General features: G+C 45.2%; 3 protein-coding genes across 28 annotated transcripts; 2 read left to right on the top strand and 1 right to left on the bottom strand.

The window, feature by feature from the left end:
- Positions 1–31,357: 31,357 nt before the first annotated feature.
- LRCH3 (leucine rich repeats and calponin homology domain containing 3) lies at positions 31,358–376,948 on the top strand. 24 transcript variants are annotated; one of them, XM_086944572.1, is made up of 23 exons: positions 31,358–31,614; positions 165,388–165,532; positions 177,553–177,679; positions 197,888–197,993; positions 212,456–212,592; positions 213,783–213,892; positions 229,523–229,616; positions 234,236–234,356; positions 247,796–247,938; positions 250,386–250,462; positions 254,404–254,499; positions 268,324–268,375; positions 278,489–278,629; positions 278,884–278,931; positions 287,995–288,048; positions 299,969–300,049; positions 311,004–311,075; positions 322,835–322,883; positions 326,888–327,001; positions 332,134–332,252; positions 333,768–333,905; positions 342,825–342,902; positions 370,253–370,517. In XM_086944572.1, exons 1-23 carry the CDS (start codon positions 31,371–31,373, stop codon positions 370,370–370,372), a joined length of 2,466 nt encoding a protein of 821 aa, XP_086800698.1. In that variant the 5' UTR covers positions 31,358–31,370; the 3' UTR covers positions 370,373–370,517. The 24 variants fall into 24 exon arrangements, with proteins under 24 accessions (XP_086800698.1, XP_086800694.1, XP_086800704.1 ...); XM_086944568.1 differs by lacking the exon at positions 370,253–370,517 and adding an exon at positions 351,787–352,118 and having other exon boundaries at positions 332,137–332,252; XM_086944569.1 differs by lacking the exon at positions 370,253–370,517 and adding an exon at positions 351,787–352,118 and having other exon boundaries at positions 31,363–31,614.
- Positions 376,949–407,379: 30,431 nt separating this feature from the next.
- DRC9 (dynein regulatory complex subunit 9) lies at positions 407,380–481,666 on the bottom strand. The gene is made up of 10 exons (XM_086944960.1): positions 481,588–481,666; positions 464,593–464,774; positions 463,936–464,183; positions 460,540–460,668; positions 433,767–433,848; positions 428,566–428,727; positions 426,174–426,248; positions 424,186–424,317; positions 411,916–412,017; positions 407,380–407,618 (listed from the first exon to the last, which is right to left on the bottom strand). Exons 2-10 carry the CDS (start codon positions 464,716–464,718, stop codon positions 407,490–407,492), a joined length of 1,185 nt encoding a protein of 394 aa, XP_086801086.1. The 5' UTR covers positions 464,719–464,774; positions 481,588–481,666; the 3' UTR covers positions 407,380–407,489.
- Positions 481,667–482,449: 783 nt separating this feature from the next.
- Positions 482,450–501,386, top strand: LOC147684178 (large ribosomal subunit protein eL33). Of its 3 annotated transcripts, none has more exons than XM_086944565.1 (5): positions 482,450–482,525; positions 484,871–484,913; positions 485,660–485,812; positions 493,415–493,559; positions 501,273–501,386. In XM_086944565.1, the coding sequence occupies exons 2-5, from the start codon at positions 484,903–484,905 to the stop codon at positions 501,294–501,296; spliced, it is 333 nt and encodes a 110-aa protein (XP_086800691.1). In that variant the 5' UTR covers positions 482,450–482,525; positions 484,871–484,902; the 3' UTR covers positions 501,297–501,386. The 3 variants fall into 3 exon arrangements, with proteins under 3 accessions (XP_086800691.1, XP_086800692.1, XP_086800693.1); XM_086944566.1 differs by having other exon boundaries at positions 482,520–482,541; XM_086944567.1 differs by having other exon boundaries at positions 482,523–482,569.
- The last annotated feature ends 454 nt before the right edge of the window (positions 501,387–501,840 follow it).

The following is a 501,840-nucleotide window of genomic DNA, read 5'->3' as shown; positions in this document are numbered from 1 at the left end:
GGTTCACTAGACCACTGGTGAGGGTACAGTTGCATGAGCACTTCCCCCTTAGTGTCCATGTCTCGTTTTAGACTTTGTAAGGGTAGTAAAGCCATCAAGAGTATATGGTCTGAGAGTTGGTCATTACGAACTCCATAGCTCCATAATGGCTTTACTGAAAGGTAAGAAGTTTGGTAGGAAACCTCTCAGTACACTAAACTCACCCTGATGCTAGTGTGGGATTTAATGAAAATTGCACTAGATGGACATCTTAGAGCTACCCCCTGAAAAACAACCAGCCCTGGTGTGGTTCCTGAATGGACGCCCACCAATTGCCACCATCAGACAGGTTGTTGGACCCCTGGGTAGAGGGCCTCCGCTCTCTGGGTCCAGAAACAAAGCCCATCCCAGGCAGAGGTGTTAGGGCTGCTCCCCAGGCTGAATGGGTCCATGAAGGGGAAGCCTCTAAGGCCTGCCTCCTTAGTAAGCTGTCCCTGTGTTTTGCTGCCTCCAGCAACTGGCTTTCACTGGTTCTGACCCTCCACTTTGGGTGGGAGAATCAGCTGGAAAACAGAGTTAGAATGAGGTGTGCCCACCTTTGCCATCCCCACTCAGGTGGGAAGGCGAGGTGAAGCACACATCTCAGTCACCTCCATCTTGAGGATGACTAGGACCCAGCCAATTAGGGAGAGGCTCATGCCCTTGCTCCCACTGGAGGGTGGCATAATAGGGGTTGTCCCACCCCAAGGAAGGGACCCATTGATACCAACCTGCACAAACCTGTAAACACCCCCCTAAATGTGTATTATGGGGCAACCCCGAACCTTGCCGCCTCAAATTTGAGGAAGAAAGGAGGACCGAAGAATTGTGCTGACCCAGGAAGAAGAGTACACCAACTGCTTTGGCCCCAGTCCTACCGGTCTGTCCCAACTTCGACCTGCCTACAGCAGAAACCCTGGCATGTCCAGCAGCCCCCCAGACCCCGGAGGACCTGCCCTGAACTCACCTTAAAGACTGTCTCCTGCGAGCACCCGAATTTCTCAGCAAAGGCTGCAACCACAGAGTCTGGATCCAGGTGGCTCTGGGATTCTGCACCCAACACCCACAGCTTGAAATTGAGTGGCCCAACACCATGAGGTCTCCCCAGGGATCCTGACCTCTGGGCTTGTGATTCCCGACCTACCCCAAGCTGACGCCTGCAGCCTCAAGCTGAAAGGTCCCCACAACAGGAGCTGGTAAGAAGATCTGATGCCCCACTGCCTAGTGTGGCCCAACCGAGGGTGAAAACCACCCTGATGTCTTTTTGGAACTGTGCATCCTGCTGCCTCTGTGCTGCTGGCAGTGCAGCGCCTGTGCTGATTGTTGGTCCCTTAAGTTCTGATCTTAAATCCAGGGGCTTTGTTCCCACACCCGAGTGGCCTACTCCTAAGCAGACCCATTGGCTAACATTAGGCCCCTGCACCCAACCGACCAAGGGCCACTGGTGGTGCAATTTGAGTGTCTAACTGAATCTTTGGGAACCTTGGTACTAACCCCCAAAAACTACTGACCTGCAAACCAATAACCTTCTTTTTCCCAAAGAAATCAATGTTTGTATGGTAAACAAAGTGACTTTGTTTTAAACCCATAGTTATAGTATTTCCCTGTCAGTGGTAGACTCCAGTGTGTGCTATCTCAGCATAACTTCTTAAATACTCAAAGTAACTGAAAAAGTATTCTAAAAGTTATCAAAATTGAATCTATGTATTTCAAACAGTTTTAGAAACCTGTAACGATTGCAATTTCATCCACAAAAGTATTTACTTGTACAGTTTTGCATTTTAAAGCATATTCTACCTAACTATACCAAATCCTGCTTGGTACTTGAAATAAAACATAAGTATTCCTTTTTACTTGCCTAATTGGTTTGGATTCTGTCGGAGTGTGTGTAGTCTCTCCTTATTTCTTTTATTTATTTATTATAAAGTTTTATATAGCACAAACAAGATACCGAAGGATATTAGGCGCTTTACAAAAGAATGAAAGGAAGGACCTAAAGGCAATATCGACCCTAGTGAGAATAGAAAACAGAAAAAACTCCTACAATAACAGGTATTTCGCGGGTTACAGAGGGGGGGCACACTATGCGGTTAAGAAGAGCAGCATCCAAATGATGGTGTAATGGTTGTAGGATCAATGTCTTCTAGCAGGAGGGCCTAGTTCATTAAGGAAAGAATTTAGTCATTGGGAATCTTTTTGTTTCCAGTTTGAATTCAGTCTTTGAGGAGATTCTGCGAACTTCCGGTGGAAGAGAGTTGCATATCTTTGGGTCAGCGCCGCAAAAGGCTTGGTGACAAGTTCTCTTTTTGCTAAGGATGAGTGGTTTCAAAAGGGAGATGCCAGCACTTCTTGAAGCTCTACCACCACAGGATAGTTCAAGGTTTTGCGCTAGGTACCTGAGTTTTGAAATGCAGGGCTTTGTGTGTCAGAACGGCAATCTTTAACTGAATTCAAGCTTCGTACGGCAACCATTTAAGAGATTTTAGGACTGGGGAAATGTGCTCATTGGGTTTGGTGCCTGTAACCAGTCTAGCTGCAGTGTTCACTGATACACTTAGTGGGGCCAGGATGTATTTAGGAAGGCCCCAGAGCGTAGCACTGCCATAGTCTAGTTTCGGCAAGACAAGCACTTGGACCACTTGCTTGAAGTCCAATTGTGGAAGGAATGGTTTGATATTTCTAAGTGTCCTCATCAAAAGATTAGCTCCACATTGCTGATATGATTTTTCATTTTCCGGTGCTTGTCTAGGGTGATTCCTAGAGATTTGGCTGAGTCTATGATGAGAGGGGCGCAGTTGAAAGCAGTGAGTTCGTTCAGCCACAGGTCTGGCTAGGGATGTGGTTCGGAGGAGAGATGAGAAGGAATTCAGTTTTGGAGGTGTTGAGTAGGAGCTGGTTCTCAGTTAACAAATTTTTAGTCAACGACAGGGTAGTGTTGAGTGAGATGATGTGTTTCGGGGTTGGTATTTTAAAGTAAAGTTGCTTATCGTCCGCATACATATGAAAGAGAATGTTTGTGGAATTTAGTGAATTTTCTAATGGTTTCAATAAGAGGTTGAAGAGAATAGGAGAAAGGGCTGAACCTTGGGGGAAGGATGGGGGGGGAGAGGGAACGACACCCCTGAGTACTGGAGAGGGCTTGGAGATGGAGTGGTTTGCCTTGACCCTTTGTGATCTGTGGTGGAGGAAGGACTACAACCATTGTAACACCCGACCAGCTCAACCTGTTCTCCAGAATAGATCGGAGGTTGTCATGATTAACCATGTCGAATTCGGAGGAAAGGAGCCAGGAATCATTTTGGTCAAGCATTTTTAAAATGTCATCAAAAACTTGTGTGAAAGTCTATTCAGTACTGTGCCCCTTCCTGAAAACAGATTGATGCTTGTCTAGGAGTTCCTCCAACAAAACCCAGAGAGTCCGCCTCCCTCCCGCTCCGCAGCCACCGATATCATCTGCAGTGTACCCCAAGGCTCCTCGCTCAGCCCAACCCTCTTCAATATCTACATGAACCCCCTCGCCCCCATCGAACGCAAACACAACCTCAACATCATCTCCTTCGCCAACAACACCCAGCTGATACTCTCCCTCACCAAGGACCCAGGCAACCGACAAAACCAACCTCCAGGAAGGAATGAAAGACGTCGCGGATTGGATGAAGCTCATTCAAGACTGAGGTACTCATCCTCGGACAATCCCCATCCGCCTGGGACTCCTCCTGGTGGCCCACAGCGTTGGGCACCGCACCGACACCCACGGACCACGCATGCAACCTAGGATTCATCTTGGACTCCTCACTCTCGATGACCAAACAAGTCAACGCCATCTCATCCTCATGCTTCAACACCCTGTGCATGCTCCGGAAAATCTTCTGGTGGATCCCCACCGAATCCAGAAGGACTGTCATCCAGGCCCTCGTCACCAGCCGACTGGACTACGGTAACACCCTATATGCAGGAACCACAGCCAAACTTCAGAAACTACTTCAGCGCATACAGAACGCCTCCGCACGACTCATCCTCGACATCCCTTGCCACAGCGACATATCTGCCAACCTGAGAAACCTGCACTGGCTCCCTGTCAGCAAAAGGATCACGTTCAGGCTCCTCACCCACGCACACAAAGCGCTCCACGACATGGGCCCCGAATACCTCAACAACCGCCTCACCTTCTACACTCTGACCCGCCAGCTCGGCTCCACCAGCCTCGCCCTCGCCACCATCCCACGGATTCGCAGAACCACCACCGGAGGAAGATCGTTCTCCAACCTGGCCGCCAAGACATGGAACTCCCTCCCCGCCCACCTACGTCTGACCCAGGACCACCTCACCTTCAGGAAACACCTCAAAACCTGGCTATTTGCGCTCTATAAATGCATTGATTGATTGATTGATTGATAGGAGTTGGAAGTTCTCTATGTGATTACAAAGTTGGGATTGTACGTATTTTTCTAGGAGTTTAGGTAGGGTGGGGATGTTGTGCGGAAATTGAGGTAAGCTTTATCTGCATTGTTTTTTGTTTTTTTTGTTGAATAGGTGACACCTGAGCTGCTTTTAGACAGTTGAGGATTGTGCCTTGTGATACAGAAGTGTTTACAATCCTTGTCCAGGTGGGGATGAGAACATATTTGATTTCTTTGAAGATGGCTGGGGGCAATGGGTCACTGAAGTGGTTAGTTGGGTTGATATTCTGAAGAATCTTGTTGGTCTTTTTTACTGAATGGGGTAAAGGTGCCCCATAATGCATTGTTCTTAGTGTTCAGGCTGATAGATTTTCACTTTGCTAAGTGGTCAAAGGATGGTGCAGACCCAGAGGGTGGCAGGAGAGCCTTCTTAGAGGTGAGCTCATTGGTGATTAGTCTTGATTTCTCTGTGAAGAAAGCAGCAAGTTTGTCGCATGAGGTTGTGCTGCCTCAAGAGTTGGAGTGTTTTGGACCTACCTCTGATTGCTGTTTGACAAGTTCGAAAAGTTTCTTGGAGCAGTTAGCAGCTTGATCGAGTTGGTGTCTGAAATAGTCTGCTTTAGCGCTCTTGACTTGTTTGTTGTAGAAGCTCCTAGTTTCTCTCAGGAGTTTGTTGGTCCTAGGAGGGATTGGATTTCCAGGTACGTTCGGCTGCCCTGAAGTTGTGACGTTCCGTGTTTAGATTGTCGTTGTACCACGGTTTAGATATTTTTGTTGAGACATTTTTTTGTTGGAGTGGTGGAATGTCATCCATGATGTTGGAGATGGTCAAGTTGGAGGTGTCGGTGAGTAACTGAACATCGACCAAGTAAGCTTGGGAGTAGAGGGCAGATTTACAGTGGGCTGCTAGTTCAGAGTTTATTGATCTGAGGGCGCTTTTCCAGATCTTTGATTTTGTTGGTTGCCCCTTCCTCATCGACACCTCTCTGTTAATATAAAGAGTATGCAGTGGTGGTCGGACCAATCGTAAGGGATAATGGTATCCAAAGTGATGGTATGCCTTTTCGAGATAATGAGGCCTAGAGCTCCTCCCTTATTATGAGTAGGTTGGTCACAGTGCTGTCAGTTCTTGATCAGTTAATGATTTAAGGCACGTTACTGCATGGTCATTTGGGTTTGACCAGTAAAGGTTGAAATCACCCAAGAAGATTTGGGACGTGCCTGAGTCAACACTGCCATAAATGATTTCTATTGGTTGCTCGATGAAGGGGAGATTGTCTCGGGGGGGGGGGGGGTGATAAAAAGTGTGGCGTTTACAGACCTGCTGGTTATTACTTGAAATGCTGAGACAGCGGTATTTACACGAGGAAGACTAGGAGGACTCCATGTGAGAAATTAAGTGTGTTCCTATGAATGCAGAATAGGCCCCCACCCAGCGTCCAAGCTCTGTCTAACCTGATTGTCGTGAGTAGGAGGTCTAAGATAGGAGTGGAGGTGGGATTTAGCCACTTTTCAGTGAGGATGATGTTTGTCATAGTGTTGGATGAGGTCGAAGATATTGGAGGTGTGTTTACTTGCAGACCTGCAATTGAGTAGAACACATTTAAGTCTTAACGGATTTATTGGTGAGGGGGGGGGTCTGGATGACATTCACTCTCCTGAGGTTGTCTTTATGGATTACTCTAAGATTGCGAGGAGGTTCTCTGTTCGGATTTGAATAAATGGCATTTGTCTCTGTGGGATCATGTAGGAGTTGCACCTAGTTGAGTACGAGTTGTGAAGGTCATTGAGTTCATTGGACGCCAGGTAGGTCTCAAACCTTCTGGGGCGGGAGGGGGCATTAGGAAGGGGTATGGTTTTCAGGCCGGAGGGGGCAACAGGTTGGCCCAAGCGATCCCTAATCTAGGTGCGGCTCTGAGCAGGTTCGTAGAGGAGAGGAACAAACTGATAACGGGGAAAAGATCATTTGAGAGGGCTTTCAGGTCATGTAGTTCCGTAGTGAGACTGCAACCGGAGAGAGATAACATCCAGGTGCACAACCACGTCTGAAAAGAGTGAAGGGTGTAGGGTCTGTTGGGCATGCTGGCAGAGAGGGTGGGCCTCGGTGTAAGCCTGTAGGTTCCAAGGTGATAGTGAGTAGATGTGGGGGGGAAAGGGTAGAGTTGGTCATTTGGTACTGTGGAGTTCCATGCACTTTGGATCTTGGGGTTGGAGCTGAGGGTCTGATACGGTCCAGACAAGAATGAGTGGGTTTGACCGATCATGATCGGTGGAGGTCATTTGCCTGGATTCCAGCCTTGTATGAGGCGTGGGGGCAGGGATGAGGGATCATAGGTTGAGGGCACTGACAATAGGTCGCACTGGGATCTCTCCACTCTAGGAACGGATAGAATCGGACTGGCTATCAGTGCGTTGAGCGAGCCAGAAAAGTCGCTCAACTTCTGAGTAGGGGGTCTAAAGGGTTGGGGGACGTCAACAGGGGACAGAGCCACTATGTAATCATCAAGAGGCGAAGAGTGATTTGGGTGGAGTGAGGACCTCCCGCATATGGTGGAGGAAGGACTGATAATGTCCTGAATGTTGATCGGGTGATTGTGGGTGTCATTGGGTTTCGCCGAGACCATGTTTTTGAGTAAAGGGAAGATATTGGCTATTTTAACTAGATTGACATTGGAAGCTTGATTAGGATGATACCATTTGTTCTAGAGGATGATGGCATAGACGTTAAGCGTGGATGAAGGCGCTGTTAGTTGGAGACCATGGGGTGTTTTCTTGGTACCTGTTAGTCAGACCGTAGAGTTTAAACTTTGCGCCAACATGCTCTTTACCTGGTGTAGAAAATAAGGTCATTAACTCTAATACCCTTGTTTGTACAAAAGTAGATGTCCGAGATTAAGATTTCATGCCTAGCCCTGAGTATGTGATGCTTGTTTTTTGGTGGCGTTTTTCAATAGGTTGGGTGGGTAGTTGATGACGAAAGCGTTGGATCCTGTGGGATCAGGAGTTAACTCCATTTTAAAAGTGTCTATTGTCCACTGGTAGTGACTTGTCAGAGGAATATGGGTGGTGTTAAGAGGATAATTTCTGAGCTAGATGTGTGGGATAATGTCAACATTCCCTCTCCAAGATGGCCACCGAAAGCAGTGGGTCGAAGCAGGTGAAAAACCAGCAACAAGAAGTGGGTGGAACCAGCCCAATGTTCATTCTATGACCAGCCCCGTTGTGTTGGATAAAGTTAACAAGCCCGTTCCAAGATGGCCACCAAAAGCAAAACCTTGATTGAGTGAATACAATAAATGCTTAACACACCCTCCAGGTAAGCCCAACTGCTCGACAACACTACCACAAAGAGAGCGGTTTGTGATTATGTAATTTAGCCTCTGCTATACCTCTGAGGATCCCCTGGGTCTGTGCACACAATACCTTACTTTGGTGTAGTGTATACGGAGCCAGTTTCCTACTGATGCTTTTTATTTAGTTATTTATTTACATCATTTATAAAGCGCCTGAATCACCCCGAATGGGGTATCTCCGCGCTGAGGACAGCAGTTGGAATGAGTAACAAAGTTAGAAAAGTAGCGTTTTGAGCTTCTTTCTGAAACCTAGGTAATTAGTGGTGAGACTAATCTCAGGAGGCAGTTGATTCCAAAGTTTGGGGGCCAGGTAGGAGAAAGATTTTCCTCCCAACCTGGATCGCCTTATGCGCGGGACAATGAGCAGGCCCTTCCCTTCGGAACGAAGGGAGCGAGGTGGTATGTATCGCATTAGCTTGTCTGCAAGATAGGCAGGGCCCATCTGGTTTATGCCTTTGAAAACAATGCAACAGGTTTTTAAAATGTATTCTTTTATGAACAAGCAGCCAGTGAAGCTTACGTAACAGGGGGAGTGAGGGGGCACTTGTTTCCAGGCGTGCTGCTGTGTTCTGGACCACCTGAAGACCTTGCAGCGCTGATTCCTTAGCGGCGATCAGCAGAGCGTTGCTGAAGCCTGGGCGGCTGAGTACCTGGGCATGAACCAGGGTTTTGCGTGTAGATACGGGTAAAAAGTGAGAGACCTTGCGAAGGAGGTTAAGTGCATAGACCCCAGCTCTTTTGGTTGCAGCTAGGTTTTCATCCATGTTAAGATCTTTGTCCATTAGCTCCCCTAAGTTTTTAACAACTGTCTTTGGCAGAGGCGATGGCCCCAAATCATGAGGCCACCAACTAGGGGACCAGCTGTTGATCGCATCTTTGAAGAGTATTACTTCATTATTTCCTGCATTCAGCTGCAGGAAATTACTGCTCATCCAAGATGTTATGGCTCTCATCCATTCCTTGAACATATTTTGGATGTCAGGAGTATCTTTCTTGCAAGATAGGATAAGTTGGGTGTCATCCGTGTAAGAGATTGGGATGAACCTTAACTTCCTAAGCAGCGCCTAGAGAGGGGCAATATAAACGTTAAACAAGGATGGGCTCAGGCAGGACCCTTGCGGTACCCCTTTGGTGACTTGGGTAGTTTTGGAGAAGAAAGGGCCAAGGTTCACAGTTTGCGCTCTATTGCTGAGGAAATCTTGGAGCCATGCCAGAGCGTAATTCTGGATGCCTATAGAGCGCAATCTTTCCAGCAGGATTTGATGAGAGATGGTGTCAAAAGCGGCGGACAGGTCAAGCAGTATAAGAATCACTGCTTGACCATCGTCCGTCAGCATACGAATGTCATTGGTTACGTTCGCCAATGCTAGTTCAGTACTATGCATGGGACGAAAACCTGACTGAGATTGGTCAAGGCAGTTGGCGGCTTCTATGAAAGCAGAAAGATGAGTGTTAATATGCTTTTCCAGAAGTTTGCTATATAGGGGGAGTAAAGAGATTGGGCGATAGTTGGACACCTCATTAGGGAGTATTTTTAGATTTTTTCTAATGGGCATGATCTGCGCATCCTTCCATTCTTTGGCGAGACGGCCCTGTTTGATGGAGAAATTAAGGATAGAGCAGAGGGGCTCTGCTAATTCAGCTGCTCGTTTTTTAGCTTCTTTGGTGGGTAGTAAATCTTTGGGAGAGCCCGATTTAGGGGAATTCAGTAAAGATTCCGTGTCCTGAATAGTAAGCAAGGGAAATTCTTTTAGAGTAGGCTGATTTTTTTTTGGGGGAGCCAGGTCATGGTCGGTTGGAAGAATGTGATTGGTGTTAGAAAACCTTTACAATAAGATACTAGCTTCTACTCCCTTTTTTTGAGAGAAATGGAGGGCTATATTATCACACAGTAATTGAGTTGCTTCTTCATCTGAGTTGCACGCTTTCGGATTAATGAGAGAATTAAGGATGTGGAAGAGTGTTTTTGAGGTATTGCCTGCTTGCTCCAGCTGGCTGGCTATGTGATTTTTCTGTGCGTATGAAAAATGTTTGATAAAGGTCTAGGGGCACTTTATAATGTTCCTTAGCTGTGGGATCTTTATTTTGGCGCCATTGTTGCTCTAGCCTTTTGCATTTACTTTTCTCTAGGCGCAGATTTGCTGTGTACCAGGGTGTCTGTGTGCGAGTGGGGGCCACACAAGATTTCTTCTCAGGGATTATTACAAGAAAAATCTTACAGGTGTAAGATGGAACTCTTGAGCACTCCTAAGTGCAGAACAATGTTGCAGACTATTATACAAGGGTAGTGAGTAGACACAGTTTTATTCACTTTGTAGTCGGGAAACTTCGAAACGAAATTAATATCATCATGATACAATCCAAATGATTCTGAATATTCCAAGAGTTACTTCAGCACAACATTTTATATCCTTTAGACATAATTTTGTGTTGACCCCGATGCATTTCGAGCGCAAGGCTCTTCTTCAGGGGGTCCATGAATCTATGAAGAAATATAAACGTAAAACGCAATTTTAGCATAATACAGGGTCCGAGGTTGGAGCTGTTAATGTGAGCTAAAAACACTGAGGGTGATGGTGCTTAATAGGAGATCATGGGGAGGGTTATCGGTGTAACTGCCCGAGGAGGAACTGCATGGTGGTGAGTTATAAAGAAAGAAATCACAGGGAAAGTGAATTGGGATACGAAGGAACATGAGCCTTAAAACTAACGGTCCGGTGTCTGAACGGTATTGGGACCTACCGTGGTGTTGAACCCAGTATAGTGCAGTGCTCAATTATGTTTGGAACGTGGGGTGAAAAATCTTTCACCGCAGTGACTGCCGATTTTTTTTTTTAAAAAGAAGAAAATAACCGTTGTGCTTGCGTGCGAAAGGAGATGTATGTGGTGCATAGGTTAGTACGCTGTGACTCTGGAACGCGAAACACCGAGTGTGGACGCGGAAATAAATACAATGCGAGATCGCGCATGCATGTTAGGAGTGAAATGGAGGCCAAAGAAACAGGACTGTAGTTATGCCCCGTGAATGTAGTGAAAAACAGGAGTTTGAGGGTTCCGTAACATTCTCATACTTACGGAGGAAATTACACAGATCTCGTATAGGAGAAACATATACCAGTAGAAATGCAGATAACAATAAGAATGACAATAAATATTAAACGAAGTAAGAAACAAGAAGAGAAAGAATGCATTATAAGATCCGTCTAAACGGAGTAAACTGTCAATGGACACGATAACGAAGGGTGGGAGTCAAGTAAAGAGATGTGTGATCTAAGATGGGATGACTATGAGGGGTGATGACGGGAAGTAGTTACAGTAAAAATACAGTATGATAGGGTCCAAGGAAAGTGTAGAAATTAATTTGCAAGAAGGGCAGAACGTGTAGTAAAGATAACGTTCTATAAAAAAACGAAAGACCGTATTCAGGCAGAAAGACAAATATGTGGGAAGGATAGTAGAAAAATCAACCCCAGAGTGGTAAATAAAACTGTAGCTATGTAGTAGAACAAGGATATGAAAGAAAGTTAAGAAGGTCATGAAAAACGAGTGATGGGTAAAAAGAGGGTAAAAGAGGAAGGTGTGCTATATAGTAAGACAAGGATGTGGGAGAAAGTTGAGATGGTCATGGAAAAATGAGTGATGGGTAAAAGAGGGTAAAAAAGGAAGATGTGAAAGTGTGAAGAGGGATAATGTAGGTAAGTGCGATATAACAAATGAGGTACAGTGGTGAGAGATGATGCCAAGAGAGAACAGGGAGCAATTTATTAAAAAACTACTATATTCCAGTCTTTCATTGAGTCCTTTCGGATGGGTGGAACAGAGCTTATGGATCCAGTAAAGTTATCTTTGTAGTTGAAATTTTCTTGGGTCGATGCCTGTGTTTTTTTTTTTTTACTACCTCCAAGATTTGGAAGCAAATTTGACTTGTGTTGTGGTTAAATTGAGAGAAATGAGCTGCCACGCAGAATTTTAAATTCTTGTTTCTAATATTGCTGTGATGTTCTGTGAGTCTGGTTTTAATCTTCCGTTCTGTTTTTCCCACATAGGGTAAACCGCAGGGGCACTTTAGAAGGTATACCACATTGGTGGTGTCACACGTTGCATTGACCTGTAAGCGCATGGGAGTGCCTTGGGTGGGATGCTTTACAATGTTTCCTGGAATAATTTTGTGACAATTGGTACAATTATGGCATGGAATTGTACCCTTAAATGTGGTGAGTTCTGTAGGACGTGGTTTCAGCATCAATTGTAGATTTCTTGAGCGCTGATATGCAAAAATAGGAGAATGTTCAAAAATGTTATTGAAATCTGGTTCCAGCTGGAGAACTTGCCAATGTTTAAAGATGCATTGTTTAATCAAATGACTCTTGGTTGAAAATTTAGAAACAAAAATGTTGCGTTCTGTTGATTGAGAAGTGCCTTTGGGTGTAAGTAAGGTGGTGCGTTCAATTCCTGCTACTCTGTCACTGGCTGTTCTTAGAATTTGATCCGGGTAACCTCTGTTCGAGAATTTGTTAATGATGATGGTGCTGTCATATTTGTAGGTGTCCTCAGTGGATGCTATTCTTTTGGCCCAAAGCAGTTGGGAGTAGGGTAGATGTCTTTTTAGACTGGGCTGGTGAAAGCTTGAGTAATGTAAAAAAATTTTATTGGCTGTTTGTTTGGTGTAAATCGATGTTTCCAAATTAGCGTTGCCTATTTTTATGTCCCGTCTAGAACAGATAGCCTTGAAGCACTGATGTTGTGAGTGAATTGTATTCTGTCATTGATGGTATTGAGTTGGTTTATAGCTGAGACCAGTTTTCTTCTGTGCCTGTCCATATGAGGAAGATGTTGTCGATGTATCACTGGTACATTCTGAGATGGTCTTGCCGATGTGGTACGGTAAGTATGTGTAGGGTCTCGTACTCGTGCATGAACAGATTGGCATATGATGGAGCCGCACAGTTGCCCATGGCTGCACCTGATAGTTGAATATAGAATTTTCCCCGGTATTTGAAGTAGCTGTGTAGTAAAGTGAATTGAATTCGTTCCATTAGAAATAGTTGTACATCTGGGGGTTTCAGAGTTTTCAGTAGCGTTGCTTCAATTGCTTGTAAGCCCAGATTGTGAGGAATGGATGTATATAAAGAGTTGATGTCAATTGTGCATAGTAGTATAGGTACTGTGGGTCAATGGTTATGTCTTTGATTTTTGTTAGGAAATTTGTGGTGTCTTGCAAGTAACTTGGCGTTTGTTTGACTGAAAGTTGGAGGTGTCTGTCTATGAAGGTACCAATGGGCTCGTGGATGGAGTTGCATGTGCTGACGATGGGTCTGAATGGAGGTTTCAGCGGGTGTTTGTGAATTTTTGGCACCATATATAGATACGGGGTTTGAGGATGTGATTTGACCAGGTATCTTCTGTCTTAGTCCGTGATGGTACTGTGGGTGACTGCTTTATCAATGAGAGACTGGAGAGTAGTGGAGTATTCAGTGGTGGGATCTGTGTTTATTTCCATGTAAGTGTTGATATCTTGTAAATGAGTGTTTACACTGTCCAGGTAAAATTAGGTGTCCAATATCACGAGAGCGCCGCCACCCTTTGCAGATGGTGATGTTGGTATTGGTGGCCAGTTGACTTAACGCTGGTTTCTCATTCTTGGAAAGATTTTGTTTGGTGTGTACAGGTGTCTTATCGAAAACTTGAAGATCTTTCTGTACAAGTGCATCAAACAGGTCAAGGGTTTTGTGACTGACCGGAGCCAGAAAGGAACTTTTAGGTCTTAAACCCATAAGGGTATGTTCATCCTCCGAGGGTGTGGGTACGCAAACGTTGGAGAAAAAGTGTCTTAGTCTGAGTGTTCGCATGAATTTGTAGAAACTCACTTGGGTTTCTAGATCATTAGTGGTATATGAGGGAACAAAGGACATGCCTTTTGTAAGACTTTCATTTGAGTTGTTGAGATACTAGATTGTGAGATATTAATAATTAGGTTCTGTGACTCCGGGTTGATTTCGCTATGGAGCGCTGAGTCTGTTAAACTGAGTCCGCCTGGATCGCCGGTTGCGTCAGTGCCTGATCCTAAAAAAGACAGCAGTCCTATGTTTAAGGCTTTTTCTTTGATATTCTCAGGGATTATGACATCTAGAGTGAGCTTAATTGTGTTATGAAAGGACGACAAATGATTGTCGACTGTATCCGAAGTGGAAGAATATTCAGGGGTGTAAGCAGCACGAAATTCGCTGGGGGAGAGTTTGTGCCACTGTCTATAGATACGAGTTATTGGAGCTCTTTTAGTTACATGTTCACGAGTACCAGTTATCATTGGGAAAAAGAGAAACTATAGCAAAACACTCAATTAATTATTGCCAAAAACTCCTTTTGTCTCAGAAAACACAATTGCGACTACAAATTCATGCATATGAGCAAAGTTTAGTTATGTATGAAAAGCATTTTTATTTCATCTTATTGTTTTGTTTCAAATTGCTTTTATGGACATTTTTAAATTTTTTCATTTTTTAGTTCATCATCCAAATATTAATCATTCAAAATACATATATAGTAAAACACATATATATGCACATGACATATAGACCAAACGAATCACAATAAAACCGGTCAATGTTCTTTTAGAGTAGGCAAAGCGGTGGTTTTTGACGAGTACCAGTTATGTCAAAAGATATACAAGAGTGATCCGACCAGATTAGAGGGGTAGTAACTTTATAAGAGATATCAGGTGAATTTGAAAAACTTTGGTCTAAAACATGACCAGCGATGTGTGTCGGGATATTGTTTGTTTTTGTGAGTCCGAGGGCAGACATTTCCCTACGGAAAGTGGTGGCCTCCGGATCATCAGGGTTTTCGCTATGAACGTTGAAGTCGCCTAGTAATAAAAACTTGTTAGTAGATATCACATGGGGAGCGATTAGATCTTGAAGAAGTGAGATAGTTAGCAAGAGGTCCAGGGGGCGATAAACAAGAGCTCCCTTCCAGCTTAATTGTGAGTGAAGATAGAGTCTGAATAAGAGAATTTCTATGTTATCACTGCAGTCTTGATCTAATAATATTGCTTTGATCGGATCTTTATAAATAATAGCAACCCCACCACTGGTTTTATGTGGCCTATCTAGTTTTAGAATGCGATATCCGTCCGGTACCGCAATAGCAATGTCTGGGGTGGAGGAGTGTTTTAACCAGGTTTCTGTTAAGAAGCAAAAGAAAGTAGGTCCCATATGTTGGTGGAATGTTTAGGGAGGGAACGAACGTTCACCAAGAAACACTCCCAGTTGGCTGCAAATGGGCTATTAGTGTCGACAAAATGAGGGGGGACACAGACCAGAGAAAGTGGCAAGCTTTGGTACCCACAGAATAGGCAGGATAGCGGGCCATCAACCGAAGGGGGGAATTGGTGAGTACATGTATAGATCTCCTTACCTGCATCGGGAGAGGAAATACAGTCTTTAATGGAAACCAGCTCTTGTCTGGTGTAGGTGGTGATAATGCTAGGAGGTGTGCTGTTTGATCTATGAGGGAACCAGCAGGGGTTCTGACCCCGGGCGCCGGACGGGCGTAGACCGGCATGCCTTTGGCACGTCGCCCCCAGTATCCGTTTTTAAAGGTAAAGAGGTTGGAGTGCTAGAAAGACCACCTCTTTCCACTGGAAGTGTATAGAATGCAGCAAGAAAAATAGAAAAGGAGAAACTCCCTCCACAACAATCAAGCAACGCTCGTGGTGGACCGGTCAGTTCAAAGCATGGAAATGAATCGGGGTAAGAGAAACGTTTGTATTTTAAAAAGTGAAACTTGTCAGCCGCTCAAACTAACAAATTGCGGGGATACATAAAAACGAACCATTGAAACCATTAAAACGATGTGCCTACCAGTGTCAGCGCATCTCGAGTGGAGCTCAGGCTTCCTGTATGCCTTTTCGCCCATACCGTCCAGAGTTCTCAAAAAAGATCAGAAATGACCGGGCCCAAGTCATCCTTGTGGATCTGGATTGGGCATGTAGAGTATGGTATCCCGATTTCCTACAAATGAGCATCGATCCTCTTATCAGACTGCCCCTGCAGGAGGATCTTCTTTCGCAGCAGCAGCGGAGGGTCCTCCACCTGAATCGGTCAGCTCTTCGCCTTCTTGCGTGGAGACTAAGTGGTGGTAGTTGACGGCTTTTGACCTTCCTCCTGAAGTCTGTAATGTTCTTCTGGCAGCCAGGCATCCCTCCAAAAAGACAGTATACTCCTGCCGATGGAAAAAGTTTGCATCATATTGTTCAGGAAAGTATATTGACCCTCTTTCTGCCTCCCTTTCGGATATTAAACTTTTTATTTTGACTCTTGGCCAGCACAGCTCTGCTCTGGGCACTCTGAAAGGGTATTGTTCTGCCTTGTCTTCTTTCTTGCGGATGCCTGACCAACCCTCCTTATTTCAATCTGCCATGGTAAATATATTTAGCAAATGTCTTGTCCATATATTCCCTCTGTCCCTTTTTGTTATGCCTCAGTGAAACCTTAATTTGGTTCTCACATGTCTGATGTGTGCTCTCTTCGAGTCTTTACACAATTGTCCCCTCTGGCTGCTCACTATCGCTAAAGCCTTTATCACGGCCATTAATTCGGCCAGGAGGGTGAGTGAGCTGCAGGCTTTACTATCCAAGCCTCCTGTCATGTCAGTTTTTTTCTGCCAAACTGGTGCTTTGCACTAGGGTTTTTTGCTGCCAAAAGTGGTAACACAATTTCATGTGGGCCAACCTGTTACCTTGGCCACTTTCTATGCTCCTCTACATCCCTCTAAAGAACCACTCTGCACACCATTTGAGAGAACAGAGTCGTGTGGGGTTTGCTGATCATGACCCCTGAAGATCTGTGGCGAGGCGGGGCCACCACCTGAACGTTGTTGCCGCGTGGCCTGGCCCTGTGATTGCTGCCTAGCCACGCCACAGGCTACTTACCAAATTGACCTTCTGAGAAGTCCGCCTTTCCTTTGGGGGCGAGGCACGGCCAGCGACCCAGTAGCACTTTACCTTCATCCTATCTGACAAAAAGGGAGGAAGGTATGTCGTTCTGCACATGTTCCTCGTATGTCAGAGGATCACCATTGTCTGTTTATATGGCCCAAATGTTAACTCCCCGGTCTTCTTTTCTGCAATATTGTAAACAATCGTCTCCCCCCTTGGTCGCTCAACAGTGGTATGGGTGAGCTACTTATGTTAATTTAGATCTCCACGCTAACAGATCACAGTCCAACTGGAGACCACACACACCCAGCGCCGCAGTGCAACTGCACTCCCACCTAACTGACCATGACTTAGTCGACATCTGACCAATTAGGCACCCCAAAGCGACAGAGGGCACCTGCGCGACATCCCCTCAAGAAGCATGGTCATGAACAGACTACTGGCTTACTACTAGGGATGTTTGCATGCGCACACAACTGTCGAGCACTTAGCCCGGATGCTGTCGGTTCACACTCCGATTATGTTAACTCTTTCTGCAGTTGGCGCACTTGATCACAGCATCATGCAGAGAGACCCCCCAAATGCACCTTAATATCCTCTTTGATACCGAGCTACACAGCGCCTGTGCTGATTACTTAACACATAATGGCAACACTGTGGAGTGTTCTGGAGTGCTGTAAGAGGCTTAAGGTGTATATTTGAAGAATATGTAGATCTAACCAGGCTTCTCCAACTAGTAGCTTATGAGCTACTGGTAGCTCTCCAGCTACCTGTGAGTAGCTCTCCTGTCTGCAGTCCCGCCTACTAAATTAGAAGCTTTTGTTTGATTGAATTAGTATATGTGTACCAAAATTGGAAAGTGTGTATTTGATATGAAAATGTGTTTTTTCTAAAAGCATAATTTCCAAAATCTATTTACATCTGATATTTGAATGATCAATCATGCAGCCTTGAGAGACTTATTAGTAATATTACTTTGGTGCAATGGAGCATTGCATATGTGTCTGTTATGAATTGCCCTTGTAGATGCATTTCAAATTGACTACATTTTTTTTAATTAACATTACTGCTGGCAATCCTAGGCGAAAGGATTTAGCTTAACTGCTAGGGCCATCGTCTTCAAATCTGGGGAACCGGGTTCGAGTCTCGGCAAACTCGCTCAACATCCTGTGATTCTGGGCAAATCAGTTAATCTCCCTGTGCCTAGCCAAAATGTGAACATTATATCGGACTCTTGGAACAACCAGCTGTAAGACCAGTCTTTATCTCGAAATACGATGTTTCTTTCGTACATTGTTTCTTTTGTTTAACTACCTTACTTGTAAAGCGCTCTGATACCCGCAAGGGTCATGTTCACGCTATATAAAACCTTTGAAATAAAAATAAATAAACTGGTGCTCATGTAAAGCGCTCTGATACATTCAGGTCCATTTCGCACTATGTAAAAGTTCGAGAGATAAAAATCCTGCATTGAGGAGATCACGGCTGGTAGCCTTGCAATGTAAACTTGTCTGATGTGTATAACACTAATATGAGTAGCTCAGGATGGTTTTCACTGAACGTAAGTAGCTCTTGTTAGTGAAAAGGTTGGAGGCCCCCTGATCTAAACATACTTTGACTTAGGCACGCAAGGTGTATTAAAAGCTTGAAACTCACTACTTTGACACAGCAAACGTGCAATATCTAGCGCAGTTCTGCAATAAATTTCCAAATCTGGGGCCATATTATCAAGAAAGGACGCTACATTATCGGCGCTTTTATCAGCAGGAAACTGCCGCTAAAGCGGCGATAATGGGTTTGATAATATTCCCTTAGCAGCCCAGGTTAACACCAGAACCTGGGCTTTTATGGGAAGTCACAAGGGCATATTATCAAGCCCATTATCTCCGCTTTAGCTGCAGTTTCCTGTCGATAAAAGCAGCGATAATTTATCTCCCTTTCTTGATAATATGGCCCCTAAAGACCGCATGGAAAGCGAAGAGCGCTTCCTGCAGAGGGCGGCTACCGCACGCCAATCGGAGAGGCAGATAAAGCGGGCAAGACTCTTGCAGCCCGGCTCGATAGCTAATGGAGTGGTAGTTTGTGTATCATATAACTATTGAACCCCGCTGGGGATTCTTGCTATCCCTCAGAAGATGTCACCCAAATAATGCTTAGATTTTATACTACTATTTACAACGCCACTGGCGAATTGCCCCTGGAAGGCATACTAACTAATTTGATTCTTTCCTGGCACTTTCTTCATGTTTGAAGATTCTGCAAAAGCCTGGACATGATAAACCGGTCTTTTATGCAAAGAGTTACTCGTAGGTTTCCTGTTTTAAATGTGCACTGATAAGAGGAGAAAATGCCAGCTGGGTGATTTTTGTGCTGGGGCATTAACGTACTAGTCAGGCGGATAAAAACAAAACAGCCAGGTAGCAACACTATTGGCTGGTTCTTGTATTTGGAGCCAGAATCGCTTGGACTGACTAGGTTGCATGAATATGGTGCTTGCATGCACTGGGCACAGCTGACTGGATCATACTGGGCTGGGCCAAGATGGTTCTGCTGAGGGTTAAATGGTGTAGAAAGGACTGGGCAGGGTCACACGGGTTCTGGTGGATACGAATGGAGCTAGCTGGGATGGCCCTGATGGAGGTAAGGGGGTTAGAGTGCATTGATCAGCGGTAGATTTGCTGGAAGTGTGCAGGGTTCCAACACACTGGGCGGCCCTGGCTGTTTCTCATCCTGTCCATGGAGCGAAGATGCACTGAGAGGGTCAGCCTACTTCTGATCAGCTTTTTACTGGTGTTAAAATGGACAATATTCTCATGCTTGTGCTACTCATTGCAAACAACGAGGTAATTTGCGATATTTCGCTCTCAATATAGACTACATTGCGTATTTCTATGATGAGGAAGAATCGCTCATTTTGTCGCTCATTGGCCAGTAGAATGCCATTCATAAGTACACTAAAACCATGGGAATCTCGCACATAAGCAGTCTGAAAACCTGGCAGCTATGTACATACCGCTTACAGGCTGCCAGATTTCCTATATGGATAAAAGTTAAACGTCGCCCGGCCTTGTTCACCTTGCCTTGTGACTTAATTTTGCTCACAAGAAACTGTCACTCATAGTCGTTGTAATGTCACTCATAATTACAGTAAAACTATGAAAATGTCACACATAGCATTTTTAAACCCTGGCAGCTATGCAAAAGTCCCCCTCCTCTCTAGTGATTGTTGCAGTCTCTTACCCCCAGCAGCTTCTTGTATGCTGGCAGTCTCTGTGCAGCAACCCATCCTGGACATTAGGCCGCGTTTAACACGTACACAAAGCGCATTCAACAGGTGAAGGGTGCTGGACGGAAGAAAAGCAGCTGTTGCTTATCACACCCTTCAATTCTTTTGTTATGCTAGCAACAAGAGAACGGATCATCTTTGTTGGGGCAATTTAGGAGTCCTTTTTTATTTATTAAGTAAATATTATTTACGCACGAGACACTCGCCTCCTACAGTACCATGGATTTTTACTTTGCAAAGAAAGTTATTTCTCTTTCTGAATATGGGTCGTAGCCAGCAGCAGCTGAGAGGTTGTATTTTGTGTGGTTCTTTGTGCTTATTGTCCCTCTGTGTTCAAACATCTGTAATTGAACTGTTATTCCATATCATGTTTGTGCAGTTTCAGCTCTTCGAGGGCCCCACACTTCAATTTGCGGGGCAACATTACCTTTGGAAGAAGATATTAATTTTCTAACCGAATGTCATCTCTCTCTACTCTGAATGGTAGATGCTGAAATGGGAGAACTTAAAATGCAAGAGACTGCAGGGGTTGCTGGGTGTATTGTAGGCATACTGTGGTCTGGGTGCGGCCCTGCCTCCTTGCTACTCCTTAGCCCAATGGTACCCAAACATTGCCCCCAGCCACGAGATCTGGGTTAAATCCATCATTCTTTTGCTCACCATGCCACTCCAGTTTAGACCTGGCCATATGCAAATCCGTCTTGACCCTGTTCCTTTGGGAACAGTCCAGCCTGAACTGCCGAGCCAGGTTTACCACGGGATTCAAACTACCCTGGCTGATGAAGGGGTGAAACCCCGAAACCCTTCCTAGGATGCTTGTGTCCGGTTCAGGAAGTTCTCGGCTTGGCAGTTTGGGCTGGACCGTTCCATGAGGAACGGGGCCAAGACTGATTTGTATATGGCCAGGTCTAAACTGGGGTGCCATGGTGAGCAAAAGAATGATGGATTTAACCCAGATCCCTTGACTTGGGGTGAAGGTTTTGATTTGTTCTGCATTCCGTACATCAACTGTGTGTCTTTTGCTCTCTCAAGTGGCACCACCAGAATTGCAAACATCTGTCTCAGGCTGGCACAGGACTGCTCCACTACCTTTAGTGACGCTACAGCATATATACAAGACTCTGCCATAAGACCAGCATTGCAGGATTTACCATGATCTCTTTGCTTCTTCTCACAAGGGACACTTAGTGGGCTTACCTCTAAAACTTCGCTTCTTCTGTTAATGCTTACTGTTTGTGCGACCCCAACTCTTCCTGCCAAAAGATTTCCAGAAATGTGGTACTACATAGGGATGAACAGTAATCCCTCATAAAATTAATTCATGCTCTGGCACCTCAGGATTATATAAATCTGTTTTACATGTATATTAATGAAACATTCACCTACTAGTAATGTAAACTCTGCATACAACTAGACTATTACTAACGGAACATGAGATATTCTGTTATCAATTATTGCCACATTATCCCTGCTTCGGTCTATTCTCAAGATGTCAACAGAACACCTTCTGAGTTGGAAAATAACTTCAAGCTTTGGAAAAAATTATATTTTCATGAAACACTTGGATTCATATGTTATCATGATTTCCAATACTGATTCAGTTCATTAATCACCTTTATTTTTATAAATCTTTGTATCTTTTTCAAAAGAAAATTATCATTGTGCAATAACACCCTCTTCTTTTACTTGACAAACAATTGTTTCTGAAGTAATAAAATCTTGTGGCACTGTCAATAGGGGGAGCAGAGGCTGAGATGTGATTATTTGATGTTGGCACATTCCTAGCCCATCTTGCTTCTCTTTTAGAGAGGTGAACTATCAAAGCTAATTCTTTGGGAAGAGACCCTTTTTTATATATATATATATATATATATATATATATATATATATATATATATATATATATATCCACAAAACGCCTTCCAAGAAAAGACAGAGACCCAGGAGGAAACGGTAGGAAGCCTTTTATTTGCACAGTGGCGAATGTGTTTCGGCAGATTCTGCCTTCTTCAGCGCCCAATGCGTCCTGTAAGTGGTGTCACATGCTGCAGGTCAGTCTCTCCTCTTAAACGCTTGCAAATGCAAGCCAGCTCCACCCCCTGCAATGAACTCCATGCACCTGTGCGAAGTCCCAAGTGTGGTGCAGGACTTCACATCCCAGAATGCAGCGTAGTGAAGTCTGGGAACTGCGGTGCTGGAGCAAGACACAGAATGTGAAAATGTCATTGCGGGGGGGCCAGGAAACAGCATGCGCTGCATAGAACACTGGGATGGAGTCTCCTGCTTTGGTGTGCAAATTGCCGAGTGCCTCCTCCAGTCTCCCAATACCACCTCAGCCACGTTGTCCAGAGAGTCTGTGGAGCAGGGGCTGATCCACAATGTGCTCTGCCCGGCATGGGATTAATAATCCCAAAACTGCTTTCTTTCTCCCCGGTGTTAGTGGCGGGCTCCTGGCCTTTCCAACAAACGCTGGTGAAACAAAACGAACTGCAGCAGTTCAGGTCCCAGGGAAGCCGGTGCCCAAAGCGATGTGGGGGTCTCTGAAAGTCTCTGGGTGACGCTGCCATTAATCCACAAAACTCCTTCCAAGAAAAGAGACAGAGACCCAGGAGGAAACGGTAGGAAGCCTTCTTTTATTTGCACAGTGGCGAATGCATTTCGGCAGCCTATATATATTTTATTTTTTAAATTATTTTATTACTTTCAACATAGAACATAAAACCGAAGATAGACCCTTTTTCATCAGTCAATACAGAATATGCACCAGGGCAATCAACTGTTTCTCTTATTGCTAATCTTGTTTCAAGAGCCAAGACTGAGGCATCCTTACGGGTGTTACCTAAGCTCCTTCCAACATAGGGGGCTGTCGAGCAGAAGTAACCAAACAATAATTCTAAGTGCTTATTATGAAAAATGGGCCAACATTTATACCTCAAATGTAAACACAGTGACATTATTCAAATTCATATTGCTTACCTGGATGTTTTATAAAATATTATCTTGTAATAATTTTTTATGCGTTTGTATTTTTTTTACCTTTAACAAAGGAAAAGATTAAAATGCATTTAATTTAAAAGTAACTAATGTGCTCAACCAACTCTTGACTTTACCTGCTCATCAGTTATAGTACTGTAGGCTACCGGTCCTGTTTCATGTAGGTCTTTGAATCCTCAAAATGCGCCTTACATTGTCGTAAGAAGTGTTTTTAACCACTAGTGCTCCATCTTTATCAGCTAGTCTAAAATAAATTTTTTGATCCATGACCAATTTATTCTGGATACATTTTTCTTTTTTAGGCATGTTGTTGAGCTTAATTTTTTTTTATTGCATTTCATATTCTTTATCACTTAAAACCAATGTTTCAAATTTTCTAGAATGTTATTTTTATACATGGTTGAAAGTTAGACTATGAGTGGAAAAACTGTTTAAGCCTTAAAACTCTCATGAATGCGTACATGGCTACTTCATTTTCAAGGTCATTTGTATTGTATGTAGGTACAAATGATGTATCTTTGTGTACTATACTTATTTCCTTATCTGTCAATTCTTTCCTGGAAATATTGATTTCAAAGTTTTTTTTGTCTCGCTGCTGAGTGTTTGCCTTCATTTTTCCTGTGTGTCCTTCACCCGAAGCTGAGCTTTTAAGCCCAAAATACTTTGGGTTGGACAATTGGTGCTTAATTTGGATGTAATGAACACGTTGATTAATTTTATTTGAATTTAATTGAAGGAAACTAACATGTATTGATCATAATGAACAGACAAATAAATCAATACTGAAAAAATACTTTGCACTTGATGTTCTTAAAGTAACAGGATCAAAAACATATAGAACTTTGACAAAAGTGACTGTACTATTTCGTACTACAAGAGATGTGGGCGAGGAGACACAAAACATAGTTGGTCAAGTGCATCGCGTATTTCCATTATTAGGGTTCTTTGGCCAGTGAGCCCCAACAAAGTATTGTGGTTAGCCTGGTTTAAAGCAAGGAAGGTGCACTTAAATAAAAAAAGAGTGCCAGATGAAGGGAATCATTGTAAGCTTATACTCTTAATGCATTTAAAAGTATTGTCTTTAGAGATCCAAGGTGGTACAGGGAGCACTATCCTATATTAGGCGCAGGTACAGGAGTGATGGGATTAATCTATATATCTAGCCTGGCATTGGTGGGTGCAGTTTTGCAGTGGGTGCTCTATCTGTAGATTCAGTGTGGCACTGGTGTGGGGGCTCTATCATCTGCAGTCAGTGGGTGTAGTGTTGCTCTGTCATCTGTAGATTCAGTCTGGCACTGGTGCAAGGGGGCTCTATCATCTGTAGAGTCAGTATGTTACTTGGGCAGTGGGCTCTATCATCTGCAGAGTCAATATGGCGCTGGTGCAAGGGGCTCTGTCATCTGTAGAGTCTGTATAATTCTCATGCTAGAGGGCTCTATCATCTCTAGAGTCAGTTTGGTGCTGGTTCAAGAGAGCTTGATCATCTGTAGAGTCAGTATGGTGTTGGGGCAGGGTAAACAACAAAATACAATTATGGAGGGTCAAAAGGGGATTTAAAGACCACACTCTGATACGGCCCCAACAGTACTACAAAACAAAGAGTGTCAGAGGGTCTAGAATAACAAGAACAAGAGTGTTGAATATACACCTACAGAGGACTTACAATACCATGCTAGATATGAAATTATAAAGACAAGGGTCACCCTTATATAGAACCCAAAAAGTGATCATATGAGGATGCCCATCAGTCACCACACGGGCAGGGTGCCTATATCATCTCTAGAGTCAGTACGGTGCTGGTTCAAGAAGGCTCTATCATCTGTAGAGTCAGTATGGTGCTGGTACAAGAGGAATCTATCATCTGTAGAGCCAGTTTGGCACTGGGCTCTATCATCTGCAGAGACAATATGGCGCTCGTACAAGATGTCTCTATCATCTGCAGAATCAATATGGAGCTGGTGCAGGAGTGCTCTATCATCTGCAGAGACAATATGGCGCTGGTGCAAGAGGGCTCTATCATCTGTAGAGTCTGTATAATTCTCATGCTAGAGGGCTCTATCATCTCTAGAGTCCGTTTGGTGCTGGTTCAAGAGAGATCCATCATCTGTAGAGTCAGTATGGTGTTGGTGCAGGGTGCCTATATCATCTCTAGAGTCAGTATGCTGCTGGTTCAAGAGGGCTCTATGATCTGGAGAGTCAGTATGACACTGGGGCAGTGGGCTCTATCATCTGCAGAGACAATATGGCGCTGGTACAAGAGGGCTCTCATCTGTAGAGTCTGTATGGTGCTGGTGCAAGAGGCTCTATCATCTATAGAGTCTGCATGGCACTGATGCAGGGGGTCTATCATCTGTAGAGTCAGTATGGTGCTGGTTCAAGAGGGCTCTATGATCTGGAGAGTCAGTATGGCACTGGGACAGTGGGGTCTATCATCTGCAGAGACAATATGGCGCTAGTACAAGAGGGCTCTCATCTGCAGAGTCTGTATGGTGCTGGTGCAAGAGGCTATATCATCTATAGAGTCTGCATGGCGCTGACGCAGAAGAGCTCTATCAACTGTAGAGTCCGCTTGGTGCAAGTGCAAGAGGTTCTATCATCTATAGAGTCTGCCTGGCACTGATGCAGGGAGGCTCTATCAACTGTAGAGTCTGTATGGTGCTAGTGCAAGAGGCTCTATCATCTGTAGAGTCAATGTGGCACTGGTGCAAGAGGGCCCTATTGTCTGTAGAGTCCGTATGGTGCTAGTGCAAGAGGCTCCATCATCCATAGAGTCTCTATGGCACTGACACAGAAGAGCTCTATCATCTGTAGAGGCTATATGGTGCTAGTGCAGGAGTGCTCTATCATCTGGAGACCGTTGGCACTGGTCCAGCTGGGGGTCTATCATCTGGAGTCAGGATGGCACCGGTGCAAGAGGGCTCTATCATCTGTAGGGTCAGTGTGGTGCTGGTGCAGGGTTCTCTATCATCTCTAGTGTTATAGTGGTGCATGAAGGCTCTATTGTTTGTAGAGTCAGCATTGCACTGACACAGAGGGGTTCAATCATTTCTAGAGTCTGTATGGTGCTGGTGCAAGAGGCTCTATCACCTATAGGGTCTGCATGGCACTGATACAAGGGGGTTCTATCATCTGTAGAGTCTGTATGGTGCTAGTGCAAGAGGCTCTATCATCTGTAGAGTCTGTATGGTGCTAGTGCAAGAGGCTCTATCATCTGTAGAGTCTGTATGGTGCTAGTGCAAGAGGCTTTATCATCTGTAGAGTCAATATGGCACTGGTGCAAGAGGGCATCCGATGCCTTGGAAAAGGTCTCCAAATTCATCTAGGAGTGAGTTTAAAGCACAGGCATAGATCCCCCAATGTGAATTGTACAAGTTGCAGGCAGTTTACTGTGTGGCAACTGAGGAGTATATTGGCCTCACCTTTGTTGACCTAGACCTTTGCTTTGGTGGTTTGTCTTTGGTGGTTGATTGTGGTGGTGAACATGCCCACAAGCGGGAGACATGTAGGTGCCATAGGCATAAACCCTGGTATTGGTGAGGCAAAGTGCTGGTGGGGAGGCCATGTCACTGTGTATCGTTATGGGCAATATGTTGGTTGACTTCCCAGTTTCTATGAGGGCCACTAGTGGTTGTCCATCAACAGTGACCTGGCACCAGGGGGTGCGGTGAATGCGTCCTGTGGTTGGCTCCACGATGTGCACAACATTAACTATTCCCTCTGATTCATTGTTATCCATGTCGTCCCATCTGAGAGCACGGATTCCATGTCCACCCGATAGGCTGTCTTCTTTTTGGGACCTTTCTCTGAGGGTGTGGTGTGGCAGATCTTTGCGTATTGGTTAATTTTTCAACATGCAAAACATTTTCTCCCTTTGGCGGGGCAGTCTCAAGAGTGTAGGGTAGGACCTCCACACCACCTACAGGGTCTGGTGGTTTATGGAATCTTGGGGCGGTCTCTTTTGCTGCATGGCAACGTGGGTGCTTCCACCTGGTTGACTGGCTCAGTCTTGATGGCGTGCAGGAGGGTAGCCTCCATGTGGGTGGCCCGCAACATTGACAGTTCTTTTGATTGGCCCATGGTGAGAATATCTGCCATTGTCATGCAGGGCACCTGAAGGATATGCTCATGAAGCTTTAGCGACACACGGGACCAGATGAACTGAGCTCGAACTTCATCTTCACGTCTAGAAGAGTGCACGTGCTCGCTAACTCTAAGATACTAGTATAGAATTCATCCGGGGTCTGTCGAGCTTGTCGAAGCAGAAACTGCTCATAATACGAACTGACCAGGGGTGTAAAGGGAGCGATTACAGATTTTTTGTGTGTGGTGTAGGTGTACGGTGAGCCATCTTCGCCTACCGTTTTGGCCAGCTTGTGGATGGTGGCGCCGCCTAGATGGAGGTGCATGGCTGACTGCTATCTGCTTTTAGTTCCACTGCAGGAAAGTACTTTTGAAGCAATCTAGCCAGGTTGCCCATTTTGCCGCACGTATGGATGGTGCTCTGGAGACAACAGAAGGTTCAATGGTAGGTACGGATGCCATGTGCGCAGTTATTTTGTGTGGGTGGATGAGCAGTTGCTGGGGTGGTATGCTGGGACGTCGCTTGTGCCCAGGGGTAGGGAGTTTAAAGTGTAGTGTGGCTCTTTACTGGCTTCTCTGCTGTCTTTCCAGCTACGTTGGACAGTGATGTATGGCGATGTTCCTCATGCAGGCTGGTGTTCACAAACTGGACATGGTGGATGTGCGATGCTTGGTCATAGGCCTTAAGGGTGAGGTGCACGTGCCTTCTTACAGGCCTTCTTGCCGTCTAGTTGTTGGGCTCACGTGACCATCAGTAGGCCTCACCATACTGGGCTTCGTTATCAGTGTATAGCAAGTGCCACTTCTCGGAGGCTAAGGAGCCAATTGCGGAGTCCCTGGCCCAATGGTTCCGAAACTTTTGCACTCGCCAAGTGCAGGTGATTCACAGATTGTAGGCGTTGTGGGTGGCAGGTGGTGTGGAAGCGGGGCCACCGTCCATGTCGACTGCTGGAGGTCTGGCATGTCTGACAGGGTGTTGCCATGTGGAGGGCCTCCTGCTGCTGGGAACGTCGACGGGGCGCTTGCCGGGTACATCATGACGTTGATGCAAGGGTGGAGCACTTCTGTCCGTGTCGCCAGTTGTTATGTTCTGGGGCTGCAAGAAACCCAGTGTGCCTCAGGACGCTGAACGCAGGCCGCTTGGTACGGGAAATAAAGAGCGGTCCACACTGGTCATGGCCTGGCATGGAACTGTTGTGCACAGTTTATTTAAACACTTGGTTATGTGACCGCAGACCCATAATAAATGCCTTGAAGGGGTATAGTAGTGAACACTACAGTGCTGGTCCTCTGCCTGCATCTCGAGTCTTACCAACCGAATAGGTCCACCCATCTCCTCTGCCCCACAGGTGCCTTGCCACACACACACTGCTTCCGGGGTACCACCTGCTGGCATACCCCCCAGTGAGAAGAAGTCAACTTCTCACCTAATACTCCTGAGTCCTTTGAGCAGCAGCACACCAGGTCTGTCCCAGCAGGAAGGATGATTATCTACTTCCTGAGTAATGAGTTTAGGTGTGAGAAAGAGGTAATGTGTGCCACTTTGCTTCAATGTGAATAAAACCAAGTGAAATGTGTTGGTTTATATTTCTCTCAGCAGAAATGTGCCAACACGGGCTGTTTGTGTCGTAAACATGGGACAGCTGCAATCCCCTTATTGAAATGCATCCATGAAAGCTTACAAGTAGAATAAATACATATGAAAAGCACAAGCAACAGTCCATTACAGGTGTCAGGTTTGGAACGAAGTGCAATTTGGGTGCACCTAAAGACCTTTTCAACCAGTGAGTACTGAATGCTAAGCATAGGATTAAATGTATTCATAGCTCTGTGTTCTTCACATTGTTTAAAAAGTATATAATGTTTTCAGAAATCTGAACCTGCCTAATAAGCTTACAATTGCATGATTCTCTATTTATGGAATGCTAAATAGCACAATCCTACTGTTATATAGCGGTCTCGTACCCCGCCACGTGAGAGGTCACAGAATCAGCACCGGACGGAAGTTATGCATTTGTATAAACAGGGTGGCCTACTTAGAATAGCATTTACAGTCAGAAGTACAAATTGCTGTCAGTTTAAAATGCCCCTGGGGAAACAGTCTGTTTATTTGCTTGGTAAATACTCAAGGAAGTGTTCATATTTATCTAGTCATTGATTACACTAAAAAAAGCAAATAGATGAACTCCCATTACTGTGAGCTTTAATTAAATGTTTCTGTAGCAGTTTATGTTGCAGAGATTTAGAAATTATTAGCAATTATTGTGACATGCTCGTTTTCTTTTTGGTATGGAACTGTGATCCTGAGTTAAACAGGTTAGGCCAGTAAGCATGTGGGGGCGTGGTCAGACACATGGCTAAAAAGAACATTTATTGTAAATATTTTGTTGTACTGTATTGCAAATTTATATAGCACTTACTTCACCAATGTGGGGCACTGAAGCGCCTGCCTCCATGAGCAGCATGTTACACTGTTTGGTTGAAAAGCTATTTTCTTTGTTTTGCCCCAATGTGGGAAGTGTTTCCCAGTTGTATATGAGGACCACCAAGGTTCGCTTATGATGGTATGGAACACAGCGCTTAGAAGCGTGAAGAATGAAAAAGTGAGACAAACAGGAGCTAAATTGAAGTTTTTCAGTAAGCTGGCAGCTTAGAACAGCCAAGCAGGTCGGCTAATGGTATTTATGTACATAGTCCACTTACTGGTTACTGCAGTAGTATGACCATTCTGAGATATTTCGTTTAAAGTTAATGGTCTTGGGCAGGCAGAGGTTGAGGGGCTAAATGGTGGAGAGATCTTCTGGAATGGATTTAGGTAATATCATCTCTTCTCTAATTATCACAGCAGCCTGGCCAAGCATCAGGAGTTAACCTAATGCATTTTAGTGCTGGTGTCCGCATCATCGTACCAAAATGCTAAGTCATACATTTCTACCTTTTTGCAGTTTAGCAGCACTCCTGGATATTGTTATTGAAACATAGCAGTCTCCGGCCATAATGAGGCAGTGTCCGGTCGTGGAGAGGTGATCAGTTACTTTACTGATGGCTTGGGCCGAGCTAGTTTGTTGTGAGAATAAATTTACACTTTAAAAGCGCTCAGCATCAGGCAGCCTAGAGCACTAGCAGCTGCAACTATTAGAACATTGGAATGTTCAGAGCTCCATTGTAGAGAAAGGAGTAGCTCTGGGCTTATATTGACTAATATAAGCCTGAAACTCCAACATACCAATGTTTGTCATCATGTTTATCCCTTTTTAATTTAGAACATTCTATCCTCAGTGAGTGGTATGTTCTAATAGCCTTGTAGCCCTTCTTCCACTGGCTATACCTGCTGTAAAGGCCCTCACCCTTGTTATAGGCCCTTGCCTGCAGCTCGGGCCTATACCTCGGGTTCAGGGCTTTAACAAATGGTATTGCCCTCCGCAATGGGCTATAAGGCTGTATTAGAGCACCGTCTGAGGCCAGTCCCAGCAGCCCAAGCCCGGTTCAGAACGTCAGTCAGTCAGTCACTTGGCAGCACTTTACCTTTACTCTTGGCACAGGTGAGAGAGTTCAACACTGGGAAAGTTAGAACTTAACTGACTACGAGAGGGTCATGGTCATCTCAAGGGCATGGGCTGAGGAGGTTAGTTAATAGTGCTGGTGGTTAATGGTAGTGTGGCATCCTGTCGCAGGCCCACTGCTTGTTTTTTTCTGGTGAAAAAGCGTTACGCATTTAGCAATAGAATTTCACTGAAAAGTACATTCAATCTATTTAAATGGCACACCTAAGCAATGTGAGCACTTTGCAGCTGTGGGCAAGATGCATCAAAACTTGGGTCCAGTTGTTTATTGTGGCCCGCCTGCAGGTTCAGGGCCATTTCACGACAGGTGTTGACATCCCTCCCTGGTAACATCTCTAAGATAAACTTCTTTCTGGATCAGCATCTTACAAGGCAACTTCTTACAGCTCCTTCCATTCATCGACCACCAACAGAAATCCTCGCACGCTTCCACTGTGAGCTGGACTCTGACGTGGCTATTCTGCTGGTGTGGTGTGCCATTTACTGGGAGCCAGTTTGCTGCAATTCCAGCGCCTCTGTTGTTGTTGTTGTTGTTGTTGTTATTGTTCCGCAGCAGGGCAAGACCCATTTCCGGCGCGTGCGCACTGAGGCGCACTATTGTTAGTTACTTCCGGTATGAGCTATTGACAGGTCCTCGCCTAAAGAAATCTGGGCATGCGCAGTCGCAGAAGTCAAGCAGGATCTTCCGCGCATGCCCAGTGGACGGGTCCGGCGCCCGCGGCCCGGTTGCTTCCGCGCATGCGCAGAGCGCGGGTCGGTGTAATGGCGTCGCTGGTGTCGGAGGGTCCCGGCGGCCCCGCCTCTCTCCCCGGGATCATCAGTCACTGTAGCGCGGGGGTCGGCCTGGGCCCCGCCGCCTGGAGCCGCTCCCTGGAGCGGGCGCTGGACGAGGCGGCGGGCAGCGGGGTGCTGAACCTGAGCGGCAGGAAGTTGAAGGAGTTTCCGAGGGGGACCCGGGACTTGAGTGACACCACCGGGGCCGGTGAGTGCGGGTGCCGGAGAGGGGTCCCAGGAGGGGGAGGGCGAGGGGCCGAGGGAGTGTCACTGTCGGGGCGGGTCGGACGGGAGAAGGAGGGCCCGGGGTGGGGTGACAGCAGCCGGCTCTGGGCAGCCAGGAGGCTGAGTGGCCGGGGGGGCCTGGGGGGCATGGCATCCAGAAGAGGACCAGGGATGAGAGGTGTGTGGGAGAAGAGATGGGGGCATGCGCCCCATCTCTTCTCCCACATCCCATCCAGAGGGAAGAAGAGGATCAGGCATGAGGGGTGTGTGTGGGAGAAGAGATGGGGGTCCCGCACAGAGCAGCTGACACATGGAGGGAGGAGACTGGGTGAGAGGGGGCCAGGGGGGCATGGCATCCAGAAGGAAGATGACCAGGCATGAGTGGCGTCTGTGGGAGAAGAGATAGGGGTCCCACACACAGAAGCTGACACATGGAGGGAGGACCCTGAGACTGGCCAGGGGGCATGGCATCCAGAAGAGGGCCAAGAATGAGGGGTGTGTGTGGGAGAAGAGATGGGGTCCCGCACAGAGCAGCTGACACATGGAGGGGGGGGGGGATCCGCACAGACCTTTGGAGGGAGAGTGCTTCTTAGACTTACAAAATACACAGACTTATGGGACATGGAAAGTGGCGAGAACGACTTCTGACAGACTCTAAAACAGTGAAAGTGATGGAGCAGCTTAAACTTACACCCACGGTGGTATTGTACATTTTAGGATCAGCTGTCCATGGAGGACAATAGTCACACAGGGCAGAGATGCCTATCACCTCTATGCTGAGAACACCCAACTCTACCTCAAGGCGTCCTCCGCAAACATGTCACTTCTCGCCACCACACCTAACTCCATCCAAGAATGGATGGCGTCTCATCACCTAAAACTGAATCCCTCTAAAACCGAATTCCTTCTTATCTCTACATCAAACTCGCCACCCTGTTCTATCATTGATGGATAATATGAACATTCTTGAATATAAACCTACTATTGTTGTCAATGTCAAATCCCTAAATCTCATCCTGGACAAAGACTTAACTTCCAATCCCAAGTCAACACTATGGCCAAGAATGCACGCTTCCAGCCATGCCTTCTCTGGGGTATCCAATGGTACGTTCCTGCACAAGGCCTGAAAACTCTTGTCCAATCTTTGGTACTCTCCAGACGGGACTATTGTAATTCTCTCCTTGCAGGCCTCCCCAAGACCTACTTACCTCCTTTAACATCCATCCTCTTTCTCGGCTGTGTGTTTTGTCTACGGGGCAAAAAGAAATGACCATATCACACCTACTACAGAACTGGAGTTACAGAAAAGAAACTACTCCTTATAACTCTTTGATGGCTTCCAATTGAAGTTAGGATCATATACAAAACTGCTTGCATGACCCATAAAGCCATTCACATTTTCATCCATCGCTATCTAGCAAACAAACTCAAAATATCAGATGACACTAGATCTTTATGAAACAGTCTGCTGCTTGAACCTCCAACTTGCAAAAATGAGGCGTATTGCGCAATCTTTCTCGGGTAATTTGACTAGAATTTGGAACTCGCTACTTCTAAACCATTGCACCAGCACTTCTTTCTGGATCTTCAAACCTGACCTTAAAACGATTCTCTTCCAAGGATATTTTTCTCAGTAATCTGTCCACTCTAAGATTCCCCCCCCCCAGGCATATGCCCTCACATTTAATGGTGTGACCCTGACTGTTACATGACGCTCTCGAGAGTTATAGCGACTTTTTCGCTTTAACTATGTAAATATGTATTTTTGTAACCTTAATCGCTTTAACTTTTCTAAATAAGTAATCTGTAATCAATATGTAACTTGTAAATGCATAACTTTCACCATGAGTAACCGTAGTAGCTATATGTATTGTCATACTCTTTTTCATCTAATGTTCTTAGCTCTATTGTAAAGCGATCTGACACCCCTGGGTAATACCCCTGCTGTATAAAAATACTTAAATAAATAAATAAATGGAGACTGTGTGGTACACAGGGCTTAAAACTGGGGGTATCTAAAATGGGCATAGACGAGGAAACATAGCTAGGAATCCTTTTCAAGAGTTGTGGCTTATAAAAGTGGGTATTGCTTAAACATATAAACTATAATCATGGGCTTCCCGTAACATGCCACCTGTCAAGTATTTTGGTGTCTATACATGAGCTTTCTATTGTATCTAGACATATCCTACAGTACCGAACTTCCCCCTAAAGCAAACAAATCAAACCTATAGGCTTAACTCCCTGCAGTGTCCTAACCGCACCCATTATTCCTTTCACACCTCTTGCCTTTTTAATTTGTTAGATATTTACACCCATTTGGTCCCCATATTTTTCCGAAATCTTCCATCTGCATATCTCGCACCTCTGCTTTCGTGTTAAGCACCCTCGTATCGCTCTTTCCCAAATCTACTTGTTGCATCTCCTACACTACACCCCCTAGCACACACAATGCATCCATGCACCTTTAAGCACTACATATTTTTTTTACTTCACTCGGTATTTCTATAGCAGTGTACCTCATTTCCTGCTTTTGCATAGATTCACAATTAAAATTGGCACACATGACCACTGTCAGTGCTCTCTGCAAAGAGGCCAAGGATTGGTTGAGCATGTATTGTAAATACTGTAATAACCCAATGGCAGGCAGTCTGACGCATAGTATCACAATTGCGATTGGCACACATGACTATTTTGCTCTGTGTTCTCTGCAAAGCGGCCAAAGGAATGGATGAGCATGTATTCTAAATCTGAAAATCCTTTGACGGGCACTGTGAAAAACTCACACTGCCTCTAGCCTCGACTCTAGAGCTCTCAATTGTGGCCAGTTGTAAACACCCACCGACAAGTGGGTTACAAGTATAATAGGCTGCTTACATTTTTTACAGAAATCAACATCTGAAAGAACTAACGCTGTTAGAGAATCCGAGTTTAAATAAAACATGTAAAATGTAAATAGAAACTACATCGCGGGCATGGATTGATTACCTTAACTGTTTTCAGTGTCCTTGTTCAAAACATGGTAATTGTTTTTGCCTGCAAAGTTAATGACCGGAATATAGGGTCCGATGGTGCCCCCTTTCAGTGCCTGGTTTTAACTGCTGCTGGGTCTGAAAGTACGGGTCGTCCCACTTAAAGCCCAGGTGCTACCCGCAGTCTCCGGAACAGGTGCCACACAGTCAGGAGTGATAGAGACTGTAGGGCTAAGAATGTACCCAGCCAGGTGACTGAGACAGACACTCAATGGGCCAGGCTCACAGAGATACTCTGGTGTCTGGCAGAAGGTGCAGGGGAGAAGGTGCAGAGGCAAGACCAGTACGGTTTGGTGGAGGTTTGCAGGCTGTCAAGATGCTACATGAGGGAGAAGGCGTTTGAGGGGCGTCCTTAATGGGCTGAGCTGGTTGGAGCCAAAAGAAACAAAGAGGCTGCAGTCCTGCAGAACTACCCTTATCTTTAAACCAACCCGAAGCTGCTCACAAAAAAATTGCCGAACTAGGAAGTAAATCAACGTTTTTAATGAGGCGTGTGATGTTAATTGAGCATTTCGGTTAAGGTGTTTTAAGAATGAATGGGTTCGGTAACAATGGGCTCGGTAACAATGAACCAATTGGTTGCTCCTCTTGGACGCCGTGTTGTTTGTTCTTCGGGGCTGACCAGATGCTAACCCCATAATCTAAAAGTGCAAAGCCCTTCGAGCAACTGTGTAATCTTTTATTGTTTTTTAAGTATTTTAAAATCCTCTTCTTGTGATTTAATGATAGTTTACTGCTTTTAGCTCAACGTTCTGTGATTCTTTCGTTTGCTACTTTATGTTGCTGTTTAATGCTCTCGTTTTATGCACATAACTATAAGGACAAATTTGTGTTTGATCCGCAGCAATTATCTGGGTTGACTTAATCAGTACTAGTTTTTGGTGGGTAGAAAGAGGAGGCCATGAGAATAGTGAAACAAGGACTTGCCTGATTTGTTTGACGGAAGAAGTCTCATAAATATATCACAATTTATTAGTCAATTTGTGGGAAAAGTGTTTTCGTTTCATTGTTGATTTATTTGTCTAAAAATATGCATTTGGCATTGTTAGGAAAAAAACGAATTTTCACTTTGTTTGCTTTTGCAGACATTGTTGATCGCCTTTGTGAACGGATCCAAGTATGAACTAATGTTTATCTTGTGCTAAGTACACGTTTTTAGTTCTTTTTTTTTTTTCCTCATTTTATGCTTTTGTATTGTAAAGCTCCCTGTTTTCAGCAAGCATTTAACTGAAGGCTAACACATACTGGCTGTAACTAGGTTGGTAATCTTTCTCACAGGGACTTGATACATTGGAGCACAAGATTAGGGAGTTCTTTTTCTAATCCATTGCGTCCTAAAATGAGGGTGATGAGGTCTTGAGCCTGTTCACGTTCTTGGCTACGGAAGACTGAAATTGAGACATATACAATGAACCGTTGGAATAGTTAATTAACTGTTTACAACATGTAGGAAGTTTGATACATGTGCGGATATGGGTAAAACATTGAAATGGATCTTCGGGTTCTTCTAAATGGGGTGATATTTTGATTCTTTAAGTGATTGATCCAAGCTCTTCACATAAGCATAGATAGGATATTTTGGCGAATGCTGTGAAAGAATTTCTATAGAACAAATGTTAGAGCACATAATGGTATCAACATTGAATGTAATTGCGCTTCTGGAAGGTATAATTCATATGATTTTAGTGATATTTATTTTTTACTATTTCATTTTGTAAGCATGTTAATGTTATGTTACTATGAATTTTAATGGCTTTCAATAAAAATCACTAAAGCGTGAGTGATGCATTTGATTAAAATCCTATTTTGAAAACCTAGTTGAATTGGGCCCTGAAACGTGGCACATTTTTCAGAAATGTCAGAGTACATATCTATTATTGTTTGGAGTGCTGTATCACTAAATATTCAGAATAGTTCAATATTCGACAAAAGCGTTCTTGTGATTGTCCAGGTAACTGAAAGTCTTCTAGCAGGGACTACTTTAAACCACCCACTAGAAACGTGATGCCTTTCTCCAGCTGGGAACTGGCAAACGTTGTTTTTCAATGGAATTCCCAACAATGTTGATGTGACCAGAACTCGGTTGATAATCTTTATGCTGGACTTTATCATTGGAAGAGACACATTGCTAGAGATTGGGGTAACAAACAAATCTCAACTAGACAGAAGTGGTTAGCAGACATGGTGATTTGTATGGCGTGGAGAGGATGGTCTATGCAGTAAGGGGATGTCTGAGGAAGTTTAACACTGTCCGGGGTATATAGAGAACATATTCAGGTATCTGCAATGGGATCAAAAGTCTGATGAAGGCTAATTCCACTGCTGAGAGGCGCAGTGATGAATAAGGAAAAAAATTATACTGGCCGTCTCGGCGGACAAAGCAAATTAAGAATCTATGCTGTGCTTTCAAACTGGTGTGTTGCTGTGTGAATATATGGTTTATGTTTGAAAACTGAATAAATACATTTTAAAAATGTTTAAGCTTTGCTGGCTTATGTTACAATGACTGTCTTTTTAAATTATGTTTGTAAATAAGTTTAACGAGTAAAGTATGACACAACTTGTGCAGTATATTTCTTCTACTCCTGACTGCTCTCTATTAAAACTCCAGACAATAAGTGTGTACAGTTTGGTAAAGCCCTCATTTTCGGGGCATGGGTTGAGACCCCAATCGTCAAAGAAGTCAGTTAGGCCTCAGATATTTTCCAGATTGAGTTTGGGATGTTTAAGCAGTTTCATGATACCACGATTAAAAATCTACAATTTTGTTTTCCAAACATATAAAAAAATGAATCTCATATTCAGGTCCTCAAGGTGTTTAATTATCTTTTGTATTTGTCTGCGATATGGCTTGGTAATGAGTCATGAACCCAGAGAAGAATTTATACACTATAATTCGTGCTTTAAATTGGCGAGTACTTTTATAGTGGAGAGTACCAGCACTTCTCAAGAGCGATGTCATACTTTTAATTGGAGAGTACCTGCACTTCTCAGAAACAGATGAGTGTTTCGTGTCTGCGTTGAGGCCCATCTACGAATCCATTGTGGATGTCTTAGGACAGAAAACAATAACCAACATCTGGTGTTTTTCTTTAGAAAACTGTCTTCAAGTCGTTTTTATAGCCTTTCATAAGTTCACTTGCATCACCGTGTATGTAGTTTTAATCCCTGGTTCCAACCCTTCCTTGCCAGCTGGCACGCCTTCAGACAGCGCAGCCTAACGTTCTTCAGTGGTATCTGGGGATTTGTAAGGGATTTGTACTTGCTTTCTTTCCCACTCTACACTTGCTTTATTTATTTAGTATTGTCTCTCACAGGTGCGCTCAAGAGCTCCTCAGCTGGTGTTTTGCTTATGGAAATGTCATGTTTCCTGCTTTGAAACGTGGTTTTCAGTTAAACAACAAACACTTTCATTTACTTGGACATCACTTTCCTGTGGCGCTGTTCACTTCTAAAGTGGAGAGCTGTGTTACTTCAGCTGAGCTTAGAGCCAATCGGTGGTTAATACTGTACACACCGTAAGGGTCTCCTGTTGGCCTCCATCAGGGGTCAGTCCCTTCGGGTGCTGTTCGGGCTGACTGGTCTCAGGGCCATTTAGTTAACAGACTCACTTTAAGAGGTTTTAACTTTGTTGACTCATTGTTGAGGGTCTCGGGACCCTCCCTCTCCGTTCTAAGGAATCAACTTTGTATATTTTAATTGCCAGCGCTGGTTTAAAATCAGTTTGTTAAAGCAATGTGTCTATTCAAACTTCAAAGCACTCAATAACTTATCAGTCATTTAAAATAACGAGACAAGGCTCAATTCTGCAATTAATGTAAATACACAAACATCTTTACATGTTGACATCACTTCAGGCCACCCTTGCCCTTTAAAAGTACATTTCTCACATACAAGGTTGATATTCATGCCCTAAAGCGCAAACCAATGTCCCAATGCATGCTTGACGGGTACCTCCCGAAAGCGTGCTTAAAAGGGCAGCTCTGTGCGTTCCTGTAGACTCCACATAAACCTCTGTCAGCCTGCCAGCCCAAAGCCTCCGTGCACCGAGGCCCTCAGTGCACCGAGGCCCTCCGAGGGAGTTTCTTCGTTTCTGTTTGCAGCCTTGGCCTCTGAGGCTTCTGGCTGAACTGTGCTCGCACTGCCACACCTCCTGTGAGTGATGGCTGGCGCATTCCTCGGTGGCAGGTTCGCCGCTGAGGCAGGGAGGCACAGCCCGGCATGAACCCCGGGGCAGTGCAGACACAGGAATGTGGTGGCAGAGCCCGGGCCTGCGTGAGGCCCAGACTGGCAGCCTGAATGATGCACCTGCAGCGGTGGGGGACTGGCTAAGGGGCCACAGCCTTCCAGGAACCACAAACCTGCAGTCCATATCTGGGCACGCCTTACAGTCGCTTAATGTGCATGTTTTACGGAAACGTACAAAATTAACAAGTATGCATTGATTGTCACAAGATCACACCTATATTTCAGCAAACATTTAGACGTTCATACGTGGTTAATTCTATTGCTATGTGGTGCTGACTGCATCGCATTTCTTCACCCCCCACATGAACATATTGCTTTTCCTTTGAAGGATGAACATATTTGACTCTTTCGCCCTAAGAAAGATTTGTACGTCACCATAACTTGCAGCGTTGCCATTATGCCTTCGCTTTCACTCTCCACCAACGTTGTGGTTGTCCCCATACCCGAATGCTTATTTCTCAATGTCTTTTGCAACTAGCTTGGTGGCCAACCCACTTCATGTGTGCATTGCCTTCCAGGAAAATTTGCACAGTTACTTGAGGCTACTGGTTCCTCCTGCCCCTTTGCCCAGTGCCGCCACTTTCTGGGAAGAATAGTCTTTCTGGATGGAAATGAACACCACTGACTGTTGGACAGCAGGAAGTGCCAGAACGGTCAGGCCTTAAAATACAGCTATTCTGTGTCTCCCGCAAAAGATTCCACCTGTAGTCATCAAATTCAGAAAAAATTGGTATAAACCATCACTGTTACATGCATGCAGCGTGTTAGCAGGCAATGCCATTGGGCTGATATATTTTTATTCACGTGTATTTAAATCTAATAATTTCGATGAATACCCAAAGAAAAGTCTGCAGATGTGCAGAGGAACCCTTTTCTAGCTACTGCTGGTTATGAGTATTTTCTGCAGCTCCTTCTCCATCCCCCATTTACCTCGCGTCCTCCCCAAAATCACTGTGCAAAAGTACCACCATTCTTCTAGCGTGCGCCAGACACCATAATAGCCAAAGGGCTATTGTTCAGCTGGCAGGCGGCCGCTTGTGATGTCTTATATTAATTGGTGGTCAATGAAAAATCTTTCCTTAGGGGTCACTTGGTTATCAAAGTAATTAAAAATGTAATTTTTTTTTAAATACGCTACATTTAAATGGACGCTGTTTGTAAACTCAAGAAATAAAGAAAAACAGCAACATATCCAATTTTTAGCTAGTGACCTCAAAGATTACTTTTCTAGTGACCTTAATGCAGGGCAATAGTAGCCTAAAGTGATGCACTATTTACTTGTGAATCATTTTTAAATATAAAAGTGAAATAGAAAAAAATTCTAACTACTGTCTTTGTATTCTGCATGTTTTTTCAAATACATTTCACGGAGGTAGTGCAGAACATAATTCTACCATTTTTTTGTACACATACTACCCTAAAAATAACACAGGTGTATTTTCATGTACTGAAAGGAACAAAACAGCTTCCTGAGACCATGAATCAAGAAGTGTCAGAAGTGAAAGAAAAATACTTGACAAGGCCCACTTTATTTTCCACATGACTTAGAGCTGGACCAAATGCTCTGGCTGTTTTGTGCTCTGCTGCAGCCTGTGGAACAGGGTTATGGGCCTTCAGAAGAAGACATCTCCTTTCCAGTCTTGTTACCTACACCAAAGCCTGTCGGAGTGCAGCAGCACGTCACTCCCTCAGGGCCACACATGTTGCCTTTGTGTGTCTAGGACTGGCCTTTCATGCAACATTTGGAATGTAGCAGATGAAACCAAACCATCCCAATGAAGTATGCCCTTTTCTCCACCATGCAAAAATATATCTGTTGCTGTGCTTTTACGGTTGAGTAGGGAGCAACTGGGAAAGGGTGTGGGGCAGAGACGTGAGTAGGAAGCAGCAGAGGAGGGAGAGAGTAGGAAAACACATGCACTCCCATGGAGTACTTAAAAAAAACAGTTCCCTGATGTGAGCTGTGGAAGGATACAAGTCAACAGATTGAAAGAATGGTGAAGAATCCAAGCTCCCGGGGAATTACAAACCCAAGAAGAGGAAGGAAAACCATCAATTAAATAGGCAAATCAGATTGACCGGAAAGCCAATCCATGATCAGAAATGGGCAATATATAGAGTGAGATGAAGCCCACTCTATGTATTGATATTGTACAAAGTAGGTCAATAACAACTACAGAAAGTTGTTTGTAGCTGAAACCCAACAATGCTAGGTTCATGGAAGCCGTTAAATAGCCATATCTGTTTGTAATTTGGGGCATAGAACTGGCTCCTGGTCTGAACTGTTATAAATCGATGTGTTATGACCCTTGTTTTGTGCCTTGTTCGTAAAATTACTGCGCTTAAAAAATTATATATATATAATTAATTATATGAAAAGAGCAAAAAACTCGGTCTTAAAGATGTGTTCATTAAACTGTGTCACTGATCAAAACTTTCATGTTGGATTTTGATTGCCAGACTTAACTTTTAGGACCCCTCGCCTATCCTCGGACAACTGGTCTGGATTACATTTTGCGAGGTAGAGCGTAGGTTTTATGTCCATGTTAGGCGAGTCAAAAATCTTTTAGCAAAAAAAAACTGCTCTGCCAGTTTGTCTGCAGTTGGGCTTTTAAGTAGATGCTCGCTCTAGTTACATAAGATGAAAAAGCTTGCTATTAAAATGATAGACTTTAAAGAACTCTTATTTCTTTGGGGACTCAGTCTTTGGGGACTCAGTTTATAGTCTAATGAACTTTGTTGTAATGCATTTTTGTGAGTTTATTCAAGCCTGAATGAAAATTACAATATCCATTTCTGAACGTTTGATAATATGGGTCTATGAAAGTCTGTTTGATTTCCTTCATCGCCTGTGTCAGTTAAATACTTATCTTGGCATGTAACCGTATTTGACTGAGGTATCTTTGTGATTAATCCAGCCTTCTCTTCTTAGTTTGAAAACAGTATTTCTATTTGCTTTTGTTGTTTTAATCATTTTAGTTGTTTGTCCTACTTATCTCTAAATCGCATAATGTTTTTTATTCTAATTTCAAATGCATACTTTCGATACTTATCAGTTTGTTCATTATTTACATTTTTTTAAAACTTTTGAGTGATTTATTTACCCATCCCATTTTATTCATTCCTCTTAATTGCGTCTTAATGAATTCAATTTAATATCTTCTTGCGCTTGATGTCCACCCATGCAAGTCCTCTGTGCAGTTTTGGTCAACTGGCATCTTGTGATGAAAACTAGTTTAGACTTAATGCTCACCCAATAATCTTCATTAAGCCAGTACATGTTTTAAGTTGAGCCTATGTCCATTTTCTCTCAAACAGATTTGTAATTAAATGTTTATGGCTAACTCAAAATTAAGAATTGTTTTAGCAACAGCACAGATCTCTACTGAATCTTGGCTGACATTCCATACATTTCAAACAGAATTCAAAGCTTGATCATGACGGACACCTGAATCTGTGACATTATTTTTCTTGAACAGATGTTAAACTGCAGGGACATTGTTTTGTAAGATGTTGCTTCTCAGAATAATATCACAAGTCCTAATGTGGCTTTCGAGAAGGTAGAGGAGGGCTATGTGTTTGCCAGGCGTGGCTCTGTCCAGTGGTCTTTACCTGAACCCTATACAATCAGGGTAGGATATGAGGTTCGGTGGATTCCTTACTGGTCTCTTGCTTTACTGGATTCCCTCCGGTTCTGTACTTCAATTGGATTGTCACAAAATGGCAATGCAGGCCTCGATTAGTAAAAGAGTGCGTCTTATGCAAGGCACAAAGCAAAGGAGATTCTCCTTGAACACCGGTGAGTAAGCGGCGTATTCTAATGAGCGTCCTGCTCATGATATATAAATGTGCTCTGAGATCAGCTATGCCTCCTCTCCTTTAATACACTACTCAATGTCTCTCTGAACTATACAGATGGTCTCTGGAAGGTTTACCCAAACATTATTGGTGCCAGTAGGACTTTGGACATTGTGAAGTTGGCACCTGCTCTATTTCCTTCAGAAGGATAACCTATTAGGTCTGCGTTGCTTGCATTTAACAAGGCAGTCCTGTGCCAGTTTGTGGAAGTTCTGTTTATCACTGAACACTAAAGTGAGTTTTTTTTCCCTGCACCTTGGAGTCTAAATTTCTGCACATAGATGAGACTCTTTTAGAGTTGTTCACATACTTGTCAAGTGACCTCCAACCCGGATCGAGTTTCGTGCAAGTGACAATTGAAGTCTGTTGATAGGTAGAGCTGCAGTTTTAACCCAGCTTCCTCTTTGATTAGTAGGAAAATTAATAATACATTCAAGTATTTCAAGTTTCCGCTCATGTTGTTCTGCCAGTTTGTGTTGTGCAAATTAGTAGCACGCTTCTTAAATCTGTTCATTTTGGATCAGGGTGCACATATTGTGTCTATAGTTTTACACCAGCTTTCTGGCTTTCTTTTGCTTTACACTTTCAATTGTCTCTGCATCCTTTGAAAGCAATTTGAATGTTTTGCAGTAAAAAGACCAACCTAACCGGGTTGATAATTGTATACTTGGCAACATGTTGAAAGTAACCCAGGCATTGAAGACTTCTTGGGCCAGACCAGCACCTCCCAAGGACTTCCCACGGAGGGAGGAATTGGTAGAAGTTCAAAAGTGAACGCAGTTTGTTTCTTCGAGTGCTCGATGGCCCGTTTAATGAGCACAGGATCCTGTGTAGAGATGAGTGTAAGCAAGTAAGGCTCATCTGGGCACTGATAATTGGGTAATTTAACAGCAGTTATATAAGCGTGCCATCTGCCATGATATGGTCTCGTAGCACTCCTGGGCTGTCCTCGCATACCTTTAATTGTACACCAGAGTCCGATTAGGCTTGTTGATGGAATTTAGGTATTTTGTTCTATTTGCCCCTCCTCCTTAGTAACTGAGGCCTCTTTTTCTTAGTCTTTCAGTAATGAGTACATTCTTTTGTTGAGGACTGGTGACCAACCGTCTCTAAAGATTTCTTACGTATATGCCAAATTGGTAGAGTTAGTTTGGTGAAGGCTGATGTGCTCTGCTTACTTTTGCTGCGGGTTTAACATGTTGGGGATGTTTAATTGAGTGGTGTGATGTGTTTGAGCTGTTTGTGTTTGATGTCTGCATCATTTTATCTTTGTGGTTTAGATATCTGTTCGTGCTCTCAGGTTGCCTGTTAATGTGTTCTCCAGATTTAAACTCATGAGCGCATCAGTATCTTCTGTGTGTTTCTGTCTGGCATCATTGTTTGACTACAAATTCTTTTGGCAATTTCACATGTGGAACTATAAAAGTTTGTACACGAGTGATGTATACAAGTAAGTATTAAACCTTGTCAATCAAAATGATATACAGCTATGCTAAACATGTAGTTTATCTAATACAGTCACTAGAGCTTCATAGAAAGTGTTGACCACATTTTCTCCAAATTAAGGAGAGATTGAAAGAACGACTAAGGATGCATACGTTTCAGGGATTAATACCCTGGGGCAGGGTACTTATGAGTGCAATATGACGGTCACTGGCCTTTGGCAAACATATCCACCTGAGTCTTAAAGTAACTAAGTGTTTTTTTTAAGCCCGACATACTTTTCCAAAGTTAGTCTGGCCACGTTTGTTGCACTTGCTTTTTTTTTTTTTACTTTCTGTGGCAGATCAGGCCCAAATGGGCCGTGCAGAGTTTATATTTTTATGCCCTGCAGAGAAGGCCAGGCCACGCAAGACAGTGCAGCATCTTGTACTCCATACACTGCTAGTGCTTAATTTGTTTAGAATGAGTACAGGGAATTCAGTTCATTAGCCGAACTGTCCAGTAGGGAAGATTTTCTCCCTCCTGTTGAAAGAACGTTTAGAATCCGGTTCGGTTCAAAAGCTTTTATTCGATTTGTAAAACAAACCATACAAGCGGTGCAAACAAATACATATATTACATTAATTCCTATAATTTCATCAAGGTACTAGGACTAAAGACCAAAATAAACAAAATGTTTATAAAAGCTCAAAATAACCATTAAAAATTAGGATTTGGATGATGCCCAGTCTGTGTCCTGATATAAACAGAGTTCATTTAGAGTGCATACAGATATACGAACCATCCACAGACAGGTAGCCATGTTTAGTAACAGAACACAATCTACAATCTATCAGAGAACTATGGCTTTCCTGGCAGCTGTACATTTTAGTATATATGATGCTACAAAAAAGCAAATATCCAGATCCTTTAAAGAGCATAAAAGACGTAGAGCGTTCTTCGTAGAACGAATGTTGTTTTTTAAAAAGATGGGTTTTAAATATAATACCCTATAGGAATGATAAAATTTACAGAATAATAAAAAATGACAACAGCTCTGACTCGAAGTGTTATCACAAGGACATGCGGTATCAGATCTGGCTTTCATTGTGGGGAATGCAACAAGGTGATGTACAATTCCCAACCTTAACCGCGTTAGAACAAACTGGTGGGAGTTACGTGTAACACCAGAAAGGTAATGTTGGAAACCGGGATTCAAATTGCACTCCTGATACAACATCACAGATTGTAGCGTTCCAGACACCCTGTCGTGACACTCCTTCTTATGGCTTAGGAACCGTATTTTTATATCTTTTTTGGGAATGGAAACAACAGATATGGGATCGAGAAGTATATCAATCTGAAATAAAAGATAAAACCAATAGTGTATATACTTAATCCATTTGATACGTGGGGAATGGTCCAGCCTGAGGCAATCAAGGATTATCTCCTGGGTAAATAATGTTTCAGTTTTGGCCCAGATTGAGCGCCATAACAGCAGGGGGCGTAATGCGGCTAGGTCTGAGATGCCATTGATTCTGACTTCTTCATGAATCAGCTCTACTGATGCCGAAGTCGGTACACATAGCAATTTTCTCAAGAACTTGTTTTCATCTCTCTGTATGGAAGGACCAGTGCAATATCCCCATACCCCCGCACCATACAGCGCTGATGTAACGCACTTTACATTATAAATGTTCATCATATCCTTGATACTTCTCACCCCAAGTGTGGAAGAAAATTTAAAAATACTGTTAGTAGACCTCACCATTTTTAGACTGATGTTATCAAATTCAGATTGCCATAGCCCGTTATTTGCATAGGTGATACCCAGGTAGCAAAAGGTTTTGACTTGGGTCATTTTCACTTTGTCTATGAAGAAACTAGATTTTGCCTTCTTGGCTTTCAACCCACAAGACATTATGAAAGTTTTGGTTTTGTTTACCAGTAGTTTCCTGCTTTCAATAAACATAAAACTGTCAATAAGACGCTGCAGACCAATCTGTGTGCGGGACAGTAGCACAGCGTCGTCCGCATACAGTAGGATTGGGACCGGATTTCCTCCTATCAATGGAGCATCTGCGGGGATCTGGCACAAAATGGAGTCTATTTGATTGATAAAAAGGGAAAATAAAAGAGGGGCCAGTACGCAACCCTGACGGATGCCTCTGGAAACTTTGAAGTAAGGAGTAAATGTAAATGTACATGTATTTATATAGCGCAAATCACCGACCTGGTTTCTAAGCTCTTGCTTAGGGAACCCGTCCTGGAATTCCCCTGTGAGATAACCCCGGCAGGGTATCCACAAGGTGAAAGCCAGGCATCCCACCGCGAGGGGCCGTTGTGGAGATTAAGCAAGCTATTGCCCAGAGTCGCAGAGTGTGAACCCGTGAATCGAGAGGCACCGGAGCGAGAATTGTTGAGTCCGTGGACATTTTAGGACTCAAGATCCCGCCGAGCCGGAAATTGAACCCTGGTCCCGGGCTGACCTCTGCTTCCAGGTCTGCCTCCTCTAACCCATGAGCCACACTTCTCCCAGGAGTGCATTCGCCTAGGGGGCCGTATCGAACCTTGCATGACAACCTCTCGTAAAGCCTGGCCAAAAAATGAACAATCTCCTTCGGTGCGCCCAGGTCGATCAGGACCTGCCATAGTATAGAGTGATCAACCAGATCGAACGCGCTGCTCAGGTCCGCAAAGCAAAGAAACAGGCTACCAGTCTTAACTTCCGTATATTTGTTGATTAACAACTCAAGGTTTACACATTGTTCTAGTGTCCCCATGCCTTTTCTGAATCCGTATTGGGCCTTAGTTAAAATGGCCTTATCATTCGCCCAATCCTCCAGTCTCTTCAGCATGATACGACTCATTACCTTGACTGATGCATCCAACAAAGAAATAGGGCGGTAATTGCATGCTTCCGATTTGCTGCCCTTCTTGAATAGCGGTATAATAACCAACTTACCCCAGGATGGTGGGAGGCGACCCTCTGCTGCTGCATTAAAGACCCTCACTAAGATAGGTGCCCACAGGTCCATTTTGGTTTTCAATAAATCTATAGGAACTCCGTCCGGCCCCAGAGCCTTTCCTCCTTTACTGTTAAGCATGCCTTCATAGACCTCGTCCAGACTTATACCTAGTGGTAAAGGCCGCCAAACAGAATCTTGGATAACCTGGGTTTCAAGGGACTTCCCCTCGGGTTTAAAAATGTTAGAAAAGTGTTCTATCCAGGCGTTCGATGCAACGTAAGATGTTAGTTCCGGAATGCCATCAGTGTTTAGAAAAGGACTGTTGATGGTTTCCCAGTAAAGTTTACTGTTTGATGTTTCTGCTGCCAAGTTTAGGTTATGCAATGCTTCTGCTTGTAGAGCCTTTTTCCTGTGGGAAAGCGCCACCTTCTAATTCGCACGCAGTATTTTAATGCTGCTAATATTGCGGGGTTTGTTACTTAAAGCTTTTTTAAGTTCACGGAGGGACGAGGTACAAGATTTATCAAACCAACCCATCCTGGTAATTTTGGTTTTGGGTTGTTTCTTACTAAAGATCCCTTCAATGTTTATATTCATCCTGATAAAGCTCGAGAGTAGGATTGTTGGATCGATAACATCTCCCAAACAATAGGAAATTTCGTTGCTACATCCATCCACTACCTCCTTGTGTTTTTTCGCTGGGTCAATTCCGGCCCATTTGATCCTTGGTCCATTCGGTCTCGTGGGGGCTATGTCCGTGGAACATGATTCCTTAGCGGGAGTCTTTGAGCCCCATCCCAGTAGAATCAAGGAGATACTATTCTGGTCACTGAGGGTTTCTTCCCCGACACACAAGTTGGTATATGTACTATCATTGGACAACAAAATGTGGTCTATATTAGTATTGGCATTTCTACCAGTGAATGTGGGGCAGGTGTGGTTGGACTTGTTTTTATTGCAGATAAGCATATCTAGGTCTAATTTGACTAATAGTGTGTTTAATATCGAGCCGTAGTTACAATGTGGAAAATGCAAACAATCCGAACTGTCTACCGCACCATCGTTACCCATCTCTTTTCTGAAGCCACAAGGGTTACCCCATGCTAGAGGACATGGCTGGATGTTGAAGTCGCCAGCCCATAGGATGGATGCCAGTTTACATGATGATGCCAATATCCTTTTGATTTCACTTTCTAGTGCAAATAGAATGTTTCCCCTGGAGGCGTCAAAATTGTTATTGTAGAAATTAACCCCTTCGATGCTGATGACAGAACGGTTCCGTCATCAGCATCGGCTGAGCTGTGCTGATGACGGAACCGTTCCGTCATGACTCCGCCCGCGCAAGGCGGAGTCAGCATGGGCGGGGAATTTGCGCCGCACGGATGCAGTTAACAAGAATTAGATCTCTCCCCTTGTCAGATTCCAACCGTAACACCTGACTGTGTGTTCCTACTGTAGAGTATTTTATAATTTTAAAATTAGTAAGCTCATTGGAAATTAATAGCACTAGGCCCCCCTTGGCTCTACCTGATGGAGAATTTGAAGCATTTAGGCTAAAGGATGAATAGCCTTCTACGTAGATAGGTTCTTGGCACCATGTTTCTTGAAGACAGATTGTCATGACCAGCCCCAATAAACTCATTCCAGAAAGGGGTATTCAATTTACCTGCAATGCCGGCTATATTCCAGGAAAAAAATGTGTACCCTACACTTGCGGCTGAGATTAACATAACACTTTCTACTTGCTGGTCAATCACTATATCCGGGGCTCCCAACATCATGCCTGTGGACTGTACCGAAGACTCCTGTTGATCCGCTGATGGAGCTTCTTCTATATCAGATATACTACCTTGGTATGAGATGCCCACTGTCTGTATAATGGTGTTTGAGTCATTAGAACGATTTAATTCTATAGGGGTTTCTGATGAATTACCCAGGATACACCTAGGCGTGTTGTTACTATAGGGGATGACTAACGGTCAATCAACCATATCCAGGCAATTATATCTGTTGCTAACCGGAATGCCTCTCCACCCCCGGTTATATGGTGGTCATTGCTAGGGTACCGTGAATGATGTTCCCAGTCTCTGCTCCTGTTCCCCTGCGTATGCCAGGAACCCGCGTAGCTCCAAGGGCGCTCGGGTGGTGACACCCAGTTTGGAGCTGGCGGATACTGGCGCTCAGGGGGTTGCGTCCAGATTGGGGCTATCGGATACTGGCGCTCAGGTAGATGTCCCCAATTTGGGGCCATCGGATGTTGACGCACTGGTGGTGGCACCCAAATTGGGGCCGTCAGCTGCTGGCGTTCAGGAGGTTGCACCCATTTTGGAACTGTCGAGTATTGGTGACTACGCCTGTGAGGGTAAATAAAGGAAAGGTGATAGGCATCTATCCCCCTTTCTTATCTAAGACGGGCCAGGAACAAATATGGTCCACAATATCAGGGTCATCACAGGTTACAATGATGCAGTCACCCTGAATACTTTTGGGTTCAGCCCCGATCCACAAGACTCTACGTGCTGCTGAAATACGGCTTGTATGGGGCGGTTGTGGGGGCCTATTTATACTAAGCCACTGTGAGACTTTATTCCTTAGGGACCAGGACGACTCCTCTTTCTCTATAAGCAATTCCGGGACCCCAGTAAGAATAACGGTGTAAGGGGATGCTTCCGGGGGTAAGTGAACAGGACGTTTGGGCTTGGAATCCCTCTTTCCCTCATCCGGTCGATTCGATGAAGGGTTCGATTATATATGCTGGGGCATTGATGGTGGAATTGGCCTTTGATCCAGTAGATGGGTTGATCCCTTATTGGTATTTGACTGGGTGGGGGTAGGCTGGGAAATGGTAGGCCGAGTAGAAGAATTGGTAACTGTGGACTCGGCCACAGACCCACTCCCAGGAAATGTAGGTGTTTCTGGTTTTTTAGGCTTGGATGGGATAGGTTGGGCTTTCGCCGCCTTAAAGGATTTGACTCCCTCAACTAAAGGAACCCCTTGAGTTCCTGCTCTGGGGGGGTTGATTATGCCTGCCCCAGAGTTGGTTTGACCCAGACTATGTTGAATCGAGGGCTTCTGGGATAATATTGCTAGTTGTTTTTCAATTGACATTATACTCCGTTCTAGTGGTTGCAAGAAATGTTTTAGTAGTTCCCTGATGTTTACTAAAAGCTGGGACTTGGCAGCACAATAACTACAAATACCACCCTCCTTGCCCATAGTTATGTGGTTTGCCGAAGGCTCTGATGTATTGATAAGTGAGGGGATAGAATCACTTAGAGCACCCAACGGTAATGGAGTAGTTGCCCCCTTCTTGTTTTTAGGTATAATTTGGGGTTTATTGGTATTGCCCTTCTTTTTATCTTTGCCCTGTTTAGGTATAGCGCCACCCTTTCCCCCCTTCGGCAAATTCTCAAGGCCATTATCTTCGGTTAGAATTAGCTGGAGGTCTGGAGTTTTCTCCAAATTCCCCATAGAGTCAGAGTCAGACGAAGGTCGGTAGCTGACAGGTCAACCGATTTCGGAATAGAGTGGACTTCTGCCGTAACATTAGGTAGTAATAAAGCTGGTAATAAAGCTGGGATGGGTGATACAGATTGGGGTGGAGATAATGCAGATGCTAGGGGGCCCATGGAGGATCTCCTAGCAATTGCCAAGTCTTGTGACACCCTTCGTTCCAGCAGGGAAATATTTAGGTTAATAGCCTTGTTAGTTTTCGTAATGAATTGATCAATTGGTCCAGTGATTAATGCATTTTTCATTGCTGTTCTACTTCGAGACCCCCTTGTCATAGTTGATTATTATACAGGTTTCTTAACGCTGAATTTGTGGGGTGCAAATAACTAAGTATCCAAGAAGTAAACAAATGATTAACAGTACCTTTATCGGGAAGAGGTGACGACCAGATCGTAGAGCCAAGAGGGGCGGCCCAGCCCAGCCTAGATCGGTCTAGAACGGGCTAAAACGGGCCCGCCCTTGGCCCGGGCTTCGCCCGGCGTCCCGCGAGACGGTGGTGGCGTTGTTTTTATGTGCCTCCTGGCGCTTAGCGGTGACGCGGACCCCAGTGGGCTTCTGGGATATGTGGTCCTGCCCCTCGCCGGTCTCCTCTCGGCGGCTCCCGCTCCAGTTGGAAAACGAGCGGGGGAGCGGCGGGTGAAGTACTCTTAATGGATTGTTCGAAAACTGTGAGCCTTGCTTCTCTTTTCACGTCCTGAACTGTCAGTGTACCGGTATTGGTTTTATTTATGCTTTTCTGTATGTGGCATTTTCTCAGTCACTCCCTGGAATCGAACTCTCCCGTAGGAGATGTAGGCTGCTTGGGATGTCTGGCAGTCGTGCGCCTTCTCCAGGTTTGGCACTCGTCCTCCTGTTATGTCATGCTTACACGTGACCCGCTCTTGAAGTGAGCCACACAAGCACTTCCTGCAGCTCGAGGCTGCTGCCAAGTTTTACAGCATCATCCAGTGCGCCCTTCTTATTGCTTCAGACTCGGAACTGGTCCACTACGCTGTGCGGTTTGGACTGAGTAATGATTTACCATTCATGCTGGGAATAACATGCAGCCAGTTCTTCAAGCTTTCGAAAAAGTACTACCTTTGTGGTTCTGAGCTGGCCATGAGCATCGCCCCTTCCTAGCCCAAGGTTTCCTGTCCTCAGCAGCTTGCGGAGCATTGGTGTGGGGGGTTTGACTCACCTTTATACACTGGTTTCCAGCAGGCATCTACTACATCATCAGCATTCGTGTTAGTACCAAAGCACTTTCTGTGCCTGGGTAGCGTCTTCTTACAGTTGTCTGACTACCATTTACTCACTTGCGTATGGTTATAAATTGGTTGAATATGGTAAGCAATTTCTTAAGAGTTTAGTTCAGTAATTTGTCATGTGGGTTAATGCGAGTGTCTATTCAGTATGATTTAGTAAGAAAAAAAATTGGAAATATTTATTGATGGTTGTGGTAGGGAATGGAACTTCAGAAAGGGTGTGGCCCAATGATTTTTGAGGGTCAGGCACATGTATCGGAGAGGCACAAGCTCTTCAGAGTATGGCCAGCTCGTGCCATACAGGTCCAAAGGACACTTCAGCTGTTGGCGGCCTAAGACCTTTGTTGGCCGCTAAACTAAGTGTAGTATTGGTGCTTCTTCTACCCAATGGTAATTCCACAAGACGGCAGTAAACGTGTCTTCTTCCTTGGAGTGTCTGCTTTGTCTGAGCGACCATGCGGGATTTGTAAACCATTTAATGTGATATTGAACGTATGGCAAGTGTACCTAGCAGTCGATACAGAGAAAACCACTGTGGTCCTTCAAGGCTGTGCCTTTCCTCACCTTAATTACACAGCAGACCCACTTCGGTGTGTGCTGCAATCTTCATACTACCCACCAAACCTGCTGAGTCTGTTCCATGAGTGTACTTTTTTGTGAAAAGAGTGGTTTTCTCTTTTCACACATTTTGTGAATCCTCCATATTTATGTATTAATTTGCAGCTGTTTGTTTTTATAGCTCCACATATGTTACTTTGCAGCAATATGTTCATGATATTAACTTCTAGGAGGAACCTTTTCCACTGAGAATAGGTTTATCACTTTTTAAATATTTCATGTCGTCGCTCTATGTCCATTGACTTTTAATCCAGAAAAATCGGCCTCTCATAGTAAATTTTGTTTTATTTTGCACCTTTTTTTGAAAACGTCCACCTCCTTTTTCTAGCTTTGTGTTGATCGTACTGGAGATACTCATTAGAACTATGCACAGTGTTAAAATGTTGATCCCTCAGTGGCCTTTTCCAAGGACCAGAAGACCGCAATTGGACTGGCCGCCATCCATGGGTAGACAAGTGATCACTTAAAAAAAAAAATGCACCCCTCGGAATCATGGTCTTTGACGTGTTCCTGGCCCCTTAGATCAGATGGATCACTAAGAACGTTTTTCCACTTTCTTTTCCAAATCCTGACTCTTCAGCTGATGAAAGATGTTTTTCATGTTATTCTTCTCCCGCATTTATAATGGCTACCCGAATAAAGAAACAACTGAGTTTGGAGTGCAATTTTAAGTGTGATAACTGATCCCAGGATGAAGCATACAGATTATATCTCTCCTACTTTGGCCTTCTACCTTTTGGTCGGGCAAGGATTTAATTTAGGACTTTCTTTGTGCTTGAGGCTCTGGATAATCGGGCACCCGTGTACCTCATCACATTGATGGTATTGCAGCTAGACACCAAAGGTGTGCTTCCAAAGGCGCAAGCTGTCCTCTTGGGGAGATAAACATGTTTTTGGAATAGAGGAGCTACATAGTGGATGCTCTTCCCACACCACAAACCCTTGGGCCTTGAAACCTGAAAAGACTCTGGTAAAGTCTAGAAGTCCCTCAGCCCCTGATCTTAGCGGCCTCATAACTTTATCGGTGATTCAGCCCTCACCAGACCAAGATCTTCCACCAACTTAAAGACAATATCTGTTGTCTAATCACTCCTCCACACACTTTCTAATCACTCCTCCACACACTTTCAACCTCATTCCGAAGGGACCACATGTCTGTGTTATGTGCTACATAAAAAAGCGAAATGTAAAGCCTAGATTGTACTTTTAAGGCTTCTTTTCCCTGGTCTTACATACATACACCTACGTAGTGCACAGGGCATTTACCTTACTTAATTTCTTGTAGACTACTTCTTGCTTCTTATGTTAATACATTTTCCCCAACTTTTCTATCAGACCTGTTCTGTGGTCTGGTCTCATGGGTTCCAGCATACACTCTTCTCCTAGCAGCTTCTTTTAGTGAAGTCCAGAGCACAACTGGCTAGAGGACCGGATCTAATGCCACTCATTTGTTGATACCTTTACCTCGGCTTTTGCTACTTTTATTACCTCCTTTTGCTGTCTGTGGCAGCCAGTTACCTGTTTGCATCATTTTTATTGAGAATATTAACATAAAATAGTAACACATCATTATAAAATGTAAACACAGAGAAATCTAATCAGTTACTAGGTTTCATACATCTTTTAACATCAGCTGATGCCTTTACGGCCATCACCACCCTCCAGTCTTACCATTACTAATCAGTTATCATACCGCCAAAGATTTATAGTCATGAAAACATTTACGAGAAGCAGAAATAAACAGATGACAAAAGAAGAGGTTAGAGATAATGATTCCCTTCCAGCATCGATATATAAAGTGAAAGGTAAAATATCATCAGTGCCCTCTATAATGAAGAAGTCTTGCTGCTGATTATGATTGAATGAAGGTGCGTCCATGCCTCTTTCCACCCTTAAGGAAATACTGCATTGTGTGCTTTCAAACACATGGTCCCAGGCCCTAAACCAGCACGTCTAAGTGGAAATTACTATATTTCTAATATCACAGTTTAGCAGCAAAGTTGGTCGGTAGTTAGTACTGAAGAGCTGATCTCTTCCATCTTTAGATATCCGTGTAATAAAAGCTGTATTAAATTCCTGACTGAGGTTTCCCTTCTCCATAGTGTTTATAAAAACCGTAGCCCACAATGGTACCGCTTGTGTGGCTGTAGTTTTACAAGAGTCAATCGGAAAGCTGTCTTCACCTGGTACCTTTGCACTTGGCATTGCGTTGATTGCTTCTGCAGTCCATTCCCTGTTATAGTTTGATCCAACTCCTCTTTTGCTTCAGATGTCAAGCAAGGTACCTGTGTATGATCTAAGAAGGCCTCCTCTTGCCTGAGTGTTCCGTTTCTGATGTGTGTAGAGTCTGTTCATTTGGTGAAAAAATGTGTCTCCTTGGTATTGGTGCATAGACGGAGCCAAAAAAGAGAACACACTTTTGAATTGTAAGCTTTGCAAAAACATACCCGCAGTTCAGGTTGGACTAAAGGTTCAGTACCCTCACTGGCAGACTCTTGTCCAATATGGTCACCACTGTAGGGCAAAGAATTGTGCAATTATTGAACCCCCAGGAGCCGACACGATGAAGAGGCGATGAAAGTCCCCACCCAGCTTTATTTCTGTTTCTCCGATTTTATTTATTTACATTTTTTTATCTGAAAGGCATGTGTCTCTTGCATCAATGCGATATGTGGTTTCTTGGAGGCTAGATATACTAAGATCTTTTTGTACTTACCAAAGTAGGAGAGTCAATTAACATACGTTTTGCTCTCCATTCCTCTAGATATTACTCAACAGATTCACAGTATTGTCAAATCCAGTTATGTGTGTTATATTTTTATCATTTAATTTTAATTCAGAGTGTAGAAACACACGAACTTTATATTGATCAGCACATTGTCTTGTGGCAACCTTCACGAAGAAATAGCATAATTTTATCAATAAGACAAACTCCGTTTGAAACCCTCCATTAAAGTCCACCTGTGACAATGGAGAGGAAAACGTGATCTTCAGTCAATGCCTCACGGGTCCTCTCTGCCTCGAAATGAATGGTGTTTTAACAGCTTCCTTATCTCAGAAAAAACCCCGAAGCGGAAGCGAATAGGTTGGACAGGGGGGCGCGCAGTGTAGATGGGCAATCAAAACGGGAGTAGAGAAGGACAAAAGCTCAGTAAAGGACCTCGAATTGAAGACTAGCAATACACAAGTTGTGGATGGGAGAAAGGGCTGAGAGAAACATTGAACTAGGGCAAAAGAAAGAAGTGTAATGTACAAAAGGCTGGGAGGGTAAGGGACAGCAGGTAAATAACTTTGTAAGTGTTGTAAAGGAAAGGAAGGAGGCATGGGAGCCTTGGTGCTAATCCTCAAATTGAAGACCTCATGGGCACACCAGAGGCCTCTTGTTAATCAGATGGTTTTGTTGGTGTTTCCATTAATATAGACTTACCAACCTCTGCAGGGTAGGGGCCAGCAGACACCTAAGAAGCCTCAATTTGACTTTTGGGTATGATGACCTACTCCGGTTCCCTCGAGCCGCTCAGCTCCAATTGTCTGCTTGTTGACTTCGCATGAATTCTATTTCAGCACGGATTCATCGCTGGGACATCTCTGGATTGTTTCATATTTCCAGGCAGAGTACTTTTCAGCCTTTTCTGCTGCTTCTGATAGGTAATCATGCCATAACTCTCAGCCATCTGACCATGGAAGTTCTTCTCCCCTGACTTACTTCACATTGCTATAGTGCACAGCCTGAAAAGCCATTTTATCAGCAACATCTATCATGCTGCTTTGTGCTTCCGTTTGGGGGGTGGGATCAATGTTTCGGTTCTTGCTCTACCCGTAATATACTTCACCATGAGACAAGGTGGCACACCATTCACGTGGCCTGCCACCTGATCAGACTACACATTGGTACCGGTGGACTTATTCTAAGGACTTGAACTGTTTGTTACTCCAGTGAGAACATGAAATCTAGGTTTAGTGGCTAGTCACTCCCTGTAACTCTATTTGCACATTTCTAAATATCATTACAGCATTTTGATCTTTCTGTTAAACACTGTGGTGCATTCACTTCTAATTCCAACTCAGTTATGGGTGCAGAATAGCCAGACTGTCACTGCTGTAGTTCATTATCAAGTAATGTAATGTTTTGTTGAGCGTGGTCAAGGTACTTCAAACCTTTAAGTTCCCTACAGGTTACAATCAGGGCTCGAGTCGAGGTACACACAGGTACACAACGCCCCCCCCCCCCACTCTTTTCACTGAGTGGACGACGTCCCCCCTGGCAAGAAGCTGGGCCCCACAGAAATATGCTGTGCGTGTCCCGGTGTAATTTTCAGACAACAGTGCACGTTCAGCACGTGACGTCATGACGTCATTTGCATAATGTCAGCCCCCCCACTTCTCTTTATAGGACCTGTGCCCTGGATACAATTGACAGTCATTGTGTGAAATGCTGGTCAATTTACCATTCACAATCTGTCTTGTTTGTATACAGTGATCATATGTTTAAGACAGCCTTACAGACTGCCACCATCTTGTTCGTTCTTCATCTTTATGCAGAATTGGTTCAGTCCTACAGTCGCAGTTAGTCTAGCAGCATTTAATGGTATAGAATGATGTTTTGTGCCTTTATTGGGATTTTCATTTAAGTGCACATGCTTGCATTCTTAGTAATGCTTGAAAGTTTGTATTTTAAAATCTGTCTATATGTTGTATAGTAGGCATGCCTAGAATAGGCCTTGCTGTATCCTCCTAGTTTCTCTAGTTAACTTGTTTAAACTGCGAGTCTTGTTTGAGTGGCAGTGGTCAACATGCTTGCATAGAAGCAGACCATGCTGGACGGCCCGGGACCAGGGTTCGATTCCCGGCGCGGCAGGTTTCTGGACCAGTGTCAGCGGACTCGATAATTCTCTCGCCTCGGTGCCCACTCTGATCAGCGCTCACACTCGGCAACTCTGGGCATTAGCTTGCCTCATCTTCACTAATGGCCCCACCAGACCGCCGGGGATGCCTGGTCTCACCCTGGAGATACCCATTAAGGGACCATCTCTCAGGGAAGCCAGGAAGGGTTTCGCAGCGGTCGAAGCGCCTTGGGACCCTACGGGTAAGTAGTGCGCTATATAAATGCCAATACATACATACATTTAACGAGGTAAATGCAGAAAATGCATTTCATTCGTCATTTCGTTACTAGGTGCAAGTGGTCTGGTGCCCTCTATGGTCAGTGACGTATGTATAGTCTGTCACTGTAGCTATACACGATGCCCGCATAAGAAATGTTATCACACAAATGTAAGGACACAATACAACTATTGCATTTTAGATACTTAAGTTTGTATAATTATATTATTTTATCCAATCTAACTTTGGCTCTCACATGATTTGCTTTGTTACTGCTCCAAGCAAAGTCTTTCAACAAACTGATGTAGTTTCAGTAGATGTAGTTTAGTGTTCTTGGTAGTATGATGTTGCAGCTTGCCACTGAGTGAAATAGTGCATTACATCACTACTGCAAACTGTGCAAGCATGTCCTGTAATATCCTAGATGGTTTTAGATCTTAGTGAAAGATCTGGTGTTTTTTTTTTTTTATACAAACTTTGCAGTGTTTTTATATGAGGCTGCTGTACCATACACCGAGCTAGACTGGCATTCATACTTCAAATATTTAAGATGAAAAAATAATTTTGTTGGGCAAGTTCCAATATCTTATTTTGGGAACATAGATTTCTGAGAGTCTGAGCAATGGTCTCCTAACGAGTTCCACAGAAGCTACTGGTAGCTCGCCAACCCTTTGAAGTAGCTCCTCAAAGTCAAGTTCAGCCCAGTACATCATTCGGAGGGTTTATGCACATTAAAGAAGACAGCATCTCAAGACCCTTAGACGGGCAGCTAGCCAAACTAATGACATGGCTTCATGCAAACACACGCGTTTGGCCTAGAAGGCCTGCTACTTGGCCAACTGAATCCACTCTCAATATAGCAAAGATGCAAGGAGATTGGACATGTTGTAGTTCCCCCCCCCCCTCCCAAATCAAAGTATGCATTCGTACGATGGACTTGGAAAGACGAGCGTCACCTAGGTGTAGGACCTCTGGAGCAGCAGAGAGGATGTGTGAGTTGATTCCATGATCCGCCTAGGAGCGGAGGACAGCAAGGGCTCTGTCCAGACCTGAGATTCAGTTCCGAGTGCTTCATTGTGCAGGCATGTGTGCTAATTCATGTGTGTCTGGCATTGTGTCTCCCTGATAAACCTTGTCGCTCATTGACATCCATGCCTGGTGTCAAGGACACAAAGTATGCCTGGCTTCCCATCATATGGGGGTTCACCGTTGTTTGTTTCCGGCATACCAGTCCCTTGCAAAATGATTGTCATCCTGAATATATTTTGTGCATCCTGGCAGCCATCATTAACATCTTGCGAGCGTGACTGGTCTAACAGTTAGCTCTCAGTGGCATAGTAATGGCCATGACTGATTTATTCTGAACATCCTGACCGTTATGGTCTCCAGCCTTGGCACAGTGGCGTTACTCATTTAAAGATGAACCATTTTGGAGGCGTCCTTGACGTCCTGACATGTGATTGCAAAGCCTGTAAATTTGAAGGAGATTATATCTACGTTAATGATTTGTACATGAGTACTGAATGCTGGTGTTTTGGCACTGCGTATTTATAAATATAAAAATCTATTTTGAAGCCAAAAATGATCTTTCTTTCAGATAAAGCATTTGGGAAATTGAGTTTGTTTGCCCGAAATGGAGGAGATGTTTTATAGAAAAAATGTCTTTTCAGAAATGAAAGGCGCGTGCCTTTGGTTATTTCACTGGAGGCAATACATATTATTTTTGTTATGTTTCTGTTGGTAACCCTGCTTGGATTATTTTATTTGTCACTAGTGTATTGTTAATTTATGTGGTCACTCTGTAGCTCTGAACGATTTTCCTTGGGTAGAGTATTCTCATGAAAAAAGGTTCAAAGCCTCTGGTTTGAGTAATGGATGTAAAATAAATCACTGCTAGTAAGGTTCTACGTGATGAGACTGAGAGAGTTAGAAGTACGTTCTCTTTAAATATTGAAGTTTGCTTTCCGCATCTATGCACATAATGACAGGGATGGTTGCCAGTCATTGGATGCCTTCCCATTTTAGGTCGTGGTGCGCTTGCTGTATAACTCGCTTCTTGTGTAGTTCAACATCTGCAGATTCCTCTGCTTTGGGCGTGTTAGGTTCTTGTGGCCAGACTGATGTCTGCTTTTGTGTGTTTGCCTACAGAGGTTCGTGGGTGAGTGTGGTTACAGGGGTGCACTCAGATATTGCCACAGTAAGTGTGGGTGATGTGGATCGTAGAGTGAGGGTTTTCTTTTAAGACAGTGGTTCTTTGGGGGAGACTGATTTTCAAGCCCCCTACCTGACCTTTGAGTGTGTTTTATATCATGGGTTATCCCTGCAGTGTTCTGTACTGGGATGAGGATTTGGGTCTTCTAACCTCATCCTGCCTAATTCATGTGCGCTCGATTTGTTTTGTTGTGTAGGGGTGATTTATATATGTTTTGCCCACAACCAGTCTAAATGGTTGCACAACAGTCTTCATAATATAGTGTTTGTTACTACTCTGTTGCTTCTTTGGCTGTGTTGTTGCACTAGCCTATTGTTAGTTTCTCATTATCCTCTAATGAGCACAGTCTGTGAGAGCAAGAGGCAGCCCATTTAAGGGTTTAAGAGATGGACACAGGCCTTTCCCACTTGCAAGACAAGCAAGACCTCGGTGGTCAGCACCCTAACTCTGATCATGGGATATCTTGGTGGCTGCTCCTGCGAGTCTACAGTAGTCGCAATCTAATGAGATCTATGCCTGGTGAGGGTGGTGAATACATTTAGGACTGCTGTACATACTTTGTCAGGACAGAACTCTGCTCATTTCACTCCAGGATTCATGAAGCAAGTTATCAGGCTCAAGACCGTGGGCCAAAAACATGTAACTTCTGTACAGGTACACCATATTGGGGCCCCTTCTGCTAGGCCAAAGAACGTCAAGCCCTAGGTTTGTTCTGATTCTCTCTTGGTCCAAGAAGCAACTGTGTACCTTAGAAACACTGCCCTATCTTTCTGTAGAAGGCTATGTAATTCCAGCCAAGTTAAACTATTGCCTGTTTTACTTGTGCGTTAGATTACTTATTTTGGACAGTGTTGATATACTTAATGTCAATGCCCCCTGGCACACGGATGGATTGTTATACAAATATGCTTGTCCCAGGGGCAGGATGGTTCAGAATCTGCTCCTCATGTAAGGAAGTATGCTTGACCTTTTTAGTGATATGCAGTGAAATGACTAATTAGGACAGCCTTCTCATTGCTTCAGAGCTCTTATAATTGGCTCTCTGGTTAGGTTAGGTCTTACTACAGAGCGTGGTATGTCAAGACAATCCGGGCACGGGAGTGCATGGTTTAATGAGAAACCATGAACACCACAATGAGTCTTACCTCGATCAGTTTAGTTGAGAGCATGTGTTGGTTCAAAAAACCCATCAATTAATCAGGGTTTGTATAGCGTGGCTACTCATCCGTAAGGATCTCAAGGCACTGAGGAGGGGAGTGGGATGTTTCTGATAGGTCTAGGCGCTGGAGTTCAGTCGAAGAGCCAGGTCTTGAGATCCTTTCTGAATTGGGTCAGCGACAGGGCTTGCGTGAGGTGGAGAGGCAGAGTGTTCCAGGGCTTGGCGACAAGATAGAAGAATCTTCCTCCACGGATCCGCAAGACTCGGATCGGAACGGTGGCCAGGGCCAGTTATGCGGAGCGGAGGTGACTGGTGGGTATGTGGAATGAGAGGCGGTGGTTTAGGTATGCTGGTTCTGCAATGTGGAGGGTTTCGTAGGCATGTGTAAGGAGATTGAAAGTGACTCTTTCGTTGACTGGGAGCCAGTGGAGTTTTCACAGGTGTTCAGTGATGTGGCGGGGGATGTTAAGGGCCAGTCTGGCTGTGGAGCTTTGAGTGTTCTGTAGTTTCCTGAGTAGATTCTGGGTGATGCCGGCGTAGAGTGCGTTGCTATAGTCGAGTCTGCTGCTGAGTGCGTGGGTGATCATCTTTTTGGAATCATTGGGGATCCGGCAAAGCTTGTGGAAGCATGATGAGGAAACTGCATTGATCTGGCGGTTCATTGTGAGCTAGTAGTCCAGCATGATAGAGAGGTTTTACGCGTCCGTGGGTGTGGGGGATGTTGCTACTGTGGCGTGCCACCAGGAGGCCTTCCAAGCTGAAGAGTTGGGTCCCAGGATGAGGACTTCGGTCTTGCCCGAGTTGAGTTTGAGGCAGCTGTCTCTCATCCATGCAGCGACGGCCTTCATCCCATGGCTGTGTGGTAGTTGGTGAAGGAGAGGTTCAGCTGGGTGTTGTTGGCGTAGAAAAATATGTAGGGTCCGTGGTTCCTGACGATGGCTGCGAGTTAGGCCAGGTAGACGTTGAAGAGGGTGGGGCTAAGAGAGGAACACAGGGGCACTCCGCATATGATCTTTCTGGGTTCTGAGAAGAACAATGGTAGTCTGACTCGCTGTGTTCGACCTGTGAGAAATGAGTGGATCCAGTCCAGGGCTTTGTCAAGGATGCTGGCGCGTGGAGTTGTGTGATTGGGATGCAGTTGGAACTGTGTCGAAAGTGGCTGAGAGAGCCAGGAAGGTAAGGGCGGCTGTTTTGCTGCTCTCAAAAAGGAAGTGGATGTCGTTGGTGGCGGTCTCTTGCTGCAGTTGCTTCGGAAGCCGGTTTGGCAGATGTCTAGGATGTGGTTGGCTTCAATGAACTCCGAGAATTTGGTGTTGATTGCCTTCTCGATCATCTTGGCTGGGAAGGGGTGCAAGGAGATGGGTCTGAAATTCTTGAGGTCGGTTGGGTTGATGAATGGCTTCTTCAGCAGGGGGTTGATCTTGGTGTGTTTCCAGTCATCAGGGAAGGTGACGGTCTCAATCGTGCAGTTGATGGTGCAGCGTAGCTCGGGGAGGGATGGAGGTGGCGGGTCTCTGGAAGATGTGTGGGCAGGGATCCAGGGGGGCTTTGGAGTGGATGCTCTTAATGATCTTGAGTGTGTCGTCCGTGGTGAGCGGGGTCTAGCTGAGCAGGATCTGTTGGGGGGCTGTGTTGTTGGGTGTAGTGGTTGCGGGTGTGGTGGGAGGTGTTGAAGCTGTTGTAGATTTGCCTGATCTTGTGGTGGAAAAGGGTGCTATGTTTGCTGCAGAGGTCTTGGGAGGGTGGGACGTCTGTGGTCTCGCTTTTGGGTCTGTCAAACTCCTTGACAATGGCAGAGAGTTCTTTGCTGTTGTTGGCTTTGATTCTGTCTTGGAAGCCCGTTTTCTTAGTCGTTTTGAGGCGGGGGTGGTGTGCGGTTATGACTGCTTTGAAAGCTGCGGGGGGCTTACTGAGTTTTGTTGTTCCTCCATCTCTTCTTGAGCCATCTACAGGCGTGTCTGGACCCCTGAAGGGTGGGAGTGAACCAGCTGGCTTTCTTGGAGTGTTTTTTTGCCGGGGGCTTTGTTGAAGGGTGCCAGAGTGTCGGAACTGTTGGAGATCCATCGGTTAAGGTTACGTGCTGAGGTTTGGCGTCTGTGGATGTCAGCGGTGGGGTTGTGCTAAGGGAGGCAGTGAGATGTTCTTCGGTGACATTGTTCCAGCTTCCGCAGTGCACGGTGGTGTACGGTGGGTTTTGTGAATGTAGGAAGCTGGGTTTCTGTTGCAGTAACCCCCCCCCCCCCCCCACCCGGCCCCATACATTATGCCAGACTACTGATGCACTTTGACATGATGTGCCCTGGGTCCCTGCCAATCAGGTTTCCAGGGCCTGTGTTCTTTCCCAAAAACGGTACCTTTTACCCCCAATTGGCACCTCTCTGGCCACCTGTCAGTCCCTTGTAAAAGGTACCAGAGGTACCAAGGGCACTGTGGCCTGGGAAGGCCTTTAAGGGCTGCAGCACATATTGTACCTTTATACACACACACACACACACACACATTGCCATTGCCGGCTGCACGTTTTTGTGCAGAATAAAGTGAAGAGTCAACATGGCCGTGGCATAGGTCAGCTACCCCCCTACCTGGGTGCACTATATCAGTGGTGAGGGTACAGGTGCATGAGCCCTGTACCTCCTATAGAGCCTAAGCCAATTCTTAGACATTATAAGTGCAGTACTGCCTCTAAGAGTATATGGTGCTGGGAGTTTGTCATTACAAACTCAACAGCACCATAATGGCTTTACTGAAAACTGGGCAGTTTGGTATCAAACCTCTCGTCACCTTAAACCCACTCTGATGCCAGTGTAGGATTTAATGTAAAATGCTCTCGGAGGGGATCTTAGAGATGACTCCTGAAAAACTACAAGCCTCTGGTGGGTTCCCCTTACAGGTAAACACCAGCCTGTCACCACAAGACATGTTTCTGGAGCCTTAGCTCCCTGAGCCCGGAAACAAAGCATTTCCTGGGGGGAGGTGTTCACACCTCTCCCAGGCATGGAAGAGACATCTGTGGCAGGGGAGATTCAAAGGCCTTGCAGACTTTGGAATACAACCCCCAACCACTCGTGCTATCAGGAGCAGGTTTCCTTCTGTTCTCTCCTCCTTTTTTGCGGGAAGACTGGGGGGAAATTAGACAGCCCAGAAGGTGTGCCTACCCCACCTATTAGGTGGGGTAGGCGAGGTGAATCCCACTCTTCAGTTCCTGCCATCTTGCAGATGGTAGGCACTCCCCAATCAGGATTAGGGATTGTGCTCACTCCCCCACATGGGGTGTGCACACAAAGGGTGTAGTCACCCTAAGGTCAGTAGCCCATTGGCTACTGACCTAGAGACCCCTAAAATGCCCCCTAAATACAGTATTTAGGGGGCAGCCTTGAACCAATAAGACAGATTCCCCACCTACGAAGGAGGGCAAAATAAGACGCCCAGCAGAGGAGACTGCCGAGAACAACTGACTTGGCCCCAGCTCCACCGGCCCGCCTGCAGTTTCCAAAGATCCTGCGCCCGAAGTAGTCTTGTCCTGCAGTCAGGACTGACTGCATTCAACAAATAATGGATCTCCTGTGAACAGCAGCACTGTTCAAAAGAAACAGACAGGAAAGACTCTGAGCCTGCTGAGGACTAAGAAACCCGACGCCTTGAACCACCGCTGCACCAGACGCCTACGGCCCGAGTCCAAGTGACCCACTGGTCACAGCGAGGTCTCCCAGCCAGTGCTCCAGAGCCTGGGTCCACCGTGGGTTGACCCCTCCGGGATTCCCTGATGTCACCTACAGCCTCTGCATGGACCCCCCCCCCCCCAACTGCGATTGGCCTCGTAAGGTGAAATTTGACCTCAAAAGATAACCCTGCATCTAGCCGCCCTGCGCCCCGGAGAAGAGACCCGAGGTGCACCTACGTGCCCTAGCCCTCCAACTCACCTACCCTGGGGTTGGTTCCTCCTGGAAGAGTTCCTGGAACGAGCCTGCAGCTAAAAACCAAAACATGCAATCCCCATTGAAAACAGGGCACCTGACGCCAAAACAGCACCCTGCAGCCCCTGTGCCGCAGTGGGTGCACTTTGTGTGCTAAACCGGATACCCCTTTGCCCTGAGCCCAACACCAGGAGCTTTGCTCCCACAACCCTGTGGCCTGCTCGTGAGCAGCCACCACCCGGAGGTCCCCCAACCCCTACTGGATAACATTGAGCCTCAGCACTCTGCCCCTGGCCCCCCTAGTGCCGCTGAGGGTGCTTTGAGAGTGCATCCTCGACCCTGGGGGAACCCTGGTTCTAACTCTTGAATACCAACTCCTACAACAAAGTACTTACCTGTTGACGGATAACTCTATTTTCCTCCATAGGAGTGCATTAACTGCTTTTTCCTAAAAATTGTTCTAAGTGTGGAGTTTGTTTCTGTAGAACAATCACAAAACTGCAAATGTACTAAAAGTGATTTACTTAACTTTTGTCTAGGAGATGAGTGTGCTATCTAGGCATATCACACTGATTAGCAAAAGTAATCTGAAAATGAATCCTTAAGTAACGTGTAAAGTAATTTACAAAGTAACTGAAGAGTAATTTCAAAACAGTAACTTACCTGTAATTCATTTAACTGAATTTGAGCCTTATTCAGTTGTAAAACAGTGCATAAGATATTGCAAAGCATTTATTTCACTTACCTGCACCAGGCTTGGCTTGCTTCTATAAATAAAATAACTAAATATTTTTATTCAAACTAAATTGGTCTGAGTTAAGTCTTTGAGTGTGTGACATCATTTGCTGACTGAGTGTGTACAACAAATGCTTAAAACTACCCTCCAATAAAGCCTTACTGCTCGCCCACACTAGCACAAATAGAGGGTATGGTGCTATCTACTTTTACCTCTGCCTACCTTTGGGTGCCACTGGACTTTGTGCACTCTATACCTCTTTTTGATATAGTTTATACTGAGCCAGTTTCCTACAGTGAAGGCGAAATGAACTCAGTGGTGGTCGGGTATACGTCCTACCCTGTGCTAAAAAGAGTTTTATCAACGTGGAAAGTGCGCCATTTAGGACGTAATGGAAACTGTTAATGAATCATATGCACAAGTTTAAACAACTTATACAAATTGATACAACCTATGCGTTAGTGGCAGGCAATCATCCCCTGACACAGATCCATACTGTGGCACTCTATTCTGGCAGCCACGGTGTTTGTTCTTCGTGGCGTTGGGGGCAACTTCTCCAGTGGACAAAATAAGCATAGCATTGGCCATAGGGGATGTTAACATCCATGCAGGCCACCCAGAGTGTCCTAAGGGCGCACAGCTTGCAATTACCTTTCATGCCTATACTTTACACAAAGCTGGATAGCTTTGGGTGTTTCTTGTTAATTGGGCGAGGCATCCTGAGCTGTGAGCCACACACACACACCTGTCTAAGGATCTGAACATCCAGTGGTGTGTGGTGCACGGCCTGACCTTGGGGGCTCCTTGGTGCTGATTGGCTGCCTCCTCGGTCAGTGGGTTGTTTTGTCAGTTTAAAAAAAGAAAGGATTCCCCCTTGCATAATACTTTATGACTACAGATGAAAGCAATGTGATTGCATTGGTCGCTTTGCACGAAGGCAGTGTTTGAAAACATTGGATGAGTCAGGCATCCGCAGAATTATTTCACGTTCTTTGTTTGTGCTTGGAATAACAATGAATCTGAATGCTGAACTTGGGTGAAGTTTCTGCTTCACTCGTCTGGTGTTGTTATGTAAGCACTTTGCATGTTCGGATACTGAAGGGGTGAAACGAGAAGACATCCCATATCCTGTTTTTATTCTGTTTCTGTTGTTGAGGGATGACCTCCAGATTACACCTGTTTCTTGGTCCTACGTGGTCTGGTTGCCTCATCCATTGTTTGCAGTGACTTGGAGGTGGCACTCCAGATGATGCGTGCACTTGGTGATCAGGGTTGTTGGTGATATAACTGTCCCCAAACCTTCTGTGCCGTCGCTGTCATCTACTTTTGTTGTGGCCCTTGCTTGGATCCTGTTCAGATGCGGTCTTGGAGAACTGAACACATCTTCCTCTTCCAAGTGATGCCTTTAGTTGGTGCGTGTTCTGATAAGTCCCGAGCAAAGTGAGTTTCTTTGAATCTTGGAAGTCTGTCTCCATAATGCAGCACTGTTCATGAGACTGTCTGATCTACTAGCCATTGTCAGGCTGTTTTGGTATGAAGGGGGCGGAGAGCAGCCTTTCTTCTGGAGCAACATCTTACTGCCACCCCTTGCAATTCTCGTAGGTACATACTTAAGTCTGGTCTCCAATCTTCCATGGGCCTAATTACATGGTCCTTTACTGCTTCATCCCTGTGCACAAGAAAATGAAAGAACATCGGTTTCTATGAAAACGTTACACATGCTCAATCACTAATATGAGTCCATTGTTAATACTTTAATTACTTGCTGCCTCAACTGATGCATCTGAAACGCATTTTAAATATGATTATTTGATTTTACTGATGTGTACTAAGCATGCTATGCCTTTGGAGCATGAGCAAGCTGTGTTCATGTGAATGTGCAAACTGGTAAGTGAAACACTGTTCCTTGTGTCCAGTAGAATCCTTGGCGGTCCTTGATCTGGCCGTCGAGGAATCTAGTAAATACCGGGAACAGTGTTTGCACATTCACAGGACCTCAGCTTGCTCCGGCTCCAAGGTCATAGTATTCTTAGTGCACCGCATTCTTGGTGCCCATGATTCCAGGCAGTAGATTCCCCCTTCATGAATTACCACTGATGGATCTTCCTATGGAATGAAGATTGAGGACAAATAACTTGTTACACCAGCCATTTGGAGCGATCCACTCGTTGTGGTATCTGAACCCACCCTTTTCGCTGTATGTCCTGGAGAGGGACCAAATTGAAGAAAGTGGTGCCCTTGCCTTGAATTACTGAGGAAAACTTGTATTCTGGCTCCAACCAATTACCTGAATATATTCATGTATGTCCAGATATCTTGTTCTGGTCCACAGTGGTGCAGCTTGAAGCATACCAGTGATGTCAATTTTCATTGCTCACTTACAGAATTGCAGCCAGTTTAATCTTCTTCTAAAAGTAGAGTAAAAAATAAATGCTCCTCTCCAATTCCAGTAAAATGCCGGACTTGGTTCAAGGATAACCTTCGAGAGGAAAAACAGAAATGAAAAGAGTTCGGAGACTTGGCTGCAGTTCTAAAGATGGTGGAGAGTGGTTCATTGCAGGCAGGACCCCGTAGGAGCTCTGAGAGACCTATAGAGAAGCCAATAAAATGCTGGAAACCTTCAGTTGGGGGGGGGGGCACAATTATGGGATTCATATCTGCAAGGGCTTGTTTCTCATTCATGTGTGAGCTTGATTTCCAATAGCCCTATTAACCTAAAGCGTACGTTTAAAAAAATGCACATCCCAGAATACATTGAAATACTCTTTTAGGAGATCCAAGCTTTCCTCTGTAGATCTTAAGTAAGTGGAGAAGATGGGACACAGTATGTGTTTGTTACAACACAAACTGCACCTTTCCACACATTTAAAGTGAAATTTGGGCTTCCAGTGTACGTTGAAAGGTCTGTGAGACAACCCCCTGCACCTCTGATACTTTAGCATAAGTTGCAGTTCAGTTAAAACCAGTTCCTGCCATGTTGCAAAGGTCCTTTCGTTGTAGTAGGGGCCTACGTTTGAGGCTTCAGACTAGAAAAGTGCAACGGTGTCCACTGAAACATCTAACTTCTGTAGTAGGGGATCTCTGTGTATAGTCATAATCTAGTGAATAGTCCCGCCCATGTACGTGGACCCCGGAGCAATCAAAAATAATCTCTAAAGTGTCGAAAAAATGCAGAACTGCATAGACACTTAAGAGAGAATTTAAAGACATATAATGCAGCCCATAAAAGGCTACACTGTCCAGTACTTCAGCTAGAAATTCCACCAAAAATCCACAAAAACAGCAAATCCTGTCCAGATTTCCATTGTCTTCAGTACAAACCCCTCTGGAATATAGAGAGGAAGACATGGACAGACAAGCCCCATAGGCTGCCATTATGTGTCTCAGAAGAGGGTACTGTGCCTTTAAGAGAACTTTCCAGAACTTCACAGTATCCCAGAATGCCCTGCAGGTCTCTCATACTTTCAGTTCTTTTTTCCGGCTCCTGCAAGCAGGACCCTGGAGCATTGAGCTCTCCCTTTTCAAGGTTGGTGTTTTTTGCACTAAACTCGATTTTGTGTACTTTTTAAGTACTTTAAAGCTTTCTTCTTGGTTTCTTGCACCCCTTGGTCGTCCATAATGCCTGCATTATTCGACAAATGCCCGGAGTGCTCCAGGAAGAAGGCCAAGTCAGACCCCCATGAGGTCTGTATCCTCTGCCTTCCCTCTTCCCACATCCCTGAGGAGTGTGAGATCTGCCAAGGTTTCACTGGCAGGACCCTGAAGGACAGACTGAAGATCAGGCTTCAGGGACTAGAAGAAAGAAGACAGAAGACGCAAGGTGGGTCTGGAGGGGCTTCATCTGCCCATGCTGAGGCCCCTGGGGGGCTCCCCGGGGGCAGGAAGCCCAGCACACGTCCCCATTCTCCGTCTGGGTCGGTGGCACCCACCAAGACGTCGAGGGGGAAGTCCAAGGCTGTCTCCCCGTCTCCCCAGGGCTCTGGGTCGAGGAAACGTCGCCCGTCGACGTCGAGGGACCTGCATAGGCCGCCGTCGAACACAAGAGACATTGTCGTCGACGTCGAGCTCTCGGCGTCGACAGGCCCGGTGTCGACGCTCGCCGCCAAGGCGATACCGTCGATCGCCGTCAAGACGCAAGGCTTCATCGTCGTCGAGGGGATCCTCGTCGTCAAGCCCGCCGTCGACGCGGAAGCAGTCGCCGGCGAGACGGAAGCGTTCGCCGTCGAGGCGAAGGAGGTCGCCGTCGAGGTCGACGTCGAGACACTCCAAGGCGACGTCGAGGCGGTCGCCGTCGAGGCGCAGAGGATCGTCGTCAAGATGGTCCGGGTCGACGTCGAGACATGGCAGCCGTTCGACAACGAAGAGGAGGAGACGGTCGACGCCGAAGGGACGCTCGACGTCGAGGGGCCGACGGTCGACGCCTGAACACCGGTCAGCGGCGTCGAGGGATCGTACTACGCGGCCTGGGGCTGTGGGGGCTCCCCTCAGCCCGGGAAGGATGGTGGGTCACCGGGATCGGTGTACTCGGAGGTGTATGCTCCAAAGAAGTCTGTTCCACCTCCTCCTCCGTTACCTAGAGGCCCACGTCCGAGGACTCCTACCCCTCCTCCGTTGCCTCCTCTGCCTGAAAAGCCTCCACCGGTTCCACCGAGGTCGGTCTCGTTGCCCGGGCTCCCGACCCCTCCCAAGAAGACTCCTAAATCTAAGGAACCACGTAAGCCCAAGTCGGCCACCCCGGAGAAGCCGGTGGACCGGCCGAGGTCCAAGAGATCGAAGTCTCGCTCCAGACGGAGAGAACGATCGAGGAGCAGGCACAGGTCCTCCACCCGTTCCAGACGGCGCCATAGGAGACATAGATCCAGGACCGATACGTCTTCTAGGACCCGCTCCTATTCCCCTACTTTGTCTGATTCCCCGGAGACTAGGGTGTCTCCTATCGATGACATCGGTACATTCCAGGAGGTTCTCCTGAGGGGGGCTGCGAAGTTGGGTATCAAGGTGACGGCTCCTACACCTACGACGTCAGTGATATTCGAGACTTTGCACAAGAAGCACCTGTCTCGCCCTCTGTTGCCTTTGGTTCCGGGACTGGTTGAACCGGCACAGGAGCTGTTTCTTACATCTGCGGTGGTGAAGGCTGCCCCGTCCAGACTTTTGAAAAAATGCAGGGCACCGGACTCGGACCCTGCCTTCCTGAGGATGGACCCAGTCCCCGACTCAGTGATAGTGACGGCTGCCAGAAAACAACATTCTACCTCCCCGTCCTCCACCGTGCCTCCGGACAAGGAGAGCCGCTGGATTGATTCGGCAGGAAGGAAGGCATGTGGGACTTCTTTCACGACAATGAAGGCTTCCAGCGACTCAGCATTACTGGGACGATATGACCGTGCGCTTTGGGATTCCATGGAGCTGTTCGCGGACCTTGTGCCGCGTGACAGGATGGAGGACTTCATGGAAATCGTCAAGGAGGGGATGCTGGTCTCGAACCAGGCCATCAGTGCCGCAGCGGATATATCCTTGTTAGCTGCACATGGCTACTGCCACGGTATCAACCAGCGCCGCCATGCTTGGCTCAGGCTTACGTCTCTCAAGCCTGAGGCGCAACAGCGAGTGGCCAACCTGCTGTTTTCGGGGGACACGCTCGTCGGTAAACACGCAGATGACGAGATGGCCCGGATGAAGGCCGAGGCTGAAACCCTGACGTCGGTGGGCTTGGAGAAGCCCAAAGACAAGAAACCCTACTGCCAGTTCCAACGGCGGTTCGGCTCACAGGGGAAAGGAAGAGAACAGTCTTCGGGACAACAGCAGCAACAACAGCAGCAGTTCCGAAGACCTTTCCAAAAACGTCAGAGGGGTAGAGGTGGACAGCAGTCCTCTACCGTGACCAAGGGCCCGGCCGGGTCTCGACCCTGAGCGGTTACTTCCCCGTCATCTGTTACCCGCTCCGGTGGGGGGAAGCGTTAAATTTTTTCTGGCAGAGTGGAGAAAAATTACTCAGGACAAGTGGGTGCTGAATATTGTTTGCAATGGATACAGTCTTCGATTCATCAGCCCTCCTCCAGCGATCCCTCCGGTCAGCTCGCAGTATCAACAGCGCGAGCTCCAGGCGGAGGCTGATATCCTGTTGAGAAAAAGGGCGATAGAAGACGTACCTCTGTCTCAAAGAGGAAGAGGTATGTACTCCCGGTTCTTTCTGGTTCGCAAGAAGGACAAGAACGAGTTCAGGCCCATTCTGGACTTGCGACAGGCAAACAAGTGGATTCGCAGAGAAAAGTTTTGCATGCTGTCGTTGCATCAGATTTATCCTCAGTTGCAACAGGGGGACTGGCGTTGTGCCATAGACCTACAAGATGCGTACTTCCACGTGCCCATCGCACACAAACACAGGAAGTTTCTGCTTTTTCAAGTCGGCTCCAATCATTACCAATACACAGTGCTGCCTTTCGGACTGAAATCTGCACCCAGGACATTCTCGAAGTGCATGGCAGTGGTAGCGGCACACCTGAGGAAAGACAGGGTGTTTGTCTACCCGTACCTGGACGATTGGTTGATCAAGGCCTCCTCCTTCTCAGAAGCTCAAGCAGACTTCCAGAAGACGTGCGTTCCCTTGAACAAGCTGGGGTTGCACATCAACATGTCCAAGTCGGTCCCGATCCCGGTCCAATGTATTCAATACTTGGGGGCCACCATCAATACGCTGTCAGCAAGCGTGTCTCCTTCGGAGGAGCGACGGAGATCGATCCTTCGGAAGGCTCTGGCTCTTATGACCGCTCCATCTACAACAGTGGGGACGGTGTCTTCTCTACTGGGGTCGATGGCCTCTTGTATTTTCCTCACTCCTCATGCACGACTACACATGAGGCCTCTGCAGGAGTGCTTGGAGGATCAATGGGACCAGAGGAGAGGATCTTGGGACGACAAGATACGACTGTCTCTGCATGCTCTTCAGTTTCTGAAATGATGGTGCTCAGCGGAAAATGTCCTCAGAGGGGTTCCCTTCCACAAGGACATTCCTACTCAGACGATCGTGACGGATGCTTCTCTCCAGGGCTGGGGAGCGCATACGGGAGACTTACAGATCCAAGGCACGTGGTCTCCGACTGAGTCCACGTATCACATCAATTTCCTGGAACTCAGAGCTGTTCACTTGGCGCTGAAGGCCTTTCATCCGTCCTTCCGGACCAACTCTCTGCTTGTACAGACGGACAATACGACCACAATGTATTACCTCAACAAGCAGGGGGGGTCGAGATCGCGCACCCTGTCTCGGGAGGCGCAGACGATCTGGCACTGGCTTCTGGCAAGAGGATTGACGATAACGGCTACACATCTGCCGGGTGTGCAGAATGTTCAGGCGGACGCACTGAGCAGACTGATTCAGGAAAACCACGAGTGGGTCATAAACGACGACGTACTAGAAGTCTTCGCAAGGTGGGGGACTCAGGACGTAGATCTGTTCGCCACCGCCGAAAACAGCAAATGCCGAGACTTCGCCTCCAGGTACTACCAGCAAGGGACGCTGGGGAATGCACTCTAGATCAATTGGTCGAACAGCTTTGTTTACACTTTTCCGCCCATCCCCCTGATTCCGGCGGTGCTCATCAAGCTGTCCAGGTCCAGGGCACGAATGATCCTGATTGCCCCGGAATGGCCCAGACAGTGGTGGTTCACGGATCTCCTACACCGGTCCCTCCTTCCACACATACGGTTGCCGTGCAGGCCGGACCTTCTCACGAAGTTCGGGGGGCAGATGGTGCACCCCAACCTCTCATCCTTGAGTTTGGCGGCATGGCTCCTGAGGTAGTGCAATATGGCCATTTGAATCTACCAGAAGATTGCATGGACATACTGAAGGAGTCTAAGAGGCCCTCCACTCGGACATCCTACGCTTACAAGTGGAAGAGGTTTTGTATCTGGTGTGTGTCCAGGAACTGTGATCCTACGACGTGCAAGGAAGATGTCATCCTTCCCTACCTCCTACATTTGGCGCGATCTGGCCTTAATGTTCACTCTATTAGGGTTCATCTCGCTGCATTGACTGCCTACAGGAAAAGCCCTTCACAGACTTCCTTCTTTCAGATCCCTGTGATCAAAGACTTTTTGGAAGGCTTGAAGAAAGTGTTCCCTCCTGTCAGGCTCCCTTCGCCTTCATGGGAATTGAATGTGGTGCTGTCCAGTTTGATGAAGGAGCCTTTTGAACCCATTCATAAGGCTTCGTTGCAGCACCTGTCCTGGAAGGCGGCGTTCCTCGTGGCCATTACATCGGCCCGCAGGGTGAGTGAAATTCAGGCGTTGTGTTGTAATGAACCTTATACTGTATTTCATGCTACTAAGGTTGTTATGCGTACTCACCCTAAATTTCTTCCCAAGGTTATTTCTGACTTTCATGTCAACCAAACCATAACTTTGCCTACGTTTTTTCAGAACCCTTCATCTCCAGCGGAAAGGTCCTTACATTCCCTGGATGTGCGGAGGGTGTTGAAATTTTATCTGGATAACACTAAAGATATTCGTAGGTCAGACCAATTGTTTATCAATTACGGATCAGTCAGGACGGGTCTTGCGATCTCTAAGCAGTCCATTTCTAGGTGGATTGTGTCCTGCATACAACTATGTTACCAGAAAGCTAATAAGACCTTAGGGGGTAAGCCTAAGGCTCATTCCACCAGGGGCAAAGCTGCCACGACAGCATTGCTCCGTAATGTGCAGATTGCAGAAATTTGCAAGGCCGCCACTTGGAAGTCAGTTCATACCTTTGCTAAGCATTACTGTCCGGACGCTGATGCCAGAGCAGATGCTCAGGTTGGACAGGCTTCGCTGCGGAATTTGTTCGCACAATAGTGGTGTTGGTTTCTTTTCTCCACCGCCGCTTTGGTGTGTGGATGGGCTTGCCATTCTATTCACTAGATTATGACTATACACAGAGATCCTCTACTACAGAAGGAGTAGTTTCTTTTCTGTAACTCCAGTTCTGTAGTAGGGGTATCTCTGTTATAGTCATAAGCGCCCGCCCTCCTCCCCGGTGGAGGGAGAGAGAGAGATATTCATGTGAGAAATGCTACAGGTCTGGCGTGTTACGCCTTCAAAAAGAACTGAAAGTATGTGAGACCTGCAGGGCATTCTGGGATACTGTGAAGTTCTGGAAAGTTCTCTTAAAGGCACAGTACCCTCTTCTGAGACACATAATGGCAGCCTATGGGGCTTGTCTGTCCATGTCTTCCTCTCTATATTCCAGAGGGGTTTGTACTGAAGACAATGGAAATCTGGACAGGCTTTGCTGTTTTTGTGGATTTTGGTGGAATTTCTAGCTGAAGTACTGGACAGTGTAGCCTTTTATGGGCTGCATTATATGTCTTTAAATTCTCTCTTAAGTGTCTATGCAGTTCTGCATTTTTCCGACACTTTAGAGATTATTTTTGATTGCTCCGGGGTCCACGCACATGGGCGGGACTATTCACTAGATTATGACTATAACAGAGATACCCCTACTACAGAACTGGAGTTGCAGAAAAGAAACTACTCCTTCTGCTGTAATCCTATGAATTATACACTCTAATTGATGCAAATAACTTAGAAGGGAGAACCCACCCGTAGACCGAGCAGAGCATCTGTCTAGATTTATACAACCCATAATTCTGCTCCATGTAGCAGTTAAGAGACCACCTTTTGCTCAAGGACTTTAACACTTGCCATAGTAGATTCCCCTAAGAATGGGCTCTTGAATGAAGCTGTCCCTTCAAAGCTTTAGCAGCTTAAAGTTATATCTGTGCTAGATGTTTCCTCCACAAACCATTCTTGGGTCCCAGTTATTTGTGCGAATGGACCTTCTCTAGTGCGTTGCACTACACTCTCCGCTTACTTCACTTGCTTATTGCCAAAGGCTGTAACCTTTGATTTAGCACAATTAATGGCTAAGCCATTTCTATGTACATATCGCTAAATGCTTCTTATTGCCTCTAAAGGCCCTTTTTGTGTTTTATTGAAGTTCATTGCATTGTCTGCACTTTGTGTCTTCCCAGTTTAGGCAGGTGGATACCCTCTGTACCATATGTGCTGCCTTCAAAGTAAAACATGTAAGGGCAAATTGGCAAGCCTGTTTGATGCCAGTTCGGCTGAGCTCCTTGGGGATCTACCAGTCCCTTTAGCTTTCACTTCATACCAAGTGTCGTGCAGATTTTTCATCATTTCCATGAAGCCACCATCTAATCACAAGCCTTTAACTTCAACCCACAGCAGTCTCTATCTGATCTAAATCTCTATATACACTAGTGTAGACACCCCTTCCTTCATTTAATCAATTTTTCACCAATGAATTGAGATTAAAACAATGCTACCTAGTTAACTTAAGAGCTCTAAATTCTGTTTTCTTGTACCATATTGTGCTGCCTCTGATGTGGCACCATCAAGTGGTGTAGATTCTCCCTTGACACCCCCCCCCCCCCACACACTTCCTCAGAGCAGTTTCCAGTTGTCTATAATGTCGCTGCATGTTCTGCACATTGTCTCCAGTGTTGTAAGATGATGGCGTAGGCCCACTCTGTGTTATCTGAAAAGTGCACCCTGCAAGAGCTGATGTGGGTGTAATCATTCTACGGCTTCTACTAGACTCTGAAGTTTTTCTTAAACCTCCGGTTGTCTGCATCTAACACTGCTTGTTTCTGTAATCTTGTAACGGCGCTCTCTCTGACAGATGTTAAGCATTTTTTGAATATAGACATCATATGCGGCTCTCCCTTGACTACAACTTCTACCATTACTGCTCCTACTCAGACATGTTATTTGCTTTATGCTCTCTGACATCAAAGCATGCAGTCCATCTCCCCAATCCCTGCTGCAGCTATAGGACTGCTGTTCTTCTCTTTGAGGCCGGAGTAACGTGCGCCACTATTCGATAGATACTGGACTTGAGATGATCTGGCACAGTGCATTAGATCACAGCCACTCATGATCTCTGATCTTTTTCATGGTTCTACACATTTGTTTTCAGTCTGTTGATAAGGGTTCCTCTCACTTTAGACAGGGTCAGCAAACATGACTGGAACACCAATATATCCGCCACAGAGGGAGAACTGTGGCATGGTCAGCAGTTTAAAGTGTTTCTAAAGGTGAGGAACCCGGCCCGGCTCCAGGATTCAGAATCTGGGAGGACGACGAAGAACCATGGGTGGGCCATGATGATGAATGAAATTGTGCAGCATCTCCCATGTGTCTCAAACCAGGGTCTGAGCATGTAGGATAGCCTTGGTGGAGGTGGGGGATGAGCTGCATACTCTGCCTCCTGTGAGGTCGTGCTTACTAGTTTTACTTCTATTCCTAAGTGATTTTTTATTTTTACCCAAGTTCTTTATCTCCTTTGCTCTTTCCTTTCCCCGTCTCACCTTCCTTCCTCTCCACCGCAACATCTTTTCTCTAATCCTCATCCTCCTCTGTCTCAACACCACCTTGCTCTCCTCACCCTCTGCATTCTCCTCCCTCACTGTCTCTATTCCCCTACCCTCCTATTTCTTAGTCTCAACCTCCTGCCTCCCTGCAGTGGCCTCCTCTTTCTCCTTCTTCTCTTCACCTCGACAGTCTCTCTCTCTCTCTCTCTCTCTCTCTCTCTCTCTCGCTCTCTCTCTCTCGCTCTCTCTCGCTCTCTCTCTCTCTCTCTCGCTCTCTCTCGCTCTCTCTCACTCTCTCTCACCCTCTCTCACTCCCTCTCTCACTCCCTCTCTCACTCCCTCTCTCACTCCCTCTCCCTCTCTCTCACCCTCTCACCCTCTCACCCTCTCACCCTCTCTCTTTGAAACACAACGTCCTCTCTCTTTCCACCTCACCCTCCTCCTTGCCTTCATTGCTGTCACCTACTGGGTGTTAATTTTGTGTGTGTAAAAGAAGCTTGAACTGTTTCGGCTCAAGCGATTGTGCTTGTGTGGGTGTGCCTAAATGTACTTGGTAATCCTGCTGTCCTGTATCTGTTCTCCACTGGCAGCTCGCAACATTTCAAACAGCAGCCTCAAACGCCTGGATTATACATTGTGTGTATGCAGAATATCTACAAAGACTTGGGGACCTGCATATTTTAAAGATTGTAAAAATCTTTTTTCCTTCGAGACCTATTGTATGTATTTTGTGGATTTATAGTCTGCCTATTGCTTTTCATTGTTTCTTTCAGTGTCCATTAAAAATCCTTGACATCAAGTAGTTAATCTTTCCTATTTGTCCCACCTTTTCATTAGTTGCTCACTCCCATGGGGCAGTTCAACAGTGCTTGTAGCCTTCCACTTGTCACATTTTAGCTACTGCAAAAGGGACTATTGTTTCCTTTGTCCAAGAACACTGCTCAAAAGCGCTTGATCTTTTCAGTGACTTCGACTTCTGTCTCTGTAAACAGGGCTGTTATTCTGGTTTCGTTTTTTTAAAGACGACTTGCCTGCATTCTATTTTACGAATGAGCTTGAAAGAGTGCATGTATACACTTTGAAGACAGGCGATTTTCCTGACCAGAAGCATTTTCTGTTGAAACATGGTGCGGGCGTAGTATACTCTCCGAAATGTACGTGATCAAGGCAGTTTAAGTGAAACCTGGCTTTTCCCATTCGAGCTTGCACAGAAGTCAGAGGAATTCTCTTATCTGTCAGGAAAACCCCTATCTGGCAGAGGCATAGAGTAGAGCATCATCACTAGACGCGTATTGCTGAGCTGCTTATTCTCTACTGTGACCTATGCGCCTCGTTCCTTCCTACAGCGCCATGAAGCCTCCGGGCGTACGAGCGCTTACAAATACATATTAACATTAACATTAGATTGGGGGTGCTCTCTCGGGCATGGTATCTCGCAGGCTGAGGTGGAATGTCGCTCCTGCGACAAACTGGAAGTTGAAGCAGCGCAAAGCTTTATTTGCTGCGACTGAACTGCAAGGGGGCACTAGGTAGCAAAGGTTATGTGACTGGCATTGCACAGCGCCCATGCCTCCATTGGTATGGCCTCGTAGCATGTGCGGCTGCCTTGGTCACCTTTCCAATAGACTTTGGAGGTTTCCGCTACTAATGGAATGGTTGCAGTTTGATTCCACCGCTGGTGTAAGCTCATCCTTGGAAGACGCTGGGCCTCCTCTCCTGTTCATTTGCAAGACACAGACCAGTAATGTAAAAGGCAAAAAGAGTTGTCCATGAATCCACAACATTTAGCACTGGTGGGCATCATACACAGGGTGGAGTCAGAAGGGGACAGGGTCAGTGAAAACCATCCTATCGCCGCTTCAAAAACTGATACTTTTTGTTCAGTTTTCAGACATGACAATATAGTCTTAAAATCATGAATGCAAAAGGACATTTGGATTATTTTTATATCCTTTAGCCCCAGGGACCGTGTTACCAACTAGAAATGCTGTAAAACTTTTTTTTTTTTTTAAACTGGCCGCAAACATTGTTCGCATAGCTCTGAGTGTTAAGGACCCTGTAGCAGAGATGGGTGTTTAAACATGTATTATAGTGACTGCTAAGAAACCTGCAGTGATTAAGGCAGCTGCTGCAGAGATCTGCGTGCTATTATTATATTGGCTTGCATTGCCGCAAAATACTCTACAGAAGTTCTTTAAATGCGCTGGAGCTGTCCGGTGCTGCGTAGCGGCACTTCTTTATTTTAAAAGCGTACATAAGCTTCTACATTCAAATCGCTGCCTTACAGCTTTAAATGCCTCTTGCTGAATGCAGCCTGCTGGTTTCCGTTTTTTTTTTTATTACAGAAATTTAGCTCATTGTGTTAATGGGGTTGCTGTGGAGACCTCTGTGTACTCTGCACGTCACGAGTTTCAATACATGTATTACAGGTGGTGGATTGTGTGTGTAAAACACCTGCATCTAATTTGCAGGGCCTCTTTGTTTGAAACTTTGCTGGGTTAACTCAATCTTTGTTTTTTACAAGGTTGATAAATTGCTTACCATGAAGTAGAGTAGTAATTAACACCTGTTATTATGTAGCAAAAATAATCCTAATTAAATTGTGTGCTGTGCAAGTGGTTATTATCAGTGCGATTACACTCTTTGATCAGCATTCCGTGCATTAATAAAAAAAATACGCACAGACCTAAATAACTTGCATTCATGGAGCTTAATAAAGTAAATTCTGCGCGTATAAAGTGGCAAGCCAGCTTAGTGAGTTACATATGTTAATGGTGATGAAGCTCAGTCTAGACCTATGAGGAGACTGTAAGCCAAGTGTGATATATACCAGAACGATTTAACCTTTACTTGTGCATGACCAGAGAGGACGGAGGAGCCCGGATCAAGGCCTTTATTATGACGTTAAGAGCTTTATATCCCTGTCAAGAGCTTTACACCCTTGAAATCTCTACCGCCCTCCAGGGTTCGTATTGCAAATAGGGCTCTCAGTCCGGTCTGTGCCCGACACTCCTTTAAAATTGGTATGGGGACGAAATCTGCTTAGGGTCCACTGAGTGAGCTTTTCCTAATTCAGGCGCAACTCGCACCCGCTCTTAGAACATGCACATGTACTGGAAACAGCGCATTAGACATTGCTTCAAGTCGCTTGCATGCATTGCACTGTGCTGATGGCAACTGGAAAGCATTTCAATGTATTTTGACAAAAAATTGTGTCAAAAATATTGTGAGATGCAAATATTGGAATGGCAAGAATATCATTATTATATCTTTATAGGTTGAGGCCTCAGACAGCACAGCTGTCTGGTTTGCGAACGGCATCTTGAGGACATTGGGAAAGCTTCCCTGGGAATGCATTCCGCCTATTGTGTACCATTGGCTTTGTGGTTTGTAACTCGGACTTGGTTGCTTTCTATTTGCTGGCTTTATTTGTTTTAGACTGTCCAGCTATGTTTGTCCGTTTCCATGCCCAACCCTAATTAGTGTATTTGTCACCAGTGCTCGATTTCTGTAAACAAGACTTTAAATCATGTTCTTATCTTGTCACATTTGCTGTGTATCCGAAGGTCAAATGCAAGGCTCTGTCTTCCTGGGAGCTTAGTCTTTTTCTTACTCTGACTTCAAAGTGAGAGGATTTATGTAACTATCATGCTGGCTCCAGGGGAGTGCTTTAGAAAGGCTATACAATGTTATTTATTTCTAGCACACAATAAAATGTAAATGTGTGTAAATAAACTGTGCAGAGCTTTCAGAATTGGGAAAGCCCAAATGAAATGCCTTTTTGAGTAATTTTGAAGTGTGATGGAAACAAATATTTTAAGCAGTCAAAAGAAATCAATACACCAGGTGATGACATTTCCACACATTCTTGTTTGTTCGCTGTATACTTTTGTCAAAAACTGCAAGTCTGTGCAAATGTAATGCTGATTTCAATTGAAGATGTGTTGTCTGTAATGAAAGTGTGCTACCTCTCCATGCATATTCCTCTCTACGCCACTCCACTCTGCACAACTCCACACTATGCCACTCCACTCCAGGCCAGTTCTTCTTTCCTAAACATTCATAGTTTCCTCACCTTAACCTAGTCCACACTTTATAGGTTATGAAGTTTATGTGGCCTGTTTAATCAGCATGCAGCCTGTAATAGAACTGGGTGAGGTTCTATATGCAGACAGGATTTCCTTGGCAGTTTCTTTTCAATGTAAATGATTTATACGATACAAATATTTGTTTTGAAATCTTTTACTAGGGCCCTCACAGGAGAGTTGTATAGCTCGTTCTTATGTCTTTTGAGTGAAAAATTCCACCTGAACTGAGACCACTTGCAAACCACTGTCTGTATTATTTATCTATGCAATCTCTCTGTGTATAACTCAATCCAGTGGAAAGCCGACCCAAATGCCATGCATAATTTTCCCAGAAATGTAATGTCAGCCCTGTTGTGAAGTAATAAATCAGATCAAAGATCAGTGCAATGTTTGGAACGGCCAACTGATATCCTTGGCAACATTTACCCAAGGGTGTCACCAGAAAAGCCTCTACAGACCTCTGGGAAACTCACTCCAGATTCTTCACCGGATAGAGTACTAAATCAATCGACCCCTCCTTGGGGTCCAGCTCCAAAATACAGGTAACTCTGGAAGCAAGCCTAAAAAACACGTCCAAATCCACAGATGAGGTCTAAATGGCAGGATACAGAAAGAAGCATGGTCCTTTTTTGGGTCGAAGCTTGCCAGGCAGCGCAGTTGTCTGGTTTGCTAAATAAATCTTGGGGATATTCAGAAAGCTTTGTTGGAAATGCATTTCTCCCTTTGCTTACCATTGGCTTTGTGGTTTGTAAATCAAATTTTCTTGATTTATATTTGCTGGCTTTATTTGTTTTAGGCTGTCCACAGTGGGTTTGTCCCTCCTCCAAAGGAGCAAAGCCTTTTCACACCAATTCCCCTCTTATTCTCCCAGGTGTGCTCCTTCGTATGAACAGGCCTGTCAAGCTCAGTCTTCCAAGGGTGCTTGGTGTTTACTTTCCTTTCTCACTTTAAAGTGAGCGGATTTATGCTACATTCTTGCTGAATACTGGGGGTCTAGGACTTAACATTTAAATTAACTGTGCAAGTATTTCAGAATTTGGAATGCACAAATGAAGCACATTTTGGGTAGTTCTTTAGTGTGTTGTAAATGAATATCTTGGTATGATTAAAAACAAATATGTACACTAGGTGATGCCATTTCCACACATTATCTGCGCGCTGTATAATTTTATTAGTAACACTTAATGGCTGTGCAAATTTATTGATCATTTCCACTGAAAATGTGCGGTCTGTAATGGCAGTGTGCTACCACACCATGCATACTCCACTCTGTGACACTCCGCTCTACCCTGCACCACTCCATTTTACACCACTCCACCCTGCTGCTCTCTGTTCCACTCTGCTGCACTTTGCTCTGCTGCACTTTGCTCTGCTGCACTTTGCTCTGCTGCACTTTGCTCTGCTGCACTTTGCTCTGCTGCACTTTGCTCTGCTGCACTTTGCTCTGCGCCTCTTTGCTCTGCGCCTCTTTGCTCTGCGCCTCTTTGCTCTGCGCCTCTTTGCTCTGCGCCTCTTTGCTCTGCGCCTCTTTGCTCTGCGCCTCTTTGCTCTGCGACTCTTTGCTCTGCGACTCTTTGCTCTGCGACTCTTTGCTCTGCGACTCTTTGCTCTGCGACTCTTTGCTCTACTCAGCAACACACTATGCTGCTCCACTCTGCAACACTCTATTCCAAGCCATTCCACTCTACGACACTGCACGCCACCCTTCTCTATGCGAGTGACTTTCAGCCATGCTAGTGTACAACATGGCTAAAGCACATCGGCAAAGCCAATAGCTCTTGCATAGGCGAGGCCCTTTGGCTTAGCCAGTGCTTCTTCTTCTTACCCATATCTTTTCTGTCCTCACACTCTCCTCCTAATCTGCATTTGTCAGATCTGCACCAATCCCAGCACCATTTCCTCTTGTCAAGAATCTAGAATTTATGTTTAGGGTCACTACCCTATAGTGCTACAGTTGTGGAAGCAGTGGAACAAGGCTTTTCAGGAATTCTGACGAAAGTATACCGCCACATCCTAAGCTGTGAGTTAATTGATTCTTGATAACATTCGAGATCTAAGCGGGTTATGTGCTCAGCCTGTCGAAATGCTCCAAAACACAATTATTTGCAGCTCAAATAAGTGTGTTGTTCATCCGGGGACCCCTAGAAGCTCAGAATGTTGGTATTGATGGCAGGACATATAATTTTTGTAGTGTCTGCTGTCCTAATCTTTAGTCAAAAATGAAAAAGCCGATTACCAATATTTGAACCCTATGGATTGCAGGAGTGTCTTAGCAGCAAGTTCAATTAGCCCAATATGTTTTTGTTTTCTTATTGGTTTAGGACAGAGGGCTTGCAGCAGCCTTATAATCCGGTTCTATCCATGTGACATAAGGACAGAATTTGCTGAAGGAGAATGAATACACATTTACTGCGCCCAAAGGCTGCTGTCTCTGCCTTAAGGTCCTTTTAATTACGTTCGACTCACCTAGCACCTCTGGACATTGGGAGTAGGCAGTACAGAGGCAGAACACGATGCTACATAACTGTTGATACTGCGCTTTGTACAAGTGATGCCACATAACTGTCAATACTGTTCTTTGTGTAATGGGAACTTGCACCGCTCCTGTCCATGCTGTACCTGAGCTGTGTTGGTGAAACTTGTAAAAATCTTTTCAATTCAGAAAAGACCAAATGTGTGGCATGGGCAGTGTTTATTTACATATGGCGACACAAGTTAAGAATAGGCTCGCAGCAGGAAGGAACTGAAACCACACTCTACTCAGATATAAATTGACTGTATGCACATTTATAATGACTTTTCTTAAGATGGTAAATCCTTTCTGTGATAACCTGGCAAGGGACGACCATATACTACTGTAAGGTGTACTAAATTATGTAACAAGAAAAGGCAATTTATGCGGCCTAATGTGGCATCTTTTTTAATCCGTAGTAACCGTTTTCTCATTTGTACACGTTTTACCCCACTAATATCTGTTTAACACCTAAGTACAACTATCTTCAACAGAGAAGTGACCTGTCTGTTCATGAGAAAAGACATGTCACTCTGTGGCAGCCCATGATGATGTTTTTAGCAACTTTTGATCCATTTGAACTAGAAACATACATATTTTTTTTTATTATTGGCACTGTGTGACCATTGTGGCTAATCCACAATTATGAGGAAATCACCACTTCCGCAGAATCACAAAATCCCAGCGGCTCCGGCCATATGTCCTCTCTTTAGGACTGGGTATCCCTATCTCAGGCACTAGATGTAGCCCATTGCATTTGTGTTTGTCAGGAGGATTGCCAATAAAATCAGGAAGCAGGGCTGCAGGCCAATGTGAAACATTCAGGAAAAAACAAAATCTATTTTTCTACTCTTATATGGACCGTGAGAGGGCCAGGAGGATCCCTTGGGAGAGCCTGCCCCCCTGCTAGAACTGGGCCTGTGAGGAATTCTGCCCTTCGATGCTCAAAAGCTGATGTTGCTAACAATTGGGAAAGTTTTTTCAGGTGACACACTTTGCAGGTTTCAAATGTGTCGCTATCACAGGCATAATTGCAATGTTGCGCTTCCCTTCTTGAGTTTGTTGGTTCAGAATGAGTTTGTTGAGGACACTTCCTTAAGTAGGTCACAATCGCCACCACCCAGATCCTTTCTTCCTGCTGTTTCACAGCTGTATTGAGCCTGTACCCTTGGACTTGTGGTCTTTCACTACTTATACTGTGGCATGTGTTAATGAGCTCACCCTTGCGGCGACAGCTACATGCGTGGCCTATAACCTGATGGGGGACATTTAATGATCGTTATAGCCCTTGGTACAATAATGCTGTTGGAACATTCCAGGTTCGAGGCCGAGTATTCTCAGTTAAACATGGCGACACATTGGCATATGATGGCAGAAACGTGTGCCAACCTTCTGCCACAGCATTGTCTTCAGTGGAATTCCAACGATCTGATGAATGTTGCGTTAGTGGGTTTAATGTACTGTGTACTTGTAAATGTTACTGCAGGTTCATGAAGTTCTGAAGCCCAATGTAGACCTACCGTGCTTTAATAAATTACGCATAAACAAGAAAATACCAAACCTTACTAAGTATGAAATCCGTAGGCATCATTTTCCCGTGTAGTAGTTAATAAAAAGAAAGTTTTTCCTCGCATCTCCTAGCCTTGCAGCAGTTTTTAGGTCTTGCCTGAGCCAGCGCGCATGTGCTGCTCTGCAAGACATTTCGTAAGGTCTTTAAACTTTGGAACACGCGCTTGTGCGTGTGATTTTGTTTTCTTCACCCGCTATTGGCCTGTGCATGCGTCTTTCTAAGAAGGCCAAAGGCAGGTGCATGTCCGCCTTCTCTCTGCCCTGGCCTAGGGTCCATGGGAGCGAGTGCGGCTTTCCTCCCTCGTCATGGCTCATTAAGCACAGCGTGCACTTTCAGCTCCAAACGCGGTCGCTTTTACTTTCGCGTACCGCGATACTTTTATTTATTTATTGACTGGAGCGCAGTAATGCCTTTCTGCACAGAACACCCCTCCCACCTCCCAAACATCAACCGGAGCAATGCCGTGACTTGTTTACAATATTTGGCCTCTTTCTGCTCTCCCATGTGCTTCCTTCGAGATCCTCCTCTCCTTCCACATTCTGCCAGCGCCCTCCTACCCAATAGTCCACCACCACCACTTCCACTTCCACCACCACGCCAACCACCACGCCCACCACCACTTCCACCACCACCACTTCCACCACCACCACCACGCCAACCACCACTTCCACCACCACCACTTCCACCACCACCACTTCCACCACCACCACTTCCACCACCACGCCAGCCACCACGCCCACCGCCACCATGCCCACCGCCACCACGTCCACGTCCACGTCCACCGCCACCACGTCCACGGCCACCACGTCCACGTCCACCGCGTCCACGTCCACCGCCACTGTGTCCACCGGCACCACGTCCACCGGCACCACGTCCACCGGCACCCCGTCCACCATCACCACGTCCACCGCCACCACCACGTCCACCGCCACCACCACGTCCACCGCCACCACCACGTCCACCGCCACCACCACGTCCACTGCCACCACCACGTCCACCGCCACCACCACGTCCACCGCCACCACCACGTCCACAGCCACCACCATGTCCACAGCCACCATTTCCACAGCCACCACCATGTCCACAGCCACCATGTCCACAGCCACCATGTCCACCGCCACCATGTCCACCGCCACCATGTCCACCGCCACCATGTCCACCGCCACCGTGTCCACGTCTACCGCCACCATGTCTACGTCCACCGCCACCATGTCTACGTCCACCGCCACCATGTCTACGTCCACCGCCACCATGTCTACGTCCACCGCCACCATGTCTACGTCCACCGCTACCATGTTTACAGCCACCATGTCTACAGCCACCAAGTTCACTGCCACCACGCCCTCCACGTCCAACACCACCACGTCCACCACCACCCATGATGGGTAAAGTGTCCCTGGAGAGTAGGGGTAATAGGAGTGTCAATCCCGGCTGTACATGGGGCATTTAAGGATACATTGGGTGTGGGAAAATGGGCTAGAAGTATTACATCAGACCCAAGATACATTTTGAAGAGGCGCAATGTCACAGGGGCTCCTGTAAAAGCACTCGCACCATTGCGATCTCACAGTGGCATACCTGCACGAGCCACTCACTCAAAACAAGCATTGCCATAGCCAATATGTCTCTCCTTTTGGACCTTAGTATTTAGCCATGCAACACTTGATGTTGTTGCACCAGGGATATTATGCTGGATAACTAAACCCTAATAAGGTCCCAAAGTCGAGACCTATTGGCTATGCCAAGGCTTGTTTAGTTGGAGTTAAGGTTGTTGCTCCTAAGAGCTACATCGTCTCTAGGCCGAGAGGGGCCTCAGTTGGAGATCTACTGAGCAGTATGCTAGGTGGGAAGAGAAATCAGGATGGTGATCTCCGCTTGACCGTGTATTAGAACTCAGGATGCTATGTTGCGTTTAGTGTGTTTCTATAGCTTATTACCAACACTTATATGCTCCCTGGGGCTTTCAGAATCTGGGCTTTCTTTGAATTAAGATTAAGATTTGAATTCTCGTTGACAAGAATCTGAGTGGTCTTTTGATACTGTAATTGTCTCATATTGTTTAGATGTCACTCATATTGGTTTATGGCCAGCAAGGCTAGAACAGAGTATTGCATTAAGTAAAGAATTATGTTGGGCTGCGGCCACCTCCATCCTGCGTTAGATCTGTGTTGGATGTTCTGTGCATTGCTGTGTGCACCGAACAGTGGGCTTTGAGAGACTGAACGTATGTATCACTTTGTGGCCAGCTAGAGTGGAACAGACTAATACATTAAGTAATAAATTACGTTGGACTGCGGCCACGTCCATCCAGCTTTAGATCTGTGTTGGATGTTCTGTGCAACGCTGTGTGCACTGAACAGTGGGATTTGAGAGACCGCAAGTATCGGAGAGACAAGATCTTTCCTCTGCCTCTGCCCATTCCCTCCGCAATGCTTTTCACTACAGAGCTCATAGCTCAAGGGACAGCTGGAGTGAAGGGGGCTCTGGGATCCACAAGATACACTGGATGGTCCCATTGGACATGGCCAGTCACTGTTTTGGATATGTTGGATCTTTAAGAGCGCAGTGCACTGAATGTTGCCTGTTTAGACTTGCACACTCGCTGTTAAGTTAAGAGTGCCACAGGTTCCCTCCAGTGCAAGTAGAGCGCGGCCAAGAGAGGTAGACGTTGGCTCTTCAGCTAGAGGCCCAAGAATGGGAGACCTGGGTTTCCCACCTCTAATTTTGGGCTCAACTCCACTCAGACGTTTTTCTCCTTTCATACTCTTAGACGCATGGACCCGGTAGAGTTCTTACTGTAGATTTTATGTGATCATATTCATTGTCCCCTCTAGAGTGCTGTTAACTCATCAGGAAGTAATGTGCACTTGGCATAGTTGTAAGATCCTTGTCTCTGTTTTTATGCAGTGTGTGAAGAAGGTTATGCAACCCTTGTCCAACATTTGGATGTGTGTGTGGTCTGCTTGGGAGAGTGTTAAATCTTAGAGCTCCTCTGGAGCTGCTGCACTGGGGTAGATAGTCGGAGTTTGTTTCCATGACTTGTTTCACCCTTGCTAGGAGTGTGTGCATTACTTGGTTTTAATGTGTAGGCTGCACAGTATACTTTCTTTACAAGATCTGTTACTGCTTAACTTTGGGTTTGCTGTATGGAAAGAATGAGGAAATCTGCTTCGGTCCAACTCGCTTTCCGACGAGACATCCAAATTTTATCTTCAACAGCATGTGATCCGCCGATTGCATCGTGCTTTGTTGTGATGTGATAGAGCTTCGGGTTCATATCTGAGATTAAGAAAAAAAGATTTCAATAGAGAGACATTCAACTGATTGTAGTGAATGTTGATGGAATAAGAGGGGAGACGATAACAGCCCTTTCCTCCTGCGAAGATCACTTTGATTCACTGGTCTGTCATAGAGAATGTGGAGTTGAACCCTTGTTAATAAGCTCCGCATACAAGGACCAGCATTGGCAATACCAGTAGGGCTGGCTTCAAAGTGGTGATCCGTGGCAGTGTAATGTTATGTATCCGACAGTATTCTAGAACCAACAGTAATATGGTTTGGGAAGCACCTCACAGATGCTGGCTTGTTTCACTTAGTTGCACCAGCGGTTTGTGCTGCAGTATGAAACACAGCCAAGACAGCTGAGGGAGGGGTGACGGAGGACTTCAGGCACCAAACTAAAGCATGCATCAGGACTTCACATTTAAACTTAAAAACTCTTTTTAAAATATAGCTTGATAAATTCTTTTAGTTTCATGGCACTATATCTGGTTGCCTGATTTAATGCCTCTGATGGATAACCAAGTGTGCTGGCCATGCTATGATTTTACATGCTCCCTTATAGATTACAACAGATGCCTGAAACAATGTTCAATTCACTGAGCAATCTGACTCGAAGGAACTGGCACGCGCTGAAGACCATGATGGGCTTTTGCGAAGTGAAATCCTGCTATATTTAGGCATCGCCTGTAGAAGCAGAGAGAAGATGCCAAGCCATGTATGAAGCAGCAGAAGGATGTGTGGGGTAGCCGCGTAAGCTGGCTATACTGGAGGAGCTGGTGGTGAGATTCTGGAGCGCGCCAGGAGCAGCCATGCCTGAGGTTAGGAGGCGTGTGCCTCAACTGGTAGCCACAGAACTAGGTTTCTGACTTCAGTTCCATGATGCTTTATGAGAGCTGGGATTAGTGACATTGTTTTGAAATCCCAGAGTTCTCTCCAATACATTTGAAAGTGTGCGACTATATCCGTACTGCAACAGATAATGGTGTTTGAGTTTCCCTGGCATGATATCTCTCAAAGTTCCGTTTAACGTTATTCCTGAATGCATATTGTGATCTGCGTTGCAAATGCAATCGGAAATGCTGGCTTGATGAGTTACGTGCATATGGACTTGGTATACTTGGCTCTCAAAAGTGCTTCTTGTTTTGTAAACATTTGCTTCAATGTATTCGATCCTTCTGTGCCTAGGGCTGTAGAGCTGCCTCCAGGTGATGGTTACAGTGATAGCTGCAAATAAAATGGATTCATCTTGGATTCTACACTACTGACCCCAAAGATTGCCGGCGGGACCTCCAGGGCACCGCATTAACTTTAGCAAAAATTGAAGGCAGCAACTAGTAGTTTGCAGGTTTCGTTTTACATCTGTGGCTAAGACTGAAGCTTTCATTTAGGGTCATTTGCCTTTATAGCTGATTATACCTGCCCGCCTGTTCTGGAAACAACTCAAACTGTATTTTTTTTTAGCTATAGTTATTTGGCGTTTTATGCCGTTCTATGTTATACCACAAAGACGCATACCTGGTTTATCCAGTTGTGCGTGCGTGCGTGTATGTGTGTGTGCGTGCGTGCGTGTGTGTTATTTATATATATATATATTTGTTTGCATATTAGTAATATTCATAGGATCTCCCAAGTCCTCCTGGCATCTGCTTTCAAGGAGATCCTTCCATGAAACAAGCATTGGAAATGCAATAGGTCTCGCATTAGAAAAGTTGGAGTTATTGGTATTGTAAATGACATATGTTATTTATTTGTTGGTTTTTAAAATTGCTAAATTGATGGCTTTGTCATTTACAATGCCAATAGTTATAACTTTTGCGAATGTGACACCTATAGCATTTGGAATGCAACATATTTTGTATTTACGTGACTTAGATGGCAGCTCTTGTCGTTAGGCCACATCTCTAGAGAGCAGGAGAGTGCAGCAGGGGAGAGAAGCACAGCAATGCAATAGGTCTTGCATTAGGAAAGTTTGAGCTATTGGTATTGTAAAGGACACATTTTTTATTTATGTGCTTGTTTTGAAAATAGCGAATTAATAGCTTTGTTATTTACAATGCCAATAGTTTTATCTTTTGCAAATGTGACACCTATTGTAACACAATATGTGTTGTGAGGGTGAGTGAGGGTGAGGGTGAGGGGTTGAGGGTGAGGTGTTGAGGGTGAGTGAGGGTGAGGTGTTGAGGGTGAGTGAGGCTGAGTGAGGGTGAGGGGTTGAGGGGGAGGGGTCGAGGGTGAGGGGTTGAGGGTGAGGGGTTGAGGGTGAGGGAGGGTGAGGGGTTGAGGGTGAGTGAGGGTGAGGTGTTGAGGGTGAGTGAGGGTGAGGGGTTGAGAGTGAGGGGTTGAGAGTGAGTGAGGGTGAGTGAGGGTGAGGTGGTGAGGGTGAGGCTGAGGGGTTGAGGGTGAGTGAGAGTGAGGGTGAGTGAGGGGTTGAGGGTGAGGGTGAGGGGTTGAGGGTGAGTGAGGGTGAGGTGTTGAGGGTGAGAGAGGGTGAGTTAGGGTGAGTGAGGGTGAGGGGTTGAGGGTGAGTGAGGGTGAGGGGTTGAGGGTGAGTGAGGGTGAGGGATTGAGGGTGAGGGGTTGAGGGTGAGTGAGGGTGAGGTGTTGAGGGTGAGTGAGGGTGAGGGGTTGAGGGTGAGTGAGGATGAGGGTGAGTGAGGATGAGGGGTTGAGGGTGGGTGAGGGTGAGTGAGGGTGAGGGTGAGTGAGGGTGAGTGAGGGTGAGGGTGAGTGAGGGTGAGGGTGAGGGTGAGTGAGGGTGAATGTGGGTGAGGGTGAGTGAGGGTGAGGGTGAGGGTGAGTGAGGGTGAGTGAGGGTGAGGGTGAATGTGAGTGAGGGTGAGTGAGGGTGAGGATGAGGGGGTGAGGGTGAGGGGTTGAGGGTGAGTGAGGGTGAGGGGTTGAGGGTGAGTGAGGGTGAGTGAGGGTGAGGGGTTGAGGGTGAGTGAGGGTGAGGGTGAGTGAGGATGAGGGGTTGAGGGTGGGTGAGGGTGAGTGAGGTTGAGGGTGAGTGAGGTTGAGGGTGAGTGAGGGTGAGTGAGGGTGAGGGTGAGTGAGGATGAGTGAGGATGAGTGAGGGTGAGTGAGGGTGAGTGAGGGTGAGTGAGGGTGAGTGAGGGTGAGTGAGGGTGAGTGAGGGTGAGTGAGGGTGAGTGAGGGTGAGGGTGAGGATGAGGGGTTGAGGGTGAGTGAGGGTGAGGGGTTGAGGGTGAGTGAGGGTGAGGGTGAGTTAGGGTGAGGGGTTGAGGGTGGGTGAGGGTGAGTGAGGGTGAGGGTGAGGTGTTGAGGGTGAGGTGTTGAGGGTGAGTGAGGGTGAGGCATTGAGGGTGAGTGAGGGTGAGGGGGTTGAGGGTGAGTGAGGGTGAGGGGTTGAGGGTGAGTGAGGGTGAGGGTGACTGAGGGTGAGGGATTGAGGGTGAGTGAGGGTGAGGGTGACTGAGGGTGAGGGATTGAGGGTGAGTGAGGGTGAGGGTGAGGGGTTGAGGGTGAGTGAGGGTGAGGGGTTGAGGGTGAGTGAGGGTGAGGGTGAGTGAGGATGAGTGAGGGTGAGGGTGAGGGTGAGGGGTTGAGGGTGGGTGAGGGGTTGAGGGTGAGTGAGGGTGAGTGAGGGTGAGGGGTTGAGGGTGAGTTAGGGTGAGGGGTTGAGGGTGGGTGAGGGTGAGTGAGGGTGAGGGTGAGGGGTTGAGGGTGAGTGAGTAGGAGTGAGAGTGAGGGTGAGTGAGGGGTTGAGGGTGGGTGAGGGTGAGGGGTTGAGGGTGAGGGGTTGAGGGTGAGTGAGGGTGAGGGTGAGTGAGGGTGAGGGTGAGTGAGGGTGAGTGAGGGTGAGTGGGTGAGGGTGAGTGAGGGTGAGTGAGGGTGTGTGAGGGTGAGGGTGAGTGTGGGTGAGTGTGGGTGAGTGTGGGTGAGTGAGGGTGAGGGTGAGTGAGGGTGAGTGAGGGTGAGTGAGGGTGAGTGAGGGTGAGTGAGGGTGAGTGAGGGTGAGTGGTTGAGGGTGAGTGAGGGTATGTATGTATGTATGTATGTTGAGTTTGAGGGTGAGTGAGGGTGAGGTGTTGAGGGTGAGTGAGGGTGAGGGGTTGAGGGTGGGTGAGGGTGAGGGGTTGAGGGTGAGTGAGGGTGAGGTGTGCGCGCAGTGCCGGTTTGTTGTGTGCGCAGTGCCGGTGTGTGTGTGAAGTGCCGGTGTGTGTGTGTGTGTGTGAAGTGCCTGTGTGTGTGAGCTGCATCTGTGTGTGTGAGCAGTGTCTGTGTCTGTGTGTGTGTGTGTGTGAACAGTGCCTGTGTGTGAACAGTGCTTGTGTGTGAACAGTGCCTGTGTGTGTGAGCAGCCTGTGTGTCTGAGAGCGTTGTGTGTGTGTGACAGTAACTTGTGTGTGTGAGGGCAGTGTGTGTCAATGCAACGGGGCTCATGTTATCGACCTCAGAAGCATTAAAAGTGTGTGTCTTGGAACGTCTGAGGGCAGCTCGTGTTACAAGCTTGCTTTGAAGATGGTCATGCAGTGCTGGGAGTGGAGCAGATGGTCCTGTTTATGACCTGCAGAGCGCGTGTGAAGTGGGCGCGGATGAAGTGACTGGGGGGTGAGGGGTGTGCAGCCTGGTGTGCTGAAGCCTGGCAGCAGAGGCGGCGCGCGCCAGCAGAGGCGGCGCCTGCACACAAATTGGCTAAGTGGCTGGTGGCAAATGGACGCACATCAAAGGAGCCGCGAAAGTAGCATGCAAGCAGAGGGCTTTTTTATTTATTTCCACTCATCTGTACTAGTGTTCGTGCTCAAATGACCCCAGATTACACGTAAATTATACATGATGAAAGGCCAAGAAATGATGTTGGGTTACTCCCACAATATATGTACAGTTCATGAATGTGCAATTTGTTGTTTGCTGATAGCTGGATTAATAAAGCTAGCTCAGAGGGTTAAAGCCCTGACGACCGATCTACCTGTGATATGCAGTTAACACGCTGGAGACCCTTAGGGCCGACGCAGCCTCTCATGTTTCTGCGGTCGATAAAATGAGCAGCTGTGTTTATGTGCACATATAAAATAAATTAGTCTCTATTTTCTTAGTATTATTACAGTTAAAGTGTAGGCTGTTTTTCTGCATTTAGTTCAATATACACTGCTATAACCAGTGTCGCACGTTTAGTTATGTTTCTGATTGTCAGTTAGTTTTCGGGTGGATTAACTTTCTTCTTTAATCCTTCAGTGTTGTCTTGTATTGTTTTATACTATGTCAATGTTTGTTGGTGAGTTTAGTACACAAATTCGGTATGTCTGCATTTGCTACAGTTTTGGGTCTTTCGTGTTTTTTAGAAACGGATGGAAGGCTTCTTGTGGTGATTGTGAGTTAAACAATTGCCCGTGCGACTGTTCCTTGTGCGTTGTTTCAGAGTCGTAAGAAAGGTAATTTAAAGGGAAAAAAGAAGGAAGAAAAAGAATTACGCATTGAGAGAAGGAAACTGTGGAGTACAGGGAAAGAAGAAGTAAGCCCTGAAGTGAGAGAAGGACTGTCATAGGGAGGATGAGGAAGACGAGGCAGACTGAGGCAGCTGGAGAATAATGGAACGTGAGAGAGTGATGCGTGGGCAGAGAGAAGGCAGGCGCTGGAGAGGGAGGGGGTGGGATGCCTGCGAAAGGGACGACACACAGAGCGAATAGAGGTTACCATGAGGATCAGAGAGAAGAAAGGTAATTTAAAGGGAAATATTAAAATAAAGAAAAATAATGAAGAAAACAGAGCACTAATTAAAAAGTGAGAGATGGGCGAATGAAAGAAACCGTGAAAAGAAATGGAAAGGAAGGAAGCAGTAAGTCGGCCGGCTGGGAAATGCTCTCGGCATTGCACAAGTTAAAAGGAGACTAAAGTGAAAGTACGGCCGGCAGGCCGTGAATAATTAGGGGGTGACAAATGCGCTGGGAGGGCTGCCTTTGATGTGGGAATGCGAGGCAGGCAGGCAGGCGGCTGGTGGCATTGTGCACGCGCTTCATGCACTGCAAGGAATCGCCAGCCAGTGGTGGTGTGGATAAAGACTGGATAAGCCCCTATAGAGCTTGCCAGCTGTGCTGCGCACAACAGGCGAGCCCTAAAAAGCTGTATGTTTTATTTCCCACTACATTGCATGTCCACGCGCTCTATTACTCACCACAACATAAACAATATTTCTTAAGCTTGTGCAAGAAATCCATATACGAGGCTTCCATCTTCTGTCCACGGGCTAGAAGAAACTGATTGTTACTTTCACAGGGCGTGCCACCGACCTGGTGGTTTATGAGAGGTTTAAAGTTTTGAAATTGTATTTTTATTTTGAAATTTATAAAGTACAAAAGAGGTACCTTTTCTGGTGTCAAGGCACTTGCCGACAATAGCCAAAAGCCATGAATCAGGCAATAGTTCTAAACAAATGGCCAGGTTTTCAGTTTTTCCAAGTGGTTTGAGTCTAGGAGCAGAGGCAAATGCATGGGTTCACAATTTGGGTCCCAAATATGAGCAAGATCTTTCTCCCATGCGAACGCGTTTAACTTGCCGACCTTTTATCAAAGGGGGGTCTGATGATCTATTCATTGGGGCAGGCATATACCTCGCTAAGTTCGTTTTAAGCTGCGGCGCCCCCTGCTTATAAAATACTTTATGTACACTACACTACGCCTTGAATTAGATGCAACCTTCAACAGGAAGCGAATTAATACCCCTGCTATGAGTGGATGTGTGTGAGAAATGGGGGCAAGCAGGAGTAATCCAGGTGATCTTAAGCCAATGCCTGGACTACAGATTGGCGACAGTCATGGGCAATGGTGGAAACACCTTATGCATGCAGTAAAAGCAGGGTGAAGAAGCAGCACTAATGTTTTTATCCAGAGGCGGGGTAATGTCTATGAGGGAACCGAGGCTCATTTCTGCACTCTGAACTCTTCTGATTCTGGGTGGTACCTCTAATGCCCACGTCAAACGCACTGGAAGCCGCCTCCTGTCCCAAGATGGCAAGTGTCTTTGCGAGTTAACAACTCACTACAGGCCTGTGGTGGATCTTGAAGAACATACTTTGAACCAGACCCTTTTAGCCTTTGGAACTTGAGGTTTGCAAACTTGAAGTAGACAATGTCATCCCCTAAATTTCAAGTTAGTAGGAGATGAATAATATTACAGAGGTGAGTGAAGCCTTAGGTACATTTATAATGTCGGCAAGGCAGTTTAGCAACCTTAAGTCCACGCTGCAGAGATCAAGGCATCAGATACAGGTGAACAATTAAAACCCCTTGGGAAGTCGCGAGTCAGACCGGGATCCTTCCAATGCAGGTAAAATGACTACTATTCCGTTCAAGTGGCTAGGTTTTATGGTGATGGAAGTGCCCACTCCAGATGTGTGCATGACCTACATAGCATACACTAACATTCCTGCAAATCTATCTCAGCGTTGTATCCTTGGATAATAGTCACACCTACTAATCATAGCACATAGAAACAACAACCCTTATATTATGCCTCTATAAATATTTTTGGTGCTGTGTGATATTACCGCCTGTTAGTAATGCTTTATGAGCCACTTTTCTAATGATGCCTGGGCTTCCACTCTGTTCTTTGTGTTTGCTTTGGTCCAGATGTGTTGTTTTGAAATACAAGAGGCACCTCTTTTTAGGTCCAGTCTGGCCAGTGCATGTGCTGCTCTGCGATGCATGCTGTATTCAGGTATGGGCTTGAAGCTCCGTTAATTTTCCGCCCATTTTTTAAATTGGCTCCCGATACTGACCTTTCTAAATGGTTGCTTTTGATTCATGAATAGGCTTAGTAGTTCCGCCTTAGTACCTCCTTATCTGCATTTGTAACTGCCCATGAGGACTGGACCTTTTACTTGTGTAGTTACACCGTCTGTTTTATCTACAGTCTGTGAGCACTATTTTCTCTAATGTCTTTAATCTAGCTAGGGTTGCAGTCACGACAGGCTCTCCCTAACCCACCCTGTTTTCCTGACAGCTCGGAGCCCGATCATGGACGTTGTGCTTTATCTTTGGAAAATGGTCCCTCCACAGGTCGCCACTTCTGCATGCACTATGCTGTTTAACAAATGCATTTGCTTTGTAAAAGCACCTTATTCCTCGCTTTCACTTTAATGACGGCCACGCACTTTTCTTTAGATGAGCTGCGTCTTAACAACAAAAGAGACATGCCCTACAATAAAGTGAAAGCGCGGCATGGGACGCTTTTACAGACAAAAAAATATTGTCAACTTGACAAATGATTTTTTTTTAAGAGCACCCAATACCACGCTTTTACTTTAATGGTGCCGCGCACCTTTCTTTAGATGTGCCACGTCTAAAGAAAGGGGCGTGGCCGTCACTAAAGTGAAAGCGCAGCATGGGGTGTTTCTTACAAACAAGAATTTGCAATGCAATACGTCTCGCATTTGTGAGAGTTTAAGATATTGGCATTGTTAATGACAATGCCTTTTATGTTTTAAAACCCAACACATAAATAAATGGTAATGTTATTTACAATGCCATTAGCTCAAATTCTCGCAAATGCGAGACCTATTGCATTACAAATGCTTGTTCTTTTGTGCAACTGTTCCTTCATTTTGTAGATCACATGCATGGAATGGTTCCAGACACAAAGACAGATCATATTCTCTCTGAGCAGCAGTAAGACCGGAGATTCTCCGGGGGAACAGTACAGCAGAGCCGCTCTATTCTTCACTGTGATCTGCTTTGGGAAACGTAGAGCACAGGGAAGGACTTTCTTTGCCTAGAATCCCTGCATCACCGCAGTCAAGACAGTCAGAGCCCAGAGACAGGGCTGCCTTTGCTAGTCCTTAATCGTGGCCCAAGTGCCAAGGAATGCGTTCCGGGTGAAAATCTTCTTTGAGCCAGTGTTGGCAATAAGTAAAGTAAAAAGTCAAATGTTTTTGTCTGAAACTGAATAACTCCTAGTATTTTATTTTTTTTACAAATATATTCGCACCTAATTTAAAATGTGGCCTTGTTACTCTTTATTAGTTGTAGAAATTATAATGTATATTGCAAGAAAAATTAGAGGAAAATGCAGCTGTGATTTTTAACCGCATCGCTGCTGCTGTGATTTTTGCGCTGTGCGGCTGTTTTCAATTAACCGCGATACATGACGAGCTCAGCTCGTCATCCGCACACGTCACCCGTGGCTGATGACGAGTTGAGCTCGTCATCAGCATCGAAGGGGTTAAGGATCAAAATGAAAGTCTTGTTTTCCAAGTGTATTAAATAACCCCTGTGCGCAAAAAGAGCATCGTGCTGGTGGGATGCTGCCCTGAAGAAGGCCCTTCTGCTGGTCAGAGCATGCACTGGTGTAGACTACTTTCTCTCTTCCTGGCTTGAGGTTTTGACCTTCGGCACGATCGGTGACTCATGTCTTCCCTCTGCAGCTTTTTTTTTGTATTGTCTTTTGTGCCTCCGTTTCAAGCAGGTTAAAAGTACAGTTAACTTCACATAGTTTTGTGGTATCTAAAATGATGTTTTCACTATTAAGTAGTGAGTGGAACGGCTCGTGGGAACCTAGACGAGAATCCGTCTCTCCATATGCTGAGAAGCTGAGCCCGCCGCAGTGCGTCTCGGAGGACATTCCGCTGTGACAAAGCGCCTTCTGCGGGGTTCTTCAGGCACATTCCTGCCCCGCTCTGTGGGCTTCCGTGCTCTAGATGCCTCGTCCGCAGGCGAGGTCTTGAGAAACTTTAATATTCATAATGCATGGCTTTCTAAGGCTACTTTTTCCTTTTTTTCTCTCTTGTGGGATTTAACCACAGACTGGAGATTGAGACCAGAATGAATCTCTTAATCCTTCGGTTATCTCCTGTTCCCATTCCCCTCCTTCCTGGCACTGTGCCACCCTCGCACCCTCCACATTTCTAAAGGGGAAACTGGCAAGGACCCTGCCTTGAACAGGGGCGATGAGTGGCCTGTGGCCAGGTGCTTCCCCGGTGAATACCTGCCACGGGCCCTAGGAGTCCCTGAATTAAAAAGCTGTGCCTTCAAAACACTCAGATTTTGCAGCTCCCAAGGTTACAGCTCGTGCGTGGGGCATGTGTGCACATTATGAACGTACCCGCTCTGTTTTACTGCTGTGGGATCTGTGCATCCAGGGACTTTAAAGTTCCTGAAGGGATCTTGTGGGGAGGGGATCTGGTGTTAAACAACAGTCAGTGTACAGCAGGGGTCTCCTGGTAACTCGTCAGTACCTTCAAAGTAGCTCTGAGATGATGCCAAGCCCAGTATCAACTTCGGAGGGTAGGCACCTATTCAAAAATGCAGCACTGCTGATCTCAAGATCCGAAGAGTGACAGCCAGCCACACCTATGGCAGGAACTCAAAGGTTTTGCTTTCTGCTATGAGAAATGACTATTATGACCAGTGACTTCGAGGGATGTTCTTTTGATGAAAATGTCTTCCTAGCAGTAAAATCTGTATGTTTAAAGCCCAGACAGCAGAAGCGCTGTTACTTTAGGTCACTTAAGACTGCATTCATTTTTTATGTGCTTAAAATGTAACATTAAGGACACTGCATTGTGGTATAAACGTGAGGGAAAACAATGAATGACAGCTATTTCAAGAGTATGCACAAATAGAGGTGTAGGGTCCCACTACTAATCAGCCTGGACCTCAATAATCGAAAAACAGAGCAAATTGGCTGATCAGGATTGTTGAAAACAAGTTATAGAACAACACAGCCAAACCGTACTGTGTAGCCAAGAGGTTGTATATTTCCAAACAAATTTATTGTATTCTAGGAATGAATTTGTATTATTTCATCAAAACACATGACATCGAAGAGACATTCCATCAAAACAGTTAGTGCAAAAACATGGAAGAATATATACAATATATACAAAAATACTACAATTAAGTAAACATACACTTAAGGAAAACACTCAGGATTTTTGGTGACACCAACTACTATGCCTCAAAACAAATTACATAGCACAATAGTTGCGATGTGTACAATTTTTACAATTTATGAGTGAAGAAAGCCAGTCCTTTGCTAAAAAACCAGTAAGACAGGCGGATCTAGAATGGATTTGCCTGCCTGTCTCACAACACCTGTGGGTAGAGATTTTTGGAATTGACAGAAAGGGCCCACATGAGTGGTCTGAATTAGTCCCTAGCTGCACCCTTTGTTCTTGACACAGGCTGGGAGTCAACGCGTTTCGAACCTTAGTGAGTCTAGGTTCTCCTCAGGACGAGGACTGGGTAAAAGTGTACCTTCTCGGCCGACACAACGGCTGCGTGGGGAGAAGTAGATAAAGCCACCGGAAAGTGTTCTGGATGCATTGTCAATGATGCCAGGATTCGAGGCGCCCAAGGCGAGGTGTGTGATTCAAATGAGACTAACATTCTCTTTTTCTATAATTGAGGAAGGCTGCACCGAAAATGTGCTCGTGTGGAGATGACCGAGCTGCGGAGAGTACAGAGCGGCGGGGCGGGAATCAATCTGCCGCAAACAGTTCAAACCTTCGATAAGCTATTTCAAGAGAGCACTCAGAGTTTATAGAAGTCCCAGTCATGTTGCATCTTCTAGTGAGACCCGTGTTTAATGTTTATCACCAACTTTTCGGTCCTTTACTGGTGTCTTTTTGTGCAAAGACGCACTTTCAAAGGCACTAAACTGCCGTCCCTTTTTAGCTTAGAACTAACTTGCCCTGAAAAGAAGAAGCATACGTGTTAATCTGTGGTGTGTTATTTCTTGTTTTTTACAGTGCTGTCTTGTATATGGTTTAGGCAATTTTTTTTAGTTTGGTAACTAAAAAGTTAGTGTTGATATAAGGCTTTGGAGAGAGACTACACAAAATGCTGAATGTCATTTTAAACAGGCTATGCTGTATGTGTATAGTACTGGCATTTCTCTACTGGTTTGTTAGAATAGCTTTATAAGGCCGCAAGTTTTCATTCCTTAATGCAGTATTTAGTCTCCTCTGTTGAATGCAGTTCTTCTGTTGCTGCCGGATTCGGGGACACAAACACCCCCCCTTTCCATCCATACATGCTGGACGCGGAATGCTTTGAGACTTAGAATATAATGCTTTGAGACTTAGAATATAATGCTTTGAGACATGCTCGTGCAGCAGCTGCCAGTCTGAATTTATATCAAGATGTTGGAAACCCCTGTTCAATGACGTTTTGTTGCCGCCCTGGGAGTCTTTTCCCCAGTTTCTGTTAAGAACGTTCGTGATGTGCTGGAGAGCAACTTCATAGAGCTTTTTTGCCCTACATCCGACACCACTTGGATCTTCACACAAATGCCTGGTAACTCCACGGGGATATCGATTGAATGGCACTGCTGGTAACTGGTCACCTTATCTGAACTCAAGAGTATCTTCCTCTGATTCACAGTAGAAAGAATGTTTTCAGGGACTTCTGGTGTACACCTGTTTAACTTCTTGAACAGGAACTGGAGTGTGTTTGCAGGCAGTTTCTCTGCTCTGTCGACCCCATAACCGAGGAGCTAAAGTCCCCATCGGTCTTGGCATTTAGGAGGTGTAGCAGGCACGATACCGAGCTTAGTGTCTGGAGGTCTTTCTGCTTTTCTTTTAATGTCTAATCATTTGCTTAGTGGGATAGTGTACTCTGAACTTTGGACTGGGCTTTTAATTTCTTTACCTAGCCATTTAGCTCCTATATTTCACTACTAGACCTATTCACCCATAATGCTTTGCTGGTGTAATCTTGGCCGCCATTTTGAATGACACAGAATTATGCAAGATTTTTGTCAGTGGGCAAATGATTTGAGTAGAGAGTGTCCTGTCGAGAGACATCACCGTTTCTTAACTGCTCCAGCAACCATGTTTTTTGTGGTTAAAAAAAAAAAGCTTGAGCAATGAGGTGTCTGAGATTTCCAGGTTCGAGGAGCAACATTGTCAAACATACCATGAGATATGAATATAACCTCCTCAACTTCAGGAAGCTTCTTCAAATCGGGCTGTTATTCCAGTGACTTGTCTACTACTAACTGCATTTGGGTTATGTTATGTGTATTTGTAAGGCACACACAATCACCCTCAAGGGAATCTTGGTGCTGAGTAGATGTGTGTGCCCAGCTCTGCATATGGTAGGTTGGTTAATTGAAAAGCCAGGTCTTTAGCTTCCTGTGGAATTTAGGAAGAGTACGAGGCACTGATGTGGACTGGGAAGTCGTTCCAGGCTTTACGAGTGATGCAAGAGAACGCCCATACTCCTGATCTGTTTCCGTATATACCTAGGAATTGTGCGATTAGTAGTCCTTTGGAGAGTACGTGGTTGGTGGAAGGAGATGCGACTGGTGAGATAGTTGGGGTCCTGACTTGTCTAGTGATTTGGATGTGAGTGAGGAGTTTGAATTGAGCGTGTTTGTGTATCTGGAGCCAGTGGAGCTCCCAGAGGTGTGGTGTGACATGAGTTCTGTGTGGGAGGTTGAAGGTGAGTCTGGCTGCGGTGTTCTGGATGGTTTGTATTCTTCTAGTGAGTTGTCTGGTGATTCCGGCATAGAGGATGTTTCCATAGTCCAACTTGATGTGAGTAGGGCGTGAGTGTCTGTTCTTCTAGTGTTGCTTGGGAGCCACTTAAAGATCTTCCTCCGCATCGTGAGGGTATAGAAGCAGGATGGAGTGATGGCGTTAACTTGTGCAGTCCTGCCCAGTTTGCTTTGATGATTATTCTGAGGTTCCTGGTATCTGTCAAAGTTTGACTGGCCACCAGTTCAAGTCCCATGGTGAGGTGTTCTTGCCGAAGAGTGCTACTTCTATCTTGTCAGTGTTGAGCTTGAGAGAGTTGGATTTTATCCTGTTAGTGACTTTGGTCATGCAAGTGTGTATTTATTTCTTGTGTTGGGGCCTTGTCCAAGAGGGCGGGTATGAGTTGCATGCCTGGTGTAGGCGAGAATGTTGATGTTGTGTGACCCATTTGTTTCAGAGTATGTTGCTTTTTCTTGGTAGTCGCACTACATTGCAATCATTTGAGGGTGTACGCTCACCTTATCTCTCATATTGTGGTTAGAAAGCACCTGCTTCCAGGACTGGCATGGTGCCCAGGCCCAGTGTCTCATGAGTGGTCTCTATTTAGTCAGAACAAAGTCTGTGTCCACATCTTGCTCTTTCAGCGCACACATTGTCCAGTGGGAACCGACCCGTAGTTTCTACCTGAACACAAAAGGTCCTTAATGAGAATTCAGATTGAAAGACTGATTTGAGTCCAAAGTCGGTTGGGGTTGATCTTCAGGAGCAGGGACATGCTTTAAGGCGAAGAGGGGACCTTGTAAGGACTGTCTTCGTGATCTAGCCATCAGTCAATTGGCCCAGCGAGGTTTGGGTAAAAAAGCACCATCATACTCTACTAGAAACATCTACCACCAGTTGGCATGGCATGGCGTTGGGAGCAGTAGTTGTGGATGTTAAATCTTTGGGTCTTTTCACAAACACTAACATAGCCCAGCACTCTGTTTGCGAGCACCGTGCCCTAAACACATTGAGTGAGTATCAGAGACTTGCGACCAGGGGTTCCTGTTCCAGAAGGGAGCTGGTCTACGAGCAGCGCGTTTCCTGATGGACTCTGCAGCAGTGACTTCAACCCTTCACCCTGGAGCTGAGGGCAGTAGGAAGAGGAGGGCGCAGCAGTGAAGTGGGGATAGGTCCATGAGTGATGCAGTCAGACTGCGGACAGTAAAGGATGGAGAAGTGATGCAGTCTGCAATAGGGGGCAGGATGGCGGCGGAGTCTGTGGTCTGCTATCTGTCCCTTCTCGGTTACCACCCTCCAAACCTCCCAGTGGACTGAGCGCTGCTCAGACGGCCGCATGGGTGGTGGATCAGATGCAGTGGAGCCATGCGGGCAGCTGCTGTAAATAAGGCTCAAAGAAACATTCAGATAGGAGTGTACCCTCGATGTGTAACTCCTAAAAATAAACCCACGACAGCAATAATAAACCCGATTCAAAGCGGAGGCGGAGGGGAGCTGCAAGTCCTGGAAGCAGGCAGCGTCCTGGAGCGCTGCTGTGCTCTGAGCAGCCTGGGGTTGTGAGCCGCGCCTTCTTTTCCCGCTCTTTTAACAGGACTGCTAGTGTGTCTTTTCTCATTGCTGCTATCAGATCGGGGCTGTTCGACACATGTAAGTGGGTCCCAAGACCGAGCCGAGGCGTGCAGGTTGGAAGCTGTCCAACGATCTGAAGCTGGTGACCTCACCCCCTCGCTGCCATTCCTTAGCCGTGAGTCATGTCAGAGAGGCTGCAGTCACTGGCCGCCTTTCTTCCTTTAATTCACTGGTGTCATGCTTCATTCACAATGGCCCGGTCTTGGCAGCGCCCTGCAGAGGGCTGGCACCAGCTGGACTTTGGCGAACGCTGCCGAGGGTCAGTGTTAGCAGGAAATTAGAATGATAAATGGCTTGGTCAAGGGGCTGGTATTTCTTGCGTGACAGGTCGCATTGCTCTCTCCTCTTGAAGACCGCGCTTGGCTTCTCCTTTTCCCATCATGGACCAGAGAAGGCGCTACTAGTGTGCATGGGGCCTTCTGGGGCTCTTGTTGAAAGGAATTATATGCATTGGCAATGACAGATCAAACCTTGCTCTGTCCCCCGTTTATTGTTCTAGGTAGGATTATATGGGGTGATGAGATGTCCGCATCATGGCGGACCCTCCAAACTGCCACTGACCAGTGTCGTCTTTGCCTAACTGGTGCAAACAGCATTCTCCCCCCTACTCCAGGCTGAGATCCCAACGATGGTAAATGCCTCTAGATATCATGACTTTACTCAAGAAGTTATCCACTGGCCTCAAAAACGTGTCTTCATTCTGCTTTTTCTGAAATAAATCCATAGAATTGAAGAGTTTGGCTAGCAGTGTACCCTCTCTACCTCAACACTATCATAGAAAGAGAGGTTGTTAGTCAACACCCAAAGAAACGTGTAACTGGCTATCTTCTGGGCCATCACCATCGGGCCACAGAGTATCACTGAATCCACCATAGCTGGCATCGGAGAATCGCTCCTTCTGGACGAGGTCAGTGAACTCCCCTGACCCAGACTCTGCCGTCTGACTCAGTAGAGAATGATGTTCTATTGAGAAGGACAGAGCATTGGGAAGGATTGTCTCAACGTCTCTGGAATTATTCATTCCTGTCACTCCTGTAGCACCAAATTTCAGTTGGGTTTGTGTTGCCGTCTCATACATCGAGGGTGGTTCGGTGAATGTTTAAAGGGGTGTCATTATCCGATCTGTTATTTATATATGTAGAGTCCAGTACACCTTCTCGAGCAGCATCATTGAACTTCCATATACACACCGAATGCACCCTGATCTTCATCTCTCTCGACAGCAGGTCGTCTAATCTTCTTGCTTGGAGCTAGCATTCCAAAGGCAAAAATGTCATTTCCTGTTTTGTTTGCAAATTCCGCCCTAAGTGCGCTGGGGATGCTCAGACGTGGGTCCCAGGCACTCCACACCACTGGAGTCAAGCTAGCCGGGCTGATGAGAGGTGTTACCTCGAAACCGGTCCGGTCCTCGGATGCTTGATTCCGTTCTGGGAAGGACATGGCTTTTGTAGTTCGGACTGGACTGTTCCCATGGGGCACAGGGTCAGAGCTGATTTGCATATCGCCATTGTCTAACCCAGGGTGGTGTGGAGTGCAAAAAAATGATGGATTTGGGCCCAGATCTTTGGACTGGGGTGAATGTGTGACATTGATCCACATTCTGTCCATCACCTGTTTTGTTTGCAAATTCCGCCCTAAGTGCGCTGGGGATGCTCAGACGTGGGTCCCAGGCAGTCCACACCACTGAAGTCAAGCTAGCCGGGCTGATGAGAGGTGTTACCTCGAAACCGGTCCGGTCCTCGGATGCTTGATTCCGTTCTGGGAAGGACAGGGCTTTTGTAGTTCGGACTGGACTGTTCCCATGGGGCACAGGGTCAGAGCTGATTTGCATATCGCCATTGTCTAACCCAGGGTGGTGTGGAGTGCAAAAAAACGATGGATTTGGGCCCAGATCTTTGGACTGGGGTGAATGTGTGACATTGATCCACATTCTGTCCATCACCTGTTTTGTTTGCAATTTCCTGTGCATGAGCAGGACTGAAACCAAGTATATGGTGCCTGGTGGTGCAGAGCTCCATTCTCTTCCTTTTCACTGACTACTGAATCAGGGAACACCTCCATACACCTGTCTGAACATAATGAATACTTAGTCTGTGGGTGATCCGGAGTGGATGGTTCTCACGCTGATTGTTTCTGTCATTGTGAAGGTTTTCCAGGTGGACAGGGTGCTTTCTGTGTGGTGGGTTGGGAGGCTGGCAGCGGGGCTGAGAGGATTTAATCCAAAGTAGGAATATAGGACAAAAAGAAGAATCCTATCGGGACCCATCTGTTGAGCTGAATATGATTGGGTTTTGCACTGCGTCTTTACCCCCACCAACTGCGGACTACCTACAGCAGCTTAGTTTGCACCCGGGACCTCCTGTTTACTTTCCTGTTTTTATTATTAAATGAAACTTACCTCATAGAAATGTTGCCACAATTACTGGATAAATGGGTTTCTTTTTTAATTTCCTGTGGAAAACCGAATTACAGTGCATTGGAATATACACACCTGTACATTTCTGTCCGGCCAAGTAAACGTGTTTACAAACCAACAACAGAGCGCCATCGACATTTGTTTCATTGCTTTTATTTTACCAAAAGAGGATCATATTATTTGAAGAGAGCAGCTGGCGCAGGGCTGGGTTACATTTTCACTCTTAACAACTCTTAAAGCCCATTCCAGCAGCCCCTGTCTCATCTTGTCGCCTCATGCCTCAGCAAGAGGGCCCTGGGGGGCGCTGTGATGCACTGCGGCGCATCCCGTGCTCCTGCCCTAGCCCAGTTTAACACCTGTAATTGACTGTAACAGGCATGTTCCTTTGATGGCCTCTGACCTTTTTATTACATTCTTGCAGCACTGACGTTAGACCTATTTCTCTTATGTAGGCCAGGCATTCTTGACATCGTCGAAAGCATGCCTTGGGGCAGGACTGCTCTCCGCCCCGCTCTCAGCCCTACAGGTTCCCTGCCTTGTACAGGTGAGCACGGATGCTGCTCCCGTGCCTGTTCAGATCCTGCCTGCTTCATACATAGGGTGCTCCTTGTTTGCTTTTTTTGTGCTTCCTTGCTTTCCTGCGTGCTCAGCGAATTTCTGATTCAGGTCCCTTAAAAAGTCTTGGATCTTCTTATTCTTATTCTTTGACTGCCCCTTTCGCTGTTCTTGTGCTCCGGTAGCCTATGCCGCAGAGCTCCACCTTAATGTGCTTCGTGTCAGCACTCTGTGTATCTTATTTGGGGCAGAGGTAACGCTGCATTCCTGTGCTAGCATTGGTGCAATTGTCCCCAGGGAAAGGCCGGGTACACTAACCCCACAGCTGATGTTCTTTCCTTCTTTGATGTGTGGGGCATGGGGAGAGTTCACATAGTTATGAGGCATCATCCCCTCGCCTGAAGTCAGCCACTGTGCAGCTGTGGAGGTGTCTGAAACTAGAGCAAACGTGAGAGTTGTTGGGATGCAGGACTTTGATTCGGACAAAGCGGGTCCTGTGGATGATTCCTGGTGTATCAGGAAGACTGTCGTATGATTCTGTCTGCGCTGCCATGTCGGGCTGTCTGCGCTGCCGTGTCGGGCTGTCTGCGCTGCCGTGTCGGGCTGTCTGCGCTGCCGTGTCGGACTGTCTGCGCTGCCGTGTCGGGCTGTCTGCGCTGCCGTGTCGGGCTGTCTGCGCTGCCGTGTCGGGCTGTCTGCGCTGCCGTGTCGGGCTGTCTGCACTGCCGTGTCGGGCTGCCTGCACTGCCGTGTCAGGCTGTCGGCGCCCCCAGGACAGGCTGTCGGCGCCCCCAGGACAGGCTGTCGGCGTCCCCAGGTCAGGCTGTCGGCGTCCCCAGGTCAGGCTGTCGGCGTCCCCAGGTCAGGCTGTCGGCGTCCCCAGGTCAGGCTGTCGGCGCCCCCCAGGTCAGGCTGTCGGCGCCCCCCAGGTCAGGCTGTCGGCGCCCCCCAGGTCAGGCTGTCGGCGCCCCCCAGGTCAGGCTGTCGGCGCCCCCCAGGTCAGGCTGTCGGCGCCCCCCAGGTCAGGCTGTCTGCGCCCCCCAGGTCAGGCTGTCGGCGCCAACATGGTCTCTGCTGGATGAAAGTTCTCAGATGTCATGGGGAACACATTTAAATTGGGGAGTATTCACAGTGGTTTTGCTGAGACATTAAAGCACAGTAAGATGTTAAACATTTCCCACATAGAGTGCACGGCCAAACTATACCCTTTAGCCAGACACAACAATAACATAAGGCAACTCCATCATACCCACTCACCCCTCTATGCTCCACTAGATGCCCAAGCCCAACGACTGACGTTTTAAGAGCATCACTGCAGTCATCACGCCTGACACTCAAACTCCACAATGGCCACATCTTTCAGCCTATCACAACCTACGGTGCAGCATGCTGCTTGTCTGCTAACAAGTTTTGCTTCATTGTCTGGGATACAAAGAGGTGCAGGAATGCAGCTACTCTATAGCGCCAGCCATCTTGAGTGGCATTGACAATAAGGGTCTTGCATGCAGTTGTGGTGTTCTCATGGCCCATGCCCTGCTGCCCACCTTACTACTTCCTTGCACTGTAACACTCCGGATGAGAGGTTTGATAATCACTGCAGGCTGTTCGTTATTTTCACATGGGGGCAGACTGGAACGGGGCCAGCTTCCTGCAGTGTTTTTTTTTTCCTTCATAATAACCACAAATTGAATTCTGAAGTATTCACTGGATAGTTGTGATTGGACAGAGTTCTGAACGGAGGCCAGTCGTGTTCACACATCTGGCTGCTTAGGAACGGAAGGATGTTCTTGTTGCAGATAGAAAAGTTAAAAATATCCCACAGATGTGTGCAGCGCCCACTGAGTAGCGAGCCAGAATGGACATGCATTTGTAGTTGGGAAGTCAGGCTGCCATGACGTCCAGTTTAAAAAGAAAAGAAAGATTCTCTAACATTGCTTGGGCCTTTGGTTTATTTCAGTAAAAATGTGGCAAGTGTTACGGAAATCCTTTTTGGTACGTCTCTGAAGGAATCGGTCTAAAGTTCTCGAGGAATCCCTCAATACTTTTTAAAATCTGTATCACAACAATGAAAAGATTGTCCCTTTTCTCATGAACTGAAAGCACACGTTGACTCCTTCAGCTTCCTCTGTCCCTATTGCTTCTTCTGCTAAGTGGTGTTGAGCTGAAGAAAGTGGTGTTTAAGGAGAAGGATGTGACCGGTTCCCGTGGAAGTGGCTAGAAAGGAATTTGCCTGACTGGTGGTTTGGCGATTTTTAGTGTAGCCACTACTGGGTAATGTGTTGCAATCTGATTTCCAGAATAGTGTTCAAATTACTGTATCCTTCCTCACCACTTCCTGTGTGCTTCAAGAACGTTTTGCCATCTCATTGCTGCATGTACACAGCATAGTCTGACTCGGCATCCTTAACAGGCGCTTACACGTTTGCTACTGCTCTCCCCTTAGCAGCGCATGCGCTACTCTGCGAGCAATGCTGTTTAGCAGTGTGTACTTCAAGCCCCGCCCACTCGCAGACCATATTTGTCATTGGCTTGGGTCCTTGCCCTTGGTAAATGCTGGCTTCTGATTCGTTAGTAAGTTTGTTAGTCCCTCCTTAGTACCACCTTGTCTTCATTTGAAACTTCCCATGAGGACTGGCCCTTTTACTTTGATCGTTACGCGGTACGTCTGCTTTAGTCTGTAAGCACTCTTTTTTAGGTTTTGCCTAGCGGAAGCTGCGCTCTGCGCAGCTTTTCCGCGCAGGCGAAATCCTGTTGATAACTGTAGGGTGCTTTGGTTCGGCCCTCGTCGTTGATTGGCTGGCTCCGTAAACGGAGCCTTGCCATTGGACGAGGGGCCTGTCCGTCAATGCCGGACCAGACACGGGGGCGTTCCCGACATTCTTTGGCTTTTGCCGACGTCACGCGACGCCGGGAACGCCCCCGTGTCTGGTCCGGCATTGCCGGCACTACTGCGTTTCTTCTCCTCCGTCGCCGGCCTCCAGTCTCCTCCTCCCCGATTGCATTGCCCCGTGACTGGCCGGCCGGCCAATCCTAGCGCGGCCGGCCGGAAGTGCCCGCCCCCCGCAGCCCGGGGAAGAAGGAGAGCAAGACGGCAAGCACTATGGCGGCGCCCGCGGGGCTCCCGTGGCCTGGAGGGAACCCCAGGAGATACAGGTAAGTGTTTTTTTTCCTTATTTGTAATACTGCTATGGGTGACTAGCTGTGGGTTACAGCGGCCCGCACCCCATTCGGCAGAGGGCCACCACCGTTTTGTGTTACTGCATTGTTACCGTGTGTGTCTCCCCCCTCCGAGGTCTCGGTGTTCGTTCTCTCTCACAGGCCTCTGCCCCCACCTCTTCTCCTCACGTTCTCGCCCAAACCTCTGTTGTCCATCAGAGAGTAAGTAACCTCTGCCCCTCAGATGCCTGCGTGCTCGATCTCTCCCACCACACTCTGCGTTCGTTTCTCCCGTCGGAGATTTCCTCTTCTAAACCCAGCCGCGGCCCAACAAGCCCGGTCTGTGCCCGTCCCTTTGTATTCCCCCCCCCCCCCCCCCCCCCGTCCCTGAGTTGTGCCCCAGGGGGACCTCGTGTCTCTGGCTATGCAACTGCTGCAGTCAAGAGGAGTTGGCCACGAAGTGACCCGATTGACGTGGACAGTGTTGAAAAGCGTGGCCTGTGTTTAAATACACGTTCCAGCACGGCTGCTACAGAGAGAAGACCGTCAACCCGGAGGATGTGTATCACCTGTAAAGGGGATGCCATTAGAGGGGCCGAGAAGTGGAAGGGCAAATAGGCCATGGTTTGCGTTTGCTTGAATATTTGTGTACCGTTACGTAAGAGCCCAGTGGCGTAGTGCCCCCCACCTTGCCCTCGTAAGGAGTTTAAACCAGGGAAGCTAGTGGGCTTTAAGGATTATATAACTGGACCCTACTAAACCTTAATTAGTTATTTATGGGCCTCTTATGTCTACTGACAAAATGCTCATGAATAACACCGTTGAGGAACACCATAACAGAGGGCGTGGGTGCTGTCATGCACAGAAAAGAAAACCGACTAAGAGAATGAATGAAAATAGTGAAAATACTAGAGGGATGCAGAAAAGTGAGCATGAGATGGAAAGGTAAGAAAAAACAAAGGTAAGAGGCAAGATGGGGGAGATATTAAGCGAAAGAATGGGGGGGGGTAAGGAAGGATAGAGAGAAAGAAGAACATTTGAAAGGAAATGAAGAAGAACATGTGAAAGGTAGGGTAGAAGGGTGGAAGAGTAATGGGATTGGGTGGGTAGAAGGATGACGAATGGACAGATGGGGAGAAGTGAAAGGACGCATAGATGGATGCATGCGTAAACTGATGGGTGGGTGACTGGAGGGGTGGATGTATAAGTGAAAGGGTGAACGGATGCATAGGTGGATGATGTGAAGGGATGGACGGATGAACAGATAGAAGGGCGAAAGATAGTTGTAAGTAGGGTGAACGGGTGCACAGAACTGTCCGAAGACTTGAGTCGGGCTTTCTCCTGGTCGTAGGTATGGTTGAAGTGGGGGATAGTTTAATAGCCTGGTTACTTCCTCGTGTGAGACCGTAATCTATCTGAGTGCTTTTTCAGTAGTCCCGGGCGCGTTTGTGCGTGTATATTTGTTTTAGTTATTGAGATGGCGCGGTTCTCGCAGCAAGTGCAACTGAAGACTCTCTCCACCCACCCCTCGCCCAGTCTGCCTCACCCATAAGTCCGGAGTCCCAGGACGAGCCGCAGTTTAGGTTTGAGGTGCACAGACCCTGCTCAGTAGATCCCAGTATGTGAATTATAGCGGGGTGTTTTTACGACGGCCCAGGATTGAGGTTCATTGGCAGAGCTGGAGAGGGGGGCGGCTGAGCTATACATCTCACGCTCCCAGGATTGCTGTATGGTGCAGTGTTTGATCAGTAGGCAAAGGTGCTGTGGCTCAGAACACCCCTTCGGTTCTTTTGTCTTTCAGACCGCAGATCGGCCGACTGGGTATATATATTTTTTTTTTTGTTAAACCCGTGCCTCCTACTGATTTTTTTTTTTTTTTTTTTGCAAACCCATGATTTTGGTTGCCGCCAGGGGCATAATAACACGGTGGCACAGATTTGAGACACCCTTTAACCGCGAAAGCTTTACCACTACCCAGAATGAATCAACTGTATTTCGCCGCACTTTTGGACCAATGTGCTCGAAATTACTGTTCTTCAAATTGCATCAATATGTTGTGTTTTCAAAACAGATTGGATTAATCTAAGTATTATAAAAAAAGACAACACAATTTGTCTGCTTCGGGAAGCTTTCGATTTGTCATGTGTAGAATTGTAGTTCAAAAGAGCTATTTAGGCAGGTGCTTTTTTGGAATTGTATGCGTGATGGATGAATTGTTCACCCGTTTTTGACCAGCGTTTAGGAGTCTCCGCCTTTCTAGGCCATTGGGTTATTGCTAATTGACGGGCACTGAAAGTCCTTTCGTATGCCAGCCCACACCGAGGCCTTTGTGAATTGAGGTGGTGATCTCACGCAATTACACAGTATGCCGGCGTCCACTTAAGTAAAACTCGTTATAATTGGCACTCTGCCTGCCACTGTTTGCAGCAGGGCCAACGACTGAAGAAGCATGACATGTGACGGCCCTCTCTCCCCGTGTAAAGTCGATGCACTTTATGAGTCTGTGTTACACCTGTTGTGTTCCGCAATGGATTGATCCTTTTTCCAGTAACTCAGTCCAGTGTTTTAAGAGATATGATCAGCTCTCCTGGGCGTGAACCGATTTGCTGTTAACGAAACTAGAAACACATGGAATAATAATAGAACCGGCTTTTTCGAGCACCTACCTTACACGTTAAGTAGTATTTCTGTTTCTGCAGCCTGTCCTTTCTAAGACACACTTTTTGATGTCGCATGCAATATTAAACTGAGTATTAAAACAAGTTAGCTGACCCAGTTTCCTTTCTGACAATTTTAAGAGTCAGTTTTAAGTTTTAATACCTGACCATACCTCTGGTTATGAAGCTCAGATTGTGTAGTACTAACTGTAGAGAGATGCTGAACGTTGTATTGCATTGATTACGTGACTGTTATGTGCTCCAAAATGAATGTCATGTAGAGTATGGATACCAAGTGACTACATGCATTAGGACACTAAGTATTGTATAGTAGTTGTATTTCTACAATACTTCATACCACTGACACACCTGACGTGACCACTTGAGATCTGTCATCAGGCGTTGCCTGCGTTTTTCACTGTTATTCTGGAAATGCTCCACTTTGAGTCACCGTGTTTATTAGTACATTTATCTGAATTTTGAAATGGATAAAAGGACACATTCAGCGTGGAGGGGCCACCGCCCCCCCCCCCCCCCCCCCCCGAAAATTACTTCACTGAATGGGAAACGTTATTTTAAGCAGAATAGGGAATAATTTTACCCGGGGCGTGGTAGTCGCGCTAGAAATGCAGCTTTTTTGGCAGGCACACAAATAAAAATAAACAAATCCGGCTTAAACAGTAATGTTGTTGTTGCCAGCTTTTTATTAAAGTGCGTTTTGCTTTGTGTCCTCGGCCAAGTGGTGTTCTTATCTCTGTTGGTGGCGTGGTATCTCCTGTTCACATCCTGGAGGACGTCCCAATCTGTGACAGTCTTCCTGTGGTTTGCAGTCCAGTTTTGCCCACTGTGTATTGTTGTGCATTCACCTACTACGACAGTTTACTTTGTATGTTCAGTGCTTCAATTCTTTAGCTTCTATTGCTGGGTTTAAAAAAAAAATATTTTCATATTCTCGGTTATTGTACTTGTGTTTACCGCGGATATATCAGTGTGCCTCACTTAAGTGCCATTTCTTAGCTAAACTGCTCTTTAAAATTGGAGGCTAGCGCAGCGTACGAAGGGGGTGTTGAACGGCTCCTGTCAGGATTGGGAGGTGGGGGCTGCGTCATGCGCGCGCAGTTTATTTTTCCGGGTATCTCGCGCTCTCCAGTGACGCCGAGATTGATGGATCGAATACAGACTGCGCAGAATGATAACTAATGCACACCAGAAGGGTCTGGTATCCTCTGTGGATGAGATCTAAAGCCCTGTGACTCGCATTAAATGTAGCATACTTCTGCTCTGTGTGGGGGGGGCTCTGTGTGGGTGTATGTGTGGAGGGCGCTGTGTGGTTGTGTGGGGGGGCGCTGTGTGTGTGTGTGGGGGGCTCTCTGTGGGTGTTTGTGTGTGGCATTTGCGAGAGATTAAGCTATTGGCATTGTAAATGACAATGCCATTTATTTATGTTAAAAAAAAATAAATAAAAATAATGTCAAGAGCAATGCCAATAGCTCTAACTTTAACAAAGGCAAAACCATTGCATTGTAAATGCTTGTTGAATGAGTTTCTCTTACTGCAGGAAGGCAGGAGAGTCTCTCATGCGCAGTTGTGACCACCGGTTTGCTTAACTCGTAGCAAACGGGGAGCTTTTCAGGGGGCCCAGGAGACAGAAGAGGGCTACTCAGCGAGATCTTCAAGCATTTGGAATGCGATAGGACTCGCATTTGCAAGAGTTTAAGCTATTGACATTGTAAATGACAATGCCTTTTATTTATGTTTTAAAAACCAAAATATAAAAAAGGCATTGTTATTTACAATGCTAATAGCTCAAACGTGCGTAAATGTGAGACTGATTGCATTGGAGATGCTTGTTTTTTCTTCTTGCTTTGTTGCTGCTGCCAGCCACTAACTCCAGTGCTTCCTCACCGAGTCTCTGTGCCTTGGAGACACCTTCTACTCGCCCAGTGGCTCCACTTGGCATCTATGTGGTTCCCGTGCTGCTGTTTTTGCTTAACTGATTTAACCTGGTGGTTGAGGAGCAAGGTGCAAGCGAAGCTCCTGCGTATAAGGGCCCAGCCTTCGGAGAAATGGGAGCGGACGGGTCGGTAGAGCATTTGATATCATATGACTTTTTTGAAACGGTGATGCTTTACCGCTCTCTCTCAATTTTGTAATTGAAGGCTCCAACACCTCTGCAATTACTCTGTCCTGGAGAAGACTGTTTATTTTTGCTTTTAGTTTGAAAACACCGTCATCTTAGTTACAGGTTATTAGGAAAAATTAGCCAAACAATGGTGTTCATGCTAACTTCTGTGCCATTCTCCTTGAATTAGAGACATGGCTGACAAATTAAACATTATCTTGTTAAGTTCGATCAGCTTGTACCAAAACTACCTTTGTAGCCCTGAGATTGACAACTTGCGACTGCTCATGCGAGCAAGAGTAAGAGACTACGAGTTGCAGTGTCCTTCAAACCACTTTCCATGACTTCACAATGTTTAGTGTTGGAATTCAGAGGCCTTTAAATTACTAAAAGAAATTAATAAATAAGAAATACTGTTGTTTCACCAACATTGCCCAAACCCCCATTGCTGAAGTTGAGGTCAAATTAGAAGTCGACAGGAAGTAATACTCAACGAAGAGGCTTCATGGAGAAACAATTAAGAGTTATCTCCTATGGAACAGTCTTTAGGAGAGCGTGAAAATGGATGGATGAGAGCGGTTGAACGAGAAGACGAAGGGAGCGCAGCTGGTTTGAGCGTGTTTACCATGGCTTCTTTTGGTTCTCTAGTATAACCCTGACACTATACTGAACTGCGTGGTGAGATTACGAGCAGCCATGTTATGTAACACACTGCGTATTTCAGGTGGGTAAGAATATTGGACATTAGTTGAGAGATCTGAGCTTATTACATTGATTCTACCTGGATTGCTTTCATTCAAGCGTGGTAATTCCTATTTTGAAAGTGAGTTTTGAGCACAAAAGAGATACTTTATGCAGACACAAATGTTCTTCATTCTAGCAATCACAGTGATGTAAGAGTGGGTGGGGGGTGATTGGGGCGAAGCCCTGATTTGTTACCTTTGCCTCAAATTGTAAAGCGCTCTGATATCCTTCGGAATCAAGTTCGCGCTGTATAAAACTTTATAAATAAAAAACAACTAGTTTGGTACGAGAGTTCTTGCTTACAATACTTCGCCCCGGATTCAGCCATGGAGTGAATGCAGGGTTGCCCCTGGACTCAGATATCCTGAATCAGAAATTGAATCGATGTGTAGGGCCACTAGATCCTGGGGAGGCTGGGCAGGGCGAAGAACAAGTGCTGAAAGCAAACTCCTACACAGTAGTATAACTTTTTCATGAAAACGAAGCACTTGATCGGTTTCTGTAGGCCCTGAAGGTGGGTACAGCATAATACCGTTCTCATTTCTCTCTAAACCTTGGCATGTGACTAAACTGTTGCGGAATCGCAGCCTCTGTATCAATGCTGCTGCATCACCCTCTTTTCTTCGATTCCCACCCTAAACATCTTCATCCACTCTTGACTGTGCCTAAACCTCTGGCGCTCTCTAGTTTGAGTATGCAGGGTCCTTGGAGTGTAAGTGGTCCTGTGTAGAGGGTCCTATTATAGTTTCTGAACATGCCTGCCCTTTCCTGTGTTTACTGTCTAGTTCCGGATCCTCAGTAAGTCGGCTCATACTCCTCTTTTGATCATTTTATTGAGTTTTAATTTTAATTCCATAACAATAATAAAAACTGCACAGCTTTAAGGTCACCACTTCAGTGCGGTCTTTAGATAAAAAACAATGTATTCACCGGTTTTGGCTTATACTTTTCTTCGTGTTCCACATTCTGATTTTCCTGATTGCCCGACGTATGTCTGAAATGTATTTTCCCACCCTTGGAAGCTTTGCAAGTTTCTGTAGTACTCTGTGCATCATGAGTTCATCCTAGAAAGATTTTTACTTATTTCCTTAACCGGTGCTACTTTGTGTTTCACAACTCTCTGAAGGTTGCCTGGGAAGAAAGTTTTTTTTTTGTTTTGGCACCATAAATCTTTGATTATTCCTTTAGACTTATGTATTTTTGGACTGTGCTTTATTATTTCAGCTATGTACAGCATTAAAATTAATTAATCTCAAAACGAAAGCACCCTGATAGAATGGCAGACGCTGATGTACAACGCTACTATAACGACTTTCAAGGGCCTACATCAGCAGTAAGAGTGGACATTGGTGCACAGTGCATGCGCAGCTTGTTTGTGCCTCATTTGGCCTTTTAACTATCAGAAGGTTATGGACAGAAAAATATGGAACACTCACTTACGCCAACATAACTCCTGTAATTAGATAGCCACTTGCTCATTGGTTTCTCACCCCACATTGGCTTTTAAGTTAGGCATGTATATTATGACAAACTTTAATAATCTGGGTCAATTATTCCTTAATCTGAATACAATTTAGATAATAAATTGATTTAAGTGATGTTTCGTGCATTTCCACCTCAGGAATTTCTGCAAAAAAGTTCAGAGGCTTGAAGTCCGAATGTGCGTCCTCTAAGTGCAGTTTATTAGGTAAGAGGTCAGCAGTACTTCACGCACATCTAGTCCACAAATGGTATTACACAAAAGCTACGTGTTCTTTTTATGTCCGCCAAAGGCAGTCCTATATATTCTTTGGGTATCCAGTTTCTATAATGGACAGCGCAAACGAGTGTGTGAAATGGGCAGGCGTTGTGGTGTTTTTTTGCAGACCACCTTCCTCTCATCACTTCTAAATCATTACGGGCCCTGCATGAATACCAAATAATATCTGCTTCCACCCTTGACGTACGTATAGCAGGCGCATTGTTGGGTCTGTGCGCTGGCTGGTAAGTGCACAGCAACGTGTGCATTTAACCTACAGAGGTTTCCAGAAAGAATGCCCCACACTTGACAGTCTTCTGGCTTTACGCTTTCAGCGTCACAGAGCACAGGTCTTAAGACTGCTGACTGGCTCTCCCTTGACCACAGATCAGCCTTCTATAAGGTGGAGTGGGGCTGCTGTGGTTGAGGTGCACCAGTGGAGGCAAGGCTCTTGTGCTTCTTATGTTACAACTTCCGGGGACATCAGGCAGAGGGTGAAATCAACGTCTTCGGGCGCTGTGCCAACCTCTGAACAGCAAATCGACTTAACAAGGAAACATTCTCATGAATGAATTGATGTTCTGTTAATACATGACTAACCACCCAGATCAGCTAGACAAGATGGTAGTCGTCCGCTGCAGTTTAACTGCACTAGTGAGTTATCCGCATAGAGACCTACAGTCCTGCTGATATGCGGGCTGGAATTTTGTCGAATCGTAGAGGGTGGTTTTTACTAAAACCCAAGTAAATTCTCCATTACATTAATGAATATGAAATAATACATGTATGTGAGTATTCTAATCAATATTTCCTTAACTTGGAAGTAGCATGTGAGCAGTACCCAGGCCGGCTGCCTGCATGGTAATGTGTCTTTGTATTGATTAATGGCGCAGTATAAAGTGAGGGAAACAAGGGACGCATTCATAACTTTCAGATGTAAGGTCCACCCAGTTGGCTGTAGCCAGGGCTCCTGCAATGGGCAACTAAACACTGGGACATGAGCAACATGCTACGCAATATCACTATGAACGTAGATCTCACAGAAAGAACTTAGTAAAGTGTGGGCAGTGAGTAAATCGTAAAGTGATATATGATATGAGAGAGAAAATTCTTTAGTTAATTAAAACCATTACAATATTCCAAAGCATAACATGTATTTCCTTCACATGCTATAATAGATTAGATATAAACAATTAATACCACATTTAAAATTTGAATTCAATTTACAAAATATGTACCTTTTTAAAAACAAGCTTGAATTGCTGAATTATAATTATAACCTATATTATTCTTTCAATAAATTCTCAAAATAGGTTAAAAATGTAATTAATTGTGGGTCCTCGGAGTCCAGAGTTTTTAGTATTGCAGATCGGCAGGTGCGGATACTTCTTTCATTGAACTTCCTCCTAAGTAAATTCCGGCGACGGCACTCTAACACCGGGCAAATGCATATCCGGTATATAAAGTCCTGAACTGATGCTCCAAATAGGTTACAATCCTTTGGGCCAGGGGTCCTCCAATTAGGTTGATCAGTATTGGAGGGCAATTTCCCCACGCCCAGCTCCAAATACTTTGTTTTTAGGTGGGGGGGGGGGGAGGGGGGGGGGGGGGCGAGGCCTTGGTGTGCCGCTGGCTTAAACCTTGTATAGGATTGTTAAACCATCCATTTGTACGCACGTCGACTTAAGGTTGCTTTATCTGCAATTAGTGAGTGCGAGTTTGCCGCTTTTTTCATGATCAGCTGGAATGTTGTCCATGGTAGTTTCCTTTGTCAGACATCTGCCATCTTGGTTATTTTCAAAGTGGCATTTGGGTATTTCGCGTAGTGTGATTTTGGATCGTTTTGCAAGGCTTCCCAGAGTGAAGAGTTGATTTCTAGGTCACGATTGAACCATATTTTGTACCAGAATGTAATTGTCTCGTACCTTTTATGGAGTATTTATAGTGCTGTAATCCAAACTCTAGACGTACCTGAGCTGGTGAGGCATCACATGGCAAGCGAAATACTCATTCGTACACTCACATTTGAATTTTATCTAGAATTGGTGCACTGGTTCCATAATGGACCACGCTTCCATAGGCAATAGTTGGAAATAGTTTTGCTTTGATAAATGCCAGCAGTGGAGTAAACAATGGGCCTTTTAGCTGTTTTGATAAACTGCAGAATGCAAACAGTAGAGCGGTTCCCTTTTTTTGAATGATTTCATAATGCGTGGCGAATGAAAACCTTCGGTCCAAGTGTATCCCCAAGTATTTGTAGCTATCAACTACTTCCAACTTAGTGTTGTCGATTGTACATTTCGGCTGTGTGGGGCGACAATGTGTTATGATCATGACCTTTGTTTTTTTATATTTATTTCCATCAGGTTTATTTTAGCGAAATCAGCTAACTCATGGATTGATCGTTGCAGTCCGATTCTCGTCTGACTTAGAAGGACCACATCATCTGCATAGGACAGGTGTGTTAGAGGCAGTGTGCCCAGCCGTGGCGGGTGTGAATTGACCCTGTCTAGCCGTGGTGTTAGATCGGCCATGAATATATTAAACAAGTGCGGGGCCAAGCCACAGCTTTGTTTTAACCCTTTGTTAGTGGGGAACTTCCTTGTAAGCCTTTGTCCATTGGCGATTTTAACCTGCATTCAGGTGTTGGTGTTGGCATATGATATGAAATCGGATGGTTAGGGGGAAAAAGTTTAGGCATTTTATGAATTGTTCTCCCATGTTTTATGTAATTCTTCTTTCCAGAGAAATCAGTGTGTGAAGGATAATTATGGTCCTGAACAAGAGTTCCCCGAAACAAGTTGAGTACTCATTTTTGGAAAATGATTTGTTACAAATGTTGGTAGAATAGATAATTGAAAATGTTTTAATAGATCATTGGAAGCATTGAACTCCATGTGAGTGCCTTTTGGGGGGTATAGCTGTAATCCACTCAGTGATGTGTACTTGCCTCTCTCAGGTCATAGGATGTCTAAGAAGCACTCAAACAAATAAGGTTAAAATATATGAAATGTGTGAGAGTCAGGTACCGGTTGACTTTTAAGAGTTCAGTCGTGTGCCAGGACACAAGCTGACATCCCCAGGGTGATTCAGAAAGTGTGAAGCTTAGAGGGGCAGAGATGGTGGAATTAGAGAGGTCCGTCTACTGAACCCAGAGTTATGGGTTGTTTCCCTTGTTTGTGTGTTGTGCCTTTTTAGAGGAGTCGGAGCATATAAGAGCACGTGTTGGCTGCCTATAGAATCCATTTAATCAGAATCAGGATGGGTGTATACTTTGTTTCCAAATTTTAAATTTGCTAAAGCCCCAGGCTTTTGAACCATGCTAAGTGTGCATGTTATTTCTCTGAGTAGTCCAAGCAAGGCCCCGGTTTCAGTATGTGCTGGAGTACAGATAAACGGTTTGCTTCAGACAGGGAAGATAGCTCCTACATTACAAAGATGTTACAGGTCTAGTAGAGAGCAGAGCTGTTGCTAGAGTTACCAAACATTAGTCCTACACCTCAGACTACACAGAGTAACCCTTATCCTAAGCCTAAATTCAAGAGCATTTGTGATTAGTTTGCTGTGAGAGTCCAGGAATGCGTGTCTTGTGCAGTGTGTTTAATAACCTGTTGCAAACAACTCATCCAACATTGAGATATGCAGTGTGAGCTTAAGAGCCTTTGTGGCTTGCTGTGAGTGCCTAGTAGCGTGTCACGTGTGTAGTGTGAGCTCAGTAACTAGTTGCCAGCAGTAAGCCCAACAAAAGTGATGGCCAGTGTGCGCTTTGCGGCTTGGTGTGTGAGCTTGGGAGCTAGTCTCCTGTTCAGTGTGAGTTCCAAAACTTGTTGGACGTAGTACATTCACTAATCATTGCAATGCGCAGTGAGCTCTCAAGCCTGTGTGACTTGCTGTGAGCTTAGGAGATCGTCTCTTTTGCAATGTGAGTTGAATAACTTCTTGCACGCAATATGACCAACAAAATGCGGAGTGCTGTGGGAGCCTGGGAGCTCGTCTCTTGTGCACTGTGAGCTCAGTAACTTGTTGCAAGCAGTAAGCTCACTTATCAATGTGCCTAGCAGTGAGCGCTTGAACCTTTGTGGCACGCTGTCAGTGCCTGGGAGCTCACCTCTTGTGCACTGTGAGCTCAGTAACTTGTTGCACGCAGTAAGCTCACTTATCAATGTGCCTAGTAGTGAGCACTTGAGCCTTTGTGGCATGCAGTGGGTACCTGGAAGCTAGTCTCTTGTGCAGTGTGAGCTCAGTAACTTGTCGCACGCAGTTAGCTCACTTATAAATGTGCCTAGCAGTGAGCGCTTGAGCCTGTGTCTCATGCCTTAGTGGCTGTCTCTTGTGTAGTGTGAGTTCAGTAACTTGTCTCATGCAGTAAGCTCACTTAGCAATGTACCTAGCGGTGAGCGCTTGAACCTTTGTGTCCTGCTGTGGGTGCCTGGGAGCTGTCTCTTGTGCACTGTGAGCTCAGTAACTGGTTGCATGCAGTAAGCTCACTTATCAATGTGCCTAGCAGTGTGCGCTTGAGCCTTTGTGTCATGCTGTGGGTGCCTGGGAGCTGTGTCTTGTGCAGTGTGAGCTCAGTAACTGGTTGCACGCAGTAAGCTCACTTATCAATGTGCCTAGCACTGTGTGCTTGAACCTTTGTGACACGCTGTGGGTGCCTGGGAGCTCACCTCTTGTGCACTGTGAGCTCAGTAACTTGTTGCACGCAGTAAGCTCACTTATCAATGTGCCTAGCACTGTGCGCTTGAGCCTTTGTGGCATGAAGTGGGTGCCTGGGAGCTCGTGTCTTGTGCACTGTGAGCTCAGAAAGTTGTTGCACGCAGTTAGCTCACTAGTTGCACGCAGTAAGTTCACTTATCAATGTGCCTAGCACTGTACGCTTGAGCCTTTGTGGCATGCAGTGGATGCCTGGGAGCTGTCTCTTGTGCAGTGTGAGCTCAATAACTTGTCGCATGCAGTAAGCTCACTTATCAATGTGCCTAGCTCTGTGCGCTTGAGTCTTTGTGGCATGCAGTGGATGCCTGGGAGCTCGTCTCTTGTGCACTGTGAGCTCAGTAACTTGTTGCACCGCATGCAGTTAGCTCACTTGTTGCACGCAGTAAGTTCACTTATCAATGTGCCTAGCACTGTGCGCTTGAGCCTTTGTGGCATGCAGTGGGTGCCTGGGAGCTGTCTCTTGTGCAGTGTGAGCTCAGTAACTTGTCGCACGCAGTAAGCTCACTTATCAATGTGCCTAGCAGTGAGCGCTTGAACCTTTGTGGCACGCTGTGGGTGCCTGGGAGCTCACCTCTTGTGCACTGTGAGCTCAGTAACTGGTTGCACGCAGTAAGCTCACTTATCAATGTGCCTAGCAGTGAGCGCTTGAACCTTTGTGGCACGCTGTGGGTGCCTGGGAGCTCACCTCTTGTGCACTGTGAGCTCAGTAACTGGTTGCACGCAGTAAGCTCACTTATCAATGTGCCTAGCAGTGTGCGCTTGAGCCTTTGTAGCATGCAGTGGGTGCCTGGGAGCTGTCTCTTGTGCAGTGTGAGCTCAGTAACTTGCCAGAGTAATCTTAAGCAACAGTGATGCTCAGCGTTGGCCAGAGTACACATGTATGCGCACAGTCGTTAATTTATTTAAATGTTTACTTTTCAAAATTAGCAACAGGAATGAAATAAAAGAAAAGTACTCATTCCGCAGGTGGCAGAGTAAACTTTCGTTTCCAGTTTTGGAAATGCGAGATTGGCATGGCCCACCTGCTGCTGGATAAAGGGGCAGATCACCCCTCATTCACTGTCCGTTCTCCCCAACCCTCCTTTCCGGTGTGTTGAAGGAGTGACGTGAAGAGTTGTGCCGGAGCACCCTAGTGCTGTAGGGAAGGCTCACAGGAGCAGGGCGCACTCTGCAGTGATGAGACCTGGCTGGGGGTGTGAAGGGCCAGGGATGCTCCTGGCTCCCAGAGCGGACGTGGTCAAGGATGCTGCACTCAGCGACCAGGAAGAGTTATCACTGCGGGCCTTACTCTTTCGCACCCTGGCATCCACCGAGGGGGCACACTGGTATCCACGGGACCCGGAGGGTTCTCCGTCCTAGTTAATGTCCGTCACTCCGCTGAATGCCCGGGCGCACAGCTGGGGTCATGGGAAGCCCTCGCTGCCTCCATCAGTAAAGTCTAAATTTATCTCCGTGAATTAATCACAGACTGGTTTGAAAATAAAGAAGGTTTGAGAAGCCAGCAGCGGACTGTGTGGGATGGAGGAGGCCGCCGTTGTCCAGAGCCTTAGGAATCTTCATCCTTCTGCACACCAATCTCAAGGTTTTCAGCTGAGGATTGCCAGGCAGCACATTTAAATCCCAAAATGTAAGAACCAAATGACCCCCTTGGAAGACTTGCCTTAAAAGGTGAACTGTCTGACGCAGAATTGGGCTCAGCAGTAGCAGAACACGTAAAAAAGAATCCAGCCAATTACACATTTATTAGCAGTGGACCAGGCGCAATGGCATACAGAGCACGTTTACATCAGCAGGGTTTAGGTCAAAGCATTATTTAGGGAACATAGATGCCCTGTTGTGGACCAGTAATGAGTGATACTTTTAGGGAAAGAAAAAACACATGCACAACACACACACCCGGCGCAAACACACCTTGCGCAAAAACATCACACCCAGCGCAAAAACATCACACCACACCCCGCACAAACACACCACAGACACACACCCACACACACCACACCCCGCACAAACACACTACGGACACACCACACCCTGCACAAACACCCAAAAGACACACCACACCCCCCACAAACACACCACACACACGCACCAAACCCCGCACAAACACACCACACACACCACACCCAGCACAAACACACCCTGCACAAACACACCACACACACACACACAAACGCACCACACACACACCACACCCCGCACAAACATACCACACACCACACCCCGCACAAACATACCACACACCACACCCCGCATAAACACCCCACACACACACCCCGCACAAACACACCACACCCCGCACAAACACACCACAACCCGCACAAACACACCAGACACACCACACCCGCATAAACACACCAGATTGACCACACCTGCACAAACACACCTCACCCCGCACAAACACACCACGGACACAACACACTCCGCACAAACCCACCACAGACACCACACGCGCACAAACACACCACAGACACACGCACAAACACACCACACACACACACAAACACACCACACACACACACACACACCACACCCCATGCAAACCCAACACAGACACACCCACCCCACGCAAACACACCACACATGCAAACAAACCACATGCGCAAACACACCACACATTTGGGTAGCAGAATTCGAGAAGGAGTGACCTGCGGGACTCTGGATGACGAGAGATTTGCATAGAAAGCACGTCTCAGAGTCTCAGGTGGAGTGTTAGCTGCAGCAATTGCTTATGAATTTTATGCTTTTAACAATAACTTGTTTTTAAATTATCTGTATAAATAAACAACACAAATGTATTTTTGATATATCAACTTTTGGATTCACGTGTATTATTCAAGTGTTGGCTGACACAATGAAGTTTTAGGTTATTCCATTGATGATCTAGAATGCTTTTGTCTATGTATATGTTTTTTGCTAAACTGTGCTTACATAATCATACGTAGAACACTGGGACATTTTTGTTGTTGCCTTTGATCCTACCCAGTCCCTATTGTAATTAGTAGGGTACCTCCCTTCCTTGTAAACCTTATGTGGGGGAGTGCCTATATGAATGAATGGATTTGTTTGTGAGGGAGTGCCTGTATGAATTAATGAATGTATTTGTTTATGTGGGGGAGTGCCTGTATGAATGAATGTATTTGTTTATGAGCGGCAGTGCGCGCATGAATGGATGTATTTGTTATGTTATGTTATTTTATTTTTATATAGCGCAAATTACCACTGGTCTCTTAGCGCTTAAGAGAAGAAGCAGGGCACTGCAAGACTGCAGGGCGGGGGGCTAAACAGATGTCAGTGTTGCTCTGAACAGATGTGTTTTTAGCATCTTTCTAAAGGGAGCAAGGCTGGTTCCCTACGTAAGGACTCTGGTAGGTCATTCCAGATCCGTGGTAGGAGAATCGAAAACGCTCTGCCCCCTTTGGTCTTAAGGTTGTAACTAGAAGAGGTTAATCTGCAGGTCTCTGAAGAACGCAAAGCCCGTCCCGGCACATACTTTTGTACTCTGTCTTTTATGTATTTTGGCGCATCTCCGTGTATGGCCTTGTGGGCTATGCACAGGCTCTTAAAGTGGACCCGCTGCTCTATAGGCAGCCAATGCAATTTATGCAGCAGAGGGGTAGCTCTTGTGCGCCTAGGGAGGCTAAAAATTAGCCTACTGCGTCATTTTGAACAACCTGCAGCCTCCGTAGTAGCTTCTGTGGGTTGCCTAAATAAAGAGCATTCCCATAGTCAAGCCGGGAGATGACCGTAGCTGATACAATTGATTGTAGGACGGAGGTGGAGAGGAGAGGGACAATTTTCCGTAGTTGCATGTACCCACTACTGTCGATACCTGGCTAGACATCGAGAGCTCAGAGTCGATCTTCAGACTGGTATGTGGGGGAGTGCCTGTATGAATGAATGTATTTGTTTATGTGGGGGAGTGCCTGTATGAATGAATGAATGTATTTGTTTATGTGGGGGAGTGGCTGCATGAATGAATGTATTTGTGGGGGAGTGCCTGTATGAATGAATGAATGTATTTGTTTGGGGGGAGTGCCTGTATGAATGAATGAATGTATTTGTTTATGTGAGGGAGTGCCTGTATGAATGAATGAATGACTGTATTTGTTTGTGGGAGATTGCCTGTATGAATGAATGTATTTGTTTATGTGGGGGAGTGCCTATATGAATGAATGTATTTGTTTGTGGGGGAATGCCGGTTTGAATGAATGAATGAATGAATGTATTTGTTTGTGGGTGAGTGCCTGTATGAATTAATGTATTTGTTTATATGGGGGTATGTCTGAGGGGGAGTGTTCATGGCTCCCTGTTTCTCAGCATGCTAGTAGGCTTCTAAGCGCTTTGGGCAGAAGACTGCCCGGTCAGACTGTGTCACTTGTCAGAGGCTTCAGCAGTAAAATACTACAGGCCAAGAGGTATGTTTGTGAAAGGCACATTTTGTGTCTATAACAGAAATGCCGCAAATTGTAGGGTTTTGGGCCAGGAATGCTGCAAACTCCTGGGCGGGGTTGTCTGTCTGCAGCTTGTGTCATACCTTAGACGTTCTCACTCATCCTAGACACACGTGTCCTGTGCCCACATTACACTGCGCCGTGCCCCCCCCCCCCCTCGTTGCTGTTGGCACACTTGTGGTGCACTGGGGGGGTCTGGTCGAGGTGTTTGCTTCCTCCTGCTCTAAAGCTCGCCTTTTGTGTCATCCACGCTTGTGAAACCGGGAACAGAAGTAAACACATGACCTCATGCAGAGCCTGGATCTGCAACAGAGGTGCTGACATCACCACTTCCTGCAGGGCTGGGTCTGCCTATCATGCTAGCTTCCGCCCCTCCAAGAGCACAGGCTGTGCGGTGCTGTGCGTGGGCGGAGAGCGGGGTGCCACATGGGTGGCTGTTGTTGTTGAAAATAATGACACACAGCGATGTGTGGATGTGATATTTGTACAGCGCGTACATAGGCCAAAGGCAGGACGCAGCAGTAAACGTGCAGTTAAAGGGCTAGGTGGGTCCCAGAAGCGGAAGTGGACTGTTACTACGTCATGGTGTAGTGTTCTTGATTTTAAGAAAGGCTGTTCTTCAGACTAGTTCATCAGGAGCCATAGAAAGTTTAATGTCCTGAGTGACTGAATATGTTGATGAGTCGATGTGGCATGCTTTAGGGGTGTAAAAAAAAAGAAAGTGTAATTTTTAGTGAAGTATCGAAGAAAAGCTTTCAAACTACTCTTTCGTAACAACCTGTGGTTTACAGGTATCTTGAGTCACGTTTTAACTCATGCACGCACTTCACTTACAAAGGCTTATGAGATGCTGGCAGCAGACTGGTTCAGCAGGAAAATGTGAAACCAATACACACTTTAAGGCCAGAAAGGTAGCCTGTGTGGTGAGGGCACCAGTTGCAGGATTCTGATGCAACCTGCAGCTCTTTAGTTCCAATCCCGCACGGGTCGAATTTGCCTTTCCTGCAACTAACTTCTCCGGGAAATCGCGTAAGCTGTTACGCAAACCTCTCCGAAGCAGCACGACAGCAGCACAGTGCTGTATGAACACATCACATTCTAATCTAGACTTACACGTGTGAGATATTTCAATGTAAGAGTCCATGAATGGGAACAGAATTAGAAACGTGGTCTATTGATACAATTTTATGTATAGCAGACATACAACACCTGTGCATTGTGAGAATTTAATCCCCAAAATAATTAATTATTTTAATGGCTGTCGTTGTTTATTAGGTCTCGCTATTCGATGCGCATGCGCATCGAGCTTGCGAGACTATGGGGGCTTATACAGTCTTGAACCAACTTGCAAGGAATCGTGGCGATTCCTTGCAGTGCCCGTGACATTCAAGCTCAATGCGCATTGAGCTTAAAAGCGCGTGCACATCGGTTCCCTTCAGCCGCACTCCAGGCCCCTGCTGCTTTCACACCCTCTCCCCGCTCCGCCCCCTCCCCTGCCCGCCGTGTTGCATTTCTCCTCCCCCCTCCCCTTCTCTCCCTCCGTCTTGTTTTTGCCAGCCGTACTTTCACTTTGACGGCGCCAGGCTTTTTACATTACAAATTACATGCTCCAGTCATGCTAAAGTGCCCCCGATTCTTAGGTACCCCATTTTGCATGAGTTCTTAGTTTTCTCGCACCCCCTCCACGCCTCCAATTTCAAATGCACCATCTCCTGGGAACGTCGCAGCTGTGCCTAATTTGCAATGCACTGCGCTCTTTTCCCGATATCTGAGCCACGCAAGCGCCCTCGAACTCTCTCCCTGCTGCTGCAGCCTGCGCTGCCCTGGGCCTGTGTGAGCCCCGCACAGTCGCACCAACTTCCACTGCAGCTAAGGAAGAGGCTCCAGGCGCGCGTCGGACGGGGCAGGCCACGTAGAAGCAACATTAACCATGCGGGGTACCCTCTTGCTCCCCAACGGCTGTAGCATACCCGAAGCTCCCGCTCTGGCCCCCACCTCACCTGGGTCCCTCTGCAGGCTGGAAGAGCTCTCGGCGGCCGGACTTGTTTTTCTCGCTCCTTCAGCCACTTCTTGGCCCGGGAGAGCTGAGCCTGCCGGGATTGGTCTGTTTGTTTCTGTTTCCCCCCTCTGCCCCCGCCCTTTGTCTGAACAGACTTTGTGAATGAAAAGAACAACACTGCAGCCACATGCGCGTTAACACTGTACTGTCTGTCCCGGCTGCAGGCTTCTAACGCCATTGGTGAAACAGACCATGTTTAATCCGAGCTAAACGCACAGTACTCTCGTCTCTTTTATAGCAACGCAACTACAACTTTTTATCTTCGATCTACCGCCACGATGACCACTAGCCCATGCGTGCCATGTGCGAGAGGCTTTGCAGAGCCTGTTTACTTTGGTTTCTGGTATTTGTCGTTTTACTTTCCCCTTTGTAACTGGACGAGGGACGAGTACCAGAGGCCAAGTATAAAGTCGAACTAGTTCAGTTATTCAGAACATGTTGAATTCTTCAGCGGAAGGATACCCTCGCGGGTGTAGTACGCTTTACAAATACACCTAAATAACATAGTTGGCGGACATCCTGGGATGTGTAAGCTTTTGGTGTCCTACTAAGGTTGTCTGCTCAGATCCTGCTCCTTACAGTAAGTTGGCAGGACGACATTTCAAACCACCGCATCCACCACCACCACATCCACTACAACCACCACCCCATCCACCACTACCACCACCACCGCATCCACCACATCCACCACCACCACCACATCCACCACCACATCCACCATCACCACCACATTCACCATCACATCCACATCCACCACCACATCCACCATCACCACCACATTCACCATCACATCCACCATCAAATCCACATCCACCACCACATCCACCATGACATCCACCAACCCCAAATCCACCACCACATCCACCACCACCACATCCACCACCACATCCACCACCACCATATCCACCACCACTTCACCTCCGCATCCACCACCACCACATCCACCACCACCACATCCACCGCATCCACCACCACATCCACCACTTCCACCACCACCTCATCCACCACCTCATCCACCACCGCATCCACCACAACCACCACATCCACAACCACCACATCCACCACATCCACAACCACCACATCCACCACCACATCCACCATCACCACCACCACCACATCCACCATCACATCCACCACATCCACCATCACATCCATCACCTTCACATCCACCATGACATCCACCACCACATCCACCACCACATACACCACTTCCACTGCATCCACCACCACCGCATCCACCACCACCACCACATCCACCACCACCACAACCACATCCACCACCACCACCACCACAACCACATCCACCACCACATCCACCACCACATCCACCACCACCACCACCATCACCGCATCCACCACCACCTCATCCACCACCGCATCCATCACCACCACATCCACCACCGCATCCACCACCGCATCCACCACACCCACCACCATCACTTCCACCACCAAATCCACCACCACTTTCACCACATCCACAACCACCGCATCCACCACCACCACATCCACCACATCAACACCACATCGACCACCTCCACCACCACATTCACCACCACCACCACCACCACCACCACCACCTCCACCCCCACCCCCACCCCCACCCCCACATCCACCCCCACATCCACCACCATCACCACCACATCCACCACCACCACCACATCCACTACCACATCCACCACCACATCCACCACCACCACCACATCCACCACCACCATATCCCCCAGATCCACCACCACCACATCTACATGTGTGTGGCTCTGTGTGTGTAGGTGCAAATGCAATGTTCTTGGATTGTCGTCACAATAAAATACACTGAACATAATCTTCACAAAAGTTATTTACAAACGTTTAAGCTATTGCCATTATAAATTACAATAACTTTTATTTAAGTATTAATTATTTACAAAATTAAAAGCCATTGTTATTTGTAATATCAATACATCTAAGTCACGTAAATACAACACACATTGCATTACAAATGCTATGGGTGTCACATTTGCAAAAGTTAAAACTATTGACATTGTAACTGACAAAGCTATTCATTTTGCTACTTTCAAAACCAACACATAAATAAAAAATGTGTCATTTACTATACCAATAGCTCAAACTTTCCTAATGCGAGACCTATTGCATTTCCAATGCTTGTTCTGTTAATATTCTTCTCATCACACCCCACGAAAAGGAGCAATAACGTGGAACACCCGGAGAGTGTGTGTGGTTTTAGGTCTTGCTCATCAAACGTAAATGACCGATTGCATTTACACCCACACAGAGCCACACACACAGAGCCCCCCCACACACACACACAGCCCCCACACACAAACACAGAGCCCCCCACCCACACAGAGCCACACACAGAACCCCACACACACACCCAGAGCCACACACACACCCAGAGCCACACACACACACACACACCCAGAGCCACACACACACTCCCAGAGCCACACACACACACACACCCAGAGCCACACACACACACACACACCCAGAGCCACACACACACTCCCAGAGCCACACACACACACACACCCAGAGCCAGACACACACACCCAGAGCCACACACACACACCCAGAGCCACACACACACACCCAGAGCCACACACACACACCCAGAGCCACACAAACACACCCAGAGCCACACAAACACACCCAGAGCCACACAAACACACCCAGAGCCACACAAACACACCCAGAGCCACACAAACACACCCAGAGCCACACAAACACACCCAGAGCCACACAAACACACCCAGAGCCACACAAACACACCCAGAGCCACACAAACACACCCAGAGCCACACAAACACACCCAGAGCCACACACACACCCAGAGCCACACACACACACACACACCCAGAGCCACACACACACACACACCCAGAGCCACACACACACACACCCAGAGCCACACACTCACACACCCAGAGCCACACACACACCCATAGACACACACACACCCAGAGACACACACCCAGAGCCACACATACGCACCCAGAGCCACACACACACCAGAGCCACACACACACACACACACACCCAGAGCCACACACACCCCCCAGAGCCACACACACCCCCCAGAGCCACACACACCCCCCAGAGCCACACACACCCCCCAGAGCCACACACACACGCCCAGAGCCACACACACACGCCCAGAGCCACACACACACACCCAGAGCCACACACACCCAGAGCCACACACACACACCCAGAGCCACACACACACCCAGAGCCACACACACACCCAGAGCCACACACACACAGCCAGAGCCACACACACAGCCAGAGCCACACACACACCCACCCAGAGCCACACACACACACCCAGAGCCACACACACCCAGAGCCACACACACACACCCAGAGCCACACACACCCAGAGCCACACACACACACCCAGAGCCACACACACACCCAGAGCCACACACACACCCAGAGCCACACACACACCCACCCAGAGCCACACACACACAGCCAGAGCCACACACACACCCACCCAGAGCCACACACACACACCCAGAGCCACACACACACACACCCAGAGCCACACACACACACCCAGAGCCACACACACCCAGAGCCACACACACACACACCCAGAGCCACACACACACACACCCAGAGCCACACACACACAGCCAGAGCCACACACACACAGCCAGAGCCACACACACACACCCAGAGCCACACACACACCCAGAGCCACACACACACACACCCAGAGCCACACACACACACCCAGAGCCACACACACACACACACACCCAGAGCCACACACACACACACACCCAGAGCCACACACACACACACCCAGAGCCACACACACACCCAGAGCCACACACACACACACACCCAGAGCCACACACACACACACACCCAGAGCCACACACACACACACACACAGAGCCACACACACACACACAGAGCCACACACACACCCAGAGCCACACACACACCCCCAGAGCCACACACACACCCAGAGCCACACACACACCCAGAGCCACACACACAACCAGAGCCACACACACAACCAGAGCCACACACACCCAGATCTACACACACACACCCACAGAGCCACACACACACCCAGAGCCACACACACACACCCAGAGCCACACACACCCAGAGCCACACACACACACACACCCAGAGCAACACACACACACACCCAGAGCCACACACCCACCCAGAGCCACACACACACAGAGCCCCCACACACACACAGCGCCCCCCCACACACACAGCCCCCACACACAAACACAGAGCCCCCCACCCACACAGAGCCCCCCACCCACACAGAGCCCCCCACACACCCCCAGAGCCACACACACCCCCAGAGCCACACACACCCCCAGAGCCACACACACCCCCAGAGCCACACACACCCCCAGAGCCACACACACCCCCAGAGCCACACACACCCCCAGAGCCACACACACCCCCAGAGCCACACACACCCCCAGAGCCACACACACCCCCAGAGCCACACACACCCCCAGAGCCACACACACCCCCAGAGCCACACACACACCCAGAGCCACACACACCCACCCAGAGCCACACACACACCCACCCAGAGCCACACACACACACCCACCCAGAGCCACACACACACCCACCCAGAGCCACACACACCCAGAGAAACACACCCACACCCACCCAGAGCCACACACACACACACACACACACATCCAGAGCCACACACACACACACACACACCCAGAGCCACACACACACACACACACACATCCAGAGCCACATACACACACACACCCAGAGCCACATACACACACACACCCAGAGCCACACACACACACCCAGAGCCACACACACACCCAGAGCCACACACACACCCAGAGCCACACACACACCCAGAGCCACATATACACACACCCAGAGCCACATATACACACACCCAGAGCCACACACACACACCCAGAGCCACACGCACACACACACCCAGAGCCACACGCACACACACACCCAGAGCCACACGCACACACACACCCAGAGCCACACACACACACACCCAGAGCCACACACACACACACCCAGAGCCACACACACACACCCAGAGCCACACACACACACCCAGAGCCACACACACACACCCAGAGCCACACACACACACCCAGAGCCACACACACACACCCAGAGCCACACACACACACCCAGAGCCACACACACACCCAGAGCCACATACACACACACACCCAGAGCCACATACACACACCCAGAGCCACATACACACACCCAGAGCCACATACACACACCCAGAGCCACATACACACACCCAGAGCCACATACACACACCCAGAGCCACATATACACACACCCAGAGCCACATATACACACACCCAGAGCCACATATACACACACCCAGAGCCACATATACACACACCCAGAGCCACATATACACACACCCAGAGCCACATATACACACACCCAGAGCCACATACACACACACCCAGAGCCACATACACACACCCAGAGCCACACACACACACCCAGAGCCACACACACACACCCAGAGCCACACACACACACCCAGAGCCACACACACACACACCCAGAGCCACACACACACACACCCAGAGCCACACACACACACACCCAGAGCCACACACACACACACCCAGAGCCACACACACACCCAGAGCCACACACACACACAGGAGAGCAAGCACAGCAAGGGGGCAGGGAAGCAAGCACAGCGAGGGGGCAGGGAAGCAAGCACAGGCAGGGGAACAAGCACAGCCAGGGGGCAGGGGTGCAAGCACAGCCAGGGGGCAGGGGTGCAAGCCCAGCCTGGGGGCAGGGGTGCAAGCACAGCCTGGGGGCAGGGGTGCAAGCACAGCCTGGGGGCAGGGGTGCAAGCACAGCCAGGGGGCAGGGGTGCAAGCACAGCCAGGGGTGCAAGCACAGCCAGGGGGCAGGGGAGCAGGCACAGCCAGGGGGCAGGGGAGCAGGCACAGCCAGGGGAGCAGGCACAGCCAGGGGGCAGGGGGGCAATCCGACCAACTGAAAGAGATGAAGAAGCAACATTACTGTCAGTGAAATGAATGGTTGTGTCTCACTACTGTGGGAATACTACACCACCTAGGAACGTGGCCTATATCAGACTGCAATGAACGGTAAAGATATATAATACTGGTGTGAGGTCACAGGGGTAACTCTTTCGTCATCACTATAAAAACGAAAGTCTATTCTAAGCACACTACGGTTTACTGTAAACGAGCAACAGCGCCGCACCCGTGTTGCATGTGGATAGCACTTTGAGCATAGGTGTGTGTCTCGAATTACCTTCTTTCACAGCGCTTCACCCATCACCATAGTTAGTCAACGGTCGGGTGTAGCTCGAATCGCCGCAGGGCCGTGACAGATGGAGCAGGGAAGTATGCACTACAAAAGCCCCCGCACGGAGGAATTGTGCCGTACATAGCGTGATGTACACTACCAAAAAACAAATATTTGCCACATTGCGTTTATCCCAGCTTTCCAACGTATCATGTGTAAACGCGTGTTACCTATTACAAGCTTTAGGGTTAACATGCAGCCAGCCACGCGGGTGAACGGATGGGGCAGCGAACCGCTTTCAAAACCTGAAGATATGTAATCGGTCGGTTAGAAAGGGATTCACAAGAAACGCCATACTAAATTCCCTAAAAGGGCAAACAATGCAGTACAGCTTATATCTAATGTTTAGCTGGGATTCATGATTTGATAGATTGCGGTGCTCCATGGAAAGGGTCAGCGGGAAATAGACCGCGTGCAACTGGCGGGGGCTGAAAGCTCCTCTGTCCACCTCTCGCTCTCCGTGGCTGAACATTGCCTCACCCGACTCCCCGCCGATCTCTGAAAAAATAGCCGAGGGTTGTCTGGACATGAAGGCTTGCTGACCGGCACTGGGAAGGCCTTGCTGCTGCGGTTCCTGTAAACAGTCGATTAGTCTATTGTGCGGCAAATGCCAACCCTCTCAGCACCGGCTCCGCACGAAACACACTTCCGACTGCAGGCACCGGATATTCGCCTCCGTGATCCAATCACAGCACCGAGTAAGATGAACCGAACACCAGGAGCACTAGAACAAAATGTCATGTATGCAATTTTGAAGACGTGCGTCTCGCAACTGGAGCCCTGTTTCTGTCTCACCTGACTATACAGCGCTAAAAGGAGTGTTATGATAACAAAATGGCTTCCAGCTCGAACTAGGTATAAATGTCCTTCACAGGGTTAAAACTTCTTAAAGAAAATAAAGACAAGAGAGGAGTGCTCCAAATGACCACGGCCATTTTCGGATTCGGGGGCGTGTTTAGGCGTTCTGAGTGACGGATGGCGTCACAGGGCTAAAGAACGAAAATAACACGCCCCCGAATCCGAAAGAGATGGGGCTTTATTGGAGTGACTCCCTTCTTCTCCAGTGGCTGGCCTCCGTTTAGGAAGCCAGCCAATGGAGGAGAATGGAGGAGAGAGGCAGGTTCAAAGCCCCTAACTCCAAAACATTAATACTTCGGGACTCCGCCCCTCACTGCTTCGCAGCGAGAGCTGCGGTCCCTCGACCTAAAAAAAAAAAAAGAAATGGCACAAGTCATAAAACTTGTGTCCCATTTCAGGTCTCAGATGACGACTGCCGCCTATCTGGCGATGGTACTATTAGGAAATGTAGTGCTTTAAGTTAGGATTCTTCTATATGACACTGTCACAGCATTGCACTTTACTACAGACCATTTGTACTCTCTCGTGCTGCCATGGGAATAGAAGAAGGACCAGCATGCAGGCCCCTCATTCATACGTAGTAAAGTATTTAAGCAAAGCAACTGCACAAAAGTGCAAATGAACACACAGCGCGAGGAGCTAACCAGGTCAATGTTGGAACTGCTCAGATGCAAGAATATTCTGCGTAAGCCAAGTCCCTTCTGCAGTCTCACAGGCCCAGCCTTGACGACTCATAGAGTCAAGTTATTTATCAAAGAAAGAGGGACCGATTTCTGTCGGTTCGAATCAATAAATTGCTGGGGACCAAGAATAGCTTTTCACAAAAAAACTTCCGAATACTATAGTTTCCCTAACTAACGTTTAGGTGAGCTTACTATCTTTACGGACACTTAAGTGACATAATTACACTGTGAAGGGTCACACGATGGTGGAGGGTATTTGAAGTCGAAAATACAGTAAAATGACAACCAGGCGATTCCAAAGAGGGGCCGATGAAAATGTCTTGCCAAGGCCCGTGTGTTTCCTAAGTCCGTCCCTGGCCATGAGTCAGTTCAGGTTTAAGTGTTGAAACTCGTGTGAGCAATGGTGTTCTATATATTTTTTTTAGCATTCATTGTCTGCTTTTCTTCCAAGGGGTCCTGTCTGGGTTCAGGGTGGGTGGAATAAACCTGATCAGTGAAGCCGATGATGGGTCATTGCGCTGGCTGGGTGCAGCATTGGAAAATAACTTATTGAAAGTTTCTGGGGAACTGTTTAACTGTCTGTCTCCAGAAAATATCTTTTAAATGTGAGTGAGACCCGTTGAAAATATGCACACGCATGCATAACCTGAATTCTAAAGAAAAATAATATCCAGGCCCAAAAGGTATACGTTATACCTATTTTTTTTTAGATTCTGTAGAAAGAACTTATGAAACCAGCAAAACCACTTAGTCGGTGACCTGCTGACCATAGAGGGGAAGAGGAGTTTCTCGCCAGCGCCCACACATGCGAAGGCCAAACCAGCAGCATCTGTAGCCCCACCAACCTCCTTAGCCGCCACTTTTAATATCAAAAACACATTGTCAGTGACGTTTTTATTGTATTCGGGAAAGAAGTGATTCATGGAAGTTATTTATAATGTTATCTCTGGACAAACCACGGGAAGTTATTTTTGTCCTTCTCTACTGAAAAGCCCCATTAAAATAAACATGCCCACTGCTGCAAGCGAGCAGCTCCATAGCTCTGTGTGGGAAGCTGCTGGGCGCTCACAAAAACGAAGAGGACATTGAAATAAAGGCATCCACTCAACTACTGCTGCAAGCAAGCGGCTCGGAAGGAGTGTATGGGGGCGTCTAGGTTTTTGCAGAAAATATGAGGAAAGCCTGTAACAGAAAATGTAAATGCAAATAAAATATTGTCACGCCAATGCTGGAACTGCATTGGACCGCTTTCAGCTTCGTGTGCAGGAGCAAAATACCATTGCTCGCAGTGAGTACACTGTTCAGGGTTCACACTTAATACTGGGGTGCCCGTCAGGAAACTTGAAGAAAGCCCTTCTGTAGATGAAAATTATTTAATATTTTTAAAAAATCGTCTGACGAGATGGTTTAAGCTGTCTCAAAGGCCAGACCTAAAGGGGGCTGGTGCCGTTTTCCAAGCACCTGCATGCGTGGTGCAAGCACCTACAAATGACCTGGCTGGTCGCTTCATAGGCTTTTTAAAAAAATTATTTTGCTTTTTCTTTACTGCACAGCATCACTAAAAACCATTGGCAAAGCCAACCGGTCCTAAAGTTGAGACCTATTGGCTTTGCCTATGCTTGCTTATTGCTGTGTGTAGAGATGAAAAGGCACTCTGTTCGCCCAATCACAACAAGATTTATGTAAAGAAAAATGGAGAATACTTTTTGCAGTCCCTCAACCTCTGTTGTAGTTTGTGGCTGTACCTTCAGGTCGATATAGACTGCTCATATGGGCGTGCGTGTTATAAAACTTAATAGGCTTGTACATGGAAAATGATGGCTGTATTTATTTGTGTTTTGTGCTTCCTAGCACCCTTTTCAGGGTTCTTTTAGAAACGTTACTTTATAACAATACTAACCAGCACTACTTTGTTTTGCCAAGTGATGTTTACTACAGAGCAGAGTTCGCCACAGTAGTGCGTCAGCTGCCTCATGCTGCAGAACTGGCTTGCTTCTCTTTCAAGTGTCCTCCTAAGCAGAGCAGCCCTCTAGATCCAGCACTTTGTAAAGTGATGATGCTCATAGCAGGCAGCACTGGGGCTTGGATCAAGCAGGAATACTCACAACTTGGGCACAAAGTGTGATCTCTCTGTACCTGGCTTCGATCAACCAACCCCCTTGAAGCAGCAACTGAGGGCAGGCATGGCCTAGAAACCTCCTCACCTTGAACAACAAACTGCCGCCCCCCTCTCACCCCAATCAAACCACAGTGCTCAGGAAGAACTAAACAAAACCCCTTCCTAACAAAGTCTTTGTATCTTTTCTGAAGGTAACTTTATCGCCATCTTCCTTCTTTGTGTGAATGTCCACCTTGCAGTCACAGGAATGGACGCAATCCACGTTCCCCGTCTGGGGAAGTAGCCCCCCTCATCTTGTGCCATGCTAAGCTAAGGGGAACAAGTAGGACCCCCACTTTGCTTTTGTGAAAGAGGGAACATCTAGATATTCCTGCAGCATTGTCAGATTTCTTTGACACTTTTGTTCTAAACCCTGTATATTTTCTCATGTTATGATCATAAGGTTCCTGCTTCCTTCGAGCTCAGTTTAAAGCTCTTCATATTTCACTACGTATGCAGCCAGCCATTGCTTCTTTACTCCTCCATTACTTCTCTTCAGTCCACTGAGTTGGTCTGGTGTCCTTGCTGAAGCAGTGGTCTAGTGGTACCTAGCAGCGGGCAGACGGTTCTCGTGATTCTAGTGCCTGACAAAAACGCACAACATAGCACAATTCAATCAATTCAATTTATTTATTATGATTTAGAATTCCAAAGAATTCCACATAAAATACATGAATAAAACATAATTTCCTACATGAGGAGATGCAAAATAAAATTACAAGTTCAATTGTATACTAAAATTCATACAGTTAAAAGTAAACACTTTCTTTTCTTCAGTAGTCTAAGCCCTACAATGGACAACGTCATTTCAAAGCAGATGCGCTTACAACATAAACAGACTTCTTTTGATTGGAACACACTATGAACTATCAGAAAAACCCGATTAAGTGAGGTACACAGAAGAAATAAAATGCTGTAATCCAAATATATATATATATATCAAGCAACTCAAAGAGTTAAAAAGCTTCTTTTGTGGAAATGATCCCAATATAAAACAGTTTTGTGACTGCAGGTGCATGTGGTCACCGAAAGCTGCCTCAGTAGTCCTAAAACTCACCACCAAAGCTGAACTTGATTTAATACTTCTGATTGCTGCTCACCACCAAAGCTGAACTTGATTTAATACTTCTGATTGCTGCTCACCACCAAAGCTGAACTTGATTTAATACAAAGCTGAACTTGATTTAATACTTCTGATTGCTGCTCACCACCAAAGCTGAACTTGATTTAATACTTCTGATTGCTGCTCACCACCAAAGCTGAACTTGATTTAATACTTCTGATTGCTGCTCACCACCAAACCTGAACTTGATTTAATACAAAGCTGAACTTGATTTAATACTTCTGATTGCTGCTCACCACCAAAGCTGAACTTGATTTAATACTTCTGATTGCTGCTCACCACCAAAGCTGAACTTGATTTAATACAAAGCTGAACTTGATTTAATACTTCTGATTGCTGCTCACCACCAAAGCTGAACTTGATTTAATACTTCTGATTGCTGCCTCTTCTTTCAAACGAGCCTCTTGTTTCTTTCCATCCTCTGCCCGCCTCCTCTCTCCAAGCACAGCGTGTTATGTCACATTTATGCTTGCCTTCATTTCTTTTTTTTTTATATTTCTTTTTATGAAGTATAACAAGCAAGGCAAGAAAACAATATACAGAGTGCTTTGTTCAAACGAGGATGGATAAACAGTACATCAAATAATCAATAATCACTATAAGGAAGGGAGGGGAACGGGGGCGAAGCAGTAAACAGACAATAGTGCAAACATTAATGTGGGGTCAGGGGGAGAGTGGGAAATCGATGTTATCCACTGCAGGTGGTGTACATATGTCTCCACAATACCTGTTCCATGGCCCCCACACTCTATGCCATTTCCGGGGGCGGCCCGGGCTAAATACACCGTTTTTTCCCTAAACATGCACGAGCCCATGTTTTCCTTCCATACTTCAACTGTAGGTGGCCTCTGGGACCCCCACAACTGTGCAATATCACGCTTAGCAATCATGGCCCCCAGGGTTGCCCACTGGGTCTGGGCTACGTTGTAATCTGTAGGCTCCCAGACATTTAACAAGCAGCGCCTGGCCTCTGGTAAGAGAGAAATAGCCGTAACCTCTTTCATTACATCGTACACCCTGTTCCAATAAGCCGCGACTTCATGACATTCCCAAATAATATGAAGAAATGTCCCCACCTGCCCACATCCCCGCTTACACAGACCCTCCTCAGAAAAGACCATCCGAACCAGACGGAGGGCCGTGATGTACACTCTGTGAAGAATCTTGAGCTGAACCAGCTGAAGTCTTGCTGGAATCGCGACCTCCTTGGGAGAGGAGATCGCCGATAGCCAGTCCTCGTCATCCAATTCGAGGCCGTCACGGACCCAGAGATCACGTAAGGGCAGCAGGAGGTCCGACCTATCATTGATCAACTTTTTATAGACAAGGGAAATAGTACTGTCTGGAACATGACCGTCCAGCAATCTATCTTCAAGCGGGGACGACTCAGGGACTACCTCCCCTATCGAAAAGACTGACATCAAGGCATGGCGAACTTGGACTTAGCGGAAGTACTCCGAGTTCCCTAATTCAAACTCTGTCCTTAAAGTCTCAAACAATTTCACTTGTCCCTTAACCCAGAGGTCTCCCACCTTGATAATACCAATTTGCTCTCAGTTATAAAACCCTTAGTCTTCCACAGTTTACCAAGTCTATCAGTCGAAAAGTGGGGTCACTAAAGTCAAGCGGTCCTTCCATCCTATCAAATTAGTTGCGACTTGCCATATACGAACTGCCGTCTTCGTAGGCCCCGACAAAGACTTGACCACTGATTTCGAGTATAGTGCCCTATAGTAGTTACCCCCAGGCAGCAGCCATCTATCCATAGCGAGAGCAGGGTTCAATTCGGGACCATACATACCGCGATTAATGGCCCCCAATTGAGACGCCCAATAATATCGTTTGATGTCAGGGAGAGCAATACCCCCGGTGTACCACGGGAGCGTTAGTTTGGCCAGCGCAATGCGAGGTCTACCGTCCCATATCAGTTTCCTTTGAAGACCTTCAACTGTACGAAAATAACTAGCAGGGACTATATCAAGAGTGTTTTGGAGGGCATAAAGAAAACGAGGCAGAGACATCATCTTAAAGAGGGCCGCGCGTCCAAGCGGCGAGAGCGGAAGCCTACGCCAACCCGCGACGTCCTGCTTCAATCTGGTTAGAGGTGGGAGAAGATTCTGCTCATACCAAGTTACAGGGTCCATAGAGACCCAGATACCGAGATATTTAAATCCCGTCTGTGTCACCTGGATGGGGCAGTTACGCGGAAGGAAGGGAGCGTCGCCAGAAAGAACGTACAAATAGGATTTTGTCCAATTAATAATCAAGCCAGAGTTTCTACCAAAAGAGGCCAGGACATCGCATAAAACTACCAACAATTTCCTGGGTGAGGTCAGATATAGCAAAAGGTCATCTGCTTAAAGCGAGATGCGATCTTCATACTAAGAGGACCACCGAATACCCCTCATTGAGGACAACCAGCGGATCCATGCAGCGAGGGGCTCAAGGGCTAGGGTGAACAGGAGCGGTGATAGGGGACACCCCTGACGAGTACCGCGCCCGAGACCAAACGGAACCGAGACGCGACCGTTCACCACGATTTGCGCAAGGGGGTCCTCGTAAGGAAGCCGCACCCAGCCAATAAAACCAGGAACAAACCTAAATTTAGCCAACGCAGCCCACAGATATGGCCATTCAATAGTATCAAAAGCCATTGTGGCATCCAACGACGCCAAAATGGTCGGCTCACGTAGCGTCGCAGCCCTCGCGAGAACTCTAGATGCAGCGCAGTGTTTCTATGGGGAATAAAACCGGATTGATCCAGATGGATCAGATCGCTAATAACAGTGATCAATCGATTAGCCAATACCTTTGCAAGAATCTTAGGCTTGGCATTCAAAAGAGATATAGGTGGGTACGACCCACACTTATCCTTCGGTTTCCCCTCCCTATGTATAACAACAATCGTCGCAAGTCGCTGATCACGGGGGAGAGAACTCTAGAAACATATCTCTTAAGTAGGGAGCTATCTTGTCAGGCCGCAACTTGTATAACCTATCGGCAGACCGCAAGGAGCGGTTTGCAAGGGCTACCTCATCAGCAGTTATTGCACTATCCATTTGCTCTCTATCTGCATCTGAAAGACTCGGCAGAGCAATGTCCTGCAACAATAAGTGAGAGTTCTCTTCCGGCCTGTCCGACACAGGGGAGGACACCGTCTGAAAATGATCCGCAAAGCACTCAACAATCTCCACAGGGTCTGTGACCCGTGCACCACTCGTCATCTCAATCTCAGACACCACACGACTAGCTCTGTCCCTCTTATCCAACCATGCTATCAGTTTACCGGCTTTATCTCCCACATCATATAGACGTCCCTGTTGCTCTCGACTCATGGCCCTAGCCGCATCCGTAACCAACGCCTTGTATTCCAACTGTTTTAATCGCAATACATGCATCTTAGCACGGGTGATCTCCTGCTCCAGATCTAACTCTAGGTCTGCTACCTCAGTCTTGATCTACACTACATCCTCATCTCTTCGTTTCTTAACGCCCGCAATCAGCGACAGGGCTTGGCCCCTGAGAACTGTTTTAAAGGCCTCTCAAAGCGACACTGCAGACGAAATGGAGCCCTCATTCTCTAAAAAAATATGTATCAAGTGACTTTATCAAATTATGACGAGTTTCGTAGATACCAAGGGTTGATCGGGGCTACACGCCCCTCGGTCCCCGAAGACAATTCAATCCAAAGCCATAGAGGAGAGTGATCAGAGATTCCCTGAGCCATATGTTTAACCTCAGTGACAAAGGGCGCCTGCGCAGCAGGCATCAAAACGTAATCGATCCTAGAGAGGCTACCATGAGCCCCATAGTGGAATGTGTATTGCTGCTGAGAGGGGTGCAACAGTCTCCAGCAATCCACCAGGCCTAGAGTGTCAATGAAGTCATGAAGCCAATTCTGTGCCCCCTTGAGATCCCTAGGAGGGTGTCTATTAGAAACACCAGAAACAACCGCATTGAAATCACCACCCAGTAGCAATGACCCCTCGGGGAGAGCGAGGATAACCCGTCCCAAGTCCGCAAAGGTAGTTTACTGTAGGCCAGGAGGGACATAGACGGAGAACAGGGAAAGGGTCCTGCCCTCCCATCGACCAGTAAGAAGGACATAGCGCCCTCTATCATCGAGGACCGTTGCATCAACTTCTAGCAGGAGAGAGTTCTTAATAAGGAAACCCACCCCCCTGGAACCAGAGGAGAACCCCGCATGGGCAACCAAGCGATACCCCTTCCTATTCATGGCATAACATGTATTTCCTATCAAGTGAGTCTCCTGAAGTAGGACCACATCCGGGGAGTGACGTTTTAATAGTTGCAGCACTACTCCACACTTTATCCTATTCCCCAACCCATTCACATTCTAGCTCATAAGCCTTAACCCCCTAACCCCCATCCCACAAGAAAAGGAAGATCCAACCCCAAGAAGAAACCAGCACTTCAATCAGAAAGTCTTGCAATACTGTGCCTTGCAGAAAAACAAACTGGAATACCAACACCCCCCCCCCCCACCAACAACCCGTTACAAACCCCCCACCCTGCACCCCTGCTTAAGACTAGAAAGCCACCCCAACTTGCAGTGTGGCTGTCGCCCCCACATCTGAACTAAGCTACAAAAAGTCGAGCAGAGGAGGAAATAAGACACACCGATGGCCCGGTAACCCCCCCAAATGTCTCACAGAATCATACAACATAATTAGTGCAGCACAGTTCGAAGCCCCTTAAAGACCCCAGGAACCAGACAACGATAGCGCTTATTCCTGGTCCAACGATCCGCCCTCCGCACCGCCAGTCTGTTCGTCCTGTGGACGATGAGTATCCAGCCAGTCGGCCACAACTTCCGGTCTATCGAAAAAATAGGTCCGCTCTGCATGTTCAATTCGTAACTTGGCCGGAAAAAGCATGGTGTACTTGAGGCCCATCTCACGGAGTCTCTATTTTACCCCAAGAAAACCAAGTCTCTGTTTCTGGACAGATTGGGTAAAGTCCGGATAAAAACTGATGGTAGAGTTCTCAAACTTTATGGGACCACCCGCCCGCGAGGCTTGCAGGATAGCGTCTCTATCACGGAAGTTAAAAATCTGTGCTATCATAGGCCGCGTGGGGCACCCGCCTTGGGTTTACCACCCGGAACCCTGTGAGCTCGTTCCACAGTAAAAAAATTACTCAGTCCCTTGGGTGCAAGGTGGCTAACAATGAGGTTCTCCACAAAGAGGTCAGCTGCTGGATCCTCCGCCTTCTCCGGAACTCCAATGATATGGACATTGTTCTGCCTAGCCCTTCCTTCAAAATCCTCCAGACGACACGCGAAGAGGTCATTGGAGGCCCTTAAGTTGCGAACCTCCGTCTGTATCTCAACAACGTCGTCCGTCAGACTGGAAGTCTTAATGTCCAACGATTTAACTTTTTCCTTGGTTTTAGTTAGGTCCGTGCGGATCAGATTCACATCAATCGCCACTGTGTCGAGTTTGTGGGCAAGAATCTCCATTTGTTTCCCAAGGGACAATCTGATCCCATCAATAGCGGCCATAACATCTTGTAGGGTCGCTCTGCTGCTGAAGTCAGTGGATTTCACGTTCCCTCCAGCGACCTACCCGGTCTACTGGGCGACACCTTAGCCAGGGCATAGCGAACCATGATGTTAGTTTGGGTATAGCCACCCCGCCGAGTGGTCTTCGACTTCTGTTTGTCCCCCTCCGGTTTCCCCGCCATTGCGGGAAGTAGTAGATATGGACCCAAACGGGGGTGGGGGACAGAGCGCAAACAAAGCAGATGAAGAGTGGTAGGCTATGCCCGGCAGCAATCGACGTCGGTTGACTTGGAACAGTCACACTAAGTGGAAAGATGGAGGCCTCAAAGTTCCCTCGAGCAGAAGTTCAGAGTTAGCCTGAGAACACGGCTCGAGCGTCTCTCCAAAGCAGGTCAATCAATGAAATACACACACTCGAGTACCAGGCTAGACAGTTGCCTTCGGCGAGAGGGAGGCGCTCCCAGTCTCGGGTCTCTCCAGTAGGCAAAACCGAAAGTGAAAGTGGACCGGACAGGCCGTCCCCGCCACTTCAGGCCGATGTTATTCAATTACACCTCGGGCACCATGCCAACTCCACAGCCGGGCATCACGGAGGTGTAGTCCGCAATCTTCCAAGCGCCATAACTCCGGCTCCCGGGGTCCGATCTGGATTCTGTTTGCAGTTTTCGCCTCCCCCGTGGTTCGTCTTCACGAAGACTTAAATCGGAGTCAGGATAAACAACAGGATATATGCGGGAGGTTACGAGGGTCTCGGGAGCCCTGTGCTCACGCGGCCATCTTGGTTGCACGCGACTCTCCTCTCCCTTGCCTTCATTTCTTATGGTATTTGTGCGAATTTCTGAACTCCTATTAAGAAGAAAGCAACTGCTCCTCCTTTAGAAGTGATAGCCCTGTGATATGACTACGTAATCCCAACTTCATCTATTAATCCCACCAACCACCTGCATGAACTCACATATCCCCACTAATGATAACGCCTACCTAATATTAGCTGTTAACTACACTAAGACACTTGAGGAAATTAATTGAATATTTCCCTTAAAATCAATACGTTTCCTATTGCCACCAATAACCATTGTTACCCTCTTATCTTGACTTTCAGAGGAATGTGCCCATTGGCGTAAAGATTTTCAACTCCACAAAAGTGTCACTATACAAGCACTAATGCAGCAGCTGTCAAAAGCATGGCTTATTTACCTACTGACGTTGCTACTGCTATGTGAGCTATTCCATTTACCTCTAGGGCAAGAATCTGTGCGTGGCGACCATAAGGAATATGTTGTATTCGTAGGAAACATTCAGTAGTGAGTTACTTTACATTTCTTACTGCTTCGCCCTTGCAGGAATACCTTCTGTGCAAGTCAATCCTTTAAAAATGGAATTCAGGACAAGCTTGAGTGCATTACTCCAGGTTGTCTCGCCCTACAGGATTGTGTCCCATGGCCTGCATCGCGCTCGCCCGCTTCGTACTGCGCACTGTCCTCCCAAGGAGAGACCCATCCTTTAAGTCCTGTTATTAAAAGTCCAGTGTGTTTGTCCCCTCCACTCAAACATGTCATCAAAAACTGGCGAACACTCCTTGCACCTGTGCTAGTGGAATTAACTCTACATAAAGGGTTGTACTTGAAACGCCTTATAGGGGCGCAGTCCCTCTGCAGGAACGAGCAATAGTCCGCGCCACTGGCATTATGCTGTGGAGAAGGACAACATTTTTTAAAGGTTGAGTTAATTGAATTAGTAGAAAAGGCCCATTGGGCTGCAGGGGATGGCAGATTATGTGCCAGGCTGTGTGATTGAAGGGAGATTGCGCAGCATGCTGGGCTACGGTTATCTAGGTATTTTAATATTTCAACATCAATCCAGACATTTTAATATTTTAACACTTTGATGCTAAAAATACATCCTACTGCTATTAAATATGCATCCATTTCTCTTAAAGAAAATTGTACTTATATCGGACAAGCTGTTCCAAATATTATTCAACCTCTATTAATCATTTTGTTCAGCTTGGCAGCACAGCAACAGGAGCAAAGGACAGCAGCTTTGGGTACCTCCCAGGGCAGAGTGGCTTGTGTCAAACATGTACAGCTAGCACTCTGGAGAAAAGAAGCCTACAGTATACACAGGTCTAATAACAGGCGTGCCTCATGGAGGCTGCACGTCAAGACGATGTTCAAACGTTTTTTCAGTTTAAGGTTCGCTTGGTGTTCCCATCGAACCCTTCTCAAGCTCCTCTTTCCATTAAAATCATTCCTGCCAATCATACAGTTCACACCACTTATATTCTACCTGTTTTAGTTGGATGCATTTTTGTATTTTAAAAAGTGATGTAGTATGTTTGTCCCCTCGAATAACTGCTGCTTTGACAAAAGTGCACGTGGTGGGAACATGAATGATCTAAAATTCAAAACATATTCATGGCAAAGGAGGAATCATTCTCCTATTTAAATGACGTTTATTCAACATTTGTTTTCCCTGTTTTTAGTCGAGGCCCTTTCAGCCCAGTACTTCGGTTAGGAGTGGGGCAAACTGTCCACTAATATTGCAGATAATTTTGAAAGTTACTTTTTCAGAGAGTATCTAAATATTAACGCATATAGCTTGTTCTCGCATACTGGGAGGGTGTTTCACCGTTATAACATCCTGTAAAATGTAGTCTTTGAACTGTGTTTTGTTAAATGCCGGAACTGCATGTTTAAGAACTTCCTGACTTCTTGTAGCCATGTGTCCTCTGGAGACAGAAAGCCTCCCTTATGCTGCTGCGGCCTTTTCAGGTGCACTGTGTTATACATTAGGCAGTCGTTTGTTTAAAGTTCAATGGGCCCCCAGGGCTGCTCAGTACAGAGATCTTTAAACCAGAGCATCGGTTGTTGGGGACTCACTGGGCTGATGGAGGAACAGTCCTCTCAAGGGCATCTGTCTGATCTGGGGTAGTTTCGTCCTGTGCTGCTTTTCCCACTTTACTCGTGCATAAAACTGGTGAACTTGTAAAGTTGTGGATACTTGGATGTGAACAGCCCCTTAAAGAACATTCCAATCCATTGACATTTTTTTTTGTTGGTAGTGAATGAGCTCAACTTAATCCTATACGCGTAACGTTGTCTCACATCCGAGTCTGTCAGTGTGGAACTCATTGCAACCAGGCTGGGTTGCTTTCTAGTTCAGATCCACTGTCATGTTCCGAATAGCAGCCTTCTCCGATTAATGAAGAGGTGGAAGAGGCTGGCATAACGACTTACTGCAGATTAGTATACTGAGCCGGCTTTACATATGAATGTTGCTTATTATATGGTAGCTGCATCTCTTAACAGCAGCAACAGTCCTCGTACCATCTATCGTGTCAGTGTTCGCGTATAGATCCGCCACAATATGAAAATAAGCATTGGCAAAGTTGATAGGCCTGGCATTGCCTGCCAAATATTTGGCTTTGCCATTGCCTGTTTTATTTTGTCTTTTTAAAAAAAAAACTATATTGTTGGGGAAAGCTGTGTGGCCCGTGCCAATATAATATTTCTTTTACAAAAATCACACTTTGTCATGGCAGTCCCTGTCACTAAAGAGAGCTACTTTGTGTGCAGATGGACTCCGGTGAAAGAGCAGAATAGGTAGAAGTAAAATGTGTGTGACAGAACAGCAGACTGATGAATGCAAGTCCCTGTACGTATGTAAATGTATGTGTCTTGTAAAGCGCACTGCTGCCCTGAGGCGTCGTGGCGCTGTAACCCGCTTCGGGAACCCGTCCTGACTATCCCTGTGAGATGGTCCCTACTGGGTATCTCCAAGGTGAAACCAGGCATCCCCGGCGAATGTGGGGGGCCGCTGTAGAGATGAGGCAAGCTAATGCCCAGAGTTGCCGAGTCTGATCCCAGTCTGATCCCTGGTTAGAGTAGGCACCGAGGCGAGAATTATCGAGTCCGCTGGCCCTGGTCCACGACCCTGCCGCATCGGGGATTGAACCCTGGTCCCGGGCCGTTCTCTGCTTCCGGGTCTGCCGCCTCTAACCAGTGAGCCACACCACTCTACAATTTACAAGTAGATTTGTGTAATTTTAGTACAATCCAAAGGTCTTGGCTAACGTGAGAATTGAATGAATTGAGCCCAGTAGCAGTTTATTGTAACATTAGCACTATCGTGCCCAGAAGCAACCAACATCTTCTCGTATATCTTTGAGGGGTTGTGTTGGGTGGAACAGAGCAAGCAAGATGTATTTTGTATCTTATAAAATCATGTGATGAAACCATCGTTAATGTGCAGGTACGATGGGTTCATCCAACTCATCACCATCTTTCACTCAGCAGAGATTAAGGTGACCAACAATTCTCATGCTTTTATCTCTCTAGTTGTCGATGAAGCAGAGAGCGAGAGCTCCAGGGGAGCTGAAATCAACAATGCTCTAAAATTAATGACAAATGACTTTTCCTAGAATTGGCATTTCTTTTACCAGTTTAAGTTCTTTTAAGTTAGAAATTATACCTTGAGTTGGCTTCTTAGGGGCAATTGTCCAAGGCCCATTCTTTGAAGTAGTGCGCACAGAAGAGACTTGCAAGATATAGTTATGACTGGACTTTGAAGCAGTCCAAGTTTGGTATTGATCCAGACCACCTGCAGTGAGAAACGGGTTATCTGCCGTTGGCCACTTGTTTTGTTTCGTCTTGCCCAGGTTTTCTACCCCAGCGTTGTTAATGTTGACAAGCCTAGAAGGGAACGTCTCAGTCATTTTCCTGTATAGGAGAGTGGTGAGATTTCTGCTTGATGTCAATGAGATCTGGGGTGGCACTAGGTCAGACTCCGGTGAGGGCAAATGGCACTAGGTCAGCCTCTGGTGAGGGCAGACTGGTCTCCAGGCCCTCCTCCAAGACGGCAGCCTTGCACATGGCATCCATCTGTTACTAGGGGGTTGTCAAACAAGATCAAGTGGCTAAGGGTAGGGGGTTTCTGGCTGCTGTATCTCTTTCACCAAGGATGAATTTACAATGGGTTGTTGTAGGTGTATCCTTTGAGAAAGGGGCATCACCCCGCCATGCACACGCGTTCTCACAGTGCTGGATTCCATTTGCTTAATGGAGCAAGGGTGGGGAAGCTTGTAGATCAAAAGTTATACTACAGAGATCTTCTGGTCTGCTTCCTAGCTTGGTTGTTGGAATCCAGCTAATGTACAACATATTGTTCCATAGAGACCACATATGTGGGGTACCAAGACCACTCTGGGTATAAGGCTTAATCAAGGTTATTTATTTGAACACAGGAAGCATTGCATTCCCTGTATGTAGGAAGTGAGGGTTATTTCCTAACTAAGTAAAGGAACTTAGTATTGATTCAGTCAGTGTATGAAACCCATACAGGATTTTGAGTTGTATAATCATTTTATATATGGGGTTTCCGTCGCAGAACAATTCTGAAAAGTTAACCCATTGTTTAAATGGTGCTTTAATAATAACCCGAAGACCAGCAAGATTATCTGCCAATCCCTTAGAGTCCTGGGATGTGGTCAGGCCTGTATACATGATAGACTTGGGAGATAGGAAGTTATGCTTACATTAGAAGAGATTCCTAAAAGCATCACCCCTCCAATTACCTTTTTGTAAAACTTGTGTTTATTGCAATTTAGTAGTAACACAAACTATACAAGCATCTATTAAACACAACGAAATTTACGTCATCAATCTGCCTGCTTGTGCCCCATGTGTGTTCTCATTGTTCCAAGGAACCAGTGTATGTACTGTACACAAGGTGTGCAGGCCCTGGCCTTGCCGACGTCCCCCGGCACCCCATGTGTGTGCAAGTTGCACATGATTAAGAACTCATCTGACTGTTCCAATGTTCCAGTGGGGACTTTCTGCATGAATGCAGTGCCACCAGTGTATTAACCTGTCTCACACACGTATGATAGGTATGTATAAATCTCCTGTCTTAGCTCACTAAGATGCCCCAACCAAACTGTAAACTTCTAACTATGTCCCAGGAATGAACACTGCCGATACCGAGATGAGGCCGGGTGTTATGGCCGCACATCAATACCACACAAGGGGAAGAGGAAAACCACAGCTAGAAAACAGGAGGGGGGATGGGGAGGTGACTCCAATGCCTGACAGGATGGATCGCTCACCCCTCATCAACCCAATGCTCAGAAGTCTGGCATTCGCCTATAGCCTCATTCTGGTCAACGTCCTTACCCTCCCCCCTGGGTCATAACCTGGGGGCCCGGATGGCGTCATGACTTCTTGAATGTGCAGAGCCTGCTGAGTCGAGACTGTGGGTGCCCTGGTTCGACTGCCACGAGGCCATCGAGAGGCGTGAAAGCGAGAAGGACGCACCGCTCCACTCTGTGGGCTGGTGAGTCAGTGAGGCCAGCCCATAGATGCAAAGAGGTGCGGTGCGGACCATTCTGTGGCTTGAGATAGCCCAGAGTGCGGGAGGGAGCAGAGTAGCCGTTACAAAATATGGAAACCCAGTAAAGAGAAGAGAAGGGTATGACACTGTACTACGTTCCTTCAAATACCGTCTATCACAACGTAAAGGTACAGTGACAGTGATAGAAACAACTGTGTGCTCTGAGTCCCAAGATTATTGGCTCTGGTGCATATGCAAACTTTGCAGGACTTGAACCTTAGATTCCTGTCTTCAGAGAAGTCACTCTTAGTGGAAGAGGAAACCTCGCACACTTGTTAGTGTCATCCTTCATCATAGGAGTCCTCTCCCCACCCTGGTAGGACAATGCCATCTGGGTGGCCTCGACCTCCTCGAAGACTGACTCAATAGGAGGGAGTTCTTGCATACATCTTACTGGACAACACCATGTAACAGGGGATCTGATGAATATTCTAAAAATATCTTACAGTTTCTTTGGAGTTCTACCTTTATTCGTGGAACACTAGGTAAGATTAAAAATGAATAGGGTTGGATACTAGAGTATAATGCCTCACACCCAAGAATTTGCCAACATGTTTCTTCCCACTATTGCTAGCCTAAAAGGTCTGGGGCATTCATCAGGGCATATGGATCCCTATGGAAAATTTTCTGAACAAAATTCTATTAGAATTGATTAGGGTGGGTTACCGTGGATTCCTTACTTCGGTCCAACCATATTTTCCTACCTGTTGGTAAGTGATTTGTCTTTGCAACCTAGGGTAGAAAAGTACAAAACAAGCAAAACAGGGTACACTGATTACTAAAGTTTCTTAGTTATGCAAATAGGCAGTTCTTAGGTTATCAAATGGCTCAGGAAATCTAAGGTCGTGGTAGTACTGGTGCTCTCTATTTGAAAAGAAGTGCGGCTATTGTTAAAAAACAAAGGAAAGAATTTTATGTGGTCTAAGGTGCTATGACAATTAGCTTGTGTAAATCTACAGCATTAGGTACTATTGTGGTCTACACATAGGATAATTAATGTATAAGTCCCTTACCTTATGTATAGGAGATACCAGCGTCATGGTCACAGAGAAGGCAGGGTCCTTTTTAGTCACACACTAACAGAAGGGAAAACCAACATAAAACAAATGGAGGTGATTGAAGCAGAGGGAAGGATTATCATCCCGTGCAATAAAATGTATGCGACTCATGTCGTGGATCCAAGTGAAACATTTGATATGGTTGACATTGTTCAAATACTTTAGAAAAACCAGCTATTAGTTCCTCTCAATCACAAGTTGTTCAAATGATCTCTCTCAATCGTACTGGACGAGTAATATGTACTAGCATGCATATTACTCTGATGATTAGAAACACACTATGCGGTCATCATTTGGTTATTATGCCAATTCTAATGCTCCCTGTATATTCCCTTATTTAGCTATTGAAGAAGATCCTGCCATAGATCTTTTCCAACGGGAAGACCAATTATGCACCAACCCTTGTCAACATCCACCACGTGGCAGGGTGAACGAAAGGATACGTGTCTGCCTTCATGTGGGATATTGTACTGTTCATACTAATGTATTGAAGTGCCCATACATAGAGCCGTATCTCCATATGAGACACACATTCACACACATGATGCAACAATACGCTTTGGTACTTAGATGTCGGGAATGGATGCCCAGTCCGTTTCTGACCTTAACTTATAAAGGAGAGGTGCCATGCCAAAAATCAACTGCCCCACAGACCAATTTACTTCGTCAAATGGTACGCCCAGCTATGTTACCTATGCTGTGTCCCACTCTGTGCTGTGGTACATACAGATAGCTGCAGGCTGGATGTCATGTTATAAAGGCGCTGCAGTGTATACGCTGTTACGACGCGTAGCCGGACGTTTCATGTTTGGGCAGCCTTGAAGCAATTACGGGTACCGAAGGATCATGGGACAGGTGGTTCGACAGCGTTGATTTAGGTTCACGAGGTGAATAGGAGAGAAATTCAAAGCCAGAGAACTTGAACACCCTTTTATTCAATCTTTTTGAAATGGCAACTTGTATGTTCCTTACTGTTAGTGTAATTACCTTCATAAGTGGTCAACGATACGTTTTTGTTAATAAGTGTTGGGTATTACAATCGCTGGTTGTCCATGAGGTGATTCAAAAGAACAATCTTTATTGATAATTCCGAGACATGGACAGAAAGTGTAGTCCCTTCGTTATTTATTCATGGCTCCTCAAATTAGCAGTGTCGCAGGGAACCAGTGTGTATTTGTATCGCAGCTAGTTTTCCCATTGATAGTGTAGTTCCCCAGGCTATTGTCGTATTCCATATAATTAATATGGGTCTGCCTTATGTGTATACATGGATTACTTCATCTCAGACTGTCGCAAGAGGTTTTTTCAGCTGGTAAATTATTACAGGTATTATTTTATGAGTGGTATACATATTGGTTGTATCACCTTAGATTACCCCAGGAGATTTCATCATTCAGCCCATACAGGTCCGTGCGTAGTCTATAGACCCATCGTTGTTCGAACACGAGTAGGGTCCACTCATGTCAGGGCGTGTCTGTGTGAGTTACCATCCCATGCCTGTTTCTATGTAGTGTTGTGTTGGTCTAGTGGCTTCTGTTTTACACCGAATGGTGCTGCGGTGTACTGTTATTCTAGTACGTATTTTTCTCGTTGTCATACCCACATAAAAGAGATTGCATGGGCATTTGATTATATACACCACGTTTTTTGAATTACAGCTCGTGAGGCTCTTTAGCTTCCATGGTTACAAAATAGGCAGTGAGACCCCCTGCAATCGCGGTGCTATGCTGTAAGTAACCAGCGTTGGGCAGCTCATTTGTGTGCATATTTTTGATTGGGTGTGAGCAAGAGAAATGTTAAATATTCTGTGGGCATTTATTTTGTGGCATTTATGCTTTATTGGTAGCTGGAAATTCATGTAAATATTAACTTTTCCCATTAAAGCTCTTCTTTCGGGCAGGCTGCAACTATTGTACATCGTTCAGACTTAAGCTTTGGATGCAGGTTACCCCCCCTCCTCCTTTCCCCTGGTGTCAGAAGGTCAAGCTATTCCTTTCCTAATTCTATCAAGAGTGGCAAAGCTCGTCACTGATTCTTAATCTGATGTGGCCTTACTGCTATAGTAGAGTGGTGGAAGCTGCTGGACTAGAGTTCTCAGTAGTCATCACAAGGATGTGTTTACCTGAATATAAGAAGTTAAACAGCCTAACATGCCGTTTATGTGATGGGATGCGTGAGCTGTTTTTAGGACCGTCCTGAGCCGTAATAGAGGCCCTGCTTGAGCGGTGTTTACCGTCGGCAAGTGCCTCTGCTGCTCTACTTTGTTGTGCTCGCAAAGTCATTCCACACATTTTCCAGATGCCTCTGTCCAACTTGCAAATGATTGCTGCCAAGAGTGCTTTTCTTAGCAAAGAAGATGCCAGGAGCAAGAATGGGCCGGTTCTGTCCTCTCTCTACAAGGGAAGGCAACCCCAAAGAGGACCCAAAAGGGTGTGACAGTAACACCCCAGCACACAACCCTGTGATTCAAGTAGATGATGATAGCAGTTAGAGCTCCAGAAGGCCCATGGATAGTAGGGACACACACGTCTCCACACGGCCAGGAGTGTGCAGGGTCACATGGCTAGCCTTGCCTGGCTCCCAAGAGTCTCCTGAGCTCAAGCCATAATGGCCAAAATGTGGGGCATAGAAGCATAGATTGTTGCAATGGACTGGAACAAGTCTGATAGAATGGGAGTCTAGCAGTTAGAATCTGCCCTCCGCACCCTCTCCTTCTTGCAGGTCTTCTTTTTGGGCAGTTTTACATAACACGAACTCGGTCCGAAAGTATTGAATCGCTTTACATGAGCGGCACATTCTTCTTTTACACAAGTACACATTTATTTTTTCACAAGGACTCCTTCTTTTTGTCTCCACCCGTAGCCCAGGCCTTTAGTCTCTACATTCCTACATTCAATAATGGCATGACTATCCTCCATCTTAGGTTTGTACAGAGCATCTCCTCCAGCCAGCTACCGAGCCCTGCACGATACCTTCAGCTGGTCATTAAAATATTTATAGTTAACCCATTTTTTCCCAGCCCGAGCCAATGCCGGAGTCCAGTGCTACCTGGTTCTTATGTGTCATGCCTTTACCAATGTTGCGGCATCTTAAATGTCAGTATCCCGGCCTCTCATGTAATGCTGTTTTTGGTTGTACTTTTTGTATTCGTAAATCATGGAATTAGTCATGGTGTTGCTTTAGGTCATGAGTGCTCGCAAACATTTCCCCAGGGGACAAAATGTTCGGTCTGTGGTGTGACCGAAGGCCGTACTGATGCCAACAGGGTGGTGGTATTGGGACAGGGATTGTGTAAGGAGTCTAAAATTGTTAAATAAACGGGCAAGCATTTATTTGCAGAATAATAAATGCTTGCCCGTTTATTTAACATTTCTTTCTGAATATTAGTGCTCAGCAACTAGACAGCAGCTCATTCTGTTGTTCACCAGGGGGCCGCTTGTAAAGGTCAAGAGGGCCGCAAGTGGCCCCCGGGCCGTACTTTGAGTATCACTGCTCTAGGTTGTGTGCACCCTTCTTCTTATGAGCGCTTCAAAATGAGTGTTTTGGAAAGTAGTGAAGAAGTGGGTACTCTACGGGCAGCTAACATCGTTTATTACAATAATCATCGAGACCCAGATGTTGGAGGCTCCAGTGTTCTGCATTGTGTTCTTGGGCTCAAGCCTAACTTCGAATATATGACCTGTAGCCTTGGCAAGACTATGAAAGCCGGCACTCTGAGATGAACAGTGTTTAGCAGAGCCAGGAGAACTTTAAAGGGGTACCTTTGTTTTATGGAACCGTATTGGGATCTATGCTCGCACCTACAGAACTTCAAGTTTGAGGGATGTCTTAGTGACTTGTGGTGGTTTCTAGAAATCACTGGATTTGGCATCCGAGTGTGCTTCAGTGTTTTATGTTTAGATCTTGCTTGACCGCGCCGCTGTTGCATACTTTTACAAATTCACAGTAATTACTGAGGGATGTTTTTGTCTCCACTCATGTTGATTGCTGTAAGTACAGGAAAAATGTATTTGATTTGGGAGAGGTTGTGTGGTTCCTCTGAAAGAGTGCGTCTGTTGCACTTCTTGTTTTCTTGGAAAGCTTAGGCTCATTGCAGTAGCCCTGGGTTTATTGTTACTAGCCATTGGTTACACATTTCAGATGTAGTAGGTCAGATCAGTACAGTATAAAAAGTTACAGCAAAGACAGTAGGTCTGAATTATTTATTGTGAAAGGCCTATGTGAGTCATTTGTCTTTTAAAGGTTGATTGTTTTTACAATATGTTAAAATATATATATGTATATGTGTATGTATATGTGTGTATATATATATATATATATATATATATATATATATATATATATATATGTATATGTATATATATATTGAATGTCGCAAATTAATGTACCTTGCAGGATTTTGGTGTTGGTGTACCCACTCTGACAAACCCTTGGGGTAGAAGTTTTGCAGTGTGAGAATCCAGGTTACGCTATTTTAGAAGGTCTATACTGTATTGCCTACTGTAATTTTGTCCATATTTATGTTTTTATGACTGTATGCTTTGATGGTGGTTTTGTAGGAACACTTATTCTTAATGCAGTATGCGTCATTTTGATATGGTACCATGCTAGTGATAAAGGCTACAAGCCTGATTGGTTCATTGGAGAAATTGTCACATGCTATAGTTCTGATAGTTTATTATGAAAAGTGTGCTGCTTAGAGGACCAACTTCTCTCTACATAGCGGTGTCAAATTCCGTGACCTAGAAAGAAACCGTTCCGGTTATTCTCCTGGAGCCATTTTTAGTATTAAATCTGTTTATTGGTAACATTCGAGCACTAGAGACAGAACAGAAAACGCCTACTACCCAGTGGGCCGGCTCAGCAAAATGATTCGGTATATGCAGTGCAAAGCCTATGGAGGTACAACAAATATTGAACACAGCAAGCCGCCTACAACCCGAGGGGCCGGCCGCGTCTTTAAATCAGAGAAAAGAAGGAGAGGGGGGATGGGGGGGAAACCGCGCACCCAGAGCGTCGTCGTCTTCACTTGAAGTGCTAGGAAGGGAAATGGGCACTATCCGCAATCCCGCTTCTCCGCACCCCTCAACCCCAGCTTTCGGCCAACCGCGCTGCATATGGAAGAATAGGACCTGTACAATCCGTGTGACCCAGTGCATCAAGGCCACCTTGCAGCCCCAAGCAATGGCCCTCCAGTTGTAAGCAGGTATTGTGTACCTATGGTACCGCTGTGACAGAATAAGCAATGTAGCCGTGTAGCCCAGTCCTTAGAGACAAAAAGCTAAGAAATCAGAAAAGTGAAGAAAAATAAACCCCACCCCGCCCGAACCCCAACTCCAACACCCCTCCCCGCCTTCCCTCCCCCCCCCCACCCCAGGTCCGATCCGCCCCGCATAGGGTAAACCTCCTCCTAACTCAACAGCCCTCGGGTTGGGACAGACGCAAGATACGCAAGTACCTAGGGCACGTGACTTAACTGAATTCCGTGGCTAAAGGGGACAGGAATGGTTGCCACAGGTCCACGTACTTCGCACCCTCCCCCGCTTTGGTCAAGGACAGTTTTTCCATGCCCAGCACTGCCCACAGTCGAAACAGCCACCCCTGAAGGGAAGGAGTGTGTGTGGTGCGCCAGAGGGACAGGATGCTTTGCAATGCAGACCCAATAGCGATGGCGATCAATCTACCCCTGCGTGACCGTAACGGGTATGTGACAGGATTTGGGAGGCCTAGTAGAACATAGGAGGGGAATCGTGGGATTTCAGTGTCGAAGTGTGCATCGACCTCATCTAGGACTGACTTCCAATAACCCCGGAGGTGTACACAGTCCCAGAGGAGATGTACCAAGGACCCCGTTTCCTCGCTGCCGCGCCAGCATGTTGCCTCCCTACTGTGATCCATCTCATGTAGCCTCTCTGGGGTGTAGTACCAATATGTTGCTATCTTGGTGAGTGTGTCGGTCAGGCCCATGTGGTAGGCGGAATGCCGCGCACGATAATATATACCATCCCATTCTTTAGAGCTGAGCGTGCGTCCTAACTCCCTTTCCCACAGACCCTACCCGAGTTATAGACGTGGGAGTAGCGATCTAACAACATGCGATAGAGGTCAGAGATGAGGTGCTTATCTGTCTTCCTCGTGATCAACCAATATTCATAAGGCCTCAATTGCCTAGCCGCCGCCTCCCGCACTTGACAGTCAAGAGCCCAATGCCGCGCTTGTAAATATCTAAGGCGTTCCGACTCCGGCAGCCCGTAGTCCTGTTTGAATGTTTCGGAGGGAATGATTCCGTCAATCTTGTACATGTGGAATAGGGACCTGCATCCCGCCGGGCTCCACTTCTCGTAAGCCACGACGTCCTGTCTGGGGGTGAAATCAGGATTCTTCAGCAGAGGTGTAAGCGGGGATGGAAAGGTGGTTATGTCATGTTTCAGATTGGTGTATCTCACATCTCCAGAGGTACCCTCGTGATGTAGGAAGCGTAAAGATTGAGGGGTCTGTGCTGCTTGCGGAGAAAGGGCACTTCCTGGAGTGGACGGCCCGCTATGGCTTGATCTTGGAAGAGCCAGTGTTTCTCCGACTCCCATCTGCTCCATTCGACTAAGGTTCTCAGTTGGGTTCCCTGATAATACAATAGGAGGTCCGGCAGACCCACACCTCCCTTCTCGGGCGGTAGCGTTTCCACTCTAAGTTTCATTCTAGGCTTCCTGCCGTTCCAAATAAATTGTGCCAGTTCGGTCTGCGTCTGGCGGAGCCAACCATCTGGTGGGCGGAGGGGGATGGCCTGGAATAAATAAAGAATCTGTGGCAGGACCGTCATTTTGACGGCGGCCACCTTACCTGACCAGGATAGTGGGAAATGCTTCCACCGACTTAGCTCCTTGCGGATAAGAAGGCTTAGCGGCGCATAGTTGACTCGCGCTGTGTCCTGCAGCGTGGGGGCGAGGTGGATTCCCAGATAAGGGACAGTAGTCTGCGTCCAGCGAAACGGAAAACTATCCTGCAGGTGGGATCGGGTGTACGCCTATAGAGAAAGATCCAAGGCCTCCAACTTAGCCATATTAACCTTAAATCCCGACACCCTGGAGAAGGCGTCAAGACTTTCCACGCATGCAGGTAGGGAGGTAGTCTGGGAGGAGAGGGACAAAAGGATGTCGTCGGCATAAAGACTGATAGTGTGTGTGTATAGTGTGTGTGTAGGCCCCGATCCTGATGCCATGTACCTCCGGGTTAAGCCGCATCGACTGTGCCAGCGGCTCCATGTATAAGGCAAAGTGCAGGGGCGACAGTGGGCACCCCTGCCTTGTGCCACGCTCGATGGAAAAGCGAGGCGAGGAATGTCCATTGACCTTAACCGTCGCCGTGGGGACAGAGTAGCAGTTAAGGGCCCACGTACGAAATCTGTCGCCCTGCCCCGCCTTCATCAACACCTGCTCGGGGTAAGGCCAGTGCACCCGATCGAACGCCTTCTCGGCGTCTATTGCTAGAAACATATACTCTCCCGCCGTCCTCGTGGCCTTTTCTATGAGATGCAGCGCCCTTTTCGTGTTGTCCACCGTTTGGTGCTCCGGGATGAAACCTGCCTGATCAGGATCAATCAGGCTTGGCATAAGAGGCGCGAGCCGCATCGCCAGAATGCTAGTGTAGAGCTTGAGGTCTATATTGAGTAGGGAAATAGGTCGGTAGGCCTCACAGCACGAACGGTCCTTTCCAGGCTTGGGGATGACGGAGATGGTCGAGTCTAGGAGATCCCTCGGGATCATTCCCGGGTCAGCAAAGGAATTAAAAAGAGCGGTCAGCAGCGGCATGACCTGCACGCAAAAAGTTTTATAGAAAATGGCGGAAAAACCGTCCGGGCCAGGGGCCTTGGCCAGTTTGAGGCAAGAAATAGCCGCAATGAGCTCCTCCGGGCGGATAGGCCTGTCTAATGACTCTGCCTGCTCAGGGGTCAGGGACGGGAGGGGAATGGACTCCAAGAACCTCTCGCCTTCCGCAGGGTCCAAGGAAGATCCCGCATACAGAGATGTATAAAAGGCGCGAAAGGCCGCAGCTATGTCTGCATCTTTGGTGACTACCCTCCCGTCCTGTGTTGAAATCTCCTGAACCGCATGCCTCTGCTGCATCTCCCTCAGTGCACGCCCCAGCAATCTTCCACACCGGTCACCCCGTGTAATATAGGTCTCGCACCCTCATGGCCGCGTATTCCGCCCGATCTTGGTCGAGCGCCACGAGTTGCTGCCGTGCCTGCCGTAACTGTCTCCATATTCTTGGCGCCCCCGTGCGTTGGTGCATGTGCTCGAGTTCGCGCGTTTTCCGTGACAATTCCTCTCGCTTGCGTGCTCGCTCTTCATTTTCAGTTACCGAGACCGCGATCAATTCCCCACGGAGGACTGCCCTAAGCGCCGCCCAGCGAGTGGCCAAAGAGGTGTCTGTGTTGTTGTGTGTTAAGTAATCTCTAATAGTCCCCTTAAGCCGTTCAACCACTTCAGCCCGGTGCAGTAGTGTATCGCGCAGTTTCCAGAAGCGTGGTGTTCAGGTAATGGGGGGGAGGGCAAACACCGCCACCACGGTGGAATGGTCAGACAGGGACGCAGCCTCAATTTCAACCTCCGCAGCTAGCGCATGCATAGGGTAAGAAACTAAAAAGTGAATGAGGCGTGCATATGTTTTGTAGGCATTAGAATAGTATGTATACCCCTTCTCGCCCGAATGAAAGCTACGCTGCAAATCCACCATACCCATGTCCCCCAGTCTGGTTAAGCCATCCACAGAGAGTGTTCCGGCCTACGAAGAGCGCTGCCCTGACCTGTCCTGCAAAGTGTCCATCACTAAATTCAGATCTCCACCCATCAGGATGTGGCGGTCAGACAATGTGGCAACTTCTGTGAGGGCTGTATGTAAGAATTTCTCTTGGCCTTCATTCTGAGCATAGAAAGAGCACACCGAAAAAGTGGACCCCCCCTAGGGAGAATCTGTAGGACAACAGCCGCCCCTTCATTTTCACCCCGTTCTGCAGCACCTTCCCCCTGAATCATTTGGCCACCAGTATCGCCACACCGGCCATCTTGGTAGGAGATGAGGAGTATAATTGGTGCGGAAAGCAGCGAGACCGCATCCTGGATCAGTCTTTCTGCAAAAGGTGGGTTTCCTGCAGCAGACAGATGTCTGCTTTGGAGGCTTCCAGAAGGGAGAGTATCGCTTTCCGTTTCACCGGGTTGTTAAGTCCCCGCACATTCAGTGTGAGGACCCTCAATTCAGTCGAGGGCATAGATTACCAAACGGCGCACTGTAGCCCCCCCAAGTGCTCTGTCTCTCGCTAGCCAAGGCCTCCCTACGGGAAGCTGCCTACCTGGCGGGAAGTGTTGCAACTCTCGCTCCCTGCTCTTAGGAACGGGGAGCACCCAGCAGTACCCAAAAAACATCTCCGGACCTGGAACCTGCCACTCCCGACTCCCCCCCCCCCCCCCCCCCCAACAGAGCCCCAGAAAAAAAGGAGAACAAAACCACTAGAAATCCAACATTTTGAAACATACTTATTGTCCATCATCCGAAGACGATTGGTGAAGAAGAAAGGAAGACGCTCACCGGTGGAACAAGCAGTCTTCATCCGGGCACCCCCAGCGGGTTCGTCTTCTGGAACCCACGGTTGGGCCCTTCCGGCACCGGTCAGTAGCCCACAGGATGTGTGCTGAAGACCGCGTTCTTACGCGTCCGTTGGTGCCTCTGTCACTCGGGCTACAGATGCCACAGCTGCTCCCCTTTCGCGCAAAGTGACCGAGAGATCCGGTCTCGTCGCTGCCGCCGGTTTGCTGACCGTCTGCCACTCTTGGGAGCAGCGCCGCTGCCGGGGAGGGGAAATATCGGCGCCAGTCGGGGTATCAGCTTGGTTCAGTCCCAAAAGTTCGCAGGCTGCTTCCAGCGATCGGATCTGAATACGTTTGGACTTCCATTTAAAGATAATTCTAAACGGTTGTCCCCATGCGTAGGGTATCCCCTGCTCCCGCAGAAAGGCAGTGACTGGCCGGAAGCTCCTACGCTTAGCCAGGGTGGAGGCCGCAAGGTCCTGGTACAGCACAGGCTGATGATAACGAAATTCTAGAGGGGAGTGACCACGCGCCATCCTCAAGATTCTTTTTTTTAGCTGAAAGTCATGGACTCATACCAATATGTCCGGTGGTGGGGCCTTGGAACCCCGCGGTAGGCCAACTCCGTGTACTCTGTCCATCTTGATTTCCTGCACCGCCTCATCATTCAGGATGTGCCTCCACATACTCACGCAGGTCCGACCCCTCTCCCTTCCATGGCACCGCCCGTATCCGTATGTTATTTCGACGGGACCTGTTCTCCAAATCCTCAGTGTGGGCCTGGACATCCAGGTTCTGCTCTGTGAGGCGTAGGACATCTTGCTGTAACCGGTGCGTCTCCTCTGGGGTGCTCAGGTCATGCTCCTCCAGTGTCGTGACTCGCTCTCCCACCGCATCCACATCGCGTCGCACCTCCCTCAGGTCTGACGCAAGTTGGGAGCGCAGCTCCGTAATGCCCTCCTTAATCGCCGCAAAAAGCTCCAACATGAAAGCTTTAGTGGCTGGCGCCTCAGGGTCGTCGCGGCGCGGGGTTTTATCACTGACCGGCGAAGCCAACTGCTGCGCTCCCTTCTAGGCGCCGTCTTTCGGCGGTTTGTCCTTTTTGGGCCTAGTCGACGCCATGTCGCACCCTCCCACCAACTGCTAGCGTAGGGTGTCCAAAGGCCCGTCCACGTGTCTTCTCAGGCTATCTCGCCACTACACTTCGAGCACCAATACCAGCCCGCCTGGGGTGCACGCAGCGATCGGGCCCAGCTCACCACTGTGTTTCCAGAGTACCGTGGGCCCACACCTCTCAGATCTGCACCAGGCCAATGGGGAGGGAGAAGGCGGCCCGGGGTGTAGGCCGCCACACAACCAGTGCAGAACAGGCCGCAGCACCAGGCCTTGATTCCCTCAGCTCCAGCTCCAGCCAATGTCGTGTACCGCAGGCCTCCAGACCCAGGCACCATTCAGCCGGCCAAGACCCCGTAGGCCTCACCTCACCCCGGCGCCGTCCGGCGATGCTCCAACGTAGGCCTTGCACTGGCTCTGCAGTAGGACGTGAGCTCCCCGGGTGCCCCACGCCTCACTGGTCCTCCCGTCGGCAGTTCTCCGGGTCCAGGTCTTGTGAGGCCCCAGCGCCGTCCGCCGAGTCGCGGACCGGGAAAGGGAGAGGGGGAGGTCGCCCCGTTGGCCGCCCCCTGCGCTACCGGTTCAGGGCCTTGTCCTCGTGAGATTGTGGTCGAGAGTCGCAGGACACCTCCGGGCTCCCTGTCGTACGCCCTTGACGCCGGGCCGCCCTCGCTTCCTCCTGTGATCACCTGCAGGGACCGGGAGTGCCAGGTCCGTCTTCTCTGCACAGGAGCGTCGGACGCCCCGCCAGGAGCACACAGGCTCAGCTCTACTCCCACCTGACCCCGGGGATCCACAGGCCGCACCTCCCCGCAGCTCTGATGAGGCCGTCAGTCCCGGGAAAAAGCACCGCTCGGGTCTCTGAGGTGTTCCCCGGCTCCTGAGACCCCCCTCGGACCGCGGATGGGCACTCTGCGGGGAGCTATTCAATGCTTTGTTGAGAACGGCGCCGTAGGAACCGAGAAGCGCGTCCTACTCCGCCGCCATCTTGGCAAGATGTTTATTGAGTTGGTATGTTTGCAGTGAGAGGTGGTTAGTGGTAAAGATGTTTGATGGCTCTGCATGGGTTGAGTGCCAACCTGTGGTAATTCCGGGTGGGTTCTGTATGTATCTATGTGTGGGTGATGGTAGAGAAGCTGCACGAAGAGGGGGTGAAGCTTGTGAGGCATGCTGTAGCATTGAGTGGCACCATGGTCTGGCCTGTAGGCCTCACCATGTCTTAACTGGACCAAAAAGAGGATCACCCGTATCCTCATCCAGCTGATGACACCCTGGACGAAGTGGTTATTAAGGAAAACGTCAAGTAGACTCCCACCTCAAACCGCGGCTGAGCTAGAGTTCTTCTTTTTGTGGCCTTCAGCTAGTGGATAACTTGTTCCTGGTTCCTGATTGGTTTTAGAGCCCATGGTAGCGAACAGGGATTTCCTGGAAAGGTTTTTCTTGGGTTTGGTTAGGATTTCTCCTTGTGCATTGGAAGTGTTACCTTACATCAAATGATTGGTGACACTGAACCCTCAAAACATTTTATCCATTAGCTTTCAAATAATTTATAAAATGTCCTAAAAATATTAAGTCTTCCACTTTTTTTAAATGCTCTCCATTTTAAAAATAATTTTATGCCAATTATTTCTACCTTTTAAAAATATATATTAGCTAACATTGGCCTTATTTGTGAAGTTTAAGGACTATTTATGTAGTTTGGTTTTTGGGGTAAGTTGAATTTTCAGACATTAGGCTGGATTTTTTTTGCTTCGCTTTTCCTTCTGGAGTGTGAATATTTTCCTCTGATAAGACTAGCCAAGGGATTGAAAGGTGGCACGTTTCACACAAATATGTACCTCCGGATACTGCTAGGTACTGTCCTTTAACTTTTCTTTTTTGTTTTAAGATTTGTCAAAGTGAGCCATTTGCCATACCCTAGTATTGTAAATATATATATATATATATATATATAATATGGACTTGTTGTAAAGTTCTGCTTAATGAAGTATAGCCACTTTTGCAAGTAACTAGAGGTGATGTTGATGTCTTTGACTCCCAAACAAACAATATCCCTTTAAAGAATGAGATCTTCTGACCCTTGCTGGGATAAGTTGATTTTTTTTCTAATGGACCTAAATGCAGGATATTTCGATCATGTATTCTTTTTGGTGACTGTGTGTGTAAAGTTGCATCATGCCTGGTGTGCTTCCTCCAAACAAGGTTAACCTGGATTAAAACAGACCCTTGTTAAGCAAGAGGTTGTTCTGTAGCATTGACTAAATTTTGCCTGCGGGATATGTTGACACCACTGATGTACATTTTGCAAACTTATATTGTGTGAATTGTGGTCTTTAAGAGCCTAATTAATGAAAATGTACTTTTTCTTTCAGATTTATCTCGGAATCGGCTGGTTGAAATTCCGGCAGAGGTCTGTCACTATGTATCACTTGAGAGCCTCAACCTGTATCAGAACTGCGTTCGGTATATCCCAGAGGCGATTCTCAACCTACAGGCCCTGACGTTTCTTAATATCAGGTAACTCTCTGTTTAAATACTATGTATTGGTGCATTGTGTGAATCTGGCTGGGTGCAACGGAGCACTGTCCATTATTGTGGGTGATGGGCTTTTATACACAATGGTGAACATTACGTGGGGATATAAATCTTTTAATTACACAGCTTACTTTACATATTTAAAATTGGATTTCACATTTGTAGGCGCAAGGCAATAGTTTTACCCCAAATCTCATGCTTTTTTTCTTTTGTTATATGCTGAGGCCGGGAGTCAAACCTAAAGCATCACTTTCTAATGTCGGCAACATGGCCGTTAGATAGCATCTCCTCCCTAGAGGATCCGTCGAAGGATCCAAATATATTTGGTCTCATGTAACTTTGCCCATCCACTTATTGTCAATCGTAGGACCTTATTGCAAATGGCCACTTAATTTTGAAGCAGCCATTAACCGCATTTGCAGGACCCATCGTAATTATGAGATTCTCAGTAATACCACATATCTGTGTACTTCCACCTGGAAATTTTGTTAGCTAATAATCTAGATAGCCAACGCTCATGACGACATCCAGTACATCTTTACAGATCTGCAGGCTAAAGTTTTGCTACTTTGTTTAAATACTAGTGGTAGTAACCCAAATCTCCTGAAAGATATGAAATGAGTGGCGATCAGACATGACTGTTTGAGAGTAAACCTGCTAACTTCCATGAGGAATGCATAATGGTAAAGATGTGAGAGTCCATTGCAAGATTCACTTGTGGTGATGTATTCTGACATGTTTTCGGTAACAGGCTCTGGGATCTTCCTTCACTCGGAGTACCGTTTAGCTGGTACGGTCACAAAGTCACTTGCAGCTTCTGTGATTGGGATAAGCACTTAATTTGAATTTTGCTCACAGCATGGGAACTGATCTATTTAGTCTGCAGTAAGCAGGTCATCAGCAGTGAACCATATCCAAGTATTCATTCTGTAAATTGCTGATGACTTGGGAGGGCTGTGTCTGCCAGCCTTCACCAAATCATATCAAATAACACATGGGCTCTGTGTTCCAAAACTAGAGTATACATTTATGTAGCTGCTCTTGAGTCTCTAACTTATTTCCTTGACTCCCATCATAAAACTTCAGCAGCACAAACTGAACACTCTCTGCCACTGCCATAAGTGAACAAAACAACCTCTTGCATCCACCTGTGCAGAGATAATGTTATTGAAATATTTTTGCAGATTACATACCAATTTCCTTAAACAAATGGCCATATAATTGCCACAACTACACACATGTAATTAGTTTCTTAGCACAATTATCAATTACCCTATATTATTTTCTTAGGTCTGGTTCTGAGCAGAATAGGACAAAACATTTCCAACAGCAGGTGGGGGAACTTTAGCGTATTGTATATCATTCTCCCATTTTGTTATATTTGTAGATTCGGGCAGCAGAGACCAGCATAGAAAGTAGGTTAATGTTGGGCTTAGGGTTCAAATTTGCCCTGAAATTATTCATAAGTGAAATTTGAAATCTAACATTTTAAGCTTTAGGGTATATTTTTCTGCACGCATCATATGATTCGCCAGACCGCAATGACATCAGTATCCTCAGAGATGAGTCTTACTCAGCCCTTTCTGAAATAATTCCTGTAGTTTCACAGGTTAAAGGAATTTCCTGGTCTTCATTTTACAGAGTGCAGAAGTTACCCTGTATGTATTATCTGTTCACATTGAAAGCTTATGTGAAGTTGCCGAAAATCTATCATTACTAGATTCTACAAGGGGCTTCTACTTATCCTTTTGATCTTTATCCTTGGATTGTTTAGAAAATTTACTAACTGCGATATGGGCCTGCTTTAATTGTCACTTAGCTCCTACAATATAAGAAGAGCAAGACCATTGGATATTGCCGGACATAGAGTCTACATAGCTAGGCAAATTCAGGAAATCCAGCGTTGCAAGCTTTATTTTTTAAGCCAAATTTTCTGGAATAGAATAATCCTTTAATAATAAAAGAAATAGTCAGCCTATTCAGATTTTACAGTATTTCTATCAGATGGAAAATTGCATTAAGAATGTTGCCTTTACATTGATCCAAAAAACCTTCAGATGAAGGGCACCTAGCCCAAGCTTTTCTTCTTGGGGCTTAGACCAGCTCTCCACTGACCCCACGTTGATAGGAACACACATCTGGTGCACACAGACGATCATTACGACAAGGATTCTGCATGAAGTAGATGGAGTTTACCACCCTACAGGAAGCACTGGCTTTTGTTTCTAAGAAGGAACAGAGATGTCTGTAAAGAAACAAGTAAGCCACACGTGGCATCAAGCACCTATGAGGGAGCAGGGCACACTGTCAAAATACTCTTTCTTCCCTGCTTAGAGCCATCACTCACTGGCTTAATGCTGTGCTTGTTAATAACCCTGGAAATACGAAACACTGTCCACAGTCCGATTTCCTTAAGTGATCCGCAACTTGTTCTGGCTTGATCCAGTTGCCAGGGGTTCAGTAAAGGGGTGTTCACGCATGAGCGTAAATCCCCCTCATTGACCAAACCATGATCTGCTCTAAAGACCATAGTGCACTGTTGGTTTGAGTCTATCTTTTGCAGCAGAGAGCTAATGAAGCTTTTGCACCAGGAAATTGAGCCTGCCCCTCTGAGGCCGTTGCACCAGCAAACCGAGATAAGATGTCAGACCTACATCCCTTGCTGAATGTGCTGCTGGGCCCAAGTCTCACTCTTTTCCCGTGACTTCATAGAGTTTCTAAGCTGAGTGCGCGTGGGTGTCGTTCATAGTTGCCAGTTTAAGTGGGTCCGCCGCTCTACAGTTTACCCCAGGTCCCTCATGCTCCCTCCAAGCATTTGTCTCCCTTCTGCATGAGGTTTTTGAGAAAAGCAAGGCTAATATGTCAGTAGGATGATATCTCTCCCTCCTCCACTCTCAAGAAGAGCGGTTTGCCGATTTGCCTCGTGGTCCTATTCAGCCTTTCACCTTAAAGGTGCCACAGGAAGAAGCTTAAGTAATCACCAGTGGTCCAGCTCATCTAGTCCTGCTGACTAGTCCCATTGGGCAGTAGACCAGTGGGTTAAAGGTCCCTAGAGGTGGTGAAGAGGATTTCACTGCTTATGTGGACTCCAACGCCAATGTTGAGCAGGGACCGCTCCACTTCTCCACTCTACTCAGTCTTAGGTTAACTCTCACAGACTTGCTGCACATTTCTACTGTTTCTCCTCCCCATCACCTGCACCTAGATGGTGGTGTATGTGATTTATTATTTTTTTTTTTTTTACATCCCATTTTTCGGGGCAGGACCTTCCCAGCACACCAGCGGTAACTGTGGTACCTCAGCCACAAACCCAATCGAGTCGAAATCTGTGCCTGGCAAAGTCCGCTCTGTGTGGAATATTTTGAATAATGCAGGCACACTGACCTCCAAATAAGTCAGAATATACAGTTCATCTAAATGTTGAGCATTTGACTTTTTATGAAGCAAGGTTATTAGCGTCTTGTCGTTCTGTAAGGTTATTTCTTGATCACTTTGCTTAAGGTCAGAGATTTTATGATCTAAGTATTACTTTGATTCCTCTTCATAACCTCCCACCACGGGTAATGATACCAGGACTTATCGTCCTTGGACCAGTACTTCTTGCCCAGAACCTCATGAGTTTCTGTGCCAATTCTGGTCATTCCTGCAGGTTCTCGATACTATGAAGCCACTCCATTTGATAGGGAGTGTGGCAAGAAATCAAGAAAGGGAACAAGAGTACAGACATGGGCACTGATGATGCCATAACCAATTTTAAGGGTACTAAGTACAGAACTTGCAAGAAAAAGCTTGACTTTCTCAACTGGAAGCAATCAAATTGTATGATAATGCTGGCATCCCAAAAGGAAACAGTTGTTTTCCTGGATTCACATGCTGTGCATATTCCACCATATGGGGCGGGGTCCTGAACTGTCCCTGTTCTCTCTCCTTTTATTTTCTTTCTTTTTTTTGGACATCAACCAGAAGATGGGCCGTGCTAGCCCTTTGTGTTGAATGTAAGCCCACATTCCCTGGTACATGTTCGCCATCCTCATATTTTATTTCTGCCATTGGTTACGGAAACAAGGTCTTAAGCCCCAAGTTGAGGATCGTCAAAGAAGAAACAGGCAAAGTGGTGAGACACAAAGCACAGAGCGAGGGAGAATATTGATGATGAAACAATAGACTTTTAATGCAGCTGAAAACTCAAAGGAAAGCTCAGGAGAGACCGCTTTTTGTGTTGGGCTTAGAGCAAATGGGGTCGGGGAATGCATACCGAAGGGGTAGGAGTTATTCCTAGGCATTCTGTCACTAAGCAAATAAAAATGGAAATTGCTCAAGCCCACACTCTCCATGGGGATTATTTCTTTAGCTCTGCTTCAGTAGAAGCTGATGATGACCAGAAAAGAAATTTAAACAGCAGTTTTCTGTGCAGTGATGTTCAGCACTAAAACAGGACAAGGCCATTAACTTCAGTTTCGTGTGAAGAATATGTTTGACCCTTTGAAAGACCAGGTGCTGCAACAGTACAAAGCTAGCATGACTGTCCAAATCTCTAAAAATGTGTATGACTTGGAGAAAATATCCTGACGAACGGGCACTGGTGCAAAACCTTAGTTTACTTTGTTTATTCAATGCACTTGTACTGTGCCAAATCCTCAAAAGGGTGTCCAAAATAAAAGCCACTACCAAGAAAAGTCAAAGCTAGAGTAGATTACCTTGCCATGTATTTAAGGAATTCTGTTGATTGGGACTGTTGTGGATATCAGCTACAAGTCCTCCCTGAGTTTAGTGGACAGAAATTAAAACCATTACTCCCAGGGTCTGACTTAGTTCACTTACCGAACAGGTTAAAGGCGATTGCAATAAACCTGATCTCATGCCTAGGAAAATATCTTATGTATCTTCCATTTTATATGACTGTGTCCACAGTGGCAATATGTGGTTGACCTAGTCGGCAATGTAAAACAATTCATGGCTTTAAACAATAACCTGTGAAACCATATGAGTCCTTAACCTTAGATAATTGGGAGTCTTCAAGATTTTGCAGTGTGTTACATGGAGCAGAAACCCTCCTTCCAAATCATTCAGGCTCAGCGAGGTCGGCGGCTCCTCTGGGCGATGCTGGCAAATAAAATGAGCTTTAAAAGCATTTTCATAACTCTGGTAATTTAAAGATCAACTGTTTCATTTGAATATTTAATTTATATATCTCTAGAACATACAAAATATGTTTGATGTTGTGAAAGTTAATGAAAGGCAAACATTACAAGTTTCAATCACTTCTCTAGGCAAAAGACAAAATATATAATGTCTTTAACACAGGAAGAAAATCTAGTTATCCAAAACTTCACCTTTAACAACCCTTATCTGCAAAATTACAAAAGGTGTTTTTACTCCGACTGAGCAAGTTATCATCTGTTACCCACTAAACTAAATATCTATAGAGACACTTTCATTAACGTTCAACATTTTATTATGCGAACCAAACTAAAATGATCTTTCTGGAGGGCCTGTCACACTGAACAATCTATCCCTTCTGTAAATAGGAGAACTCCGTCATCTTCCTGCCATTGATCCACAACCCTCTCGAACCGCCGCTTCATCTCACTCAACCATATCATGTAGTGCACCCACGTGATTGATTACGTCCCTCTACTCTCCATTTCCCCCCATTGCTTAGTTAATTGAACTCTGCCTGCTTGCTACTCACTTACAGTGGAGAAGTGTGGCTCACCGGTTAGAGGAGGCAGACCCAGAAGCAGAGGTCGGCCCGGGACCAGGGTTCAATTCCCGACGCGGCAGGGATTGCTCAGCCCGGTGGTAGCAATGCCTAGTTCTATGCAAAATTGCTTTAGCTCTCAATGGTTGTACTCTTCTAGTTTCTCCATCTGGAATTTCTCTGTGGATCCGCTTTCTTTTGTTGTCATTGTGGTTGAGTCGTGGGGTGAGTTACTCTCTGTACGATTATGCGTTGGTTCGGATCGCGCCGCTGGCCACCAATGTTAGACAGGGACCTGGAGGGTCGGCCGAGGACAAGAGGAGAGGCCTCCGGTGAGGGCCGTCTCCAGCGATCGTACAGACAAGTAACTTCCCCCCCACAGATGGACACCACACGAGGATAAGGTCAACACTCTTTATATACGATTCTTGAAGCAAGGATATCAACGATAGTGAGATCGGGACACGAGGGTCCTCTCAATTCTAGTCTCTGGAAGGGAAAGGGGTAGCGGGACAGTCTTGGTACCGATCTGGTACTGAGGTGGTAAGATGGATAGCTCACAATCCTCGAGCTCGGAGTTCTGGAAGGTCGGGCCACGGCAGCGCCAGCAGGCTCGGATGATAAGTCTCACTTGAGAAGGGCCGCGGCAGCGCCAGCCGGCAAGGGCGATGGTTCACACAAGGATGGGCCGCGGCAGCGCCAGCAGGTCCCGACGAGGATGTAGGTTGCAGAGGGCCGCGGCAGCGCCAGCAGGTCCCGACGAGGATGTAGGTTGCAGAGGGCCGCGGCAGCGCCAGCAGGTCCCGACGAGGATGTAGGTTGCAGAGGGCCGCGGCAGCGCCAGCAGGTCCCGACGAGGATGTAGGTTGCAGAGGGCCGCGGCAGCGCCAGCAGGCAGGACGATGATTCACAAGGCAGGGCTGCGGCAGCGCCAACAGTCCGTCAAGGATGAGTTCTTCTAGGTGTCTCTCGACTCCAGGATACAACTGCCTTCCTGCTCTGGAGCTGCTCCAGTTATAGGTCTGGCCTCCTTTGATGTCCGGACCCTCGCGCTTGGAGGTCGGGAGGTCCGGGATGAGGGAGTCCAGACACCCAGCAGGGGGGGGGGCAGCGCCCGGGGAGGCTGGGGGCGATCGGCACCTGGCGGGGGAGAGCCATCGACACTCCTCTCTCCCATTGACCTGCCAAGTGGTTTCTTCACCTCCTGGGTGGATGGTGGTGCCTCGATGTCGGGGCCTGGCCAGGCCCAGGGTTGGGGTCGAGCTGAGGCCACGCGGCCTCGTGGTGCAGTGTCCAAGATGGCGGCTGGGCCCGGGCAATGGTGCTGACGGTGGCCCGGGTCAGCCGATGCTGGGATGTTCGGGAGCAGGCGTCCCATGGGGGACGGGTTGCGGGTGGCTTCTGCGGGTTGCCGGGGTAGTTCTTCTGGTGACACCGGGAGAGCCGGTGTCCGGGCCCTGTCATGCGGGGAGGGAGCGAGCCTTTCACGTGGCCTGTCCAACAGAGCCCAAATGTCCACGGACCTGATAATTCTCGCTTCGGTGCCTACTTGAATCAGGGGTTCACGCTCTGCAACTCTGGGCAATAGCTTGCTCAATCTCCACTACGGCCCCCGCGGCGGGATGCCTGGATTTCACCTTGGGGGTGCCTAGCTGGGCAATCCCACAGGGAAAAACCAGGACGGGTTCCCAAAGCAAGCGCCGAGATACCCTTTGTGGTGATACGTGCGCGTGAAACTACATTATTACCTATTAGTTTCAGACTCTAGGATAAGCAGCTTTTCCTTAAAATTAGATCTAATGAAATGTCATAAACAATATCTTAATGTTGGGCAGCTCCTGATTTTAAAATTGTGCAAATATTAACCTTTTGCAATAACAAATGAGACAATAATATAACCCTCGAACATTTTTTTTATCCATAGAGCTTAAATCACCAAAAATAAATATTGAACATTGTAAAATAGTGTACAAGAATTGATTGCCTAAGTCCTATCGGCCAGATTCATCAATGTCCCGATTTGCGAGTCCTTAATAGCGATTATTAAGGAATCGCTATTAGGGGCTTGCAAATCGGGATTCATGTAGAAATTGCTAAATAAATTGCGATTCCTACAGCCTCCTTATTTGCGATTAGCAAATTGCTAATCGCAAATAAGGAATAACTCCCCATTCATTCCTTATTTGCGATTAGCAAATTGCTAATCGCAAATAAGGAAGCAATATCAAGGGTGCCAGGGTGTCCAAAGGACACCCTGTAGCACCCCTGAAATGACAATGTAGACTGATATTGCGCACACACATGTCCAAAGGACATGTGTGTGTGTAACATCCAACTTAGAAAAATGCACAAAAGTGCATTTTTCGACGTTTTCGCTATTTACCACGAAGTCTGACTTCGCGGTAAATAGAGGCCAAAAATAGCAATTTAGAAAATGGTTAATGAATTGCATTTAAGGAATCTCAAATAGAGATTACTTAAATGCAATTCCTCGCAATTTAGCGATTTTGCTATTAGCGATTTCTGCATTTGGGATGATGAATCCCAAATGCAAAAATTGCGCTCGCAAAGAGCCAGATTCTCAGAATCTGGCCCTTTGCGAGCCCATTTATCTTTAATGAATCTAGCTGTATGTACCTACCTATTATCTCTGCAGCTTTCAGCACTTCCATAGCATATGTCCCTTTGACCATGGCAAACAAAAGGTTGAAATTTTTTGGCGTATAACATATCCAATACATTCTTAACAAATCAAACATTCACCCCCAGTCACACATCTGGATTTAATCCATCTTTTTTTGCCCACCATGCCACCCCACCCCAGTTTTGGCACAGCCATATGCAAATTAGTCTTGACCCTGCTCCCCATGGGAACAGTCCAGCCCGAACTACCAGGCCAGGTCCTCCCTGGACTGGAAATAAACATCCTGCGACCGGTTTCGGGGATCACCTCTCATGAGCAATGCTAGCTTGAATCCAGGGGCACAGTGAGTACGGGATCCAGGCCTAGGCATCGCCTTCTCAATGCGGGTGGCAAAAGTAAAAGGAACAGAAGATGGATCATCGAAATCTGAACCAGGGCTTGTGCTTCCCCCACCCTCATATGAGAACAATTTCAGTGAGGGTTTGTGTTGCACTCTGGCATTGGCCACCCCCAAAAAAGGAACAAACCAGTCTTTGTCTCCCCTCCTCCCCCCAGGGCAGACAGGCGATTTGCCCCAATTTTCTTCAGGAGGCTAGAAAGCACTCTGTGTTGCAGCTATGTATTATTTTAAATAAACTAATGGGGTGGGTATTGCCTATCCCAACATCTGCCCCACCCTCACTCCTAAAGCCTCAATAGTCTTTCTACTCCCCTGTGCACTAAGAAATCCCACCCCAATGGCTAACAAGAGGGCATTTGATTCCCTTGGGTGTTGTTTTTACATATGGGTCAGGAGAGTGTGGCTAACGTGCAATGGTGATTGCTGCATGTGTTTGGCTTGGGTAGGCTGCAACCTTGGAACACCTACTAGACCCAGACAGTTCTGAAAACTAGACACACTTGGCAGTGCTTAAGAAAACCTCAAAGGATGCAGGCAAGGCACACCACCCTTGAATCCCCCGGTTGTCTAGTTTTCAAAACCATGTAGTTTGTAGGTTTGCATGCGTGGCACCATAGTACTTCCCCCATATAGTGCAGCTAGCCCCATTACTTACCTCTCAATGTAGTGCTTTAGAGTCTTTTTGTGTCGTGGTCTTGTGGCCCACCTACACAAATGGTGGTACTGTTCCTGTTGGGTCCTTCACAGAAATGTAAGGATTTAAAAAAAAATCTATTTATTAACAAACTCTCATTACATCATAGCATGACTTGCATATCCTCAAAGAAGACAAAATCAATAGATATTCAGTTACAGTAGATGGTCTTTCAAGTACATAAATTCTGTTTCTATTCCTGGGTCATTTAACTTGTGTAGTAGTCCCTTCTCCCATAGCCTAGTATCCCCGGTATTTCTGCCATGGCCCCCATACTTTGTTCCACTTTTGGGGGCAGCCTCTGCCCAGGTATATTGTTTTTTCTGCTCCTGAGCACCAGTCCATATCTTTTTCTCAGTCTCTCCAATCTGGCAGCCTATTGGATCCCCAAAGTTGGGCAATATTCCTTTTGGCAACTACTGCTGCTATTTTAAGCCATGTTAATGTATATTTTGCCCATTTGTCCTCGCCTGTCACACATAATGGCAACCAGCGTGGCTCCATTGGGATCTCTAACTTTGTGACTCGTGACATAATGCGTGTCACTTCCATCCAGTAGTTATGTACCTTTCTGCATTCCCAGCTTATGTGAAGGGAGGAGCCAACCACCCCGCACTCCCTCGCACAATACTTGGATATCCCGACCCGTGTTGTTTTGTTCTGGATGTATACGATCAGTGTAAGATACACAGTTGGATAAGTCTAAACGGGAACCTTATTGCAACCTCCTTCGGGCTCTGGACCACCACTTCCCAATCGTTGTCCTCCAGGATTCCCACGTCTATCTCCCACGCTCCCATCAGGGGATCCACCTGATTAGCCGAGTTATTGAGAAGTTTTTGATATGTTAGGGAGGTTGCCTTAGCTCTCATGGGGTTGATCAATAGTCTGTCCTCTAGTGGTGTGTTCCGGAGGCGTTTCCCCTCTTTTGATATGCTGACTCAGTGCTTGTGTCAGTTGCAGGTATTTTTATCTTTCTGAGCTCGCCAGCTCATACTCAGTTTGTATTGACTCGAATGCGATTTGTTCCTGTCCTCTCCAGATGTCACCCAGTTCCTCTATCCCCTAGCCCTTCCCATTTATTAAAACCAGAGAGTTCTCCCACTTCTTGTACCATGTCGCTGTCCCATAGGGGAGTCCTCTCCGTCAATCTCCCTTCCTATTCTAGATGTTTGGAGGCTTCCCACCAGGCCCGTACCACCGATTGTGTATGCGGTGGAAGTTTTTTTTCCCGTCCTCTGCGATAAAGAGCTTCCAAGAATCCTCTCTGTACCATTGCACAATGAGCTCCCCTAAAAGCTGGGTCGTTATGGTCAGTAACTGCCCAGTCGTTTATCACCGTCCGTTTTGCTGCCCAGTAATACCTGACTGCAAGTCCACTCTCATATACGCCTCTTTGTAATTTACACAGTGCCACTCTTGTGCAACACCATCCCACACCATCCTACGGTGCTCACTGTCTATACCCTGAAATCTTCTTGTGTATTTTGCAGGGGGTATTCTGCATGATGTATAGCAGTCTGGGTTTCTACATCATTTTAAAAATTGCAGCCCACCCCATTAGTGATATTGGCCGCTTCTTCCAGCTATCTACAGCGCTTTTTATTCGCTTTAGCTGGGGATGCAAATTGTCCTCCAGGAATTCGCCTTCATTCCGTGCTATTCGTATGCCATGGTATGTGAATTGGAGCTTGGGAGTAAGCGGTATCGTTCCAATCAGTCTTTGGGGAATGTTTCCCTTTAACAGGAATATCAAAGACTTGTTCCAGTTGATTGTGTTCCCCAAATAGCTGCCGAACTGCTGGAAGATTTGTAACACCCTGTATACTGATCTGTACGGTTGGTCAGCCGACAGCCATGCTGTGTACCCTTTCTTAGTGCCAAGGAACGTGAGACCACCCCTTTTACCCTCACTCTTTGGCTGTTGGATTTTGGTATAGAAGTTGTATCCATTCACAAAACGTGGGGCCGAAGCCCATTCTGTGTATCATTTCAAACATGTATCCCCATTCCACACTATCCAATGCCTTTTGTGAATCTAATGACAATATAACTGCCTCTTCCTCGGACCAGTGCAGCACCCCATACAATCTCCTCAGATTAAGCCTTGTGCTTCTTTGTGGCATGAACCCTAACTGGTCTGTGCGTACCAAATCTGAGATCAGTCTGTAGCCTGGTCGCCAACGCTCTAGCTACATTTAGTAATGAAATTCTTCTGTAAGACCCACAGACTGTCTGAGCTTTCCCTTTCATTGGTATGACCACTATTGTGGCTTCCCGGATAGCGTTTAGGAATTTTTATTTATTTATTTATTTGTAACTAAAGTTTGATGCTGGCAAGGACTTCTCTGTGAAAATACTTAGTGAGAGCCACGCAAGTCACTCCACCATGGAGTTATGGTGTTAAACAGTTGTGCATTGTGAAAATTATTTATTTAGTTCCTTTATTTCTTATATTATCTTGGCAAATTGAATTTACTGGAAATAGTATTTTTGTATTTTTTTTTTTTTTTTAGAAAATCATAACACAGATTTCTTTCTCTTTTCTTTTTGTGAAATGTAGCCGGAATCAGCTTTCGACGTTGCCAGCACACCTTTGCAGCCTTCCTTTAAAGGTTTTGATCGCTAGTAACAATAAGCTCATCTCACTACCTGAAGAAATTGGGCGGCTCCGACATCTCACAGAGCTGGTCAGTATCGTCCTTATTCATTGATCTAAAGTGTGGATTGATGTGCCATCTTAATGTAATAATGTTTTAAAGGTTGTTTGTGTAGGCATGGTTTCGTACAGCAAGCATTAATTGGCGAAATACTTATTTTGTTTCTAATTTTGTTTACAGAGGAAGGTCTTTATGAGTTTCATGTATGTATTTGACAGATGCTTACCTGCACATTTTGTGAGATGTCCAGGGTGGGGGGTGTCCATCAGGATTTGTAGAACGCGGCTGCATCACCCGTGAGGGTCTCTTGTGCTGGGAGAGCATTCTGCTAATTGTCCTATTGGTTGAACATACAAAACATGAGGTCTTTCCTGAACTGCTGGAAAGATGGTGAGGATCTGATGTTCATGGGCGGGGGGAGTTGTTACAGGTCAGAGAGGAGTTCCCTGGTAGGTTGGTGGAAGTTCATTAGATTGTTGAGGTACACCAGTCCCCCCTACCACTCTGCGACCTGGCCTCAAGGACTTTCAGCGCCATGATGCTCCTTCCGGAGCGAACGCCGCGCTCTATAAATACCCCTCCAAATATCCAAATAGTGTGTACTGCCCTGTAAGCGTGGGTGAGCAGCTTGAACCGGCATCTCTTTGCGACTGGTAGCCAGTGGAGTTTCCTGAGGTGTGGAGTGATTTGGGTCAGTCTGAAGAGGTCCAGGATGAGTCTGGCTGTTGTGTTCTGGATAGTTTGCAGCTTTGTCATGAGTTAGGCTGTTATTCCTACTTAGAGGGAGTTGCCGTAGTCTAGTCTGCTGGTGACGAGAACTTGTGTGACTGTTAGCCTGGTGGGAGCCATCTTATGACCTTCTTGAACATTCAGAGGGTGAGGAAGCAAGCAAGCAGTGGAGACGGCGCTGACCTGCTTCATCATTTATAGCTTGCTGTTGAGGGTGATGTTGAGGTTGCGGGCATGTTTGGTGGGTTTGGAGGTGGGGCCCGTTCAGTTGGCCACCATGCATTGTTCCAGAGGGTGTCCTTTCCCAAAAATGAGTACCTCTGCTTTGTCAGTGTTGAGTTTAAGACAGTTGTTGTTCATCCAGGCGGCCACGCCTTTTATGCATCTTTGAAACTTGTCCTTGGTGGTCTTTGGTCAGGGAAAGGATGAGTTGGGTGTCGTCGGCATAGGAGTTGATGTTGAGTCCGTGGCTCTTGACGATGTTTGCTAGGGGTGTCATCTATAGGTTGAAGAGTGATGGGCTAAGTGATGAGACTTGAGGTACATTGCAGTTGATCTTAGGGAGCGAGGGAGTAGGGCGGAGGATGACCTTCTGCGTTCTTCCTGTGAGGTAGGATGTAACCCACTTGAGAGCTGGTGGAGTCTGTTTAACAGTGTGTGGTGGGATACTGTGTCAAAGGCTGCTGAGAGGTCAAGGAGGATGAGGGTTGCTGTTTCTCTGTGGTCTAATAGCATTCTGATGTCGTCCGTGGCTGCGACTAAGGATGTCTCTGTGCTGTGGTTAGCTCTGAAGCCCTATTGGGAGGGGTCCAGAAGGTTGTGGTTCTCCAGATGTCTAGTGAGCTGAACATTGATGACTTTCTCAATGATTTGGCTAGGAAAGGGAGCAGGGAGATAGGTTGGAAGTTCTTAGGTTCCCCATGGTCTGCGGATGACTTCTGAAGCAGAGGCTTTACGTCGGCATGTTTCCATTTATGGAGGAAGTGGGCCATGGTGATAGAGAAGTTGAGGACCCTAATGAGTTCTTTGTTGATGAGTGGATTACCGAGGTTGGATGTGTGGTGTGGGCAGGGGTCTGCTGGGGCTCCAGAGTGGATGGACCTCATGATGGATGCTTTTTCCTTTTTCGGAGAGGATGTGAGGTGAGGTGATGTCTGTGTGCATCAGTCGGCATGATGCGACTGATGATGTCCTCGTCGGATGGGTAAGGGTGGGAAGCCTTTGTAGATGGTGTTGATTCTGTTGTGAAAAAAGTATGGAAGGGCGTTGCAGAGAGCTTGAGAGGGTGTGATGCGGTTTTCAGTTACAGAGGGGTTGGTGAATTCCTTGACTTTGTTGAAGAGTTCCTTGCTGTAGTGGGAGCTGTCCTTGATGCGAGTGGCTAGAGCGATCTTCTTGGTATTCTTCAGGAGGTGGTGGTATCGATTGAGGTCGTTTTTAAAGCATTTTCGGTCCTCAAGGGTCTTACTGGTGTACCATCTTCTATCCTTCTTTCTGCATTCACGTTTCCGGGTTATCAGTTTTTCTATGAACCAGTTGGTGTGGTGTGGTAGTTCCTTGAGCTTGGGGGGATTCTTTGGTGCACCTTAGTCAGTGCTTTCCGTAAGCCAGTTGGTGAAGTTTTCCACCGCTTGTTCAGTGTCTCCTGTTGTGGTGGGTATGCAGGAGGTTGGTCCATTGTTGTGCTTAAGCCTTTTACCAGCTGCGCTGTGTCTCTGGCAATGGAGGCAGGGGTGTTGCGTGGTTCCAAGATGGCAAAGTGGACGCAGTCCTGGTCGGTCCAGGTGAGCTCCTCAGTGTGGATGCATTGTACTCTATTGCTGGCTGAGAAGATAGTCTCAAGCGTGTGCCCTGGGGTGTGGGTGGGGTCATTGACTAGCTGCTTGAGTCCGAGGTTGGCCATACTTTTAAGGAAGTCTGCCGTGTTAGCGTCTAAGGTGTTCTCCAGGTGGAAGCTGAGGTCCCTTAGGAAGATGTGTAGGTTTGAGTCGATGGCGAGAGAGGAAGTGAAGTCAGGGATGGCGTTGCAGAAGTCTGTGCGGGGCCCTTGAAGTCTATATGTGAGGGTGCCTCTGATGGCAGTTTTGCTGTTAATTCGGAGTTGGAAGTTGAGGTGCTCCTTGAAGGGGGTGGAGTCATATGTGTGGTGGTAGAGCATTTAGGTTCTCCCTGTAGATTATGGCGATGCCATCGCAGTTTCTGCTGTATCGGTCCTGGTGTGCAGTCTTATATCAGTCGGGGTGACTGTGGGGATGTCTGGAGCGGATGCGTGGTTCAGCCAGGTCTCTGTGATGAAGACTGTATCCGTGACGTAGGTCGTGATGGGTGTCCCAGATTTCCGTCACATGTTTTCTGAGTGAGCGTGCGTTGAACAGCAGGCAGTGGATCTTTCTGGTGGTGTGGGAGTAGGCCTTGTTTGTGGGTGTGGCGTGGGTAGTAACCACGGTGTTGTAAGTGAAGCTGCAGTTCCGGCAGGAAAAAGGACCTTCAGGAGGCATGGGCACAGTTGTTGTTGTCCTGGTGTCTGGGACTGTAGGGCTCAAAGTTTGTCTGAGGTGTCGCAATGGTGATCTGTGGGAGTTTGGGTGGTGGCGCAGGACCTCTTCCCGATGTGTGCGCGCCAAGCCCTCTTGAGGGCGTCTGGTGCTTGGTCGCGCTGCGGTACCCATGCCGGGTGGACTCCAAATAAACAAGGAAAGGGTTTGCTGATTGCTCCAAATAATGATTTGGATCTCTGAGGCAGATTTAGAGGCATGCTTATTTTGTTAGTGCCACTCTTCCAAGCTTTCCCACACCCTCTTCCTTCTTTCATGCCATTAAATATCACACACAACCTGCACCTGTTCATTAGACTATATTTTCGTTTCTTGTCTGCTATTTACAGAACAAGGTACACAATTAGCACGAGGTGTGCCAGTCGGGATTATTCAATCAGTGATATTTTACACTAGAGTGCTTTGAATGAGTTGAGATGCCTTTTATCCCATTTGCTCGTTTTTTCAAGAATTCAGTAGTAGGTGTGTGGATGAAACCACCTGTAGTATTTGTGATTTCAAGATCAGTGTGGAGGGAGCATAGGTCAGTGTAAGATTTTATTTAAACAAGACAACATCTCCGGTTTGTGGAGAGGCGAGCAGTTTAATTCTTTCCCTTATACAGTATAACTCCAATGAAAGTGAGCTTGAAGAAGTGCTCCTTGGGATGTGGGACAGTGCTCTTGTACTGGTGGGTCCTGAAGATAATAAAACAATCTTCTTTTCCTTCAGACTGCTTCGCCTCCAAATCTATAAACTGTAGTACAGAGAGACCAGCTTTTGAAAAAGTCCTTGATAAGGACAAAATAAGAAATGCAGCAAAAAAATTGCATTATTTCTAATTCCAAAAAAGAATATAGGAAAGTTGAAACCATTTGCAAACCTTTGGATCTCAAAATTCATGTAAAAAGGCAAGTTCCTCAGGTTTCTATTTTGTGGCGCTGTGGTTGTTAGATGATTTCTGGATGTTCAAGATATATTTTATTAGAGTTACGTTTTCCTTTCATAGTGAAAATATCTGTTTCGAAGTGGAAGTCAATCATTTTCAGTTCATAGTTCTACTCTTAAGCCTTATGTCAAGAACTTGAATGCTCTTAGAGGCTCTGGCTGCTCTCCAGGAGTGCAGGTGTTTATTTATTTGAGGACTGGCTTCTGAAGGAGGCCTCTATGATGGAGGTTCATTTGCTTTCCATGCAGTCATTGAACTATAGGCTGGGATTTTCTAAGTTCCAGATTCAAAGCTCACACAAACTAGTTTATTGGAGCATGAGTATCTACTTCTTTGAAGAATCTGCTTCTTCTTAGAGTGATCCAGCACATACGGGTGAAGCACCACTATTAATAATTGACATATACATTTTCAAGTTGTATAATTTCTTAATAGACTAATAGGGTTCATGGTAAACTGGATTCTCTTTGCTTCTCTGGTTCTGTATTGGTTGCTGATGATTCACACCAGAATGTCTACCAGGATGTGGGTTGGCGGACGCTGCACAGCAACCTTTTGAAAGATACCATGGAACTTCCGGTCTGTTGGATTGAAGAAAATAACAGAAGCTTCGGGGTCATTTGTCCCCTTAGAACAACTATTCTCGGATTGTTTTTCTTTCCTGCGTATTAAGAAGTTACATTCTGGTCTTCATGGACAGTACACTACCTACCGTGCACTATGTTAGCAAGCTCTGGTAAGCAGTCTTCTTGAATGTGTACAAGGAAGCGATGATCCAGTGGCATTCTTCAGTTTCCCAAGGACATAGTGGTTCAGAATTGGGATAGGCAGAGCAATGGCCAGCTTTAAATATTTTCACACAAACAGTAATCATCAGTAAAAGGGTTGTTAAATATTTCGGGATGTTGGGCTATCGAAAGGTGGATCCCGTTACACCTTACCAGAAAATATTACCCGCATGTCTGCTCCGTGTGTACCCTCGGAGAGGATATTCTGGGAGATGCACTGATGGTCAACGAGAACAATCTAGTGTTTTCCCTCCCACCTTTTGTGAATACTTTAATGGTTTTGAAAAGTTTTAGAAAGTGTCAGGGATCCCTGGTGCACCCAACTGTCCCTGAAGTAGCACAAATCTCCATCATTCTCAGCAGTGGGTGATTGGTGAGGCTGCCTGTTAATTGTTTGCAGTAATCTTGAGGGTTGATGCACACAGTCAGTTGCTTCTGCATCTGAATAGTCTGCAAGTGGTTTATTTTTGAGACTTTGAGAGACTGACCCTTCGCATGATATCTCCAACTTGATTGATGCTGTCTAGAGACTGTGAATAGGAACACGTTGATCCGTTTACAACGTAGGAGAAAAATAAGCATTATTAAGTATTTCAAAGGCTTTTTTAATGGCCCTCGGCCGGTTGCTTTGCAGACACTTTAGAGTTCTCAGTTGTCGATAGATCACAAGGTGTCAATGCATCAAGGGCAGAAGAAGGGTAGAATATTCCAAACAATCCGCCTGGCAGTTTAGCCTTGCTAAACTGTATTGCTCTCTGTGGTATGCTCTGTTGAGTCAAGGGGCCCAGTCTGTAGATAAGTGGGACGGTTGCATTTTGGTGTTGGTTTGCTGAAGTCCTTGCATTTTTTATTTTTTCTAAATTGTTTTAAAAATGTAGGTAGTCAGGTGGTGTCATCATCCCTTTAGGTTGTGAGGATTCAAAAGGGAGGGACCAAGACTTTTAGGGACCTTTCTCCATGTTTTGGTTGTCTGGCATTGCGTTGACAGGGACAGACTGCATTTTTGGAGTTTCTTTCTTGCAGGTTTATGCTGCTGGGCAACATTTTACAAATAAGGAGTTCATTTTCCTTGGAAAGCTTTGTGTACATGGAATCCTGAAGGGGAATGTTTTGCTGAACTGGGAGCAATTGAAAAGATATCAAGGTGGTGGGAGAGGGCTGGCGGATGTGGTGTAGATGGTGGGTCACGTGTTCTTGACTTGTTAGGTTTAAATACAGTCTGGTTCTGGATTATTTTAAGTATTTGTGCTAGAGATTATTAATATATAATGTTGCTATAATCTAATTTTGGAAGTGCGCTGCCTTTTTTCAGTTAAATTCTGGGATTGGACTGAAGAAGCCAGTCAACTTTACTTAGCCAGGGTAGTTGTAAATTTCTATTTTCACCACGGAATTAATGCACCGAACGAGAAATATTTCAAAGTCGAATAGGATATCCAGGTTTTGTTCTTTGATTGCTGGGGTTGGAGATTGTTACAACCCTCCTACCAATTGAAGGAATGGGATGGTATAGTGCTAGCTTCACTCTCAAGAAAAGGTATCTCAGTTGGATCATGTTTAGGTAGATATCTATCCTTCATGCAAGAAAATGTATTCCAAGCATCTCATTCTAGTTATTTTAATCTGCTTAATCTCGCTCTAGCCTTAGTAAGATCTGAGTGTCCTCAGCATCCATCTGGAGAAGTTGGTAGCGGTCTCCTATTCTGATCCTCTAGCATTTTTGTGAGTTAGCCATTTACTAAATAATCAAAGGCTGTCCACAAAAAATGAAGTCTCATGCTCTCACAGTCATTTCTTCATATCATGCTGTGTCAGACACTTCTTCTTGCAGCACGGTTCACCCAATTCAGGAGTCAGGAGACCAACAGATGCCTATGGACTAATTCAGGTTTTAAGAGATTGGTTGCTAGCCCTTGGGGCTGGGGTGAAATTAAATTCAGCAGCATCGTTCCTTCCCGAACAGAGCAATGGTCAAAAACTGCACAGGAAACCATTTAAGGCTGGCTAGTCCCTCTAATCCATGGCAAACAAGACCGAATAATAAAGCCTCCCAAATCCAGCCAGTGTTTGAATTCTGTTCCATAGTGCCAGGTAGTTCAAACTCCCAGTTCTAGTCAGTGGAAGAGGATGCAATCTTTTTAACTGACGACCGCTCCTAGGATGCTGGAGAAAAAATCTTCTGCCTGTTGCAGTACTGCAGGAACGCCATCTCCGGTAGCCTAATTTGATGCCCTCTCTCCCAGACAGAACACAAGTTGTTGGAAGCACTGGCAAAGCAGAATGCCTGGAGATGTCCAGCTGCAACAAGGCTGCAGAGAGCTGTGGTGCGAGGGGTGACCTCATGGGGTAATTGCAGTGAGGCTTGAACACCGCTCTACTAGTAAACCGCAATCTAGGCACTTAGTCAACGTATAGTGCAGGGGGGAGTTCAGGGTTACAGGAACAGGATCCTCAAATGCACACTCAGTTGGGCTATTCTATCTTTTCTCGAGGGTAGCGGCTTGCTAAAATTACATAGTCCTATATTACTTCTCACTACAAGTCCTGAAAGGGAAGAAGGATGCAGCAGACAGAAATAAAAAATAAAAAAGCATAATGGATGGAATTATGGATTCACGGGACTACCTTTTTAAATGAATGATTTTTGCACCCATATTTAGATGATCAGTCCTCGGCCTCATTTATTCGGCCTCATTTCAGATCAGATCTGTGTGCAGCCATCCACATATGGAAGTACTGCACTGTATAAAACACAGAGGGTCCCCCCCCGGCCCAGTGTAGTTCTCTCACTAGGAGGCAATCCAAAGGAATAGAGAGCCAAGGCTAACAGACTAAACGATTGAGATTAAAGTCCTGCTCCAAAGTAGAAGTCACTGTGCACCTCCTTAAGCCCACTTCAGAGAGATGTGGCCAGGCACTGAAATACAGATACCTGGGGGCACAACACTGGAAGCCTGGCTGCAGAACGAGTGGTAAACAAGAGGATATCCTTCATTCTGAAAAACCTCCGTTAATTATACGGCCACCCGCTCCCTCCCCTCAACACTCCTCCAAGAGGGATAGCTGGAGCTTCAGACGAAAGAATTAGCCCGCAATTACCTTAACTCCCTTGTGTACACAAAAGTGGCGAGGTATAGACTGAGAATCTCTGGTGATGCTGGTGTGTGGCATGGGCAAACCTAAGAGAGCCAACTGGACTAAGTCAAATGTGTCTCCTTGTGAAAAACCACTGTGATTAAACACTGGCCTCCTCACCTGTCCGTCCATTCAGGGACATTGCATCTCCCATTATTGCCAGACTGTTCCTATGTCTGATTATGTGACTTTTTTCAAAGTGGAGATGACTTGCCACACTTCTCCACAGTAACACAGACAGCTGTCTCTCTATGGTTGGCTTACAATAGGTTAGTTACTAGAATTTGACACAGCTACATAGCCTGTCAAAGATGATACTAGTCTCAAGTTGTAGGAGGTTCAATAAAAAGCAGAATTGGTATGTTGGGAGAGGAATGCCCCCCTGCCCCTAGTGCTCACCCACATATGAAACTTAACCAGACTTTTATTGTTGCCCGGCCGTCATACTAATCCAGTATATACGCGTTGTGTGAAGCGTTCATGTGACTAGACCTTTTTCTCTGTATCAAGGGGAGGCGACCCTACTGGCTCAGTTTGTGTAAAATTCAGCCATTCCATTAGAACGAGAACCATGAGCTGATATTCTGTGTACTTGTATGTGCTGCAAATGTGAAGCACATGTATGGTCGGGCGGAGCCTGCAGCTATGGAAGATGGCTGCGCTGGGGTGCGCTCCTTCGGCCACAATCTCATCTGACGAATGGAATGCTGCCAGTGGCTGAGGAACCGCCTCACAGCAATCTGAAAGACATGGCAGGAGGTCAAAAGCAATAGCCCTTCCTGCAGGCAAAAATCCAAGAGAAATTAGTTGGAAGTTCTAAGTTGGTTTTTTAAAGCATCAAATGGACTATGATTAGATATGACAACAGTCCAGCAGGGACAAATACAATTTGACCAGCAGCTCCCCGTTCTATAAAAACACCATTAGAAATGTAACCAAGTAAAAGGGATTTTGCAGCCACAGTAAGACCAGAGGCTTGAAGGTTTAATGACTACAGACTCTTGATCAGTACCTCACTGAACACACATTACTCCCCACTCCCCGCCCTGCCCAAGTTCTAATTGGGATTTCCCTGCGGCATTCAAGGTTAGGGCCTGCTGAAGAGAGGGACATGGACGGATGATTCTGCAGGCATCACAGCCAGAACAAAATTGCGGTTACAAGGCAGGTTGAACATACCGATTGACCCTCCCTAGGCCATGGACCCATTTTGTTTTTTAAGTGTGTCACTTTTAATTAAATTGTAATGATTTTAAATAATTTTCAATAACCTCTCTACTGTCTTTGTCCTTGCCTTTTGGACCCTGGTAAAGTTGTGAGAAATTGCTCTTTTTCTGAGCAGATTGTAATGTAAAAAGGTACCGGGAGTGTTGCTGATTTTTAATATATATATTTTTAAACTACTCATTGAAATGGGGCGTGACCTGCGTGAGACAGCCTATGTCCCTCTGTGCTTCCACCTCCTGTAAAACACTGCAACTGGTGAAAGCCTGTGCCTTGACAAAAGCACAAGGCTTACATACTACGCTGCCGGGATTATAGGCGCTGGATGCAGGGAGAGGATCACAGTGAAACCTGGATACACGTCTTAACCATACCTGGGACAGTGACAGAAGCTGGAATCTATCTTCACTTTCATAGTCTCTAAGATAGACTGTGCCAGCAGCCTACTCCCTGTGGTGCCACGTTTCTTTATAGCCAAGCAACAAAGAATGCAGAACAGTGCAGCAAGATGTCTCCATCTACTCCTGGAGGAACACATGACACCAGTCCTGCAAGACCATCACTGACTACTTACAGGTGGCGACTAATGTTTAAGGTATTCTATATCATTCTTGGAGCCTCCCATAGAAAAGGAGCATTATATTTATAGTACTCCGAAAACAGGATGTTGCTTCCAGGTTAGCACTGATGTTCATTGTGCTTCCAGATGAAAAGAAATTCATAGAAGGTGCTGTATTCTTGAAGCAAGCAGGAAAACTGTAGAACTCCTTGCCAAGCAAAATGCGAATTATAAAGGAGCCCATGAAATTCGGACAAGAGTGAAAACCTTGCTCTTCTAACCTAATTCCCAGACTACAAGCTCTGGCAAGCAGCCTGGAACTGCAAATTTCGGCAAGCATATAGAGAGCCTATGGCAGTCAGTGTCCTCAACCAGCTGTTGACTGCGTCTTGACAGAAACTGGTAATCCTCCAATATCCGAAACACAGTGTTCATTGTTCAACAATTATTTAATGATTGCGCAATCTGCCCCTTCTCACTATGCAATCATACGATGGCCCATGTAGGTGGGATATAATAATTCATGCCACTATAACTAACCGCTTGATACCATTTGTTAACGCATGTACACGCATGTAACTCCTAAAGTGATCTGCGATACATTGCTTTCCCCTGATGGACGCTGATGATTTGCACAGCTGCGAGGCCCAATGCTTCTTTATATTCTACCCATTGTTTGACACTTAATGTTGAGAACTTCTAATAGCAATCATTTAAGGGATGACTTTAAGCCAGTGTATCATGGCAGATCAACCTCGCTCCTCACCATATGTGGCTCAGCTTCCCTACAAATCAATAAGATGTCAGAGGGGGCCACTTTCTTCTGCGGTGAGCACATACATTTGAACTTAAAATATAAAGAAGTTGTGAACAAACTAATGGAACCCACAAAGCTGATCACATTTGTCAGCGCAATGCAACCATAAACTGTCTCTCACTCTCTTTCATATCCCCTCATCCATCACGCTGCTAAGCACAGCTTCCCAAGACCGGATGCGAGAACCTCTCTGGTCATTCACACGGGACATGAAATGTTTTTCAAATATATGTGAAAACAAAGACAACACTTCCAGTCACGCACTCGCTACCTGTGTGTGTAAGTGCTTCAGCACCGAAGAAAGGGTAGTAAGCACCATGTAAATGGCTGTATTACCTTACATTATCGCTTTGTCGGACACTATGAGACAATACTGGCAGCTAGGCTAAATAACTCTGCACCACCCACTCTAGTCACTCACAAACTTCGTTTTGTCAGTGCTGCCCACCTCGAATGACCAGCTGCCACATGAACACAAATCAAATACAATTAATCCAAAAGCATGAGAGGCAGCACACTTCCAAATCTAATGTGTTTACTTATCAGTCCAATTTCCATGCAATGTACAAGTTAGTCCATAATTCCCATTTTTGTTAGACACCTCATAATTGTTTGTTTTTCTTGTTTCCACACTTGCGTATACAATATAAAAAAGACACAACCAACACGTTTCGCCCCAACACAAGGGCTTCTTCAGGGCACCGCAATTCTTAAGTAAGAATCCAGTACCATGTACAGAGTAATTAGGAAACTATTCACGTTCAAGCAGTTTCGATGCATACTTCCATGTATCATCAAAAGGCTGGATAGGTATCAGGCGTGAACTAAGACTAGCCAGACCTGGATGTTGCTGCCACACAAAGTACTCTCGGCTATGTGATTTACGATTCTCGAATAGACATGCAGAACTTTGATTGAAAATGGACACACATGATTGTTCAAGGAACTAAAGGCTACCGAAAACATGTAATTGTATTGTGGACAGCCTTTGGGGCATCAGCAGGGTCTTCTCTTTCTCATATGATTCTCCAGTGACTTTCTCCCTAATAAAGCTTTTCTGCATATTCTTTAAGTTGTTTGTAAGTTGCTTGGCATGCCTCAGAGGGAACGGGCATGGTAGATGATGCTGTACAAGTGCAAGATACGAAATACCTGCTGAAACAAATCAGCCTGCGAGCATCTTTTTGAGCTAAAACCTTGATGTTTTCGATCATCCCACATCCTGTGAGCATTGGGAACACTTGAAATATGAGTCGTCATAGGAGACCTTGAATATCTGATATCAACTTTCTCTCTCTTGTCTGTAGTTTTTGTTGTCGTTGGAATGGCAGAATTAAAAAAGGCCCTCCCAGTGACTGGGGCCCCATTGAAAGAACTTGGGAATAAACCTTGGTTGTTAGATGTAAAATGGCAATTCAAACTGTAATTATCAAGCTTTGTATGCAAGACGCCGCATACTCCCACGAATCTGGCAATCTAAAAGGAATTGCAAATGTTGAGGTACAAGGGTAAAGGCCATCTACTGGAAGTAAGGGTTCAAAATATAATTTGAGATCGCAATAGACCTCACCATAAAAGAGCTACTGCCCTCCCCAGCCATTTGGTTTTGAATGAGTAAAAGTATTTTGGAAAACAACAGAGCCATGACATGAGCTGCCCTCAGTTTTCCTACATGCAACTCCTAATCTCAGGTAGTTTTTGTCATTCAATACAAATACATTTTTTAAACCTTGTAAATTTGTAAATGGGGCATTTGCACCACCTGGTTGATAAAGAAATAAAAGCCAAGGACCTGTCTTTAGTTAGTGAACATTACTAAAAAAGAAGTGGACACAAACATCTCATAAATTTTCTGGAGATTAATTCATATCACACTCTACAATACGATGGACGCATAGGGCGGTAATCAATTGTCAAAGCTTGCCGCATGTTTGTTCTGGTTGGGATTATTCCATATTTGAAGCAAATGCGCTTCATAGAGAATTCCATGAGTACTCCAACTGTAAACTTGTACTGCTCCGAAATATAGGAGGCTGTGTAGTCCCGAATGCTTAGATGTAATCCATGATTTCATTCTATCTTTTCTGGGGAACTATTAGTCGCTGTGAAGAAAACCCTTTTCTCTCTACCCCCATCAATGTTACCACTGTGTGACAAACTTCCACTAGTCCTCTCTTTCTCTCCCCCACCCGGCCAACCATAACCTCTATCCCAGAGAGAAATGTGCTCATAATTAGTTGCCTTCTTGGTACAGTTCTACCTCGAGTATGTTCAGCAACGCGTACAGATTCATGTTTTCTGAATCATTAATGAGAATTGACACTTGTTAACGATGCTACTTGTGCACCTTGATGCCATTAAGGTGTGCGGAGGCTTTTGGAATGGGGCCCAGTTTGTCTTGGATGCATTCTTTCGCATTGAGGGCAGTTTGGGGGTTAATGATGGCACACACTTGCTTAAATTAAAAATCTTTTTCTAATAGTGTAGTTTTATATACTATGTATAAAGTTTTGCTAATCTTATTAAAAACAATATTCAGATTAAAATAAGTACTCAGAAACGGAATGATTGCTTAAGTATTTTAATTGCGGGCCTTATAATGGAAAGTTACGTTTTTTTAAATGTATTTTAACATTATATTATTTGCTTTTCTGACCGTTTTTCCATCCTATTTCAATAGACCCCACCTCCTTTGTTTGATTCTATAAAGTGCCCTCTGATCAGACCCCCACCCCCCCCACACACATACTACCAAGAAATTGGATTGTAAACATGAATGCTGACTTGCCAAATATTTACCCTGGCTATGCACTTGTTACAGCTATCCCATGCACTTGACGTGTCATAAAGTATATGCAAGTCCCTTTTCTGTATTTTACTTTTTTGGGGATTTTGTTATTGAGGTTAAAAGGGTTCAGACAACTCCCAATTTCCCATTTGTGTCATAATGTGTGCAGACAGATGACTTCGCAGGCCGGATTTTACTCAGATTGAAGTCCTCTTGTGTGTAATTGCTGTTCCCTTGAATGACGAGCACTCTCTATTATGATTGTCAGTTCAGTTCAAACGTCTTTATTTCTTTTTTTTTTTAACCATAAAAGGTTTCATAGACAATACATACATTATTCTTAAAATACAGAACAGTATAAATATCCACAATATTCATTAAAACATCAGTGCATTAAACATTAAAACTTGATTAAATATACTATAAAGACGTACAGAAATTCATTCATATGAAAAGTAAAAGATGTCATCCAGTTATGTGGCTGACAGGTGCCTAGCTCTGATAACCCATACCTATCCTAAAAATTTTGCCACTCCAATGGACAAGCATTCGAAGGTATTACATCTTAAAGTCCAGAGTGCTTCCATGCACCCCCTTGTCTTTATCCTTTTGCAAATGGGTTTGAGCCATTTTTGGCGGGGAGCTATATAGGCTGGACAGGCGAAAAAAACATGGCCTATTTGATCGTTACACCAACGGCAATACTCTGTTTGATATCCACGCCATTTGTGTGTATATGACCTAACTGGTAGTGAGCCTATCCTAAACTGATGGTAAAGTTTTCTATCCAAACCTTTAGTGATGTTATCCCCATAGGGCTCTAAACAGAAATCTACCTTATGGCTCAGGAACAATCCAGTCAGGGTTGCAGATTGTGATGACTTGACAAGTTGTTCTTTTACAGTCGCCCAATACAATAGTTTAAATTCTTGTTTTGACGGAAAAACATTGTTTCACGGATCGGACCACTGCAAACTTAAGCCCATGTTTTGTAGTGTGGACTTCACTACCCGGAGCCACGGGAGGTTACCAGACCCCATAATTGATCTTAGATCCAAGATTTCATTAGCAAATAAGATCAATTCTGGAGTGGTCCAAATACGTCGCCACAAGGCTACCATCCTATAACGTGCTAGATCTTTAATAGAATGGCAGCCCATATCCAAAAGAAGCGGTAGTATCGGGGTAGATTGTGGGAGACTAAGCAAACTCCGCAAAAACTTGTTTTGAATTTTGTCCAGAGGTGCAAGGTCCACATAACCCCATAGAGCTGCACCGTAAAGAATTGAGGATCTAATTTTTGCATTATATATTTTTATTGCTGGTAATATCCTTTTGGTGTGTGAGCAACGTTGCTCCTTAACCAGACACCCCGTTAAATGGGCAGATTTCAGACATAAGGCTTCGATCTGTGGCTTCCAACGCAACCTATAATCTAAAACCACTTCCCAGATAAGTCATGACATTCACCTGTTCAAGGTCAATGCCATTCATTCTGACATGGCTACGTTGTGGCTTGTTTGTTGTTAACACCATGAATTTCGTTTTTGAGACATTAATCTCTAAATCATTAATTTTACAGAAATCCATGAACTTGTTTATGGCAGACTGTAACCCCATCTGAGTTTTTGCCAGAATCAACGTGTCGTCTGCAAAAATAAGCAGAGGAAATTTTCTACCTTCTAGAACTGGGGCATCTGTGGGGGTGTCTTCAAGATACTGCACTACTTGATTTATAAAAAGTAGGAATAAGGTGGGAGCAAGCACACAGCCCTGCCTTACTCCGCGGGTGACCGGAAAGGGCTCAGTCACCTGGCCCTGCCTGTCCCATCTTACTCTTGCAAAATTGTTCTCCTGCAGTCTTACAGTTAGTTCCAGGAGTTCTGGTGGTATTCCCATTTTTCCCAATGCAGCCCACATCTTCTTTCTCGGTACAAGATTAAAAGCGGATTTGAGGTCCACGAACGCTGCGTAGTTGGTCCCCCTTCCTAAAAACACAACCTTCCAATAGATCAAGGTAAATCTTAGCACTTGATCGATAGTGCTCGTGCATGACCTGAAGCCAGCTTGCATCGGAGATAATATATTGTCCATGCTCATCCAAGCCTGTATTCTTGCCAGAACCATTCTTGCTATGACCTTCTGCAGGGCATCTATAAGACTGATAGGGCGGTAGTTCCCTGGTAAAGATCGATCACCTTTTTTAAAGACCGGTAGGATCTCCGCCCCTCTCCATGAATTTGGAACCCTAGCCCCATTAGCGATGGCATTGGCTAAGATCGTAATGTATTGTACCCAATTATGCTGGTCATAATTAAAAAGATCTGCCGGGATGCAGTCCATTCCAGGGGCTTTGCCCACTTGGACCAATCTTAATGCATTCTCAGCCTCTTTAGTGTCAAACGCTACTAACAAACGTTGCGTTGGGGGCAAGGTTAACCGGACTATCTGAGCATCTCTTGGTGCCTCATTCGGATCACAGAACTGTGATGCGTAATGGGCAACCCAATCCTCTACCGAAACATGATTAGAAGGTATTTGTGAGTCCTGGGTCCCTCCCCATTTCACAACTTCTCAAAATTTTATCTGGTTTGATGACAAGCAGGCCTCATACAGATCCTGCCAACGACAATCGTCCCACGCTTGCTTCGCCTTTTTTTGGACCTTTTTATAATCTATCCTTTCTGCTCTAATATCAGATAACACCCTTGTTTTAATGGCCTTAATCAATGCGCAATGGGCCCGACGGCAGGATTTGTCATACCATTTCGCACCAGGCAAAGCTCCCCCGACTTTCCCAAAAGTGCCTGTCTTTGTGAAATGGGTTTTCAGATTATCGAACAGTTGCTCATGTATGAGGCTAATCTGATCGAGTGGGCCTGAATTAGCGATCACTGTTTTGGCTCTATCGACAGAGGATGCAACTTCATTGGATATTTTGTTAAGGGATACTGTATCTTCCAAGACCCTACACCAGCGGACTCTACGGCAGTCATTAGTTAAGATGGCCTCACCGGTCATACCGTTAGATACATTTGTTCTACCGAACCCCCCCTCAATTTTCAGGCTCAGTGTCAGCGGGTTATGGTCACTCTCGGGTCGTGCTGTAATTACCATGTCATCTAACACTGGCCAAAACTCTATTTTAATTAAAAAGTAATCGATCCTACTAGAGTTTATTCCATTATCAAACGTTACCTGCCCTATTTTGTCTGATTTCGCTCGTCCATTCGCTGCTCTTAGGCCCCAATCCAGGCATAAACCTAGCCATTGTAGAGCTGCCTCAGTAACCCTTTTGTTCGGATTAAGAGCAAGGACTGGAACGTTCCATATTTGGTCAACCTCTCCATAGCTGTCATCACCCTCACTGGGTAGGGGTTCAAAGGTGCTGTTTAGGTCCCCTGCCACTAGAATAAATTTGTCCCTCCCAATTGAATCCAATAATTGATCGAGGTCATCAATAATTGCGGGGCTCCGCCCTCCCGGTATACCCCTTGCGTAAATATTGATAAGAAATATATCACTTGGATTATCACTACTAAGCTTTAATCCCAAAATATCCATATTTTGGATTATCAATTCCAGAGGCCTATAGCCAAGGGATTGCCTAATCCAAATTACCAGACCTCCCGATGGTCTGCCTTTTTGCCCCCTATTGGCTGGTTTATAAAAATTAATATAGCCCATGCGGAAGATTGGATCAGAAGCCCAACTTTCTTGGAGAATTACAATATCATGCTGGTCTATAAACTCAGCCCTTTCTGTTTTCCCCTTTAATCCAGCAATATTCCAGGAGACTAATTTAATCACTGGATCCTGACTAGAAAATACGATGGTTTGACTTTGAACCTGGGGGTTGATTCTCGAACTCCCTTCCTCGACCAGTAACGGGCTATCTACCACATCGTCTGCAACAATACTACTATCACACTCACCCACACTCGTCTGCAACAATACTACTATCACACTCACCCACACTGTTTCTCCCCCCCCCCCCCCCCCCCCCCCATTGATTTTAGCGCCACCTCATCTTTACTACACAGTATTGGGGCACAGGTTTGCATCACCTTGGGTTGAGATGGACAAGAAACCACTAGATTTCTAGCTGTATCACCATTACAGTTATTATCATCTATCAAACACAAGGGTCAATCAACACCTTCCAGACCACTGAGTGGGTCATACCGATTCAGAAGAGGTGGATAAAACGGGAGATGTAGAACCAGACCTGGGCAATACCTTCCTCTAGGTCTGCTGTTTTGGAGTGGGTGTATTTGGTGCGGTACTTCACTAGGCCTAACTCTTTGGGGATAAAAGTATTGTAAGGATAATGATTGAACATCTCCCACCTTACCAAACCTTGGGTTTCTACGGATAAAGTCCACCACCCAGGGATCCCTAAAACTGACTATAATACAGTCCCCCTCTAGATCTTTTGGACAATACCCCACCCAATTTACTCTCCTAACATTAAGGATTTCTGTTGAGGACATAGGTGGGAGAGTTCTGGTTTTATTAAGCCAAAATTTAACTTTGTTGTGGAGATCCCTATGTGTTTCAACTTTCCCCACCTCCAAGGGAACAACCCCCGTTAGGATGATAGTATATGGTGCTGATTCAGGAGGTAAGTTAACACAAGGAGGTTTAAGTTTAACAGGCTTGGTTTCAGGTTGGCCTTGGCCCAAGGGCTTGGTTGCTTTATCTATCTTGCTAGGGGCAGGCTGTGTTTTAGATACTACATCTTCTGTTGGCGTTTTATCCCTGTGTTTGGGATTGACTTTATTTTTCCCCTGCTTCAAATGGGCTCGTTGATGCAACTGGGAAACTGGATTGGCAGTTGGCCCTACCCTTGAAGTATCATTGGTGGGCTTTGACTGGCCTCTCGTTTGAACATTTCCCGTATTAGCATCAGCTCTAGGTATCTTTCCCAACAGGACTGTGTTTTCTCTAACTAGCAGCTCCAACTGGTCCATTTTGTCATTTAACAACCTTGTCCTTTCCAACAATGGCAACATTAGTGACTTCATCAGAAATTCTATTTTTCCCATAAGGATGTCATCAATGTTATTGGACGAGGGTTGATTGGTGACTTGATCAGTGGTTTTTTTGGGGCACAGGGGTGTTGGTGAGGGGTTTTGTTAAAATCGAAGTGGGTTTAGTTGTACACTTATTTTTGGATAGCTTCGCAATACCCCCCTTTTGGACTTTCTCGACCCTCTTCCTCTTGGTATTTTTAGGTCTAGGCGATGGTATCATAATAGGGCTTGTGTTCCCTGCACTAGATATGGAACTAGAGTGAGCAGCAGTATTATCGGTGTTCAATAAATCATCAAGGAGGGAGCTACATGAAGATATCTCCAAGTCATGAGTAACTACATCATGTTCCGTAATCTCGGATACCAGATCCGGGCTTTTATATAAGTTATCACTAGGATCAAGATCACTTAAAGGAACAGGGGATGCAGTCTGCCCTATTTTCCCCAGCGAAGACCGTTTCCCGGTTACGAAGTCAATAGAAAGTCGTTTTTCGGCGAGGGCAATTTCCTTTTCCAATATGCTTGTGCGCTTGAAAAAGTGGTCAATAGTTCCGGTAAATACACCATTTGTTGTCGAGACTTGAACTAGTCTTTCTTTACCTGATCTCAGAGGCATTATACCGTCTCTACTGAACTACCATCCAACCTTTAGAAGTACAAAAAGGCAATAACAACGGTCCCAAATAAGAAAAATAAAAGGAAAGAAAGATTGGTAACCTAACCCCGTAATTGTACAGTTGGATAAAGTCTCACTTGTAAGAGGGGTGACCCAACCCGACCCCTATCGTCCTCGGACGGCCCGCCCTTGTCCCGGGCTTCTCCCGGGACACCCCCGCGCGCTCCCGCACAGCGGTATGCACTGTTTGCTATAAAGGGAGGGAGAGTGGGCAGGGGGCGGGGCAGGCAGGCAGGGAGAGCGGACCAGGTGGTGTCAATTGGTCATACAGGGACTTCTGGGAGACTAAGTCCCTGTATTAACACTCGCAGCCGTGTTGCCAATGGTACCCTCGCCTTTCCCAAGCACAGCGCCCCAGCGCTAGTCCAGATGCAGATTGCCACAGTATCCCGGAGCCACGAACCAGGACCCGCGGAGCGGGTCCGGCGAGCAGTGGGCAGATCCTCGAGCAAAACAGCAATTAACACCAGCAGGCGATGATCCACTCGGCTGAGCCTCCTATCCTTCACAGTCAATGTCAAAGGGTGTATGATTGTATTTTCTCAGTCTTTTTTTCCTGGATATTGCTAAGAAAATGAATAATGGTGGGAGAGGAAATGCCCACCTTGGCCATCTAAGGCTGGCAATTGTTGCCTTATGGTCTTCCTTTCAACACAGAGTTGCTGATGGCCTGACAAATCTCTTCCTCTTTCCTAAAGCAATTTATTAAGTTATGTTAAAACATTTTTTTCCCCATTTACAAAGTACACCCACACATAATACTCCCACTCCATCTTGAGTCTAACAGTATACACAATATCTAGCAACAGTTTCTGATCAGTGATTACTATTAACGTTTTGGGAACCCATATGATCTTTCAACGTCCTCCTTTCCAGCTCCCATGCCTTACGCAACTGTTCGCCTTTGTTGTTAATTAATGAAGAACATAGTACAAAATGGCAAAGCGACTTGTAGAATTGGAGAACTCTTATCGCCCATGCTGATGTCAGTCTTTTCTTGCAGGATGTGAGCTGTAATGAAATTCAGAGAATGCCTCCTCAGGTGGGTCACTTAGAGTCGCTGCGGGACCTGAACATCAGGAGGAATCACTTAGAACATTTGCCTGAAGGTAAGGCTCGGGGTTCTTAGTGGCCATTGGTGTGCTCCTCAGCTTTCCACAGTATGTCAGTTTACACTTTCTATGACATTTTCAGACATTTTCCTTTACTCTGTTGATGCCTACAAAGCTAATACCTTTTTATTTTCCAAAAGAATTTCCTTCATCCTGAATAACTCCTCAATTGAAAATACTTAAAAAAAAATAACTCTTTAACTGGTATACCATGACACATCTGGAGATCTGAAAAGTAGACCAGCTTTTCTGAAACCTGAAAATGTTAGTCATAATTTGTGGATTCCCTTTTCTTTACATGTTTCCTAGTCTTGACCTTTACTTGAAGATTAGAAGTTTATTATTCCGTTGGGCAGACCTTTCATCAATTTCACACAACCTACGTTAAATAAAATTATAGATTTCTTTGTAAAAAGGTGTAAAACTGGAGTTTAAATGAAAAGAAATCCCCAGTCAGGTGTGTGTGTGTGTGTTTGGTTGTTAGGTTGTTAGGTTGGTTGTTTGGTTGTTTTCTAGAGTAGTAAATACCTCAGGGGGGAAAAAACAAACTCTTCCTAAGAAGTGAATAAAGAATCACTGTGTGCCATTAACACAAATGTGTTCATGTGAAAGGCCACGGTACAGATGCAGAGAATACTTGGCCTTCATTACTGGCATCTCTTCATTTTGTGCAAGTTTGTAAGCAGAAAAGGAGTGACCCTCTTGTTTTCTTATATGCAAGAGGCACAGCTTCACATACCTGTCAAGAATTTCCACAGAGCCATTGGAATCACGTGACGCAGTGGGGCTACACTATGGACTGATTTTCTGTTTGCCGTGGCATTTCAACATATGAATTTGCAGTTTAAAGTAACACTATGTCCGTGACGTGCCCTGTCCTTGCCAAGTGCTGTTTGCCCCGATCTCAGTCAATGGAGGGTTTGGTGATGTCACTTGAAGGGCAACCTTCCAACTCCTTCTACTAGGTACCTCTCAGTTTGTCGAGTTCTGCATGAGGTACAATTAATGTTGAGATGGTGTTTGCTTGCAATTCCACTTGATTTAATGGATGTATTACAATCAAGTACTTGATCCCCGGCGAATTGTGAAAGCTTTCACACATCTGAATGACTTGCCTTTTGTAGGAGTTGGGTACACAGTTGCAGCGAAGGTACTTTTTGGGTTTTTATATATTTTTGGCGATCTAGGCAGTAGTACGTATAAAAACTCAATTACAATTGCTAAAAAAAATTGTATCTGAGGTATGTTAATTTTGTCGTCTCAACATACTGTTTACAAATTGTGGTTAAATTAGCTGGATACCGAACCAAAGTTAATGACATTGCTATGTGATGTAACTAAACAATACTCTAACTGATAAACTTAGTTTAGCACACTCCACTGTTCATAATATGATAGTTAATGTGTTTTCTTTCAATTTAGCAGTTGCTGAACGGTGATAGCCATTACATACAAAAAAATCTCTCAAGTGCCAAAAAAAGTAGTAGTATGATGGGAAAGTTATTTTGCTGAGAATATCTGTAAGAGCTGCTGTGTTGTGTGTGTGCACAGTGGTTTAAATATTAGTCGGATTAGGGCATGTTGCAAACATCTGTATCTGATCAGCCAGGTCTAGGATCTTTTCTTTGTGACTCCTGACACCATTTTGTAATCTTTTATGGCTAAATAAAGGTGACTTGTGTTAAAAGCTTGTAATATGCAAGAGTGTTGTGCTTTAAGGCATCTGTGGCAAAATTGATAGCTAATAGTCTATTATTAGCTAAATGATTCATTTACCAACCTTTACACTAGGAATCGTTAAAGATGTTAAATAAAAATAATTATTTCAGGTCATCTATATCCCATGGAGCATAACAATTTTGATAAATGCCTTTATTTCCACCCAAATCCATCACAATGCTGCTAGATTCTTAAATATTTTTTATATGAACTTAAATCACCAAATTTAGTTAAAACCTCTCTGCATACAAAACATGAAAAATTGAGTCATTTGGGAGTTTTATTTCTTCTGAGAAGCATAAGTCTGCCACCTAGAGCTCTCAAACAGTAGCATCTCGAGTCCAGGATGGCCCATCCACCCCACCCCCTTTTTAGGTTGCTTGTAATTCTAAGCAAGGTGGGAAATGATCCTGTTTGAAAAACAATTGTAATGGAAGTAGGAAAGAAAGTGAGCAAAATAAGTACTGACATTTATGGAATGTAATCATATTCACCATATTGAATCACCCCCTACAGAAATCAGAAAGTGCTGCCATTTTCCAGGCAGTTTACTGCCTTTTGTAAACATGACCTCATAAATCAGTAAAAAACAAGTCATCAGATCTGCAGGAAAATATATGCCTACATACTGTGTAAGATTCTATGATTGTATAACCTGTGGAAGAATGATTTCAGTTTTGGATTTATTCAGTTTGTATGAAAGTAGCTCATTACATTTTAATAGATTTGTTACTAGATTGTTAGTTACACCATCTACTCTTCTAGATGTGAGGTTGGTACAGCTACATTGTCTGCATATGCTATTACACAAATATGGAACGCAATTCCTCCTGAAACCAGATCTAATCCCTCGACTACCTCCTACAAAAAAGAAGTGAGACTGCTGTTTCTGATTAGATACCTTCCGCTGTAGTCCTGAAGGTGGACCATTTTTCCTGAATAAAATTGTTTCCTGAATCTACTAAGTTGTTTGTTTACAATGTATATATTTTGTATCGTGCTTGTTGTTTTTTGCTTTTAGATGTTTTCAATCTGTTTTCTATTTGTGCAGCACATTGCTATTTGTATTTGTATCAGTTTATTGCCTTTTCTTTTGCATTTTTTTGTGTTAACTTGTTTTGCTATTTGTACAGTGCTTTGATATTCGGATGGGCCATGTTCACGCTGTATGAAACTCCTTAAATAAATACATTGAATGTCTGGGACATTACACCGGTGGGATTATTTTAGTAATTAAACCAAAAACTGCTGAATGTTGTTTGTGCCTAAGGAATCTGAGAGGATGGAGCTGTCCCTCCTGCCCTTTTGATAGTAGTAGGAAGTGAAGTACCACCATTATTAAACCTGCAAACTGGTGTGTTCATGAGATGAATAAAAGGGCAAGATGCCAAACCAATCTCCATCTTAAAGTACTGGTGTGGTGTTATAGAAACAAGCACTGGCGTTGCCAATAGGTCTCGCAGTAGGAAAGTTGGAGCTATTGGTTTTGTAAATGACAAAGCCCTTTATGTTTTTAAATTGAAAACAAAAATAAAAGGCATTGTTATTTGCAATTTTAATAGCTCCAACTTTCCTACAGCGAGACCTATTGGCAATGCCAGTGCTTGTTTATATTGCTTCCGACCTCTTGTCAAGCTCTTTCAGTGCGTTCCAAACGTCCAGGTGAGTAGTTGCTACTACTGTAGTGTATGTATGGGTAAACGTAGGAGTCACATCTGTTAGTGTTGAGTTTCATTCTTGGTTATGTTCCATACTTTGTGCAGTGGTGTTTTTGTACACTTGTGGGTTAAAGCAGAGGAACGTGGGGATCGGGCCACAAGTAGCATGTACAGTTATCTTCGGAGACTTGGGTTCAATATTTGACAAGAGATGGTCTTAGTTTCTCTTTTGAGTTTTCTGTGATTGTTGCTTCTCTATCCCGGTTAGCGAGTTATCCCCCGAGCTTTAATGTCTGCGCTAAGAAGGAGCCATCCTTTCCTAACTTGTGATGATTAGTGTTCAGGAGATGCACCCTGACCAGTGCTTTATTTTTTGTGAAGTGCAGTAAATCTGCTTTCACCTAGGAATCCCAGAATGGTTTCGAGGTGGTTGTTAAGCTCGAGTTTAACAGGTTGTACACGGACTGCCATGCCAGTATGTTCCTTTAAAATGCATAATTGCCTTATGATCATGTCAGAGCCAAGGCCCAGTTGTGATTACTGCAACCTAAGTGCTGCCTGTGCAGGAGTGGGGGCTCGTTTGCAGCACCCGTCTTCTAGACGAAAGCAACCAAAAAAATTAATCACCTGCCCTCTGCCATGTCGAATGTAATTTGAGAGAGCTCAGCGTTTCCCAGCGGAAAATCTAACTCGGTTTACTATGAGGCTGCTGGGATTGGTTGCCGTGGTTTTCTTACAAATAGAAAAGAAAATCTGTTCTGCCTGTGCAGGAGTGGGGGCTCGTTTGCAGCACCCGTCTTCTAGACGAAGGCAACCAAAAAAAATAATCACCTGCCCTCTGCCATGTCGAATGTAATTTGAGAGAGCTCAGCATTTCCCGGCGGAAAATCTAACTCGGTTTACTATGAGGCTGCTGGGATTGGTTGCTGTGGTTTTCTTACAATTAGAAAAGAAAATCTGTTCGTGTTGAGATTAAATAGCAGGCGCGCCACAAGGGGGATCAATGCTGCTGCTGCTTGGCCTTTTGTGATCCGCAGGCACAAGGTTGTGCCTGTGTCACCCCGCTGCAATATTGGCCTCGGTCCCAGATTCACAGCGTATTCAATTGCAGACCTTTCGCCAACTTAAAGGGCTTCCCCATTCCGGCGTTGCTCATTTGTGAACTGTAGAGTAATTTTTTGTATCCATTGCCACTGGCATCACTCCAGTGAGAGGGAAGGAAAAAAAACAAGCAACATAGAGTGGTCAGGCGAAGGGGTAGGGCAAGCAACAACAATAGTGCAAAAAACAATGCAGAAGGGACGGGGCAAGAAACAACGTTAGTACAAGTAATAAAAAGAAGCAGCAAGGACAGGCCAAGCAACAACGTTGGGGGCATTGGTGAGAAGGACAGCACAAGCAACAAAGAGGAAGTAGAGGGTGCAAGCAATAATGTAGGAGGGGGGGTGCAAGCAACAACATGGAGCGGGATAAAAAGGTGGGAGGAGAAGGTCTGCAATATATGCGCTGTTGTGGTGTGCTGCAAGTAAAATAAAAAATAACTCAGAAAGCAAAAGTAGGGGAAGGACACGGGGCAAGGAAGTAGTACTTAGGCAATTTCCAGAAGAAGGAAAAATACACGAAGAGAAAGTAAAGCAGGCACATGCTGAGCAAATGGCAAGCAAAGGGCGGGCTCTAAGGGTCACAAGCGACAGCAAATTTTGGATAACATTAAATAAATGCACGCACGGAGACAAAGTGAAATAATGCGTCACCAACACGTACCTGATAATGCAGAGCCGCAGTGAAACTGAAAGTACGGCAGGCCGGCCAGCCATGATTAATTAGGGGAGGAGAAGCCGCAGAGCGCACGCTGGGCGAAGCCCTTTGATGTGCTGTGCGGCCGTGAATGCGCGTGCTTGTTTGGTCACGTGATTCACGTGAACTTAATGAAAACCGCAGCGCAAGAAGCCCTTGGTTTGACGAGGATTTGGAGCACTTGAATTCTCGCTCCGCTCAATGCGCTTGCGCGCATTGATAGGTCGCGAGACCTAAAAAACGATCCCTCTGCATGAGTAATGTGTTTTTTACACTACACTCCAGTCGCACCAAGGCGGTCTATAGGTTCTAGTATACTGTAGCAGAGGCGCCACATACACCAGCGTGAATACAATTTATGTCCAGATTAGCCTATACTTGTCCATTTTAGCCTGCTAGATCAATAACAAGTCCATCCTTAGTGGGTGCAAATATTGTAGGGATTGAGTCGGCCAGTAAACATTGTCACGTAGATTACATGCATCTTACTTTGTTTTGCCTCGCCTCCTTAGTTTTGCCTATGTTGCAAACGAACATCTCTGGTAGTCCAACTAGAAGAGTGAATACCTTTCTTGATGTTCATTGTTCTAAAGTATTCAGTTAATCTTGCTATCTAGAAGATGCTTCTCATCAAGATGAATTATATCTGCCTTAATATTACAAATTTCGTGCAAAATTCTATTTTGTTTACCCTCGGAATTAGACCCTGGGCATTCCATGGATCTGTTTCTACAGCTGAATCTAAAAAGCTTAGTTTTCAGTTTTCATCTTACAGAATTCCATGAATGTAGGCATCATAAAAATTGAATTTCTTAGTTTACTCTACTGAATCTAATTTTCGGATGGCTTCTAACCACAGATTCCTCATTTAAGAGTATGTCCCAGGCTCCGGTTCCGAGTTGTTGGTTTTTCGATGACTACCAAACCTTTTCTCAGTGTGCTAGGGAATGATGTCCTAATCGAAAACAACAGAATCCAAGCTGTGCTGTGACTGCTGGAAGCAGATGTAGGTCAGAAAATGGCACCAGCTGTGTCTTTGGTTCCTCAGTTAAGGACACTCTATTCCAAGTAGTGAGAAAATGGCACCATTGTATACACTTAGGTGATTCGAGACCGAAGGCAACACTGTATGTTGCAGAGCACATTAAGTGTCCTTCTTATAGATCCCTCTCCAAGTCACAGGCCCGGACCTGGTCCCAGTCAAAGGGTTGTTCCCACGACCGTTGTTTCCCTTTCCTCCAGTCTTCCGTTAAGTCTCACTGTCAAAAAGCGAAGAAGGACTCCCCACTCCAACTTCAAGGAGAAGACACGAGTGTCAAGAATTTAGGCTCACTTGTCGAGGTCACCATTCACAGTGCTGATTCCTCAATTAGTCTCGATGTACCGGTAGTTCCCCAGGCCGTCCTCAACCCCTGCGGCAGACCAAGGTCTTCAGAGAGGCCATGAAGCAAATAGTCAGTGTGCTTCCAGTTCGCTCTAGGGCGCCTCCAGGTCCCATGGAATCCCAATGTTGACACACGTCAGACCCTGAACTAATGCTGGCCTGAGCCCGACTGATCTCACACTTTGAAATTACGAAACACAACTGGTTGTCATGAATCTACTCTTACCTTGTGACTCTCGTGTGTCACAAATAACACAAGAGGTTCCATTATCTTCTTGGTTCTGACTCTGTGCCAGAGCATGGTGCATCCACAGATGTTGATAATTATGGTGAGGGGCATGGCTAGCTACCCCTCATTACACTGATGCCGTTTACCTTGATTTACAGAATGCCAGTGGGCTTCATACCTCTTCTGAGACAGAGCTTGTATCACCACAAGGGCCGCCAATGAAAGAGTGCCCCATTTCCTATGGTGTTTCAGAGGGCAGTTTAGGTAGTAGAGTTACAGACGCCATCCATTGTGAATAAAACTGTTTTGACAAATTCTGCAAATGGAGACCGCAATATCCGAGCCTTTACTTCATTTAAAAATGCTCTCATTTATACTCTGATGGCGACTTGTTGGACACATTTTTGATTTCATGACATGGGTAAAAGGGTAAGATCCCTCAAAAAAACTCGATCCTAAAGTACTGGTGTGGTGCTGCTTGTTTGAAACATTGTTCTTGTTGACCGGTGAGCAGACAGGTGGCCAGATGTCACACACTGGCTCCTAGAGACCTGATTGTCTTACGAAGCACCCCACTCCAGGGAGCCTTATGTTCGAGGCATGTGGGCTGCTGAATTCATATCTGTGCATAGATCGCCGCCTAGTGTTGGGTCCGGATGATTGCACATTGTTGTCCTGGAAGAGTCTTCGAAGTATCACGAGATAGGTGGCTCCTCCCCTGGACTACAGTGCGCATGGGCATCGCCTCCATCCCCAGATTGTTTTTTTCCGCCATTGGGTTCGGATGTGTTTCGGTTCCCTCTGTCGGAATCGATAGTTGTTAAACTTTTCTAACTCGAGACCAAAAGGTCTGTAGGCTGAGCGTCGGTATCGTTTCGTTCGGGTTTCTTGTCTGTTTCTCAGCTCCGAACTCTTGCTACCCATCCGCGTGCTCTCGGCGCGGACGGGCCTACTCTACGCTCCAGCCATGGAACGAACTCCGTTCAAGAGGTGCCCGGTGTGCACCTCCAAGTATTCACACCTCGATGTGCACCCTGTGTGCAACAAATGTTTGTCACCGGACCATGACGAGGCCAGATGTATGGCCTGCTCGAAGTTCCGGTGTAAGAAAACTCTCAAGATTCGTCGGGCCGCTAGACTCCAGGCCCAGTTATCGGCTACCCCGGCGCCCCCGCCAGACAACATCTTCGAGGAATTTGTTGAAGACGACGACGCCATACAGGTTTCGGACTCTAGTCCCGCGTCCGAGGGGGATGCCTACGACGCGGGTGATGAGGACTTTGACGAAGCCGGCGACGAGGTAGGGGACGACGATAGGGCCATTGCCACCGTGGGGGATAGCTCGGAGGAAGAGCATCCCCGAACTGACTCAGGGGTCAACCCCCTTCATGCGGCCCAGGTCGAGGGATCGCCTTCGGGCCTTACCCAAGACCTCGTTACTAGTCCAACAGCCCCGCCTCCGGGCCCGGTCACGGACATTTCTGAGGCGCCACTCCCGTTAACAAAAACGAAAGTGAAGCCATCGGGATCCACTCCCCCGGTTTCGAAACGGAAAGTGAAAGCTGCGCTGGTGCAGAAGGCTCTGGAGGCGTCAACTTCCAAACAATTCAAGATGGCCGACTTGAAGAGCCACGCCAAGATGGCCGACCCGAAGCCCTCAGGGTCGACGGCGAAGTCGACCGACGCGGCTGCGTCGGCGCCGAAGATGGTCGTGGTCGATGACCCGAGGAAGGCTCAGAAGAAGCGTCAAGGCGATGCCGCGGCCCAGGCTTCGCCGGCGCCGGCCCTCGGGGACAAGGAACGTGATGTGTCGGCTCCGAAGAAGGTGCCTTTCGCCGAACCGACTCCCGACTCGGGGAGATCGCTCGAGCCGGTCAAGCCCTCTCCAGCCTTAACCAAAAAGGTCGCGGAATCCCTGCAACGGCTTCGGAAGGACACTGTGGTTCCCGAACCAGGAGATGTGGCGCCGAAGCACACACCTAAGCCCGCGCAGACGCCTATCCCCTTTACCCTGCCGCCGAAGTCGACGCCGAAGGCTTTCGCGCCAAAGCATGGGGCAGGCGTGCCCTCGAAGGAGGTATCGACGCCCAAAGCGGCATTAGTGGTGTCGAAGCCTCGGCTCCAGCCACTTGCAGAGGAAGAGCGTCGAGAGGTCATCATCGACGCCAATACTGGGAAGCTGTCTCTCCTCAAAAGAAAAATCACCACAGAGCCGGTGTTGGAACATTTTCGGATTCCTCTCAAAAATAAGAAGGATTCTGCGGGTACTTCGGCCCCGATAGAGCCTATGTCTCCACAAGCCTTAGAACACTCGCCAACGCGTTCCAATGCAGGGGATGCTGACGATGAGGAGGTCGAGTACAACTATCCGGCGTACTCGGATCCAGAGGAGGAACATGAACCTTGGTCTGCCGGAGGCGACCCAGAGGACCCGCAGTCGGGTCAGGAACCGCAGCTTTTTGCGGCAAAGACTTCACCGACGGAGGACTCGGCAGCCTTCAACGCTTTGATTGAAAGAGCTGCAGCTAACCATGATGTCGAGCTGCACTCAGACCCTGTGGATGTGGACTTTTTGTTTGACACTTTCTCAGTGGCTGAAAAGTCAGTCAAGACACTGCCAATGCTCAAGGGTGTGCTGAAGCACGCGACGGAGGTCTTCAAGGAGCCCACTCGGGCGCGTGTCATCAATCCTCGCATTGATAAGAAATATAAGGCAGCGCCCTCGGATCCAACATACATCAAGGGACACTTGCCACTGGACTCGTTGGTTGTATCCAACGCAAGAAAGAGGGCGAACTCGCAGACCACTGGTGACGCTCCTCCCCCAGACAAAGAGTCGAAAATATTTGAGGCCTCAGGGAAAAGGATTGCTGCATAGGCAGCTAATATTTGGCGAATCTCAAACACACAGGCCCTACTTGCACGCTACGATAGGGCTCATTATGACACCTTAGAATCACTACTGCAACACTTACCTGACCAGTACAAGGAGGCAGGAGAAATTTTAATTCAGGAGGGAAAGCTCATCACAAACGCTTCCATCAAGTGTGCGCTGGACGTGGCTGATACAGCCTCCAGGGCCATCAACACTAGCGTGTTGCTAAGAAGACACGCATGGCTTAGGATATCGGGTTTCAAACCGGATATACAAACAACCATCCTGAACCAAACAGTTAATCCTGACCACCTGTTCGGCCCAGAGGTGGATGCGACCCTGGAAAAGATGAAAAAAGATACAGACACTGCCAAGTCTATGGGGGCCCTCCAGTCTCAGCAGTTTCGGGGTGGTTCCTTTCGCCGCTCCAATACCAGAGGCACCTCAAGGGGTCAGGCATCGCAGTCCACACAGTATTATAAAAGTAATACCCAAACCTCATACACCAACAAGGGTAGAGGTGGCTACAGAGGCAACAACATCAAGGGCAGGGGACGTGGAAACAACAGCTCCAGGTCCACCACCGCCAACAAGCAGTGATGTCTTGTCACTGCCCCCCGACCACACAACACCGGTCGGGGGGGAGACTCCAGCAGTTCCTGCCCGCGTGGAAATCCATCACCACGGACAGGTGGGTCAAGTCTCTTATCCAGTACGGTTACTGTCTGGAACTTACTTCCACTCCACCAAACATACCCCCAATAAGCCGTCCTATGTCCGGCGAGCACTTGCACTTGTTGCAGCAGGAAGTTCAAGTCATGCTGCAAAAAGGGGCAATAGAGCTCGTCCCTCTGCAGGAAAGGGGAGCAGGGGTTTACTCCCTGTATTTTCTAATCCCCAAAAAGGACGGATCCCTCAGGCCCATCCTGGACCTCAGGCCCCTCAACTGGTACATTCTCTCGGAGCACTTCCATATGCTCACGTTACAGCAGGTACTCCCTCTGCTTCAGCAGGGGGACTTCCTGGCTACGCTGGATCTAAAAGATGCATACTTTCATATCCCCCTGCATCCTTCCCACAGAAAGTATCTCAGATTTACGATTCAAGACCAGCATTACCAGTTCAGGGTTCTGCCGTTCGGGGTCACCACAGCGCCAAGGGTCTTTACAAAGTGCCTGGCGACTGTGGCGGCGCATCTACGACGCCAAAACGTCCACGTCTATCCTTATCTGGACGACTGGCTCATTCAGGCAAAAACAGAACAGCAGTGCGCCGAACACGTGTCCCGCACCATTCATCTCCTGCACGATCTGGGATTCTCTCTGAACTACCCAAAATCCCATCTCCAGCCCGCCCATGTACGGCAGTATCTGGGCGCGACGATAAACACTCTGGCGGCCACTGCGCAGCCAAATTCAGTGAGAATCGCCAGTATCCAAACGCTGATCCAACGATTCAGGCCCCAGCACTCGCTTCCAGCGAAAGTGTTCATGCAGTTGATAGGCATGATGGCCTCCTGCATCTCCATTGTCCCGCACGCGAGACTACATATGCGTCCGCTTCAGGAGTGCCTGGCACGTCAGTGGACTCAGGCTCATGGGCAGCTAACAGACCTAGTGTTGGTGAGCGGCCGGGCGTACAACTCTCTGCATTGGTGGAATCCACAAAACCTTTGCCAGGGCCGACCGTTCCAGGAGCCTGTGCCACAGATTATCCTGACAATGGACGCTTCTCTCCAGGGATGGGGAGCTCATGTACTCCACTACACAGTGCAGGGACTATGGACACTACAGCAAAGGAAGATGCACATCAATGTGTTGGAACTGATGGCAATCTTCATGGCCTTGAAGGCGTTCAAAGTACATCTGTGCAACAAGGTCGTGTTGATCCGGATGGACAACATGACAGCCATGTACTACATTCAGAAGCAGGGAGGCACACACTCTCCGCAGCTGTCTCATCTGGCTCAGAGCATGTGGAAGTGGGCCATTCAGAGGAACATCTTCCTCATGGCAGAGCATCTCCCGGGCAAGGACAACCAGATGGCGGACCTGCTCAGCAGGCACAGCCATCAAATGCACGAGTGGGAGATACATCCATCAGTACTCCAACCGTACTTCCAAAGGTGGGGTCATCCAGAGATAGACCTGTTCGCCACAAAGGAGAACGCAAAATGCCAAAGCTTCGCCGCCAGGTTCCCACACCCGCAATCACAGGGCAATGCGATGTGGATGAACTGGTCAGGCAGATTTGCGTACGCTTTTCCCCCAGCACCTCTGATACCTCTGGTGGCACGCAAGCTCAGGCAGCACTCGATGACTCTCATCCTGGTTGCTCCAACGTGGGCTCGCCAACCGTGGTACACCACGTTTCTGGAACTCTCCGTGGTACCGCATCAAAGGCTTCATCTCACTCCCAGCCTTCTGACGCAGAGCCATGGCGACATTCAGCACCCAGATCCGCAACAGCTCAACCTGGCGATCTGGCTCCTGAAGTCCTAGAGTTTGGCTACCTCAATCTTCCTCCCGATTGCATGAACATCATTCGGGAGGCAAGGAAGCCCACTACTAGAGCTTGTTATGCGGCTAAATGGAAGAGGTTTGTCATTTACTGTGTTAACCACGATATTGACCCGCTAGATGCTTCCATTCAAAACATCATTTGTTACCTGTTCCACCTGTATCAATGCAATTTGGCGTACTCTTCCATCCGCATTCACCTGTCTGCTATGGCAGCATACCTCCAGAATAGGCAACACCTGTCATTTTTAAGGTCCCTGCTATCAAGGCTTTTCTGGAAGGACTCAAGAGAGTCATTCCACCAAGGACCCCACCAGCTCCAGAATGGAACCTCAATGTGGTTCTTACAAGACTGATGGGTCCTCCCTTTGAGCCACTGCACTCTTGTGAGCTTCAGTTTCTGACTTGGAAGGTTGCTTTCTTAGTAGCAATTACATCGCTACGGAGGGTTAGCGAGTTGCAGGCGCTCACCATCCAAGAACCTTTCTTCCAAGTACATGCTAACAGGGTTGTGCTCCGCACTAACCCTAAATTCTTACCCAAGGTTGTATCTCAATTCCATATGAACCAGACAATTGAGTTGCCGGTGTTTTTCCAAAACCCAGAGACGCTGGCGGAGCGAATGCTCCACACCCTTGATGTTAAAAGAGCCTTGATGTACTACGTGGACAGGACAAAAGATTTTCGCAAAACCAAGCAGCTTTTCGTTGCTTTTGCCTCACACCACAAGGGAAACGCTATCTCCAAAGCTGGGATCGCTAGGTGGATCGTGAAATGCATTCAAATCTGTTACGCTAAAGCTAAACGCACTCTCACTATCCCACCAAGAGCCCACTCCACCAGGAAGTTGGGGGCCTCTATGGCTTTCCTAGGTAACATTCCCTTAGAAGATATTTGTAGGGCAGCCACATGGTCTACTACACATACTTTCACTAAACATTACTGTGTAGACGTGCACTCCAAACAGCAGGCAGCTGTTGGTCAGGCTGTTCTCAAAACGCTTTTTCAGACTGCTGCAGCTGGCACGGGCGGCTGCCGCTAATGGAGGGACTGCTATGTATTCTATGCACAGATATGAATTCAGCAGCCCACATGCCTCGAACTGCAAATGCTACTTACCAGTATGCATCTGTTCTTGGCATGTAGGGCTGCTGACATTCATATCGCCCACCCTCCTCCCCGGCGCCTGTAGCAGCTGCAGTCTTCATATATGTATATGCTCATAGCATGGTCATCACTCACATACTTCACTCCATCTCTGCCAATGGCTAAAAACAATCTGGGGATGGAGGCGATGCCCATGCGCACTGTAGTCCAGGGGAGGAGCCACCTATTTCGTGATACTTCGAAGACTCTTCCAGGACAACAATGTGCAATCATCCGGACCCAACACTAGGCGGCGATCTATGCACAGATATGAATGTCAGCAGCCCTACATGCCAAGAACAGATGCATACTGGTAAGTAGCATTTGCATTTTCAGGCATTGGTCATAAGGTGGATTCCAGTTCATTTGTCCCCCACTCTTATGGTTGGAGATTCCAAATGGATTGATGCCTTAGACATACTTATGTTTTCTTTGAGGGTTTGGTAGTGCAGTCTGTAACCACATTCTGTGTGTTTGGCTGATACACCTATGCCCTTTGGGACAGTAACTATCGAGATAGTGCTGGTAATCCCAGACGTCCTTTGGCTTCTGTAGCTCAGACAATACATGATGGGCAGTATGCGACCAAGTATGCTATCCTTGCTGGTCTGGTAACCAGATTGCTTTAACAGGGTCAGCAGTACCTGTATCCACAATTGTTAACACCCTGCATCTGAAGGTGCAGAAAACAAAAAGATAAGAAACTGACGACAGTGCGCCAGGGTGGCAGTCATTACTGTGGCAGTATGGAACCAATATTGAACCGCTCAATCCCATCTAGCCAAAATACCTCCAGATCCAGTCTGACTCGGGAAGATATTTTTATGGTGGGGACTTTGTGGTTAGATGGAGTAGCCACCTGAAGGAGTGTTAGTGAAGGAAAGTAACTTATTCTTTTTCTCACCCTCCCTTCCTTTAAATTCTCATCCTTCGTATCCATCCTCCTCTGCAACCATCTTAGCCCTCCAGCCAAGTCGCTCCCATTGTTCAATGTTGGGTTGTTGCAGTTGAATTTCTAATCGTACTCTTGAATACTTGTTTGTCGGATTCCTTTTAGTAATATTTTAAATGTATTAATGCCTTAAGGTGATCTTTAATTGTCTTTGATGAGATAAACAATTGTTTTTTGCAGAGCTTGCTGAGCTTCCTTTGGTTCGAATAGATTGCTCCTGCAATAAAATAACCACAATTCCAGTGTGTTATCGCAATCTCCGGCACCTACAAATCATTGCACTAGAAAACAACCCTCTCCAGTCTCCCCCTGCACAGGTGAGCTCTTCCTTGGTCAGGGATGGTGAGTGTGGGTTCAGTACTTCTATGCCTGTTCTTTGGTTATCAAACAAATAGTAGTGCTCCTGTCAGACAGAGTAGATGTACACCATGTAGAAGTGGTGAGTGATGATACCACAAAGACCATCCAATGCACAACCAATATATTGCACACTAAACATAATAAGTTTGTTGGGTGCTATTGTTACTTGCAGATGTAGCCAGTCATTCTAAATCTATTGGAGGCGAATTTCACATGAATAAATGGTATCTTGGTTTGCGGTGCTTAGTAGGTATGTTTGTTCAGTTGTGTGTTTTCATAATGTGACATGGACTAGGTGAGGGGTGATTTACTGTCCCATGCTGAAACGTATTATTAAACATTTGTTAATGTGTTGGCAAAAATCACTTCCAACTGTAGTGCACCCTTCCTTTTGCATTGCCAGCTGCCGCTTTGACTTTTTACCCTGTGTGGTAGGTGGTTGGTACCAGAGCTAGTATGGGCCGTGTTTTTGTGGACTTCTATGATTACCTCATTCATGTGCTACCAAGAGTAAAACGTGGGTGGCTCAGATGTGACCGCTTATCTGCAGGTCAATACTGAGTTGTATCTACGGATAGCTCTGGATTGGGACTAGTATGTGATGTTGGTGTGCAAATGATCAATAACAAGTGAGGGGTGGTGTGACATGACATATGATGTTGGATATCAGTAGTGAATTGGCGACCCACATACTTGCTGGGTTAGAATAGCTTCCCAGACAGGATGCAGCTGCCTGAGCAGGGACATACCTCGGTGCCTCCAATTTCAAATGAGAAGGGGACACGTTCGGACTAAATGTAAAAGACAGTCTTATTTGTGGATTTTTCCAGTAGTGAATGAGTATGAAGTGGCACACCTTAACAAAGGTTTTTTTATCAGATGTGCCGTGTCTAATGTACTGTTCAGAACTCCTTCTTGACAAAACTAACAAGTAGTTCAATCAGCATTTGGATTTCTGTTCTACAGAATGAGTGTCCCTAACATGCTAATATCTGGCCTCTGCTTTTTGTCGTTGGACAGTATTGGAGGTTGTAGGCAGCATGTACCTGCTATTTTCAAGCATTAGTTTGGTGAACAGCTTTAGACATCTGAGTAAAGAATGAGTTGACCCTAAATCGCCTCTGTACATTATTTATTTATCTTTCAGATCTGTATAAAAGGCAAAATTCACATATTTAAGTTTCTTAACATGGAAGCCTGCAAAATAGCCCCTGAGCTACCAGATTTCGACCGAAGACCGTTGGGCTTTGGCTCTTGGTAAGTCTGCTTTAATATCATTGGCATTTTGTTTGGTCTTTGTGGGTTGAAACAACATGAAGATTGTGCTGCCCCTAGTAGTACTTTATTGAGCAGGTATTTTTAGAAATAAAATATCACTACGAATGCAACCACTAGTGTTTGTAGTGGGATTGTCAGTCTTACTTCTACTGTTTGGTCTGAGGCTTCAGATGGACTTCTCTTCATACTGTCCAACTTGGTGATTGTCACAAGATCCAAATAGCACCTGGCTGTATCTGGTTTAGGCTTCAGTCTTGGTACTGCTACTGTTTTACAGCTGCAATTGTTCATCTAACCCACTTAGTGACTGCCTTTCCACCCACATTCTGCTGTTTGACACAGACCTGTGTGCCATTTCAGTTGATAATTTCTACTTTGCTAGTTTGGACAGTGGATCTGTGCATTGTCTTCATTTTGCCTCCTTTACTTAGTTGATGGTTCCATGCGCCCATTTCCACTTGTTCCTGGAGCTAGTTGCTCTCCATCTTGCACCCCCCCACATTTGTCAGTTCGATGCATATCCTCCTCACTGCATACCGAGGTGTTTCTGGTTATACCTGGGCACCTGCTAGCATTATGAATGATAGGGATATAACCATTGTCAACGTAACTGCTTACTTGTGTTTCTTTCTTCAGTAGTGTTCCATCTGGTACCCTTACGTCCAACTTACACATTGAAACCTATTCACGTTTACTTCAGTCTTGATCTGCACATTGAGTTTTCTTTGTTTGATGTTTTGTGTGCATTTCATCTCATTTTATTGTGTATTTTCTTTTCAGATCAAATTTCCCTTTAGTCTTTGAGTCTCTGTGGCACCACCAGTGTTTCACTTCCTTGTCCATTGTGGTGATATGTAATGAATTCAGGCAGTATCCATTCTGGATTGAACTCTGAGTTTAATTGCTCAATTTATACCTGTACTTACTACTTTATTCTGTTTACTGCATTAAAAGGTCCATGTAACTCAGTTCAGAAAATTTGGATTAATGCATTGATTATAACCTTTGAATTTTTGTTGCAAACTGTTACCGTAGTTAATACTGAAAAGTTACTAGACGTGTAATTTTGAATTATTTCTAGATGGCTTTCTTTGTATTGGAATTTTTGTTGCCCAATACATGAAATGGTACTTGATCATTCCATTAGACTGATGATGTGCTTCCTGAAGCCTTGACATAATCTTCCCTTTAGAGCCCTATAACTGTAAGGTGATATATCGAGAATTGAGGAGGCCTACCGCCTGTGGTTTATAATCTTTCAGGTGGAAACATTTCTGTATTTATAAAATCAAACCGGTCTACCCCCAAGTTTTCAAGGGTATCGGGCGCTGTTGCTTATTTGTTTGATTTATATAGAAATCAGAATGAACTATTAGAATAATCCCTGTGTGAGTATGCACAAATGAGCCATATCTCATTGGCAACAAGTTCTGGTCATTTACCAGTTTGCACGACTTCCACAAGTTACACCATACAAGCCAACCATAATGGATCCCTTCCAGTAAAGACAGAATACTACATTCTCCTCAGGGGCATATGCGTTAAAGAAACACCCATTAATAATTCTAATAAATACATAGCAGGGAAACTGCATAGAAGATATTCAAGAAAATAACATTGTTGAAAGACAGGTTGTTGGCAGCCTGCCCCTTCATGAGTAAAATAAACTTGAACAGATGTGTAAAATAACCCAAATAGTTACAGCTGTGACAGCCTTTCCCTTATTAGTTTACTTTTCTCAGTTGATGGGGTTGGCTGTGCAAGAGATGCATACAGCGAATTCTAAAGAGGGTTGGATTTGGAATTATTTATCTTTAGTACCTTTTGTCGCTCTATTTTTTGTTCGCCATCATTGACTGTTTGTTGGCATGTCTTTCCCCTTATAGTTTCAGATGTACGCCCCAAAAACCCTTTTGTATGGTTACCATCTTCAGATTATTTTTTCCACCGTTTGGCCAGGAACCAAGTGGAGTGCTTAAGAGGATTTAACAACTGAATATCAACCAAAATGTACACAATTGGTGAATAAACCGGCAAACAAAAGGACGCTGAGGACTTTAAAGAACACCAACAAAAAACGAATCCACATCAGGATTACTATCCGAGGAGCCCAAGCATACGGGCGGCCAGTGTGCAACGGAGGACCTGGGACAGATAAGGGAGAATGAGAATACTCCTTTTAGTTTCTCACCAAAGTTCCAACACAGATTTTACCAGAAAGACCCACACAGAGTCTGTAACCTCTGCCTTCCTAACGTTCATTGCACAGAAGGCTGCAAAGCGTCAGCTGAGTTCCAGCCCTAGACCCTGAAAGCAAAAGGCAAAAGAGGTTGGGCACACTAGTCGATGCAGTCCGACCAGAAGCAGCTCTTCGTATGACAACGAGGAGGAAAATGCAGAGGAAACGACTTGACGGAAGGAGAGGGCGCTGTAGCCAAATACAGGTAAGTCAATGTTAATAGAAACTTTGTGGCAGGTGAAGGCAGAAAATGATATCGGGTAACTCCTTTAAGCCCGCTGATAAACGAAGCTGAGATTTTCGAAATCAAAGTCCATAAAAGCCCCATCAACGTCAAAACACTTCAGTGACTGAAGGGTGGCAAAAGCAAAGAGCCCCACGGGTCCAAACAAAAGGACAGTAGGAGGCAACCCCTCTGGATCTGGAAAAACACTAACAGGTGACCAAGGGAGGGAGAACGAGGCAAAGGAAAAGGATGTATCATTTTTTTAAAGAGAAAAACGTAGCTGAGGTTTAAACAGGTGCTTGAGGTTGACAGCGAAAAGCAACACTTGAAGGCCGAAATGGTGGCTCCCTTACCAAAGAAGAAAGAATTTAAAGAGTCACTCAAGAGATTCTACACCCCAACTAGACCTGTGGAGATCAAGGCCCAGAAGAAGGGCACACCGAGATGGCGCTCCCAACAGCACCAGAAGCCCGGTAGGAATAGTAAGAGGGCTCTTCTATAAGGAAGAGGACCAAGGCGAAGAGGCCTCATTCCAAGAGCTCGAGGCCCACAATCGGGATTGAGAGGACCTCCATGCCAACAAGCCGTAACGGAAGTGCAATCCTAGCCTTGTCACCTTCACCATCTGATGACCTTGCTGTCAACAACACACTTATTTAAAGAGTGACTGCCACCTGGGTGGGCACTACTGAGAGAAGAGCATTCCAGTTTTACTGGAATCCTTCATGCCAATCCAGAGGAAAAAAACAATAGTCACCTATGTTGCTAAGCATCCTGGTTGAAAGAAAAGAAACCTATAGGGAACCAGCTTTCTCCAATGTAGTGGCCCGAGGGTTAAAAAGAAATGTAAATATTTCTCCAAGACATCCACCTTCATCAAGGGGAATGCAGTAGCAGACTCCTTTATTGTGACGACAAAAAGGAAGAGGGCACATGTCCCCTCTGGGGCTCACCACTGGACAAGGAGAGCAATAAGGTGGAAAGGGTAGGTCTGAAAAATGAAGGGAGCAGCTGTCATGCAGTGGAGGATTGTTAACTCTAAGATACTGATGTTATGTTTATTTGTATAGCATACTAATCACCGGCAAGGGGATCCAGGCCCTTGAACAGGTGTGTAGTCATGTGGTCCCCACTGCATTATTCGAAAGCCAGTTCTTCAGCTTCTTGCGAAACAGAAGTCCTGTTCTAGCCACCAGCAAAGTGAAGAAATTGAAGAACACATGCACTATTCTCTCAAACAATACAGAATGAGGGAAAAAATGATGATACATGACTGAAAGACCATCTCCAACACCATTGAGCACTAGATGCAGCAGAGCCAGCAAATAGGCAGATGTTTACTGGCACTACTGTGAGAAGACGCACCAGATTGTGAGTGTCAGGAGTTATACAAGAGGCTTATTCTTATGAGATAAACATGCCTTTCACACAGAACCGTTTCGCTACCTTGCTGGATGAAGCACTGCAACAAATCAAAAAGGACAGTGAGGCAGAAAATGCTATGGATGCTTTGCAGTTAGGAGGAACTTTCAGAAAGATGAGCCCCTCCTGCCAAAAGGCTGTGGGTAGAGGTAGCTTCCAAGCAAACATTCCTTAGTCTTTTGTTTCACAGCAGCTAACTTGCAACGCTCACCTCTACAGTGTCAATGAGGCCTAACACCACACAAATCCTTTCTAAGTGGATTTTGAACATTATACAACAGTGATTTTGCATAGAATTCTTACGAGAACTGCTGACAATTCCACTGTGATCTAAAGCCCACACCAAAACAGAGCTTACTCACTTGTGGCCAGAAACTGGGAAACTTTTCATAAAGCAAGCTATTGAAAAGATGCCAAAAAGGTGTAATTTAGCAATGTGTGTACTCCGTATACTTCCTGGTACTGAAACCAGATCAGACGCTAAAACCAATTGTGAACGTGAGACGATTTAGCTGGTTCATAAAAGTTCAGAGATTCAAAATGACCACATTCCAAGCAGTCGCACCTCCTCAAAATGACGTTGACTACCTCGCTACAATAGACTACAAAGATGTGCCTTCACCTGCTGCTGAATAGCAAACAAGAAGTTCACGAGGTGTGTCCTAAACACACACTACATTATCAGCTAAATGTATTTCCATATGGAATAAAATCTGCACCCAGGGTTTTCACAAAATGTCGAGCAGTGGTATCAAAGAATTTGAAAATGTAAAGTAACATGAATGCCCCTACCTGGACGATGGGTTGGCAAAGGCGAGCTTGTGAGCTAAATGCCTAAACAGCACCAGCAGTTTGATGCCAACACTTCACAAAATTCCCATCACATTGAATCATCAAAGTCATCACCAAAGCCCACAGAAAAAAGTATGTATTTCTGGGAACTACGGCTCTCTTATTCCGAAGAGAATCCTTGCTTTGCCAGAGCAAACTTGCCTTCACTAGAAAGGGCAATCTCTGAAAGTGAGGACAATGGTGAAGTTAATATACAACTTATTTCCCAGGCCAGGTTAGACATGCCGGGAGTCCAGGAATGGCTCCAACACTAATCTAAACGGGCAACCAGGAGCTGGGAGAATCTAGTGGTTGTCATAGAGATGGTGCAGAAAGAGATGCAATGGTGCAATATAGCAAACATTACGAGAGGCAGACCTTTGATGCCCCATACACTGGTGAGGAACACACAAGGAGAAAGTGAACATCAGAGGAAGTTGCAATCCGGAGGAGGCAACGCAACGCATAAATGTGTTAGAACTGATGTTTTCTTAACCCTGAAAGCCCTTCACTCACAAGTCAAGGGGAAAATGTCACACATATAGATGGATAATAGAACTACAATGTACAGACTGGGAGGTGCAACGTCACATATCCTGTTCAACTAGCCCACAACATATGGAGATGGGCCTTTCAAAAGGACTTCACTCTAAAAACCAAATACCTTCCAGGAGTTCAAAACCAAGAACCAGACAGGCCTCACATGCAAGCAGGAGCATCACACACTTGTGAGCTAAAGCTAGACGTAGTAGAAAATTGTGGAAAATATCTTCAGAGAGTGGGGCACTTTACAGATAGAACTTTTTGCAAAACAGGAAAATGCTGAAAGCCAAAACTTTGTATTCGGGTCCCCACACTATAGTTAAAAAGGGGATGCTTCAACAATAAACCCAGTTAGGGACATTTTTTATATGCTTTATCCCAAATCCCACAAATATCACTAATGCTAAGATAATGCAGTCACCCATGACATTACATCTGTCGGTTATACAGGTATGGTGCTGAATGGAATGGGGCAGGGTAATGAGGATGCCAACCCATCAGGACTTGCTAACTAGACAGAGGGACATGGGGAGTCAAGTATGCCACACAGAACCAGCCCCCATCAGCTTCGCAGCATAACACCTGAAGACCTTTGATTCGCACATCCAGGTCTTCCTCGAAAGATGCATGCAAATTTTAGGGGAGTGCACAATAGTACTGTGTAAATCAGTATAAAGCTGCACCTGTCCTCAGACATACTATGGGAAGTGATCTGAGTAGATCAAATGGTTTGTCCTCAAAACTGCAGCCACATTACGCAGTTTTATATTACTGAGATGTAAATGCTGATGGGGTTGTTGAAGTGTAAATTGTGAGATATTTGAACGCCAAGCCTGGATTCAGCGAGAATGCTTTCAGAGAACTTGCAGCCTGAGGCCTCCCTTATTTGCCTCCATTTAGGCCATTCAGCCAACTTCTCTGCAAAACATGAATGAACCGCAGGAGCCAGGGATTGTAGGGGAAGCTTTGGTAGTCCAGTTTTCTGAAGAGTGCAAATCTGTTTCTCTTCTCAACCTCCAATCTATTTAACTCTTTTTATTGAACTGGAGCACAATCACATTTTTGAGTGTTTTTCCTCCAGTGCCTCTGGCCGGATGCACGCGGGATACCCTGAGGCTCTTTGTTAGGTGGCCGTGATGAGGTCAGGGTGGTAGCAGTGCCTCTGGCCGGATGCAGTGAGCCACCCTGAAGCTCTTTGTTAGGTGGCCGTTATGAGGGCAGGGTGGTAGCAGCATTGCATTTAAGCACAATGTAACCCCATGTGCAGTGGGAGAAAGGGGAAAGGTGAGTTGTGAGCCATGTGGTGGGGCAAGATGGCCGCTGTGGCTTTGTAGAAGTCAGTCGCTAGATCCCTCTCTCCCACCCTAGATGGAAATAAGTTGCTGAATACGGTGAACACGGAGATACGGGGATGTGGATGTTGGTTGGTGTACTATCCCGTTTGACAGCAGGATTTCGCTGGACAACTTTTGTTAACGAAGGGGCAGCTCTTTTCGATTGCTGGAGAAAAGCAGTCTTTGCTTCTGAGCTAGCGCATAAGATGTCACAGAGAAGTAAAATGAATAAAGACAAGGATAAATCATCCGGACCGATTAAAGCCCAAGCAGTAAAGGAGGGCGCGATCCCAAAGATGCCAGGAAACATTGTTAAAAAACAGTCGGATCAGCTTAACCGACCTGCTAAAATAACAATGCTGAAGAATACGGAGAAACAAGAAAAACAAGAGAAGAAGTTCGAATCGAAACCTGAGACCCGACTTACAGCAAGCAAAGCTGTGAGAGAGACAGTCTTAGACACGGAAGCGAAACGCCAGCGAGCACAAGCGCTCACATCAAAGGAACAAATGCGGCAAGCTACATTACCGGAATCGTTTTCAGCGAAGTCACTCCCGCTCATTCAGGTACAAGTGCCTGATCCCCAGCAGCCCGGCGCAGCGAGCAGCGATCCACTTTCAGGGCAGAATGATACGGGATCCCCGAAAGTAGCAAACGGGCTAGATGCAGATGCCGGAAGCACAGCGCAGCAGCAAGCCGCGAGGACGCAGAGCGTCGAGGGCCCGGTTGCTGGGCAACCACGGGAGGCTCCAGGGAACAGCACGCAGCATGCAGAGGAGAGCGCGGAGGGTGAGAAGACGAGTGAGGAGGACGCCAGCTCAAGAGGTAACGCGCTGGAACAGCTTGAAAAGCACAATAACACTCAGATGTTAGACGCACTGAGAAACGTGGAACTTGGAATTAGCGCTAAAACTTTACTGCATACTGTGCCAAGCTGGGGAAGTACACAGAGCCTAAGGGATCAGCAAGAACTTGTATATGGTCAGGAGAATGGTAGAGTAGGAGGTAGAGATGACAGAGGCGCCAGGGGAGGCTCGCCAGAGTTCTTTTCTGTTAATGAGGGATCTGATACTACAGACATTAGTGGACCAGAAAACGAGGAAGAGGGAACTAGCACGGATCAGTCATCAGATTCTGAAACAAGTAAAGACTCAGGGAACCAAACGGCTAGAAAGAAAAAAAGAGCTGGAATAAGAAAAGAAAGTAGAGGGTCTAGAAGCAGCATGAATAAGAAATTGTCATGGGACTATGCTGCAACATCAGAGACATATCAAGAAAGAGATCAGAACGAGGGTGTAAATGAGGAAACAGGGAAACCGCAAAATGTGACACTGGAAATGCTATTTGGCACTTTAAAGCAGATGCATTCTGAGGCTAGAGCAGAAAGTAGGAGAGCAAAAAGAGACACAAAGAAGTTACAAGCCTCTCTTAGAAGAGTAAGTAGAAAACAGGAAGAAGTTGAAGCAAGAGTGACGCAAGTGGAAGAAAGAACTGGGAGAGTGGAGGATGAGGTAACAGACTGGAAATCATTCAAGGCAGAACAAGAAAAAGTGGTGGAGGACTTGCAATGGAAGTTGGAAGACTTTGAAAACCGTCAAAGGCGAAGCAATGTGAGACTTTTGGGACTGGAGGAAGGGCGGGAGGGCCAGGACCCGAGAGGTTATGTGGTAAAAATTCTCACTGAGGCTTTTCCAGATTCTAAGTGGCAATGGGACCTAGAGGTACAGAGGGCTCACAGATATCCTATGTTCAGAAAGAAGATCTACGGTGGGCAGGAAAAAGCGTTACCAAGGGCTATGCTGGTTTTTTTAGGAAACTTCTTAGCAAGGCAGGAAATAATTGACAAGGCTAGGCCTGATGCTAGAAAGACGGCTGATGGGAACACCTTCTTTGCTAGGCCTGATTTCTGCCATGTCACAGTGGAAAGACGGTGGAAATTAAGGCAGTTGATAACTCCCTTCCAAAACCAGGGGGCGGAAGCCTATCTGTTATATCCGGCAAGGCTGAAAGTAATAAGGAAGGGCTACACAAGGATGTTCACATCAGAGATAAAAGCGGGGGAATACCTTGAAGAAATCTCGGAGTTAGGTATGAGAAGAAAAGAGAATAGAACTAGAACTCCGTCAAAATCCCCAACAGCTAGTCCACCAAAAACTCCGTAAATATTTCTCCAAAAACTAAGACAAACTAATGGTAATCAAGAAAGCAAAATATGTAAAGTATACAAAAGTACAGTCAATAGATGTGGGTTCAGGGTGGGGGAGAGTAGCGACTCTGCAGACTACAGGGGCCACACATAGGTCTGCTAGACCTATTTGCCTGTGGTAAGGGGGGGGGATCCAGAGGGGAGGGCGACGCGGGGTGGAGGAGGGGGGGTGGTAAGGCACTCAGGTGATGGGCACAGTCACAAGTTAAAGCACAACACAGGTAACAAAGGAAAGAAGGAAATGATGATTGAAGTGTTTATTAGGTTTTTGTTTAAAAAGGAAATAAAGAAGCAACTGGATAAGGGGAAGGTGAGAGGGGAAGGGAAAAAAACAGATTTCGAATGACTTGTAAGATAGTTTCAGTAAATATTTGTGGGCTAAATGACTTAAATAAAAGGCTTAAGACCACTGCCTATCTCAAAACACTAAACCCGGACTTAGTATGTCTGCAAGAGACACACATTGAGGATTCTAAGGCTTACCTACTAGAACAGTTAGGTTTTAACGTACTAGCAAAAACTAATCAGAATACTAAGACAAGGGGGGTGGCCATCTTAGGTAAGAAATACGATACGCAGGTTAAAAGAAAGAAGGTAGATCAAGGGGGTAGATGGGTTATAGCTGAACTGGTATTTAGAGGGGAGACTCTCACAGTTGTCTCGATTTATGGATCTACAGGCGATGACCCTGAGATCTTTCAATATCTGGACACAGAATTAGCACAGTGGCCAGAACCAATAATAGTATGCGGGGATCTGAATTTACATGATGCAGATAGTAGTTTCTTAGATTATGGAAGGATATATTCAGGTAGGAAAAAGAGGACTTACAGAGCCCTAGCAGAGATGGTAAGGAACAATTCGCTAAATGATCCTTGGTTAAAATGCCATCCTAATTTGGATGGAAGTACCTACTTTTCAGCCCCCCACCAAATATTAGTTAGGCTAGACTATTTTTTAATTTCAGGAAGTCTGATGCATAGTGTAAAGGTAGACAGGGAACCGAGGATCATCTCGGATCATAGCCCATTAGTCTTAACGGTGGTAATGGGACAAAGGAGAAATAAGGTAATAAGTCAGTGGACATTTGATAGGACACTACTACAGGACCAGGGCTATAAGGATAGAATGAATATCTGGATAAAGGAATATTGGGAGATAAACAAGGGTACAGCGCCATCAGGGATAGTCTGGGACGCTTTCAAGGCCGGGGTAAGGGGGGAAACCCTCAGTTTTGTCATCAAGATGCAGAAAGAATCAAAAGCAAAAACTGAAGGAAATATTAAATTACTGAGGGAAGCAGAAGATACACTCATCACAGCCATATCTTCTCACTCTCCGATAGACCAAATTTTATTGAGAATAGTAGCTCTCAAAGCGGAAGCCCTGGATGAGATGGCGAAAAAGACAGTGGAGAAATATATGGCAAACAAAGAAAAGGCCTATGAACTTAATGAACGGGTAGGACATATACTAGCTGTGCGAGCTAGGCAAAGAGAGGGAATGGCTGATATTAAAGAAATTAAGAATAAACAGGGGGATATTGTGAAGGAAGTTGAGCAAGTTAGAGAGGTCTTTAAACAGTTCTACAAGGAACTATATGCACAGGATGGCCAAGAGGATGAGGAAGATATAAGAGCTTATCTCAGTGAAATAGAGCCGCCGGAATTATGTGAGCAAGATAAAAATAGTCTAGAAGAGACTATACAGGCGAACGAATTGGTGGAAGCCTTGGGGGATCTACCAGCTGGTAAAGCAGCTGGCCCGGATCAGTTACCAGTAGAATTTTATAGAACCTTTAAACCAGTACTGCTAGAAGAAATGCTTAATGTGATGTTATTAGCACAAAAGGGTGAAGCTGTACCAGGGTCATGGGGAGGTGCAGATATCATTGTAATTCCTAAAAAGGGTAAACCTACAGACCTCCCGGGCTCGTATCGCCCCATCACGCTAATGAACGCAGATGTCAAGGTGTTCTCTAAAATCCTGGCAAAAAGGCTAGCGAGGGTAATCGAAATGTTGGTAGCTCCCACACAGCATGGGTTCATTCCAGGAAAGGGAACAACACAACACACTAGGCAAGTGATTACGGTATTCGATGCTGCAAATACGTTAAAAGTTTCTACAGCTGCTCTGTTTTTAGATGCTGAAAAAGCATTCGACAGGGTTTCCTGGAGATACTTATGGGAGGTACTGAGATGGAATGGGATAGGGGCAGGATTTGTAAGGGCCTTGCAGACTCTCTATATTAACCCATCTGCCAGAATAAGGGTCAACAGAGGACAATCAACTGAAGTCAAAATCTTTAGAGGGACAAGACAGGGGTGTCCATCTTCACCCCTGCTGTTTGCTCTATATTTAGACCCATATATTCGGAGACTGGAAAATGATCGACAGATCCCGCCATTAGTTATTAATGGATGCAGATTTAAAACGTTAGCGTATGCCGACGATGTGGCTATTTTGACCGCACAACCTATAGTAGCTATTAGAGCAATCGAAGCTGAAGCGGGGCGATTTGGTCAATTTTCAGGGTATAGCCTGAACAGCACTAAAACTCAAATTATTAAAAACCAGTGGAAAATGTGTAATGATGATAGAGTGGTAGAAGCTGCAACCTATTTAGGGGTGAGAATAACAGCAGAGATTGATAACATTGTTAAAAGCAATCTTGATCCCTTGTTGACCATCGTAAAAAGAGACTTGGAAAGAATGAACAATTTACATTTATCACTGGTGGGTTGCACAAACATTATCAAAATGATGATCTTTCCTAAGTTCTTATATTTTTTTAGGGCCATACCACTGTTATTTGAATATAGTTGGTTCAAGAATATAGAAGGCATATGTGATAGATTTATTTGGGCCCACGGCAAAACTCGGAGAGCGTATAGATATATGACGTTACCTAGGGAAAGAGGGGGATGGGGCGCACCTGATTTTCACCTATACTATGTGGTTACTGTATTGCAATATATACAAGGGTTAATTGGGGGGAAGTTTGATGATGAAAGAATACAAGATCTGTCTACAAAGATTTATACTGTCGTATTAGGACCAAATGCACAGAATTGTTTTTTAAAATGTACAGAATACAGCTACTTCAAGAGAACGAGGTTTAAAACTGTTAAGGCTGCAGTTACGATATGGAATGCTTTCTTAAAAAAAGTTAAAATGGGCAGATATAATAGATATGTTCTACTGTTGAATAATAGTTCGCTCCCGGGGGAGATTTTTGCTGATCAAACTATGATAGATTGGGCAGCGAGTGGTATTACGCAAATTGGGGACTTATTTGATCAAGAAGGCTTTAAGCAATTTGCAGATCTGAGAGAGGCATACGGTATAGGTAACAGGGGCTTCTTCAAGTATCTACAGATTAGAAGTTATTTAAAGAATAAATCTGGAGGACCAGTAGGCTTTAACAAGGTTGAAATAATGGAGAAAATTAGGATGTCAAGGGATTGCACAATTAGGTCTCTGTACGCAGCTCTGCTGAAAGAAAAGCAGGACGATTTAGAGAAATATAGTACAAAGTGGGCAGAGAAAATAGGGGTTGACTGCAATCGCTTTATTGAATCTCTAAATTTAGGTCGCACGATCTTGAGTGCTGCCCCTTTGCAGTCTCAACATTACAAGACATTATATTTTCTCTACTATACACCTGAGAGGATAGCAAAATGGGGAGGGAATACAGGTATAAATTGCCCTCGATGTAACGAGTTGGAAGCTGATAGCATTCATATCTTTGCAATATGTCCACAACTATTTTCTCTGATCAAGGAGATAGAGGGATTTTTAGAAAGATCTTTGGGGATCATAATTCGCCTCACACCTTGTTGGATTATGTTAGGGGTAGCTGAACAGAACCAAGAAGAATTCGCAGACTTTCTTTTTGTAGCAATGGCAGTATATAGGCTGACAATAGCCCGGGCTTGGCTAGATAAAAATCCCCCTAAATTTCAAGACTGGTTGGCAGCCATGTTGTATGCCTTTAAGGTTGAGGAAAATGTCTATGCTCGGAAAGGAAGAAGAGGAAGAGAGTTGGGGAGGAGAATATGGGAGCCTATAAGCAAATGGAAAGAGAAGCAAAAGCAATAAAAAAAAAAAAAAAAAAATATGAAGGAGATGTATAATTATGGTTAGGAGTCTGATTAATGTATGATTTATTATTGTTTAAGTAGATATGAAGGGCTAAGGGAAAATGTGGTAATAACTAACCTACTGCAAATTGTGTAAAAGCTATGGTGTAATGTTAATGTGCCTTTGTATATATAAGAAAAATAAAAAATTATTAAAAAAAAAAAAAAGGGGGGGGAAAGGTTGTGCCCTGCTTTACTGTGCCCATCCCCCTGCTTTCCTTTCTCCAGCCCTCGATCACTCATGAACCTAGCGACAATACATGCATGAAATGTGGTTTGTACTGGCTCTGAAAGCGCTCTGCTGTCGCTGTGATAGGAAGAGTTGGTGCCTGCTCTTAAGTACACTTGGCAGGTTTCCACCTGGCTCCAGCCTGCGGTCTCATTTGTCTGAAGTGATAAATCACAATCCTGCAGATATGCACACACCTTACACATGAGCAACCTGCCCCAGGCTCTGCTTCCCTGGGTAGAGGCCAGTGCTGGGGAAACCCTAGACCCACACGGGCTGAAAGGCTTGAAAGACACTTGCATCAACTCTCTTCGTTTCTGTAAAACCACCATTTATAGAAATCTGTTTGTATCAGCAGACCTCATCTGTAGCTTGGGAGAATGTTAATCAAAGTTGGTGAACTGTTGAATTCCTATGTCGGTCTCTGCTGCCTGCCTGTAAAAGGAGACCCTTCCCTGTTACGGTCAGTTTTCAGAAAGGTGGTGCATGTGTACTGCAAAATGTATTCTGTGTCTGCGAATAATAGGGCCAGCGCCCTCAAAAATTGAATGTTCCTTCTTAAATTGTGAGCAAACCCAGAGAATCCTAAATGTTTCACCTTTTAAGATGGGTTTGGTGCAGCAAGAGTACTTTATGGAAGCAATTACTCTTTCAGTTACTTTTAGATTAGTCTGTTTAAAAATCTTCTTTTGAATAACCCATAAGGCACTATATCGCCCTATACAAATTCTAAAGCACCATACAAACTGCACACATGGTGCGGAAAAAACTGCCTTTCGATTGGCTAGGATGAGGACATAGAACTGAATTTTTATAGTTCTGTTTTGAATTTCTAAAGTACCCCATGTTAGACAGGGCAGCACTAACAATTGGAGATGATGCTCTCCTTTAGTACAAAAATGATTCAGAAAAGGGGGTGGTGATGAACAGAGTGTCTGAATTAAGCAGACCACTCTTACCCAGTCCAAAGATCAGGGCTTGATCCATCACCGTTTTTTAGCTCACTGCACCATCCCAGCTCAGAAATTGGCTACATGCAAATTAGTCTGACCCTGGCCCAGTGCATCATGGGAACAGGGCAGACCAAACTACCAAGCCAATTCTTATACTGGGAAGGAAACAAGCTACCGGGGACCGGTTTCTGGCATTTCAGCCGTCTTCGGCCCGGCTTGCTTGAATCCTGATGGTGCAATGAGCTAGGGACTCACATCTGAGTATACCCTTCCACGCTTATGGTGGACAAAAATGATTCAGAAAAGGGGGTGGTGATGAACAGAGTGTCTGAATTAAGCAGACCACTCTTACCCAGTCCAAAGATGAGTCCCTTTCTCACTGCACCATCAGGATTCAAGCAAGCCGGGCCGAAGACGGCTGAAATGCCAGAAACCGGTCCCCGGTAGCTTGTCTCCTTTCTGGTGAAGAATTGGCTTGGTAGTTTAGTCTGCCCTGTTCCCATGATGCACTGGGCCAGGGACAGACTGATTTGCATATAGCCAGGTTCTGAGCTGGGGTGGTGCAGTGAGATAAATAACGGTGATGGATCAAGCCCTGATCTCTGGACTGGGTAAGAGTGGTCTGCTTAATTCAGACACTCTGTTCATCACCACCCCCCTTTTCTGAATCTCCTTTAGTACAAGTCATGCGTGTGAGATGATCTTGGCGTTGTTAAATGCAACGCAGATCCTGCTTTTCATTTTCGACAGAAATAACGGTTATAAGATATATTTTGTATAGATATAATGTGAATGTGTGTTGCTTGCACACAGTTTTCTAGGCTGTGAAATGCACATTCAAGATGTTTTGTTCATAGGATACAGTCTCTCTCTCCATCACATACTGTTCATGTTACTGTTACACAACTGCTTTCTGGTTTTCATCCATTGTCTCTTAGATCATCCGTAGTTTGACCCAAGCAAGGTGGAGTGTTTTGATCAAGAATCAGAAAAGTTGCTGGTTTAGAACTTCAAGCACTGGGCGGTTGTCCTTCTAGCTTTAATTGAGCTGTCACTGATTTTAAGAATTGTGAATCCATAACCTGTCCTGTAGCATTTTTCAGGACTCCTCTGTCACACCAGCTTTTTCTTATTTTTCCTCCTTCCCCTGCACTCTAGTTCCTCCACATTCCTTAGAGTCCTCAGTTATGTGGGCATTCACCCCATTCTCCGCCAATAGATTGGATAATCAAACTTGTGGGTTCATGTGCAGAGAAGAGACAGTTTGCGCTCTTGCATGTTTTCTGAGGTGCTTGGCACATACGTGGAAAATATGGAGAATATAATGCTAAGTTAAACTCCTCTTATCTGGGGGCTGTGTGGAATTGTGTGTGCCTTGCAGATTTGACTTCACTGAATAGATATGTTGATGAGCAAGAGTGATGCAGCTCTAGTGCCTGTAGACCCTACATGCATTATAACGAGTATTCTTTTCTTCTCTACAGTACGGAAGAAACGTACTTGAGCCGTCCATATGGAGCGCTCGACTCTGGCTTCAACAGCGTGGACAGTGGTGACAAACGGTGGTCTGGGAATGAGGTAAATGTTGCCAAGCAAAGAGCCAGATGGTGTTTGTTGTGAACTAGCAAAAAAGTGAAAACAATCTGATGAGATTGCTCTCCTGACTTGGTTTCCATAAAACCCCTCACCTTTTGCTTCAGGAAGATGAGGATGGGGGGGGGGGGGGGGCGGGGGGGGGGGGGGGGGGGGGGGTGAAGTTTGCGGTCCTTGGCCCTACTCCTTGGCCACCCCCCTCCCGCACCCCCCCCCCCCCCCCCCCCCAAACGTTCGATCTATCCCACTTTACCCTGACTTCCGTAAGGCCTTAAAAACCTATCTCTTCCTGCAAGCATTCCCAGCCTAGTCCTCCCATAGCTGCTATTTGGGTTCTAAAAGTCCTTAGCGCCAAGAAACCGCTAGGTAAAAGCGCGCTTTATAAGTGTTTTTAAATTCAAATTCCATCCCAAGACAGAATCATACCTTGATATTGTACTCTTCTCAGTGACATGGCCTGTAATGGGCTGAAGGGTTGGGATTCTATGAGCCTGTATGAAGTGGTTCTTTTAGGAGAAATCAAGTTGTTCATCTCTAGAAGGGAACACTTTTTTATGACTCAAGCAAATGGCGATACCAGTATCATTAAGGTTACTTTTTATGATCATCTGTCTGTTCCCACATGAATCCCCTGCATCGTATCACAACTCTGCTTGTTGCTCCAAAGAAACACATCCGTTTTGTTTTAGAGTTGTACTACTCCTTTCCTTCTTTGCTGTTAGCCAAAATGAAATGGATGCATCTAATAGAAATAATTCACAGAAGTCATTCGGATGCTCTCCACAGCACAAGGAGGGCATGGCTCTTCAACTTTCTAGAGTTCAGTATTTGCATCCTCTCACAAAATCCCAAAGATGTGGAAGAAGCACACCATAATTATCTCTACTATCACGCATCCGTCCAGTTCGATAATATAATTCATGTTGGAACTGTCCCTCTTCTAAGATTCCAAACCGATCACCACAACAGTCTTCCCTTTATTTATCAAATAGTAGATCTGTATTGAAGAAATATGTCTTAAAAGCACTCTATTAGCCCATTCCGATTTGTTTTCCTTTGCCATCAGAACTTTATCAGTGTGATTCTAATTTATCCCATGGTGTGCAACATCCCACACGTGGATTTGTAGTGTATTTAGTCTAATTACTCATTGTTTTCACAACCTCCACTCAAGTGTTGAGAACCTCAAAAACACAGCTTGGAAGCGTCCTTAAAGTGATGTGCCATTCATCATCATTCCAGATATTATTCTGAACTCCTGTCTGTGATTTGAAAGCGACATAAAAATGTCCATATTCATTCCAAATTAACGGATGGATGTTATCAACATCATAGGTTGCCATCCAGGTCTGAATTCCGTGAGCATGCAGCCTCTCAACATATTCTAGATGAAAGATCTTCTTTAGCAGCAAGGAGAAAGTGGTTCTGACTCGAAACGGTCTCCGCTCTCTCTTCACACTTGGAGTTTAAGACCTAAGCAAATTGGTATTTGGCACAAGTGGTGTGTTTGCAGCTAGACACTCTTTCTGTGAAGTTGGTCTTTCCTTGACCTGCTTTGATTTAAGTGCCTTGGGTATTTTCTTTTCTTTGATTCATAACTTTCTTAATGTTGCTGTCTCGTTGACCAATGAGTGATAAACTAGGCACAATGAATTTGGCCTAGAGCTGTTTGTTTTGATGCGTCTTGTGGGCATAGTTCTCTTCTAGGCCCCCTTTTGCTGCTATATTTAAATGATCTCATGAATGCTTTTCTTCAACACTTTTTCTTCTGTGTAGGATTTGAATTTGGAGTGATGTTTGAGACCATGTATTCTTTGTGCAGCTGCTTACTTTGGAGATTGTTTTGGGAGGGAACCTATTTACTTGTAGGTTTGGGGAACTACAGGCGCATTTCTCTGGTTGCACCACTTTGACCCGTCTCAAGTAAACTCATTTGTAGGGTTGTTACTGCCTTCTTCCCAAATGTGGTATCTGAACTCTGTTCATCAATCATCACTGAAGAATTATTTGCCCTATTGTTCCCTCATCCCGCAACGCTAGGGTAGCAGTTGCACATATTAAATGCAATGAAAGCCTCACACCTGAATGTCAAATAACTCCTCCTGGGACAGAACAGCTAATTCTGGATTGCCAGTTGAAACCACTGGGACAACCCTTTCTACCTCTAGCCTCAGCAGCCACAGAGGGTGCTCCAGCAATAAAAAGTACATTCTTGGAGCCATGTTGACTTTATTCAGGTTTTGATCCTTACCTTTCCACCATTTTTTTTTTTAGCAACGCATTGGAAGCCGTTGAGTGGTAAGGGTAGGACAAAAGTAACCCAGTTATGGATTTGGGTCAAATTGTGCATGATTTAGCTCTTGCCACCTGTGAGATTTTGGATAATTGAAATACATAGCTTTAAATGCTCAATCGAATATTACAGAAACACAGAAAGTAGGTGGGGTGTCCTGTAGCTGTCATAGGAACCTTATTTTCTTATTTTGTGACATCCGTCTGGTAATGCATCCTTTCAGGTGGAGCCCTTCTTTGAGGTGGCTTAGTTACGCTTACACAACGAAGTGTCGGGTGCTCCCCTGTGATCCCTGATATATGGGAGTAGGAATAAGGAGGACAGCACAGTGGTAAAAAGGTGCATGAAATTTCAGTAGTGCATACATGGAGTCAGAACTTAAAAACAAGTAATCCTTGAAACAATCTTTTGACAAGCACATGCCCAGCATTAAAGCTTTTTTTAAATCTTTGTTTATCAGCTATATCATAAAACAGTGTAGCCATCTCCAATTGTGCACTTTCTAAACAGTGGTATGCCACAAAAGAAGATACAGTAATTTAGCAGATTTAAGCTAATGTCAGCCCCATAATAGTATCCTCCACTCATCTGTCTGTTGCTTGCATGCTAGTTTTTGCAACTCGTAGTGTATACAAAAACATACATTTTAGACTCCTGCGTGTGATATGCTGCATCATCTGGCTCTGGAGTTTTTCTTGCATGGTAACTGTGTCAGAAACCTCCAGATATCTTTGGGCTGAGACGTCCTGGGCAGCAATGTGCTGTACAGTTCAGAGTTCGTATTGCACAGCGTTAAGTCACTCAGCCATGTTTCCACCCTAGGGTCAGCTCCCTAGCCCATGCCATGCCCTCTTGCCTTTTACCCAGCAACAGAGCATGGCATACCAACTTCCTGCTGTGTTTTTGTATCATGTTTTACAAATCCTATGAGTGCAAACAGTGCTCCTGCTTGTAATGTTAAATTGGTTATGTGGTTCAATGTTTGCAACAACCAAGTTCAATAGTCAGCAAGTAGATGGCATTTCCAGGCCAGGTGGATAAAATCTGCATCTGAGGTTACACATCCCTCACAATTAGTATTGCCTCTCCCACCAGATTTATACATTTTAACTGATGTGTAATTGATTCAGAAATTTGTAATGTATCCATCTGTATACCGTCTATACATACCACTTTAGTATGACGGTAAAATATTGTCCATCTGACAATTCCATTCCCATGTACCAATTAACTCTAGACAGGCATATCACTTTCATCATGACCCTCATAGTTACATTATACATCATAGTGATTGTTTTGGTAATGATGGAGCCAGCAGCACTAGGCTTAATAGTCTCCAGTCTGACGGCTCTTGGGCATATGTGGGAAAAGCCACCGTATGCAATGATAATTCTCATACGAAGTTTGGGAAGTGATACAGAAAAAAGGCTGAACAGAATGACACTAAATTAGGCAGAAAGTTAGATTGTTACTCAGAAAGCTTTCTTTGGTGATGCAGTGATCACTGGTAGCCCTACCTATGAGTGTATTGAAATCTGTTGCTCGTGCAATAACTGACTTAAGGAGTGATGTACGTAAGGTGTTTGCTCCTCAGAGAAACCTCTTTAATGCATTATACAATATTTTGAAGTAGGGCTCTGACCCAGTATAAATATACAGAAATTCTGAAATGGATCATATTGAACAAGGAAGCATTTTCAAGAAGGGAAAGTGTCAGCTTTCTCAAATTCACAATATTATCCCTAATTTGGTTTATTAGGTCCGAAAGGTTGTTATTTGAAGTGTTAATTAATTGTGGTAATGTTGATGCCCAGATTTCTGAAGCCTTTCTCATCCTTATGTAAGCGATAATCTGCACTAGATCCAATGGATTTGGATGACGGTGGACTAGTTCCAGTTTATACTGTCTGAATTGAATAAACAGCAGCCTGAGTATTGTGTATCACAGATTCGTTCACTATAAATGGACAAGCTCTTCCTAGAGCAATAAACCTGCTTCTCTCCATCCTTCCGCAGCATCCTTTGACCTAGATGATTCCTTCCTTTAACAGAAACGTTTTTTGAATCTTGTCTCTTTCAAAACCTCAAACTGCATTTTGAATAAAGAAGCTATTTGTGCATGGATATTTTGCATAATGCTGGTAGACCTCACCGTCTTCTATTCGGGGTACCGGCTCTCTTATTTTAAACGATTGCCGCTTTTGATAAGCAGCTGCCGTGTTTTACAGGCCAGTTGTTTGTCGAGCCACTTGGGATTCTATTAAAGGCAAAAACACATATATAAATGTATTCCTTTCTCTTCTCAATAAAGCCTACAGATGAATTCTCAGATTATCCCCAGCGAGTCGCAGAAGCTGCAAAAGATCAGAGACTACGGCGAGAGAGCCAATACTTGGATAGCAGAGGGAGTGTGCACCTCACCAATGGGGCAGGTAAATTCTGCAGTAGTTTGTTTATTGATACGAAATATCAAGAACTCTGAGTTTTAAAAATGGTCATGTGTTGCTGAAGGCAGTCTTTTGTATTTTTGTGCTGAGAGGAAATTATAGTAGTGTTTTTACTTCAAAGTCAGGTGGTCCTTTTTAGGTCTCGCAGACGTAAAAAGCAGGCGTAAGCCTGCTGTCTGCGAGACATCTTTTGTTGGCGTGTTCCGATGAATGTGAAGACAGGGGATGTGCACGAGGTTCCCATTCGGCGATTTCACCTCGTGGGCGCGCACGCCCAGCCGGCGCAGTGCACATCCCCTGTTCTCAACATTCACCGCAAGTCAGCTTCTGGCCATCGCGCGCGTACACAGACTGGCAAACTCACGCATGCGCACACACATTCCCACGCGCACACATTCCCCCCCCCCCCCCAAGGCATACACACAGGCAGGCACACACACGCATGCACGCACCCCCCTCCCCCACCACTCACGGGGCTCACACGCGCGCACACACACACATGCACGCAGCCACCCTCACTCACCTGGCTCTTTTGTCGTGACTCCCCGTATCTCCGCCGCATCGCCTGGCCTTGGTTGCATAATTAAAACTGCACCCAACAGCCATGCGCCGAAACCGAGTGGAAGCGGACGCCACGTCCCCAGCGCACCCCTTGCCTGTAGCAGCCGCCTCTGCTGACCCGGAAACGCTTCATCCGCTTCCCCGCCTCCGGTACCCGGATGTATTACATTTTGCTCCTTGTCTCAGTGGCAGGCATGGCAGACGCAGTGGAAGCACATCCCGGGGACGCAGACAAGCTCAGCTAGAAGTAAGCGGCAGAGTAGCAGGCTTGATATTTTTGAACCGGTAATTTTGGGAGCATCATTCACACGATTTATTAAATAAGGTATACTTTCAATGTTTGTTGAATTTAAAGGAACTCCGTCATGTCTTTAAAAGTATGCTGCTTTGTGTAAACTTTTTTACTTTACTTTAATGAGCGCGGCAACCGCTTTAGGGACACCGCACTCACATTTTTCTTTACTTTAATGAGCGCTGCGCCCTCTTTAGGGACACCGCACTCACGTATTTATTTATTTGTCACTCCACTTTTTTTTTTCATCGGATCCCTGACTCTGAAACCCAAAACGACCAACTCGCTCCAAGTTTGCAACATGCATTCGCAACATGCATCCCCCGTTTTAGCTGCAGGTGATATATTTAGTTTGGTGCGGGTGGGCTGTATTCTGCAGAGCGGGTTAGGAGATAAGGAGTCCCCTTTAAAGACATCATATGGTTCTCGTTTGGGAGCTGGATAGAGGTCAGGAGCCCTGCACGGCCGGCACATGGTGAGATCGGTCCAGTTACCCCACCACACACTATCCTGCCGGTCCGGAATCACGGAGAGATGGGGGCTGTGGCAGCCGGCACAGCTCTGCCACCACACAGTGCCTGCACGGGACAGTGGGAGGTAGCACAGCGACCCACACTCCCTACCCTACCTGCATGAGATGGCCGGATGGAATTTGCCGGCCCAGGTCTGTTACCACACACTGCCAGTACAGGCCGCGGCACAGAAAGCTGACCTGTCTGTCACCCCACATTCCATACCTGCACGGGAAGGGCTCCCTGCATTATGCTTTTACCGACTTTTTTGCCTGCGTACAGACACCACACGGTCTGCAGAGCCGCGCTCACTATTAATGACCAACGCATTTGCCTTTTGTGCAGTGTCCAGGCCACACAGCATCCACCCCACATCACCTGCTCCCTGCCCCCCCAAAGTGCCAACGCCGCCAAGCAGATCGGGGACTTCGCACCACACCGATATTACATACGTTTTACATACGTTTTTTATCCTTTGCTTTCCTCGACTGCCAAATTCGTTTGGTGGTTTTCACGTTGGCATGCTGATGTAATATTTTTTGCAGAGCTCCGGTTAATGACCTTGCAGCCCCTTCAGTCATATTTGACGTCTAAGTGATGCTTTTAGTATTTTGGCTTCCTCTTTAGCAACATTTGGGTATGTCCCCCATGTCATGCTTTGCCCAGAAACACAGGAAGTTGACCAGGACCTCAGATTGACGTCCCCCAAGCCACGGATGCAGAAAGGTATTCTTTCATGTAGATGTGCTTCTCATGTAAAGGGCTTTAATGCTTCTGACCATGTTGACGAAGGAACTCCAGCAGCAGTCTTCTGTCTTCTGTATGAAATGCTGGAAAACGTGGCATGTTTTGTGCAGAGATATGCTTCTCATGTAATGCTTGCTGACAGTGTTGACGAAGGAAGACCAGAAGCAATAGTACTGCCCTATACATGAAAGACTGGAAAAACGCAGCATGTTTTGAGAGAAGTAGCTTAGAACCAGGGTGACCGTTCATTTATTTTACACGTACAGAGAGTTGTAAGTTATTTCTAATAAAACAACATTGGCTTTGATAGCACGGTTGTGAGAGACATTTAAATCAGCATTTCCTTTCACCATATAAAGTTCATGCGTACTCGCAAAGTAAATGTTTTTTCATAGATGTATTATTTAAAAAAAGCAAACCGTTTTCTCGCTGCTGCTTTTAAAAGATATTAGTGTAGATTTCATGCTAGCCACGCCTATTTGCTTTGTCATCTCTAGCTTTCTGTTTTTTTTTTTTTTTTACTGACCACCACAAAGAACATATCTTCTGCAATGTAGAACTGCAGATGACATAACATTTTTTGTGCTCTCTATTGCTTTACGTTTGGCACTAGTATCTGCTGCGCAGAGTAAGCTTGTTATTAGATGTACTAACTTACACTTGAAGTTTGTGAATACTGAAGAATAGTAATCATACTCAAAACTGTAAACTTACTCAAATTGTAGATTACCTTTGTAAATCGGAGCCAGAATGTTCAGTACCGCCTTCTTCTCAAGCTTCATTCAGGCAGAAATAACAATACGGCACACTGTCTTGCAAAAGGTATAGAATGTTCTATGTAGATACCAATAAATAACCATGTGAGGCATTGGCAGCTTCTCCTCGTTGCACAGAGCATGCAACCAATCACGCACAGAACAGGTTCAGTATGGGGAAACTTATAACTGCTGAAGTTTCACTGATGGGCACAGTACACCAGTGCCTTTTTGATGGTGAGGTCCTTAGGGCCTCATATTTTGAACCCTCTCAACTATTTGTTGTGCACCTTTTATTTTTTTACCCTAATTTAGAATACATTTTTTATATTTTGCTAGTCATTAGATTGCAGTAGTTTACCTGCCTTATTCTGTACTACATACAATTGCAAATACTTTTTTTTGCATTCTGTGCAAGTACATAATACTTCACATGTACACATGCAGCACATACAGCAGGAAAGCTCTATGCAGCTGCCAAGAAACTTCAAACAATGAGTGACACATTCAGAAATTCAAAATTTCTTTTTAACCGATGGCAGAATGCATTCTGGAGTTTATACTTTCAGTACTCTAATTGCAGGTATGTGCCTAGATGTCCTGACATGGAAAATGAGGGAGCTCCTGTCACCTATGTGAACCTTCCTTCAAATGTAAAGCACACACGGACAGCAGTGCAAACATCTCTCCTACATCAATCATAGACAATAGGGGTACTAGCATCCTTTCAAAAGCATAGGTATAATTTATGGAGATGGCTGCTGGTGATGGACACCTGCGCTCAGTTTGGGGAGCAGCACTTATTCTTCATCATCAGCATTTGACCTTGAACAGCAGAGAAGCAAAAGATGAGAAAACATTGCCAAAGGGAGAAGCAAGGATGAACAAGCATTTGCAATGCAATAGGTCTCGCATTATAAAAAGTTTGAGATATTGGTGTTGCATTATTATTAGCAATGGCAATAGCTCACACTTTTTTAATCATGGTCTCCATCTATGCCGGATCACTGTCATTGTTATTTGTAATATCAATACATCAAACTCACGTAAATACAAAACATATTGCATTATAAATGCTATAGTTGTCACATTTAAGAAAGAAAAAACTATTGGCATTGTAAATGACAAAGCTATTAATTTCGCTATTTTCAAAATCAACTCATAAATAAAATAATTGTCATTTACAATACCAATACCTCAAACTTTCCTAATGCGAGACCTATTGCATTGCAAATGCTTGTTGCTTCATGGAAGTCTAGTAATTTAATGTGTACGCTTGAAAATATTATTTATTTAAAGTTTTATATAGTGCGAACAAGACCCTTTCGGGTGACAGCGATTTACAGAAGTGTACAAAAATATGGGATAGAACAACAAGACAAGTACAATATATAAAAAGACACTATATACAAAAATAGTTGTGTAAGACTAGGCAGTGATATACTTGTACAAAACCGAGACATAGGAGTACATGGACAAGCATAAGTCCAGGCCCAAGCATATTCCAGCGTGATAACTGGCAACAAACCGATATCACGAGGAGATAGAGGAGAGTTCTCAATGTAGGAGGAATATGTTGGCTAGTAAAATATTTACTTCCTTCCTGAAGATGTACGTGGATGAGTTGCATCTGGTCCTTGGAGATAGTCAGCTCCATATTTTTGGTGCATTTCCGGAGAAGTATCGGTGTATGTTTTCTTTTTCTTTAATTTTTGTGCCTTACGAAGTAGGGAACTATTGCTTCCAGGATATCTGCTTACACCCAATAGGGTCAGTTTCTGGGTCAGGTAGGATGGGGGTATTATTAAGCACACTTTTGTGGATCATACCAGCTATTTTGAAATAAATCCTGGCCTTGAAGGGTTATCATTGCAGTGATTGAAGGTCAGGGGTGATATCACCAGTTTTTTTTAGATCCGGTATTGAGTCTAGCTTCTGGACTCAAAGTAACCTTCAGATGTACAATTGAACATTTTGGGAGGATTTTCTTCTCTAAATGAAGAAATATATTGGAAAAATGGATCTAGCTCTTTGGGACTTGCTCTTCATTTATTGCACAGTTGTCATTGTGAGGCATATTTAGCTAGCTTCTCATTTGATTGAATGTTCTAATGAATTTGGTTCATTTGATTGTCTTTATTTAGGGACTGTGGGATGTGTTGTGCTGTTGAGGCCCTAGCAAAATTCATACAGTAATTCAGAGGCAGCCTCTTTTTAGTTTTATTTTGCTACATGAAAAAACATATGTTCACATGTTTTGCACACAATATTTCTTAAGTAGTTTATTAGAAAAGTGCAACTTTTTGTTGTTGGTGTCAACACACGTGTGTCTGTTAAACCTCCCATATAGCTTGACTCTAGCCCCATGGATCAACGCTCTGCGTGTACGGTTTGGTTTTCTCCCGTCAGGTCAGTCAGAAACGTTTCAAAATGCTGAAAATCTTCGTAAGGGACCACGACTAGGGACACAACTTCAACACCTCAGTGTTTATCAATGATTGGATGCTTTCAGCTTAATTGTCTCATTTCTCATATGACTGTGTCGAATGGTGATCTTTATTTTTCTTTTGAGAATCTATAACTTTCACCAGCTAAACTGTTTTAGAGGGCGTGGTAGCCAAGCCACCTTGTTTACGTATTTCCTAATTGTCGTAGATTGATGCCATGGATAGATAAGCACACCCTGTGTATCTTGGCTACAGTCGCTCCATATTTAAAACGGATGCAAGAAGTGCACCGTATGCAAACTCAAAACACATGCACAGTTCAAATTGAGTACATCTAAGCGTTGTTTTAGTCATACTTCAGTAGTAATGCAAGTGTGGACTTTGTGCATGGGAATTGTCTTGTTAATTTGTGGTTGTTGTTTTGGCATGTTCCTCCCTAGGCCCTGGTTTAATTTCCCAAAACCCCAAACTTTTGATAGCATTTATTATTCTTTTTCCCTCTTCATCTTGCCACTTTTTCTGATAAGTTCTATAGAACTCCACCACTGTGGTACAGATCTCCGGGGAGAAAAGATAGGACAGTTGAATGAGGTATGTTATTCTGTCTGTGGTAGCTATGTAGGGGTGAGGTATAGGGAGAGACAGATTTGCTCATTCTAGTTTATCCAACACAGCAAGATTTAATCTAAGTGATGATGTGGTGACTGTCTCCTTCAACTATTTTGCTTCTTTTGTCACATTGCTAAGGTTCTTTTGTGACCCAGTTGGAGAATCTCTGTTTGGCATTGTGTTGAGAGTTGCATTTGCTTTTGGTTTGTGACCTTTGTGTAACTTCATTTTCAGTTGGTAATATTGCTCGGTGTGCCGAGCCCTGAATGGGTGTGGGTGTGGGTGTGTGTGCTGTGTGTGTGTGTGTGTGTGTGTGTGTATGTGTTCGCGCTCGTGCACACATTCTTCCTGCTGCTCATGCATGGCAGTCTCAGCCTTTCTCCCTCCCAAGGTTGATAGAATTGGATAGAAGTGATTTGTGTATCTGATACAGACTATTAGCTGCAGATTACTTCACATAGAATTATCCCCAGGCGTGAGACTGGACCCGGAAACCTTTCCTGCCACAGCATCCCTGCGCGCTGGGGGGACGGCACCACGTGACTCCCCCCTGACGTCCTCCGCGTTCGTGACGTCAGCGAGGATACATAAGTACCACCCAGATGCGCCTACGTCAGTTTTTTTCTCTTTCCGCGTGCAACGCGGATCCTGTTGAGCTCTGGCCTGTTTTCAGGCCTTCTATCCCTTTTTTCACGTTTGAAACAGTGTGCGAATGCCTTCGGGCTTCTGGACGTGTCCCTCTTGTGCGTGTCCCATGTCGGCGACGGACCCTCACCCAGTTTGCGTGTGGTGCCTGGGTGGGCAACGGGACTCAGAGAGCTGTGACGCAGGCCAGCCCCTCCAGCCTCAGTCGCAGCAGAAGAGCCCAATGAAGTTGCTGTCGGCGCGCTTATCCAGGTCGGTGTCCTCTCCGCGTCCGTTCCCTGCCTCGGAAGCAAGGAACTGCTGGTTTAGTCTGCAACATCGTCCTTCGCCGCGGCCCCAATGCTGTGGCTCACCGGCTGGTAGGTCTTTCAGTCTATATCCGAGGCATTGTCCTCCTTTACCGGTGGGCGCCTGAATCCCTCCGGGACATGCGCCCCTACCTGTTGCCTCCTTATCCGCTGTTTCCCGGCGAGGAGGCGACTAGGGCCCAAATGACAGCCTACGCTGCGGCTCGGCAGGCTTCTTTGGCCCTTTCTCCCCCTCCTGAGACGTCTGCAGATCCCTTACCCCGTGCGGGACCTTCCGCCGAGTCGCCGACAGTCTCGGCTCCAGGTCGTGGGATAGTGGCGCCGTCAGGCTGCCGTCCGTCGCGGCTCCCCTCTTCGGCGCCTAGCATCCCTGCCTTGCCACAAATCTCTACGGTGACCCTGTGGTGTCGCAGGTGATCGCCAGGACCCCGGGCTTGCCCCCAGGTCCCCCTCGGCCTCTGAGCAGGCAGTTGCCTCACCAAAGGTCAAGCTGGCGCCAGTTCGGTGCCAGGGGCCTCCCTCCCTGACTCCGGTGGAGTCACGGGTAGAGGCGGGGTCTTGGGGTGCCTTCCCGCGTCCCCCTCTGCGTGGGCGGCTGCTCAGTCTGAGGCGCTGCTGACGACCTCCACGGAGTCGCGCCGGGTTCTGGATTCACCTCTTGCGGTCCCTTCGTGTGTGGAGGTCTGTCATCTGTCGATGTGCTCCTCCCCGGAGGAATGGTGCCGTGTTGTTGCCTCTTCGCCTGCATCTTCTAGAGGTGGCTCTTCGCTGTCCTCGCAGCCAATATCCTCGAACCCTTCTTTCCTGGGCTCGCGACTGTCTTCTCCACCGGCATTTTCTCCTTCTGAGGCCCTGCGGGTCCCTCATTCCTCTGTGGATTCTCCACTGGGTCAGGGCAGGTCGCTCCCCCTTGGAATCGGAAAAGGGCGAATCAGTCTGCGCTCATCTCACATGGCGGAATTGCTTTCCCCTCTGTGACGCCTTTCTGAGGCCAGTGTTGCCTTTGCTCTGGCTATTTCCACAACTGCTGGTATTCTGAGGATGGGTGACCCGGTCACTCCATTTTCTACAGACCATCTCTTGGGGGTTCTCCACAAGGGCTCTGGTGGCCGGGAGTGGTTCCTTCATTTTGAAGCGTCACTCCATGATTCTCTTATGGGGCCTGGAAGCACCCTGCCACGAGCGATCCAGTGCCTTAGGCGCTTCTTCAACGCCATCGGCCTGCTCTGCATGACCAGGTCTGTCTTTCTTTCCACCGTTCTACTCGAGGCACTCTTCCGTGTTTGCCTGTAGTGTTGTTCCCTCCGTCTTGGGAGGCCTGGTGGTTAGATTCATGGGGGCGTAATCTCTTTGCTTCTTCCACTGCTGCCTTGAGAGCGCTTAACACTTTGTGTGTGTTCACCAGGGCTACTTCTAGCCTGTGGGGTTCGGTGGAGTCCCTTCTTTCTTTTGTCTCTCATGAGGGTGCCTGTGCTTATCTGCGGGCCCTCGTGTTGACTGGTAGAGAGTTGACCGCATTTATTCTTCGTGCGGCTTTGGACATCCCCGATGCTACTGGCCGTGCTATGGCTACTTCTGTGGCTCTCCGTCGCCATGCTTGGCTACGCAATGCAGTTTTTCTTGAAACTCTTAGGGAGCGTCTGATCGACCTCCCCTGCTGTTTTAATACTCTGGTGGACTCAACCATCCAGCGTCTTCTGGTGGGGCTTTGTCGTTCTCCTCCTCCTCCTCAGTGGGTCATTTGTTGATCCTTCCAGTCTTCATGGAAGGTGTTATCCCACTTCTCCTGGGATCTGGGGTGGGGTGCTTTTACACATTCTGTGAGAGATACTGTGCACTCCTGGCCCCAAGTTGGCCTACCTCGTTAATTGGGCTTCAGCCCCCGTTGGCAAGAGTGTTCTTTTTGGCTGCTTACCAAACCTTCTGTGGTTTTTGCTGCGGATGCTGGATTTTTTCCCTAAGAGTGGTTCCAATAGTTCTTGCGCCGTGTCCTACCCTACGTAGAGTATTCATAGCTATTGGATAGCCTGTCTTCTGCTGGGAAGGGTGGCCTTCCCCTTGTGGGTTCATTTCCATTCTTGGGTTGCTGTATGCCGCCGGTGCGTTTCTTGGGGGCTACGGCGTGGGTCGGTGTTCTGCCTCTGGTTTGCTCTTGGCCTGGCCCTCTGTCTGGCGGCGTTCTCTGTCTGGTCTGCTCTTCGCCTGGTCCCCTGTCTGGTATCCAGCAGGGTTATTTACTGTGTTGGCGACATCGTTCGTCCTACTTGTTCTCTTATTGTTTCCTGAGCGCTGCCTGTTAGACCTGGCACCTTGGCGTGAGTCTCCCTTCCACTTTTTGCTGATGTGTCTCATGTGTTTTAACTGCTCAGGGCACTGTGCCACTGCCAATCAGTGCCACAGTGCAAGTGCTCCCGAAGAAAAGTGTAGATGTGATTGGTTTCCATGATTGGCTTATTTGGTTTACTGTCAGACCCCAGTAAAGTGCGCCTGGAGTGCCAGGGCTTGTAACTCCAAAAGCTGCTAGTGGGCCTGCAGCACTGGTTGTGCCACCCACAGAAGCAGCTTTGTAAAATGTGCCTAGGGTCTGCCATTGCAGAACCTGCGTGCAGTCTGGTACTGTCATGCTGGCTGGGCAAGTGCACACACTTGCCAGCCCCTAAAACTCCCCTTTACTTCATGTGAGTTACCCCTATGGTAGGCCCAAGGGCAGGGTGCATTGTAAGCATAAGGTAGGACACACCCTGATGTGTGTGGCATGTCTTAATAGTAAATTACAGCCATTTTCTTTTTTCACTATTGGAAAGCTACATGTTCTCATAGGCCAGAATGGGCTGCTGGAATTGTTACTCTATAATCCCAGCAGGCTCAGGGAACACGGTAGAAAGTCAAGTTTGGTATGCCTGAACTCAGCATAATAAAATGCATATTTTAGTAAAGTTTATTTTAACATCCTGTGTTTGCAAACACCACTTTTAGAATGCTGGTATTTGCTTGCCTAACCATTTCAGCCCGCCTCTGCTCTTATGTGTATCTGCTGACTGGTTTTTGTGAGTGACAGGGCTGCGGAATTCCAGGAGACAGTCTGGGCTGCCAGGTGGTGAATAGAGAGATTACACCAGAATGGGTGGGAGGAGTGCCCCTAGACTCTGAATAGGGCTGTGCTCTGACACCTCAATGCTCGCTCCACCCCCTGGGGAGCGTCTGATGTCTCTGCCCTGCACACTGAAAGAGAAGCCAGAGTCTCCAAAAGAAAGTGCTCAGGAACTGGACTGGATTAGACAAAGACCCCCCTGGCCTGAAAGAACAAAGGATTTTGGGTATAAAGATGGGAGCCCTGCTCCTAAGAAATCAGATCCTGTTGACGCCAAGAAGAACCTCTGCCCGAAGAGAAGGACCTGGAAAAGCTGCATGGAGGACTACTGTCTCTGACCTGGGAGACTGGCCTGTGGTGGGTGCCTTGCTGCAAGAAGGAAAGGAGAAAGACTGACGTGACTTTTGATTCAACTTGTGCATTCTGTTAAACAATATCCAAGGGCTTTCGTATGAGCCTGCCCCCTGAAGTGAGCCCAAGGACCATTGGGCTCTAAACCCCCTGAAGAAAAAGCTGCTGAGTGTGCTGGCTTTCCCCGCAGCACTGACAGGAAAACTGAGTGTGCCGTGAAAATTCATCATGCACTCTTAAGAGCCCGTGCACCCTCGTCCCGCCGAGCAACGCGACTTTTGCCCGCTGAGCTGCAGCTCGCAAAGTAAGGACCAGCCCTGCTGGCCCGAGCACCGTGACTGCTGTCGACCCGAGCCGTAGCTCGCTACGCAAGAAGGGAACCGTCCGGTCCAAGCCCCGCGGCTATCTGGCCCCGAGCTATAGCCTGCACTGCAAAGAGGTACTAAGCCTTGTGTTCGCTTTCCCCTGTGCCACGTCCTACTGAAAGCGCACCGCTGCTATGAGTGAACAGCTGCAGCGCGTACTGCGGCTGGGTACGTCTCGTCTCGCATCGCACTCAAGCACTTCCCCTCTCCAGGGTCGACGTGTACGCTGTAAAGAAGAGCCTGTCCGCACAACGCATCCCCCCCTCCATGTACGGGACTACTGAGCCTCGAACCGTAGCTCGCACCATCCGGGAGAGCACCGCTACGTGGGACGTCTGGATCGACATCGCATCGTACGCCTCGAACTCTTACAAACAAAGGTACTGTGTTCGCTTCGCACCGCGTGTGCAGCGCCTTGGACTAAAGTGTCCGCGGGGCGCGTGAGATTCTGTAAGGCATTTCCTTTGATAGCGCACGAGTCGCACAGAAGTACTACGACTCGCACAACCTTTTAGAAACAAGTATTTTGAAGACTGATTACTGCTGAATAGTATTATGGAACCTTTTTAAATGTTATTGAGACTTGTAATGAATCTTAAATAAAGCATACTATATTTTTACATAAAGCTAGCCTGGTGTCCATTTATAGTGTCAACTGGTTACTGTATATTGTCACAAAGGCTTAACTCCTAACGCTCTGGGGATTAGCCTTGTCTGCTTGCGCCACGCCGCCTAGAGGGTGAGCAGGGGTTATTTTCAGGAGTAAGTCCCTTGCCCTGACTAGAAGAGAGGGTCCCTGCTTGTCACAAGTACTCACCTGTGCCAACCAGAGATCCCCAATTCTAACAGTGCCTGGTTAAGCACCTGGCGGCTTCCGCCGATTCTTCTGGTCCGGCCAGGGGCCTTGGAGTGGGGCCTGGTGCCCCTGCTTCTGACTTTCAGGAGCTTATGAGACTGTTTCCTCTTTTCACCCGCCTGATTACTGAGGCGCTGTTCGGTGTGGCGGTTGACATCCAGTTGAATGAGTCCGGCCTACGTCTGGCTCTTCTCCTTTGGGTCTCTGGGTTGCTCTTCTCCCTTGGTCTCCTTTTTGCGTTATCTGTACCTGTGGCTTCCGGTGGGGGTCCCTGGTACATTGACTGCTGTTCTCTTTTCCTATTGCCTGTCCCTGGGCGTGCGGGGGGGGGAGGGGCTTCCTTTGGAGGTCCCTGGTACATTGGCTAATGGTCTCGTTTTGTGATGACTGTACCTGGGGGTTCCGGTGGAGGTCCCTGGTGCATGGGCTGCTGACCTCCTCTCCCTTCGTTTTGCCTGTACCGGGGGCCTCCGCTGGAGGTCGCGGGTTCATCGGCAGTTGGCCTCTTTTTGCCAGGCCTGTACCTGGGACTTCCGATGGAGGTCCCTGGTACATCGGCTGTTGGCCTCTTTTTGTACTGTCTATACATGGGCTTCCGATGGAGGTCCCTGGTACAATAGCTACTAGTTTCTTTTCGTCTTGCCTGTACCTGGGGTTTCCGGCAGAGGCCCATGGTACATTGGCGGATGGTCTCTTTTCGTATGGCCTTCCTTCTCCTGTTTGGTGACGGCTGGGCTGCCGCTTGTCATGGGGACAAACTCTCTGGGGAGTGGTGTTATCTGCGGCACTGCAGTACTGCGGTTCTGGTCTGCTTGGAAGGGGGAGTGGGGAGGCTGTTTTTTTTCCCTGTCCCTGTGGCTCATCCCCTTCTTGTGAGGACACGATTATTTCCCTGTCCGGGTGATGTTCCTTCCCCTGTCAGGGTAGGATTCGCCTGGAATGGGGAGGCCCTCTCGCAGACCCTCCTCCCCTTGGGTATTGCTAGAGTATCTAATATACGTGAAGGAATCTGCAGCTAGTAGTCTCTATCAGATGTACGAGTTACTAACCTTCGGTAACGGTGTATCTGGTAGAGACGATTCTAGATTTAGATTCCTTCGCGGCCCGCCCTTCCTCCCCGATCTGTGAAGGTCCTCTTGGTCTTCTGCACTCATCTGCCTTCGGGTGGTTTTCTTCTACAAGTGCCTTTTTGCACTTCCTCCTTTGGTGGATGCTCGCTTTGTTGTTGTTCCATTCTTGACTTTTATAGGCACTTCTGCGTCCCTGCACCCCGGTGTCCAGTATGGGGTTCGCTAGTGCTTCTTCTTCTTCTTCCCTTTGTTAATTGCATTTCTGTCTTTGACGACCCTTGGGGTTGCGGTGCCTTGGCTGGTCTCAACCGTGACTTTCGGGAGATTTTCTCCCTGCTGGTATTGTCTGAGGTTGACTGGTCATTGCTCTGTGTTCTGACCTTAGTGTCCCTTTATGTCCCGGGCGGTGGCTGCAGCCTTCTTGGTCTGCTTTGTATTTTCACATGCTTCTGCCCCGGGGAGGCTGTTGTCTTTGTTTGCAGGGTTGTTTTCCAGTAGTGGTGCCCTGTTCATTCCTTCCAGATTTTGGTGCCTCAGTACCTGGCTCTATTCTGGATGATGCTATTCTTCACCATTTGGTTCTTTCCCTTCTGTATCTATGGGTTTTCGCACACTGTTCCAGTCTTCTCACAGTTTTGTTTGTGATACAACTTCTCACTATTTTCTACAAATAATCTTCCAGCCGAGGTGCTCTTCACCAGGATCTTAATGAATCACAAATTGTAATTGCTTGTGTGTTTTGGGATTTTTTGAGTCCAAGAGAGTTTTGTGTTTCTCCATGACCTGTCTTATGCTGTCTTCAATCTTTACTTCAGTGGAGCATGATCTTGAACAGATCGACTACATCGATAGCTGTGCCACGGAAGAGGATGACGATGACGACTCCAGGCAATCCAAAGGGGACAGCCTGAGCTCAAAGTTCATGGCATACATTGAGCGGCGACAGGTATCCCACGAGGTACGACCTCAATCCTCACTGTTTTTTTTTATTTTAAAAGTGGTGTGTATACATTCTCTCCCAAAAAACATATTTAAATAACATATTCTATGTATGGTACGTTATGGCACTTTGTATAAACCCACTAAAGGAGACGGCAAGGGAATCCAGTCTGCAAGTAAAAGGATTGCAGAAGAAACCTGTTTAGCATTATAAAACAGTTACACCCGCAGGGGACAGCACACCATAATTTCTGAAAATGTTGCCACCATTGATATTACATATTATTATTTCGTCTCAGTTGAGTAGCAGTTGCCTCATGCCTATGAATATCCCGCAACAGCCTGAAAAGAAGCAGTTTCCCTCCCTCTCCCCTCACTCAGCTTCCCCAGGTATACTTTCCTCTCTCCTTCCCGTTCATTCCCATTATTGTGAGTTATGCTATTTTTGCATGGTTAACCAGTTCCTCATACCCTGTTGGGGCCTTTTCCCTATGGTGTGGCCAGGTCTAGAACTTCAGGGTCTGTTTCATCCCGACTCACTGCCTTCAGGGCATAGGCTTGACTATAGGGCCCTCTTTTGCTCTGTGGTCCCAGGCTCTGCCATTTATCTCCACAGACTTGATTTCTTGTTTTACCGGCTCGGACTGTGGGGATTTTGTATATCGGTTTATTTGCCAGCCTGATTGTGATGTTCCTATGTAATGTTTTCTTCTTTTAAATGGAAATAAAGGTTGCAAATAATAGATAATGACAGTCAATACTTCTGGTTGGTTAGCTGGTGCAACAAATTATTTAAAATGATCTCTGCCTAACCAGATGCCTAACCGTGGTAGTCCTATACTTGCAATAAAAATGTAAATTAAGAAAAGAAAATTCTCTGAACAGGTAGTAATAGTAGGTGCAGCCTATCAAACCGTGCAAGCTGTCTGTTTGCAAAATACCTATTTTGGGCTTACTAAGAGCTTACAGGGGCTACAGCCCGCCCATTGCTTATAATTGTTTGGTTTTATAGTCACTCATTTGTGTGCTTCTTATCAGTCGCTTTCCTTGCAACCTTCTTGTCTTTGTCCCTTCACTGGGGGATAACATCTCTCTGATTGATTGACTTTTATCCTTATATTGCCCTCTTTTGGGAACTTTTTGGTTTAGCACTCCAAGAGAGTGGATGTGTTTTCCAGCTCTCTTCTCCCCCACAAGCTCCTCCCAAATGTGCATGCCTGCGCTCTGTTTCTCTTGTGTACTTCTCAACCACGTGCTCTGTTTTTTTTCTTGCCCTCATATGCCGCTCCTTGTATTGCTGACACTTTAACGTGCTTCATGCTCTCTTCTCCCCTGCACTGTGTTCTCCCCTCGTTTTGCTCTCCCTCATACCATGTTTTTCTCCTCTAGCCTCCCCATTAACTCTTTGTTAATTAACTCTACCCACCCTGCAATAAACCCCATCTTAAAAAAAAAATGAAACAAAATTGCACTAAAAATTTTATTTAATTTACTGATAAGTGGCATACTCATCTTGGATTGGTAAATACAAATGTAAAGGAAATGGTGCCCGTGTTATTCCACAAGCATGCACAGATCATCACATATGATCGTAGCAGTGAAATGAGGAGTTTCCTTGGTTGCGTTGAGTGCACGGAGTCTCCTTGGTTGCGTGCAGTGCACTGAGTCTCCTTGGTTGCGTTCAGTGCACGGAGTCTCCTTGGTTGCGTTCAGTGCACGGAGTCTCCTTGGTTGCGTTCAGTGCACGGAGTCTCCTTGGTTGCGTTCAGTGCCCTGAGTCTCCTTGGTTGCGTTCTGTGCACTGAGTCTCCTTGGTTGCGTTCTGTGCACTGAGTCTCCTTGGTTGCGTTCTGTGCACTGAGTCTCCTTGGTTGCGTTCTGTGCACTGAGTCTCCTTGGTTGCGTTCTGTGCACTGAGTCTCCTTGGTTGTGTTCTGTGCACTGAGTCTCCTTGGTTGCGTTCTGTGCACTGAGTCTCCATGGTTGCGTTCAGTGCACTGAGTCTCCATGGTTGCGTTCAGTGCACTGAGTCTCTTTGGTTGCGTTCAGTGCACTGAGTCTCCTTGGTTGCGTTCTGTGCACTGAGTCTCCTTGGTTGCGTTCTGTGCACTGAGTCTCCTTGGTTGCGTTCAGTGCACGGAGTCTCTTTGGTTGCGTTCTGTGCACTGAGTCTTTTTGGTTGCGTTCAATGCACGGAGTCTCCTTGGTTGCGTTCAGTGCACTGAGTCTCCATGGTTGCGTTCAGTGCACTGAGTCTCTTTGGTTGCGTTCAGTGCACTGAGTCTCCTTGGTTGCGTTCAGTGCACAGAGTCTCCTTGGTTGCGTTCAGTGCACTGAGTCTCCTTGGTTGCGTTCTGTGTACCAAGTCTACTTGTATGCATTTAGTGTGCTGAGACATGGGTCGTCTCTTCACAGCACTGTATATATACTTTCTGTAGAAATGAAGAATGTATTCCTTTGTTGCAGGGATCACCTGTGAAGCCGACACCCATCAGAGAGCTCCAAAGAACAGACGAGACGAGGAAATACTTACATCAAAGCAGGTTGGTTACTAACGGGATGATCACTTTTTCCCAAGACAAGGCAGCTCACGCCATGTTGATATCTAGAAGTCATCCAACCTGTCACAATTTAGGTTCTCAAACCTCCCTGTGCATAGACCTATTTGAATGTATGTATTTTGGGCCCTTGAGCAGCCCCACATATTATAGTAGACTGAGGCTTTCACTTAGAGACCTGGAGCATCCAGTGGTGGTGTCATAGGTGTTTGTGAAGGTCCTGTTTACCACTGCTTTCCAAGGCCTCTAGTATTATCACACGTGAACTGAATGTGCATGTTATGGATATTTTCCGCTACAGTGGTAACAAGAACTTGCAGTCAAGAAGGTGTAGTAGGGGTCGTAAACTGAAGCATAGCATGACAAAGTAATTAACAGTGAGTCAATGCAATGATAGTTCTGTTCTACACTTTCTAAGAATAATAAGCTGTTGAGTTACAAGTTGGTTAATAAAGCAGTTCTCTTCCAATAGATAGTGATGCCATGTAGGCGCTTCGCTATCTAGAATAGGAGAAAGGGGTGCTACCTCTTGCCCCATCTCTCCCTCAGAGACTGACCATACTCCGTCTTTCACTGTTGTGCTCTCCGCAGCACAAGTCCTAACTTCAACAGTTAGAGCATGCCTTGAAGAGAACCGGTTAGTGTGTTCTTGCTGCAGATGGTTTTGGTTGCCTGTCGGGAGACGGTATTGTATACAATACTACGCACAGCCAATCCTTACTCCGGATTGGATGGCTTTTGTGTCCACCTCACTAGCCTTGCTTCTAATTGTTACCATGTATTTCAGAGGAGGAGGAGCTTTTTATTGTCTGGCTTAACAGCACAGCTGTTGCCAGGCAGTTATGTGAGCATCACCCTAGCAGGCCTTTGGCTCCGCCCACATGTTGGGAGTCAGGATTTCATGTTTTGCTTGGGCAGAAGATATGTGCTTGCACAAAAAAGTGCTTGTCCTCCTCGAAGCTGTGATTCTTTTGTTTATTTATCCAGCTGCCTCCGGTTGAATTATTCAGGGCATACACACATGACATTGTAATGCCATTAAAGTGTATTAGATAACTAGATAATTTACATTGTTTTTCTCTAGCAGCAGCAGCACAGATGTAAGGAGGGCAGTCATTAACCTAAATGGATTTTTAGGGTTTGCTTGATAGTACAGTTGTCGCCTGACCTCTTAACCTACACTAATATTCTACTGTTCTTTGATTCTACACACATGAATATCCATTGCCATGCTATCTACTTGTAATGCTTCACATTACCATATAACATTCGTGTAAAGCCAGGCCTATTGGTATTGCTGCTAGAAGATTCATCTTTGTCCTGCGAATGCAGCATTCATTACCTCTAAGTTTAAAGAAACACCAGTGTGCTGTCTTTCAGTGTCACCTAGTGATCACTAGAACAACTGTAATACTAATGAGGAAGATATAACATCACCCTTGACAGACATTGAAGACTTCTACAAACATAGCCTTGACAATGCTATATTGTATGTAGCTGTCAAAGTGCATTAGGAAAAGTATGGGAACAGATCCTGGGTACAATGGGGGCGGGGTCAGCAAGTGTGGGGGCGGGGTCAGCAAGTGTAGGGGCGGGGTCAGTAAGTGTAGGGTTGGGGTCAGAGGTCCTAGCAGGACAACTCGCACGGTTAATGCGATCACTTCAGATATCTGTGGGTGTAATCGGGCGGTCACTCCTTCGGCCAGTGCACTGGGGAAATAGTGGCGGCATTTACAATACTAAGACGTCCAAGCCTGTGACAGAAAGCACTCTGAATAAGTAAGTCATTCCTTTAAAACATGTAATGCACACTGTATGAGATACATTGCACACATTGCTGATTGCACCCACTGCAAATCCTTTTTATACATTTCCATTAAAAGGTCAAATTCCAGATTCTATCAATTAAAGCTTATGTAAGCTCCCACGCGGCCTTTAGATTTTCTGATTAACCAGTTGCACACATTAAAATTTCTTCTAGGTAGTGGGTACCTGGTGAAGCGGCTTGTTTCTTCTCCAGTTGCCTCTACCTAATTTCACTTCACTGGAAAGAAGACCTTTCTCCCCTTTCAACTTCGGCAGCACAAGCCTCGGGAACAGTTGTTTATTAAATGGAAAGTAGGGAACTGTTTTATCGAATTGATAATGCTAAGCGAGTCGAATTAGCATTGCCAGTGCATGTCATTAACTTGATTGAGTACAGTGACAGTGTATACCGGTGCAAAAAGGGCCATTCACCAGTGGACTAATGTTGCCCCTTTTGGCTGACTTTATAACAACATTGTAAAAAAAAAAAAAATGAACCCACTAACATAGTACCTAAACAATTAAAGCCCCAATAGAAAAAGATACAGTTAATTTAAGGTGCCAGGAGCCTTGTGCTCAGTTCAGCAGATCTATCAGGACATTTAACCGGTATCTAGTTGGAATGTGGTTCCAGTGAAGGTTAGGGGCCGTTTGGAAGATGTACCAGTGTCATTGTGGACTGCAGAGTCCCTTGAATGTGTTTCCAAAGTAGAGGGACCGATTGCTGCCCATAGAACACTGCTGGCATTTCGAAATAGATGTATAAAATAATGCATTACTTTTGGATACGCACTGATTCAAATCCATTGACTACAAACCTGCATGTAAAAGCACACACTGCTCCAGTGCTTCTTTTTTTCACGTTTTCCAGGGGTCTGGCATTTCTCATTAGAAGTGACCTGAATTTTTCCTGCATAAAAACTGTTGCCTCAGCGGATGATCAATATCTTTTAGTATAAGGAATACAGGGAGAAACACTGGTCACATTGATCTATAGCTACTGCCCAAATACAGATGGCCCCCACTTCTTTCATGAGTGGCGGCAAAGTGCACCTGCATCACCCACCATACGATTATTGGGGGAAATGATTTCAACACTTTCCTAACTCTCACAGTGTATAGGTCAGACCCCTCTCCTAGACCACTAACAATTGCACCTAAAAGGATAAGGCAAATTGTGAGGCAGCATGATCTTTTTTACGTAATGCATAATAGCTCTGAGACACCAAGAGCGTCACATTCTATTCTAGGAAACACAATTCTGTATTGAAGATAGACTTCTGATTGATTTTAGACGTATGTACATAATCCAGTACAGGGATCAGTAAAGGGAACTGATCAGGGTCTTTATAAAATCATTTCTCGTTACTACTGGCAATAATGGCCCCTAGATCTTTCTATGGGGGTCATACTCTGTAATTTCCCTCTGAAGCAATGCTGGGTGTTGTGGATGAGTAAAACAGGCCATATCAGAATAAGTAGGCATTGAGTGGGACGCCTTCAAAGCACTCATTATAGGAGTTTGCATGGCTAAACTTTAAGAGATTCTCAAGCCTATTAAGAGGCCATCTCACCTGAGCTGAAGTCATTCCTTGAGTAGGAGGCACGATATGCAGAACCAAGGAAGGTACAAATATTTGAACAACTGAAAAGTACATTATTGGATTTCAAAGATGAATAATACCACGAGGTTAAGTTCATGGGCAAATAAGCCACAGGCAGGATCTGCTGCTATGAGGGGTGGCAGTGCTAATGGAGAACCATGAAAGGGGTGATTGGTTTAGTGGATGTAACAGAAAGAAGACGGGGGTTAGTTTATGACACTGAGGATATATTCTGCATATCTTTCCTGAATTTTATTTGAAGCTCGATCCCTTTGACACCTGAGGGACATAGAGTGTGGGTATCTAAATAAAGCTGCTTGTCCCCATTAGCAGAAATTAGATCTACTAATAAAAACATGCTAGGGGATGGTCATGATCTTCTGGTAACTCTTCTTTACCTTGTGTGAAGTGGACATTGTTGCTCTGCTAAAGCCTCAGAAAACAGCATCTTGTTGTGAGTAAGTTAGTTTTACAAGTTAAGAAACGCATTACTGTTTTTGTACTAAATATATACAGAGATACAGAAGAATTACGAAGGCCCGAAACACTACCCTTATCGCAGGACCGAGAAAGACAACAGGCAATGCGGAGTCATCCAGACAGGACAGAGAGGTAAACAGTTAGTTTCCGTTGCTTTTGATTATTGAAATGTTTTGATGAAAATATTTGTTTATTCATTTGATCTATCAGTAGTGTTGTCTCAAAGTCTTTAGAGTTGCCCAATTATAAAAGATTTGTATAAAATTGAAATGTCCAAAAACATTTGCTTGACTCTCCTGTAGGCTAAAGTATCTTTAAGTATTCCACTCCAGTAGATATCACAAATCAAGATTCTTCATGTCCCCAAACTCCACCATGGATCTGCCTAACGCTGCCCAACTAAAGTTGTCCCATTCCTATAATTCCCCAAGGCTCCTGATATTGATCATTGTGAACCTGTGGTAAATTTTAATTACCTATGCTTAATTTATGCGGTAAAGTTCAATAAGAATAACTCAGAAAAAATAAGAGACAGAGTCCGTGGTATCTGAGGTTTTAAAAGGGGTTTTATTCCTTAAAAAGGAATTGGTTCGAACCAGGGATTAAATTCCGTCACCACAAGGGTTCAGGAAGGGAATCACAATACTTTATTGACAGAACATCATATATATATAGTGAATGCATTACAGTGGTGATGGATACAGAAGGCGTAACAGCTGAGAGAAAAGAGATAAGGACATATGTGCGTAACAATACGTAATCAGGAGGCGTGCACAAGGGCGTACACAGAGGCGTGCGCTATAAACGTCACATAGAGGTGTCACAGGTGGGTGGATACATAATGAAATCTTGCAGTGTCAGCAGAAATACATGGCAGAGATGCGTGCGCAGCAGCATGACGTGCGATTGGCGTGTAACTGGAGGGTGAAGGGGACTTGACATTTAGCCTTACATGAGGAGACAGAAGTCTGGAGTGTCAGAACAACCTAATCCCAAATCATATCTAATATCTGGTGTTTGAGGAACTGTATTATCTAGAAGAAAGGTCTCTCGGGCAGAGGCTATTCTATACTGACTGCTAGTGCGTGTATATGTGTCTACGTGTGAAGCAAGAGGGGCATGGGCCTACCATGGTAACGGGAGCAATGAATTACTTGCATGGAGACAGAAAGGCCGGGCCCTTTGCTCTGCAGCTGGAAGGATGTTTACCTAAACTACTAGACAGGAATGTATTTTCGAGGAGCGGAGCAGATAACTTGAAGGCTGAATACAGTCTTGGCAGGCAAGCAGGCCGAGCCAGGCACCGTTAGCCGCGCAAGGAGTAAGACAAAGGTCAGGGATACGGATGCTGGTCCAGGCTGTAGCCTCCAGAGGCAGAAGGCAGGAAAAGGCTCGATGGCAGAAATCAGGGCCTAACTCGCCAGAGCTGAAAAACGTGAAAGGTGCACCATATAAAGACGGTGGCAAGGCATACTTAGGAACGGAATATTCGACCCATTCATGGTGGATCTGAAAGAGGACATGTTAACGTTGGACGCAAATGTATTTGCGTCTTCATAGCTGGAAGTGGAGGAAACATACATGTACTTGAAGCACATACATGGAGCCGTTGGGGTCTACGATAGGGGACATAATTGACCATAAAAATTCATATTACCTCATTCCCTCCTTGTCCCCTACGGACCCTTCATGATATATTTGATTGATGTTGCTCCCATCTACCTTCGAGCACTCGTCAAGCCTTATTTACCCACACGCTCACTCCGTTCTTCTTCCCAACATTTGTTCTGCGTACCTAGATTCAGACTTTCCAGAATGGGAGGCCATTCTTTTGCTGTACTGGGACCCAAACTGTGGAACTCTCTTCCCATGGACTTACGAATGGAGCAGTGCCATCTCCGTTTTCGAAAAGCCTTAAAGACCTGGCTGTTTGCCCAATAATTCTTCTTTTTCAGGATCAATCATGTGTTTACTGTCAATCAGCGCCGGGAAACCCTTATGGGTAGCTGTCGCGCTCTATAAGATTAATAAATAAAATAAAAATAAAATAAAATATATCAATCCTCATTAATCTATCAATCTGTTCATGTAACATCATTTGCTCTTCTTTCTTCTTACGGTGTTTTGAACGTGGACTTGAATGAGGAATACATGATGTGGCGCACAGGCCGCAAATCGCTGGCCCACATTGTAGACATAGGCAACAACTGAATACTATGAGCAGGGCAATACCTAGGAAGGATAGGACCCTCCATCCCCAGGCTGACAACACGCTCCGGAACCAACCGGACCAAGTCCAGGTGCCTGGATTCTGGTGTATCTGACTTGCAATCTTATGGAGACGTGTAATAGCTCTATACACTGATGGCGCGTTTTCTGGAATGAAAACACAGCAACTTGATCCGATGACTCTACAGGCTCCGCCCCTATCGGCCAGGATGACGTCAAGGACAAGACGATTTTGAAGAACAACAATCCGCATAGCAGACTGCTCCTCTGTTAAGTTGCCTAGGGCGGAAGTAGTTTCATTCACTACTGCTTCGAGGGTTCTGGTTAATTTACGTATCAATTTGCTATTAAAGACAGCACCTAAGTAGGGAAAGAAACCTTTATTGAAGTCTGTGTATTGCTCCCATGCCGTTTCAGTGTAATCTACAATCGGGAGATCTCTCTGGGGTCTGACGTGTACTAGATGGGAGTCCCTATGATAATCAGGAGGGGCTAGGAAAACAGGTGGCAGAAGGAATGCAATGTAACAGGTGCCATCCCAATCTAGAGGTAGGCGTATATATGCGGTATGACCACAAATGAAATAGGAATGACGGGAAGCTCTAAATGTAGACTTGCCTTTATCACTGAATTCGATCACAGTAGTACATTTACTATGACCCAGGTGTACTGAACCATTCTTTCTGACACATAATTCACCTTTGACTGGTAATACTGACATAGCAGGCAGGACTGGTACGGTTTCAGATTCAACATTCAGAATCATAAGGTTAAGTGTAAAGTTACCTAATCCATATACTTCATTTTCTAGATCAGTCCCTGTCCTTTTTGGAAGACCCTCCTTGTCAGGGAAACATACTTTATGCAGAACTGTGTTCAGGTTTCCCCATACCCAGTTGCCCTGGTAAACTACGGACTCAGAATCTAAGGAATTAATCAAACTAAACCATGCACCACAGGAACCATTGTGTGTGAACGGGTACGGAAAGAGGGGCAGAACTCCCTTGTACTTCTGATAGGGAGCGAGTCGGCCACATATCCAACAATTCGTAGCGTTGCTGGTCTGATGAGAATGATGTAACATACTAATGAATGTGTTGTTGCGCAGCGCAAGTCGGTAAGATAACTCGTGCGGGGGCAGTTCACTGAAGGAGTGCTCTGCAGTAACATTGAAAAGAGAATGTGCACGGTTGAAAATAGGGTAGTATATATGTAACAGTATACTTGCAGCAATAATCAAAAGACTTAGAAAGAACATCACAACACAGTGACTACGAAGTGATTTACAATATTCACGTTTCTTGAGCTGTTTCTGTCTATCTCTCTCTCTGTTGGGGTCTAGGGGATACATGTCAGAGACTCGTCTAACCGATTCACCTAGGGGAGGACTTAAACAATTAAACTGTCTGACTTGCTAGACCTCAATTTCAATTTGTATTCTTGAGAAGAAGTTTTCTCGACCAGGGGGAGTTTTGAGTCAGTCTGTGGAGGAGGGCAGGGCTGAGAGTTCAATTCTGGAGGCAGTCCATGAAACTTCTTGATATGACTCGAGTGAAGCCAGCCCTTGCGGCCCTCGACTTTAATCGCTGTCCTGGTGGTCAAAAGTACAAGCTTCGGCGTTTGCCAACGGGGCTCCAGCGGACTTCTCCTGTCGAAATTTCTTATGTAGACAAAATCTCCTGGAACAACTTCATGGGGCTTCACCTCGGTGTTGTCGGGAAAGGCTGCAGCAACCTGTGAACGACATGATTGTAGTGCAGACATCAAGGAAGCAAGGTAATCTGTCAGCATATTACAGTCAACATCGGTAATTTTGCGAGGCAGAGGCGTCCCCCACATATTTGGTGGCCTACCAAAGACCACCTCATACGGGGATAGCCCTGTTCTAGAATGCGCGATAATTCTCATGTAAAAGAGCGCAACTGGCAAAGCTACTATCCAGTCGACACCTTTCTCTCTACAGATTTTGGCAAGACGAATTTTCAGAGTCTGATTATGGCGTTCCACGAGACCTGCTGCCTCGGGATGTCGGACACAATGGAACTTCCATTGGTAACCTAGCAGGAGTGTAACCTGTTTCATAAGCTCGGACGAGAATGGCTGACCGTTATCTGAGTATACGACACGGGGCAAACCATATCTGGGGAAGAATTCACGTACCAACTGCTTGGCAGTGGTCGGAGCAGTGTAATCTGGGACTGGATATGCTTCTGTCCATCGGGAAAGTGCACATACAACTACGAGGACATACTTGAATCCTCGACAACGTTCCATCTGGATATAATCCATCTGGAGGACTTCAAAAGGGTGATCGGGAGGATGAAATCCACCTTGCTCTACGGGAATGCCTTTACCTGGGTTAAACTGACAACAAATCATGCAAGTACGCACTTTCTGTTTGGCTGCTGCTCGTAAATGTTTATTGAACCAGATGTTTTGAATGCTGTCTAACATGGCTTTTTCTCCTAAATGTGCAGGACTGTGTACTGTATTAATGATGACTTGAACCATAGAGTCAGGGAGAAACCATGTGGATTTTCCCTTCGTCATCCATCCTTGATCTGTTTGGATCCCTCCTAGTTCAGTCCATTTCTTGATTTCATCTGGTGTAGCATGTGTCTGTATGTCAATTACATCTAGGGCGGGATCCTTAACTGTCATGCTATGTATCGGTGTCGGGGCTATTGTATTTGTCAAGTCAGTTGTGTGAGTACGAGTCTGAGCTGTATGCTTGGCTGTGCAATCTGCCAGGTCGTTACCCTGTGAAATGGTATCTGTGACTTTCGTATGTGCCTTGCACTTCATGATGGATATGGCTGTAGGCAGATGTATGGCGTCTAATAGAGCTTGAATGAGGGGACCGTGCTGAATTTTGGCTCAGTGAGAGGTCAGATAACCTCTCTCTCGCCAGAGAACACCGAAGTCGTGTACGACTCCGAATGCATAACGTGAATCTGTGTATATGTTAACTCTCTTGTTTCTGGCTTGAATACAGGCTTGTGTCAGAGCGATGAGCTCTGCTGCTTGAGCTGACAGGGTGTCCATACAATTTGTTTCTATAACTTCAGTGTCTGTCGTGACTGCGTAGGCGGCCACTAACTCTCCTGTACTTGTTCTCATGCATGAACCATCCACATAAAGTGTCAGGTCTGGGTCTGGTAATGGAGTGTCTGTTAAGTCTTGTCTGGGTTTCGTCGTAATAGTAATGATTTCAATACAATCATGTGCCAATGGGTCTGTTTCACTTAATGGCAAAAGTGTAGCAGGATTCAATGTATTACAGCGCCTGATTTCTATGTGTGGCTGGAACAATGTCAATTCATAACCTGTCAGTCGTGCTATAGTCAAGTGCTGGGTCTGTGTTCGGTTTAAAAGAACTTCCACAGAGTGTGGAACTTGTACTGTCAGGGGGTGTCCTAACACTATGGAATCACTTTGTCTGATTGCTAGAGTTGTTGCTGCTACTGATTTTAAGCACGCAGGCAGAGCCTGGGCTACTGGATCTAATGTACTAGAAAAGTAAGCACACGGTTTGTGTGAACCCGCTTGTTCTTGGGTCAGTACTGACAATGCAGTACCTTCGCGTTCTGTGACAAAAAGTGTAAAAGGCTTGCTGTAACATGGTGTCGCTAAAACAGGTGCTTGACATAAGGCTCTCTTTAAGTCTTCAAAAGCCTGTGTATGTTCCTGAGTCCAAGGGAGGACAGTCGATGTCGCTGCCTCCTGGGTTGTCAACTGTATGAGTGGCTTTGCTAGAAATGCGTACTGAGGGATCCATTGTCTGCAGTAAGAAGTGAGGCCTAGAAAGGCCCGCACCTCCTTTTGTGTCTTGGGTGGTGTCATGTTTACAATTAACTGAATGCGGTCAGGTGTGAGCTGTCTCCCCCCTTTGGACAGCAAGTGCCCAAGGTACACAACTTGCTGAACACAGAATTGCAGCTTCGAAGGGGACACCTTGTGCCCCTTGTCGGCCAGAAAATGCAAAACCGTCAGTGATGCTTGTTCACATTCAGGTTCGCTTCGGGCGGTGATCAGTAGATCATCGACATACTGAAGCAGGGCGGTGTTTTCAGGCATGTGTATACTGTCAAGTTGTCTTTTCAGTGCTTGGCTATAGATGCTGGGGCTTTCTGTGAATCCTTGAGGTGCGCGTGCAAATTTGAAGCTTCGTCCATTTAAACCGAATCCGAAAAGGTATTGGCTTTCCGGATCTATTGGGACACTAAAGAAGGCGTTCTTGAGGTCAATTACAGTAAAGAACGTCGCTTCGGAATCAATGGCTGTCAATAGAGATGAAATATCTGGGACCACAGGATACTGTGGTACAATGCATTTATTCAATTCTCGTAAATCGATAACTAATCGATAAACTGGGGGCGCATTTGGATCAGTACGTTTAAGAATCGGAATGATAGGAGAATTACATAGATTGGAGTCGGTTTCAACAACCACTCCTTGTGCAATGAGCTCGTCAATGATTTTCAGTAAAGCCACTACAGCATCTGGAGGTAACTTGTATTGTCGAATTCGTGGTAATACTACTCCTGGTCTGAGTGTAACTCGATATGGTGTAATGTGCATACAACCTACATCAGTGGGGCCTTGTGCCCATAAATGTGCAGGGACATTCTGTAACCTGGGATCAATATCTCTCAAAACATAGTGACCCTTAAAGTCACGTAGGAACAGTCTTACTCCTTCCGGAGAACAGCAGATAACAGCTCCTAGAGCTTTCAGTGTCTTTATACCTAACAAGTTTTCTGGACATGATTTTGTTAATAACAAATCTGTAGTACGTGTCAATGGACCAACTGCAAGAGGAAGTGGTTGCGATACTTCATTAACAATAGGCTTTCCTGAAAATCCAAGGGAAACATTCTGTGAGTCTGAGAGGGGTGCCCCTGGAACCTCGTCGTGACTTATAGTTGTCCTGCTTGCCCCTGTATCAATTAAAAACTTTCTGTCTTTCCCTAATACTTGACTATGTACATAAGGACCCTCTTGATCTACAGGAACCTCAATAAGAGGCAAGCCAACCTCCCTCTCTAGGCTGTTTCATGTGTATCGTTGATAATCGGGGTAATCATTTTGTGCATAATGGTACATCTGCTGTGACGTATGTTGTGTTGCGGCAATGGGCTGTGACTGTGGTACTGCTACGGTCTGTACTGTCTGTTGTGAAGCCTGCATAGGCTGTATATTCTGTGGTACTTGTTGTTGGACCTGATCCTGTCTAGGTGGACGGGGTCTCTCTTTAGTTTTACCTGTAGCGATATTGTGTTTCAAGACTGCACAATCGTTTATATAATGACCTGGCTGTTTACAATAGTTGCATGTCCCTTTAACAGGAGCTGCCGAATTACTAGACTGTGTCATACCCTTCTTCTGACTGTCTGCTGGAACTGACTGAGCAACTAGCATTTTCATTTTCGTGTCTTTCATACGTCTTTGTTCGTGTTCATGTTCTTCTCTAATTCTATTCTGGTGGTACTGTAACATTTGTAACATTTGTGAAGGCGTGTTTGCTTGCCATGTACTCTCGACTTTCAGTACTCTGTTCTTAACCTGGGGCAGGGAATTCTCGACTAACTTTGTTACAAAAAGATGTGGATATGACTCGCTACTTGCTTTCAGGCCACTATTAATACCAAAACATTTCTCAAATCGGGAATAAAAATCACTAGTGTCTTCATCAGGTTTCTGTTTGCAGGCTGAGATTGCACCCCAGTCTTCCTTTTTCGTTGATAACAAACGTGGCAATACTTGTACTAACAATCCTGGTAACGCTTTAGTTTTGTCCCCAAGCCCTAGGCCTGGAGTTCGAGTGTTTTCTTCGTTTTCTAATGCAGCCCAATCAATCTTTTGCTCTCCCACCTCCTATTCTTTTTCTTTGAGTTTCTCGTAAATACCGGCAGGCAGTAGTACTTTCAATATTTTCATGATGTCGGGATAGGTATAATCACCCATGAGTAACATGTCTTTTATTTCACGGTGAAAACCTGCTGGATCTTTGTCATGGCTTGACACTAATTTCTTCATTTCCAATAATTCTATTTTAGTTATGGGCGTGTACACGAACACACGTCTAAAAGTATTATCATCATTCCTGACTGGGTGCACTTCTCGTAAGGGATTCTGTCTGTCCATGTAATACATTTTTCTTTCTATGGATGGAGCTGGATCAGACTGTGGACACAGGAAGGCACTATATCTGTGCCGATGTTCTAGAATTACTTTAATTAAATCGGTACCTAGGCCTCTCCATTTATTCATGAGTAGTTCTATTAATATATCAGGTAGGGGGCCAGGATCAGAGTGTTGGCCTTTATACAATATAAGGAGGTGTTGTATCATGTACATACCAGCTAGACGCTGTTCGTCTGGGGAAAGATTTAAAAACGTTTGCGCTAACGCGTCATCATTATATTTATCAGAACTGTCAGCCCATTGTACTGCTGACCTGGCTAATTCTTGTTCATCCATGGAATCGAGTACATGGTACCCCATTCGTTCTAGAAGTATTTTATCAGTAGCCTGAAATAGATGTTAAGGAGTCTTTGGATTTGACATGGCTGCTTGAAAAAGTCTCTTACTTTCTGGACGTACCGGACGTATCGAATTATTAAAACGTCTTCCCTTACCTACATATGCTATTGTTTCTCTAACTGGCAACTGCAATGCACCTGTTGTCGTTTCTGGTTGTTCCTCCTCCTCTGAGGCTTCAATCTTGTCTGAATCTACTTCTCTTTCAGGCTGTCTTCTTTCATGTATTTGTTCTACTGCTTTTCGGATCCTTCGGTACATGTTGTCTATACTATTCTGTTTATCATGTTTTCCGTCTGCTATATTCTGACCCCATTTGTTAAGTGCTTTCATTTCGTCCTGGTCTACACCAGGCCTATCTTGGTCTCTTATCAAGCAGTTTATGAAGAAACGTAATATCATCCTTTGAGTGTCAACTTTCTGGTGTGCCATGGCTTCGCCAATACTTTCAGGACCTTCCCCCGTTTGGACAAAATTATATATTCTGTCTAGATGTTCTACCATTCCTGGCAGTAACATTAAATGATTTGCAACTCGTCGTAAACGTACTGATGATAGCATCATTCTGTCGTCTTTACCGGGTACTGGATCATATCTACAGTCTGTAAGAGGCTCTTTAAGTATGTCATAACTCGCCGTTTGAGGTGTACGTTGTTGTGCTAGATCCCTATAAGTCAATCGATGTGTTTGTGGCGGCGTTTGAAAACCTCCTGTCGCACCTCCTGAGGTGCCAGGTCCAAAAGGGTTAAGTGGGTGAAAGCCAGGAATAATAGGTGCAGGAAAGGCTGGGGGAATAGGTGCAGGATGTGGAACGGGAGGAGGAGTCTGTTGCTGCGGAAGTGGGTGTACATTATCTCGGGGTGGGGTGCCGTCAGCGGGTGGCATGTGTGCCGGCGGAATATTGGTATATTCGGGAGCTACATCATCTAAATAGGAGGAAAGGAATATGTCTTCTGCGGTCTTGTGACGTAATTTAGTCGGGAGCAATGGAGGTGGCAGATCTTTTGGTACTTCCGGGGTGGCCTTAGGTAAACCCTCGGCCAGAAGAGGATACATACCATTCGCAAGAGTATTTCGCTGTCGGTCTACTTGTTCTGCTTTTACTCGTATACCTTCCTCAACTAATACATTTTCCCGGGCTTTGTCTGAATCCTCTCTATTTTTCTATGCTTTTCTGAGTGCTTTCTCTGTGCGTCTATGTGATTCTTTACGCCATAATTCAATGGCATCTTTCTGTGACTGTCTGGCTTTCTTTTTCCATAATGCTTCTTCTACTCTCATAATGCAGTCGGCATCCCATGTCCCCGTAACGGGCCATCTCAGATTCTCTGCTAAATCTTTGGTGTAGTCCACCCATAAATCAAGTAATAATACGGCATCTAGGCCGTGCTTATGGTACATAAAATATCCAGGAGTGTCCCTGGGTGGGATGGGAACAGCTTCCTCGAGTATCCCTTTTCTAGTTTTTATCTGTCTTAGTTTGCTGAATAAAGGCATCTTGAACCTTGCTACTTGATACTTACTCGAACTTGAACACAGTATATACAATCAACACAATAATGAAGATCGAACAATCACTCATACCACGACATTTAAAACATCCCTAAACATTTTGGAAACGAACCACAATAACTAGGATAAAACTAGCTAACTGCATACTGGATATACTGCTAAACAGTACAGATACACCGCTAAAACAGTGCAGACCGGGTCTGTGTACCCAAACCCGTCTTGACCGGCACAAATTAATGCGCTCGTCTAGATGCGTCCCCAGCAACGGTACTCACCGGGAAGCACGGAACGGAAGGCCTCTGAAACTCGACACTGGACTGGACCGGACGGGACTCGACTCGTGACGTAGATACTTCGGAACTTCGGAACCTGGTGGGCCTCTGAATACCTCGGACCTTGCTCTCTCAGCTAGGCTCTGGTCGGGATCCTCCGCACTCCTCACCGCCTCGTCTGGGTGTCGATCGCAGCCTCAGTCACCTCCGTTGGCCTGAGGGAGGTACAGGAAATCCTGCGGGTACGCGTTGTTGTCCGTCACGGCTGTGGCAGGGGACCGGGCCTGCAACGCACCGCCGGCGCGTAAGGTGGGGGAGGGGTCCCTGTTCGGGCGCCAATTATGTGGTAAATTTTAATTACCTATGCTTAATTTATGCGGTAAAGTTCAATAAGAATAACTCAGAAAAAATAAGAGACAGAGTCCGTGGTATCTGAGGTTTTAAAAGGGGTTTTATTCCTTAAAAAGGAATTGGTTCGAACCAGGGATTAAATTCCGTCACCACAAGGGTTCAGGAAGGGAATCACAATACTTTATTGACAGAACATCATATATATAGTGAATGCATTACAGTGGTGATGGATACAGAAGGCGTAACAGCTGAGAGAAAAGAGATAAGGACATATGTGCGTAACAATACGTAATCAGGAGGCGTGCACAAGGGCGTACACAGAGGCGTGCGCTAGAAACGTCACATAGAGGTGTCACAGGTGGGTGGATACATAATGAAATCTTTCAGTGTCAGCAGAAATACATGGCAGAGATGCGTGCGCAGCAGCATGACGTGCGATTGACGTGTAACTGGAGGGTGAAGGGGACTTGACATTTAGCCTTACATGAGGAGACAGAAGTCTGGAGTGTCAGAACAACCTAATCCCAAATCATATCTAATATCTGGTGTTTGAGGAACTGTATTATCTAGAAGAAAGGTCTCTCGGGCAGAGGCTATTCTATACTGACTGCTAGTGCGTGTATATGTGACTACGTGTCTACGTGTGAAGCAAGAGGGGCATGGGCCTACCATGGTAACGGGAGCAATGAATTACTTGCATGGAGACAGAAAGGCCGGGCCCTTTGCTCTGCAGCTGGAAGGATGTTTACCTAAACTACTAGACAGGAATGGATTTTCGAGGAGCGGAGCAGATAACTTGAAGGCTGAATACAGTCTTGGCAGGCAAGCAGGCCGAGCCAGGCACCGTTAGCCGCGCAAGGAGTAAGACAAAGGTCAGGGATACGGATGCCGGTCCAGGCTGTAGCATCCAGAGGCAGAAGGCAGGAAAAGGCTCGATGGCAGAAATCAGGGCCTAACTCGCCAGAGCTGAAAAACGTGAAAGGTGCACCATATAAAGACGGTGGCAAGGCATACTTAGGAACGGAATATTCGACCCATTCATGGTGGATCTGAAAGAGCACATGTTAACGTTGGACGCAAATGTATTTGCGTCTTCATAGCTGGAAGTGGAGGGAACATACATGTACTTGAAGCACATACATGGAGCCGTTGGGGTCTACGATAGGGGACATAATTGACCATAAAAATTCATATTACCTCAAACCTGTGGTCGGTAAGACAGTATAGGCTTTAAAGAATCGGTGCAACAACCATTTAAAAGCAAACCTCAACCCTTAATCACATTCTCATTCTCCTTGTGACTCAAATAATTGCTTAGCATTGGTTGTAGAGCCTGATAAAGACTAATAAGTGATCCATCACCTTTGTGCTTTACCCTCCTGGTAGCAGCTAGAGAACCTTGTGAAATATTGATATTGGTAGCCTAAACAATCCTCTCTTTTTGAGGGGGGAGGGACAGGCATGGATTGGCAAGAGTATGGAAATACCTTTTGTTTCTAGTTACCACAGGTGTACTCCAATTAGGACTACTAATTGCGACTGATGCACTTGCAAAATGGTAATTTCTGTTGTTAATCAACATCACTGAGATGACATTAGGCCATTATCAAGTGTTCATCTAAACTCTGAAGTGCCAACAAGATACCTATGGGTATTTGAGCGCTTTACAAATTTCAAAAATAAATAAATAAACAAGGTTCCCTAGCCCATCAGAGCTTGAGTGCATTGTGCTTTCACCCCTCTTGGACTCCCCAACGTTGTCTGCAGGAACTGTGCACGCAGGCCCCTTCAACTGCAACTGCCCCAGTAAGGAAGAACCTGACCCCTGCACCCGTCGCCCCTAGGCCTTGGAGAAGAGGACCAAAGGTGCCCCCTGTCCCCTAGCATCGCAAGTCCTGAGCCCACTTGCTGGTTTAGCCTGACTGGCTTCCTAGCCAGAGCATGCAGCCTCTTTATACCGAAATCGATCCCCGAAGAAACGCATTGGGCTCCCAAATCTGATTTTCACCTGCATCCGGCCACCCTCGTACTGCTGGTGGTGTACTGTTGGTGCTGCCTTGGACCTTGCCCACCATCCACCTTAACTCCTGGAGATTGGGCCTGGGAGTCGATGTACGGTAGTGGTTTGCAAAACTTGCTTTCCCTTCCATAAGATTACAATGCAGAACTCAGAAATTGCTCTGTGTCCACTTTTTAAAGTGAAAATAATGTATCTTTAAAAACGGACTTACCTGAACGATTTTTCTCTAATGCCTAAACCTATATAAATATACTTGCTATTTTTATAAATTGGTGTGGATTTCCTTCAGTCTGGTTGTCATGTATTAATTAATGTGTGTGTTTGCAAATGTCTTGCACTCTTCTGTGTTAAACCTAAGGCTGCTCTGCCACGCTACACCCAATGGAGCACTTTAAGAATGCCAAGCAAGCAAGCCCCTGTCCACTCATAAGGGAACCCCTGGACAGTTTATCCGGTATATAAACTTATTGATGTATCGCATAAAGAGCCAGCTTCCTACAGTGGGGATACGGTGTTGAGATATGAAGGGCAGGGGGCATTATCAATTCACACACAATTGCAAGTGAAACTAACTAAGTCCGATACATACAACTAGATGGGTGACATATCTGTTCAGTGAAATTTGCCATTCACTTTAGGAAGTATATTGAACTTTTGGTACTTGTATAATGGCATTTTCCTCCAGCTTCCATATGGTCCATCTTTAATATTGACACTTGCTGGAGTGTTAATATGAAGCAAACACCTACTGTTGTACAAGAGATCGGATCTGCTTTCTCTCAATGATGTCTGTGTTGCAATGATGCAGTAGAGTGGTATGCCTAGGAGAACGTATTCAACTTGACTGTCTGAACACTGTACACTTGACTTTGTATTCAGGCCCCGGGCCTTAGATCTTTCTCAAACATAGCTTTAGACCCCCCCAACCAATCATATCACGTTCCCCAGGTAAGACATGGCTTTCTAGTTATATGCTCTTGACAAAAACTAAAAATGATGTTGCTGAAGGAAATGCATTGTGTTTTATAGGGCCCAGGTTGACGCTTCGTACCTGCTGTCGTTGGCGTCCAATTCTAACCAGGTAAGTTGCTCATTCTCTAACTTTCAAGCTCTAGTCCTACACTAAGTGTTCCTTGATATTATGCACTTTAAATATGGTCTGAAATTTGACTTGGTCTGGAATAATTAATGATATTCGGGTCTGTTTTTAGTTGAAATGAAGATGATCTAGTTTACATCATTAAATAATTTTGTCTCTTGCTAAGTTGCTTATACATTTTATCAGTTCCAAATGTTTTTAATTATTAGATAAATAAAAAAATCTGTCATACCGCCTATATTCATAGCTGTGGCTTGCAGTTTATGTAATGCATTGACCTCTGCAAATGGAGTTCAAGAACTACATTTTTCCTCAGTGTTATCACTAGGTAAAGATATAATGGGCTTATGAAACTCTTCATGCAGATTGATGCTAAAAACATTTTTCATTGGGTGCCGAAAAACAATTTTTAAATTGACTGTTTATTTTTAATTCTTTATTTTTACATTGTTTCCTTTTTAACTTCGTGGTCTCACCCTTCAACGCTAATTACTTGCTCGTAAAGTAGAAGACCCTAAGGTTATCTCAGCCTCATTTCTGTTCAATTCAATTTTTTATCAATTATTTATTATGTTTTGGCTCTCAAAAGAGGGCCACATAAAAATTCACAATTATACAAGTAAAGACATGTTACAATCGCAAGAAAAATGACATTCAAACGCATATTTAAATAAAAGTAATATACAATGACAAATCTACAACAGGAAGCATTGACGAACATCTCCAGAAACATATTAATAAATATCTAAAAAACCTTTAAAAAATTTAAAAATATAGAAACAGAACATTTCATTGGGAGGCCGATAAAGTGCTTGCAAAAAGCTGTTCAAATTAGAAATGCCCAGACGAAGACAAATAGGTTTTAACCATTTGAGACGCAATATACGAAGCGCAGGACAGATCAACAGAACATGCGTCCGATCCTGAGTACTCAGGTTACATAGATTGCACATAGGTGAGGAACCATGCCATTTTGATAATAGTAGATTTAAGGGTAAAAGGTCATAGCGTAACAAAAACCATAATCTACGAATACCATGTGGCAAGTTCCATGTAACATAAGGTTGAGCCACTTTAATCGAATAAGAATTAAGGAGATGGTCTACTCCCCTTTTTTCATGAATTATCATCTTATCTGCCTGAAAACACAGTTCCCACGAGGCCTGTTTTAATAGGGCTTTTAACTGAGAGGGAGATTGCAGAAACAAAGAGTTTTCATCTAACTTCAGCAGGGTTACAGCGTTTCTGAAATTCCTTACAATTTGTGAAAACTCCCCAAAATTGCCCAGTAATTCAGTTTTAAGGAGAGCTCTCAACGTCCCCGGTTCGGCTCTAGCCAGGCAAGCCACCCATCTTACCAGGGCACATAAACCCTGTACCCAGCTGCTCCTGAGACCGTAGTCGAGCCTACAAGCGGCCAAAGGACACGCAGTGTTCAGGGAAGATAGAGATCTTAGAAGTTTCCCCTCAATCTTATGACAAAAGTCCCAATATTTCATCTCCATAAGTTCGATGCCATATAGTATTGTTGCAGGAATTTTGGATCTAAATACCTCCAATAAACACGAGAAATGCCTTTTTCCAGTGGCCTGATACAGGGAATTTAGACCTTTGCCATGAGCGAGGGCTTTCCGTGAACTATGCTCGATGTGAGGCCTCTCGCTCAAGTTAGCAGCAATGATTTTCCCCAGAAAAGTATAGGTTTTTACCACCTCCAATTTTTGACCACCGATATACCAACCATAATTTTCCGATCGGCACTTCTTTTTTCCAGCTATGCACATAATTTTACTCTTGAAGATGTTGATCTTCATGCAATGCGCAACAGAAAAATCATGGAGGGCTTGTAGTCGATTTGCAAGGCCTTTGGGGGTCAGATCCAAAATAAGGACGTCATCTGCGTACATCAAACAAGATATTGGTGACCCCCCGATCACCGGAGCAATACCTTCACTAGCAGACAAGGCAACAGGCAGATCAACCGTATACAAGGAGAACAAAAGGGGGGCCAATAAGCAGCCTTGTTTTAGGCCATTCAGGGACGGAATGCGATGGGACAGCCCCTTTTCACCCCCTTGCAAAACACTGCACCAGGTCTCTGAATGGAGCGTGCGGACAAGCTCCAATAAGTAGGATGGGACACCAAGCTCTGCCAACTTTCTCCACAGCGTTCTACGATCTACTTTATCGAACGCTGTGGAGAAATCAATAAAAGCCGCATAGACGACCCCCCCTCTCACCTGCACATATTTATCAGTTACTACCTGGAGAGTGGTAAGATTGTCTAAAGTACCATGCCCCCTACGGAAACCAGTTTGTTCACGAGGCAGGATGTTGTTCTCCTCGACCCAATCGGAAAGAAAACTTAAAAGGCATTTCGCAAAAACCTTTCCGATAGTCGAGGAGGGCGACCAATCGATAATTACTGGGACAGTCCCTAGTTCCCTTCTTAAAAATAGGGACCAAAATACTTCCCCTCCAGGAGGCAGGAACCGTGTTTGACATGATACAGGCTTTAAACAGTGGATACAGAATTTTGCTCCACGTTAAGGGATCCTGTTTTAGGACTGTCATAGGGAGTTCATCGGGACCCATTGCACCAGAGGAACGCATGTTCCTTATGGCTATTTCAATTGATTCTTCAGTAGGGTAGATAATGCATTCCTCAGGCGTTGTAGCTAGAACAATATCCTCCCCGAATACGCCATTCCCGGCATAGAGGTCCCGAATATATCTGATCCAAACCTCTTCAGCTATAGGGATGGGGCGGGGGCTTGTTCTAGTACCGCAACCCCTCCCAATTATCGCCCAAAAATCTCTAATCCTACCATGGACAACTGATTCCCTTAAGTTGATCCAGACTGTATCTTCGTTCTCCTTTTTTATTTTCGCCTTTAATCTACATCTCTTTCTTTTTAACCTAGAGATTTCTTTTTCGCGTTCCATAACTCTATCTAGATATTGCTCACGGACTAATTTATTTATTTCTTTATTCAAGATGCGTATTGCACTAGGCACAACTGCCCCTTTTCTAGGGCGAGAGGTCTTTTTTACATCTGAAATGATATTCTGCAAAAGCTTTTCGAAATTAACTATTTCCAAACCACACCACTCATTAAGTTCTAGTAAAGTCTTACATAGTTTGTCATGGACCCCATTGATGGCAGAGGGATTCCAAAAACATCTTCCCGAAGAAGCATGAAAAGCTACATCACTGCCATTAAGGGCCCATGGCACAGAGGGTGTTGGGCTTAAGGAAATAGTTATGAGCATAATACAGTGATCGCTCAGAGAAGTTGGGATTATCTTGAGATCCTGAATACAGGAGAACAAACCATAATCCGATATTGCCTAATCAAGAATGGAGGACCCGAAAGGGGACTTATGTGTAAATTTAGCAGGCACATCAGACGGGAGTCTCAGTCGACTGCCGCAAGTTCTTCTAGCAGAATCTTCCCTCTTTTGTTAGTCACTATTTTATCTGGGAAGAGGGATTGGGGTACAAAATGCGCTTCTTCTTTGGGTTTATTACTGAACAGCTTCAAACTAGTGTTGGAAATTTTGCAATTCAAATCTCCTACTAGGATAACTTCCAGAGGAGATGGTACATTTTTAATTTGGCCAATATATCGAACAACCTGCTTCAATATAAGATTAAAACGCTCTTCAGGAGGAATGTACACATTAATAATTACAACGGAAGACTTTTTTAGGTTACCCAAGAGGCTTGCTATTGTTATAGCTTGAAAAAGATTACTAGGGTCAATGTAATGGGCAAAGCTCCACTGCAGATTATTAGATAATAAACAGGCAATTCCCCCCCTAGCGTGACCTTTCTTGGAAGGGGCGGCAGGAACTTCCAGTACATAGAAATCTTTTACAACGTCTAACACATTAATACACCACGTTTCCTGGATGCAGATCACATTCGCTCCCAAAGAAAATAAAAGGTCAAATTTCTCTGGGCCATTATGAATCCCTGCCGCATTCCAAGAAATAATTTTCAAAGGGGTGTTAAAGATGGTGAAACAATTTGGGATTATCTGTGATCTTAGTAGATAAAGCACTATGCAGCCAAATCCACCGATTATTATCCTCTATTGAGGAGGAATTCTGGATTAGTGGGAGTGGCTTAACCTGGGAGACCGAACGTTTCCCATTAGAGACCCAGATCTTCAGGTCTCTAAGTGGAGAGGCTGTCCCATTTTGATTATCACCCTTAAATTTTAACCCATGTACCGGGTAAATGTTACCCGAGCTAAAGATAGGAAGAACGTCAATGCCGGTACGTTGGAAATTCTCTGCTTGCTGCAATATCAAATTCACAATAATTGTGGAGTAAAATTTAACCCTTACGCCTGAGACCTTGTCTCCACCAAACAAAGAAACTAATTCAATGTCCCTAGATTGAATGGGGTGAAGACTTTCCATCTCACTAAAACGTTTAAGCAGCCATGTTCTATTTAAGGGTAAGTCAGCATCGAATAGTGGTACAAAGTCTAGCACGCGAGTGTCCACGTAAGCCTTTAAGTTTTTTGGCTGGAGGGAGGGCAGAGGGCGATCTCCAACCTCAGGTGCCAGGGAAAAAGGAGAGGCCAGAGGATTAAGTGGCACAAGTTGGTGTGCATCAGAGGCTCTTGTCGCCACCGATACAGTAATGTTAGGGGCCGGGCCCTCCTTTTGTAATAAATCTTCCACAGCCGTTGGTGAACCACATTCACTGCCCACCTTTAAAGACATAGAAGATTGCTCTGCGACACTTTCTTCCTTCTCAGACAAGACTATAGAGTTTTGGAAGATTATTTGTCGTTGTCTTTTCTTCCTGTATTTGCGGATCGGTTTCCTTTTATTCCATTTTTTACCTTCACTTCTTGTTTAGCTTCAGATCGTTCTTTTTTATTTTCCGACACGAAAATTGGAAATAGATCTTGGACCACTTTGGAGCCAGATATAGATTTATTTTCATCCTCAATCTCGAGAACAGAGTTCATTACACAGTTGGGAACAGCAGTCGAAGCCAAAACTGGAATATGCATTTCATGCTCAATTACTGCAGCTTTTGTACCGGAATTTACTATAGGCTCATTTATTTTCCCCTTAGGATAACAAGATTCAGCTTTAGGGGAAGGAACATTCATTGTTTCAGATGTTTTTTGAAGTAATGTCTTCAGTATTTGGGTAACTGAATCCAGGATACAATCCGAGCTGCCTACAAATTTCCCCAAAAGAAACAGTATAGAGGCTAATAATTGTTCCAGAGCGATTAAGGATTCCGATATAGGTTTATTACCAGCTTCAACTGTAGGACAAATCTCAGATAGATTGAGATCCGGACTCCTAGAGGCGTTTAGCAGGTCAGACATGTCCTGTCCATTTAACGAGGGAGTACTGCTATAGAGCATTAGCCCAGATGGAGTAGCACCCCCGGATGGCTTATTGGGTTCTAAAGCCTCCAAACTGGCTGCATCAACATAACGGCCGCATAGTTCAAGATCAATAGATAGAGATGAAGCTTCACCACCTAACCTATCATTCACAGCAGGAGTTTGAGGCATGATGGGTTGGTTCTCCAATTTACCTTCTGTAACAGGAGCACCAAGCTTACTCTCCCCCTTTCCTTCAAGCTGGACAAGACAGGAATTCACCAACGCTGCTGTTTGCGCTGGCACGGACATCAAGACTGGTAACATAGAGTTAGTGATGAAGAAATATTAGCTGGAGTAGAGGCATAAGAAGGTCCACGCTTTCTTTGCCATCAATATCACAACCCAAAAAATAGATATTTCATGATGCCTCTCTTTGGCAGCTGCTTCCTAGGATGCCAATCCCATGCATTACGGGACAATGTCGCTGAAAGTGTGCCTGCCGTCCTGGAGGAGTTCAGGGCCAGTTTGTCCCTGACCATTCCAGGCGGTCAACATGCAGTGGAGTAGGTCATCTGCTCTAGACTCAACACCACTGACTACTTGGGTAGGGCAATAAGTACTACTGGGGTTTCAGGTGACATTCAGGCATCATAAATGGACATGTCATTTGAGGGCTCTTGTATCTTTAAAGACAGGACAGACTCTACCTTGGAGCGCTTCAAAGAAAACAGCCACAGCCCACTCCCATGCAGCAGTATTCTTTACCAGTCAGGTTTGCCCTTTTTGGAGTTTCGGAAGGGACTTGGTTTGAAGACTACCCCAAATTCCACCTCCACAGCAACAGACCCTCTCATGCCTTATAAGGCTGGGGTCAGCAATCCAGTCGACAAATTCCAAGCCCTCAGGGATAGCTTATTCTCAGACCCCACGTCTGCCACCATATCATTTTAGCTTTCACTCTGCAGCACATGGCTATCATGTTGGAAGCAGGATAAGGTATTACCTCTACTGGTGAGTCCTTCAGTCAGTCCAACAAAGATATGCCCTACCATTCCTCCCTGACAAGCTGCATATTCCATCTACATCACAGCGGATATTGGAGATCCATTTATCCATTTTGCAGTAGTAAGTCCCGGCTCTTTTGGACAAAAGAACCGTAGTTGAGGGTTCCTGCATCGGAAACTGGGACTGGATGTTACTACTGTTACTTCTAGTTCCGAAAAAAAACAGAATCCTGCATCCTATTTTAGATCTTCCTGCCTCAGTTTCTTCTTGATAAAGGACAAATTAAAGACACTATCATTTACCCATGTTCTGTGTGCCCTGGTACCAGAAGACTGGATGGTTGCACTGAATCTGCAAGGTGCCGATTTTTACATTCACATCCTGAAGTCCACATATGTTATCTGCGGTTGATGGTGGGCCAGGAGCCTTCTCTGTTTTCCATGTTGTCCTCCAGCCTTTCTAGCGACCCTTGGATGTTCATGGAAGTGACGGCGAGGGTTGTAGCACATCTATGGAGGTTGATGATACCATTCTTCCCCTACCTTGACCATTGGCTGTTGAAGGTGGGCTTACCACAGTCAGTTGTAGACCACATCTAGATGATGGCGAAACTCCTAACATCTTTGAAGGATCAACTTGTGGAAGTCACACCTAACTTCTTTGCTTAAGTTACAGTTCATCAAAGCCTTCCTGGATATGGAGCAGTTCCAGGCCTCTGGTTTCATCGAGCTCAGGACAATCAGATTATCATCCTAATATAGCATCCTTGGTCCTGGGTCTTAGCGAGTGTGTCTCTGAGACATCTTAGAGTCCTGCGTGTTGACCATGCTGGATGTCCCATTCGGGCTACATAGTGGGCTCTGAAGTCTGTGGGCTCAGCACCACAAGGGAAACCTGTCTGATTCCATCCAGGCTTCGGAGTAAACTACAAAAGACTTGCAGTAGCAGCATCTCAGAGGCATTTAGATCAGTGACCTACCCCACCAGGAGAGGACGATGGTGGCGGATGCATCATTGGTGGGTTGGGGAGTTCATCTGGTAGGAGTGGAGATCAGATGACTCTGGTCACTGGCTGAGACCCACTTCCACATCAATCTATTGGGGTTTTGGGACATTCATTTTGCGTTGAAGGCCTTCCTTTTGACCATCAAAAGCCCTCTGACAACACCAGGACCATGTGGTACCGCATAAGCCTGGGTCCTGTGCCAGGAGGCCTTGAGCTTCTGGAACTGCTAGATTTTTAAACAGGGCGGATAAACTCAGCTGAAAAAAACACCTAGCAGATTATAAATGGCATCTTATCCCGGAGGTGGCGCAGGTAACCTTACAACAATGGGGAGAACCCCGTCTTGATCTCTTCACCGCCGTTGCCAACATGCAATGTCAACACTTTGCGCACCCGAGTTCCCAAGTGCACACTCTCTTGGAGAAGCATTCTGATTAGAGTGCCACTCAGGACTTATGCATGCCTTCCCGCCACTGCCTCTCATACACCGATTTCTAAAGATCAGAACAAGGGAGTCCAAGTTAGCGTACTGGCTCCGGATTTGTACCCAGAACTTCTGGGCATGAGCATCTCTCCTCTGATCAGGCTGCTGCTTCTGGAGGATCATCTATTACAGCAGCAGAGCAGTGTCCTTCAACTGAGCCCTTGCAATCTATACCTTCATGCGTAGAGACTAAGTTGTGACAGGTGACTGTCTACGCTTTCCCTCCCGAGGTAGTTGTCATTCTAGCAGCTACATGTCTGCAAATACTGTTTGCTCCGGATGTAAGTTTTTGGCCTTGTGTAACTCCTGCCATACAGACCCATTACTAGTGAAGTTCTACATTTGTGCTGTCTTTAGCCCTGCACAGATTTGCCATAGGCATTGTTAAAGGTTATTTGTCAGCTGTTTCTGAGCTTACCTGACCAGCTGTCCTTGTCCTCTGTGATGCCGTAGTGGGACCTTAATTTGGTTCTCACTTTCCTTATGTTTATTTCTCGACTCTCAGAACAGTCTTTCTTGTAGCAGTAACATGTTTGTTGCATGAGTCAGCTACAAACTCTATTTATCCACCATACACCACGTTTTCCCCGGTGTTGCAACTAAAGCGACATTCTTTCAAAAGGTAGTGCCGGCATGTTTATTGAATGGATGATCAGCTCTGAGGTTTACTGGGCAAAGATGGTTAAGACGGTGCAAAAAAGGGTCATATCAAGGTAACTTATTCCGGGGTTTAAGATCTACAATACATTGGCCGAGAAGTAGCCTCTGGCCGCAAGGTTGGAGTATTCATTCATCCCGAATCATGACTTCTACCACTGTGTTGGCACGAAGAGTACCTGTTCTGGACATCTGCCAGACCGTGACATTGGCGCAAATTTGTATTTTCAGAAAGCAGTACTGCCTTGATAGCCAGGTCCAGAGAAGGGTACCTTGCTTGTTCCAGTCTGCAAGACTTGCTGGTTTGAGCCATTCCCCAGACCCATCACCTTGGGAGGTACTGCTCTGGCATCTAATTACAAGGCGAGGAATCAGCAGTCAAAAATATCCATCCGAAGAACATATTTCTTACCTTCAGTAACACTCTGTCTGGTGGACACTAACCGCAGATTACTCACCACCCTGCCGCCTTCACATTCTGTGGAATGTACTCTTTCTTTGATCAATAGGAGAAGGTTCCAATTTAAAGATCTACACACTGTTATATCTGATGTGCCAAACTGTGTGGATAGAATGAAGAAAAAAAAGGCGTCAGTGCGCTGGAATGGTGCTTATATGTGGCTACGGCATCACTTTTGCGCGAGACGGAGTCAATGCGAAGTCGCACAACTCCACCTACTGGAGCAATGCTGAAAAGAAAATCTGCAGATCCAGTCTGGCGCCGAGGGTTTCACAAGGAGTCTGCTGTTCGAATATCCATGGGAAAGAACGTTATTGAAGGTAAGTAACTTGTCCTCCATTACAGTCAACATGGTAAACTGAAAGGGGTTTGGAATTGTTGCTACAGAGTCTTTGCAGCCCTTACATCTCACTTTGCCTGCAGCTCTGAGATATTTTGTATCTAAATTCGAAGTTGTCTGCTGGTCGTTTTGTATTTTTGATTTGCTTTAGAATCTGATAACCCTACTTACTGTGATCACTGGAAATGTAATATAGAGCTGTATGTTATAATGTGAGCCAAATGTGCTGCTACTTGGTATATTGTTTTAAATAAATAATGTATTACATTTAGTTCTAAGTATAATGAACCTGTTATTCAGTTACACATGTCTATTCATGTGCCGTGGAATTCATCCTGGAATTTGAGATACTTGCCTGATTCGCTTCAAGTATAATAAATCTGCAAAATAAAAATACAAAACCCTTAAGACCCTTGGAATCAATACAACATCAATTAGACCTAATAATGAAGAAACGTACAGTCACATATGAATGTGTAGACAGAGTAAAGTGAGGCATAGTGGTCCAGATAAAGGCCTGTGCACATTTATGGAGAGGCGAAACCTTTGTAGTTATGATTGTTTCTGATGTGTTCTGTTTGGTTTCACTGAAATAGTGTACATTAGGCAAGTAATCAATTACATTTATTCATTGTCTAATATTTTACTTTCGATAGCTAAATATGGGAGGATTAGTTCAACTAAACCAGAGAAATTAAAAGTTGCCGGTTGATGGTCTTTCAGGGCTGTAAACCTGGTCTTTTCTTGAAATGTTTTGTATGTTTCTTTCTCTCACAGACTGACTTGGAGTTTCAAAGGCGACGGGAACAGTTAGTGGAGCGGACCAGGCGAGAGGCGCAGCTTGCTGCACTCCAGTATGAGGAAGAGAGGATTAGGAACAAGCACATTCAGAGGGACTCTGTAGTCGACTTTGTCAAAGTAATTGTCTTTTTTTCATGGCTTATTGAGTATGCAACTAGATTTTGTGTACAACCATTTGTAATGCAGTTGACACTTCAATTGTTTGTATTTGCTTGTAGGGGAAAGGAACCAATGTTTGTAGGGTCTTAGAATTTGTCATTGCTTTGACTTTACATCAAAGTTATTATTACAACCTAGAAAGTATGAACAGAGTATTAAGCAAAATAAATGATCTTGGTTTGACATCCATGTAATGTGTTTCTGTTCTGCAGCACAAGACAACAGTCAGCCCTCAGAAGCAGAGTCCCCTGGACAGCGAGGTAAGAGAAAATTGACCCAAAAGGTGACTGATCCTTTGCCATTTCCAGGGGTCATTTCTTTTATGTCCTAACCTTGCTTCGTAGAAAGCCATACTAAGAACCCAAAATAAGAATCTGAGGGGAACGAATGATTGCTTTAGGCTGTTTGTGTTAATTTTGAACAGAACATTTTGCCAAAGATAATACCACATCTTAAAAGATCTTACCAGACAAGAAGGCACATAGGATATGAACAACCGTAAACAGGCTGGCATCTGGAAATCATAGTATCATACATCGAGTGCTGTGTGTTTCCTGATACTCCTAATGCACACCGTCTTATCGGATTAATTTTCATATTTCTGCTCTATAATTACACCTTAATTGTCGTCTATGGAATAGGTTTTCGGTCAAGTCTGCTGTCAATTTTCTCACATACTTTGTGTTTGCTGAATGATCTCATTCCTAGTTTTGGTTTGATATGCGGTATGTTAAAAAACTCGCAAACCTTGGTATCTCATCAGTTACCTTCACTCATTGTTGTAGGATGTTTTGTTTGAGGGTGTCAAGTCAATGCACCTTTGATAGACCAATCTTTTTGAACTGGGTGAGGTCTTGTGAGGTCTTGTGTTAGCCTCTGCAGTATCAATACAAAGGTGCTTCTCCTTACCACAGATGGCTCTTTAATGACCGAGCTTCAACCAAATTCTTATTTCACTAACTGGTTAATTTTTTTATGCTGACCATGTGTCGCTGGACGTTTGAGCTGTGTAGTTCAGCGCATGTTTACAGCTCTGGCGAGATAAGCAACTTCATAAACTCCTGTTTTTGAAGGAAGCCGATGCCCGTCTACTATGCAAATCCTGAGATACGATAAAAGGTCATTTAAAAGTATGAGTATCCATGGCCGAAAAGGGTGTGTACATTATTGTGAACATTATGGACTCCTTGTCCATAAAAAATGCGTAAGCTTTATCTGGACAAAAGCCTGAATTTCACTTATCTACTGCACAAGCTAAGTTCCACATAAGAGTTGTTTACCAAGTTTGAGCCAGTCTCTAAACTGAAGAAGAGAATTTGTCAACACATCTGATTTTGTTTTGTAACTGTAGTAGGAAAGGAGAAGGTCTGGTTGCTTTTCTTTCTGCAAGCTCTGATCACAGAAGGGGTTAGGAAACTGCTAGCAGCAGCTTTTCATCCATTTGCCCATTTACAGAATAAATTATTCCATTGTACAGCTCTTCTGACCTTTCTCACCCATCCTTCTGAATGAATTATCATAACTACTTATTTAATCGGCACCATCAAGAAGGTTCATGTGGATCCAAATTTTGACGTTCTAATAGAAAGGTATGTGATCAAATACAGGACAAATGTTAAACTGACTTGTTTCAATAAAAATAGGGTCCAACGCCACAATCTACTCTTTATCGTGATGTGGGAATGCTCACTCATTTATTCAGTAAGGCCGAATTTTAAGATTGACTTCCTCATGAGTTAATCTTAAAATATTACATTCTTTCTTTGCCTTCCTGTGTGTCCTCCGACTTATCCTGAAAGGAATAGTTGGCTTACATTTATAAACCTAAGTTATATGGACCTTTTGTTCAGTATATAGTCGTTTGGGATATGTGGCAACAATAATACATTTTGAGGGTTTCAAAGTTTTATTGAATGTTATGCCAAGCAACTGAAATTTGTAGCATCCATTGTGAGAAAATGTTCGGGACATTGTCTCCTCCCGAATCCTCATGTGTGCCATTGTAACCAATTAATTCATCTTCTGTCTTAAGTGGCCGGTCATTCAGTGTTTCCTACAGCTTGACCAGACAGCCCAAGCCTTCTGCACACTTCTGTTAAGATTACAATGTGAGAATCATTGCTATCTTTCGAAACTCACTCGAGTCTTTCCTGTCATGCTGAGGAAGCCCTCTTTATCTGCCATACCTTTATGAAATAATGCATAATGATGTGGATCCGTATTCTTTTTTGGGGAGTTTTACATAGCGCAAACTCATCCCAAAGGCTTCAGAGCTCTTTACATGAGCACCAGTTGCGTTACAGATGGAGACATTCATTTTGTTAGGCGTGCGAAGATAATGTGATTTGCCCAGAATGACAGGATGTTGAGCGTCCCTGCCAAGACTCTAGTCCGGTTCCCCAGCTTCCTGGCCGACCGCTCTAGCCATTAGGCTAGACACTTAAATAACATGTTCGAGGCATGTGGGCTGCTGAATTCATATCTGTGCATAGATCGCCACCTAGTGTTGGGTCCGAATGATTGCACCTTGTTGTCCTGGAAGAGTCTCCGAAGTATCACGAAATAGGTGACTCCTCCCCTGGACTACAGTGAGCATGGGCATCCTCTCCATCCTCAGATTGTTTTTTTCCGCCATTGGGTTCGGATGTTATTCCTATACTCCAACTTCGAAATCGAAACAAAACTTTTATATATTGTTCTCGCTCTGTACTTCTTGACTCGATCAAGCTTTCCATCTCGAACCGGTCATCGACGCGGGCCGTTGGGCCTTTTTCATGCCACGTGGGCCTGCTGTCGATGGAAAGGAGCCTGTTCAAAAGGTGCCCACAATGCCACTCAAAGTTCCGCATACTGACATGCACTCGGTATGCAACAAGTGCCTTTCTCCAGACCATAAGGAAGAAACCTGCCCAGCCTGTGCCCAATTCCAGTCGAAGAAAACCATACGGATTCGACCGGCCGCTAGGCAAGAGATGCAGCGACAGGCACCAGAACCGGACAACATTTTCGATGATGACCAGGAACTTCCAGAAGCTCCAGATTCGGACCTAGAGATCGTCACCGTCGAGGACTACTCTGACTCCGACGATGAGATCCCACCAGGGCAAATCATGAGTACACTGCCCCGACACCAATTACCCCGTTACCGAAGGCTCCAGTCAAGGCATCGCCTAAAGGCCTTAGACAAGATCCAAAAAAAACAGTCTCAAGCCCCGCCGTCCGGCTCGGCTCCGAAACCTAAGCCTTCAGAGACCCCAGGGCCAAGTAACGTGATCCCAAAGAAGTTTCAGAGCCTAAAAAGGTCGTCGACCCGAAGAAGACCGTACAGCCTAAAGACGTCGACCCAAATAAAACAGTCGACCCGAAGAAGGCCGTACAGCCTAAAGGCGTCGACCCAAAGAAGGCCGTCGAGCCAAAGGGCCCCGACCCTAAAGAGGCCGTCTAGCCATAGAAGTACACCAAGCCGAAGGGCGCCGACCCAAAGAAAGAAGTCGACCCAAAAAAGCCGAAAGTCGCCGAACCGAAGAAGGTCACCGACGGGAAAAGTGCTGTATCGAAGCCTGTAATCCGGCCGGAGAAGGCTATCGAACCAAAAACAAGAGCTCCAAAAACACCAATTGACCCCGATTCGGCAAAGGACAGTCAACCGAAAAAATCTGTCGAGCGCAAAAAACGTGTCGAACCAAAAGACCCGGTCGACCCAAAATCACTTGTCGGCCCGAGCCGAAGAAGAGCAATAAGGCACCAAAAGTCGTCGAAACAAAAGGTGTTATCGAACCAAAGTAAAAGACAAAACCAAGGACAGTGGAGGAAGAACTCTTCCATGCAGATCCATCAGACGCCCAGGCAAAAATATATATTAATCCTGAGACTGGGAAAGTCATAATCTTGCACAGGAAGAAGAGGCCACTGGACACTGACTCTCTTTCCCCCATTCTACTAAAAAAGAAGGACTTTGGGACTTCTCCCTCTAGACCCTTCAGTCCTTTCTATCCCACTATGCCTACTACACCTTTTGCTCCTTACTCTCCTTCTCACAATTGGGACAATGAGGGAAACACGGGGGAGGATCCACAGCATGATTATGATTATCCAGAGGATCCTAACCCTCAAGATGAACCATGGGGGGAGCCAACTGACCCATATGACACCCATCCCATCCCTGACGTCTACTCATACCCAACTAAGCCGTCCCCTCCTGACGACACCATTGTCTTCAACCAACTAATAGACAGGGCAGTGCAGTACAACAACGTAGACATGCACAATGGCCCTGTAGAAGAAGACTTCTTATTTGACACCTTCCCTACTTCAGAAAAAAGCGTCGGAACACTTCCCATGCTAAAGGGAGTGTTAAAACACGCGCCTGAAATATTTAAAGATACAGCTAGGGCACGCATAATCAATCCTAGGATTGAGAAGAAGTATAGAGCAGCCCCTACAGACCCTACTTACATCAGAGGTCAGTTACCATTAGACTCACTGGTAGTGGCTAATGCACGCAAAAGGGCCAACTCACAGGCAACAGGGGAGGCTCCTCCTCCTGATAAGGAGTCAAAAATACTGGAGGCCTCAGGTAAAAGGGTAGCATCACAGGCCTCCAATTCATGGAGGATTGCGAATACACAAGCTCTGCTAGCTCGTTACGACAGGGCGCACTATGACCAGCTTGAAAGCTTAATGCAACACCTGCCTGAGCCTTTTAAAGCCCAAGCTAATGACCTCATACAGGAGGGAAAATTTATTACAAACGCCTCCATCAAATGTGCGCTTGACGCAGCCGACACTGCAGCCAGGTCTATTAACACTAGCGTTTTACTACGACGACATGCATGGCTGCGTATTTCGGGCTTTAAGAACGAGGTGCAGTCCACCATTCTTAACCAGCCAGTCAATCAAGACTTCCTTTTTGGCCCCGCAGTCGACACCATTTTAGATAAAATGAAGAGACACAAACTGCAAAATCAATGGGTGTATTGCAGTTTCATCAACACAGAGGTTCCTTTCGACGCTCCTCCTACAGAGCAGCTACACGAGGCAATACTTCACAGACCTCATCTTCATACAAAGGCAACACCCAAGGTTCCTTTAACAAAAACTCCATCAGAGGAGGTTATAGGGGCAACAATAACAAAGGAAGAGGACGTGGAGGTAATAACACCAGAGCCTCCACTGCCACAAAACAGTGACTTCATCAGGCTATCTCCAGACCACCTAACACCGGTCGGAGGCAGACTCCAACAATTCCTACCTGTCTGGAACGCAATTACCACCGTCAGGCGGGTGAGACAAATTATCCAGTATGGTTATTGCCTAGAACTCACTTCTACCCCACCAAACATACCACCCAGACACCGTCCTATGTCCAAAGAACACATCACCCTGCTACAACAAGAGGTGAAATGCATGCTGGAAAAAGGGGCCATAGAGCCAGTCCCTTTCCAACACAAAGGGACAGGGGTATACTCTCTATACTTCCTTATTCCCAAGAAAGACGGTTCCCTCAGACCAATATTGGACCTCAGACCCCTAAATCAATACATACTGTCGGAGCACTTCATATGATCACACTACAGCAAGTGCTCCCGTTGCTACAGCAAGGAGACTTCCTGGCAACATTGGACCTCAAGGACTTGTATTTTCACATACCCATCCATCCAGCTCACAGGAAATATCTCAGGTTCACAATAGAAGGTCAACACTACCAATTCAAGGTTCTCCCCTTCGGGGTGACCACTGCTCCAAGAGTGTTCACAAAATGCTTAGCCACAGTAGCTGCACATCTCAGGAGGCAACACATCCATGTGTTCCCGTACCTAGACGATTGGCTCATACAAGCAAAATTGTACCAACAGTGTGCAAAAGACACATCTCAAACACTCCAGCTGCTACACAGACTAGGGTTTTCCATAAAATACCCAAATTTGCATCTACAACCATCCCACAGACAACAATATCTGGGAGCGACTATAGATACCTCAGTGGCATAGGCATACCCAAACTCAGGGAGGATAGCCAGCATGCAAATGCTCATTCGCAAATTTCTGCCACAACACTCTCTTCCAGCTCGAGTCTTCATGCAGCTCATAGGCATGATGGCCTCCTGCATATTCATTGTCCCCCATGCCAGACTCCAAATGCGTCCATTGCAAGAATGCCTAGCACGGCAGTGGAACCAGGCTCAAGGACAACTAAAAGACCTAGTGTTGGTAGACAGTCGCGCTCACAACTCTTTGCACTGGTGGAACCCACAAAACCTTTCTAAGGGGCGACTGTTCCAAGAGCCAGTTCCACAACTAGTACTAACAGCGGACGCATCACTGACAGGCTGGGAAGCCCACCTCCTTCACTACACAGTACAAGGGTTCTGGACAAACAAACAAAAGAAACTGCATATCAACCAACTAGAGTTGCTAGCGATATTCCTAACCCTGAAAGCATTCCAAAAAAACTTGTACAGCAAGACTGTGTTGATCCGGACGGACATGACAGCAATGTACTATATCCACATAACAGGGAGGAACACACTCTCCACAACTGTCCCACTTAGCACAGAGCATATGGAAGTGGGCAATTCCAAAAGATATATTTCTCCTGGCAGAACACCTCCCAGGGAAAGACAATCAGATTGCAGACCTGCCAGGAGGCACAGCCAGCAACTACACAAATGGGAGATTCACCCCCAAGTTCTCCAACCATTCTTAAGGCAGCGGGGGCACCCAGAGATAGACCTGTTTGCCACAAACGAAAACTCAAAATGCCAGTACTTTGCCGCCAGGTTCCCTCATCCATTGTCACAAGGCAATGCGATGTGGATGAACTGGTCAGGCAGATTTGCGTACGCTTTTCCCCCAGCACCACTGATTCCGCTGGTGGCACGCAAACTGCGGCAAGTCACTCACACTGATCCTAGTTGGTCCCACATGGGCGAGACAGCCATGGTAGACCACGTTCCTGGAACTTTCAGTAGTTCCTCATCAAAGGCTGCGCCTCGCACCCAATCTTCTAACTCAGAACTATGGAGAAATCAGACACCCAGATCCCAATCAGATGAACCTAGCGATCTGGCTCCTGAAGTCTTAGAATTGGGATACCTTAACTTGCCTCCAGACTGTATGAACATCATTAAAGAGGCAAGGCGACCAACTTTGAGAGCATGCTATGCAGCTAAATGGAAAAGATTTGTTATTTACTGCAACAATAACCAAATCAACCCTTTAGACGCTTCCATACAGAACATTATATGTTACCTGCTGCATCTTCAAAGATGCAACTTAGCGTACTCTTCCATAAGACTACACCTAGCGACTATAGCAGCATACCTTCAAAACAGGCAACACCTTTCACTGTTTAGAGTACCAGCAATAAAAGCTTTTATGGAGGGTCTTAAAAGAGTGATCCCGCCAAGACACCCACCTTCCCCAGTCTGGAATCTAAATATAGTACTTATGGGACCCCCTTTCGAACCTCTACACTCATGCGAACTGCAATTATTAACGTGGTAAGTGGCATTGTTAATTGCCATTACCTCACTCAGGCGAGTTAAAAGCACTAACCATTCAGGAACCCTTCATGCAAGTACATGCTAACAGGGCGGTTCTTAAAACAAACCCTACGTTTATGCCAAAAGTCATATCCAACTTCCAAATTAATCAATCAATAGAACTGCCAGTGTTCTTCCAGAATCCACAGTCAGTAGCTGAAAGAGCCCTACACACACTGGATGTAAAGAGAGCTCTGCTTTATTATGTGGACAGAATGAAATCATTTAGGAAGACAAAGCAATTATTTGTTGCTTTTTCACCACAACCTAAAGGAAATCCAATATCCAAGTCCGGAATAGCCAGATGGATCGTTAAATGTATTCAAATATGCTATCAAAAGGTTAAACGCACTTTAACTGACCCCCCGAGAGCACTCTCTACGCGAAAAATGGGGGCATCCATGGCTTTACTAGGGAATATTACTCTTGAAGACGTATGTAGAGCAGCCACATGGACTACCATACACACCTTCACAAAAAACTACTGTGTAGACGTGCAAGCAAAGCAGCAAGCTGCTGTAGGCCAGGCTGTTCTCAAAACTCTTTTTCAAACTGCTGCAGTTGGCACTGGTAACCACCGCTAGAGGAGATACTGCTATTCAGTCTATGCACAGATATGAATTCAGCAGCCCACATGCCTCGAACGGAATATGCTACTTACCAGTATGCATCTGTTCTTGGCATGTAGGGCTGCTGACATTCATATCGCCTGCCCTCCTCCCCGGTGCCTGTGGCAGCTGCAGCATTATCTTTTGCATGGCCATCTCTTACTTTACTATCTCCCTCTCTGCCACAATGGCGAAAAACAATCTGAGGATGGAGAGGATGCCCATGCGCACTGTAGTCCAGGGGAGGAGTCACCTATCTTGTGATACTTCGAAGACACTTCCAGGACAACAAGGTGCAATCATCCGGACCCAACACTAGGCGGCGATCTATGCACAGATATGAATGTCAGCAGCCCTACATTCCAAGAATAGATGCATACTGGTAAGTAGCATATTCCTTTCGTAAAATATTTGATCTTATTCCAAAGACTCTTATTGACGAAATAGATATGTTTCCACTATCAATAGATTATCTTGGAAATTGTGATCAAACAATTGTTTTCGCAGGATATATGACAGTGGTGATAGGGTAAAGTGATTTTTACATTATAAGTGGACCATCTTCACTGATTACCCTCCTTATAGGAAATACATTCCACACAGTGTTGCATAAATCAGCCCTATGCTATTGTTAATGAATCTTATGCCCAGGGCTTTTGGGGATGCAATGGATAGGCAGGCACTGCCCATTTTATTAATTTTTTAATCCGGCCAATTACTTTAATTTGTGTTTCCTTGCTTGGTACCAGGTATGTGGACTAGATTTAAAGTCCCTAGACTTGCTTAAAATTGATTAGCTTTCTAGCGCTGGAAATCACAGCAACATTAATTTGTCAAAGTAAGCTTACTTTTGAAAACTGCCCAATTCTCAAAGCCAGTTAGTCCTTTCAAGGTATATGTTCACACTGCTGTGTCTAGAAGTCATTTAAAAATCTCGTGTGTTGTAACTAAAACATAAAGTAAGTACAGAGTATGTCCTTGGGTACTATGTGCCTATCATTTTTTTATACACTCCTGCATTCATATCCCAATGCCATTTTGCCAACTCCTTTGTCATCAATGTGCTGTTGCTGTCTGTCAGGGCATGATCTGTTGTCTGTGTTTGCCATCTAGTTCCATTGTCTGTTTTTTCTGACATTGCTTCATCTTTCTTCCCTCCCTCCTCATCCAAGTGTCCCTTTCCATCCAGGCGATGCCAGCACACTGACGACAGTGCCTTGTTAGTGGTAAGAGCACTTGCACGCTGTGGCCTGTAATACTACCCGGCACGATCAAGAATGCACATCTGGCACGACTGTCAACTTAAAGTTGAAATGCAATCAAATAGCATAAACCATGAATCTGTTTGAGAACAAAACTCATTTTGATGATGTTTAGATAGAGAATAAAACTATGCACGTTGATAATCCGCCGCTGGAATGGTGGGTTCACTACGGAGAACCAAGGCCAACATCCAGTTCAGTGAGTAAAAGTCCTGAAGTGGTTTGTAGTGGGTAAATAGTTTAAAGACAAATGAAATAGAACACAAGTAAGGACTTTATTTCGTTTTTTTGAGCAAGAATCATCTTTATGTAGCTGCAGAACCCTGAGATGTAAAAGTGTTCCTCAGTTATTGTATGAAAGTTTTAGGATTTGCTGGGACTCTGCTAGTGTACTTCTGACGCACACATTTTAAATTCCAATGCTCAATGCCTACACTTCTGTATGCAGGTAGTGAGGAATATGGTTAAATTGCCTTCCCATTCAGGATACCTCATTGAAGTTGTCTTCCTATTATGCCTTTTTGGCAGTCTGTGGATTTCAGGATGAAAGAGAGCTGCTCTGTCGTTAGTGTGACTGTCTCTTACCAAGGTAAAGAACGCTCACACATGCTGTATATAAGATTTACTAGTTTAATTGAATGTATAAAGTAAACCCTTCAATGGGCAGTGTTAATGGGATTATAGAAATGTCACACCCTATTTAGAAGGATGATTGTAGTGGCCTTTACTAAAGTCCTGTTTGAGGTTTGAGCACCAGTTTCCCAAATGTTACATGCAGCCAAGCAGCAGCTTTTATTGTTTCACCCATGGGCTCATCCGACATAAACCCGCACTCCTCCTCTTTGTTGTTTCTAATGCAATTCACCTTCTCTAAATATTTTTATCTTTCTTTGGAAAGATTTTACAGTTGAATGACAAGTAAAAAGTTACATTTCAAATTTGACTCCGAAGTTCACAAACTTGAAATAAAATATTGCACCAGAGGAGTGTTCTTAATGTCGTTTATTATGTAAAACCAAAGTAACTCTGCTGTGCTGTGATGTATTCTTCTGTGGTCTTGGAGGTGTCTCACTTTGCAGTTTACTCTTGAATTGCTTATAGATATACTCACTGAGTTAACTTTTCTCCATTAAAAAACTTCTCCTTCAGGGGTTCACTTCAGGGCTATCTCAGTCTGTCAAATGAGTACTGCAAGAAATATTATTTTTTTGTCGAGGGTGATCCCTTCTCAAGCAACAACCACAATCCCTGTCAGGGTGAACCACAAAATCACTAAATTTAACCTGTGTTTACCTTCTTGGACCTTAGCTCAAAAACAGTTTGGCTTAACTTCTAGGCAATGTGTAAAGCATTTATATAGCACACAAACAGAAATCCGATTGGTAGAACTAGAGAGATTCAGTTTAAAAGTTTCAGGTAAAGATAATGCTTAAAAGCACGATGCACCACACGCGGTCGTCCCATTGACCTAGAATGGAGGAAAGTCACAAGTTTAGGCGGACCTCAATGGAGTATAGGCTGGATACAGGAACCAAGTTAGTCCTACTGAAAAAGTGACCTTCTCAAAGTCTGGCGCAACAAGCCCACTTTGCGGAGGAGGAGGAGGCCACGAGGAGCGCGTCTTATATGGTCGGCACTGTAGTGCGAAGAGTCGGCCTGGCATTACGGATGTTTGTTGCTGCGGTGTGAAGATCTATGGGGTGTCGCAAACAGTTGTTGCTGGAGCTTTGAGTTGGCGGTCACCGCGGCTGTCGTTGTATCTCGAAGTGCAGATCGCGCCTTGCTGGTTGTCACTCGCAGTCAATGTAGCACAGAATCTAGTTTACTGGAGCTTTCTCTCGGCAGTCGTCATGGGTGGTAGAGTCTTGGCGCAAACAGCCCTGTTTGTGGTCTTGAAGAGCCCAGTACTTCAGGAATTCACCTTTCTTTGCAGAGGAGTGCACTCTGATGCCAGCCAGATGTTCAGGACCTTGGCAGGCACCTATTGAGGAACAGGCACTCACTCTAGCATTGGTCAGTAGGGCTCAGGCAGGTCCATTGCAGCAGGTCAGCTGGGCAGTTGCAGGAATATCTCTGGAGCTTGTTGTGTGGCGGTAGCTCAGAACAGGTTGTCAGTCAACTGACCTATACAGTACTTTAAAGGCACTGTATACATGTAGTACTACTTCACTAAAGGCTTAAAAGTAAATTCATGTGCCAGTCGGGTGGGTGTAAGCCAGTTATAAGGAGTGAGCACAAACATTTTAGCACTGGTTAGCAGAGGGAAATTGCACATATTCCGAAAGTCAACAAAAGCCTATTTCAGCAATCAGGAGCGGAGAAGGCAACATGTTTGGCTTTAGACAACACTAGAGTCTGTCAGGACCTGACAAGTACGGCTAAGCTTGGTAGAAAAAAACATACCTTGTACCTACTGTGGCAAACTCTGATCTGTCAGGATCTAAGCAAATATGCATGTTTTGTAATTCTTATTCTAAATCACATTTGTAACCCTCTTAAGGTCCTGTTAGTGCCACATGCTCAATTGCCCTAGCACGATACATTTGTTTGAGACCTTTCTACTTTCCAAGACCTCTATAGGCACATCCATCTTTAGAAACTACTTTAAATCTTTGTCTATACCTGAGCCTGTTGTACTAAGTGTGCCTGCATAGCATTCCGTAGTAAGGCAGTGAAGGAAAAAGAAGTGAACATATTGAATTTTTATCTTCCTGATTGCATACAAGCATCTGTGGTTTTTATCTCTAACCACATTTCTTTCCTTGCTGCCAGTTTTCATTAAAAAAAAACACGTCCATCAGCTGAGGTAGAAAAGACTAAACTACCATGTCAGTCAATGAGGAACGCATGTATTGTGTGTTCGAATAGCCCTGCTTCTCACACCTGCTTTCAGGAGGCACCTTTATGGAATGTATAGTCCCAAATAATGAAATTCATGTTTTATGCTATTTTTTGCACAGCATAGTAGTTTCCCTTTAATCTGTCGATGTTGCTGTAGTACTAACTGACACTGCATGGGTTTGATTGTCTATTATGTTGTAATTTCATGTCCTTGGTTTCATACAGCTTTAAGTTCCATGAGCCAACACACATTACTTATTCAATTTCCAGACTTTTTCCACAGTTCCTTGCTTTGAAAGGTGTCGGAATTTAAATTAGATATTTCTTCTTGTTGCTTTTGTCAGAAGGCTGTGGTATCTTCATGACCTCTGCAATAACTCAAGTGCTTACAGCTTTCATTGAAAGCCGTTATCAGAACAGAAGATTTTATTCTTAAACACCTCTTGAAAGATCATACTGGTTATTCACTGCTTAATGTCAATATGGTTGAGGGTTGGAATGGGCATCTATATGGTTTCTGCTGAGACTCCCAGACCCTATAACAGCATGCTAATGATAGATGCTAATCCACTGCTTATCATTACCTCCATGAATATCCTCAAATCTGAGGGAAATGTTATAATGGTGGCAGCTGCAGAATCTCTTGCTCTGGTTCACCTTGCTCCTTCGTGTTTGTATGGACAATGTAGATATGTGCTTTCAAACAACTGACAATATAAACAGCTGCTGCCTACAGTGGTTCCTCTCTGTTCTTCCTTTTTTAATTCACATGTTTTTGTGTGGTGTGAAAAAGGAAATAAAGTTAAACATCAGTAACCAGTGGATGCGGATTGTTAATTCAAAAGTCCTATAACGTTTTACAGTCTGTTGTGCTCTGGCGTGAACTGAGCTCGAAAATGACAGAGAAAAAGAATGTCAAGGAAAGAGAAATGTCTGCAGATTAGGGTTATATGTTGCTGGGGTAAAAGTAACAGGACAACCTAGATGGTTATTCACAATTTACCAATGTCTATGCTATTTCACGCTTAAACAACTTCTCCGTGCATTATGGACTATGTCCATATACATAAATGCAGCAAATGCAAGAGGCGGGCAGAGGGAATGACAAGGGTGTTCCTCGGAATGCACAGAAAGGATGCTGGTAAGACTCTTGGGAGATTACTGTGGTTTTGGTTTTCTTAGACTTTGATTTAGAATATCCCATTGCTGTATTCCGGTATTAGTTGGGCTGGGGTTTTTTGGTAATGGGTTCTCACAGCCTCTGGTTTAGCATACCGTGCATGCGACAAGTGAATTTCTGCTTTTCCAGTTACAGAGTCCAGCTTTGGAGCAAGTGCCAGCAGAAGGTTAACCCCATCACCCCAAACGCACCCTTCAAAACATTTTCAATTTTACTATTAAAATGAGAGCCTTTGATAAAGACTATAGTGGATTTCATCCACTCTTTTACGCAACGACGGGTGTGATTGAGATTGACTATTTTATTACTACTTCCAGTGGGCCTTTCTTTTGATGAATTCATTTTGGAAGTACGCTTTTTGTTGACTTGCAGTATCTACCATGCTTGATTAAGATTTTGGAGAAATGTCCAATTTATGTAGTTTGGATAGAAGAAGGAATTGACTGGTTTCTTTTCGCTCTGGGGCCATTTAGGTTCCTGGTTATGGCAGTGATGGAACCATCTGACATCTGCTGCAAGAAGGGCTTTTCGGTAACTGGAAGGTACCAGGTGCCAACTTCTCTCTTAGCTTTTCAGCTTGCAATCTGTTTAGAGTCATTTGTTATCCTTGCCTCATTGAAAATTATTAAAGGCTTTTTCTATAGCTTTTAAGATAGTGGGTGGAAACGTCCTTAGCATCTATGTAGAGAAGAGTTAATAATAGGAATAAAGGTCATACTGGTAATTTGTATCGTATCTCACGCCAACAGTGTATATATATAGGTGAGAGTAGTAATCTAGTCCTGATCATTTTAATCATGAGTTCCTGAGTATCCCAAGTGGTGTAATCAAACGTATTGATTGTTATCTCTGGTCTCATTTAAGTGCTTGCATTCCGGCTTGGTCTATGTCAATGTCGTATGAGGTTGTTTTGAGGTATCTTAGAAGATGGATCTTGTTGTTAAAGGTGAGAGTTAGAAGGGAGTACCATTGCGTAACTTTCTAGGAGAAGGCGACTAGAGGTTGAGCATGCTTGTTTTTTGTTTTGAGAGCTGGCAAGTTTGATATGGCTGTGTGTTCATGAAGCTGTTGCTTCTAATCACCTTCTTAGAACAATGAGTGATGGCAGAACTGAACCACACTGGACTCTGAGCAGTTGCAATGAGACCAGCACATTTGGAATACCAGGCATGAGGCCATTTGACTACTGTGTATCCCATTATGGCCGCAGTCCGGTGCCAACCCTACTTTGGTTCCGTTTTAAAAATTGGTGCCAGCCCACTGTGGGTGCATCTGAATAACGGAACACTGTCACACTGGAAGGTTTTAACGCATGGAGAATCCAAATGTTCCTGAATGTCCAATACTGAGTTTGTATGTTAGTCTAATAAATTGTTAGCAAATGTGCAACTGTTCTTGCCCTGCACATGTTCCTGCCCCATGGTATCATAAGTGTTGCATGCAGAGGATGAAACAAAAATGAATTCTTGGTCATTTGGAAAGGCCAAAACTAAACCAAACTTGGTGGCTGCACCTTCATAACCACGTCTAGATATTCTATAACCAGTTTCTGCCTGCAACAAGCAAGACATCCTTGCCCCAAACATTCAAGTTAAAGGATGGCAATGAAGACTTTGAATCCTCATTTTAAAAACGGATAAACGGGTTTAAATTGTGCTTATGGCAGATGCTAGAGGTGGAGAGTCTGGAATTGGAGTATTGGAGAGAGCACAAAAGCATGTAAGATAACTGCATTTAGCGAAGTGAAAACAACTCTACCAGGAGGTGAAATAGGGTGATCTGGAGAGGCAGTCTAAGGCTCAAGAAATGTGGACATTGGCTTTTCGAGAGAAGATAGTTTGGTGGAATCGCAGGGCATAGCACTGTTCCTATGTTTTTATCAGATTAATAAACTTGCTCAATGATTGAAAGATCTCTGCATTTATATATATTTTACTTAGAACAATTTCAGTGCAGTTCCATAGTTATCTGGATTGGGTTACAAAAGAAATATAACATCCAGAGAACCGGTAGGTGTACACTGTTGAAAGCTGTTGAAGCCTTATTTGTGTAAAATAACTTGATTACTCAAATACTCATGGTTATATTCTGCCGTTTTTTTGTGTTTTTTTTCTTCCTGGGATCGAGGTAATTGGCCATCAATTCTTTGATTCCTTATGAATGGTTGTATGTCACATGGACTTCTCTAAAGTGCCATATTTTCCTGTGAAATATGATTTCCAGCATATGAGTGTTATTAAGAGATCCGTCAATTTGTATCGTAACATCGGAATAAGTACTGAATCTTTGAGGATGTTTGTGTTTTCACCGGTTGTCAAAGAAATTTGAACACTAAGGGGAGTGAAGAACAATTGGGGAGGGACTCTGAGTAGAGAGCATGTGTAACCACCATTGGTGAAACAATTTGGGACTTGTGGAGGGGTGTATGATGTTTATACTTTTAGAAACTGGAATGCTTTTGTGAGGCTTAATAATGTGGCATACAAAATGGGGTTAGGTTCAAAAATATTTACTCTGTGCAAAAGTGTCTATGAGATGAATTACTGTAAACCATGTACCTCCAGGTACAAAAGCGAAATGCACAGTAAGGGTTCACTTCGCCATAATTGCTGGTTGACTTGTCTGACCCCAGATTCATCACCTTTTTAATCCCCTCAGGCACTAGACTGAATCCAGAAGCATTTCAATAGCTCCTGTGTGCTGGTAGGTGGTGCCATCTGAGTCTCCCTCCTCTCTGCACTGCCTCCTGATGGTACGAGACAGAGCCACATATAGCCGACACCAAGTCTTCTTTTCCACACTCTTCGGTGCTGATTGGGAGCTCCTCTCTGACATTTCCCCAAAATCGAAATCAAGCGTGTCTACCAACTTCGTGTCTACCAAACTTCCGAAAACGGTTTCCTAGGAAAATGTTACAACCGAAGACTACAGGTTTCAGATAGCTGTCACTGACCTGTACAACATCAGGTCAGTGACAGGTCAGGTCAGGTATGCCTAAAACAAAGTTGTTGGGCAAATTGTGGAGGAAGCTTAGATGTGCAAGCAGGGTTCGACCTCTTACTGCTGCTCTAGAGCGAGTGCGTACTGCCAGTGTTCCAAGCACCTGACTCCAATTGTGTCTTCAGGCTCTGAACGGATTCTGGCCCTGAAGCCAGTGCACCCAGTGTTTCCCAGGCTACCTGTCACAGCTCTGTGAAACCTTAAAGAAGGCCACGATGCAGATAATTAGAGCGGTTCCGGTTCTATTTCGTGTGCCTTTGGGCCTAATGGATTTATTGGGAACTCCCCGTGGAATTCTGCTAGTGGATCTTTCCTGCGCATTGACTCCTTTCCTGCAGCTCTGCCGGTAATTACTGCCCCAACGCTGACCCTGACTCCAGGTGCACTGGCTCCTGACTACCCACCAATTACTTTGCTGCATCTGACACTGACTGAGTATATTCTCGATCTGTGTCTGGGTACGAGACTACGAAGGCTTAGCATGTGGTGCTGGAGGGCTCGCTGCAGGTTCCCTTCTTATGGCGTCAGTACTCCAAAGTCTAAAGCCCACTTTAGTTCAGGCTCCAAGGCTGGCCAAATTCTTGATCAGGCCCCTCCTCCCCAGCACCAAGTCAACAACGAGGAGACTGATCAACTTCTCCTCCCCTCTCTACAGATGGCCGGCTTTAATTGGATGTGCAAAACACTAGAGACCTGGACAATTCACTGGAGAAATACCTAAACTCTCCCTCATTTCTGTCGACTCTTTAGCAATAGTGGGTCGCATTTCTATGGAGGTCTTAGACTTGCAGCTGCCTGCTGTTGACCATAAAACCAATATGTGAACATAATTGACAACCTGAACCATCTACTGCTATGCCCATGCTTCTGTTCAATGACTTGCTTTACTGCATCTTGGTCTAAGCCTTGTTATGTTCCTTCACTGAGCCAGATGATCGTTCGCGACACAGGACGGCTCTGGGAAATGCATCCTTTTTTATACAATATCCTGCTCCGTGAAAACCTAGCTGTACAAGTTTCCACAATTAAGATTAATCCAATGACTTCTGCCCTTTGGGTTGCTCTACCCATGTCCTGTGGGATATGTAGTGTGACGTGTTGTCCACTCTTCTTGAATACGTCTGAAACTGTTTTGCACAGGCAGTACAGGATGGCCACAAGCACGGATATTACAGCTGATATGAATTGTGTTGCAAGTGCCATGGGCTCCAGTGTAGTCCTCCTAAGGCGTGTCTGAATGTGGGTAGCCAGATGATTTTGGTGATGTCCATACCTCACTAACCGACATGCCCTTGTACAGAGCAAGGCTCTTAAAAGTGATTTTGTTTCTGTGTTTCAGCGCTTCAAGTTCTCTAGGGAGACTGCTCGCTCACTGGGGCTGATCTCCCTTATTCTCATCCAGGGTTATTTCTGAGGCCTTGCCTTTTATTTGAGGCAGGCCGAACAGCCCATCCAGGAACCTGCCCAGCCCTTTCACAGCTACAAAGGCAGTGCAGTGGTTGTGATCTCCAACAAGGGTAGCACTCCTCCTGTTTGCCATCGCCTGCTTCAGATGTTGCCAAACCATTCTCGTACCCATTCGTTCCGTATTCCGAGGCTATAGCAGGCAAAGTGCATTTTTGTTTGCCCACAGGCGTGCTACTACCATGAACCAGTAGTTGTGACGGACACCTCATCTCAGGTCTGGGTAAGCCTCCTGGACAAAGTGGAGATCAGTCTTCTTGAGCTGTGTGTTTGCATTCCACCAAGGCTTTTGTGCCATCAAATGCCCCAGGCCTACAGAGATGGCATCATAGCCATTTCGTACTGGAACATGCAGGTCTGTGTGGGGTCGCCTGTTCTGTCTGGAAGCTCTTCATCTGTGATGGTGGTTAATCCCTCAGGGAGTTTTCTTGGCAGTTAATCACCTGTGTAGTTTCCCTCGATGTTGAAATGGACAAACTCAGCAGGTGTTTTCTTGCAGAGCACAAGGGTTGTTTGCATCTGGGGGTGGTGCAGTGCATATTTGATGTGTGCACCATGCCAGTGGTAGACCTGTTGATGACCTTGAAGAATGTGCATTGTCTGTCCACCTGCAAATTGCAGTGTCCTCTTTAGGAGGTTCTTGTGGGGAGATGTTCCACCATTAGTGGGACTCTGGTGTCCTGTGTGTGTTTCCGCTACTGCCTCCGATTCTGAGTCCTGTAGTTCTAGTTCAACAGATTGCAGCTCATCCTGATAGCCATGAATTGGGCCTAGAACAGCTGGTTTTCCAACCTAATAAACCTGATGTGTCCCATTAGTAGGGTAGAGACCTATACCTGAACCATCATACTATAAGCCTTTACATGTGTAAAGATTGGGCAGAAACTGCCGTCTGTACGTTTTTGTTTTCTACAAGAACGGTCTTGTTGCCTAATGCACTCCAGTTTGTTTTGTTGTTAGCCCAGTATGGTCTTGCTGTAGTCACTGTTAGAGCTACCTTTCACCTCTGTTTTCTTTTATGTCTTTACTTAATCTGTCCACTTAGTTCAAATTGTCCATTGTGATTTTAAAAGGCTTACTCAAGTTTTCACCTGCACCTTTTGCTTTGACGCAGTAGAACCCTAACTTCGTTCTTCCTTTTTTGATTTGTATGCCATTTGAGCCCAAGCATAGTTGTACTCTGAGGCAGCTGAATCTGAAGACCAGTTTCCTTGTGGCAGTCACCTCTAAGCGATGCACCAGTCATGTCTGGGCATTTTCTGTGCAGCCACCATCCACCTCTTTCTTCACTGACAAGTTGGTGCTTAACAAATCTAGTGCCCTTTGCTGTGAGGGAGTCTATATCCATACTTGTGTTTTTTCTCCCCATTACATCCCTTTTAGGAGGAGGAGAGTATGCACTGGTTGGATTCCAAACAGGCTCGTAGAATCTGTATTGACCGGATTAGGTAGCACCCTCTGGACAATCAACTTTTCATTGGTTCACCAGCACGGCGAAAACGCGGGAGTGCAAAAGTAGACTTTCTTAAGGTAGATTGTCCTCTGTATTCAGATGCATTATGTTCTGGCCAAGCAGGACGTCTTGAAGGTCTTCAGGCACATTCCGCCAGGGCCAAGGCTCTCCCGTCCTTGGCTTGTGGTGTTCTAGTGTTTGTCTGCCAGGCAGCTAAATGGGGCCAGTTCACGAGATATTATTATATCGATTCTCAGGTCTGCAGGAAGGGCTATTATGTCCTCTTATGTCCTGCAGGACCTAACAGTGCTTACTTTGCCTGTAAGATCTCTGTTCTTCTAGCTCTGATTGTGTGCCGACTTGATTATGCTAGTGCCCTTTATATAGAACTCTCACAATATTTACGGCAGAGGCTTTAATCTGTTCAGAAGGCTGCTGCTCGTCTTCCCAAGCGAGCCTCTATCACCTCTCATCTGAAGAACTTGCACTGGCTTCCTTTCAGAAATAGGCTCTTATTTAAGACTTTGACCCTTATGCACAGGGTGCTACACCATTCTGCCCCAAACTGTCTGTCTTCTAGAACTCAACTCTGCTCTTCCTCGAGATCTCTGCTCTCTTCACATGGTCATCTGGCCAACGTTCCTAGGGTGAAACGAGCTAGATCTGTAGGCAGATCCTTTTCCTTTCTGGGTCCTCAAGCTTGGAACACACTGCCTGTGGAATTCTTCTAAGTGAACAATCATTTAGAAAACAACTTAAGACCTGACTATTCACATGGCTATTAGTTTTCTTAATTTCTGACTCCTTTTTCGCTGTAGCACTGGGACACTCCTCTGAGTAGCTGAGCGCTTTAGACATCCTTTCCTCCCTCCCTCCCTCCCTCCCACCCACCATCCATCCCTCCCTCCATCCATTCATTCACTGTAAAGTCCATTCCTCAGACCCACCCCTTAATGCAGGTATTGGTTCGTAAGATGATGAATCTTGGATTAGAAGCATCCATTAGAAGACAAGTTACATTTAGAAAGGCTCTTGCTGTTTTTCTCCCCATAGCGGTCTGCCTGCTCTCCTCCCCGTACGGTGGACTGGACCTTTTTGTGTGGTAAAAATTATCCAAGGTACATTTGGCATACTGTCTGTTGTCAGTCCCTCTGAATCTGAGTTTTCAGAAAGTAGGGTGATAAACAGATGTCGGTGCGCTGGGTTGGCACCTTCATGAGGCTCGGTCATCAACTGCGGAGGTGCTGTTGAGCACAATGACGCTACAGACCATACAATGGTGATCCGCATTTTCAAAGCGGATTCAGAGAGGTCACTTTAGTTTGCCATTAAGTAAGCTCTCCAAACCGCTCCCAAAAAGGTGCCTTTCACAGACCTGTCCTATTTTGCCATTATGCGGGTTAATTACTGCTTTAGGTTTTATGACCTCGTAAAGGAGTTTACCTGCTCTTTTAACCTTGGATACCGTGCAACAGTATTTACTGTCCTGAAACTCAACTCTTACAGTGCAGCTCTAGTGATGCTTGGGACAGGGGTGTCGTCTAATTAATAAGACTTTACGTGCTAAAGAAAACTTTAAGAATGTGTCTTGAAAGCGTTGCTCATGGCATTCTGTGCCTTGTTTGAACCAGAATGTTTGACTTCTATTCTGTGTTTATTTTTGATCTGTTGCTAAGTTTTTACTGTAATAGACACAAGAATTCAATCTGTAAGTCCCATTATGTATTACATGATTGGAATGGTAAAAAATGATTTTCCCCATTGTTCTTTTTCTTACCTATTTTTCTCCAGTGCTGGATCCGTCACATTTCCTTGCAAGTTTCTCAGCATAAACGCAAAGCTTCTAATCATTTTGTCTCTGGTCACTGCTTTGTCGGACACACATATTTGGTCATTGTTTCACTTTGTTACTCTTTTTTTCCTCTTCTTCCTGCTGCGCCCGGTAGAACGGCTTTGAACCACATTTTGTCTTTGAGATTGACAATAACACCAACACAATTAAAAGGAGGCCGGGGATGCACACCCAGGTGATAGCATGCAGTGTGTGACCATGTAACATGACCGCGCATGCAGGCAGTGTCTTGCGTACATTTGTCTCATCGCCCTTCCCGCTGCCCCCAAAAGCCTCTCTGAGCCACCACCTCCTTCATCACTGGTGTTTGCTTACTCATTATTATCCATAATGTTTTGTTTAGCCCCTGTTTGATTCTCTCCATTTATTGCATGGTGATCATATATGCATATATATGTGACTTTGCTTTGTTAAAGTTGCTGCAAATCGCTTGACCAACAGTCTTAATCGGAATTCTTGTATTTTCACATTCTGAATGTTTTTTGATTGTCCATTGAGACACCACTGTCAAACAATGCAAATTATTGAAGGTCGCTCTGTCACGGTTGACTCTTGTTTGGTGTATGCAATTTTCATTCTCTACCCAGCATTTTTTTGCGTACTTCACCATAAGGTAACACTCTGGAACTCTTCAGCCTGACTGTCCTCTAATTGTACCTTGTTTGGTATCTAACATTCATTCAACACGCCTCTTTCTGCTGTGCAAATTACCTTTCAATGTGCAGCATTTACCTCAGACTCACTCTGGGTATCAAGAATCACTATAAAGAGGAATGAACAAAGCAGATTAATCTTGTTGACATTTTAAGGTCTTGACCAATCTTTTTTTCTGAGAGAAGAGGGGTTTAACGTCAGGAGAGAAGGCTGCTATGCTGTGATTGCCAGGAGGAAGGGGCGAGCCAACTAAGTCTACAATAACCCATTGTCAGAAATCGAACGTCTCTGGTAAAGTCCCTTCAGTGTATAGTGATAGTGATGAGAGGTGACAAGAGTCAACCGTGACAGAGCTATAGTGATTCTTGCGGTAGTAAGGCAGTGAGATTGCTTTGCATTAAATTAAAAAAAAAAACTTTTAAGCTGTTAGAAAATCAATGTTTTTGTTGCTTCTAGGCTGGGTTGGAAGAGTGTTCAAAAGTATCTTTATTACAATAAATGTAGCTATGCGAAGTCTGATGATCGGCAGTTCCATGTGATGACATAGTGTTCGTGGTATGTGTAGCTGTGGAAACTCATGCTCTGAATGTTCCTGCCATCTAATGTTGCGCTTGGGTATGTACAACTTGTTTTTCTTCGAAGAAGTCTTTCGTTTCACGAGATATAGTGGCTTCTCCGATCACTGGTAATGCACATCGGCTCCATTGTTAGATTGTTTTTCTCCACCTTCAAGTTTGGACATGTCGCTGATGCTCAGAGTAGACACCAAGTGACACTCCTCATCGGGGCCTTCCAGTGCCTCCAGCACTGATAGCTAAAAACAGTCTCATTTGCAAGAGCCTTTTTGACTCTATCCCGGTTCCGTTGGTTGCGCACCCTGGATACCTTTGGCTCATTTGGGGCTGTGGCCTTCCCGCGGGTTCTTCTACTTGGTTACCATCTTGAGAATGTGAAGGTTGTAATGGAACGGACACATTTTGAGTACTGTCCAAAGTGCCACTCGAAGTACTTATGGCAAGTTGATCATTCGGTCTACAACCTCTGACTGTTGCTGGAGCATGATGAGACCTCCAGTTCCAGTCCAAGAAGACCCTCTGATACCAAAGCGATCTATGCCTCTCTCCACGCAAGGTGGTGCGGTGTCGAGATGAGGACACCACCAACATTTTTAGGGTATATATTGACGAGGAACTGGGCACCCTATGCCGGCCAACCAGCGGCCTTTAGCCCTGAATTGATTCACCATTGCCCTCTGATTAACTGCAAAGATGTATACTATGTCCCACCACCAAAAACAATCAGTCAACCACCTCTTCCCAGGGAATCTGGCGTTAAGCCCAGTGCTACCTCAACAGATGTCTAGGCTGCCACTGCATCCTAGCGATGAACAGCAACGAGACAGGGCTTTGGATCGCACTCCGATCACGGCACCAGAACAGCCGTTTAAGACCTGGCCTTCCTCAGCACCAGCTGTGCCCTCAACTCCTGGTTCCTGGGCACCGGCGCAGCTGGGCTGTTCGATGGCCAAATGAGCTTTGACGCCTAAATGGCTGTCTGCGCCGACTCGTCTATCCACAGCACGTTCCTCAAAGGGCTCCCTGTATTTCGATGACTTCATTCTGCAGTGCCTTCAGGAGTAGCTTGACAGGAGGCAAAAGAGACTATTAATTCACCCGCAAACGGGCAAGATTTCTGCCAAACTGTCACCAAAAGTGTAGGACACTCTACCTCGCTAAAGAAGGCTTACTTTTAAGGCGCAGCCTGCACTGAAGCCACCACCACCACCTGAGCTGAAGAAGTATCGAGACAGGGGCACTAGCCTTATACCCTTACATTCCTTCATTCATCCTCCTCTTTAACCTCCTCCTAAAATTCCTTCGAACTACCCACCCCTCCACCCAAAGCCACTACTCCCCCTCCACGACATCCTCGCCAGAGTGGCCACCACATTCATCCTATGGGAAGGGCAGTCCCCTAGATCCCTCTGATCCATATGATGCTCCATATAACCCAGAGCCCCAGGAGGATTCGTGGAATGATAATGGTGTTGTTCCCCAGGAAACGACTGCACTGACCTCCACAAACCAAGCCTTCTCCACCAGTTGATACCACATCTTATCATGAGGTCATAAGTAGGGCAGCCACCTTTCACACGATAAATTTACACACCATCATAGTGGAGGATGAATTTTCGCACACCCCGTAATCAACAAGGTACTCAACCAAGCTTAAGGGTGTATTGAAATCCACTCAGGATGTCTTTAAAGACCTTGTTAAGGTCAGATTAGTTACTCCCAGGATTGGAAAAAGTATAAGTCCTCCCTTTCAGACCCGCCTTACATCAGAGTACAGCTCCCACCTGATTTTCTGGTTTTGCATACCCTCCCCCCCACAAATGCACCGGGTACTGGGAAAGCTCCACCTCCTGCCAAAAAAAGTGAAAGATCAATGCTGTGGGCAAACAGGTGTTCATTCAGTCTGCCACCCACTGGTGCCTTGCCATCTTGGTCGGCCTGCTCGCAAGGTATGGCCAAGCAGAGTGGGACAAGTGGAAAGACTTGATCCAACATCTCCTGGAACAGTACAGGCAAAAGGCTCAAGAGCTTGCTGCGGAGGACCAGACCATCTTCAACGCGACCACTAGGTGTGCTCTGGACGCAGCTGACACCTCTACAAGGATTATTAACTCGAATGTTCTGATCCTCCGACATGCCTGGCTCCCTGCCTTTGGCTTTAAGCCAGAAGTCCAGCATCATCTGATCAACTTGCCCTTTGATGAGGAACACCTCTTCAGGCCTCAGGTTGATCATATGCTGTAGAAAATCAAGGAGGACATGGCGAAGGCAATAGGTGCTTTTAGTCCCCATCTCCTTTAGTCCTTTTGTCGCTCATAGTGCCGTGGTGGCACCAAGGCAACCTTCCCAGAAACTTAAATCTCATATCAGAGGCAAAATCAGCAGTAACAAACCTCCCAGGGTTATTCCATAGGTGCCTGTAGGGGAAATAACCACAAGGTCAGGGGAAGAGAGGGTGTGGCAAAGGGAGCAGCTCCTGCCAAGTGGGAACTCCCTCTCCCCGACCACATTACAGGTGTCGAGGGGCACTTGCAGCAGTTCCTCGTACACTGGCAAAACATCAGCTTAGACCAATGGGTTCTAACCATTGTAGAACAGGGCTACTGCCTGGAACTCACTGATCCACCCCGAAACATCCTCACGCCCACAAATTGTCCCTCTCCTCAAAACACCAGCTCCTCCAGAAGGAAATCGACGCACTATTATTCAAAAGCTCCATAAGTGTGTACTCCCTGTATTTTATCATCCCCAAGTAAGACGTGTCCCTCAGGCCCATATTAGTCCTCAGGCCTCTCAAAAAGTTCATCTGTCCAGCCACTTTCACATGGTTGCGCTCTGGGGTTCCATTCCTCTACTGCAACAGTGCAACTTCATAACCGCTCTCAAACTGAAGGATGCCTATTTCCACATTCCAATCCACCTGACATACCACCTATACATCACGTTCATGGTAAGTGGTCATAGTACTCCAGTACCTCAAGGACTGGCTGCTCAAGAGTGCAAGCAGACAGCAGTGCTTGGTGCACACCCAGATCACCCTAGATCTTCTCCAGAATATCAGGCTCTCTATCAGCCTGGGCCAGACCCCCCTTCATTCCCTTCAGATACAGCCCTTCTTTGGGTTACTTCTAAATTCAGCTGATGGAGAGGCTTACCCAATCCTGCACAGGTTCAAGCTTTCCAGCTTCTGCTGCCTCTATTCCAGCCAGACCACCAGCTAACAGTCAGGACAGTAATGCGCTTCCTCGGCATGATGGCCTCATGCATCACCATCGTTCCGCATGCCTATTTACCCCAGCGCTTTTCAAGAGTGCCTGGCGACACAATGGTCACAATTGGAGGGTCTCTGGCAGGATCTAGTGTTGATTTGGGCGAGTACCCATCGCTTTCTGCAGTGATGGAACAGCAACAACCTGTTGCAGGACACACCTTTTCTAAACCTGGTCCCCCGAGTGGCCATCACCATGGACGCCTCTCAGGTGTAGGGCGCATTCGAAAGATATGACCATTCAAGGCCTGTGGGCACCCCTTCAGTAAACCTTTCACATCCGTTACCTGGAACTACTGGCACTCCAACTGTCTCTCAAAGCTTTCTTCTGCCACGTCTATCACAAAACAATCCTTGTCAAAACAGACATCATGACTACCATGTACTACTTTTGGAAACAAGGGGGCACCCGTTCTGCTCTGCTCTGGTGCTGAACATTTTGGGTTGGGCGATCAGCCACACGATAAATCTGCTAACTGAGTACCTTCTAGGAACGAGTAACAACTTTGCAGTCCTACTCAGCAGGATGTGGCAACAAGTCCACGAGTGGAAACTCCAACCCCAAGTCCTGCTTTGGATCTGTTCATAACCACCAAATACCCAGGCTTCTCCTAGAGGTTTCCACACCAACAGTCCATGGGCAATGCACTATGGATGAAGTGGTCGGAGATATTTGCCTATGCTTTTCCGCCTCTGCCATACATGATCTGGAGGCTACGGCAGGCATACCTCACCCCAATCATGGTGGTTTTCCCTTGGGCCAGACAATCCTGGTTCACAAACCTTCTAGATTGGTCAGTACAACATTTTAAGGAAGACATATTTCCAGAGATCTAAATTATGTAATATGGTGAAACTATGTGACTTCCCCTGTATATTTTGTCACACAGAAAATGGGACACCTTCTGTCACGGCATTTGGAGCACTGTCTGAATCTGATCTTTTTGGGAATTTGCAAATCCTTAACTTTAAGTGGGACTGAGGAGTGGAGGGTCTGGAAGGAGCGCAGATTCCCCATAAGACTGTTAGGATTTGCCAAAGTATATATTGACCATGTATAGGCTAGTCCTTAAGCTGAGCACCAGGGATATATCCCTTGGTACCGAGTTCCCAGCCTAGAGAATGGTGGAACAGAAAATGGAAGTAGAAGGCCCATGGACAGAATCAGTCTGTGAAGGTTGTGGCTGTGCAACAAAGTGGGAAGAGATTTGGGCACCTTGGAGGGCTGCCTGATTGTAATGATGCCTTATACAGGAGGTTGGTTGTCTCTTGGGGTGTTGAGCTGAGCTGTGCATTTGTCATGATCCAGTCTTAGTATAGTCTTTGTCTACTGGTTGGATGAACGTTCCTGTCCTGACCCCTATTGGACTTAATGTCAGAATGATCTTCACACCAGTTGTTTATTTTTTTACTCTTAATAAAAATAAATACAAGGTGTTAAAAAACAGATGTACTCACATTTAATAAAATAATAATTATTTGTGGCGACTAGACCAGAGCACTTCATCTTGAAAAAAAGGCCACCATTGCATTTTGCCATCATTGAATTTGACTGCAGACAAGAAATTCCTACTTGCCTTCTTGTGCCATTTGTGCATCATTTACATGGTGTACTTGTTAAAATCGGGTCTGATTTTTCCATGACTAAATTCCCTCAAAGCTTTCAGTAGATTTCAAAGTATATTTTAAACTTCCAGCTTTGCCATTCTCTTTCCATATTTTGTATACAAGACTAAGTTCTAGGCCAAGATATTAAAGTCAGCACTTTGCTGTCTTAGCATCACCTAAACTGCTGGATAGATTTAATTAAATTCAGTTGCTCATGCCATGTTACTGTGTGAAGAATTCTCAAAACACTAGCGCACAGTGGCTCAGCCAATCTAGGAAATGTGGCCAGTTTGGTAAGTAAGCTGGCCTTCCTGTCCCAGCCCCTTAATAGTTCCCTACAATTATTTTTCACGCTCCTAAAGATGATTTGGGAGGGAAAAAATGGAACCAGGATGTAGGACCTAAATGTGTATATCCATTAACAAACTGAATATATTTCTTAAATACATGGAGTAGCCATTCACGTGTTATTGCTCTGACATTTTGTACATGTAAATATTGTCCTAATGGCTTGTATAAAGCACTCTGAGTGAATCAAGGCAATAGCTATGATGAACAAAATGAATAAAAAAATAGAAGTTTAATAAACTTTATTTGTAACTTTAAATAAAAAGACTTTATTGTCTAGCCAAATCAAGGAGTAAGAAAACATGAATACACAGAACCAGCTTCTTGCAGTTGAACAAATTGTCACTAATTTACATCCCATCTTCCCTGGGTTTCCTCTTTTTCACAGGTAAGATTATTGTCTGCAGGAGTGTCCAAGTGTTTCAAGTTCCTTTCTCACTTCGATTTCTTTGTCTAATGTGTTCCTTTTTTCAATTGGTGCATTCTTTTTTGCCTCCTTAAAAACCTCTTCCATCAAAACAGTGTTTACTTATGAACAGCACCAATGCTTGAGAAATAAAAAAACATTCACAGCATAGGTTGGGTTTTGAGTGGAGTGCAGATATTTATCAGGAAGCGGATTAGAAGACACCCATGTCTTAAGAGCACTGCTCTTGCAGCCTTCACAGAGATCTGCAGTACTATTATACTGAACCATTCCAACTCCTTTGAAGTGTTAAACAGTTCTGTAGGTAGATTAAAGACCTCTTCATTGAATGCAAGTGTCCCCTTTACCCCTATTCAAGTCCTTTCCTAAAAGTTTGGATTGTAGAGTTCCTCAAAGTTTAGTATTAACCCCCACAGCTTTTTCAAATATCACTATTCGTTTGAAGGCTTTCTTATTCCTGGTCTGAAGCCTGATGCTCCAAAGAACTTCGTGGTCACCTAGCCATGTCATTGTAGGCCCATGTGAACTAAGTCACTACCACCAGCTTCATACGATCTGCAGTTTTGAAGAATATAATTCACTTTTTCTTCCTGACTTGTGGAAAACAGTAACTTAAATCACTGCTCCTCCCTCTCTGGATTCAAGCAGTGCATTCTTTTCGGGGTTGCTTGAGTATCTTCTGGAATGACACCAGGCGGTCCAAAATCCGTATTCTTACTGCCAGTTCTTGGTGTTTGTCCAATTGCCTTAAAATAAGGAAAATGAGGTACAAGATGGTTGCCATATCCTTGCAAGTAGGCAAATAGCTACATGCCGGGTGCAAACCGGTGGTTTGTGATTTGATGGGTGGTCCAAGGACCTAATGGAATGGACACTGGTCGAGGAAATTCGTATGAGAAATGGATTATAGTGACAGAAGATCACATTGATTGGAGGGAAATATATGAAAATCTGACTAGTTGTGATGCGGAAATAGATTAATGTGACTCATATTGAATCAGAAGCAACTTAAGTGGGAAGAAAATCTCACATAAGATGTAAAGCTTTGTGGACATATTGTTGTATTGGGAAAGTAAAGAAATACAAAATTTGATTTGTGAAAATAAATGTCTTTGATCGCACAATGGCAGACGTGTCTATCAGCATCAGTATTTGTACTCCAGGCATCCAAATTGACTTGGATCGCTTTTCTCCCTCGAATGCAAAGTATACAATTGTTTCTGTAAACTGACAAGGTCACAGACAACTGTGCACAAGTATGGAGAATATTTAATAGCAAGCTCCTCTGGAAATTAATAATGCTGTGGTAAAGTGCATGTTAGTCATGGTACTCATTTGTCTAGAGAAAGCAGTCTTCAGGCGGATGCTCTAAGATACTACGTATACCTTCTCAGGAGTTTAGTCCATGCCAGGATGTAGTCCGAGTAAGCACCTGTGGTACTTTAACAACTCATCATACCATAGACTCAGATGTTTTCCTTTTTGGAGTTCTGAGTAGCTGCCTTCTGATGGAAGCATTCCCATTCATCTGGGTTTTCAGTGTGAGGTTTGTCCCCTCATTGTCTTTGACATTTTCAAATGAGTCTTCAGATCAGTGTTGTTCAAGGTTCTGAATGGGCTCAGGAGTTACCAGGTTACAGATCCCCTCCTTTAACCACATGGCTGCTGTGGGGATTTTTCCCCTGTGCTGGGAAACTCTTGATCCCATTATTCATGACGAGCTCAGCTCGTCATCAGCACACGACACCCGTGGGTGATGACGAGCTGAGCTCGTCATCAGCAGCGAAAGGGTTAAAGTGGGATAAAATCATTCAGATTGCTTGTGTTTCCATTTCTTCTGTCCTTGGATGTGGGAAGTATATTGTATCCGAACATAGGCAGCCTACATATTGATTCTTGTCTTCTGAGAGCTTCATTGGCCAGAGGAGGAGGAGGAGGAGGTGGATGGCGTTGTTGCAGGTGAAGGATCATGATGGCTGTATAAGAGTAGATGGTTTAGTGTTGGTAGAGGATGTGATGAGTTACCTTGAGCCTCGTACAGTTTGGCTGTCTGTTGATCTATTTTATCTTTGCTTCTTGCCCATGAAGAGTACCTGGCCTAGATTCTGAAGAAATACGTTTCTACAATTTACATTTGCTTGAGGAGGCCTTATAAGCCCTTTTCATTGGATATTCCTGAGGTTTCTCAATGTCAGAAGCTAATGGTAGATATGTTTCCTTCAGCTTTGTATACGACAGCTCATTGCTGTCTAAAACTGGTTGTAGCTCATTTGATGGCACCGCCATTCGAGCATTTACATCGCTGTCATAGAAAGTATCTGGCTCTGAAAATGGTGCTGTAGTGGCATTCGAGCTATTCTCGCCATAATATAATTTATTACTTCACATAACTATCACCAGAAGTGATGAAACCTTTAGTCTTGTATTTGTTAAAGAAACATCTTTGATATTGAACCAATGGAAAGTTATCTAAGAAACAATGGTGCAGTTCTTGAAGTGCTTAGTGCGTGAGATGTCTTTGAAGGACAAAAGAGCCTGCACCAGTCCATACTGAAGAGAAAAACCCATTAGGATATGATAGCCACTTCCAGGGCACAAGAAGGGGAGTACAAAGAGGAGTTATAAGTGAAGGGGTTATAAATAACAGGGGGAGAGCTACAGACCAGCAGAGGACTGTAGGAGAGGAATCCATGCAAGGAAGGGAAGGAAACTGGGTGAAGAATGAAGCTTAAAACAATTACAAGACCACACTGGAGGGTAACTTGGAAATGGGATAACAGTGGTAACTTACTAATGAGATAAAAAAAAAAATGAAGTGATTTTTAAATGAAGATGAAGGACGTTAAGAGCTACTGATGTGAAAAACCAGAATCAGCCAGTGAAGTGAGTTGCAGGTCATGTTGGCAGGCTTGCAAAGCAGGGTTTTCTAAGGACAAATTGAGTTTGACATTGAAGCAATCTCTGGTGGAGAGAACTGAAGCTCATTTCTCCAGCAGTGAAGTTATTCAGCTGGTCTCCCGCAGCACAAACCATCATTGCTAAGAGAACAGACGCAGAGCTCAGAAATGCCAGCTTTAGAGTACCCAACACCCAGGTATGAGCAAAGCTCAAGTTGCTAACTTGGTATTGACCCAGCTCTTCCTTTTCTCTGTTAATCTTCTGTGAAAGCCGAAGATGCGAGGAGCCTGGTGAGGAGTAGAAAAGCTGCCTTTGGCCCTCTAGCTTCATAGTCCTCCCCATGCATGCTCTAATTGTAAATCAAAACCTCTGTCACTTTCTATGGAGGGCGGTATGCAAGATTGACTAGCATAGGGAGCCATGCACCACACTGGATTAGTCACAAAACAGGTACCATGAGTAGGTCACCCGTGAGGCTTAGGAAAGATGTGTGAGGGTGATATTAGAAGCAACTTGGAGGGACTTCGCCACGTAGGCATTGGTCGCTTGTCCACACCTGGTGTGCAGGGGCAGTGGTACGAGGGGCACCTACAGTGAGCATGCTGTTATCGTTTTATGTGGATTAATGAAGCTGTAACTATTGAAATATTTGGAACTTTAAACTAAAACCTTGCATTTTGCAAAGTCTCCTGTCATGCCCCATCTCTGGGTCTTTGCACAGTATTTAGAGGAAATCTTTAAGTTGTACCTGATAAGAGATGTTCATATTATGAATGAGTAGGGATGGGGTTTCTCTTTAAGAACACCTTTCACAACACAGTTGGTTTGATAGCTTCCTTTAAAATACTCTGTGAAAATGAAACTTAATGTGTTATTTAGTTGCTTACAATTACTTGTGCACTTTGACGTATAGGAATACTGGTTTGTTTTATGAAATCTAAGCCACACTTCAAGCCCCAGTATCCATTCATGCTCAGTTGCCAGCAGGATTTTTCCTTCCTGAGATTTCTTCTCTTTAAAAAATACCTTTTTAATAAAGCGACCAATGAAAGGGTAATTTCCCTTTGTCAATATCTCGTAGGCCTTTTGTGTTTCCTTTACTTTCAACTATTTTGTATCATTTCATCTGTGTTTTTCCCTCAAGCCTAACGTTTGTAAACTGCAGATATTGATTGCCTCCCAGTTTGGTGGTATTCCCAAAACAGTATTTTCTGAGGCCTTGGTTAGGGGGTGAGTAGACGCTGCAGCTAGTCCAGCGGCTCCTGGATTCAAGATTTCTCGCTTGCTTCTACAGGACTGACTGTTAACTGGCACTGTCTTCTGTTGCCTCTTTCTCTCTTTCTGTGTGTAGCCTCTGTCGGGGTTGAAGAAAGAGGACTGTGCTAGTTCCATGTCTGTTGCCTCGGCCTTCCGGCTTGTCCAGGTATCTTCGGCTTCTGTTTTTACTGAGCATACAAGCTTCTTATGTGTGTAGCACAACCTGGAAAACAGCAGGCATAGGGTTGAGCGTAGGTTGGGGCAGGGCATTGCTACATTGCTGCATGGCCGCTTGAGTTTGCTTGTAAATGGGTGTCAGTTTGTTCACGTTCTGCCCAGTAATGCCTCATATTAGTGTCATAAGTCTGTTTTCATGATCTTGTTCTTATGCACCTATAGCTTAATATTTAATAAATCATGGGATAAATGATGAAATGTCTGAGTTCTCCTATCCTCTGAGCTGAAGTGGACCAATGATTTCTAAACCATTTAGAGACACGTAGCCCTCAACTCTTAACCCCAAACACTCCCTGCAACTCTCTATGCTCCTCTTTTCCCTACTCTCATTTGATTGCTAAACTTATTATTACAGGGTACAAGGGAAAGTCTGCTTCTGGGCAAGGTGGCCTCGACATTCTACTCATTGTACTACAGACTTTTTGTAAAAGATCATGGATCAAAGTACAAAGGCTTTTGATGATGCAAAGACAAAAATACTCTTTCTCGTGTACAGAGCCCTATTTGCGATTCGGAAACCTATTACCAAATTGGGTTTGCGATGTGGTATTAGAAAGTGGTGTGCTTAGGGCGTCCCTTCCTAATACCAAATCGCAGTGGTTTGTGTGAATGTTTTGCGACTGAGATGCTGTTGCAAAACATTGCATTTTACCACCTACATCAAGGAGGTGTACCCATTTGATAATGAACAGGTGTCCCCAAGGGACCCCTTCCTCTTTGTGAATGTTAGTAAAAACATTCTTTAACCCTTTCCCTGCTGCGGCAGCACTACCTCCCCAGTGCTGCCGACGGCATTCCACCCGCGCAAGAAAACGCCCGCACCGCGGCGGAATTACCACCGCGGTTAACGGGTTAAGAGCAGGCAGTGGTCCCACGGACCACTACCTACTCTAAAACAAATGAAAAATAACTTTTCGTTATTTACCTTTAAAGAAAATACTCTGCATTTAAAAAATAACAAAACACTGCTTTATTCAAAAGCAGTCAGATGGTGGTCTGCTCACCCCAGCACGTCCCCATCCCTGTGATTTAAGCGATTCCCAAATTGTCGCAAACCGAGACCTACCTCAAAATTAATCCTGAGGGAGGTCTATTTGCGAACCACTTGGAATTGCAAAATGTGTCAAATACACATTTGTACATTTGTGTTTGCGATCATCAAATAGCGAATCCCAAAAATGTGCTATTTGGTAATCGCAAATTATTACCTTTGTACACGTGGCATTCATACTGTAAGCTGTAGTCTCCTCCTCAAACAACTCTAGTAAAAGTTCTTCACCTTAATTGAACAATATGTTCCTCTTGTTAACTACAGGCTCCTATGCATTCTGGTAAGAGAATGGGGTATCAGATTAACCCTAGTTACATGTTCTCTGAAGAATTCTTCTTACTAATGGTTGAAACTGAAGCTTGACAGGATGAGACAGGACCCCATCATAGCCCTTGCAGCGCATATTAACAGCAAGCATGAGACCCGCTTATTAAAGAGACATGTAGACACTGACAGCAAGAGATGTGCTTGTGACCTCTGAACTGTATCTTCTGTGACTATTTCTGAGACTGTATAATGATAGAAGATGTGATAAACAAGGAAACTCCTACTGACTGACCTTAGAAGTGTGTGTGCTCTTCTAAAGGTGAGTTTTGTATCAAAAGACTTGTGTACACCAACTGCAGCTGACAGCTTTAGACTGCGTTAAGGGCAGCATCTCCACTCATGGCAAGAGGAAGGCCATAAGGTTACTCTAGAAATATGTGGTGGACCTTGTATGGACCAAAAGAATAACTTAAAATGGTCCAAGACCTTCTCAATGACCGCCCAGATATGGCTTGGATTGTTACTGACCATAGAATTGAACACACTGATTCCAAGGGATAGACCGCTCACTGTAAAAACACATTCAGTCAAACAAAAACCATCATAGGTTGCTATCTGTGGAAACATGTTCCACCTTGAGAGGAGATCGATATCTTAACAATAGGATTAACCTATACTTTGTAAGAGCGGGACAATAACAAAAACCTATACTTTTGAGTAAGAGTGGGACGATAACCGAGTCCTCTTTTAAACAGACCTTTTTGTTAAAAGATTCTCACAAGAACACATGATAAACTAAACTGACACCATTCCCAGGCATGTATAAAAGACTTGAAAAAAAATCATTTGTATTCAAACACGAGACGAGTGAATAAAAAGCAATTGGAAAAAGGAGATATTTTTAGTAAAGATCTTTCACTGAGCCTGAGATCTGACACAACTCTTGACAAGGCGAAACATGTTGCAGGGAGAGAGCGCAGAAGCATGACTGCACTGACAGCAAGAGTTGTCTTTTCTGACCATAAAGACATTTACACACTCACATGTGCATCATATTAAATACATTTTGACAACAAGAAAGAACCTCTTGACTGATAAAGGAAGCCTATGCACTCGGAGCATGGGAACGTCTAGGGACAAGCCTGCTCACATATTATCTTTCACTAGCTGTGTGCTCTCTTGATGGTTCTATGTGTGAAGTAAAAATAAATTCTTTCTCTTGTTGTTACTGATATATTTTTATTCTGCTCCTTTTTTGCTTCTCTCTGACTGGATTCTGGTATTTATTATGTGTGATTTTAGCTGTCATGTAAGCCATTGCCACCTGGTATTTTCGTACCATTTGGGCACCACCAGTGGCACGTTCACCACTTCACTTCACTGTTGTTTTTCTTTTGATGTTTTTTGCTGCTCGGTTTGCTTTTGTTGCTTTGTCTTGGCTGTCACAGATTGGCATCATATTATGTTTGCACTTCTCAGTACATAACTTACTAACAAGTCTCATGTCCATCGTTGTACTCGCTGACATATGTACCTTTTTCTTATTAATTGAATAGCAGACTGCCCTTGTATGCACTCGCCTGATTCACTTGCACAAGTCCCAACTCTGTTGATCAGAACTGGCTTAAGGTGGGGTTTCTCCCTCTGATGCTTACATGGACTTCATGATAACCCAGTAGATTGTATACATATGAATTCTGTTTTTGGGTAGTTCTCTGCTTCAATCTTTTGCTGTTAAACTGTGTTACTTCCTCTACCCAGGTAATTTCACCTGGTGGTTGCTATAGCCCTTCTTTGTATAACAACTACCTTATGTTGCTGGTTACTGATACAAATAGTTCTCCCTGGAAATAACTCCATTGCACATCCTGTTCTGCTTTAAGACCGAAGACCTGTGCAACCTAGCTTTTAGTATTTCTAACTTTTACATTTGGTGTTGACAGACCAATAGAATTAATCAGCTCTGAGCTTGTATACTATAGACCCCATACACACTTACCATTCATTCATCCCTCCACCCTATTTCCTTAATCACATCAACCATAAGACTTGGGACACTATTTCCTTCTTGGCTTTTACTGTGTCTATATGAGGTATGTTGATTCCATTGTTAAATCCTAATTCCAGTGTTTTGTAAGTATGAACTCTGTGACTCTGCTTCAACAAAGCCTACTCCCCCCATGGAGGTAACTAGCTCTATTTTAATACTTTATATATATTAAATTAAACCAGGTGAGGACTTTGGCCTACAAACATGGTGTGTGCATACAAGTGCTGTCAACTCATCTGGTGATCCAATAGCTTGATTGTTCTTGTAAAAGAGAGATTAATAATTGAGAGATTGCCTAAGCCAGGGCTAAAAGCGGCAATGTGCAAATGTTTGCTTGTCCATTTCAGAAAGATGCATGTCTGTTTTTCTTGTGTTCAACTACCAGTCGTGTTTCAGGGATGTTTTTCTTAAATAAATTGGAGGGTGGTTCGCACTTCACACCTTGAGGTCCAGCTGCAATAAACCTGCTAAGGAGTTCTCAGAAAGCGATTTGAAGTCAGTTGTTGGGCCTTTTCCTCTGACAACACTCTGGCAGACCGTGTATATTTGAGTTTGTGCCATTAGGATTAGTCTCATCCTCCTATTAGCACAGCATAGGAGTCCTATTTTTTAGGTATATGGAACAGGCAACCCCATTTGTTGTATCCACCATCTTTTCTATCTCCGCATCCTCTATCACTGTTTTCACTCTTAATGTTGCAAATACACACCCTGCTGACTTCAGATGAATGCCACCAGACCCCATCCCGTCTGCTTGTTTTTTTGTGCAATCTATCACGAACACCCTACACCATCCCCGCTTTCTCTTTTGCTTCTACTCTGCCTCATGCCAAGTGTGGGCCACTCAGTTCAGCAGCAAAACAGAATTCTGTGTGATGTGACTCTTTGGCACTTATATTTCGATACTGTTACATTGGTCATGAGTGCCTGACGTTTTTAGGTCTCGGCCTGTTAAAGACTGCGCACATGCGCAGTCGAGCTGGAGAGATTTAATGATAGAGGGATTTTCACTAGTGAAGTTAACATCCGCCCCTCTTTTCCATTGGCTGGCGTCACCGTTCATTCTAAACGGTAGCCAGCCATTGGAGAAGAGGTCCAAGTGACGTTCTTCTTTCTCTCTAAGCCCCGTCCTTTTCAGACTGGCTTACTTGTCTTACGTTTGTGGTTAAAGCTTTCTTATCTTCTTTATGGGGCCTTCTGTTTTGCCCCATAAAGAAAAAAAAAGCTTTTACCACAAACATAAGGCCAAGCCAGTCTCAAAGGGACGGCAGAAAGAGAGGAAACTGTCTGCTATGGTATTGTACCTCTTGTCGCTCTGTAGTATGTGGACGCGTGCATTATGAATAGTTTTTCACGCGCCTACTGTTTATATTTTATTCTGATTGCGCTGTACACACTGTCTTGACGTGTCGTTGCAGTCTGGGCGATGCGTTTTGTCCTGCCAGGCATCGGTGATTACATGCGGTGAGTCTACCCCCACTCCCCCCCTTTGAGGGGCTGTTTTATTTGCCTCGTGGTGGGGCCGGTTGCCACTGATTGCCTTCGGGGGCCCCGATCGGCATGTGTGATGGCTAGGCGGCACGAAGACAGACTCTCACAGAGTTTGTTGAGAGTTGTGGGCGGCGTGCGATTGGATTCACAGCTCCACATTTACATTGGGGAGGCATTGCGGAAATACTGTTTGGCTGGTTGCGTGCACAAGCGAATGACCACTGGCATGGTGAGCGTCATAGTAGGGTTGATTGAACGAACACCATGCAGTTGCACCCGTATCTGCAGCCCATTGTGGATCAGAGCGGGAGGCATGTTTTGTTTGGGACCCGAGAGACAGTCAGCCGTGGGGCACCCGGGGGGGAGGGGGGGCAGTCGCCGCGCTACACTATTTATGGAGCTTGCAGACGGCACAGTCCAGGCTCGAAGCGCAGGCTATTATTGTTAAAATGGTAAGCCCTTCGGGCTATATGGCGCCTGGAGTCAGCTGTGTTTGGCCCCAGGAGACTGCCGTCCGTCAGCAATTTTAAAGTTATGGCTAATGGGTAGAGATTACTGCTCACCCCTGGGGCGTGCAGGAGCTGACGCATACCTGCAATTAAACCACCAAGACGCAGTCAGCGGAGTGGGCAAACATGCGTAGATACTCTCGCCCGTTGAGCGGGACACGCTGTGTCGGTAGGTTGTCGCTGGTTACCCCCGCTGGACACGACGTGAGCTGTCTGGCTCGTTTGTCACGTTCTGCGGCAAACTGCTGCCGTACGCCGTTGTCCACACGCCGTGTACAGGGTTCTTGCCTTTGCTGTGCACCGTTATCAGAGAGTAGTGTCAGTTTATTTCTCGCGTTGAGTTCGGGGCCTACTAGGATGCTCGCAGTGACTGGTGGTGGCTCATTAGCTTGTACAAAGAGGAGTGTTTGTGCACAGCGAGGGGGAGGTTCGTAAATCATGTATGCCGACGCTTTGGCAACACATGGGCTGCGCACCGGGCCGGCTGCTAGGGTCTGGAGCATTTGTGTCGCGGTATTTGGTATAGTTGCAAGGGGGCACTCTAGCACTTTGTAATCTAGCCTAGTGGGTTAACGTGCAAAGTGTTGTGCTGTTGTGTGAGCGGCGAGTTCTGTGACGGGCAGTCGCGTGAGACCCTCACTAACCCCCCCCTGCCCCCACTAAAGCGATCTGCTTCTGTGGATTCCCACTTGCGGTTGATCCCAGGTGAGACGGACTCGAGTCAGTCGACCGTAGTGGGGTGCGCCTCTGTAAAGTTTTGGAATACATCAAAGCATTACAGCGTTAGCACATGCGCAGACTGTCGTGGTCACCAAGTGTGTTTGCACATATGAGGTCCGGAGCCTGTGTTCTCCAGAGGCCTATGTCCAGGCGATGTGGCATGCCAGTTGCGTTTCGGGCAGAAAGAGAGCATAGGAGGGAGAGACATGAGCTCCTTCTGCTAAGTTAAAAGTCCAGTGGCGATGCAAACGACTAGGCGCTGCAGTTGCCATGGCAAAAATGTATTCCACTTTGCCAGTATAGGCCCAGACCATTTTGCTACATGAGAACAGGGGTAATAGCTAACCACACGCATGTTGATTACCACTGCAACGCATTCATTCGCTTTGCCAGTATGGGTCCAGCCAGCCCTTACATTTAAATCAAGGGTAAAAGTTTAGATGCAAAAAAACTGGGGAAAGGGGTCTAAGTACAATTGCACCTATCCCAAGTGCTGCCCTATTTAATCTTGTTGGTGCCACGGATCGGAGATTCTTTATCCCCTAAATCTCCCAGGACAAACGAGTGTCCCAACTTTCAATTCAAGCAAATTTTGATCAAGCACACAGATTTCTTTTTCAAATACACAATAGTAACCATATCTTATAAATCACAGTATTGAAACATTCAAAAGCAGAATCAATGATGGTATTTTTGAAGTTTGATCTTTATTTAGTCTTCATAACGCACTGTAGCCAACACGTTTCGTCCTCCACGGACTTCTTCAGGGCAAAATAAAGAAAGCTCTTCTTATAGTATTTATATGTAGGAATGTAGCTTTCTCTCCAAACCAATGGATATTAAGTATCTTCAAGGGAAATTCCCTTTCTGTTTCACGAATTTTTATTCACATGGAATGAAGAGCACTGTTTTTCAGTCTCGAGTCACTCGGGCAAGGTGGCCCAGTAATAGTTCAAGTTTCAGGAGTGGATTGCAGCCGGCTCCATCACGTGGCGTCTTGTGTAGTGGAATTTCCAAGGGTAAAAGTTTACCAGACTTTTCTAATTATGGTCTCGCCCCTGCGACTTCGCCATTAGGAGTGGGGGGGCCAGCACGGAAAGTAAGGGCCAAGTAATGTAAAGCGAGCTGGGCCTGAGGATTAATGTATGTATCCTCCGTTTCGAAAATATTTCCACTCAGTAAAATTGATTAAATCTGCATAGAACATAAATGCGGTTACAAATGGGGTTTGTGTCTTCCCCCAGCGGTTAGTGTGTGGCAGATGATGCATTTTGACGTCTTACTCATTACCTTTGGCGTTCTTCGCTATATATGCTTTGGGTCACACCCCAACGTCTACCTTTGACTTGTCATCGATCTGAACAAAGTGCAGCCGTATTTCCTTATAAGGCCGGCTTAGTGGACAATGTGTCTTTTGTAGGGGGGCCTGGGCTCGACCTCGTGTCACAAGGTTCAAATCCCGGCGGGTCCACTCAGCCTTTAATCCTTCTAAGGTCGATAACATGAGTACCGTTGGGTAATAATAAACACCTGTTCTTCAGTGCCACGAGACACCAAACGGGGGCTTGGCAAATGCAGTTTATTTCCTCGGTTGCTCCACATTCCCTCCATACTTTTATATTTTTCTATATTATGCTAGCTTCAATTAGTACACAATGCGTAATAGAATTCAAAAATTTTTCAAACAGAGGTCCCGTCCCATACGTGTTGCCCAGGGCCCCAGGAATACCTAAGACAAAGTACAATCAATTAACCAGAACACCGCTCCAGCAATGCGAACCTCAAAACCCTGCGAACATCATTGTGATTTCCCCCAAAAACCCGACCAGGAGCTCAGCTTGGGGAGACGGCGGCTGCACTAGTGCTTTTATGAAAGACTTGTGCATGTGCATCTGTGCCAACAAATTAATATCCACTCAGCGGTCCTAAAACCACCCCACATAAGGTTTAAAAACACACCTTAGAACGAGGAAAGAGGATATATATACGTGTGGAATATATATGTAATATTTTACCCCAAATTCATAATTATATGCTTGGTATGTAAATAAACGTTTAAAAAAACAATAATAAAAGCAAAGCTAAAAGCGATCTAATGACAAACAGAATTGCTTAAGCTTAACTAAAGCCGAGACCGTTGCATTGTTGATTTTTTAGGAGATAAAATATCGGTCTTGAACTTCTTGTGGGAAAGTGCCATATTTTGTATGTTCTCAGAAATACAGATGCGTTCACTGCGTCTAGAAGCTACAGTTGCCTTTGTCTTAGGCAATAATGAGATAAACCAGAGCATGCATAATCTGTGTGCTGAAATAGTGGAGCAGAATAATGACTGCATTGCTCTTTCCTTGGAGAATTTAACATGGTTGCCCTGTACGTGTACACAATTGTAGTATTCCACATTTTGAATAGCAGTCTGTAACCCGCATGTAATTACATAAAGTTTAGGGTTGTACAATTTAGCTACAGTTTCTGTTCAAGATTTTATATATATATATATATATATATATATATATATATATATTTTTTTTTTTTTAAGATTGCATGGTTTTATATGTTAACACAAATTTGACCTTTATCTAGTCCACAATAAGTGCTGGAAGTAAAAAAATCTAACCTCGTGGCAAATATCATAGACATTTCACCTTGTTTTACTTACTAAACAAAAGACTCAGCCAACATCTATTAGCCACGTGCGAAAAGTGAATCCTCTTTAGCAGCAATAACCTGAGCAAAGCGTTTCCTTAGCTTTCCAGTCGCTAATGTTGCCTAGGAGCTGTCCTGGCCGGTCTTGTAACAAAACTGCTTAAGCCCCCTTATGTCTTAGGGCATTCTTTGTTGCACAGCTCTTTGGGTCCCACCACAGCTCTCAAAGGGGTTGAGGCCTGGACACAGACTTTCCATTTCCAAAAGCCTGATTTTATTTTCAGCCATTCAGTCATACTTTTTCTGATGAATAGTTGATCATCGACCTGTTGCATGAACGACTTCTAAGCTTTAGCTGCTGGACAGATGGTCGCACTTTTTTGCCCATAGTATGATGGTATAGAGAGCAAGTCCTGGTGGACTCGATGATTGTGAGGCAAAGACGTCCCTAGCTACAAGTAGACCTTAATCAACGCCCCCTACCCACCACCATGCTTGACAAATGGTATGCGGCTCTCGTGGCGATGGACATTGTATGTATTTCGCTAAACATGTTGTTCATTCCATCCAAACAACTTCAGTTTGGTTTCTTCTGTTCAGAGGACATTGCTCCAGAATTCTTGTGAATCATTCAAGGGCTCTTTTGAAAATTCTGTGCAATGTGACATGTCATGCTTAAGTCTTTTGCTGATGGCAAAATTGTGATAGGTGGATAGGAGAAGGATTAACTTAAGGGGTAGAGAGTTGAAGGAGATCTTAAGTAGATGTTTTTAATGCTTGATAGAGAAAAAACTGCTTAACAGAATTGCACCACATATGGCAACAAATCTAGAACTTTAATCAAAGTAGACTCTTTGTTCCCTGGTGTACATCTGTTTCATAGCATTTGAAATATTTGAATTCGTTGAAGGCTTTGATGGATTATTGGTGTAGCTGTCTTGATTGGTTCAAAAACATCGACCTGAAACAGATTGCTTTTTCTTGCAAATCCAAATTTAATTGGCGGAAATAGCCATTTTCCTCCATTGAGGTTGGTTCTTGAATGCCCACAGTGATTTGAGAAAGTTTGCTGTGCAGCCACTTCACAATGAGAGCAATTAAGAAATCTTTCTCGAAACTGTCTTGTGTGAATGTCTTCAGGCCACATGGTTAACACGGTCGATTCCCAAACCTTGAGGGGATCAGGGTTCATTCCAGACGAGAAGAAAATGCCTTTTATTTGATTGGAACGCATGTTATCAGTGGGGCGAAATTTAAGATTTGCAAAGTAGTTTTAGAAAATATCTGAGATCTGCAAAAAGATTATGGTGGGATTGGGCAGTCTAAAAACCCTCAAATGTTGATGGCCTTGATGGGTGTTTGTGCCCAGAGACTGCTGCAGTCTTTGTCGTAACATGTACCGGGCACAAGTCGTGGCCTGCATTCAGGGCTGCAGCGCACGGCCAAAAGTCATGAAATTGGGCTCTTTAGCCAAGATGAGTGGTGTCGTGGCATGGCCATAGGCTATCCCCTGTGACTGGAGCCTGTATTGGACCACACATGGCCTGTGCTCATTAGGTTGTGGGGTGACTGTATGTACATGGAGAGGACACAGGCCATTCCGAAATGTCACAGCAGATTCACCTTTAGGATTAGGGGTGTTCTGTGCAGAAGTAGTCTCGATGCACTCTAAATTGAGGTGCAGCTCATACTCCCTCACTCTTGCGTTAGGTGTGTTGAAAACCTTTAGCCAGCCCTATTCCCACAGCCAGTGTCAGGCTATAAACAGGTTGCATTACTCACCACAGACTGAATAGTATGAAACTTGAGCCCTCTGGGATGAGCAATGAACATCTTCTCTGGTGTTTCTCAAGATGCTCCGAGAAGTCCCAGACTAAAATACACCCAATTCAACCTTAACATTAGGCCTACCTCACTTTCGGACCTATCGACCTCATGATTGCATCTAGGTTATTCAGAGGACGACCCTGCAGACAACCGGAAATACTTTTTACCATGTGATTTGGGAGCGTCCAGTAGTGTTAAGTGCTTGGACAGAGGTAGTTAGAATTGACTGGCAAATGCTTGCGCCAGGACGCCGAGGTGTATATGCTAGGTCTGATGACCTGGACGTAAAGGAACAGGAATGATTGTTGGTTTATGGATTAAGTACTTATTTCATTTAAAGCAGAGCATTGTGTTGGCCTGGAAGTCGCCGGTTGGCTTCACCTGTGGACTGCTGGCTCTGAGATCTGAAGAAATGGGCGGTAGTGGAGATGGGGACACTTAATGAACTATGCTGGCGGAGGGGCAGGGCACCGGTCAGATATGGGCCATATAGTTTGCTAAATTATGGACCAAGCCTGATGGTAGACTTCCTCCAGGGAAGGGAGTGCACGCCAACATGCGTATGGAATTTTGTGAAGACCGCTGGTCTGGCTAGATGTGAATGTGGGTCACCTGCCTAAGGAGTTGGGTAGCCTTTGGCTACTTGAAGGAAGGGTGGAATAGGCCATCCCCTCAGAATATTATCTCCCGGGAACCATATTGCTGGGCATGTGTAGTAAATATGGTTTCATGGACTATATGTGACAAGTATTGTCTCTTTGCAGCCTCTGGAAATGCTTTGTGTCTCCGATTTGCGTAATATTGGGTCTCCATTGTTCCTTCACCTAAATTTGATAATGTTGTAACAGCCACTAATTCATAGCCCTAGTTTGCTGATCTATGTTTGTCATTTCAATTTAGAAACCTTTTCGATAATTTCTAAAGTAAGTCATGCTTGCATTTATTGTATTGGTGCCTGATACTTGTTCAAAATTCAATAAAGAAATAATAAAAAAAAGTATTGCATTGCTCGCTATACTAATGAGGGTTTTCATCAATATAAAGTGACGTCCCTTCTATGGAGCTATTTTGATCCAGGTAGATGAGTGCATCAATCTTCCTTTATAATTCTCTATCTTTGTCCACAGAGTGATGACCGATCCACAATCTCGCCTGTTTCACCTTCATCCCAAACAGGTAAGGTATCTTTGGCTGCCAACACATTTTCTCAAGCTTCTTTTGTAGTGGAAGGGATATTTCATGTTTTTTTTACTGTTATCACCCCTTCCACTAGTACCACACTGCGCTGCTTAGCTGTTTCCTGCTGCCTGGTCTAGAGTCATGATAAATGTGTAATAATGGCTGACTGGTGTATACCTTGCGTAACTAAGTTTATATTTTGGTGGCACTCGGACACAAATTTAAATACATTCTGTTTTCGACGTCTCAAAAAAACGGTGTCAAATACTCCTGAGTTGATGTATTATTGAGGAACCCTGACAGCCAAGTTGGAGATAAGGAGTAGTTCAAGTTTCTGATTTGAGTTCAGGAGGCAGGCCCTGCTCTTATGCTGTTGGCTGTGCTGCCAACCCACATAAAACATTTTGAGTTGTTCCTTATGCAATCCTTCAATCACGGCCTTCTATTCAAATTCCTGGAATCCTCCTTCAAACCTCTCATCCAGATATCGAAATCGCAGTCCTTATCGAACTGTCAGTTCCTGCTTGCTGATCCTTCCTTTGATCATACTCTGTGCTATTTTCTGTTTGTTCAGCTCCGTAGTCCTTGTGTGTCAGGAACACTCTATTCGCTTTACTTATGGTCCTGTATTATGTTACTTGGAGTCATTGGTTTTACTACAGTACATTCAGTATGGTGTTCCCAAACATTTCACTCCTACACTCTTTACATTTGTCATCTGCCACAATTCTTATTAAATTAGTCTCAGATTTTAAAACAACTCTCTTTTTAGGCATGACGTTATTTAAACTTTTCAAAACATAAATTTACAAACAGTATGTAGAAGAAACTGCAGATTCCATTTCAGCACAAATCTCAGTTGAATTGGCTTAGCAGCAGCAATTAGATAGATAGATAGATCGATCAATCTTAATATTTGTGTGTTTGTTGGACCAAATAGAATGAGTCTTTTCTTAAGCTTAGCTGCTGGGTAGCCGTGAAGTAGCTCTTTGGTAATTATCCCTTGTGATGGTAAAAGTTATATAAAAGCTGGGCATGTTCTTTGCATTAGAGGACTTCTAGATAGACTCAGTATAGTCATGTCATGGAATCTGTTTGCTGTCAAAGCTGGGAGTTCAAAGCTACCACTCCAAATTTCTCTAAGACTAGATTGAATCTTTAATTTGTGTCCCAGCCAGCAAACGGGCAGAACTGCTAGAAATCTGGGGAAAAAAACATTGATCCAATAAAGGATGTCAAGGACTTCGGATAACACTGGCAAAAACCAAATACTACACCAGGATTACCACCGGAGGAACCTGACCACAAGGTCGAAGAATAAATACCAAGGAACTTGGACAACTGAAGGAGATGGAGAACACTCTTTTTGATCCTTTCCAAAGTGCCACAACAAATTGTACCATAGAGACCCTAGCTGTGACAGCTGTGCGGCATGCGCATAATGTCAGCCTAAGACCTGAAAGCAAGAGAAAATAATGTTGGGTACACTGCTCAATGGTGCCGTTGCAGGAGAAGCAACCCTCACTCGGACTTCAGCGTATACAGTGACAGAGGAAAACACTGAAGGAACAGATTTGGCTCTAGCAGAGGGATCCGATGCTAAAAGGCAATGTGGTCAACCTTGAAAACAAGAAATTTGAGGAAGGCGTCAAGGGAAGGTGCACTCAGGAAACACCACAAACCTGCAGCAGGACCGAGCAGAGATGATCTAACTCGGTTATCGAAGACCCCTCCATGTCAAAACACTTCGCAACTGGCAGTTGGAAAATACAGAAGGAGCCCCACAAGGCTAAACAGAAGATCACTGTAGGAAGTAAGCTTTCAAAAACAAACTCAATAATGAAAGGTGAAAGAGACTGGGAGAGGCAAAAGAAATCAAAGGACAGCGAGGCAGTGACCCTGATGAGGAACATGGCATTGATGCAAAGCAACTGGCCTGAATGGGGCCCCTCTCAAAAAAGAATGACTTTGAGGAGTCATGCAAGGTGTTTCGTATCCCAACAAAACTTGTGTATTGAAAGACGCATGATGAGGGTATTGCTGAGCGCACCCCATGCCAAATCACACACGTACCAGGATCCCACGAGAAAGAGCAAGAAGACCCCTTCTATGAGGAAGAGGATCAAGTTTAAGAGACCTCCAGAATCTTGAAGTCCATAAAGGAGATTGGCGAGATGTCGATGCCATCTCGTCGGATGTTTTTTTTTTTTTATTCTGTACTTTTGAAGCAATTGCGGCACCCGCGCTTTAGCTTAAGATGTTTACAGCTAAAGCGTGAGTACCACGATTGATTTACAATACAATTGCTCATGCATTACTAAAGGTTTCAGCAATGCGAGACCTATTGCATTGCAAATGCTTGTTTTACTGTGGCTTCTACCCCTCTCCCATACCCAAAATTAGGGTTCCATGTTTTCTAGTCATCTTTCAATATCGGAGAAGTCACAGGAGATTTACATGCAACACATTATGCATCATGTTTTATTTATCATAATGGTATCCTGGACAGATATACCTAAAGTCCAGACAATTCGTAACATAGCTACTGTTGCTCTCCTTAGGACTATCCACATTCATAACGTGTGGAGCCACAACATGGAGCTCAGGCCACACCTTCTTGGGACCTCACGTCCTACTCTAGAACCAGTACACAAGTGGGTGAAGCAAAATCTGTTCTGTGGTCCCCTTAAGCTTATTTTTACTTACCTTAATGTATCCTGCACAGCTAGCTTCCCATTACCCTTTCCAAGACATGACTTCCCTCTTCTGTTTTAGTGTTTACAAATATTAATAAGGACTTCAGAAAAGGAAGCGATACCCACCTATATGATCCTAGTTCTCCATGATGGGGTTAATTCTTTAATAACTAGCCTGTCACCTCATTTAAACTAGGGCAGTCGGCATGGATATGATGATCAAAAAACTTTCCTTTCCATAATTACCCACATTATTGTATGATGTCACAGCTACGCAGTGTGAAGACTAACGTAGGTATTTTCGCTCTAATTTTTCTTTCTGCAGACATTGTGTTCCTAGTTTTTTCCCTTTTCTGTTTAAAAGGTCAAACATTAATTGAGCCAAATTGTCCAGATGTTGTAACCAAGTCAAGCTTGTTTTAGGCATTTCAGAAACATTTTTGAGAAGGAGATTCCAATTTAAAAGTGTTCAATGATTCCACAAACAGATGGATATTTTTTTTTTTATGTGATGAAGTTCCCAGTGATGGAAAGTTATGTTTGCAAGAAAATCACCTGTCCTTACCCTAACTTTAATAGAAATACTTGCCTTGCATTGAGGAAATTCTCTATGTCTGATACAGGATGAGATTTCCTAATGGAGGTGCTTTAAAATGCATGATTCCCTGCTCATAATTAGGAAGCCAAGCTTGATCGCATTTCCCTGAGCTAAAGCCTTTGCTACCTGGTGGCTCACGGTCCTGCACAAACCTGCAATGCAAACTGCTCTAGTAATGAATGAATCACTTAGGCTTCTCTTATAGAGATGTCACAGCTGGTGACACCATGCAGGAAGATATGAATGTATAGAACACATTTTGTGTTAATTATTTAGAATGCTGAATGATTTTGGATCCATTCATGTTTGAAGGACAATGTGTGCATGTTAGTTTTGCAGAAATGCATGAATGTAGTGAAGTCTACAAAGTACAGTAAAAACAGCATGTAAAAAAGTGTTGCATCAGAGTCCTTTTGTTTGTTTCATCAGGATCTAAGATGAATGGTACTCACTTTATGAAGGTGTGTTGGTTGAAGGAGAGAGTGTGATAGTCTTAAAGTGCAAGCAGTGGCCATCGCTAACTTGTGTAATTCCTCTGTCAACCATGGATACAACATATATATTATACTGTTGTATTGTTGCATGTCCCTAATTGTCAATTTTTCTTTTAATTCCTTTCTCTCTGCAATCCCATCCTGCCATGCATCCTCCTCGTCCTCGTGCTTCTCCCCATCCTGTCACCTTGCTTCTGCTTCGTGTGAAATCAGTACACCTTTCCCCTCCGTATCCTGGTCCTACTGCTCCATCATCGTACCGAAGCCCCTCTCAGCGACCTGAGAGCTTCCTGTTCCGAGCCGCTGTGAGGGAGGAGGGAAAGAAAGGTAGGTAGTGCATCAGTATTGCTAGGAGCGCCATTTTAAAGCATTCAAGGGGAACATCCAGTGAATGATGTCAAGATAACTCTCAAAACCCAAGCGTTGTGCGACAATTGTTGGGGATTAATAGTGATGCTGGACTGGGTAAAGAGAACATTTTTTTTCCTCTACACTGGAAGCCCCTTTGAATCTTGATCAGTGTTAACGTGTCGAGTCACTTTCATCATCTTCATCAAATTGAGCTCCTGATTGTATCAGTAATTCTGGACTAAAGACTCCGTAAGACATCCATCAATTAAGCGCTCTTTGTTAAAGTTTTGCTGGAATGTCTAATGTACCTTTGTTCAAACGTGGTTTAGATAGGCTGTAGTCAGAGGTTCTCTGAGTTTAATATTCCCTTGGTGATTTTATTTATTTACCAATTTAAGTTCCCTATTGTGATCAGTCTGCAACTAATAGACAATTGAAAATAAAAATTGGAGTGTTGTGGAGAACGGTTTGTTGTTTATTTTTTATTTTAGACAGTCCTACGTTTTTATCAATCATTTTCAAAGAGAAGTCTGAAGTATTTGGTTTGTCATTGAGACTATGGTCTCAGTTTCCATGTTCTGTCACTAATGTCCGAGTGGCAATAGGGAAAAGACACTATTCTTTGTTTTTCCTTTTCTTGGAACATTATAATCATCACTCCTTACTCTTTCCCTTGATTGAATTCTCTTGAAGTAGCTTTCATCTTCACCCTCACTTTTGTTTATCAAAGGTTTTCCATTTTTGCTATTTTCAGGCCTTTTTGATTTAATGATTTTCATGGTTTTTATCTTGTTTCCAGCATCAATTCTTGTTCAAGATCTTATAGGTTATATGACTGTAAGATGTTGACTAATACTTTTTTCACTTTTGCATGTTTGGTATTTTTCCTGCTCCCATTTACTGTTGTTCACTGATTTGCTTCTATTCAGGATAAAAAAATAGAGGTCCCAATATAACCCTGGATAGAAGAATGCCTGGGAGTAGGATCAGCTTTGGAATATTTTTTTTCACAAAATGTTGTGTAAACGCATAGAACACATACAAAGAAATAGATACAGAACTGGTAAATAAATTAAAATTTGGAGTTGTTTTACTGTACAAGTGTGCCCTTAGCAGGTGATGATGGGAAGAAAGTACACTTAATGAACCTGGTGTGTCTTGCAAGCTTGTTTGATCACCCACTCGCTTAAAACAAAGCAATATTTGTCAAGTTTGTTTCACTTTGACATTCAACATATCACAAAAGAAGAGTATATCGACTAACTTGTGTTTGGAACCGATGGACAAGAGGACACAGTTATTCCTTCACCCCCCTTCTGAACATTTGTTTACAGTTTGGACAGATTTCAATGTATTCATAATAGAAAATAGTGTCCATTGGCCTCACAAAATACCTCTTTGACCTATTTCAACCCACCGGTCAAAGAAATTGTCTTCTAGTCCCAGCAATGTTCTCGACCTGCAGTTTTACTCAGGATCTCAGATGCCACATTCGCATAGCCTTTTCTGTAAGTTTTAAGACTAACTGTTTGGAAGGCTGCTGAACGATCTAACCAAATTAACAGACGCTATTGTCTGCCATCATTGCTGTCATGCAGGATTGCGGTTGTAACTGATTCAGTTCTTTGTGAGTGATGAAAGCCCACTCCGGTGATCATCGAACACACTTTAGGTATCATGTAAATCTGATGTTGGTTTTTTTGTCGTTTGTTCAATGATTCATAATACATGTTGATTAATGGAGATTGGCCTGTAGTTAGTTTTCCTTGAGCTGCCGGTTGGTTTTTCAGAAGAGGGGTTACATTTGCTCTTCTTAGGAAGGGGGCACTATTCCTGAAGCTAACTTTTCGCAGTAGGGCTATCTGAAGATTTTCGATGGCCAGGCATTCCCGTGAAGTCACAGAAGTTTTGAAATAGTAAATTCATTTTGTTGGAAGGTGTAGATTGATAGAATGAACTCATAGGCTCCTTGTCACCTGAGAGCAAATATGTTCAGCCTATGCAGTTTCTAAACAAGTTCAAGATTTATTTTTTAGTTTTTCGGAGAGAGAAAAGGTGCAATTGACTCATAATATTTAGGATGGTAAGATCTTTATTTTCTCATTATCAAGCATCCAGTTCTCCATTTTACTTCAGTGGATATGTGGAATCAGCAAAAAAAACTATGCATGGACTAAACTTTTTGATGATTTGTATTTTTAATTTGTATTGTAATTTTGGCATCATTCACATTCAGGTCTCCTGTTCAGGTACTTTAATTTTGCTTCTCTTTCTATAAACCATCATTCGGTTTTGGATTGTTATTTATTTTTTCACTGGCTCTGGCATTTACTCATCCAAACCAGTTGACCGCCATCTGAGGGTTTTATCTACCATTTTACTTAGGAGTCATTTAGACCTTTTTCACAAGCAACTGTTGCTGTGAAAACATTTTGTCCAGAAGCTGGTTTCAGAACATCAGTGCAATATATGATCCTCTTCAATCAGTATGTAGGCAGTGTGCTACACAGCCTATCTGTACCACTTTTGCACCCCTTTTAGGCACCCTGCATAATTCAGCACATCTCATCAAGGGCACAAAAAGGTTTGACGACGTCACCTCAACTTTCAAGGCACTACATTGGCTCCCACTCTAGGCCCTTAACTGCAAGCCCTGCTACTTCCCAGCTAGGTTTGTGACGCACAAGTACCTCTATATACATACAGACAGACACACAAGCATTTATCAGAACAGAGTTTTGTATGGATTGTATTAATTATTCTAAAATCCATTCATTGCTAAAGCAAGGTCATGACAAGCTTGTGCTTTGAAAACACAACACAATAACTTCACTGAGCATTTAATAAGCTGGGGATGCGCAGTCAAGATATAGTATCTAAAGTTAGTAATTTTGCAGGACAATATCCAATAAGAATTTATGGTGATAAAACAAAATAGTATTTTTTTAAAGACAGACCTTGGTTAGAACATGGAAGGTATTTGTAGCGAGTACTGAAAGCACAAAGCTGGAAACTGTAGAGCCAATGTATTCAGAATAGGCAAACAATATTCAGAATACACACAGAATGGATGGACTAAGCGAGCCTGTTAGACTGCAAAGTTTACTGCGTCCAACGCCAAAAAACTTGTTTTTTGTACGTTGAGTTGTTTTGCCTGCTGTGTTGGATAGCAGACAATGGTGTAGGCCTAGTTTGGGGTGTGCTATTTTGTGTATTGCCTATGCTACTGTGAGGTGGTGTTTGAGGTCACTATTAAAGTGCAAAGTGAGTAAAACCATGCCTGCTCCTCAAATATTGTACAAGATCTCTCCACCAAATGCACCCACCGCCTTCATTACCAACTTCGCTTACCCTTGCTTGCCAGTTTTGTACTAGGGTAATTTTACAGCACAGTTGCAAAGTTGCTGAATAGGAACTAACGGCCGTACAACAAAAACTGATTAAGATCTATGAGAACCCTATTCTGGAACAGTTCATAGGCCATTGGTGGTGGTCCTCTAGGATTTCAAATGGCAGTGACTTTAAAACTCTGTAAATTGTGTAGTTAGAGGGATGCATTAACATCAGTGGTCCTGTCATGTATTTGCTTTGAGGCAAAGTAGTTAATGATCAAAGGCATAGTGAAGTCTGAAGTATATTTGTGATTTCCATCCAGCACATTTTGCTCAGGGACCATGCAACCAAAGCTAGTGATAAAATATATGTAACAGAACCATCGCAGATGCAACAAATTCAAAACAAACTGCTGTAGTGCACACTGCTCCTCAGTACCACTTGTTTTTCAGTTCATTTAATCTAGAGTAAAAAATGTTGCCCAACCTCCATGTGCTAGCCATTTGCTGTACTTTACCCACAGAAAGAATTGAACAAATGGAGACATAGTTTTTAAATCACTAATATATATATCTGATCTTCAGTTTCCTCATCATATGCAGTAAGTTGAATCCATATTCAAGAAAGACACAGAAGTATGTACATTGTATATTTCGAAATGTAAAAATCCTTTCTTTGTGTGATGAATCCTCATCCAGACACAGCCAATGCGTTTGTTTCATTCCTTTAAAGATGGAACTTCATCAGGGCATGAGAAATAATTATGATAGCTGACTTTCATATACTTCCTGGTTTTTTATGAGGCCGGTCTATTTGCAAGCTAAACCATAAGCTTATTTATCGAGTGTATTGTGAAATCATGTCAGAAATCGGATCTACTGGTGCCGTCCGTTTTCTTCTTTTCGTTCTACCAAATACTCGATAAATTAGCTTATGGCTCAGCTTGCAAGTAGACTAGCCTAATAAAATGATGGTCTGTGGCCAGTGGGGAAATAAGAAAAGCTCATCTATTATCCAGCACGTCCTAATGTGGTCACAATATAGTCAAAGTTCCTTCTAGAACAATGTGTGATATGAACACTCAGTGAGCCAGTAGAGACTGTGGATAAGAAGCATGAATCCAATGAAATATAACTGATGCAAGGAACAAAGCTCGATTCTGCCGTGTGATAAAATGATTACTGAAAGTACATAATTCTACACGTTTCCTCTAGTTCGAATGTTAATATAAATAATGTGCATGCACAAAACAAAACTGTTCTTTACTCAAAATATATGGGTAATTTAGAAATATACATTCATATGTTTTAGTTGAATAACACATTTTGTATTATGGTCTGTGTAGTAAATATGTTAAGTGAAGAAATGTATTAAGATAAAAGTTACAGGCTCTATTGTGTGCATCAAAAGGAGGAAAGGGATTCTTTGGGAAACTAGTCCATAATAATCTGTTATAACATAGTTGTTAACTGGTGATTGCAAATGTATATTTTTCACACCACATTATGCATTTCTAAAGTAACTTCTCGGACTTGAAGCTGAAATGTGGGAGCTTCTTGGAACGCATCTAGAGTAGAAGGCATGCTTCACATTGCATACCAGCTATCTAGAACGTATATGTATGCATGTTTTAGTTAAAATGCTAGAACAATTACTATTTAGAACTTATACTGCTTGAAGCCACAATTAAAGTGGTTTGAGAGTACATGAAAATAATTATTTTAGGACAATCCCTGTGCTTGCACGTGTGCCCTCTTATTCTATTTGTTTTCCAGCAGCTCATACACCACCATCCTCCTCGGCTGCTACCTCTAGTGATCCCTCCGACTCCAGCAGGAGACCGAGCACCAAACAAGAGGAGGAAGATCTTGAGGTGACCGAACAGCTTCGAAAGGTCAGTGTCAGTCATGTACGCATGCTCCATGTCTTTGCCGCGCTTATAATGAATAAGTAAAATCAGCGTGGAAAGTATTTTCCAATTTCTGTGGCAGATGTAGCTTTTACTATTGAAACTTTGGAACTGCAGAGGGGCAGGTCTTTGCCTGTTGCCAAAGATGAAAATTCTTACTGTTGTTGATTTTATCATTTGTAAGAAAACAAACTCACAAATAATCAATTTTGCTTTGTTGCTGTAGATCGTACAACAAATGACAGTGTAAATGTCACTATCAGAACTTCAAAGTTCATTTAATTAATTTGGGGCATATTTTGGGAGATAAAAGCCTCGTCAGTGTAAAGCGAAAAACCTAGTCGAGCCGAGTCCACCAGTGGCTATCCTGGATGAGGGTTCCTTTCGTGAGTGGTTGTCTTTAACCTGAGACGTTTAACCGCATCGCTGCGGCGGTTATTTTTCCCCTACGCAGCATTTTTCTAAAAGCCGCGTAAGATGACGAGCTCAGCTAGTCATCCGCACACGCCCCCCCGTGGCTGATGACGAGCTGAGCTTGTCATCAGCATCGAAGGGGTTAAGGTGCAGTTGCCATAGAGATAACTTGGTAAGGAGAATCCAAGAGAAGTAGGATTTGATGGGTGATGACCAGAGACTCTGATTATCTTATATTAAGCACCTTGTCCTCATGAGTGTTGGGCATCTACAGTTTTGGCATAAAATGTTTCTGAATTGTCCAGGGGTATGGAATACTGACAAAAGGAATCACTATAAGAATCAACAAAATTGACATCTTCATTTGTTTAAACGCATGACCGAATTCCTTGCTGCTCCGCCCTGCGGAAGCACCACTTTGTTCAATGTGGGACAGGAGCACCTGGGATTGTAGTTTCACAATAACACTATACCGATCTAGGAGATCTTGTTTTCTGTTAAGCTTTCGTTCTGAATCAACGGATTGATAGTGGGTTGCCAGACTGTCTCCGCTTCAGACCCTGGATATTCGTATTTTGAGCATCTAGTCACAAAATATCCAGTGAAGATCACATAGAAACGACTTCCTCTTTCAAGGAGATACTCTCCCTCTCAACAACTATCTGACCAAAAAGACCTTAGCTAGGATCAAGTGATTGAAGTGTGAATGGTAGCCTAGGTATGTATGTATGAATGTATACTATAACTAAGGCCTTTCATGTATCTAGCAGTTGTATTATCTTCATTGCTTGCTATTTAAAGATCTATATGTGTATTGGACACATACCTTACATCCGCTTACACAGCTTAGTTGTCTTATTAGCTAATGTTAAGTAATTTGATTTTATAATGATTATATTTAGATTTAGTATTTGAGATCATTACATGTTATGAACAGATTTGAAAACTTATAAAATGTTGATGCATTATACAAAAATAGTCTTTGAGATGTAATTGTTATTCTTGTGTGTATAGTAGTAAATACAAAAGCAGTGTTTCCATTTGTATGCGTAGGTGTGTTATACTCTGAACTTTTCTCTTATCTAGAACATTGAGTTGCGGTTAAAGGTTTCACTACCCAACGATCTTGGAGCTGCCCTCACCGATGGCGTAGTCCTCTGCCATTTAGCCAATCACGTGCGCCCTCGATCTGTACCAAGCATCCACGTACCATCTCCAGCTGTGGTGAGTATAAATCGTAATCCTATGATGATGACTTTTGAAAGTGCTTCCTTCCTTTTAATGGCATTATGTCAGTCTGTGATAAGCAGAGGAGAGAGCCATTTGGTGGAGCCTCTTTACAATGATACAGGGGTGCTTTTGGAACACAGACGCAGCAAAGTGCTGCACCATTTTGGGCCAAAGTGGCATCTACGTCTTTTTCCTTATGTTGTGCTTTCAAGAAGAAATCAACCCTTTGAAATGTTAGAGCCCTTAATTCAGTTCAGGGACAACCTAAGGGACAAAGGCAGGTTGGTGGTTCCAGGTGAAGGGGGGTCCAGCTGAGGGAAGCAGCACACCTATGGGGACGGAAAATATAAACTCTGTGAGTACGTCAAAGGAGAGGAAGGACTAGCTAGAATCAGAACCTGCCCAGAGTAGGCTGGTAGAAGAGAGCCATACATTAGAGGTCCAGGCTAATGAGGAGGGGAGGGGGGGGGGGGGGGGGGGGAGAAGACCCATCTAGGAAAAAGCATGCAGACAAGAGTAGAGCTCTGACAGATCAGGCAGGTTAGAGAGAGGAGCCAGATCCAAGCAGAGTGAGGAGGATGTATCTCATGTGATCCCAACCCTGCACCCATTGGGATCCGATAGGGCAACTAAGAAGTTAATGAATAAAGTAGAAAATACAAATTGGGGGATGAAGGAGGCTGATCAAGAGCGGATGAGAAAGTAAACCGTGCTATGAAGTGGGTGGATAAAGTATATATTTTAAGGGGGGAGGGGGTGCTTGAATTGTAGGTACATGCAGCTTGAGGGGCCAGGAGCAGGAAACCCATGTTCAAGGCAGGGATTGGGGAGATAGCCTGGGAGTGTCATGGAAGACAGCCTCAGTTGAGTCAGGAAGGGAACCTGGAGAGAGAAGGTTGGCTAGGTTGAGGTTCGACAAGCTGGGAGAAGGGGCTTTAACAGGATGAGGTATGATGGGGGCAGGTCGAGTGCTGTAAGAGGGTGAGTAATTGTGCAAGTGATTCAGTGACTGGTGTCCATCTGGCTGGGGCAAATCTGTCTGATTACTGAAAGAATCAGTCACTGAGAAGGGCAGGGGCAAAGGAAATATGGATAGCAGGGAGATCGGGCCGTGTGGTGGGATAATTGGATATTGGGGTATCTAAAAACAGTGACACAGATATGCCCCCTCATGATGAGGAGCTATTGTGGTATAAGGAGATGGTGTAATATGAGAATGGGACCTTGATGCAGAGAATGAGAACACACTTTAGAAATTTGGGATCGAAAATTCTGTAAATATTTATCTGGTATCTCAAGTATCAGATAAACTCACCTTGCCCCAGTATTGGAACTTTCATAGATTCCCATGCTTTGTATCATTCCCCGTCGTCGGAATGGGAGCCTCGGTAAATAGTAAAAAACTATAGTAGTAAGCACAAAGTGAAAAAATAGGCCTAGGCCTCATCTCATTTTGTAGCTTATCCACCTCTTTTTGTAAAAGAGACCAAATTTCTGCAGCAGCCAATCAGAGCAGCCTCACCCCATAGAACCTTCCTGAGAGAAGCTCAGAGCCTCAGATTTTCTACCGCACGTTGTGCAAGGGAGTCTCCATTGAGCTCTGCTCAGTTTTCTTCAGTTTTTTCTTCAACTACTTGGATTTTTTTCTCAGCATGTCGGAGAGGAAAGCCCTTTTTAGAGCCTGTGCCACCTGCTCTAAGAAGAGGTTGTTTGTCGAGGACAAACATGAGGATTGTATCTACTGTTTATATCCGGACCATAAACCAACAGGCTGTCCGATTTGCAGATCCTTCTCAGCTAAGACCCAGAGGGACAGGGAAGGACGTCTCCTCACATGGCTTCAGAAGATGAAAGACCGGAAAGACGACATCTCTTCGGACAGTGAGGGCTCCTCGTCTATGGTGTCTTCCAGAAGGTCTCAAAAAAGGGGTAGGTCCCCCCTTTCTGCTTCAGACGAGTCCCGTCACAAGGCCTTACCAGGGACCTCTGACAGGTCCGACAGGCCGGCTGCCCAAAAATCTCCTCACCGAGGTGAAAAGGAGAGGCAGGGTAAGCCTGAGGAACTTCCGGCCTCAAAAAAGGTGAGAAAGGCTTCTACAGTCTCTTCGCCTTCCTCAGAGAAAGATCGTGGGGTCAACAAGCCTTCAACCCCGACTCAAGAGGTCGCTTCAGACAAGAAGCAGAAACCGTCGACGACTAAACTCCCAGGTACGTCGTCTACGAGTGTTAAAAAGGACAGCTCTACCAAGGTTGCCTCGTCGACGGGCTCGTCGACGACGGCTGCGTCGACGCCTACACCGTCGACTGTTTTCAAGGCTCCGGAATCCTGCTCGTCGTCGACGAGGGTGACCACCTCCACGTCGACGACAATGTCTGCAAAGCTGCCGTCGACGGCGGTGTCGTCGACGAGAACGACTTCGACGACGACGATGTCGACGACGCCTGTTGCCATGTTGATGACGACGAGCTCGTCGACGGTCCCGTCGACGATTCCACCATCGTCGACGATGAGCTTCACCTCGTCGACGACGCTATCCTCGTCGACGAAGACACTTTCTATGTCTACACTTCCACTGTCGACACAGACACAGAAGACCTTCCCGTCGACGACGGCCTCGTCGACGACGACCTCGTCGACGATGGAAATGGCGGGAAAACATGTTTTTTCACGGAAAAGGCATCAGATCACGCCAGAGATGACGTCTCCTCGCCAGGTTCAGAAGCTACCACCAACACTACTATTGGAGGATGACTCTGAGGAAGAGACTTTCAGTGAATTTGGGCAGGCCTATAGCCCTTCTGACCTTCAGGTTAAGGTGCAGGAGTTTAGCTCTGAGGAGGAGCAGATGGAACGACAGCACTATGCTCCAGAGCATTATTATGGGGAGGAACGTACTGCTACCAGGCGCGTGCCTCCACAACAACCGAGGCGTCAGTTACCTGAGGGTATGGTGGCAATACCATCCACTTTAGTGACGGATTTACAACTTATGTTGCGGGATTACAAGCAACGTTTCCCGGCGCCTCCGGAAACCCAACAAGTGCGCCCCACGACACCTCCGCCTCAGACATTACGTCCTGGGGCAGACCATTCTTTACCTCCAAGAGAGCGTGCCGCTGCGCTGGAAGTGCGCCCTCAAGAGGTAGTACAGGTGCCAGATACTGATGATGATGACGCTGCGTCTTCTGATGCAGACCAGCAAGCGGATCCTGATCAAGATCAACAGGCGCCATGGAATACTGCTGACCCTATAGATCCGGACAACACCGACCCGGATAATATTACTTCGCCTCCAGCGGACGTTGGAGGGTTTCACAACTTAATGGACAGGGCATCCAAAAGATTTGGTCTCCCAGTGACCACAGTGCAATCGGATTGCTTTTTGTATGACTTTAAAGAACCATTCAGAAAGTCAGTGAGGTCCATTCCAATCATTGAGCATGTCTGGTCTGAGGGCTTGAAGGCTATGCATAATCCGGCCACAGTCCTCCCGGTACTTCCGAGACTAGAAAAGAAGTATAAGGCACCGGATGGCAGTCCAGCATGTTTACTTGGCCAACCGAAACCGGATTCGGTCATTTCGCAGGCTGCCCAGAGCAAGTCCAAGAATCCTTCTACGCCGATGACTACGCCGCCGGATAAGGAGGGCAGGCGCCTAGACAATGTGGGCAAGAGGTTTTCAGCTATGGCCAGTCTCCTGGTTAGGGCAGCCAATGCGTTAGCGATTCTGGGACGCTATGATCGACAAATGTGGTGCGATCTTGCCCCATTTGTAGACGAACTGCAGGATTCGTCTAAGGAGGATGTGAAGAAGATTTTGCTCGAAGGGGAGCGGGCCTCTTCGGAGGTCATTGATGTGGCAATGGATATTGCAACCACCGCATTCCGAGCACTAGCCGGCTCGGCGGTTCTGCGACGCCAAGGGTGGCTAAAGGCCACATGGTTCAGGCAGGAGGTGCAGAATAAGATCTTGGATCTACCATATGACGGTGAGATGCTATTTGGCAAGCACGTCGATGAGGCCCTGCAAGGAATCAAAAAGGACACGGATACAGCTAAGTCCTTGGGTACATTGCAGTATCGTAAGGTGCCCTTCAGAGGAGCTAGAGGAAGAGGTTTTTCTTCTTATCGTGGAGGTAATCAAAATCGCTACTCTTCTGGATCTCAGTCCAGCCAGTCGTATAAGCCTCAATACTCTCAAAGGGGTACTTTCTCTCGCCAGCAGCCTAAAGGACGTCAGGGGCAGCAAAGGAGAGACAACACCAGGAAACAATAGCGGCCAGGTGGCTCTTTCCACTGTTCCTGTTCCCTCATTCACATCTGTGGGGGGCAGGATTTCCCATTGCCCACACAACTGGATGATTATTACATCGGATCAGTGGGTCCTCCAGATTGTCAGAGAAGGACACACATTGGAGTTTCAAGACCTTCCTCCAACAAGAGCGCCGGATGCCTTCCCTCCAAAACATCTCAGGCTCCTTCATCTCGAAGCCCACCAGCTTTTCACCAAGGGGGCGGTGGAGCCTGTACCCCTTTCGCAGAAGGGGAAAGGGTTCTATTCCAGGTTCTTCCTGGTTCGGAAGACAAGGAACAAGTGGCGTCCAATTTTAGATCTACGGCAGCTCAACACTTATCTCGTGAAGTTGTCCTTCAGGATGGTCACTCTTCAGGACATCCTTCGTCTGCTCAATCCGGGGGATTGTATGGCGACCCTCGATTTGGAGGACGCCTACTTCCACGTTCCTATCCATCCAGCTCACAGGCAATATCTGCGCTTTACAGTGGGCAAGAGTCACTTTCAATTCAAGGTACTGCCATTTGGTCTCCGGTCCGCCCCACGGATCTTCACAAAGGTTCTAGCTCCGGTGGCAGCTTTTCTCAGAAAACAAGCTATTCAGGTGTTTCCATACCTGGACGATTGGCTGCTGAAAGCTCCATCTGTTCAAGAAGCGTCCAGTGCAGTCCGGACGTGCAGGGATCTGTTCGAGCGACTAGGTCTTCGACTCAACAGGGAGAAATCGGTTTTATACCCATCCAGGTCAGCAAGGTTCCTAGGAGCCATCCTGAACACGGACAGTTGCTTAGCCCTTCCATCGGAGGAGCGCCAGACCAAACTAATGTGTTCAGCTCGTCTTCTCCAATCTCGAAAGACACTGACAGTTCGCAAGTACAAATCACTTCTCGGATCGATTTCATCTTGTATTCCTTTAGTTCCGCACTGCAGGCTCAGGATGCGTCCACTACAAGAGCAACTGGACAGACAGTGGCGGCAGGTCACAGGATCCTTCGACGACAAGGTTGTCATTACCAAGGAAATGAGAAAAGCAGGCGGCTGGTGGCTGGAAAAAGACAATCTTTCCAAGGGCTTATCGTTCCTCATTCCTCCATCTCCCCTGATTGTGACAACGGACGCTTCCATGGAAGGATGGGGAGCGGTCCTCCAGGAGCTGAAGGTCAGCGGTCACTGGAGTCCAGTGCAACGCAAGTTCCATATCAACCTCCTGGAACTTCTCGCGATCCGCTTGGCTCTTCAAGCTTTTCTTCCGAGGATTCAAAACAGGGCAGTGCTGGTTCGTACGGACAACACTACAGCCATGCACTACATAAACAAACAGGGTGGCACAAGATCCTCCACCCTCTCCAAGGAAGCCCAATCGATATGGAATTGGTTGATACAGAACAACGTTTCCCTCTCAGCGGAACATCTAGCGGGGACACTCAATGTCAAGGCGGACGCTTTGAGTCGTCAGAGGACAGTCTCTCACGAGTGGGAACTGGATCAGACCGTTCTGGAGGAACTCTTTGCTCGATGGGGGACACCATCAATCGACCTGTTTGCGACTCCCCAGAACGCCAAATGCCTGTCCTTCGCAAGCAGGGTTCACCATCGGGAATCCTTGGGGAATGCGCTTTTGATTGCCTGGTCAGGCGCCTTTGTTTACGCCTTTCCTCCCATTCCACTGATTCCGAAGTTGGTCAGCAAACTCAAGGTGGAACCGTGCAGGATGATTTTGATCGCTCCAGCATGGCCCAGACAAGTTTGGTACTCGGAGCTTCTTCTCCTCTCCCAGGACCAGCCAGTTCTCCTGCAGCCTGTTCCAACTTTGCTAACAATGTCTCACGGTCAGGTTCTACATCCGGACTTGAAGTCCCTGCGATTGACAGCGTGGCTCCTGAGTTCAGAGAGTTCCAGGGTTTAGATCTCTCAAGTGAGTGTAGAGACATTCTAGCTCAGGCTCGAGCCCCTAGTACCAACAAGACCTATCGAGCCAAATGGAAGAGATTCTGTGTTTGGTGCCAGAAGGAAGGTTTACACCCGTATACTTCTTCTCCACACAAGCTCTTGCCTTACATTCTTTCACTGGCGAAATCGGGATTGGCTCCATCGTCGATAAAGGTCCATCTGGCAGCCATATCTAGATTCAGACGTTCATCTTCAGGGCCTTCCCTATGGTCGGCCAGGATTGTCAAGCAATTCCTGAAAGGTTTATTCAGGGTTTTTCCTCCAGTCCGGCCACCTCCTCCGACCTGGCACTTGAATCTGGTTTTGTCATCCCTCATGAAAGCCCCTTTTGAACCTGTGCATAAGTCTGACCTTAAGTTTCTTTCCTGGAAAGTGGCTCTTCTCTTGGCCCTGACATCGGCTCGCAGAGTAAGCGAGATCCAGGCTTTCACGATTGAGGAACCATTCCTCCAGTTTAAAAATAATGTGCTGATTCTACGGACGAATCCTAAATTTATCCCGAAAGTTCCTTCGGAATTCCACCTAAATGAACCCGTGGTCTTGAAACCATTTTTTCCAAAACCTTCTTCACCTGCGGAAAGAACTCTGCACTCTCTGGACATTCACAGATGCCTGAAATTCTACCTGGAGCGAACGAAGCAGTTCAGGAAATCTTCACAGCTCTTTGTTTCCTTCAGTGCTCCACGCAAGGGTTGTGCAGTTTCTAAGGCTTGTATTTCCCGTTGGATTTCCAGTGCTATACAATTTTGTCACCAGGCGGCTGGGAAACCTCTGCAGCGAGCAGTTCGTGCTCACTCTACCAGATCCATGGCTTCCTCTGCGGCGTTATTCGCAGGAGTCCCTATCAAGGACATTTGCAGGGCGGCAACGTGGAGCAGTGTCCACACCTTCACCCGCCACTATTGCCTGGATTCTTCTGTGAAGGAGGATGCAGCAGTGGGCCAAGCAGTCCTGAGGAATCTTTTCCAATAAGTCGGTGAGCTTTCCTTTCTATCCCGCCTTCCTTTGCATATTTTGTATACTGCATTGTTGTCATATTTCATGATCCTATGTGTTCTGCTGTTTTTTACAGATATGTGTCACATTTTCAGGTTCAGGTATGACAAAATATGTTTTCTTTACTGCTAGTTACTCTGATACAAAGCATGGGAATCTATGAAAGTTCCAATACTGGGGCAAGAAAACAAGTTACTTACCTGTAACTTTGGTTCCCCAGTATTGGTAACTTTCATAGATTCCCATGCGCCCACCCACCTCCCCTGGGAAAGCTCACTCTTCTGATCTTGGTGGATAGCTGTATACAACGGCTACGAAAATCTGAGGCTCTGAGCTTCTCTCAGGAAGGTTCTATGGGGTGAGGCTGCTCTGATTGGCTGCTGCAGAAATTTGGTCTCTTTTACAAAAAGAGGTGGATAAGCTACAAAATGAGATGAGGCCTAGGCCTATTTTTTCACTTTGTGCTTACTACTATAGTTTTTTACTATTTACCGAGGCTCCCATTCCGACGACGGGGAATGATACAAAGCATGGGAATCTATGAAAGTTACCAATACTGGGGAACCAAAGTTACAGGTAAGTAACTTGTTTTCATCTCCAATTCTTAGACAGTGAGGACGGTCATTAGTAAATTGACTAGGGGTATGTTTCAGTTTTCCATTGATAATCATAAATGCTAAATGGGTCTGCAAAAGTGTGGCACCCCAGAACATTTTCCTCCAAATAGTATATTTTGTATTACATCTTCACCTTATTTTTTTTATGTGACCCAAAAAATAATTTAGCATCATTTAAAATAGGCTAAACATGCCATTCTGTTAATTTGCTGTAAAAAAAGTGAAAACCCAAATATAATACAGAAATGTTACTGGAAAACTTGGTGAAATTGTTTAAAAATACAGCAAATGTTGAGAAAGGAATCAGGATAGGGATATAGGGATATGCTGCAGTTATGCGAAGTTGAAACTGACACTGCACTTTAATGGCTCCAACTCCTTGCACACTCTGATTCCTCTTCTCACCACACTTCCACATTCACTGTAGTGGACTACTGGAATAAAAGTTGTGGATTCTCCACGTTTTTGTAGAAAAATTACAACCCATTGGTTTTGGTTTAAATAGATCTGGAAAGAGTGGTTGCTGGGACTTAAAATGGGCTTCTAGGTGAATGATGTCACTAGAGCTCGAACGGACATGCTAGTATGTAAAGAGTTAGCAATGCAAGAGTGCGCAAAATGAACTGTTTCAAGTGAGAATGGTTGCTAATTCTCTTGCATTCATGATCAGTGTGGCAATTGAGAACACATTTGTATGTTAGTGTTTGTGTGCCTATATGTTTTTGTGTGTGTGTGTGTGTGTTCGTTCATTCGTTCACTGGTGGTTTCTGATTGCCAGCAGTGGCATAGTCTGGGGTCTCCGCTCAAACGTCTTGAAAACCAAGGAACTCGACAATGTAAAGTAAAGGTTACCACCCACTCTCTGTGTCAGTAAATCACACTCCTAATAGGATAGTTTATTCTCTTCACCTGAAGATTTTCTGTGTGCCTCATCAGAGCATTTTGCTGCCTCCTACTACTGTAATTTCCAGTCCCTGTTGCAGTTTTAGAAGTTATTAAAATTCCTGTCAAAGTCATTACCTGCATCACATAGATGTCTGTTTCCCCCCAAACAGCCTAAACTTACGATGGCAAAATGCAGGCGAAATGTGGAGAACTTCCTGGAAGCTTGCCGGAAAATCGGTGTACCTCAGGTAACCATTGTAGCATCCTGTCATGAAACAATGTGAAGAAATAAATGGGCCTCTACTTTTTACAGAAAGGGCGGTATTTAATAATCGCAGGTTTAAAGAGCTGCATTAGGTCTGTTTTGATTTACCACCACCATTGAAGAATTCTGTCTTTTCAGTTCATTTTATTCTTTCCAGCTATTGTATAGGCAGCACAGTAAATTAGTAGCCAAGAAAATGAGGCGCCCTGTATTAACAATGCGCACTTGTAATGAAGTTCATTCAAAAGTGCTTCTGTTGCCCGGGAAACAACTGTTAATAGTAACTGAAACGAGAGCAGAGCCTTGCATCATCTCCTGAGCACAAGTTTGTACTCCCCAAGTTTGAAAGAGCAACACTGTGGCCTAGAATCGTAGCATTTCTTTAGACTGGGAGCCTCCAAAATATTAAAATATGGTACATTCTTGAGCGTTTGTAACTTCGAAGGTAATGGACCGTAATGCTAACCTTTTTGCAAAGATGTACATTCCCCACATCACTTCAAAGACTAGTTTTCTCTTCTTATCCTCAGACGGCTACGAAAATGGTCCTGTGAAGGCAAGAGAAGAAAATGTCGATAATGAATGGGTCATGGCTTTCTTTTCTGAATAGAAATTTAGCAGTCTCCTGACAGCCCCAAGAAACACTCAGTTTGCTTGTGGAAATTATGGGTTCCTTTGAAACTAGTTAAAATGTTGTTTTGTTCATGAATAATAAATGATGACATTTCTGTCACACATCTGACTCCATGTAAATACACCCATATCTTGAGCCTCTGGCAATGTCTTGGGAGAAGCCAGCTTCCTCAAATTCATCACCACGGTTAAACATAAGAACATAGTTGCTAAAGTGTCTAACACTGATTTGATTCACATTAACTCACATGAGTACTGAAGGGGCAGCTACCAAATGTGCAGGAAAAAAGGTTGTGGAGTTTTTTTTCAGTTGTCCATCAAAAAAATACAAGACATATTGTGCAGAGCAGCTGTTCTACAGGGCTGAGCTGATGTAAACGGGTGGGTTTGATACCTAGGTTTACCCTTCTGTGATCACTTTGAATGGATTTTTGCCTAAGAGGAGCTACAAAAAGTGTATGTAACTTTGAGTTGCTACTACAGCTGGCTTTTTAGAGTTTATTAATGTTCTTGGAAGTGTTACAACTCAAGGAATCAATCTTCCTAGCTCTCTTGATTGCACCCTGAGCTATATTAGCTCAGTTTTGTTTTACTTAATCACACAATTTGATTATGGCGGCTTCTCAATTGCTTAGCGTCTCAGCGTATCCTCTTCAGTACTTTAATCTGAGAAGGACTGGTAATTTTGGCCTTTTTTTCTGTTTTCGTTGCTAGTTGAAGGACAGATCACATGTATTATTTGTGAAGTTTCTCGTCTCAATACGCTCTCTCTCGATTTAATACCCTATCTGACCTAGTATGAGGTCGCCACCTAACACACAATGCCTAATAGTATCCTTCCTCCATTCCAGAGCATGCAGACTTCTTCCTGACTCCCATCCTGAATGTGCGATCAGAAAAATTGAATCGAAACCATGTTTCATACTTGTAGGAAAGTGCCCATTTTTGACAGGGTAACCCCCACTTTTTGCCTGGTACATGATGGTATTTCAACTAAAAGTGCACTGCGTTCCTGCCAACCAGGTCCTCAGTGCCAGAGCTGTTCCCCAAAAACTTTACAATTGTTCCCCCAATTGGCAAAACCTTTAGCACCCTCTTTAAGTCCCTAGTAAATGGTACCCTGGTACCTAGGGCCTGAGGTACTAAAAATGGTTCCTAAGGGCTGTAGCACGAATTGTGCCACCCCTCACCAAGCAGATGCACAACTGCCATTGCAGGCTGCGCATCTTGGTGCAGACAAAAGTGAAAACACAAAATGTCACACATCCTTGTGTGCCATGCCCACTACCACTGCATATGATATTTGTATCAGTAGGCCTGACCGCTCTAAGTCAAGGTGCTTAATATTATATGTGAGGGCATATCTGCTCATGCTCTGCTGGTCTACCATATTGCTACCAGTGCAAGTGACCAGGGAAACCATCTTAAACCATGTACAGGACACTGGTGAAAATGAGTTCGCCAGCTACATAATGACGTCACTGAAAATAGGAATGTTTGGTACCAAACATCTGGTCTTGATAAACCCCCACTGATTCCAGTGTTGGATTTACCATACATGAACTCAGAGGCTACCTTAGAGGTGCCCCCTGAAAAACTACCAGCCTCTGGTGTGCTTGCTGACTGGACTCTGCCAGCCTGCCACCCTAGACACTGTTCTGACCTCCTAGGGTGAAAGCCTTTTGTTCTCAGGAGATCCAGAACAAAAGCCTGTCCGGGAAGAGGTTGTAACACCCCCTTAGTTAGCCTTCTTGGGATGGCGAGCTTCAATAGAGCTGATGCCTCTCAGGGCAGCACTAGCCACCTGAACAGGTGGGAAAATTAGCTAGTCAGATAGGTGTACCACCCCCAGGCTAGTACCACCCCTAAGGTGGGCTAACTGAGAGGTGAACATGATTTTTCAGAGGTAGACATCTTTGTGATGGCATACCTAGGAAATCTAGGACAGCGTTATGCCCACTACCCACAGGAAGTGATTATGTAGGGGGCATAGTATTGGCTACTACCCTAGACTCCCATAATAGCCCTAAATTCAGTATTTTGAAGAGCCCCTGAAACCAGAGAAGCAGATCCTGATGACCTAAGAGAAAGGTTACAGAAGAGCCGCAAAAGGAGAGAAGACTGAAGAGGGCACCTGACTTGGCCCCAACCCCACCTGCCTGCTTGCAGCCCTCATCGTAAACTGCGCCAAAGTTGACTCGTCCTGCAGCTGTAGATTCCAGAAACTTGGGAGGACTGCCTGCCTTTGAAAAAGACTCAAGTCCTCCCAGGAACAGCAGACCTGTTGTGAGAAACTCCAACGGGGAAGACTCTGAAGCCTCCAGAACCGCCAAAACCTGGCACCTGAAGCAATCACTGCCTCCTTCACATCCGGCCTGAGTTGAAGTGTGCCAACGGTAACTACAGCATCAGTCAGCACCTCTGTTGAGTTTTAACAAGTATTGCGTGCTCATTGTTAAAACACTGTGTCCCCCTGCGCAGAAGCAAAGCCTCTAAACACATACAATCTATAACAACAAGCAACAGAGCACAGCATCAAAAATTATTTCTTTTCCGATCAGTTAAAGTCAGACTTATGTTTTAATGTGCCAATTAACAACATAGCATGTTCAGATAAGAAAGTTTTGTGACTCCGGAGAATATATTCGTACTATCGATACAGACTTATCGTATCAAGCCTTGGAAAAGTTGCGCTTGTGACTAAACACGTGTCTGCTGTGGAGCTTCGGCTGCGGAGTTTCAAACAAACGTCAACTTTTTCTCACAAATATTGGCTGCTTAAATACTTGCTTTTTGGATCTGAGCATGCTATGTTGTAAATTGGGACATTAAAACATAAGTCCGACTTGAACTGATCGAAAAAGAAATCATTTTTGATGCTGTGCTCTGTTGCTTATTGTTATAGATTGTATGTGCCAACGGTGTCAGCAAGGCCCTCGAGCTATAGTCCATTGTGTGTTTACCCCTCCTGGACTCGTCTGCAGCCTCTGCTCACAGGCTTCCTCTACTGTGACTGCTCCTGTAAGGAAAACTCGACTCCTAAAGACACCTTTGCCCCTGGGCCTTGGAGAAGAGGCCCAAACATTTCCCCCGTCCCGAGCATTGCAAGGCTTGAGCCTACTTGCTGATCCAGCCCGACTGGCCTCCTGGCCAGAGCCTGCACCCTCTTTTCGTAGTGCCTGATCTCCATTGAAATACATTAGGCTCCCAACGCTGTTTGGTACCCTGCACTCTGCCTCCCTCATGCCGCTGGAGGTGTTCTGTTGGTGCTGCCTTGGACCTTGCCCACCACTCAACTTAACTCCTGGAGCTTGGACTTTTAAGTCGCTGTACTATAACGGTTTGCAGAACTTGTTCTTCCTTCCATGGGATAACATTGCAAAATTCAGGAATTGTCTTCTTTTTAAAGTGAAAAGAATTTATAATCAAAAGCGTACTTACCTGAACGATTTTTCTCTGATTCCTAAACATACATAATTGCTATTTTCATAAATTGATGTGGATCTCCTTCTTGAGTCGTGTTGTCATTTATTGATCATTGTTTGTAGTTGCAAATGTCTTGTACTCCTCAATGTTAAGCCTAAGGGTGCTCGACCACACTGCCTACCAATGGAGCACTTCGGGATTGCATAGCAAACCCCTGTCCACTAGTAGGGGAAGCCCTGGACCCTTTACACAGCATATCATATTATTGATATATCACATAAAGAGCCAGCTTCCTACAATACCGCTCCCTGATTCTCTTTCCGTGTTTTACAACTTGGAGTCTAGGTGGTTGATATTGGTATATCAAGAGGATAAGTGGCTACCTGTTTGTTGGGGCATCATTTCAATTCCATTAAATGATCAAAGGCCCACCATCACGAACACTGTTCACTCTTATCAGTATGTTCCAAGGTAGAAATTGTTACCTTGCTGCTCATGTGACACATTCTCAGACATCATCTCTTCCTGATTTCATTCATCGCCTGATTGCCATTGAGAATTTCACCCATGTGTGATATGTCTTGTGCGGTGTTAGTCAGGAATGCCGCCAACTGTGCAACTCTACGCCAAAGCCTCAAGGACAGGTCACCAGTAACCTAAGACAGGAAAGTACTGTGAATGGTGAATAGGCATGTACACCTGCCCTGCGTGCACAGCTGTTTGTATTTCTGGTATCTTGACTTTTATGTTTGCCCTGACGTTACACGTTCTAGCATTTGCACAGAGGTTTAGGCCTTCCTTGACAATGCAAGCTGTTGGACCTGACCTGTGATGTGGAGGTTTATATTGGAAACAATGATCCTTAAAACATATACCTGAAAAAATAATAGATATAGACCAAAATTAGTACTATATTCAACGGTGTCCAGCCGGACACATAATTTAATCAATCAAATAAATGTTTCAACATAATGACGAGCAGCCAACAGTAGAGTGGGACGCAGTTCTGCATCCAGTACACAAAACAAAAGACAAATACATATGAAACAAAGTGTTTCAGGCAAAAGACAAAGGATGCTTGAAGTCAATAAACATACATGACAAGCTATCCATGACAGTGTTCACACTGATGTAACACAATGGTTTAAACGTGTGAATCTATTCCATAGGTCGACGACGTTTCGACCCCTTTTAGAAAGATAATGGGATCATCATCAGGACGGTGATGTTACAAGCGATGATGGAAGCTACAGTGGTTTTTCGAAGCCTTAATTTGGCCAGATCTTTTTTTAACTGTCTCTGGAGAGTGGCTTTCTGACCCCTCTTGCATGAAGCTGAACTGTTACTTGATACCCAGTTATTTCACCACCAGAAACTCACCATCAATGAGTACGTTCTTGACAATGACAAAACAGCAATGGAAGCACTCCAAGCTATGTAATTAGGTTCTCATCAGCGACCAATCCTGAAATGTATTGAGAACATGATGCCAAGCCAGCTGTGACCTTTCCTAGTTTCCTATTATCACTGCACAAGGAGAATACAATAGTAACTCTTGACTTTGGTTAAGGCTGTTACAAGAGAAAGATCAGAACAAAAATAAATGTTATGTTATGTATCAGGTAAGAGGAGCCTGAATGGCAAGAGAAGAAGTCTTTTTAAAGTATACGGTGCAACAATATTGAAATAAGGTTTTTGCTGACCACCCTTACTTTCTGATTTTGTTTCCCATGGTTCTGGAAATAGCAGATTCACTTCTGTGTATGACACAATAGGTCCATGGAAGGTTAATAGAACCCTTTAAAAAGCTCCAACCTTATCCAGCTACACCACACATAACCAAGACACTCCTCGCCTTGCCTCAGAAGGTACTTGCATCACCACCACAAGTTGAGATTCTGGCTCACCAGTCAGGTTTTTGATCCTGAATGTCTTGAAGTTCCTGTTAACCATAGGCTACATCCTGCTTCACCGTATTGGCAGAATGGTACTCCCTCCTATGTTCCAACAGTTGCATCCCAAGTCCTTTGGCCTGAGTGAAATAAAATGTGCCTGGAATGGGACATGAATGGGAGTGTCTTGGATTTATCTTGTGCCATTGAAGATGGCTTACATCATCCTCCAAGAGACTCCCCATCCGATCACCGTGAGTGTTTATACAGTTATGGAGAAGACCTCCGCAGCTATTGGACTTTCTACGAGAGCAAGCGTTAAAGAGCGTGTACTCTGTGAATTGAGTTCACAATCTAAAAAGTCATTGTTGAGTATAATTAGTAAGAATTATCTGTTCTGCTCTGGCTATAGTCAGTAGTATGGGAAAGAAATGTAAATTTGAAACCGACTGTCCCAAAATATGAATTAAGCCAAAACTAAGTTTGGTAATCATGGCTGCAGGACAAATATGCTCCAAACCCTGTATCTCTTTGTTCTCATTGACAGAGATAAGACTCATTTTTCAGCAAACAAGTTACAGTAATTGCTGCCACAGTGTTCTACATTCTGGAACTCCTCTCCATCCAAGATGACTGCGCGCGCCTTGCCTCCATTCCTTGAATGTCCGCCAGCTCCCAAAGCAGCATGAACAAAAGCCATTCTCTAAGAGGAGTGTTGGGTTCCGGTCATATTTTTGGCACTTTCAGTTATGGTACTACTTTCACATCTCTGACTACAAAGGCAACACTCCTGATAAAAGTGTGGTCTTGGAGTACCAACTTGTAGCAACCTGTTTGTCCCAGCAAATGGATATCTGTATGATCACGAACCACGGTTCTGCCTCGCAAGTGGGTGAAGCTATCATGACCGATAAAGAAACAGCTAGGTTAACTGTGTGTGTGCTGATAAAAAGTATTGTTTTCTTTTGTGGGTGGTGTAAGGAACTGGGTGGTGAAAATGTATGAGTTTCTCTAATTAAAATCAACATTGATACCAGACAATCATTCAGGTACCCAGAAATCAAGCAGAGGCCATAGCCTTCCCAGTTGTGCCTTTATTGCAAGGAGGAAAAGGATTGCTCATCCTGAGGCCCAGACGTCGAAGCTAGCCTGACACCCATCACCACAGATGCATGTCATTTGGCAGACAGGTGACTGCCAGTATTCAGTTTAGGCTTAGAGTAAAAATACTATATTAGCTCTAAGGAAAAGTCATTTATTGAATGTAATAATAAAATGGTCTAACCTACTGGAAGTCAAAATATGGATAGTGAGAATATATGCTTTAATACCGATGGTTAAATTGTGCATGTAGCCTGCCTCACTGTAAGGCGCTGCACAAATTGTTTTAAAGGGCAGATATGAAAAATTCTCAGAAGTTGGGCCATGTGATTATCCTCAGGTTTATCGATATGGATACTGAAGTCCCTACAATAATCGTGTGTTTGTACCAAGAAGTGAGAGCTGTTATTGTTTCATTAACCCCTTCCATGCTGATGACGGCCCCCGGCCGTCATGCATCACGGTGGGCGTGTGCTGATGACGGCTGGGGGCCGTCATGAACCCGCCCACTCTTCAAAACTGCCGCACAGGTGCAGAATCGCGGCCGCGCCCAAGGGGTTAAAGTCCTGAAAGAAAATATCTGACAGGACCAGGAACATGATAAAGGAGAGTAAGAGCGAGGCATTAGTGAACAAAAGCAATAATTGTGGGAGGAAGAGCTTCAGTTTTGGTTTGTATTGGTGAGGGGGAAATTTAGAAAGTGATATATTTTTAAATAAAAACAGCAGTAATGCCCCAAACAGCAGTAATGCCTCCACTCATATCCAGAGTACATAGTACCTGTGAGGCCCATATATTATACATTTCGAAACTGAGGGAATTGCCTAAGTTGTAAATCATTGAGAGTACTTTTCCTGAGCTCAACTACCACCTTTTCCTTGCAGGGCTTCTATTCTACTTGAATTCAAGGGCTCACAATTAATTGATTTGCTTTTTAAAAGTTTATTAAAAAGGAATCCAAGAGCCTCCCTTTCTACTAGGAAGTATTCTATAGAAAATTGGTCTGGATAGAATACCGAAACAGGACAAATATTTTTATAGGTAAGTAACTTTTTTCTTTCTCTTCTTCATTGTAGTTCAGGTAGCAGTGTATCCCTTGAAGCAAAGGAGGTAACTGCAAGGAAGTTACAGTTCTCCGGATAGATTTATCCGTATAGAATTCTGGCTTCCACTTCTTCGTTTCGTTCCCAGGACGTAAATCTACTGTGAATTCCTGGCGCGAAAATAAAATTACATATTATTTGAATATTATTCATGCACATCTATTCTTGTTGAGAAAGTCTCCCACAAACCCGTATCTTTAAATTGAAACTGGAAACATCTACTGTTGACCGCATTTGTATCAGCTTCATGAAATCTGTTGGTCTACCTAGCCATGCCGTGTTACCCTTCCGGGTAAGGAGACCCATATGAAATCCAATATTGCCTTGTCCAGGGTTGGAATCAGTTGAAGATTACCATGCAGAAGTTCTGGTTTAGAAGTTGAGTAATCTTGTTTTGTTGCTCATAGGATCTTATTAAATGGGGTTTGCAGTTGGTTGATGTCCATTGATGGTCATGTTGCATTGCCTACAGCTTCCTGTTAACCGATTATTTGAAAATGTTCTTTGCTTAGTTTTTTACTTAAACTCTAAATTCACAGGGGTGAACAACAAGTTTTAGTTCTCCAGAAGATAGCATGCATTCTCTTTAATGTAACATGTTTCTTGAGTTGGTATGATTCCAGTACTCTGCCTTGCTTTGTTGTGCATGGATGTACTAGCATGACTGACCTGTGTTTCTATCTGTTTTCCTTTCCTGCACACGCTCGGACAGGAGAATCTTTGTTGTGCTTCTGACATTCTCCATCTAAACCTCCTCAGCATTAAAAGGACTGTTGAAACGCTTCTTTCTTTTGGGGCAGAGGCTGATATGTATACCCTTTCCACACAATTTCTGGGCTTTGTGGTTTTCTACTGCACTGTTCTGCTTGCACTTTCTGTCTTCTACCACTGGATATTTTCGTTCTTGCCAAAGAAAGTTGGGTAACTGGTAAGGGCTCATTTCCAACTGCAATGGCTATGTTCAGCATTGATAGTGTTGTCTTTTTATCTAAAGTATTTTGTACTGGTATATTTTTTTGTTTACCCAAACAAACCTTGCCTGTGGAGTGTAAGCCATGGATCACACTATTGACTGACAATCTTCTTGTCTGTGTGAGTCTGCATTGGAAAGTTGAGGTGACCAAGCCATACATGGTCTGTTGCCTGCAAGCACAAAGCTGCTGAAGACAGTGGGCCCTCTTGAGCATGTTTTCAAAGAGCCAGGCCTGCTGTGCCATATGCAAACCACTATGGATGCACCCAAAGCCTAGTTGCTCCCTGAACTCTTCTACCTACGCCACATTAGTTGCACTGTCCTGCCTAACCAGGAAGATCAACATCATGGTTTGATAGCACCTTCTTACCAATATCTGTCAGAACTCCAGCTGAAGCAGTGGAAGCACTGCCCACAATGCCCTGCTTCATCTGGTGTTGATTTTTTGCGTTTAGCATGGACATATTGTTGGGTTGTAGGTTGTCTGTGTTGTCATCTTCTAGCTCGTGAGTTGTCATTTGGCTCCCCTGTACAACATGTTTTACATTACCCTTACATAGCCTTTGTTAGTGATGTATCTGGTGTTTTATGTTTTGTAAACTCCATCACTTTGTTATAACATGTTTTGCCCTGATCAAATAATTTTCTCTTCACTTGTTACCTCCACCTTCATTCTTTATTCTTCAGTTTCTCTTGCATCTTTCATCTCATACACTATATTTGCTGGGTCTTTTAAACCCTGTATTGCCTCTGACTCAAGCCTATTGTCGGACCACAATTAAAACTCATTATGCCCTTCTTACAAAGGCCTTCCGCTGTCTGCATGCTTTCCACTCGTTGCAGTGCACCATTCTTTTTTTACGGCTTCGATCAGAACAGCCCTATAGAAGGACTTTTCTATTTTCTTAAGCGTTGATACTTATTGGTTCCCTTAATATCAACTTGATGAGATCCCACATTCCAAATAGTAAATCATTTAAAGTATCAAAATCCATGTGGGTTCGCCTAAGTGGTTATAATGACTCTGCTTCCTAATTAAAGAAAGGCCATTATAAGCTTAATGTCTTGTATATTTCATGTACTGTGTAACCACTGTTTAGACTGCTTACCTCATATTTCAGTTTATCCCTGTATTTTACGTTTCATCAGTTTTTTAGTTCAGCTGGATTCTTAGTTATTGTTCAGATTTAATAGCCAAGTCTGATCAGTTGAAAAAGCCACAGATTATCTGGTGCTGCAAACACCTTTTTAGTGCCATTCTTAGAGGTAAAGCAATTGCTTTAGACCTCCGAAAGTTATACTATAGACATGTGAGCGTGTTGGAAGCTCTCTCTAAAAACGAATTGCCCTTTGAAGCATGGCACATTATTCGAAGAGTGTCTTGAGCAGTGCTCCATATCTTGGTCATAACGCCTTTTACCCTCAGATTGCAAAACAACTTTGTTTTCGAAAATAACTTTATATTGATTTTTAGCTGCAGGGTACAAAAGAAGCATGTTAAGGCCTTGCTGTGGTTGGCGCTGACTTGTGAAAGGGGCTTTGCAAGTATATCTGCTCATGAATGTGTGCTGGTCTAGCACATACAGTTCGCTTTGAGAGCATGGTCAACTCTGTCTTTCCTTAACATGCTTGAGTCCTCTGGTCCCATTACAGCCTTTTGGGTTTTAAAAGCAGCTCTAGACATTTCAGTGGTGTCAAGGGTCACAGTAGAAGTAGCACTTGCAGAATGAAGCTGGTTAGTGTGAAAGATGTTGCCACTTCTGATAATATGGTGAGAGGGGAGATGTTTGTTTCTAGTGTCCTTCCACAGGTTCAGAGATGTTTTAGGAAGTGTTGTCTTTACGTCTTCTCATTACCTCAAGCTCTGGCTGATAGAGGAAAGACGGGCGAGATCTCATTCTTCAGTTCAAAGTCGGGGATACTGTGACTGCAGATCCATCCTTGTTTGGGCGGGGAGCTCACACCATTTCCGTGTTCCTAAGCAGGAAGAGGTCCCAATATGCTCTCTGGGGTTTCCTATTTTTCTGATATCAAAAGTTTGTGTTGCCTGTAGTTGGTGCAGTTCACATAGGAGTACCCCTCTTTTGTGCCATTGGCTCTTAATGATCACATTGGCAATCTTTGGCATCCCTTTTATTTTTTGAGCAAAAGTCCCACCAGAATGATTTGTTCTCGGTTGACCAGTCTTTGAGCTATTTCTTACTGGTGACAAGACTGTATTTCTACCTCAGCCATATTCTCTAATCAGATGTGAATCAAGCTAGTTCTACTATGCAGTTTGAAGCGCCTTCCCTGGAAGTTAGCCTTCTTTTTGGTCATTTTAGCAGAAGATCAGAAAGATTCATTAATTCTTTACTTGACCCACTGGAGGTTTCATACTCCGAAATGACACCCAAATGATTAATCCAGCACTTAGAAAATCTTCATGCCATTTGAATAATCAGAACATTTGACACTCCACTCTCCCTTTCAAAAATTCACAGTAACCAATCGATAAAGCTGACATTTGTATTACCTCCTTATCTAAAACTGTAAAAATCCCTTTCAGCTACTACAGAAAGAGAGCAAATATTTTCCCCAGGCCCAGACAAACAACTCGGTGAACTTCTCAAGGCAATGTTACTACACCTTGTTTCACAAGTGATCAGGCAGTTGTAACCATTTTACTTAAATGGATTCTGTTACTGGTGCTCTGCTGAGTGCCAGCATTCAGTTTTGTTCATACCAAAGGGGAATCATTTTTTCAGTAGTTGCTTGTAAAATACACGCTCGGGCCAATTCTGCAAAGTTAGCATATTTTTAGCCAAAGAGTGTTCTTGGATTCCATCTGACCTTCCCTCAAAGGTTCTCGGGTTTGATTGTGGAGTCTTCGAAAGGATCCATAACAGAACGTTTCTTGTGCTCTGGTAACTGTGCTTTGGGTACTCCGTTCTGCGGATTCTGCATCTGTGTGGTCTTCCTCATTTTCGAATGGCCTGTAATCCAGGAAGCTGGAAGCATGGGTGGAGAATACCAGTAACAGGCTCAAGGTGCATGAGTGGTGCTAAACATGCCTCAGTGGAGGTTGTTTCCATTGGCACTGACCATCTCAGCTCGCTTTCTTTGGCTACATATTTCCCCGTTGTGATTGTGACAGGTTTTCCAATTACAGGAAATGTCTACAACTTAACCTAGTTTTGTTCCCACCCTCATGTTCAGACCTTTCCTCCCTCTCGCTATGATGACTTTACTATAGAGTTTCATCTCCTTGAATTTCTCAAGTACTTTCACTCTGAAGTAAGGGTTCTTAACTCTATTTAAACCTAACTTTTCACCTTTACACTCTGATTTAAAGTGTCTCCTGGCAGCGTTACCAATGATTTGAGCATTCCATTTCATGTCTCTCAGTAAGCCATTTGCTTTCAGTACTGGAAGCCCCTGTATTTGAAGCTTCTTTTGCACATTTCTTGTATATAGCATGCTATGGACTCAAAGTAAATTCTCTCCTGTTAGCTAATCGGAAACGACAACTGTGATGCTAGGAGTATTTTACAGTACAATTGTGCCTTCTGTATTTACCTGCACCTGTGGTGGCTGACAATGTCAAATATTTTACGTCACACCTGGGCTCCAAGAAATGTGGAACCCCCAGTCAGGGACGCTGCGCGGCGTTCTTAATATTTTGTAGAATACTTTGGTGCAATGCTGCCAAAGACAGATCTTGAACACAAATTGACCAAGCTGAATTTATTTTGTTGGTGTGTGTGGTGCATGGTGTGAAGAGTAATGAAAATGTTATGCAGGTATGTATTTTTCAACTGAAAAGCACAATTCTGAAAGAATGTTCACAGCTGGATCCGGCAATTATAATAATGATGGTCATTTCTGATTTACCAACGTATTGTATGTTTTTTTTAAAGACTTACTGAACATCGGCAGTTTACCATATGAGATGCAGGCTTTAACAGCACATACTCGTACAACGGAACTGGCCTATTTACTAATGCTTTTATATCCTGTATCTATACTAAGTTTCTTCTAAGGTGGGCAGTGCATTTTCAAAGCTTTTTTTAATTCTTTGTAAACTATCCCTTTTTTTCTTTGTTAGTAACCCTGTAAGACTGTCGAGGATAAAAACAACTACTTCTAATCTTCTGAGCCATCAGAATAGGTTTTCAACCCTCATAATGACAGCACAGAGTATACTTGTTTTGCAATCTCAAAATTCCTTATTCACAAATAACTACAGAGGATCTCTCTACATGTTTCGGAAAACAAATCATGAAGTACATTTTTCTTCATCCATATCTCAGCAATAGATTTCTTGGTTAGCAGTTTTGTACTCTAACAATATTTTGGATTGCTGGTGAATAGATTCCTATCTTGCCAGAGTTAAGTCTCTGTTTTCTTTATACTTTACTTTTTTGTGTTGTGATTGTGCTGGAAAGAGGGAGTAAAATCTAAATAACGTTTTTTTAAGACACATTTTATTGAAGGACGTATATATGCCTTTCGCTCTGCTGACAAAGACTGAAACTTGCGCAGTTTGGTATATGAGTACATTGGAAACCCAGATTATCTTTTTAACATACATGTTTATAATTGGTGCATACTTTTTGGCCGTTTTCCTTTCAATAAATCTATGGAAGGATGTGGCAATGGTACTTCATAGCTGGCACCATTTCCAAGTTCGTTTGATTGAGCATTCTCTGCATGTAATGCAGCCTTTAATACAGAGCCAGAACCTAGCTAATTCCCCCAGTGACCTGAAGGACATTCTAATACATAAGAGCTCTTTATCATAGCTGTCTATTAGTCTGTACTTCTAGAGTGTCAGTTGACAGTATAGAAATATATGAAAGATCAAAAGTAAATGAAGGACAATGTTCGTTTCCGTGGCTCACCATTTAGGTCCATGTGTAATCCTCTTGTTCATCCCTTTTGGCATTCAATTCTAGTTCTGGTTATCTGACGACTATAAGATCAAAGGGCTCTGGGATGGCCCTACAGCCCTTGTAACATCACAGCAATTTGAAACCGGACCAGGAGAGAACAACTTAAGATTTGGTGTCTTATGAGTTTACTGTATATTCACAAGTCTGAAGCCAGACATTTGTTCACATGAGTGATGCGTTCCCTGAAAATCAAGACGCTGAAGGAATTTTATAGGCAGGTTAGGTTCTGCATCATGGGATCTTTATGAAGACAAGATGTTCTGCGACCGTGTATGGGATCCCAGAACCCCTCTTATAAAGAGGACTCTCACTCCATAAAACATTTATGCCTCGGGGGGCCTTTTTTACTTCATTAAATAAGTAGGATTTAGTGGTTATCTTCAAAATGCAACTGGGATGTTTATCCTTTCTTTAATTCTTCCCGATTGAAAATATAGAATTAAACCATAGACAACCATGTTACAGTTATACTAATTGACTATGCCTCCTCACTGAAGCTGTGCTACTCGAGAGCGCCATAAAGCTCTGCATTGACAATAATCCCTCAGTTTCTCTGTAGAACAAATATCCATCCTTATTATACTTCTAATATTTTTAAAGATTTTTATTAAACAAAATAATCTATCTTCACCGTGTCCACTTGGGTGTGAAGCATTTTGTTTTTCATGTACTTTCTATTTGGCATTTTCCTCTGCTTCTACTTTCTTACTGTTCATGTTGGTACTTTCTGACCAGTCTGGCAAAAATCAACGAAAGATGATGATGAAATATCTATAGCTTGCTTATGTGGCAATAGGCAGAAGTGTGATCAGTTGGTCAGAAAATATTGCTTAGGAAGCCGAGGGCTGGGGGGTGGAGTGGAGGACAAAGCTTACAGGCTGGGGTGGGTGTGCTAAGGAAATCTTTCAGATCTCTCTGCTCTCGTTCTGAATAAGGTCCGCTCCAGACAGCAAAGAGCTGGGGTTCTGCTTTCTGATTTCAACTTGGGCCTTTCTGAGACCCATTCCTTCCTTATTCGGTATTTTGAGCTAATCCATCTTATGTCAGGGGAGGGGGACACCATTGGGTTATTACTAACTTTTCCGCTGTACAACTTAGAGGATTTTTCTATTCCTTAGCCTTGTTTTAAAGACCTGCTAAATTATTCTTATTGGACCTCAGGGAAAGTCTATTGTTCATGCCTTATAGTCTTAGATTGCACATCAACTCCTCATCCGATCAGTGATGAGATCTTTCTGTACTCCTCTTCACTTTGTCTTGATCCATTACCTAGTCTGCCCCATGGTACTGGGTGGCACCTCTTTGACTGACACCTTAATTCTGCCACTCCACAACATTGCGAAGACCATGAGTTGCATCACCACATAGTGCAAAAGGCAGGTCATTTTTTAGTGAGTGATCTTTAAATGTTCTTGTTCTTTAACTTACCCACAACTTCACAAATCCTCCGGCAACTGGAACATGTAACACAGGAAAAATAAGAATATTGTCTTCACCCTCCACACCAGGTCACAAGAAGGAGCCGATTCTCCAGTCCTACTCTGCCACTGGGGCATAACATCTCAGACATGGAGCCAATTGTGGTTCAATGTATCATCATCTTGAATTTTAGTTTCTGTGTATGGAAACTTCAAAAGGTTTCTTTATTAGTAACTCAGGACTTTGTGAATGAGTCAAATCAGGCAATCTGTATGCGCGGTCTTAGTCATTTGGTGCCTGGAAAGCTTGCATCTCATAAGGCGTCAACTGCCTCATCTAGTGTGTCCAGAAAGTCAATTTTCTACGAGCCATGGAACTTATAATGTTGTATAGTTTGCACTTAACTGTATATTACAGTTTCCAAAGCACTTGCGACCTGAATGCCTCACCATTGCTCTGGCGCTTTAAACAAGTGTATTCTGTTCTCAGTTTGGGGAAGGCAACTATTTGTGAAATGCCAATTTCTTCCCCCTTAGTGTCAACTTGCCTTGCTGTAACGCTGTCCGGTGCCCGAGTGATCTGTAAAAAGTTGTGTTTGGGCCTTGGTGCCAGAGCTGGAGAGCGTGCAGCCAACCGTACTTAGGAGTGTGTGTACTACAAATTTGTAAATAAATGCCCTGACTGGTTAAAGACTAAACACTGTCTCCTCTGTGCTTGCTGTTATGCGTTTTTTCTGTATGGGTATATACACATATGTTCAAATTTGGAAGTGATGCCAGAGGGTGTTCAGAAATGGTGACATGGAATAATGTTATTTCTGCTAAATTTAAGCCTGTGTTGATCCAGAGTTGGAGACCAATCTTATCACTGGGGAAGGGTGAAGGTAAGTAAAACACAGCTTTTGCACTTCAGAAAGTTGTGACATTTGTGCATTTATCCTTGAGGTAAAGTTTTCATAAAAAGAAAAATGTATCTCTGCAAAAAAGCTATTTTTTTGCTGAGAGGCAGGCATTTTTCATTGTAAATTAAAATTCCACAGTGCGTAATTCTTTCTGGGGTTTTTTCCGCCTATATTTACCCATGTTTTGTAGATTTGTCACCTGTTCTCTTTTTTCCTCAGCTTTTGAAGTTTAATTATTTTGTTGTTGAAAGACTCATATTTATTTTAAAGCAAGCAAAAAGTTATGCAGTTCCCTTCTCCAATGTATCTGCTTGAAACTCACCACCACCTGTATTCTCTCTCCCCAACGCATCACTTTCTCCGCAAACCCTCAAACCTCCTTGCCCCTCCTCACTGATCAAATTCTTCAGTCGATGTATACAACAATCTTTCATAGGATAATTTAGCATTCCTAGTCATATCTTTGTGTTGGAGTTCATACATGCTAGCCTTACATTATCCTTATTTGCCACCTATGCCACCCCAGAACCATTAGCAGTCAAAGAGCTTGCATTTTCTTTTTAAATCCGTGATGATGTTGGAGTAGGGAAAGTTACTCAACTTTGCCTCCCCGTCTACCATCGAGTGTTTGTATGATTGTTTCTTTTTCTTTACCTCTGCTCTACTATGACAACTCACATTGTGCTGTCAACATCATTTTATTCTTTCTATTTGATGACTTCAGGCGCTCCGAATCACAATACCACAATGTGTCCCACACTACTACTCCACCCATGCACCATCATTCACTTAATACACATCCACTCTTGCACTGATCAGTAATAACCTTTCATTTCATCATAATCCTTTCAAAGTGTTTTTATTACTCACTTTATTCAAAATTCCGTGTGCCACAGCCATGTAATGTAGATATGACGTTCCGTCTGTTACCAGTGTCTTTAATTTATTGCAAAGCATGTTTAAAAACATTGAAGATTTTCCACGTTACTCCTACACATTTACAGAAATCTCCAGGCAAGTTTCATTAGTTCATGGGGAAAGAATTCAGATATAACTTAGCGCATTCTTCCTTTTGACAAATAGCATGCATGAACATGCTTTATTAGAGGCAGAGCTTTATTTTATCGCAGTGGCCCCTCTATTTGCTACTAGAGAACAATGAGATGATGAATAAATCAAACCTTATTCCCTCCTCCATACCTTAATTATTGTGGTTAATACAGCTGCGTTTACATATGTACAGCATTGCAGGAAGGACCACGGTCTGACTTCTTCTGGACAAATACATTTTGAACAAGACAACAACATTTAGCACAGCTTTGAGGACTTTGTGACCACATTTATTCTAACATCTATCATTTAAATATATATATACAGTTCAATATGTGAGGGGTAGTGGTTCACATAAGTAACAAAGCCTTCCTTTTAAAGTAGCACAACAAACCGGGTATTTATGACTGGTTTTGTGAAGGCCAAAGTTGGATAGTCAATGTGTACCTTTTTTTTGTCTCTGTATCCCGAATGCCCTCAGGTGTGCGCACCACAGAGGCTTCTAATATGTTGACATGATAACGATCAGCTTGGGTTTACATTTGCAGTATACGGATAGTTTACTTTTAATCACATTCAGGGGGTTGAATAATCTTTTAATACTCACTTATTACCGATTAATCAAACACTTACACAAACTAGACATCCTTATGAGGTCAGATTGCATTCTTTTAAAGCCCAAGGGGTCTTATCCCTAGAACAAAAATTTAAGAACATTTTTAATGTTTTCATAACCGTGCCTTCTTCCATACTAAGCACTAAATGTTGTGTAAGTCATAAAACCTTTACTGTTTGTTCTGCTCTAGGATCCTGCAACAGCATACATTTATTATCGTGCACCACGTTTTGGTGTCTGCAGACCATGTTGGGGACCTTTTCTTTCTAAAAGTATGTCCATCTGCTGTGCAAAATGGTAGGAATTCATTTAGCGGTCTTAAAATCAGAGGTTCGCATTGTGCAGGGCCTCACAAAGATAACCAAAAGACTGGATGCATGTGAGAACTAACTCATGAATAATCAAATGTTTAAAACGCATACTCTAATAATCATTTTTCAGTAATGCACAATACTGTGCATCTCCAGTGGGACCATCTTATTGTATTTGGAGTCACAGTAAGATGTTTGTAATAGCATGGGAAATGTTGTATGTTGTTCACTCAAGTGTTGCCTTAGTAGTGTCCCAAGACATAGGAAGGGTTTATGAATCTGGTGAGAAGGACCTCCAACGCCACATTATCATTGTGGCTTTGTGACTTCAGTGCCCATCTCCTCTTACTAGGTTTGAGTACAAAGTATGTGGTTTGATCTCCTCAGTCTGTTCCTTTATGGTGCATGGGTACTTTATTACCAAACATGATGGCTTCTGTTCATGTTATTGGACTCTGGTGGCACAAAAACGAAGAACCTTCTTCCGGTTGATCCCTTGTGTAAGCTGTGGCTGGTGAGTGTGTGGTAATTCATAATGAATAGATTTAGGAAATAGACTTGTCTATGACCTAACCTTAACAGTTCTGCTGGCACCCCATTAATCCCTTTATGGTGACCTTGCCACCCATAACAGGAAGTCTCAAGAGTCCAAAATACTACTAACAGGTCCTCTTACCAACTTCATTAGACTAGTATTCCTCCAACAAGTACTGAATGATTTACTATTTAAATGTAGTTTGAAAAAGAATATACTTTTGGGTAGATCTGTTTTGCTATTTCAGCTTCAGACTGAGTCTCTCATTTGACCTACAAGGAGAGGTATTCTAGTATTCTGCTAGACTTCTGAATTTCTTGTCCTTCGAACGGAGGCCAACACCATGCTCTGAGCTATGGAATCCTTACTGTTCCATGTTCTTTTTTCCTAGAAGAAACTCATTTATGTTACTAATTGTGCAAGCTTAACCTCTAGAGTAGTTAAATATGAATAATCTGTTTCATTTCATCCCTGAGAAACTTTATGCTGTTCCTCCACAGTTCTGAACAATTAAAGAATTCAGCTGACCTGGATTCTTTGAGCATTTCACTTCTCACTTTGGTTAGTTTTTTTAAGGGCCAAACACCCTCTACTTGGATAGCAGAGCACTTCACAAATCAAATGTAAAAAGGTCAAAAAAGCCAACTGGTATCAGAGGGCGCCAGGCAACAGAAATACTTCTTTTATTTAACAGTAAACACCCTTATTTCAGCATGATGGTGGCAGCATTAGTGAGGACTACAAATTCAGTAAAAATGCATTGCAACATCTTTTTAATACCAGATCACTGGCCCCTAAAACACAACTCTAAAATGTTTACAAACTACACTTGCACTCTTATGTAGAGATAACATGCGCACATTTCCTACAGAGAAACATAACATACAAAATATACATACATCAAAATCCTACATCTACACAACACGTTCTTTGACCCTTTTACTCTTAGGCCATGCTTCATTTCCACTGTCCTCCAGAACAACGCCTGACATTGCCAATGAAATTACTTATTTGTGATGGGTATTTCGAATTTCATTTTGGATCGCACACTAGGTGTATTTCAACTCCTTGGTCTCCTTTGCAGTATTCGTCTAGTTTTACTCCTTTCTTTTAATCAAAATATGTGCTGAACTTTTGTAGCTTTCCCCAGATCTTCATCATATACCCTGAATACTTTAAATTCTCCCCTCTGACCAGCTTTCCAGGGCTCACCTTTCTTTAATCCTGACCACCCATCTATGCTTTCCCACCTACAATACTTTTGGAATGTTTTTACGAGTTGCCAAATCATCCCTTTGGTTTTGAACAGATTGTAATCTTTCTGTAACTCATTTGCTGTTCTTCTCGGCTATCTGTTCCTTCTGGAATAAACAGTATGTTAAATCCTGTTCCAAAAATTCATACAAAGGAAATTCTACTCTATTGTTAGGTCGAGCCTTTACCATTCCGCAGGAATGGGAAATGGGGAGAATTCAAGTCGGCTATTTTCTCGTCAAACCAAAGGCCTTTCAGCCGCGGTTTTCTTGCAGTGCCCGTGAACCACGTGATAACATGCACGCGCATTCAGGGCCAGCCAGCCCAGCACATCAAAGGGCTTCTCCTCCCCTAATTATTCATGGCCGGCCGCAGGCCGGCCGTACTTTCAGTTTCCCCAGAACGGCTAATTAGGGGAGGAGAAGCCCTTTGATGTGCTTCACACCAATGCGCCTCAGTCATTCCTCTTCTTTGTATTTGCTTCCAGACTCCGATCTGCTCATGTGCACAAGACGCTTTACACATTACACTCATCTGCCTGAAGTGGGAGTTTTAAACAAGCAAAGCTGGTCCTTCTGTACTTGCAGTTTCACTTCTAATGTGTGTTGTTATTTATCATGATTTTTAGCTTAGGTGTATCACGCTTGTTCATGAGTTTGATCTCTTCATACTGTCAAATGTTTTCTAAGTTGTTTTGGATTGTCTTACCACTGGAGGTCTCCCTGTGCTACATTTAGCCTCTGACACATGCAACGCCACTCAACCACGCAACGCCACTCAACCACGCAACACCACTCAACCACGCAACGCCACTCAACCACGCAACGCCACTCAACCACGCAACGCCACGCAACTACGCAACGCCACGCAACTACGCAACGCCACGCAACTACACAACGCCACGCAACTACGCAACGCCACTCAACTACGCAACGCCACTCAACTACGCAACGCCACTCAACTACGCAACGCCGCTCAACTACGCAATGCCACGCAACTACGCAACACCACGCAACAACGCAACGCCACTCACACATGCAACGCCACGCAACCACGCAACGCCACTCAACCACGCAACACCACTCAACCACGCAACGCCACTCAACCACGCAACGCCACTCAACCACGCAACGCCACGCAACTACGCAACGCCACGCAACTACGCAACGCCACGCAACTACGCAACGCCACGCAACTACGCAACGCCACTCAACTACGCAACGCCACTCAACTACGCAACGCCGCTCAACTACGCAACGCCGCTCAACTACGCAACACCGCGCAACTACGCAACGCCACGCAACTACGCAACGCCACGCAACAACGCAACGCCACTCACACATGCAACGCCACGCAACTACGCAACGCCACTCAACTACACAACGCCACTCAACTACGCAACGCCACTCAACTACGCAACGCCACTCAACTACGCAACGCCACTCAACTACGCAACGCCACTCAACTACGCAACGCTGCGCAACTATGCAATGCCGCAACGCCACGCAACTACGCAACGCCACGCAACTACGCAACGCCACGCAACTACGCAACGCCACTCACACATGCAACGCCACGCAACTACGCAACGCCACGCAACTACGCAACGCCACGCAACTACGCAACGCCACGCAACTACGCAACGCCACGCAACAACGCAACGCCACGCAACAACGCAACGCCACGCAACAACGCAACGCCACTCAACTACGCAACGCCACTCAACTACGCAACGCCACTCAACTACGCAACGCCACTCAACTACGCAACGCCGCAATGCCATGCAACTACGCAATGCCACGCAACAACGCAACGCCACTCACACATGCAACGCCACTCAACTACGCAATGCCACTCAACTACGCAACGCCGCTCAACTACGCAACGCCGCTCAACTACGCAACGCCGCTCAACTACGCAACGCCGCTCAACTACGCAACGCCGCTCAACTACGCAACGCCGCTCAACTACGCAACGCCGCTCAACTACGCAACGCCGCTCAACTACGCAACGCCGCGCAACTACGCAACGCCGCAATGCCACGCAACTACGCAACGCCACGCAACGCCACGCAACAACGCAACGCCACTCACACATGCAACGCCACTCACACATGCAACGCCACTCACACATGCAACGCCACTCACACATGCAACGCCACTCAACTACGCAACGCCACTCAACTACGCAACGCCACTCAACTACGCAACGCCACTCAACTACGCAACGCCACTCAACTACGCAACGCCACTCAACTACGCAACGCCACTCAACTACGCAACGCCACGCAACTACGCAACGCCACGCAACTACGCAACGCCACGCAACTACGCAACGCCACGCAACTACGCAACGCCACGCAACTACGCAACGCCGCGCAACTACGCAACGCCGCGCAACTTCGCAACGCCGCGCAACTTCGCAACGCCACGCAACTACGCAACGCCACGCAACTACGCAACGCCACGCAACTACGCAACGCCACTCAACTACGCAACGCCACTCAACTACGCAACGCCACTCAACTACGCAACGCCACTCAACTACGCAACGCCACTCAACTACGCAACGCCACTCAACTACGCAACGCCACTCAACTACGCAACGCCACTCAACTACGCAACGCCACTCAACTACGCAACGCCACTCAACTACGCACACATGCAACGCCACTCACACACGCAACGCCACTCACACACGCAACGCCACTCACACACGCAACGCCACTCACACACGCAACGCCACTCACACACGCAACGCTACTCACACACGCAACGCCACTCACACACACACCGCCACTCACACACACAACGCCACTCACACACGAAAAACCACTCACGTTGCCAATAGGTCTCGCAGTACGACAGTTGGAGCCATTACAATTGCAAATAACAATGCCTTTCACTTTGGTTATCATTTTAAATACATAAAGGGCTTTGTCATTTACAAAACCAATAGCTCCAACTTTCCTACTGCGAGACCTATTGGCAACGCCAGTGCTTGTTTTTCACTATTCTTTTGAGTGAATCGGGTCTCTGGATTACACCCTAAAAGAAACCAGACTACCTAAGTGGCGACCTTGCAGACAAACCCTTCCTGCACCCACTTAAAATAGTGATTTGCAAAACAAATGCCAAGGACCATCTTTAGTCTCCAAATATGAGCCTAATGAGGCTTAATGTCACCTGAAGCCGAACCACTCAGCGGCTGACAATAAATACCAATAAATGAGGTGGTTGTCCTCTTCATTTAGATGTTGTTTTATTGTTTCAAATTGCTTTATATTGGTGTACTGACGATTCCCATCCTGGTGATGAGAAATATTGACGCATGTTAATGTGTGAAAGGCACCAAACCTGGAGAGCTACAGTTTCAGGCAAGGAACCTCTGTACCAGTCTCCATTTCGTCTGTATGTCTACCATTTTACAGCATCTGCTACAATGTTCACCTTCTGTAGTTGGAAATTTGGACCTCACAGTAGGAAACCCCTTGTATGTCAAGAAACACATCCATAAAAACCCCTTGTATGTCAAGAAACACATCCATAGGTCTCTGAAAGCTATCGAAGGTTGATAGCATCTAACGTTAGCAATATTCCACCAAAGAATGACAGATGATGTTGAGAGCTGTATATAGGAGTGAGATTCTGTCTCTTGGTAGGCTGAGGATCGTATAAGTGCCTTAAAAACGTAGCCCGTCCAATGAATTTCAACATGTCTGTGAGGTTCAGAAGGAGATCTGCCTGTCAGTAGAATGTTCTCCTTTTGGTCTTTTAGGCTTATGATCATGCACAATCTGTCATCTTGTTTAAATGTAGTTACAGTGGGAGCCCTCCTTCTGCGGGATCAATCATGCTGCTTCTGTTAAGCTACAGCAACTATTTTTGATATTACAATAGCGTTTAAAAAGGACCAAAGCAATGCGTCACCAGCATTCACTGAGCATTCCTAAAACAGAGATATTATTGATAACGCTTGCACCACGACAGTCAGGTTGGGAAACTCTCTGGACTCAGTTGGAGAGAATTTAGCCGACCAAGATGGAAAAGGCTAGAAACGTATTCTGGGTCAAGATGGTGATGTGGTGTGCTTTAATGTAGGAGGTTACACAACCCTGACAAATCTTTGAGTATTCAAATATCCGTATTGGTGTGGATCTCTTCAGGGCAGCTTCCTCATTCTTAATGCACTGACTACCGGACGGCTCAACAATTTGATAGAGATCTATTGAAAAGTTTCCTTCCACATCTATGACACAGGAGCTGGTTACTTTTGCAAAAGGTATATGGCTGCTTTACTAAACGTTCTGTGGCGCTAGTCTTTGTAGAGAAAGTAATGTCCTAAATTAGCACGTCTGAGCTAGAATGCCACCTTTTATAGCTGGGTTGGTGCATGTTTGCTTCCATCCGACCAGAAGGGCGCTGCTTCTTGCATCATTCAGCGAGCAAAAAGAAAGCTGCTGTCAGTGGTCTAAATATGGTGATATGTGGACACAGATCATCCGTTGCCAGTGCTCCTACATTTTTTATCTGCTGTTCCTGACCAGTGGATGAATGGAGAGTTCCATTGTTAGCGCTCATACTCTTCTGTGCAAGGGTTGTGGGTAAACGAAGAGATTCAAAGTGCGCTGTTGGGTTGATGCATGACCCTTAGTGTGCTGTTCCATAGTCGTGGCGGTTCTTACCGTAGATGCTAGAAGTAGGGGGGCTGGAGTGTTCAGCACCCCCAGAATAACCATGCTGGAGTTCAGAATGTGAATGATCAGTAATGGTGCCTTTACATTTTATTTTTATCTTGTCACATTTGCTGTGCATTCAAAGACAGAAGATAAATGTCAGTCTATGCCTTCTAACTGCTTCTTATTCTTTAAACATGGCGATCTGTGTTTACTTTTCTTTATATGACTGCAGAGTTAGAGGAATTTGTAAAGCAAACTATCTGACAATCGTGCTGCGAGCATATAAGGAATGGGTGTAACATAATTTTTTTCTACAATGCAGCATGTAAATACATGTTAAATAACAGTGCAAATATTTGAAAATCAAACAGATTTGTAAAGCGCATTGCAACCAAACTGAGGTTTTCTCAGTGCTAGCGGAAAAGGACCAGAAAACACACACAAACTCAGAAAAGCCAGGTCTTAAATAGCTTCTGAAACAAAGCATAAGAATTGCATAATTTAACTTTTTTTCTGTTAAACTATTCCATAGTTTAGGACCCAAGTAAGAAAAAGAACAACCATCTTGTCTAGCCCTTTTACTCTTGGAATAGAGGCTAAAATAGTTTCCAGAGCGTAAAACTAGACTGGGATATACCGATGTATGAAAGGGCATCTAGAAGTAGGGTCCATTTGATACCATGCTTTAAAAATATAACAGCCTTATATGTTTGGCAATTGGGAGCCAGTGTCAGTTGCGAAAATGTTTTGTAACTGATTCAGTGCACGTAATGCGGCATAGCAACAAGCTGCCACATTCTGCACAGTCTGCAGCTGTTTCAGCCAAGACTGTGTAACCCCAAATCTGATACATTGCCGTAGTCCAGTCTTTTCTGCAAGAACGAAGACATCAGTCCATAGGACGCTGCAGCTTAGGAACATTGTTCCGAGAAATTCTACTAAAATCAAATGGGTTTAACTTTGTCAATTTCCTCAGACAGGCTGTCCGAGTTGATTGCCTTTTTTCTGAGACATATCCTAACATCTGAAAGGAGATCAAGAAGTGGTCTGACCAGCTGAGGGGGAGTGCGCGGTCCATTTGGATGCTTGTTAAATTAGTAAAAACCAGGTCCAAAAGGTGCCCTATGGCCTTTACTGCTGAGTCAAGTCTCTGCGCTGTGAGACGGCTCAAGATAGAATTAGCTACCGGACAGTTGCCATCATCAAAGTAAATAATAAAGTCTCATAAAGCAGATAAATTAGCAAATTTGAGAATGTACGGTGATAAAGCTTCTCCTGGGCTAGAGAGCTCCTTAGTCCAACCGAACCTGGTGGACGATAGATTAAGGAGCCAGATTAGGTAAGCTCTTGGAAAGATTAATAGAAAAGAGATAACATTCACAATCTGGGATGAATAAACAAGTCATGTGACTTAAAAAGTCAGATTTACAAATTATAGCTAGGCCTCCTCGTTATATCCTAGCGGGAGAGCAGCAAACATATCGTGGGAGTAATGTTCTTGAAGCCATGTTTCGGTTTAGAAGACTACATCCGTCTTGTAGTCTAATAAAAGATTAAATATTTAAGATGAGTGCTGCACCAAAGAGCACCTTTTTTGTAACCCTGGAGTGTGGTGGAAACAGATTGCAATAGGATCAAAACATAATTGGTAAAGATTTGCTGAAAACCGATTTTACACTTTGCCTTTTGTGCGCTGTATAGTTTTAGAAGTAAAAGTGCATGTCTTTGTGAATTTTGTGGCCATTTCAGTGGAAAATGTGCGGTCTGTAAATGGTGGTGCGCTACCACACCATCCTTTAGTAATATATTTGCGACTCTGAGCTCCAAAATGAACCACGAGCTACACATTGCACCCTCACCACTCTCCTGCTGAATGGGTGTGATTCATTTGGTATATTTGTCTTTCGTGTGACCCTTATATTTTTCATAATCTCGTTGACATCAGTGATGTAATATGAATGCCTTTGCCCCCTTGTGAAAATTGTTCCAGCATCTCTACAGTTTTGTCTCTTAAGTACTCTTCATCCACTGCATTTTTAATGGCAAATGGAGAGCTGTGATTGCTAGTGTCCTAGGTTTGAGACATTTTACAAGAACTCTAAAGTTGACCGGTATCCCGTGGAGCTCCAAGTTAAAACATCTTTTATGATATAAGGACTTTTGCTGTTGAAATGTTAATATGTGTATTTTTGTTTAATTCCTTGCACGCAGAAAGGGTGAGACTGCAAGTTAATGTTTATCTGCTTTTGAGCTTCTTGATCCAATGTACATTTCTCTGCCAAAGCGACCATTAAGTCCTGTGTCTCTTTTATCTCATCTCCAATACCATTCTAGAATGTTTCACTCAGTTTTGCTTATTTTATTTTTGAGTTTCATTCAGTGTACTTAATGTTTTCTCTGTTTTTCATTTGTTAATTTCAGTTGGTTTTTAAGTTACATTGTTCATCCATCATTTTTATTTCTGTTTTTGTTTTGTTTTGCCTCTTTCCAAATCTCCCTCTTTTCAGGAGTGCTTGTGCCTTCCACTACACATCCTTGAAGAAAAGGGCCTGGCTCATGTGGCGGGGACTGTGAAAGCTCTTCTTGAACTGGCCCCACCAAAACACCAACACTTGTCTGCAGTGTGAAGGATTGCCCCAGGCGGCGGCATTGTACTGAAGACCATGATGTTCTTCCTGCGGTTTCTCCACCACAAAAAACACAAATCAGCACTGGGCGGTTCTAGCTCATCGTCAGACTTATGTCACTGTTTCCGAGAATCTGAGCGGGAAGATATTTTTATTCCTCCACTTTTTTTGGAGAAGGCCTCTATTTCCATTTAATAAGTATGGAAATTGTGGTTAATTATTCAAGTATAGACTTTGGGTGCCTGTGTCGCAATAAACATGGATTGAGAGTAATGTTCCTGCACCCCAGGTACTCCCAGGATGTTACACATGAAATGCTGGGAGCTGTGGTAGTGTGTCCCTGGTTGGACCTGTGAAGTGCCGAGAGTGGCAAGAGAAGAACGTTGTCAGGTGATCTGGCCTAGCAGGCTTCCCTTTGATGCAAGGGGTTTCATAGTTGGTTAATTCATGACCTTTACATGTGTGAAACCAAAATATCTTCAATCAAGGCTGCCTTATGCGAATGGCACATTTAATGAATCAATCCAACTAAAATATATAATATAAGAGACTCTTCTGTTCTTGAATGGTCTTGGACAGGGCCATGTTTGTAAGTGGGAAAAGAGTTAGGAACATTCCTACAAATGGTTCAGTTGAAGTTCACTTTTCAAGTGATGTGGGGTTTTTCGCCTGTGAAAAGTGCAGTCTCATCTAGCCTGATAACTGAGACTTTGTCACAGAGTTGCTGTTTGGAATGACATGTTCTTTAGTTGATGCAGTCATCACAATTGAAATCTTGCTACAACCCTGTAGCGAGTGTTGGGAGCGGGGCAGACTGTGCTTGTTCCATTATAGCCATGCAAAAGAAGCGTTCCCTGGCTATCGGCTCCTGACCCTCTTACGAGCTCTCCTTCCTTACCGTCTCACTCCCTTCCCAGCAGTAAATTCATATCACACTTGTATCTCCGCTTCTCTTTTTATCTTTTATCACAAGCTGCTCTCTCCATTTCCGACTTAGGGTATTGTAAGTCATCATAACCAAGGGTGCTTAAGCAGGCAGTTTCTTCCCACACGACTGCACCTTTGCCCCTTACTAACAAGCCTTTAAGTTTCTCACTGTATTTGCTTTTTACAGCTACTTTCGTTGTGACTTGCTGAAAGCATGTCTACCTCCTTTGAGATGCCACCTGACATACTGTTAAGAGGGAGTTTGATGGAATGTTAGAGATCGCTTTAAAAGCCTGCAGCCTTGTTTAAAGAACATGGATTGGGTAAGAAGTGGGACGCACTTGCTGTTCAAATTTGAAGCAGCTGTTGTAAGAGAGCTGTGTGTGCGCTGGGAATGGACCTGTGCTGGAAGGTCAGGCCTAGCTACAGGGGCTTTGTGGAGGAGCTCCATTGAAGTCAGTGAGTGGATCTAGCATGGTGTATTACAGTGAAGAATACAGCAGCAGGTTCTATTTGAGCCTATGTGGTTGAGAAGAGACTGTTTTGAGAAGGTCTTTTAATATTCACCAGCTAAGGGGGTATGCGCTGTGAGGAGAGTCCTACTGTGACAATCCAGGTGTCCAGCAGTGTTACATGCCTAGCACTTGTAAAGACACGGCCGTTTGTGGTTCAAGAGGTGAGAAAGAGCCCAGAATCTGTCAGCATCTCAATGCTAGGATAGCCTAAACCACTGTTTTGAAGCCCTGCAGTTCTAGCATCCCTTCTACTGTAACTCTTGTGTATCAGCAATCAGGGTATACCTTCAGCACAGGAGACACTTGCAAACGTTCATGGAAACCCTGTGCTGTGAGTTACTGCAGAAAAGCTGTGGAAGCAGGGAGAGCAAGTACACCTGAACACAGAGGACCACCTGTGCCTGTGGCAGGAGCAAAGTGCAGATCGGAAAAGCTGCAAAGGAAAGTACTTCTCAGGTTGTTTGCACCAGGAAATGAGAAGATTCCGAACTGTGGCCTCATGGCCAATAGATCAGAGTGCTAAGGCTAGAAAGACTAAGAAACAACAGGTACTGACAGCGTATGAGAGCGCAACCGCTTCTGCTAGATGGACTGAAGAATAAGGCAGGAACTGAAGAACATGCTTTGTCACCAGACAATGAACATTAGGATGGGCAAGAACTGTTGGGCTCAGCATCAGCAGACGAGACCAGGAAATGATTAGAGTACGTGAGCTGGAGAAGAAGGAGCTCAGAAGCCCTGAACGCATAATCAACCAACCTGGTAGAGCCAGAGGGCCGACCGAGGAAATGGAATCAGGCAGCAATAGCAAGTAGAGAGGACTCTGTAAAGGTCCGACCACGATCAATGAAGCGGCGGAGGTGTAGCAGAAGTACGGGTGAAGAGGTGGAGGCATAGCAGAAAAGTAAAGGGCTGATCCCGGTCAGTGAGGCTACCGAGGGACCGCCGAGAAGCAAAGGCCGGGTGAGAAGAACTAGCCCATCAGCTGTAGGAGAGCAAGTACTGGCAGGAGTAGAATGGCCAACACGACTTTCAAGATGTGAGCTTTAGTTGACAATGGCTAATTACATCTTTAATTGCATAAAGTGCAAGAAAAGCACATCCAGCAATATAATTCCCTGAATTATTATTTTTTGAACTGTTAATAGAAACCAGTTCAATAGATATGAAAGTCATTAGCGTTTCCCAAACCATGTTGAATATTTTGGTGAGAGTAAAAGTAGTATGGTGCATGTCGACGCAGGACTTGTAATCAGACTTTCTTTGACCCCATTTTCTATTCAAATGTAGGGCTCTTAGATCATGTTCATTCCTGGATCTTCAAGCTGGGAGGTCTCAGAGGAACGTTGGTTTTAAGATTGAGGTCCTTTTACCCTCATAAAGCATGTGCTGTTCAAGGTACCACGCTTTGCAAAGGTGAGAAACCCATGCGCTATGTATTAAAATTACATTGTCAGTTGCAAATGTCTTTGCAACTCACTCACTATGTCAACATTGTCGTGTTTTTGGAAGTCATAAGCAGAAGAGTTGGTCACTCCTTTGTGAATCGCAGGTTAAAGCACATTAGATTTCAGACCCTCTGGCAGTCACAGTGGACTGAAGGATTACCGAATGGCCTTGTCAGTCACTGACTGTTAGCACAGTGGAAGGTGCCCATTAGGAACACACTGTTCGAGTGACTGCTGTGGGCCTCAGGGGGAGGGTAAATGGAGTCACACGGGTCTCATCTGCCTCGGTATGCTCCCCCTGATTTCCCTTTCACAAAGAGATACTTTATGCTGCTGGTGTCCTGTGAGGCAACTGAGACTTGGTCACAAAGTTGGATTGGTTAGAAGGACTGCACTAAGTTTCAGACTGTGCCTCCAACAGGCAGGTAGGTAAAGTAATGGAGGCAACAAAGACACTCCAGACAGGCTAAACTAGCAACGTGGCACCCACTACACATGTGACCGGTATTACCATATAGCATGGAGGCCTAGATCGGTTAGACAGTGTGCGAGGATTTGTTGACCTCAAATTGATCTTGCTAATGAAAAGGCAATGCTGCTAGCACTAAGCAAGGCTTGTACGTCTCTGCTAAAATCACTCTGCAAAAGTATGTGTTATATTGGTCTGGCACCGTAACAGGTTAAAGCTCTGCATATTCATCAGCTGATCTGATGGGTGTAGGAGCGGTATTATGGGTTATGGCCGTTGTTATAGGAGCCTGCCTGTAGACCCAGCTTCTAGTCCTTGCAAGTCAGGCCACTTTTGCTTTTACCAAAACTGTGAGGATGGTAATAGTTATGAGCACCAGGTGCAGAATTATATGGAGCAAGTGAGTTCAAAATGAATAAATATCAAGCAACAAAAAGCACTGCAAGAGAAAAGTCACATTTCCTGTCATCACTTTCCTGAACTCTTCAGAGCCAGTACACTAGCACGATTCAGCCACATCCACAGATTACGCTCCAGTTTAGAAGACATGTGATTCGCCTCTGATGGGCACTGGGGTTTAAATTGGATTAATATAACGGTGCAACTTCAGACCATGATGCTACCACCTCTTTTCAGGAGAACCCTAGAGACAATGCTGTTTGTGGGTTGAAATAACACTAGAGCCAATATCAAGTGTAGACTAGTCTGTTGTTCGGGGAAATACAGTCTTGTACTATCACAAGAGGTGATAACGGTTTGTCCTATCTCTAGAAGTGATGCGGTTTGTGGAGTTGTGCTATCATTAGATGTAATGCGGTTGGTGGCAGTGTGCGATTCTCTAGACCCATTGTTTGTAACATTTAGGTACAGCGATAGCACCAAGAGGAGTGTATATCTCTGGAGCTGATGAGGCATGTATTACCAGTCAATGCAGTTTAGGAAGTTCTGCTACCACTACAGGTGGTGCCATTACTCACAAATTGGCTTTATTGCATGTCTCACGTGTCCTTTAGATCCCCGTTTGTTGGTTCAGCTGTTTTCTTGACACTGGACAGATTAGAACAACTATCTTGGGGTAACACAAGGACGTCTTAACCAAGTGCTGACTCCCTCCCTAACTCCGCCTTGAATTTATGGCATGGAGTCCGTGTGCATTTGCGGTTGTTCTTTTGCATCAAGCCAATTATTCTGTTTTAGTTCAATTCAGCATTTACTCTTTTCTTTCTGTCTGTATAGTGCTCCTAGGAGAATTCAGCACCTCCTTCGAATCATTGAGCTCAACTGTTTTAATACCAGAAAATACTGTATCTACTTTTAGTCCATTCAAAGAACTGCGCTTGCTGATGGGTCCAGAACCACAATATCCTGCTCTGAACTCTATTGAAGTGCAAAATGTGTTTTATTTAACTACCCGAAAGCCCTTGTGTCCTTCAGACCAGAAGACTAGAACAGGGCATCTGCCCGATCATCCTTGATGGGATGCATGCATTAGAATAGCTTTTTGTGCCACATGTAGCTAACATGTAATTCACAGAGATTTTCTTGTTGTACTTTTATCCGCACCTTGTTAGTAACAGGTTTGACAGCAGACCATGCACTCGAGGACAAAAGGCAGTGGTCTTCATAGCGAATCAGGGAGCAGAGACAGGAGTCCAGATAATGGTGTAAACTGAAGAATTTCACCGGCTGAAATTCTGTATCGCAGGGATATTCCAACTTAACGTTAAGTGATGCACCTACATCAACCATCTGTTATAGGATCATATCCAATTCTATGGGTTTTAGAGGGAACCTGGGCTTGATGCATATTCATGGTGACGCTACAAAATCCCTAGCGTGTGTGGCTACACTCCCTCTCACAGTAGAAGAGTGGGATTTATGAAACAACTTGTGTGTATTCTTGAGCAAAAGTCTCTCTTTTTTAATGAGTCACTTTGCCAGTGTTGGAAACTGGGGGCATGCATTGAACAGGGAGGAGTTTGTGCATTCTAGTCCACAATTGTGTCCATTGTGACTAATCATGGTTTGGGGTCAGAACAAAAAGGTCAAATGCTGTTAATAGCTAATTGTTTACCTGCTCCAATATTACTGTAGATGTACCGCAAACATTAGCCGCATTTGAACAAGTGAAATAGAGGCTGTAGCGCACTTGGTATTTTTAATGATCTTCTGGTTCTTTGGTTGATATGATTCACACTTTTGAAGCAAATTAATACACATTTTTGTCATATTTTTCTAAATCCCTAAAGCACTTTTTCTATGGTGGAGAGTCTTTTTTTATCATTCTTTCCACCAAAAACAATCGCAAAGAACCTCTAAAAGATCTGTGGTGACTAAAAACCAGTCCAAGACATGATGAGGGCACCCGTTCCCAAATACTGCATCTGTTTTCATTAGTGTGCATAGCAGGAAAGCTAAAACAGCAGAGCCCCTCCCACAGCATGTAAATAGAAAGCTATGTTGTAACTGCTAAATTTAGCATTGCTGCAATGACAGCTATTTTATAAAACTGCAGTTTCTTTAATTGAAGTAATGTCTGGATGGTTTGAAAACAAAAAAAGTTTTAAAATATTTATTGTAGTTTATTTTTAAATAAATTAAACTTTCCAGTTTCATTACCAATTCATTAAAGAAATGTGCTTGCCTTCCCTGACAAACACCCTACTTTAAAAGAAGGGGTTAAGTACTGTTCTGTAATGGCTGCCATGTTTGCATGTTTCTGATGGCAGGCTCATGCAGTGTTTGTCATTGTAGGCTTCTAACAAATTCTTCCATTATTGCACGTGTGAAGTTGTTCTGCCACGTTAGCCGAGTGATGGTAGGTGGCAATACACACCTTTACAGGGTTTTATTGTAAATTAACCTTTTTGAAGTTTGTTTTAAACTAGGGGAGGAAGTAAAATGATTTGGATCCTTAGACTTTGCATTTGTACAGATAGTGTATTAAAAGTCTTTTATTAAATAGTCTGATATGGTTTTATCTAAAACAAAAGCTTGTAAACCTGTAAAGTATGTGATTTTTAAAGCACCAGCCTATATTTGTATGTCTGTAAATACATTCCAATAATTTTTAAGAATGTTAAAAAATATAAATGTCAATATACATGACCTGATAGCTCTTTTTTTAAGTTGCCTGACTCTTGCGGTTCATGTAAAGCTCCAGCATGTTAAAAAAAATGTGGGTAATTTGAAATAAAGGCTATAGTTTTAAAACTGACGTCATAAGTGTTTGTTATTTGTGGTTAAGACGAATATGTAATGGTGTTTTCTGAGAGCAGGGAGAATGCAATGTGGGTTCTCTGTACATAGACCACAGGACATGCAACCTTACTTCCAGCCTTTGTGATGGTGAGAGACAAAGGCGATTAACGCTGAGATGAGGGAAGGGTGTGCGCTTCCTTCAGGGTTCTGGTACAGAATGCAAGTGAAGTTTAGACATATTGCACTCACATAATGTTCTTCTGCGCTGGTCCTTCATGCTTCTAATGTGGCACTCGGGTGACTCTTTGGATCGGATGTGTGCCTATCTCCTGGCTGAAGGTTCAAGTGCACTAGAGCCCTGTTGTACTCCCAGATGTTTAGTATGGGAAAGGGGTTAGATTGGAAATAGCATATCTGGAGGTAGATGATGATTTAGGATTGGAGAGAGTTGTACTTAACCACGGATCTTGGATGAGTGTATTCTTGTCCTCATTGGGTTTTGTTGTATCTTATGTCCTACCTCTTTACCTCCTCCAGGCAAATGTAGTTCTCTTACAGGCGATCCTCCTCAGTAATATTCCAGCTCACATGCTGGGGTCCCGGAGCACTTTAAAAAATGTGTGGTGTGTGTGTGTATATGTGTGTATATATATGTCATGTGATCAAGGTTATCTCTAGCCGAAACGCGTCATGGCGGACTGGTGCTGGGCTACATACTAAAATAAAAAAGATTTGCACCAAACTACGGGTCTTGCTGGTTCCTGTGTCCACTGATCGGCTAATTGGCTGTGTGTTGTCTAAGGAGCGCCACGTACCTCATATATATATATATATATATCCAAGAAAGAAGTGACTCAAAAAGATAGATTCACTAAATAGCAATAATATATTTCCACTACAACGTTTCAGCTTCCGCTTTCCTCAGGTAGTTTCAAGATGGTAAGCTCAGTGGCTGCACAGATGACACAGCTGAATTTTCAAAAAGCATCATGAGTGAAGATTCCATTTGGAATGTGGAATCAATGCAGTCCTGAGAGTTCTTGAGATATGCAGTAATCAGGTTGTATTGTCAGTAATGTTCAGTCCATCTGAATGCAATGATTTCAAACGGTACATCCAGAAGTTTTCCCTGGAGTCCAGTAGTTCTTCCTTTGAGACATGTTCCACGGGGAAAATCTTCAAATCTGATAGTGAATGATCCACAAGGTTAAAATGATTGGCTACAGGCTGGTCAATGTTCTTATTAATTATTGCTGATTTGTGGTTCCTGAATAGTGTGCAGTACTTTACACACACACACATATATCCGTATATATCTGGAGCCTAAAGACAGGCTAAAAATAAGCAGATTACATTGAGCTTTGACTTTGAAAAGAATCCAATTACATAGAAATATGTCCTTAATGAAAAATGACTATAGAAAATTTTTCACAAACTTTCTTTATAAAAGGAAAGGGAATATGAGACCTTTTTCGCCAATAGGCTGCTATTCACAGAATAGTAGAGAAAACTGGCACTATGCCTTTAAGAACCTCACACTACACCCTTATCCTATCATGCCTCACAGGTGTCCGTTTAGTCAGTTCATTTTTCCAGCTCCTGCAGTGTGGATCCTGGAGCACAGACTACCGAGCTCTGCCTTTTTGGCAAAAAATACCGGAAATCTTTACAAATTCTTATCGTCTGAACCCAGAGAGCATATATCCTTTTTTATGACAGAAAATGCTTTTATTTCCTGTCAAGAATGCCTTCTTGTTTTGTGAAGTGCCCTTCCTGTGGGAAGAAAAAGGCTCAGATCTTCATTCTGTCTGCATTGTTCGCCTTCCGGAGTCTCACAATCTTGAGACTTGTGGTCACCTCCAGAAATTTTCTACTCGTACTCTGAAGGACAGAAAAAAGAACAGGCTACAATGTCTCCAAGAAAGGACAACTGTTTCATCAAGAGGCCTTGAGGAAGGTTAATCGTCATCCAAAGAGCCGTCCTCTCACTGAGAGTAATCCAGACACACATCACCATCACAAGATAAGACTATCCGGATCAACTTCGATAGGTATTTCATTGAGAACTGAACACTTACCGGTGTACTCGCCATCAAGAAGTACGTCATCAAAGGTAGGATCAAGACATCACTCGACGTTGAAACATACTCGATGTTCACTGACAACAAACACATTGGCGTTAGTCGATGTCCATCGACATCGAAGAAGCAGGTCTCGACAGCAAAACCAACACCAAAACTGACGTTGAGGGAGAAACATCCAATATCATACTCAGTGGAAAAGTCAGTTGAGGGAGAAGCTTTTGATGTCGAGGGACACGCCAATATCCACAGCTGAATGTAGACCTCGCTCTACATTTAGGGCCAGATCACATTCACTTTTAAATTTCTCTCCACCCTGGCATCAAAGTCTATAACTTAGACATGTTCCTCATACCTCTGACTCTGAGTACTTACCATGAATGGTCACACCTGGGGTCCGAATGTCTGGTACACCATGCCCTAGGGGAATCTCCATCTCCCTCCAGGCACACCATCCGTGCTACCTACAACTCCAATAGGGCCTTCAAGTAGCATTCATATTACAGCTTTACCATATAAATCTCCAAAAAGATCTAGGGATCCGTGACATCACCATTCCAGATCTAAAGTGACAGCAAAAACCGATCTACATCCAGATCTAGAATATCTCACAGGTCCAGATCTTGATACAGAAGGAGGAGATCCCCATCTTAGTCTACGACTACTTGTTCATCAGTCAGGTTACTCATTGACTTTGACTGATACACCTCCTGCAGAATGTCTCCTATACATGATATTCTTACCTTCAATGACGTGCTAATAAGAGAGGCAACGAAATTCAAATTACTGCTACTGTGATTTTTTTAGACTTTACATCATCCAACAGCTGTGTGACCATTACTTCTCTTGGTTCCTCGTCTGTTAGAGCCAGCTGTTATTCCTCACACCTGCATTTGTAGCTATAACAACCTATAGAAAATCTCTGTCACAAACTTATCTCTTTAAAATTCCTGTAATTAAAGACTTCTTAAGGGCTTATAAAAGTATTCCATCCAATTATGTCACCATCCCTTCTTGGTAACTTAACATTGTCCTCTCCAAATTAATGGGTTCCTCATTTGGACCCATTCCTAAAGCCTCTCTACAGCATCTAACATGGAAAGTTCATTTCCTATTAGTCATCACTTCAGCATGCTGAGTGAGGTAAATTCAAGCATTATGCTCTGTTGAACCAAACACAGTTTTTGACAATAATAGAGTTGTGATAAGAACTCATCCCAGTTAACTTCCTAAGGTGGTTTCAGATTTCTACATTAATCAAACCTTCTCCTTACCAACCTTCTTCCCTAGTCCATCCATTCCAGCTGAAAGGTTTTTACACTCACTCGATAAGAGTAGCGAAATTCTACCTCGATAAAACCAGAGACATAAGGAAATCAGATCACTTCTTTATTAATTATGGCCCAGTGAGAACATGTATGGCATCGTCAAAACAGACTGTCTCTCAGTGGATAGTTTCTTGTATGCTTCTCTTTCCAACTAGCTAAAAATCCTTACCTAGTAGGCCCAAAGCATTTTCTGCAAGGGGGAAGGCTGCACCCGCAGGTCTGCTTAGAATTGTCTCTATTTCGGACATATGCAAAGCTGCTACATTCAGATCTGTACATACCTTTACTAGACATTGTCTTGCTTCAGACTCTAAAGCTGATACTCAAGTAGGGCAGGCTTCTTAGAGGAACCTTTTCGGGTGATTGTTGGGGCTGTTCTTATTTCATGTTTGCATAGTGTAGGATGGGCCTGCTATTCTATACAGAGCTTATGTCTATTGATGAGTATCCCCTGGAAGAGAAGGAAAAGTTCTTACCTATTGCCAGTTCTCTTCCATGGGAATCCTCATCAAAGTCCTAAGCACCTTCCCACCTCGGATGGAAACTATTACAGCTCTCAACAATTCTTGTACCCAGGATTCCTAATCTCAATAAAGGTGACCTGACCTGTCACCTGTGAGGCATGATGGGATACTGGGTGTTCCTTTTCCTTCTAAAATGGTTTGTGAAAGATTTTCTATAGTAATTTTCTATTAATGACATGTCTATGTAATTGGATTAGTTTAATCAATGTAATGGCCATTTTTAGACTTTCTTTAGGCTGCAGTGATATATATTGCGTGCAAAGTTTATTACATATATTAAAAAAAGTTTTTTAAAGTGCTCCAGGATCCCCACACGTGGCCTTGACCATTCATGCTCATAACTTTGATAAGGATTCACCTGGAAGAGAATTAGGATTACAGGTAAGCAACTTTTTGTTCGATTCCTTTCAGATACATAGTGAACCGCCTCACACCACACATGTTTCAGTTTGTGTCAGGATAAGCAAAATCAATGTGAGTTTAATGTTCTGGCTCCGGCAGGATCTGATCCGATATTTCCTGATCGACTCCTTCGAGGTAGGATTTTAAGATTTTTATCTAATAGAAACTTCTAGCCGTAGATTCCTAGTGGGGAGAACCTTGGTTAGATCGGTTTGCCTCCGCCAAGAAGGGACAATGATCAAGCTACAACAACGCCCTCTATTGGTGTGCAGATGTACTGTTACCCAAAGGTTTTGGGATCCAGTGGGATGTCAGGGGATATTCTAAGGTAAGGAATCTGCTTCTAGAAGTCTGTATCACATGTCGGCAGTTTTGCACACTTGAGTTTCCAAGGCTGCTTTCGCACGAAGGTGGTTTTAGTCTCGACCTCGTGTATGCCTTTCTGCCTATACCACTCCTACCCAGAGTTCTCAAGACTATCAGAAACCACCAGGACTAAGTCATTCTTGCCGCTCCTGATTAGGCATGGAGAGTCTGCTATCTGGAGCCTTAGAGATAGAGTGCAGATCCTCCAATCAGGCTGCCTCTTCAGGAAGGTTTTCTGTCGCAGCAACAGGGGCAAGGTCCTGCACCCAAACCTGAAATTGCTTCGCCTTCATGCGTGGAGATTGAGCAGCAACAGTTGACAGCTTTTGACCTTCCGTCTGAAGTCTGCATTTTTATCCTGGCAGCCAAGTGCCCCTCAACCAAGACGGTATACGTCTGCCTCTATCCGCATCCGTTTCTCAGGTTCACTTATTCATTCTTATTCATTCTTTCCTTGGCCCTGCACAGGTCAGCTCTGGACACATTATTAAAAGGTTACCTTTCAGCAATGTCTGCAGTCCCCAGATCTGGCGTTTATTTTCAAATCCCCTATTGTACATAGGTTTTTAAAAGGTTTCCAACACATTTTCCCACCAGCGCTTTTTATAATGCCCAGTGGGACCTTAATCTGGTTCTTACTTTTCTACTGTGCGCTCCCTTTGAGTGCTTTACAACTGCCCACTCAGACTTCTCACCATTAAAACGGCCATTCTAGTGGCAATAACAACTGCCCAGAGGGTCAGTTAGCTACAAGCGCTCTCTGCACGTGCTCCATACCCCACTTTCTTCCCTGATAAACTGGTTTCTTCAAACTAGGGCATCTTTCTTACCGAAAGTGGTCACCTCTTTTCATGTAGGCCAATCCATCACTCTGCTTACCTTTTGTAGTCCACCTCACCATTCTAAAGTAGAGGAGGGACCCCATCAACTGGACCCAAAAAGCGCGTTGCCACCTTGATGGCACTTGTGAGTTCCGGGTAGACTATCAACTCCTAGTTGGGTAGATCGGAGACCAGAAAGGGAAGGCAGTACAGAAGCGGATCATCTCCCGATGGCTAAATCTTTGCGTCAATATCTGCTATGCACTGGCCAGAAAGCACCCCGAAGGGTTTGCACGCTCATTCTACCAGAGCCGAAGCTGCAACCAATGTGTTCGCTCACTGAGTTTCTGTCCTGGATGTCTGTCCGGCAGTAAGGTGGCAACACGTTTACGAAGCACTACTATCTAGACATTATGTCTGGCAAGATGGTCATATTGATCATGCAGTATTACAGGACTTCTTAGTATAATCTTATTGCAACCCGCCTCTGGGGAGGTATTGCTTGGGTGTCTAATCTAAGATAAGAAATCTACAGCTAATAGTCTCTATCAGATCAACAAGTTACTTACCTTCGGTAGTGCCTTATCTGTTAGAGACTCTTATCTAGCCACAAATTTCTTACTGACCCATGAATTCTTCCCACTCTGCAACTGGATTATAGAGATAAGGATTTATCCATATGAGGGCCAAAGATTTCCCCATCAGTGGTCAGTTTTCCTCGTGAATTCTTACTTCTAAAGTGGAAACTCTCAAAAGAAACTTATGTCAGCACACGGGGTGCTGCCTATATAGGCACTGTGCACGTTGCTTCCTGCGCGGACGAGTGACGATGCCATACGGAGCCAAATCGTACTGCCTACCGGCTCACAAGGGTCTAATGCTTCGGGAATATTCTAATGTTAGGAATCTGCGGCTAGATAGTCTTTACCCGATAAGGCTTTACCGAAGGTAAGTAACTTGTTCATTAAACCACGAAGAATGAATCATTATGACGCCACTACGAAATGACAGAACACAACTTCTCTAGCGATGGTGACATCACAGAAAATCACAGTGCATCCTAGGAAACTGGACCAGAGGAACATTGTATTTTTACTCTAATACCATTCTTAATCAGCATACTTATGTACCTAATAGATATGGCCACTTAAACCACAATCCATTGGCTCCTTTGTGTTGGTCGTGTGCTAAGAATTTGAGTTGCAAAGTCAGGAATAGGAGTCTCCAGCCACTTTGGGTGGGTTGCTTCAACACAGGGATGGAGACAGAGAGGGGATACTGAGGACAGAAGACAACTGATGAGATCAGCTGGCACATGAGATATAAATTTCTTCCACCAGGTGGAAGGAAAAGAACTACTGCAACCGCCACAAGGTGGTTCTGGCTGATATTCGGCGAGTAAGGAGAGGAGGATGGGCATATCATCTATACATCTATCTCCAGCACCATGCTGGAAACATTGGAAAACCGAGCAGGGATACAACACAGGGCTGATCTACCCTATATGGGGGTATCTCTGTGCTTATGCACCATTCCCCAATAGCATCAACAAACATTTCCCTTAGGGCAGTTAGTCTGTCTCTGATGTGGATCTTCTCAACAGGTAGTGAAGAAAGCTGTCTCCAATTAAACCACCTTCAACAGCAGCACAATTAAGTGTGTAGCCCTGCACCTGGCTGTCAGCAGACCTTTTGGGAGTAGCACTAGGGGAAATAGAACAAGCATTGGCATAGCCAATAGATCGCCTTTAAGACCTTGTAAGTTTTTAGCCAAAGCTATTGGCTTTGCCAGTGTCTTTAAGCTATGTTGTTGAGCAATCTGGCTGCTAGAAACAAGTTAATTTTGAGCAGCAATAAGATCAATTACTTACTGCAAAAAAACACATTTCCATAAACATGACAACATTGTGCTGAAAAGACGACGCTATGATAACTTTTCCTTCAGGAATCTACCATGTTGTGCAAATCATATGGTGAAAGTGGGCTTTTAAAATCTATAGTATCTGTACTTTGTGGAAGAGTACATTTTTTACAATAGAAGCATCATGACTCTTGGATGACCGGTGCAAGTCTAAAATTCAAAGATAAATATCTCTAGGCCAAAAGAACACGGAACAAGAAGTTAGATTATTTCATTTACATTGAGTGGGAAAATATAGCAAACACCAAAATTCCATTACGTCTTTCACTTTCTGTATTCCCGACACTAGTACCGACATTCATGTAATGGGTCTCATAGATGACTACATGCTGCTCCTTCACTCGGGAAGAAGGATATTAGACCTTACTCTGGCCCACAAAGTGGGTTTTATAAAAAAAATTAAAAAGTATGTGAATATAGTGAAAGCAAGAGACGTAGGCAATACTTAACTGCTTAATGTTGAAGTGTGAATAATAAAAACAAAGCAGTTGGTTGGCGTGTGACCTTCAACTGACGGCCTTGGGATAGGGAGAAGGCGCAGAGCTTTGAAGTCACATTATCATGGCACCTAATTAAAAGTGGGCATGTCTGCCGAAAGGGTTAGGGTACAGGGCCAGATAATGTACAGAAAGCACTGCCCAAGTGTTTGAAAACACTAATCTTCTTGCGCTACAAAGATGGCCTTTGAGGTGCTCAAAGGGAACAGATAAGCTACAGAAAGGAGTATGCAGGTCTTTGAAAGGGGGACACTACCTTTAAAAGAAATCCACTAAGAGGGTTAATTAAAGGAAGTAGTGAAGTTCAGAGTGCTTTGAAGTCTGTTTTGTGCTAGGGATAGTGAAAATGGTAGGAGCCTGATGGGTGCTTACGGTGGGTACACAAAGCACTGCCAGAAATGCATAGTGCCCATTTCACACTCGCAGCGAGGATGGCTACAAAGTGCAGGCCTTGGATGTGATACTAGCAGCGATCCCTCTGGCATACACAGACTCCGCGCAGAGATTGTGTCAGACAGAGCTCACAAAGCATAGCAGAGCTTTGAAGCCACATATTTCTTGCACTGAAGAGGTGGAGTCGCTAGCAGTGTCGGTTTGGGTGCGAGTGTTCCGGATGATGAAGGATGTGGGGATCACGCGTCTGCCCTGAGTGCCTACTGCTAGCATATGGTGGAAATCCGCCCATGATCCATTCCAGAGACCCTAAAAAAAAAGTACAGCTGACTTCCCCCATCACGGCGCGAAGTACCAGCGCATATCTCTTAGCCATACAACAGCCAGGCAGTTTCATTGTGGATGCCCCCTAAAGATAAGGCTATGTGAAATTTAAGCACACATGCGAGCCATGCACCACTGTTATGTGGGAACTGGTCCAGAATTATTGTTAGCCCGCAGAAGGAGTTTAATGAACTGAGAGTGCACATAGTGCCATCTGAGATTGTGTGAACGATGAAGAAATGTACAGTCTGTGAGGAACCCAATAGGACTATGGAGATACATTCAGAAACAAATTATCTTTCCTTCTTGAACGGTGCGTGAACAAATAAGTATTTGCCCCTGCCTTGTATTGATTACAGAGCTCTTGAGGTTGTGGTGGCTCCGCCGTCTTGAGAGCTGTGCTGTGTGGCTATGCTCTCACTATGACGTGACACACTTACCCCCGGCCTGTCCTCTTACACAGAACAGGGCAGCAACACGAGCGTGGTCAGGGCAGACACTGTCGGATAATTTACAGCAGCAGTACATGGGGGCCTGGACTGGCAGGAAAAGTAAAAACATCCCGCTACCACAACCTGTTCTGAGTGCAGACTGGCATTATGATAGTGGCAGCCTGCCCGGTGTCCATCAGGACTGCCCTGAGAGGCGTCGGACGCAGAAGATAAAGCAGTGATTTGCAAGACTGCCCAAGGCAGCCACGTCACTGTCAGGGACACTACAAGGGTGGCCGGTGCAAGTGGAAATAGCTCTTTGTAGCGGGCCGGTTTTATGGAGGTGAACACTTCTGTAAGTTTTCCCAAGCAGCAGTTTAAAAACACAAAGAGCAGGGAAGGAGAATGCAGAGGGAGAGATGGGCAAGCCAGGAAGTGTAATGCGACGCAGGAACTTAAAGTTAAAGCGACGCACAGTCTTGTGGAGGTGAGGTGGAGGGGACGTGCATGGGGAACAGACACACACAGCGTTTCCCTTGCGGGAGCGGTCTGCGGCACCATCTGTTTTGAAGATTATTGCAAACAGCTGGTGCTGATGCTCGCTCCCGCAAGGAAAACACCAAACGTGCATGCGTTGCAATACAAAGCAATGCAAAACGTGCACGCGTTTAAGCAAAAGTGGTGATCGATTTCAAAAGGTCCCCTCCTATGCAGCGCGGCTGCGTAGGCGAGACCTAAAAAGGTAAACCCTACCTGAAAGAGTCAATCTACACCTCCAGATTCTTCTGCCTTACTTGCCACGGCTCACTATCAGCCCTGACAGCAGTGCTTGGAGAGAGATGACTTGCAGGCCCAATATCAAATGGCCCCTGCTGCTTTTTAAAGCAACCTTGTATCAACCCTCCCACTCTTTAGTGACTGCTGCTGTTGTCTCCAACCCAGGAATGCCAGAAATACGCTTCTTTGACTTGGAAGTCTAAGATACTACTTCTAATTAGCACAGTGTCATGTCAGGGAGCCCTGCTAAGGGCACCACATGCATGCAGTGCAGGCATATATTCACTCTGAATATCTGCATACATTCTGGGCCCTACATTAAGATTGAATGTACTGAGGCCAGTAGGCACTACACTCTTAGACAGGAAAGAGGCATGCTTATCCATTCGAAATCATATGACGCGCTGTCACTAAAACTTAATGTATCTGTCCCAAGACAGACTGTAGTCTTGTGTGAGCTTGATGGTACGCCCCTTTAAACCACAGATCTTGCACACCAGCTGGCTTAGGTACACACATACTTTGGAATTGCAAATAAACACCCATGTGGCTACACACATCAAGAATATTACTTCACTTGGAACATGGATCAGAACTTGTGTACAAGGGGGATCCAAAACTAGCGGTGGCGAAGAATCCCATTTCCATGCTTCTGCCTGTACCTGACATCAAGCTATTAGGAAAGTAGGTGTCAATATTACATTACAAATAGACACTCCTACCTGGTGGAACAGGGTTTTATGTACAGATAAGAGAGACATGTCTTGGGAATTCTGCACAGGGAAAGGTATAATGACAATTAATGATGTTACATGATGCACTGTCGAATGTTTGAGGCTCTGACTTCATTTCTATGTATATCTTGCCTAGAAGTATCAGCAAGTATCTCCCGGTCTACAACACCTCGAACTCGTGGCACATTTGTCCCACGGACTATGTGTATTTTTTTTATTACCTCAAAAAAATGGAGCTCATATAGGCGTAGGCTCTCAGTCTTATGTACCATTCTCATGCACCACCTGTTCTAGATAGATTGCCCACCACCATAGAATTTGGTGGGCAAACCGTATTTAATGGCAATTATCGGATGAAACCTGGGGGCAGTTTCTTTTACTGCATGGCTGGAGGCCAAAAGAAGCCCATCTCAAGTTTAGCTATTCACTCATGCATGACTCGGGACCTGTCCTGTTCACAGGTTGCAAACTTATACCCTAATTATCCAGTATTAGGGGTGTCTTTCATAGATTCACATGCCTGAATCATTCCCCGTCGTCGAGACGAGAGCCTCCGGTACATAAAAAAGTAATGTCCCATTGACATACATAGAGAAATAGAGAAAATAGGCCTAAGGGCCTCACCTTAGTAGCCTTTCCTTGTCCTTATGTAAAAAGGACCAAACTCTTAGAGTCAGCCAATCAGCTATGTCCTCCCTCTAGAACCTTCCTGGGAGGAGCCTCAGTCCCTCAGATTTTCTACCGCACGTTGTGCTAGGGAGTCTCCAGCCTAAGCTCTCCTCAGGATTCCTTCAAAACCATCTACTTAACTTTTGGAGGTGATTTCTTCACTCTACATCTCGTCAGGGATTACTTCTGTCCACTTTTTCCTGCAGTAAGTGTTTTCTATCCACTACTTTCTACAATGTCTGAATCCCAGAAGAAAGCCCTTTTCAGGGCCTGCTCTTCATGTGGGAAGAAAAGGCTCCATGTGGAAGATAAGCATGCCTTGTGCTTATATTGCCTTTAGCCAGACCACGTCCCTGCAGACTGCAGAATATGTAGGTCTTTCCCTAAAAAGACCGTAAGGGACAGGGAAGGTCGTCTTCTCATCTGGCTTGACAGGCTTAAAGACAGAGACCACCTGGAATCTTCGGAGGGTAGTGTTTCTAAGACCTCAGAAGTCTCTCAGAAGCGGCCAAGGGTAGCTTCCCCTGGCCCCTCAGACACTCCTCCTAGGAAGGCACAAAAGAAGTCTTCAGAGGAAAGATCTACGACATCTTCAGTGTCTGCCAAAGATTCCCAGACATTTAAGAAGCCTGCTCAATCTTCTAGCAGACATACCCAGAGGACTACCTCAGTGACCACCACTGTGTCGACGACGACAGCGTCGTCACCTTCGCCGTCGACGACGACAACTCCATCATCGTCGTCAGCAGGTAGACCAATTTCATCTGTTATGCTGCTGAAATCGTCGTCGAAAACCTTGTCGACGACGAAGATTACGCCGTCGACGTCGTCGTTGAAAAGCCCACTGTCGACGACGACGTCGATGATGAGCCCACCGTCGACGATCCCGACGACGAAGGCGTCGACGAGGGCATCGACTACGACCACATCGACGTCGAAATCATCGTCGACGACCAAAATGCCGTCTACGGAGATACCGTCGACGAAGACCTTACCGTCGACAAAAACACCGTCGACGGATGACTCGTCGTCGACAATGGCCCTTTCTGAGCCATGGAGGAAATCCAAGCTCGTAGAAGTGTCGTCTCTCACGCTGCCGCCGTCGACGACACCAGCAACAACGACAGCAACTTCCACATCAAGTTTTGCGTCTGGCAAGATTCACAAACAGCAAATTACGCCGGAAACCACGTCTCCGAGCAAAGTGCAAACACAGCTACCTTCAGAAATCTTACAGAGTGAAGAATCTGAGGAGGAGTACCCCCTGGAACCTGCTACTTCCATTTCGGACCATCATGTCAAATGCCAGAGCACGGACGAGGAACAGGAAGAGTTCACTTACCAAGAACACTCCGTCCACACTAGTGTTCGCACAGAAGTCACCCCAATGGTATGCCTGCCGGTCTCTATTGTCAATGACCTGAGATACCTTATACAAGATTACAAGCAACGCTTCCCGGAAACACCATAGACGGAAAGTGGGAATCAGACGCCTGCAGTAAATAACCCAGCATCAGTCCCAAAACAGTCTCAACCTCTCCCTCAAACCCACCGTGAGAGAATCCAACCTCAGGTGGTAGTATCATCAGACGAAGATGACGATGATGAATTGGAAGAAGGAGAGGTACAGGAAATACACTCTGCCAATGATGAGAAGGATGAGTATGTGGCATCTTCCCCAGCTTCACCCCAACCACGCCAAGCAGATTCGCCACCTGTGGACATTGGCGGCTTTCATAAAATTGTGGAAAGGGCAGCAAAACGCTTCTATATGGTTATGGAATCGACGGAAACTGAATGCTTCTTGCACGATTTTAAGGAGCAGACGCAGAAGTCAACGAAATCTATTCCGATAATAGAATTCCTTTGGGAGCAAGGCAAGAAACTAATGCTGACACCCGCTTCTGTACCTGCGGTTGTTCCACGCCTGGACAAAAAATATAAGGCCCCACTTACAGTGGCAGCTTGCCTCAATGGACACCCGAAACCAGATTCGGTGGTTACACAGGCGGCCCAGAAGAACTCCCGCAACCCTTCCTCCCCTCTATCAGCTCCTCCGGACAAAGAAGGCAGAAAGTTGGACACGATCGGAAAACAATTCACGACAACTTCGGCCATGGCCATCAAGGTGGCCAACTCCATAGCTCTGTTGGGGCGTTACAATCGCCAACTCTGGGAGGACATAGCCCCCTATTTGGCGGAACTGCCTGACATAGTCCAAGGTGAAGTCAAGGCACTGCTTACCGAGGGTCAAACCTCAGCAGCGGAAATAATTGACTGTGCTATTGATGATTGATACAGCCATGACCGGATTTCGTCAACTTGCTGGGGCTGCAGTCCTACGCCGTCAAGGATGGCTTAAAGTGACGTCGTTCCGACAGGAGGTGCAATCAAAAGTGCTAGACATGCCCTTCGACGGCCAGCACCTTTTTGGGGACAAGATCGATGAGGCACTACAAACCATAAAGAAGGACACCGATACTGCCAGAGCACTGGGTACCTTGCAGACGCGGAACCAGTCCTTTCGAGGCAACAGATCCAGAGGTCAATCCTCTTATCGAGGTTCCTATCAGAATAGGTCCTCGTATTCCTACAATACCAAAAATCAATACCAACACAAACAACAACAAAATCGTCAGTCTTCTTACGGAAGATTAAACTACAGGGGCAAAAATCAGAAGAGGGGCACTGGCGGCCGCCAGTGACCTCTTACTCCAGCCAGTCCAGCCACCCTATCCCTCATTACAAATTGGAGGAAAGTTGACACATTTCCTCACCAATTGGCAACGCATCACCACGGACCGGTGGGTTCTCCAAATTATAAATTCGGCCATTCCCTGGAATTCACCTCCATCCCTCCTACCACACCTCCCCGCAGACGGACACACAAACACCTACGCCTGCTTCTCCAAGAAATTTCTGTGATGCTGAAGAAGGGAGCAATCGAGCGAGTTCCAACACCTCAGAAAGGAAAAGGCTTCTACTCCCACTTCTTTCTTGTACGCCAGAAAGAGAAAAAATGGAGGCCCATTCTGGACCTCCGAACGCTCAACGCTTTCCTACGGAGCCAATTGTTCAGGATGGTGACGATTCAAGAAATACTAGGCATTCTGGAAAAAGGAGACTTCATGACATCTTTGGATCTCCAAGATGCCTACTACTACATCCCCATCCTCAAGTGTCACAGAAAATTCCTGAGGTTCGAAGTTGCAGGACAACATTATCAGTTCAAGGTCCTGCCGTTCGGCCTCAAGTCCGCGCCGCGGATTTTCACGAAGTGCCTTGCACCGGTGGCAGCTTTCCTGCGTCAAATGGGCCACCAGGTCTTCCCCTACCTAGACGACTGGCTGGTGAAGGCACCTTCAGCAGTAGACGCAACCGAATCCTCCAACGCCTGCACCAATCTTTTTCAGAGGCTAGGATTAACTCTCAATCTCAAGAAATCCTGCATTATCCCTACGACAAAAATTACCTTCCTCGGGGCGACATTGGACACGGAGTGCGCGAAAGCCTTCCCCTCGAAGGAAAGGACAGACAAAATACTATCTTTGGCCACGGCGGTGGCGTCAAAGGCGAACCTAAAAGTCCGGACCTACAAGTCTCTCCTGGGCATGATGTCTTCCTGTATACTCCTCATCCCTCACTGCAGACTCAGGATGCGCCCATTGCAGGAAGCTCTCACGAGCCAATTGGCTCAGAGTACTGGTTCTTTCGAGGACATTGTACGGATAGCGCCAAAAATATCCGAGAGTCTGGACTGGTGGAGGCGCCGCAAAAATCTAACCGTAGGGCTGCCATTTCTCCTTCCGGCAACACCTCTGGTGATCACCACGGACGCCTCCCTGGAAGGATGGGGCGCGGTCCTCCAGGACCTTCAGATCAGCGGCAAGTGGGACGCTCAGGAAAAACAGCTCCATATAAACCTTTTGGAGCTGAGAGCTGTGTATCTGGCACTGCAGGCCTTTCTACCACGCGTCCAGAACTCCCAGGTGCTCGTCAAAACGGACAACACCACGACGATGCACTATCTCAACAAACAGGGAGGAACGCGTTCGCTCACTCTATCACGCGAATCGCAGAAGATCTGGAACTGGCTGGTACTACATGGAATCACGCTCAAAGCGGACTATGTACCAGGCAAGGACAATACCATCGCGGACGCCCTGAGCAGGCAAAGATCCCTCTCCCACGAGTGGGAGCTAAGCGACAGCGCACTGACTCACATATTCTCTCAATGGGGAGTCCCAAGAACCGACCCGTTTGCCACCAAGGGGAACGCCAAATGCCCAAACTACGCAAGCTGGCATCCCCAACGAGGGTCACTGGGAAATGCTTTTTCCATCGGTTGGTTCAGCGTGTTTGCGTACGCTTTTCCTCCGTTTCCGATGATCCCAAGACTCCACAGGAAGATGAAGGCGGAGCCCTGTACTCTGATCCTGATTGCCCCGTTCTGGCCGAGACAACACTGGTTCTCGGATCTGCTTCGACTCTCCATCAGGACACCGATTCGTCTGCGGCAGCACCCGAACCTGCTAACGATGTCCAACGGGCAGGTACAACACCCGAACCTGCAATCGCTCAAGTTATCGCTCTGGCTCCTGAGCACAGAGAGTTCTGTAGCCTGAATATTCCGCAGGAATGCAGAGATGTGTTGGCAAAAGCGAGAGCAGACAGTACCAACAAAACCTACTCTCTCAAATGGAAAAGATTCTGCATTTGGTGTTCAGAGCAAGACCTGCGACCACTGCACGTCACACCTGAGCAGGTACTGCCATATCTCCTACATCTGGCACAGTCAGGTCTGGCGCATGCATCCATAAAAGTTCACCTGGCGGCTATCTCACGGTTCACCAGAACTTTCACAGGGCCTTCTCTGTGGTCCAGTAGACTGGTTAAACAATTCCTAAAGGGACTTTATAGATCCTTCCCAAGACCTAGGAAGGTCCCTCCTACGTGGCAGCTCAATCTAGTCCTCAACCAACTCATGAGGCATCCTTTCGAGCCCATTCATCGAGCATCCATCAAGTACATCTCATGGAAAACGGCGCTCTTACTCGTTTTAACATCTGCCAGGAGAGTAAGCGAACTACAGGCCCTGTCCATTCAGGAACCATTTATGCAGTTCAAACAGGACAGGGTGGTGCTGAGACCGAACCCCAAATTCATACCGAAAGTGCCTTCGGACTTTCATCTCAATGAACCGATAGTCCTTCGGTCTTTCTTTGCGAACCCTTCCACCGCAGCAGAAAGAATACTACATTCTTTGGATCTCAAGAGGTGTCTCAAGTTCTATCTAGACAAAACTAAGGCTTTCAGAAAATCTTCACAACTGTTTGTGGCCTACAGCAGACCGAGAATGGGTCTGCCTCTCACGAAACAAAGCATCTCGAGGTGGATCTCCTCAGCGATTGCATTCTGCCATGACAAGGCCGGACGGCCTTTGAGTGATCATGTTACTGCACATTCCACCAGGGCGATGTCCACATCAGCAGCGCTGTTCGCTGGAGTGCCGATCTTGGACATATGCAGAGCGGCGACCTGGAAGTCACCGCACACTTTCTCCAGACATTACTGCCTGGATATCGAGCTTCAGAAGGATGCAGCAGTGGGCCAGGCGGTGCTTCGCCATCTCTTTCAGTGAGGTGAGCCTTCCTACATCCCGCCATCCGGGTATGCACATTCTTTGTTTTTGTGATATTCTGCTTATGCTATCATTCCCATGTTATATGATAATATGTGTATTGTCTAACATGACTACAGAGCAACATTGCATCAGAAATGTGCATATCTTATTGCTAACTACTCTGATTCAGGCATGTGAATCTATGAAAGACACCTCTAATACTGGATAAGAAATGCGTTACTTACCTGCAACAGCAGTTATCCAGTATTTGTGTCTTTCATAGATTCACATGCAACCCTCCCGCCTCCCCTGGAAGGACTCACATCCCTCTCTAACGGTATTACGCCTACCTAGCTGGGTGCGTACGAAAATCTGAGGGACTGAGGCTCCTCCCAGGAAGGTTCTAGAGGGAGGTCATAGCTGATTGGCTGACTCTAAGAGTTTGGTCCTTTTTACATAAGGACAAGGAAAGGCTACTAAGGTGAGGCCCTTAGGCCTATTTTCTCTATGTATGTCTATGGGACATTACTTTTTTATGTACCGGAGGCTCCCATCTCGACGGCGGGGAATGATTCAGGCATGTGAATCTATGAAAGACACCAATACTGGATAACTGCTGTTACAGGTAAGTAACGCATTTCTTTCAATTGCTGGAGATGTTGTGGGACTGTCTAGAGCTCAGACGTTACTGGTCAAGAATTTTGGAAGATATGAAAGCTTGTTTGGAGACTGCCGAACCAACTACATAATTCATCCAAAATCCCAGGCTTGACATATCATGAGAAGGTTCTCCATGTTGCTTGCACTGGCCATATGAGGTATCTTGATACTATGGAAGTGTCTCAAAATACAAAACCTGGTTGAAAGATTTGCATGTCACCGCCTCACACAAAAATATAATTTACAGCAGCCGCGGTCCCTGCAGGTAACCGCGGTGGGGCCCCAGGGACGATGCAGAGAGAAAATTTATTATTTATTTAATTTTTCCTATGCGTTGTCCCTCAAAATTGTCGCCCCACTGCTGTTATCTGCACGGACCGCAGCTGATTTACTGACAGAACGACATGTACACATTTGAGGAAGTGTGGTGTAGATTTCTCCTTACACTCCAGGCCTATTCTCCTCCCATTAAAACTTAGTGTACGAAGCAGGACCTATACAGATTCCTAAATGGCCTCTAGTCTACACTTGATGGCATTGCAAATCCTTTTTAAAGTAGTGGAGCCCTGAAACCACACATACAGAGGCGCATCAGTGGGCAATAGCGTTTATTGAAAGTGTGATCGAATGGTGTTTTTCATATATTCTCATTGACTCGGACTGTCTGTCCCTTCTTAGAGCTGGAGTGCCTTTTGGAATTACTGAATGTGTTTGATGTTACCTGTGTGATATGTCTCCCACTCTTTGGGGAATGTAGATCTGGGCATGGAGGACATAGAAGGGAGTGGATTGTATCTTTAATGTTCCAGCTGGTCTTCTTTCTTGCATTCAGGGCCGTTTCTGCCATTAGGCAGGACTAGGCGGCCGCCTAGGGCGGCAAAATTGTGAGGGCGGCATTGAGTTGTGGCAATTGGCAAACATCATGCAGTGGAGAGTGCACTGTCTGTGTCTGTGCAAGCGGCGCACGGCGCACCTGCTGCTAGCTAAGTTGTGAATGACGTGATGTAACTTTTTACTTGCGCAGTTAGAGCCGACAGCCGAGCTCACACCATAGATTAGTGGCCTGTTTGGAGGCACGGGACACACTAGTGTAAGTGTGGGTCCCCAGGGCCGTCAATCTTGTAACGCTGGATAGCGCTACCAATGACGGCCCTGGGCAAAATTTTGGGCCAATCCGTGAGCAGTGCTTCGCGCCAGGGAGGGCAGCCCAGAGACGGTGACGCGCATGGCGCACCAGTGCCACCATCGATCTGTCTCGGCGCGCGCGGGGCCCGGGCCCGGGGGACGACTGTGTGTCTGTGTGTTGGCCTGGCGACAATTAATACTGCAGCTGCCAGCCTGCCCGGTCCCGACTCCCGGTCCTCTTTTTTACTGTCTCCGAGAGTCCGAGACGAGTCTGACTTGAGCACTGCAGCACCGTCCGGTGAGTGAGTCAGAGTCAGCACAGTCAGTCTGAGAAGGCCGCTGGCTCTGGCTGTGAAAATAAATATATATATGCGTTTTGGTTATTTGGGACAGCAGATGCCAACAGAGCTGCTTTTTGCGAAGTTTAGCAGCCCCCGTCAAAGTAGATTTGTTTATACAGAACACATTTTGTAATGTAAACATTATAGATTCATCTTAAATATGTCGTATAATTTCTTCATGTGAAATGATGCAATTAAAGTGACAGGGATAATAGGAAACGTGTGAATCAATACATAACCTATCAATCTAGGCTGTAACCATAGACATCATAGGAGACGTGTAAATGCTCTATAAAACGTATTTTCTCACAAAAACCTCTAACCTTTCAGCTGACGCAACTCAGCAGGCAAAGGGGATTTGAACATGGCCATCCCCATAGTTGTTACATCTTTCAATCCCTCTCTCTCTCTCCATGTTTCAAACCAATAGTGGTTTTACTTCTACTGGAAAGAAACCTACCGGAGACTCAGTATCTCAACTTCCCTTCTTCTCAAAAATAGTAGAGAAGCTGTTTGTTGCAGCAGGTCATGCAGCAGGTTAAAGATCGTAAGACCTGTGTGGCGGCCCCATGTCCAGGCCTCCGGCCTGTGACTGAGTGAGGTGAGGTGAGGTGATGTGATGCTGGAATCCATGTGAGCGAGGCTGGAGGCTCAGGCAAAGCTGCCAAGGTTTCAGATTGCTATGTGTGACATTTTCCTGAATTCATTGTAATTATGAGTGACATTTCAACGAATATGAGTGACACTTTCTCACGAGCAAAGTCTAGCAATGAAAACAAGAAAAAATATATAAATTACAGAAATAAATGACACCCATTTGGGCAACAAGGACCTCTAAAACGAGTCACATCATAATCTACAAGCTGTATTACCGAGAGCAGTGCGCCCCCCTGGTCCTGCATGCCATCCACTACCTGCCAAACCCTGCTGGTGGCACCATCACCCCACTCGCAGTTTGTCACACAGAGCTACACTACAAGCTCTGCTGACTCTGATACTCACTTAGCGCACTGAGAAGTTACGTTGGCAAGCACCACAGTGGCTCTCACAATCAATCACCTGACCCAGGTGCGAGCGGCTACTAACAAAGCTTACAGTCAGTGAGAAGGAGTCAAGACAGACTGCTATGTGATGTACAGTCAGTTCTCAGCGGTAACAGGGCAGACAGGTGGTAGCTCAGAAGAAAATCATGCCTGTGGCACGAGAATGAACTATCAAGGGTATTCCAATATTATACTGAGTGTTTGGAGGGTCCGAGGGGAAATGATTTATAGACACAGTAGGTACCTAGTCCCCCAACTCATATAGCGAAACAACAAAGGAGGTACCTTCAGTCTGTGTAGGAATAAGGACCCAAGTGGTGCCCAACAAAAAGGAGTGTATGCAGACCACACTGTTGATCATACATGGAGACAATATTATGTCATGTCAAAAAGAGAGAGGAGAAGATACAAAGTCTCTGAGACTAGAAAACAGTACCCATCAGCCCACTCAAAAGCGGAGTATCGTCATCTGGGTAGTGGGAGAAAAGGTGTCCTCTAGGCTCATCCTCAGCCAAAGTCTAAGGTTGCCTGATCATGGACCCTTAAGATCGACACATCCAACCCACAGAAGACAAGACGTGAGCAGACAGGCCAGAAAGAGAAAGTTGCAGTGCAGAAAATAGAGGAAAAAGTGCTCCTGATGTTTAAAAATGCCTAATTTGATGACATAAGGTAACTTTATTGGGTTTGACCATCAAATTGGCATGATTAAAAGCAGTATGCTGATAGCATGGAAAAAATGGTTTGCTATCTATTTTGAGTGTTACTAGGTCGACATGTTTCAGCCGTTAACGGCTTTCTTCAGGACCAAAATGAGCTACCGCAACACATACTTATCGTGAACAATCAACCAATGTCCCATGGATTCAAAGGAAAAAGGTGTATCTCCTCCTGTATATATAGTGTGGGAAACAAAAAAACACAAAACATCATGTTAAGATATATACATAATGTAGACATATCATGATTAAGCTGTCAATAGGCTTATATCTTCAGCACTCACCCTAAATGCAGGGAGAGAAAACCTCACCTCGCCTGGCGACTGCTCAGGTAGGAAGGAGGCCACGCACTGTAAAGAAGTGCATGAAAAAGGAAAGTTAACTATACTTGTAAAAACTAATTCCAAAAAGCAATACCAATGAGGCGGAAAAATAGGACCAGATCTATAAGAGAGACCTGTAACAGCCATCTCAAAGAGAGATTGAAAGCAACCTTATCTAAACAGAGGAGTTGTTGAAAACCAACAGGGTTATTCAGAAAAAACCTTGGCAAAAAACGGCATGTTAGCGCTGGATACCTGCCAAGGAAAACGCTGAGCTAGCTAAAGCCCTACGAGTCTGTAAAGGCCGAGCTCCAAAGAACCCTACCTCTCCGTCGTTGCCTCGGGTCTGTAGACTGAGCCGAGGGGGAGGTAGCGAACTCACGTAATGTGAGTGAATTTAGAGAAAGGCTGCGGACCTGGGAGAAGCCTCCCATCTACATCCCTGCTATTGGTGGAATGTTCAAGCCAATCGTAATCGATGTCAGCTGTATAGACAAAATGCGCACAATTGACGCCTTTAAGTTGGCTCGAATACAATAGCGGACCTTGGAGAAAGCTCTCTATCAAATCCTCGCTATTGGCTGACTGGCGTAGGCCAATCAGAAGAGGTGTCGGCAAGATAAACAGGAAACGCGCGGATGACGCGTTCCACACGAAGTATGCTGTGCAGCTGACCAGAAAAAACGGCCACGCCGTGTAGCGCACATTAAAGGAGACGGTACTTAGATGAAAGACATTGGTTGAGAAAATCAGCCAATGGTAGTGTGTTAAAAAGTAAACATCGCCCGTGGTATAGTGTGGGGATGCGTATACATATCTGCACCCAAAAGATGTAGCAGAAGTTGTTGCAAACATCTGTTTGTGTCGAAAAAAGTCCCACAAGTACCGGGACGGGTGTCAGAGATTTGAAGTCATAGCAAACCCAGAATAGTTGGATGTAACCACCCGTGGGCTCGAGGTAGGTCGGGGACCCATGCTCATGATTGAAATACTCGCCCCTGGAAAGTATGGTATATAAGTAATAATATTAATGAGTCATGAGTAACTGAGAGAGTCATGCAGATGTGTCCCAAAAGCGGACATCACCCTTAGATCATGGGCGGAGTGTCTACATACAATGAGTGTACAGAAGGTTATGAAACTCCAACATCAACGCCAGTGTCCAGACACTTACAGTTGTAGCCAAGGGATATCATCATTCAGGCCTTCGCTGTCAGTGCGAAGTTTGAAAACCCACTTTTGCTCTTTCCTAAGGAGGAACAAAGGAATGTCAGTGATGTGGCTGGGTATGTGTGGTTGTTCTAAGATTAACCACCTGAGTTCATCCGGATGATGTTTTTGCTCAACAAAATGTGTTGTGAGGCGGGTGGCCTGTTTACTGCGTCTAATTGTGCTTTTATGCTCTTGGATGCGCACCTTGATTTTCCTTGTCGTCATGCCTATATACTTGAGGCCACATGGACAAGTGATTTGGTAAATGACTCTGTCACTGTTACAGTTTGTGTGGTGCCTAAGTACCCAGGGACGGTCGGTGCCAATGTCAACCTCGAGGGTTTTCTTAGTTTGAGCACAAACTGAGCAATTTCCACAGGGATAATGTCCCCGTACTGGAGGGAGATTCCACAAATTGGAAGTGGATTCAGATGGAATATCCCGAGGTCTTGTATGTACAAGAGCGTCTCTTAGGTTTGCTCCTCTCTTGAAGGAAAACATGGGTACAGGGATATGCTCTCCTGAGCTGTTGAGAATCCGCCATCTTTGTTTGATGATTTTTTGGATGGTGGATGAGGAGGTGTTAAATGTGGTGACACATACCATGCGATTGGTGGGGGGTTTTTCCACTGGAGGTTCTAATAGAGCCTCACGATGGTTGTTGGCGGCACGCTTGAGGCTTCTGCGTACACGGCTGATTTCCGCTCCAAGGCTGGTGATCTCTCCAGTAAATTAAGAGCGCGCCACTACCCTAAATCATTGGTACGCAGAAGCCTCAAGCGTGCCGCCAACAACCATCGTGAGGCTCTATTAGAACCTCCAGTGGAAAAACCCCCCACCAATCGCATGGTATGTGTCACCACATTTAACACCTCCTCATCCACCATCCAAAAAATCATCAAACAAAGATGGCGGATTCTCAACAGCTCAGGAGAGCATATCCCTGTACCCATGTTTTCCTTCAAGAGAGGAGCAAACCTAAGAGACGCTCTTGTACATACAAGACCTCGGGATATTCCATCTGAATCCACTTCCAATTTGTGGAATCTCCCTCCAGTACGGGGACATTATCCCTGTGGAAATTGCTCAGTTTGTGCTCAAACTAAGAAAACCCTCGAGGTTGACATTGGCACCGACCGTCCCTGGGTACTTAGGCACCACACAAACTGTAACAGTGACAGAGTCATTTACCAAATCACTTGTCCATGTGGCCTCAAGTATATAGGCATGACGACAAGGAAAATCAAGGTGCGCATCCAAGAGCATAAAAGCACAATTAGACGCAGTAAACAGGCCACCCGCCTCACAACATATTTTGTTGAGCAAAAACATCATCCGGATGAACTCAGGTGGTTAATCTTAGAACAACCACACATACCCAGCCACATCACTGACATTCCTTTGTTCCTCCTTAGGAAAGAGCAAAAGTGGGTTTTCAAACTTCGCACTGACAGCGAAGGCCTGAATGATGATATCCCTTGGCTACAACTGTAAGTGTCTGGACACTGGCGTTGATGTTGGAGTTTCATAACCTTCTGTACACTCATTGTATGTAGACACTCCGCCCATGATCTAAGGGTGATGTCCGCTTTTGGGACACATCTGCATGACTCTCTCAGTTACTCATGACTCATTAATATTATTACTTATATACCATACTTTCCAGGGGCGAGTATTTCAATCATGAGCATGGGTCCCCGACCTACCTCGAGCCCACGGGTGGTTACATCCAACTATTCTGGGTTTGCTATGACTTCAAATCTCTGACACCCGTCCCGGTACTTGTGGGACTTTTTTCGACACAAACAGATGTTTGCAACAACTTCTGCTACATCTTTTGGGTGCAGATATGTATACGCATCCCCACACTATACCACGGGCGATGTTTACTTTTTAACACACTACCATTGGCTGATTTTCTCAACCAATGTCTTTCATCTAAGTACCGTCTCCTTTAATGTGCGCTACACGGCGTGGCCGTTTTTTCTGGTCAGCTGCACAGCATACTTCGTGTGGAACGCGTCATCCGCGCGTTTCCTGTTTATCTTGCCGACACCTCTTCTGATTGGCCTACGCCAGTCAGCCAATAGCGAGGATTTGATAGAGAGCTTTCTCCAAGGTCCGCTATTGTATTCGAGCCAACTTAAAGGCGTCAATTGTGCGCATTTTGTCTATACAGCTGACATCGATTACGATTGGCTTGAACATTCCACCAATAGCAGGGATGTAGATGGGAGGCTTCTCCCAGGTCCGCAGCCTTTCTCTAAATTCACTCACATTACGTGAGTTCGCTACCTCCCCCTCGGCTCAGTCTACAGACCCGAGGCAACGACGGAGAGGTAGGGTTCTTTGGAGCTCGGCCTTTACAGACTCGTAGGGCTTTAGCTAGCTCAGCGTTTTCCTTGGCAGGTATCCAGCGCTAACATGCCGTTTTTTGCCAAGGTTTTTTCTGAATAACCCTGTTGGTTTTCAACAACTCCTCTGTTTAGATAAGGTTGCTTTCAATCTCTCTTTGAGATGGCTGTTACAGGTCTCTCTTATAGATCTGGTCCTATTTTTCCGCCTCATTGGTATTGCTTTTTGGAATTAGTTTTTACAAGTATAGTTAACTTTCCTTTTTCATGCACTTCTTTACAGTGCGTGGCCTCCTTCCTACCTGAGCAGTCGCCAGGCGAGGTGAGGTTTTCTCTCCCTGCATTTAGGGTGAGTGCTGAAGATATAAGCCTATTGACAGCTTAATCATGATATGTCTACATTATGTATATATCTTAACATGATGTTTTGTGTTTTTTTGTTTCCCACACTATATATACAGGAGGAGATACACCTTTTTCCTTTGAATCCATGGGACATTGGTTGATTGTTCACGATAAGTATGTGTTGCGGTAGCTCATTTTGGTCCTGAAGAAAGCCGTTAACGGCTGAAACATGTCGACCTAGTAACACTCAAAATAGATAGCAAACCATTTTTTCCATGCTATCAGCATACTGCTTTTAATCATGCCAATTTGATGGTCAAACCCAATAAAGTTACCTTATGTCATCAAATTAGGCATTTTTAAACATCAGGAGCACTTTTTCCTCTATTTTCTGCACTGCAACTTTCTCTTTCTGGCCTGTCTGCTCACGTCTTGTCTTCTGTGGGTTGGATGTGTCGATCTTAAGGGTCCATGATCAGGCAACCTTAGACTTTGGCTGAGGATGAGCCTAGAGGACACCTTTTCTCCCACTACCCAGATGACGATACTCCGCTTTTGAGTGGGCTGATGGGTACTGTTTTCTAGTCTCAGAGACTTTGTATCTTCTCCTCTCTCTTTTTGACATGACATAATATTGTCTCCATGTATGATCAACAGTGTGGTCTGCATACACTCCTTTTTGTTGGGCACCACTTGGGTCCTTATTCCTACACAGACTGAAGGTACCTCCTTTGTTGTTTCGCTATCAAGGGTATTGCCAGCAGGGTAGGCAGATGATAACATTGATGTAGCACTGACTCCAGAGCTGAGCAGTCAGATCTCTTTAACTATTAACTTACGGAGCCACTCCGAGCCAGAGTGATGCTGGCAACGCAAGTCTGTGGGAAGCAGCACAGAGCTGAGGCACATAATATGCTATAGGCACCGGTGGCGCGCTGGCACCACCACGCAGCCAGTTTCAGACTGGCATGATTAACAATGCGTGACAAGGCATTTCAGTGCGGTGATGCGAATCACCACACTGAAATGCGTTAGTGTCACACCCCATGCGTGATACTTGGCAGGCATGTGGAGGAGTAGAAGGACACTGGTGAGGGGGTCAAGGAAGCGCGAAGAGAGTGTGCCTTAAAGAAGAGCAGAGGACCCCTTACCTTGAGCTGCATGGTGCAGTACTGCAGTGAGTGGACAGTGGAACTGAGCCTGGTGTCAAGAGTGGCACAGCATTTCACCATAGCCAGCCCTCGTACCTTGAGAAGAAGAGGCCCCCGCCCCCTGGACCCTTCCCTTCCCCAAGCAGGCAGGGAAAGCATAAGTCTGCACTGCCCCAGGCATGTTAAGGGGAAGTGATGTTAAGGTGGGTGATTCGCAGTGGCGTTGCTGGAGCTAGAAGGTGAGCAAATGTGGCCTGTGCCAGTGCCCCAGCCGACTTTGTCCTGGCCACCCCTGAATGCCACCTGTCTGTGCGCCATTATACGTCGGCGTCCATGACATAGGGGAGGGCACGTGCAGTGCTTTATTTGCTTTTATGGTTCCAGTAAAAAGCTTTTGAGGCCCAACCATTTTGCAGCAGGCTTCATCTTTGCTTGGACGGCCAGGACATATTGTTTGGGGTCAAGGGCAACAAGTTTTCATGTGTGTTTTGTCCTTGGGACAAGGAGGCCCAAACCCCTGCTGTACAAACCCTTTTGCTGCCAGTTTGCAGTACCACATTATGGATCAGGGAAGGGCACTGCCTGCAGTTAAGGTAATATGTTGTCCATATGTTCATACTGTTCAAACTTGTATTTATGGTTCCTTAATTGAAAGCCTTTATTTTTAGGGTGAGTATTCTAAGTAAATGTTGTAAGCTCTGACTGCACTTCTGACAGTGCTTACAGCATAAACATGTGTACACATGTCTGCAAAGTTAATACAAGTTCTTTTATATCTAATGCATTTATTCTTCTAGCCTGGATGACGGGGGAGAGAGTGATGGTAGAAAAAGGGAGGGGGCGGCATTTTTCAATTCTCGCCTAGGGCGGCACAACACATAGAAACGGCCCTGCTTGCATTCCTTCTACTCTGATGCTTGAGTACTTAAATTACAATCCTAACATGTGGACCTTACTCTATAAGACCGGTCGGTGTATTGTTTATATATTTTGTAGAAGCGTAACGGTAAATACTGTATGATGTTTCTTATAGAGAATTGTTTTACAAAAATAGAACTTACTGATGCTTCCCTCACACCACTGCATTGTAGTGCTGGGATTTTGATTATTCTCATCTGATGAATGCTGACGCTTTCAAAGCAGAGATCCTAAAACTTCAGGGTACACAAAAGCAAGCAACACGGGTTTACCTTACCCTTAAAAATGTATACATTTCCAAGACCCTCGTCTTCACTGGTAACCAGTAGCTCAATGAACAAATGTCAACGTTCTTTGCTCAGCCTTCGAAACATGCAGTGAACGTGGCCCAAACCACTTACAGAAATTAACAAAACACTGCATTCGCAATTTAAATTTGAGATCAAGCAGGCAAAACTTGAAATGAGACTCAATTGGAAAATTAAAGGATACAGAAATATTTTTGTGCTGGGCTCAAACTAAGTTCTGACAATAAAAACCAACCAAACCTGACTCATCAGAACAAACACAATCTGAAGTATAGCCTGTAATGGAGGCAGGGAAGTGATGCCAAGGCAGTCAGGACTTATAATAACACACCAGATCTGATGGATAAATTTCCCTGCACATTTCTCAACCTAGGATTTATTCTCTGAGCCTTCACACTGCCTGGAAAAGCTTTTGCAAAGGAATATCTCTCTAGCATCACCGTGTGGCCTCATGCAGTTTCAGCCATGACTTCGCCTCATGACGTGGTTGCCCCTTACAGTGGACAGTGCGGCAAGAAGGTATTTATCTGGACACAACACAAGAAGTTGAGTCTGGAGTTCCATTACCTTCAGTCGACCTATTGTTAGTACTTCCAGCTAGAAATGCTGAATCTCCCAGGACAGCTTGCAACCTTGCGGGCCACTTTGTAGCTGCAGATTGACATCAGTGAGGAGAGAATTCTGAAAAAGAAGACTGACAGGATGCTCAGAAGTTTCTGTCATCCTTATAGAGTCTCATTAGGGTCTGGGGTACAGGGGCATTCCTGAACTCCAGCATGCTACCTAGGCTTCAAGTTCTGAGGCTAAGATTGTAACAGTGGAATATTTTATTTCTGGTAATAATTTCATTATCATAGAAGCACCTAATATACTGAATCGAAGAGCTTAACGTAGCTCCAAAATTATTCAGATTCATTCCTGACACAAACTATGTAAAGATCAGACTATACATTTGTTTTATGTATAATCACGCTTGGCTTTAGCCATATTTGATACTCAGTTGACAAACTTTCTCTGATTGAATTCTGCTAGTAGGAGATTTATTTACGATTGTAAGCCTTCCATTTAAAATGTTATTTTCTCTTCGTAAAGGTTGAGAGAACCAGTGGATTAATTTTTCCATTGATTGACTTGATGGTTGTGGACTTTCTCTACCACTCATGTCTGGAGCAACCTGTTCATGGAGGGGCTATGATGGTTATTGCATATAGAAGCATTCTTCGCATCTGCGTTAGCTGCCATTTTATTTTCCCAAACCTTGTGACACACCCATTTTATATGAAAAGTTGGTAAAAATTCCTTTATTCTTGATTGTGAACACTTGCAGGTGGTAATTTCTAGCTTCTTTGAGTTGCGATCTTAATATCCATAATGTAACTAAAGAAGTGTGCCGTTATTAGTGTATATCCTCCTCATTGTCAAGATTCTAAAGAAGGGCGCATTAACTATATATATGACTACTGGCGTGGAATTACCCTTCTGTCAATCCCGAATAAAATCCAGACGAATATCGTTATACAAAAAGAATCCACATCCAAATATTGTGAGAGTGGTCCCTACGATGGTAACCCCAAACGCACCACACATAGCCAAATTTAAAAAGTGCTCCTGCGTAGTCGCTGGTCAGTAGCACGCCGAATCCCGTAGAGGGGTGCGAAGACCCCAATGATGAAGCATGACACCAAGGGTCCTTTTGGTGTGTGAGGGGTATTTAAAGAACATAGTGTGCTCCCCACGATCGTAGGGACCACTCTCACAATATTTGGATGTGAATTCTTTTTGTTTAATTAAATCTGTAGAGGGAAAACGGATCCACTTTTTCTCTCGTCTCCCTTGTTGTTATATTCATCGAATATCGTTATACAGCCCAATTCTGATGTAGTGAACGAGCTGGGTTACGCAAGGGTAGAGGGTATTTTTCTCAAATCCTTACTTAACGCAACATCTTAGAGCAATGCACCGAGTGGCAGTGACAACTTAACATCAACTTCAATCATTTTGAGAAAGCCTTTGACAGTATTCACTGTGACTGACATGGTTTGGTAAATACTGAGAGCCTGTGGCTTATCAGCAGCTAGTGCTCCACACCAAGAGCTTCTATGATCATTTCAGAAAGAAAAGGAATGCCTTCTGTGGAGGTCATGTCAGAACAGCACCATCACCAGGCAGCCGCTTTGAGAGCTGCGTTCTGTCCATGCTCTTGTATGTATCGGAACGCTGGCGGATGACCGTGATATCACGGAACCATCAGCATTCCACACCAGTATCCTGAGAAGAATCATGTGCATTTTCTGGCTCCCAACCAGCAACTGCTCACCAGATGCAAACTAGAGACCACCAACACCAACATTTTGAGAAAAAGTTGGCGATGGATAGGACTCACCATCAGACGAATATAAGAATCCATTACAAGAAGAGTTCACAACTGGACCCTGAGAGGCAGGCCAAAGATCACCCAGAGGTGAACTGTGGAAACAAATGACCCTGACCCACACCTGGGGGACGGTACAGAAAAGTGCCCTACATGCCAGTCGGCATAACATGCAGTAAGTAAGCCTAGTGAGAAAGACCTCACGGGGAGGAGTGTGAACACAGGAAGGGTAAAAAGCTGGAACAAGCTCCACACAACGATGGAGCGCTGTGCACTCGGGTAAGTTTGAACCAGGCTCAGCAGTAACTAAATGCGTACAGCTTAACTGTGCACACAACTTGAAGCATACAGAGATCTTACACGACAAAACCACCCGACTGAAAGCAATTGCTGCATTGACCAATCATCATACCAAAGTTTGTAGAAAACTCTGTTTATACTCGCTGACTCCCTAGTTGGCAAACAGACACAGCCTCACCGTCCCGCCCCTGCAGGTCCAAGATGGCTGGCTGTTCCTGATCTATGGGTTCAGGTCCATGCACTCAGGTGACCATGATTCTCCATTCAGGCAAAGGCTTTGATGAGGACCAACCATGGGTCTGCACACACTGTCATATCTGCAAGCTCATATCAGCAGGAAATATACTAGAGAGCCACCGTATAAAAATAGTAACTCAGACTTTTCTTTTTGAAAATGATGCTTGTATATTCAAATAAAAGGACTGCTCTCCTACACACAAGTGTACAGACAGATTGGGTGAGAACCAGCAGGCAACATTGGGAGGTCACAGAACAGATCACTTTTTTTTCTTTTTTCCGGCTCCTTTTTTCCCTTTCTTCCCCTTTCCACTTTTTTTGCTTTTCTTGGCAAATGCGAAGGGTCCTAATCCTCTTCGCACCATTGTTCCTCTCCACCAGGCTTGGATCTACAGAAAGCAGAAAAGAGATGTTATTCTTCCGGAAAGTAAAACTGCTTATCAATCTGCTCAGTGATAGGCGGCAGGTTGTATGATAAACTAGAATACTGGGGGACTTTCGGAATAGTTACCCAAAAAACACCAGCAGTGATGCCCAGTCATTTCAGAAGTTCGACACTTTACGGAGAATATTTTGGAATACATAGGTAAGTAATTGATTTGTGTGGTTAATTAAAACATTTGGAACATTAGACCAAATAGAAATCTATTATAGACTCATGTATATACAGTTAAAAACAATCATTTGTGCAAAAGAGCAGTGGTACTTTTTTTCCCTAGCGAAAGTTTAATTCTGTCTTGTGTGCAGTCAAAAACCATCATTTATATATTGAGTACAAGTGTACATGGTTTAAGATCAAAAACGCAATTCAGCGATCAGTAAAATCAGAATAAAACAGCTGGTGGGTAAACAAATTAATTCAAATCTCAGCAGGCCTGTAAACCTATCCGCGCCATATGGAGACCAGAAGTAAGGATTCAAAAGCATTGTGCATTCAATATGAGAAGTGCAAAAGAAATGGATCAAATACATTTTTCCGTAGATATTGTTAGTCTAAGCAGCGGTCTTCAATCTGTGGGGCGCGACCCCCAGGGGGGTCGTGGAGTCCTGGGAAGGGGGTCGCAGATTCTGCAGAGTGAAGTTCCTGGCATTGGGCTGAGGGTGCTCACGGCGGAGGCCTAATTCACACCGAGGTGTGAAAAACATCAACGCCTCATTAACAAGTAAAAGGTCTTCTAAAGACCTGTCAAGTACTTGGGTGTGAAGAAGAATGAAGACGACGCAGAGAGATACTGATTCCGCCCCCCCCCCCTCCCCATGAGAGAGGCACAGAAAAGGTGGGTGGATGAATGATGGGTGGATGGATGGGTGAAAGGCTGAAGGATGGATGGATGTGTGAAAAGGTGGGTGGATGAATGAGTGGATGGAAGGAAGGGTGGATGGGTAAATGGATGGATGTGTGAAAAGGTGGATGGATGAATGATGAGTGGATGGATGAATGAAAGGGTGGATGGATGAATGATGGATGTATGGATGGAAGGATGAAAGGGTGGATGGACGAAGGATAGATTGGTGAAGGATATATGCATGGATGGAAGAATGAAAGGGTGGACAGATGAAGGATGGATGGATGAAAGGGTGGATGGATGAATGATGGATGGATGGATGTGTGAAAAGGTGGGGGGATGAATGATGGGTAGATGGATGGATGAAAGGGTGGGTGGATTGATGGATGAAAGGGTGGATATGTGAAGGATGGCTGTATGGATGGGAGGATGAATGGGTGGATGAGGGATCAGAAGATGAAAGGGTGGATTGATGTATGAATGGAAAAAAGGTTGCATGGATGAATGATGGATGGATGTGTGAAAAGGTGGGTGGATGAATGATGGGTGGATGGAAGGAAGGGTTGATGGGTAAAGGATGGATGTATGGATGGAAGGATGAAAGGGTGGATGGATGAAGATGGATGTATGGATGGAAGGATAAAAGGGTGAATGGATGGATGTGTGAAAGTGTGGGTGGATGAATGATGGAGGGATGTGATGAGGTCTAACAGGCGCATTTATGGTTGTCAAAAGTTGATGATGAGGAGTACCAGTTTCTAGAAACTTTTTTTCGGAAGGGGGTCCTTACGCCTAAAAAGGTTTTACAAGGGGGTCTCGGCATCAAAAAGTTTGAAGACCTCTAACCTGACCTTACTTCTCAATGAGTTCCTGTTGAGGACTTTGTACCCCTTGGAGTAGGAGTGTGATCAGGGCGTGGTCACAGCAGCAACATTGATCTGTTGAAAAAGCAGAACTCTTTTCCCCTGCCCCCCTTAGTCTTTTGGCTTCTCCTCCATATGTTTTTCTGCAAGTTAGCCTCCTAACTATTATGTTCAATTAAGGGGTGGGCGGAATTTGCGTAGTCGCGCTACACAAAGCGGTAAAAAATCTACGCGAGCATGCAGAAATTCCACGAACACCCGAAATTGCTTGTTCCGCCCGTCAGTGATGCTTTTTGTCTGTGCGCAAGCGCTGGTTTGCGTGCTCGGGGGAAATATCTCGCAAACAAGCAAGAAATTCTGTGAAGCCGCGTTTCGCTGAATTTTTGGCAATTCCGCAGAACGCAAAATTAACCAAATTCCTCAAATTTCACAAGCGAAACGGAATTTACCGCCCAGGCCTACAATTAACCGATAGACCACTGTTTAGCTGTAAGTCTTTTGTGACAAACCGCAACAAGAAGCCGCTTCCCCAACCTCACCTGCCTTTCCGTTATGTCCCCAGGAAGTATTTTTAATCTCTTTTCGACTCTGATCAGATATCAGATAAGCTGTATATCCTGTATGGCGAAATATGCCATCACCGCCTGCCTGCAGGTGCGAATACCTCTGTGACTAAAAAGCGGGTGTAACAGTGCTCTGCGTTCATTCATGAGTTCTTTACATATGCATACTAAGTGAGGGATATCTTCTCTCTCATCCCCGCACAGACGACAGCAGGACTTCGCTGAAGTACGTTTCCAGGGTGGAAAATCGAGCAGTGAGGGAAAAATACCAAGACAATAAAGCAGATATTGGTCCTTTGCGGCTTTATTGAACCCTGTGCTTAGATAGGGCTGAGGAACTGCCTTGGAGCAGCTGTGATGGACGAATCAGCCCTGTGCTCTGCCTGTCTGTGTTGCTTTGTCCCCCAACAGGAAAACTTGGTTGATGGTCTTGTTGACCAGCTGTTTGATACTTTCATGTGTTCTGACTACTCACAAAGTCCTTGTAGACCTAATTGCTCTATTATTCGTGAAGATAGGCCCTTGCTGGACAATTTTCCCTGGTCATCAGCTCAGCCCACATATGAGCAATCCTGGTCCCTGATTGCGCATCCTTAAACTTGTACCAGCAATTCATGTATGGGCCACTGAATGTGATCAATCGGGATTCAAGTTGTTCCTCTGTTTTTGCTCCTGAATCAGAGTACTTTTGCCTCCAGCACAGAGCTTAATAACACAGCCCTTCTGTCAAAAGGGTCCCTTTTCCACTGGGACTCTGGTGGGGCTGCTGCGAGGTCTGGAGAACACTGCGGGTGCAGCGTCAGCTAGGGAGAAGCTGGGCAGCAAGCTGCACCACAGCCTAGAGTGGCTGCTTCGCCCACTTACCACTGTCTCCCTCTACCGTGGGAGCCCCAATGGTGGCCGCACTAGATCACCCATTTGCTCACAGCCCGGTCACTGGACCCAGACTGCAGCCCCCACCGTTCTCACCCCCTGCTCCTAGCTCACCGTCTTACCAAGTCCCCGCCAGTCCTGAGCTGGCATGGAGGGCCGCGAGATGAAATGGCCAAGTGGAGTGGACGGCTCAAGGACCCCCCTGTAAAGCGCCTTTCACGGCTCAGCGGGCCTGCCAGGGCCTGACCCGAACCAAGGGGAACAGCATCTGGCCAGGTGGTAGTGAAGAACCCGGAGAAAGGAAGCAGCAGGTTGACACTGGCAAGGAGAACAGCCGCTCCAACAGCTACAGTGACTGCGACGTAACAGCATGGTGGGAGAGTAGGCAGACATGTCTGGAATCCATAGCTATTGCACCTTTCATATCTCACAGGTTTACCTGCAACATTGGGGATACACAAACTATCCTCATTCATCTCGGTCTTTTATTGGTTTATAAAACAAACACTGATGTCTCCACATGTTACAAGTATTTACAGTTACTGAATAGAGGTAGGAAGGGGGTGGATGCAGTGTGAGGATTCAAACCGGTTCCTGAGCTAAAGAACCAGCTGGATTGCATTTCCTATAAAACGCATTAATTCCACTGTTCCTACCCTGCCTGACCCAGCTCTCACTATTAATGGAGCCGACCATGTTCTGCTATTCGGGCTTCAGGGTTTATCATGCAGACCAAGATCTGTTTGACGGAAACCTTGACGTCCCAGATATCCTTCTGGAAGACGCTGTTGTTATCAGTGGCTGGGTGCATTGCTCTTTCGAAGATACTCCCTGGGAAAATAAGGTAGACACATCTTACCTGTGACAGAAGCGATGGGTGGAAGTTGTAGGTGTTTTATCTTTAAATACGTATAAAAGTGAGACGCTCTACAACGAGGCTGATATGCTATAGGGACCTCTGCATCAAATGTTAATCATTTAATACCGACCAGAATTAATCCCACGCCAAGGAGGAATATAGAAAGAATGTGAATCCTTAAGGGATTCCATGCTGGATGGATCAGGGCAGGTTGGGGATCTGATGTTGACGTAGACATTTACCTTCCGAACACTTTTCAGTTCCAGTTTTTCTTGATCTCTTTCCCTCTGTAACTTCGCCTTTTCCAGACGGTCTTCAATCACCACTTGTTCAAATTCCCTGTACTAAAAAGGACAAAAAAAATGTGGGTGAAAGAAGTAAACACACTGACGTCAGAGGCCGAGAACACAAGGTGTCGAAGAGCAGAGCTTCGCTGGACACATCTCCATGCATCACAGATTGCGCTCCAACTTTTATCCTCATATTTTCCTTGTGAAAAACAAAGGTTTTACTTCCATTCTCTTCAACTATCCTTGCACCCTAGCTCTTGTTATGTAGTCTGATTTTGTAGCGCCTTGATTTAGAAATAAACTGCATATTTCTCTTTGGTTCTCCAGCTAGCTTTCACTGTCTTTATCCTTTGTAATCTTCCATGCTACTCTTGTTTTTCAACCTTTTGATGTTTATTTTTATGTCGGTTATTTCACAATGGGTGGACTTTCGGCAGCAGGGTCACAGACCTCTCCAAAGGCTCAGCTGGAGCCTTTTACCGATTCAACACTGTGCCCCCCCTGGAGAAGAGGCACCAGCCAGCCACCAGGAACTGTACCTTACTGCTTCTTCGTCGTGGACACTGCCACTCAGACTATCTCTGTGACGAATACATTTTCAGCAGTGAGAAATAAATCTCTTAAACCATTAACCAACACACTTGTGAAAGCAACGTCTTCTTTCTATTTTATCTTTTTACAAAATGAAAACATTAAAGTAATAAAACGCCAGAAAACCCAAACTCTGCATAAATATAAAGGTAGGTGCATTACTGTTTCATTCTTCTTCCTTATTTTCTCTCTTTTAACAGAAAGAGGAAATTGTTCACCTAGGTACATCATGTTATACAAAGGAGTGTGCTTTGACTGTTGAAGGGAGTAAGAACCATGCGTGTTTGGGAGAGGGTGGTCTCCAAGATGGCGGCTCTCCTGCAATCCCTTCATCTTCAGAGCTGCGGAACTAGTCCGCATAGTTCTGGCGTGTGGCCCCAACAACTGGAGGGCGGATCTGCGAGGTCGGCTGAGAGCTCAAACACCAATGTGAAACGCCGCAAAGGTCTGCCATCTGTACTGACAAAGACAAAGACACTGCCAGTGCTTAATTTGAGCCGGTGGTTTCCGGTTCTCAGCACCAGCACTTAATTGTCAACACCGGCAACTGTGACACTCTGTCTGAAGGTGGCGCTGTCTGGCTAATTTAAAGATGACTTCAACATCAGTTGATTATCAATTCAGTGTACATTGGAAATAAATATTACCTGCCACCCAAGCCATTCTTATAGCTGTGGGGGCCTGCAATAGTCTTCATTGTCACTCTTGTAGGAGTCTGATGGTTAGTAGTTGTGCTGGGACTGTCATTGGCAGGGCTGACACAGGCAGTGGGTGATGCAAGCTGCAGTGGCCTCCTGACAGAGCCCTGGCACTAATATATTTTGACAAATTAGGCCCTGGCTGGTATTCAGAGTTCCTGCGGAGGTGCCTGTGCTCTCCCCGGAAGAGCCGGATTCCAAGGGCCGGTGTTCCAACTACAAAGGGAGGTATGGGCAGAAGTGGCCGCTTGGATGGAGGCAGATAATGCCCATGCTTGTGGTGTCTCTTCCCCGCTGCATGAGGGTGCAGGTCTAGGTCCCATCCAGGGTTGCAAATTTTCCGAGACAAAAATACCATCCATTCGTTGTTGTCTTACACGGACATTTCGTATCATGTCCGGGCAAAGGCTCGGACATGATACGAAGGAGTTTAAACTAAATTGCATGTATTCATTTATAACATGACTTTTCTGCCCTTTTTCTTAACCTTAATTATTAGTCATGGATCATAGCACAGCTCTAGAACACATTTAAATGTGCTTTCTATTTTCTGTTTGAAGTATGTACAGATAAGGGCTAAAACCTGGCTTTAAGTGATTTTTCTTATTTTTGTACTGGCTGAGACATTAAAATACCGGTGGTGCCAGGGGAAAACTGTTCAGGCGGCAACCCCAGCCCCGTCAGAAGTGCACAGTTACAGTGATACAGCTGCAGCATCCACCCCCCCAACACCCCAGAAACAATGCGCTGCCACACCCAAAGAGGATCCTGTTTTACTCTGAAGACCAGAGCTTTAAATGGCAAGGTACCATCAGGTACTCAGTACCTGCACTTCTTTAATTTGAAGGGGAGAGTACCAGCACTTCTCAGCACTCTTCCAATGCTTTGAATTGGAGAGTACCAGCACTTCTCATCACTCTTCCAATGCTTTGAATTGGAGAGTACCAGCACTTCTCAGCACTCTTCCAATGCTCTGAATTGGAGAGTACCAGCACTTCTCAGCACTCCTCCAATGCTTTGAATTGGAGAGTACCAGCACTTCTCAGCACTCCTCCAATGCTTTGAATTGGAGAGTACCAGCACTTCAATACTAGAGAGTACCAGCACTTTTCAGTAGCAAACAGGTACTCTGGGAGAAGGAGTACCTGCACTTCTATATTTCCTTTGCAAGCACTGCTGAAGACTCTGGACCCACAGGATGTCCATAATAATGAATCTCAGTTCAGAGACTACGTACAACTGCGGAAGCCTTGATTCCGGCAAGTGCAGAGTGGAGACGAGATGTGGGGAGAGAAGATCACCTGAAGGGTGGTGGGCTAGTGCTCGTGGTCAAGGGCAAGTTTCTGCCCTGATCAGTGTTGCACGGTTGGGGCTCGCTCTGAAGCACAGTTGTGGCTACAGAGCTCCACTGTGCCCTCCAACGCCAATAAACAACGCACTGCTACACCCACTGAAGCCTCGGGGTTCAGAGGATGGCGAGGGGTGAAGTAGCTGACCTGCCAGTTTGTTTCAGGGTCTGTACTTACAACAGATGAAGCCTAGATTAAAGTCTTCCAAGGCCAAATACAACATGAAGACCAGAGACTAGCCTCTCTGAAAACCACGATGGAGAACATTAATGTCTGCATCTTGGTGACGGAACAAGATGTTGGAACTTCAGACCAGCAGATGTCCACTGGCGCCAGGATAATATACTATTTAGTAACAGAGCGCGCTATAAAAGCCTCTATAATAATAATAATAGTAGAGCACGGTGAACTAAACCAGAGCTATCAGTACTTGGCGAAATATACCTTCAAGGCAATAGTTGACCTGAAGGTCAAAGTTGACATGCTGGTAAATTATGTCAAATAGAGGAAGATTAGGATCTTGGAATTTCCAATACCTGATGATGTGATAATTTGACTAACTCTTTCTGTTGCTCATTCTGAACGGTGTTGGAGCTGGAGAGCTGTGTCCGAGCTTGCAGAGCTGGGCAGGATTGGAGGATCCAACTAAGCCAAAGCCGACTGGCCGGTAGGGATAGGGGTGTTTGTGCCGCAGGCAGATCTGAATTTCTCGTTCCCTATGCTTGGCTCCAGGTTGCTCCCTTCTTGCACTGGCCCCAGCCCCTGGATCTGCTGCCCAATTGTTGTAGTTGGCACCAAGTGTGAAGGCCTTGGTGAGTCTGGGCCTTCGGGCTGGACTGTTCCCATGAGGCACAGGGTCAAGGCTGATTTGCATATGGCCAGGTCTAAACTGGGGTGGCATGGTGAGCAAAAGAATGATGGATTTAACCCAGATCTCTTGACTGGGGTGAATGCTTTGATTTGTTCAGCATTCCGTCCATCAATTGTGTGTCTTTTACGGGAGCAAGGCAGATGATCTTGCCATGGTGGGCGTGTGTGTCTGGTGAGTGGGGGCCAGGGAGGTTTCTCTTTTTGGACTGTTCGGATGACAGCCTCGACATCGGCCCCTGCTCCTGTTTCAGTATGTAGTTTTTCTCTTTTTTCCTTCCATCAGACAGGCTCTGTTTGGTAGGAGGCGAGTGTCTGGGTGCAGGAGGAGATGTGTGGCGAGTCCTCTTGGATATAGGCTGTGGGCGAAGGCTGGAGTCCTGTGTAGTGTGAAGGCGGACAGACTAGGCATTTGTATGGCTTGTGCTCCCCGGCCTCCCCAACATCTTCCTACAACTGGTGGAGTCGGTTACTTCACCCTTGATGACGGTGAGCTAGGCTGTGCCTTCTCTAGGTCATTCTACTTCTGTCACCATTGATGCTCTAACTATTTCAAAGCATTGCAAACGCACTTTGATCCCCAGGAAATCTCTGTGGATATACAATAAATTGCTGGCACTCCTATCAAAAACTTCCTGCATAATAAATATCAGAAGGGGCACAAGCTCCACTCTTTGATTATTTTAATAGTTAGGGGTGCTTGCTTATGACCACCAGTAACGGTCGTAGCAAAGAATAATACACCCTGTACAGCTCAGGCTTATTCCTTGGGTTTCAATCTTGCAAAACGGGCAGTAGGTACTCCCTGTAAACTAGCAGCACAACGCAAGAGAAAAGCAAACAAGCATTGCAATGCAATAGGTCTCGCATTAGGAAAGTTTGAGCTATTGGTCTTGTAAATGACAATATTTTTATTTATGTGTTGGTTTTGAAAATAGCTAAATTAATAGCTTTGTCATTTACAATGCCAATAGTTATAACGTTCGCAAATGTGACACCTGTAGCATTTGTAATGCAACATGTTTTGTTTTTACGTGACTTAGATGTATTGATATTACAAATAACGATGGCTTTTAATTTTTTTAAATAATTCATACTTAAATAAAAGTGATTGTAATTTATAATGGCAATAGCTTAAACTTTTGTAAATAACTTTTGTGAAGATTATGTTTAGTGTATTTTATTGTGCCGAAAATCCAAGAACAGAAGTGAAATATTAACATCTTTTTGTGACATTTGTAATAAGCTTGAAACATTGAGAGAACATATTTGACCCAGTTGTTGTTGAATTGTTGCACAGATTGCTGCTGTGATGGCGCGGAGTGATGTAGTAGCGACGAGTGATGCTGTAGCATTCAGTGATGCTGTGGTAGTGCATAGTGATGCTGTGGTGCCCCTGAGTGATGCTGTGGTCGCCCTCAGTGATGCTGTGGAGGCCGTGAGTGATGCTGTGGAGGCTGTGGTGGTGCTGTGGTGGTGCTGAGTGATGCTGTGGTGGTGCTGCTGAGTGATGCTGTGGTGGTGCTGCGTGGTGGTGCTGAGTGGTGCTGTGGTGGTGCTGAGTGGTGCTGTGGTGATGCTGAGTGATGCTGTGGTGGTGCTGAGTGGTGCTGTGGTGGTGCTGTGGCGGTGTGGTGGTGCTGAGTGATAATGTGGTGGTGCTGAGTGATAATGTGGTGGTGCCGAGTGATAATGGGGGGGTGCCGAGTGATAATGGGGTGGTGCCGAGTGATAATGTGGTGGTGCTGTGGTGGTGCTGAGTGGTGCTGTGGTGGTGCTTTTATATGTGGAATTTATATGGTGAAGGCAGTGATTTCAAATATCTGTAAAATACTGGTTGTTTTTTAATGTAAGTATAATGATTATTATACCATTTATAATGCTATGGTATATATGCTGAAACAGTAAATGAAATACTGTTGATAGATCTAAGAGCAGCAACAGAGAAATACCGGGGAAAAGGCCTGCTCGGTCTGAGGTGGAGCTCACTGTGTTGGTGGTGAAAGCCTTTCACTTGACCCTCATCAATTTGGAGAGTGGGGGAGCAGTCCTGGTGGCCAACCAGGTTAGAGCAACGCAAACTGGTCACTGGACACTGTGAATCATGCTGTCCTATTAAAAAGACTCAGGTCACTCGGCTTCACCGGTTCCGCGCTGGCCCTTATTGCCTCCTTCCTAACCAACCGAACCAATCAACTGGTCTGGAATGGACTGCAATCCGCCAAATTCTCTCTTCCAGGCGGAGTCTCCCAAGGCTCAGCACTGTCTCCAACCCTTTTCAACCTCTACGTCACTCCCCTAGCTGCTCTGATCAGATCCCACGCCCTACAATTGGTGTCGTACGCCGACGACACACAAATCATAGTGTCCATTTCCCAATCAATCGACGCCACTGCAGAACGATTCAGGAATTGCCTCTCTCAGGTCAAAAACTGGATGTGCAACAACTTCCTAAGACTGAATACGGATAAAACCGAAGTCATCGAGTTCGGCCACAAAACTTCCATCTGGAACGACCTATGGTGGCCCCCCCGAAGCAGGAACCTGCCCTCTCCCCGTAGACAAGGTCAGAAACCTTGGTTTCTTGTTTGATAAAGAACTGTCCTGCAAAGCCCAGGTGAACCAGGTGACCTCAGCTTGCTTTCATAACATCAAACTGATCAGGAAAGTACTTCCCTACATCCCAGACACCCTTAGGAAAACGGTAATGGGAGCCCTGGTCTTATACCGCATTGACTACTGTAATTCCCTCTACCTGGGAGCAGGAGAAAAACAGCTGTATAAACTTCAGGCAATCCAAAACGCGGCAGCCAGAGCCCTACTAAACATTCACAGACGACACCCCACATCCAAGGCTATTCGAGAGCTACATTGGCTCCCAGTCAGGCGCCGCATACATTTCAAAGCTCTCTGCCTGGTCCACAGATCTCTCCACGGCAAGGGACCCGACGACTTCAATAACCTACTGCCCCGATACATCCCCCCCCGCGCGTACTGAGGTCATCCACCCTTGACCTCGTCTGCCAACCCAGAATAAATAAAGCCCAGTGGGGGGGAAAGTCCTTCTCATACCAAGCGGCAAAAATCTCGAACGCGTTACCCCCAGCTCTTCGTGCCCAAAAATCTAAAATGCGTTTCAGAAAAGATCTAAAAGCCTGGCTCTTTGTCTAGATCAACCTGCTCCTCTGCCTCTTTTCTCTGGATCTGTTAGCGCCAAGACGCCGCGGCATTCGTGCACTCTACAAATACTTCAGTCAGTCAGACAAAAGGGGCCTCCAAAAAAGGGGCAAACTGACTTTACATACGAAGAATGTACATGTGTCTCAGGAGCTGCACCTTGTGTCCCTAACATTCAGACAAGATGCGGAGGCAGTGAAGGACAGTGTCACCGGAGGCCTCAAAATAATGCTCTAGTTCCGGATAAGACTGCGACTCCAGGACAAGGATAGAAGTCGTACTTCTGGCCATCCAGAGGCAGCGTGAGTCTATCTGAAGATGATGTCCAATGAGACCTTAAGCGGTTTCCTACTTGGAGTCTGTGTGGCCGCTGGCAGTCTAGGCTCTTCGAAGTGATTCAATATCACCTTCTGAAAGTGGCTGGAGGAGGCACAGTACTTTAGCTTACTGGGTTAAGTTACTATGAAGTTGTCTAGTTTTCGAAGTAGCTTGTAGTCTTCAGTTACTTACTACATCTCTTAAAGAGCCGTTTTACTGCCATTCAACCTTAGGTGTTTATTGGACATGCATTATTCAACCTATGAAAGACAAGAAAATAGGCTTGCGGCTGCACGACTTTGCTCATGAGAGATCTGTAAATATGATCTTAGTGTTGCCAGCATACCAAAAGTGGTCAACCCCTTGTACCTGGATTAACAGCCAAGGGGGCCATAAACATAGATTAAACAGAAATGGGGAAAGTACTGATTCCTGGGGAAACCCAAAGGTGGTAATGTGAAATGTAGATGTTGGGCACCCATACTAGTTATAAAAAAATCTATGTTTTAAAAAAACCTGTGGCACCACTCCTAAACATAGCCTTTGATTCCAGATTTTCTCAGTCGATCAAGAAGAATCAGATAGTTCACAGTATAAAAGGCTGCTTACCAGTCTAATATAATCAACCAAGTCGGTGGGTTACATCTGCGGAGATCAGCTAGCATGGAAGCCCCCACCACTTCTGTGCTACCCCCAGGGCAGAAAAACAGCTATAGAGAGTGCAGTAAATTATCAGGCTCTAGGAAAGCCGATGCCTGCTGGAAAACAGCCCTTTCCAACAAGTTTGGAGAGTACCGGCACTTCAATACTGGAGAGTACCAGCACTTCTCAGTAGCAAACAGGTACTCTGGAAGAAGGAGTACCTGCACTTCTATATTTCAATTGCAAGCACTGCTGAAGACTCTGGACCCACAGGATGTCCATAATAATAGATCTCAGTTCAGAGACTGCGTACAACTGCAGAAGCCGTGATTAGGGCAAGTGCGGAGTTGTTTCTCTCGTGCTTGTTGATCACCTGCTTTGTCTTTGGTTTGGTTCATATTCGCTTGGGAGTTTATTTGAACAGACTTCTGACGCTCTACCGCCTACCATGTGTTAAATAAAAAATGGAAATGAATAAGTAAATGTTTATCTCTTTCGAACAATATTATTCAGGACAAACCTGAACTTACGAGATGAAGGAAAGTAGTAGTGGAAAAAATGGGAAGTAAAAGATTAAACGTAGAGGTTTCGAGGTGTGGCTCGGATTATGTGGCATATCTAATGTGTCTCTGTGTCCTCCATTGTCCAAAACCTTTCTTCTACTATTTCGTCCCTCGAATTTCCCTTATAACTCATTTGATTATTTTGCTCACACTTGGTTGACATGACCAATCGCTGATTCTCTTCGATGGACTACAGACAGAAGAAGCACGGCCAACTGAAGAGCCGGCAGCATGCTCCAGGATAGGGTTGACTCTGCAAGCTGGCGAAAGAGAGGTGTAATGGAACCTTTTAGCCTAGCCTATACCTTGAAGAGCCAAAGCACATGGAGGTTTCCCATGGTGAATGTTTGCGTATGTACAATGTTACTGTTTACAGCGGAATAATGTGTTAAAATGTCTTAATATTTAATATATAGAAGTCTAGATCCCTATTCTGGAAGCCTGTGCCATGGCACTGCTCTGCGCTTGGATTGTCCACCTAGAGGACTGAGATACTGTGCTGTGCTTCCACTATGAAGCTCTCCACTCTCGTAAGTCATCCCTCGGCGCTGAGCGACAGGCCGGCCGGCCTTGCTAGTGTATCACATTACTGTGTCTTCAGGCCACAGTGGTGTGTTATGTTGTGTTTCTAAAGTGCACAAATACCCATGGGCGTCTTGGTGCTGATGGGTATAACAATTTGGCAAGAAAAAGAGAACTAGGCGTCTGGAAACAATATGTTTTGTGCCTCTGTTCCACATCTAATACATGCCAGAAGGTGAATGCCTGTGAGATTACCGAGAAATGTCTGTAAGATGGCCATGAAATGCCTGTAAGATGACCATGTCATGCCTGTAAAATCACCATGAAATGCCTATAAGATGACCATGAAATGTCTGAGACGACCATGTCATGCCTGTAAAATCAAAACAGTAAGAATCCAATGTACTGGATTCAGAGACCTAGCTTGTGTAATGGTCACTGATCAGATTTTGTCAGAACAGACCAATGAGAAAGAAAAATTTCTTTCTAGTGTCCCCTCACTCACCGGGGTTTCCCCACAGTGACATGCTTCATCATTGGGGCCATCCCAGTTCTCTACGAAAAGGGGCGTGCTGCGACTTGAGGATTACGTAGGAGGACTTAGTTGTGAAAGACTATGTGTGGTGTGAGTGAGATGGTGATGGAGTGGGTGTGAGTGATTAAAAATACTGTGCTAGTGGGCCTCAACAATTGTATTTAGCTCCTAGGTTGGTATATTAAAAAGGGGTGTGACACTGCAATTTAACCTGTAATGAGGGTTAAATCAGTGTGCGGTCAACATGTTTCAAGCTCCCCAAAGCTTTTCATCAGGACCATACAGGGACCAGCCCTGTATTTACCATTTCTATGAGCCCCTATTTAGGGTGTGCGAATAGAATCAATAGAAGACATTTAACGCTGTTAATTCTAAAACATGCGTGTTATACATACGTTTGTACTGTTTGGTTGTTTATGTATTGGTGCCTAGTAGCACTGCATGGTCTCTGGTAGGGGGCAGGATCACCTTATGGAAACATTGTTCTTTCACGGAGAAACCGCACCGAATTACCTAATCGTTACCCCTCAGGACCGCATCCGGTGAGTGAGGGGACACTAGAAAGACATTTTTCTTTCTCATTGGTCTGTTCTGACAAAATCTGATCAGTGACCATTACACAAGCTAGGTCTCTGAATCCAGTACATTGGATTCCTACTGTTTTGCTACGTTCCTTAGAGGCCGACCTAGCCTTTGTTTTCCTCCTTCTCCCTCCCTTTTTCTGCATTTATGCCTGTAAAATCACCATGAAATGTCTGTGAGATGACCATGACATGCCTATGAGATGACCATGAAATGCCTGTGAGATGACCATGAAATGCCTGTAAGATGACCATGAAATGCCTATGAGATGACCATGAAATGTCTGTGGGATGACCATAAAATGCCTGTAAGATGAACCGTTCAATGCCTGTGAGAGGACCATGAAATGCCTGTGAGATGACCATGAAATGCCTGTGAGATGACCATGAAATGCCTGTAAGATGACTATGAAATGCCTGTAAGATGACCATGAAATGTCAGTGAGACGACTATAAAATGCCTGTAAGATGAACTGTTCAATGCCTGTGAGATGACCGTGAAATGCCTGTAAGATGACCATGAAATGCCTGTAAGATGACCATGAAATGTCTGTGAGACGACCATAATATGCCTGTAAGATGAACCGTTCAATGCCTGTGAGATACCATGAGCTTCCATTAGGGCAGTTCATAGCTGGAATTTGTAGAATGTGCTACGATCACTCTTTCTTTTTCCGGTGGTCCTCATCGCATCACCTGCTTAGCTAGTTCCTGCAGCGCAGCCAGGTTGCTCGCCTTGCCTCGCCGCTCTCTTAAGTCATCCCTCTGCTCTGAGAGACAGGCAGGCCTTTTCGGTATTTAACTCACCTGCTTAGCTAGTTCCTGCAGCGCAGCCAGGTTGCTCGCCTTGCCTCGCCGCTCTCTTAAGTCATCCCTCTGCTCTGAGAGACAGGCAGGCCTTTTCGGTATTTAACTCACCTGCTTAGCTAGTTCCTGCAGCGCAGCCAGGTTGCTCGCCTTGCCTCGCCGCTCTCTTAAGTCATCCCTCTGCTCTGAGAGACAGGCAGGCCTTCTCAGTATTTAACTCACCTGCTTAGCTAGTTCCTGCAGCGCAGCCAGGTTGCTTGCCTCGCCTTGCCGCTCTCTTAAGTCATCCCTCTGCTCTGAGAGACAGGCAGGCCTTCTCAGTATTTAACTCACCTGCTTAGCTAGTTCCTACAGCGCAGCCAGGTTGCTCGCCTTGCCTTGCCGCTCTCTTAAGTCATCCCTCTGCTCTGAGAGACAGGCAGGCCTTCTCAGTATTTAACTCACCTGCTTAGCTAGTTCCTACAGCGCAGCCAGGTTGCTCGCCTTGCCTCCTCACCGCTCTCTTAAGTCATCCCTCTGCTCTGAGAGACAGGCAGGCCTTCTCAGTATTTAACTCACCTGCTTAGCTAGTTCCTACAGCGCAGCCAGGTTGCTCGCCTTGCCTCGCCGCTCTCTTAAGTCATCCCTCTGCTCTGAGAGACAGGCAGGCCTTCTCAGTATTTAACTCACCTGCTTAGCTAGTTCCTACAGCGCAGCCAGGTTGCTCGCCTTGCCTCCTCACCGCTCTCTTAAGTCATCCCTCTGCTCTGAGAGACAGGCAGGCCTTCTCGGTATTTAACTCACCTGCTTAGCTAGTTCCTGCAGCGCAGCCAGGTTGCTCGCCTTGCCTCGCCGCTCTCTTAAGTCATCCCTCTGCTCTGAGAGACAGGCAGGCCTTCTCAGTATTTAACTCACCTGCTTAGCTAGTTCCTACAGCGCAGCCAGGTTGCTCGCCTTGCCTCCTCGCCGCTCTCTTAAGTCATCCCTCTGCTCTGAGAGACAGGCAGGCCTTCTCAGTATTTAACTCACCTGCTTAGCTAGTTCCTACAGCGCAGCCAGGTTGCTCGCCTTGCCTCCTCACCGCTCTCTTAAGTCATCCCTCTGCTCTGAGAGACAGGCAGGCCTTCTCGGTATTTAACTCACCTGCTTAGCTAGTTCCTGCAGCGCAGCCAGGTTGCTCGCCTTGCCTCGCCGCTCTCTTAAGTCATCCCTCTGCTCTGAGAGACAGGCAGGCCTTCTCAGTATTTAACTCACCTGCTTAGCTAGTTCCTACAGCGCAGCCAGGTTGCTCGCCTTGCCTCCTCGCCGCTCTCTTAAGTCATCCCTCTGCTCTGAGAGACAGGCAGGCCTTCTCGGTATTTAACTCACCTGCTTAGCTAGTTCCTGCAGCGCAGCCAGGTTGCTCGCCTTGCCTCGCCGCTCTCTTAAGTCATCCCTCTGCTCTGAGAGACAGGCAGGCCTTCTCAGTATTTAACTCACCTGCTTAGCTAGTTCCTACAGCGCAGCCAGGTTGCTCGCCTTGCCTCCTCGCCGCTCTCTTAAGTCATCCCTCTGCTCTGAGAGACAGGCAGGCCTTCTCGGTATTTAACTCACCTGCTTAGCTAGTTCCTGCAGCGCAGCCAGGTTGCTCGCCTTGGCAGATTTAAAGGAATTCAGTTCCTGCTGTTTGGCTTCTGTGTCCTTGTCGTACTTCTCCATCCAATACTCCAGCTTTTCTTCCAGCTCCTGATAGAAGAATATAATGAAAGTTTAACCAGGGTGCACTTGTGATATACCACACGGGTGGGGGATGGGAGGGTGGTGCGTGTGTTTTGGGGGGGGCGGGGGGATGGTCACAGTATATCGCATACTTTTTTAAATAAGATATAACTAAAACAACCAAAATATAAAAGCCAAATTAGAAATAGTGGACAATCTAGAGAGAGTTTAGGGGCGCTGCCGGCAAAACAACCACCATGTTAGTTTCTTAGCTGAGAAAGCGGTAGAACCGAACAGCCACAACAGTGGTTTTGTTGGTCACAAAAGTGTTTTAATACAGAAAAGGGATTAAGAAAAAGAAAGCATTTTGATGTGGAGTACGCGCTTTAAAGTAAACCCTTTTATGCTGTTTTACGGAGAATACTTCTAATCACGCTAATAATTCTAAGGAATGGAGCTGTGAGGCAAACCAAAAGTAAAATGCCTGCACAGAAAGCAGCACATAGTGCTCCTGGGCTGTTGTACAAAGTGTGATTGGTGGGTACTAAAGAAATATCCACTAGGGCTGCACTTTACAAGCACTTATCAAGACTTTGGACATAGATTTGGAAGAGGCAGGTAGGTCTGTTTCCAGGTGATATACCGAGACTTGCAAAGACAAGTGATGCAGTAACACACAAGCCAAGATTTAATAAAACTTGAAAAGTGGTCTCTAGTTGCTACTAATATTCCTTTCAGAAATGGTAATCATTCTGGGTGCAGATGCCCAGAAGAGTGGTGCACCATGGGGGAAACGTCACTGGATGATGTGACACAGGACGCAGATCTTGTCTGCCATCTGTAACGACCGACAAAGGGTGGAGCTGTTTTGACAGGCTGAGCCGCTCAGAGAGGCGTAAAGCCGTGAGAGAGGCTTAATCAGAAAAAACAAGATTTGTGTACTGTACAAATTAATAATGAACCCTCTTGGAAGCCAGATTTAGGAGCCTGCACAGATTCAAGACGGTCTAGAGGAGAGCTCAGTGCGTCCAACATTGCGCTGAGTTTGTGCTATAACGCCTTTGATGAATACAGGAACTAACCTATAGACACACGGAGATGGGAAAGAGGGTTGAAAGCCACTTTTATTTCCATCAGAGATCAAAAGAAATGTATTCACTGAAGCTGGATAAATATGACACTTTGCGAATATTAGAACACGCCGCAAGTCAAATTCTTGGCTATTGGGTGGGGACTGTTTAAAAGAGTATCTCAAATATATTTTTTGCAGGCCATGGCCTTGTTTGTGAAGACACTTCTATATCAGGCACCATTACTCAGTCTTACACTCCCTGGCTATTTCGTTGGGAGAGATCATTTTTCAGACCTCATGTTCTCAGTATAACATATGGTCAGTGTGGCAATAAATCAGTCTATGCAGCTCTGCGATTCGGGGGCGTTTGTGGCTCGGAACTAACATCAAAAGTGATATGCCACCTGGGATCTGGAGCAGAAACATTTCTTCAGTAGTTCAGGTTGGAGACCGGTTAGAATATAGTCTGGTCCTGAGCCAACTGTTTTAAATGGGGGAATGACAAGCTGTAGGGCATCTTTAAGTGAAAGATGAACCTTGCTCACCAGGAAACACATTTACTTCTGTGACAAGTAGTTTCCTTTTATACCCAGAAACTAAGGTGGAACCGGAAATGGAATGATTTGAGTTTCAGAAATGAAGGTTGTGTTTCATGTTCAAGACAAATAACTTCTGTAATATTATACGGTCGAGTATATGGCTGTTGTATACATAATTTCCATGTACTCGCAAAGATCAATGTCCGCTGTTCACACACATCTGTAGTTCAGATAACTTATGTCTCTGAAAAGAAAAAGTTTTGAACACTCACGTTCTGAAGTTGCCGGAGGAAGCTTTCAATCTCCAGGTGAACTCGCATCTCTTCATCAGATTTGTCATTTAATTTCTATGATAAAACAAGGGTGTTAGAAATCAGAAGTAGTATGTCATCAGCACATTCTCTCCACCCTTCCTCTTTTTTTTCTATCCCACCTCACTCCATTGACCTCACTTTCCACCTCAGCAAATTACCACTCTTTCTTTTCAATCAGTCAATCTTCCCCCTGGCCCCTACACTTCATGAACCTTCAAACCCTACTATTTACTCACTCGCCTACCTTCTCTTTTTACCTCATTGCTTCTGTCGGATTGTCTAGACCCGTTTGGAGAGAGCTGAAATAGTTAGATCCCACATATTCAGGAAAGCATCTCCAAGCCTATCCGCCCATCATCTGTTGCAAGGTGCTTCTACCTTTTCCTCTGAAAAGTCCACAAAGTGCTTGGTTTTAACGCGCTTGCCAAGCACCGAACGTCTAATGGTTACAGAACCCAACTACAAACTGCTTCCATAAAAGCCACTTCACTAACGCTGCTTTCCTCGCACAGCCGTCTTCATCACTTTCGTTCACTTGGAGACAACGACCCCTCCTCCAATTTGTTAGTCATGTTTTTTTTGTGTCCAGGTCACTGGTACCAATGATTTCTGGACAGAAGTGGAAATCACTTGGTCTATCGCTGCCCTTTCTAAGTTGTGGCCGGTTGTTCTTGGATCCTTTACCTCACCAACGGCAGACATAGCCATATGACAAATAATTATGGATAGAATTTTGCTATTGGTCATGCTGATTTGTCAAGCCACAATCCAAGTACATCAATAAGGACTCCAATGTTATCCTATTTAAGCAAGATATCTGCCCCCAAGGACCTCCTCCTCCTTCTGCCTAGGACAAGTTCTTGCTCAGCCGGTTTTCTCACAGCGTGGCAGACTAAGAGCTCAGGGCTACCAGTAGCAGGAAAGCTAAGAGGGGTTTTGGACGCTAACTCCTCCAATGTACCCAAGCTTGTGGCGCTTTCTTTCCTGATGCTGCACCACTCGAGAATTGCTTTCTTCAAGATGGCGTAGTCCGATGATGCAGTCACATATCCACACTGTTGGAACCCCATAGCATTTGGGTTAATTGTTCATTAAATGGTAGAGACTGTGAATGGGAATAGTAGCGCACGCATGCTCAGTGGAAGAATTTGCCAGACTGCTCTCTCCACACCCAATAAAACAAGGCATGTGGCGGGCACATGACTCTAATAAAATATCTGCAAAGGTGTCAGTTGGATTCAGAAAGAGATAAGACCTCAAGAGTCAACAATCAATTTTATCTTTTGACTTTATTTCTGAAAGCTTATAATGCGAACAGTGTTCCACCACAAGTTATTTAATTGTATGCGGTTGGTGGAGAGTGGACAGCTATCACACCTATGCTCTCATTGGCATTGATCCATTAAGCTCCTGTGCCTTTGCAGAGGACAGGTGGTTTTTGATGGTGCACAGAAATGTAGAACTGGTGGCAGATAGGACAGGTGACAGAGCTTCAACCTGATCTCCATCTTTTCTCTCCAATCCACACTTTGTGCCTGTCTGGCCTTCATTTAAAGTAGTTTTCAACATCCTCTCTGTTTGAAGCCACGTCAGCTAATCCATCCATGCTAGCACTTCTGCTCATCTAGGGCACAATAGCACAAAGGAGTTCTTAAAGTGCTGTGATGTTAAAAGCACATCAAACGGCTTGTATTCCCCAGTCGTGCCAGAACATTTTCCAGGGTAACATGGAAAGCGCTGTAAACATACCAGGAAAGCCTCAGAAGAGAAAGCACACTGTACAAAGTCTAGCAGCCTCCTACAATAAGTATTAACCCCTTCGGTGCTCATAACGGAACGGTTCCGTCGTGAGCGTCGGTTGGCCTGTGCTCAAGACGGAACCGTTCGGGCATGAGTCCATAGGTTCTTTAGAACCTTCAGCACCGCAGCGGAATTCGCGCAGCACTGAAGGGGTTAAAGAACTTAATGGGCTCACACTTTGCGTGTGCACATAGTGAAGCTGTTACAGTGCCCCAGAGCATACCAGTGTTTATAGTACTTGTGGCTAAAGAGCAGCTTTCTCCTGGTAGTCCACTGTATAGGCTGTATGAACACACCGCTCCATACTCCCACGAGGGGCAGAATACGGAAGACCATGGTCATATGGGCGTACAAGTATCTTGAACCTGGTGGAGCTGACTGCGATGTAGTTGACGATGCAGTAAGATTTCAAACAATTGTAAGACTCCAAAGCGTGAAGCAACCCTTTTGGTATTAGACTATTACAGAAAAAGAGATCCGAATGGATGTGGATTTTTTGCGAGAGTGCACAACGCAGCTCATGCTGCTTCGTGCCAGTGACTTTGCTTACCCGCAGCTCCTCCCTCAGTTCCGCCTCTTCATTGCTTCCTTTTTTCTGGATTTGGTGGACCTGAAGCTCTGCGTCCTTCTTCATGTACTTCCCCTCCATGGTGGTTTTCGCCTTCATTTCTTGAAGCTGATCCTTCAAGTGGGCAATCATCTCGTTTCGATTCTGGTAAATACATAAATGCCAACAGGTCACATCCACAGCAGTGCTGCTCAGAGTTGGCTGGAATCTTTACACCACACCAGGAACGCCTCATGGGGAGATATTTGCTCCCCCAATGTTTAAATCACCATAATTTCCTATGAAGAGGAACCTTCACTTAGACCTTGCCATTATGCATAAAAGCTATTCCTACAGCTTGTGAGAGGTAGTACACGAAGTAAACATCTTAGCAAATATGACTTCCAGAAAACCTAGGTGGAAAACTGCTGTGCATAACACATAACTCATTGGTGTGAATCCTGGCTGTGGAAACTAAGCATTTTGTCCTTTTAAGGCCATTAAATGACTTGGCAATATGTGTCGTTGCAAAGTCGACAAACAAACAGATAATAACTCTGGGTTAAGTTACTGGAACCTGGATGACCATTGGAGGGACCAAGACAAGCCAACTGTTAATTTTATTGTACTGTACTGGCCACTCATCAAATCAATAAACAGCACCATTGTTTAACCAATACGGTCCCTAGACCAGTGTATCTGGTTGAAGTGCATGTCATACCAGGATATGTCTTCCCCACAGATGTGTCTGTGTATCATGGGGATGGTAATGCTCCAGGTTTGCAGAAGGGCCTACCACCCTGCAAATCTCCCATTCGTCTGTACCTTTTGCCTAATTCCATTCTGTTCCCTGCTCAACTCCCTCCTCACCTCACCAGAGGGTGGACTTGTTATCTGGAGGGCTACGTGCCCAATGCTCATTCCAGGTCTGTTGTCCTCTGCCCTCTCTGAACCTCCATTTGTAGTATCATGGTGTCCGTGTCTTTCCACATCAAGATGCTAGTTCTCCATTTTGTTAACAAGCTGTCTCCCAGAGGACTTCCAAGTCATTGTGAACTGTCACCTAGCCAACTACAGTGTTAAATCTATAAACCTGCTGTTCGCCTCTTGTTCGTGGGAAGTGGGAGCAGTCCCAGTAAGCAGATTTCAGGGTTCACACGAAGCGCCCAGTCTGTTTGCACTGTGAGTGTGTGTATAATTTACTGCCAATAAGCTGCATCACTCCCACAGCAAGTGATAGAACTTCTCTTTTACTAAATCGTATCTGAGGCATGCCAAGTTTGCCCTTGAGCAGCACCTCCTGCTCAGTTTCTGGAGATTGAGATATGTCCTATGAACAATATTAAACAGTATAAACTAAAACAAAAGTTATTCAATGACACCCTGGTAGCTCCATGCAGAGCAAGATACCAGCTTCCCTATCCAAGTCAGCAGCTCATTTCTCCCAGAGTTCTCCACTGGGCACCCAGCTCAATCACAAAGGCCTTCTAGAGTACTATGATCCCTCTCCAAGCCTGTCTTGGTGTGTGTGTATGCATGTGGGGGGATTCCATGTCCACTACCTCCTTACTTTCCTCAGCAGTCCACTCAACAGCCCCTAGGCTCAAAATTAACCTCTCAAGATATGATGATCTAATGCTATCTCTTGGAACAGTCCAATATGCCCTTCACCTTAAAGATCAGCTATCCCCTTCAGCCCATTGCCTGCCCACTGTCTCGTGCTTTGCATCCCCTGAACGTCCAGCAACCTCTGCAAGGGAATGTCTGGGGCGCAAGGAATGACCATGTGTGTTCTGTGTAGCAGTCTTGCCCAGCAGTATCTCACAACTGTCAGCACACCAGTCATATGGCTGAAGGGCCACCTCGGGTTGAGCAGAATCTTGGTTAGATCTCCTGTCTGAGAGCACACGGGCTGCACAGCTCAATCACAGGAGTCTGCAGCCAATACAGAATCTACCCAGGCTGGGCTACGATACAGCATCATTCAAATATGCAGCACTCTGTTGATTCCCACCTAGGCTTGCACTATATACATACTAATGGATACTTACAAGATCTTAAGAGCTCCTGGTACGTTAGTGTATCCCAAAGATCCATCCTTTCCGCAGTGATCTTTATACGGAATCGCTAAGAATTGATCTTGCTGCGGAGTCATGGATTCACCCATCTGCTTAAGTCGCTCAACTGTACCTAAAAGTCTCTACTGTCAATGGCTGACTGTCTTCCAATCTTCCAACCATGGATTATGAGCACCTCCCCTAAACTAAACTCTGCAAAGGTGAAGTCGGCTTTATGACCAAATGTACGCGTGGACGGATTCTCGCAATCCCCAACTACAAACGCAAAATCACTTGGCTTTACCATTGACTCCAACATCTTTTTTTTAAATCCTGCATGGCCACGAAAACACAAAAAACAGTGACTTAACTCCTACTTGTACAGAAAGGAAATGTTCACCTTCCTAAAGCAGACTTCATACTCACTGTGTAGACCCTGCTCCTCTCACTGAGTAAAGGTAACAACTTATACACTGTTGTTCAATCTTAATTCCTCTAAAGAGCGCCCTTCAAGACATCAACTCAAATAACTGGAGAATATAAACCAATCTCTTGCACCCTTATACACCTACATTAATTGCCTCTTCGAGACCTGATCATCTTCAAGACATGCTACTCAACATACAAAGCAGTACATTTACACCTTCCTACCTGGCCGAAAAACTGTCAAGGGCCCAACGCAACACAAGGAGTTAAAAGCGCACCAAAAATAAAGAAATGTAAATACATGCCTTCTCTAACAAAGTCCTTAAAATATGGTGCAATATCTCTCCACATAACAAGCCTACGTATTCAACTCTAAAATTCTGAAATGAATGGAAACAGCATCTCTTCAAAGCACATCTCCATTATCAGTGAGTGTCCTGACCCCATCATCCTTACCCTCCCAGGCCTTGTTCAGGTGAGAATAATTCTCTACCTGCTATCAAGTTATATACAATATCTAGTACTGTCTGTTCACCAATGGACGGCGGGCTGTGACATTTAGTATACTGTTATAAAACAGGGGTAGACCCAATATAGTCAAAGGACCTGGGTATTCAGCAGTATAGACAACAAATGGTCCTTGACATACTTTCGTTAATGAGAACAATCATAACATTTCATATATATTCTTAACTCCACGAACACGACTCAATCTATGGTTTCAATGACATGGATGATGCTCGCCCACAGCCTCAAAAATCATTTACAATAGGTACCAGTAAACAAATAAAACCAAAGGAGGGGGTTCGACTGGATAACTAATTTAATATATCATGTACTGACAAATGGGAATCAATGTCTCTATATACACATATTTACACAGATCATAAGGCAAAATACATTTTTTAAAAAGGAGAAAGAACGTGCACAGAGAAAGATAAAGTGTGTGCTCAAGTGAATGATCAAGAAGATCAGAAAAAACAGTGTGGGTCATTTATATACAAAGAACATTGAGGCTGTCCTAGGATAATGCTTGTAAAAAATACTTCTTTTTTACTCGCTAAGTGCTATCTACAATTCCTTGGTCCTTAAATTGCACCGTGGGCAATAAGATTACCAGGAAGAAGGGGGATGGGAGGCGGACTGGGGACAGGGATCAGTAGGTACAGGCTCCCGAAGGGGAATGTCGTCGACGTTTCGACCCAACCATGTAGTGGGTGGTTCAAGTCCTCAACAACGGGTCTTCATCAGGACGGAGTGACAGGGGAAATTCTCTCAGAGTGCACGTCAATTAAAAAACATTCTTTTGGCACCCTCATGTGGTGCCTTGACACGTCAAAGTGCGACGATCGGTCCGCACACGTAATATGTAAGTATCCAAAGGTATACCAATGCTTTTGTCACTGGCGGTCAAATTTCAAAGATATATATTATTAATCCAGCACGTCTGCTGCCAATTGCTGGGTATATAAGTGCTTCATTTCAGTTTTGACGCAGAACTAAACTCTAGTGTAAATATGTGTATATAGAGACATTGTGTATATATGTGTATATAGAGACATTGATTCCCATTTGTCAGTACATGATATATTAAATTAGTTATCCAGTCGAACCCCCTCCTTTGGTTTTATTTGTTTACTGGTACCTATTGTAAATGATTTTTGAGGCTGTGGGCGAGCATCATCCATGTCATTGAAACCATAGATTGAGTCGTGTTCGTGGAGTTAAGAATATATATCAAATGTTATGATTGTTCTCATTAACGAAAGTATGTCAAGGACCATGTGTAACATTTAGTATAGGTTTGTGCTCTGTAAATACATATACCTTTTACAACCCCTTGCAAATAACATTGGTTAATGAAGAAGGAAGAGATAATTCAATGTGGCAGTATGTGCTATATAAATGATGTATAATGTTATTAGAATGCAAGTCTCTTTTTACAAATTTAAATCTAAATGACAAATGTATTTCAAGTAACTGTGATTCACGCAATATTGCTGCCTCCAGTTTGATAAAAGCCTCTCTCTGTTACGTGCACGTCTAAATGCAGCAAATGTCTATTGTGGCTCAGCCTATGTACTCTATGCAAACAACATCTCCCTGGATGATCTGTTTTCTGTATCCTCTGAAATGAAGTCATCAGGTCTATACCCCCCTTTAATAAATAATTCCCCAGTCAAGCCGTACTCATATTGCAAGTCACCTGCTGCTTCCCTTCCCAGCAAGCGTTCACCCACTGCTGGCAGTGTTCTTGAATTTTGTGCCACAAAAATTCTTCACGGGGAAGGCACCTGAAGTCTTGTTGACCTTTAACCACAAATCTTGGCTAGTGACCATGAAATCCTTTTTGCACAGAAAGATATGAGCATTGGTTTCTCTTGATGCATTAGAACCACCATTAAAGTTGGAGGAATATTAAAGGCCTGTTGTGTCACCGATGAATGGGCTAACTGCAGAGGCAAGTGACAGACAAGACATGAGAATGGGAACATTTCCAATGGTGGGATCCATTGGAAAAACAGATTTCGGAGTTCCATTGCCACAAATTAAGTGTAATTCCTTCGCAATGTACAGCTTTTCTGTGACTCGGTGGGGGTGCATGGATATTATTCGCTTGTTGGAATTGATAAAAGATGCGTAAGACAGTGAGTCAAACCTGATAAATGTGCACATCTCATGTCTATTAAAGAGCAACGGTGGTTCTTCCCTTTCACTAACCTGAATTGCCTCTTCCTTCTCTTTCTGGATCTCCTGCAGCTCTTTATGGAGATCTTTGATTCGCTTTCTTCCTTGCTCCTCCCTAATGGAAAAACACACCGCTGTCAGTGAGTGATTTACCAGATTCCCAGAAATAACCCATCAAACAACGAAATCATCCTCAGTTAGGAGGTCAGCATGCTTTTTTTTGTATTTTTATGCCTTTCAACATAACAGAAAATAACATAAGCAACATATCCATCGTAGAGCAGTCAGACTACTACAAGACCGAATTGAGGGTCGATCCCTTGAAAGCAAGAGGCTCTTTCATATATGTTCTAGGGGGATGAGAGCTGTCTTCCCTTTTAAAATGCACCTGAGAAGACTGTTAACATGTTGTTTCGCCATCCAAAGGTGTTCCAGTATCAAGAGCAAGCATACGTACAGTTAAAGTTAATAATGTAATTCGGAAAGATGTTTTTCCGATTTGTATGCTCACATCTTCCATATTGGAGCTATGCAGAACCACAAGACCGTTTCCCTTCCCACAGTACCCTAGGTTGTCCCCTCCAGACACTGTTCTGAATCCTTCAGTATTGGGTCAAAAGTGCCTTCAGGAAATAGAAGGATGATTTGGTCCCTGCCAGATCCTTCTCAAGGGAGTTCTCCAAGGAAGGACAGATGGGCCCAGCCTTCCCGAAGCCTCAGTGATTGTCTCAGATTCACCCAAAAATAAATGGGACTCTAGCTAACTGCCCTCACAGATGTCCCAATATCTGTGGTTCCCCAGTTAATAAAGTAAAGCTTGAATTCCTTGTGAATGGCCCCGTGAAAGTCTGTAGTTGTCCCTTAGTTGCCATTCCCTGTCGAGCGGCCCTTGATTCTCTTTCCACAGGAGGACTACAGAGGAGAGCTTGGCACTGCCAGTTGACCCCATGGACTTCCTTTCCCATGCCCATCAGGGGCACTTGGAGGATAAAGTTGTATTCTTTACCTTGGTGTAGTGTGCATTAAACTGCCCCATTGCGTTACTAGGTTCCTTAGGGGTCAATGCATTTCTGGCACATCAACATCGAAACCTCAGTCCGAGTGACTACGAATGTTCTTGGCCTCCTGTGAAGGGTTGATCCCTACCTCGGGGGAACGACGGAGCACTATGGACTCTTGTCCCTCCGGAACTACTCCTCTCTCTGTCTTCCCGCAGGCTCCACCGATAACACCGATACAAGACGGATTGGAAACGTCCCTCCATGACCCCGGAAGTTGGGTCGATAGTGAAGGACCGGAAGTGAACTCACCTCACCCCGGAAGTCATTCGACCGGATATCGGCAGGAAAGTAGAAAAGCCGACGACTCAAACGACTCAGAGTTCCCAACAGCGAACTCGTGGCAGGAGTTGGCAGACCTCGGAGAACCAGCAGCGGAAGAACCGAAGGACCGGAAAGAAGAAGCAGACGAGGAAGACGTCTGGTGTGAGGACTGGTGGCGTCCTCAGGAGGTGGCTGGAGAGCGGCCGTAACTCACAGGAGAGTTACGGCGGGGCATGTGAGTACCTCGTTACCATTTTCCCCTGTTTCCACTGGTAGATGTGTACATAGTGTAAATAGCGCTCTGAACCACTTTCACTGTAAAAACGTGCACCGACACTGTATAGAATTGCGCACTATTTCTTCATCCCGTCCACGCCCGTGTTCACCCTCTACCCGTCTCTACCTCTTCCCGCAACCCAACCCCGTCACGTCCTACCCTAACCGTCCACACACAGCCCCAGGTGTTGGTGACAGTATTGAGACAAGTTTTGTTACCCCTGAACTAATCGCCCTGTTTTCGTTCTCTTTTCCTCCGAGTGACTCACCGTTCCTACACCACGGAAAGACGACCGCAGCCCAGCAGCGAACATCCCCACGGAACCATCCCGGACACCTCACCTCTACAACCCACCTGGATTTTCACCGGAACCTTTTCATCCCCTGACCAGTGTTTCTTTTGTATGAACAATAAAGTTTTCGCTAATCATAGCGCACTTTATACGGCCTCCACGCCTGTTATTCCGGCCCGCCCTAAATCCCGCTCCACACCTCCAATTGCAGGACAGATCACAAGTGTCAGTTTCTGTGCAGATGCCAGATCCAGAGATGATCCAAACTGCACAGCCCCCATATTGCTTCCCTTTTTTGTGTATCCTCAGAGTAAATGACGTTTTGGTGTAAATCGGCAGATGACCTCTAATAGAGTTGCTGTGAACAGAGGGTAATGATGCTAAAATGAGTTCAGTTATGGAGCGGAGTACAAATTGTCCTCTCTCTGGGTTTTGCACAGGCACTTACAAGCAGCTTTTAATTGATGGTAAATGCCCATGCAAAGCAAAGTGCAGGGGGCAACAGTATGGACAAACGGGTGCAAAAGCCCTTTTCTCTTGTTATTTCCCACTGATAACCACCAAAGTCGTAACCCAGTCATGACAGCAGAAACTCACCCGATACTCTAGAAAACTTTTCCAGCTTCTAATTGTTTCTGGGCGGGGGTTGAGAGTGTGTTCTCTGTTCCTTTTGTTTCTGCATCCATTATGTTTTATTCTGGGGTGAGTTTGTGTACGCCTTTTCTATTTCCCTAATGAGGGCTTCTGTACGAGAGAATGTACACTAAGTAGGTCTTTTTATACATGCGCATGCCAGCCTCAACTACAATATTGGTGAAAGAGAGAATTGCCAATTTCATCAGATCCCTTGGTAGGTCAAACACACTCTATTTCTTAATGATGGAGCATCCCTTAGTCACAATGGACTAATGGGAGGGTTGCCCAAACTCAAGAGCTGTCCAACCAAGCATACTACATCAATAATAGTACATAATTCACTGACTTTGGTTGCATTATAGGCAGTTACTCATTAAGTTTGATGAGGGAGCTGTGACATAGTGTAAAGTATATGTTACAAGAGGGTTTCAATGTGAAGAAAATCCTCAATCTTTGGATTGTTTTATAAGTTCCACTGTAGTGTCCTGCGCCAGCCTTAGAGAACATTTCATTTCTCTATTCAGATCATGAGCATTACTCACTTTTTTACTCTGTGGCATCCATGATTGAGGCTATTTCTGCGTAGGTCCAGGAGTCTCACTGATCTTTTGAAACAAACGTAATATTTACTGTGACGGAGACTGACAACATCTCCACGTATCACTCAGCACATTGGTGATGGGGAAGGAGGTAGCCTCTGGATTTATTTGTGCAGACACTGTGCCAGACAGCGACCTTTTTTTCAGCCCGGCTGTATTGTATTTTATGATAAATTTGTTTATAGATCAAGTCATGTCGCAGTACAGGACACTGAAGCACATTATCTGAAGGATAGCAAGCTACCCTGTAGGCGAGTGCTTGGATGGAAGCGTGTTGTACTTGCTCAGGGCCTCTGTGGGAAGTATTTTGGTGGGTGTGTGAGAGTGACCGAATTGATGCTCTTATGTCTTGGGTCACAGCTCATACTACGGTAGGGTTGCACGAATGAGTGAGAGACAGGCTCAGATTATAATCATTTGCCAGAAACTGTTTACTCTGCAGGACCACAGTTGCTTTTCCAGAGGATACTGAAATGTATCTATCAACCACTTGTGCTGTGAGAAGAAATGCCGCGATCCATGGAGTAAGACGTCATCAGTAGCAGGGCAGGCGGGAGTTCCTGTGTCTTGATCAGGGAGTCACTACATGGTCCTACACCTCTATTTCTAATGTAACATCTTATATCCAGCCACCGGCAAGGTTCTGAACTCACTCATTCCCAAGAAATACATATTTATCTTAAGAGGCTGACCACAGGAGAGCCTTGAGATAGAAATGTAAAGAAATATCGCAGATGTTTAGGCAATATTATAAATTAGTGTTTCAATAGCACAGACATATAGAACTTTTGGACTGCAGCTGAGGTACATGGTGATCCTGCATTGCATTATACTGTGGTATTTATGTAGGGCTTCAACCCCATTGTGTGGTTCCAAAGTGCATTTTAACAGGGTTGTATTTGTGGTGATCCTATAAAGGAAGCATTTTGGTGTCATGAATGAGTGATGGGAGGTGCTTTTATCTTGTAGTGCAGCGCAGGCCCTAACAGAGTGATGGAGAAGGTGGTGTGATAAATGGGCTCATAAACTATATAAATGTACAGATGGTTAATAGTGAATTACAGGGAGGTTTTTCACCGAGGGGTTCTGAGTGACATCAAATAGACAATGAGAGCGAAGCTCGAGTTGTCTCTGATGTCACCCACAACCCCGAGGTGAAAAACATCTCCGTAGTTAACTTTTTACCCATCTATAATTTTATGTTGCTTCATTGTCCCCACTGGAAGTACCAGAAGAACCCTGGTGTAAGCTAGGTCTAGATATTGTTGGACCCTTTATATCTGTTAGCCTCTAGCGAGAGATATGTTTTCGTTTTGGTGGACTGTACTTCTAAATGGGTGACAGCTTTTTGTACCAGCTCCATAACTGCTAGGAGTGTACTTGAATTCTTGAGAGATGTCTCTGCTTGTGAGGGTATTCCCAAAGTAATCATTACTTATAATGGGGTGCAATTTGTATCGGGTGAAAAGAAATATTTCCTCAAAAGTTATCTCTTGAACATCATCAAACTGAACTGTATTCACTGCAAGCCATTGGCCTTTTGAAAAAAATAAATGGTCTAATAAGAGATTGTGCTCAGTTAGCTGTGGAAAAGAGGGGTTTCTCAGGAATATATTGAGTGAAAAACCCTGGACACATCACACCACTCCAAACAGTAATATAGAAATGTCACCATTTCAATGTTTGAATTATCTAAATGAAATCCTTTGTGGTTGGAGTCAGAAAAATAAAAATTGAGGTTCAATGCTAAGAAAGTGGTTGACTAGCAAAATAAATAGAGGAAACTTTAGGATACCGATGCATAGGAACTGGAAGGTGGGAAAACATGTATATGTGAGACGGCCAAGGTGGGTTTCTAAAGGGGAATCCATGTTTATGGGGCCTTTCTGGGTGACTGAAGTCAAGAAGAATGTTGTGGTGCTTAAAAATGGTGAAGTGTGGAGTATGTCACGTCTGGCGAAAAAATCCTCACAGGTGGAAGGGGAAGTGTCCATTGGTGGAGTTAAAGATGGATCATGTGTGAAAGAGCCAAATGTGAATAGCAGACATAAATTATTGAGAGGTTCACCATGTCCTGGGAAAAGGAGTTGTGTGGAAGGTTGTTGTAGGGTAGAAGTCACAACGACCATAACAGGATATAATGAAATGGTAGTATTTATTGTAAGCTACAAGCATCAGCTGGTGTCCCTCTCCTGGCTAGCAAGCAACTGTCATATGAGACCAGAAGAGAGAACACCAAAGACAGGAAAGATCCAAAAAGAACTAACAAGTTAAAGGGGCAGTGAACAGGAATAAATTACAAGTAACATCAAGATACAACATATCCTCATTCCTTCAGTAAAAGAAGAAAATAAAAATAAAAAAAACAATAAAGAAAAAGAACAATGAAAACATCTAAGGATCATCACAAAAATAATCACGCAAGTAAGAAGGTGGTTTCGGGGTTCTGGTCATCGTGCCACAACCACGTTCAGATTGATCATCAATCACTACCTTACCACTTGCAACCGTTCCACCCACATCCACATTGGCATGTCTCTTGTAAAGAGCCACTCTTCTGAGGTTCCAGTGTTCCCCATTCTCCAAAACCACATACCTTTCATGAACAGATTTAACCTTATACGGCCCTCTGAATTTAGTCAAACCACCTGAAATTCGTCCACGTTTTACTTTGACCAAATCATTCACCCTGATTCTTTTTTGCAAATCCAGCCCTGACTTTTCAACCTCCTTCAACCCACTAGGATTCCCCACCCTCACACACTCCTTCATCCACGCAGGGATCAGCTTTGTGCCAGCTGTTCTACCTCTCATTACATTAAAAGGAACCATGCCTGAAGAATAGTTCTCAGTCGTACGGTAAGCCCAAACTAACTCCTCCACCATGCATTTCACAGAACCACCAGTAGCCATAGCCATTTGGATGGCACCTTTGACCATGCGGTTAGCCCTCTCGACCATTCCATTGCCCTGTGGGTTGTAAAATGATGTTCTGCAATGGACAATACCACAGGCACACAGGAACTTCTTCATTTCCTCTGAAGTCAACTGAGTTTCATTATCTGTAATGAGCTTCAAAGGAAACCCTTCCTCCCTGAAAATTTCAGTCAAAAGTTGAATTGTCACTCTTGTGGTTATTTCCCTGCAAAACTTAACCACTAACCACCTAGAATAAACATCGATTAGCACAAGGGCAAATCTCAAATCAGGATAAAGGGCATTGAAAGGACCTACAAAATTCATGCAGACCGAATGCCACGCAGCGAGCGGATCCTCCATGGACCCATGAGGTACCTGACTGCCCAATTTAAGCCTTTTCTCACTCTCTATACAATCAGAACACCTCTCCACCCAATCTGAAACATGTTGATCCATCGACGGCCACCAAAAATATTCTCTCAGCCTTTTTTTGGTAAGTGATTGTCCCAAATGGCCTTCGTGAGCCAACTTGAACAGGGTGAACCTTAAATCATGTGGAGGAATGAACTTGTTACCTTTCATTATCACACACTGATCTCCATCCAAAATGGATAAGTCATCCAACACCTTCAAGTACGGTCTGACAGCAAGCTCAAGAGTACTCTCACGCCTGCTTCCCTTGACGATCAACTCCTTCACCTTACTCAACACACCGTCACCAGCCATGCAATCATCCCATTTCTCCTTTCCAATCGCACCCGAACAAAACTCCACGACATCTCCAACCGGTGCCACTGAACCCTCACACAATGATGATTCGACACCCTCCCGATCGACGTCCTGCAAGGGAAGTGGAAGTCTCGACAAACCGTCTGCCAGGTTATTCTTCCAACCAGGTATATACTCCACTTTAAACAAATATTCTTGGAGTCTTGCAGCCAACCTCGCCAGCCTCGCCGAGCCTTTGCCTGCTCCTCCCGGCGACAATATTCTCACTAAGGGCTTATGATCAGTTTGCAACCTGAAAAGAGATCCCCACAAATACATCCTGAAATAGGCACACCCCCAAGCTGCAGCAAGTGTCTCTCTCTCTATAATAGAGTAGTTCCTCTCCGAAACAGTAAGAGACCTAGATGCGAAGGCTACTGTCTTTAAATCAGAGGAATGAACTTGGGCAAGCACAGCCCCCAAACCAACACCGCTCGCATCAACGGTCAAGACAGACTCTAAGTTGGTATCGAAAGGTGTCAAAATACCAGCCTCACATATCTCTTTCTTAATACCAACAAACGCACCTTCCTGTTCTTGTCCCCAACTAAACTTACAACCCTTCCTGAGCAAAAGTCTAATATTCTCTGTCTTATCCGCAAAATTCCTAACAAACTTTGCGTAATACTCAATGAGACCAAGAAACGACCTCAACTGGTCCCTATCAACAGGTGCAGGTGCCTTCCTTATGGCTTCCAATAAATCACGCTTCGGCTTCACCCCATCCGCCGACAAAGTATAGCCCAGGTACTCCACTTCTTCCACTGCAAACTTACTTTTATCCTTCCTTAAGGTTAAACCAGCCAACTCCATCTTATTGAACACCGCCTTCAAGATCACATCATGCTCTTCCTTTTTTCTACCAAACAACAGCACGTCATCTTGAAAATGAACAACATTTTCCACACCACTCAACACCGTACCCATCATCCGTTGAAACACTCCTGCCGCCGACGCTAACCCAAACGGCATCCGGGTAAACTGGAAAATGCCTTCAGATGTAATAAACGCCGTCAGATGTTTCGACTCTTCATGGAGTTTTATCTGATGGTAGGCACTCCGCAGATCTAACTTACTGAAGAACCTGCCACCTTTCAACAACAGCACCAGCTCATTTATATTGGGCAGGGGAAACCCATCTACAATGATATTATGGTTAAGTGTGCGTAAATCAACACAGAATCTGTATTTTCCGTCAGATTTGGTCGTGATCAGGACTGGCGAAATCCAACTCGAGGTTTCTATCTGCTCAATTACTCCCTGTTCCAACATTTCACCCAGCATCCTCTTAACTTCCGCCCTGGCTACAATAGGTACCTTCCTGACCTTGTGTTGCAAAGGAACAGCACCTGGTTTCAACATGATCTTATGCATGTAGCCTTTCAACTCACCAATCTCTTCCTTGAAAAGTTCAGGCATCCCATCAACAATTGATAAGGTGGGTACCTCATCCATCACCATGACCTGGTCATCAGCCCTCGAGTTTAACACAATATGAAGGTCATACTGATGTCCCCAACCCAATATGGCTGGGCCAGACTGCGCAACGTACACCTTACCCCTCGCGGTTCTTCCTTTGAATGAAATATTAGCAGACATGTACCCCACTATCTCTATCCTCTCACCTTGAAACCCACCCGGATTGATATCTTTCGGTTCCAACTCAACCACTGGCCAATTCACTCTAAATAAGCACACCGGAAAAAGGGTCCAGAGCGATCCTGAATCCACCATCAACTCCACAAGCACGCCATCAATCACAAACATAGCTTTTGGCCTCACTCGCCTCCTTGGATTCGTATCTGACTCCTCATCACACACACAGAATTTTATTTGCACCCTCAACATTATCAACTGTTGCGACATCAGCTTGTTCAGGTTGAACAACCGCAATCTTCCCTCTTGGCACAACCTTGCACATTCTTGAAAAATGACCCCGTTTCCCACATTTCAGACAATCCTTGTCTAAGGCAAAACATTTCTTATAGTCAGCTGTGTGATATGTGCTGCCACACCTCGAACACATTCTGTCTCTGCTCTTATAACTTTCACCATTCCCATAAGTACTGTTCATTTTTTTCCCAACATACTTTTCACTTCTCTCATAAGATTTCTTGCCACCCACAGCTCCTACTTCCTCAACAACATCCACACACGGCACATTCTCCTTTAAACTCTCTTTACGTTCCATCTCCTTCATGCATGCACCAGATTCTTCAACAATCTTAGCAATGTCAATTGCGTTCTGCAACGAGGGATTCTTCGCTGCCCACAACTTCTCTTGCATCTTCTTGTTCCCACATTGAACGATGAGTTGATCCCTAATCATTTCATCTCTGATGTTCCCAAAGTTGTATTTCAATGATAACTCCCGTAGACGAGTAACAAATTGATCCACACTCTCCCCTTGACGTTGAGGCTGGGTGTAAAATTTATGTCTTGCCATAACAATGTTAACTTCCTTAGAGTACCTCTTCTTCAAACGCGTTTTGGCCTCCAAGTACACATTAGAAATTGTCCTTCCCTCTGCATTAGTTCCAGGGGACAGGAACTTAAAAGCATGTTGTCCTTCTTTCCCCAAGGTGCTCAATAGTAACGCCTTTTTCCTCGATGCGCTGAAATCCTTGCCGTCAATTGCCTAAATGTAGTTTTCGAACACCTCTATCCATTCCTCCCATTCTATTGGAGGTTCCCCACTTTGCTGCAAAAACAATGGTGGCATAACCACACTATTGCCTTCCATAATTATGCTTGTGGCGTGTTTCAACTGTTAACCTTTGCTTGTGCTTGTGCTTGTGCTGCGCTACAACTGTACCCTTAAGATATACAATTACGTAGTGACAGAAACTTTATACTCTTCTTCTTTTCCTTTTTTTTTTAATGAAAACTGCTGCTCCTCGAGTTATAATAAACACCCTGAGTTACAGGAGACAGTACATTCACCACATTACTCACAAGACTGTTTTCTTTTCGTTAAATCACTTTCCCGTGTCTCCCTTCGTGTTCGCCCCGCGTCGCTTAGCAACGCTCCTTGTTGTTGGAAGCAGAAAATGGCCGCTGTTACGTGAAGAAATCGTCAGAGCGCAACGTGCAGCGTGATGCGTCAGCACCTAGTCAAAGAAGCAACAATGTCCGCGCCATCAGCGTTCTCCACGAAAGCGTTCTCCCGAAGAACTCCTACTCGTGCCGAGCGTTAGATCCTTTCAAATGTCGCACAACGGAGGTAAGCGTTTTTGCACCAGTCCCAGCTGAAACCTTGTTCAGCGGTTTCTCACCAAGTTGTCACACAAACAGCGATGCTTCCCACGTTAAGCTCAGATTCCCTTGTCGCGCGGTTGTGCGAGATACAATTTTAATAAATCGTACTCACTCCGTGATTCTTTGGCATCTCGTCAGTTTACTCTTGTCTCCTCTTATAATGGATCTTCTCCAAGCATAGGGTACACTTCAGCCTTGTCGCACAGCACGTTTTCCTCTATTACTGACAAATTCCACCATGTCAATAATCTTCTTTTCCAAATACACGCGTGGTTCTCTCCACCAGCTGGCCAATCAGTAGCTTCTACTCTCTTTTCCCTCTCTTAATGCTAGCCTTCCATCGCCAAAATGTTGTAGGGAAGAAGTCACAACGACCATAACAGGATATAATGAAATGGTAGTATTTATTGTAAGCTACAAGCATCAGCTGGTGTCCCTCTCCTGGCTAGCAAGCAACTGTCATATGAGACCAGAAGAGAGAACACCAAAGACAGGAAAGATCCAAAAAGAACTAACAAGTTAAAGGGGCAGTGAACAGGAATGAATTACAAGTAATATCAAGATACAACAAAGGTCTTGCTAGAAGAAACCCGATTTATGTTAAAAATTATGTTGTAGGAAGTGTCCAGGTGAGTTGCCTTTCAATGATATTGGGTTATAATAATGCTCTTGATAAATGTTAAAAATGTATCTATATTTTATATTGTTTGCATTTAGTGCATTCTAGCCTCTGGTATTTTTTAGTTTTATATTTCTAGTAGTTTGATTATATAATTTTATTTTTATTCTGCATTGTGTTTTAGAGTATATGTATTTTTAGACATTTAGCATACTGCTTAAGAAGTATGAATGTTGGTAACATTTTGTTTGGGGGGAAGATTTGTTATAATCTTTGCTATTGGTTTTCCTGAACCTCTTCCACAGTGATGTAATCCTTAGAGCCTTGCTGACATCACATAGAACCATGGTGTGGTATGGAAGAGTGGTGACCGCTGGCTGAAGGATGAGATGAGGAGAGGCTGGGGTGTTAGGGTGGATGCAATAAAGAATGACTTAAGGAAAATACTGTGCAGATTTATTTCCTTAACAGTATCCAAGTCCCAAAGGTTAAACAAAAACAATATGTGCCATTCTTGACCAGCCCCCTACCTTCCCCACCTTTCCTTCTCCTCCTGCCCCTTTTAGTGAAAGCAGACAAGCAAGACTGGGCTGACAGGCTCTGAAAGAGCCCTGTTACCCTGCCCTGGAAGCCCTTCATTACCTAGCAACAGTGGGTAAAGAGTTTTGTTATCCACTATTTCTACATCTTAACTATGAGGTTTAGAAACTGAAATAAATGATATAGGCTCTCTATGAACGCCATATGAAACATAATGGTAATTAACTGCCAGAGTATATTTCACTCTGCCATTCCCGAGTTATGTTTCCTGGTTTCTAATATGAAAAAGGCAAGAATCTACCTGGGACGACTAAAACATGTACGCAGCTACACAGCACCAACCTAGCCAGATTGGTGGCAGGTGGTCTGTACGTGTCTACCTAAAATAGAAGGGTAATCAGAGAAAGGCCAGTCCCCGGAAGCTTGTCTCCTTTCTGGTGAAGAATTGGCTTGGTAGTTTAGTCTGCCCTGTTCCCATGATGCACTGGGCCAGGGACAGACTGATTTGCATATAGCCAGGTTCTGAGCTGGGATGGTGCAGTGAGCTAAATAACGGTGATGGATCAAGCCCTGATCTTTGGACTGGGTAAGAGTGGTCTGCTTAATTCAGACACTCTGTTCATCACCACCCCCTTTTCTGAATCGTTTTTGGCCACTATAGGTGTGGCAGGGTATACTCAGACATGAGTCCCTTGCTCACTGCACCATCAGGATTCAAGCAAGCCGGGCCGACGACGGCTGAAATGCCAGAAACCGGCCCCCGGAAGCTTGTTTCCTTTCTGGTGAAGAATTGGATTGGTAGTTTAGTCTGCCCTGTTCCCATGATGCACTGGGCCAGGGACAGACTGATTTGCATATAGCCAGGTTCTGAGCTGGGATGGTGCAGTGAGCTAAATAACGGTGATGGATCAAGCCCTGATCTTTGGACTGGGTAAGAGTGGTCTGCTTAATTCAGACACTCTGTTCATCACCACCCCCTTTTCTGAATCGTTTTTGGCCACTATAGGTGTGGCAGGGTATACTCAGACATGAGTCCCTTGCTCACTGCACCATCAGGATTCAAGCAAGCCGGGCCGACGACGGTTGAAATGCCAGAAACCGGTCCCCGGAAGCTTGTCTCCTTTCTGGTGAAGAATTGGCTTGGTAGTTTAGTCTGCCCTGTTCCCATGATGCACTGGGCCAGGGACAGACTGATTTGCATATCGCCAGGTTCTGAGCTGGGATGGTGCAGTGAGCTAAATAACGGTGATGGATCAAGCCCTGATCTTTGGACTGGGTAAGAGTGGTCTGCTTAATTCAGACACTCTGTTCATCACCACCCCCTTTTCTGAATCGTTCTTGGCCACTATAGGTGTGGCAGGGTATACTCAGACATGAGTCCCTTGCTCACTGCACCATCAGGATTCAAGCAAGCCGGGCCGACGACGGCTGAAATGCCAGAAACCGGTCCCCGGAAGATTGTCTCTTTTCTGGTGAAGAATTGGCTTGGTAGTTTAGTCTGCCCTGTTCCCATGATGCACTCGGCCAGGGACAGACTGATTTGCATATAGCCAGGTTCTGAGCTGGGATGGTGCAGTGAGCTAAATAACGGTGATGGATCAAGCCCTGATCTTTGGACTGGGTAAGAGTGGTCTGCTTAATTCAGACACTCTGTTCATCACCACCCCCTTTTCTGAATCGTTTTTGACCACTATAGGTGTGGCAGGGTATACTCAGACATGAGTCCCTTGCTCACTGCACCATCAGTGTGGTATTGGGTTCTCCAGGCCTACATACTCCGCAGAATACCCTCTACACCATAAGAACTGTTGGCACGGAAACTAGAAAATGCAAAAGACAAGTTCATTAAGACCCCATGGGGTGGTGGTACATTCCTACAGCACCCTTCGGCAATGCAAGAAGTATCACACCGAACATCGGTGTAAGTCTTTATTTTATACAGTTTTACAGACATTAAAAGATGGGCGATACATGGTTACAGAGTTGTTAGGTACATATATGGTCATTTTTGGAACACAGCCAACTCATGGGAGGGGTTACAATACCATTGGTCAGTTTGGCGGAACATTCCTAAGCGATGACTGGTCAGTCGGAACTGCGCATATGCGGGCTTGACCGTTACTAAAAATAGCCTGTTGCTGGGCAAACTCAAGTGGTCAGTGGTACGGAGAAAGGACTAAAGGGCATGCTGACCACGAGGCGACACATTCTCTAAAATGGCCGCCGTAACATACAAAATGGCGTTTAACAACTAAGGCCAAGATAAGGGATTAACGTGTAGCAAAGCTTAACGCTAACCCAGTCATTGTCAAATTACGACATCAGGATTCAAGCAAGCCGGGCCGACGACGGCTGAAATGCCAGAAACCGGTCCCCGGAAGCTTGTCTCCTTTCTGGTGAAGAATTGGCCTGGTAGTTTAGTCTGCCCTTTTCCCATGATGCACTGGGCCAGGGACAGACTGATTTGCATATAGCCAGGTTCTGAGCTGGGATGGTGCAGTGAGCTAAATAACGGTGATGGATCAAGCCCTGATCTTTGGACTGGGTAAGAGTGGTCTGCTTAATTTAGACACTCTGTTCATCACCACCCCCTTTTCTGAATCAGTCCACCATATGGCATCATGTGCAAGACAGAGATGCTGTCACGTGGCAACAATGATGCCACAAGGACAAGAGTGGGAGTCGGTGATATGAGCAGTGGCCATGTATCATACCAAAGGCATTGATACTGCCTACTGGTGTGCCAAGAGACCTCGAGCGAAGTGGAAGAGCAATCACGGCTGGGAACCTAAGCAGAAATGACACAACTTTTATAAGGCAAAGTTTCTACGTACTGGTCCTAGGCCGAAGAAGGCCAAACTTTAGAGCAGCAATTCGTGCTGCAAGCTCTTGTCCCTGAAGACTCCCAAAGGTTGACCAGCACCAGTCTACCGAGTGCTAGTCAGGGTCATGGCTCAGACCCTAACCAGATTGACACCCTACAGATGTGGGGGTGAGGGAAGAAACGCTTGGTAGGTTGCTTCCCTGACAGCTTGGGGCAAATTAAACCATGCTGGTTTTTCCTTCTATCCTGTCTCCTCCTTCCAGCTCTTAGATCCCAGAGTCTCTGTCTCCTTCTAGTTTACTTTATGAGGAATCCACCTGCATGCTAGAATTTCCTCCTACACAATCTTACTTTTTAAGCAGGGAATGAGTTTTAATGGTAAACAAATAGAAAATGTTGTGAAAGGAGACTAACCCTGCTTTGCTTTCAAAGTCTTAGATAAAACAACAGCAAGGCATAGATTTAGTAATTCTCATCTTAGACCAGCTCATCTCTGACCTGTGAACAACTACTTTTATATTTGTATTTCCACAGGTAAACCTCCATTCCCATCTCCTCTTTCTGACGCCCTCACAGACTCCACCCTCCCTCTAGATTGGGAGACACTGCCCATAGAGTCTCGCTGACTGAAGCGGTTTAAATAGAACCACATCCGAGATGGCCACCCAAATCCTGCACCATCTTGACATTTCATGCAGCCATTCATAAATGGTAAACATCTGGCAGGTTGTGTGCCAGATGATGGTTCTGGAAGACTTCCTTCCAGGTCTGTGAAGGAGTTGGATTATTATTGGATGCAAAATGTGGCACAATAATAGGTTTGCTAGATCCTATGGTAAAAGTGCAGACTTAATGCCAAATTATTAACTTTAGACAAGAAGCCTGATGGACTGTAGCCTACAACCCCCTGTACATTACACGAGGATGGTGCGTTCTGGGTAACTATCCATCCTGTGACTTGAGTATTGGTGGGTTCCAAATCTTTCTTCACTATGAACAGATACACTCTATATATTTTTATGATTTTATTAAAAGAAATGTCCTATCCTCGAACAAATAATAGGCAACTATAAAAATGAAAAAAATAATGCCAATGAAAGCGATGGATAAACAAAATATTCAAATAAATTGTAACTTTGTAGCAGTAATGGTGTTTCAGAATTTTCTTCCATTAGAAATGGTGGGACCTGTCTATATTCTCCAACCCTTTCTTTCTTGCCCATAGCTGAGCTGTCTCCTGGCCTATACGAGTTTCTAAGGTGACCTCTTACCCACATAAACTCGCTTGAACCACAATCTTGCCGTTGCATATTGAGATGGTCGTTCTCTTTTGCTGCGCTCAGAGAGTTGACGAGTCCCCGGCAGGTAGATGTGGGCAAACTGGCTCTTGGTAGCCTGCCTGTGGACTTCATGAATGATGTTTACAGCTCAGCTTGCATGAAGTCCAGTCTCCCAGGAAGCTGAAGAATGTTCCTCTCTGTCTAGTGCTTATCTATACCTATCTTAAATACACCTTTTTTGCTTATTTTGAAAAAGGCATGCTTTGCAATGAATATCGTCAAATGCAAGTATTTTTTTTTTTTAAGAAAACTTTATTGTGCAATGCAAATATGGTTACAAGTATGGGCCTACAACCACAGGGGCCGGCCGCTAGAGCATAGAAAGCAGTCGTTGAACATCACAAAGCGGCGGCCGATCCCCTAGAGGTCCGGCAAAATACAGGATACAATTCTCAGCCACACAGGATGGAATCAGGATGTAGTTATTTTTGTTTTTTTAGAAAGGAACAAAAGAAAAAAAAAAATCTCAAGGCGGAGAGCATTATGGACAAAGTCGTGCTCCAACGGGGGGACCCTCGATACAGGATAGATAACCAAGTAAGCAATAGAGATGGCCCGGGGGGGGGGGGGGGGGCGGGAGACAGTGGGGAAGTAAAAAAATCAGGAAAAAGAGTAGATTCTTCCAGGAATGTCGGATCAAGGGGATAGAGAAATGTCCGGATTTTCCTCAAACGGGGGTGTACAGATGTTCCCTCGATAAGCGTTCCATTGACCCCAGATTCTAGTCCACGCCCTAGGCTTGCCCCTAGCCAAATACACTGTCTTCTCCCTAAACATGCACCAGTCCATATTCTCCTTGCATGCTGACACAGTGGGGGGCCTTTGGGAACCCCACAGCTGTGCAATATCCCTCTTTGCGATCATGTTCCTAAGGGCCGCCCACCGGGCCTGAGCAACGTTGTAATCATTCGGCTCCCACACATTCAACAAACATCTCCGAGCCTCAGGCAGCAGAGCGACCCCGGTGACACACTCCATTACAGCATGCACACGAGTCTCATACGCAGCCACCTCCCGGCATTCCCAAATGATATGGAGGAAAGTAGCACTTAAACCACACCCGCGCTTGCATAACCCATCCGAGGAGAAGCCCATGGCAACCAAACAAGGACCAGTAACATACACCCGATGAAGAATTTTAAGTTGGACGAGACGGAGACGGGCGGGAATGGTGACCTCTTTCGGGTAAGACAGTGCTGACTGCCAGTCTTCGTCATCCAGCTCCAACCCATCTCCAGTCCAGGCCTCCCTGAGACGCACAAGGAGATCTTCCCGATTGCTGATTAACTTCTTATATATTAATGAAATCGTAGAATCGGGCAGATGACCATAGAGTATACGGTCCTCGAGTGGGGAGGACTCGGGAACATTAGTGTCGGCAGCGAAGACCGACGTCAAGGCATGGCGGACCTGTGCATACCTGAAAAACTCTCTATCACTCAACTCGTACTCATTCTGAAGTACCTCAAAGGTCTTAACCGCGCCTTTCACCCAAAGATCACCCACTCTGCTTATACCGATCATATCCCACATCTCAAACCCTTTCGTTGTCCAGAGGCATCCCAATCTTTCCGACGCATACAAAGGGTTCGCTTGTGTCAATCGATCGTTCCATCCCATGGCCGCATTTGCATCCTTCCACACACGCACAGCAATCTTGGTGGGTCCCGTTAGATTCCTCCCCGCTGCCAGAGAGTAGAGCGCTCTATTGTAGTTACCGCCCGGCAACTGATGCTTGTCCATCTCGAAAGCCGGATTTGGGCTGGGTGCATACATTGCGTGATTGATCGCGGACAACTGGGAGGCCCAATAGTACCGCCTGATATCCGGGAGCGCCATGCCCCCGTCATACCAAGGGAGAGTTAGCTTTGCAAGAGCAATTCGTGCGCGGCTGTCCCAAACGAGCCGCCTCTGTAGGCCTTCCACCTCCCGAAAGTAGCTTGCCGGAATGACGTCGAACGAATTCTGGAGTGCGTATAAAAACCGAGGCAGAGACATCATTTTAAAGAGTGCGGCGCGGCCAAGCGGCGACAACGGCAATCTACGCCACCGAACCACGTCTAGTTTCAACCTACGGAGAGGAGGAAGGAGATTGTGCTCATAGATGGCAGCTGGATCTAGCGATATAAAAATCCCCAAATATTTGAACCCGGATTGAGAGATCTGAATGGGAAATCTACTTGGTAATGGAGGAAGGCCGCCCGAGATGACATAAACACAAGATTTAGACCAATTTATGATCAAGCCCGAATTCTTGCCAAACGAGGTGAGAACGTCAAACAAGACGTTAAGGGATTTACGAGGGGAGGTAAGGTACAAAAGAATATCGTCGGCATACAACGAGATTCGGTCCTCAAAATCGGGGGCCCACTGAATGCCCTTTATCGACGGCTCCCATCGGAGCCAGGCTGCAAGAGGCTCTAAAGCCAGAGCAAAGAGCAGGGGGGACAGCGGGCACCCCTGTCTAGTACCCCTCCCGAGAGTGAAGGACTTGGACACTCGACCGTTGACCGCCACCTGAGCCAGCGGTTCCCTATATAAAAGTTTCACCCACCCGACAAATTCCGAAACAAAACCAAATTTCGCGAGGGCGGCCCAGAGATAAGGCCATTCTATCGTATCAAAGGCCATCGTGGCGTCCAAGGAAGCCAAGATGGCCGGCTCCGAAAGAGACCCCGCCCTCGCTAGAACACCATGTAGGCGCCGCAAGTTGAGAGCAGTGTTCCGATGTGGGATAAAACCGGATTGATCCTGATGAATCACATCACAAATCACTGTAAGCAGACGATTGGCGAGAACCTTGGCAAGAACCTTAGGCTCAGCGTTCAACAGGGAGATAGGCCTGTACAATGCGCAGCGATCCCGAGGCTTGCCCTCCTTGGGAATTGCCACGATTGTTGCCAAACGCTGGTCACAAGGGAGGGTGCCAAGGTCACGTGACTCCATAAACATATCGCGAAGATATGGTGCGACTTTATCAGGGCGCAGTTTGTACAGCTCAATAGGCAAGCCATTCGGGTCCATAGCCTTGCCCGAACGGAGAGAACGAATTGCAGTTGCAATCTCGTCTACAGACAACGGAGCCTCCATGCACTCTCGATCTTCCTCGGAAAGGCAGGGCAGCGCAATATCACGCAGCAATGAATGGGAGTCGTCCTCGTCTCTATCAGACACCGGGGAGTACACCGCACGGAAATAATCCACTACCCCCCATCCCAACAAGTGATACATGAGTCACCCCACAAAGAGCAGGACACTTGAAGTATAGAAAAAACCAATACGTCGCCTTGAGAAAGAAAAACACACTCACAAACACCCCATCCCACCCTCCAACCAACACCCGTTACAACTCCCGCCTCCCTGCACCCCTGCAATAGACTAAAAAGCCACCCCAACATGCAGTGTGCCTGTCGCCCTAACATTCCCCACTCTACAAAAAGACATTGGAGGAGGAAAGAGGCCCGTCCCCCCCGCCACCCAGAAGGGAACATCAGTGAAACATAGCATATAAAATAAATAGAAACAAGTTGAGCAATGTCTAGTATTCGAAATCAGGGGCCGAAGCATCACTTCTGTACAGGCTCACCACCCTCGGCACCACCAGGGTGCTCAGTCTGGTCGTTCCGGCCAGGCAGGGAATCCAGCCAGTCACTCACATTCTCCGGCCGATCGAAAAAGAATGTCCGTTCCTCATACTCCACACGAAGCCTGGCAGGGAAAGCATCGCGTACTTCAATCCTAAGTCCTAAAGACGTCGCTTAACTCCCTGAAAGACCATCCTTTGTCTCTGGACGAGCTGAGTAAAGTCTGGGTAAAAGTTAACTGTGGAATTCTCAAATTTCACCGGGCCGCTCACCCTCGACGCCTGCAGGATAGCATCACGATCCCTGAAATGAAAAAGTTTGGCGATGATAAGCCTCGGAGGAGCGCCCGGCTTAGGCTTTCCACCCGGAACGCGATGGGCACGCTCCACAGCAAAGAACTTGCTCAGGAGTGGCAAGGGTCCGGGGAGCTCTGTGCTCACGCGGCCATCACGGATGCTCGAGTCTCAAATGCAAGTATTAATGTATTGATCTAGTTGCACCTTCACTTATTTGTATAAAGCATTTTAAAACATGATACATATATATGAATAACTGATGCACTATCAAACTATTAGAAAGCAAATGTTATACATATGCAAGAAATATTAAATGCAGCACAGATGTACAAATCATAAATGTGCAGAAAATGAATGAATTTACGGAATGCAATGGGGGTACATAAGCAGGATCAAGGTCCCCGGGCAACGAGCAGGACGGGCCATGTGGAAAGGGGGGGGGGGGTCCTTTGCAAACCAGGGTTCCAAAGGCCCATGACCAACAGGGGCTGATAGTGGAGCTCTGGACTGCCGGGGAGCTGGAGGGTTCGGAAGCAGGAGCAAGGCACAACAGAGGGTGTTTACACTGACACACAGTTTACGAAAAGCTGTATCCGTTTTCTAAGGTCATCGTTATGTCAAAAATCATCCTTACATCGTATGATTTAAAAATCTCTCTGCTGGAGAGAATAGATTGTTAAATAAGATAACAATATAGATTGATTTAAATGAAAATTAGAAACAGTCTTTCGTAAGAAATGGAGATGAGTCCCTCATAACCTTTATGTTTTTATGCGTTACTGTACAGAGTTCATGGCAGGCGAGGCCTAAATCTTACTGAACCTGCAGGCTGAAGTGATAAGAATGCTGCATTCAAAAAAGGTGTTAAAAGGAGGCCTCATGTATAGGCTCGAAAGGGAAGTCAAGATGTCTTGAAAGAGCTATATTGAGCTCCCATTGCAGAGCATATTTCCAAACAGGAAGAAAATGTGTTTTGTTGATTTCTAAGAAATCATTAGATATTGCGATCTTGAAAAAATATTTCTGATAGATACTTCTAACTGCAGATACCACACCTTTAGAATATCCCCAAGCACAAGGCTGTTTCTGGAAGATTTAAACAGCATTGCTCCTGTGTGCCAGTAGGTTGTGCCGTGCAACTCCACGTTGACTTTGATACGCCCCCTAAGTGTATAAGCCTTGTAGGGACTATCCAAAACAGATCCCCATGAGGTGTCCCTCTGGTGTTGGGTTCAGGGCAGGACTCCAAGTCAGTGTGCCCTTATGAATCCAAAGGCAGTCTGGGAGCCCTGAGTGAAGCTGTAAATCGATGAACACTGAATGAAGTCTCTGAGGTCCTGTTCCCTGTCGATGTTATTAGCGAGACCCGTTCCTGTGACAGCGCCTCATTGCAGTTCAGGTATTCTGGTAAGTTGAAGTGGAAGCACAAGAAGGCCAGCTGGGATTCATCCCAGTCCAGTCAACTCAGCCGTGGAATGCTGAGGACATGAACGTGCCTTATGGTCTCGCTACCAGTACCCCGCCGAGGAGCTGATGCTCCAACTCATTCCGATGCACCCCCCGTTTACAGGTCTATCAGCCAAGTTACAACAACTTGAGGCCTTAAGACAAGCCATGTTGTGAGTCTCTGGCCCTCTTCCATCTCCCTTTAGCATGCTTTTGGTCCCCAAGGGTCCATGAGGACCTCCAGTCGGTTTACCATCAGCGGGTCAGCCTTCTGTGCTGCTCACCCAGGACGCACCTCGGGTTCTCGGAAGCAGCAGAGAAAGAACCCTTTCCTATAGTCCTATCCAAATCTGAACCAAATTTATCTTGGCCCCAGGTGTCCAGAAGCATTACTGATGCACCCAGCCTCAGTGCAATCTGACTCAGCCAGAACCATGCCTTTGCCTTGGAGGCGCGCCTCAGCGGTCTAAAAACGTTTTGTTTGTGACTCTGATGAGAGTTGTCCAGCCTTTGGATATGATAATGGAGATGATGGGGATTCTTTTCCACAATACTATGATGATAACAACCTGGACGACACTTTCCAGGGCACTGGGTTGTGTTCCCCTCCTGGGCCATCCATGGAAGACAGTGCCTCCATTGCTGTGGGGATGAGACGGCCAGTGGAGGTAGTAGAATTACAGGTGGCAACTGTGGAAGTCAAAACTAAAGTGTTAAACAAGTTTTTGCAACCTGGACAGACCTCCTCTGAGCCTCCATTAACATTGAGCGAATACTTGGCAGACACCTTAATGGGCACCTGGCCTAAGTTGTGTTCCTCTACACAGATGAACAGGCAGGTTACCATGCTCCACAGGCCGTCGTCGCCAGGCAGCCCCAACCTCCTGACACAGCACCGTGTGTCAGAAAATCTGGTGGTTTAGGCTTCCACCAGCAGAGTAAATCCAATGCATTCTCTATGACTCCTCACAAGAGTTGAAAAGAATCATGGAAAAACCCATCAGAAAAAAGAACCTATATCCACACTGTGTTAATAGCTATTGGAGTTCCTAATGAATCTGTTCTCTCATTAAAATTCTTTGAATTATGCATGGAGACCTGGCAGAGTGGGCGGGGCGGGTGAGGGTAAACCGGATGATAATAAAACAGAAGTACCACTATGTCTGGCACAATTATACTTTAGTATTCAACTAAGGACTTCATCGTGTTTCAGTACCTAAACATTAACCTGGAAAAAACTTCACTCTACTCCGGTGCCCTCATCAGCACAACTCTCAATCCAGCGTTGAATGTTGTCCCTGGAAATTGATGGGTATATCCAACCAGGTCTTTAACAATACATTTCTGGAAAGCCAACTAGACAGCAAACTTTGCCTAGACCTACACATGTAATACTGTGAGATGGACCCTAAACAAATTCACTCCCTTGAGAAGCATGAAATGACCCCACCAAGGCCGAGTGGATGACGACCAGCCGCCTGAAGCTGAACTCAGACAAGACGGAAGTCCTCATCCTGGGCTCCTCGCCCTCCGCCTGGGACGACTCCTGGTGGCCCCCCGCCCTGGGCACCGCACCCAAACCGACAGACCACGCACGCAACCTGGGCTTCATCCTGGACTCCTCCCTCTCCATGACCAGACAAGTCAACGCCGTCTCCGCGTCCTGTTTCAACATCCTGCGCATGCTACGGAAGATCTTCCGGTGGATCCCCATCGAGACCAGGAAGACGGTCACCCAGGCCCTCGTCACCAGCCGACTGGACTACGGCAACGCCCTCTACGCCGGAACCACCGCCAAGCTCCAGAAGAGACTCCAGCGGATCCAGAACGCCTCAGCCAGACAACTCTTGACCCAGTCCTGAGGCGGAAGCCGGGAGCTGGCGGTACTCGCATTTTTTAAATTTGCATTATTATTGTTATTTCCTTCGTGTGGTGTCACTTCTTTGTGCTTTTAAAAGAATCACTCACTTTCAAAACATCCTCTGCAGCAGCGCACAGCTGATCACAATAGCTGTCGCGCCCTTTCTCGCTCGCTTTCAGCAGCCGCCATCAGACCAGGCGTGCGCGCTGACTCCGCCCCCTCTTAGGCCACGCCCTCTTGCCTAGCTAGATATGTGCTTGCACAGGACGCGCAGCGGACGAGCGCAGCGGGAGCACCGTTTGCGAGCTGAAGGCGCGCCTAAGGCAAGCCCGTCTGCGCCCGTCCGTGCCAAGACCGCGCCAGGCGCAGGAAACTCTGCCCAATCCCGCAATTACTTCAGGTACCTACCTAGCGAACTGTACCAATTGCGAGGCAACCACCACTGCCCCTGTCAACTCGACATCTCAAATGTCTTCGGCCCAACAAGTTTCAAGCACTGCCGCTGGTCCCTCACAAACACCCCACCCCTCCCCTCCTCCCCACCTCCCCCAACCAAGGACTCTAATCCGCCCTTTAAAGGTGGTTTGATAAATGCCCGATCTATGTACAAACATAGTCAGGATATACACGATCTTATTCTCGAGTCCGATCTGGACTGTCTTCTGATTACTGAAACTTGGCTTACAGAAGACAGCAACCCAGACATTGCCATCTCCCTCCCCCTCGGCTACTCCTTTTTCAGACAAGACAGACTGAAAGGCAGAGGTGGAGGCGTCGCAATCATTCTGAAAAATACCTTTACCTGTCACACGTTTGGCCTAGACCCCCTAACTGATACGGAAGGTATAGGTTTTTCTATCAAACTTAGCCAGTCATTCTCCTTCACTGGTGCTTTGATCTATCGTCCGCCCGGAAACGCCTCCAAATTTCTAGCCTCCCTGAGCGACGCTCTGGGACACTTTCTACTCCGTTACCCTCATTTCACTCTTCTTGGAGATTTCAATCTACACCTCGAGTCCTCTTCTGACCCACAAACTAATAGTTTTCTACAGACTCTTGACATTTTCAATCTCCAACAAAGTGTCATCTTGCCCACCCACTCCCTTGGTCACACCTTCGATGGTGTTTGCACCAATCTTTCATCTCTCATCACCCTACCCCCCTGCCACCAGATATGGACTGATCATAGTTTGATCCCTTTCCATATCACCTTCTCACACCCTACTGTTAACAAATCTTCTTCCCACTGTGACCACTCCGTCAACTGGAAAACTGTCCAAGAAAACCTCATACTTAACCCTATCCTTCAATCACACACGCCCGCTCTTTCCGGTAACATCGAAGCAGACGCAGATCTCTTCTATAACTGGCTATCCCTCGAAATCAACAATCGGAACCCTAGTAAGCGACCCCGCAAAAACCCAATGAATACCAAAAACAACGCCCCTTGGTATACACCCACATTAGCGACCGCTCACCTAAATTGCAGGATAGCCGAACGAAAATGGCGCAGAACCTACGATCACGATGACCGTCTCCTCTATATTAAACAAAGGAAAGACTACCTTTCTAGTATCAAGTCTGCAAAGAAATCCTTCTATGTCAACGCCATTACAGAAGCCAGACAGAAACAAAAAACCTTATTTTCTATAGTAAAATCATTTACCCAGCCCAAAGCCCTCCAACCCGAAATCCCCCCATCCCAAGACCTTTGCAATAAAATCTCAGATTATTTTGAGGAAAAAATCACCTCCATTCAAATGACCTTCCCCCCCCCCCCGCAAACTCACCCAGGGCCCTCTACCCCTGACAAATCCGAACTCCCAGGTGGCAGTCTCAAACTTTTCACCCCGGTTACTCTAGCACAAACCAGAGAAGTCATTCTATCATGTAAATCAGGCTCCCCCTCTGACCCGTGCCCTCCAAAAATTCTTCACCAACTCATTGACATTGTTAACCCCGTCATCAATGACATAGTCAACCCTTCACTCAGCACTGGCTCGGTCCCCCGCCTATGGAAAAAGGGCATTGTTAAACCACTTATGAAAAAAGTCAACAAATCTCCGGCGGACTTGACCAATCTCCGCCCGATCACCCTTCTCCCCGCCTTGGGCAAAATAACAGAGCAATTGGTCTACAAAGAACTTAAGATCTACTTAGAAACCCACAACATACTCCACCCCCAACAGTCTGGTTTCCGCCCCAGACATTCTACTGAGACCGCTCTGATCGAATTATCAGATACCATAAAAACCCTGCAAGATCAGAAGAAGAAGGCCATTCTCATATTACTAGACCTCACGGCGGCGTTCGACACCATCTCCCACTCTATCTTCATCAACCGATTGAAGGACATAGGAATCTCAGACACGGCGCTCCTATGGATAAAATCTTTCCTCAACGACAGAGTCCAAACGGTCGCCCTTGGACCCTTTCAATCTAAAGAAAAAAAGGTCACCTCCGGCGTCCCCCAGGGATCCATCCTAAGTCCCCTCCTTTTTAATATTTATCTCATCCCTCTCCTTTCCCTAATTGAGTCATACGGCATACCAGTCACCTCGTATGCCGATGACACGCAGTTAATTGTACCCCTCGAAGATGACTCTACTAAAGCTGAGCACAATCTCAAAAATTGTCTAACCGCGGTCTTCCACTGGATGGACATCAACCACCTCAGATGTAACTCCAGCAAAACAGAGATTCTCCCCATCGGTAAGAACACCTCCTTTAGCCCTGCCCTCTGGTGGCCCGACAACTCTGTTGATCCACCGCAGACCGTAACAACTGCGAGAAATCTCGGGGTCACGTTCGACTCGGACCTATCATTCGGCCAACACGCAAAGAATGTTGCCGGCAGATGCTTCGGCATAATCAGATCACTCAGAAAGTTTTTTGATTTTCTCCCTCTAGAGGCCAGAAAAACAGTTACAGTGGCCCTCATCATCTCTCGCCTCGATTACTGTAACGGCCTTCTGGCTGGGACAAAAAAATCTACACAAACCAAACTCCAAAGCATCCTTCATACGGCAGCTCGACTGGTACTGAAATTACCACGCAAATCCTCTGCCTCTGCAGCCCTAAAGACACTGCACTGGCTTCCTCTACACAAAAGGATTCTTTTCAAAATTCTTACTATTGCCTTTCGAGCGTTCAATAAAACTGGCCCTCAATATGTTACCAGACGCTTCCCTCACTACGTACCCAGTCGACCCCTCCGTTCTGCACAAGAAAAACTCATGTCTCCCACCAGCTATAACCTGAAGACAAAAGGTGGAAAAACCCTAAATACCCTGGCAATCAAAGCCTGGAATAGCTTGCCCATTCATCTGAGACAACAGGTCCTGGAGAAACCCTTCAGAAAACTCCTTAAAACTTGGATCTTCAACCTCCCCGATGACTGGTCCAAAGCTGCCATGTAACCCGCCCTCTGCCACCCGGACTTGGCCATCTGGTTGTTTCAGCGCCATGATGCTCCCTCCGGAGCGACCGTTTGCGCTCTATAAATACCCTATCAATTTCAATTTCAATTTCAATCCTCGACATCCCCCGACGCAGCCACATCTCCGGACATCTGAGAGACCTGCACTGGCTCCCCGTCAACAAGAGAATCACCTTCCGTCTCCTCACCCACGCACACAAAGCCCTACACGGCCAAGGCCCGAGCTACCTCAACAACCGCCTCAACTTCTACCAACCACGCCCTCGCCGCCGTCCCCCGCATACGAAGAGCGACAACAGGAGGAAGGTCCTTCTCCTACCTGGCCGCCAAGACCTGGAACACCCTCCCTCCCGACCTTCGCCTGACCCAAGACCACCTCTCCTTCAGGAAGAAGCTCAAGACCTGGCTGTTCAAGCAGTAGCGGCACCCCCCCCCCCCCCCCCGCCCCCCCCAAGCGCCTTGAGACCCTCCGGGTGAGTAGGGCGCTCTATAAATGCCTTGATTGATTGATTGAAGGCAGACCTTCAAACAGTGTGGAAGGGGTGATCCTCTCTATAACGCACCTCTCCAAACACCCTACTGACTGACTGGATTCAGCCTTCCGAAGGCTTTACAGGATCCTTTCACCTGACCGTCTCAGGCACTCATCGCTTTTACCACATCGTCCTAGCCCTCTTCTTACAGGGATGGACTCACAACCAGGTGTCTGCCGAGGATGTGAGCTCGCTCACCGGCTGATGTTTGTGCAAAAGTAGCTTCCGATGAATCTGCTTAGAGGGGGCTCACCTTGCCACAGTATTCAGGAAATCAGCTTTCTTCTTCTTCTCTCTGCCCACGGCCAGCAGAAGGCTATTGAAGGTCCCCTGAGTCTTTAGTTCAACATGTGCCTCGTTTAGCACATCAGCCACAAACTGTCTGTCGGAAGAGACAACGTGTGAGTAGAGTTTGAGATCATAAAGTCTAAAACACGAGAAATGCAAGCATAGGGAAGAAAGTGGTCAGGGGCAGTGGGGGAAGGGGGATACAAGCAAGAAGGGCAAGAGTCGGAAGGAGAGTTGAAAAAGGTAAAGGGGAGAAGGCCATAAAAAGATAATAAGCATTGGCAAAGCCAAACGGCTCTGGCTTTAATGTACCAACACAGGTAAACACAGACATTCATAATTGCGTTTACGCGGATTATATTCACAAATGCTGCTTATTACATCAAAGGCAGCACTACTGCTGTTGGCAGTCCTGTTTGGCAAAAAAAGCATAGCGTTTGTACAGAATGCATGTAAGGGGGGGGTAGAGAATTGAATGTGACAAACGTGTGATTGAGTGTACTTCCCAGATGTAAAACAGTTTCTCATGCATTTCAAACAAAGCACTTAATGGAAGGTGGAATGATGCAGAAAACTGCAACAGGACCAGTAGAGGGAGAAATATTCCTCTGGGTGAAGCTAAAGCATGCGCCATGTATTTTAAAGTATTGGTAAGAGTAGGTGAACCAGAGAGTTGTGCTATCAATCCAGATCTAAATAGAAAGACAGGCAAATGAATATTAAAAGAAACGGCGAAACATGCTGAGTGGTTGGGCATGAGGGCAAGTAGAAGAATGCAAGCAGTGGGCAGAAATTAGCAAAAAGAAACATGTTGTGATTGAGAGCGGCAGTCATTGGAGGGTGGATGGGTTGAAACGGAACATACTTGGCAGGTTAAAATGGGGAGAAAAGAATGACATCCAAGATGCATGGATCATGAAAGAGGAAAGCACGATAAATGAATTAGTAAATTGATATAGAGGACTATTCAAGTGACGGCCATCTCAGGTGTTGTGAAGCAATTCATCTAGGTCGAAATAAGCACTCTTAACATAAAAGCGTATCAGGTCAGGCAAATACAAAAGTTTTTATTTCTCTATTGAACGCCAAACATGTATTCAGTCTCTGAGTATGGAGTTCCATGCCAGAGATGTAGGCACCCTGCAGTCTTTTTTTTGCCTGCCTTAATTATTTGGACTAGGAGACCTATCAAGATGCCTGGTTCTTTAGAGCGGTGCGGCTTGGAGGGACCCGTCACAGATTTTTTTAGGCTCTGGAGGCCCATGAGTTTATTTCCCATTAGGACTCTATAATTCAAACAGGTCACCTTAGAGAGCTGGCTCACAGACTGCCGAGGATCACACCTTACTCGCTAACTACCAGAGGTAGTCGGTGCAAAGTCTGACGCAAACCCAGGACCCCATGCCTTATGGAGTCTTGGAGCCTTACTGTGCAATGTTGTCAGCTGCAGCATCAGCATTGAGTGCTGGGCCAGAGATAGATAGGTAGAAGGTGGGACTGTGGAAGCTACAGAACCAAAATTGGGGAGTAGAACAGGCAAAACACTAGCTTTGTTAAACATCTACTTTCAGGTCAAGAACATCGCAACTGCAGCCGACTAGGAGAGGAGTTCGAGAGCCAAACTGACGAGCTCGTGTAAGTATTACCTCTGATGCTGTACTTCACAATATCTCTTCACATTATGTTTTCTCCTTCCCCCAGGACCCCTGATAGGACTTCTTTCTTGTCATTCCCTTTTCTGTGTAGTTGCATTGTTTTTAAATACTGTGAGCCGCAGGTTGTGTGTGCCACTACAGGGCTGTGGATTTTGAAGCCGCAGGTAACTGGTACTTGGTTAGAATTCCAGTTGTGCCCAGTACCTAGTTACGGCATTCCACCGCTACCCTTGGAGAAAGTCCCCTCCATTATACTTTCAGTGCGTACTGGTTAGAAGGGAATTTGGTGCTTTGCAGTTTTATGTGTTGGTCTCACTCTTCCTTTAAGGGAAAACATAAGGGCTCAGTTGTGCACAAGCCAGTACCTGTAACAGGCTTCCTGAATCTGAGTGCACCATTGCTTCTTTCTTTCTTCCTTCCACTTTGTCCCACTGCCCCAGCACTGTGAACCATCCAGGATGTGGTCAGATTTCTACGGCGGGGAGGCTAGGGTGTTGGGGCAGATAAGCGAGTGGGATAGCCATCTGGATTAGCTCCAATCACCGGTAAATGTCCTGATGAATTTTGGTAAGGGCACCGTTAGCAAGAGACTCTCGCTCAGACTACATGGAATAATCTTGTGCTCGGAGTGAATACGACATCCCTTCTGCTGATGGTGTACTGCCCTGTTACCCAGCTCCATATAGGTCTGGCATCATCAGCATACAAATGACAGGATCACCAAATATGACATCAACACTGAAAGAGGGGCCACACGAATTTTAAATAGATTGGTTGCTTAGTTGCCTCTGAATTTACCAAAGTGTATGGCTTGAGGTCCCACACCTCGGTGAAAAATCCAACCATTGGAAGGCTAATCACCTTCAATAAAGCGAACAACAACTAATAATATTCACTTCTTTCCCTTGTTTGATATAGAGTTTTGTAAACCACTGTGTGTCATCTTCTGTTTACTCCGAGTGCGCTGTGGGTCAAACAAGCTAGCGTGAACGTTATTGATATTCCAACAGGCAGACCCTGCCTTTAATGCCCATGCTCAGAATGTTTTCCTTCGCTCTATGTGTCATTTCCATCCCATGCATAGTGCAAATAAAGGACTGACATCTTGAGGTGGGCCAGCAGTAGAATGGTAAGACTGGGAGGAAAGGGAACTGATATAGGGTAGAAGAGATAAACAAGAAGAGAGCAGAGACCACCAAGGAGGTAGGATAGACAGGGATAGCTAAACAAAGGGGAGATCAGTATGAGTAAGAAAAGTGGGCAGGAAAGAAAAAACTGCAGATTGTCCCATAGGAATACAAGCCTAGAAGGATTACAAAGGGGTGGGTTAAACTGGTGAAGGGAGTATGGTCAACAAAGGCATACATAGACACAAGTAAGACAAAGGGCTGATTTAGATCTTGGCGGAGAGGAACATTCCGTCCTAAACGTGAAGGATATCCCGTCTGGTGGATTACGATCCCATTATATCCTATGGAGATCGTAATACGGCGGACGGGATATCCATCACGTTTGTGAAGGAGTATCCATCCGCCGAGAACTAAATAAGGCCCAGAGTATGGGAGACCAACTGTGAGACACCAAGAGAAACTGACAGGTGGTCACTAAACACGAGTAACTAGTATAAGGAGATTAGTCGGAAAAGACAGTAGAATTGTGACTTATACAGGGTCTATGAAATCTTTATATGGATCCTGTGAGCTTACCGGTCAGCTTGGACTTTCTTTAGGTTGTCTGAGGTGAGCGGGCTCTGCTTCATATTCTTGATGAAGAGGTTATTGGTCATTTTCAGCTCCCCACCAACCTCCTGAACCTGCTCACTGAGGTCCGCAAGTGTCTTGGACTCGGGACGCACAGTTTGGCGAAACTCCGCCCGAGAGGACATCAGCTGCTCATACTTGCACTCCAGCAGCTTCTGGGTTTTGAGAATTTTGCTGATTTCATTTCCAACAATCTGCAGCAAAAAATAAAGGTCAAAGGGAAACTCATTTTAATCATGGGTGTAATCGCCACCAAAAGTCTACAACTATGGGTAATGAACTGCAGGTCTGTTTGCTGATCACCAAATTATTTTAACTGGACCCATATGGGTGTGGCCATGTATTCTCTTTCAGTTTAGGTAGCGGGTGAAATACAGCTGAATAATTTGCAATGTTTGAGGAGTACCTAAAGACAATCTCCACTAGATATAACAAAACACTTTAGTTGAGACAGGAAGAAATCTAAGATGTGCGATGACAGAGGAAAGCCTCTTCTTTGAGAAGTGGCTCTTGCTTAGCACATGGGACATGGCTCGTAAGGGTGCCTTTTTCTGTAAAAAAAAAACCCTGAATGTGCTATTATTGACAGATGGGGGAACGTACAATTCCTGCGTCTGGTCTGCCCTGGTAGGACACCGGCATAATGTATCCCAGGATGGCGAGCTGGTCCAGGGTGTCCTCCAGGATGGTAGCGATGCGCAAAACATCCAGAGGTGGCAGGGGCTCCATCACAGGTCACGTCTGTTTAAGTTGACCTTCGGGAACAACAAGGTACACAGCGGTCACTGGAACGAAAAACATTGGTAAATAAAGACCCAGTTCAAATGTTTATTAAATATGTAGCAAGCAGTACAGGTGTTAGGTCAATTCAATTCAAATCTTTGTTGCTTGATTAATTAAAATCATACAATGGGAATTCATCAATTACACAGCCATATTAAAACAAGTCCTCAATTCCGAGAATGACATAAAACCAAAGGCAAACAAATTACCAACTGTGGGGAAAGAAACACCTAGTATGGGCAAATTACATTTCTCCATGTTACAAGTCAACAACTGATATCTTATTCTAAAAAGAGGCAAATTACACTCAGTAAAATCATGAGTTATGTGAAATTTCTCCTGTGCAAATTAGTTTTTTTTAATCTAGCCATTTTCAACTACCAAGTTTACTATACTTAAGTCACTGTCTTCTAGTTTCTTTTTTGTTAAAATAAGAAACTTTGTAAAGTTTACATTCATAATTATATCTGTTGGTTTAAAACAGACTACCAGAGCTTGTCTACATGATTGTACGCCTCGATTATTAAAATATTTTTTTTAAATACCTCCTTTCTTCCTTCATTGCTGTACATATACAAACCAAATGAATAATGTTTTCTTCCCATTGGTTGCATAGTCGGCAGGGGATCGATGTAGATGGTCCCAACCATGGCAATGCATGCGCCAATCCTGGAAGATGGCCAAATCTCGCTTTAATAACTATATTTTTTATTTGCGCAGGTGTTAGTTGGAACACACTTATCTAGTCAGAAAGTAACCCTCTCGCTGCAATGGTGGTCTGTGGAACTGGTCCTGTCCTAACAGTTTCTGTGCGCACTGTGAAGGGAGCTCATATATAGACTACAAGACCCAATGTCGGTCGTTGACCAAATGGGGGCCTATTCTCCTACTCCGGTCCCTTCTCATTGGTTCCCCTGTTAGGTTTCATAGCCATCACCACTTCACTGCTTCAGTCATAATTCTTGACTTTGTAATTTTGTTCTTTCCTAGTGCTGCACAATGTTATTGCTTCTAGGGGTCTGACTTTGTTGAACTGGGTAGGCTGACCCTCGCTCGCCTTGGTTTTCTTCTCTAACTAGCAGCCGCTTGCTTTATTTTAGCCGCTTTTGCATATTGATGTGTATGCTCTGTTGTTACAGGTATGTGATTAATAACTACCTTAAAGCATACATAACAAATGAAAATGCAATCCCCCAAAGTGATGTCACAACATCAAGAGGCCCAATTACATAGTCTTGGTACATTACCTCGAGAGTGCGGGGAATTATCATTCTGTAATACTTCAGACTTCTTGAAACACAACAGGCGGCTCCAAAAGCCACACTCTGATTTCAACTCTCCCACTTTTACAGATCAAAAGAGCCACATCTCTTTAGTGGTTAAGTCCTGATCCTTTCTAAAGACTACAAAAATGGCGTCCATTAGCGAAACTGTCATCACTGGGTTCATTAAAACGCTGGTTATATTACAGGTACCTCTTTCACAAATTATTTTTCACAGAAAAACAGGATTGTTCTGACAAGTACTCATCTGTTTTTGTCTCAGTCCCGGTTGTAAATCTGATATGCCTCAAATTGATGAAATTCAGTTCAAAATGCCATTTTATTATGTGTGGAATTCAATGCAAAAAAAAGACGGTCTGTTTTTCGTTCATATGTTAATAAAAATATAAAGGTATTGCATATTTCAGTTTTTTTCAGTTGGTTGTATATGTTCCATTATACTAAGTGTTGCTGCACTCAGAATGCTCCTAGATTCTTGTATATCTTTATAAGGCTCTAAATGACTTATTCCAAGCACATTCCTCGAATATAGTGTTGATGTGTACATTCTTCTGTTTCTTCTAGCTAGAGTTAAATTGTTATTATCTCTTAGCCGAAACTGGTACTTCATTATTTACCTGAGCTCTCAAAGTTGTACGATGAATTTATGGAGGGATGTGTGTGACACCTTTCTAGACCAGTGCGAAGATACGGAGTCTGTTGATAGCAACCACACGAGTGAAAGTGTGGGTGATGATACTGGGGTGGGGTGTTGACTGCATCAATGCCAGGGTGTTTGTGCTGCCTGTTTGTCGGGTGTCCTGGCAACAAAGAGGGATGGCGAAATGCCACCCAGGCGTCTGTTATTTAGCCAGTGAACCTTCATTACGACCAGCTGTGCATCGTGCTTCTGTCTGTTGTTTAGTAAAATTGAAAAATAAAGGTTTTTTTTCAAAGTGTTGTACAATTAATCCAGTGGTCAACCTGGGAACGTAATATGTCAGATTGAATTGTATTTTCAAATAGTTACTAATGTCATTGATTAAAGTCGAAGCAAGAATTATATTCAAAACGACCTGCATTACCCGCAAAGCTCTATACAAGGAAAAACCTATCTAACTCACAAACAAGTTATTAAAAGCTGGCCGAAAGAGGCCTTTTTGAAGTTCAAACAATTTACTCCTCATTCCGCCCAAATTTAAGAAAGAAAAATCACTCACCCGCTCGTCCTCTGGGAATGCGCCTAGAATTTGGATAAGCAATCATTGCTACACTTCAGAAACAAATCTTTAATTATTTTTCAACAAATACCTGAACCCTCCTTCCTAAAAAAAAAAAAAACTTGCTGTGATACACTTCCCCCTTTCACCATCTTAGAGCCGGAACGCCACTACCTCTGGAAATAACTATGCATCTAGTTTAGCAAAAACAAAATTGCAAACACGTGTAAACGTACTCAACCTTGTAATCCAAGACATCCCAGGAAGATGCGGATTCACGTACCTGACCTATAACGAAGGTGAAACGGTACCAATAGCTTACAAATCACACTTGTACACACAAGCTGAAATAAAATTCACTTCAACTGAGAAAATTCTGACAGCGGTTAAAACTGCTATAGCAAAAGAAAGAGCCCTGGCACAGGGAAAACGCATATCAGTCGTTACACCTATACCTGCCTTAGAGGCAGTAACAAGAGCGTGCATTCCATATGCTAAAGCTTTACATCCAAGATAGATACAATGGGTTAATTATCTTGCTGCAACAGATGTTGAACACGCTTTTGATCTCAATATGAAAAAACTAGAATATCTAGAATATGAACACGAATTTCCTCTGCCGACCGAAATTCTGCCTCTCGTACAGTACGTCTGCGTAATTTACACAGACGGATCTGCGCAACATTGGGTTGTGGAAAAACAAGTATACAATGCGGCATGTGCGATTGTAAAAGGTCGCTGGTGCATAGGTAAATTCAGACCAACGGTCACTAAAACTCAATCACTCAAAAACTGTACAGCTCAGCGAGCTGAACTACAGGCATTAAAGATGGCGCTTGAAAATGCTGATCGCGAATTCCCCACACTAATAGTGTGCTATTCGTTTTACTGTGTCCAGTCTTACAATGAATACTTGCAGAACTCGGTTCAAAACGGTTATGCAAAAGGTGGCACAATAAAGCATAAAAAGCTTTGGGAACAAGTAGTTCTTTTACAGAAAGAACTACGAAAGACTCACGTGATACATACACCGAGTCATCAACGTGATGGCGTTCACGTTGCAGGGAATTCATTGGCTGAGAAAGCCGAAAAAGGCAGCTGTCCAGACAGCTTCCGTAGCTACAATTAAGCGTTCTAAAAAAAGAATAGACGGTGAAACGCTACTAGCAGTAAAAGCCTCAATGGAAGGCAATTATGCGGCGTTACCTCTAAACTATCCACTCAGAAATACATACATAATTGATGAAAACTCAGTTCCTTTTGCTCAAATCCCTGGAGTGGGGGACAGAGTAATTCCAAACAGGAAGCGTAGGGTTTTCTTGATTCAAGAAGCACATTGGGAGAGGGTCTGAGGCACCAAGGGATCTTAACTTCTCTAATAGAATTACAACTAAAGTACTGGTGGCCGGGAATGAGCGTGCAAATTTATAACTTTGCAATGGATTGTCAGAACTGCAACAGAGATCGCAGTTATGAACTGGACCAGGTAAATGACAATAGCACAGTCAGTCCAGCCCAGATACCTCTGTTAGATAGCATTATACTGTCCACAAGCAAACATCTTTACGGACGGATGCAGCCCACAACTACTAAGACAAAATTCATTTGGATGTGGCCACAGCGCTCGGCTGACGCCAGAACTGTTATAAAAGATTTGGGAGTCTTTATCGGCACATACGCAATCGGCACGCTACATTCTGACCAGGGTCCTGCGTTTAGCTCTCGAGCTTACAAGGAAGCCATGGCCAGCTTGGGCGTTGCATTGCGGTACTCTAGTCCCTCCCATCCTGAGGGTAATGCGGTAGTGGGAAGAAAAAACCGTGACATAAAGCAATCTATAACAGCGAGGGTATTAGGTTCGGGTGATGGGTGGGTCAAACATCTAATAAGTGTCCTAGTCTAAACAATCTGCCAAGAAATTCTCTGGGTGGAATCACTCCGTATGAACTTTTGTTTGGTACTAGAATGATAATCGAAGACCTCAATAGTCAGACTTCAGTGGTAGAACAAAAAACCTTTGATATCAAAGATAGTTTGGCTGTTTTACAGGACTTAAATGAAACAAGAAGAAGTCTAAGTAACACAAAGCTAAAGCCAACGGCCACTAAAGAAAAACCACCTGTCCCAGCAAGACCTGTCTGGATTCCAAAGATTGGGAATCTGGTCAGAGAAAAGATCGCGGTGAAGAAGGAATTTGGGCCTTCTTACAGAAAAGCAGTACCTGTCTTGGCAATCAGCGGAACAAGATCAGTAGTACTACCGCCCCTTGCTGGTAAAAAGGAGAACAGAGTTGTATGAATCGACCTGGTAAAACCACAACCATGTGGCCAATAATAAGTAGTAGGCCCAGTGGACTCCCAAGATGTAGCAGAAGACCAAACCTTGCTACAATTCAAGAGGTTCAAACTGAAAGACTAATCACATTTGATAAACCTACAGTGAATAAAAAAGGTCTATGCAACAAAGCCATGGAACTTGTGCCTCTTGAAACCCAAATTACAACAGTTCGTCAAGAAACACCTGTCTACAATGATGTAGCCTCAGACTATACTGATATGACAAAGGAAGAAGAAACTACAAAGATTAATAACAACCCTGATGCGATTCAAACAATTGACAGAACTGCCTCTGACTATTTCATCAATTTCGATGACTTTTCTGAAGATCCCAGTGATCATGAAGAAAAGCCAGCAAACAAAACATTCAAAGAAAAAATTACAGAACTCTTTCATCAACTTGGAGAGACATATCTGATTTCACCGTGGATTGAATTGTGGATTGTGTTAGGTGTACTTTTCCTCCTGCTCTGGCTCATTTTTTGTTTTAAGCTTGGGAAGAATGATTGATGGAAAATACAGTACAATGGACACAGCAAGTCAGAACATCAACTTGGTCCTAAAACATCACAAGTCATCTCATGTTGAAAAAAGAGAACTGTCATCAGTAAACATCACAGCCATTCCTATACCTGGTGGTGTAGCATGGGACGCTACTGATTGCGACATCTATGGCCCGGTTGAACTCGTGAAATATCCACATCAGTTCAAGGTTTCTTTAAGTGACTTTGTCTCACCGAGCAGTTTCTCTGATGATTGGGACTTTGAGACTATTAATAATATGATGTCTGATTTCGAAATGTCAGCAAAATGTACAGATCATGATTATTTAGAAGGTTCATCTGATTATGAAGAAATGTATTGCTTTAATCATTTTGGGCACTACTATTTGCATAAATCTACAAAACCTAGTTCTGTAGTCGGGGATCTCTGTGTATAGTCATAATCTAGTGAATAGTCCCGCCCATGTGCGTGGACCCCAGCAATCAAAAATAATCTCTTAAGTTGTCAAATCATGCAGAAACTGCAAAGACACTTAAGAGAGAATTTAAAGACAAATAATGCAGCCTATATCCACAGGCTACACTGTCCAGTACTTCAACTAGAAATTCCACCAAACAACACCACATACAACACAGCCTGCCCAGTTTCTACCATAGAGAAACTTGCCTCTACCAGTAAAAAAACTCTGGAATGATAGAGAGGAAGGCATGGACAGACAAGCCCCATAGGCTGCCATTATGTGGCTTAAATAGGATACTGTGCCTTTAAGAGAACTTTCCAGAACTTTCTCCCAGTATCCCAGAATGCACAGCAGGTCCCTTTTACTTTCAGTTCTTTTTTCCGGCTCCTGCTAACAGGACCCTGGCATTGAGCTCTCCCTTTTTTCAAGGGTTTATTGGATTTTTTGTGCACTTTGTTATTTAAAGTGTTTCAGTTTTTGTCTTGGTGCTTTCCCTTCTCTCCTGTGTGTTTGTTCAGGTGTTTTAGGGCTCTAAATGGACAGTCCTGGAAATGCTAGACTTTAAAGATCAGAACGCTGAGCAAATTCTATTCAACAAAGAACAGAGATGGGTCGATCGCTTAAAGACAGACATAGTGGGAATGAATGACCACATTCCATGGCATCAATTCTGTTAATCCTGCCTGACCGCATGCAGGAGAATGAGAAATCTGTGGCTATAACCCCTAAATGCAAAGATCTAAACTAGTATATGATACCTAAAAAGCCTATTAGACATTCCACCATCTTACAGTGCCTTTTTCTGTACACACAATAGTCCTTTTTCAGTGTCCTTGATCAGTATAAAAGACCGGAGAACTGAGACCCGCCCATAACCAGGGGCAGAGTCAGCACTAGGCACGAAATCCGCGCCGCATGGGTAAGAATGGCGTTTTCCTGTGTTCCTTCAGTGATCAGGTAAGAACGCCTTTGCTACTAACCATAGACGCTCCGTTGTCCCCCACCTAGTAAAAATCCAGAAGCGACTCCCGGTCCCTGTTGATGCCAATAACTGAACTTACAAGGTAAAACACTGGTGCGTGCATGGGTATCCACTATATACCGCTTATATAGCATTTTTAGAACAGTCACAATTATTTGATGTCTAATGTGGTGATAGAACCGCTACCATGTGTATCAAACCTTAACATGGTAACGATCCAGAGATCTGATCCCCAGAAATATCATCAGTTATCACATAAAGACTTATGTATGACCACCGTCCATAAGACATTGATCAATTAACGGCCACAAGGCTGTATACCACTCCCTCCTCAGACCGCTGTTTCTCCAATATTCTCCTTGTACCCGATTACCTTTACAAACAGGGTTAATCTTGGTTAGCATTAATTATGCATGATAATGTGTGCACGAGTATGCCATACCTCACATGCATACCAACTGATACAATCTCCTTGTTGGTTTCTTTCTACAGCTTGGAAATTCCAATTAATCACTTTTCGTAACACACACCAATAGTGTGCGTTTTTTCTTTTTGTATGTTTGTTTTTGTTTCTGTCCTGACGAAAGCTCCCCTGACCCTGTTGGGCCCCGAGAGCTGAAACATGTCGACACTCCTTTATAATGATATGGTAGCCCAATAACTCAACTACCTACATATCACAATGGTTCTTAATGATAGTGACTAGTCCTTTTTTTGATATTAAATTGTACAGTCCTGACTAAGTCATTATTTTTTAAAAAATTTTTTCCCCCTCCTTTTTTATTTCTGGACACTTCTGTAAATACCAGAAGTAGCCTCTGGTGAGGCAGGCATCCTGCACGTTAATCGTTGACCCAATGACTATGCCAGGACTCCTGATGGGGCGGAAAAAAGATATACCGCTACGATAATTCCAGGAAGTCTATGAGGGTTCTCGATAAAAAACTATTGTTTTTTTGCAGAAACTAGTGTCCATTCTCTTTTTGATTATTAGTTACTTGCATAGGGGAACCGAATGGACTCCGTATCCTCTTCCCTCCCTTTTGATAATTGAGGCCACGTATCACATCAATTTCCTGGAACTCAGAGCTGTTCACTTGGCACTGAAGGCCTTTCATCCATCCTTCCAGACCAACTCTCTGCTTGTACAGATGGACAATACGACCACAATGTATTACCTCAACAAGCAGGGGGGCTCGAGATCACGCACTCTGTCACAAGAGGCGTAGGCGATCAGGCACTGGTTTCTGGCCAGAGGATTGACAATAACGGCCACCCATCTGCCAGGTGTGCAGAATGTTCAGGCGGACGCACTGAGCAGACTGATTCAGGAAAACCATGAATGGGTCATAAACGACGTAGTACTAGGAGAAGTCTTCGAAAGGTGGGGGACTCCAGACATAGATCTGTTCGCCACTGCCGAAAACAGCAAATGCTGAGACTTCCCCTCCAGGTACTAACAGCAGGGGGTGCTGGGGAATGCGCTATGGATCAACTGGTTGAACAGCTTTCTGTATGCTTTTCCACCCATTCCCCTGATTCCGGCGGTACTCTTCAAGCTGGCCCGGTCCAGGGCTCGGATGATTCTCATTGCCCCGGAATGGCCCAGACAGTGGTGGTTCACGGTCCTGCTTCACCGGTCTCTCCTTCCTCACATACGGCTGCCGTGCAGGCCGGACCTTCTCACGAAGTTCGGGGGGCAGATGTTGCACCCCAACCTCTCGTCTTTTCGTTTGGCGGCATGGCTCCTGAGATAGTGCAATATGGCCATCTGAATCTGCCCGAAGATTGCATGGACATACTGAAGGAGTCTAAGAGACCTTACACTCGGACTTCCTATGCTTACAAGTGGAAGAGATTCTGTATCTGGTGCCAGTCTAAGAACTATGACCCGACGACGTGCAAGGAAGACGTCATCCTTCCCTACCTTCTGCATTTGGCGCAGTCTGGCCTTAATGTTCATTCCATTAAGGTTCATCTTGCTGCATTGACTGCCTACAGAAAATGCCCTTCACAGACTTCCTTCTTCCAGATCCCTGTGATCAAAGATTTTTTGGAAGGCTTGAAGAAAGTGTTCCCTCCTGTCAGGCTTCCTTCGCCTTCATGGGAATTGAATGTGGTGCTGTCCAGATTGATGAAGGAGCCTTTTGAACCTATTCATAAGGCTTCGTTGCAGCACCTGTCCTGGAAGGCGGCGTTCCTCTTGGCCATTACATCGGCCCGCAGGGTGAGTGAAATTCAGGCGTTGTGTTGCCAAGAACCTTATACTGTATTTCATGCTGCTAAGGTTGTTATGCATACTCACCCTAAATTTCTTCCCAAGGTTATTTCTGATTTTCATGTCAACCAGACCATACCGTTGCCTACGTTCTTTCAGAATCCTTCATCTCCAGCGGAAAGGTCTCTACATTCCCTGGATGTTAGGAGGGTGTTGAAGTTTTATCTGGATAAAACCAAAGATATTCGTAGGTCAGACCAATTATTTGTCAATTATGGATCGGTCAAGACGGATCTTGCTACCTCTAAGGAGTCCATCTCTAGGTGGATTGTGTCCTGCATACAGTTGTGTTACCAAAAAGCTAATAAGACCTTAGGGGGTAAACCTAAGGCTCATTCCACCAGGGGAAAGGCTGCGACGACAGCTTTACTCCGTAATGTTCCGATTGCAGAGATCTGCAAGGCGGCCACTTGGAAGTCGGGTCATACCTTTGCTAAGCATTACTGTCTGGACACTGATGCCAGGGCAGATGCTCAGGTTGGGCAGGCTGTCTTTTCTCCTGCCGAGAAATCCAGCTCCAGTGTTTCCCTGCTACCCTTGCGGGTAACTGGGAGATCGAGTCCTGAGAGAGAGAGATACAAGACCTCCTTCATTCTATAACCAAGGTACGGAGCTGATTAGACCATTAGAGAATTCTTGGATAGATTCTTTGCAGAAACTATTTAACTCAAGCTACACCTCACTTACTTCTTCCCTCGTACTAGACTTAGGTTCGGTACACCGGGGTAGGCGTTTTTAGATGCACCAGTTGAGTACTTTTAGTCATTATTTATCATTGTATGTATTTTATCTATTTTATGTATCTTATGGCTTAGAAACCATATTATGCTTTTACAGTATTATTTCATAATACTCTTTTTACTGTACGCACTTTACTTCATAGCAAGTATTACGATTGTAGCAATTCACTTCTCTTGCATGAGAAAGAAGACTGCTTAATAAATACCCTTTTTATTGAAAACGCCCGTCTCTCTATTTCTCTGCAAAAACCCTGGTGAAGCGAAGCATGCACGATTGACTGAGTAAAATAGCCATCTATTGTTTCCGCGACTCTGGAGATATTCCTTATTTCGGGGGGAACAAAGTTGTCATGTTATATGGTTGTCAGAAACTAATCCCTTCTAGTTTATTCAAGAAAGTTTCTAGTGATCTCTGAGCTAGCTGGCACACACAATTAAGTCTAACATATTCAATAGAGACCTAGTAGACCTAAGTCCTACTTCTAAACAATTATTTATGTTATTCCAATGCGCAGAGCCTATTGGGAATATAGGAACTACACTACAAGAGAAGGCTTGTGGTGTTGCTGCAGATGCTGTACCTCTGATGTATGTTAGTAAAAGTAGGTAAACAACTTGTAATCCCCCCCAAAAAAAATCCAGCTTTCAAGGAGAAAGAAGGTCCTCTGAATTAATATGGAAGGGGGTGAAAAATGCAAGTATGGGAATGCAGAATGCTAGCTTCACCTGCACATGCAGAAGAGATAAAGCACATGGAGCAGAAACGCATGTCACCACACAAAGGGTTTACCAGTTACTACATGGACATCAGCAGTGCAAGCATTCCTTCATACATAGAGCAGGAATACACAAGTTGGAATAATACAGCAAACAGCCAACAGCATGAAATAAGAATTTAGTACTCATGTCCGTCAGAGCCAAAGTCCATTCGACTTATCAGTTAGAGAATTGGTAACAACAGACAACAGATGGCAGCACTGTCAAACCAGGCCTTAAACAGAAGCAAATATATGATGCACCATTCATTAGAGAGGCAATAACTTTTATATGGACTATCATGGCCTTCAATAAAAAAAATTGGTGCATGAACTTCTTTACGAGTTATTAACTTATAATGGTGATAATTTATCACCAGCCCCTCAGTGACATCAAATCTCTTGGTCTTACTTTGGCAGGCGGATGAACAGAAGTTCCAGTTCCATGGCCCTAATCAAAGCATCTGCCTCTGGGTTTCAGAACAGACACATGCCCTTTTGTCCAGCCTTCTTCGGCAGAGGGGCATTGCTTTGGGCTCCCTTACAATTAATTGACGCGAAAAGCAAGAATTTTGGGCATAAGCGTTTTGTAGCCTTTCCTTTCACTTTGACGCACATTGCATAATTGTGCAGGAACAGCGTCCTTCCGAGAATTTTGCACAGGCAATTTTCTAACACCCCGGCATGGGGAAACTGCAAATATATTATCCTTGTCTCCAATTCAAAGATGCCACAAAGTATAGGTAAATCCAAACTTCTTTATTTAAGGAACATCTTGAAATATGACTGGCAGGGAAGGAGGCTCATAGCCACTACCCCTCCCTGTTCAAAGGAAAACCTTCTACTCACACATGAGGGAATGAAGAGACATTCTACCTTCCACGCGTGAAAGATAAATCGATCCCAACAGAAATTACGCAGGCAAAAAAGTGCAGAAGAATTCATGCGGTTAGCAAAAACCAGATGCAGAGCTCATATTAACAATGTATCCAACATTAAACCTTCACAAATTGCAAGACTATTTAACAGGGCACATGTTGCAGCCATCACCACTGTGGCGCTCGGAAATAGGCCCCTGCTTTAACACATTTCAGTCCATGCGCCACAGCCAGGCAGAAACAAAACTCATCAGCCCGTTTTTATTTTAAGAGGGGGGAGCCCAAGTTGGAGGTAAGCTTCTCTGTGATGTTGTTTGTCCCTTTGCATCACAGCCCATCTTTGCATGAACAATAGACGTTTCAGAACATTCATTTTTATCGTGGAAGATTCGCGAACAGGTTAGCGGTGTTTTGAATGCCACGGACATGCTGCCAACAGTAGCCTTTGATGAAAATAAATGCAGAATATAACTGTTGTCGAGGAACACCATAATCGCAATAGCTACACTATAGTGGCATTACTAATTTCATACAAAAATTCAAATGGACAGGTAAAAAAATAACAAAAACGTGCTGTATCACAAAATGTAATTTAAAGTGTTATTATCGCCTCAATTTCAAACATTCCACAGGAATGCCTAGCTATTTTCAAAATTGTTTTCCAGTGTAATGCATGTATATATTCAATCATTGTTTACAAGTGGATCGACGTATTGACACGTTTCACCAAATCTTGATTCTAGCGTGTCGTCCTTCGTGTACAGGTAAGAAGGCAGAAAATACACATATATGAGAGATGTAATCACAAAGTAGAATGTAGGCGACATGTAGCGGTTTACAAGCACTCTAAATAAATCATATGAATGGAGCAACCGTTTGTCCCGGTGGAGCATTGAGGTTATCAATGACTGCAACAAACATCTTTCCACACTAGGTGACATTTCCTCTGAAATTAGTTAAAGGGAAAGCAGGGCCTATGGAGCACTTCCACATTAAGAAATCGATCTCTAAACACAAAAGACAGTTGTTCCGTTCACACTGTGACTTCCTTCCTGTGAGGTCACATAAAGGAGGCTGCTGCAGATATGCGGCTTCCGGTGTTAGTGACATCAGGTACAGAAAGTGAAATGTAAACAAACCAGGTGTTAGCCCCAAAAAGTAGTCATGGTCAGAGAACCCAAATGCCCTCTATCCGAATATTGCTAGGCCATGAGAGAAGCACAGTTATAGACATAAAAACACACACAATAAAGGACTCGAAAAAGTCTTCAACATAAACCGGACTGTTGATTTTGGTGTGTATGTGAGGGGGGTGGTTGGGGTAAAAATACACATTTTGTAAATTGAAAATATAAACACACTAGCAAACATAAAACCTGGTATCATCATTGTAAAATGAGTCACTGTGGAGGCGGAACCACATTGAAGATCACGAGCATCCTTAAATGTAAAGATGCCCCAAGCGCAGCCTCGGCTTTGTAAAGATAACAACAAGCACGCGCTCACGCTGCAAGTTTAAACAAGCATTGGCCAAAAGTGAAAGTGATCTTGTCAAGAGGCGGGACGAGGCGCGCGCGCTTGTGCGTGTAATAGCAAGCTGGTGGCCTTTGGTAGCACTTGAAAAACCTGCTTACTAAATGTCTCGCTAGATCAGCGCATGCGCTGGCTCTAGCGAGACCTAAAACGGCCTTCAAATATTTGGGGAATGTGGACATTGCTTGTTGAGACTGTGGCAAAGTCCAGCAGAGAGTATGAAAATGCCGGAATGTTCCTTGTTTTTCTTCAGCTGTCTGTTCTTTTTTCCCTTCACAGAGTAGAAGAGAGCCTTGTTTCCCTTTCAGACTAAGGCAGCCGAAAGTGGACATTAACGTTGCAGGAACAGTTTTTGACACCAAGTATAACTACTGATTTGGTGAAATTAAAAAAGCTTGGGGATCTAGTTACCAATAAATCCTCTCTACTTTAACCTCTGAAACTAGTCGTCATATTCACCTGTCTTACCAATTTGCAACTACTGTAACAATGTCACTCAGGAATTTAATTTTTGCGTGTCGTTTCACATCACTACCACGCATTGCGTTCTGCCCCCACTCATCCTAGCTCTAACCCTTCCTCTCTACATACATTTCTGCATGCCTACTGTCTTTTTGAACAGGTCCACATGCTAGGCCACATGAAGACCACCCAACTAAAAAGCTCCACTGGAGCCTCCTCCTAACAAATGCCACTCACCTGATGTGAGAAAAAGTACACTCTAATGCATTCTTAGATTTTTACAGGAAAACATGACGGCTGTATTGGGCATAACCAAACAACTAGAGTCTAAAAACACCCATTTCTACCAGTGTTCAGCATAATTGTTGTAGATGTGAAACATCTCCTCGAGAGTAGGCTAGGCGACACTTTTAGTGACTTTGACACTGCAACATGTTCCGTTAGAATGCTTGCCAGTTGGTAAGCAAAGAAGTGTTGAGGACCAATTCAGGAAATGTTATTTTACAATGCATGAGAGATGGCTAGCAATGATGCATAGAAATGTCCCGTCACCAACCATGGCTTTTGAAGTCAATGACGCCACACTGTGGTACTCTACCCAAATGTGAGATCCCTTCGTTAATGGGGAATTTTCTCCAGACTGTGAAAATTACAGCTTCATTTTTACCGCTTTAATACCTCTGAGGGCATATGCACCCAGTTCAACGCATATGTTGCAGAACCTGTCCCAGAGAATGTCAACCTTCAGGTGCACCAGTATTGGCATGGAAAGCTATGTCAGTGGCTAGAGTTGGTAAATTGTGTACTGGCTGTTTTGCCATTGCCAGTCTCAAGTGCCAATGTCGAGAGGGCCTTTTCACAAATAAAAGTTTACATGGAAAGAAAGGAGAGCGCGAATGACCAAAGACTCGCTGAAGAAATACTGTATGGGGTACTACAATAAGTTCGACTTGTAAAAATGTATTTGGATTTCATATACACTGTACGTACACTGTCTATATACCATGCATCAATGAAGAAAGCAAGCAATAATAAAAGCAAAGAGTTCCATAAACACCGGTAAAACACTGTTTCAGTTGTTTTTTATGGCGCGAAAATTAACCACTGAAAAGCACTGTTTTTTAAGGGATTGAAATCACTGGAAAACACTGAAAAAACACAACCAGACTTTACCAAAAATAGAAACTGAAAAAAGGAAAGACAATTTGTTGCCCCAGTGGGACCTAAATTTGGTTCTGACATTTCTGATGTGCGCACCCTTTGTACCACTGCACAACTGCCCTCTCAGGTTACCAACTATCAAGACTGCTTTTCTTGTGCCCATTATATTGGCCAGGAGGGTCAACGATTAGCAGGCAATCACTGTGCACCCTCCTTATACCACCTTCTATCCGGACAAGTTGGTACTCCAGACACGTGCATCCTTACTTCCGAAGTTTGTGATTTCTTTCCATGAACATTACCTTGCCTACTTACTTTGCTCCACCTCATCCTCCTAAGGAGAAGGAGGAGAGACTCCATTGTCTGGACACAATAAAGGGTGTTGTCCTTCTATCTTAACCACGCAAAAAAGTTCAGTGGATGATCAACTCTTTGTAAGGTATATCGGGGCCAAGAAAGGGAAGGGTGTGCAGAAAAGGGCATAAAGATCTACTAAGCATTGGTCAAGAAGCAACACACTGAGGGCTTGTGTGCTCACTCCACCAGAGCCACGCCAGCAACCACTGCGTTAGCTTGTGGAGTCCCTGTCCTGAACATCTGCCAGGCAGCAACGTGGGTACTTTTGCGTGCATTTACCAAGAACTACTGCCTGCTAGCGGCGACTCCTCCGCTACGGCAGAGGAGCATTGCCCCGTGCTTGCAGAGGAAAATGAAAAATAAAATGTTCATAAAACAATTTTATTATCATTTTATTTTCCGTCAGTAGCCGAGTCTAGGGAGCGCAGCCTTACTAGGAATGCTGGGCACTGCTGTCAGTGCACAAGTCGATTTGGCCGGCCATCTAAGGACGGCCAAACCAACATGCATACTGACATCTCTCCAACCCAGCTGCATTGCTGGGTGGAGAACAACAGGAGGCAGAGGCTCCCAGCACCCGATGGAGCACAAAACCAGCCCACTCCGCCCAATTCTGACGTTGCCCTCATAGTTATTACCACCCTGAGAGCAGCATCTGGATTGGCCTTAGGGAAGTCTGGGAGCCTCAGCCTGTGTCCAGAGGAACAGAAGAGCAGCGAGCTGCAGGTACGTTTCTGTTTGTTTTGATACACTCCCCCTGCCCCCCCCCCCCCCCCCCCCCCCCCCACCTCCAGCACTGGCCCACCACTTTTCCCTGACACCAATAGTTACTGCTGTCTGGTCAGTCAGGACCGCTGTGACTGGCACTTTGTCTGTTCAGTTGTGCAGGACTTTCTGGCTTAAATTGGTTTCGGAAACCCACCTCCGGGAAGGCATTGCTTGGGTATCTATTCTAAAGTAAGGAATCTGCAGCTAGAAGTCTCTATCAGATGAACAAGTTACTTACCTTCGGTAACCCCTTATCTGATAGAGACTCTATCTTGACGCAGATTCCTACCATCCTCCCCGCTCCGAACCGATTGCAGTGTGAGAGTCACCCTTCCAAGGGCCTTATAATTCACACCAATTGTCAATGTTCATCGGAGCTCTGCGCTCTTGGTGTGGAAAGTCTTGAAAATTAACTGACGTCAACGTGCCGGGCTAGTGTTTATATAGACAGCGTGCATGTCATTTCTGGCGCAGATGACGCCAATGCGGACCAAACTACGCCACCTACCATTGCGTAGGGTTGCTGCTCGAAAACTTACGGATCCAGTTTGACACCTTAGGAATATTCTTAGGTAAGGAATCTGTGGCTAGGTAGAGTCTCTACCAGATAAGGCTTTAGAGAAGGTAAGTATATTTTTCTTTTATTATTCTGTTTTTACAAAAGATGCCTTTACTCACTACTGTGTTTTCTTATTTAGCATATGTTACCCCCGATGTATGACGACTCCCTTGCCATTGATCTTCAGTTCACAACAACAAAAACAGGACCATAACAAAGGTAAAGGGGGGGGGGGGGGGGCTCTTCAATGTAACACTGCTTTTGTTTCTATTTGAAACAATATTCAAAATACATTCCAGCGGATCTGTCTTTATAAAATAATGCATACAAGCCTAGGCCTTCTCAATGTGCCCTTCTGCGTGCTGTGTTTATGCGAGTGACTAGTCCTTCGTGCCCAGTGACCCCCACAAAGACTATGCAAGCATGAACCATGGCATGGGAGCATTCCATATGTCTGTAATTTTTTGTGTCAGTATGCAAATTGTCGTTTGGACAATATATGTGTTTGGGGCATTCACCACTAGTTATATAAATACATATACAGTACATCATCTGCTCACCGTGGCTTCCCTCCTCTCAGCTGAACCCTCCATGCGTGTCTTGTAGCCATGGCAACGGGAAGACCTGCGGGGTCTTTGGTGTGGGCTGGCCCAAGAGTGCCTGCTCAGACACGCGCGGGCTTCTAGGCAGACTGCAACTAGGGTTAAACGCCACAAACACTAAAGTGTGGATTTTCACTCCGATAACCATTTATTTAACCGGTTGATCCAGTTATTATTATAAACGCTTGGTGAGCTGGCAGTAGACATAGAAAGAGGACTCGTAAACAGGTTAAGCCCCGGCAAGGATGCCATCTTGGCCTGGGTGCGCCAGTATTGCAAGAAGACTCAAAGTTAGTAGACATAAAAGACATATCAGCTGACTGGATTCTTGTCTTGACTCTAATTAAAGGTATGTACATTTGGAACCGTTTTGAAAAAACGTTTATATTTGCAAATGTTTACTTTTATTGCAGTTCGGATAAAACTGAGTGTTTTTAAACAATGTGTTTCCAGATTTGTGAAAATAAATTGGCAAGACTTCTAATACTATTTCACTTATGAGTCATTCATATGGTATTTTACTGCTGGTTCTCTGTCATCCCTGAGGAGGCATCATCCACCTTTGAGAACATCGATGATCTGTGTAGGAAACATCAACATTCTAGCCAAACATCTAATTTCAAATCAGGTATACAAGCATTTTACAAACATTTAATTCAAGCGTAACTGCCTGTTTTAAATAAATGTACTTTTCGCCCTATTAGTATTTTTACTGTTTTCTTTTACAAATTAACATGTTATGTTATCTTTAGGAAGTTTATTAGTCCAAGATGGCGGCCACGCGAATAGTCTTGTTTTCGTCCTTTGTCTCTGTCTATGGCAGAAGCCGCCGCTCTCATCTCCCAGCATGCTCCGCTCTCTTCCTTCTTTTCCCTCCATCTTGGAAACCGGTTGCGGTGAGTGCGAGCATTGGTGGGCATTAATACCTTGGTTTATGCAGGTCAGGCGGGTATAGGTTGGACATTTTGAGTGTTGTGATTTAGTGGGCTCCCCAGGGATCCGGGAACTCTGCAGCCGGGTTCGGAGAGCCCAGGATTGCGGGGATATTGAGTGGATGGGAAGTGGGACCCTGCCGGGGATCTGCAAAGCCTCCTTTGCTCAGTTTGCAGAGCTGTGGGTAGCATTGCATTGCCACGCGAGGGGCCTGCTGCAAGTCGTTACATGTGTTGGTTGCGTCTGTTTGCGAGCCTTAATTGCTGGCAGTCTGTTATGACTTGTGCCCCGAAGTTAATTCCTGAACTGTCTGTCCTATGACAGCGACGTCAGTTAGTAGACCGAAATGTCTCTTCCAAGACGCTTTTAAACTGTTAGTGCAAGACCGCGTATGGACCATAAAAACATTGGACTTTGATCCCGCCCCTTCCTTACTATTGGATATATTTGTTTCTCCAACTTTCTTATCGAATTCTAGATGCCTTTACTTGTTCTTGATGTGTTTCTTCCACCAATGGAGCTTATTTTCTTTGCTCACCCTTTTGATCTGATGGCCTGTATCATACTTCTACTTCCACCCAGGGAAATTACTTACTTTTTCTTTCAACACTCCATCACAATGCAGGTTCTTGTTACCTCTGTTACCCTGGTTTTCTTCCCCTGCTCTTATGTTTGTTGATCCCTCAACAACACCCCACCCTGGCTTTTCCCCTTCACGAGTAGGTCCTGGACTTGTATTTGGTGACAGCGGATTACTGTTTCAGTTGTAGGTTTAGTACACAGAGAGCTGTGGCAGTGTACTGGGTATTAAGAATTATTAGGATGACCAGACCTTTTTATGCAAGTCACTGGAACAGAGGCGCGCTAACCCATATGTGTAAAGTTCCGCTTCTGTGTACATGCTCATTCCTTAGCTCTGACCACTACAGTGCTGGTGTGTGTAGACTTTGTGGTACATGCATGGTGTGTGAGGAAGCTGGGGGTCTGGACTGCATTTTTGTATCTGTATTTGGGGGGGGTGTCCTCTGTGTCTCTGCCGTAGCACAAATGTTGTTTGTGGACCTGTCCGAGGATGACACTTGAAAGGAGAAACACCCTAAACCAGTTTTACTGCTTCAGACCGTGAATCTACATCTTTTATACCTGCATCGAAAGAGTATTCATCATCTACCATTTCTGTCTTAACAAAACCACCTGCAGCCACCTGACATCCTCGACCCCCACCGCCACTTTACAATACCTCTCAGTTACTAACTGTTCTTTCTTACCTACAACTGTACTGACTGGCACTTTTAATTTTACCATATCTGCATCATTGACAACACACCCATTGATGTGACTTCATCCTTCCCGACTTGAACCACGGAAATATGGTCTGTACTAGACACCTCTTCGCTTAACCTCATGTCCTGTGTAACAATTGCTCCCCACCTCTTGTTTTTCTAAATTAGCCCTTACTTAACATGTTCCATTCATGCAGTTTCCGAACACATGGCTGATCTGCTATCAAAATCTGACCATGTCCCTTGGTGTCTACAAGGCTTTGACAACCACCTCATAAGAACATTCGGACCTGGAGCATGTACATTACTCCAAAACCTTGTCTCAGCTCTGCAGTCCCTTCATCCAAAAATTGATACAATACCACAAAATCTAGACTATCTTTGACGCTGATGATGAAAGTATTTCTCAGTGCATTCTAGCACAGCTTGCTGCATCAGTGGTGTGACTTGTGGTTCGAGTTAGATTCAGTTTTGGTTCCCCGCTTCTAGTCCTTTAGTGGCTGAATGTCGTATTCCTCCTCTAGATGCAGAAGAGCAGTTCTGTGTGGAATTCGTAATGCTGTTCCCAGTTCTGTATTTAATGTTTAAGTAGCAGTGTTTTTGCAGATCCTCTTTTGGGAGAGTGTTCTCCACATGTTTTCGTGAATAGGTATATATGACACGTTTGCATAGTGTTGCTGGTCTAATTTCATTGATCCATTTCAAGGGTAGTATTTTTGCTTTGCTCTTCCTGTGTTTGTTTGCTTCTTTCTGCACTCTGATACAGCAGTTTATAGACCATTTAAGAGTTCTGATTTCGATTACATGCCTATCTTATTACATCGTGTTATCATTATTTGAATGATTTAAAGATAGGTGCTTAGATCCTAAAAAATCTCGGGTATTAGTATCCCTGTTATTGTAATCTGTTTACTGCAGTATTCGAACTGTCTTGTCTCGTAGTTGAATACTATGTCCTGAGGAGCTGTACTTCTCTTCTCTCCTAATAAGTGCGTTTTTTTCTTCTCTCCCTTTTTTTTCTACAGGGCTGTAAACAGCTGGACTATAAAGTTACAGAATGTCTGGAAGGTAGGACGATTCAGAAAAGGGGGTGGTGATGTACAGAGTATCTGAATTAAACAAAACACTTATACCCAGTCAACAGATCAGGGCTTGATCCATCACTGTTTTTTAGCTCACTGCACCATCCCAGCTCAGAACCTGGCTACATGCAAATTAGTCTGTCCCTGGCCCAGTGCATGATGGGAACAGGGCAGACCAAACTACCAAGCCAATTCTTTTACTGGGAAGGAAACAAGCTTCCGGGGACCGGTTTCTGGCATTACAGCCGTCTTTGGCCCGGCTTGCTTGAATCCTGATGGTGCGATGAGCAAGGGACTCACATCTGAGTATACCCTTCCACGCTTATGGTGGACAAACGATTCAGAAAAGGGGGTGGTGATGTACAGAGTATCTAAATTAAACAGAACAAGGTAGGACAGCACCAACTTTGTCATCCAAAGAAAGTGGTTGTGCATTTGTTTTTCGTCTCTTGAACCATGTCTACGTGCTTCGAGGAACTAATGGAACGAAAGATAGGCTGTTCCTGTTTGTATTGGATAGAAGTGTGCAAACAATGGGAGCAGTGGTATTACTTTACTAATATGGCTGACATTCGTCGGATCTCAATGTTTATCATTCATCTAGTTTTCAATCTTACGCCTTGCATCAAGGTGCTATGATTCATTTTAGAATGTTGTGTGGATAATGAATGAGATCTGCTCAAAAATGGTTTTAATTTTGTTGTCTTAATACTTATTTGACTCACATTTCAGATTGTGGAGTAAGGCCATTTTTGCTGGCTACAAACGTGGTCTCCGAAACCAGAGGGAGCACACCGCTCTTCTGAAAATCGAGGGAGTTTATGCACGAGATGAGACAGAATTCTACTTGGGCAAGCGATGCGCATACGTGTACAAAGCCAAGAAGTGAGTGTTTTATATAATTATAGTTGTGCTTCGTCACGTGCCAGCTTTATCACATTTTAGTTCATTTATGGCTGCTCATGCACTTGATTAAATGCTACCTCTGCTAGGTGGGAGTTAAGAAACGTGCTGTGCATATAGCTGTGTTTGTCTGTACATTGGTCAGACCCTCCAGGATATCGCGGTTTGCAAAAAAATCGCGAAATCGGCACTTTTGTAAAAATGCCGCGATTTTTACTAAAGTGCCCGCGAAATCAGCACTTTTTTAGAAATCGCGGCAATTTTACAGAAACTACTGCATGCCGCTATATCCTGGGGGTCCCGTCTGAGCAGTGGCGCAGTGGTTGTCAACAGGTAAAATGGGACAGCCAATCGGAAAGCTAGTTTTCGTTTACTGACAACGAAAAGGACCAATCTATAGGCTTGGCAGCCTCGGCGAAAGCTGCAATTGGTTAGAAAGAGAAAGCTGTGTCCAGGAAGTGCGACACAGTCTCCTAGTAATTACCCTTAGTTCACCGGCAGCTGGCAATTCTTCCCTGTGCTAATTTTCACGCACAGTCTGAGAAAGCAACACTGAGTCGAATTTGCGCGTGGAAGGTCCATCGCTTCCAGGTTGCCGTGGGCTGTCATTTCCAAAGTTGCTGCAGTGGCTGAATTTTGCAGCTTCAGTTTTCAGGAAGAAACAGGTCTCGTCGTTTGTGTTGAAGTTGTAGTAAGAAGGGGGGTGGGGGGGGGGGGGGGGTTGGGCACAGAACTCCACGTGCTACAGGGACTAAAGTCAAGTAAAAGAGCATCTACTAAGGTCCGCAAAGCCAGGTAACAGGAGTTATATGACCTGTTCCGCAGTATTTTGCATTAGTTGCAACCAAAAAGTTAAATAGGTTAGAAGCCTGTGTTATGTAAAGCTTCGGCCCCTTGGTGCTAAAATATGTGTTGGTTGACATGTTGGCAGATTCCTCAACCAGATGCATCAATCATCTAGACTGGAAGCTATTGTTGCGTGGTCCACTGTGAACTAGGTAAACAAGTCCGTAAATGGAGTATTTCCCGAAGAATACGTAGAAAGAAAAACATATGGCAGAGGTCTTATTAAGCAGACCCCCCAGGATATAGCGGCATAGACTTGCAAATTTAGCGGCATAAAAATGGAAATTTAGCGGCACAAAAGTGGAAATTTAGCGGCATTATTGCGGCACCTTAGTTTATCTGTAATCATTCCTTTTCAGCCTTAAATCAATGTAAACTGATCTAACAGGGTATCCACTGTGAAACTAGCATGTTTAAAGTGTCTACGGCTCTACGGAAGCACAGTTTCAATCGGCACCTCGTGACATGAACAGTTGTGAATGGCATGGGCAGAGCTTTAGTGCTTAATTTTTGTGTTACTTCCAAACTGGAAAGCTTCGGTTGTGACAATCACCTGTTTGAAAAATCCTTTTTTTATTTTTGTGTTGCGTGCTTCTCAAGCATTCGGCTGGATCTGCAGGGACAAGAATGTTTTTCGGGTTACTTCTTTCCCCACACCCGCATGGATAGTATTAATTTTATTGGCAAAAGTGCAGGCACAGAAGCTTGGGAACACTTCTGTAGTCAAATGGGTTTAGCAGGTGGTGATGGATTCACATTCTGAAGAAAGGCCATCTTTGAAAGTATGAACTTGAGTTAGTCACACCTCATCAAAGTTATGTGTTCAAGGACACTCGTGTGTTCTACCTGTCTCCGTAATTCCCTTGAGTGTCATAATTGTGGGGTTATAGTTATTGACTGTACAAAAGTTTTGGGTCAGGCTATGAAGATTAACATTACATAATTTGCTCAACAAGGATAAACACACAGACTCTACTGGAAAGACATGCAACATAAGTAAATATCTAAAATGTATATCACTCTTAATGTTAGTATTCAGCTTATTCAGCTTGCTTTAAAGAGATCACAATTTAGATGGATACAGAAACAGAAAGAAACATATCAAGCAGTATTCCAAGAGTCTCAGAGTTTTGTGACTTTTCAGTGACGAACAAGGACTCCACATTGAAACCCTTTACCCCCCACCCCAACCGACAAGATAAACTCTGCATTGTATTTGTGGTGAAAAATGTTTCTTGGCAGTGCTCTAGCCATTATTTCGTCATGCTTGAAAACTTGACTGCGCCATATAAAATTAATCTCTGAACTGCCCTACAGTAACTTGTTCAGTTTAAGTACTCACTTTTAGTCCTTGTATTACATTTTTTCATTTTGCACTATATCGTTATTATTGGTAAATGCATACCCTCTGGCTATTCCCCTGTGAACAAGATTAGTGGATGTACGACAAAAACTCAGGTTTTGGTAGCCAGTGAATACCGTTCACCTGAGAGAAAGATTTGCACATGCGCTGAGCAGCTGGGGACTGTAGATGGCAGCAAAGAAAACTCCCAAACACTGGGGGTACTGCAGCAGGCCAATGGCGAATGAGACAAACTGCTCGGCAAAAGGCGGCATGCTCAACATGGGGAGAAACATATATTTTGATAAGGTTTGACAGATATCCATGGCCACTCAATCCTCCACCAAGTGGCACGCAACAGCATCCCGAAAATCAGTGAAACAGTGCCAGAACTGTCCTGAATGAATGAAGGATCTAAGTAAGACAGCTTATATCGGCGTTGGGAGGAATATGAAGAAAAACATGTTAAAGTCAAGGTCTGAATTGTTCATCTGTTGCGAACATTCTAGGAAGCTCACTATCACGGGGGCAACAATCAGTATAAAGTATGACAAGATCATTGTCAGTTACTGCCTGTAATGACAGCCCACGTCAAAGTATACATATACTGCACCACATCATGCCTTTCCAACCACCATTTATTAGCATCAAAAGGTAATCATGTCCAAGTTCTTCGTCATACAGATTGACAGAAGCAACCTCATCTGCTGCAAAGCTGTATGGTTTCCGGTAATATTATGCACCCTCTCCTCGGTGCGCTAATATGGACATTTAGGCCCGCCTGCAGAGCATCAGCGTTGGATACCGGCACTGAAACTCTAGTGCAGAGAGGAAGCTGGAATTGGACGGCTGGGCGGCGCCACCTAGTGACGTGTGCGCGCACAGCCAATAAACAGACATTGTTTGTTTAGAAGACACATTTTGGCAAATATCGCGGCGATATTTGTCAATATCGCGGCTATCGCGCTAGTTGGCCGATTTCGCGATTTTTTCGTGAATCGCGAAATCGCGAAATTCTGGAGGGTCTGATTAAGCTTATGCGAGTGTGTCAAAGACTGCTTAGGATTAATATCGTAAAGTGCTAGCAGCAGTTACAGGGATTGGAGAGGTACCTAGACCCCACGGTCACTTGATTAAGCAGTAGGAGGTACCGTACGCTAAAAATAAAATCTAGTCTTAGCTACATTGGTTTGACCTGTGTTTACTCACCCTGACGTTCGCTGCAGATATTTGATGTGGCATGCTAATCTGTATAGGTTGAAGTTTACTATCCAGTTTTAGAATTGTGTGAGGTCCTCTCCCTACGCCAGGAGAATCTGAAAAATCGTACTCTGGAGTCAAAGAGGCGGTGTATAAACTAAACAAGGTTGGGACCAAAAATGAGCAATAACTCCAATAAGGAATGCCTAGGGCTTTAAATAGATGATAAAACGGGGGGGGGGGCTGTCTCTCATTAGGAGTGTGGCCGATGTAATTACGGCTCCGTTGTGTATATAATACTGAACATGTGTCTATTCTTGTGGGTGAGGTTGTGCCAAGTCTAGAGCTACCGACTTTATGCAACTGGTGCTCATGTACAGCGCTCCAAGCATGAACTGTATAAAACTGAAAAACGAGTTTCTTTGAAGTCACATTAAAAGTAGTGACGATAGTAGTGGCTGTCAACAGGTCATCCACTGCATTCAAGAGGCTAAACACACGTGACCATTCTGTCTTAGCCTATATCTGCTCTGACACTTCACTTAGGACCTCTGGCAGTGACCTCTTGGTTCTGCTCTTATCTCTCTTGCCATACATATCTCGTTCAAGTCTATAAAATGAATAGACATATTAGTATTTACCATGATATTCACCTTGTTGGGGCCCCTAGACAAGTGGTATTTTCCTTTTTTCAGAAACACAAGTATGACCTTTTACTTTACAGCTATCATGTTTAAAAGGCCCAGAAGTGTAACATTTGAGACAATGTTTTGCTGCCCTGGGCTGCTGATGGGCAGTCTTTTGCTTTTTGAGGGAAACAGAGTGTCTACATTGTGAATAAAGCGAATATACATAGCTTCATGTTGTTAAATAACTAAAAAAAAACTAAGATATCTGTGTTTGTTGTAGGAAAAATGGCCAAATAAAATGCCGCAAAATTGCCGCTAAAATTCAATTTTTGTGCCGCTAAATTTCCATTTTTGTGCCGCTAAATTTGCCAATCCATGCCGCTATATCCTGGGGGGTCTGATTGGTTTTGAGAGAGGGTGCAATTTAATTCTGAGTGTGAATTGAGTGGCTGTGGGGGGGAAAATTATACTAATGTGCATTTTTTTTTTAATTAAACCTCTTCAGTGGTGTGTTAAGTTGGTTCCATACCCATGTCTTAATTTTTGGGAGCGTATTATTCTGTAGATTAAGTACAGAGAAAATGAGCTAGTGGTTTACCTGTCTGCTCCCACTAAGTCCTCCGACTGATGGGAAGTAAAATTGAATAGTTTGTGACTAAAATAGGAAGAAGATGCTCTTCATGGTTCTTATGTGAAGTGGCATTGTTTACTTACTTACTCTTGGGCATTGAGTAGATTAGTTGTACCCCGGTCAGCTGTCTGTCTCTGCAACTTTTTGTATCTGGACATATTCAGGTATCTAGTTAGCAGCATCTTATTTGATAGCATTTCTTTAGTTGTCAAGCAGGGCGTAGGTTGTTCATGTAAGGTAATGGCTCTATTTAAATGTTCACCCACACATTTTTGGCTTGTTTTTGGTCTCTTGAAAGTACAGTGAGGCCTGCTAACCAGACCTCAGTGCCAGTGTTCCAACCCTATACAAAAACTGTTAAATTGGATACACCCAATTTACAAGTACTGGTTTACTAAGTCACTAGTATAAGGTACCAAGGGCATGTAAAGCAGAGTTTTCACACGGCTGCAGCTCTTTCTGCCACCCTGCATGTGGCAGACAAAATGGACCCCAGTCTGCTGCTGCAGACTGACTGGGCAGTGTTTTACACTGCTAGTTTAACTTTTCCAATACACCCAACTGCAAAGCCACCACTTCCCTTAAGGATATATGTAAGTCTTCTCTAAGGAATGCCTATGGAGCCCTATTGCACAGAGTTGTATATTAAGTGAGACTTATGATTTTCGATATTGCTTGATAGCAACACTTCTAAGTTGTCTTTTTGCTATGGAAATGTTAGTAGCCCCACTGGCTAACACAGGGTTACCAGCGGGCACTCCAGCCCAGCTAACTTTAAATTGGTCTACCCAACAAGGTCCAGTAAAGTATCAAATTAATTGTGAGAATAAATCTGACCTGATTCCCAGTCCAGATTTAAATTCACTATTAAAGTTAACCAACTTTTAAAAAGGTTCCACTCCCCACTCAATCTAGTCCAGTGGTCTCTCAAAGTCACTGACACAGACTGGTTTCTGGCCGCCTGGAGAGATGTTCCAACGACTCCCAGGCCTGAGAGCAAAGTCAATTGCCGCAGAGCGAGGTGTCGCCTCTCCCAGGATGATCACTCATTGTGTTAGCCCAAAAGGCAGGCTTCAAAGGTGAAGCCGCCTTTTGAAGGGCTACTTGTGACAACACAGCTGAGCAGGGTTCCTGGCGAACATTAGGAGAGTGAGCCAAGGAAGGGAATTGTGTCCAAACTGGTTTTCCCTTGGGCGCATAGCCCACTGGTGTCCACACCATTAGTGTGGTTACCCTGTTCCTTATGACCAAAGAAGAGCTGCCCCATCCTGAAAATGGGAAACTCTGGGACAGCCAGATGCCACACATCACAGAAACTTTGTCACTAGAGAGGAGGGGACCCAGTAGCCCATTGGCTAGTTACCATGTGGTTCCACCTCACTGCACTTTCCTGGGATAAGTATGGCACCCTGCCAGTCAGTTCACACTGGTGAAGAGGACCAAAGAAGGGCTGTCTTTTTACCTGTACAAAGAGAAGCTGCACAGTCATAAAGACTACACCTGCTGCACTTTTGGACTATTGAGACTGGACTGTGCCTGAGGCTCCTCATACAGAGAAGTCGATTTCCTGCCTTCACCAACAGCAGTGACTCGAAGAATCAGTCGGCTGATTTCTTGGAACCAGCTCCAGGACAAGAGCTGAAAGAGCCCAAACTGGCAAGTTGGTAGCCACCACAGACGTTTTGCTGCTGCCTGCCACGATGAAGGGACAGAGATCCAAATCTTGCACTCTCTTCTGCTGGGGGTGCTATCAAAGTCTGGATTTGTTGCACTTACAGGACACCATTCCCCACCAAAGAATCTGCATCTAACTGTGGGACTGCAAGCTGTGACATATTGGCTGCCCGTCTACTGCAAAGTAGAGCACTTCTAGGGACCCTGACCTCCGTGGCCAAAGTTGCCCCACGATACCCTTGGTCTGAGGAATCACTCCCCTCAACCACACCTGAATCATCTTTGCTTGCATCCCTCCGCATCCGGAACACTCCATTGACTTATATGGCAGGGTTGCTGTAGAGTTTGAAACTTGCTCTAAAACACTCTGGTTGCCAGGTAACATTCCAAAACATCCATATTGGCCCCCTAGACCTCGTCCCTGTTAAATTTGGTGGCTCAGCTTGGGCCTTACTACCCACACTAACTTTTCTAAAGTTTGAAAAGCTTACAAACTTCTTGACTAAAGCTTGTTTGCAGTTGCATTTAAAATTGATTACGTTCTAAAATCTATCTCTGGAACCCTCCAGTAGATTTTAGTAATAGAGGTCTCCCAAAACTCATTATACACTTTATTTTTATAAATTGTTGGTCTTTTTATTGGTGTAATTTTTATTTTTTATTTAGTTTGTTTCTGTTCAATGTTTCACACCAAGTTCCTTTATCAAGCCTTAACGCATCCACAGCTACTGTGTTGAGCACATGAAACTGACTGGACCCAAGAGAGTATCTGAGAGTGTGCTCCACAATAAGGCCCCATAGCCATATCTTATATTACACCCAGAACCTCGCAGTTGATAGCGTCTGCATTGTAGTTGCAATGATACAGCTTTAATAAAGAGCTATTTGTTAGGGTTTGACACAGGTGTAAGAAATTGGCATCAGTTAAAGAGGTTAATACCCCACAGGCTCGCCCATTGAAGAGAAAAAAAACAGCACAATAGTCTTCTATAGTAACTGATATCGGAATAAAGAATTGGGCATTTCAAACCTCCCATCGTCAGACTGAAGTATGCATGTTGCAGTGGAAGTATTCTTTATCGGGATCTCCATTACCCTTGTCTGTTAACAATACTTGTATTATCTGGTTATGCTATTAAGTTGCTTTATATCCTTAGTGTTTTATTAGCTGGGCATCAACCTTTTGGCGCTTTGTGGTTCATTACCCATGTCTTCGTACTTGGATGAAACTATGTCTAATTTTTTGTACGTTACTTTTTCAGCAACACCGTAACTCCTGGTGGCAAACCCAACAAAACTCGTGTGATCTGGGGAAAGGTAACTCGCGCCCATGGTAACAGCGGCATGGTCCGCGCCAAGTTCCGCAGCAACCTTCCCGCCAAGGCCATGGGGCACAGGATCAGAGTGGTGAGTGTATTTCGCCTTTGTTAATCTAGGTTTTCAAACCATAACTGCATCCTCTTTATTGTCTCTTAAGGGCTTGTGTGCCAGGCTGAGGTGACTTAATTCTTTTCTTCACTTGGATCCTATGAGACCCGCAAAATCTGGTTTTCTGCTGAATGAGCGCTGGGAAATTTAGTTTGTTTGGGCTGTAGTGGTGTTGGTTCACTTGGTTTGTAGGGCCTTGATGGCACTTCATACATGGTATGTTAAGTGATGTTGTTTTGAGATCTAATGTGGCATGCTGCTTTCTGTTGTGTCTAACATTCTTGGAGAGGCTCTTGTATGTGCCGCTTAAGTAGTCTATACAGAAATGCCGATGTAATATTGAATGCTATTTGGTTGGCCAGAGGGTGTGTCCTCATAGAACCAGTGTTCACTTGGAATGCAATCAATGAATGTTGTGTTGTATGATGTGCATCCATGCTTTTCGCTGAGTCAGGACTCTATAGCCACTGAACATTTTCCTTTTTAGGTCTCCTCTACAGTCATGTTTTAGCTGTGTATTGTTAGACTTGTTTGGTATAATCCAATTCACTAAAATGGTGCAACATTACAATTGTTGTGGCCGCGAGGGGGTAGGTTAAAGCACTGGGCCACCAATTATTGCAGAACCTAAGAGTATGAGCATGAAAGATGATTTTTGCATTTTGTGCTTTTGTGTCTTGTGTGCTGTGCCTTCTGGTGCCAAACACACAAGATGATGGATGGAATGTTGCACAATGGCAAAACACTCACCCCCAGTCACAGATCTACTTTTAATCCATCTTTATTTTGCTCACCAAGCCGCCCCAGTTCAGACATGGCCATATGCAAATCAGTCTTGACACTGTGCCTCATGGGAACAGTCCAGCCCGAACTGCCAAGCCATGTCTTCCCTGGACCGGAATCAAGCGTCCTAGGACTGGTTTCTGGCCATCAGCCATCTTCAGCCAGGATAGCTTGACTCCAGTGGCTTTGTGAGCACGGGACCCACATCTGGGCATACCCTTCCCACATAGGGTGAAAAGCAAAACACACAAGATGATGGCTGGAATGTTGCACAATGGCAAAACACTCACCCCCAGTCACAGATCTGGGTTTAATCCATCGTTATTTTGCTCACCAAGTCACCTCAGTTCAGACATGCAGACCTGAGACCTACAATTAATTTATTGGTCTCAATGTTTTTCGGGTCAAAGCAATAAACCCTTCTCAACATGTGAATATTGTTAATAGGTCCTAGCGCCATGTATTTAAGACAGTCGTTCAGAGGGCCGATAAATAAAGGGTTTATAAAGCAGACACTGAGTGCAGTAAACCCATTGAGGCGGAAGGCCAGAAACATGTCTACCACTGCTAAATTACGTTTGACTTATCGGATGATTAGCCTCTATCCAGTCTCACCTTTAGTTTAATCTTACTGTGGCTAAGGAACAAGAAAAGAATTAAAGAATGACTATCCTTACCACATGTAACTTTACATTGCTATCAATTGGTGTCCAATCGTTAAAAATTAAAATTCACGGGTTTCTGGATCATAAAGATCTCTTAAGAGAAAAAAATGCTCAGTTCAGAGCCTGTTGTGTATCGCACAACACACCTAAAATCTCGCATGACCCAGTGAAGAAGCGTGCCACCTTAGTGGGTAAGGGTCATTGCATCCTAAAAATAAATATCTTTTGGACTGTCTGTGGTACCTGGGTGTATTCTACTGTCTTGCCCGCATGGCCGTCTGTGTCCCACACTATTGTTGTGAATGAGTAATTGAGATGGAAGTGTGACGGACTGGAATCAGCCCTCTCCCGTCCTTGGTTTATAGGTGAACTATACCAATAATATTTGCAGTGGGTTTTGGGTCAGCCTTTTGGTTTCCATTCATTGGATTTCTTGTCCGTCTTATTTGTTTCTTGTTCAATGGCTTTCCTCCCTCTTACGATTCACATCATTGGAGCATATCTTCTTTACGACGTCTTTGATTGGGGGATGCCTTGAATTATTCTATTGCTTACATTTTGGCACCCACATTTTAGGTCTGACGTTGGCCAGGACCTTTTTGATTTTCCTAAAGTGTAAGATAGTGTCTATATATGTTTTCGGGGCTTTCAGACTGTCCTCTTCATCCTGTGGTCTTTTATTGTTTCATTAACTTTTCTTCTTCCAATTAAAGCACACAGTGTAAGGCAATGAGTCTGCCCATGCCTACCATTGGTTAGCTTCAATGTGCATGATTGTATTCTGCTCTTTCACACGGAGCCATCCAAAATGGAGTGCGATTTAAGGGCAGGGGACTGCTCTGGCAATCTGTGTTGGAGGAAATCATTTTTCAGTCTTGGCTCTTGCATTGTGTAAGCTAAAAGGATGCGAAAGACCCACTATGGGCTTAACTGAAACTGTCAGTGGGCTTACCATTGGTTGCCTTTATTTTTACTCTGTCATGCTTTGTTTCTTATTCAATAGGTTTCTTTGTCCCAGCTTGTTTTGTCCTTCCCTGGAGCATAGATTCTTATCCACCGTTTTGCGCGACAGACTTTTTTTTCCCTGCTCACTTCTATGTAACACATTCTTTTTGGTTAAGCACTCCGCGTTCATGTGTGCCAGTTCTCTCCCTTTTGTGCTATCCTCTCCCAGGATAACCCGCGCTCCCTCTGTGGCCCATGTTCTTCGGTCATGTACTTCTCTCCCAAAACCCCCTACCGCCATCATGCCATGTTGCTCTCCCCTGTGTGCTTGCCCCTACACTGTGTTGACCTCGCGTGTGGTTTACCATGCTGTGTTCTTTCTCAGAAAACCCCTGCTCTGTGTTGCTCTACTTTGTGGGCTTCTCTTCTGAAAACCACCCTCCGTTACTCTCCCTTGTGTACTTTCCCTAATATAAGTGTGGCTCTTAGTCGTGTGCTTCCCACTGCAACTCTCCCATGTTCTATCTCGAGTGTACTTGTCCCCTACTGAAAACAGCGGTGTTGCTATCCTCCGTATGATTCCCAACCTTGTGTGCTACTCTTGTTTACTTTCCCCTACACTCGTGAGTACTCCTGGTTGCTCTGTCGTGCTCTTCTCCCTTTCAAAATAAACCTGTGCTCGTATCTCGTTGCTGGTGGTGCTCAATGTGGTTTTCCCTTGTGTGCTTCTACCCCTAAAATACCTTTGTGGTATATACTAAACTCTCCATTGTTGTAGATGCCCAGCGCTCTGTGTTGCTCTTCCTTCATGTGCACAGGCAGTGGGTCAAATTGGTGAGACCTATTGGCTTTGCCAGTGCTTTTAGCCAAGGTTTTCTTTTCCAGGTCTTGCCTACTAGACCGTTTTTAGGTGTCTGTGGACGAAAGCCTACTGTGGACTGTATACAAAACGTAGTGGGCTTACTACCGTTGGTTGGCTTTGGCTGGTGTTATTCTTGCATACCTATGATTCAGTGGTTTACCTTCCTCTTCATGTGTTTACCCCTCTCATTTTAGAATCGCCTCTTTACTGTTCTTTTGATTGGCTGACTTGTTGCCTTCCACTACTCATATTTAGGAAGTACTTGTTCAGCACTCCATGAGCCAACATGTTTTAAGGATCTCTCCCTCATGTGCTGCTCCCCTGCCCCGTTCTTGAACCCTGAGTGCTCCAGGTTGCTGTGTCTGCCTCCTCACTTGCTATCTCTCTAGTGCTTTATGTCTCTACTTGCCCCACTGGTTGTGTTGCTCCCCATTGCTCTCATTCTGTCCATTGCTTCCTCTTTGTGCACTTTACATTTTTCTCCTCCCACACCACATGACTTGGATACAAATATTTATCTATAGCTGCGCTTTGCTGCCAAAAAGCCCACCTTTAAAAGTGTTCTTTCGCACAGGTAACAATTTATTTACCACTCCAGTAGACCTGGTAATCCACTGCACTGACGGACAATGGTTGCAAGGAATGATGCAATATTGTCTTCCTCCGTCTTCAGATATGGAGCACCATCTTGTTGTGTTGGGTGCTGCTGAGATCTATTAACAAGGAGTCCCAAGTACTCCACTACTCTATCGCTTGGTAATGTTACTTCTTTTAGCTTTGATCATCTCTACACAGAGGACACCCAAATCTTTCTATAGTTTCCCACTTCCCCTCATTCCTAATGCATCACGGGCCCCTCTTACTGCATGGCGGTTCAATCATTGAAATGACATTCATCGAAAACTAAGTCTTTTTTCTTTTAACCCTGCTTTAGCGCGTCACTCCACTTCCCTATAATCCATCCTTCTCCCACCCAAGCACCATGACGATGGCCTCCTCCTCCAGGAACGTAGAGGCACATTTTATCCTTTCAATCAACATGAAAGTACATAGTACATATACTCTGCTCTATCCTTCCAGACAGCTAAGGCAATCCCCTCCCCAGTGCTCCTTATCAAACTTCACTCCTCTAGTACCTGCCCCCCCCCCCCCCCTTATATTCAAGATAAAGTTCTACATTTTAGTAGCTGAAGCTCTCGCAATAATACACACCAGCCGCACAGCACCCTTCTCAGCTATAAACTGATCTCTAAAGGTTACAGAACCAGTCTTCAAAGCCGAAGACAGCTCCTCCAAATCTACCTTTCTGTAATCGGAGCTTACCAACCTGGCAACATGTGCTCCGCCAAACTAAACCCAACCTCCTTGTCCTCAATGTTCTGTAAGTAAGATTTGTTCCATTCTGTTACTGGAACCTTCACACTAAAATTCCCAGTCTGCTCACATTGGATAAAACTACTCCCAAGGAGTACTTAATCTTTACCAGTCTGTCTGGTACTATATCTAGACAGTAAGCGGTCACTAATTTTGTACAAATGATATATGTTGAGGAGTACTCTTAATCCTGATTCATATTCAACTTCATCTTTTTGCCCACCCAAAACTGCTAGGATGTCCTTTTATACCGCATCCAACAGTGCAGCCATTGTTGAATGCGCCATAATGTTATGGCGGTCTAACGTGTCATCAGCCTTGCATGTGTATGACGTCATGCGGCTCCCATTTTCAAATGATTTTTAAAAATTAGTATTACTGTTCCAAGATGAACGCAACCTGGAGCAGTAAATAAAGATCGCATTGGCAAAGCCAGGAGGTCTTACACCTGAGCTATTGGCTTTGCCAATGTTTTTATCCATGTTGTGCCGCAGCATAAATGCGGTTCTGCATAGCTAGACGTTAGTGGCGTAGTGAGTACAGTTGTAGGTGAAAGTATCTGAAATGTCAGTAGATGGCAGGTAGACTGAAAACAACCTAAATAACGAGCCTTATGCCTGTGTAGAAAGGTAGGAAAAAACACCGCACTTCCAGAGATAATACCAAAATAGATGTAAAATAAAAAATACAGTGCAATGCAAAAAGAGGAGGCAGAACACATGTATTTGATCCATTCTACCGGGAGGAGCTAGCAAAAAAGGAAAGTAAGCGAAAGTAAGCCTATGGAAGATAAGCAATAGAAAGATTGCAAGAGAGAGCTTGCGCTGTATGGGTGAGACCAATATTTCAGCAGGCATGAAAGTGCTCTTCACACGTTCGACAGCCAGGGAATACATGACTAATTGTTCTGTATTTAGCAATCTAAGAGGGCGGACACCACCTGCAGTGGTAAATGAGTCCATTGTCACTTGTGCAAAGCACTTTGATAAAAGAATAGCAGCCTAACCGCAGGCGACTGCGGTGCCCTTCCCGTAAAAAAAACCTTGTAAATACCTGCGGTGAGTGAGGTAGCGACTAAGTAGGAGCAACGCACCAGAACAGCTGGAAGAATTGCATGTCAAGAAGGCAGCAATGGCCATTCAAAGGGAGAGGGAGCAGCAGAGTGCATGTGGTGGGTATGGGTTTGAGAAAAAGTAAGTAACCAGTGCTCATTGATGGGTTGCTTGGATTTGAAAGGAGGAAAAGTGCACAAGCAACAGATATTTATTACATTTTTAAAAAACGTGCACGATCATGGAGCGCTTAACAAAAAAATGTAAAGTGATTCTCCCAAAATATCGGCGAGCAGTTAAAAACGTGAGCCAAATAATAGGATGGTGATGAGGATATGCTCAATAGGAGGGACAAACACAATATGGGACAGGGAAGATCATTGAATAAGCGAGCAAATGAATGACCTGCCTATCGGTGGCAAGCAGTGAACATGCTGTAAGCCGAATGGAACTCCATGAGCCCACAATAGGTGTTTTACCATCAGACGCCTTGCACTTCTTTATAGGCAAGACCTAAAAATCTGAAAACATTAAGTGATAACACAGTGAGCCTGTTGTAGGATTAATTGATAACACAGTGAGCCTGTTGTAGGATGAATTCAGACTTCAAGAGCACCCTTTTGAGTTTGCAAATGATTAGGATTTAAAAACCGAATTGACTGCTGCACTTTTCATAAATCAAACCATGTTGCTCTATTTCTTTTTTCCTATTGCTTAACTTACTAGCAATGAGTAGTAGACCTCCCAACTGTTAAATGCAAAGAAATCAGAGAATAAGTAATTGTGTTTGAGTTGGCGCTTATTTTTAAAAGACCTTACATAATACTGATGTAGTGTACTGAGAAGAGCTACTCCTGCAGTCAATGTGTTCGCCCTTTGTGTCCTGTGTAATAATGACCGTTGCAGATATTGGGACTACCGAAGGATGGTGGGGGTCTCATTAGGACTTCGATTTTTGTGCGGCAATCTTGGGAAATACGTCCCGGGATCTGAACCGTTTGCTGTCCCTCTGCTGCAGATGTGCTACAATGAGATGTTGGTGTACTAGTTAGTTTATTTTGGAAAAGGGGGTGGTGATGGACAGAGTTTCTGAATGATGCAGAATACTCTTACCCAGTCGAGATCAGGGCTTGATCCATCACAGTTTTTTAGCTCACTGCACCATCCCAGCTCAGAACCTGGCTACATGCAAATTAGTCCGTTCCTGTCCCAGTGCATGATGGGAACAGGGCAAACCAAACTACCAAGCCAATTCTTATACTGGGAAGGAAACAAGCTTCCGGGGACCGGTTTCTGGCATTTCAGCCGTCGTCGGCCCGGCTTGCTTGAATCCTGATGGTGCAATGAGCAAGGGACTCATGTCTGAGTATACCCTCCCACACTTAGTGTGGATAAAATGGATTTTGGAAAAGGGGGTGGTGATGGACAGAGTTTCTGAATGATGCAGAATAATCGATTTTGTCCACACTAAGTGTGGGAGGGTATACTCAGACGTTTAAGCAAGCCAGGCCGACGACGGCTGAAATGCCAGTAACCGGTCCCCGGAAGCTTGTTTCCTTCCCATTATAAGAATTGTCTTGGTAGTTTGGTTTGCCCTGTTCCCCTGTTCCCATCATGCTCTGGGACAGGAACAGACTAATTTGCATGTAGCCAGGTTCTGAGCTGGGATGGTGCAGTGAGCTAAAAAACGGTGATGGAACAAGCCCTGATCTCTTGACTGGGTAGGAGTATTCTGCATCATTCAGAAACTCTGTCCATCACCACCCCCCTTTTCCAAAATCGTACTAGTTAGTTTATCCAGTTAGTACTTTGAGATCAGTGGAACAGGTTTATTGTTACCATTAATTTTATCAGTTTGTTGAATGTTGTTCTTCACATGTTAGTCCCAAAACTAGTAAAACAGACTTTCCGGGAGCCCTCGCTTTCATAATGTTCTTACGATTTAGTATATTTGTATTTCAATCGTTTGTAATTGTGTTGTAACCTGCCTTTTTTTTTTGTTTTTGTGCAGATGCTGTATCCTTCAAGGATCTGAATTGCTGATCACAATAAATCGTGCTAAAATTCCATATTCTTGTATTGGTGTTTATTTTATAGCACTGGTCTTAAAGATATTTTTTTGTTATATGAACCCCATCTTATTGTGCATTAGTCACTCTGCATGAGAACTTTCAATTGATGGGCTTTTTTTTAATATGAAAATGGTTTTAGATTCTGGTGCAGATCATGCCTAAAGTGACATGATCAACTTGAGGTGTTTGTATGTTTCCAGCATCATCTACTGGATTAACCAACTATGAGTAGACCCGGGCCGGTGTTCCATACTGTGGCCATTGAGTGCCATGTACTGAACCCGGCTTGCCTGTGCTTTATGCTGGGGCAGCCAGCTGTTCTACCAGCAGGACCAGGCTGGCTGAGAATGAGGACCGTTTGTGGTGGGTGTACTTGCTGTATAAAGGAAATGTGTGGCTTTTTTGGAAGCATTGAAGTAAACTGGCATCGGATTGAGATGCTAAATGAAGATTGATGCTAACTGCATGCAAGATGTGAGATGACCCGGACATCCTTCTGGCATGGTT

Source organism: Lissotriton vulgaris, chromosome 11 (genome assembly GCF_964263255.1).
Source record: "Lissotriton vulgaris chromosome 11, aLisVul1.2, whole genome shotgun sequence".
In the NCBI taxonomy this organism is placed as follows: domain Eukaryota; kingdom Metazoa; phylum Chordata; class Amphibia; order Caudata; family Salamandridae; genus Lissotriton; species Lissotriton vulgaris.
The sequence above is the reverse complement of the archived record's forward strand: the minus strand, read 5'-3'. Positions and strand labels throughout refer to the sequence as shown.

Coding starts and splice junctions, on each gene's coding strand:
- LRCH3 (XM_086944569.1), top strand. CDS start 31,371: ATGCGCAGAGCGCGGGTCGGTGTAATGGCGTCGCTGGTGTCGGAGGGT. Junction 268,376..278,488: donor TGGCGTCCAATTCTAACCAG/GTAAGTTGCTCA, acceptor TTTCTCTCACAG/ACTGACTTGGAGTTTCAAAG. Junction 322,884..326,887: donor TTCACCTTCATCCCAAACAG/GTAAGGTATCTT, acceptor GTGTGAAATCAG/TACACCTTTCCCCTCCGTAT.
- LOC147684178 (XM_086944565.1), top strand. Junction 485,813..493,414: donor TACGTGTACAAAGCCAAGAA/GTGAGTGTTTTA, acceptor TTACTTTTTCAG/CAACACCGTAACTCCTGGTG. Junction 493,560..501,272: donor TGGGGCACAGGATCAGAGTG/GTGAGTGTATTT, acceptor GTTTTTGTGCAG/ATGCTGTATCCTTCAAGGAT.
- DRC9 (XM_086944960.1), bottom strand. CDS start 464,718: ATGGAGCCCCTGCCACCTCTGGATGTTTTGCGCATCGCTACCATCCTG. Junction 433,849..460,539: donor TTCCTGAATACTGTGGCAAG/GTGAGCCCCCTC, acceptor TTTTTCCATTAG/GGAGGAGCAAGGAAGAAAGC. Junction 424,318..426,173: donor TCCTCCGGCAACTTCAGAAC/GTGAGTGTTCAA, acceptor TTCTTCTATCAG/GAGCTGGAAGAAAAGCTGGA.